The 560,217-nt window shown below is 42.5% G+C and overlaps 4 protein-coding genes, 3 long non-coding RNA genes and 4 other non-coding genes across 23 annotated transcripts; 6 read left to right on the top strand and 5 right to left on the bottom strand.

Moving 5' to 3' along the window:
• Positions 1 to 604: 604 nt before the first annotated feature.
• On the bottom strand, positions 605 to 86,005 carry CCDC158 (coiled-coil domain containing 158). Its single transcript, XM_055588840.1, has 24 exons — positions 85,903 to 86,005; positions 79,175 to 79,217; positions 70,460 to 70,603; positions 66,367 to 66,584; positions 61,941 to 62,050; positions 61,500 to 61,827; positions 61,068 to 61,144; positions 60,027 to 60,137; positions 58,839 to 58,953; positions 51,668 to 51,787; positions 50,567 to 50,764; positions 48,501 to 48,983; positions 46,338 to 46,527; positions 44,419 to 44,571; positions 42,155 to 42,267; positions 35,055 to 35,213; positions 34,016 to 34,108; positions 33,125 to 33,250; positions 19,899 to 20,056; positions 15,210 to 15,269; positions 12,030 to 12,097; positions 6,542 to 6,700; positions 3,400 to 3,507; positions 605 to 748 (listed from the first exon to the last, which is right to left on the bottom strand). The coding sequence occupies exons 3-24, from the start codon at positions 70,527 to 70,529 to the stop codon at positions 672 to 674; spliced, it is 3,294 nt and encodes a 1,097-aa protein (XP_055444815.1). The 5' UTR covers positions 70,530 to 70,603; positions 79,175 to 79,217; positions 85,903 to 86,005; the 3' UTR covers positions 605 to 671.
• LOC129658257 (U6 spliceosomal RNA) lies at positions 43,536 to 43,642 on the bottom strand. The gene has a single exon (XR_008717349.1). It is a non-coding gene; the product is annotated as a U6 spliceosomal RNA (small nuclear RNA).
• A 312-nt stretch (positions 86,006 to 86,317) lies between the features above and the next one.
• SHROOM3 (shroom family member 3) lies at positions 86,318 to 428,811 on the top strand. 13 transcript variants are annotated; one of them, XM_055588843.1, is made up of 12 exons: positions 86,318 to 86,903; positions 94,071 to 94,508; positions 215,805 to 215,959; positions 370,875 to 371,006; positions 387,867 to 387,998; positions 394,697 to 397,895; positions 405,231 to 405,304; positions 408,800 to 409,606; positions 410,863 to 411,369; positions 413,415 to 413,565; positions 423,609 to 423,881; positions 427,815 to 428,811. In XM_055588843.1, the coding sequence occupies exons 2-12, from the start codon at positions 94,341 to 94,343 to the stop codon at positions 428,181 to 428,183; spliced, it is 5,967 nt and encodes a 1,988-aa protein (XP_055444818.1). In that variant the 5' UTR covers positions 86,318 to 86,903; positions 94,071 to 94,340; the 3' UTR covers positions 428,184 to 428,811. The 13 variants fall into 13 exon arrangements, 12 of the variants coding, with proteins under 12 accessions (XP_055444818.1, XP_055444817.1, XP_055444819.1 ...); XM_055588842.1 differs by lacking the exon at positions 86,318 to 86,903 and adding an exon at positions 93,492 to 93,907; XM_055588844.1 differs by lacking the exon at positions 86,318 to 86,903 and adding an exon at positions 93,492 to 93,907 and having other exon boundaries at positions 94,074 to 94,508.
• LOC129658004 (uncharacterized) lies at positions 213,055 to 219,041 on the bottom strand. Its single transcript, XR_008717218.1, has 3 exons — positions 218,740 to 219,041; positions 216,321 to 216,504; positions 213,055 to 213,334 (listed from the first exon to the last, which is right to left on the bottom strand). It is a non-coding gene; the product is annotated as an uncharacterized LOC129658004 (long non-coding RNA).
• LOC129658002 (60S ribosomal protein L37-like) lies at positions 326,229 to 326,528 on the bottom strand. Its single transcript, XM_055588854.1, is given in 1 exon segment — positions 326,229 to 326,528. A coding segment is annotated over 1 exon segment (300 nt).
• Positions 330,990 to 339,114, top strand: LOC129658003 (uncharacterized). The gene is made up of 2 exons (XR_008717217.1): positions 330,990 to 331,580; positions 338,899 to 339,114. It is a non-coding gene; the product is annotated as an uncharacterized LOC129658003 (long non-coding RNA).
• TRNAG-CCC (transfer RNA glycine (anticodon CCC)) lies at positions 356,100 to 356,172 on the top strand. Its single transcript has one exon. It is a non-coding gene; the product is annotated as a tRNA-Gly (tRNA).
• On the top strand, positions 375,644 to 375,715 carry TRNAG-GCC (transfer RNA glycine (anticodon GCC)). Its single transcript has one exon. It is a non-coding gene; the product is annotated as a tRNA-Gly (tRNA).
• A 19,979-nt stretch (positions 428,812 to 448,790) lies between the features above and the next one.
• LOC129658005 (uncharacterized) lies at positions 448,791 to 450,454 on the top strand. Its single transcript, XR_008717219.1, has 2 exons — positions 448,791 to 449,013; positions 449,667 to 450,454. It is a non-coding gene; the product is annotated as an uncharacterized LOC129658005 (long non-coding RNA).
• A 42,173-nt stretch (positions 450,455 to 492,627) lies between these two features.
• TRNAA-UGC (transfer RNA alanine (anticodon UGC)) lies at positions 492,628 to 492,699 on the top strand. Its single transcript has one exon. It is a non-coding gene; the product is annotated as a tRNA-Ala (tRNA).
• Positions 492,700 to 515,883: 23,184 nt separating this feature from the next.
• SOWAHB (sosondowah ankyrin repeat domain family member B) lies at positions 515,884 to 519,783 on the bottom strand. The gene has a single exon (XM_055588855.1). The coding sequence runs from the start codon at positions 519,648 to 519,650 to the stop codon at positions 517,314 to 517,316; it is 2,337 nt and encodes a 778-aa protein (XP_055444830.1). The 5' UTR covers positions 519,651 to 519,783; the 3' UTR covers positions 515,884 to 517,313.
• Between the last annotated feature and the right edge of the window lie 40,434 nt (positions 519,784 to 560,217).

The following is a 560,217-nucleotide window of genomic DNA, read 5'->3' on the forward strand; positions in this document are numbered from 1 at the left end:
CGGTCAAGACCTTGGAGTTTGTCCTTCTGTCTGGGCATTGCTGCTGCTGCTGCTAAGTCACTTCAGTCGTGTCCGACTCTGTGCGACCCCATAGACAGCAGCCCACCAGGCCCTGCTGTCCCTGGGATTCTCCAGGCAAGAACACTGGAGTGGGTTGCCATTTCCTTCTCCAATGCAGGAAAGTGAAAAGTGAAAGTGAAGTCGCTCAGTCGTGTCCGACTCTTTGCGACCCCATGGACAGCAGCCTACCAGGCTCCTCCGTCCATGGGATTTTCCAGGCAAGAGTACTGGAGTGGGGTGCCATTGCGTTCTCCAGTCTGGACATTATACCCCATCTTTTACTTTCATATAAAGCTGAAAAAAAAAAAGACTATTGCCTCAGCACCTATAAAGATAATAATTAAAAAAAAAAAAACGCAATTATTCCCACACACTGGTATTAGCATGGACTGATACCTGTAAGGTACATTCACATCTAGCTAGTACCGCTTTAAGTTTTACTAAGAGAGCATTCAAGAACAGTTTATTTTAAAATAGAGCTTACAGGACAGGATAGGATATCTTTTATTAAATTTTCACATAAAAAGAAAAAAGTACACAGGGCATTAATTATAAGTAACACCACAATTAATCGGGCATCATCTCTCTGTAAAGAATAGGCAAGCAATGTATCATTTTAGTAACATTTTTTCCTGGTCTTTCACTTTCTGTATTCTCTTTTCTTGATTTCTGATCATTGAAGACATTGCTGAAAATGTTGATAAAACAAAGTTAGAAAAGCAACATATACTCAGGCTTTAAATACATACTTCTATTATGTATTTCTTAAAAGGTCAGCTTGCTACCATAGAAAAGATACATGCTGAGCTCAAAAAGTTCTTAAAAACTGCAAAGTAGCACATTTTTTAAAAAGACTTTAATTATGAAACAGAGCTGAGGGTAAATCTTTGCTCTTTTAGTTGTTTTCAATGAACATGATAGGGAATTCCCTGATGGCCCAATGGTTAGGATGCTGTGCATTCACTGTCAAGGGTATGGGTTCAATTCCTGGTCAGGGAAGCAGCACTGTGTGGCCAAATAAATAATAACATGATAATTATTGTTACAGAAGTAATACATAATAATTGTAAATAATTTGAACACCTCAGAAGGGTACATAGAGAGAGAAAAATCACTCTTTGTTTTTATTCCCTCAGTGTATTGAACCTCCTTCTCCCTGCTGCTGCTAAGTCACTTCAGTCGTGTCCGACTCTGTGTGACCCCATAGACAGCAGCCCACCAGGCTCCCCTGTCCCTGGGATTCTCCAGGCAAGAACACTGGAGTGGGTTGTCATTTCCTTTTCCAATGCATGAAAGTGAAAAGTGAAAGTGAAGTCACTCAGTCCTGTCTGACTCTTAGCGACCCTGTGGACTGGAGCCTACCAGGCTCCTCCGTCCATGGGATTTTCCAGGCAAGAGGTCATCACTATAAACATTTTAGTGAATATCTTCACAAGTACATATGCACACACACACAGACAGAAGTCTTCTTTACAAAAATGGAAATGTGGTCTAAATCGTTCTGCAGCTTGCTTTCATTCACTTAAAATGTCAATATCTTTCCAGTTCAGCTCAGGTTTTGTTATGACAGCACAGCATTACATTGTGTGGATGTACCAACATGTTAATAAATAAACGTTTTAAAGTTACTTCCTTATTTTTGCTTATAAACAATGCTATAAGAAATACTTCTGTAAATAGACTTTTGTGTGTGCAACTTTTCTTGCAGAATAAATTGCTGGAAGTGGAGTTTCTGGGTCAGAGAATACATGTACTTTAAATTTTGATAAATGTTCCCCACATTCTCTCCAAAATATCTGTTTCATAATTTCCAAGAGACATGTCATCCAGACAATGCAGCCAATAAAAAGATTAGAAAAAAATTTTTTAACAAATATGACATGCTTTCCATTTGGATTATTACATGGTAGGATTAGTCAGATAGTCAGAAATATAAGTCAAAGTGTGAATAAAAATGGGGCCAATAAGATAATGAATCTTCCTCTAAAAAGTTATGATAAACTTAAATGTTTTTCTTTATGTTTATATACACAGACATCTGGAGTTATCAAAAAGAATTTGTTGATTTTCTTTAGTAACAATTTAGCTTTTAGTACATTAAAAATGTGGATTTTGGAGTCAAAAATTGCAGAGATCAATTCGCAGCTCCACTACTCATTGTGTGACTTAGAACTTATTGACTGACTGTGATCTTCAGCTTCATTACCAAATGACAAGATATTAGCACGCACCTCCCAGTGTTGTGAAGCTCACAGACAAGACGCTGCATACAGGGCCTGGCACACAGCTGATAACTGCTCAATAAATGCTAATAACAACTTATTATAATAAGGTTAAATTTATTTTTAAATGATTTTTTGAAAGTTATTATTTTCCATCTGGCAAGACTGTATTATTTTCTAGAGATGAAACAAGAATAACATGTATACTCCAAAAATTATTTCTCTCTGACAAAGTCTCCTGGATTCATGGATTTATATCAGGAAATCATAAAACATGATAGCCTCCTGAATTCATGGGAACATCCACTTAGAATTCATGTCCCAAAAGTTGTCTATCATCTGCAGAGTACAACAATTTCTTGTTCAAATAGCTCTAGTTTGTGTAGACATATGGAAGTCCACATTTAGACATAGTTTATCTTTATTTATTTAGTGATTCATTGGGTGGCACAGTCTGCCCATGGTAATTAAATCTTCTATAAGGGTAAATACTGTTGTTTTGTTTTCTGGCTATTAACTGCCACCTTATGCTCGCTGCTGCTGCTAAGTTGCTTCAGTCGTGTCTGACTCTGTGCGACCCCATAGATGGCAGCCCACCAGGCTCCCCCGTCCCTGGGATTCTCCAGGCAAGAACACTGGAGTGGGTTGCCATTTCCTTCTCCAATGCGTGAAAGTGAAGTCGCTCAGTCATGTCCGACTCTTTGCGACCCCATGGACTGCAGCCCACCAGGCTCCTCCACCCATGGGATTTTCTAGGCAAGAGTAATGCTCGCTACTGTCATACAAATGTTCATCTACAGACCTGAAAGGATAAGAAAGACAGTGTATGGTAAAGTGTCACGTGAACTCAGCCACTCAGAACATGTGTCCTGCCGAGGGCTGGTCAGCAATATTATCATCCCTATTAGATGAAAGAGGAGGGCTAAGGCGACCTGCCCAAGGTCACCCTGTTAATCCAGGCATTAGTCACGGTGAAGACTCTTACATTCTGACTGAGGTTTCTGAATTGCCTGTTGTGTATCCTTTTCAGTGGATCTACAGATAAGAGGCTTAACCTGAAAGGAAGGCTGAGTATTCTTTTGAGCTAGGATGAGCTCTCCAAAAACGTGCACCGTACCTTGGTTCTTCATCTGTAAATCTTCTACCAGAGTTTGCAAGCTTTCCAGTCTGGTTTGGAGCTTCCTGCATGTCTTTCCGGTTGTTTCTATTGGCTGAGACTGTGAAGCTATTAGAAAATTGCTTAGATGTGATATTAAAAGTCTATTTGATATTTCATTTTAGAAATGTTCCAATTATGGGTTAAACAACCTTTCTTTTAATATAATGGAAGCTTTAAACCACTATTTTAAAATAAAGAAATACTGTATCCAAATATTGCAATACTAGCTTATATGATTTTGTTTCAAACCAATCTGATTTACTAGTTTGTAACCACACAGCATTAAGTGGGATGAGTGGGAAGAACACTTCAAGTTTAATGACATGTCCTACATTTTAAAAGACAGCTTTTCATTCCAAACCTGTGTAGTTCCAGTAACTTAGTGTTTGGAGGAGCGAGATTTAATACTGGCGCTGGAAACATTTTTGAATGTGTGAGGCCAAGTGCCCATATCAGTTGTTGTCACCTGAATGAGGACAGTATTATATTGCAGGAGCAGTATGGATGCTGACACGACCACAAGGAACCTAGAATAAATGTGGCAGCTGCAGCTGAGGAGGTGCTACGAGCCTGGGAACTATTCTCAAATAAGTGCGCTACGCTTTGTCAACCTCCAAAACATACTGGCTGTCAATCACAAGATTTTAATTTCAAGCTTAGTCTCTGACTTGCTGTATAATCTTGAAAATATTTTGATACCTCATTTTCCTGTCAAGAAAACACCCTTTTACTTTTTAAAGATGATTTTAAAGGCAATCATCTAGGAATTATTTTTGTTCAAGAGAATAAAAAATAATTTCTCATTGAGAGATTTTTAACGTAAATAATGTAAAACATGTTTGACAAATATCTGACAACAGGGAACAAAAAAGAAAATGCCATGCTATTGAAAGTAAAAGTGAAAGTTGCTCAGTCATGTCCAACTCTTTGCGACCCCATGGACTATAGAGTCCATGGAACTCTCTAGGCCAGAATACTGGAGTGGGTAGCTATTCCCTTCCTCAGGGGATCTTCCATTATGTAGCCACAAACTAATAATGAGGTGACCAGCAGCACTGTTCTGCTCCTGCAATAATCACTGTTGTCATCATGAGGTAATTGGGCTTCCCTGGTGGCTCAGATGGTGAAGAATCTGCCTATAATGGGTGAGACCTGGGTTCGATCACTGGGTTGGGAAGATCCCCTGGAGGAGGGCATGGCTACTCACTCCAGTATTCTTGCCTGGAGAATTCCATGGACAGATGAGCCTGGCTAGCTACAGTCTGTGCTGTGCTGTGCTTCATCGCTCAGTTGTGTCTGACTCTTTGGGACCCCATGATGGAATGTAGCCCGCCAGGCTCCTCTGTCCATGGGATTCTCCAGGCAAGAATACTGGAGTGTGTTGCCATGCCCTTCTCCAGGCTGCAGTCTATGGGGTTGCAGAGAGTTGGACAAGACTGAGCAATTAAGCACAACACAGCACAGCAAATTTTTTTTTTTAATTAAAGAATTTAGAAGTATAAGAGATGAAGGAGGACCCAGATGCAGAAAAAGATGACAAAAAAAGAAAATGTGCTAAAAGCTATGATTAAGTCCTGATTTTTTTTTTTTTTAAGAATCTAAAAATATGTTAGGCATAGAATTTCAAAAGACCAGGAACTGACTTAACAATGATGCAACAACTTGACTAATTTACCTCTTATCAAAGAGAATGATACCAGAGAGCACTGACATCATATATGATGAAAAACATTTCAAGCTCAATTCAGCATTTATATATACTTAATGTCCACTTTCATTTTTTCAGGCTTATTCTAAAGCAAGTCATTTTTTTCTCACCTGTCTTTATTAATAATAAATGAACTCAAAATTTTAAAAATGAGGACACTTTGGTAAGTTTGTATAACAGATACTTGCACTTACAGAGAAAGAAAACAGACATAATTTGAAGCACAAGCTGGAATCAAGATAGCTGGGAGGAATATCAATAACCTCAGATATGCAGATGACACCACCCTTATGGCAGAACGTGAAGAGGAACTAAAGAGCCTCTTGATGAAAGTGAAAGAGGAGAGTGAAAAAGCCTGCTTAAAGCTCAACACTCAGAAAACGAAGATCATGGCATCTTGTCCCATAACTTCATGGCAAATAGATCGGGAAACAGTGGAAACAGTGGCTGACTTTATTTTTCTGGGCTCCAAAATCACTGCAGATGGTGACTGCAGCCATGAAATTAAAAGACGCTTGCTCCTTGGAAGGAAAGTTATGACCAACCTAGATAGCATATTCAAAAGCAGAGACATTACTTTGCCAACAAAGGTCCGTCTAGTCAAGGCTATGGTTTTTCCAGTGGTCATGTGTGGATGTGAGAGTTGGACTGTGAAGAAGGCTGAGCGCCGAAGAATTGATGCTTTTGAACTGTGGTGTTGGAGAAGACTCTTGAGAGTCCCTTGGACTGCAAGGAGATCCAACCAGTCCATTCTGAAGGAGATCAGCCTTGGGATTTCTTTGGAAGGAATGACGCTAAAGCTGAAACTCCAATACTTTGGCCGCCTGATGTGAAGAGCTGACTCACTGGAAAAGACCCTGATGCTGGGAAAGATTGAGGGCAGGAGGAGAAGGGGACAACAGAGGATGAAATGGTTTGATGGCATTTCTGACTCAATGGACATGGGTTTGGGTGGACTCCGGGAGTTGGTGATGGACAGGGAGGCCTGGTGTGCTGCGGTTCATGGTGTCGCAAAGAGTCAGACATGACTGAGCGACTGAACTAAGAAAAGTCATTCATTCTCAGCATTTACAAGAAGACCCAAAATCTTATAAAATAGAGAAAAAGATCATTGTTCATGTCAGAGAAAGAGATAATATTTATCTGTAATATCTACTATGTTTATTTACTAAGGTGTATGTGTATTGTGCATTAATAATTATTCTATTTAACTAAGACAAATAAATAAATAAATAAGACCCACTTAAACACACACCCACCACACAGCATCAATTGGAGTGTACCTATAAGAACACCATGTGAAACTTTCTTAAATCCAATTATGGAAAAGAACTCTTAAATCACAGAGTAGGAAAACAATTAATCTCATCAGTGAAATCAGGTCATTCTTACCTTTAACAGAATCAGGTGAATGAACAGGTTTGGTAGATCTATATTGTGGTGAGGAACCTATGGAATCCTCAACTGAACTAGTCAGGAGTGAGTGAACCGGAGACTTCTTAGGAGAAGAATGGAATGAACGGGAAGCTGAATTTTTCACAGATGGACTTCCTAAAATTTTATAAGGACAAAAGTAAAAGGACAGAATTATTTAAAAATAGTATGCTACACCTCTCAAAAAATCAAACTCTCAAATGTTTCCAATCATGTGGGTGGGGTGTGTTCTGGTAAAACCCAGGACTTTGAATTGGAACTGAAATGGGGTACATCCTAGGAATAAGGAACTGAGCCTGCCCTTGTGGGTCCTGAGGTCTGTCTTCAAATTAGCTTAATTCCTGATTGGATTAAATTTATCTGGGATTGCTGGTATGGTTGAGTACCAGAGGCAAGCGTGAATTTTCTCTGGAAGAAGGCAATCTTATTCTAAGCCTGAAAGCATTTTCTAAGTCTGAAACAGTTTTTTGTATATGTTTGTCATACAATAAAAATAACCAAGCATATGAGGAGACCCCCTTCATGGATCACAGCCTTGTTGTAGCAAAGGGGCTTGCCTAACTCAGTGAAGCTGTGAACCAAGCCCTGCAGGCCACCCAAGACGGATGGGTCATAGTGAAGAGTTCTGACAAATGTGGTCCACTGGAGGAGGAAATGGCAAACCACTCCAGTATTCTTGCCATGAGAACCCCATGAACAGTATGAAAAGACAAAAAGATAAGACACTAGAAGATGAACTCCTCAGGTTTGAAGGTGTCTGATATGCTACTGGAGAAGAGAAGAGGGCAGTTACTAATAGCTCCAGAAAGAATGAAGTGGCTGGGCCAAAGTGGAAATGATGCTCAGTTGCAGATGTGTCTGGTGATGGAAGTAAAGTCTGAGGCTATAGAGAACAATATCTCAAAGGAACCTGGAGTGTTAGGTCCATGAATCAAGGTAAATTGGACACGGTGAAGCAGGAGATGGCAAGAGTGAACATGGACATTTTAGGAATCAGTGAACTAAAATGGACTGGAATGGGCAAATTTAATTCAGATGATCATGATATGTACTACTGTGGGCAACAATCCCTTAGGAGAAATGGAGTAGCCCTCATAGTCAACAAACAGTCCGAAATGCAGTACTTGGGTGTAATCTTAAAAATGACGGAATGATCTCGGTTCGTCTCCAAGGCAAACCATTCAACATCATAGTAATCCAAGTCTATACCCCAACCACTGATGCTGAAGAAGCTGAATTTTACCAGTTTTATGAAGACCTACAAGATCTTCCAGAACTAACACTAAAAAAAGATGTCCTTTTCATCATAGGAGATTAGAATGCAAAAGTGGGTCGTCAAGAGATACCCGGAATTAACAGGCAAATTTGGCCTTGGAGTACAAAATGAAGCAGGGCAAAGGCTAACAGAGGTTTGACAAGAGAACACACTGCTCATAGCAAACATCTTCTTCCAACAACACAAGAGAAGACTCTACACATGGACATCACCAGATGGTCAATACCAAAATCAGATTGATTATATTCTTTGCAGACAAAGATGGAGAAGCTCTATATAGTCAGCAAAAACAAGACCTGGAGCTGACTGTGGCTCAGACCATGAGCTCCTTATTACCAAATTCAGGTTTAAATTGGAGAAAATAGGGGCAACCACTAGTCTATTCAGGTATGACCTAAATCAAATCCCTTATGATTTTGTCCCTTACAGTGGACTTGATGAATAGACTCAAGGGATTAGATCTGGCAGACAGAGTGCCTGAAAAACTATGGACAGGGGTTTGTAACACTGTGTAGGAGGCAGTGACCAAAATCATCCCCCCCCAAAAAAGAAATGCAAGAAGGCAAAGTAGTTGTCTGAGGAGGCTTTACAGATAGCTGAGGAAAGAAGAGAAGCAAAAGCAAGAGAGAAAGGGAAAGATGTATCCAACTGAATGCAGCGTTCCAGAGAATAGCAAGGAGAGATAAGAAGGCCTTCCTCAGTGAACAATGCAAAGAAGTAGAAAAAAATAATAGAATGGGAAAGACTAGATATTGCTTCAAGAAAACTGGAGAGATCAGGGGAACATTTCATGCAAGGATGGGCACGATTAAGGACAGAAATGGTAAGAACTTAACAAAAGCAGAAGATATTAAGAAGAGGTGGAGAGAATACACAGAAGAACTATACAAAAAAGGTCTTAATGACCTGACTAATCACGATGGTGTGGTCACTCACCTAGAGCCAGACATCCTGGAGTGTGAAGTCAAGTGGGCCTTAGGAAGCATTACTGCAAACAATGATAGTGGAGGTGATGGAATTCCAACTGAGCTATTTCAAATCCTAAAAGATGATGCTGTAAAAGTGCTACACTTAATATGTCAGCAAGTTTGGAAAACTCAGCAGTGGCCACAGGACTGGAAAAGGTCAGTTTTTTCATTCCAATCCCAAAGAAGGGCAGTGTCAAAGAATATTCAAAGTATCATACAACTGCATTCATTTCACATGCTAGTAAGGTTATGCTCAAAATCCTTCAAGCTAGGCTTCAGCAGTACGTGAACCGAGAACTTCTTGATGTACAAGCTGGGTTTAGAAAAGGCAGAAGAATCAGAGATCAAATTGCCAACATTTGTTCAATCACAGAGAAAGCAAGAGAATTCCATAAAAACATTTACTTCTGCTTCATTGACTACTAAAGCCTTTGACTGTGTGGATCATAATAAACTGTAGAAAATTCTTATAGAGATGGGAATACCAGAACACCTTACCTGTCTCCTGAGAAACCTGTATGCAGGTAAAGAAGCAACAGTTAGAACTGGACATGGAACAACTGACTGGTTTAAAATTAGGAAAGGACTATGACAAGCTGTATGTTGTCAATGTGCTTATTTAACTTATATGTAGAGTACATTGTATGAAATGCCATGCTGGATGAAGTACAAACTGGAATCAAAATATCTGGGAGAAATATCAACAACCTCAGCTATGCAGATGATTCCACTCTAGTGGCAGAAAGAGAAGAGAAACTAAGGAGCCTCCTGATGAGGGTGAAAGAGGAGAGAGAAAAAGTTGGCTTGGCAAAACTAATACAGTGTTTGAGGTTTAAAAATAAAATTAAATTAAAAAAAAAAACTCAACATTAAGAAAACCAAGATTATGGCATTCAGTCCCAGCACTTCTTGGCAAATATAAGGGGGAAAAGTGGAAACAGTCACAGATTTTATTTTCTTGGGCTCCAAAATCACCATAGACAGTGACTGCAGCCATGAAATTAAAAGACATTTGCTCTTTGGAAGGAAAGCTATGATAAACCTAGACAGCATATTAAAAAGCAGAGACATCACTTTGCTGATAAATGTCTGTATGGTCAAAGCTATGGTTTTTTCCCCAGTAGTCATGTATAGATGTAAGAGTTGGACCATAAAGAAGGCTGAGCACTGAATAATTGATGCTTTCAAATTGTGGTGTGGGGAAGACTCTTTAGAGTCCCTCGAACAGCAAGGAGATCAAACCAGTCAATCCCAAAGGAAATCAACTCTGAATATTCACTGGAAGGACTGATGCTGAAGCTAAAGCTCCAATACTTTGGCCACCTGATTCGAAGAGCTGACTCACTGGAAAAGACCCTGATGCTGGGAATGTTGAGGACAGGAGGAGAAGTGGGCAGCAGGGGATGTGATGGTTGGATAGCATCATTGACTCTATTGACATGAATTTGAGCAAAGTCTGGTAGATGGTGAAGGACAGGCAAGCCTGGTGTGCTGCAGTCCATGAGATTGCAAAGAGTCGGACACAAATTAGTGACTGAACAACACCACCACGAGGAGTCAAAATGACATGGCAGGAAACCAAGAAAAAAAAATACAGATAACAGGCATAGACCCGCAAGGTCTGGATGATGGAGGCACAGACTACCCAGATTCAACAGCATTTACCGCAAACCACAAACAAGTTCTTCCTATATAAAGAAAACTATACCTAGGTGTATCAGTAAAAACTGCCAGAAAATAAACCCAAACCCAAAGACAAAAAACAATCTTAAAGCTTCCAGGAGGGAAAAATGACAGGTTACATTGAAATGAGGAATAATTAAATTTAGAGCTGACTTCTTAGTGGAGACACTGGAAGCCGGAAAACAATGGAAAACTCAAAAGGAAAGAAAAATGTTAACCTAGAATCCTATACTTAGCAAAAATACTTGCCAAAAGTGGGGATAAAATAAAGACTAGTTTAGACAAACAGAAACTGGGAGAATATGTTAAAGGAAACAGTAAAGGCATGAGTAAAATGACAGCAGATACAAGATAAAGTGTGAATGTGTGTGTGCGTCTAGATGAATTTTAATGGCACAACACAGTGGAAATGACCCCTTATGGTATTTTACCTTTAGAATTAAAATACGTGACAACGATTCTGTGTAAGCTGGAAGGAAAGTAAATGGAGTTAACATGTTCTAAGGTACTCACAATTTATGAAAAAAGGTAAAAGCATTCACTTATATTAATCTAATAAAGCATGGATATATGCTGGGTAAACGGTAAAACATAAGTATAAACATAAAACTGAAGTAAAATCTAAGGAAATTGTTCAACTTCAAATAAATGTTCTTTTGTTCAAAATATAATATTAGTTCATAAAGATTCCTCACAAGTTAAAAATTTAAAAATTAAGAAGTAGAATTTATTTAAGAATATTGCTTTGATGTTAGATATACATTTACATTCTTCTACAAAAGACAAGAAAACCTGGAAACTTTCCTTCTATTTCACCTCACACCTCGATTTTCCCTACTTACATTACTGTCCAGATTTATAGTAAACTTTTACTGAATAACCATCATTATCAGTTTTGTCCTTTTCCATTTATTTTGTCTTCTTCCATAGCAGGGCTGATTATGTGTCTGCTGGTTTGCCTTTGCCTTCCAAATGCAACATATACTCTACCATTATCTTTCACGTTTCTTAGTTTAAAAAATTCCTCTTCTGCAATTTTCTCTAGGGGTCTGTCATGTCCCTGATTATGATCTCAGCCCTTCCTATCCTAATTTTTATTTTTTTCCATTTCTAGTTCAAGTTGTGCCACTTTGTTTTTCAGCAGATTCTGCTATCTTTCAATTTCTTCCTTTATCTTGTTTTATAAAGCACACTTTGGAAAGTATATGGAGACCAATCTGTCTCATATCTTTTTCTTTTCACTCATTCAGAAATTATTTACTGAATATTTTTACTGAATAATCTACTGAATTATTTAAGGGCCTGCTATGTCCCGGGAAGGGTCTGGGTACTGGGGTATTTCCCAACCACTAAAGTCATTTGCCCTTGTGCAGATCTGTCTAGCAGGAGGTGACACCCAATCAACAACATAATTAGTAAGTTACATGGTGTAAAAAATGAGGGGACTAGCAGCGAGTGAAAGGGAATCCACTGTAAGCTTTAAGCAGGCCCAATTTTTGTGCTTTCATTAAAAACTCACCTGCAGATGGGAATACAAAGCAACCAGGTGGATCTTCCAACTCTGCTACGTGTAACGTGACTGGCTCTCTGGAAACATAAGAATGGTCATGCAGAAACATTCCATTTCCAAATTCAGTGCTAAGATTTATCAACAAGAACAAACTGGTGAAGGCAAAAGTGATGGCTTAATGTACAAACCCAAGATGGTAGCTGTGACCCTAAACTGCAGAAGCCCTAAACTACCCTACGAGGGAGAACCCGAGTTACGTCATCCTTATGTATTCAGTGCCTAAGAACATTTTGCAGAATGAAAATGTAATAACATATAATCTTGGTTGCAAAATTCTTTTTTGTAATAATATGTATAAAACCCAGTATTTCTCTCATGTATTCTAAGAGATGCACTCTTAATGACTCATTCAAAATTTAAAAACCAAGGAAAAAACTAGCCTCTCTTAGCAATAATAAGTGTCACTTTACAAAACTATCAGACCTATTTAAATCAGTAAGGTGAACTACACCACAAAGTTCTCTGTGGGTTGGTACCAGTTTGAAAATATTATGACAGCAGTTCTCAAAGTGGTGCCCTTGAAAAGGGGCTTTGTGAGGTCAACACTAACTTTATTAGAATACTAAGATATTATTTTCTTTTTAACTCTTAGTCTCTCATAAGTATACAGTGGAGTTCCCCAGAGCCTCCATGATATCTGATATCATACCAGAAAAATGCAGAGGCAGGTATGAGAATATAGCTACCTTTTATTAAGCCATGCATTAACTGTAAAATGAAGTCTTCTTAATGATGTTTTTGTTTGAAAAGTTATTTTTCATAATAAACTATTTTATTATGGAAACCTGTAATATACTTACTTTGCTTATCTTTAAGTATCAAATTGTTTTAATTTTTTAAAAATTAAAATTTAATTTTATTTTCCAATACTAAAAATAGAAATGATCTACGTAAACAAAAGCTCTTTGGAATCCTCAGTGATATTTGTGAGTGCAAAGGGGTCCTGAGACCAAAAAGTTTGAGAATATTAGGAGGAAAGCCTTAGAAAAAGTCATGGCTGTATTGTGTAGTCTTCATTATCAGGGCAAGGTGTCTGTTCTGAGACCAAAACGTTTGAGAATATTAGGAGAAAAGCCTTGGTAAAAAGGTCATGGCTGTGTTGTACAGTCTTCATTATCAGGATAAGGAGTCTGTTCTTGCTGCACTAGGCAATGGGGAGCCTTTGAAGGTCTTGGGGCTGGGACCGTAGTCTGAGGTGTGCTTCAGGCAGAGCAATTTGAAACTGATTCACAGAAGTGATTGGAACTTACAAGAGACTAGAGATTTAAGACATCCACACTGAACAATGTAGAGGCTACCACAAAGGTATGTGAGAGTGGTAAAGTGGCTTTAAAAGCAGTGTGGTGGGATGAATAATGATTGTCAAATATATCTGTCCAAATACCAACAGCCTATGAATGTTACCTTACATGGCACTAGAGACTGCAGATGTGATTACATCAAGGGTCTTAAGATGGGGAGACTGTCCTGGAGTATGTGGAGACACACCTACATTATCTATATGGCATCACAAATCTCTTTACAGGAGGAAGGTACGGGGAGATTTCACACAGAAGAGAGAGGGTGATGTGACAATCCCAGCAGAAGACTTGAGGATGCCACGTCAGAGGCTGTGAAGACGGAGGAAGGAGCCACAAGGCAAAGAGTGCAAAGAACGAAGCGCTAGAGGCCCAAAAGCTCTCAAAGAGAAAGGGAAGGGAATGCATTAATCCCAAGGGCTTCTAAAAGGAGTGTAACCTTGCCAACATCCTGATTGTCTAGGTACCCAGAAGCAGAACCAGGAGTGGTTATAAGCCTGAGCTCAGAAGCAGGTTAGAACTGAGTTCAATTCTGGTTCCTTTATTTACAAGCTGTATGACCTTGGTAAATTGCTGGGCAAGCTGCGTCTTCATTTCTAACCTATATATGGGGATAATAATGCCTATATCATAGATTTGATTAGACAGACTAAATGAGATAAGTCAAAAACACCCAGATAGTAGATGGCTGCAGATATTATTAACAGGATCAGTGAGTGTAATGTTACACACCTAGGTTAGAAGAAAATCAAAACTTGTTTATTTTAGGCTAAGAGAAAGCTGTATTTATAAAGATTCAAGTTCACTGAATATTGATCAAACGGTAGGGACAGTAAGAAAGTATCTGCTTTAATTCATTCACAAAAAAATATTTACTGAAAAGCAGGCAAAATGCTTGGTCCAAAATCACTGCAGATGGTGACTGCAGCCATGAAATTAAAAGACAATTACTCTTTGGAAGGAAAGTTATGACCAACCTAGATAGCATATTGAAAAGCAGAGACATTACTTTGCCGACAAAGGTCCGTCTAGTCAGGGCTATGGTTTTTCCAGTGGTCATGTATGGATGTGAGAGTTGGACTGTGAAGAAGGCTGAGCGCCGAAGAATTGATGCTTTTGAACTGTGGTGTTGGAGAAGACTCTTGAGAGTCCCTTGGACTGCAAGGAGATCCAACCAGTCCATTCTGAAGGAGATCAGCCCTGGGATTTCTTTGGAAGGAATGATGCTAAAGCTGAAACTCCAGTACTTTGGCCACCTCATGGGAAGAGTTGACTCATTGGAAAAGACTCTGATGCTGGGAGGGATTGGGGGCAGGAGGAGAAGGGGACGACAGAGGATGAGATGGCTGGATGGCATCACTGACTCGATGGACGTGAGTCTGAGTGAACTCTGGGAATTGGTGATGGACAGGGAGGCCTGGCATGCTGCGATTTATGGGGTCGCAAAGAGTCGGACACGACTGAGCGACTGAACTGAACTGAAAGATACAGTAATGAATAGGCCTTTCTTTGCCTAACTGGAATTTAAACACTAGAATTCATTTTCATATTCTATGATATAAAGAGGACTCTAATATCACTATTTTTTCATAAGCAGTAAGAATAGAAAGATAAAAGTTTTTCCTGGCAGTCAGTCAATAAATAGACCCTACAACTATAAGCAACTTGAGGACAGGGCCCATGTGTGTCTCACCTGCTGTTACATCCCATGGGCCTAGCACAGAACTCGGCACATCACAGGCAGTGAACGATATTCTAATGAATGAATGAATGAAAAATAGTAGTAAAGGGGACATTTTGAAAGTCAGGGGCTGGTCAGATGGTTTCTTACCTGCTAAAAGTTTCACTTGATTTGCTGCCTTCAGTAGATTCCCTTAATGAGTTGTTGCTTCTGTTGGCAGAGGGTGGGAGAAGTTAAAGACTATGTGATGTTATTTTAACTTAGTGATCAAACCAAATTGTTCCTCTGAATACTGCTTTTAGACAGATGCAGATTCAAAAGAGTGAGACTGGGGTGCTCGCTCTTCCCAGTGGAGAGAATGTATGGAGAGAAGCTTGAAGACAGAAGGACATGGACCCCTCTGGGAATCAGAAGCAGTCCATTTTGGCCAGAGCTCAGTACAGGAGGAAAGCAGGCTGGTGACCAGCCAGGGAGATACTTCAGTGTCAGTCTGAGAACCATGTGTTGAATGCAGCAGATGCTGGGAGCTACTGAAAACCTGCTGCTGCTGCTAAGTCGCTTCAGTCGTGTCCGACTCCGTGCAACCCCATAGACGGCAGCCCACCAGGCTCCACCGTCCCTGGGATTCTCCAGGCAAGAACACTGGAGTGGGTTGACATTTCCTTCTCCAATGCATGAAAGTGAAAAGTTAAAGTGAAGTTGCTCAGTCGTGTCCGACTCTTCGCGACCCCATGGACTGCAGCCCACCAGGCTCCTCCGCCCACGGGATTTTCCAGGCAAGAGTACTGGAGTGGGGTGCCATCGCCTTCTCCGACTGAAGACCTGCAGGCAATGCCTTCTGTGTCTGACTGAGTAACAAACTAAGAGTAGCTTTTCTCCTTTTTGGCTAAAGACAGTTCTCAGAAGTTGTTTTTGTTTAGGGGTTATGGATGTAATCTCTCTTTTTAATGCTCTTTTTAATGGTTTCATTTAAACATTCAGCTATTAGATTATTGATAAAAATAGGACTGTTTTCAGTAAGGTTCTTATAACCCTATATTGAGGCTGTTGCAACTTCCTTTGAGATCACCTTTTTCTCGAAAGCTATGTAAGCTATTGTAACTATAGGAAAAGTATTCCATTTTTGGAATGGCATACCACAGAAATATCTTCATCTGGGTAAACAGCAGCAAAAAAAAAAAAAAAAAAAAGCCTATTAAGTTGACTTCTAGAAAGTAAGTTACTTTAGTATATTTCACTAAAATCCCTTTTTGTTTCAGTTAAACTCTGTTAAGGCCTTCCATCAATTCCCATCTAAACTATCCAGACTTCCCCAATTATCTGGTCACATGTACAATTCTTAGGCAATGAATAAGATTCAGAATCTCAGATTCCTCTTACCTATGGCATATCACTAATCTCAGGCTTGATTCAGTAATGCAATCTCTTACTCTATCATCTTTCTATAGATAAATATAACCCTCAGTTAATTATACAAAGAATAATTTCCAGATTCCATGTATTTTTAGAATCAATTGCTCATATGTATTTAACTCTTCTTTAATGCACAAGGGTAGATTTTAGGTCTCCAAGTTTTTAAAAAGGGCTACCCATGGAGTTTGTCAACCTAGAAATGCTTTTGTTCCTGAACCTTTAAAAGCTTTAGGCTGAGTTTAGGCTTTGGTGACAAGGTCATTTGTAGAATTATAGCAAATTAACATAAATTCTCTAAAGGCAGGGGCCAAATATATTCATGTTCAACAGAGTCCAATATAGTCAAGCACATCTGTAGTGGGTGAAGTGATGGAATTTGATCAGGGAAGTCATGGTAATCTTGTGGAACGATTAGTTCTGGAAGCCAGGGGCTCTAATGTTTACTTTGTTTGCTTCTGACTTTGTCTCCTAGGAGGTGGCAATTCAATCTATGTCAATGTAATCATTGGTCAAATGAGCTTAATAAATACTGCCCCGGCGAAAGCATATTATAGAATTATGACAACAACCAAAGTGCTCTGCTATCCATAATAGCCAAGATATGGCAACAACTTAACTGTCCTTTGACAGACAAATGGATAAAGAAGATGCGGTACATACATATAGTGGAACACTAGTCAGCAAAAGAACAAAATAATGCCATCTGCAGCAACACAGATGCGACCAGAGATGATGATACTAAGTGAAACAAGTCAGAAAGAGAAAGACAAATACCACATGATATCACCTGTATCTGTAATCTAAACTATGACACAGATTGACCTAGCTATGAAACAGGGACAGAATGACAGACACAGAGAACAGGCTGCTGGTTGCCAAGGGAGAAGGAGGGTGGAAAAGGGAAGGAGTGGGAGTTTGGGGTCAGCAGACGTAAGCCTTTATATACAAAATACATAATCAACAAGGCCCTACTGTAGAGCATAGACACCTATATTCAATATCCCATGATAGACCATAATGGAAAAGAATATTTAAAACAGAGTGTACATGGATCTGTAAGTAAATCACTTTGCTATACAGCAGAAATTAAAACAACATTGTAAACCAACTATACTTCAACTTAAAAATCGAAACAAATAAGTAAAATGCATGACAACTTTTTTTAAAAAGTATTCTGCACACACAAGTGTTCTTGGATGGAGTGACAAGGGGATGTTTCTGATGTGATTCAGAGAATGCAATGTTATGTTAAGTAACCAGACAATCACTAATATTTTACTACTATCACTCATCTCACACGCTAGTAAAGTAATGCTCAAAATTCTCCAAGCCAGGCTTCAGCAATACGTGAACCGTGAACTTCCTGATGTTCAAGCTGGTTTTAGAAAAGGCAGAGGAACCAGAGATCAAATTTCCAACATCCGCTGGATCATGGAAAAAGCAAGAGAGTTCCAGAAAAAACATCTATTTCTGCTTTATTGACTATGCCAAAGCCTTTGACTGTGTGGATCACAATAAACTGTGGAAAATTCTTCATGAGATGGCAATACCAGACCACCTGACCTGCCTCTTGAGAAATCTGTATGCAGGTCAGGAAGCAACAGTTAGAACTGGACATGGAACAACAGACTGGTTCCAAATAGGAAAAGGAGTATGTCAAGGCTGTATATTGTCACCCTGTTTATTTAACTTCTATGCAGAGTACATCATGAGAAACGCTGGACTGGAAGAAGCACAAGCTGGAATCAAGATTGTCAGGAGAAATATCAATAACCTCAGATATGCAGATGACACCACCCTTATGGCAGAAAGTGAAGAGGAACTCAAAAGCCTCTTGATGAAAGTGAAAGTGGAGAGTGAAAAAATTGGCTTAAAGCTCAACATTCAGAAAACAAAGATCATGGCATCTGTTCCCATCACTTCATGGGAAATAGATGGGGAAACAGTGGAAACAGTGTCAGACTTTATTTTTGGGGGCTCCAAAATCACTGCAGATGGTGACTGCAGCCATGAAATTAAAAGATGCTTACTCCTTGGAAGGAAAGTTATGACCAACCTAGATAGCATATTCAAAAGCAGAGACATTATTTTGCCAACAAAGGTCCATCTAGTCAAGGCTATGGTTTTTCCAGTGGTCATGTATGGATGTGAGAGTTGGACTGTGAAGAAGGCTGAGCGCCGAAGAATTGATGCTTTTGAACTGTGGTGTTGGAGAAGACTCTTTAGAGTCCCTTGGACTGCAAGGAGATCCAACCAGTCCATTCTGAAGGAGATCAGCCCTGGGATTTCTTTGGAAGGAATGATGCTAAAGCTGAAACTCCAGTACTTTGGCCACCTCATGTGAAGAGTTGACTCATTGGAAAAGACTCTGATGCTGGGAGGGATTGGGGGCAGGAGGAGAAGGGGACGACAGAGGATGAGATGGCTGGATGGCATCACTGACTCGATGGACGTGAGTCTGAGTGAACTCTGGGAGTTGGTGATGGACAGGGAGGCCTGGCATGCTGCGATTCATGGGGTCACAAAGAGTTGGACACGACTGAGCGACTGAACTGAACTGAACTATTAACAAATATTATTAGTAAAACAGACAAATCCAATTAATATTTTGCTACCTCAGGTTAATAAACACTATCTGAATATCTTAAAGAAACTGGAGATTGTTTACATATAAGCATTGTGTCATAGAGTATGATTTTGAGATATTTGCTATATAACCAAGAAACAAATGTTACAAAAGTGGGTTGTTATAATACTAACAACATATAATTAATGTTGTAATGCTAATAATATAGTATATATACTGTGCTAAAATCCTCTAAGTTAATTTAATAATAGCATACATTAAAATTTTAAAACACTATTTGATTTCTGTAAGTACATGCAGTCAGTGGCTGGTAGACTGGTTGAATCACTTTTTGGATCTGACTTTATATTAATTTAAGTCACTGGCATGGATGCCTAGAGAGCCAAAGCTTTCCAATTACTTTATATTTGAGGAGTATGCAGTTCTCAGGGTTCAAGTTTTAGCTCCACCATACGTGGCTGTAGGTAAGTCAACCTTTTGGAACTTGTGGTTTTCTTATTTTTAAAATGGGATAAATAAATCCTGCTCTGTCTTGTCTCAAACAGTTGCTGTGATAATCAAGTAAGATTATGGATGTGAAATTTGCTGGGAACTATAAATTACTGTATGACTGTAACTTTGGGTCACACTTTGCCCTAATTTCTGAATAGAACAAATAATATTTTCTCTCGATATCAAGTAGTTTCACTTCTGCTAACTCCTCTACTTTCATATCATTTTTCCTGGTAATGTCCTCATACCCCTCAAAGTTAATGTAACCTCCACCTCCCATGTAGACAACGTGATGGCCAACCACTGTTGAGGGACACTTTCCCACTCTGAAGCACATTCAGTCTTACACAGCCACAAAGGAGACCCCCAGAGATGGTGCTCTCCCGTCTTCTTCGCTCTTGCCCAGAGGAACGGCTGGCTCCTCGTTGATCACACTTCTCAACTCCTGGAGAAGCTGTTTCAAGTCCCTCGTTGGATCTTCCTTTGCGTTAGGTTTCATAGAGTGCTGAATTAAAACAATTTACAAGACAAGGACACTTTGTTTTTTTCAGATTTGAATGCCATTTCCTATTATAAAATTAATTCAACTGGTAAATTATGGAGGAGAAAAAGAGGAAATAAAAAACCTGTAATCTTACTACACAGAGATAAATCAATAATATCCAATCAACACAGTGCTATATCTAATTCATAAATGCATATAGCTACTTATGGGCTTCCCAGGTGGTGCTAGTGGTAAAGAACCTGCCTGCCAATGCAAGAGACTTAAGAGCTGCAGGTTCAATTCCTGAGTCAGGAAGATCCCCTGGAGGGCAGCATGGCAACCCACTTCAGTATTCTTGCCTGGAGAATCCCATGGACAGAGGAGCCTGGCAGGCTACAGTTCATAGCATCAAAAAGAGTCAGACACAACTGAAGTGACTTAGCATGCATGTACATGCCTATTTATACATATATATATAAGCTACAGAGAAGGCAATGGCACCCCACTTCAGTACTCTTGCCTGGAAAATCCCACGGGCAGAGGAGCCTGGTAGGCTGCAGTCCATGGGGTCGCTAAGAGTCGGACACGACTGAGCGACTTCACTTTCACTTTTCACTTTCATGCATTGGAGAAGGAAATGGCAACCCACTCCAGTGTTCTTGCCTGGAGAATCCCAGGGACGGGGGAGCCTGGTGGGCTGCCGTCTATGGGGTCGCACAGAGTCGGACACGACTGAAGTGACTTAGCAGCATATATAAACTAAACTATACAGGATTAAACTATACACATCTATTTAGAATACAAATTCTATTCAAGTTCCCATAGACTATAAACTAGGAGGCACTGGAACATATCCAGGGACATAAAACAAGGTGGAAAAATTTCATGGTCTAAAGGTATTGAAACTATAGAGTCTGTTCTCTTATCACTGTGGAATTATGGTTAGAAATCAATATCAAAAGGTATTTGAAAATAACCCACAAATTTTCAAGTGCAATGTGACATTTACCAAGAGAGATCTTTGGTTTAGCCAAGAGAGATCTTTTGATTTAGCTCTTTAATAAAGCCACTGATTGAGCCTTTATTACTCTCAATAAAGTTAGAGGACTGAAAAAACACAGAAGGTGATTACAGAGAAGAAAGCATTTAAATGAGAAATTAATATCAAAGATATTTTTAAAACCCTGTGCATGTGGAAATTAAATATCCACTTTTAAATGATGGGTGTATCTAAGAAGCTGTAACAAGGAAAATTAGAAAATATTTGTAACAGAAAAAAGATGAAAAGAGAATTTACCAGAATTTGTTCATATAGTTGAAACTACTCAATGCAACTAAATACGATGTGGAATCTTGAATAAGATATGAAAACAAATAATGGACACTAGTATAAAATTTTGTGAAATTTGAACAAAATCTGTACTTTAGTTAGTAACACTGTATTATATATGTTAATCTCCTTTTTCTTTTTTACAACATAGTGAAATAATTAACAATTTTTTTTAACTTTAACAATATGGTATGGACATCTTACCATGCCATTAAATATTTATAACTATATCCAGGTAAAATAATTTCAATAATTTGTTAAGGGATGAACTAATTTTATAAAGCTATAGAATTTTAGAAGTAAGGGACCCTCTAGCAATGAGTGAATCTAGCCCCCCCCACCACTTTATTGATGAGGAAAGAGACATTTAACATTTTCAAACTATGTTGCTGCTGCTGCTGCTGCTAAGTCGCTTCAGTCGTGTCTTGACTCTGTGCGACCCCATAGATGGCAGCCCACCAGGCTCCCCCATTCCTGGGATTCTCAAGGCAAGAACACTGGAGTGGGTTGCCATTTCCTTCTCCAATGCATGAAAGTGAAAAGTAAAAGTGAAGTCGCTCAGTCGTGTCCGACTCTTCCTGACCCCATGGACTGCAGCCCACCAGGCTCCTCCATCCATGGGATTTTCCAATCAAGAGTACTGGAGTGGGTTGCCATAGCCTTCTCCGCAAACTATGTTAGTTGGGGAATAATATTAAAAGATTTTTCAGGTAGCTAGTGTTCCTCAATGAATATTTATAATATAAAAAGAAGCACAGATGTTCCCAATAGGCACACAAAGAGAGGAAACCTAATAATAATCAGAGGTTGCCCTGGTGAGCAGGTGGACTTAGCTGGAGGATACTCATGGCTAAAGCATCATAAAGCTATTTTAGCCAGAAGTGTCTGACCCAAGGTAGAGTTACACCTGCCAGACATACAGGTTGTTGAAGGATAAACACTGCAAAATTTTTGTTCTTTAGGCTTTACTTTTCTAGGGTCCATGCCAATCAAGTGTTGATGCTACTGATATAACCCTCACATTGTCCTTCCCTTCCTATTCCCACTGATAAACCACATAAAATATCCAGTTGAAGATGTCAAGAGTTCTAACTAACTGAATGTGTGGTAAGTATGATTTTACCAGTTTACTGATGGTCATCTTACTGAGAAATTACCATGATGAGTTCAGAGTTTCATAAATTAAGATTCCATTAAATTTTATTTCATTGATTTAAAATATAGAAAGATGTGAACCATTTTTAATAGCTTTTACTTTTTAGAGAATTTTTAGGTTCACAGCAAAAATGAGTAGAAGGTACAGAGACTTCCCATATACTGTACATGCTGAACCAGTTTCTTAATCATGAATAAAAGCATTTGTTGCTTATAAGCAGATCCAGTTTCACCAAACACAGGCTTTGTTCTTGTCCTAGCCCTGGTGGACCTCATATCTGATGTGGAATAAAACTTCAGAAGACTTATCTTATTGCAATATTCAGTCACTTCAGTTCTAACCTTGAAATCTCAATATAACACCTGGACCTTCATATCTTCTGCCCAGTAGGAAGTTTACTTAATAAGCTTTGTTATTAAAAAATTTTAAGCCCATGACACTTATTATAAATTATCAGTGTAATAACCTACAAACAAATTCATAAAGTTTATTTCATTATAACAAGGGAAATGCTTCTTTTAGTCTCCATTTCCTAATCTGTAAAAATGGGGGAAATAACACTTACTTTATAAGGATGGCATAAGGAATGAGAAGTACTTAATGTATGCATAGTAAGTACTCAAAAAAGGCTGGTTTCCACTTCCTTCTCCCCTTAGCATAAAAACACATGAAGTATCTTATATGCTTCATATTTACGGATTTAGAGTAACCAGAAAGGTTAACATGACAATGTATATAGTGTGTTAGTACCAGGACAGTCACAAAGAAGATGTCATCAGGGTTAGCTGTGCAGTCTAGCTACTATGCTCCCCTTGATATCTTGACAAACTGATTCTAAAGCGTATATGGGAAGGCCAAAACCTCAGAACAGGAAAGACAACAGTGAAGGTGGACAAAGCTGGAGAACTGCCATTTCCCAGGTTCAAGATTTACTGTAATAAGACAGTGCCGTACTGGTAAAAGAATAGACAAATAGACTGATGGGACAGAATAAAATAAAGATCCCAGAAACAGTCCTATACAAATATAGTCAACTGGTCTTCAACAAAGGAGCAAAGGTATTTCAGTAGAGAAAAGGCAGTATTTTCTTTTTTTTTTTAATTTTATTTTTAAACTTTACAAAATTGTATTAGTTTTGCCAAAATATCAAAATAAATCCGCCACAGGTATACATGTGTTCCCCATCCTGAACCCTCCTCCCTCCTCCCTCCCCATACCATCCCTCTGGGTCGTCCCAGTGTACTAGCCCCAAGCATCCAGTATCGTGCATCGAACCTGGACTGGCAACTCGTTTCATACATGATAACAAATGGTACTGGAACAACTGGCCATCCACACGCATTAAAAAAATGAATCTAGATACAGACCTTATATTTTTCACAAAATTTAACTCAGTGACTCATGGACCTAAATATAAAATGCCAGACTATAAAACTCTAGAGGATAATACAGGAGAAAATTTAGATGACTTTGGGATTCATGATGACTTTTTAGATACAAATCAAAAGCATGATCCATGAAAGAAATGCATCAGTAAGTTGGACTTTTTAATCTTAAAAACTTTTCCTTGCAAAAAGATAGTTAAAAATGGAAACAAAAATCACAGACTGGCAGAAAATCTTTTCAAAACACATAAGTGACAAAAGACTGGTAGCTAAAATATACCTCCAAAAAGAACTTTAAACTCAACAGTAAGAAAAAATTTTAAACACCCATTAAAAAACGGGCAAACGTTTGGAACAGACATCTCACTATAAAAAATATGTAGAAGGCAAATAAGCATATGAAAATATGCTCAACATCATATTTCATTAAGGAATTTCAAATTAAAACTATAAGATATCACACTACATTCCTATTATCTAAGCTAAAATCTGAACACTGACAACACCAAATGTTGACAAGGATGGGGAGCAATAGGAACTCTCGTTCACTGCTGGTGAGACTGCAGAATGGTGCAGCCACTTTGAAAGACAGTTTGGTAGTTCCTTATAAAACTAAACATGCTTGTACTATAAAATGCAGCAACCATGCTCTGTAGCATTTACCTAAATTTACAGAGTTGAAAACTTATGTCTATGCAAAACCTGGACATAGATGTTTATAGCAGGTTTATTCATAACTTGCCAAAACTTGGTAGCAATCAAGATATCCTTCAATAAGTGGCTGGATAAACTGTGGTACATCCATACTATGAAATATTATTCAGTAAAAAAAGAAATTAACTATTAAAGGATGGAAAGATACGAAAAAATCTTGCAAGCATATTGCTAAGTGAAAGAAGCCAATCTGAAAAGACCATCACTAGATGACTCTGGTTATATGACATTCTGGAAAAGACAAAAATATGAAGACAGTAAAAAGATCACTGGTTGCCAGGGGCTCAGGGGAAGGGAGCAACAGATGAAAAGGTGAAGCACAGGGCATTTTTTGAGCAGTTAAACTATTCTGTGTAATACAGTAATGGTGGATATATATCATCATACATATGTCAAAATGCACAAAATGTACAATATGAGGAGCATGTGATGTTCAGTAGTGTCTGACTCTTTGCTCTCCTTTGGACTGTAGCCTGCCAGATTTCTCTGTCCATAGGATTTTTCAGGCAAGAATACTGGAGTGGGTAGCCATTTCCTACTCCAGGGGATTTTCCCGACCCATCAATCAAACTCATGTCTCCTGTGTCACCTGCATTGCAGGTAGGTTCTTTACCCACTGAGCCCTCAGGGAAGCCCCACAATATAAGGAGTGAGCCCCAATGAAAATTATAGACTTTAGTTAATAACAATGTATCAATATTGGTTTAACAATTATAACAAAGGTACCACATGAATGCAATGGGCTGGTAATAGAGGAAGCTGGGGAGAGAGAGGACAGCAAAGAGAATCTATGGGAACTCTCTCTAGTTTCTGCTCAGTTTTCTGTAAGGCTAAAACCACTCTAAAAAAAGTCTATTAATTTTAGAACAGAAATTGTGAACTTTGGAAGTAAAAATGACAACATAAAGTCATATCAATTTATATGTTTATCAGTAAGGTGTGATAGAAAAGTGGCCATTATACCATACCCTTCCCATTACCATTGACCATTCTGTACACAAAATTGTTTGTTTTAGCTTTAATATGTAATAATTATTAACTGATTATAAATGAGCTTGAACATTTTTCATGTTTATGGACTATATGCATTTCTTTTGGACTATATACATGTCTTTTCTATACTTTTCTTTTAGAATATATGCTATCTTTTTCCAGGTATGTAAAAACTCTTTATATTTTATATTAACCCTTTGTTTACTAGAAATATTTTTCTAGTTTGTGATTTCAGTTTATGGTGGCTTCTGATTTAAGCTTCATTTACTCAAAATAGTCAATTATTCCTTTTCATGTCTGTAAATTTTATAATACTTTCACTTGTAATACTTTTCATTAAAAAGTTTATTTTTAATACTTTGATTCATATGGAACAAATTTTGATTTATAACATGAAGAAAATACACTTAAAAAATACACTTAGAAAATAGCTAGGAAATGAATGATTTAAAAACATTCTTTACATATGAGTGGCTGGTTATGTATGGCTGGTTATGACTATCTTGTCTGGCTGGTAAAGAAACAGCTACTTACAAGTTCTTCATGAGGTTACTGGAACCTATCAAAGAATCTTGCTCTCCCTCACTTCAATCCTTTGACCCTTAGGATATACATTAAGGCTATTTCTAGGGGACATACATTTTCAGGTTAAAACTTATACAAGCTTTTTGATTTCAAGGGACGAATATGAGCTTATACTGTTATTGTTAAACTTAAGCTTTATTTTGTGATTTGATTAGCTTCCTATTACATTTTGACTCTGAAACTGTCTTATGTCAGACTTGTTTCCAAAATAAATTGCAAATTATATCTCAAATGCATCTCCATCTTCTCCAAATACTGTTCTCTCTAATGGCCTTGAGTCCATTACAGGCAAACATGAGTTATAACTTAAGATAAGTAATGTCTAGGAGAGTGTGTGCTTCTCAACACATTCTATCTCCACTCTCCAAAGATAGAAGATAAATGAAAAAGCTAAAAATAAAAGCTTGATCTCATTCAGTTTGAATCAGACTATTCTATTTTAAGAATGCCTGACCAAATCCATCTCCTGTAATACTTATATTCCTGTCAGAAGATTGTAATAAAAATGGAATATGAATATACTATTTAGAATATAAATATATTATTTATATTGTATATTAAAAATGGGTGAATAGGAAACCAAAGCTATATAAAGTCTTCCTGAAAACCTTGCTCCCATCATGGGTCAAGCACAGCTAGCGCAAATCCCAGTGCATGTGTATGGAATCTGATATATAAATAAAATAAATTATATTATCCTGGAATTATTCTATTTTAAATGCTAAAATAATCTTTATCTAAAACTTTAATCTAGAATGCTTCTGTGTCAGGCTACCAATTATGTGTGTGTATCTGTGTATGTATGTATGTACATACACATACATACACACACGTTCTTGGTTTCTGAGCTTGGATCAATCAGATTAAAAAAAAAATGTTTTTTTCCCAATTCTACCATTTTCTCTTCTATTATTAATAACACTAGGGCAATCAACTGGATAATTTTAATGTTTTTGGACCTCTGAAATGGTATAATCCTCAGTCACAAGGACCTAATGAAATACACAATTAGTTCAGGTAGAGTATTTATTTACAGCATCATCTAATTATTTTTTTATAAGTAGCATTCAACTGTGTGGTGTACATAATCAGTACAGCAAACTAATTAAGAAGAAAATTCTAGATTCAGGCCATCTTGGTTAAGTTTTGGCACAACTGTATTTTTGGAGTGTGAACTCTGTATAACTCATTTAGCTTCTCCAAGCCTTAGTTTCTTTCTCTGAAAAATTGTTATAATAACAGCACTTACCTCATGTGGGTAGTTGTGAGGAATAAATTATATAATGTTTAGAAAGAATATCATACAGTGCCTGGTGTTCAGTAAATAATGACTATTGTTAGATTCATGGAACAAGAAGACTAAAATGAAATGAAATAAAGGGGCAATGCAGAACAATTCATTCAGTGATATTCTACTTTTGTTCCTTTAAACGTTAGACTTGGCATTTATGCCATTTATTTTAGTGTCACTAAAATGACACTAAAGAAATTAACAAGGATAAACAGGAAAAGAGAGATAATATTAGATGAGTAATGATGATAAAATCTGGGGAGATGAAAAGCAAATGGGTAATTCACAGCTAATTCAGTGGAACAAAGAAGCTAAAACATTAAGGACCTGCACAGAAATAGCCAAGAAACAGGGGACTGCTCTGCATCAGAGTATACCAGCAAGAAAGATTCAAGTAATGGAGGCCTCGTGCATTTCTGAAGGTCAGGGGAAGGCACAGGGCAGCAAAAATGGGAGGACTGGCTAAAAGCTTATGGCAGAAGCTGTGAGAATACTAGATGTTCTCCCCATGTGGTTGGGTAATAATTCATTCTTTTCCTCTAAATAAAATTAGAGGCTTAATCACTGGATGAGGTCGGACCAAAGGAATTTAAACTCTAAGAGGACACCTGGCATGGCAGAAGTAAGGCTGCAAACTGAAAATATAAACATAATAAATAAGACTATATAGATACACATGTACCCCAGGCTCCCTGTCCCACTCAGCTCTTCAGAACACTGGCAAACAGATTTATATCAACAAGTCAGTAGTAAGAGATTCTTTCTGTAGTGGGATTAACAGGACCAAGAAAAAAGTAAGATAGTTTTTGGGTCCCTTAGTTAAAAATTAATACCTAACCATCTGCTGCTGCTGCTGCTGCTAAGTCGCTTCAGTCGTGTCTGACTCTGTGAGACCACATAGACGGCAGCCCACCAGGCTCCCCCATCCCTGGGATTCTCTAGGCAAGAACACTGGAGTGGGGTGCCATTTCCTTCTCCAATGCAGGAAAGTGAAAGTGAAGTCGCTCAGTCATGTCCGACTCTTAGCAACCCCATGGACTGCAGCCCACCAGGCTCCTCCATCCATGGGATTCTCCAGGCAAGAGTACTGGAGTGGGGTGCCATTACTTAACCATCTACTAGTTGACAAATCCTGCGAACCTTACCAAATGCTTTTAATTAGTTTTTTAGGGCCTCAATTTTTTCATTTTTTAGGACGTCAATTTTAAGTATGAATGGACAGCTAGTGATTAGCAAACAGTGAAGAAAAAAGCTCCAACATGAAAGACAGACATCAAAACAAACAGAAAAAAATAAATTTGAAGAAACAGCAATAATTCAGGTAACAGAAGAGATTACTGAAAGACTGAAATTAATAGCTTTAAATGGAAATGAGAAAGTACCACTGCATTCACTAAAGAACATAAAACTATATAAAGAGCAGATTTAAAAAACAAAAAAGTCTCCTGGAAATTAAAAAAAAATGATATTCAGGAAAAAAAATTCAATAGGTATTTGGAAGACGGAGTTAAGGAGTCTTCCCAAAAGTTGGGAATAAAATACGAGGAGATAGAAATTGAAAGCCAAAATTAAAGAAGATTGGAGACTAAATCCAGGAGGCCTAATAGGTGACTTAACAGGAACTCCAGAAAGAACTGTAAAAGTGGAGGGAGAAAAGTTATCAAATAAATAATACAAGAAAATTTCTGAGAGGAAAGAACGTAAGAGCGCCTATACAGTGAAGGGAAAAAGACCCCCGGCAGAGATCACCCAGAAATGAATACTAGGGATGAAGAAAGGACTCCAAAAGCTTTGAGAAACAAACAGGTCACATACACAGGCCCTGGAATCAAAACAGCACAAAAGCAGCAGCATTTTGTGTATCAATCAGATATAAATGAAGAACAAAGGTATTTTCAGACATGCAAGGTTTTAAAACACGTAATGAATGAAATGCACCCTTTCACAGGAAACTGCTGCCTTATACAATCCCCGCCAAATGCGGGTGAGGCTGTGGAACTACAGGGACTCTCACTCGCTGCTGGTGGGAGTGTAAAATGGTACAACCACCCTGGAAGACAGTTTGGTAATTTCTTACAAAACTAAACAGATTCTTACCATATGACCCAGCAATCATGCTATCTGTATTTGCCCAGTGAAGTTTAAAACATATGTACACAAAAAACTGCACGTGGATGTTGACAGCAGTTCTATTAATAATTACCAAACCTTGGAAGCAACCCCAGTACCCTCCAGTAGATGAACAGACAAACTGTGGTACAATGAATTACTGTTCTGTGCTAAAAATAAATGACTACCAAGCCATGAAGAGACATGGAGGAAGCTTAAACGCACATTGCTTAGGTGAAAGAAGTCACTCTGAAAAGACAACATATGGTATGAGTCCAACTCAGTGGCATTCTGGAAAAGGTAAAACCAGGAGATAATAAAAGATCAGTGGTTGCCTGGTGTGGAAGGAGGATAAGGATCAGTAGGCAGAGCATAGAGAATTTTAGGATAGGAAAGTGAAAATACTGTGTTTGATATGATAATAATGGATATATATCAGTTCAGTTCAGTCACTCAGTCAACGTGTCTGACTCTTTGCGACCCCATGAATCGGTAATGACACATTTATAAACACTAGTACAAATCCATAGAATAGTACCACACCAAGAATAAACCCCAAGGTAAACCATGAACTTGGGGTGATTGTGATGTGTCTATGTAGGTTCATCCTTAATAACACATGTATCGTTACAGAGAATGATGCTGATAATGGGGAGGCTGTGCATGTGTGGGGGGCAAGAGGTATACGGGCAATCTCTGTATCCTCCTTTCAATTTTGGTGTGAATCTAAAACTTCTCTAAAAAATAAAGCCTTGAAAAAAAGAAAGCAAAAAGACCACACAAAATATGACTAGAAATCAAGAGAAACAATGGTTACAGTTCCACATGGGATTCAAACAATGGAGCTATAACACAGCAATTAAAAAAATAAAGTTATTTAATAGTACAAGTTTCAGAAGGAAACAAGAGAATGGGGCAGAAAAAAATAATCAAAAATATAAAAGATACAAATTTCCCCAAATCAGTGAAAGATATTGAGAGAGTCAGTTCCTAGGCAAGTTGATAGGGAGTCTAGGGGTCCCCAAGGAGAGAGGGGTCTGGAATTCTCAAGGAGGAAGAAAGGACAAACTTTTTTGTCTTTCTCTACATTCCTTAGGATTATATAACAATAATGTATCCTGCCTAAGGACAGTCTTTGGATTCAACCTTTTGTTATCTTAAAATGTTAATTATGGGAGTAGACCTGGTCTTTACAAGGATATATCTTGCCTGAGGACAGTGTTAGCTTAAGATGTAAATTATGGGAGTGGGTCTGATGAGGTCTTTGCAACCTCCAGACATTCTTTGGCTTATATAACTTCATTGTTAACACTAGCAAGCGGGTACTCTTTCTGCCCCCTTCTGATGCCTGTGTCAGAAGCTTTCTCTATCTCCTTTATACTTTAATAAAACTTTATTACACAAAAGCTCTGAGCGATCAAGCCTCGTCTCTGGCCCCGGATTGAATTCTTCTCCTCCGGGGGCCAAGAATCCCGGTGTATTCGCGTGATTCAACAACAACCTTTCAGTATCAATCCCAAATCCAGGGAGATCAGTGACCCACAAGAGATATAAAGAAGAATACACATAGGCACATCACATTCAAACTGCTTAAACCAAAATCTTCACAATGGTCAGAGAAAAAAAATTACCTTCAAAACAGCAACAGTAAGACTTAAACCTGACTTGTCAGTAGAAACAATGAAAACCTGTACCCAGTATTTTATCAGTACTATGAATTCATTCATCCATTAGACAAATATGTACTGAATATCTACCACACGCTAGATACTTTTCTACATACTCAGAACACATCAGTGAACAGAACAAAGAATGTATATTATATTTAATGTGTAAAATTATATAATAAACATATTTATAATAACATTTTTAAGGGAAGAAATTAATTGTATAAAACAGGCTTAACAATCTATTCAGAAAATACACTTCATTATTGCTGTTAGAATTATAACTCAAGTTTTTAATTTAACAGACTCATGACTAGTACTTTTTCAGTGATAGATGAGATTCTTTATAATCAAGTATAGTCTATGTATTAAAGAGCCTATCTTACTAGGCTGGCTTTTGGGTAATGAAAAGTCCATGAAAATTTAGAGCTGATCTTCTAGAAAACCCTAGAGATGATCCATAGTCCAGACTCCTCATTACAGATGAAAAGGCACAGTATTATTTAACTCAATTTCCAAGGTCCCACAAAGAAGTTAGAGACACATCTTAAGTCCCAGTGATTCCTGGTCAAATATGCTTTGTTGTTGTTCTTTGTTTGTTGTTAAGTTCATGGAGAGATGGGTTTAATTTAATTTTTATTAATGTAACATGCATATAGTTTTAAAAGTAAAATGATTTATGACACTTAAAAAGCAGCAATTTTCTTCCCTTTCTCTGCCTACCTACAATTTCCAGTCTCCAGAGAGAACCATGTTTAACTTCTAATATTAATAATACTGGGCTTCCCTTGTAGCTCAGTCAGTAAAGAATCTGCCTGCAAAGAAGGAGACCCCGGTTTGAATCCTGGGTTGGGAAGATCCCCTGGAGAAGGAAATGGCAACCCACTCCAGTATTCTTGCTCGGAGAGCTCCATGGACAGAGGAGCCTGGCGGGCTACAGTCCACGGGGTCTCAAGAGGTGGACACGACTTAGTGACTAAACCACCAACCACTACCACCATTAATAATGTTATTTTGTTTGACAAAAGAATGTTATTGTGTGACAGCTTATCAGTCATATACCTCGTGTATGTGAAAGGAGTCCATTTCAACTTGTTCATTCTGCATGCTTTATATTCAAGGCACAGGCAGAATAACTGGTAGGCTACCAGTGACCTTGTTGCTATACCTACAATAGGACTATTAACTAAAGAAATGGATTTTCATGAGTGATTTATGAAATATGTCTCATTTCTTTGGAGCTGGAGCTGAATACTGGTTGCAAGGGATTAGTGGTATGATAAATACATATAACTTCAGAGAAGAGAAAATCTGAGTTTTATACTGTGCATATTTTTTCCTAAGCTTTAATAGTACAAAAGGTTAAACTAAAAAAATTTCAAACTCTCTAATATTTTAACTAAAGAGAGTAACAATTTGAATATTAATAGAATCTTTATGATTATAAATAAGTCCACATATAGGTCATGAAGAGATAATATACAGCAAATCATTTTCATCTTAGTAGAGTACTACAATACAAATAATTTGCCTTTGGCATTTGAAGTGATGCTTATTTTAGCCATCTCAACATTGGCTTTGTACACTGAATGCTTATGATACAAAAATATCAATACAGGTTACTAAATAATTTACTTTAATAATTATTGTTTACATTAATATCACTATTTCATGTTTTGTTTTTTTCCCAGAGAAAATACCAAAGAAAGAAAAACCTTTCTGTTCACCTGGTCTGTATAAATTTAAATTCTAAAAACTGAAAATGTCATAACTACAGGTTTATTTTTTTAAATGAAATTATTCTCAATTATTTACATATTATGCCATTTGCATCACAAACTATAAGACAAGTGACTTACATGAGACAGGAAGCTGGCTGTAGACTGGGAAGATGGAACATTGGAATGAGAACGAGCAGCAGGTGATGGCTGTAGAAGGCGTGGTTTCACAGCAGAATTTGAGGTGTATCCAGGGCCCTGCAGTTCCTGGAAGACAGTATACATGTGAGCAAAATAACTGTCAACCTACAGCTGGAACTGTGAAATCAAAATGTATTTTTGCAAATAAATTTCAGTCTTACATGTTGAACCCCTAAAAATTTGAAGCCCAAGTATTAAGCAAGATGCATGTTATTCTTTGGGGACTAATGTTGGGCTTAGCAAGAGGCCTTCACACTTGTGAATGATGTAAGCATTCCAGGTGGGAAGCGGCATCTCCAATCAGAGGCTACTACATTGGTTTTAACTCGGCCAAACACTCCACACCAGTTCTGACATACTACTGAGAAGGTTCCTCTCCAACTATGGGAAGGTATCCAGTATTGCAACTTTGAAGTATGTCCGCACTTCTAAAATATATTCAAAAAACAAATATATTTCAGTGGAAAATGTACTATTTTTAAAGCACACCTGACTTGTCATGCAAATGACCTCATTTTTGCTATTCTCCAAACAAGTCAAACACGTTTGACCGCCTCCTGTATGCAAACCTCTGGTTCCCCAAGGTAAGTACTTCTGTGCTTCCTTCACGCAATATAAACCTAACATAAAGCATGATGCTTCAACGTGTTACTATATAGGAAAAGGATAGGTATAGTAGGTACAATGTAAAGATTTTATAATTGTTAATATCAGATAATGTTAAAAGTACACTTGAAATCATCTAAGATACATGAAGAAAACCTAAAAGTATATCAAACCAAGGCTTACATTTTGCTTAAATAACTATTTAATGAAAACAAAAGACCTTACTTTTACATCCAATGTGTGTTGAAGTTTTAGGCGCACAGATTCTTGTTCCTGACGCTGTATTATATCTTGACATTCTGCAAACTGCAAAGATGCCTACAATCAAGCAACCACATGTGGTTTATCCTCCATTCTTCATGCAGTTTTATTAACGTATATGTACAGAATCACCATCTCTTCAAGGAAACTTCCCTCCATTCCTAGCATAGTGTATTACATTTATCTATTTACTTATCTGTTTTATTCAGAAAACTGAGAGTTATTGGAGGTCATGTCTTTGTAGCCCCAGCATCTATATGGCGTTTAGTAGGTGAAGGATATGCAAAAGAATGAATGAACTAAGGATGAAATGAGCAAACAGCTTTAGCAATGGTAAAAATATTTGCATAAAGATAACCACAACTGAAATTTGTTGAGCCCATATATCATGTTCTAAGTCCTAAGTTTGCATAGGTGGGAACACAGACCATGTTCTGTCACCACGGAGGCTCTGATGTCTCAAGAAGCAAGGACTAGTTTTGGTATACAGTATTTTCAGGTTTCCAGAGTTTTCAGGTGACACAAAGAGAGATTCCTCCTCTACAATATAAGGAAGGACAAATGTAGTGTCATCACTGATCTTCTCAGTCATTAAGCTGCATTCTCTACCTGCACTTTCTGAACTCCACAAAGTGCCACACATTAGCATTACTTTGTCTTTTTATTGATATTATTAACAGACTGTATTCTACCAAGTACTGAAATCCTTCTTTGAAGGTAAATTAGACTGGTGGTGTTTTAAATTATTCAGGCCACAGAGGATACCAGAAGCATCTCACATCTTGTATTTTACTGCTCTTATGTTCATGTTAGCAAAAAAAAAGATAATTTTGTAAAAAGTATGCATCATGATTTGTTCTTAAAGCTCAGCCCTCTCTACAGGATATAGTTCTTCCTTGTGTGAGATGACTGGGACACAATCCAATTTGACAGATTTGGTGTCTGTCAACATGGAGCTTTCCTGTTATTTGTTAACTACTGTATATATTTAGTTAATAACCACCTTATCAAGAGCAACTTCCATATTAGCAACCTTTTCTTTCAATCGGCGCTCCTGAGATCGCAGGACTTCTAGTTCTCCAGCCATCTTGTTTTTCTCCGTTGCAACAGTACTCAATTCCTGGCTTAATTTTGTCTTCTCTTCTTTTAGAAAATGCTTCTCCTACAATTATACAGGAGCAAATATCAGAAATGATATGGTGATGTAGATGCTGAAGCACACACACATCATTTCTCTTATCCTAGATTTGTTCATTTTACTCTTCCATTATTTGCCAATTTGGAACTTAAGGCAGGAGGGGAGAAAAAAGTGGTAAATAACAAAGACACAGCAAATAAGTCCATGTAATGAGTGTGTGTGCGTTCAGTCACTTAGTCATGTCTGACTCTATGTGACCCCATGGACTGTAGCCCGCCAGGCTCCTCTGACCATGGGATTTTCCCAAGCAAGAATACTGGAGTGAGTTGCCATTTCCTTCTCCCAGGATCTTCCTGACCCAGGGATTGAACCCGCATATCTGGTGTCTCCTACACTGCAGGCAAATTCTTTACTGCTGAGCTACCAGGAAAGACCTGTGAGAGGTATAACAAATGTATGTGCATATTTGTCAATATTTAGCCTCATTCTAAAAAAGCATTGCAGCATTTTGGGAAGGGAAAAAGCAACTGCTTTAGTTGCCCTCATTTTCTATATATGTTGTTTACCTTTTCATTGGCATTATGGTCAGTTCTATTATAACTCTTCTTCTGAAAGTGCAAGTCTATTCCAAAGACTGACTATTCAAGACAGTATGGTATGGCACAAAGACAGAAATATAGATCAATGGAACAAAATAGAAAGCCCAGAGATAAACCCACGCACCTATGGACACCTTATCTTTGACAAAGGAGGCAAGAATATACAATGGATTAAAGACAATCTCTTTAACAAGTGGTGCTGGGAAAACTGGTCAACCACTTTTAAAAGAATGAAACTAGAATACTGTCTAACACCATTCACAAAAATAAACTCAAAATGGATTAAAGATCTAAACGTAAGACCAGAAACTATAAAACTCCTAGAGGAGAACGTAGGCAAAACACTCTCTGACATACATCACAGCAGGATCCTCTATGACCCACCTCCCAGAATACTGGAAATAAAAGCAAAAATAATCAAATGGGACCTAATTAACCTTAAAAGCTTCTGCACAACAAAGGAAACTATAAGCAAGGTGAAAAGACAGCCTTCAGAATGGGAGAAAATAATAGCAAATGAGGCAACTGACAAACAACTAATCTCAAAAATATACAAGCAACTCCTACAGCTCAATTCCAGAAAAATAAATGACCCAATCAAAAAATGGGCCAAAGAACTAAATAGACATTTCTCCAAAGAAGACATACAGATGGCTAACAGACACATGAAAAGATGCTCAACATCACTCATTATCAGAGAAATGCAAATCAAAACCACAATGAGGTACCATTTCACGCCAGTCAGAATGGCTGCGATCCAAAAGTCTACAAGCAATAAATGCTGGAGAGGGTGTGGAGAAAAGGGAACCCTCTTACACTGTTGGTGGGAATGCAAACTAGTACAGCCACTATGGAGAACAGTGTGGAGATTCCTTAAAAAACTGGAAACAGAACTGCCATATGACCCAGCAATCCCACTGCTGGGCATACACACCGAGGAAACCAGAATTGAAAGAGACACGTGTACCCCAATGTTCATCACAGCACTGTTTATAATAGCCAGGACATGGAAGCAACCTAGATGCCTATCAGCAGACGAATGGATAAGAAAGCTGTGGTACATATACACAATGGAGTATTACTCAGCCATTAAAAAGAATACATTTGAATCAGTTCTAATGAGGTAGATGAAACTGGAGCCTATTATACAGAGTGAAGTAAGCCAGAAAGAAAAAGACCAATACAGTATACTAATGCATATATATGGAATTTAGAAAGATGGTAATGATAACCCTGTATGCGAGACAGCAAAAGAGACATAGATGTATAGAACAGTCTTTTGGACTCTGTGGGAGAGGGTGAGGGTGGGATGATTTGGGAGAATGACATTGAAACATGTATAATATCATATAAGAAACTAATCGTCAGTCCAGGTTCGATACAGGATGCTTGGGGCTGGTGCACTGGGATGACCCAGAGGGATGGTACGGAGAGGGAGGTGGGATGGGGGTTCAGGATAGGCAAAACCAATACAATATTGTAAAGTAATTAGCCTCCAATTAAAATAAATAAATTTAAATTTAAAAAAAAAAACAAAGACTGACTATTCCCTGATTGATGTATCAGGGAATATTTGAGCACAACACAGATTTCACCTTTACTAATGCAAAAGTAGGAAGTCAAGAAACACCTGGAGAAGCAGGAAAATTTGGCCTTGGAATACGGAATGAAGCAGGGCAAAGACTAATAAAGTTTTGCCAAGAAAATGCACTGGTCATAACAAACACCCTCTTCCAACAACACAAGAGAAGACTCTATACATGGACATCACCAGATGGTCAACACCGAAATCAGATTGATTATATTCTTTGCAGCCAAAGATGGAGAAGCTCTATACAGTCAGCAAAAACAAGACCAGGAGCTGACTGTGGTTCAGACCATGAACTCCTTATTGCCAAATTCAGACTGAAATTGAAGAAAGTAGGGAAAACCACTAGACCATTCAGGTATGACCTAAATCAAAGCCCTTATGATTATACAGTGGAAGTGAGACATAGATAGATAGAGTGCCTGATGAACTATGGAATGAGGTTGGTGACATTGTACAGGAGACAGGGATCAAGACCATTCCCATAGAAAAGAAATGCAAAAAAGCAAAATGGCTATCTGAGGAGGACTTACAAATAGCTGTGAAAAGAAGAGAAGTGAAAAGCAAAGGAGAAAAGGAAAGATATAAGCATCTGAATGCAGAGTTCCAAAGAATATCAAGAAGAGATAAGAAAGCCTTCTTCAGCGATCAATGCAAAGAAATAGAGGAAAACAACAGAATGGGAAAGACTAGGGATCTCTTCAAGAAAATCAGAGATACCAAAGGAACATTTCATGCAAAGATGAGCTCGATAAAGGACAGAAATGGTATGGACCTAACAGAAGCAGAAGATATTAAGAAGAGATGGCAAGAATACACAGAAGAACTGTACAAAAAGATCTTCACAACCCAGATAATCACGATGGTGTGATCATTGACCTAGAGCCAGACATCCTGGAATGTGAAGTCAAGTGGGCCTTAGAAAGCATCACTACGAACAAAGCTAGTGGAGGTGATGGAATTCCAGTTGAGCTATTCCAAATCCTGAAAGATGATGCTGTGAAAGTGCTGCACTCAATATGCTAGCAAATTTGGAAAACTCAGCAGTGGCCACAGGACTGGAAAAGGTCAGTTTTCATTCCAACCCCCCAAAAAAGCAATGCCACATAATGCTCAAACTACCACACAATTGCACTCATCTCACACGTTAGTAAAGTAATGCTCAAAATTCTCCAAGCTAGGCTTCAACTGTACATGAACTGTGAACTTCTAGATGTTCAACTGATTTTAGAAAAGGCAGAGGAACCAGAGATCAAATTGCCAACATCTGCTGGGTCATGGAAAAAGCAAGAGAGTTCCAGAAAAACATCTATTTCTGCTTTATTGACTATGCCAAAGCCTTTGACTGTGTGGATCACAACAAACTGTGGGAAATTCTTCAAGAGATGGGAATACCAGACCACCTGACCTGCCTCCTGAGAAATCTGTATGCAGGTCAGGAAGCAACAGTTAGAACTGGACATGGAACAACAGACTGGTTCCAAATAGGAAAAGGAGTTCGTCAAGGCTGTATATTGTCACCCTGCTTATTTAACTTCTATGCAGAGTACATCATGAGAAACGCTGGACTGGAAGAAGCACAAGCTGGAATCCAGATTGCCAGGAGAAATATCAATAACCTCAGATATGCAGATGACACCACCCTTATGGCAGAAAGTGAAGAGGAACTCAAAAGCCTCTTGATGAAAGTGAAAGTGGAGAGTGAAAAAGTTGGCTTAAAGCTCAACACTCAGAAAACGAAGATCATGGCATCTGGTCCTATCACTTCATGGGAAATAGATGGGGAAACAGTGGAAACAGTGTCAGACTTTATTTTTGGGGGCTCCAAAATCACTGCAGATGGTGACTGCAGCCATGAAATTAAAAAATGGTTACTCCTTGGAAGGAAAGTTATGACCAACCTAGATAGCATATTCAAAAGCAGAGACGTTACTTTGCCAACAAAGGTTCGTCTAGTCAAGGCTATGGTTTTTCCTGTGGTCATGTATGGATGTGAGAGCTGGACTGTGAAAAAGGCTTAGCGCCGAAGAATTGAGGCTTTTGAACTGTGGTGTTGGAGAAGACTCTTGAGAGTCCCTTGGACTGCAAGGAGATCCAACCAGTCCATTCTGAAGGAGATCAGCCCTGGGATTTCTTTGGAAGGAATGATGCTAAAGCTGAAACTCCAGTACTTTGGCCACCTCATGGGAAGAGTTGACTCATTGGAAAAGACTCTGATGCTGGGAGGGACTGGGGGCAAGAGGAGAAGGGGACGACAGAGGATGAGATGGCTGGATGGCATCACTGACTCTATGGACATGAGTCTGAGTGAACTCCGGGAGTTGGTGATGGACAGGGAGGCCTGGCGTGCTGCGATTCATGGGGTCGCAAAGAGTCGGACATGACTGAGCGACTGATCTGATCTGATCTGAATGCATGGTTTCATCTATGAGAAATACCAGGTCAGTGCAGAAAACAGCACCCAGCTAAGGAGAGTTGCACAGAAATACAAAAAACAAACATACACACTCTTCAAACAATTAGCTCCCTCAGTTTACCTTGTGTTATGAGCCACATCCTATGTCACAGAAAAACCTACCTTCTACCCCTTCTTAAGAACTATCACACTGCAATTCTTCAATGCACATGTTCACAAGCAAACTTCAGGTCGTTTTTAGGATAAAGGGCCATTCTAATTGTAGTATTTATGTGTCTCTTAAACATTTAACGTGTAAAACTGTGCTACCATTTTCATTAGGTTCCTACTTTTCTTTTGTCACTGATGAAGTGCGTCAGTGTCGTGCTCCTAATCCCACCACTCCCCCAAGTCCCGTGGTGGTTTTTGTTGCATGATTTTGCATAGTGTGATTTTAGGAACACAGTTGTTACTTTAGAGTGGAACTGAATATGCTCTGCTTATAATCACTCTGTCTCTACCATGAATATCTTCTTACAGTTAAAATACTAGCTCTTGGACAGCTACATGTAAGAAAATGAAATCAGAAAACTTTAACAGCACACATAAAAATACATTCAGAATAGGTTAAGGACCTAAATGTAAGACCAGACACTATAAAACATCAGCAGAACACTCTGACATAAATTACAGCAATATCCTTTTCCATCTATCTCCCAGAGTAATGGAAATTAAAACAAATTAAAACTCCAATGGAATTAAATGAATGGGACCTAATTAAACCCAAAAGTTTTTGCACAGCAAAGGAAATCATAAACAAAATGAAAAAACAAGCCACAGAATGGAAGAAAATATTTGCAAATGATGCAATTGACAAAAGATTAGTCTCAAAAATTTGCAAACAGCTCATGTGGCTTAATATGAGAAAAGAAACAATCCAATCAAAAAATGGGCAGAAGACCTAAACAGACTTCTCTCCAGAGAGGACATACAGGTGGCAAGAGGCACATGAAAAGAGGTTCAACATCTAATTAACAGAGAAATGCAAATCAAAACTATGACGAGCTAACACCTCACACCAGCAGAATGGCCACCATCAAAAAATCCACAAACAATAAATGCCTTAGAAGGTGTGGAAAAAAGGGAACCAACCTACACTCTTGGTGGGAGTGTAAACTGGTAACTGCCACTATGGAGAACAATATGGAGGTTCCTTAAAAAACTAAAATTAGACCTATCACATGATTCAGCAATCCCACTCCTGGGCATATATCCAGAGAAAACCATGGTTTGAAAGGATACATGCACCTTAGTGTTCATTGCAGCACTGATTTACAATAGCCAAGATATGGAAGTAATCTAAATGTCCATCAACAAATGAATGGATAAAGAAGATGTGAGATATATATGCAATGGAATATTACTCAGCCATTAAAAAGAATGAAATAATGCCATTTGCAGCAACATGGATGGACCTGGAGATAATCATACTAAGCGAAGTTAAGTCACATAGAGAAAAACAAATGTTGTATGATATCACTTATATGTGGATTCTAAAAAAATGATACAAACGAAATTATTTACAAAACAGAAACAGACTCACAAACTTAGAGAACGAATTCATGGTTACTGGTGGGAAGGGGTGGGGGGAGGGATAGATTGGAAATTTGAGATTGAATATACATACTACTTTCTTTTTTCTTTGTTTCTTTCTAAATTAATTTTTATTGGAGTAGAGTTGCTTTACAGTGTTGTGTTAGTCTCTGCTGTACAGCAAAGCGAATCAGCCATATGTATACATATATCCCCTCTTTTTTATATTTCCTTCCCATTTAGGTCACCACAGAGCACTGAGTAGAGTTCCCTGGGCTCTACAGTATGTTCTCATTAGTTATCTATTTAATGCATAGTATCAAAAGTGTATACATGTCAATCCCAATCTTCTAATTCTTCCCACCCCCACTCCTCCCCCTTGGAATCCATACGTTTGTTCTCACTGATATATTTAAAATAGATAACCAACAAAGACCTACTATATAGTACAGCGAATGCTGCTCAATATTATGTAATAATCTAAATGGAAAAAGAATTTGAAAAAGAATAGATACATGTAAAAAAATAACAAAAGAAGACCAAGGAAGAAAATAATAAAAGAAAATAAAATTCATTCCAGAGTAGTTATTAAAAAAAAAAAAAAAAAAACACTAGCTCTTTCAAGGTCCTGCTCAGATGTTCCTTTGGGAACCGTCTCCTCATTCTCTCAGTTAGGAATAACCTCTGGCCTTGTTCCCACTGTACTTTGTATCTCTGTGTCTTACTCTGTGTTGTAGTTTACTAATGAGTAAACACATTGGCCTCCCCCACTCCAAGGACAGGGACTCACCTTGTTTGCATTTGTCATTGCCTCTTCCAAAAATTGTATCTTGCTCTGAAGGGCATCTATCTGACCTCTTTTAGCTGTAATTTGTTTTTGCATCCCCATTGCCACTTTCATAGCTGGGGGAAAAAAAAAAAGGAACTAAACTGTGTCTTAGTTTTTAAAGTTTCTAACTTTTGAGAGGTGACTATAATTTGATGTTCAAACACTATGAAAAGGTGTAAGATTCCTCTAAGGCACCTGGATCATTTCAAGAAAGTGTTCACAAAAGATGTCTTCAGATTTCACAATATTGGGATATAACAATTTTCAGCAATTACTCAGGGGTTTTGAGCTGAGAAACATATATAAATGCTGATGTTCTGTGATTCCTTGCTAGAATTAACTTGATTGGCCTTCGTAATTTGCCATATCTCCAATGGTGGTAAATAATACTGACCAAATTCATACTTACATATATAGGAAATATGTACACAAAATATATAGTCATACAATGAAAAATGTAAATAGAATTTTTACTAAAATAACTTTCTAGAAACTCATATATAAAATACCACACAAGACATCTACTATTATTGATCTTTTAAAAGATTCCAGTGATAATACAAACCATTCAATTTCCATTGTCATGGGTATTACCATGTACTCAGAACTCACTATTGTTTCAAAAGTCAAACTGGCATATAAGCATATATGTGATTATTTTACGGAAACTGGTGACAGGATGAGAATGTTCTCGACAGGAGGCAAGGCACTGAAGACTTAAGACATGGCAGGCCACTGAGAAGATAAGTAAAGCTCACCACTGTTTGGAAATTCAAAGTCTGAGATCCTATGTTGTTTCTTAGAACCAGCTGAGAAAAGAGGTTTGAAAATGCCACTGCTTTTGAGTTAGGTCCAGCTTAGAGGTTAAAAAGAAAAAGAAAATGTGGCACTCTTTAAAACCAAACTATTGGAGGATGAAAGGTCTGACTTCTTGCTAACAAGATATAGTTCCTGTAGCTAAACTGTCCAGACCAGGGTTAATACAGGCACAGTTCACTGGTTTGTTAATAGAGCAAAAGTCTGGTATCATTTGCTCACCACTCTGAAGAATTCTGGTCTGATTAAGTGCATCATGCTTGGCCTTCAAAGGTAATTTTCTTAATAAATTCTTTATTTTAAGGTGATCCTAATTGGAGAGCGAATACAGGGTTACCTAGTTAATTTAACAACTGTAATGGGACTGGGGGAGTTGTGGAGAGGCCTGGAGCACATGAGGAGGAGACTGTCTAGTGGATGGGGAGGAGGGAACAGACCCCTGATGGGCCTCTGGAGTGAGCTCTCCACGCCCCATCATTTTCTTTATGTTTACCAGCAAAGACAGAGCTGAATCTCTGAGGACCACACAAAACGTGGACACTTCAAGAATTTCTGTGCCATCTTTGGGCAAGGGCCATGGTAATCTTTTCAGTATCATTCCACTTTTGGTATATGTTCTGTTAAAGTGAGCACAAACATAAATCTTTTGACATGAAAAAATATTGAGAAATAGAAAATGTAGTCTTTAGTTAAATATTTATTCTTATAGTCAGCTAATACAGCCATATTAACAATGATAGGAATAATATGAAATAGCAACTAACCTTCCTCTGAATTAATATGGGCAGCAAGGTGAAAAGGGAACAGGTATAAAGCGGTGAGAAGGGACCCCTCATCCTAGCAGTTCAATTCCCAGGGCACCCTCCCATCTTCAACTCAGAGAAAGAGTTAGGAATGGACAAATAGCCATAGGCACACAGTTTACAAAGATAGTAAACATGTGAAAAATAGGCTGATGAATGAAAATTATTGGTGATCTGTATTTATATCAGTTCAGTCACTCAGTTGTGTCCGACTCTTTGTGACCCCATAAATCGCAGCACGTCAGGCCTCCTTGTCCATCACCAACTCCCGGAGTTCACCCAGACTCACGTCCATCGATATCAACACTTCCTCAAAAACAGTTAATTGGCATTTATGGACATTGAGGTTTGTTAGAAATTATTGAAATAGCTAAAGAAAAAGAAAGATTCTGATACTTAAGGAATAAATTAAGCAAATGTCAATTTCCCTCAAAAACACTGGGAATTATAACTGCTATATGACAACCATCAGTGATATCTACTGTTGTATGTCTCTCACAGCATACTTCACTGTGAAGAAGTGGAAGGCAATGAATCCAGTTTGTGTTTTATTAAATCTATACCAAGGGAATTAAAAACAAAAGGAAAAGATCTACTGAAGCATACCATGACCATCAGATCCTTCCATTGACTTTAATGTATTTCTTGTTTGCTCCAGCTCAGACTGTGCAGATTTTAATTGCATTTTCAGCTTATTTGTAGTAGTTTCCATTTCTTCACTTTTGTTTCGAAAATTCCTTTTTAAGACTTCATAGTCCTCTGTACAACATGATAAGCAATAATAGTTGGTTAATTTTTTTCTACTCCATTGTTATAAAGCTTATTTTATTTGTAATTAATGATCACAGAATTTTGGAGCTGAAAGAGACCCCACTTAGTTACATCATTTGTTACAGAAATGAGATGTACACACACATTTTCAGGGATCTAACTCTTTTCTAATCTGCTCGGGTGGGTTGTCCTCTTTTACTCTTATTAGTCATTGCTTTTCTTCCAGCCAGTGTAATTGGCTCACATCTATTTCCTCTTAAACCTTCTTGGATAATCATACCCACCACAACACATTGGCCACCATTTGTAGGCAGATGGATCTCCATGACTCGGTAAGTAACCTGACACTGCCACATGTTTTACCTGATTTTTTATCTCCAGTAACTATCAAAATACCTGGCATTCATCATTCATACACAAGAATACACACACACACACTCAAGTATCCATTTATTTACATTTGTCTATTTATATATGATAGATAGATTTACTTATAAAGGGAACAAGCAGAGTCAAGACCTCTCTGCTGAGATCTAACCCCATCTCTCCAGATATTTTCATGTGGATACCCTGGTGCCCCCAGACCAATGGTCTCACACTGACTGCCTCACCCTCCTGCCTGTAAGTTAACCCCTCTTGATTTCGTTTTCTCAGATGTTGGTATCATTGTTCTCCCAGTACTACAAATTTAAAATCAGAAGCACACATGCAACCCCTCTGGAGATTGATTCAATCTCCAAAAACTTGCTTAAGTCTTCCCTCTTCTCTCATTCTCATTATACTGCCTCAGTTCAGGTTCTCATCACCTTTCCCTGGAACCACCGCAAAACTCTCCTTAGCTGGCTGGCCTCTGTTCCTTTAGGCTTGCCTTTCTCTTCCTACCTGCTGGGTCTGTCCTTCTAAAATGTAAACTTGGTGACAACAATCTCTTACTCGGTATCTTTCGCCGGCTCCACACTGTCTGGCTCTGCCTATCCATTCTGCCTCATTTCTTAGTTCTTGTTCATTTGTACTTCTACTCCCATAAGTGTTTCTGAGGTCGCACTGTGTTACTTCATGCCCTCTCCGCCTGGACTGCCCTTCTACCTCCTTTTCACCTGCCAAATTCCATTCCTCCCAGATGTCACCGGTGACAGGGGGCTGATTCCCTCCCTCTCCCGCATCTGCACCCACCACCCAGCCACCATGCTTCACCCACCGCACGTGACACATTCTACACAGGACTGGCTTCCAACTAACGTGGAGCCTCACTGTTGTTCCCAGGGCCTGTCTCAGCATCTGGCATAGGAAATGCTCAGCAATCACTGACATGCATGTGCGTGTATGTATGTATGCGTGTGAAGTAGATAACACCTGTACCATACTAACAGTGAACTGAGGGTATTTTCATCTCCAAGAAATTTGCGTAAGTCTATTTACATGTGCGGCTTCATTATTCCACCTCTCATCAAGCTATCTGACTCAGAGGACTCGAGGTTTCCACTTCTCTCACTCTCCCCTTGGAAACGCAGTGCAGAATTTCACGGACACTGCGGGCTGACTAAAGTTAAGGGTTAACGAGTGCCTGCTCTGGGAGCACTTCATGGAGAAGCGTCAGGGTTTCGGGTGATGAGACGCGTGCGCAGGGACAGCATAATGATGCATGTTTGTATCACTGGATGAGGGCCCCTTCTGTCACAACAGTCCTAGTATCCTTGTGGAACGCCGCTGACAGCACTCCTACTTTCGGCAGAGTTTGAACTGGAGTAACATACCTGTAAGACTGTTTAACTCATTCCTACTAGCTTTCACCTCACTTAATAAATGGTCTCTCTCTTGCTTGATGTCTTTCACTGCACGGAGCCTCTCAGAGCCTGCGTTCACCAGCTTCACCTTTTCCAATTCCAGGTCACTCACTCTGGCTTCAAGCTCCCGTATCTTTGCATCTCTTTTATCTTTCAAAATCTAAATGTAGGGATAAATACAAAGGACAGAGCAAGAAATAAAAAAATAAAATATAAAGCAGCAATAAGAAGTGGGAAAACAAAAGGAGTATTTTACCTTTCTTTTAACCATAGATACCAATTCCCAGGATCACTGGCTACAGCCCTTCATTATTCCTATTCTATACATTCATTCATTAAAAAAAAAAAAAAAACATACTGGGCACCTAACTGTGCCAGACTCCATTTTACACGTTGAGGATGGTGTGCAGGTAAGGCCCTAGGTGAGCACCTACTCAGGTTTTACTCCCATGGCAGGTCCCCCACCAGGCTCCCGCTGCCCTGGCCGTGTATAGCAGTAAGCAATGTCCTTGTCCTCATGCGGCTTTTCCATTCTCATGAGAGGAGACAGACAACAACAAATATTGAATAACCGGATGACAATAATGATGGAAAAAGAACTAAAAAGGTGAGAGGGTGGAGGATGAACACGGGGAAGGGGCTGCTACTGGAGCTAAGGTGGTGTGTGGAAGAGAGCCTGACCACTGCCCTGATGAAAGCTTCTAGTCAGGGTGGTTCTTGGCAGTACTGAAAATTTGAATTTGGGGAGGGGGTCCCATCAGTCTAACCCGTTCTGCCTAAAAACTGTTCTTCAAGTGAAAGAATTTACCCTGGACCCTTGCTTTCCTTTCAGAAGACTCTATTCCCCTCCCTGGTAAGGACAGCCTATATGATCAGCTCCCAGTGTAAAAACTCTGCCCACTGAGCCTCTGATGAACCCCCCTGGTTGGCAACATCTGACACATGTTGTCACAACTTATTGCTGGCAGGGTTAAGCATCTTGTGCCCAACTGCAGGGGAGGAAGCTTATGCCTGGTTTCCTTTGGGAGAATTTTCCCCTTTGCTGATTTTTGGATCCTTTCTTTGTCATAAATCATCATAAGGGAAAAAATATTGTTTTTTTGTATCTATATGAGATGATAGATGTTATCTTACTGCTGTAATCATTGCACAATATGTGCAAATTAAGCCATTATGCTGTATCCCTTAAACTCATATAGTATTGTATGTCAATTATATTCCAACAAAACTGAAAGAAAAAATTAATTATATGTGATTTGTTTCCTACTAGTTACCATGGCAGATAAAAGTAATATAAAGCTTGGGAAACTGAATTTTTAAAAATTCATTCAATAGTTTTAAATTCTGATAAATATTTACTGAGCACCTTCTGGGTACATGGCACAAAGTCAGGGGCAAGGGTATACAAAGATGAAGATGGGTGCCCTGCTTGAAGAAGTCTTCAGTCTTACAGGGAAGAGGAGAAATTGCTATTTACACACACACACACACACGCACACACCACATACCCCACGCGCACATGCGTGCACATACACAGTGTAATACAGAATGTGACCCAGGCTGTAACAGGCACAAACGCAGTACGGTAAGGTTCAGGTGGAGAGTGGAATGGGGGAAGGGACTAATATTTTCTAAACGTCTTCCACAGGCCAGGAACCAAGCTAAATCCTTGATATATACTTTCTCATTTAAGCCTCAAATAATCCAACAAGACCCGGGGTTTTTTGTTTTGCATTTTGGTTTACAGACACAGAAGCCAACATTCAGCAAACAGTCTAGTGCTTTACAGTTACCGAGTGGTGAGATGGGGTTCAAATTTAGGTCTGTCTGAAGGGGGACAAAATGCTTTCTCAAACTATGGGATCAAGACAGACTTCATAAAGAAGCTGGATTTCCTGATTTTTCTCTTTTGTAGCAGCACTTCTGAACCATTTGGGGGCCACTTCTTGTGGAATTTAAGAAAAGTGTGGAAACTTTCTCACAAAAGCACACATGCACACCGACAAAAACACTTGCAGACACTTGCGGAGGGTCTATAAACTCTCTTTACACAACCCACTTCTGTCAGTTAGGTCAGACTTACGGGAGAAAAGAGAGATTTCAGAAGCTAAACCACCAAAACACTATACAGACCTTAACTTCCTGTAGCTCCAGCCTCCTATCATTGATCTCCTTCTCCAGCTGAGCTTTCTCTACTTGCATAGCGCCGGCTGTCCGCCCGTGCTGGCCCACCAACTGCGTCATGTTTTCAATCTGCTGTCGCAGGATCTCGATCACTTTGTCCTTCTCTGCCATTTGCAGCCTGAGGGCCTCGCACTCTGTCTGCACGTTTCGGAGGTGATCCCCTTCATTCTTCAGGTGCTGCAGCTCCTGCAACTTCAAGTCCACCCGGGAGCGCAGCTTCGTGATTTCTGCGTTGGTGGCCTCAATGGCTCGCTCCTTTTCCTGGAGGGAAGCTGTCAGGTCCGACACGGTCCTCTCCGAGCTCTCCAAGGTCATCTTCTTGGCTGTCAACTCTTCCACCACTTTGCGGAGCATCTCTTTGGTGGATTCAAGCTGAGCAGTCAAGGAGGACACTTTTTCTAGACTTTCATTCTTTCCCTGAATGGCTGCCATCTGATTGGTAAAGAAGAATTTCATGCATTTAGGCAGACAGGGAGAGGTCTCAAGAGATCTGACAAGTTAGCTCAAGAAGGTGAAATCATGAATATGAGAGTACCTCCAATTGTTTTGCTCTCAGAACTTCATACAGACAGCAGACTGATGTATTAATTAGATCAAGGTGGAGAGGCCTTAATTAAATAACAATGCTCATCCAGAATGGTGTTGTAGGGTGGGGACGAGCTCGGCTAGTGTCCTCTGAGGAAGTTTTCCACAGCAATTTATATTAGGATGACACTGGCAACAGTGGAAAGTGGGGTAAGAGTGAAGACACCTATCCTTTCTGTTTCCCTCTTCCTTAATTCCACCTTTGAGGGCAAAGTGAATGATGGCTTTTATCCAATGTACATTCACATTCTCTGGTCCTTGTTTGGAAAAGAGTAAGATTCTAATTGGGCTTCCCTGGTGGCTCAGACAGTAAAGAATCTGCCTGCAATGCAAGAGACCCTGGTTCGATTCCTGGGTTGGGAAGATCCCCTGGAAAAGGGATAGGCGACCCACTCTAGTACTCTTCAGCTTCCCTGGTGGCTTAGATGGTAAAGAATCTGCCCACAATTCGGGAGACCTGGGTTCAATCTCTGGGTTGGGAAGATTCCCTGGAGGAGGGCATGGCAACTCACTCTAATATTCTTGCCTGGAGAATCCCATGGACAGAGAAGCCTGGTGGGCTACAGTCCATGGGATCGCAGAGTCGGACATGACTGACTGACTCAGACAGCACAGCGCAAGATTCTGACCTCCAGGTGCTCCTTGAAGCTTTCTTCCTGCCCAGATTGGACCAGAGAATAGGAAGATGACTTTGCCTGGGTCTCGGCCAAGGGTGGTCCCTTTGGTTTGCTTTTTCATTTGAGGAAGCTCTTTTGTGGGACGCTTTTTGTGTCTCCATGGCAATTATGGCAGGCATTAGAACTATGTCCTTCCTGTCTTGAAGGTACACTGGTGCTCACACAGCACTCCACATGTCACTCCTGGTGTGCTGAACTGGAGTGCATATTTATCATTCCTAATCAGTTTGGGAGGAAAGGAGGGAAAAGCCTCTCTGGGGAAGGGGAAACAAAAAAATCTACTGGAAATCTTCAACCCTGCTTTTCCTCAGATCTCCCTACGTGCTTAGTTGCTCAGTCGTGTCTGACCCTTTGCAACTCCACGAACTGTAGCCCACCAGGCTCCACTGTCCATGGGGATTCTCCAGGCAAGAATACTGGAGTGGGTTGCCATGCCCTCCTCCAGGGGGTCTTCCCAACCCAGAGATGGAACCCAGGCCTCCCACATTGCAGGCAGATTCTTTTCTGTCTGAGCCACAGATCTTAGATGAAGCCCAGATCTCCCTATGGTCTGATGCTTTTCTATTATTAGGAATTATTAGGTTACCAATTTCCAGGTGAAATGAAAAGGCAACTGGATGGGAGTTTCATTACTCAACAATGAACAAAAGCGAGATGAAGTTTAACAAGAGGTCAGAACCATAGAAATAAACACCCGGTTTACATATCTTGCTCTCAGAGCCCCCAGCTCTCCCAGGGGGAGGCCGGCCTCACCTGCCGCTCCATCTGGCCCTGACACTCGCTCTTCATGGCCTTGAGCAAGGCCTCCAGGCGCTGCACCTCCATGTTCCTGTCGTCCAGTTCCCGCCGCAGGTGGTCGATGGTGATGCTGTTGCCCGTGTCCCGGTCCCACAGCCTCTTGTTCTGCTCCTTCTCCAGACTCAGCTCCTTCTCTCGCTTATGTAGGTCGGCCTACAAGAAGGGACGTCAGCCTTCCCCCTCGTGTTACACATTGGTTTTCAAACTCTTTTTTTCCTTACATCATCTTTGGAGTTTCTATGTGATTTGACAAGACTTTGATCTTGGAATTGGATTCTTTTTTAATTATTTTAGATAAAAAACAATGATTTCCTAGAAAACTAATATTTTGTTTACTTATAATTTCTAGCATTACAAGTAACTCTCAATGGACTAGACCCCAGATTAGATATGAGGATGCTGGGAAACATGCAACAGGAGGGATAGAAGCAAGGATTATCTCACGGTTTCGAGTCAGCTCTCCCTTGAGAGCTCCTTCATCAAGTCCCGGTTAGCCTGTGAACACTCTGGCAGCTGAGGGCCCTGTAGCCTGAGGTAAGGTTTGGTGGGGAGAGAATCCTGTTCTACAGGAACCCTAACAAATATCACAGGAAGGGGTACCAACATCGCCTTTCCTAAATTTCTCAGCCTGTAGTACCCCTAATGGAGGGCAGAAGCTGCTTCACTACCGTCGGAATCCTCTTCTCGTCCTACAAAAATTTTTTTACCTAAATTTGCATTTAACTTTTCTTTATACATGATTTTTATGTGTTTTGAATGTTGTTTGGCTTTGAAATGAACATTCAACCCTATTTCAGTTTAGCAGAACACAGTACCTAACGGAAAGACTATGGCTGTTAAGAGATCACCTTCACCCAACTTGTAAGCCCTAAGAGTTGTGCTTAAAGTATACAATATTATATTTCACACGTAAAACTTGAATAGTGTCCAGGATGCTGTGTTGTGTGTAAAGGTACAGACATGTTGTAAAATTTGGAATTTGAAACTAGTTTTGTGAAATACTATGGTAAAACTTGCCAGAATTAATCTCATTCATATGTTAGAGCACCTTCTTACCAAGAGCTTTTGAAGTTGGTCGTCCAGATTTCCAGATTCCTGACTGAACTGATCACGTTCCGTCCGTGCTTCAGTTAGCTCTGAGTTTGCAAGAACTAACTGCTTCTCCAGCTCTTCTATCTACAAGGAAAGCACAAATCAATCTGACTACGTCAATGAGTAATATAAAATAAATATAGTCTTTGGAAAACAGTATTATTTGAGGCAATGGTATCATTTGGGGGGCAAAAATAAGAGTTCATTTTGTGATGTATTTTGTAGACAAAATTGTGATGTATTTTGCAAAGTTTTCTAAACTTAAAGTCTATGTAGAATTCAGCCAGACATATTGACCAAAATGAAATACTTGGTACTGTGAGATTTAGCCATTGTCTGTAATATGTCACTCTCATTATCACACTATTCAAAATATGTCTTCTGTGAAAATGAGTTCTATAATTTGGTATTTAAGGAAGCTTTATGTGGCATAAAGAACATTCTACAAAGCCCATACAAATTAACTATATTATACTTAGAAGTGCTATTTTGTTTCAGAACATCAGTTTCAAAAATAAAGGCATTGACTATAAAACAATGAATGGTAACAAGTTTATAGTTATTGTCACTGTTAGTCACCCTTTTTTGAAAGGATACACAAATTAATACAATCCTCATTTTTTCTATCAAATGGGATCAGAATACTAATTTTAAAGAACTGTATAGATGCAGTTCTCTCTTACAGACAGGCAGCTGTCAGATCTGTGTGACCATGCATTTCTATGACATATGCCAGAAGGGCCATCACTGTAAACAGCATCTCTACAGCTCTTAACCTGGGGCTTCAGGCTACGAGGTTAAGATCTCAGACAATGGAGATTCAGAGTTTATATTTGAGCACAGCTACATAAACTCATTACTTAGACACAGATATTAAAATAATGAAAAACTACTGATACTGAGTGTTATATAGTGATACCTGATCTTTAATGTGATACCTACAATAATATTTCATCACCACTTTCCAATAATAACAAATCTTTCATGTCTGCATAAATGCTACATATTCCTTACTTCTAAGGCATCTACTGAATAGGCTTCCAAATCCACAGTCAAGAATAAAACTTACTGACTGGTTTGGATGGAACTGTGATTAAATCTTCTTAGAGAACATACGAGCAAGACTACCATTTCGTGATACTATTTTAAGTTGGTCTAAGTTCATTTAAGATCTTCATTTTTTAATTTGGTGCATATATGTTAATTATATTACATATAAATATGCATATGCAACTATCTCTGATAAATGGTAAGGATGAATACATAGATGGGTGTGTATACATATATGTCTTTATTTACATACATACATACATGACTTAAGAGCATACTAATACAGGACTATCAAATAGTTTCACATTTACCAACAGAGTAGTATCACAACCTACAGGAATGTGAATATAAATTTTAATATTTACATTGGATATATTTCAAAACTGACTTTGTAACTGATTCCATGTTTTATACAAAAAAGTATTTCACAGGAATTAGGTAAAACATTAGGTGACCGATAGAAATGAGCTCATAGATTCTAATAACCCCATAAAAAAGTGCCTTCACTCTTGTGCTCCTATAACAATTCATCCTCAGGGACACAAGCAGCTTTCTAAGACAAATGAGTACTACCAGCTGAAACAACCTCTTCAGCTCTACTAGTATTAGGAAAGACTAACTCAGCACACTTTGTTCAGACATTAAGAATACTGAGGGAAAAAACATCAACTCTTACTTTGGTTAAACAAATGTGATCAGAAAGGCAATATGATCTGGTTGAGAGTCAAACAGCCTGGTTCTGAACCTGGTTCTGAATTTGAGTCTAAATTATACATCTATAATTTGAAAAAAGTATTATAGATGATCTTTCAAATTCCTTTCAATTCTGCTTCTAATATTTTTTCACATAAGATCAGTATTAATAAAGCTGAAATTCTGTATTCTCAAATTCTGTATTTGAGCTCTAAATTTAACAAGAATGCTTTCAATTTTAAAAGTTACTCATATGACTAAAACGAACATTTTAGACTCCTAGTCTAGTGTAAAACCGTTTCTATCTTTGAGCAAAGTATTTGTGTGGTTTAAAAGCTTAAATTAAGACTTGCTATTGTATGTCTGTTTTCACTTTTTAAGAAATTCTGGATAATCATTTAATGTTAAATTCTATGAGACCAAATTTTGAAAAGAAAAAAGAAAAAGAATCAACTTGTATCTTTCCATCTAAGTATCAGACATTCCTCCAGACCCTGCAGGAACATTAGTTTTGTAGTTGTCAGTACTGACTCAACTGCTATAGCTCTGCTTTTACCTTTCACTTTTTAAAAGTAAAAATATTTATATTAATTAATCAATCAAAAAGATAAATGGAGAGTGAAAGGGAAAACCATTGAAGTAGCAGCTGAGCTGATACAAACAGCTGTAAAAACACACTGTGAAGAAAAGCCTTTTAAAATGTTCAGAATAAATACTGACATCTGAGATGTATTAGTTTTTTCTTTTTCGTTTCTTTTTAAATAGCAGCACTGGTTTTCCCTTTCACCATCTATGAATCTACTTTTTGTTTTGGATCACTGGACAAATCAGTACTGGGATCTCATTATAATCGTACAGTGATTTTAGATATCACCGATTGTGCCAAATTGTTATCTCGTTTTCTGTGCTCAAAAATACACAGTTCTGGGATAATAAGGAATGCTGCTGGTCAGCATAAAGGTGCATTGGCAGAACTATGCAGAGATTTGCACAGAATCTCCCCGCACAGGGTGCAGCTCCAGCCAGTGCTACTACGACTTCACTGTTTGAGTAAGAAGTTCAGCCCCAAATGCTTTCAAAGGAGGAAAAGTAAACTTAGAATCAAGATGGTGAGATATTTTTGTTATCAAAAAGCGAAAGTTAAGAGTAAAGCCAAATCTACAGAGCCAATAGTGACAGCTTCTACTGGTCCAAATTCGTAAAGGGGAATTCTGGAGGTTCTCCTAAAATGGAAAGAGAAGAATAGAAAAAATATTACAGTAAAACACTTTTGTATGTCTGCAAGCTATGTCTACAGTCTTCTTTGAAATATCACTTTTCATCAGTATGAAAATACTTTTGCTTATCTGAAGAGACATTTGTCTGGCTAAACAAGTTTTCTCTATACTTATGCATTCTAGTTGGGAAAGTTTTGTTCAGACCTGTATGTAATCAATTTTTTAAAATAATAAATATTTTTTTCTGAAGGAATCTGACCCTCAGGAGAAAATACTAACACTGCCTGCCTCTCATAAAATATGTTGATGTATATCAATATACTCTTAAATAATAAGTCTCTCTTCCCACAAATCTCGCTTTCAATCACAGCTGTATTTTTTCCTTATTGTTATTTGGATAGTATATATTGTATATATTAAATGTACAGCAGCAGTGGAAAAATAAAATTTTAAGATTTTATTTATTTAAGATTTTAAGGTTTTAATAGGCTTTAGCCTATTAAATGTCAAGGTAAATGAAAATAAAAGAAATTAAACAAAAGAATCTGTGTTTTTTTTTAATTCTACATTCAATTTATCACAACAAAAATATTTCATAACAATAGAAATTTTCATGAACACAAAATAAAATACTTTCGTTAATGTGTTTGATCTTCTTTGCTTAGTTACACCATGCATTTTTTTTTACACCATGTATTTTAAATGCTTTTCAGGTCAGAGTACATTAAAATCTGTATTTACATGGCAGGATAATCATCTCTCAGTGTTCCTTGACTAAAGCGAGTTACTATATGTGAACCGTGAACTTCCTGATGTTCAAGCTGGTTTTAGAAAAGGCAGAGGAACCAGAGATTAAATTGCCAACATCCGCTGGATCATGGAAAAAGCAAGAGAGTTCCAGAAAAACATCTATTTCTGCTTTATTGACTATGCCAAAGCCTTTGACTGTGTGGATCACAACAAACTGTGGGAAATTCTTCAAGAGATGGGAATACCAGACCACCTGATCTGCCTCTTGAGAAATTTGTATGCAGGTCAGGAAGCAACAGTTAGAACTGGACATGGAACAACAGACTGGTTCCAAATAGGAAAAGGAGTTCGTCAAGGCTGTATATTGTCACCCTGCTTATTTAACTTCTATGCAGAGTACATCATGAGAAACGCTGGACTGGAAGAAGCACAAGCTGGAATCCAGATTGCCGGGAGAAATATCAATAACCTCAGATATGCAGATGACACCACCCTTATGGCAGAAAGTGAAGAGGAACTCAAAAGCCTCTTGATGAAAGTGAAAGTGGAGAGTGAAAAAGTTGGCTTAAAGCTCAACATTCAGAAAACGAAGATCATGGCATCCGGTCCCATCACTTCATGGGAAATAGATGGGGAAACAGTGGAAACAGTGTCAGACTTTATTTTTCTGGGCTCCAAAATCACTACAGATGTTGACTGCAGCCATGAAATCAAAAGACGCTTACTCCTTGGAAGGAAAGTTATGACCAACCTAGATAGCATATTCAAAAGCAGAGACATTACTTTGCCAAAAAAGGTTCGTCTAGTCAAGGCTATGGTTTTTCCTGTGGTCATGTATGGATGTGAGAGTTGGACTGTGAAGAAAGCTGAGCGCTGAAGAATTGAGGCTTTTGAACTGTGGTGTTGGAGAAGACTCTTGAGAGTCCCTTGGACTGCAAGGAGATCCAACCAGTCCATTCTGAAGGAGATCAGCCCTGGGATTTCTTTGGAGGGAATGATGCTAAAGCTGAAACTCCAGTACTTTGGCCAGTTCATGTGAAGAGTTGACTCATTGGAAAAGACTGATGCTGGGAGGGATCGGGGGCAGGAGGAGAAGGGGACGACAGAGGATGAGATGGCTGGATGGCATCTCTGACTCGATGGACGTGAGTCTGAGAGAACTCTGGGAGTTGGTGATGGACAGGGAGGCCTGGCGTGCTGCGATTCATGGGGTCGCAAAGAGTCGGACACGACTGAGCGACGGATCTGATCTGATCTGATCTGATGTGATAGAGATCCTAGGTGCCAACTCGATTAGGCTTAATACGTTTTAGTAAAAGTCTCAGTGATCTGGATTAAAATTAATTAAACTAATATGCCCCCCTTTTTTCCAATAATGTTGACTGTTTAAGACTGTAAAAATTTTTCATGATCAATTGTTTACAATAGAGCAAGGTAAGACAATGATTTTAGTATTATGTTTGTATCTATATGACCTCAAAACCCTCATATAAAAGGTTTCAGTCATTTATCTGGGGCTAATGCTTCTACAATGCTAAAGACAGAGGTGTTTATAAAAACAAAAACTATTTTTGTACCATTAAGATGTCAGTATTTGTTAAAATTTCCTACCATTGCTAAATTTAGGTTGATCAGCACGGTGTTATACATCAGACAACATGCAGATTAGCAAACAACTGGGTGACAGCTTATGAAGAGGCTGTTTCCAAGCAACATTACAAATGGAAAGCTATATTAATTTCAAATTATGTAAGATAGATAGGTGAGTCAAGTCTTAGTATTTAGTATTTTGTGGCTTTTCAAAGGGTTTGTCAATAAACAATGAAAATTAAATCTTTTCAGAATGGGTTGAGTATGATGAATATCAGTCATTGTATAGGCTTGATCTGCCCAGAATGGGGTGGATATTCCTGTTCTCCATCTTCAGGGGAAAAGTCCATCCTGAACTTGAACACAAAAGGCAGGCCTCAGAGAAGCAGGAAAGAACAAATATTTCTGTCTGGGCTTTTGTTTCTTGGATTTAGCCTTTAAGAAGTCTAAGGCTCCTTAAGGCTACTTCTAGGTGGCAGTGGTTGAAATGACCCCCCACAAGAATCAAGGTCAAGAGCTAAGGAAGAGGTTTTCGAGAGCAGTGCTGTTCACCCGGCAACCCACCAGGAAAATGTGAAATCAATTTAGAGGGCGTCAAATCAGTATCTGAAGAGAAGAAAAAAAGCCAGTGTTGTAAGTATTGTTTTGTGAAGTGTACTTCGATTGTATCTGCGTGTACTAGATTATATGGAAAACTAGATTTCTTGGTGTGGGTAGAGATCAAAAATGTTTGAAAGCCCCTGTAGAGGATCCAAATCTCAAAACTGAGATTATACAGTTTCATGTTACTCTTTATTGTTTAGACCTTTATAGCAAGATCATGTCTAAATTTTCTATCCTTCTTTTAGCTCTGCAACAACTAATTAAAATTGAAGTCTTGAACTAGAGAACCGAGGAGAAAGAGCCCCCTCCTGTGACCAGCACAGGGCTGACAGTGATAATGAAAGGAGGGGTTGCCCAAAGGCAGGAAAATACCTGGAAGAATTAGTGCTGCAATTTTTCAACTGCCTCTTCCCATAAGGAGCTTTTCCCCTTGTACCATTACCCTGTAGAACTGGATTATGTTATAAAGAAAATCTGTCAGCTTTCTTATACTCTATTTTTTCCCAATCAACTAAGGAGTAAAAAAAATTGGCTATAAGTGGTTAGACCTGCAGGTTCTCTTATAGGTAGGATGATTATATAAAGGATTTATCTTCCAAACTAGGGCATGTTGGAGGTGAAAGGTGGTATTCACAAAACAGGATACTATTTTGTGTCCTTGAAATCAACAAAAACCTAAGCTCCAAAAGATTGGTTGATAATGAAAATAGTTTCTTTTTAGCTATGGAAACTGAGAGAACAGAATACTGTAGTAAATATTAATTAATGTCTAGTTTTAATAGGAACCGTGTGATAAGAGATAAAGATTTAGCTTGCTAATTATTTTTTATTCAGAGTAATCTTGAAGTGAATTCAGTTTGTAAGCCTCACAATGATTAATAAGGGGGAATTGAAGTAAGGAAAGAAATAGCCTAAAGTATTCAGTGGGAGGGGGAGATCAGCTGGTGCCAAGTACTTGCAAAAGCTAAACACTGTAGCAGTAATTTAAATGATGTTATCCTTTCATTTTTTAGAAACTTGCTTGAAGTATGCAGGCAACTTTTCTAAGAATGAACTGATTTGGGCAAACACTTTATAATTTAACATGTAGATATTTAGCACCCATCTTATAAACTGCTTTTAATTTTAAATGGTTGCTTTGATTCCTCATTTTCAAATAAACCATTAAAAACTATCTAATTGATTCTGTGTATAATAGTCTCTGGAAGCAGAACAGCAAAATTTAAACTCACCTTGTCTTCATACATCCTTTTGGCTTCCCTTAATTCAGAACGTAGTTGAGAAACAGTAGATTCCAGGTCACTGAGTTGGCGCATATACATTGAATTTTGGTTTCTTGCTTGCTCTCTAAGAAGGGGTTAAAGAGGGAATAAGAGCAAATAAGATCTAAGGCAGAAGGAAAAGAGCATGACAGAGGATGAGATGGTTGGATGGCATCACTGATTCAGTGGACATGAACTTGGGTAAACTCCGGGAGATGGTGGCCTGGTGTGCTACAGTCCACAGGGTCACAAAGAATTGGACATGACTTGGCAACTGAACAACAAGGGCAATTAGCAAACTAAGAGTAAGTGTGATACCTAAGGGCGCTCTAGCTTTTAGGTACTTTCACTAATTATTTAATATAGCCACTAGTCTTTTATCTTTCAAATTGGTTACTAAAGGCTTAAGTTCAAAATGTTAACTGTTAAACATAGATGATGCATACACAGGAGTTCATTTTACAATTTTCTCTCTGTATGACTGAAAATGTCCATATAAAAAGTTTCAACATGGGAATGCAAATTATAAAATTATTTGTATGTTGTTAGTCACTAAGTCATGTCTGACTCCTTGCAAACCCATTGATTTATATGTATAATTTATATATATTTACACACATGTGCATGTTCAGTCACTCAGTCATGTCTGACTCTTTGTGACCCCATAGACTATAGCCCTCTGGGACCCTCTGTCCATGGGATTTTCCAGGCAAGAATACTGGAATGGCTTGCCATTTCCTCCCCCAGTGGATCTTCCTGACCCAGGGATCAAACCCATGTTTCCTGTGTCTCCTGCATTGGCAGGTGGATTCTTTACTATTGAGCCACCTGGGAAGCCCATCTACACACACACACACACACACACACACACAGATATATAATGTGTGTTTATTTTATCCAATCAGTTGAAATGTAGACAAAAATTAAAACATCCAAACCCCAAGAGACCCAATACTTGCCATAATACTTCTGATATGGTTATAAAGTATTATCCATATGTTAAATAATCTTTTCCATTTACTTGAATGTTAGAAAAGTTTCAATTTCTTGTAGAATCAACTATTAAGAATTTTTAAAAAAGATCTTAGGACAAAAATCAATAACGAAATTAAATGAAGATAAATATCTATCAACTTCAAACCACCAGGACACACATACTGAATGATTTCCAATTGACTCTGGATACTGTTGGCTTGGCTCCGAGCACTGCTAGCTTTCTCGGTGAGTCCTGTTATTTCAGCTTCATGTTCACTTATTAACTGTTCAATCCTATAGAAAGGATGTGGTGATCGTTATTTGATACAGATTTTGCCTGATAAGGAATTATTCTAAAAATTAATGATTTTCAACACTCACATTTGGTATTTTGTTTTAGTTTTGTCTATATTATTCTTTTCATGACAAGTATCTAGCTCTGGGAGTTGGTGATGGACAGGGAGGCCTCATGTGCTGCAGTCCATGGTGTCGCAAGGAGTCAGACACGACTGAGCAACTGAACTGAACTGATGACAAGTATTTAAGCTGGATACAGAATCCTTTATCCAAATCCTTTGGGAGCCAGTCAGGCTTTGGAATTCAGAATTTTTAAAAAATGTTTGATGGTAATAAAGAATAGTACTAAGTATCATGTGACTTTCCCAGAGAGATCTATGGAAGTGTCTCAGAAGCCAGACATCACTAATGCAATGGTAGGTTTTTAAATATTCACAGTAAATCATGAAGACTATAAAAAGCTTAACATTAGCTCAGATTAGGTTTTGCCAACAAAACTGACATAGTATCTAACCTTGACCAAATTGTAGTCAGATGCCTCTTGGCACTTAGAAGCCTAGGCTTAGTAAGAATTTTGCTAAGTCCGTTTAGTGAGAACCTCACACCCCATGCCTCCTCCTAGTAATTTTCCACCCAATGACCGCCTCACCCTGCTTCTTGGCTATGAATCCCCATTTGCCCATGTTGGACTGGGAGTTGAGCCTCATCACTAATTCAAACACCTTTTGCAACAGTCTTGAATGACATCTTCCCTACTTTTCAAATAAGTGTCAGAATAAATTTTTCATTAACATGAGTTTCCTACAAATCTATGGGGGAAAAAAATCTGTGTTTTAGAGCTTTTTAGTTATTGGAATTGCTGATGAGAGACTGTAGACTTGTGCTATAGTTTCACTATGATCTTCTATACCTCAGCCAGAAACCTACCTATCTTGATGTTGTTGAAGAAGTAGTTCCATTTTGTTTTGTGATTCAGATTTCAGTGCTTCAAGCTGATCCTCTACCTGGTTATAAAAAAGAAATATTGATTGACGAACTGGTAGATCTAAAGCCTGGAAAATTTAGAGATTTTCTAACTAAAGGAATGCTTTAGAAAGACACAAATAGAAGGAATACTAAAATCAGATACATTCTATCACTGTATTTTATTAAATCTTTTACAGTGGTTATACTCATGAAACTATATAGACAAGTTAGCTCCCTTTATTAGGAAAGACCACTCTGGAAGTAACTTCCACTATTTTAGAGAACAAAAATGAGAACTTGGCTTACTTTGAAGAGTTTAAGAAAATTATATGCCTTATACTATTGTCTTAATGAATTTTAATATAAAATTGACATAGTGTTCTCACCACTTACTGGAAATATCCTCCCTTTCAGATAAGAAATCTCTGTGTCTAATTCTCTTAGGATTTTACTAATAGCTGAAGCCATGTTTCGGGAGTGGATGGTAGACATGTTGTCATGTTCAAATACTTTCTTGCCTGAGGCTTCTTCAAAGTCAACTAGGACTGATCGGATTTCTTGAAGCACTCCCTCATGACTAAGCATCATCTTTCTTAGCTGCTCTATCTGTGTGCTGCTATCTTTCAGCATATCGTCCTTAAGGCATTTGGCAGCTTCAAGTTCATGAACTGTATTTTGAAGCTGATTTCGTAAATCCTCCTGGGACTGACTCTCCCTTCGTCTATGAAATAAATGAAAGAAAAGAAATAATATTGATAAAACTCAGATTCACACAAGTGATTTTACTCTAGAAAAAGTAAAATTTTTAAATAATTTCACGTAACGAAGCCCAACCTGATGTCAGCCATGGCATCTCTCTCCATCTGCATCTCTTGAAGTTTTGTTTGCAAATCAATGACTGATTGTCTTAAGTAAAACTTTTGTTTCTCATGCAATTCATTGCTCTGGAAAAAAAGTGTCCTGCAAATTAGTCTTCATCAGAGGAACATATTTCCTTATAGCTAGTAATTTCCAAAAATCTATATACCAATCATTTACTTTTTCAAAAAAAATTCTGTGGTTTTTAAAGAAATTATTAATATTTATTTGGCTGCATTGAGTCTTAGTTGTGGCGCATGGGCTCTTCACTGTGGTGTGTGAACTTCTCTCCAGAGCAGAGGCCTCAGTAGTTGCAGCTTGCCAGCTTAGTTGCCCCATAGCATGTGGGATCTTAGTTCTCTGACCAAGGATCAAATCTATGTGCTCTGCACTGAAAGGCGGATTCCTAACCACTGGATCACCAGGAAGTCCCTCAATTGTTTGTTCTTATGTGTACTTCGTTCCCCCTTCACCACTGTCTGGGGCCTAATTAATAATTTCTAACATAGATTTTTGGAATACCCCTTTCAATCCACTTACTTTATAACCAAAACATCATTTCTAGAACAAATCTGACTTATAGCTCAAGAAAGAGATAGGAATAAACTCTATTCCTGAGGATAGAAGTGGTTGAAATTGTGTATACAGAAAAGTCAACCCCCACCTCAAACTGACTTAAAAAACTTGGCAGCAGATAAGTACCATTCAAAAATCAAGGTGTTCTACTACAAAGAAATTCACAAAGATCTCTAAAATCAGGCACTGAGAGGTCTCCCAGAGTAACAGTTGACACCCCATCTAATTATCCCAAAGTAAAGCCATCAAGTTCTGCCCATAGACAGATTGCCAGCAGTTTTTTTCCCCCTACTGTTCATTCTTGAGTATGAACAAAAAGCCAAAAACCACTGAACACTTGAAGGAAGATTACAAAATAAAAAAGAGACCAAGATGAAACAAATGAGAAAATACCCAGAAAAAAAGATCCAAAGAAACAAAAAGTGATAATGCAACAGTGGAAGAACATTTTCAAAAACTTGTATTAGAAATCTGAAAGACATTTTTGCTATAACGTAAGACTTGGAATATGATCAGAGAAGAAAGGGTTCCTGGAAATTAAAAATATGACTGAAAACTAAAAAGTTGCAATAGAAATGTTGGAAGTCAAGAAATGCCCCTTTAAGTAGAAAAAGTAGATAAAATTTTTGAAAGAAAAAGAGATTTAGAGGTTCAACCTAGACAACAGGAGCTTCCGAAAGAGAGAACAGAAAACAGAGAAAGAAACTGTCAAAGGAAAAAAAAAAAATTTAATTCCTCAAAGCCATGAAATTAAAAGACACCTGACCCTTGGAAGAAAAGCTATGACCAACCTAGACAGCATATTAAAAAGCAGAGACATTACTTGGCCAACAAAGGTCTGTCTAGTCAAAGCTATGGTTTTTCCTGTGGTCATGTATGGATGTGAGAGTTGGACTATAAAGAAAGCTAAGCGCCGAAGAATGGATGCTTTTGAACTGTGGTGTTGGAGAAGACTCTTGAGAGTCCCTTGGACTGCAAGGAGATCCAACCAGTCCATCCTAAAGGAAATCAGTCCTCAATATTCACTGGAAGGACTGATGGTAAAGCTGCAACTCCAATACCTTGGCCACCTGATACAAAGAACTGACTCTTGGGCAAGACCCTGATGCTGGGAAGAACTGAGGGCAGGAAGAGAAGGGGATGACAGAGGATGAGAAGGTTGGATGGCATCACCAACCTGATGGACATGATTTTGAGCAAGCTCCAGGAGTTGGTAATGGACAGGGAAGCCTGGTGTGCTGCAGTCCATAGGGCTGCAAAGAGTTGGACATGAGTGAGTGACTGAACTGAACTGAACTGAAAGGCACAAATCTACAGATCAAAAGGGTCCAATGAGTCCCTTTTGGGGCTAGCACAGTGAATGAAAAAAACAAAAAACTACACCCATGTACATTATAGTGGAATTTCAGAGATAAAGAACCTCAAGTTTCCAAAGATGAACCTCAACTAAGTAAAAAAATATCATCTACAAAGGAACAAGAATCAGATAGACATCTTCTCAGTCTCTGCAAAGGCACACAATATTTTCAAAGGATTGAAAGAAAATAACTTTCAACTTTATCCAGCTTAAGTCATTTTCAGGATGAAAAAAATTCATACAATATATGTCCCATATACTTTTTCTTAAAGTTTCTAAAGATGTGTTCTGACTAAATGAAGAAATAAATCAAGAAAGAAGAAAAAGGAAAATAATAAATCCTGGAAATCATGGCTCCAACCAGGAAAGTAGTGATAATAATCTCAAGAAAAAAAATTTTTTTAACTTTTTTTAGTTATACAACAGACCTAAGAAAAAATTCATCTAGACTAGACAAAAGAACTAAAGAGTCCTGGGTTAAAGGAAGGTATGATAGAAAACCTATATGATAATTTTTTTAATAAGGATATGATAAAGGTAAATAGTATAAAGGAAAAAGAAAGGCAATTGGGAACCACAGGAAAAACAAAAACTACACAGCAAAGGAAACAGAAAAGGTTACTACCTGATTCTGCAGTTCACAATGTTTATATAGCCACTATAAGGTGGGACCCTCTATCTTTTTCTCTAATAGTCCAGGTGAATGGCTATAGTCTGAACTTTGGAATGTAACAGTGGAAATGAAAACATATTTGAGAACTATATATGAGGTGCACTGGACAGACTTGGCAGTAAAGTGCATGTCAGGGAAAATGCAGAGGTATCAAGAATGAATCAGGTTTTTGCCCTCCACAACTGTATAAATGCAGCACCACACAAAGCTAGAAGAAAGGCTTGGGGAAAATCAGGTGTGTAATTGGAAATGTTGAGTTTATGGAGCCTGAGAAACCTTTCAAGTAGAAACGTCCAGGAGGAACACAGGTACACTCACTGGGTGTGGAGACCAGTTAAGAGGTCTGACCAGGTGTGTAAACTGAACAGGCACTGACATATACATGGCAACAGAAGCCACGGAAATCACTATTACAATGTATGGAGGGTTTTGTTGGAAGAAGAAAACTGAAAAAGAATGAGCTGGAGGAAAGTTAGGAGAGTGTGCTTCCAAGAGACCTAAGAGAAAAGAGTGCTTCAAGATGAAAACAACTGTCATGTGTGTCAAATGTTGTGGAAGAGGCAAGTAAGATAAAGCATTGATTAGATTTAGCATCAGTGCTTACCCCACTGAGGCATATCCTGTCACTATCACTTTCTATGTTAAATACCTCGGCCATGAGACTGTAAACATGCACATAAAAAGGAGACACCTTTTCCATCTTTATATATCCAATATCTAGTATAATATCTGTTACATGGGAGGTTTGTGATAAATATTATGGCTCCAAATAACCCTGTTATTTACTTACTGATATAACTATTAATAATTTATTGGGAGCCAGTCAAGTGTCACATACTCTGCCAGAGGACAGATGTGGAAAATTAATTAAGGCATTGTTTCTATTCCTCATTGGTATTTCTGTGCTTCACCCATCTATCTATCTATCATCAATCCCTCTCTATTAGTGTACTTATCATAAAGTATTGTCATTGTTTATATGCCACCTCCCTTCGAGACTATGAACTTATGAGTCCTATCTTATTCATCTTTGCATCCTCTGTACATAACGCAGGGATACATCTTTTTCAGCACCTAATAAACTTGTAGAATTCTTAAGTGTTTACACGGTCTGATGAGACAGAACAATGCACTGGTAATACAATAAAAAGCACTAAACAGTACAACAGACGTGTGCATAAGGAGCAATATCTGTACAGAGGAGATCACGCCTACCCGTGTCCAGAGGAAAGGTTTCAGAGAAAAACGCTCGAGCTGAGTCTTGACTTAGAGTAAGAACTGCCAGGTAGACAGGTAGAGAAGGGGCAATGATCTGGGCAAAAGAACGAGGGTCTAGAATTGTATGGTACACCTAGGGAAGAGCAGGTGGCTTGATACTGCTAGAATGGAGGATATATATAAGGAGCAGGTAGCAGAAGAGGCTAAAATGCACAGGGAAAAGTTAGATTACAAAGGTGTCTGTGTAAGTTTGACTCTAAGCTATAGACTGCTCAGATCCAACATGCAGTTGTAAAGCTGACTAAATCCAGCTTGATTCTACATAAGGTCCACTTGAAGTTTTTATGCATTAATTTCTAAACACTATTTAGCTATCACGTATACACACACATCTAAAATCCGATCCCCTACCACTGCTTTGAAAAGAAAAACCTGCTATCATGATAGCAGCACAGCAGGCTTGAACCAATTATTAATTATAATAATAGCTGAATGTGATTAAGCATAACACTTTGAGCTATCCAAGTTTCACGAAGATTACACCAAGAGCATAGCAAAAGAATCAATTTGCAACTCACTTCATTTAGCCTTCTCTGCAAATCTTTGACTTGATGTGAATATTCTTCCAAAACACGCTCAATGTGTTCCTTTCCAGGGTAAGGAATGACTTTTCTATGAGAATCAAGTTCCACTTCATATTTAGGGAAAAAAGGAATTTGTGTTATAGTCCCAGTTGAAGATGTGTTTTCAATTATTGTTCCACGAATAGATGACATAAAAAATGGACTTGAAGAACCTAAATATTAAAGAATTGATTAACCAATTAATTATCTGAATAATAAAATAATTTTGTGGTGAACAATTATCCCAGGTGATGCCCTTACTGAACCCTGCAGGAGCTCAAGGTCTCATGGGGAAAAGAGACAAGTGATAGTCGCTCTGAGAGAGAAGGGCACAAGGTAAAAAGGAGGAGCAGGATAGGAAGGAGGGGGAAGTTTTACTTGCTAGCGATCAAGTGATACTTGCGTTGAATGAGCCTTGAAGCATCTATGACTATGAAGTAACTAGCCTGTATTATAACTCTGTATGTATGAGTAACTAGTATGTATGAGTAACTAGTATGTATGAGTAACTAGTATGTATGGTAACTAGTTTGTTTGTGTAGTAACTCTATGGTACTGTATCTGAATTCGAGTTTTCAGTATGAACTTAGAAAAAAGAAATCTAATTCCCAATTTTAAGACACTGAACACTCCCAGACACAGTGTCACTTCAGTAGCAATAGGCACACGAGATCCTGGTGTGTGATTACTATTTCTTACTAAAAGGAACCAGGGCTCCTTAGCAAATGGCTGATTCCAGGTCTGGTGGAACAGGAAAAGTACAGTATAAGTCACAATTAAGAACCACTACCTTTATCAGGCAGAAAAAAAATAAGTATTGTAGGAATAAGAGAGTGAGAGTGCTAGAAGATAGCAGGCTGGATTCCAGAAGCCCATCTGTTCTTGGCAATAAGATCCAAGATAGGAAAGTGAGTAGCTGTTAGCAGTTCAGTTGCTCAGTCGTGACCAACTCTTTGAGACCACAAGAACTGCAGCACACCAGGCTTCCCTGTCCATCACCAACTCCCAGAGTTTGCTCAAAATCATGTCCATCAAGTCGATGATACCATCTAACCATTTCATTCTCTGTTGTCCCCTTCGCCTCTTGCCTTCAATCTTTCCCAGCATCAGGGTGTTTTCCAAGAGTCAGCTCTTCCATTCAGGTGGCCAAAGTATTAGACCTTCAGCATCAGTCCTTCCAATGAATATTCAGGATTGATTTCCTTTAGGATGGACTGGGTGCATCTCCTTGCAGTCCAACGGACTCGCAAGAGTCCTTTCCAATACCACAGTTCAAAATCATCAATTCTTTGGTGCTCAGTTTTATGGTCCAACTCTCACATCCATACAGGACCACTGGAAAAACCATCCTTGACCAGACAGACCTTTGTTGGCAAAGTAATGTCTCTGCTTTGTAATATGCTGTCTAGGTTGGTCATAGCTTTTCTTCCAAGGAGCAAGTGTCTTTTAATTTTCATGGCTGCAGTCACCATTGGCAGTGATTTTGGAGCCCCTCAAAATAAAATCTGTTTCCACTGTTCCCCCATCTATTGGCCATGAAGTGATGAGACCAGATGCCATGATCTTCGTTTTCTGAATGTTGAGTTTTAAGCCAGCCTTTTCACCCTCCTCTTTCACTTTCATCAAAAGGCTCTTTAGTTCCTCTTTGCTTTCTGCCATGAGGGTGGTGTCATCTGCATATCTGAGGTTACTGCTATTTCTCCCAGCAATCTTGATTCCAGCATATGCTTCATCCAGCCTGGCATTTTGCATGATGTACTCTGCACATAAGCTAAATAAGCAAGGTGACAATATACAGCCTTGACATACTCCTTCCCCAATTTGGAACCAGTCTGATGTTCCATGTCTGGTTCTAACTCCTGCTTCTTGACCTGCATACAGATTTCTCAGGAGGCAGGTAAGGTGGTCTGGTATTCCCATCTCTTTAAGAATTTTCCACAGTTTGCTGTGATCCATACAGTCAATGGCTTTGGTAAGTCAATAAAGCAGAAATAGATGTTTTTCTGAAACTCTCTTGCTTTTTCTATGATTGATTTGATCTCTGGTTCCTCTACTTTTTCTAAATCCAGTTTGACCATCTGGAAGTTCTTGGTTCCTGTACTGTTGAAGCCTGGCTTGGAGAATTTTGAGCATTACTTTGCTACCATGTGAGATGAGTGCAATTGTATGGTAGTCTGAACATTCTTTGGCATTGCCTTTCTTTGGGATTGGAATGAAAAGTGACCTTCTTCAGTTTGTGGCCACTGCTGAGTTTTTTAATTTGCTGACATAAGGAGCACAGCACTTTTACAGCATCATCTTTTAGGATCTGAAATAACTCAACTGAATTCCATCACCTCCACTAGCTTTGTTCGTAGTGATGCTTCCTAAGGTCCACTTGACTTCGCATTCCAGGATGCCTGACTCTAGGTGAGTGATCACACCATCGTGATTATCTGGGTCATTAAGATCTTTTTTTGTCTAGTTCTTCTGTGTATTCTTGCCAACTCTTCTTAATATCTTCTGCTTCTGTTAGGTCCACGCCACTTCTGTCCTTTATCATGCCCATCTTTGCATGAAATGTTCCCTTGGTATCTCTAATTTTCTTGAAGAGATCTCTAATCTTTTCCATTCTATTGTTTTCCTGTATTTCTTTGCACTGATCACTGCAGAAGGCTTTCTTATCTCTCTCTGGAATTCTTTGGAACTCAGCATTCAAATGGGTATACCTTTCCTTTTCTCCTTTGCCTTTTGCTGTACAGATCAAATGACTGAGTAACTAGAGTACAGAAGCCATGAGTCTGAGACCTTAGATGGTCATCCATGAGGACAATGACACTGCAGGATGATGGTGTGCCTGGGGCGGGAGTGACGGTCCATGAGCTAAGCGCCCATGCCCCCACTGGGATATCATGCGGGTGGGGAGGTGAGCGAGGGGAATGAGCAGAGTGGATGGATCTAGTAAGATGGAGGTACCAACGGCATGAGCATCCTAAGGAGCAGAAACTTTTACACAATAAGCATGTGAAGATAAGTCTGTAAGCAGACCGGTGGAAAAACAGACCTGTAATTCAGAATGAACTCTGGCTGCATTCTTTCAGACAAGAGAGACATGAAGGGAAAGCAGACAGGGTTGTACAGTCACCTGCCTGACTGCCACAGAGTCCCTTCCCTGCCATATGCTGTGGAGACCATCCTTCCAATGCCCCATTGCCAGCACGTTTCCTGGTAGGTTCACAATGGAAGGTGCTGGCAAAAGACCAGAAGGCCGTAGTGGGGAGAAGCTGAGGGACTCTCCTCTCTCCTGCCTCAGACGGGCTTCTGGCAGCGAGTGGTGGGTCCGTCTCCAGCAGGCAGCCCAGTCCGTGGTTCCAGCTCCTGTTTCCACCCACACCTTATGACAGTTCCTATTCTCAGGGTCCTTTTGGCCCAGAGACTGGTAGCAGCTTCCTGCTGTGGTTGATCTCTGCATTCTCTCATCTCCTGTGAACCTTTTTGGCTCTTCTAACATCTGTGTTATAAATTTCCTGTATTAAGTGCCACCTATTTATTCCACCTGTTTCTGTCTTCTGTCTGCTATCTGCTGACATAATTTTCATCAGAGTCGATGGGAAGCCTGAACAGTAGCCATGGGAATGGAGAGGTAAAATGCATCCAAGAGACATTTCTGAGACTAGAGAAAGCAGGACATCGTACTTGATTGGATGTGGAGGGGAGAGGTGTAAGGGAAAAGAAGTCAAAATGATGCAGAATTGGGGCCTGGGGCTGACCAAGGAAGAGAAGGCATTTAGAGAAATGGCATGTGTGGAAGTGCCTCAACATGGAAACAGTCTTCAAACCAGAAAATAATGTAAACACATGCTAAAAAATAGACATGCTATTTTTAAAAGATTAAACAACTTCTTCCTTATAAAGCAGAATTATAAATAATCTGGTTATTATTCATGAACAAGGTCTGTGACCTGCACAGTTAAACCAAAACATACTAAAACACAGTGGCTTGAATGAATATTATGAAGGCTGCTTAGTTTTAATTTTCTCCCATTTTCGTTTTATAAAAAACACATACCTGCATTGGATGGGATGCCACTGCTTGGCAAAAGATGTTCATTTTTGGGTTCACAAGGTTTTTGTTCCATATTAAATATTTGCTACCTCTTCTTAGAGATCTTGAAATATGAATGCTTCCCTATTTAGTTCTTTTAGTTCTTATCTATAAAAGACAGGGATTTAGTCTGTATTAATAAGGTAAAATGTGAAAAAAGTTCACAGAGGAGGAAATGACTATATTCACGTTTGAAATTTAATAACAGGTTTTCACCAGGAAAATATTTACACAGAAATATTTTATTATTACATAAAATTAATAAGTGAACAGAATCTTACTGTAAAACTTGTTGATTTTAATGGCCACGTGGTTTATTAAAGACAACCCGAAAATAAGAAACACTTTTAATTACTACAATTATTAGCACTCTGATCTGAGGTAGAGTTTTTTCTCTTCTTATATCTCTCTCATAAGTTACATTATCAAATAATGAAAGAAGGCACTTCCTCAGTAAAAAGTCACAAATTATGAAGAAAATTCAAATTTGAAATCATTAATAAAAGGTAATGGAGGAGGGCATGGCAACCCATTCAAGTATTCTTTCCTCAAAAATCACATAGACAGAGGAGCCTGCTGGGCTACAGTCCATGGGGTCACAAACAGCTGGACACAACTGAGTGAGCACAATAAATGGTAAAAACTTCTTGGATATCAAACAGTGCTCATAATTTTAGATTAGGCCAAGAGGGGGCTTTGGGGTTTGAAGAACACTGGTAGAGGCCTGATTCCAAATCTTCTCCTTATCCTCTGAATATCCATAAAATCAACAACAAAAAAAAACAAATAAAAGCACATGGGCTCCAAGCCTTTAGCATTCCCAGAAGACAGAGAATGCCACAGCCTTCAAATTATCTGTTAGCAGAGGGAAATTTTTTTCCAAAAGTGCTCCCATACTCTACCGACCAGCACTACAGGCCTCTGGGTGTGGACAGTGGGAGAGGAGAGGCTAAAGAGACTGAAAAGGAGCAGAGGGCCAAGAGGAAGCACAGAGTGGCCCCCAGAAAGTGAACGAAAAGAGCCAGGTTACTAAGCACAGGCTGGGACGAGATAGTCTCTGGCTGTGCAGTTAGGGCTTGAAAGTGGGCAGGCGCTAGGAGTGTCAGCCTCAGAGAAGAGTGTCTCCGGGGGAGACATGGTCTCCCCTGGAGATGTGGCAGTAAAGGGAAGAAGGAAATGAGAGGGGAAATTTTAGGAACCAGCAGAAGCAAAAGAAGCAAGATATGCCAGTGCTCCTTCTACCCCTCCCACCTAATATTCCCCCACCATCCATAAAAGAGAATGCCTGGAAGACAGCTCTCTCAGACCAATAGTCCTGTCCACTAAATAAACAGAAAATAGTTAAAAATAGATCACATCCATACAAAACTTCCACAAAATATCATAAAATGTGGATAAAATCTTTTCTGCTCATGAAAAGTCCCCCAAACCCTCCCCAACAACAAACATGAACTCAAAGAAAGCTGTAACACAACACTCCAAGCTGAACTAAATATTCTCAAACAAGCATTTGGGAATAATGAAAAGTCACTCTTGAATAAGAATTGTAAAATGTAAGAACAGAAGTGGACAAGAAACAAAGAAAACAAGCAGGTCATCAGGAAGAAACAAAATGAGAGTTGATTAAAGTAAGGAAAGAGAGAGAAGAAAAACACAAAATTATATCAGAAATGAAGACCAAATTACAAAGACCAGAGAATAAAAAAAAAAAAGACCAGAGAATAAACTGCGTTGTAAACTTAATAAAGGCATTGAAGGAAATCAGGAAAACAACCAAGAGGATGAAAACTGAGATAAAGAAGAAAAAAGGGTTGGAGAGGAAGTGAAAGAAATGGACGACAGGCAAAGGAGGTTGAATATAATTGGTGTCCCTGAAGAAAAAAAGTCCAAAAAATGAAAGAGAACTATTATTTAAAACTATAATCCAATAAAGGAAGATCCAAATCTATACATTTTTTGAGACTAAGGAAAATCAGCCAAGAATGATTAACTTTGAAATACATCCTATCGAAACAACATTAAGATGTTAAAGATTATGAAAAAAATCCTTAGGGCCTTCAGGCAAAAATAAATGAAGTAATTTATAAAGGCAAAAAGATTAGAATGGCATCAGATTATTCAAAAACAACATACAAAGCAAGGCAACAGAAGAGCAGCATTTTCAAGAAATATAAGGAAAAAGAAAGTACAAACCAAGCCTATTATATCCGGCCAAGATCAAAAGATAAAAAAGCACGGAAAAGCAGTTTTGAATGTGCCAGAACACTGTACATAAGTACCCCTTCTGATGAATCTACCAGAGGGAGTGAAGCTTCATCCAACCAACAGATGACCAGCAAATGTGGCAACATGGTAACAGCTGCTGTAAAACCAAAGTTTTTCCAGAGGTTTTAAATTTTTCAAAATAAAACTTGGGAAAAGGGAGGATTATGTTTTTAAAAAAAAAAGATGACTGGGAACACTGAAAAAAAAGACTTACGTGAACATTTTAAATATTCAATTGTAGAGTTGAGACTAAAATATGAGAAGGGTAATGGCATGGAAAAATAATATATAAATATTATATGTGTGACAATAGAGAACAGCTACAACTAAAGATGGGAAGAGAGAATAAAAGGGAAATAGAGGGCCACTGGTTGTAAAAGGTACCATTTAAAATTGACAAAAAGCAAAAGGCTAAATAAGAAAAAAAGTTGGAGGGGTTATGGGTGTAGTATAGAAAGCATTAATGCAAAGGTAACAACTAGAATAAAAATAAAAATCTTAAATGCCAAAAGAATTTTTTTAAAAAAGAAGAAACACCAAATAAACACATTAATATAATATAACACACACAGTAATTACACCACAAGATAATAATGTAATAACAATGAGACAGAATTTAGGCCGACACAACAGTCATGTCAGTAAATCTGAGAGGACTTGACTATTCAAAGAAATTTCAAATTAGCTCTTAAAAAAATTCAACTCTGTGCTGTACATAAGAGGAAACTAAAAGACACTGATTAAAAAAAAAAAAAATCAAATAAAGTGACACCATGATCTGCTAGGCAAATTAATTCAATACGAAAGCATGGGGTAGCCATGCTATCCAAAGCAATCTGCAGACTTAATGTGATCCCTATTAATATTACCCATGGCATTTTTCACAGAACTAGGACAAATAATTTCAAATGTATATAGAACCATAAAAGACCCAGAATTGCCAAAGCAATCCTGAGGAAAATAAAACAAAGCAGGAGGCATACCCCTCCCAGACTTCAGACAATATTACAAAGCTACAGTAGTCAAAATAGCATGGTATTGGCTGCCCCCCACCCCCCCACCCTCGCCACAGACATAGAGATTAATGGGACAGAACAGAGCCCAGAAATAAGCCCATTTACCTATGGTCAATTAATCTTTGACAAAGGAGGCAAGAATATAAAATCAGAAAAAGTCTCTTCAGAAAGTAGTGCTGAAGAAGTTGGACAACTGCATGTAAATCAATGAAGTTAGAACACATCCTCATACCATATACAAAAGTAAACTCAAAATGACTTAAAGACTTAAATATTTAAGACATGACAACTCCTAGAAGAGAACATATAGAAAATATTTTCTAATAAAGTCATACCAATGTTTTCTTAGGTTAATCTCCCAAAGCAATAGAAATAAAAGCAAAAATAAACAAATGGGCCCTAATCAAATTTATAAGCTTTTGCACAGCAAATGAAACTACAAACAGAATGAAAAGACAACCTACAGACTGGGAGAAAATATTTGCAAATGATGTGATTGACAAAGGATTAATTTTCAAAATATACAAAGAGCTCATACAACTCAATAACAAAAAGGCAAACAACCCAATCAAAAGTGGGCAGAAGACCTAAATAGACATTTCTCCAGAGAAGACATATAGATGGCCAACAGGCATATGAAAAGATGCTCATCACTAATTATTAGATATTTATAAATAAAAACTACATTGAGGTACTACCACATACCAATCAGAATAGCCATCAATAAAAAGTCTACAAACAATAAATTTTGGAGAGGATGCAAAGAAAAGGGAACCCTTTTACACTGTTGGTAGGAATGTAAATTGGTACAGCCATTATAAAAAACAGTATGAAGGTTCCTCAAAAAACTAGAGTAGCCATATGATCCAGCGATCCCACTCCTGGGCATATACCCAGACAAAACTGTAATTCAAAAAGAGATGTGCACCCCTGTGTTCACAGCAGCACTATTTACAATAGCCAAGACATGGAAACAGCCCAAATGTCCACTGACCCACTGACAGATGAATGGATAAAGAATATTTGTGTATATATACAATTTAATACCATTTGCGGCAACATGAATGGACCTAGAGATTATCATAGGCAGCAAAGTAAGTCAGAAAAAGACAAATACCATATGATATCACTTATACGTGGAACCTAAAATATTACACAAATGAGCGTATTGATGAAACAGAAACAGACTCACAGAAATAGAGAACAGACTCACGGTGGCCAAGGGGAAGAGCACTGGGAGGGAAGGATTGGGAGTTTGGAATTAGCAGATGCAAACTATTATATATTCAATGGATAAACAACAAGGTCCTATTGTATAGCACAAGGAACTATATTCAATATCCTATAACAAGCCATAATAGAAAAGAATATGAAAAAATATATATGTATAATTTTGCTGTACAGCAGAAATTAACACAACATTGTAAATCAAATATACATCAATAAATTTCTTTTTTTAAAAAGCATGGGTTAAAATCCTGATACCAGACCAAACAGTCTTCAAGCCAACAAGTATTAAATAAGACAAAGGGAACTTAAGTTAAATGCTTCATTCCACAATAACAATACCTCTGACTCTATATACCTTATAACACAGCAATCATTTAGATAAAACATAAATAACAGGAAATGCAATAATAACTAGAAACAATAATAATGAGAGGCTTTAACACATCACTCAGCATGAGATAGATCAAGCAGCCAAAAAATAAGTAAGAATATAAAAGATTTAGAAATAATTACTAAGGTAGACTTTGTGGATATACATTGAACACTATATTTTAATAATAGAGAATATACCTTCCTCTCAAGTACACATAGAATATTCACAAAACTCAATCATACTCTAGGACACGAATAATAGATTAGCAGCTTCCATAAACAGAAATGACAAACATCTCCCTCTGGTCACAATGTAATATGAGAAAGTAAAAGTAAAACCCCAAAAGCAAAAAAGCCTTTCCACTTAAAAATTAAAAGGCTTTGTATTAAATAACTCTTGTGTGATAAAAGAAATATAAACAGAAATTTTTAAATTTCTAAAAATATGACAATGAAAGTACTACATATCAGAATCTGAGATACATTAGAGCAATGCAAAAAAGAAAATTCCCAGCCTTAAACACCTACTTTAATTTTTTAAAAAAACATGAAAATAAGTGAATTAGATCTGTAACACAAAAAGATTTCTAATACAAAAAGGGAGGGGGTAATGTAACAAAAGCACATGGTAGGACTTAATAAAGATAGAAGCAGAAATTAAGAAAACAGAAAAACAATTAAAAAAAGAAAACAGAAAAACAATTAAAAAAAGAAAACAGAAAAACAATAGATCACATTAATGAATCAGAATCCTAGTTCTTTAAAAAATAAATGTAGGTAACAACTATCAAAATGATAGAAAGAGGAATATTACACAGAACATACTGCTCATCATTTTTACAATGTAAGCATTGTGTTAAAAGTTATTTTTAAACACTTCTGAGCTAAAAAGAATTTTTGCTGTTGAACAGAATTCGTTTTTATTACACTTACACTTTCGCCTTTTAGATTACTGAGGTGCCATCTGTCAAAACAATGATTAAATTCTAGCTTAATATGTTTATACTATCATTTTTAGGAAATAAGTGGCAGGGAAACATTAAGGGAAACATTGCATAAAGAATTCTAACAAATGGAATGTTACTCAAGATTGCCAGGCAATTTAAATGTTCTAAATAGAAGAAATTGCTATTTGGGGAATAAAAAAACCTCTCATTTAAACAAGTTTTATCATGAATGTTTGCTGTTTAACTTAGCTTACACACTAAAATGATATATTTGGGGATTCTTCAGGATGAAAGAAGTAAGAAAATGTAAATTATTGAGTAATGTTGTCATAAATTAGACATAGATCCAAAGCATGAAGGAGTGAGTAGGGCAGGTGGAATCAAAGCCCAGCATTAGGAGATCATACACTAATCCACTCTGCTTGAAAGCAGACTTTGGGCTATCAAGAAAGAAACAGAATCTACAAGCAAGATAAGCAGAACAGGTATGTCTACTTGCCAATGCTGCTAGTTATTTTATGTATATATCTTAGAGTAATGAAATGTCTTTTAAAAATTATTTGTAATCTAGATTTCCACTGTTTTAGACTGACCAAATCATTAAACTGGTCAAATCATTCAGTATTTATTTTCATTGCATTGTAAGAATTGTAACCTTATTCCTATATTTGGGCATAAAACTTATTAAATTACTAAGGATTTCTGGAAAAAGAATTTTTTTTGGTCTCAATTAAGTCATGAAACTGTGAAAATGCTGCACTTTGTTGATTTGCGGATCAAAACATGAACTTACATGTGTTTGATTTAAACCTCTGATAAAAGCACACAGGTGAGATCTTGGCCTCTTCTAGTATGCCAATATTTATTAAGAACAATTCTGCCTGGTTTAAAATTATGATCAGGTTCACATTGAAAGAAGCCTAAATTTCTGATAAGTAATAGCTAGGTAAAGATTCTACTTATTTAATTAGAATGTTGCAGAAAAGGCCTTAAAAGAGGCCACAGACCACAATTTGGAGGAAAAGCAGGTTATAGGCTTTAGTTTTTGTTACACAGTTGAGCTAAGGGACTTTAAACTACCTCCTGGGCTTTCACCTCTTCTCCTTGGCTTCCAAAAGCTGTGGTGACCATACACCCGTACTTTCCCTAATGTGACCAGTCCTCACCTTGATTTCTTTCTGTATGGCTATGCCAGGTAGCCCTCTACTGTGACTGTGATAGAATGTGACTGTCTCCATAGTAAGCTGATTCAGAATCCATGATCTATTTTGATTTGTAAAGATTACTTACAATGTGGACTTTCCTGATAACTCAGTTGGTAAAGAATCCACCTGCAATGCAGGAGACCCCGGTTTGATTCCCGGGTCAGGGAGATCCCCTGGAGAAGGGAAAGGCTACCCACTCCAATATTCTGGCCTGGAGAATTCCATGGATTGTATAGTCCATGGGATCGAAAAGAGCTGGACAAGACTGAGCAACTTTCACTTGCACTTACAATGTGTGTTACATTTAGATTACTGGATTCATCAATGAATGACTCAAGCCCTTAGAGTGCTACCTTACACAGAAGTCTGAGATTGGTGATTTTATAAAGCTAGTCCATACTCTTGTAGAACCAGTCTGCAGGTATGTTTTCCCCAGGAAATCCTAAGGTACTCTAGTGTGTTAGTCAGTCAGTCATGTCTGACTCTTTGAAACCCCATGGACTATAGCCTGCCAGGCTCCTTTGTCCATGGGATTCTCCAGGCAAGAATACTGGAGTGTGTTGCCATTTCTTTCTCCAGGGGATCTTCCCAACCCAGGGATTGAACCCAGGTCCTTGTATTGCAGGAAGACTTTTTACCATCTGAGCCACCGTGGAAGACTAAGACTAATCCATATATCACATGTCTGGGCCAGTACAGTCTGAGAAACGCAATGAAGACAGCAGTTTTTGCTGAATAAAACCTTTATTGCCTGAGTTATTGTTCTCACTACTAATTTCACATCACTCATGGGTTCAAATTCTAGCTCTGTGATCTACCACCTATGTGACCTTGAGAACAATATTTAACCTCTGTAAGACTATAAGATAGATACAGAGTATATACTACAAAAGAATAAGAATTACCTGAGATAACTCATCAGACTTACTATCCTGTTGCCTCAATCTATAGGAAACTAGCACTACATAATGGAATAGTAAACCAAGAATAACAACACTGTTTTTGAAATTTAAGCAGTGTATACCAGCTCACTTTCCCATAATATATGGCCATATCTTTCTGTTTATCTAGAAAGAAGGTACGTTTCATATACGTACTCTAAAGGAAAAGAAAGTGGGTTCAGAATGCACTGAATAAACAGAGGGACCATTATAACGTAATACAGAATTATGTTCGTAAGATTCTACATCACCAGTACATGAGATCGTTTTGGAAGGAGGCAGCCCAGAAGAAAAACAGAACTTAGAATCGTAATTCTGCCTTTGGTCACCTGTGAAAGCATTGGCAAATCTATTCACGTCTCTGAGCCTCAATTCCCACCATTACTAAATGAGGTTAGGGGTGTGTCTTCCAAACTTTTTTTAAGGAGTGGAAGCCTTTCATTGAATCTTCAGACACCTGACTACACACCCTCCTCTCTGCCCTCCAAATACCTTTATGGAATACAGAAGGATCCACTGAGCAGAATTTGAAAACCACAGAGATAAACCCCTTATAACTTTACTATATTAGATATTCTAGCCTAGGCATCGATCAAGCTTAAGACCTCAGGCTCTAAAATTAGTTGCAGATATAATAAATTAGTGCTATCAGTTTTATTTAGTCACAATTCTTAAGTATAACCCAAAGCAAAACAAGAAATACCTTAAAATCTGGATATTCTTATTTTCACTTATTCTATTAACACCTGAAAAACAGAAAATATTTTAAAATCTGCTTATTAATATATACACTACTTCATTATCTAAAATTTATTATTTTCAAAAAGTTCAACTTGCAAGTTCATTTTCATCATTTAAGATCTTGACAACACCTAAAACATGTACATACAATAGCAACAACAAAAGTTTGAATTCTTCTTCCTTTGGGTTTATCTTGTATATGAAAGTATTGACATTTTAAATTTATAGCACTTAAGATGGCACCTGTGGCACTTATCTACACTAAGTTTATATAACAGAACATGGTCATCTATATGCTCCCTACTTTGCTGTGCTTAGTCGCTCAGTCGTGTCTGACTCTTTGCGACCCCAGGGACTGTAGCCTGCCAGGCTCCTCTGTCCATGGGATTCTCCAGGCAAGAATACTGGACTGGGTTGCCATTTCCTCTTCCAGGGGATCTTCCCACCCCAAGGATTGCACCCAGGTCTCCTGCATTGCAGGTGGATTCTTTACCCTCTGAGCCACCAGGGAAGCCCATGCTCTCTATTGATCCAATGCTCATCTTGTTGTATAGGTCTCACTGACATGATCAAGATAAGGCAGCAAGTAAACCAACAGGCCCGTTATCTACATGTCCAACCTTTCTCTAGGTACTTCCAAACTAACTTAAATAGATCCCCTGAACTGCTTTTCACTGCTTGGAGATGCTCTGATGAGGTAACAGCTCTTGTGCTTGGTTAGAAAAGTTACTGAGTAGAGGAAATTCTACCTATAAATTAGCAACAGTTCTATAAATCTTAAGCAATGTAGCTGAGAAAAACAACTAGGAATTTTGGAATATCTCAGTGGACTCTAAGTGAGCAGCTGCCTTACTGGAAAAATGAATGACAACACAAATATCAAATCATAATGTAATAATCTGAAATTAACATAATGTTATATATCATTTAACGTCAACTGAAAAAAAGAATGAGGATATTCTATGTGCAGAATGAGGACTAATGAACAAAAGTAAAGGGAGACAGGTTCTAGCTCAGAGTGGAGAGGGACATTCTAAAAACTGGAGCACATTCAATATATACACAGTGGACCTCCTTGTGAGGTGTTCAAGCTGAAAGTGGATGAGCATTTGTTGAAATGACAGCTGCCACTGGCTTTCCTCTCTTGGCAGAGTGTTGAACTAGAAGAATTGTAAAATCCTCTCCAATCTGGATATTCTATGATTTCATATGGAGAAACTTCAGCAAAAAGATGACCCCAAATACAATGACTTCTCACAGGTGATTCCAGTCAGCAAAACCAGACAGGGGTAATTCCACTGCTTCCAGAAATTTTCATGCTTTGTTGTTAAAAAAATTGAGGGGGCTCTAGATTCATCTTTATCCCAAATCTGGTCTCTTTGCATTCCTACCTAACCTATTTCCTAGGATGCTCTCAGATAGTGATACCATAAAGCCAGCTTTCCAAGTCAGACATTTCAGTGTCTTCTTCTGTTATTCATTTATTCAAACTCCACCTTCTGTTGAGTAATACCTTTTAACTCAGTGAAGGATACTTAAATGTGGTTGTAAGTTATAAGGAAGGAATCCTGGCATATGCAGCTTAGTTATTTTTAGTCTTATTGTATTCTTTCATGCTTTAACCAGCTCTTACTAGACCTGCTACAAAATCCCTCACAATGATCCTCCTAAGTTTCAGTTTCTTACAATCTTCCTTTAACATAGGAGCTATTCTGCCACAACTTGCTCAAAAACAACAGCTTAAACTAAGACTAGCCCTCAAAGCCCTTTACGATCTTGACCTAACCAACCTCTCAGCCTCACCTCCTTCATCCTCACTCCCCTGACACACACTGTGTCCATTCAAAGCTGTGTCCTGAGCATGCCCTGCTCTTTCAGGACCCTCCTTTATTTACACTCTATTTCTTCCTCCTTTCTTCCCTGAAAACCCGTCTCCAGTTTAGTTTTCAGGGAAGTGGAGAAAGAGGTTCAAAACTATGTAGTTAGTAGCAACGTACACTGATCCAGCCTTAAAATCAACGTTCTAATAATAAGGGAAAGAACACTACCCAATGCCTCTGAAAGACATCATTTAATGTGGGGAACTGTATTTGGATGACATGCTTTCCTCACTCTTCCCACATCAAAAGTAGTAAAATTTAATTAAATCATCCATGCATATAAAACACTTAGCACAGGGCCTGGTACACAGGAAGCCTCTGGTAATTATTAATTGCTATTAATAGCATTTTGATGGTTTACAGTGTATTGCCGCTATGAATAGTGCCTCTGTAAACACTAGAGACAGAGCTTTTGTAAGATCACAACCAATCAAGTTTCTGCCCTTGTGGATCTTATATTCTAACAGAGAAAGACATTAACAAAATAAATCAAAAATATAATTTTGGAGAGTGGTCAAGTGCAATGATGAGAATAACACAGAGTAGTAACATACAGAGTTGAGTTGAGGCTACTTAGTAGGTCAGGGAAGGACTTCCTGAAGTGACATGTGAGCTGAATGACAAAAAGTCAGCTCTGCAGAGGACTGGGGAAGATCCTAAGAGGAAGTACCACAGGCAAAGGTCTGGAGATAAGAAAGACTATGTGTTCACTGACTGCCATGGAGGAGGCTAGTAGAGCCTACACATAGTCCAGGGAGAACGGGAGGTCTGCTTACAGACAGCCGGCTGTGTCCTGTGTCCAAAGAAACACCGTGCTTTTTAGGAGTTCCCCTCCTAAATTATCTTGAGAAGTTGCTGGTTTGGTTGGCTGGTTGTAGAGTTCATGGGACCTTGAAAAAGCTACACTAAGGACTTGGAGGTTTATTCTAATTGCAACGGAAAGCCACTGGAGCATTTTAACCAGAGGCATATAATCTTCCAGCGGCTGGATGGGAAATATGCTGAGGAGAAGCAGCGGTCAGTTTTGAAGCCGCTGGAGTAGTCCCTGCAGAGAAATTAAAACCTTAACTCTAAAGTAGGCCAGTGATCGGAGAAGGCAATGGCAACCCACTCCAGTACTCTCGCCTGGAAACTCCCATGGCCGGAGGAGCCTGGGGTAGGCTGCTGTCTATGTGGTCGTACAGAGTCAGACATGACTGAAGCGACTTAGCAGCAGCAGGCCAGTGATCAAAAGCAGATTGGTGCTGGGGTTGGGAATGGAGACTGGCTACGAATGGGTACAAGTGATCTTTTTTGGGTGATGGAAACGTTCTAAAACTGAATCATGGTGACTTAATAAAAATCATTGGATTTTATATTTAACATCAATGAATTTTATGGTAAGCAAATTAAACCTCAAAAAGGTAGTTCAAAAATAAAGCAGATTGGCTACTCTTTGTACATTTCTGTAATGCTTTGTGGAGTAAGAATAGGGATGCAAATTAGCTGCCTGGGACCCAGAAGTCAATCAACTAAATCTGAACACTTTTCTTTTTTTCCCCTGCATCCTAATCCTAAATATTGCAGTGTCTTAATGTCAAGATAACTAGAGATTGCTTTTAACTTCCTTATGGAACCATTTTAGCATTGTCTCTTTTCTCCTGGATTGAACCCATAACTCAATTTCCAGGTGTCTGCAACTCTTCTTTGATATACACATGATAGATATCCAACAACATCTTAGCTAAGGACCAAACCTAAGTCATTTTGTACCTATATTCTCTTAACCAGAGCAAATGCAGTGATATATTAATAGAAATACAAAGAAAATTGCTTTAGTGCTAGACCATCTCTTTCTAATGCAACTAATTTATTTTCCCTTCTCACCAAATTCTCTGCTTAAATCTTTTCCTGAGGATGTACAGGGTTCAGGAAATACTCAATGGTCTCCACTACAACACCTGCCACTGCCCCAGCTGGAAAGCTTTTAAAACATTCATCAATACAGGCCTGATTCTATGTGACTTATAAGCATAATTGTATGTATTAGTTTCCTATAATTGCCATAACAAGTTACCAAAAGCTTGGTGGTTTAAAACCATAGCCATTTATTCTTTCACAGTTCTGGTGCCAGAAGTTCAAAATCAGTCACAGGGCTGAAATCCCAGTATTGGCAGGGCTGTGCTCCCTTCAAAGGCTCCAAGAAAGAATCCATTTCTTGCCTCCACCAGCAAGTAGTTGAAGCATTCCTTGGCTTGTGGCCACATCACTCTGATCTGTGTTCACAATGCAGTCTCCTCTTCCCTGTCTAATCTCCTCTGCCTCCCTCAAGGATTCTACTGTTTGCATTTAGGATCCACTCAGATAACCCTTCTAGTTCAAGATCCTTGACTTAATCATATATGCAAAGACCTTCTTGGCTTATCATATTTATGGTTCCAGGGATTAGGACCTGATATTTTTGGGTGGCCCTTATTTAGCCTACTATACCAAATCATTTGAGGGCTTCTAGTGTGGGAACAGGTGGTTCACAGAGGCCCTATTTAATGAACTATGGATGTGAGTGGCCCTAACATACTAAATAGACAACACTGAGTCCTCTTTGTAAATCACAGTGGTAAGGAGTCTGCATATACAAAATAAATTGTCAATTTCTACCCTCAATTCAGGAGTATAAAAATGTCTCCAGGGCATAAAAACCATTTCACCCACAAGACAAATAAAGATAACTGTATAAATCTAAAAACAATAGAGCTGGGAGGACCAGGCGTCTCCCACACTCCCCCACTTCCACCCCATGACTTTACACAGAGAAAACAGTCCTGCCCCGCTGAGTTCTGGGACAGTGGAAGGTGCTGAGACTTCCTTTCCTGAATAGGCGGCTACAGAGGAAGCAAGAAGTGGATGCCAGTCAAAAGACCCTGAGAAATAACCAACTTCACTTTTCTTCTACTTTCCCTTGCTCTTAAAGTACACCAAGATGCATGAACACCACAGGGCTCTTCAGTTCAGTTCAGTTCAGTTGCTCAGTCATGTCCAACTCTTTGTTACCCCATAAATCGCAGCATGTCAGGCCTCCCTGTCCATCACCAACTCCCGGAGTTTACTCAAACTCATGTCCATTGAGTCGGTGATGCCATCCAGCCATCTCATCCTCTGTCGTCCCCTTCTCCTCCTGCCCCCAATCCCTCCCAGCATCAGGGTCTTTTCCAATGAGTCAACTCTTCTTTGCATGAGGTGGCCAAAGTATTGGAGTTTCAGCTTTAGCATCAGTCCTTCCAATGAACACCCAGGACTGATTTCCTTTAGAATGGACTGGTTGGATCTCCTTGCAGTCCAAGGGACTCTTAAGAGTCTTCTCCAACACCATAGTTCAAAAGCATCAATTCTTCAGTGCTCAGCCTTCTTCACAGTCCAACTCTCACATCCATACATGACCACTGGAAAAACCATAGCCTTGACTAGATGGACCTTTGTTTCAAAGTAATGTCTCTGCTTTTTAATATGCTATCTAGGTTGGTCATAATTGGAGAAGGAAATGGCAACCCACTCCAGTGTTCTTGCCTGGAGAATCCCAGGGACGGGGGAGCCTGGTGGGCTGCTGTCTTTGGGGTCGCACAGAGTTGGACACGATTGAAATAACTTAGCAGCAGCAGGTTGGTCTAACTTTCCTTCCAAGGAATAAACGTCTTTTAATTTCATGGCTGCAATCACCATCTGCAGTGATTTTGGAGCCCTAAAAAATAAAGGCTTAAGGTCTATTACGGAGAAGGCAATGGCACCCCACTTCAGTACTCTTGCCTGGAAAATCCCATGGATGGAGGAGCCTGGTAGGCTGCAGTCCATGGGGTTGCTAAGAGTCGGGCATGACTGAGCGACTTCACTTTCACTTTTCACTTTCATGCATTGGAGAAGGAAATGGCAACCCACTCCAGTGTTCTTGCCTGGAGAATCCCAGGGATGGCGGAGCCTGGTGGGCTGCTATCTATGGGGTCACACAGAGTCAGACACGACTGAAGCAACTTAGCAGCAGCGGCAGCAAGGTCTACGATATCCTTCTATTTTTCTGGCTATTCTATCTATTCATTCTATTAATTTTTGAGAGCTTGATTCTGAAATTGATGCTGAAACTCTGACTAAAAATCGTAATTTATCCACTTAAAAATAATTATACAGTGGAACTATGTATTAATTTTGTTCTGTATTGTCCACGTCTCCTGTAAATATGTTATTATACTTTCATAATTTAAAAAAGAAAAAAAATAAAGATGCATGAACTCAGCCCGGAACAACAGCCTCAGTGGGGGCTGGGAGCAGAGTTTTGTGGGAGACAGTGGACTCATCTGAGAACCCACTGTTTCTGACAGATACTAATAATGATGCAGAACCAGACTCCTCACTTAACAGACAGGGTTCCAGCTGAGAGGGCCCTTGCACAGCATTTAATACAATCTCATTTGGATTAGACTGTCCAAGGTTACACATTACTCATTATGTGTGTCTTCACTATTCCTCCACCCCACCCCCACCCCACCCCCCTCCGCCACGTCTGCCAAAGAAGCTGGGTAGGAACAGGAGTTAGTAATGTTGGAACAACAACAGGATCCTGTTATTTCTAGTCCTACAGTTCAGCCACAGTCCCCGGAAGTCTTGTGATTCCTGAAAACAACGGCAGTCCCTTCTGGTAAAGAAACAATTTATTGGGCATCCACCATGTGCAAAACAAACGAAAAGATCTGGAAGGTTCCAGAAATGAAGATGCGCAGCCTCAGGGCCTCTGGCGAACGACCCACCTCCTCACCCGGTCCCCCGGTCGCGCCCGCCCTTGTACCTGCTACCAACGCCTCATCCTAAGAGACCGGCCCCATCCCCGCGGGGGCGCCGGCGGGCGCGGCGGCCGCACCTGCGTCGACTGGGCGGCGGCGGTGGCGGCGGCGCAGGACCGAGCCCCGCCCACCCGTGCGCCAGCTTCCCGTGCGCTCGGGCTCGCGCCCTGCCGGCTCCAAGCGAGCCTCGGGGGCAACCGTTGGGCACCTCGCCCGAGACTGGGGAGGAGGCCAGGGGGAATGCTGAACTAACCATGCGGGGGCCGTCTCTGGCCCCAGACTCCGCCCCTAGACGCCGTCGCCCGGGCAACCGAGAGCCATTTCCCCCCCCCCCCCACCCCCCGCCCGCCCAGAGTCTCCATACTAGCAGCTGTGACCAAGGGGGCTGCTTGGCATCACATCCTGCCAGCCCTACTCCACAAGCGACCCCGATTCGGGCTTCCAACTTATACTCTCTGCCACTCACGTCCATGCTCTTTATCTGCGGCCTCCTAACCGGTATCCACGTCCTGCTCTTGCCCCCCATCACCCGAACGCCCCAGGCTATTCTCCAAGGCGTTCCACAGAGGATCTTCCCCAATTCTTTACCGACCCGCTTAAATCCTGTCTGTATTCACAATCTAAGAATCAAGTCAATATTGGAGTTGCCAGTCAGGCCTCCCGCCCTCCTTCCAACAGTGGCCCCTCCCGCCCCAACCTACCCCTCAATTCCCCTTTGTCTCTCTGCCTTTGCTTATCCTGATCCTCTGCTGGGAATGTTTTGCAAGGTTCAGAAGTGTACTCGGAATAGCTGACCCTCTCGCCTCCGGAGAGTTTTCTTCCGCTGTGATTCAGTTGCTGTCTGTCGTCATCTCTGTAATATATAGAACTTATCATATACTGTGATTACACACTTAAGGCTCTCCGTACTGCCTAAATTAGTGCTCGGATGGAAGAAATCCAGAAAGGGCCTGAGTGTGATGGATGCCACCTGTCAGCGTTACACCTCCAGCGAATAACTTTATGTGTGAGTTGATTGGAAATATTAATAAATCCTACATTACATAATGTAGTTTTAAATTTTCATAAAATTAGTATTAAATACCACTAAAAGATCGCTTTTTATTGTACCTATAATATAAATTTATTGACCTGGACAGTCTTGCCTATAGAATCAAGTATTTTAATAGGGAATGAGAGTATTTAATGGAAGGGCGAATGGTTTAAATTTTGTGGCTAGACAGAAAGCAATTTTTAATTCTTTTGTTTTAAACTTTTATTCTGTTAAAGCACAACTGTGTTCTTACGGCAAGAAAATGTTTTAGTTACCTAATATGTGATTTCCATTTATGTCTCATGTTTATATTTGGACCCTAAGAACCAAGAAAGTTCCTTTTTTTATTCTTTTTGAAGTTGTTAATTGAAATATGTTTATTAGAACACTATAAAACTATTTAAACCCACATATATGTGTGAACATTATAATTTTATTATAAAATTATTTTCATTTGAAGTGCCTTACAGTTTTACTTCATGGTATGTTTCTGATATTGAATTTAAAAGAGATTCTTAGCTTTTAAAATAAAAAATTTAGAGGTAAAGGAAGGGGTCCAGAGTTTCTATACCATTCATCCAGTCATTTGAACGTGTATTCATAGAGACCTGATATGCAACATGCAAAGGTGTTGAAAATACAGCCATGAACCAAAAAAACTCCTATCCTCATGGAGTTTACACTCTTGCAGAAGATGAGCAATGAGCAGAGAGACAAGTTCAAATATATCAGATGGGGATAAGTGTAGATGAGATAGGGTTATGGAGGTTAGAGAGAGGAGGTACCATTTCATGTGTGGTCTGAGACTCAGGCCTCATTGATAAAGTCGGAGAAGGCAATGGCAACCCACTCCAGTACTCTTGCCTGGAAAATCCCATGGACGGAGGAGCTTGGTAGGTTACAGTCCATGGGGTCTTGAAGAGTTGGACAGGACTGAGCGACTTCACTTTCACTTTTCACTTTCATGTGCTGGAGAAGGAAATGGCAACCCACTCCAGTGTTCTTGCCTGGAGAATCCCATGGACAGAGGAGCCTGGTGGGCTGCCGTCTATGGGGTTGCACAGAGTCAGACACGACTGACACGACTTAGCAGCAGCAGCAGCATTGATAAAGTAACACTGAGCAGAGATCTGGAGGACTGGAGGGAGGAGCCACGTTGTAGAAAAGAGCTTCCCAAGCATGTGCTTGGTGTACTGAAGAATAAGACACACCGGGGTATGTAAAACAAATATGTGCCAATAAAAAAATAATAATAATTTTAAAAAATTCAGCCAAAAGGCCAGATTGGCCTGAGCAGATTTCCTTTTCTCCTCTAGGCTGTTTCTGTCATTGAGGTCAACCACCATTGCCACTGATGTCTTTGAAGCAGGCTCTGGTTTTTCCAAAATAAACTAATGCACTTTATCAAAACTATCGTTTGAGATCTTAATACTGCGGGTTCTGCTGAACTATATTTTTATTAAAATCCTCTACTTCTCATAAGTTTATGGATATATTTCTACCAGATTTTAGAATTATAACTTACTAAAATAATTCCTATAAGTTATAATTTTTTGCCAGGTATCTAATATTTAGTATATGTGATCAGGTATTATTATTATTTGGTGCTTTATGCATTCGACACTTTCTATGACATCCACCCACAACCATGCTCAGCATGGTGAAGGGATGAACTGATTAATTACAGCATCATATTTTACAACGTTTCTTTACCTGTTACAAGTACTTGGGAAAAAAACACTTTTTACTGTGGTAAAATGCACTAACATAAAAGTTACCATTTTAACCATTTAAGTGTTTAGTTGAGTTAAACTCACATTGTTTATGTGACCATCCCCACCATCTATCTCTAGAACATTTCCCCAAACTGAACTCTGTATTCATTAAATTCTAATTCTCCATTCACCCTCCCTCCAGCCCCTGGCAACCACTATTCTACTTTTCTGACTCTACCAATTTGACTCTTCTAAGAACTCATATAAGTGGAATAATACAGCATTTGTCCTACTGTGACTGGCTTATTTCACTTGGCATAATGTCCTCAAGTTTCATCCATGTATGTATCAAAATTGTTATCTTTTTAAAGGCTGAATTAATGTTCCACTATTATGTGAGATATATATATATAAAATAATAATGATAGTATAAAACCTCACATTTTGTTTATCCATTCATTTATTGATGGGATTCTTGTGTTCTTTAAAACTTTATTTTATCTTATTTATTATTTTTTTTACTGTGCCATGCAGAATGTGGGGTCTTAGTTTTCTAATCAGGGATTAAACCCATGCCCCCTGCAGTGGAATCTTAACCACCAGTGGACCACCAGGGAAGTCCCTTGAGTTTTTTTTAAGCTGACCTTATTGAGGTGTAATTTCTGTTCATTAAACTGCACTTATTTAAAGTGTACCATTTGATGTGGTTTCATAGATACCCATTCAACCCTTGAGCAATAAGGGTTTGATCTACTTATACACAAGTCTACTTACGCTCGGATTTTTTTTTCAATAAATAAATTCTACAGTACTACACAATCTGCAGTTGATTGACTCCTCGATAAAAAATTGAGGGAACAGAGGGCTGACCATAAAATTAAGTATTTTGATTTTTGACTGCATGGGTCAGGGGGAGGGGATTCTATGTCCCTAAACTTCATGTTGTTCAAGGAGCAGCTGTACACCTGTGAGACTACAGCTTTGATCAAGACATGGCATTTTCATCATCCCCGAAAGATGTGAACTGATTGTGCTCTGAGAGTTTTGTAACAGCCCTCAGGATGGTGAGTGAAGCTGGTGCGGTAAACCACAAATCCAGCATCCATGGCCCCTCTCTCCTTTCTCAGGGAACCCCACCTGGAGTATCTGCATTCTATAGAGCTAGGACACTGCTTCAGGGGCAGTTCTAGCGGTGCATCTTGACTATTTTTAACTTATCTTTGGGCTTCCAGTCCTCTTCCAGTCCTCGTTTCAAGCGACTGTCTTCAGGTGAGCCTTCTTGGCATTTAAGGGTGAGGGAAGGTTGGCTTGGAAGTTTTCCTAACCCTTAAGAAAGAGACACATGAAAAGATCTTTTTTTTTTTTTGCCTCTGAAAGGTTGCCTAGAGAGACTGTGCAAAGTTTAAAATAAGGTTGATTTTTGTCTATTTGGGATGGTTCTGAGATATTCTTTCTAAGAAAATCTAAATAACCTTCCAAAGGTACAATTTAATAACTGTGTACAGTTCCTTTGATGACTATTTAGTAAGCCAGAAGAGCCACTAGATGTCACTCTGAGTTTTTTTATTTTCAGAGACAACCCAGTGAATTTTCAGTCTTTGAAATACTAAATTTAAAGGCATTCAAAACGCCCAATAATTTAAAAATTACACTTAAAATGCTAAAACAAAAGAGAAAGACACACAGGTTGCTATGAAAAAATCAAGGACTGAATATTTTGAAAAGAACATATTTTTCCTTAAGTAATGTTAACAAATAGAGTGATGCATGATTTCTAAGAAATCAGAACGATGATTAAGTAAGTGACATTTAAAAGCACATTTGGAATAGGCACTCCAGAAGAACAGGAGAGTCAATATGATTGAACTGTTTTTTGCTCTGGGGCCATATTACAGTAACAGCAAGATGAACAATTACAATATTGGGAATCTTTCATACAGAGATAGAAAGTTGTGAGGTATGTGGAATCTATTTATTATGAAGGAAGAACTTGATAAGAAAGTAAAAGTAATTCTACTTTAGAGGCACAAAGAAGGAGAGAAAAAGTGGAAAAACAGGAAACAACATTCAAAGCTACCTCTGTGAGACAGCACTGTGTGTGTGTGTGTGTGTGTGTGTGTGTGTTCAGTCGTGTCTGACTCTTTGTGACCCCATGGACTGTAGCTGGCCAAGCTCCCCCGTCCATGGAACTTTCCAGGTAAAAATACTGTAGCGGGATGTCATTTCCTACTCCAGAGGATCTTCCGCCCCAGGAATTGAACTCACATATCTTGAGTCTCCTGCATTGGCAGGATGATTTTTACCACCACGCCACCTGGGAAGCCTCCCATGAGACAGCACTAAGCTTCCCTAAACCTTTTCCTAAACTAGGAAAAACCTTGAAGGGTTTCATTGTGTTTACTTGAAACTCCTTCAGTTGCAAGCAACAGAAACCCAACTCCAGCTATTCAAGGAAAAAGTACACATGTGTTTATAAGCTCACCAAACTGGTTAAAATGGGATAGCTCCAGGTATGGCTGTACCTGGTTGAGGCCAGAAATTCTCAAAATGTAGTCTGGGTATCCTGGGAAGTCCTGAGACCCTTTTGGGTCTGCAAGGTCAAAGACATTCATATTCATGGTTCCTTTCACTGTCAGCACCTTGAGACAATAGGGTTGGTTTTCTCTGTCTAGAGAGGGGAGAGGGTCCAATTTCATTCTCTAATTAGAGTTTGGGTCCAAGTCACATGCCCTAACAGAAGTTATCCTTATGAATTAGCAATGCTGGCCACATAAACAATTTTCCTTTAGCCATAAATGCAAAAGACCTACCTTAAACTGAGAGTCCATTCCTAAGGGTCTAATGATTTTAATTTTATGCCCACTTAAGCTTTCAAACTGTAGTGCTGGAGAGGACTCTTGAGAGTCCCTTGGACAGCAAGGAGATCAAACCAGTCAATCCTAAAGGAAATTAGTCCTGACTGTTCATTGGAAGGACTGATGCTAAAGCTGAAACTCCAATACTTTGGCCACCTGATGTAAAGAGCAGACTCACTGGAAAAGACTCTGATGCTGGGAAAGATTGAGGGCAAGAGGAAAAGGGGGTGACAGAGGATGAGATGGTTGGATGGCATCATTGATCCAATGGACATGAGTTTGAGAAAACTCTAGGATATAATGAAGGACAGGGAAGCCTGTCCACAGGGTCACAAAGAGCCAGACATGACTTAGTGACTGAACAACAACAAGAAGGCTACTTGCAGGATGACTCTGGTCAGATTATTTAGGCTTCTCATGGCCTCTATGCACTCACCTTTAAATCAAGGATACATTCTTTGATTGTGAGCAATGGAAGAAGGGGGAAAAATTATTCTAATCCTGATCTATCAGTTGCTACACTGTGCCCAACAGGTTCTATATGGTTTATTTTTCAAATTATTTATCAAGTTTCATTAAATATTTATGTCAAATACTTTTGGTGATTATATAAAATAGAGGTTTCATCAGCCCACAAGCCCCGAGTTCTTTCTTCACTGCTTAACGTGTTCTTACTTCCTTTCCATTTTGTTTTTGGTTTTATTACTTTTAATATTAAATGTTGATTCTATGAAACCCCATATTTTACAAAATGAATCAGGAGCAAGACTGTAAATGCCACACACAAAAAAATACTTTTCAGAAAGAAACTTCATTTACCTTGGTTTTTATTTAAATATTCTCTCTCTGTATACATATATGTTTTAATAATGGAGTGAAAGAAAAGTCAAGATTTCACCTTCTATTCTTTATTTATAAATTAAGTTGTAAAGGGAAGCCCCAATAAAAATTGCATAAATTACTCTTAGGAATCAATGTTTACCATTTACTTTCATTTTGTACACCTTTTGTTTTCACTAAAATACTATCATTACATTAAAATGAGATTTTTCTTTATCTTGTCTTTGAGCCCTACAGATGAACTCACTACTGAGAAGCAAATAACACTTGTCACGTGTTGCTGTACATTAAACATCGTATAGACTTCTTTGCATATTATATCTGCTTCTTTATTATATTAACTTTTCATTAACTATAGGTACAAACACCAAAATTAAATTGATATCAAAACATCAGTATCCAACAGAATTCACATCACGTACTTTTAAACAAAAAAATTTTTAGCAAAATATCCCCTGGAAATAATTCTAAGTTGTTCCAACTTAAAAGCTGGGGCTTCTGGCTAAAAGATACAGTTATCTTACACTATTTAAATTTTTAATAGAAAGTTTTGATGTCAAATTTTATATAACATTATTACAAAATTCCATTGCTAACCTGAAATCCAAACAACATTCCACCTTGAGTGCTTATTACTTGCCAGACACCAAGTATTTCTTTTCATTTAAAGAATGGATAACAAAGAGCCTTGGAGTAGATAACAATTACAATATAGAAGAAAGCCTGCGACCTGTTTGTACTGAATCAAACAAGGAGAAATTTGATTGGAGAGTCCTATTTCAAGATGAGAAGCCATTTATAAATTTTACTTGGCATTTTCTTCTAATGAACAAAATAAAGCCCTGTGCTACCACCTTGACACTTAAATGTTTACCAAAAAGCTCTGCAAACTTGGCCTCAGGGCAGAATTGCCCAGAGGTTTTTTTTAAAAATGTCAATGCCTGTGTCTCACTCCCAGGGATTCTGCTTTAATTGGAACAAGGTGGGGTGAGTCCATCAACTATTTTACTACTTGCTAATTAGCCATGAGTACCGTACTTTTAACTGTCTACTGTTTATCAAGTGAAAGACTGTTGTGATTGGTCGGGTCTTTGTGGGGAACTGAATTCCACATAGCAGCGCTTACTGTGCAGAAAGGTTGCGGTCGCTCTGTTTGCCTTAATCCATTTTCCTCTCACTTCCTTACTCTTTCTCTCAGAAAAGGCAAGTACAGCCTTGGCTGCGGTAGTGGCTGCTCATCACTGAAAATACCAAAAAAAGGACTGAGCTGCCGCCTGGATATTTTTTCCAGGGAAGGTTAATTTACCGTGCTTTTTTCCATTTTTCTCTACATCCCGGAAAAACTTTTTTTTTTTTTTTTTTTTTCAAGAAACAGATTGAACTTGTTGCTGAAAAACATAGAATAAGTTTCAGCACAGCTTATCTGTTTGGAACAAGTTAGAAACTTCCGAAGCTAGCAGAAGCATAGTAGCTTCTTTTAAAGCTACTTCTGGGAAGATGGGAGGCTATTGTGATGGTAAATTTCACTCAGAGAGGAAGAAAGGGTTGCTAATCAATCAAAATTGAGGTATGCAGTTGAGTTTTTGCAATTTTCTTACTATATTGTAAGAGGACTTTAAGTTTCTCTGTATAATCTGCTGAAAAAAAATTGGCGTGGGTGTGTGTGAAATAGAGGCAGTCTGGCGAGTGACAGTGAAAGAAGTTTGTTTCTTTTTTTTTTTTTTTAAAAGGAGTAGAGAGATATACACCCCTCCGGGGCTTTAGTGAGAACCGGGAATTCCAGAAGGAGAGTTGCATTCAGAAACGTTGAAGTGAAAAATCCTCCTGGCTCAGCATCTTGGAGTTAAGCTCACAAGAACCTTTTACACCCAAAAGAATTAGTTTCTGAAAACGTCTTTTTTGGCCAGCGTGGATTGCAAAGGATGGCATAATGCTAAACACCATTCTCCTGAAACTGCTTCAGGCGTTTAAAATTTAACTCGAGCCATCATGTGTTTGCCATGATGAGGACTACGGAGAACTTCGATGAGACCAGTGGCACACTAACCCCTAACAGGACCTCCAGGGGACGGTACATTTATCTGGAAGCGTTCCTGCAGGGAGGAGCTCCCTGGGGTTTTACTTTGAAAGGTGGTTTGGAGCATGGGGAACCATTAATCATCTCTAAGGTATGTTGCTTTTTCCAATATTTTTTTCCTTAATCAAACTGTTTTCTCAACTTTTGTCAAATCTCTCAAAATCACAGATAATGCGGAAGATTGACGCTTAATTTGCTGTTTCATACCCTTCTGATTATATCTGGAAATATTTTGCATAGCTTTGTGTTTGAAAGAAAAATGTGTCTGGCGCCTTTATGCCGTGAAATTCCAGGGGAAAATGTGCTTGTCTAATGGATAATCTCTTTTTGTGAATGAAATAGTGTAAAACCAGCTGCCACATGATCCTTTCAGTTGTGAATCAGATTAAAGATTAACCCCGTAGTTAAGGTGGTGGCATGGTATATATTTGTATATGTGTATCTTTATTTAACATGTAACACAGCAAACTCCAGGAGATAGTGAAGGACAGGGAAGCCTAGCATGCTGCAGTCCATAGAGTCTTAGAGTCGGATACAACTGAGCAACTGGACAAAAACAACAAATTTAACATATGGCTAGAGATATATCTGCTCTTTCTCCTTTCAACTAAAAGTGTTATATCTAGCATTCCAAAAGATTTTAGAATTTGTTTGAAATTCTGGATAATTGATTGCATAAAAATTATTTATTCTTCCTGCACACTTAGAATTATAGAATAAATCAGTTTCCAGTATAATTCAAGGGCAAAACAGTATTTCTGCCTCTTGTATTTATCTATGATTTAAGCCCATTTTTAAATTTTAGTCATTCTGTAACATGCCTCAATTCTTCGTTTATGTTTGGTGTGGCAAGGTATACCCATTGAATGAATCCTCTTAATGCATTAAGTTTAGTGCATCTGCTTTTCTCTAAAACTACAGAGATTAAGAAAGTTTACAGAGGATGCTTTACAGAATTTTGTTGGTTTCAGCCAAACATTTCCTTCAATTAAAACATAAATTAAAAAAGAAAGATAACAGAAATTTATTTTACAATTTCAGAATATTAACAGTCTAAAACAACAGAATATATAAGTGCTTTACATATCAAAGCATTCTTGAAGAAATATTTCTAATTGAGGGGAAATTTCTTTTTAGTTTAAGTGTGGGAAAGAGATAAATATGCATTTTGCCTGAACTATGTTACCTTTTAAGGTCTGTTTTCCTATCTCACCAAAATAGGTGTTTTGAGAGAGACTGAAATGATTTTTGCTTCCCTAGTTCCTCAGCGGTAAAGAATCTGGAGCCATGGGTTCGATCCCTAGGTCAGGAAAAGGAGAAGGAAATGGCAACCCACTCCAGTATCCTTGCCTGGGAAATGCCATGGACAGAGGAGCCTGGCAGGCTGTAGTCCATGGGGTCACAAAAGAGTCAGACACGACTGATCAACTAAACAACAGCAACAAAACAATTCTTACTGTGGGTGAGCCAGTGGAATTGGCTTCCAGCAGGCAGCCAAGAGTGTGCAATATAGCACTGTAAGCTGTGTGACTTTTCCTTGTCTTTCCTAAGAAAACAAAAGATAGGTGTACATATATGTGTATCCTTATGTACACCACCCTTATGGTGGAAAGTGAAGAGGAACTAAAAAGCCTCTTGATGAAAGTGAAAGTGGAGAGTGAAAAAGTTGGCTTAAAGCTCAAAGTTCAGAAAACGAAGATCATGGCATCCGGTCCCATCACTTCATGGGAAATAGATGGGGAAACAGTGGAAACAGTGGCAGACTTTATTTTTCTGGGCTCCAAAATCACTGCAGATAGTGACTGCAGCCATGAAATTAAAAGACGCTTACTCCTTGAAAGGAAAGTTATGACCAACCTAGATAGCATATTCAAAAGCAGAGACATTACTTTGCCAACAAAGGTTCGTCTAGTCAAGGCTATGGTTTTTTCTGTGGTCATGTATGGATGTGAGAGTTGGACTGTGAAGAAAGCTGAGTGCTGAATAATTGATGCTTTTGAACTGTGGTGTTGGAGAAGACTCTTGAGAGTCCCTTGGACTGCAAGGAGATCCAACCAGTCCATTCTGAAGGAGATCAGCCCTGGGATTTCTTTGGAAGGAATGATGCTAAAGCTGAAACTCCAGTCCTTTGGCCACCTCATGGGAAGAGTTGACTCATTGGAAAAGACTCTGATGCTGGGAGGGATTGGGGGCAGGAGGAGAAGGGGACGACAGAGGATGAGATGGCTGGATGGCATCACTGACTCGATGGATGTGAGTCTGAGTGAGCTCCGGGAGTTGGTGATGGACAGGGAGGCCTGTCGTGCTGTGATTCATGGGGTCGCAACTGAGCGACTGATCTGATATGATCTGGTATGTCTATCAGGAAGGCTTACAGCTGTAAGTAACTGGAAACCTGATTGATAGTGACCTAAGAAAATTGGGATTCGTTCTTTTCATCTTAAAAGAAGTCTGGAGTTAGGTTGTCCAAACAAGGAGAAGCTCAATAATGCCATTAAGAACTTCACTTAGCTCTCCACTCTGCCTTCTTCAGTGTTGGCTTTTATCATTAAAGTTGCAAGATGGATGCCACACTTCCATCACTGCATCTTCATTCTGGGCAGACTTGTGGCTCTTTGTTTGGAAAGGGTCACCCTCCCTATCAAACTTGTGTTTACATCTCATTGATCAGAACTGTGCCACTTACCTGTCCTTAGACCAATTCCTGGCCAAGGGGAATGAAACTACTATTACTAGTTTAGACCACTCAGAATTTCTCTCCTGGGTTCTGCAGTGGAAACCGACTCTTCCTGATGTCAAAGAATCTCCACCCACTAGTTGAACAAATTGAGGTTCTGTTTTCAGGAAGAGGGAGGTAACGAGTGCTGGGTAGATGGCTGAGAATGTCTGCCACAGACATAAATGTCATCTCTGCATTTTAAAACTCTAATTTACACTCAATTTTCCTGATCTTTAATGATAAGATATTATGTATGGGACTGCTCTGGTGGTCCAGTGGCTCAGACTCAGCACTCGCAATGCAGGGGGCCCAAGTTCGATCCCTGGTCAGGATACTAGATCCCACGTGCCTCAGCGAAGTTTGAAGATCCTGTGTGCTATGACCTGGCTCAGCCAAACAAACAAATAAATAAATAAGTTTTAAAGAAAGAGGAAATAAAGGTCAAGCTGATAAAAGCTGACCTGAACCTTAAAAAAGAAAAGATATTATGGATCTGTTCCCTAGAATATGGTTTGCTGTTAGATCTAATCCTACCACTAGTGAGCCACTTTGGTGAGGCTTCATTTTATCTGCAGAATGGGAATAAACAATTATCTCCCTTATCATTATGTGCAGAGATTAAATGGGATGCAAGCACTTAGAACAGTTAGCACAGGGGCTTGTACACAGGAAAATCTCAAAAAAAAATCTTAGCAAGATTATGACTATTGCTTTTCATTATTGTAAGAGACATTGTGTTAGGATACAAATTTGTCTGCTGTATAAAGATCCAAAACAACAATAGCTTAAGCAATACAGAAATTGATGTCTCTTTCACACAACAATGTGCTGCTGCTGCTGCTGCTAAGTCACTTCAGTTGTGTCCGACTCTGTGCAACCCCGTAGACGGCAGCCCACCAGGCTCCCTAGTCCCCGGGATTCTCCAGGCAAGAACACTGGAGTGGGTTGCCATTTCCTTCTCCAATGCAGGAAAGTGAAAAGTGAAAGTGAAGTCGCTCAGTCGTGTCCGACCCTCAGCGACCCCATGGACTGCAGCCTTCCAGGCTCCTCCGTCCATGGGATTTTCCAGGCAAGAGTATTGGAGTGGGGTGCCATTGCCTTCTCCGACGACAATGTGAACTTAAGCTAATCTGAAAGATGGTCCTTTCTACTGTCTTACTTCCATCCCTGGGGTGATGTCCCATCTGCTGGTCTAAGGTGACTTGTCACAGCATCTGCTTTCCAGTTAGTAAGAAGTGGAAAAAGAGTAAAGAGAAGACAGTCTCCTTCCTTTTCAGGGGTATAGTCTGGTGCAATCCACTCTGTCCAGCATGGTAGCCAAGAGCCACATGTGGCTATTTCCAGTTTAATTAAAAGGAACTAAAATGAAATGGGGCTTCCCAGGTGGCCCAGTGGTAAAGGATCTGCCTGCCAATGCAGGAGACACAGGAGATGTGGGTTAGATTGCTGGGTCATGAAGAATCTTTGGAGAAAGAAATGGCAACCCACTACAGTATTCTTGACTGGGAAATCCCATAGACAGAAGAGTCTGGCAGGCTGCAGTCTGTGGGGTAGCAAAGAATCGGACATGACTGAACACACACACCTAAAATGAAATGCAATTCTAAATTCTGTTTCTCATATACACTAGCCAGATTTCAAATGCCACATTGCTTCAAAGCTCTTGAATCTCTCTCTTTATCCTGTTTGTCTGGCAAACTCATATTCATCCAGGATTTACTTTTTCCTCTCTCTCAAGTTTTCCTGACTTCATTAAGCTGGGTTAGATGGTCTCTCTTCTGTACTCCTGTACCATACATTTATTACAACAAATCATACTTTTAAAAAATTTACACTGACTGTCTTCTCAGAAGTTTAATAGCCTGTTGAAAGCCTGGGACTTTTTTTTTTTCCATCTCTACCACATCTAACTCAGAGCCTGGGTACACAAATATTTGTTGAGTAAATGAAAAAGCTATGTCTTATTCATCTTGCATTTCCAAGATGTGCCTGGCACAGAGTAGGTATTTGATAACTTTTACTGAATGACTAATCAAAGACAATACAGAGCAGGGAGCAGTGTGGGCAAGGAGGCAGAGTCCCATGAGGTGAGGATACTAGGCAGATCTCTGCAGAAGGAATGTGTGTCAGTTTCCCATCGTTGTTCAGTTGCTGATTCTTGGTGACCCTGTTCACTGTAGCTGGCCAGGCTCCTTTGTCCATGAAGTTCTCCAGGCAAGAATACTGGAGTGGGTTGCCATGCCCTCCTCCAGGGGATCTTCCCAACATAGGGATCGAACTTGAGTCTCCTGCATTGGTATGCAGATTCTTTACCACTGCACCACCAAGGAAATCAAGGGAAGGCATAGTACACGTTAAATCTTCAATATGAAAGACATGTACACTTATATAATTATAAGCTGCACAGCACGACAATATAATGAATGAAGTATCATTTTTCTTTAGGTACAAATGAGATGGAAGGATGACTGGGGGAAGAGGAGCTGCAAAAGGGTGGCAATAAAAGAAATCATTTCCAAATTGCTTTCTTTGGGATTTAATGTCCTTGAAAAGGAAAGGTGGAGTTGAGGAAAGAGCCTCTGTAATCTGTGAACTTCAAAAAGAAAGGGTAGCTTTAAAGTGAAAAAAAAAAAGGATTGTATGTAGACGCTCAAGTAATTCAATAGTTCAGGAAGTTGGCAACGTGATTTTATTATGACTCACGCAGTATTGTAGCTGAGAACCGTTCCACCTGCTTCGGGGAAACACCTGCCCCTAGGATTCATCATGTCAAGTAACGACTAGACAGCAACCAACAACAACAACCAGTAACAACCACCAGTAAATGCTTTCACGTACTGAGTGCCCGATAGGTGCCAAGGTCTATTCCAAGAGATCCACATGTGTTAACTCATTTAATTTTCACAACTCCATGAGGAAGGTGATATTGTGAAGCTAGTTTTATACATGAGGACTGAGACACAGAATTTGAGCAGCTTTCTGAAGCTCTCATGCCTGGTAGAAAGTGCTCGAGTTGGAATTTGAATCCAGACATCCTGATTCTCCAGGGTCCTCTGCTATTCAGTCACCATGGATACCAAATATTAATATTTGGCTCTGTCTAGATTCTAGAGCTATGATCTGGGTAAAATATGGGATTAATCTCTTTATTGTATATGTTTTTAAATTTATTAGAGGAAAACAAACTTAAAAAAATCTTAGTCCTGGAGCTTCCCTGGTGACTTAGTGTTAAAGAATCCACTTGTCATTGCAGGAGACACGGGTTCCATCCCTGAGCCAGGAAGGTCCCACATGCCGTGGAGCTACTAAGCCCATGTGCCACACTATTGAGCCTGTGCTCTAGAGCCAATATGTCACGACTACTGAAGCACATGTGCTTCACAACAAGAGAAGCCGCTGCAATGAGTAGCCTCCACTCACCACAGCTAGAGAAAAGCCCACATAGCAATGAAGACCCAGTATAGCCAAAAATAAATAAAATTTTATATGTAATATTAGTCATATAAAAGTCCCCTAAAAATAGGTATGGGCTTCCCTGGTAGCTCAGCTGGTAAAGAATCCGCCTGATTCGATTCCTGGGTCAGCAAGCTCCCTTGGAGAAGGGATAGGCTACTCAGTCCAAATTTCTTGGGCTTTCCTGGTGGCTCAAATGGTAAAGAATTCTCCCACAACGCAGGAGACCTGGGTTCAATCCCTGGGTTGGGAAGATCCCCTGAAGGAGGGCATGGCAACCCACTCCAGTGTTCTTACTTGGGGAATCCCCATGGACAGAGGAGCCTGGCAGGTTGCAGTCCATGGGATCACAAAGAGTTGGTCATGGCTGAACAACTAAGCACAAAATAGGTGTCGGAACTCCTGTAAGCAGTTTCAGAACCCTAAAAGGAGGGGTCACTTGACATTTATTAGAAAGTGTTGTTGGGTGTCTTCACCTAGCGAGAGATATTTTTTTGTGTGCACTGGTCCTACTGCTGACAAGTGTTCAGTGGTTTCTGACTCTTTGCAACCCCATGGACTGTACTACAAAGGATTAAAACCTCCACATGCGCTTCATGTGCTTACATGGCCTAAGATTGTCTAAGAAGATGAAAACATATATCCCAACCAAAAGGGAGTATGAGCAGGCCAGTTCAGCCTTAGGGAAGAAAAGGAGGGGAAAGGAAGCTTATTTTAGTTATGTGGGGAAATCCTAAAGGAAACACACACTGAGTTCAGTGGATCCTTGGGTCCTCTGGAGGACTGGTGACTGAAACTGATTGTGTGTGTGCCAAGTCACTTCAGTCATGTCTGACTCTGTGTGACCTTATAGACGGTAGTCTGCCAGGCTCCTCTGTCCATTGGATTCTCTAGGCAAGAATACTGGAGTGAGTTGCCATGGCCTACTTCAGGGGTTCTTCCCATCCCAGCGATCGAAACTGCTGTCTCACATCTCCTGCACTGGCAGGCAGGTTCTTTACCACTAGCACCACCTGGGGAGCCCCTGAAACAGATTAACCTGAAGGCCACTAGACTATCCTTCGACAAACACAGAAAAGCTGTCACCAGCAGAGAGCTCCTTGAAGCGGTAAAGCAGAGATCCTCTCAGAAGAACTTGTGGATTAATGAAGTGTTTCTGAATGGCCCTGTTGTTGGAAATGATTGTATTTGTTCAAAAACATTGGATACCTCAAAGGGCTGGGCTGGAGGACAGAGTATCTAAGAAGCTACCACAGGCAGGAGTCTTGGCGCTAACACCTGTTAACCGGATCCTTTGTTTTTAGCCTCTGATGTCACTTGTAGAAAACAAATAAAGGAAAGGCATTTTTTTTTCATGTGTGTTAAAAAAAACCTGGGCCTCAGGATTGAAGGTCAGCCATTGACTCTTATGTCACTGATATGAGGAGCACACGTTCCTGATTCCTACCCCTGAGAGGTATCTTTGCTGTGACTGGACTCTCTTATGTACCAGCCACAGCTAGACCTTCAAAAAATGGCCCTGTTGCTCTACCAGGCCAGCAGCTCTCATGAGTGACAGAACTTGTGGATCCCATCAACATATGCCCATTGCCAACCCCCTTTACTGTAAGTGTATCCCTTGATCAGAGGGGATGTTATGTAGGATCCTATTGAGGGGATCAAACACTTGTAAGCCCCCAAATATCAATGCTGACTGAAGGCTTATGGTTAGGAATATGTGTCAGTTCCAGTCCAGAGGAACAGCTGCCCCTTCCAGAGTAAAAAAGGTCCAATGTCATCAACTTGCCACCAAGTAGGTAATTGGTTTCTATGAGGGATGTTGAAACAGGTAAGTTCAGCATTTGTCTCTGTTTGCTGGCCAGTTGAACCTTTGGCAGCATTGATAGCTAAATCAGCCTTGGTGAGGATGGGGCCCATGCTACTGGGTCCATACACAACCTCCAAACCTGCCACCTGCCTCCTGTGTTCGCGAGCTTACTGTGCCAATGCCAGGGTGAACTATGACACAGACTTCCTGATATCAGCTGGCTGTTGGTTCCATCTTCCACACCATTACCCCTCCCTCTCTGAAACTGCTTCTACCACCTATACCACCATCATTCTCTTCCTCTCAAAGTCACAGCCTTCCCCTACCAAGGCTTAGCTCTATCCCAGCTCAGCCCCATCTTTTCATTCTTGATGTATAAGGGAGTGTATTTGCTAGGTGACATTGGAGGTTAACCTCAAACACATGTCCCCTGGCTTCCTGGTGTCTGACACTACTCAGATATTAAATGGATTCTTTCATTGGATTTTTCTAGCCTCAGTGATATGAGCTCATCCCTGAATCCTCTTCATAATTCTTCCTCTGAAGACAATCATCTGAAACACCCTAATCAACCTGCCATTTTCAGATAAAATGAACTGCTTCACTACCTTGTGAGAAGTAGAAATAGAAACAGTCCATAGGCTGGGAAATGATTCATTGGGAACATACTTAAATTGTCTGGATGAACATGTTGAGATTTCCTCATTGCTAGTTTTTCTATATCCATCTGTCCATGCTGAGCACTCTACCACCTTCTAGCTTCCTTAGTGATCCTCAGTTTCAACACACCAACATCAGCCAGACAATCTCTCTAGGTCCATTTCTTCTGCATAAAATAAGAATTATGAGTTTATGAGCCCTGGTTTCTGAATTCAATGTGAAATTGGCTTCTAGGCAGTTCCCCCAGGACCTTGGGCTGGTTGATTTAGTTCATCCCAAAGTCACCTTTTCCATCTTTTTCCAAGAACCAAGCTTGATTAGCTTGTTATTGACCTTTTAAAATAGCCAGTATTTTCTGAGTTTCTTTCCCTACTGTTCTTGCTCTTTCCTTTAACACCGTTTACCCTTCATACTAGGGTAGCCTCATCTCTCTGCTGTCCATAAAGCAGCTTGTCTGGTCTCTCATTGTTCCATCCCCTTCTGTCCTGAATTTGTATCAAGTCTTCCTCTTGTGTCCCCAGCACCTTTATTCATGCCATCTTCTAGTACAGTTAGTTGTTTGCATTTGGCCAATAAATTATAATCACTTTAAAGCCCAAAGAGTTTTACTCAGGCTGTACATATTGTTTCTTCTAGAAAAATACTTTCCATTTCACATGCAACAATTGCTCAGTAAATGTTGAATGGCCTATAGGATGTTAGAGCGGTAAAGAATCTCAGCAATCATCTTATTCAACTTCCTCATTACACAGAGAGAAAACTGAGACACAATAAAGTTAATTTATTTGCCAAGATGGTTTCTGCCATAGCAAATAAACTGTGTGTGTGTTTCTGGTTAGGCTGCTAACTTTTGGAAGCTAAGGACATTTCTTTCCTTTTCTTTCCTCCCTCCTTTTCTTCCTTCTTTTTTTTCTCTTATCCACAGTGTTTAAACTATGCATCAGTTCAGTTCAGTCGCTCAGTCGTGTCCGACTCTTTGCAACCCCATGAATCAAAGCACGCCAGGCCTCCCTGTCCATCACCAACTCCCAGAGTTCACTCAGACTCATGTCCATCGAGTCAGTGATGCCATCCAGCCATCTCACCCTCTGTCGTCCCCTTCTCCTCCTGCCCCCAATCCCTCCCAACATCAAAGTCTTTTCCAATGAGTCAACTCTTCGCATGAGGTGGCCAAAGGACTGGAGTTTCAGCTTTAGCATCATTCCTCCCAAAGAAATCCCAGGGCTGATCTTCAGAATGGACTGGTTGGATCTCCTTGCAGTCCAAGGGACTCTCAAGAGTCTTCTCCAACACCACACTTCAAAAGCATCAATTCTTCAGTGCTCAGCTTTCTTCACAGTCCAACTCTCACATCCATACATGACCACAGGAAAAACCACAGCCTTGACTAGACGGACCTATGTTGGCAAAGTAATGTCTCTGCTTTTGAATATGCTATCTAGGTTGGTCATAACTTTCTTTCCAAGGAGTAAGCTTAGTAATGATGAAAATGAAAATGTATTAATGAAGAAGACAAATGAATATTAAAAAGGATCTTCTTTAAAGTCTTTGTTAGATGTCAAAGGCAATGTGCAAACATGTTACTAGAAAATGCTGCTTTAGAGTATAAGATAAATTGGTTGAGTTTGACTTTCAATTTAATGATGTCTTGCACATATGTAATGTTTGGTTCAATGTCTGTTGAATTGAATTGACTGGGAGAAAAAGGGAAAATTTGTATTTTTTATTTAACCACTTATAAACTATCTAAATTGCTTAAAGTGTTACGTGTTGTTAGACAAAGACCAAATTTGTGATCCTGTCAATGTTGTTGGAAATAACTTCAAGTAGTATGCTGAGGTGGTGGTGCCAGATGGCTCTTTGCATCTGTGAGAACTCTGCTTTCCTTTAAAACTATAGCTTCCCAAGGCACTGCTTCCTATGCCAAGAACCCAATTTAAGAAATACTTGTCGGTTTCATCTTAGTGAATCCACAATGTGATTGGAAACACATAACAAGAGACTTTCTATCAATCTTTGAAAAAGCAAAACCCCAAAGGACATTCTGGATCTTAACTAACCCACAGACAGATTTTTCCACTTCTCTTCTTTTGAGGTACTTCGAACATCGAACATCTTGATCTAAAGAGCTGCAGAGTCACTGTTCTCCCACTCCATTCGTCCCACCCATCTCTCGTGCTCTGACATCCTGGGCCCTTATCAACAAAATGAAGTGAGGCAAAGACTCTGCTAAATCTGAGCACTGTTTCTCCCCCATTCTAATGACTATCTCTGCAAAAGAGAACTTGTGTATCTCCATCTATAGAATGGAAGTGACAGTTCCTTCCTGACTTCAGAGGAGGCTTTTCTAACTTCACAGACTAATGTGAAGAACTCTCTGTCCTGGGCATCTGAGCCTGAATTTCCTCTTAGGTCATGTACTTTTTTTTCATTCCTCAGCCATTCATACATCTATTCATTATATCCTTCTCGAACTTGAACTGCATTTTACCTTAGAGATTTATGAGATCTAACTAAAGTCTTTATTTTTAAATGCCCTTTGATATATCTGTATTGCTTTAGGGTTATAACTTCTATGTTATCTTTTTTCTTTTCATTTTAATCAAGGCTGTCCAGGATAGCAAAATACACATCCCAGAAATTGTAGGGCTTGGAGTGAAAATAACCAAATTTCATTTCTACCATAGTCTTAACCGGCTGTGTCACTGTGGCAAGTAACACAGCTTTCCTAAACCTGTGTCCTCATCTTTAAAAATGGAAATTCTCATCTAATGGAATTGTTATAACTATTCAAAGGATTAAACTATACAACGGTGCTTAGAAATGACAAAACACATCCAAAGTTTAGTTATGATGTGATATTATGGACTGGTGGGAGAGTAGTAGATACCAAAGTTAGCAACTCACGTAACAAAGATGATACTTGACTGACTTTCTGTATCATGGCCTAAATGGATAATTGTTGATAGTTTCTACCTGAACAGATAATTCCCTGCTCCTGTGGAGCTTATAGTGTAGTAGAAATAGACTAGTGGAAAGCATGTTTATATATGATAATTTCAGAATTGGTCAGTTTTATTATAATCTTCCCTGGTGGCTCAGAGGTTAAAGCGTCTACCTCCAATGCGGGAGACCCAGGTTCGATCCCTGGGTTGGGAAGATCCCCTGGAGAAGGAAATGGTAACCCACTCCAGTATTCTTGCTTGGAGAATCCCATGGATGGAGAAGCCTAGTAGGCTACAGTCCACAGGGTTGCAAAGAGTCGGACACGACTGAGTGACTCCACTTACTTACTTACTTATTACAAAAAAAGAAAGATGGATTCCAGAATGGTAGTATCCGTTGGGTAGAAGGTATGGGGAATAGGGTTTACTTTAAATAGGGTAATTAGAGAAGAGTTTTCTGATAAGATGACTTCTGAGTTAAAACCTGGTGGATACGATGTAAGAAATCAGATGTAAAAGAGGTTTATAAGTTAGGCTGAAGAAGGAAAGTCTTGGAATGTTTTAGAAACATGAAGAAAGGCATTGGGGAGTAGAGTAGGTGTCTTATACTGTTTGGACTGTTATAACAGAATGTCATAGACTGGGTGACTTACAAACAGAAATTTATTTCTCACCGTTCTGGAGGCTGGGAAGTCCAAGATCAAGGCACTGGCAGACTCAGTATCTGGGGAGGGCCCACTACGTGGTCCATAGATGGCATCTTCCCACTGTGTCCTCATATGGTAGAAAGGGCAAGGGAACTCTCTGAGGTTTCCTTTATAATGGCACAAATTCCATTTATGAGGGCTCTATCCTCATGACCTAATCACCACCCAAAGGACCCACCTCTAAATACCGTCACATTGGGGGAGTAGGTTTCAACATATGCATTTTGGAAGGGACATAGTTTTAGTATATAGTGGTATGCAAGAGCAGTACTCTCGGTGGAAAATCGCATGGACGGAGGAGCCTGGTAGGCTGCAGTCCATGGGGTTGTGAAGAGTCGGACATGGCTGAGAGACTTCACTTTCATTTTTAACTTTCATGCATTGGAGAAGGAAATGGCAACCCACTCCAGTGTTCTTGCCTGGAGAATCCCAGGGACGGGGGAGCCTGGTGGGCTGCCATCTATGGAGTTGCAGAGTCAGACACGACTGAAGCGAATTAGCAACAGCAGCAGCAGGCAAGAGAGTAGTGTGACATCCAAATGCAAATGAGTCAGGGGTCAGATCAAAGAGGACCTTGTAAGTTACAGAAAGGACCTTGGATGGAATTTAAATGCAGGGCATGAAAAGACGGTATATCACACCATGATTCTGTCTCTACTTATAGTGGGATGGGCCAATTACATTTAATTAAACTCCAGGTGATTTTTTGTGCCAACTCCTTTTTCCCCTTCCATTTATTTATTTTTGGCTGCACTGGGTCTTGGTTGCTTTGCACAGGCTTTCTCTAGTTGTGGCAAGCAGGGGCTACTCTTTGTTGTGTTGCTCCAGTTTCTCATTGTGGTAGCTTCTCCTATCGTGGAGCACAGGCTGTAGGTGAGAGGAGAGAGATGCAAGCAGATTGATGGAGGGCACAAGCCAAGGAATGCAGGTGACCTTGAGAAGTTGGAAAAGAGCAAGGAAGCAACTCTCCTCTGGAGCTTCTAAAAAGAACATGACACTGCTGAAATCTTATTTTAGTCCAGTAAAACCCATTTGAGCTAGGATCTCCTGTACTGTTAGATGATACATTTCTGTTGTTTGAAGCCACCCAATTCCAGGGTACTTTGTTACAAGCAGCAATAAGAAACTAATACAATATGTCATCTAGCCCACTGTTCTTTTCAGAAACATAGAGGATAAAAACGTAACACTGAAAAGGAGAGTGAGGGAAAAGAGGCTGCAAAGGGTGAAAACTGGTGGAGGAAAGATAATGGTTTGACCCCAGGCGGGTCGATGAAAACACCTACATTTGAATCACGATCAGTTTTGAGTTTCAAACTGGTAGAGTGCTGATTTTCTGGGAGGTTTTAAGTTCATGCCACTGAAACTTGGTAAAGAGACCTGGTTATAAGCTCAGCAGCACAACAGATGGTCTTTCATGGAGGAGTGTCCACCAAGTGGCCTTAACCCTCACCTGTTCTTGGCTCCTGGAAACCTGGTTTAGACGGATACTAAACTCTAAAGATCTCAACATTTTAAGAAGATCTCAAAACACAAGCTAGTTAAGTGAAATAAGCATTCTTCAGGTTAGTTGGACTAAGTGCCTAGCACTTTGGGTATTGAATTATATCCTGAGTTACACGTTTGCTGGAAGATAAGAAATATTGAACTCCTACAGCTAATGGACTTACTCTTTTCCTTTGAGAAGTTAAATTTTTTATGAAGAAAGTTGTATGGGTATAATTTAATCTTTTATCGTCTTATGTGCCATCCTCTGAGAAGTTAACGTTTTTCAGGGTTTGTTTCATGGAAATTGGGAAATGAGCTATTGGAATTCAGACCTGGAATCTTACTAGATACTTGAAAGAAATATACATGTTGAGTATTGAGATAAAACCTTAAAAGAGTAGGGAGAGTGAGTGAACTTTGGGGAATGAGAAAGCAGAAAATACCTGACACTTTCTTCTTACTCCTTGATTTTTTTTTTTTTTTTTCATATTTTCACTTTGGAGTAATTACTGATGAGCAGCAGGTCAGAAAAAGGCAACCATTGACCTTAGTATAAGCAGCAGTCACGTTAAAAGGGTTAGTCTCGATCTTCAAAACTCATTCATGGTTCCATAGTGGTGGTCTTGGCTCAAAACTAACAAGTGTTGGTTTTCTCTTGAAAGAATTGCTATCACAGCTTCCCCTATATATGAAAGTCAGTGAATCAGACATTTAGGAAGAAACCGTTCATATGGACCAAGATACATTGAAGATTTCAAAACTCAAGGACTATCAAGTGCTCCAGCCGCCTTTCATTTCTGTGAGAGAAAAGCAAAGCAAAGGAGGGAGGACCACGAAAAAAGGAAATGGATGTATAATAACAATATTTCTATTTACTTGGTTCCCTCTGCGGGTCAGGCTCTATGTTAGGTTCTGTCATTTATTATTGATAATAGAAGAAGGTTTGTTTTTACATGTGAGAAAAGAGGTTTTCCACAGATGATGGTGCTAGGATTAAAGCCAAGTTATTATCATGTATTCACTAATACAGTATTTATTGAGTGCCTAAAATGTGACACGATCAAGGAAACTACAGCAAACAAGGTCCCTGCACCCCAAGAGGGAATGTGTTCTCTGGTTACTTTCGTGTCACTTGCAGCTGACCCAGGTGCCACCACTCACCTTCCCTCAGCCTTTCACTGCCCCCGCACAAAGGCTGGACTTTCTCTGGAGAAGGGAATGGCTGCCACTACAGTATTCTTGCCTGGAGAATTCCATGGACAGAGGAGCCTGGAGGGCTACAGTCCATGGGATTGCGATGAGTCAGACACGACTGAGCGACCAACACTTTGCTACTTGTCAGCATCTTGATTTCTTTGCCTGTGGACTTTCTTTTGCCTCCTCCTTTGGTTAATGACTCTGGGAGCAACTCTCAACCCATGACTGAGTGAAGATCTCAGCTATTTCATCCCTTGAATGAGGTGAGAGGGAGGTGATGTTTTCCCTGGAGTTGCCCATGGTGATGGCTGGCTTGAAAATGGGACTGCTTTCCTTCTCTTATCTCTTTTGCCCACTTTTGCTCTGAGCTTTCTTTACTTCCCAGAGAAACCCTTTGCTTTTGAATTCTTTTGTTTTTAATTTTATTTTTTATTTATTTTTGTTTCTTGGCCATGCCACATGGCATGTGGGATCTTAGTTCCCTCACCAGGGATCGAACCTGTGCCCCCTGCATTGGAAGAGTTTTAACCACTGGACCACCAGGGAAGCCCCTCATTTGAATTCTTGTCTCAGAGTCTGCTACTGGGGAGTCCTAAACTAAAATAACCACTGTTTAGGGAATGCTTACTAATGTGAAAGCCAGAACTTAAAATCTAATCTAAATCTCTTTCCACTCTGCTCTGGAATTCAAACAGGAGGAATCTCATACTTCCTTAGACCTAATATTTTCTTGGGTGCTAAGGAAAGGAGAAATTCATTCCTAGATGTGATGTTTTGCAAGTCTCCCTTTCATCTTCTGCCTGCTCCCCATGGGCCTGCCTTTCTCATTTTCTCCATTGAATGGGTTGGTGAGCCTCACTGTTTTCATCCTGGCTTCTATTTTCTGTATCAATCAAGCCGCAAGACACTTTCCCCTCCCCTCTGAGAGGAAGATCCAGTCTGTCTTTTGTTCCATAGGTCCTTTTATTCTTCAGGTTCTGTAGGTGAATGGTTAGAGAAAATGTGGTTCTTGAGCAGAATAGACAGAGAAAATTAGATCTGATTTTTGTCTCTGAGCATAGTTTCTTTTCTAGAATGTTAGTTATGTTGCTTCTTTTCTTTCTCAATTAATTCTATACACACAGCACAAGAAGCAAGGTGGACAACATACTATTTTTCGGTCCAGAATATTTGACACATTTGACATATTTGACAGAATATTTGGACAGATTCCAGTATAATCTGTCAGTGGTATGAAGTTTGGCACCTAAGCAAGCAATAAAATATAATTTAAAACCCACCCCAACCCCTAAATAACAGAATAACTTTTCAACACTGAAATGTAGTTTCCTGGTGTAACTTGTACCACTGCCAAATTCAGTACCAGAAGCTGCTTTTCTTTTGGAGCTGTTTCTCCACCATATGAATATTCTTTGGCTCCCTAGGTTGTCCATTCCTAATTCCCTTGTTTTTTGCTTGAGTTCACTGAAGACTGACAAACAGTAGCTCCATGTGACAGCCATTAATCTGCCTTAAACCTCAACTTACTCTTGAATGGATAGAATAATGAATGCATTTTATGTCATATAATTCAGGTTGTCAGCTATATGAAATTGGCAGCTCAAGATCAACTAAATATGCTTCCAGTCTTCTCTCCTCTGTGTTCCTATTTGAATATAACAATGCAAAAGGCGTTGTTACTTCCTTCAGCTAAAGTACTTTTATAGTAGTCTGAACTCTGAGTAAGAGAGCAATAAATACATCGTCTATCAAAAAAAGAGAGAGAAGGTAAGGAAGATAAGTATTTCCTTCTTTGTAGTAGTGGAAATTAACAAGCATTAAAAAAAGTTGTGTTTGTGTGTGTGTGCGTGTGCGTGTGTGCACACAGGGAGGGGCTTTTCATCATAATGAAGGAGGTCTTGGAAAGTCAGTGTTCATTCTAGCCCCATGGCATTGATTGCTGAGCACATGCATGCCCACTGTAGCTCCAGGGAGCCTGTGGAATAGAAAATAGATTCAGAAAGTAGTACAGAAGAAAATCAACTCCCAACCTTCCATCTCTCATGCAGGGGAAAAGATGCATTCTTCTTAGAATTCCTTGGTTTGTCCCATTTATGATGTCATTTCATAAAGGTTAAAAACATACCTTTTCATTTATTGCTGGTAGAAATGTAAAATGGTTCCGTCACTTTGGAAAAACAGATGGCAGGTTCTTAAAATGTTAAACATGGAGTTACTGTATCACCCAACAATTAGACGGCTAAGTATTGGGTTGGCCAAAAAGTTCGTTTGAGTTTTCCCGTAAGCTGTTGTGGAAAAACCCAAACTTCTTGGCCAACCCAGTATATACCCAGGAGAAATGAAAACATATGTCAATACAAAGACATACTCAGGGACTTCCCATTCTGCAACTGAAAAGATTCCACATGTTGCAACTAAGACCTGGCACACAAATAATTAAAAATAAAATATATTTTTGAAAAAAGACATATTCCAGATGTTCATAGCTGCATTGTTTGCAATAGCTGTTAAGTGGAAAAAATCCAAATGCCCATGAACTGGATAAACAAAACGTGGTATAGCTATATGATAAAATACTGTTTAGCACCTAAAAAAAGAACTGAATGTTGATACATGTTACAACTGGATTAACCTCAAAAATATTAGGCTCAGTTAAAGAAGCCAGGCACAATAAAGCACATATTATATATGTCCAGAAGAGGGAGATCTGTAGAGACAGAAAGGAGATTAATGATTGCCTAAGACAATGCTCAAACTACCGCACAATTGCACTCATCTCACACGCTAGTAAAGTAATGCTCAAAATTCTCCAAGCAAGGCTTCAGCAATACGTGAACCGTGAACTTCCTGATGTTCAGGCTGCTTTTAGAAAAGGCAGAAGAACCAGAGATTAAATTGCCAACATCCGCTGGATCATGGAAAAAGCAAGAGAGTTCCAGAAAAACATCTATTTCTGCTTTATTGACTATGCCAAAGCCTTTGACTGTGTGAATAAACTGTGGGCAATTCTGAAAGAGATGGGAATACCAGACCACCTGATCTGCCTCTTGAGAAATTTGTATGCAGGTCAGGAAGCAACAGTTAGAACTGGACATGGAACAACAGACTGGTTCCAAATAGGAAAAGGAGTACGTCAAGGCTGTATATTGTCACCCTGCTTATTTAACTTCTATGCAGAGTACATCATGAGAAACGCTGCGTTGGACGAAGCACAAGCTGGAATCAAGATTGCCGGGAGAAATATCAATAACCTCAGATATGCAGATGACACCACCCTTATGGCAGAAAGTGAAGAGGAACTCAAAAGCCTCTTGATGAAAGTGAAAGTGGAGAGTGAAAAAGTTGGCTTAAAGCTCAACATTCAGAAAACGAAGATCATGGCATCTGTTCCCATCACTTCATGGGAAATAGATGGGGAAACAGTGGAAACAGTGTCAGACTTTATTTTTGGGGGGCTCCAAAATCACTGCAGATGGTGACTGCAGCCATGAAATTAAAAGACGCTTGCTCCTTGGAAGGAAAGTTATGACCAACCTAGATAGCATATTCAAAAGCAGAGACATTACTTTGCCAACAAAGGTTTGTCTAGTCAAGGCTATGGTTTTTCCTGTGGTCATGTATGGATGTGAGAGTTGGACTGTGAAGAAGGCTGAGCGCCGAAGAATTGATGCTTTTGAACTGTGGTGTTGGAAAAGACTCTTGAGAGTCCCTTGGACTGCAAGGAGATCCAACCAGTCCATTCTGAAGGAGATTAGCCCTGGAATTTCTTTGGAAGGAATGATGCTAAAGCTGAAACTCCAATACTTTGGCCACCTCATGCGAAGAGTTGACTCATTGGAAAAGACTCTGATGCTGGGAGGGACTGGGGGCAGGAGGAGAAGGGGACGACAGAGGATGAGATGGCTGGATGGCATCACTGACTCGATGGACATGAGTCTGAGTGAACTCCGGGAGTTGGTGATGGACAGGGAGGCCTGGCGTGCTGCGATTCATGGGGTCGCAAAGAGTCAGACACGGCTGAGCGACTGAACTGAACTGAACTAAAGCCTAGGGGTGGAAATGGAGAGTAATTATAAATGGTATAAAGTTTCCTTTTGAGGTGATTAAATGTTCTGAAAGTAGATGGCAGTGATGGGTGTACAACTTTGTGTTAAAAATCATTGAATTGTAAAGAAAAAAAAACTCACTTCTATTCTGGTTATAGAAAGGAAAAAAATAAAAAAGGAGAAAGAATAAAGAAGAATCACAAAATAGATATTACCATGTTGAACACTCAGTATTGATTTGACTGACAAATTTAAAGTAGTAGAGGAAGACAATCAAATGAAGCTTTAATGAAAACACTGCAGTGCCCGAATTATTTAGGGAGTCAGGACAATCTAAAAAGTTGTTCTTGAGACAGCTTAGGAAATGAGACCTAACATGGCATGTTCAGAGAACCTAGGCCATGGATTCTAGGATCTTCTCCAAAGGTAGAGTGCCCTTCCTTGTAGTCAGATATCAGGATCTTAAATCTCTAAGTCATTGGTTTACCACGGAAAATGAAAATATATGTTTATAAAAAGACTTGCACAGAAATGTTTGTAGCAGTTGTATTCATAATAGCTCCAAACTAGAAGCAATCTAAATATGTACCAATAGGAAATGGGTAAAGAAATATGGCACATCCACACAATGGAATTCACTTAACCATAAAAAGCAATAAACTACGGGTATGTACAACAACATAAATCAACCACAGAAACATTGTGCTGAACGAAAGAAGGTAGAACACAGGGGAGTGCATGAATTATCCCACGTCCAGGAATATTTAGAGCAGGCAAAACTCAATGGTTGGGGACTGACTGAAGCACAAAGCATCTCTCTGGGTGATTGAAACATTTATATCTTAATAGTAGTGTGGGTTATCTGTAGGTATTTGCCAAAACTCATTGAATTGGATCCTGAAGACCTGTGCATTTTGTATCATATAAAATTATACCTTAAAGTGAGATACTTTGAAGTATGAGGCAGGAACAAATTGACTGGGCAATGACACCATGGAACAAAACAGAAAATTTAGAAATGGGTTCACTACATAAAAAAAGAATTAGTATATGATGAAAGAGAAACTTTAAATGAGCAGGAACAAGAAGGGAGAAAAGGATAATTTAATAATAATATTGTGACCAGGAAAGATAAAAACTGGCTCTACTTCATTTGTAACACCAAAATAAAACCTAGTGAATTAAAAATTTACATGCAAAATAATGAAATAAGTTTCTCCACATCCTTGCCAAGACTTGTTACTTTTCTTCTTCTCCTTCTCTCCTCCTCATCCTTTTAAAAAACAGCTCACCTAACTGGTGTGAAATGGTATCTCATTGTGGATTTTATTGCCTTCCTTAATGACTTGTGATGTTGAATATTTTTTCATGAGCTTGTTGGCCATCTATATATATTCTTTGGAGAAATGTCTGTTCAACTTCTTTGCCCATTTTTAAATTAGGTTGTTTTGCTGTTGTTCTTCTATAGTTCTTTATGGACTATATCATTCATGGAATTCTCCAGGCCAGAATACTGGAGTGGGTTCAGTTCAGTTCAGTTCAGTTCAGTTGCTCAGTCGTGTCCGACTCTTTGCGACCCCATGAATCGCAGCATGCCAGGCCTCCCTGTCCATCACCAACTCCCAGAGTTCACTCAGACTCTCGTCCATCGAGTCAGTGATGCCATCCAGCCATCTCATCCTCTGTCGTCCCCTTCTCCTCCTGCCCCCAGTCCCTCCCAGCATCAGAGTCTTTTCCAATGAGTCAACTCTTCGCATGAGGTGGCCAAAGTATTGGAGTTTCAGCTTTAGCATCAGTCTTTCCAAAGAACACCCAGGATTGGTCTCCTTTAGGATGAACTGGTTGGATCTCCTTGCAGTCCAAGGGACTCTCAAGAGTCTTCTCCAACACCACAGTACAAAAGCATCAATTCTTTGGTGCTCAGCTTTCTTCATAGTCCAACTCTCACATGCATACATGACCACAGGAAAAACCATAGCCTTGACTAGACGGGCCTTAGCCTTTCCCTTCTCCAGGGGATCTTCCCAACCCAGGGATCGAACCCAGGTCTCCCACATTGCAGGAGGATTCTTTACCAGCTGAGCCACCAGGGAAGCCCAAGAATACTGGAGTGGGTAGCCTATCCCTTCTCCAGTGAATCTTCCCAACCCAGGAATTGAACCAGGGTCTCCTGCATTGCAGGTGGATTGTTTACCAGCTGAGCTACCAGGGAAGCCCTTATATATTCTGAATACTAATCCCTTATCAGCTGTATGATTTGCAAGTATTTTCTCCCATTCTGTCGATTGACTTTTTACCAGGTTGATAGTGTCCTTTGATGATCAAAAGTTTTTAATTTTGATGAAGCACACAATTTTTTCTTTTGTTTCCTACATTTAAGGTGTTCTATCTAAGAAATCACGATCAAAGTTAATGTCATGAGCCTTTTCCTTTGTATCTTCTTTTAAGAGTTTTATAGTTTTAGCTCTTATATTTATTTGATTCATTTTGAGTTAACTTTTGTGTGTAGTGTAAAGTAAAGGCCCAACTTCATTCTTTTGCATGTGAATATTCAGCTTTCCCAATACTATATCTTGAAAAGACTGTCTTTTGAATATTGAATGGTCTTAGACCCTTGCAGAAAATCATTTGGCTGTATTTGTAGTCTATTTCTAGGCTGTTTATTCTATTCCACTGGTCTATATGTTTGTCTGTATGCCAAGACAACACTATTTTGATTACTATAGTTTTTTAATTAAGAGTTTTGAAATCTAGAAGTATGAGACCTATAATTTTGTTCTTTTTTTTTAAAAAAGGAGTTTTTGGCTATTTGGGATCCCTTGAGATTACATATAAATTTTAGGTCGGACTTTTCTGCAAAAATTTCATTGGATTTTGATAGAGATTGCATTGAATATATCAATCTCTCCAGGTAGTATTGACATTTTAACAAGTCTAAGTCTTTCAAGAGACAAACATGGGCTGTTTTTCTACTTATTTATGTCATTGTTAATCTTTCAGTAATGTTTTACAGTTTTCAGTACATAGTCTTTAGCCTTCTTGGTTAAGTTTATTCCTAAAGAATTTTTCTTTTTGATGTTGTTGTAACTGGAATTGTTTTCTTAATTTCCTTTTTGGTTTGTTCATTGTTATGTTTAGAAATACAGCTAATTTTTGTATGTTAATTTTGTATCCTCTAGTTTTGATCAATTTGTTTATTAATTCTGTGTTTGTGTGTGTGTGTGACTTTTGGGGTTTTCTACATCTAAGGTCAGGTCAAATAGAGATAATTTTGTTTCTTTGTTTCCAGTTTGGATGTTTTTTATTCCTTTCCCTTGCCTACTTGCTCTGGCTAAAACTTCCAATATTATGCTGAACAGAAGTAGTGAAAACTGGTGTCTTTAAAAAAAAAATTTATTTATTTAGGCTGTGCTAGATCTTCATTGTGGTGTGTGGCCTCTTGTGGTGGCTTCTCTTGTTGCAGAGCATGGTCTCTAGGCACGCAGACTTCAGTAGTCATGGCACATGGGCTTAGTTGCCCTGTGGCACGTGTGATCTTCCTGACAGGGATGGAACCCATGTCCCCTGCGTTGGCAGGTGGATTCTTAACCACCAGTCCACCAGGGAAGTTCCGAAAATGGGTGTCTTTGTCTTATTCCTGATCTTAGAGAAAAAGCTTTCAGGCTTTCACCATTGAGTGTGACATTAGTTACGAGTTTTTCAGATATGGCCTTTATTATGTCATATTTTAAAATAAAATATAGATAAATATTTATATAATTTGGAGGAAGGAAAGTATGATAGAAAAGGCAAATACTATAAGGGAAAGAAAAGATAATGCATTTGAATAATAAAATGATAAATATTTTAAATTGATAAAATATTTGAAAATATTTATATGGCAAAAGCTCCATAAACTAAAATGATATGATAAATGATATGATACAGGTAGGATTCTTAATATAAAAGGACTATTACATATAAATAAGGAAAAAATCCATACAAAAGCTAAACTGGCAAGGGACATGAACATGCAATTCCTAAGAAAAGAATAACAGAGTTGTGGCATATTTAGGAAAAACGTTTATTATCCTTAGCATTTAAAGAAATAAAAATTTTAGTGAGATAGAATTTTTGACAATTGAAGTATAGTTGACTCACAATATTATATTAGTTTCAGGCATACAAAATAGTAATTCAGTAATTTTATAGATTATACAAAGTTATTATATTGACTATATTCTCTGTGCTACACATTACAAACTTGTAACTTATTTATTTTATACCTGGTAGTTTGCATAAATTGTCTTTACCATTTTGCTCCCTCCCCCCACCCTATTCCCTTCTGTTAACCACTAGTTTGTCCTCTACCTCTGTGAGTTTGTTTCTATTTTGTTGTATTTGTTCATTTGTTTTACTTTTTAGATTCCACATAAATGTGCAAATATACAGTATTTGTCTTTTTCTGTCTGATTTATTTCACTAAGAACTTTTTTTTTAACCTCTAATTTTGAAGAAAGATGAGAGAGAGTAGTAATTTCACACATATCCATGGAAGTTCAAATTGGTTCAGACCATCTGAGACATCGGGGAAGCCCTTTCGGGAGAGCACCAAGGGCTAACTCTGAAAAATGTGCATCCTTAGCAATTGTATAACTCTGGGTTTATCCTAAAGACAAAATCATCCAAGATGTACGTACAAGGATGTTTACTGATATGCTATGTAAGAGAGCAAAAAAAGAGGACTAACCTAAATGTCTAACAACTGTGGGGCCACTAGAAATGATGATTCAGATGCAGTGTGTACACCCACCCACCCACACACACACACGGTCATCCCTTGGTATTTAAGCCCTTCCCTGGCGGCTCAGATGGTAAAGCGTCTGCCTACAACGCAGGAGACCCAGGTTAGATCCCTGAGTTGGGACGATCCTCTGGGGAGGGCAATGGCACCCCACTCCAGTACTCTTGCCTGGAAAATCCCATGGACGGAGGAGCATGGTAGGCTACTGTCCATGGGGTCGCAAAGAGTCGGACACGACTGAGCGACTTCACTTCACTTCACTCCAGTATTTAAGGGAGAACTGGTTCCAGCACCTTTTCTTGGAATCTTTGGAAGCTCAAGTCCCTTATATTTACATATAACCTAAGCACATGCTCTTGTATACTTTAAATTATCTCTAGATTAATCATAATACCTAATACAATGTACATGAGGTGTGAATAGTAATGTGCACTGTGTGCTAAGTTGCTTCAGTCGTGCCTGACTCTGTGCAACCCTATGGACTGTAGCCTGCCAAGCTTCTCTGTCCATGGGATTCTCTAGGCTAGAATACTGGAGCGCATTGCCATGCCCTCCTCCAGGGGATCTTCCCGATCCGGGGATCGAACCTGTGTCTCTGATGTCTCTTGCCTTGGCAGGCGAGTTCCTTACCACCAGTGCCACCTGGGAAGCCCTGTAAATAGTTATACGTACAATGTAAATGCTATTCAAATAGTTGCCAGCATGCAGCAAATTCAAGTTTTGCTTTTTGGAACTTTCTGGAATCTTTTTTTCAAATATTTTTGATCCATGATTGGTTGAAGCTGCATATATGAAAGGCTAACTCTACCTGTAAATCTACTGATCTAAGCATGGAAAGATATATATATGTACTGCTGCTGCTGCTAAGTCACTTCAGTTGTGTCTGACTCTGTGCAACCCCATAGACAGCAGCCCACCAGGCTCCCCCATCCCTGGGATTCTCCAGGCAAGAACACTGGAGTGGGTTGCCATTTCCTTCTCCAATGCAGGAAAGTGAAAAATGAAAGTGAAGTCGCTCAGTCGTGTCTGACCCTTCGTGACCCCATGGACTGCAGCCCACCAGGCTCCTACTGAGTGAGAAGCAAATTGCTAAATAATACACCGAGTACTACCTGAGTTTTATTTATTTGTTTTTGGCAAAATTTGGGAGGCTATTTATAGAAAAGTATTAAAAATGGTTGTGTCTAGATAATAGTATTTTAAGTGATTTATCTTTTCCTCTTTTTTCATTTCTTTCTCTAGATTTCTGCAGTAAACATGTAGTCTTGATGTAGTAATGGTTTTTGTTACTTAGAATGATGACTTTTTACTATGGTAAAATATGCAATACATATATTTACCATTGTAACCATTTTTTCTAGTGTATAACTCAGGGGTGTTAAGTGCATTTATATGTCTTGCAACCATCACCACTGTCCATCCTCAGAACTTTTCATCTTCCCAAACTGAAATTATACCCATTAAGCAATAACTTCCCATTACCACTGCCTGTCAGTGCAGGAGCATTCTATATTCAATCATATTTATCTCTCTCTCCCCTTCCCAACTACACATATGCTTAAAAACAAAAACAGTTTTATTGAGATATAACTCACACATGAAATAAATCTCCCATCAAACACACTTCTGAAGTGCATTTTAGCCTTCCTTGCCTTTTTCTTTTTTTTAAATTGGGAACATTTTAAGCATGCATGCACGACAGTGTTGGCAGTGAATGCTCTTGAATTGCTTTGGAAGAAACTGTAGAGGAAAAAAATATAAGTGAATTTTACCTGCCAGAACCCTGTGCTCTGTGTTTGGAAAGAGCCTCTGGGTACTTTCAAAAACTATTCAAACTGATTTTAGGCCCAGCTCCCCTTGGAAAGCTGAGATAAACTCAAGAGCAGGAATCTATTAATAGGTCAACAGCAGGAGAAGAAGGGGGGTATGGAGGGGTCTGGGGCAGCTGCGTCTCATTTGGGACTTGAAAATTGGCTTTTCTTTTATTCTTTTATAGAATCTAGGAAGAGAAGGGATGTTTTCTCCTGCACATTTGATTATTATAACAGGCCAAGATCTCTTTGAACATAACCAGTAAAGAAAAGACGCCTCCGTGGCCATCGAACTGGGTAAAATAGTAACATAATCTCTGGTTTGTAGTTTGAATCCTATTAATGTTAATGGTGTGGAATTGTACAGTGAGAATGCTCTGGGAGTTTTTAAAGCTCGATTTTTCAAAGGCTGCATTCCTCATCAGACCTTCTCCATTAAAGCATGCTTGAATGATGCTACACAGCCGAATAGTTGGGATTTTTTTCCACTCTTGTCATAGTCTGAAGACAAAGGATTCTTCCGCTTGCCCAAGCTCCTGCGAGCCTAGGTTGAGCGGCTGTGACAGCGCGGCAGCAGGGAGCTTTTTATGCAGGCTTGGGTTTGCCGTCAGGCCTCATTCACTAGACAGGATCAGTCGGAGCAGTGGATGGAGGAAAAAAAATCAATGGGGGAAAATCTCATGCAGCCAGATATGGTGCCATGATCCACTTTTCCCTTTCACTGCTGCTGAGTCATGGTGGTGTCTAGGCCACGGCACAGAAAACTGTAAAATCTCCTCCTACCTGCATTGTGTCTTCTCTGTGCTTTGGCTAAAGTGATGTCCAGACAGTTTAACAAATGCTAGCGTTAGGGTCTCAGCTTTCTTGACTACTTCTGTGAGTGGCATTAAGAGCGGTGAAAAGGAGCTGGGGGCCCTGTAGCAGGTACCCACGTTCCTCCTCACGGTCTTACAGCCTAGCTTGTGCTCAATGTCTCCTGGCCTCAATTTCCTTATCTGTAAAGCATGGATAATATACTTACTCCTTGTAATTCACAAGGTTCCTGTGAGGATCAAAGAGGGTTAACTTGTATGTTTGTTATCATATGGAGGCATACTTCTAATTCATTATCATTGGGATTTTTATACTTGAGTTAGAAGTTGTGTGTATAATTCTTCTGGATTATGTGTGCATGGATTTCAGCCATTACCAAAAGTTTTTTTAATATTACCCAAGGATAAGCGTTGTGTGTATGTGTGTGTGCTCAGTCGTGTCTGACTCTTTGTGACCCCATGGACCATGGCCTGCCAGGCTCCTCTGTCCATGGAATTTTCCAGGCAAGAATACTGGGTTGCCATTTCCTTCTCCAGGAGATTTCCCGACCGAGGGATCGAACCCACATCTCTTGTGTCTCCAGCATGGCAGATGGATTTTTTACTATTAGCACCACCTAGGAATCCCCAGGAAAGTGTTAAGGGCTAGATAAATTTAAAAGTGACTTTAGGTATAAGATATGCAATGTAAATATCATTACTATTAACTAGTTCATTGCAATAGAATTTGGGGGAAGGAAGGAGAAAGAGAGGGTCAAATAAAAACCCCCTCCTCCACAACAAAACAAAACAAACCAGGAATCGTCAAAAGAGGGAAAGACAGTGGGGAGTAGGGAGTAAAAACACAGATGCACCAAGGCTCCAAAACGGACACACGGGAAAGACACTGTCACCCTTGTCTTGTGACCTTATGTCTCTTTCTATTGAAGGTTTTAAAAACCATATTACATGTTTACACCAGAAGCGACATATTAGTTTGCTAGGGCTGCCATAACAAAATACCACACACAGACTGGATGGCTTGAACAATTGAGTTTTTTCTTCCAGTTCTGGAGACAAGAAGTCTAACATCAAGGTGGTGGCAGATTTGGTTTCCTGTGAGGCCTCCCCCGTCCTTGGTTTGCAGATGGTGGTCTTCTCACTGTGTCCTCAGGTGGTCTTTGTGTGTGTGTGTGTGTGTGTGTGTGTGTGTGCACATCCCTGGTGTCTCTTTCTGTGTCAGAATTTCCTCTTCTTACAAAGCATTGCTCATATTGTATTGGGGGCGTCCTCAGTGGCTCAATGGTAAAGAATCTGCCTGCAATGCAGGAGACACAAGTTTGATCCTTGGATTGGGAAGATCCTCTGAGGAGGACATGGCAACCCACTCCAATATTCTTACCTAGAGAATCTCATGGACAGCGGAGCATGGTGGGCTATAGTCCATGGGGTCTTAAAGAGTCAGATATGACTGAAACAACTGAACACGCACACACACAAGCACACATATCGGATTAAGTGAAAGTGAAGTCGCTCAGTCGTGTCTGACTGTTTGCGACCCCTTGGAGAGTGTAGCCTACCAGGCTCCTCCATCCATGGGATTATCCAGGCAAGAATACTGGAGTGGGTTGCCATTTCCTTCTCCAATCCAATATTGGATTTGGACCCATTCTAACAACCTCATTTTAACTTAATCACCTCTTTAAAGATTCTATGTTCAAATACGGTCATACTCTGAACTGGGAGTTAGAGCTTCACTATGAATGGGAGTCAGTACAATTCAGCCCACAACATGCTTTTTGCACCATAGACAATAAGAAATTAGTCAAAGGACCAGAATTTACTCCAGAATCATAGAAGGGGGCCAAAAGGATTTGTGAAACCAGTGGTAAGATTTGTTCGAATATCTCCTGTGATACTTATATCAATCATATAAAAGATATCTGAGTTTATGGAGAAACTCAGACTTCCGTGGATAAATAATTGTTTGGTTTAAGCGTTTGGTCCATAATTTTTGATCTGTGAAGTGGGATTGAGATGTCAGATAGGTAAATAGAATCTACACTGATTACGTCAGCAGAGGAAATTTAATACAGGGGAAAACATGAAGAGATTTACTACTCTCTGCTCCTGAGGAGCAATTTAACATGGGATCATTCGTGAGGGAGTCACATGTGATGTTCATGGGGTGTTCTGTGGGATGTCAAGTGGTCAAGACTTCTGGGGACCATGGAGAGATGATGTGCACAGAGCAGAAGGGTTGACATAGCCTTGAGGCAAGACAGTGAATGTATACTGTTGTCCCTCTTAGTAGAAAGAATTAGTAGAAAGCAAGAGACTTGTGTTCCTTGATAATTGTTTGAAGGGAAAAAATTAGATCAAGAGCTGTGTACCAGATGCCAGATACTTGTGTTAATTTGCTCAAGTGAAGTTACTATGTCAGGAACAGCAATGACAATCAGCATTGCCTGATAGAGTTTAAAATAATCTATAAGCATTATCCAACATGAGTACGTCTTCTGCGTTATCCAACATGAGTACGTCTTCTGCATAGCCAAACGGGAAAGTTAAATGGAAATGTTAGGAATTGCCACACCTGCTTCTTTTAAGTCTCTGATGTTGGCATTAATCTTGGCAACCATTTGGCCTTACTACAGCATTTTCCCACATTCCAGTATGGAGACTAGATCAGTTTCCAAGTGTGTTTGCAGCAATTATACACTCAAGATCTAAGGACATAACCATTTCCTTATGGGTAGGAAGTCCTGTAAGGTAGATTTGAGTTCAAACCTCAAGTATCACCTGACTGCTATAGGTCTTCTCTTTGAATACTGATCTCCAGTGGTGTTTTGGGTCTTCAGGAATTAGCATCCATTCAGAACTAGTATCTAGAACATTTCAAAGATCTGTAGATTCTTTAATTTCCCTTGATAAAAGCCCAAGACTTTACTTAAATCTTATTAGCAGAGTTGATCCACATCACTTGCTTATCCAAACTAGTATGTGTATATATACTAGCTGATGCCTGTTGTCTGATGCCTGATATGACAGTTGATCTCTGCTCTGGGGGCTCCCCATCAGACCTTCTCAGAATTGCACTGCAGGCTGAAGCTCCTCCTACTCAGTCACCTTCCTTCCCTGTCTCCTCTCACAGGGGTCAGACCTGTACTGTGGCCAGAAGCCTCACCCCTCCTACTCCTGATCCTCCTCCCCTTTATCTTCCATAGATGTTTCCCCCAATATGTGTCTATCACACCTTGTTCCACTTTGGCATCTGTTTCTCAAAGGATCTGAGCTGACACAGAAATCAACTAATCATGCAAAATAGCCTGAAGTCCATTGAATATTAGATTGCTGACAGTATAAGACTGCTGGGCTTCGGTGAGCATAATTTTAGTTCTTCCTAATAACTGAAAGATTTTTTAAATAATTAAATATGTCATATATTAAAAAGCCTGAATAGAATTGGTTTCTTTCTTCTAGAAAAACATCTATTCCTTAGGTAAGAAAATGTTGCTTTTGGAAATAAATTTTTTAAGTGGATCCAGAGAAGAGATTGAATTCAGGGAAGAGATTGGGAGCAGAAACTGGGAAACTGGGTAGCATCTGTCTGTCTCTGTTGTGTGTTTTGCTTTCTATTTTATATCAAAAAGTGTTAACCTAAGATCTAACTTGTCAAAAATGAAAAATGTGGGATTCATGTGGTACTCTCAACAGGCTCCTTGAAAAACATTTTTTTCCTTCTGTCAAAGATCAGCTAAAGCTGAATTTGGCATTGTTTGCCCTCTGTCACCCCCGCATTCAGGTCAGACTCTTGTCTGACCTAAGTGAGGCGGTGATGGACAGGTCTGTAGAGGGTATTATCACAGCCTAATCAGATAAACTGAAAGCAAAATTGTTTTTCTCTCATGGTCTGGCCTAACTTGCTCTGTGAATTTTCAAGGCATGGTACAATTGATTGTTAGGAATGAGACAGAGATTTTGGTCACAGCAGCAGTTCTGGGAACCAGCTGTCCTCTGCCTTGTAGACTGACTTCCTCAGCAACAGAGCAGCCTAAGCACCATGAAACCTGAAATATTTTTTTACCTAATGCATAAAAGCAGGCCCTATTGTTTCCTGGATGCATTAGGCTTTCAGTCGATGATAATGACACATTTAATCTTGTGCTGTGCTAAGTTGCTTCAGATGTGTCTCACTCTGTGACCCTATGGACTGTAGCCTGCCAGGCTCCCTGTCCATGGGATTCTCCAGGCAAGAATGCTGGAGTGGGTTGCTATGCCCTCCTCTAGGGGATCTTCCCCACCCAGGATCAAACCTGCGTTTCTTAGGTCTCCTGCATTGGTAGGTGGGTTCTTTACCACTAGGGCCACCTGGGAAAGATCTAAAACATTCATTTTGTAATAGTAACAATAAGTCCAAGTCTAGAATCAGCAGAAGCCTTGCAAAAAATAATTAAACTAAATAAAATGAACAGCAGCAACCAAAACTAAGACCTAAAGGCACTAAAAGAATCTCTTTTAGTTTGCTTGCTTGTTTAATTATATATTTTAATAATAATAATAATAGACAAGTAAGAAATGCCTATGTTTGGGGCTGTACAGGCAATGACAAATAGGCTTAAAGGAAAGTAAAATACTGTTAAAATAGTATTTTGCTTCTCTGCCAGGGGAGTAATAGAAGGAAATAATTATTTGTTGCAATTGTGCTTTGTGCCAACTTTTGTGCTAAAGGTTGGCATACACCCACACACACACTTAGTTGCTCAGTCTTGTCCAACTCTTTGTGACCCCATGGGCTGTAGCCCACCAGGCTCCTCTGTCCACGGGATTCTCCAGGCAAGAATACTGGAGTGGAGTGCTGTTTCCTACTTCAGGGAATCTTCCTGACCCAGGGATTGAAACCTCATCTCTTGTATCTCCTGCATTGGCAGGTGAATTCTTAACCACTAACACCACCTGGGAAGCCTGTATATATATTTATTAATATTTTGGCCAGCTAAGATTATTTATTTATATTTTTGATTGAAGTATAGCTGCCATACAATGTTATATGTCCTAGGTGTACAATATAGTGATTCACAGTTTTAAAGATTGTATTCTGTGTGTAGTTATTATAAAATATTGGCTAAATTCCCCATGTTGTACAATATATCTTTGTAGCTTATTTCATACTTAACCAGTTTGGAGGAGCCTGGAGTGCCTCAGTCCATAGAGTCATAAGGAGTTGGACACGACTGAAGTGACTTAGAACACATGCACGCACAGTCTGTACCTCTTATTTCCCTCCCCCTCTATTGCCCCTCCCCTCCTCCCTCTCCCCACTAGTAACCATAGTTTGTTCTCTATATCTATGAGTCTGCTTCTTTTTTGTTGTATTCATTAGTTTGTTGTATTTTTTAGATTTCACATATAAATGATATAACACAGTATTTGTCTTTCTCTGTCTGATTTATTTCACTTAGCATAATGCCCTCTATCTGTGCTCCTGCAAATGGCAAAATTTTCATTTTTTTTATAGCTGAATAGTATTCCCTTGTGTATATAAACCACATCTTCTTTATCCATTCATCTGTTGATGGACGCTTAAGTTGCTTCCATATCTTGGCAATTGAAATAATACTGATATGAATATTGATAAACAATGTAACCTTCTACCTAAAGGAACTAGAGGAAGAAGAGCAACAGTTAGTAGAGGAAATAAATCATAAAAATCAGAGCAGAAATAAATTAAATAGAGACTAAAAAAAAGAATAAAAAAGATCAATGAAATAAAAGCTGGTTCTTTGAAAAGATAAATAAAATTTATTAAACTTTAGCTGAACTCATCAAGAAAAAAAGAGAAAGGGTCCAAATCAATAAAATAAAAATGAAAAAGGAGACATTATGACCAACATCACAGAAATACAAAGGATCATAAGAGATTACTACGAACAACTATATGCCAATAAAATGAACCTAGAGGAAGTGGACAAATTCTTAGAAAGAAGTATTCTCCCAAGACTGAACCGGGAAGAAATAGAAAATATGAACAGATCAATTACCAGTAATGAAATTGAATCAGTAATTTTAAAGGTCCTAAGCCAATGCAGGAGATGTGTGTTCAATCCCTGGGTTGGGAAGATCCTTTGGCGAAGGAAATAGTAACTCATTCCAGGATTCTTGCCTGGGAAACCCCATGGACAGAGGAGCCTGGAGGGCTACAGTCAAACAAACCTTAGGAACTACATAACAACTATAAACAAAAGACAAGGAGAGGATGTCTTCATAGGTGACTTCTAGCATACATTTAGAGAAGAGTTAACACCTATCCTTCTCAAATTTTTTTTTAAAAAGTCACAGAGGAAGGAACACTTCTCAGCTCTTTCCATGAGATCAACATCACCAGCTAAGTTTCATCTGGTAAAATTCTTAAAAGATCTTGTTTAAACTTCAGTCTTCATTGGCACACATAGATTTTAAAACATTTTTAAAAACAAAAATTTTAGCTTACTTGTAATTAGTATTTAATATGAACCTAAACTCAATGCTCAGTATTAACTCATCTTTACAACACATCTATGCAGTAACTCCTATCATTAACCCCGTTTTGCACTGAAGGAAAGAGATTTAGACTAAGTGATTTGACCCCAGACTCCAAGCTACCTATTGTACTGTCTCTCTGTCTACTTCATAGGGTTTCCATGAGAATCAAGTGAGTTTCTGTGTGTGAAAGCACTTTGAAAATCACAAAGCACCAGATACTTAACAGCCAGTTTTTAAGAGAAAATCTTATTCTCTCTATGGAACAATCCTTTTAATACAATACTTAGAAAGCAAGTTACTGTCCAAACTAAAATAAAATTAACCATGGATCAGAGGAACACTTTTGGATGGCAAAGTAAGTGTTAAGAAAAGCACAAGGATAAAAAGAAAAAAATTGACATATAATTAAGATAAGTTGTAATTTTAAAAATGGCCCTTTTGAAGGAGTGAGAATTTTTTGCAGAGCTAAACAATGTGATTGCATTGCCACATTGTATAGAACAGTCTCTGTAACAGGTCTGACTTGGCCACAAGAGGATAACTGCATGGTCTAAAGTAGATTGCACCCACCTTCAGCTGCTACTGAAGCTCTTAGAAAATGTATCCCCACTTAACAAACGTGGCTGAAAATGCCAAGAAGCCTTTTGCTAAAAGATATGTTCTCTGGACCCCGACTGAATTCATTATTTTGTTGAGCACTGCCACCAAGCCAACCAGGGGCAATTTAGCATGGCACATTTCAAGCTGAATTTAATTTATCCAATATGTTTGCTTTTGTGAGCCTTAAATGAGACAAATTTACCCTATGATCAGGTGACCACCTGTCAGGAATGCCATAAACAGAAAGTGTTAATTCTGCCATAAACAGAATGCCATAAACAGAAAGTCAAGTCTTGGTTGTCTACCTATGAAGTTCAGTTCAGTTCAGTTCAGTCGCTCAGTCGCGTCCAACTCTTTGCGACCCCATGAATTGCAGCACACCAGGCCTCAAATGGCAACCCACTCCAGTGTTCTTGGCCAGAGAATCCCGGATGGGGGAGCCTGGTGGGCTGCCATCTATGGGGTCGCACAGAGTCGGACACGACTAAAGTGACGTAGCAGCAGCAGCAGGCCTCCTTGTCCATCAGCAACTCCCAGAGTTCACTCAAACTCACATCCATCGAGTCAGTGATGCCATCCAGCCATCTCATCCTCTGTCGTCCCCTTCTCCTGCCACCAATCCCTCCCAGCGCCAGAGTTTTTCCAATGAGTCAATCCCTCGCATGAGGTGGCCAAATTATTGGAGTTTCAGATTCAGCATCATTCCTTCCAAAGAACACCCAGGACTGATCTCTTTTAGAATGGACTGGTTGGATCTCCTTGCAGTCCAAGGGACTCTCAAGCGTCTTCTCCAACACCACAGTTCAAAAGCATCAATTCTTCGGCGCTCAGTTTTCTTCACAGTCCAACTCTCACATCCATACATGACTACTGGAAAAACCATAGCCTTGACTAGACGGACCTTTGTTAGCAAAGTAACGTCTCTGCTTTTGAATATGCTATCTAGGTTGGTCATAACTTTCCTTCCAAGGAGTAAGCGTCTTTTAATTTCATGGCTGCAGTCACCATCTGCAGTGATTTTGGAGCCCAGAAAAATAAAGTCTGACCCTGTTTCCACTGTTTCCCCATCTATTTCCCATGAAGTGATGGGACCAGATGCTGTGATCTTAGTTTTCTGAATGTTGAGCTTTAAACCAACTTCTTCACTCTCCTCTTTCACCTTCATCAAGAGGCTTTTTAGTTCTTCACTTTCTGCCATAAGGGTGGTGTCATCTGCATATCTGAGGTTATTGATATTTCTCCCGGCAATCTTGATTCCAGCTTGTGCTTCTTCCAGCCCAGCATTTCTCATGATGTACTCTGCATAGAAGTTAAATAAGCAGGGTGACAATATACAGCCTTGACGTACTCCTTTTCCTATTTAGAACTAGTCTGTTGTTCCATGTCCGGTTCTAACTGTTGCGTCCTGACCTGCATACAAATTTCTCAAGAGGCAGATTAGGTGGTCTGGTATTCCCATCTCTTTCAGAATTTTCCACAGTTTATTGTGATCCACGCAGTCAAAGGCTTTGGCATAGTCAATAAAGCAGAAATAGATGTTTTTCTGGAACTCTCTTGCTTTTTCAATGATCCAGTGGATGTTATCTCTGGTTCCTCTGCCTTTTCGAAAATCAGCTGGAACAACTGGAAGTTCACAGTTCACGTGTTGCTGAAGCCTGGCTTGGAGAATTTTGAGCATTACTTTACTAGTGTGTGAGATGAGTGCAATTGTGCAGTAGTTTGAGCCTTCTTTGGCATTGTCTTTCTTTGGGATTTGAATAAAAACTTACCTTTTCCAGTCCTGTGGCCACTGCTGAGTTTTCCAAATTTGCTGGCATATTGAGTGTAGCACTTTCACAGCATCATCTTTCAGGATTTGAAATGGCTCAACTGGAATTCCATCACCTCCACTAGCTTTGTTCGTAGTGATGCTAAGGCCCACTTGACTTCACATTCCAGGATGTCTGGAACTCATCTTTACAACACATCTATGCAGTAACTCCTATCATTAACACCATTTTGCACTGAAGGAAAGAGATTTAGATTAAGTGATTTGACCCCAGACTCCAAGTTACCTATTGTACTGTGTCTCTCTGTCTACTTCATAGGGTTTCCATGAGAATCAAGTGAGTTTCTGTGTGTTAAAGCACTTTGAAAACAACAAAGCACCAGATACTTAAAAGCCAGTTTTTAAGAGATAGAAAATCTTATTCTCTCTATGGAACAATCCTTTTAATACAATACTTAGAAAACAAGTTATGGTCCAAACTAAAATAAAATTAACCATGGATCAGAGGAACACTTTTGGATGGCAAAGAAAGTGTTAAGAAAAGCACAAGGATAAAAAGAAAAAATTGACATATAGTCAAGATAAGTTGTAATTTTAAAAATGGCCTTTTTGAAGGAGTGAGAATTTTTTGCAGAGCTAAACAATGTGATTGCATTGCCACATTGTATAGAACAGTCTCTGTAACAGGTCTGACTTGGCCACAAGAGGATAACTGCATGGTCTAAAACAGATTGCTCCCACCTTCAGCTGCTATTGAAGCTCTTAGAAAATTTATCCCCACTTAACAAACATGGCTGAAAATGCCAAGAAGCCTTTTGCTAAAAGATATGTTCTCTCGGCCCCGACTGAATTCATTATTTTGTTGAGCACTGCCACCAAGCCAACCAGGGGCAATTTAGCATGCCACATTTCAAGCTGAATTTAATTCATCTAATATATTCACTTTTGTGAGCCGTAAATGAGATAAATTTACCCTATGATTGGGTGACCACCTGTCAGGAATGCCATAAACAGCAAGTGTTAATTCTGCCATAAACAGAAAGTCAAGTCTTGGTTGTCCACCTATGAAAAGCTGGTCCAAATTTTGCAAAGGCTGCCAAGGTCCTATGTTGACAGGAATCATGTCTAAAAAGGCTGTGTCTGTGTCTTTTTAGGGGCTTCCCAGGTGGCACAGTCGTAAAGAATCAGCCTGCCAATGCAGGAGATGCAAGAGATCTGGGTTCGATCCATGGGTCAGGAAGATCCTCTGAAGCAGGAAATGGCAACCCACTCCCAGTATTCTTGCCTGGGAAATCCCTTGGACAGAGGAGCCTGGTGGGCTACAATCCATGGGGGTGCAAGGAAGAAGTAAAAGAGTGTGTGTGTATGTGTGTGTGTATGTGCACATGTGTGTATGCTACTTTGTTATGGAACATCACTTGTCTTCAAAAAAAGAATGGGTAAATATCTTGATTAAAGAAAGCACATCTGAGTGACTGTTAATCTACTATGGGTATATTTTTTAAATCACACAGCTCTCAAGTTACCTTAAGATAGCTATCTCTTATAAGTACTAGCTCCTTCTCTCTTTATGGCCACATGCTTTCCCTTAAGTAGCAAATCTAAAAGTGGGGATCATTGGAATGTTATCCAAAGTTGGAGGCCTCCCTGGTGGCTCAGATGGTAAAGCATCTGCCTGCAATGCAGGAGACCTGGGTTTGATCCCTGGGTAGGGAAGATCCCCCAAAGAAGGGAATGGCAGCCCACCGCAGTATTCTTGCCTGGAGAATTCCATGGACAGAGGAGCCTGGTGGGCTGTAGTCCATGGGGTCGCAAAGAGTCGGACATGACTGAGCAACTAACATTTTCACTTTTCACCCATAGTGCCTGATATCCCAGTCACAAAGTGACATGTGAATGGGTCCAAGATCACAATAAGAAAGTGTGTTACAATACACACCATTTATCAAACACTTCCTGTTCCAAGGAGCTGTAAATCGGAGAGAAAATCTGAAAAAGACACCGGGAATTCAGTGAGCATCTTTTTTCTATCAGATTTAGGGCAATTCTCAGGTACTTTGGGAATCAGAATTACTTGGGAAGGATTGAGGGTTGTATGACGTAGGCTCTGAAGTCAGATTGCTTTGTTTTGCTTTCTTTCTCTGCTATTTGATAGCTATGTGACCTGGGGCAGGTTACTTAGTCATTGTAAGACCTGGTGCTCCTGTGGGTAAAAACAAAAGAATGGGGAGTGAAAGATAGGGAGGGTCACAGGGAGAGAGAAAAATACACATCTCATTTAAGGGTGTTGTAAAGACTGACGTGTTGCTTGGCATGGCTCCAGGCATATGGGAAGCCTACAATTATCTGTTGTTGTTGTTCAGTTGCTCAGTCATGTCCGACTCTGCAACCCATTGACTGCAGCACACCGGGCTTCCCTGTCCTTCACCATCTCCTGGAATTTGCTCAAACTCATTTCCATTGAGTTGGTGATACCATCCAACCCTCTCATCCTCTGTCATCCCCTTCTCCTCTAGCCTTCAATCCTTCCCAGCATCAGGGTCTTTTCCAACGAGTCAACTCTTCGCATCAGGTGGCCAAAATATTGGAGTTCCAGCTTCAGCATCAGTCCCTACAATGAATATCCAGGGTTGATTTCCTTTAAAATTGACTGGTTTGATCTCCTTGCAGTCCAAGGGACTCTCAAGAGTCTTTTCCGACACCACAGTTGGAAAGCATCAGTTCTTCAGCACTCAGCCTTCTTTATGGTCTAATTCTTACATCCATCCATGACTACTGGAAAAACCACAGCTGTAATGAGATGGACTTTTGTTGGCAAAGTAATGTCTCTGCCTTTTAATACTTTGTCTAGAGGCTTAGTCTTCCCTAGTGACTCAGACGGTAAAGAGTCTGCCTGCAATGCGGGGGACCTGGGTTCAATCCCCGGGTTGGGAATATCCCCTAGAGAAGGGAATGGCAACCAATTCCAGTATTCTTGCCTGGAAAATCCCATGCACAGAGGAGCCTGGAGGGCCCCAATCCATGGGATCGCAAAGAGTTGGACACGACTGAGAGACTAACACACTCATACTCACTAGGTTTGTCATAGCTTTTCTTCCAAGGAGCAAGCATCTTTTAATTTCATGACTGCAGTCACCATCTGCAGTAGTTTTGGAGCCTAAGAAAATAAAGTCTGTCACTGTTTCCATTGTTTCCCCATCTCTTTGCCATGAAGTGATGGGACCAGATGCCGTGATCTTAGTTTTTTGAATGTTGAGTTTGAAGCCAGCTTTTTCATTCTCCTCTTTCACTTTCATCAAGAGGCTCTTTAGTTTCTCTTCACTTTCTGCCATAATGGTAGTGTCATCTTCTTATCTGAGGTTATTGATATTTCTCCCAGCAGTCTTGATTCCAGCTTGTGCTTCATCCAACCTGGCATTTTGCATGATGTACTCTGCATAGAAGTTAAATAAGCAGGGTGACAATATACAGCCTTGAGGTCCTCTTTTCCTAATTTTGAGCCAGCTCATTGTTCCACCTCTGGTTCAAACTGTTGCTTCTTGACTTGCATACAGATTTCTCAGGAGGCAGGTAAGGTGGTCTGGTATTCCCATATCTTTAAGAATTTTCCACAGCCGCTTGTGAGCTACACAAAGGCTTTAGTTTAGTCACTGAAGCAGAAGTAAATATTTTTCTGGAATTCTCTTGCTTTTTCTATGATCTGGTGGATGTTGGCAATTTGATCTCTGGTTCCTCTGCCTTTTCTAAATCTAGCTTGAACATTAACTATTGTATTTTATTATTTTGGATGTGCTGGGTCTTTGTTGTGGCACGTGGGCCTAGTTGCGGCAAGCAGGGGCTACTCACTAGCTGTGGTGCGAGGCTTCTCTTTGTGGTGGCTTCTCTTGGTGCTGAGCATGGGCTCCAGGCTTTCAGTTGCCACACAAGGGCTCAGTAGTTGTGGCACTAGGGCTCCATTGCCCCGCAACACGTGGCATCTTCCTGGACCAGGGGTTGATCCTGTGCCCCCTGAATTAGCAGGCAGGTTCTCAACCACTGGCTCACCAGGGAAGTCTTAGCCATTTGATTTTTTATATTATTATTTTCCTTTCTCTACCTAGAGTCAGCCATTAATTGATCAAAATGTATCCTGTGCCTAAAATGAATTGGGGGCAAAACAAACAAAAGACAAAAACAGATCGAGAAACAAAGCTTTGTGCAATAGTTTAAATATCTTCACCAATCAAAACTTTATAGGAGATGCTATTAGTAAACTAACTGACTTTCCATTTTTTTGCTAATTTACTCAACAATACTTGCTGTCAAGCACTATAATGAATTCTGTTTGAATGCAAAGATGAATCTGATTTGGGACTTGCCTTCAAGAACCACAGTCTTGCCACGGTGTTAGGCCTGGGAAGCAGCGGTGGGGCACAAAGAGACCTTCTAGGTGCTGGCAGTATTCTGTTTCTTGGCCCAGGGATGGTTCTATAATAATTAAACTATATATTTGCGTTTAACTTTTTGGTATACCTGTTAAATTCACAATAAAAAAGAGTCCCTAAGAATGGTATGTAAATTGTATCTCAATAGAAAAAGATTATGAGATATTCCTGACCTTGGATTAGAGAGTGGTGTCTTAGATGGGCACACAAAGCACAAGTGAGCAAAAGGAAAAAATAGATAAATTCATTTAACCAAAATTAAAAACTTTTGCTTTCACAAGAAAGTATCAAGAAACTGAAAAGACAACCCAAAGAGTGGGAGAAGTATTTTCAAATCATGTATCTGATAAGGGTCTAATATCTAGAATATGTAGAAAAAACTATTACATCTGTCAAGTGTACCTCAATAAAGCTGAAATTAAAAGATGAAAGAAGAAAAAAAAGAACTATTAAATCTCAACAATGGGGGCTTCCCTGGTGGCCCAGTGGTTAAGAATCCATCTGTCAATGCAGGAGACACGGATTTGATCCCTGGTCTGGGAACTAAGATCCCACATGCTGCAGGACATCTATGCCTGCAAACCCAGTGTACCACAATGAAGACCCAGTGCACCCAGGGAAAAAAAAAAAAAAACAACCAAAACCCCAATAATGAAAAGGGACAAATAACCCCATTAAAACTGAGCAAAAAATTTGGGCTTCCCTGGTGGCTCAGTGGTAAAGAATCTGCCTGCCAGTGCAGAAGACACAGGTTTGATTCCTGGTCCAGGTAGATCCCACATGAGAAGCCCACACACCAAAACTAAAGAAAAGCCCATGCAGCAACAAAGATCCAGCACAGCCAAAAATGAAGAAATAAATATTTTTTTAATTGAGCAAAATGTTTAAAGACATTTCTCCAAGAAAAATATATAAATGGACAATAAGCATATGAAAAGATGCTTAACACCATTAATTATCAGATAAATGCAAATCAAACTCCCAAAGGTACCATTTCATACCCACCAGCACAGCCATAATGAAAAAGGCAGACAATAACAAGTGCTGGCAAGGATGTGAAGAAACTGAAACAGTTATACATTGTTGATGGGATTGTAAAATGATGTAGCTACTTTGGAAAATAATTGGGTATAGTGCCTCAAAAACAGAGTTACCACATGACCCAAAGCTAGCTTAAAACATAACATTCAAAAAACTAAGATCAGGTATCCAGTCCCATCACTTCATGGCAAATAGATGGGGAAACAATGGAAACAGTGACAGACTTTATTTTCTTGGGCTCCAAAATCTGTGGATGGTGACTGCAGCCATGAAATTAAAAGATGCTTGCTTCTTGGAAGAAAAACTATGACAAACCTAGACATCCTGTTAAAAAGAAGAGACATTACTTTGCCAACAAAGGTCTGTATGGTCAAAGCTATAGGTTTTCCAGTGGTCATGTATGGATGTGAGAGTTGGACCATAAGGAAGGTTGAGTGCTGAAGAGTTGATGCTTTTGAACTGTGGTATTGGAGATTCTTGAGAGTCCCTTAGACTGCAAGGAGATCAAACCAGTCACTCCTAAGGGAAATCAACTCTGAATAGTCATTGGAAGGACTGATGCTGAAGCTAAAGCTTCAATACTTAGGCCACCTCATGCAAAGAGCTGACTCATTGGAAAAGACTCCGGTACTGGGAAAGATTGAAGGCAGGAGGAGAAGGGGACAACAAAGGATGAGAAGTTTACATAGCATCACTGACTCAATGGACTTGAGTTTGAGCAAACTCTGGGAGGTGGTTAAGGACAGGGAAAACTGGTGTGCTGAAGTCCACGGGATCACAAAGAGTTGGACACAACAGAGCAACTGAACAACAACAATAGGTATTTACACAACAGAAATGTAAACCCAAATCTACACAAGAACTTGTACATGAAATTTTATAGCTGCACTGTTCAAAATAGTCAAAAAGTAGGGGAAAAAACTCAACTGTTCATCAACTGATGGATAAACAGAATATGATATGTTTATACAATTATTATTCAATCATATAAAAGAATGAAGTACTGATATCAGCTACAATATGGCTGAACGTTGAAAATATGATGCTAAGTGAATGAAACTGATCACAAAAGATCACGCTTTGTATGATTCCATTTGTATGGAAGGTCCAGATTAGAAACAGAAAGCAGGTTAGTGGTTGCTGGGGATGAGGGAAAAAAGGGACTAAGGAGTGATTGCTGATGAGTACAGGATTTCTTTGGGGGATGATTAAAAAATGTTATGGAATTAGATAATGGTAACAGAAATAATATAAAGCATTATGGATATATACATATATAAAATATAAAACATGACTTTCTTCCGTAAGAAGTGATAAATAGAAAACAAAAGCAAGATTTTTGTCATGTTCATTAACACACATCCATAATTTGGAGAACAGAAAAGGGAAAATAATCTATTAATCTAGGTCTCAGAATGACATGACATTTGTGTTATGATAATTTAGTTAGAGTTGTTGAGAATTGGGAAGGATCTGAGAATTTACCCTACTAACAAGCTATCCTAATAAGTGTGAGGCTTCCCTTGTAGCTCAGTTGGTAAAGAATCTGCCTACAATGCAGGAGACCTGGGTTCAATTCCTGGGTTGGGAAGATCCCCTGGAGAAGGAAATGGCAACCCACTCTAGTATTCTCGCCTGGAGAGTCCCATGAACTGTACCCTGCCAGGCTCCTCTGTCCATGGGTTCGCTAGAATTGGACTCAACTTAGCAACTAAGCAACTTCCCTGGTGGCTCAGACAGTAAAGCGTCTGCCTACAATGTGGGAGACCTGGGTTCGAGCCCTGGGTTGGGAAGATTCCCTGGAGATGGAAATGGCACCCCACTCCAGTACTATTGCCTGGAAAATCCCATGGACAGAGGAGCCTGGTAGGCTACAGTCCATGGGGTCGCAAAGAGTTGGACACGACTGAGCAACTTTACTTTCACTTTAGCAGCTAAACCACAAGGACATAAGACTCCTGGGTCAGAGACAAAGAACTTTTTTACTCTGCATTTTACCATAGTCAATTGTGAAAGAGTTAACAATTTATAGAATTTTTTAAAATATAATCAAATTAGTGTTTGGAAACTCTAAGAAATGTATTATAAAATAAAATATTAAATGCAGAAGGTGTGTAAAATCTGTTTACCATATAACTTTTTGAGTATATGCTTACTGGATGTTTTGGAAGCTTAGAAAGTAAATATTAGCTTTTCAGATTAAAAACTACAAGCTGAAATAGAATGTGAAGGAATCTTCAGCAAATCGCTTGAACTTATACATAGCACTTAACTTTCCCAATGAAGTTTTTCAGAAGGACAGATTCAGTAAAGTATGTTAACTGCAGATTCATTGTTCACCCCAGACTTCTTTAATCTAACAGTGCGTAGTGGGGAAAAATTTTACAATAAATGAGAAAACATTCAGTAGTGAATTCTCCTTGTGTTTTCTACAATATTCCCTGGGATCCATGTGGTTTAATCAACACAAAAAAAGTACTGGTCTTTAAAAACAAACAAAATCTTCATTCTAGAAATCACATGAAACAATCTTGCTTGTATTGCAATTATATTTTGTTTCACTTAAACCTGTTGAACTGCATGGGCATACAAAACAATCTTAGAGCCACTGTGCTAGCAGAGTGAGGCAGTATCCTGAGCACCAGCATATGGAGGAAAATGAGACTGAATCTGAAGGCAGCAGTTTCTTAGACTATTTTGGTTTTGAAGGAGTCAGTTACCTAATTAGGTTAGAGAGACAGTTACCTAATTAGATGTGTTTCATACACAAGGAAAGATGATCTCTTTAGTCTTTTCCTAGACTCCCAAAGCCATTTCCTTCAATTATAGGACCTCCAACATACACAGGTCTAGGATCTGCTTCCTATAGTTTTCTAAAGGCTGATCCATCCATTATTAAAGAGACTTGGCCTCTGAGCATCAGATTACTGCTTTTCTTGTAAAACAGCTTAGTGGCAACAAAATCCATTTCATCTCTAGACATTAGGTTATTTTTTTTTTTCTTTTTAACTGAGCCTTTCTATTTTGTTTTGTTTCTTGGTTAAAGATGAGCTGCAAATAAGTCCATGGAACTTTCAGTTATCAACTTTATTTACTTTCAAATGATCTAACTATATAATCCTTTGTCCTGTCTCAGATATTTGCTGTGTGTAATTTTTGTTTCATTTTACTGAGATGTCTTTCTTTCTCTTAAGCAGAAATAGCAGAAGATTAAGAGTTAGGATATGTAGCCTCGTCTTTCATCTCTTAATCCCCCGTGTATAACCTATTGCATCAAGATAATCTTCTGGGAACATGCTATGAGTTTCTTTGGTGTGACTGCTGACGAGCTGGGGTAGATTTGGCTACAGTTTCTGAGTCTGGAGTTCCTGTGTGTTTGGAAAAATAAGGATAAAAGAGAATGTTCATAAAATATATCTTAACTAGTTTATGTGGCTGAAGAGACTGGGAGCGTCATCTCCTAAACTAAATAAGATTTGGTTTAACGTGGTGTGTGGAAAGATGAAAGGGCAGCTCCCTTAGGAAACTCAGACTTGATGCAAGACTGTGCATCACTTGACCTTTTTCTGCCTTTGCCTTGAATTGTCTGGAGGCTCAAAACTATTCTTAATGCTCACTTATAGTGACTGTATTAAATTTTACAAATTTTAAAATCATTACCATGATCTTTTCTTTCAACTTTATCGTATCTTCCTACTTTAACATATATGTGTAAATAGTTGGTATAATTGATATAGGTGAGTACATGTGTGTGGTGCTGTGCTGTGCTTAGTCGCTCAGTCGTGTCTCTTTGCGACCCCAAGGACTATATACAGCCCGCCAGGCTCCTCTGTCCTTGGGATTCTCCAGGCAAGAATACTGAAGTGGGTTTCCATGCCCTCCTCCTGGGAATCTTCCCCACCCAGGGATTAAACCTGGGTCTCTCACATTGCAGGCAGATTCTTTACCATCTGAGCCACCAGGAAAGCCCGAGTGTGTGTGTGTGTGTGTGTGTGTGTGTGTGTATAAAACATATATATGCATACATACTTTTTTCTTTCTTATGAAGTCATCTATAGTTGTTTTTGGAAAGAAATGAGAAATGAGAGCATGGCAAAGAACACATGAGGCATGAGGAATGATTCTTTTTCTGTCCATAACCTTTAGTTAGCATGTTCTTTTATATCAAGGGAACACTGAACTCATTATGAACAGGGCACAAAGAAAGATGACACAAATGGAAGGCAAACAAACCAACAAAAAAATAAAAACAAAACAGCTCTTGGGAGAGTTGATTATAATTGCACAGGAGCAGCCCTTCAACTTTCCTTTCTATTACCAGGGGTTTTACTCAAATTGCAAAAATGTGGTTGAGCTGTAGTGACCTGGAGACTCAGCATCTGTTAGCAGAAAGTAAGAGGGCCATAATTACAACTGAAGTTTCTGAGCCTGGGCAATGGGCCTGACATTTGAGAAAACAGGCAGGGCTAGTCCTTTGGTCTCTCTTCCTTACCGCCCCGCGCCACCCCCCCGCCCCCCCAACTTCCCCCTCTAGGACCCAAGTTATGCTGCTCCAGCAGGCCTGTCCTATCCAGAAAGTACTCAAGCCCTTGATCCCCTCTTCTCTATCCTCTGGCTAAAATCTAACCATCCAGTGTCCTGTTCCCTCAGGTCTGTTAGGAGAAAGAATCTAATGTGATAAATAAATTCACAGTAAATACTGGATAATAGCAGAACTCTCAGATCACATAGGAAACCCACTGTGGTTGCCTTTCCATATTGTTTCAATGTCCTGTGTGTTCTCTGGATTTTGGAGTTATGTTGAACTAGCAGTCACCCATCTCTTGCTCCCCTGACCTTGTATCCTTCTCTTTTTCCTGCAAATATGTGTTTTTTTGTTTTGGTTTTTTCCATTGAAAAGGAAGATTTAAACTCTCTTTGAGAGACTTCCCTGGTGGTCCAGTGGCTAAGACTCTGCACTCTCAATGCAGGGGGCCCGAGTTTGATCCCTGGCCCCAACTAACCCCTGGCAGGACCAAATAAATAAATAAATATTTAAAAAAAAACTTCCTTTGACTTGAGTTGGTAAGATGGATTAGAAAGTAGATGAACTCCTAAATGAATATTTTGTTCCTAAAAATAAGTAGAAAAATTTATAGGCCATTTCTGAGAGAAGTGTTATACGTTGGGAACATTTCATTTCAGAAATGAATATTCAGAGATAGAACCACTCCTGGTGTTTTCATGGAGCTATCTGCCGTGAATGGGAAGGGATGTCCATTCATCTCTGTATAGAAGCTTTGGTGTTTTAGTTTAAAAGAGAACGTAGTGGTAAGCATTTGCAACATCCTGGGAGTGTGGATTCCAGGGAGTGGGGTTAACTTTGGACAGGTAATCCCTTTGTATCAGACTCTAAAGGGCAGTATCTTTATTGAATGTCAGCTTGGCTGTCACTCATGTTTTGCCCTGCAGTTTCTGAATTATGCATCACCTTTTTGTCCTTTCCCAACCATTTGAAAATCAAGAGTGGAGATAATAATGTGGTCAGGGGCTCCACATGCATTTATTGCTCATGTGGGGTAGTAGTAAGCAATGGGATGCTTCACGATTCTTTATGCCTTATATGTCTGAGATGGAACATAATAATTCAATGACTGTAAAATCTAAATAGAGCAGGGACTTCCCTGGGGGCCCAGTAGTTAAGACACTGTGCTTCCACTGCAGGGGGTGTGTGTTTGATCCCTGATCAGGAAACTAAGATCACACGTGCCTCATGGTCAGAGAACAAAATAAAACAAACTAAAGAAACTAAATAGAACAAATGGTTTGGGGAAATTAGTCCTACATAGTCAAATGATTCATTTGCACAGGTTCTAACAGAGCAGCAGTTGGGCCATTTCCATTTTTTCTGCTTTTCTACCCCTTACACAAACACAAATGGAATTTTCTGGATGTGACTAGTTACTTCCCACACTCAATGACTTGCAGAAGAAAATATGTATGCACTGCCATTTGCTTAAAGGTCAGCAGCTTCCATCTCTGTGGGTTATGGTGGAAGTGAGCACACAGGTGTTTGCTCAGTAAGCATAAGTATTTGCAATGCTAACTATATCTACTGCAAAAGCACAGCAGATTGCATATTTAATTGGAAATTCAAAAAAGCCAGAGCAGACAGCAACTAGTATATTTTGAAAAGGATGGTTAAAATATGAAGAAAAGGATTATTTGCCTATAAATAAGATTGGCAGTTCATAACCACATGTTGGAACCTCTTTCGTAAACATTTGAATGAGATGGGATCAAGACGGGGGTGGGGGGTGGCGGGGGCGGGGGACTGATCTTGGAACTCTAAGATCCTCATGAGTGCTGGCGATGCCTGTTAAGAATAAACCATTGTCGCCTGGCTGACCAACCACTATCTGTATCCCAATCTATTGACAGATATTCAATAATTCTTGTAAAGTGGAAAAAGAAAAAAGAATTGCTTCCTTGGTGGTGCTGGGGTGGCAGCGGGACATCCAGGGGAATAAGAGCACATGCTAGTGTCTTAATGGTGGCCAGGACCACCGTATCTGGCTAAGCAGAGTTTGCTCTGCATGACTCCTGGGGTCACAATCCATGTAGATTCCAAAATGAATGACACTCCCCTGCCCCCGCCCCCCCCCCCCCATCGTAGTACAATACCTCAGCCCTAGTGGTAATCATTTATTTGGCGATTTGGAAATATTTCTGGAATATCACTTGTGAAGGACCAAGGTCTACTGTGTATGTTATATACTGTCTATGTAGTTAATATATACTTCACTATTAACCCTGTCACTTGTATTGAATAATAAATATCTATTCAGTTAAAAAAAAAATGAAAGAAAAGCAGCTTTAAAAGAGCAGCCTTTTAAAAAAAAAAGGTACAAATGAATTTATTTATGAAACAGAAGTAGAGTCACAAGAGGGGAAAAGCAAGGAGGGATAAACTGGGAGATTGAGACTGACACATACACACTGCTATATATAAAATAGGTAAGGAACAAGGACCTAGGACTTCCCTGGTGGTCCAGTGGTTAGGAATCTGCCTCCTAGTTCAGCGGACAAGGGTTCCATTCCTGCTCCAGGAAGATCCCACGTGCTGCAGCACAACTGAGCCCGTGTGCCATAGCTACTGAGCCTGCGCTCTAGAGCCCAGGAGCCACAACTACTGAAGCCCACACACCCTAGAGCCTGTGCATCACAACAAAAGAAGCCTCCAGAATGAGAAACCTGCACACGACAACTAGAGAAAGCCCACAAGCAGCAAAAAAAAAAAAAAAAGACCCAGTGCAGCCATTAATTAGTAGATAAAAATCAACTGGGAAATTTATTTTAATTTTAAAAATAAGGACCTAATGTATAGCACAGGGAACTCTACTCAATACTCTATAATGACTTATATGGGAAAAAAAATCTAAAAAAGAGTGGATATATTTATATGTAACCCTTATGGCAGAAATTAAAGAGGAATTAAAGAGCCTTTTGATGAAAGTGAAAAAGGAGAGTGAAAAAGTTGGCTTAAAACTCAACATTCATAAAACGAAGATCATGGCATCCGGTCCCATCACTTTATGGCAAATAGATGGGGAAACAATGGAAACAGTGACAGACTTTATTTTCTTGGGCTCCAAAATCACTGCAGATGGTGACTGCAGCCATGAAATTAAAAGATGCTTGCCTCTTGGAAGAAAAGCTATGACCAACCTAGACAGCATATTAAAAAGCAGAGACATTACTTTGCCAACAAAGGTCCGTTTAGTCAAAGCTATAGTTTTTCCAGTGGTCATGTAGGGATGTGAGAGTTGGACCATAAAAAAGGCTGAGCACTGAAGAACTGATGCTTTTGAACTGTGGTGTCAGAGAAGACTCTTGAGAGTCCCTTGGACTTCAAGGAGATCAAACCAGTCAATCCCAAAGGAAATCAATCCTGAATATTCATTGGAAGGACTGATGCTGAAGCTGAGGCTTCACTACTTTGGCCACCTGATATGAAGAGCTGATTTATTAGAAAAGACCCTGGTGCTGGGAAAGATTGAAGGCTGGAGGAGAAGGGGATGACAGAGGATGAGATGGTTGGATGGCATCACTGACTCAATGGACATGAGTTTGAGCAAGCTTCCAGGAAATGGTGAAGGACAGGGAAGCCTGGCATGCTGCAGTCCATGGGGTCGCAAAGAGTCAGACGCAACTGAGCAACTGAACAACAATTTTTATACAAAACTGATTTACCTTGCTGTGCACCTGCAACTAACACAACATTGTAAATCAGTTATACTTCAATAAAAAATTTTTTTAAATGAACAGGATTTTTTTTATTTACTGGATTTTGAACTTGGATTTGAATCCAATGAATATTCAGCATTGATTTCCTTTGGGATTGACTGGTTTGATCTCCTTGAAGTCCAAGGGACTCTCAAGAGTCTTCTCCAACACCACAGTTCAAAATTTTTTTATTTACAGGATTTTTAAATATTTACTGAAATATAATTTTCATATCACAAAATTCACCCCTTTAATTTATTTATGCAGTAGTACAACCATCACCATAATCAATTTAAAAATGTTTCATTACTCTCTCCCCCAAATCCTATACCCATTATCACTTACTCCCTTTTCTGGAGTTCTGCTTATGACTTTCCCTGTTCCCTTCTTCTCTTAGCAACCACGAATCTACCTTCTATCCTTATAAATTTGCTTATTCTGCACATTTCACATAAAGAGAATCGTACATAGCTTGGCCTTCTGTGATTGGCTTCTTTCACTTAGCATGATGTTTTCAAGGTTCATCCATGTTTTAGCATGTGTGACTACTTCGTTTCTTTTTACTGTTAAATTATATTCCATTGTATGGATATGCCACATTTCATTTATCCATTCATCAGTTCATGGATATCTAAGTTATCTCCACTTTTTGGCTTTGTTTGTGTGGACATATATTTTCAGTTCTCTTGGATATGTACCCTAGGAGTAGAATTGCTGGGGAGAAAGGCAGGTTTTTGTTTAGAAATCTCTTCATTTTTAAGAGTTATAGTAAAGCCATCATATTAATCATATGTCTTTTTATTGAAGCATAGTTGGTTTACAATGTGTTTCTTCCTGCTGTCCAGCAGACTAACTCAGTTATACATATATATTTTTTCCACTGTGTTTTATTATACGATATTGAATATAGTTCCCTGTACTATACATTAGCACCTTGCAGTTTATTCATTCTATATATAATAGTTTGCATCTGTTAATCCCAAACTCCCAATCCATCCCTCCCGGTCCCCTGCCCCCTTGGCAATCACATGTCTATTCTCCATGGCTGTGAGGCTGTTTTTGTTTCCTGGGTAAGTTCATTTGGCTCATATTTTAGATTTCACATATAAGTGATATAGTATGGTATTTGTCTTTCTCTTTTTGTCTCACTTCACTTAGTAAGATAATCCCTAGATCCATTCATGCTGTATGTGAATATATATATATATATACATATATGTAAGTATATATACACACACATATATATGCATACATACATGGGCTTCCCAGGAGGTGCTAGTGGGGTGTGTGTGTGTATGCATACATACATGGGCTTCCCAGGTGGCGCTAGTGTGTGTGTGTGTGTGTGTGTGTGTACACACCACATCTTGATCCATTCATCTTCCGATGGACCTTTAGGTTGTTTCCATGTCTTGGCTGTTGTCGATAGTGCTGCTATGAACACAGGGGCGGGGTGCATGCATCTTTTGAATTATACTTTTGTTCAGATATATGCCCAGGAGTAGGATTGCTGGATCATGTGGTAACTCTGTTTAGTTTTTAGAGGAACCTCCATACTGCTTTCCATACTGGCCACACCAGTTTACATTCCCACCAACAGTGTAGGAGCATCAGTGGTAGAGCTTCTTGGTCCCACATCAACCTTCCAGCCCCTGCGCCCACACATGTTACGAACTACAGAAAAGTGAATGCACTAAATGTTTAGTCTTTTCGAATAGGTCATACCTACGTTGAATTCACTCTGATTTATTATTTTGTTACTGCACTTGGAACACAGACAGTATTCATTAAGAACTGGATCTATAGAGTGGAAACAGAGGTTCCCTGTTTCCATTGGTCAACTCTCAAAGGATAGCTGGAGCCAATTTCAGATTATTCTGGGGTCTGTGCTTTCTTAGTTCTTTGCCATCCTTCTTTCTTTGGGTCTTTTTGCTTTTCGTTAGTGCCACTTACTAAGCTAAGAGACCCGAAACACAGATAACTGAGCCAAAGTATTTTTATCGTCTTTAGGTGAAAAGAATTTTAATAGGTGTGTCATCATGTATTTTATGTGCCTTGTAAATCACATTGTTTATCCTGAAACTATGAAGACGTTACAGTCTGCTTCTTTCAACCTATTCTTAGTTTCTGGTATTGGACTGTCAGACTTATTATTAAAGATGGTAAAAAGAACTTATAGTAAAGGAAGAAAATTGTTTAAGTGTATAAATTATAGTATTTATTTTTTAAGTGGTCACTAAGTGAGAAAAAGTACCACTAGAATGACTTTTTAAAATAGATCGTATTTTCATCATAGTAGTATATTTATACATGAGTGTTCTAGTTATAACTTTAATTGAACATTACCTTAGGATTGAGATCTTTGGATTAATGAGCTTGTCAGAAGTCTGGTTTTTATTGAGCCAAAGCTATTTGAACTGTGCAGACTTGAACGGTTTTCTTAGTGGCATGTATATTTGAGTAGGAGGTTATAAAGAGTAGGCAGTGAGAGGAATGCTGCTTGGCTCTTAAGGAGAACATTGTTTCATTGGAGAGAAATAAAATATGGATTCCCTTCAAGCAAAACAGTTTGCATTTCTGTTGTCCAGCCTTCTGAAGAACCTGATAAAGCATCAGCCCCACCGTATCCAGCATTCCCCATTTTTCTTCTGGGACTCTTTTCTACAGAATGAAATTGGTTGATTCATAGGCTGGCCTGAGGTTTTGAATAGAGTGCTTTGGGGGAATGTTTAGGAAGTGTTCCAGCAAGCCATCAAGACTGTTGACAAGTGGCCAAGCCAAGGGAAAGAGTATTAGTAATAACAACAGTTCACACTTACGGAGCTCTTAATCATGTGTCAGGCAGTGCCCCGAGCACATTACATATATTAACTCATGTGATTCTCACAGCAGTCCTCTGAGCTCAGTCAGTTTTCGTTCTCAATGTAGATGAAGGACTCAGACACAAATAAGTTAAAGAATTCCCCAAGGTCACACAACCATGGTTTGAACCCAGATGGTCTAGTGCCAGGGTCAGTGTCCTTAATCACTAAGTGTTCTTGCACAGCCTGGAGAAACAGAGAAACTCGCCTGCCTCTGGAGGCAAGAGGAAAGGCAGGGGCTTGGGTCCCTGCCGGCACTTTGCCACTAATGAACTTAGTGAACTGAGGCATTCTCCCGGCCTTTCACTGCTTAGATTATTTCAGAGGGCAAAAGAAGCATTCACTGCAGGGAATTCTTTTGTGGCCAGAATGTATCAGCAGGGCATAGGTCCAACTTATCTTTAAAGACATACCTTTAAAAAAAAAAAAAAACAGAGAATGAGACTGCAATCTTGCTTTTGTATGCAATATTGTCTTTTGGCTATTATGACAAAAGAGGTCAAATTAAGAGGAGTTGAGGGGGATGGGATGAATTGGGAGACTGGGACTGACACGTATACACTCTTGACACTGTGTACAAAATACATAACTAATGAGAACCTACTGTATAGCTCAGGGAACTCTGGTGCTCTGTGGGGACTTAAATGGGAAGGAAATCCAAAAAAAGGGGGCTATATGTATATAATGTATAGCTGATTCACTTTGCTATACAGTAGAAACTAATACATCATTGTAAAACAACTATACTCCAATAAAAATTTAAAAAACCAAAAGGGGACTTCCCTGGTGGCTCTGTGGTAAAGAATCCACCTGTTAATGTAGGAGACATGGGTTCGATCCCTGGTCCGGGAAGATCCCACATGCCACGGAGCAACTACGCCCGTGTGCATAACTGTTGAGCCTGTGCTCTGGAGCCCTGGAATCACAACTCCTGAGGGCACGCACTGCATCTACTGAAGCCTGCGCGCCCTAGAGCCCGCGCTCTGCAGCAAGAGAAGCCACTAAGTGAGAAGCCTGCAAACGGCAATGAAGACTCAGCACGGCCAAAAATAAACAAACAAAATTTTTAAAAAAGTAAGTAAAAATCAGAAAAAAAAAAGGGGGGAGTTGAAATGTAAAGATGAAAATGCTGTCACAAGACCGTCACAAAGTGAGAAGAGTGTAAATTGTGTGTCCATTTAATCCCTGGTGTGACTTTTAATCTCTGCTGCTTAAAATTTATGGAAACTAACTGTGGCCTAATAAAATAAAGAGACGCCATGTCTTTTCATTTCAGTTTTTCAAAGCTGCATAGATGCTGGATAAAGATAAAGACATACTGTTAACAGCTTCGGAAGGAAGCATAAACTGCTTTGAAAGAATAAATCAAGACATGAGCCAGGGTTTATGGCCTCAGAGCAAATGAAGTTTTTCTTGAGGACAAATTGAAGTTCAGGGGTTTTATTTTATTTGGTAGTAGTTTAGTCGCTAAGTCGGGTCTGACTCTTGTGACCCCTTGGACGGTAGCCTGCCAGGCTCCTCTGTTCATGGGATTTTGCAGGGAAGAATACTGGAGTGGGTTGCCATTGGGGAGAATAAAATTACTTTTTAAATTAATTTATTTATTTGGCTGTATCAGGTCCTAGTTTTGGCAGGCAGACTCTGGAGCTCAAGGGCTCAGAAGTTGTGGCCCTCAGGCCTGGTTGCTCCATAGCATATGGGATTTTTGTTCCCTGACCAGGGATTGAACACATGTTCCCTGCTCTGCAACGTCAATTCTTAACCACTGGACCACCAGGGAAGTCCGGGTTTAGGGATTTTAACAGAAGCTCTCTTGAAGAATGAGCTCGGCCCAAAATGGTGCTAACCTTGGTACTCTCCTTAGTCAAGTAGAGAAAGACAAAGAATCAGTTTATAAAATGGTTGTTGAGTGGTAGATTAGAGGTACATTCAGCCAATGGAAGGGTTGGACTTTATTTCAGCAATTGAAATTGGCTCATTGAGGGCAGCCACCGTGTATTACCCGCACATTCATCCTAATTCAGAGTAGAGTGCCTGCTACTTAGTAACAACAACAAAAAGGAGCAAAAATAATAGCTACCATTGCTTGACACTTACCGTGTTTGCTGTGTATTATTATCACCTCTGTTTCATGAATGAAGAAACAGAACCTTAGAGAGCTATCAATAGCCAAATCTCACACAAGTCATTTAACTGCAGAGTCAGTTTTCTTAACCCTCGCAACTGATCGTGGCTGACCTTAATGATTAGGCTAAATGTTTTGGAATATCTTCTGTGATTAATAGGGACTCCTTGAAAGTTTTCTGAACAAGAAACTTAGTTTTTTAAATGTGGTATATAGGATGAGGGCAGAATAGTCTTGTGGCTTTTGCACTTTAGTCTTGCTATGAAGTGATAAGCATCTGAGTCAATATGCTATATTAGAAGGAAAAGGAGAAAAGAGATAGAAGACTCTCTGTGAAGGGATGGATGATCCTTAAGACATGGAGACTGATTGGTTGTGGGAATTAGGGAAAGGAAGGAACCCCAAAGAATTGGTGGTCTCCAGAGCTGTGACAGAAAGATTGCTGGTGTCATGAATAAACATAGAGAACGCAGGAGATGAAGCAGTTTGCAAAGACTTTTAGGACTTGGGTGATGTTTGGGGACGGCAGTGATGGCGGGACACTAGCATGCAATGTATACCCCTTGATGACGTCAGAGCCTTCATCTCCCTACATAAAAGCTAAAAATCCTGGATTCCTGTTTTCTTAGACTCCCTTGCATGTGACCCAGCTTTGGTCATGGGACACAAGTGGATACCTGCTGGGGGTTTTGAAGAAAGATTTTCTCTTTGATGATAAAAAAAATCTAGTAAGGAAAATCTCTTTCTGTTTTGGATTTCAAGCACAAGGTTATCTTACAGGGAGCTGCTGTAGCCATTTTGTAGTATTGAGGCACAGGTGGAGAAAACAGGTGGAAAGTTGACCCAGAGCCCCAACACTGGGGAGGTCCTGAAACAACACCAGGACCATCCATCTCTGGACTTATCATGTGGGAAAACAAAAACAAGAACATCATTCAAGCCGCTTTTAAGTGGGTGTTTTGTTATTGATAGGCAAGTATCCAAACTGATACCGACTTTATGCAGGTCCTGGATGACCTTGGGATCCAAGCTTGGCTGTACTTTCTCCTTTGGACATTAATTTTGGGAAAACACCATATGGGGAGTGAACATCAGAATTGTCCACTGAAGCCTTTAAAACTGTGGGAGTTCCTAAAAAGGAGAATGTACTTTAGATCTCATTCCTAAAAAATGAAGGCTCTAAAGAAAAGGTCTCTAAAGATCAAACAGCCTGGCCTAGATCTTGGACCCAGTTTGCTGCTAGGTGAGAGTCCCTGTTAGGTTTCAGCATTAAAATGTGCTTCTCAAATAACAACAGGGCTCCTTAGTAAATGGAAGCATCCCCCAGCCCCTAGATACACACTGGGCAAAGGAAACATTTTCTTCTTTCAGAGCTGCTGCTCTTTTCATTCGCTTCCTCCCACCTTCCTTGCGTTGGCTGGTGTCTGCTGGCAGGCAGGCATTTTTAGCCCAGTGATGGATGTGCTGAAGAGATTCAGCCTGTTTTGTGGAGCTTTTGAATTGGACCAAGTGTGCATTCGGAAGGTCTGGGTGACTGACTGATTGAAAAGTAATTGATTGCAGACTTTCAAAATAAGATTCAAAAGGTACATTATAAAGTTAGATTTCACAAAGGCCTAACCCTTTCTTTATTATACTCTTGACTCATTTTATTTGTTTCAACTTTACAAAATTATTTTAGAATTTAGTATCCACGTCACCATTTAGTCCCTGAAGCTTTTGTGTTATATATAAAGTTTATGAAAAGAAAATTCTTGTCAGAGAGGAAGGAGGGAGAAAAACAGGCCACATGGATTCTCGACTTGATTCTGCCTCCCAAGAGGGAATCTCGTTTAATGTTTCCAAGCTCCCACATTTGTCAATGAAAATTTTGGGTTGGCCAAAAAGTTCGTTTGAGTTTTATGGTATGAACATTTTGGCCAACCCAATATTTGATTAAATCTTGTGTAAGATCCTATCCACAGGAGCTTAGGGTTTCTACTATTTAGGTCACATTCTATGTAAGAATTTTGCTAGAAGTACTTCCCAGATGGCGCTAGTGGTAAAGAATTCGCCTGCCAGTGCAGGAGATGCAAGAGATGCAAGTTTGATTCCTGGGCTGGGAAGATCCCCTGGAGAAGGAAATGGCAATCCACTCCAGTATTATTGCCTGGAAAACCCCACAGATAGAGGAACCTGGTGGGCTACAGTCCATAGGGTTGCAAAGAGTCAGACACACCTGAAGCAACTTAGCATGCATAATACCAATAAAATTTGGTTCTGATGGTAGGATTCTGGGTGGAGATGCCAGATAAAATACAAGACACTTAAATTTGAATTTCAGGTAAACAAGAATTTTATTTCATTTTTTAGTATAAGTATGTCCCAACTATTACATGGGACATACTTCTGCTAAAAAATACATCTATTATCTTATTTTAAATTCAAATTTAACTGGGAATCGTATCTGGATTGTCTTAAATCTGGCAACTCGAATTTCACAAAAGTCACTGATGGTAATGACATCAGCCTAAATTACTCAGGAGAGGATGAAGAAAGAGCTCCAGGAGAGCTCCAGTGGGTTTGATAGATCTGCTGTCCTGGCCAGGGGCTGAGTGGGTTCAGCCAAGGGTGAGGGAGTGAAAAGACTGAGGTATATGTGTCCTCCTTCTCCTGGTTCTTCACTTGACCTTGACCATCTCTGCGACCTCCTTTCCCTTTTTCACTCTTAATTGGTTTTCATGAAAATGAAACTATTCACTGTTTTGTTGCAGGCTGTGGTCATGTCATCCTTTTTATGGTCCTTGTTCTGAATTTTTGAAATGTGTGGGTAGACCTTGGTTTATTTTTCTCATTCTCTGTGATCACCGCCCCCTCCCTAATTAAATTGATTTCTGCTGGTGTGTGGCCTGGATTGATTTTTTTCCTCCCTTGTGGACTAGCTCTTTCTCAATAGAAAAATGATTGCCAAATTTCTCAAGCCCACTTCTAAATTGTGGGGCCTTTTTGAATTTTGTTCATATTCATCCTTCAGTTGTCTGTACACCTTTAACCCACATGGCGTGTCTCTTCACAACAGATAAAGAGGATTGCAGCTGGGGTGGTTTTGTTTTGTTTGGTTTTGGTTTTGGTTTTGACAGATGGATGATCAGTCACTCTTTACTGAAACACAGCACACATGCCAGGGGAAGTCCAAGGACATTTCTGGAACAGGGGAAGACCCCACCCCCTCCCTACACATGTACACTCAGGCACATGTGAGCCAGGGTCCCACTGACTGTCTGGATCAGGCCTGCTGATCTACATGGGAACATCTCAGCACAGTAACACGACTCCAGTCGTGGTGGGGTCCAGGCCATAGGCAGCACTGCCCCTTTCCACACGTGGCTGTGCCTAGTCCCAGCTGAGGGTCTTCAGCCCCTCCTGGAGCGCAGCAGGGAGACCTGGATGGGAGACGTACACACTGCCCTTGGGTTTTGATCCTGTGTGTGGCTGGCTGCCTGTAGCACTGCAGAGGCCAAAGCAACGTTGTGCACTGCCGGTTTGTTCCAGTTTGTCAAGCAAGATCACTTAACACCTCTGGGTCGGGTAACCATGCTTTCCCATGAAGTGAGAGGACTGCTGGGCGGGAGAAATGGAGGCGCCTTCTCCTAGATGGTAAGCATTTCAGGGCCCTGATGTTAAAAGTAGCAAGAGGATGAATAGGGAAAAGAACACGCTGAGACTGCCATACACGTGGTGTAAGAAGTGGCTGGGGTGGGAGTCTCATGATGAGGGGATGTCCCCCATCATTGCACATGGGGAGCAGCCACAAACCCTGGCTTCTTGGTTTTTTATCCTGAGGCTGGGTGCTGCAGGGGCCCTTTGGAGGGTCCTCTGTGTGGTGCTCTCAGTGGTACTTGTGTTATGGCCTTTGAGGCCCAAAATGCCAGACAGGAAATTAGGCAAATGAAGGTCATGGCTCAAGGCCACTTCTTTCTTTTTAACTTTTTATCTTATTTTTGAATATAACTGATTAACAATGTTGTGATCATTTCAGGTGCATAGCAAGGGGACTCAGCCTTACGTATACATGTATCCATTCTACCCCAAACTCTCCTCCCATCCAGCTGCCACATAACATTGAACAGAATTTCCTGTGCTATACAGTAAGTCCTTGTTCATTATCCATTTTAAATATAGCAATGTGTACATGTCCATCCCAAACTCCCTAACTATCTGAAGCGGCTGCTGAAGTTTGTCATCTATGCAATCTGATTGATGAAAGGCTCTTCTTTTTAAAAACAAAAAACAAACAAAAAAATACAACACCCAACTCTTACCACCTACCTGATTGAAATGCCTGTTATTAGAACCACAAACGAGTCCAAAACCTTTGTTCAGGACAGCTTTCTTCTGTGTACTAGGCACCAGGGATCCTGAGAAGAATGGATGGCCCCCACTGTCTGGAAGCTTATCAAATGAGTATGCTGATGGTTCAACTAGAGTTTGACCATGTAATGAGAGCTGTGGTAACAATTCACCTGGGTTTACGTGTGTTGAGGGGTGGGTGACACAGGAATTCAGCAATGAGAAGACAAGTAGGTAAGGCTGTGGGCTTGGATGCTGGAGGAGCTGTGGTGGGTCCTGTGCCCAGGTCCCCTTGATTGGACTGGTGTTCCCCTACCCTGAGCTACTGGGAGCATTCACTGTCCAGCTCCCTGCTGTACTCTTCCAGGGTAAGTTGCCTTCTGCTGAAAGGAGCAGAAAATGCCCAGGAGTGGCATTTTCAGCCTGAAGAATCAGGCTGAGCACAGAGGTCAGAGTGAACCACATCTTAACATCTGTGCCATCCTGCCTCCCTCACTCCCTTACAGGTTTCTCCCCAAAACAAGTCTCAATAAGTCACTTGCACTTGAATTCATCGCTGGCTCTGTATCTCCCATCTGCTGGAGGAGAAGCAGGAAGTTGATGTGGTTCTGGCATTGTGGGTTCTTATTTTCTGAGATGTGGGAGACACAGTAGACAAGGTGGTTGAGAAAACTGGTGAATGTTGATGGTGGGCGTGTATGGCTCACATGAGGAATAGGAGCAGCATTGACTGTCAGCTTCGGTGAGAGACCATATTTCTGTGGCACCATCTATATTGTGGTATCACTGTCTTCAGCACTCAGCAGCCTAGATACAAAACCAGAAGCACACGGCACACAGCTGTAGTGCTGACAGATGGAGACAATGAGAAGATAGTGGACCAGGTGTGGTAAGAAAGGACTTGAGAGCAGGAAGGAAGTAGTAGTTTGGGAGAAAATGGAGGTGTCAATGGACCAAAGATACGGTTAAGATTAAAGAATATGTGTGATGAGTACAGCATAGAGAACATGTGGCAAGATTAGGAGGCAAGGAGGGTGTGTTCAGAGTTTGGAATGCAAGAATTTAAGGTTTAAAGGTTAGAGCATTTCAACATAACAGGACAACAGGTCTAAATCTGCCATGGGCACATCTGAATCACGTGGATTCCTGCTAAAGAGATCAAAGCACTGCAACGTTAGGGAGTTGGATGAGCCATCCTCAGGGATGTTGTCAGCAGTGAGGTGTGGTAGTGACCCCAGAAATCCACACTGGTCAGTTCTTACCTGCCCCACGCCCCAGAGATGTCATTACTTCTTGTACCTGAGCCTTTGTGTAGTAGGCGAACTTAATAAAGACGCTGGACAAACATTGGCCAGTGAAGGCTACGGAGGAGTGTTGGAGGCACAGGAATTCCTAGTGAGACCCTTTCTCTTTGTGGTTTATAACCCAAACCACTTGTTAACAGCTTGAATAATTCCCATCTTTCAGTGTTTGTGGTGTCCCACCTCTTCTTGGACTAATTGGCCTTCCTGTTAAATCTCTCAGCTGGGAAAACTCCACTCTTACTTTATTTCTCTTTTTTTTTCCTATGTAAATTCACTTGCTATTCTTATCTACTAATTATCTTCCTGACCCAGGCATTCAAGAATAGGGAACACCATGATACCTGAGAAGAACTTGTAGTAGAAACAATTCACACCTCTAGTTCTGCATGAAATGTTCCCATTCCCTTCATCATTCAGTGAATTTTCACTTGTCCTTTGGGTATCTCTAAACTGTCTCTTTCTGTTCTCCCCAGACTGTTTCAGAACCCCCTGCCATGATAGACTCTCAAAGTCACCTTATTCCCCTTCATGACTCTTATCACAGTTGTAACTAAACAAACCAAAAAAAAAAAAAATGAAGTAATTCATTGCTTAAGGTCTGTGTCGCCTGATGGAATGTAACCTAAGGACAAGGGCCATCTCTGTGTCCCTAGCTCCTGGCACAGTGCCATGCATGAAGAATGTATTCAATAAGTGTTCATACAGCAAATAAATAAACATATGATGAGGTGACAGTTAGAAAAGCTCCAGTTCTCTTCCTAGATCTGTTCCTATTTACTCTGTGATCTTCAACAAGTCCTTTCAGCTTTCTGAGCAAAATACGTTTTGACTCATTTTAGCACTCTTTGATTTCTGATTTCACAGCCTATCAGTCAAACACCTTAACAACTCTTAACCCCAGCACCATGTTTGGGCTAACTAAAACTTCTCCTGGAACTTCTCAAAGTAGCTTACTTGTAGAGAAACTGTTTTTCCTTTGTGTTTCAATAAGCTATTGTGAAAGTGAAAGTGAAGTCACTCAGTCATGTCCGACTCTTTGCAACCCCATGGACTGTAGCCCGCCAGGCTCCTCCATCCATGGGATTTTCCAGGCAAGAACACTGGAATGGGTTGCCATTTCCTTCTCCAGGGGATCTTCCCAATCCAGGGATCGAACCCCGGTCTCCCTCTTTGTAGGCAGACACTTTTACCAACTGAGCCACCAGGGAAGCTATTACAAGCTATTGCTAAGTAACAAATAAGTCCTACATTTAGTGGCTTAAATAGCAATTTATTATTTCAAAATAAGTAGGAAGAAAGGTAATAGTAAAGACCAGAGTTTAAAAAACACAAGCAAACAGTGAAATAGACATAGAAAGACCAGGAGATAAGGTAGTGCATGACACAGATGTTTGAGGAAAGAACATTCAAGGCAGAGGGTACTGTTAGTTCCAGGGTCCCCTAGTAGGACATGCCAGAAGATCAGGAAAGAGGCCCTGAGTGGGTGGAGCAGAGCAAGCAAGGAGGATGGAGGTGGGTAGCCAGACCACACTGGAACCTGTGGCCAACTCAAGGACTTGGACTTTGCCTCTGAGTGAGATAAGGAACCACTCAGGGATTTGGAACAGAGTGGTATCATTTGCACTTCCTTGGTGGCTCAGACGGTAAACCGTCTGTCTACAATGCAGGAGACCTGGGATCTATTCCTGGGTTGGGAAGATCCCCTGGAGAAGGAAATGGCAATCCACTCCAGGACTATTGCCTGGAAAATCCCATGGACAGAGGAGCCTCGTGGACTACAGTCCATGGGGTCACAAAAGAGTCAGACACGACTGAGTGACTTCACTTCACTTCACTTCAGTATGATTTGCAGTCTTCAGTTCTTTCCTCTGGTTTGAATTCTAGTTTGTTCTCTTGACTCTGGTCATGCAGATGTGTACCTTGGTCGTGAGACATAACAATCTAATTTTATATGATCAGAGATAGGCTGTTTCTTTGGGCAGGTTTTTGTTTCACATTTGTACAATGAGTTAGTGGGCTTCCCTGGTGGCTAAGTAGTAAAGAATACACCTGCCAATGCAGAAGATGCAGGTTTGATCCCTGGGTCCAGAAGATCCCCTGGAGAAGGAAATAGCAATCCACTCCAGTATTCTTGCCTGGAAAATCCCATGAACAGAGGAGCCTCGTGGACTACAGTCCATGGGGTCACAAAAGAGTCAGATACAACTTAGGGACTAAACAACAACAGATTGTGTTTGTACTTTCAGTTCCCAGGGAGTTCACACAGATAGGGGTGACTGCTTTGTACTAATGGCAATTTCCAGCTGTATGCCTACATTGTTTTTTGATGTGGTTGGAGGTTCAAATGGATAGATAGCTCAAGGAATATGGATAGATGTATGTGGAAATGGATGGATGGGTGAATGGAGGGATAGGTAGATGGATGGATAGGTGGATGGATGGACAGACAGATATATAGTAGAGAGGAAGAGTAAGAAGGAGAAATCTTCCTTGTTTAAATAGCACTCAGGAAGACTGGTGAAATTTTTCTTTCTTTGTGAATGACAAACACAGAGTTCAGAAATTGCATGGTTGAATTATTGTTCCCTTAATTTCACCTCCTTAATAATCAAATATATTCTAATTTAACCATATAGTAATTAGGTTTCTGCTTATCTTCTGGAAGCAGAGGGAACATTAGAGAGATTTGGCACTGGAATATTACCAGTGGATAAGAGGCACATTTGCTGAATTATGAGAGTAACTAACAAAACTGAACTTTGCCCTTTCGGTATGGGAATGCTCAATAATGCCTGGATCTTTTCTTTTGTGTTCTGGTTTTATGCAAACACAAATTACACTCTTGTTGACTTCACTGTAACCCATGAAACTGAAGAAGGGGAAATCTGAGTCCCATAGAAGGCAGTTTCAGCAAACCTACCTCATGCATTTGCGTGATGGAAACAGAGAACACTGGTACTTACTGACCAGTTTTATGCAGTAAGAAATGTCTCCGGCAGTAATCAGTGCTGGCGCATGATATGAACAGACAAAGCTACTTCTTTAAAATCATACATTTTAAGGACTTCTCTGACAGTCCAGTGGTTAAGACTCTGCATTCCTAATGCAGGGGGCACAGAGTCAATCCCTGGTCAAGGAACTAAGGTCCTGCAGGCTGTGAGGCATGGCCAAAATAAATAAATAAAATCATACATTTTAGAGCTGGAAGAAATCTAAGAAAGCATCCAAGCCTCCCTCATTGTGCAAATGAACAAAGTAAAGCCGAGGAATGCCTGTTCACAGCTGACATCAGTCTGTACTAATTGCAGGAAGCCACATGGCATCACAGAAACAGCACAGCCGTTGCAGAGGTCTGGGCAGAAATCAGAGCTCGACCACTTACTAGCTGCTGTGGCCTTGGGCAAATTATCTTTGAGACTTTCTTCCCTCATCTATCCCTACTTCGTGGGCTGGTTGTAAGAATTACATGACATAATATATAAAGCCCTGGCACAAAGTAGGTGCTCAGGAAATAGTAGTTGTGATCTGCATATTTTGTAGGAATCAGTGTAGAGATCTTATACATATTTCATTAGATTTATTCCTAGGTGCTTGATTTGCTATAAAAAATAGTATTCTTAAAAATTGTTATCTGTAGCTTATATATATGTATATATATATAATACACATATAATTGATTTTTGTGTAGCTAGTGATCTTGTAAATTCAATAAGATATGCTATTTATAAGGGCTTCCCAGGTGGTACCAGTGGTAAAGAACCCGCCAGACAATGCAGGAGACTAAACGATGCAGGTTCAAACCCTGGGTCAGGAAGATCCCTTGGAGGAGGGCATGGTAACCCACTCCAGTATTCTTGCCTGAAGAATCCCATGGACAGAGCAGCCTGGTGGGCTACAGTCCAAGTGGTCATAAAGAGTCGGTCACGACTGAGCAACAGAGCACACACATGATATTTATAGAAGAATTTTTGTACGTATCCTGTATTAGTTTAAGGAAGTACCTTTCTATTTCTAATTTCCTGAAATTTTCTTTAAAACCCAGAGGGTGCTGATCTTTACCAAATGCTTTTTCTGCATTTCTGAAGACATTCACTTCTGTTCTGACTCAGCTTAGAGCCCAATACTAAAGTCTGTTCCCTGGGTTTGGTTCTATCCTACATTCAAAATAGAAACTGGCAAACAAGAACTTGTGCCAGGAGAGTGGAAGTAGATGCGGAAAGGAGGAGATGAACAAGAGAAATCTTGATGCCCTGTAACATAAAATATTGTGTAGAGTAGCCAATTGGTTTAAATAAGATAGAGCCCGACCTCAAATTTTTTAAAGGCGGAGGACAAATTTTATATATATACATAGGATGTGAGAGTTGGACTGTGAAGAAGGCTGAGGGCTGAAGAATTGATGCTTTTGAACTGTGGTGTTGGAGAAGACTCTTGAGAGTCCCTTGGACTGCAAGGAGATCCAACCAGTCCATTCTGAGGGAGATCAGCCCTGGGATTTCTTTGGAAGGAATGATGCTAAAGCTGAAACTCCAGTACTTTGACCACCTCATGCGAAGTGTTGACTCATTGGAAAAGACCCTGATGCTGGGAGGGATTGGGGGCAGGAGGAGAAGGGGACGACAGAGGATGAGATGGCTGGATGGCATCGCTGACTCGATAGACATGAGTCTGAGTGAACTCCGGGAGTTGGTGATGGACAGGGAGGCCTGGCGTGCTGCGATTCATGGGGTCACAAAGAGTCGGACACGACTGAGCGACTGATCTGATCTGAATGTTATGTGTTTATTTACTTTTGGCTGTGCTGGGTCTTCGTTCCTCACGGGCTTTTCTCTGGTTGTGGCAAGCAGGGGCTCTCTCTAGTTGTGGTACTCAGGCTTCTCACCGTGGTGGCTTCTTTTTATTGCAGAGCACATGGGCTTCAGTAGTTGCAGCTCCCAAGCTCTAGAGCACAGGTTGGGTAATTGTGATGCATGGGCTTAGTTGCTCTGCAGCATGCGGGATCTTCCAGGATCAGGGATCAAACCCGTGTCTCCTCTTTTGGCAGGTGGATTCTTTACCAGGGAAGCCCTAGACCTTAAATTTCCAAATTCCTTTTGATAACATGAAAAGGAAACCTCACCCCTTTGTCTTATAGAAACAATAAGCAATTTTCCAAGTATAAAGTTTGATTGTATTTTTTTTTCAAAATTTTTACCCAATAATCCCCATACCCGAAGTCTGATCCATTCTCCCTTGAAGAGTACTCTTTCTCACCACTCTCTTCCTGTTGAAAATCATTAAAGTAGCATCCACAATACGTCACTGCATAGAGGTGGTGCCAGTCAGCTGATTATGCAGTCTATCCTCAGTATGTTCTGAGTGCCCTGGACAGTTGGGGTAGGGAGAACTGTATGAAGGCTCTATTAGCAATGAGATTTTATCATTGCTAATAGAGGTACAGAAAGGTACAGAACTGGTCAATTCTACCCCAGGGTACAAATGGACCCTGTAGAAGAGGGGTCCCCAACCTCTGGAATCTAATGCCTGATGATCTGAGGTGGAGCTGATGAATTGGTAGAATAAAGGGCACAATGAATGTAATGTGTTTGAATCATCTGGAAACCATCCTCCCGCCTGGGTCAATGGAAAAAATTGTCTTCCATAAAGACAATTTGTCCCTGGTGCCAAAGAGGTTGGGGACTGCTGCTGTAGAATATACACTTATGGACTTCCAGTTTTACTAATACTCAAACAGTTGGATACTATACAAATGCTTTGTTCTTTGAACACTGGAGTTGAATTGAAATCAGCCCTAGTGCCCTCTTCTGGACATGAGAATATAATAGTCTTGTTCCATTAATCTAAGGTGACCCTGATGCTATAAAGACCTCTCAAGTCGTGAAGCCAGGCAGTACGTCGCCACTTACAAGCTCTATGAACTTAAGACTCCTTAGATGATAAATGGCAATATTAATAGTGCCCACCTGATTGAGGTTATTGAGCACATTCAGTCAGTTCATTTCAGTCGCTGTCATGTCCAACTCTTTGCGACCCCATGGACTGCAGCACACCAGGCTTTCCTGTCCATCACCAACTCCCAGAGCTTGTTCAAACTCATGTCCATCGAGTCAGTGATGCCATCCAACCATCTCACCTTCTGTCATCCCCTTCTCCTCCTGCCTTCAATCTTGCCCAGCATCAGGGCCTTTTCTAAGGTGTCAGTTCTTCTCATGAGGTGTCCAAAATATTGGAGCTTCAGCATCAGTCCTTCCAATAAATATTCAGGACTGATTTCCTTTAGGATTGACTGGTTTGATCTCCTTGCAGTCCAAAGGACTCTCAAGAGTCTTCTCCAAAACCACAGTTCGAAAGCCTCAGTTCTTCAGCCCTCAGCCTTCTTTATGGTCAAACTCTTACAACCATATATGACTACTGGAAAAACCATGGCTTTGACTAAACAGACCTTTGTTGGCAAAGTAATGTCTCTGCTTTTTAATATGCTGTCTAGGTTGTTCATAGCTTTTCTTCCAAGGAGCAAGAGGGATCGAACCCACCTCTCATGTCTCCTGCGTTGGCAGGCAGGTTCCTTACCTCTGGAGCCACCTTATGGAATATGATTTAGTTTTCTCATGGCACTGCCATATTGTCCATCTTCTCTGTGTACGTATGCTACTCTTCCCCATTTATGATCCCATTTATGTAAAAATAATTAAATCACATATTTGTATATTTTGCCTTCTCCACAATAAACAAAAGGACAGATAAACCTGAAACCATAAGAATTACCCTGAGGGTGTGTTCCCCGGGCAGGCCCACTGGCAGGCCCAGCCTCTAGAGTTTCTGATTCAGTTGGGCAGGTGCTGCCTGAGAATTAGCATTTCTAACCTGTGTGTGAAGAATCTGCCTGCAATGCGGGAGACCTGGGTTCAGTCCCTGGGTTGGGAAGATTACCTGGAGAAGGAAATGGCAACCCACTCCAGTATTCTTGCTGGAGAATCCCATGGACAGAGGAGCCTGGCAGGCTACATACGGTCCATAGCATCACAAAGAGTTGGATACGACTGAAGCAGCTTAACACTCATCCACACAAGGTCTCTTCTTGCTAGAAAATGCTGGTTTCTCATTGCCAAGGTGACTCCATGAATTTAGACTTTCTTCTCTTAAACACCAGGTGGCAGTAGAAGACAAGAGTCTTGGCTGCTCTTAGCTACCACAGGTAGGATGTGCTGAAATCCCCCAATTTACACCGTGATACAAGATAGAGGAGGCAAAGGGCTTAAGATTACCCCTGCTTCTAGCGGTTTCTAAGAAGCCAAGGTTTAATATCCCTAGAATGATGCTTATGCCACTATGATCAGGATTTTCCTATTTTTCCAATATGTACGCAGAAGGTATAGACCCACCATTCAGCACGGGCCCCCCCACCCACTATCCACAAAGACACAGTCACACACACACACACACATAGACACGCACACACACAGACACACCACCCTTCCCCAAGGCTTTATCTATCATGGCTGCAGCTTCTCAGAAGAATACCTGCCAAGTTCTTGCCTATGATAAGCTGAGGGCTGCACGGCAGAAAGGCAGCTGTGTGCTTCACAGAAACTTCTTTCTTCTGGGGTCTGAGAGGATTTGAGGTCTGGGGAGCCTGGCTCACCCAGGAAAATACATTTCAAATAAAACACCTTTTATTACCATTCTGTACCAGTGTGCCCTATTTACAAATGGTGGAAGGAGAGACAGATCTGGCGGTTGGGATACTAATCCTTGGTTGGCTGCTGGCCCCTGGCCAGGCAGGCTGGGAAGGGGTGGGAAGGAGATGGGAGGTGGACCATGGAGTGAGATAGCAACTCAGTTGCAGAAGTAGAATAAGAGATCTGTCTTCAGAATCTAGATAAGGCTCCTCCCAGGACCCCTAGGGGCAAAGGCCAGGGACCTGCTTCATGTGCAGGTTAGATGAACTTTAACAGAGGAATTTCACCCGTAGGCTAGGGTGGTAGTGTGAGGCCTATATAGGAAGATCACCATTCTCCAAGGACCTAGAGGACGTGTCTCTCCAATGACAGAGGTGGTCTGAATGGGGCAGGTGGACATAGACTGAAAGGATAAAAAGGTAGAGTCAAGGGGCTTCCCTGGTGGTCCAGTGGCTAAGACTCCACACGCCCAATGCAGCGGGGCCTGGATTTGATCCCTGGTTAGGGAACTAGATCCCACATGCCACAACTAAAGATCCTGCATGCCACTACAAAGATCTAAGATCTTGTGTGCCGCTGTTGGGATCTGGCTCAGCCAAATAAATTAAAATTAAAAGATACGGTCAAGCTAAAGTGTTGGCACATAGTACTAGAAGGAAGTGGGCATGCAAATACCAGGGTGAAGTTGTCCAGTGGTTTAGGCATACGCCATATGCTTTGAGCAACTGGAAGCTGTGCTTACCCTCCCCTCTGGCACCAGTTCATTTCCTGAGATGCACTCTACACATTGGTGAGGAGTGACTGAAGTGGGGTTGGCCGTGAACTTGCACAGATGCTTGGGGTGCTCCAGTTCTTCCTGGGGAGGGCGTCTACAGATAAGAGAAGAGAAGGCAGGCCTTGAACTGGGTTTTGATTTTTCAGAGAAAATCCTTTTCCTTCTTTCCTATGCTTCCTGCTAAGTGGTAGGAACAGAATAAAGAAGGAAAGCAGCAGCTTTTGAAAACTGGGATTTGGAATGTGTGGGCTATTTTCTCAAAACTCCCTTGTTTTCCATCTTCACATGCTTGCTCTAATGGTCATACCCTTTGCAGGGTGCTTGGGGATCAAGGGACAAAGAGGGAAAATGCTTAACCTTTGAATTTGGTGGCCCTTGGGGGAGCCTCTACCCAGATTACCTTCAAAATAAGTGGAAATGGGGAGGGGAAAGAAACTCTACTGTGGCCTAATGGGCTGGGTCCAGGGAGGCTGCCTTGAATGCTGGGTCACACGTTTCTCTTACAAGTGGGTGAAGCATTTCAGGGAGGGAGAATAAGCAGAAAATTCAGTAAAGACCTATCACAGACCTGAATTGTTACTCACTGGGGAGAAATTTATGGAGGGGCTAAGGTGCTGTGATTCATGGGGTTGCAAAGAGTCAGACACGACTGAGCGATTGAACTGAACAGAACTGAAGGTGAGAAATACTTGATATTTGGCTAAAATGCAGGGAAGAAAGAAGGGGCATTGATCATAATTGACTTCTTTGGCACTTCCTTAAAAGTACCCAAACAGTAACATCAGTGTGAACAATTCCTATAAAATGTACTGATGCTTTGAAGGGTATCACCCTCCCCAGTCCAGCCTGGTGCTAAGCTACCTTAACGATGCTGAGCCCCCAGCTGCCATCTGGGGAGCTGGAGCAGGTGGGTTGATTTGGTGTCAGAAGCTCATCCTGGACTTCCGTTGACCTCAGAGGCTCTGTGGGGCTGTTGTACTGCCAGGTCTTTCATGGTTCCTTACTAGATGTTTTCATGTGTGCTATAGCTGGGAGGGATTGGGGGCAGGAGGAGAAGGGGACGACAGAGGATGAGATGGCTGGATGGCATCACTGACTTGATGGACGTGAGTCTGAGTGAACTCCGGGAGTTGGTGCTATTCATGGGGTTGCAAAGAGTCGAAAACGACTGAGCGACTGAACTGAACTGAACTGATAGCCGTGAAAGGAGAGAACCCCCGCTAAATACAAGAGAAAGCTGTGCTGGAGGACTGTGGGAGAAGGGAAAGCTGTTTGCAATTCCAGTTGAGGGAAAGACAATATTTCTATTTCATTGATCACATTTACAGGTGGTTACTTCAAGAGGAACTAAAGAGCCTCTTGATGAGGGTGAAAGAGGAGAGTGAAAAAGCTGGCTTAAAACTCAACGTTCAAAAAACTAAGATCATGGCATCCAGTCCCATCACTTCATGGGAAATAGATGGGGAAACAGTGTCAGATTTTATTTTTCTGGGCTCCAAAATCACTGCAGATGGTGACTACAGCCATGAAATTAAAAGACGCTTACTCCTTGGAAGGAAAGTTATGACCAACCTAGATAGCATATTCAGAAGCAGAGACATTACTTTGCCAACAAAAGTCTGTCTAGTTAAGGCTATGGTTTTTCCTGTGGTCATGTATGGACTGTGAAGAAGGCTGAGCACCGAAGAATTGATGCTTTTGAACTGTGGTGTTGGAGAAGACTCTTGCAAGTCCCTTGGCCTGCAAGGAGATCCAACCAGTCCATTCTGAAGGAGATCAGCCCTGGGATTTCTTTGGAAGGAATGATGCTAAAGCTGAAACTTCAGTACTTTGGCCACCTCATGCAAAGAGTTGACTCATTGGAAAAGACCCTGATGCTGGGAGGGATTGGGGGCAGGAGGAGAAGGGGACGACAGAGGGTGAGATGGCTGGATGGCATCACTGACTCGATGGACATGAGTCTGAGTGAACTCTGGGAGTTGGTGATGGACAGGGAGGCCTGGTGTGCTGCGATTCATGGGGTCGCAAAGAGTCGGAGATGACTGAGTGACTCAACTGAACCAAAAATCACTGCAGACGGTGACTGCATCCATGAAATTAAAAGATGCTTGCTCCTTGGAAGGAAAACTATGACAAACCTAGAGAGCATATTAAAAAGCAGAGACATCACTTTGCCAACAAAGGTTCATATAGTCAAAGCTATGATTTTTCCAGGAGTTGTGTACAGATATGAGAACTGGACCATAAAGAAGGCTGAGCACCAAAGAATTGATGCTTTCGAACTGTGGTGCTGGAGAAGATTCTTGAGAGTCCCCTGGACTGCAAGGAGATCCAACCAGTCAATCCTAAAGGAAATCAACCCTGAATATTCATTGGAAGGACAGATGCTGAAGCTGAAACTCCAATGCTTTGGCTATCTGATATGAAGAGTCAACTCTTTGGAAAAGTCCCCGGTGCTGGGAAAGATTGAAGGCAAAAGAAGAGGGTGGAAGAGGATGAGACGGTTAGATAGCATCACCAACTCAATGGACATGAATTTGAGCAACTCCAGGAGACAGTGAAGGACAAGGAAGCCTGGCATATCCATGGGATGGCAAAGAGTCAGACATGACTTAGCAACTGAACAACAATAACTTCAAGGGGGGAAAGAGAGCTGGGTAATTGCTGGAGTAAAGCCTTTAAAAGAAAATGACTTCATTGTCTTTAGCAAACATCCAGAGACAAATCTCTGACCTTACTTGGTAGGCCCTGAAAAAGTGCTGAGGATTAGAGGGACATTTTGGAAGACTTGGGGACTTTGCTTTTTCTTATCTGGGTCAGACACTGATCTTTGAAAAATGGCCCACTACTGTGTGGTCATTAACTAATCATTTACAAAGTTCTGCTGCTGCAGTTCCTGGAGCCAGGAAGAACACTAGAGTGGATTGAGGACCAATGACCCACATTAAAAATCAACCAAATAGTGATGGGAAGCAAGAAGCAACTTAATTGACTTTTAAAAAAATTTCTGAAAGCAATTCACTGGCTAAGTATTTAAGGGGGGAATATGAAGCATAATGGCCTTCCCAGGTGGCACTAGCAGTAAAGAACCCACCTGCTAATGCAGAAGACATGAGACTCAGGTTTGATTCCTGGGTTGGGAAAATCCTCTGGAGAAGGAAATGACAACCCATTCCAGTATTCTTGCCCAGAGAATTCCATGGACAGAGGAGCCAGGAGGTTCAGGGTTGCAGTCCATAGGGTCGCAAAGAGTTGGGCACGACTGAAGCAACTCAGCACACATGTGCATGAAGCATAACAGCATTTTGCAGCCACTTTGTAAAACTGTTTGGAAGTTCCTCAGAAAGTTAATAGAGTTACCCGGAGACTAGGTATTCCACTCTTGGAAATAATATCTAAGAGAAATGAAGACGTAGATCCACACAAATGTTTGTATGAATGTTTATAGCAGCATTACTCATAATTCCCCAAAAGTGGGGAGGGAAACTCATTTGCCTGTTAGCTGCCTGTTGATGGATAACCTAAGGTTGTATGGCCATACAATGGAATGTTAATCAGCCATAAAAAGGAATGAAGTACTGATACATGCCACAACACGGATGAACCTTAAATACATTACTCCAATTGAAAGAAGCCAAACACCAAAGGTCACATATTGTATGACTCCATTTATATAAAGTGTTCAGTAGAGGCAAATCCAAAGAGAGAGAAAGATTAGTGTTTGTCAAGGGGTGGGTATAGGGGAGCATGGAGAGTGACCAGTAGTGGATATTGGGTCTCTTTTTGGGGTGATAAAAATTTTCTGAAATTAGATAGTGATGACGGCATCCAATGCAAGTATACTGAATTGTGCAATTAAAAAGGATGAATTTTTGGTATTTAAAATGTTATGGTATGTAAGTTACATCACAATAAAATATGAAGCATGAAATTTTATTCAGGAAACCTTTAATAAATAACCCAATTACAATTAAAATAAAGCATAAGGAAAGACAGAAAAGAAAACACTAGGCCAAAGAAAGAAAATGAGAACCAATCTTTTCTCTCACTCATTCTCTCTTAATCTCTACCCTGATCAAATACAATAGCTTTGTAATAAATTTTCTAGTCTCTAATCGTGCTCCCCTAAAATCCATCCTTCCTTTAATGAAACTGTTATTTCTAAAGTCCACATCATGCTATGTCCTTGCCCAATTGCTTCCCTGTGTTGAGAGTAGATGAAGCTATAAGCTGAGATGTTCAAGGGTGAAGGACTTTGCAAGGCCATCAGATTATGCTTTACCTGAGCCCAAACCTGGTCATTGGAAGAGATCCCTGCACTGAATGGCCTGGGTCAACTGACACTTTTGGGTAACAGCGCTTTGATCACTCTAGATGAATAAAAAAGAGTATTATTTTTTTAAAAAATAAAACCCGAACCATCAGCTAATAGACAGGAATTTGAGCAAATTCTGGGAGATGGTGAAGAACAGGGAAGTCTGGCGTCCATAGGGTCGCAAAAAGTCGGACACAACTTAGCGACTGAACAACAACAATAGACATTATGAAGTAAGCACATCACAGAAATACAAAGCTGCGGTGTACATTCCCAATGCCAGTCCCTGGGGAAAGTCCAGTTGATAAATGCATTTGAGTTTGATCTTCAGTCCTGGTTCTCTGAGTTTCTGGCCTCGGTCCTTTTATGAATCACATCTGCTATCTCCAATGCCAGTCCCAGCCCCACAAATGAAAGGGAAGTCTATGAAACAAAGTTACCAGGGAGGCTTGGAACTTCCTCTGAACTAGCCACCACAGGGTTTTATTTCCAGCCAAACTGTCATCATATCCAGAATTCAATGATGGCTTATTGATGTTCTTACTGGAGGAAATTCTCTGTGCCCCACACCCTCATGAAACTTCTATTCATTTCATTATCATTATAACTGTCCTCAGGGGAGGGATGAATTAGGAGATTGAGATTGAGATAGATACACTGTTGATACTATGTATAAATTAGATAACTAATGAGAACCTATTGTGTAGCACAGAGAACTCTACTCAATGCGCTGTGGTGTGCTGTGTGTGTGTGTTAGTCACTCAGTCACGTCTGACTCTTTTGAGACCCTATGGATTATAGCCCACCAGGTTCCTTTGTCCATGGGATTCTTCAGGCAAGAAGAAGGGAGTGGGTTGCCATGCCTTCCTCCAGGGGATCTTCCCAACCCAGGGATCAAACTTGCACCTCCTGCAACTCCTGCATTGCAGGTGGATTCTTTACCCCTGAGCCATTGGCGAAGCCCAGATATATCTATATGATAACCGATTCACTTTGCTGTAGAGTAGAAACCAAAACAACATTGCAATGCAACTAATTCCAATAAGAATTAATTTTAAAAAATGCAACTGTCTTTAAACTGGTTTCCTGGTGATTCCTCACCCCTCATCTTACAAAGGGATTAGACACTTCGTACCCAAAGGACCATTGCAACTGTATCAGTGAGGTTTCTTCAAAGTGTCAACCACTGGTCCTTCCCTGTTATGAAAGGAGTCTGAGCTTCCTTGAGTGAAACATATCTGCCACTGGTGCAGGTGGAGAAGAGCTTGTGTGTTTGCCTATTTTGCACCACACCCTTATTGTCTAGGGACTGGCAAGTCACCACAGTTTACTCGCAGTGGGCATTGAACAGGTGTGTAGGCAAATTACCTGGACTGTTAAAGACAGGGTGTCCAGAGAGGCCTCCTCCCTTTTTCCCCCAGCCCCCTCAGGAAAACTGCATCCCAAGTACAGAACATCCCTAACCCCGCATTCCTGGCTGACTGTTCTTGACTTTACTAGTCTAAGCCCTGGCTGGGTGGCTTCTAGAATTCCCCTCTGGCTAAACTTACCATTGTTTCAGATGATGCGCTGGATAAGAAGATAAGACTTAGAACTCTGATTCATGCAAATGAAATTGAAAACATTTCTCTTGGTTGAGTTGCTGATTTACTAGAGAGTTTTAGGGTTTATTTTCAGACATTATGGCAGCAAGAGATCCCAGGATGTGGGAAAGTTCCTTAATTCAGGTTTTTGTTTTTGAAATCCAGAAGGACAACTTTGAAAATGATTTACTTAAGTTACAAGGAAATATCTTCTTGAATAATTCTCAGAAATTGCAAGATGGTTATTTTGCTATTGTGTGTACATGTGTTCCTGCTGAAGAGTGAGAGCTAGACTCTTAGAAATCATATCAAATATCAAATTATCTCCATTTCTGATAAATAGGAGAAAAAGAATCAATGAACCTGTTAGAAGTAAATTTGGGAGGGGCTCAAACTCGAGAATCCTTTGGGTGCTGAGTCCCTTGAGGGCAGGGGCTGCATGTATTTACGCAGATGGTCTCCTCCATCCCACGTGAGCATCTACACAGAACAGGCACCCGGGAAATGTTTGCTGTTGTTAAATGAGAGCCTTTTTCTGAAGACTTTGAAAGACAGAGGCAAAGGCCGAGTGCATTTTCATTAACGCTCAGGGTGTCTTTCATTTTTCTCTCCCTGCTTTCCTTTCTTCTGTGGATTAGATATAATTTGAATTATATTTGAATATATATTGAATATATTGAATATTCAAATTAGAAATAATTTGAAAGGATTTGAAGCAATGCTTCATGTTTGGCAGAGCTCTATGGATCCTGCCTGAAGGTGAACATATTTCTGAACCTGTGCTGTAACAAGCATGAGACCAGGCCTCCAAGCCTCTTTCTGTGGACTCTCTCATTTACCTAGAGAACACTGAGATCAGTGCAGATCAAGAAATCAAATTCCTGAGGGCTGTTTTGAAATTTCTTTAATTGAAAGTGATGTAAACCCAATTAAGCAAAATGAAGATTTCTACTGGGTCATCACAGGGAGGGCAGGGGCTTGGTTCAGTTCAGTTACTCACTCAAGTCCAACTCTTTGCGACCCCATGGACTGCAGTACGCCAGGCCTCCCTGTCCATTACTATTTCCTGGAGCTTGTTCAAACTCGTATCCATCGAGTCGGTGATGCCATCCAACCATCTAATCCTCTGTCATCCCCTTCTCCTCCTGCCTTCAATCCTTCCCAGCATCAGGGTCTTTTCCAATGAGTCAATTCTTTGCATCAGGTGACCAAAGTATTGGAGTTTCCCCTTCAGCATCAGTCCCTTCAAGGGATATTCAGGACTGATTTCCTTTCAGATTCACTGGTTTGATCTCCTAGCAGTCCAAGGGACTCTCAAGAGTCTTCTCCAACACCACAGTTCAAAAGCATCATTTCTTTGGTACTCGGCTTTCTTTATGGTCCAACTCGCACATCCCTACATGACTATTGGAAAAACCATAGCTTTGACAATATGGACCTTTGTCGGCAAAGTAATGTCTCTGCTTTTTATGCTGTCTAATTGGTCATAGTTTTTCTTCCAAGGAGCAAGCATCTTTTAATTTCATGGCTGAGGTCACAATCTGCAGGGATTTTGGAGCCCAAGAAAATAAAGTCTGTCACTGTTTCCATTGTTTCCCCATCTATTTGCCATGAAATGATGGGACCAGATGCCATGATCTTCGTTTTATGAATGTTGAGTTTTAAGCCAGCTTTTTTACTCTCCTCTTCCACTTTCATCAAGAGGCTCTTTACTTCCTCTTTGCTTTCTGCCATAAAGGTGATTTCATCTTCATATTTGAGATTATTGATATTTCTCCCAGCAATCTTGATTCCAGTTTATGCCTCATCCAACCTGGCATTTCACATGATGTACTCTGCATATAAGTTAAATAAGCAGGGTGACAATATACAGGACTGTAGCAATTATTGGAACCAGCACAGGATTGGAGCCAGGAATGCTCTCTTCATCTCTCAACACTGCTTCTCTCTGCTTGTTTGTCTTCCTAAAACCCAAAGGCTGAGAACTGGTCTCTGGCTGCAAGTGCAGAAATCCCAGGGGAGGCTTCTGTCTGGACTGACTGAAGTCACATGCTGCTCGGGTGGCCAGTGAGGCACTGTGACTGGTGGCACCCTAGAATCACCGACTGCAGTGGGGGAAGGGCGAAACCCTTCAAAGAAGGGATGCCTTGGAACTTCCCTGGTGGTTCAGTAGCTAAGACTTCACATTCCCAATGCAGAGGGGCCAGGGTTCAATCCCTGGTCAGGGAACTAGATCCCACATGCCTCAACTAAGACCCAGCACAGTCGGGTAAATAAATAATTTTTTTTTTTTTTAGAAAGGGATGCCTTTCCTGGAAGAAAGGAGGGTGCTGGATAACAGGTTCATTTCTAGGGGCCAGAGAGTGGACTGAAAGAGAATGATTGCTGACTAAGAAGCCCTGGCTTGCTCCTAAATGTTCAGAGGAATGCACTTACCTTCAGCAACTGCTGCTCTGTGCACTTGGATGAGTAGAAAAAAGGTAAAGAAATAGAAAAATAGCAATATGAAAGTTGCAAAAAATTCAGCTTGACATTCCACTCACTGAGTATACATCCTAACGTGAGGGGGTGTGGGTGACATGAATCTCAACCTCCCCAAGGAACAAATATCTCTTCCCCCTGACTAAGTGAACTGTTTAAATACGTATGTTTTTCCTAGAACTTGGCACTTAAATTCAAGTCTTTTATTCAGTGCTTAGTCAGAAAAGCAGAGCCCATTTCCAGCACAGCAGGGGGATACTGTGCTGGGCTTACAAAGAGGCAGTTGCTCAGGTGGCGTATCCCTAGATTTCTCAGCGCAGTTCTATCTGTATGTGATTTTTGCTGCATATACAGACAGATTTTAGAAATTAAACTCCTATAAGATAGGGTACTTCTTTTGTTTTTGTAGGTGCATCTGAATGTATTATTCAGTCGAAATTTCTTTACTGAAACTCTTTCCCATTTGTGTGAGTATCTGGTAAAAATGGGAAGAATGACTAGTAGATTTGGGAGATGTAAGGTGTGACATTGTTGCAACATAGGAGGCTTATTTTAAAATATTTACTTATTTATTTATTTGGCTGTGCTGGGTCTCAGTTGTGGCATGTGGGTTCTAGTTCCTGGACCAGGGATTGAACCCAGATTCCCTGCATTGAGAGTTCAGAGTCTTAGCCACTGGACCACCAGTGTTTAATTTGTGTAGAGCTTTGTATATTTTACTCATTCTTTAAAATTCTGCTTGACGCTTTAATGGTATATTTAAGGATAGACCCCCAAAGCCTAGGTTCTTTGGGATCATCTGATTCAGTCTTCCAGTTAATTCTTAAATCCCAAAGGACCATCTGGGGTCAGATTGAATACCCTGGTAACCTAGGATACCTCTCAGATAGAGCAAGCCTCTGATCTTCAGACAACTGTAACCACTAAAATGGTGTTCCCTGTGTAATGAGCCCGATTCTGAATTCCCGTAACTTATACCCTTTGATGTAGTGTATGTGCTCCCAGAGCCACATGGAAATCATCTCATCCCTCTTCCTCTTGGCAGCATTTCAAGCCTTTGAAGAGACCAGTCATGTCCCTACATGTCTCCTTTATATTGTCCCCTGATTTCTTCTCACCAGTTGTTCCTGAAGAGGATGGTGATAGAAATAATAGATAGAAATAATAAATAATCAACATTTTTTGAATCAACATTTTTTGGTTTATATATATATATATATATATAATATGCCAGATGGCGTTTTAAGCAGCTTATATATACTAACTCATATAAATCTTATAACAACCCTATGAAATGAGCAGTATCCCCAGTTTATAGGTGAGCCACAGAGAGGTTAAATAACATGCCCAGAGTTTGCAGCTAGTAAGTCACAAAGCCTGACTTTGAACCAGGCGGTTTGGCCCCTAAGACTGCCGGCCTACCACCATTGTGAGAGGAGACTCTTCTGATGTGATCCAGGCTGCCCGCAGTCTCTGTTGGAATGATGTCTAGTAGTGGATACAGTGCTCCAGAGGCTGTCTATGGGTTGCTTTCTACTCAGTAAATTTCTTTTTTTTTTTTTTTAAGAGACAGGGTCTCACTATATTGCCCAGGCTGGAGTACAGTGGCTATTCACAGGCACGATCCCACTACTGATCAGCACGGGAGTTTTGACCTGCTCCGTTTCCGACCTGGGCCGGTTCACCCCTCCTTAGGCAACCTGGTGGCCCCCGGCTCCCGGGAGGTCACCATATTGATGCCGAACTTAGTGCGGACACCCGATCGGCATAGCGCACTGCAGCCCAGAACTCCTGAGCTCAAGCGATCCTCCAGCCTTAGCCTCCCGAGTAGCTGGGATTACAGGCGCGCGCCACCGCGCCCGGCTACTCAGTAAATTTCTATTAACGCCACCCAAGTGTCCATGAGCTGTATGCGGTACCTTGTAAACAATGAAGCAAAGGGGAGTTCATCAGCTCTTTTTACCAGTGTGGTTACGCCTGTGCCTCATTCAGTGTGTGATGCTGACTCAGACTAAGCCAATTAGAAAAATTACTACAGGTTTCCCCCCGGTATCTGGGCACCTGGAACTAGGAACCACAAATGATAGGAGAGCGTTCTCATCATATGTGAAGCTTGACCACTTCTGTTAAAGCAGCCAGGGTCCATCACTTTGGAATCTGGGGTAGCTTCCTGTAGCTGCTGTTCAACTCAGAAGAGTTGGCGTCACATGGCTTCGTTAGTATTTAGTTCTATAACAAGAGCCTTTTATTTTTTAAATCGTTCCTGATCTAATCTCTGACATTCCCTTTAGGATTTGATTAAAGTTGAGAATCTTTGTAAAAATAGTGACCGATGATTAAATATAATGAACAGAAATTGACTTATAGCAGTAAACCCTGGAAGTTTAAGCAAGGCTGAGTATGTATTGAAAGATAAACATACAATTTTTAGAGTTAACATTGTATAATGTTGCTATTACAAATATATTAACTAACTCTGGCCCAAATTGCTGGGACCTACTTAAAATATCTTCCAACTAAATAATGTTGCTAAAGTCCATAAGACATCACCTGCTTTATTTTTAAGTGTCTCATACAGCGTCCTGAGAACTACGCTCCAAGGCTCCTAAGCTCACAGCTGAGTTCTAGATAAGCCAATACCACTCCACTTGCACAGCAGGTTGCATGTTTTTGTGTAGAACACAACATTGCAGAAGTGGGGATGACAAAGTCACTGTACCCCGGTGATGACCATAATTAATAAGAAGTGATACATATGGTTGATAAGGAATTGCATATTTTGTCAAACCTTCAAATTTTCTAGTTTCAGTACAGGCCACTGTAACTCACAAGTCTCATTCATTCCTTCAGTTAACAGCTAAAGGCTCACAGGCCTATTGATAACTTTTGGGAATCCAATAAGTCACAATCCTCCACCTTAACCAAGTGTCAAAGTGACAGTGGACATTGGTCATCAAATCAAATGTCACTATGTACCTCCTGACGTGATGCTGAGGAAGGACACAGTAGTACCCTGTTAGTTCCTGCCAAGCTTGTTTAACCTGAATCTAATCATGGGGAAATAGTCAGACAAATCCAGATTTGCGGGCGATATATGAAACTGACCTGGACACTCTAAAAAATGTCAATATCAAGAAAGGAAGGAAGAAAAAGCCAGGGAACTCTTGCAGGATAAAGAGATTACAGAAATGTGATAATTGAATGCAATGAATGAACCCTGATTGAGTCCTGAATAAAAAAAAAAAGCTTTAAATGTCATCGTTAGGAAGTTTGGGAAGTTTGAATATCTACTCTATATCATATTATTACATATTGTATTATATATACTCTATGGGCTTCCCAGGTGGCTCAATGGTAAAGAATCCTCCTACAGTGCAGGAGATGCAGGTTTGACCCCTGAGATGGGAAGATCCCCTGGAGAAGAAAATGGCTACCCACTCCTATATTCTTGCCTGGGAAATTCCATGGACAGAGTAGCCTGGCAGGCTACAGTCAGTGGGGTTGGACTTAGCAAGTATATAACAACATACTGTATATCATATGTACTCTATAATTTGTTGTATTAATGTTACATTTTTGGAGTATGATAATGGTAATTTATATAAGAATGTCTTTTTTCTTAGGAGACATATTATTAAAGTTTTATTGTTCAGTAGCTAAGGACTGCAGCATGCCAGGCTCCTCTGTTCACTATTTCCCAGAGTTTGCTCAAATTCATGTCCATTGAGTCAGTGATGCGATCTATTAAGAGATAAATGTCATGATGCCTAAAGCTTTCAAATGTTTCATTAAAAAGATTTTGTATGTCTATTAATAGGTATAATAATATCTATTTTATATTTTCTATTATACATTGATTTTATATTTTATATTAATAGCAATAGTATGTGTGTGTATATATACATATGGTGGTCTAGTGGTAAAGAACCTACCTGCCAATGTAGGAGATGTGGGTTCAGTCTCTGGGTCAGGAAGGTCCCCTGGAGGAGGAAATGGCAACCCATTCCAGTATTGCCTAGAAAATTCCATAGACAAAGGAGCCTGGTGGGCTACAGTCCATGGAGTCACAAAGAGTCAAACATGACTTAGCGACTAAACAACGAGAGAAGCAAAACCATACTGTCAGGAAACAGAGCAATGGTTGCCAGGAAGGAGGGGTTGATTACAAAGGGCCCAGAGTAATTCTTGGGAGAGAGGAAACTGCTCTAAAACTTGCTTGTAGTGGTAAGTATACAACTGCATGTGCTTGTCAAAACTTATGTAACTATACACCAAGAAGGGTAAATTTACTGTGTGTGTAAACTATTCTTTTAATTAAAACAGACAACAAGCATAGAAATCTTGGAAAACAGACATTACCTCCAAATTTAGTAATAACAACAGCAATAACAGTGAAGTTAGTCAAGATGATTACACATGATGCTAACTCAGCCAAGACACCTTGGAAAGGGTTTCCGTGGGAAGTGACACCCAAGAGAACAGAGCTTGAAGGCCAGTGTGGGAGAGTTAACTCAGCTGCAGAGTGAAGGGTGCACTTGGGGAACTGCGGACCAGAAGGGTTGGAGCAGAGGGCATGTGTGTGAGGATGGTGGGGGGCAGCCAGGAGAGACGCCGCAAGCACAACCTCGAGAGAGCTGTTTTTCACTCAGAAGGCCAGGAGGAGCCTAGGCGAGATTTTCAGCAAGTATAACCAGCCCAAGGCTAGGAGTGAGGAGAAGCCTGGGTACAAACCAGCTGGGAGACTGGTGCAACAAGCCAGATAACAAACATGGGGCGTCAGAGCAGGGGAGGGTGTTGGGGAAGCTGTGAGAGCTAGAACCTGAAGGGCTTGGCTGTGAGCGGGTGGAGGTTGCAGAGAAGGAAGGAACGGGGAGGAAGAGGGAGCCCAGGGTGACTGGCTGGTTACAGGAGACAGAGAAGGAAGGGCTGTAGACAGAGGGTGGTAGAGGGGATAAAGGCTCTGCTCGGTTTTGACGTGCTGAACTTGAAGGGCCAGAGGGAGGCTTTGTTGATGTGTCTGAAGCCCAGGAAACAGGCCTGGCCTGGTGACTTGTGGGCATCCTGGGGTTAAGTGAAATCCCAGATTTTGATATTTCCCAGTTAGAGTGTAGAGACACGTAGGAGGCAGGGCGTGGAACCTGAGAAGCAGGGTGAAAGGAGAAGGCCAGCCAAAGAAACCAAAGAGAAGACAGAGAGGTGGGGGGAAGGCCAGGAGCCAGTCCAAGAGGAAGGTGTGTGTGCAGAGGAGTGACAGCAACATGCGACAGCACACGGGGCCTGAGGGCAATGGCAGACACGAGTCCTTTCTGTTCTGCAACTGCGAAGTCCCCGAAGTTTCAGGAAGGCACGGGTCAGATTGCCAAGGACCAGGCGTTTAACTAAAGGAAGCATAGAGCCAAATAGGGATGAATATCCTTAGTAGACACTTGGCCAGAAGAGTAGAGACATAGTCGTATTACTAACTCAGGGATCAATGTTCTCCCTTAATTAATGAAACATGAGCTCTCTCTGCCTTGCCCCTCAGGTACCCAGGTTGGAGGTCTGGGTACCTGAGGTCTCAGCCTTATGGTTGCTTCAATAGATTTGTGGCCAGGATTTCCAGAGAACCATTTCCAGGAATTCCACTGATAGGACAGCAGCCCCTGAGGGTTCGTTTGTTTATGAAAGGGTGGAAGCGTTTCTCTCCCTGTACCCCGTTAACTGTGAAATATCCAGGTGATAGGGTAAGCTGCAAAGAGCTGCCTGCTCTCAAATTTATGAGACGTGTTGGCTCAGAAACGGAACCATCCAAAGGCAGGCATGACTGGATGCGGGTGTCAAACAATTTTCTCGGAAATGGATTTCTTTCTCCATTTCTCACTCACGCTTTCCAGGCTGCAGTGCCATTGACAGCCCCCTTGTGTGGTTTCCAGACTTCCAATCTTCCAGATCTGAGTCCAATGCAAAGAGCAACCATCTCCACCCCAGCACCAAGATAAGTCCAGACCAGCCTGGCTCAGGGGAGCATGCAGGCCAAGGTCACCTGTTTTCATGGGAACTTTCTGGGCTAGGAGTGGCCAAAAGGGAAATGTGGGCACAGTGAACAGGAGACCATTGGTGAATAGATGTTGGGGAACCCAAACCCCAGAATTCACAGCATCTGCCTCATCTGCCTACCAGAAATTGAGGTAGGGTTTCAAAAAATATATTAAAAAAAGAAGTAGATTCACAGTAAGTTACTAAAAATAGTACAAAGATCCATTGAACTTTTCCCCCAGTTGCCCCAAACTACATAATTACAGCACGTTATCAAATCTGGGAACTTAACATTGGTACAAATGCGTGAGTATAAATCCATCACATTTTACCACATATATAAAATCTGTACTCACCAGTGCAGTCAAGATACAGGGCTAGTCCATGACCACAAAGATCCCCCTCATTCTATCATGTCACTCCCCTCACCCCTAACTCCGGCAACCACTCACGTTTTCCATTGCTAATTCTGTCATCTTGAGAATTTTGTATACAAGTCATTCCCTTTTGTTGCTGAGTGGTATTTTATGGTATGGATTGTTGACCTAGCAGAAATAGACTGCAAGATATTTATTCAGCAAAGATGGATTTATTTGGTATCAGCAAAAAATTGCATTTCCAAGTCTACGACCATGGTGAGCCCCGTGCAAGTCCCCAGGTGAGGGAAGGAGAACACTCTCACTGAAGGAAGAGGAAGTCGGGAAGGCTACGGTAAACAGAGAGTCCCTGGCTTTTCATTGACAGAATTTTTGCCAGTAAAGAAAGGAGTTTTCCGTCTTTCTTTTGGGCCCAATTGTTGGCCCTGGCATGGGAGCTCCCCCTTTTGGACTCTAATTGAGATTTCTGTTTATGAAATTTTTTACAGGATGTACTTCCCAGGTGGAGCTAGTGGTAAAGAACCCACCCATCAATGCAAGAAACATGAGACGAGGGTTCAGTCTCTGGGTGGGGAAGATCCCCTGGAGAAGGGCATGGCAAACAACCTCAATATTCTTGCCTGGAGAATCCCATGGACAGATGAGCCTGGCAGGCTATGGTCCTTAGGGTCACAAAGAGTCAAGCATGACTGAAGTGACTTAGCGGGTAGCACCACAGTTTATTTAACCACTCAGCTACTGAGGGGTATTTTGGTTGTTTCCAGTTATGAGCTATTTTTAAAAAGTTTTTATTGCAGTATAATTGAGTTACAATAGTGTGTTTAATCTTTGCTGTATATAAAAGTGACTCAGTTATACGTATATATTCTTTTTCATACTGTTTTCCACTATGATTTATCACAGTATACTGAATATAGTTCCCTGTGCTATAAGTAGTCCAGTTATGGGCTATTACAAATAAAACTGCCATGAACAATTGTGTGTACAGGTTATTATGTGGACATAGTTATCATTACCTTAGGATAGATGCCCAGGAGTGTAATTGCTGGGTCATGTGGTAAGTGTATGTTTAGTTTTAAAAGAAACTACCAGACTGTTTTCCAGCATGGCTGAAGCATTTTAGATTCACCCCACTAGCAATATATGTATATTTCTCCATATCTTTGCCAGCATTTGGTATTAATACTATTTTTTATTTTAGTTAGTTATATAACAGAGTCTCACTGTGGTCTCAATTTGTATTTCCCTCATGGCTGCTGCTGCTGCTGCTGCTAAGTCACTTTAGTTGTGTCCGACTCTGTGCAACCCCATAGACGGCAGCCCACCAGGCTCCCTCGTCCCTGGGATTCTCCAGGCAAGAACACTGGAGTGGGTTGCCATTTCCTTCTCCAATGCATGAAAGTGAAAAGTGAAAGTGAAGTTGCTCAGTCGTGTCTGACTCTTAGCGACCCCATGGACTGCAGCCCACCAGGCTCCTCCGTCCGTGGGATTTTCCAGGCAAGAGTACTGGAGTGGGGTGCCATTGAGAATGGCTAGCAATGTTGAACACCTTATCATGTGCTTATTTACCATCACATATCATCTTTGTCTGAATGTCTCTTCATGTTTTTTGTTAATTTTCCAATTGGATCTTCTTTTTTTTAATGTAGAGTTTTGAGAGTTTTCTCAGTACAGTTTTCCAAGTATTTTTCCAAGCACAGAGCCTATTCTAATTTAGTTCTAACCAGCAGGGTGTTGACTCTAAACACCTTTGCTTCAAAACAGATACTATGATCCAACCTTTTATTATTCAACAGGGGCATTTCCCCCATAACACTTTTGGAAATACTCTCTAGCATCTTCTGCTCTTTCTGCCAGCCATGCCCTGAGCCTTAGTCTCGTGCTGCCTCCATAGAAAGGAGCCCTGGCTTTAGCCTCAGACATCCTCCTGACCTCATTGTCAGCTTCATGATCTGAAACTAAGTCTGGACACTGTACCTTTTTTTCAGGACCCACATGCCTCTTAGTTGTTGCTGTTCAGTTGCTCAGTTGTGTCTGACTCTTTGCAAAATCTCATAAACTGCAGCACAACAGGCTTCCCTGTCCTTCACCAACTCCTAGAGCTTGCTCAAACTCATGTCCATTGAATCGGTGATGGAATCTAACCATCTTATCCTCTGTCACCCCATTCTTTTCCTGCCTTCACTCTTTCCCAGCATCAGGGTCTTTTCTAATGAGTCAGCTCTTTGCAGCAAGTGGTCAAAGTATTGGAGCTTCAGCATCAGTCCCTCCAATAAATATTCAGGACTGATTTCCTTTAGGACTGATGGTTTGATCTCCTTGCAGTCCAAGGGACTTTCAAGAGTCTTCTCCAACACCACATTTCAAAAGCATCAATTCTTCAGTGCTCAGTCTTCTTTATGGTTCAACTCTCACATCTGTACTGGAAAAACCATACCTTTGACTATATGGACATTTGTTGGCAAAGTAATGTCTCTGCTTTTTAATATGCTGTCTAGGTTTGTCATAGCTTTTCTTCCAAGGAGCAAGCATCTTTTAATATCATGGCTGACTATGGAGAACAGTGTGCAGATTCCTTAAAAACTGGAAATAGAACTGCCATATGACCCAGCAATCCCACTGCTGGGCATATACACTGAGGAAACCAGAATTGAAAGAGACACATATACCCCAATGTTCATCACAGCACTGTTTACAATAGCCAGGACATGGAAGCAACCTAGATGTCCATCAGCAGATGAATGGATAAGAAAGCCATGGTACATATACACAATGGAATATTACTTGGCCATCAAAAGGATACATTTGAATCAGGTCTAATGAGGTGGATGAAACTGGAGCCTATTATACAGAGTGAAATAAGCCAGAAAGAAAACTACCAATACAGTATACTAACACATATATATGGAATTTAGAAAGATGGTAATGATAACCCTATATGCGAGACAGCAAAAGAGACACAGATGTATACAACAGTCTTTTGGACTCTGTGGGAGAAGGCGAGGGTGGGATGATTTAAGAGAATAGCATTGAAACGTGTATATTATCATGTGTGAAACAGACCGCCAGTCCAGGTTTGTTGCATGAGACAGGGTGCTCAGGGCTGGTGCACTAGGATGACCCAGAGGGATGGGATGGGGAGGGAGGTGGGAGAGCGGCTCAGGATGGGGAACACATATACACCCATGGCTGATTCATGTCAATGTATCTTTGTCAATGGCAAAACCACTACAATATTGTAAAGTAAGTCGCCTCCAATTAAAATAAATAAAATTTTAAAAAAGAAAAAAAGAAATTTGTCCATTTCGTCTAAATTGTCATATTGATGTTTATAAAGTTGGTCATAGTAAATAATAATAATAATAATATCATGGCTACAGTCACCATATGCAGTGATTTGGTGACCTCTAGATGCAAAAATAAAGAAATGCTAGTAAATCAATCAATAAAGAAATGCTAGTAGGTTCCTGTGCATTACTACTCTGCACTAGACAGTCTGGGATGTATCTGCTATCCCAAAAAGCAAAGAATAATAGGAAAGGGCAGAAACATAAAAATCTGACATCCCAGAGACAGTGCCCCCCTTTGAAGATTGTCAGTTTGCAGCCACAGAAAGGAAATAGAAGAATGTGTACTACCATGTGAAGCAAGCTGGAAAAAAAAAGACAAATATCGTAAGATGTCACTTATATGTGGAATCTAAACCATGACACAAATGAACTTATTTACAAAACTTTCTTAAGAAACTTATTACCAAACAGACTCACAGATGTAGAAAACAAATTTTTGGCTACCAAAGGGGGAATGAAGGTATGGAATTAATTAGGAGTTTGGGATTAGAAAACTATATATAAATAATTCTAAAAACAATATTACATACTGTATTATAAACAGTGATAAACAAACAACAGGGCCTACAGTATGGCACAGGGAACTATATTCAATATCATGTAATAAACCATAATGGAAAAGAATATGAAAAAGAATATATATATATATATATTATGTATAATTGAATCACTTTGCTGTACACTTTAACACAGCATAGTAAATCAAATATATTTCAATTAAAAAAAATTTGGGACTTTCCTGGCAGTCCAGGGGCACAGGTTCCATTCGTAGTTGGGAAACTAAGGTCTCATGTGCTGTGGGGTGCAGCCAAAATCTTTTTTTAAATAGAGAAGAAGAAGAATGTGGGAGAGGAGGCCTTGGGGAGGAAGTCTTGGGTATACCACACAGGACAATGGCCTTCCCTGACGCACTTGGGGCCTTTGGCAGGTTATTTTTAACTGCCACCTTGTAAAGTCAATGTTTGCACTTTGATAAGCATCCCGCCCAGTGGCTTGTTCTAAACTCTGGCCTGGGAGGTGCCTGGAAGAGCCTAGGCGTGGTACGTGAGAGGGAAAGGGGTGAGTGAGATATAATAATCCTGTAGCCGCCAGCCCTGATATTCCTGAGGATCAAAAGTGTGCATTGTGCCCTGCTTGCATCACCTGGTCATGAGTTGTCGCTGGAATTTGTGGAATGGATTATTCCCTTGGAGTTACCCAATACCCCTGAACAATGGGCTCACACATTCTTACTTTTACATAAGAGCTAATAAAGAACGTTCCATGCACATAATCAGTAGCCGAAAGCTGGTGCCTGACTGTCAGCTGGCCTGCCTTCCTCCTCTTTCTTTCTGTTTCTCCTTCTTCTCCCCCTCCCCATTCTGCCTTCTCCACCTCCCACCCTTCTTCCTCTCCTTCTGTCTTTAAGAAAGAAAAGAAGAGCAAGGAAGGGAAAGCAAGATAGATCCATTATGCAGAGGTCCCTGCGAGAATGATGCCGCAAGTTGGAGGGAAGATAAATACGGGAAATTAAGGGATACCCTGGGGTTTTCAAGGGCCTCCCTGGTGGCTCAGACATTAAAGAATTTGCCTGCAATGCAGGAGACCCAGGTTCAATCCCTGGGTCAGGAAGATCCCCTGGAGTAGAAAATAGCTACCCACTCCAGTATTCTTGCCTGGAGAATTCCATGGACAGAGGAGCCTGGTAGGCTACAGTGCATGGGGTCCCACAGGACTGAGTGGCTAATACAAATACACACACTCACCCTGGGGTTTTCACTTCATAGAATTTGCTTTTATTCCTTTGTTGTTTTTTTCTCATTGAATATGCTTCTAAACAAAAGACATGAAAGTCTGAGGTAATTATTGTGAGGCCCTGCTTTACTCACACGTTCAGATTAAGGAGCTGAGAAAGTCCCCTCTCCAACCGCAACATTTCAGGGTTCTTGGTTGCATGAGATACAAAGCCCAACTCTAACCATGTCAAACAAAAAAACAGACAGATTGACTCAGCACTGGAAGGTCGGAAGCAGTCGGCTCAGAGTTGATTTGATTTAGTAACTTGTCAGACATCTTTTCTTTTTTAAAAAAATAATTTTATTTATTTCTTTATTTTTGGCTGTGCTGGGTCTTCATTGCTGTGCAGGCTTTTTTCTCTAGTTGCCGCATGGCGAGCAGGTACTTCTGTCTAGTTGTGGTACACAGGCTCCTAATTTCAGTGGCTTTTCTTGTGGAGCATGGGCTCTCAGGCCTGTGGGCTTTAGTAGTTGTGGCATGTAGGCTCAGTAGTTGTGACTCCCATGCTCTAGATCATGGGCTCAGTAGTTGTGGCTCAGGGGCTTGGTTACTCTGAGGCATGTGGGATCTTCCTGGATCAGAGATTGAACCCTGTGTCCTGCATTGGCAGGTGGATCCTTTACCACTGAGCCACGAGGGAAGCCCCAGGCATCTTTTCTTTACCTTCTATGGTGTCAATTTCAAACTTAGGCCAACTCCCTGTTTCAATGTCCATCTGCAGAGAGAGGAGGCCAGTCCCCATCGTTGGCTGATAGCCTATAACCAACCCTCAAACTTGGGAAACGTCATGGGTTGGCAAGCTGGAGCTTGGCTCTCCTGACCCGGTCCCTGCATCGTGGAGGTGGGCTCATTCGGAAATGTAGTCACCATGGCTGCTTCACAGTGAATGAAGTGAAGGAAGGACGAAGTGGATGCTGGGGGGGCCACTGTGATGCCCACCACTACATCTCCCGATAAAGGTTCCTCTGATTCCTGTCCTGAGGATGAAAACTCCTTTAAGAGAACATCAAGCCTCTTAATCTGAAATTTGAGATAAAATCAAAATAGTAACAGTGAATTTACTTTAAAACGTATCGAGAAAGAAAATTTTTATTAACACAAATGTCAGTGAGCTAAGAAGTCATTTTATTTCTCTATACTTGAATTAACTCATAAGCCCTAATTTCTACTTGGTAATAGAAATCAAAATTTTTTATAATTGAAGATAATTCAATTATTTCTGGTTTAAATCCTGATCCTTTTTTTCTTATTGTTATTTTCTGGAAGGCACAGGTTAGAAGTTTTTAAATTTATTTATTTTTAATTGGAGGATAATTGCTTTACAATATTGTGTTCATTTCTGCTGTACGTTAACATGAATCAGCCGTAGGTACACATATGTCCCCTCCCTCTTGAACCTCCCTCCCACCTCCCAGCCCAGCCGCTTCAGCTTCAGCATCAGTCCCTCCAGACCCTATGGACTGCAGCACCCCAGGCTTCCTGGTCTTTCACCATCTCCTGGAGCTTGCTCAAACTCATGTCCATTGAGTCAGTAACGCCATCCAACCATCTCATCCTCTGAGATGCCCCCTTCTCATCCTGTCTTCAATCTTTCTCACCATCAGGGTCTTTTCCAATGAATCAGCTCTTCACATCAGGTGGCCAAAAGATTGGAGATTCAGCTTCAGCCTCCGTCCTTCCAATGAACATTCAGGGTTGATATATCAACCTGGGATTGACTAGGTTTGGGATTGACTAGTTCTATCTCCTTGCAATCCAAGGGATTCTCAAGAGTCTTCTCTAGCTGATGTCTGTGGGCTACCCCTGTCCTGAGGCTTCCCGGTCCATCCACCATGAGACTATAAGCCAGCCCACTGGCTTTTTCTCTGCCAAACTCTTGCCCTATCTCAGGGAAGGAAGAACAGAAACAATGAGGAGATGTCTGCCTCTCTTCTGTGCTGCTCTGATGCTGCAGGAAATGTGGAGGGGGACATAGACAGTCTGTCTCAGAGGGCTCTCTGGGTGGACCTGCCCTGTGGTCACTGCCACTCTGGTGTAGCCCTGCATGCTGGCACAGGACCGTCTGAGAATGTTTCCTGTCAGGATTCTCCAAGGGGAGTGGAGGGACAAGTCTTCCTGCTCCCAGATCTGCAGTTCTTCTGTAGAACCTTCTATCCCGAGGGTTGAACTTGGCATCAGCCATCCTGATCAATGACTTACTCTTTTGCTCTTTTTCTTGTTTTTCTTCCAGTCCAGCAAAAGCAAAGCTTTTTTTTTTTTTTTTCTAATCACCTCTCTGTCGAGTTTGGAGGAAGGGGGAAAGTTTACATAATTTTCATTCTTTTAAATATCTTGGTTATGGCATAAACCTTACTATTCAGTAGTTTTGATCTAGCTCTGGGCATTGACTACCATCATCTGATTTGGAACCATTTGCTCAACTTTAATATTGAAATAGAACTTTCTCACAAATGAAACAGGACGATATACTCCAATGAATTTCTTATTGGTTTTGTTCTTGGGAACACATTTGGCATGATTTCTCTCTTACTGGGGCTCCTGGCCCAATTCTTTTGAGTTGAGTGATGATATACTGAGATCGAATATTCCCTTTTTTCTTCAGAGATTCACATTTCTTTTCTTTTTTATTACTTATATTTATGTAAATATTTATTTATTTATTTTTCTTTTGTTTTTGGCTGTGCTGGGTATTTGTTGCTGTGTTTGGGCTTTTCTCTAGTTGCAGTGAGTGAGGGCTACTCTCTAGTTGCAGTGTTCAGGCTTCTCGTTTCAGTGGTTTCTCTTGTGTGGAGCCCAGGCTCTTGGGCGCATGAGCTTCAATAGTTGTGGCTCTTGGGCTCTAGAGCTTGAGTTTGGTAGTTGTAGTGCACAGATTTAGTTGCTCTATAGCATGTGGAATCCTCCTGGACCAGGGATTGAACCTCTGTCCCCTACATTGGCAGGCAGATTCTTAACCACTGGGTGACCAGGGAAGTCCTCTTATTTTTAATACTGAAAAAAAAAAAAGGTCTTGTCTGAAAAAGCTCCTGCTTGCAAAACAAATGGGAAGGCATTTAGTAGTAAATGAGAATTATTTCAGCTGCCAGTAATGGACTGATTTTCTAAGGCACAGATTAAAGAGGTATTGGGTTAACACTGGGTAAAATACTTTTAATAGGTAGTATTGCAACTTTGTGTCCATTCCCCTTTTTTCCCTGGGGAATCAGCTTCATAACAGTTCTAGGCCCCTGAAACAAACCCTGGATCAGCGGCTGGGATGGGCAGCTCACAGCCACAGCTTACTCTCCAGCCTCCATGGTCTTGTTAATAGATGTACATTTCTTGCTTCCTTCATTGCTTAACTGAGAGTAATACCACTGAAATGGGGGGAGTTGCCATGGGATTAAAACGTGTGTATTGTTCTGTTATCCTTTAGTTGCTTTTCCTTGTTTCTCAGTTGACATTGAACCTGACATTCTAGGTGAATAAGCAATAAGCACCCACAAGATGAATCCTAAAAGCTGAAGAAAATACAATCTACTGGGATAACCCAATAAAATGAGGGTGTGTCCAATGTTCCAACACCGGCATTGTAGAGGGACTGAGCTATATTCACTCTGAAGATAAAGACAAATATAATTCATCTTTGGAGATATTTGTGAGAATTTGTAACACAGTACATATAATGTGATGATACAGTGTAGTATAAGATAGCGATTAGGAGCCCCATTTTTTAATCACAGCCTTGGGTTTAAAACTCAGCTCAGCCACTTTCTTACCCCAGGCAAGATACATAACCCTGTTCAACTCAAGCTCTCCCTCCAGTGCACCGCGAATAGTGTACATGTGGGACTTCCCAGGTGGTCCAGTGGTTAAGAATCCACCTTGCAATGCAGAGGATGCGAGTTCAATCCCTGGTCAGGGAAATAAGATCCTACATGCCATGGAGCAACAAAGCCACGTGCCTCAACTGAGCCTGTGTGCTCGGAGCCCACTCGCCACAACTAGAGAGCCTGAGCGCTGCAAGGAAAGATCCTGCATGACACAATGAAGATCCCACATGCTGCAATAAGACCCAGTGCAACCAAATAAACAAATGTTAAAAAAAAATAGTGTACATGTGTGCCAAGAGATTGGTCTTCTCAGCCCTGGAGGAGATACTGTGATGCAAAAAAGCTCGGAAACATCACCATAATCTGAGCTTCCACATCTGTTCATCATAACCATATTATCCTTATGGGGTCAGTTTAAGGATTAAATGGAGGCAATCTCCCCCCACCCCCAAAGTGTTCAGTAGAGAACTCAGCGATCACCAAATGACAGCATGGCCTAACCACACGGTCCTCTCCAGCCATCCAATTTAGCCAGCATTTGAAAAATGTCTGAAAAGTAATTACTTCCCACTTCATTGCACAGAAAGAATCCTGAAAGCCATTTTCAAGACCGTCAAAGAAATCATTCCTTTCTAGGAAGGTCAGTGTTGATGGCCACTGGAACCAAACCCTGCTCTCTCTGCCAACTTGCTCTTGATGGCTTCCTTTTTTAACAGTAAGTAGCTAGAAAGTGTAAACACTTCAACCTCCAGTTCCATTGGGAATAAAATAATTTCCTCAAATATGAGAGCCTCCTGCAGTTGATTTTCCATACACAGGAAACATTAGGGCCCAACTTTATCTTTCTTCATATAGCAGGTCCTGATGGCTGTTTTGTTTTGTTGTGTGTGTGTGTGTGTGCGTGTGTATGTGTTAGTCACTCCGTTGTGTCTGACTCTTTGCGACCCCATGGACTTTAGCCCACCAGGCTCCTCTGTCCATGGAATTCTCCAGGCCAGAATATTGGAGTAGGTAGCTATTCCCTTCTCCAGGGAATCTTCCCAACCCAGGGATTGAACCCTAGTCTCCTGCATTGCAAGTGGATTCTCTACTATCTGAATCAGGATTTCAGACCTAGGTGGTGCTTTAGGGATTATTACATCGCCTTCATTTTCTTTACTTGTCTCTACTCTGACCCATTGCGCATTGATTTTTACAGATTAAACACGCATATTTCTTGCATTTCCAAGCTATCAGGGGTAGGGCACAATCCCTATTGGAGCTCTCAGGTTCAAATATATATGCTTACTCTGATCATAACACGTACATAGCAGATGAATTGTCAGTTTAGCTGTCTGTTTCCCCCTAACTGAGAATTCCATGCCATGTCTCACTTTTGGAGCCCTGTCTCCCTGGGACCCGGCACAATGACTGATGCAAAGCAGACGCTCGACAAGTCTTTATTGTTGTCATTGTCAATTGAAACACAGAGATGTAGCCCAAGCCAGTTGGATTTAGACTTGTCTGGAGACACAGTAAGTTGGCCAAAGAATAGTGTCCTCACGGAGCCTAGACCGTGACAGGACACCCAAGGGCAACTTGTCACTGTTACACAGCACTGCTGGGAGGTCAGCATTTTTAGCCTGCAGCTTCTCACCATGGTCACAAGAGAAATGCAATCTCTGATGGGTGCTCTGCCCTTTGTCCTCCCTCATCATGGCCCTAAGGCCAGTCCTGGTCCCTCCCCAAGGAGGCTGACCCCTGTGGGTTTCACTTCTCAGTCTCCTCAATCAGCTGGCTTCTAGGAGGGTGTGGACAATGGAAGATACCAGTACATGTAGAAGGAAATTAATATTTTCATTGGATGTTGCCAGCCATAGGAAGATGTGTTGCCTAATGGATTTGGCCTTAAACTGAGTCTAAATTCCCCATAATTAATATTGGACTGTGTGGCAAAGTCCAAATATTTCACATTTGTCCTTTGTAAAATGGGTGCAATACTAACTGACCTCTCAAGATTTTTATTTGCATTAAATTGATTATCTTTAGACTAATTAGCACCTGGGAAATGTTTCCAGCTGGAATTTATCATTATATGATGGCAGTTAATAAGACTTAGGGGACTACTCCATAGTATTCTGACTGCCATTTAATCCCTAAACTTCAACTATAGGAAGTAGAAACCGGAATGGATAAGACATTTTAAATTAGCCTTTCTGTTGAGTTGATTTACTGTTTATAGAAAACCAGCCTACAAGAGAAACCAGCCTCTTGCTGCCGGTTCATGGTCATTTAATGAGTAACTCATCACTGTTAACTAAGAAGGGAGAGGTTGACCAGGAGGCCTGGTGCAAACAACTCCGTGTAAGTCTCTTGGTTGTCACTGCTCCCCCACATTCATCTCCTTCCTCACAGTGCAGGTTTTGAGTGATTGAAGTTAGTTTGAGCAAGGATTCCAGACAGGGAAAAGCAAATACTTAAGTCAGAGGTCAGGAGGCAAGAATAAGCCAAGGGGAGGAAGAAATGCCAAGCTGATAATTGAAAGATAATGAATGTGGGGGTGGGTTATGGCAGCATAGTTACAGGGGAGCCAGACACCCCGAGCTTCCTCAGGCATCTGCAAGAGGCCCAGGGTTGCCACTCATCTTCAGAGGCCTATGGAGCATGGATTTCTAAATATTTGGGCCACCCAGCATGGGCTATTAGAAATGGTGTTGTGGAGTAAAGCCATTAACAAATTACTTTCCTTCCATTTCCTTCATTGACAGGACCTTCTATTTATGCCTCCTTAGCAGCAACTGGAAGGAGTAAATTTGTGGCCAGAGTCCTCATGCAGTGAACCACTTGATGGAATTTTTATCATGCAAAAGTGATCCTAGACGATTAGTTGAGAGATTGCCAGGAATCTCTGGAATCTCATTAACCCATAGTTGAGCACACAGAAGTTTCATTTTAGGGTAGAGTCAAGGTGAAGAATTTGTGAAAATAAGCCATATTGATTTCCTTACTATTGCAAATATTTGAATTCCGTAATGGGCATCCATTCCCAACTTGTTCTCAACTACATAGGAAGCTGAATATCTGTGATCTCATGGGCCAAGGAAAGGTTTTGAGGTTGGATTTTTGATTAGATACCAAGTTCCACCATTGACCAGAGATTTGTTAAGGGTTCTGACTTTATCTCTCTGTGTCTCTGTTAGCTCATCTGTAAAATGGATATATAACCATCTTCATCTTGCAGGTTGTGAATATTAAGTCAAATAATAAGTAACAAGAACTTGGCCTTTAGGAGAACCTCCTCAAAGTTTAAATATCCAGTTTCTGTTCTCTTCTTTTTCCTATTCCAACTTCTCCTTGCTGCCCCAGAAAGTTTCTGATTTGGAACAGCCTTTGCTAAGCTTCTGAAAAACGCAGGAGATCTGAAGGAGGGGAGGGAGTAAAACGTATGGCTGCCTGGGGGAAGGTGTTCCAAACAAAAGTCCATCAAGTGCGAAGACCATGTAGTAGATGTGTCCTTGGACAATTCAGGGTGTCTCAGCAAAGCCAGGGTGGCTGAGTAGAGTAAGCCCAAGGGAGAGTGATGGGAGAAAGGACAAGGAGATAGAGAGGGCAGATTGTGTGATTGTGCAGGGCCTTGAAGGCCTTTAAGAGGACTTGAGCTTTTACTCTAAGTGGGCTGAGAAGGCATTAGATGGTTCTAAGCCAAACAGTGATGTGTTTGACTTAGTTTTAAAGTGATATCTTTGGCTGCTATGCTGAAAATAACATTATGGGTCACTATATATTAAATCATTGCATTATGCATATTAAATTTACATATAAGTCAATAATACCTCCATAAAGCTGGGAAAAATTAAAAAGATAGGAAGAAAGAAAATACATTATATCATAGGGATGTGGAATGAGTAGATGGGGCACAAGGGCAGAAGCAGGAATGCCAGTTAGGATCCCACTAAATATCCAGATAAGAGATGGTGAAATGTCAGAGCTGGTCAGGAGCAGTGTCACTGGCAAGAAGTGATGAAATTGGGAACATATTTTTGAGGTAGTAATTTAGGCTTTGCGTGATAGAGTCAATGTGTAATGTGAGAGAGACTTCTTAAGGTTCTTGGTTTGAGAAATTGGAAGACAGTGCTGCTATTTGCCATAAAAGAGCTGGTTCAGGGGAACACTGAGAGTTTAATTTTAGGCTTGTAATATTTGAGCTATCCCACATTGAAGGTCAGGAAGGGCGGCGGTGAGGAGATACCCCTCGTCCAAGGTAAGGAGCAGCAGCTGCGCTTTGCTGGAGCAGCCGTGAAGAGATACCCCATGCCCAAGGTAAGAAAAACCCAAATAAGACGGTAGGTGTTGCAAGAGGGCATCAGAGGGCAAACACACTGAAACCATACTCACAGAAAACTAGTCAATCTAATCACACTAGGACCACAGCCTTGTCTAACTCAATGAAACTAAGCCATGCCCGTGGGGCAACCCAAGATGGGCGGGTCATGGTGGAGAGATTTGACAGAATGTGGTCCACTGGAGAAGGGAATGGCAAACCACTTCAGTATTCTTGCCTTGAGAACCCCATGAACAGTATGAAAAGGCAAAATGATAGGATACTGAAAGAGAAACTCCCCAGGTCAGTAGGTGCCCAATATGCTACTGGACATCAGTGGAGAAATAACTCCAGAAAGAATGAAGGGATGGAGCCAAAGCAAAAACAATACCCAGCTGTGGATGTGACTGGTGATAGAAGCAAGGTCCGATGCTGTAAAGAGCAATATTGCATAGGAACCTGGAATGTCAGGTCCATGAATCAAGGCAAATTGGAAGTGGTCAAACAAGAGATGGCAAGAGTGAATGTAGACATTCTAGGAATCAGCAAACTGAAATGGACTGGAATGGGTGAATTTAACTCAGATGACCATTATATCTACTACTGTGGGCAGGAATCCCTCAGAAGAAATGGAGGTCAACAAAAGAGTCCGAAATGCAGTACTTGGATGCAATCTCAAAAACGACAGAATGATCTCTGTTTGTTTCCAAGGCAAACCATTCAATATCACAGTAATCCAAGTCTATGCCCCAACCAGTAACGCTGAAGATGCTGAAGTTGAATGCTTCTATGAAGACCTACAAGACCTTTTAGAACTAACACCCAAAAAAGATGTCCTTTTCATTATAGGGGACTGGAATGCAAAAGTAGGAAGTCAAGAAACACCTGGAGTAACAGGAAAATTTGGCCTTGGAATACAGAATGAAGCAGGGCAAAGACTAATAGAGTTTTGCCAAGAAAATGCACTGGTCATAACAAACACCCTCTTCCAACAACACAAGAGAAGACTCTATACATGGACATCACCAGATGGTCAACACCGAAATCAGATTGATTATATTCTTTGCAGCCAAAGATGGAGAAGCTCTATACAGTCAGCAAAAACAAGACCAGGAGCTGACTGTGGCTCAGATCATGAACTCCTTATTGCCAAATTCAGACTGAAACTGAAGAAAGTAGGGAAAACCACTAGACCATTCAGGTATGACCTAAATCAAATCCCTTATGATTATACAGTGGAAGTGAGACATAGATTTAAGGGCCTAGATCTGATAGATAGAGTGCCTGATGAACTATGGAATGAGGTTCGTGACATTGTACAGGAGACAGGGATCAAGACCATCCCCATGGAAAAGAAATGCAAAAAAGCAAAATGGCTGTCTGGGGAGGCCTTACAAATAGCTGTGAAAAGAAGAGAAGCGAAAACCAAAGGAGAAAAGGAAAGATATAAGCATTTGAATGCAGAGTTCCAAAGAATAGCAAGAAGAGATAAGGAAGCCTTCCTCAGCGATCAATGCAAAGAAATAGAGGAAAACAACAGAATGGGAAAGACTAGGGATCTCTTCAAGAAAATCAGAGATACCAAAGGAACATTTCATGCAAAGATGAGCTCAATAAAGGACAGAAATGATATGGACGTAACAGATGCAGAAAATATTAAGAAGAGATGGCAAGAATACACAGAAGAACTGTACAAAAAAGATCTTCACGACCCAGATCATCACGATGGTGTGATCACTCGCCTAGAGCCAGACATCCTGGAATGTGAAGTCAAGTGGGCCTTAGAAAGCATCACTACGAACAAAGCTAGTGGAGGTGATGGAATTCCAGTCGAGCTATTCCAAATCCTGAAAGATGATGCTGTGAAAGTGCTGCACTCAATATGCCAGCAAATTTGGAAAACTCAGCAGTGGCCACAGGACTGGAAAAGGTCCGTTTTCATTCCAATCCCAAAGAAAGGCAATGCCAAAGAATGCTCAAACTACCGCACAATTGCACTCATCTCACACGCTAATAAAGTAATGCTTAAAATTCTCCAAGCCAGGCTTCAGCAATATGTGAACCGTGAACTTCCTGATGTTCAAGTTGGTTTTAGAAAAGGCAGAGGAACCAGAGATCAAATTGCCAACATTCGCTGGATCATAGAAAAAGCAAGAGAGTTCCAGAAAAACATCTATTTCTGCTTTCTTGACTATGCCAAAGCCTTTGACTGTGTGGATCACAATAAACTGTGGAAAATTCTGAAAGAGATGGGAATACCAGACCACCTGACCTGCCTCTTGAGAAATTTGTATGCAGGTCAGGAAGCAACAGTTAGAACTGGACATGGAACAACAGACTGGTTCCAAATAGGAAAAGGAGTTCGTCAAGGCTGTATATTGTCACCCTGTTTATTTAACTTCTATGCAGAGTACATCATGAGAAACGCTGGACTGGAAGAAACACAAGCTGGAATCAAGATTGCCGGGAGAAATATCAATAACCTCAGATATGCAGATGACCCCACCCTTATGGCAGAAAGTGAAGAGGAACTCAAAAGCCTCTTGATGAAAGTGAAAGTGGAGAGTGAAAAAGTTGGCTTTAAGCTCAACATTCAGAAAACGAAGATCATGGCATCCGGTCCCATCACTTCATGGCAAATAGATGGGGAAACAGTGGAAACAGTGTCAGACTTTATTTTTCTGGGCTCCAAAATCACTGCAGATGGTGACTGCAGCCATGAAATTAAAAGACGCTTACTCCTTGGAAGGAAAGTTATGACCAACCTAGATAGCATATTCAAAAGCAGAGACATTACTTTGCCAACAAAGGTTCGTCTAGTCAAGGCTATGGTTTTTCCTGTGGTCATGTATGGATCGAGAGTTGGACTGTGAAGAAGGCTGAGCGCCAAAGAATTGATGCTTTTGAACTGTGGTGTCGGAGAAGACTCTTGAGAGTCCCTTGGACTGCATGGAGATCCAACCAGTACATTCTGAAGGAGATCAGCCCTGGGATTTCTTTGGAAGGAATGATGCTAAAGCTGAAACTTCAGTACTTTGGCCACCTCATGCTAAGAGTTGACTCATTAGAAAAGACTCTGATGCTGGGAGGGATTGGGGGCAGGAGAAGAAGGGGACGACAGAGGATGAGATGGCTGGATGGCATCACTGACTCGATGGAGGTGAGTCTGGGTGAACTCCGGGAGTTGGTGATGGACAGGGAGGCCTGGCATGCTGCGATTCATGGGGTCGCAAAGAGTCAGACACGACTGAGCGACTAATCTGATCTGAATATTTGAGATGCTAAATTAATATCTGCTGCTGCTGCTGCTAAGTTGCTTCAGTCGTGTCCGACCCTGTGCAACCCCATAGACGGTAGCCTGCCAGGCTTCCCCGTCCCTGGGATTCTCCAGGCAGAACACTGGAGTGGGTTGCCATGTCCTTCTCCAATGCATGAAAGGAAAAGTGAAAGTCAAGTCGCTCAGTCGTGTCCAACCCTCAGCGACCCCATGGACTGCAGCCTACCAGGGTCCTCTGTCCATGGGACTCTCCAGGCAAGAGTACTGGAGTGGGGTGCCATTGCCTTCTCCTAACAGCAGGCAATTAAACATGTGATCCTGAAGTTCAAGCTATAGAGAAAAAAGTGAATATCCTATATCTTCCTCCAGAAAAGCTGGAGGAAGATGTAGGATTAGAAGGTTTGCTTTTTTTTAAGATGGGAGAAATAATAGAAACTTTTTCAATAATGAAAATAATCCAGTTGAGTGGGAAAATGTGATCATGCCTGAGAGTGAACAGTTGCTGGAATAGAGTACATGAGTAAAGTGATGAAGGATGAGATTTGGGGTACAAAAGGGCCTATCACTATCGCCAGTCCAACCCTAGTAACAGAAAGGATGATAAAGTAAATAGAGAAGTCCATGTGGTGGCAAAATTTGGGGGCATTGTCTTCTGATTGCATATCTTTTCTCAGTGAAATAGGAAGCAAAGTCAGTGTGAGGTTGGTGGTGCAGGATTGAAGTTGACAAAGCTATGAAATTAACCAGGGAAGAAGAGGAAAGAGTGACTTTGGGGACTGACAAGTGAATGGATTGAGCATTGCCAAGTAACATTAAGGGCTGACTTGAGGTTGAAGGTCATGGATTTAAACTGAGACCAGCTTCTTGCATCGGTGCAAATTAAAGTGTGACATTGATAGAGAGCTTGATTCAACCAAGCCTGGGGTTTTGCCAGATGAGTATGAGGACGAAAGAGAAGAGCAAAAAAGCTGAGAGTTTATACAAATAACTGATTATATAAATGGTCCATGGACATTAAAATGGATAAGAAAGGAAGTGAGCACTTCTTTGAAGTGGGAGAGAAGCAGTGAAAGCACCATCGGAAAAATGAATGGGATTAAAAAAAAATTGTTGGAGTTAGAGTATTAGAACAAACAAGCTAAAAAGAGAGAAGAGGGAATGCAAATCGAAACCACAATGAGGTATCGTTTCGTACCCAACAGGATGCCTGTAATAACTGGGATAGACACTAACAAGTGTCGAGGAGGATTGTAGAGAAATTGGAATTCTTATTCACAGTTGATGGGATGATAAGATGGTACTAGAAAATTGGCTGTCTGGTAGCTTCTTAAAATGTCAAAATGTAAAGTGACCATGCTGTGCTGTGCTTAGTCGCTTCAGTCGTGTCTGACTCTTCATGACCTATGGACTGTAGCCTGCCAGCCCCTCTGTCAATGGAATTTTCCAGGCAAGAATGCTGGAGTAGGTTGCCATGCCCTTCTCCATATCTCTGGCATCTCCTGCATTGCAGGCAAGTTCTTTACCCACTGAGCCACCTGCTGCTGCTGCTGCTAAGTCACTTCAGTCGTGTCCAACTCTGTGCAACCATAGACGGCAGCCCACCAGGCTACCCCATCCCTGGAGAAGCCCTAAAGTTACCACATGACCTGGCAATTCCACTCCTAGGCATAGACCCAAGAGAAATGAAAGCTTTCATCACATAAAAAGTTTATACACAATGTCCATCAACTAGTAAATGGGTAAAAACTAACATATCCATATAATAAAGCATTATTTGGCAATAAAAGAGAATAAAATTCTGGTACTTCATTCTGCCACAATTTAGATAAACCTTGAAAACATGATAATGGAAAGAAATGAGGCACAAAAGGCCATGTATTGTATGATATGAAATACTCAAAATAGTTAAATATATACACAGAGATGCCTAGACTGGGAGCAATGGGAGAATTGAGGGGGAATGAAGATTAATAGGTGTGGTGTATTTTGAGGGGGTAGTGATTAAAATATTCTAAAGCTGATGGTGGTAATGGTTGAACAACTCTGCTGCTGCTGCTGCTAAGTCGCTTCAGTCATGTCCGACTCTGTGCAACCCCATAGAGGGAGGCCCACCAGGCTCCCCCATCCCTGGGATTCTCCAGGCAAGAACACTGGAGTGGGTTGCCATTTCCTTCTCCAATGCATGAAAGTGAAGGGTGAAAGTGAAGTCGCTCAGTCATGTCCAACTCTTAGTGACCCCATGGACTGCAGCCTACTAGGCTCCTCCATCCATGGGATTTTCCAGGCAAGAGTACTGAACAACTCTATGAATACATTAAAACCATTGAACTGATCACTTGAAAAGGCTGAATCTTATAGTATATGAGTGATGTCTCAATAAAACTGTTACAAAAAAAAAGAAGGGAGGCAGTGGTCAGAGAGTGGGGTGCTTGGAATTGGGTTATGGAGGGTTTACAGATAGGTAATGACACAGTTAGGGACTAAGCGAGTATCCACGATGGCTTGGAGGAGGGAGTAAGGAGGACAGAGGATCATCTGAAGTTGCAGGCATCATGTGTGCTGGCAGGAGAGACATTTGGTGAGAGACTGACAGTGAGCCAGGGGCTAAAGATCTAGGGGATGAGGAGGAGGGACCTGAGGTTTGCAGATGACCGTGACAAGGCAGCATCCTAGCAGGTAGGAATCTGGCAGCAGGCAGTTCAAAGCTGGAGTTGGCTAGGGTAGGATTAGAAAGACTGTTCAGGAATTTGAGTATTTTCTGAAGAACAAACTATCCCATTTTCTTTTTTTTAACATGTACATGCATTAACTTAGTTCTCACAACCATCCTATGAAGGGTATTATTAACCTTATCTCACAGACAGAGAGACAGTCACAGAGTGGTCAAATAACTTGTTGAGCGTCACATAGCATCTTGGAGTGTGGCATGCAGGATCTTAGTTCCTGGACCAGGGACTGAACCCATGTCTCCTGCCCTAGAAGTGCAGAGTCCTAATTGCTGGACTGCCAGGGAATTCTCTGTACTTTTCCTTCATTCATTTTTTCACTCAAGCAACACATATTTGTATTTTTTCTGCACCATTATCTATTCATCTCACCATCTCTGCGGATGCAGCCAGGCACGGTAGACTGACTCCTGGGAGGGCTGCAGCGCTCAGCTGCTGTTTGGTGGTCCCCCTTCAAGGATTTTCCCTAGAGTCTGTTGCTCACTAGTTGAGTCGAGGGCTATAGTGATCAGCATGTCACTCTCCTTAATCACTGATGTCACATTGGCCTTCTCTGTTGTTTAGCCATAGGAACACAACAAGTGGCTTTATTTTTTTTTTGAAAGGGTGGGGGTGCTACCTGTTGAGTGGGCGAATGTTTAATGGGTTTTCGCATTGGACAGATCTGGGTTTGAACTTGGGCTCTGCTATTAAAAACTTTGTGACCTTGGGCAGCTTATTTTAACTTCTGGGACTTAGTTTTGTGGTTAGCAAAATATCTACCTCATAAGTATTGGTGAGCATTAAATATTATACAGGTCAAGTTCCTAACAGATAGTAGGCAGACCAAAGATGTTCTTTTCCTTCTTTCTGTTTTTTCTTCTTTTGCCTTTATGCTAATGCTGCTGCTTCTGTTTTATTTCTAGCTTTTAGCAGTTCTGGTGTCTGGCTTCTAATCAGAAGCTTTCTTTTAGGGATGGTTAAAATTATTGAGCCAACTTCCAGATCAGCGTAGAGTCACTCTAATAGTTTAGAGTACCGTGTCTCAAATGTTTTATAAACTTTTTCTAATCTTAACCTTTAAAATAACCTGTGAGGCATATAAAAGAGGTATTTATATTCCTAATATTTTGGAAGAGAATATAAGGTATGGAGAGAAATTAAGAATTACTGGGTATTTTCTAAATGGCGTTTTTCTAAACATTTACTTAATCCTGACAACCATCCTGTGACAGGTATTATCAACATTATCTCACAGACAGGGAGACAGGCACAGAGGTCAAATAACTTGTTGAAGGTCACATAGCTTCTAAGCATGGAGACAGAATTTGAACCTGGGCAGTCTGGTTTCAGAGCTTAAACTCTATATGGCTCTGGTAGATGATAAGTAAACAAGTCATTGTTCAGAACTCCTGGGTTAAGAAATTGTTTGGCTGGTTCAGGTATCTCTCTGCCCTCAGAATGTCATGCAGCTTGAAAACATTTGTAGTTCACAACAGTGACTAGTAGAATATTATTATTATCAGTATCTTGTACTAGAGGTGAGCCTGTATGATTTTTCTTACTCAGGGTCCTTCTAGATCAGCCACTCTTGAGAATTCTTTTACAGAGACAAAGAAGTCAGTTCCTCTAAGATAATAGCAGTAAGAATAGCCACTCTGGTCACACTACATTTCTGCTTGTTGCAAGCTAAAGCTTTCTTAATATCATAAATCTAAAACCTAGGAGAAACTTTGAAAAATTTTGGGAAACAAAGTTCATAAGTTTAAATTAAATGTTTTAAATAGGTTAAATACTGTTTTTTGATGCTGGGAAAGATTGAAGGCAAGAGGGGAAGCAGGCAACAGAGGATGAGATGGTTGGATGGCATCACCAACTCAATGGACATGAGTTTGAGCAAACTCTGGGAGATGGTGAAGGACAGGGAAGCCTGACGGGCTACAATCCATGGGGTTGCAAAGGGTCAGACATGACTTAGCGACTGAATAACAACTGTTTTTCTGATTCAGGTGGATTTTTCTTTATGTTTCTTTTTCTTACATGGACATACATATGAAATATACAAGCTTTATCTGGATATCTGGCCTAAGATTGAACCATTAGATCCCCATGACACTCTAAAACAGTAGAGCTAAGGCATTTTTACTAAGTGCTAGAGGTTTGATAGCTATGGCATTTTTTAAGGCATGGATTCTCAAACATTCAAATCATCTAGACATTAGTCATTTTTCTTCTTGCTGCCACAGATTCTACTTTTTAAAAAAAAAAATTAATTTATTTATTTGGCTGTGTCAGGTCTCAGTTGTGACACATGGGATATTTTGTTGCAGTGACCCAGTAGTTGTGGCTCTTGGGTTTAACTGCCCCACAGCATGTAGGATCTTAGTTCCCTGACCAAGGACTGAATGGGTATTCTCTGCATTGGAAGATAGATTCTTTTTTTTCAGGGGGTAGGGGGGAGGTGGATTCTTAACCACAGGACTACCAGGGAAGTCCCCTGATTCTAGTTTTTGATCACTAAAATTTCTCCCAGAGCCAGGAGTAGGGAAAAAAAGGTGAAACTAAATCATCTTAGTATGTCAGAAAGTTTGATATAAATTTGACAAAGAAATAGTTGGAAATTGTTATCTAAAATGAGACAGGGGACTTCTCTGGTGGTCTGGTGGTTAAGACTCCAAGCTTCCATTGCAGGGGGTGCCAGTTCAATCCCTGGTCAGGGAACTAAGAACCTACATGTCACATGGTGCCCGCCCCCCCCGCCACAAAAAATTAAATAGAAAAAGAAAAAAGAAAGCAAAAGTAAAATGAGATGAAGCTTGTATGTTTCATATGTATGTCCATGTATATATGTTTATTGGCCTTTGATTCTTATTCCTATCTTATTGATGATAGGAAGTGAACTTACTTTGTATACTTATGAAATATTAATACATGAAATACACATGTGATTTGTAGATTTTATTTATTTTCCAAAGATCCAAGCTTCTCATTGATGTGGTTAATGTGAGAAGTTCTCCTCTCATTTGTAAGGTGGTTTATATAAACATTTTCTGTATATGTGCATTTTAATATATATTCTATACGTTTGTGTATATTATATGCAATATAGTGTATTTCCATGAATAAATACAGCAGAATCAGTCTAATGAATGAAAACACTGTAGGTTGAATGTAAACAAATGGGGCAATGAAAAGAATCTTTCTTAGGAACATGGAATAACCATGCTAAGATTCCTGATACTATTTGAGAAATCAGGTAAAATATAAATAGATGCCTTGAAGTTTAAGAAAGTACTTGCCCAAGTCTTTGATCTGAATGGAGCAGAAACAGGGGACTGAGGTCCAATTAGCCTTGGCCTCTTGTTCTCTGGACAGGCCCAGCGCCTCCCCTCTTTGAAGCTCCTTGGAGTTCACTGGGGTGTGACACAGAATAACTGAAGGGGCTCAGGGACTTCCCTGAGAGGGAAAACAAACCGAGTGCACTTTCTGAGAAGGCTCGGATTCACGTGTAGGCACACAGACACCTGTCCCTTCAGGAACTGGAGAGTTTTGCTCTTGTTACAGCCCAGGGCTTCTCCACGCATTCAAGGGACTCTGAGAAACTAGTTTGGGGCTAGAACTACCTCACAAGTCTCTTTCTAAGATGTGAGAGCTAGCTTAGTTCAAACACCAGAAGCTCAAAGGACTCCACTTGGAGGGTAGTAGTCCCTTGTCCGTCAAGTCGTGGTGCTTGCTCTTGCTTCACTGTCCTGAACCTGGGGAGGGTGAAGGAAGCATGGGGGAGAGGCAGGAGGCCAGGCCTCTGATGTGGCTCATTCTACCACACGCAATAAGGAGGGAGGACTGAGTATGTATAACCTCTTGACCTACTTCCCCCGTAAACGACGACGATGATGATTAAGGCTAACATTTATGGATCCCTTTTCATTCATTATCATAATTTACTTTTAGTCTCTCAGTAGTTCCTAGGGGTAGGTGCTATCATCATTACCTTCCCTATTTTCCCAGAAAGTAAACTGATATTTAGAGGAAAGGAATAATTTTGCCTATCATCACAGAGCTAATTAGTGGTTGTGATAGGCAGAATAATGCCCCTTTCCCAAAGTTGCCTACATCTTAAACCAGGGGATATATTGCATGGCAAAGGGGGATTAAGATCACAGGTGGTGGGACTTTCCTGGTGATCCAGCAATTAAGAATGCAGGGGACACAGGTTTGATCCCTGGTACAGGAGGATCCCACAGGCCACAGAGCAGCTAAGCCTGTGAGCCACAACTACTGAGCCTGTGCTCGAGGGCCCAGGAACCGCAGCTCCTAAAGCCTGTGCGCCTAGAGCCGCCGCAGTGAGAAGCCTGTGAGACTAGAAGACTAGCCCCCCGCTCATTGTAACTAGAGAAAGTCCGAGTGCAGCAACGAAGACCCAGCAAAGACAAATAAAAAAAGATTGCAAATGGAATTAAGATTACTATTCAGCTGAACTTGAGATTGGGGAGATTCTTCTAGGTTATTTGGGTGCATGCATGCTTGCTAAGTCGCTTCAGTCATGTCCGATTCTTTGCAACTGTATGCACTGCAGCCAACCAGGCTTCTCTGTCCATGGGATTCTCCAGGCAAGAATACTGGAGTGGGTTGCCATTTCCTCTCAGGTCTCCTGCATTGCAGGCGGATTCTTTATCGCTGAGCCACCTGGGAAGCCCCAGGTTATCTGGGTGGGCCCAGTGTAATCACAAGGGTCCTCATCAATGAAAGAGGGAGGCAGGAGAGTCAGCGTCAGAGCGAGATAGCATGGGAAAGACTCGACTGGCGAACGCTGGCTTTGGAAAATGGAGGAGAGGCCAAGAGCCACTAGGCAGCCTTTAGAAGCTAGAAAAGGCAAGAAAATGGATTCTCCCCTAGAGCCCTCCACCCCTGGAAAGAACATAGCTATGACAACACCTTGGTCTTAGCGCAGTGAGACCCATTTTAGACTTCTGACCTCCACAACTGCAAGTTAATGACCCTTGAGTGATTCAGGTGGCTTCAGTGAAGCTTGACTTATACCCTAACTTAGAAATCAGTTCTTTCCGCCCTATGAGCTGTAAATCAAGAGTTGTGGGCACATCTAGGTTTTCAGGGGCTGCATCTCATTTGGATGGTTCATAAGGTGTCACTGGGTAACTTCCTGCCCTGAGACCCTTCTCTGAAATAAAAGCTTCCCTCCAAAGGAAAGACTGTCTCCTATTTCACTTATAAATCAAGTTGACTCCTGTTCTTAAGTAAATAACTTCTCTCCTCCTCCCAGCAAATGTCTTCCCCTTGGTCTCTGCAGTTGTAATTATATTCTTGTGGTGGAAACAATCAGAAAAGTATTAAACTTATTAAATAAAACCTCAGAACCCTGTAATTCGGGAAACACGTCTATGGAGCTGTTGCTACGTGTAAGGACACCTCATTGCGTTAGTTCATGTGATCCTTACACTAACTCTGTGTGATTTGTCTTCTTGTTTCCATTTTGAGGCTAAAGAGATGATGCATATTTTGCCTAAGAATGCCCATTATCAGGAGGTAAGATTCTTACCCATGTGGTCTACCTCTCGAGCCCCCAGTTCTTACACGCCCTGCTTCTATCTTCCTTCCATCCAATTGATGAACCTTGGAAAATAAAGGATATACCTTGTATTTAGAAAATAACAAAACATGAGGACTTCCCTGGTAGTCCAGAGGCCAAGATTCTGCATTCCCAATGCAAGGGGCCTGGGTTTGATCCCTAGTCAGGGAACTATATCCCATATGCTGCAACTAAAAGTCAAAGATCCCACATGCTGCCACTTAAGACCCGGAGCAGCTGAATAAATTAAAAAAAAAGAAAAAGAAAATAACAGAAGAAAGTGATTATGTAATTTTAAGTAGTAGCTGTTGTATCTGTGTGTGCTCAGTCGTGCCCGACTCTTTGGGACCTCACAGACTGTAGCCTGCTAGTCTTTTCCCTCCATGGGATTTCCCAGGCAAGAATACTGGAGCGGGTTGCCCTTTCCTTCTCCATGGAATCTTCCCGACCCAGGGGTCAAACCTGCAGCTCCTGCATTGGCAGGCAGGCTCTTTACCACAAATCTACCTGGGAAGCTGTTGTATATGTATTCCAATTCAAAATAAAACTGGAATTTTCCTTATTAGTCATCTTAAGTGGAAATAGATGACCAAGAGGTCATGTTATGGATAAGAGGCTCATCCAGGAACCCACAGATAAAAAAAGGCCAGAGTCTGGATTAGGGCACAGGATTCCTGACTCTTGGGCTTCCCAGGTGGTGTAGTGGTAAAGAAACCACCTGCCAATGCAGGAGACCCAAGAGATTCAGGTTCAATCCCTAGGTCAGGAAGATTCTCTGGAGTAGGAAATGGGTACCCAACTCCAGTATTCTTGCCTGGGAAATCCCATGGACAGAGGAGCCTGGCGGGCTACAGTCCATAGGGTTACAAAAGAGTCTGACACAACTGAGTGAGCACATTCCTGACTCTTAACCCAGTGTTCTTTCTTCTACTATCATACACATCATTTTATAACTGGAAAAGGGAGTTTTCAACAGTATAAACCTAATGATTTGGGGTTAGATGAGAAGCAGGTGATGAGAAAGGGAAGCATCACACCTGTACTCTCATGTCACCCAGGGCAACCCAAGGGGATGTTTCTCTGTTTTAAGTCCCGAGGTTAGTTCTGGGGTCTGAGAAGTGCTTGCTCATTTCATAGGACCTCAGAGCCCCTTACAGTTCCTGGGAGGAACTTTTAAAATTTCACTTCATCTGGTTGTTCCTACTTTATGTACAGTCTAAAACCAAGAATGCCCACCAAGTTATAATGACAATTCTAAGTGAATAAAAAGCAGCACTCCAACAGCTTTGTCTGAAAGATCCTTACAATATTTCTTTACTTATTTGTTGATCTTTCTGTAGTTTGTTATTCCTTCAATATAATTTTTCCACTTATGGAGAGTTTATTTCTTCTCACAAAACAGCAAACAAATTGTATATTTCACTGGATTGACTGTGAGTTATTGACGTCCCCTGTTTTCCCCATACTCCTTTCTTGGCACCATCCAGGAATGAAAGTAATCAGGAGAGGAAAAGAAATCACTCAAGAATTCAGACATTAGAGTGCAGGTGAAATTCAATTGTGGTAGATGTCTACCAGAAGAGTTTGATTTTAATTAAAACCCCAGATAGAATTGTAAATGGAAACCATTACATGTTCAGCTGCACTTGGCCAGGCCATCTCCCTGCGCCGGGGCACTGCAATGCCAACTCTTTGTCCTGTGGAAGCTGTGAACCTGTGAGCTCATATCGTAGCTCCAGAGTTCTTAGGATCCCTGAAAGAGAACGGTCAGGACACAGGAGTGTGGAGTGACTGTTTTCTTGGGTGCATGAAGGATCAGGCAGACAAACGAAGAAGTGTTAGCTTGGGGATAGAGACCTGGGGAATTCTCCTGGCAGCAGGCTGGCGAGTGTGGGCTCTGAATTTCAGCTCCAGCTCTGCGGTGTAACTGACTCTGCAACCCTGAGCAGGTCATCTGACCCCTCTGAGTCTTTACTGTTTGCATTTATAGCAAAAGGAGATCATAGTATCTTACAGAATCTTTGTGACTTTTCGGATGATGCAATACAGTTACCAAAACACAGAAGGCATGCAACAGCTGCTAGCGGTGCTGATGTTCCCTTTTACAATAAATACTGAGCAGCCCTATGTGCCCCATGCAGTCCTGAGCACTGGGAACACGGCAGTGAACAAAACAGACCCAAGTCCCTGTCCCCATGCAGCCGACATGGGGGAGACAGACGATCAACAAGATACAGAGTTAAAAGTATAGTGAGCTGGATCATGACCGAAGTGCTGAAGAAAAAACGAAAGATGGGAAGGAAGAGAAGAGGCTGAAATTCCTCCAGAAGCTGAATTAGTGTAAAGACCTGGAGAAGGTGAGAGGACGGGCGAGGGATGACTCGAGGGAAAAGCATTCCAGGCTGAGGGAACAACAGGTACAAGAGCCTGCCTGAGCCAGGAGCTTGCCTGACAAACTCCACCTGCCTCAGGGGGCTTCGGGCTGGAGTTGAGCAAGCAGGAAGGAGAACAGCAGGAGGTGGAGAGGTAAGGAGGCCAAACCCAGCAGTGGCCGTGGTGCACAGGGAGAGCTCTGGTTTCTGCTCCCACCGTGGAGACGAGGGTCTTGCAGAGGAGGGTGACCTGATCTAATTGAAGTTGCAAGAGGATCACCAGGTTGCTGCCCATGGTGTGCTTCTGATCCTAGTGATGCTGCAGCTGATGCTGTTGTGATGACCTAAAATGGAGAACAGGGCTGGGGGGCAGGGCACAAGGTCGCGGTATTTGCGTTTGGAGGGCACAAAGCTGGGAGAAGAAAACAGGACCCATCCCCAGAGGGCAGCTTCATGCTTGTGCATCTAGACTGGGCTACAGGGGGTAGAGTCTTGGAGAGGGGAAAGGAAGGGCCTAACTTTTCTAACTAATTAATTTTTGGCTGTGCTGGGTCTCCATTGCTACATGGGCTTCTCTCTAGTTGTGGCGAGCAGGGGCTACTCTCCCGTTTCAGTGCACAGGCTTCTTTCCCATTGCAGTGGCTTCTCTTGTTGCGGAGCATGGGTTCTAGGGCACATGGGCTCAGTAGTTGTGGCACATGGGCTTAGTTGCTCCAGGGTGTGTGGGATTCGAGCTCCCTGACCAAGGATCAAACCTGTGTCTCCTACATTAGCAGGCTAATTCTTTTTCATTATTGTTTATTTTCTCTATATATTTTTTTCGGCTGTGCTGAGCCTTCGTTGCTGAGCAGGCTTTTTTCTAGTTGCAACAAGCAGAGGCTACTCTTTAGTTGCGGTGCGCTGACTTCTCATTGCGGTGGCTTCTCTTGTTGAAGAGCACAGGCTCTAGGGTGTGAGGGCTTCAGTAGTTGCGGTTCCCTGGCTCTAGAGCGTAGGCTCAAAAGTTGTGGCACATGGGCCTAGATGCATGTGAAGAAGATCCCTTCTCAAATCAGGGATCAAACCATATCTCCTGCACAGGCAGGTGGATTCTTTACCACTAAGTCACCAGGGAAGCCCTGGAAGGCTAATTCTTTGCCACTGGACCACCAGGGAAGTCCCCAGGTCTTACTTCTTGCTCCTCTGCAACACACATCCAGTAGCTGACACGGACACACAACTCTCCCCTTTACCTATATTTTGCCTGTATCATGTTTTGAATGTATGAATGTATCACCTGGTATTGTATTTATTTAAAATCAGCTTCTCCAGATGTGCTCAACAAAGGCTTATTAATCACTTACTATGATTGGTGCTACGTGCCTGCAAGTCGCTTCAGTCGTGTCCAACTCTTTGCAACCCGATGGACTGTAGCCCACCAGGCTCCTCTGTCCATGGGATTCTCTAGGCAAGAATACTGGAATGGGTTGCCATGCTCTCCTCCAGGAGATCTTCTTGACCCAGGGATCGAACACAAGTCTCTTTTGTCTCTTGCATTGGCAGGCAGGTTCTTTACCTCTAGTGCCACCTGGGAAGCCCTGATTGGCACTATGTCAGGAGCTAAATGTATTGAAATGTAAAAGACTATAAATGTTTAAAAAACCAACTCCTTACATGGTCATAGGAGGAAAGTTAGTTTAGTCCTAAAGGTGTGGATGCATTTAGAATTTGAGAAGGGAAGAAGCCTTCTAATTTTCCAGATATATAATCGCCTTCTCCCCTTGTTAGCTTAGGGATTTCCCACCCAATTGTACAAGGTACATTATCTGAAGTCATTTAACTTGTTGACCATCACATTCTTGGAATAAGTAAAGTCTCTGCAGGTGAAATTGAACAAACAACGCCAGTGACCTCTTTAGCTGCTCCAGTATTGGTCCAAGGGTTTAAAATAATAAGCTTCATCTTTCACTGAGTCTTGCTGACAGACAGTATCAGCAGGGCATGAGGTTAGAAGTATAATCCTCTTTGATGAATAGTTCAAGAGAATTATTGTTAAACCTTTTGTAAATATACGTTTTTTTTAAAAAAGTCATAATAATGATTTTAGATAAACAGTATGACAACAAGGTCCTACTGTGTAGCACAGGGAACTATATTCAATATCCTACAACAAACCATAATCAATAAGACTATAAAGAAAGAATGTATATGTGTGTGTAACTGAGTCATTTTGCTGTACAGCAGAGCTTGGACAACATACTTTAATAATATGTTATCAACCACTATACTTTAATAATAATTAAAAAAATAGGCCAGGCTGTCCACCAACATCAGGTGACCACGATCCTCCCTTGAACCAGCTGCCACATCCTGAAAAAAATACAGGGAGGAGAGAAGCTTTGAATAGGATGGGTTTTAACCAAAATGCACAAAAAAATAATAGAAATGACTGACTTTCCCCCAGAAGTTAGTATCTGACATAGAAATTGAACTCTATAAAAATAAGGTTTTGTTTTTTACATACCTGAAAAAATACTGTGAATAATTGATATAAATGTAAGATTTATGCATTTAGTCAGGCTCAGTAGATTAGAAATCAATTATGTTGTTAATGCATCAGAAAATGCATCTCAGTATCTCAATTTCTCATTTGTGATAATAAATGGAGTCAATCATATTGATTAAGGCAATTCAGTCTTGTCTTAGCCAATAGTTTCCACTTCCTTGGCAATCAGGCTTACTACCTGAGTGACCAACAGGTGGAATATCCACTGACTCTGATGCTACCAAATAGGAAGGTGGCAGAAGAACCCCAGCAGACGAGGAAGAGGGGAACACGGGGGTCCCAGGTAATCCACAGACTGAGATGGCAGTCCTTAATGTGGTTAGTCAAAAGGCATTAGATGAGGGGTCTGCATTTCGTGCCCAGCTGGCTCAATTCCAGCCTCACTTGGACCGACTGGGACTTGATTTTTTTTGTAATAGAACCCCTGGGTGAATCCTTGCATCAAGCAGAACTTCCTGGACTCCATTGACTCACTGCAAACTGCCTGACCTTCCAGGGAGAGTTAAGTACATAGATGAATTGAAGCACCCAAAGAACAGAAAGAATTCAGCCTTGTTTGGGTCACTATATGTTCTCTGAAGGGACTTTTCTGGTGGCTCAGCAGGAACAAATCTGCCTGCAATGCAGGAGGCCTGGGTTTGATGCCTAGGTTGGGAAGATCCTCTGGAGACGGGAATGGCAACCCACTCCAGTATTCTTGCCTGGGAAATCCCATGGACGGAGGAGCCTGGTGGGCTACAGTCCATGGGATCGCAAGACGCGACTTAGTGACTAAACCACCATTATTACCATGTCCTCTGAACTGCCTCCGTGCAGGCATCAGGCTTTTAATGCAAAGATATGAACTATATTAAAAACTGGATGGACCTAGAGCCTGTTGTATAGAGTGAAGCAAGTCAGAGAAAAACAAATATTGTATATGAATGCATATAACATGGAATATAGAAAAGTGGTACAAATGAACCTATTTGCAGGGCAGAAATAGAGACACAGACCTGGCGAACAGACAAGTGGACATGGGGTGGTGGGGAGGAGGAGGGTGGGAAGAATTGGGAGATTAGGATTGATATATATACACCGCCATGTGCAAAATAGATAACTAGTGGGAGCCTGCTGTATAGCACAGGGAACTCAGCTCGGTGCTCTGTGATGACCTAGAGGGGTGGGATGGGGGAGTGGTGGGAGGGAGGGGGTGGATATATGTAGACATATAGCTGATTCACTGCCTTGTACAGCAGAAACTAACACAATATTGCAAAGCAATTATACTTCAATTAACAAAAGGAAAGAATATGCTAAAATGTAAACTCTAGGAAAGGAGAACATAAAGCACGCTTCTTTCCTTAACTTTTCCCCAGGCCTAGAACAGTGCCTGACTCTTGGTACATGCTCAAAAAATATCTGTGAACAGAAGTTTCTGACTTCCAGGAGTTTAAAACCCAGAAGAGGGGACAGAGCATGGCCAGAAATACCTATGACAAGGGCAGCACCGCGGCTTGTCTCCAGGCAGGCAGAAATGGTGTGGAGGAGAAAGAGAGAGAGTCTATCTGGGTTGATAAGGCAGTTTCATGATGGAGGAGGGGTATTTGGAGGAAAAATGAGGAAGAGGAAAAAAGAAACTGAAAATATAGGGTGAAGGCTTATGCAAAAGATTAGTGTTAGAGGAAAGGTCTAAAAGTCATCTCCAGTGAGAAAATCTGAAGAGAGCATGAATCAATCAGAGAATCTAGAGAGATTTGAGAATCAAAACAAGTACCCAACTAATGGTTGGTAAAAAAAAAGTGAAAGTGAAAGCGTCAGCCCCTCAGTCATGTCCAACTCTTTGCAACCACACGGACTGTAGCCTGCCAGGCTCTTCTGTGCATGAGATTTCCCAGGCAAGAAAACTGGAGTGGGTTGTCATTTCCTTCTCTAGGGGATCTTCTCAAGCCAGGCATTGAACTCGCATCTCTTATGTCTCCTGTATTGCAGGTGGATTCTGTTACCATCTGGGGTATAGAAATAGTTTATCAGAACAGTGAACAACAATGAAACTCTTTAGGCCATTCTTTCTGGTAACGTTTACTTTCACATTAAATCAGTCATGAGAAAAACATATAAACTGTACAAATGAGCTTTTCTTGACTTCCTTTTTAATATAAGAAATTGGTTATTTCCTAGGCCTCATTTCATTCTCATCTTACTGAAAATATTGGCAAATAGTAGAGCAGCAGAGAGGGGATTTAATTCTACAGACTGGGACTTAAATAGGACTGTTGTGTCTATGGTGTTCATCATTGTCCCCTCAGCTTTTAGCTCCATACCTGGCACACAGTAGATACTCAGTGAATCTTGGCTGAATGAATGAACCAGCATGAGGAGGTCCTGTGTGTAAACCTCTGGGGAGGCATTCTGGGCTAAGTAAAGATGGAGTCAGTTCCTCTCTTCAGAGTTCACAGCCCAAGCTGGGGATAAGCTGGGACTGTGGGCAGGGAACAGGCACAGACTTAAATAGCTGTGCCGAAAGACAGAGTGTGATAACCGCAAGCATTGTGTTCAAATAGTATAACAATAATAAACTATCTATTTGGTAAATTATCTATTTAGTTTATTATTGCTGTAATGTCATTTCACAGTTTATGTAGTATTTTATTCATTTGGTTCCCCCACAATGTGGCGGGGGGCAGGGCGGGGGGGACACTTCTTAAAGGACAGATTGCAGGTACAAGAGAGTCAGGGGATATTTATGAGAGATCAGAAAAGGCTTAGAGGAGATGGGATTTGAACTTGGCCTCAAAGGATAGATAGTCAATAGACTTCAACTTTATTGAATACATCCTATTGAACCCCTGGGTTGGGGAGATCTCCTGGAAGAGGGCATGGCACCCCACTCCAGTATTCTTGCCTGGAGAATTCCATGGACAGAAGAGTCTGATGGGCTACAGTCCATGGAGATGCAGAGAGTCAGACACGACTGAGAGGCTAACACACACACAGTATGTGCCAAGCCCTTTTCATGATGTACTCACTTGATCCTCATGACAGACTCTGTGGTAAACCCTATCACCTTACAGAAGAGGAAACTGAGGCACCGTAAGGTTAAATAAGCTGCTCAAAGTCACACAGCTGGGAAGCCTTAGAACCAGACTATCTGGCTCCAGAGCCCCAGCTCTTAACCATGAGGGAATACTGCAGTTTTTATGGGTGACCCTGGTGCTGTGAGTAGTAGGGAGTGATCCAGGTAGAGGGTAACTGAGCCACTGGGGTAGGGCTTGAGGTTAGAGTATGCCTAGTATGTTTGGGGGGAAAGTGAATCTTCAAGAGGTTGGTGGGGAAGTTTAGTGGGATGAAAAGGGTAGAAAGGCAGGGGGAAATGACCAACAAGAAACGGTGGCTAAATGAATTGTACCAAGATGTTATAGTAGGATCTGCTATAAAAGGAAGTATCTTCATGATATATACGACTTTTGAAAACAATGGCTACTACTTATAAAATCTTACCATAATCTGGGAGCTGGAACCGTCTTCACCAATTCAGGTGGCTTATCTCATTCATCCTCCCTGCAGTACTGCTATTGCTGTCTCCTGTTTAACATGGGAGTCTGAAGACTCCAGAGAATAAGTGACTTCCTCTTACCTAAGTTACCTGTTTTGACACCTCAAACTCTTAACCACCTCAGTTTAACAGCTCTCTGCTAAAAGCCAAAAGGTGGTCGAGGGGGTGGGTGTAGCGTAATGTCATTTTAGTGAAAAGAAAAAACACACACACATACACACACACACATATATATACAGGTCTTCATCGACTTACAATAAGGTTATATCCCAATACCCTCATTGTAAGTTGACAATATCATTAAGTCGAAAATACATTTGATACATCTAACCTACTGAACTTAGCTTCAGTTCAGTTCAGTTCAGTTGAGTTGCTCAGTTGTGTCCGACTCTTTGTGACCCCATGAATCACAGCACGCCAGGCCTCCCTGTCCATCACCAACTCCTGGAGTTTACCCAAACTCCTGTTCATTGACTCGGTAATGCCATCCAGCCATCTCATCCTCTGTCGTCCCCTTATCCTCCTGCCCTCAATCCCTCCCAGCATCAGGGTCTTTTCCAATGAGTCAGCTCTTCGCATGAGGTGGCCAAAGTATTGGAGTTTCAGCTTCAGCATCAGTCTTTCCAATGAACACTGGTCTCCTTTAGGATGGACTGGTTGGATCTCCTTGCAGTCCAAGGGACTCTCAAGAGTCTTCTCCAACGCCACAGTTCAAAAGCATCAATTCTTCGGCGCTCAGCCTTCTTCACAGTCCAACTCTCACATCCATACATGACCACTGGAAAAACCATAGCCTTGACTAGACAGACCTTTGCTGGCAAAGTAATGTCTCTGCTTTTCAATATGCTATCTAGGTTGGTTATAATTTTCTTCCAAGGAGTAAGTGTCCTTTAATTTCATGGCTGCAGTCACCATCTGCAGTGATTTTGGAGCCCACAAAAATAAAGTCTGCCACTGTTTCCACTGTTTCCCCATCTATTTCCCATGAAGTGATGGGACCAGATGCCATGATCTTCGTTTTCTGAATGTTGAGCTTTAAGCCAACTCTTTTTCACTCTCCTCTTTCACTTTCATCAAGAGGCTTTTTAGTTCCTCTTCACTTTCTGCCATAAGGGTGGGGTCATCTGCATATCTGAGGTTATTGATATTTCTCCCGGCAATCTTGATTCCAACTTGTGCTTCTTCCGGCCCAGTGTTTCTCATGATGTACTCTGCATATAGGTTAAATAAGCAGGGTGACAATATACAGCCTTGACGTACTCCTTTTCCTATTTGGAACCAGTCTGTTGTTCCATGTCCAGTTCTAACTGTTGTTTCCTGACCTGCATATAGGTTTCTCAAGAGGCAGGTCAGGTGGTCTGGTATTCCCATCTCTTTCAGAATTTTCCACAGTTTATTGTGAACTTAGCTTAGCCCACCTTAAACATGCACAGAACACTTAACATTAGCCAGCTGCTGCTGCTGCTAAGTCGCTTCAGTTGTGTCCGACTCTGTGGGACCCCATAGACAGCAGCCCACCAGGCTCCCCTGTCCCTAGGATTCTCCAGGCAAGAACACTGGAGTGGGTTGCCATTTCCTTCTCCAATGAATGAAAGTGAAAAGTGAAAGTGAAGTCGCTCAGTCATGTCCGACTTTTAGAGACCCCATGGACTGCAGCCTACCAGGCTCCTCCCATCCATGGTATTTTCCAGGCAAGAGTACTGGAGTGAGGTGCCATAACATTAGCCTACAGTTGGGCAAATCATCTAAAATGAAGATTGTTTAATAATAGTGTTGAATATTTCATGTAATTTACTGACTACTTGGACTGCAAGGAGATCCAGCCAGTCCATCCTAAAGGAGATCAGTCCTGGGTGTTCATTGGAAGGACTGATGCTGAAGCTGAAATTCCAATACTTTGGCCACCTCATGCGAAGAGTTAACTGATGCCGGGAGGGATTGGGGGCAGGAGGAGAAGGGGATGACAGAGGATGAGATGGCTGGATGGCATCACCGAGTCGATAGAAATGAGTTTGGGCAAACTCCAGGAGTTGGTGATGGACAGGGAGGCCTGGCGTGCTACGATTCATGGGGTCACAAAGAGTCGGACACAACTGAGCAACTGAACTGAACTGAACTGATACTGAAAGTGAAAGCAGGATGGTAGTAAGGACACAGGATGGTTTTAAGTGTATCAGTCTTTATCCTAGTGATTGCTTAGCTGACTGCACACTGTGGCTGCTGCTACTGCCCAGCATCATGAGAGAGTATGCTGCTAGCCCAGGAAAAGCTCAAAATGGGAAGTACAGTTTCTACTGAATGCGTATCGCTTTCACACCGCTGTAAAGTAGAAAAATGGTAAGTTGAACCACGTTAAGTCAGGGACCATCTGTATATGACATTCATAAGCTAAACTGTAAATAGTAGTTGCCTTTATTCTTTAAAAAATAATAAATATTTATTTGTACTTTTGGCTGTGCTAGGTCTTTGTTGCTTAGAGAGGGCTTTCTCTAGTTGTGATGAGCAGGAGCTACTCTTCTTGCCGTCCTCAGGCTTCTCACTGCAGTGGCTTCTCTTGTTGCAAAGCACAGGATCTAGGGTGCTCAGCTTTCTTTCGGTAGCTGCAGCATGTGGCTGAGTAGCTGTGTCTCACAGGCTCCAGAGCACAGTCTCATTAGTTTTGGCACAGGGCTTAGCTGCCCCTTGGCATGTGGAATAATCCTGGACTAGGGATCGAACTGGTATCCCTCAAATTGCAAGGTAGATTTTTAACCACTGGACCACCAGGGAAGCCGCAACAGTGGTTACCTTTAGAGAGTAAAATGGGATAAGCCAGGGTATAACTTACTTTTCCCTTTACATACTTTCTGTATTATTTTCATCCTTCATAATAAATTAATGAATATAGTGATTTAATAATAAATTAATGAACACTATCTTAAAAATAAAGTATAAATTTTAGCATACATTACGCTAAAACAAAAGTTAGCAAGGACACAATTTACAAAATTTTTATAGGAATTTGGTTTATTTTATATATATTAAGGCCTACTGAAGGTTTTTGAACATGTGGGCAATTCTGGAGAATAATTATTGAAAAAAGAAAGCTATAGGGGTCAGGCTTGTTTACTTGTTTTTGTTTTATTTTTGTCCCTTTTAATTCTGTTTCATCATTATTGACATGCCATAGGATCAAGCATTATTTTGCTCTGTTGGTTTCCAAAGCACTTTGTCAGTTTTTTAAAAAACCTGCCTATCATTTATTTTTTAATTTTGGCTGTGCAGGGTCTTTATTGCTGCGTGGGCTTTTCTCCAGTTGCAGGAATCAGGCACTACTCTCTAGTTGAGGTGTGTGCGCCTCTCACTGGGGTGTCTTCTTTTGTTGTGGAGCACCAGCTCTAGGGTGCGTGGGCTTCAGCAGTGGCGGCTCACAAGCTTAGTTGCTGTAAGGTATGTGGAATCTTCCTGGACCTGGGATCAAACCTGTGTCTTCTTCATTGGCAGGCAGATTCTTAACCCCTGGACCACCAGGGAAGACAGCTTCATCAACTTCTAACATCATTTACTTGTTTACTCTGTTTAGTGTTTGCTTTCTGCCTCTGCCTTAAGCACCAGAAGAGAAAGAGTTTCTGTCTGTTTTGCCCACTGTGAAAGCCTTAGCTCCTGGAACAACTTCTGGCATAAAGCAAATGTTGAATCACTTTGTTGAATGAATTAGGATTTTTAGTAGACTTCATTTATTTTATTAAAAATGCTTCCCTGGTGGCTCAGATGGTAAGGAGTCTGTCTGCAATGCAGGAGACCTGGGTTTGATCCCTGGGTTGGGAAGATCCCCTGGAGAAGGGAATGGCCACCCACTGCAGTATTCTTGCCTGGAGAATTCCATGGACAGAGTAACCTGGCGGGCTACAGTTCATGGGGTCTCGAAGAGAGTCAAACACAACTGACTGAGTAACACTACACATGTTAACTCAGTGGCTGCAGTGAGGTAATTTTCTGTTTGGGCTTCCCTGGTGACTCAGCTGGTAAAGAATCCACCTGCAATGTGGGAGACCTGGGTTCCATCCCTGGGTTGGGAAGATCTTCTGGAGAAGGGAATGGCTACCCACTCCAGTGTTCCGGCCTGGAGAATTCCATCAGTTTTAAAATTCACAGCAAAGTTGAGCAGAAAGTAGAGAGAGCTTCCAGGTATCCCTGCTCCTTGACTGCTTGCATAACCTCTCCCATTGCCAATCTCCTTGTCACTGTGGTACATGTGTTACGAGTGATGAACCTACAATGACACATCCTTATCACCCAAAGTCCATAGTTGATGTTAGGGCTCACTCTTGGTGTTGTACAGTCTTGGGTATAATGTCATGTATCCAACCTTATAGTATCACACAGAATAGTTTCACAGTTCTAAATATCCTATGTGCTCTGTCTATTCTGCCTGTCTATTTAACTACTGTTCTTCCTATTGTTTCCATAATTTTGTCTTTTCCAGAATGTCATAGAGTTAGAATCATCCCATATGTAACCTTTTGATATTGGCTTCTTTCACTTATTAACATGCATTGAAAGTTCTTCCATGCCTTTTCATGGCTTGTGAGTTCATTTCTTTTTAGTGCTAAATAATATTCCATTGTCTGGATCCACCACTGCTTATTTATCCAGTGAGTTATAATTTTTTGTGTGTGCTAAGTCACTACAGTCGTGTCTGACTCTTTGCGACCCCATGGACCGTAGCCCTCCAGGTTCCTCTGTTCATGGGATTCTCCAGGCAAGAATACTGGAGTGGGTTGCTATTCTTCCTCCAGGGGATCTTCCCACCCAGGGATGGAACCTGTGTCTTTTACATCTCTTGCATTGGCAGGCAGGTTCTTTACCACTAGCCCCACCTGGGAAGCCCCCAAATAGCAGAAGAGGGGCTATTTAATCATTTTATTTATTTATTTTATTATTTATTAATTTTAGACAACCCTCCCCCCAAAAAAAAATGAGGTAAGAACAAGGCAACTTCTAAAGGAATAAAACAGTTGCTTTGAGGGACTTGGAGGGGGTGCTGAAGATGGAGGTTGTGAGTGGCTTTTGGGTGGAAATCGAATTCTTTCAGCCCTTCACTCTGTTTCTGAATGCCCTCTGTGGCTGGCTGGGTGCTGGGTGCTGGAAGGTGTGGAGACAGGAAGTCATCCTTGCCTTCTGGATGCAAATGGTGGGAGTGGGCGTGGCCACAGGCAGTGGGCGGGCTCTGCGGGAAACAGGCTGCTCACCTGTGGATCCTCTTCTTTCTAAGCAGATCAAAGAAGGGGGCAAAGCGGACCTGGTGAGCTCCAGACTTCGGGCTGGGGACGAGGTGGTGAACATCAACGAGGTGGCACTGAGCAGCTCCCGGAGGGAGGCCGTTTCCTTGGTGAAAGGATCCTACAAGACTCTGCGGCTGGTGGTGCGCAGGTAGGCAGGACGGGTGGGCACCAGGTTCCTCCTGCGTTTCCTCCTCCCGTAAAGAGCCTGTTCTTTAAACCTTGCCATGTGGATTTTATGGTACCTCACCCCCTACCCCCATCACCACGTAACTTTCTGTTTTTCTTGCCCATCTTGTGGCCTGTGAAGACATTTTAGATATGTCTGTCTTGTGAAACCCTAGTTTTCCCAGCAGGTGTTGGCTTGGCAGGGTTCACTGTACTTTCCACATTTCTTGGCTTGATGGAAAGTGACCCTGATCCCCGATGTGGTCAGAGGTCTATGAGGTGTTGCCTGCCTGTGGGACCAGAGACAGCCCCAGGCTTGGAGACCTGGAGAACATTCCACTTACCTGACCTACCCCCAGGGGTAGGGGATGTCTTCAAAACAAGTGAATTCCTGCTTTGGTTTGTTTCTCTGGTTGTGATAGTGATGTTTCCTTTGTTGGAAAAGGTTTGCCTTGTGATTGGTTTATGATGCCTTAAAGTTAGAAGCTTCCTAGCTCCAGGAGAACACCTCTTAGTGGAGGGAATTACCTGTGGAAGGAAGTTATACCATTTTTTGCAATCATTATGTCAAACCAAGCACTGATGGAGATGTTTTACATTAATATATATAACTATGTTCATTTAGTCTGTGCAGAATCTGGTGAGATAGCTATCATTATCCTCATTGTATAGGCAAGATGGTTAAGCGGGTCACTGAAGGCTGGTAAGTGGACGAGCCACAGAGGAGTCTAGACGCTGCTGGTCCCACTTCACCAGGCCACTTGAGCCTTATTACCCTGACCTACTAAGTCCTGGGCTTACACATTTAGGTATTTCTTCATTAATCAGGTTTTGGCTACCTCACATGGCAACTAAATGTTATAATATTTAAGGATGTTTAAGTTGGCTGGAACTTCAGGAGTCATTAATCAAGCCATGCCATTTTTAAGATGTCAACAGTAAGCTGGTCTTCTCATCAGGCCTTAACATAGTCTCTTAAGTCAGAGGCCTACAATCCCTGGGCTTCTGAACAGTCAGTGGAGGCATAAAATTAGAAAGAAAGTGAAAGTCGCTCAGTGGTGTCCAACCCTTTGTGATCCCTTGGACTATACAGTCCATTGAAGTCTCTAGGCCAGAATACTGGAGTGGATAGCCTTTCCTTTCTCCAGGGGATCTTCCCAACCCAGGGTTTGAACCCAGATTTCTTGCATTGCAGGTGGATTCTTTACCAGCTAAGCCACAAGAGAAGCCCAAGAATACTGGAGAGGGTAGCCTATCTCTTCTCCAGCAGATCTTCCCTACCCAGGAATCGAACCGGAGTCTCCTGCATTGCAGGCGGATTCTTTACCAACTAAGCTATGAGGGAAGCCCAGATTAGAAATAAAGTGCACAGTAAATGTAGTGCAGTTGAATCATCCCCAAACCATTTCTCCATCCCTGGTCCATGGAAAAATTGTCTTCCATGAAATTGGTCCCTGGTGCCAGGAAGGTTGGGGACCGCTGTCCTAGAGTTCCATTCACTCCTGCATTCATTTATTCCTCTAAATTCACTGTCTGAGGCTGTGCTGAGGAGAAAAGCAGCTCCTCCCAACCACAAAAAAATAACAGCTGTGGGTGTGGTCCCACCGTGTCCCCAGGCTCCAGTGACTCTCTGCAGTGTGCTGGGCTGGGTCTGGTTTCTTTTCAGGGCCTTCTAACTAGACCTTGCTTCTCTGGTGGACAGTGATGCAACGTGGCTCAAAGCATAGGCGCCAGAGTCAGATCAGACCTGGGTTCAAATTCTAGGGCTGTCATCTTCTACCCATGTGATCATGGGAAATTACTTGCCTGGTTGAAGATTCAGTTTCCTTATTTTTAAATCGGGATTAAAATACCTACTTTATAAGGTGATTAGAGCAACGTAATGGACTACTGTACATGGTTACTCACAGTAACAACAGATGCTGCTGCTATTATTTTTATTATTTTTGGCCAACTCTAGACATTATTTGTAGGTCAGTATTTGAGTAAAGCAAGCATTCATTCCAAACACGGTGGCCGATTTCTCAAATAGATGGGTAGGAAGGTTCAGAACCATTGGCCTATTCCATACGTCCAGGAGTGTTGAAAGCTTTGAACTCACTTTGACATTGGAACCCAAAGCCAGTTTAAGAGCCCTAGCATGTATCTGTTGAGGATTGATGGTGGAATCCACACTCAGAATGTTTTGACAGGACTCTGGTTATCGATTAACCTCTGCCAAGGGTTGTCTTGTTTCCTGCTGTGAACAGTAGTCATGCTGGCTTCCGGTTATGCCTTCTAGTTGATGGTGACACGAGGTTTGAATTATTTTGTCTAGCGGAACAGGCAACAGATAGTCCTGGGATTGAAATCAGGCTTTGTTGTTCGCAAATTTTGTGACCTCAGGCTCTCTTTTATAAAGTAGTAATAGGAAATAATAATTCCTGCCTCACAAGGGAATTGTGAAGATTTAATGTACAAAATCTAAGTACATAGAAAATGTGCATTGTTTGCTCATTATTATTCTGAATTAGGTTAGAGGCCAGCGGCGATATGGATTATTGTCCTATTACCGAACATGCTGGGTGCCTGGTTATCAAGAAGCCCACCCTCACCCTCTCGTGGAATTTAGGAATGTTAATTCACATCATTGAAAGACATACACCAGAATGTCAACACATTAGCTCATTTTGAAGAACGCAACTCTAAGTGGAATAAATATCCCAAGGTGACCAAGAATCAGTATACTTTATCGCCACAGGAAAATGAAATAGGAAGTCTGACCATAACTAGGTCAGGAGGTTGCATGCTGATCTCAGGCTGAAGAGTGAGTCTGAGGCGCCAGAATGTGCTGGCCTCCCCGCTGTTGGCCAGGTGGCCCATCTTTCCACGAGGAACGCATCTGCCAGGCGGGCCAGATGCCCGAGCTGCTGAATCAGGGCCCTTTCCCCTCTGGACCGCAGGGAAGCATTCTGCCAAAGCGCTCTTCTCCCATCTCCTGACTTCTCTGCCCTCCGCTCTGAATCCCCTTTCTGACTGACACATTCTTTCTTTAGATATGTTAATGGGATCGATAAGGTTACTAAAGAATCCTTGCACTCTGTGCTTTTGCTGTGGGAAACATTTTGTCTCTAAGATGCCTTTTGAATATGTCTTATCTCATCTATTATGTGTTGGTTTTTAAAGTTGAACTCTCGGAAAGAAGGTAGTCTTTACTCCTCATACATCTTTACCAACTGAGCTCTCAGGGAAGCACATATATAGAGATGGGGATTTATGAACGTGCTCTAGTAGACGTGGATGGATATTCTGCCCCTACATTGCAGAGAACTGGGTAGACGCCCTTATACTCTGGATTAATCTGGCTTTGTATTTAGTAGAGTTGTTGATTTCCTGAGGTCTTACCTGTATATCTTGGCACATGTCATGTCCAGAAATGTCATCTCCTTTTGCTTGATTCTGACACAGAAACTTGTGATATTTCATTTACTTGTGTCTGACTCTGCAATCCCATGGATTGTAGCCCACCAGGCTCCTCTGTCCATGGAATTCTCCAGGCAAGAATACTAGAGTGGGTTGCTATTTCCTTCTCCAGGAGATCCTTCCAACACAGGGATCGAATCCAGGCCTCCGGCATTGCAGACAGTTTCTTTACCATTTGAGCTACCCAGGAAGCCCATTTTATCGACTAGCTTTCCTTTTTTTCCTAAGTGATCTTTGTATTTTTGAAAAAAGATCTATGTGGCTTCCAGGAAATGTGATCAGGGAATCTGTTTCCTGGAGAAATCATTTGTGTAAGTGAAAACGTAAATTTATCGGCATTTCCATCTCTACCTACCTCCTTTTCTCTTAAAGTTAGTTTTGGGTGGACAAGGGCAACACCTCAGGTTGGCAGGCTTCCTCATCTATCATAAATATGTCAAGAATGCAGATCAGGGTAGTGATGTTTATATAAGTTTTGAGAGTGTCTTACCCAGTGACCAGAAACAATCAAAAGTAAAAACACCTTCTTAAAAGGCTACAGTGACAAGAGAAATGCAGAGTTTCAAGTGAGTTGTGGGTCAGTGGCCTTAGGAGATCTGCTGACCCATAAAGAAGGCAGGGTTTAGTCCTCTGGGAGGAGGGAGTGACGGGGTGACATGGATGTTCTAGGACAGAGAATGTGTCTGCTGCTGAGTACACAGAGGTCTGCAGCTAATGGTGGATAAATGGAGAAGAAACGATGCAATGTGAAGTGAGCCAAAGAAAAGACCTTCGAAAAGGAAAACAAACAGTTGAAGGGAAACTGAAGAAGGAAGGACAGTACAAAGGATGTAAATTAGGAAAGCAGACAGGTACGCAAATAAGAGTCAGTACTCAAGACCCTCTCTAAAATCAGTGGAGACTTTATTTGGCAGATAGGTGTGATGCACGTCCTAGAGCCACTAACGTTTAGAATGAATGGAAAGCAAAGACAGAGGAAAGAGTCTTCCAGTTTCATTTAAACCCCTGGAGTGATGCAAGGTGCTTTCAGCACAGGGAGTACTCACTGCTGTTTGCAGATCACCTACATTTTAAATTAAAAAAATCGGAGGCTACATTTCCCTTTCAGAACAAACTGTTAAGGTTAACTGCTGGGGATGCATCTAACCTCATGTTTTCACCCTGAGTTGGAACTCTGATTCCTGTCCTGAATCAGATCCTTAGAAAGGCCTTGTAACCAGTGGATTTGTAACCTCAGTAGAATGTCCCCCAACCCCTATTTTTCTTGGCATATCCAACCTCCCAAACTTCTGCATTAAGGTGCTAACTTTGCCAAATATTATCCTACTCCTAAGTTTGGTATCCATGGTTGGTTTGGCAAAGAAAAGTTTTAGGGGTATTTTTCATGGTAAATGTTTTATAATTTTTTTGCAAGGCTCATGTAAGCCATTGGGAAGTAGAATGCATCCTTTCTAGGAGAAAGGACATGTGAGATGGTGACGCAGGCTTGATGCTGCCTGGAAAACAAGTCATTTAATTTATTTGATTCTCACCTCAAAGGATTGTAGTGAGAATTAAGTGAGAAATATGTACATTCAATATATAGTATTGGTGATTGAAGAATGAACACTTGAAAAGAAATTGTGTATTTGTGAAATAAATTGCCTCTTTTTTATATATATATATATTTTGCTGCCTCCCAATGTCTTTTTTAAAATTATTATTAAACTTTTTATTTTGTATTGGAGTATAGCTGATTAGCAATGTTATGACAGTACAGGTGGACAGCAGAGAGACTCAGTCATAAATATACATGTATCCATTCTCCTCCAAACTCCTCATCCATCCAGGCTGCCACATAACATTGAGCCGAGTTCCCTGTGCTATCCCTTGTTGGTTATCCATGGATAATCCCTTGTTGGTTATCCATTTTAAATACAACAGCGTGTACTGGTCCATCCCAAAGTCCCTAACTTTCCTTCTCCCCATTCTTCCCTCCTGGCAACCATAAATTCATCCTCTAAGTCTGTGAGTCTGTTTCTGTATTGCAATAAATTGCCTGTTACAAGAAGCCCATTTTACTGTCTAGAACATAGCACACAATTAGTGGTTCCATTCAGGAGAAGGCAATGGCACCCCACTCCAGTACTCTTGCCTGGAAAATCCCATGGACGGAGGAGCCGGTAGGCTGCAGTCCATGGGGTTGCTGGGAGTCGGACACGACTGAGCGACTTCCCTTTCACTTTTCACTTTCATGCATTGGAGAAGGAAATGGCAACCCACTCCAGTGTTCTTGCCTGGAGAATCCCAGGGACAGGTGGGCTGCCGTCCATGGGGTTGCACAGAGTTGGACACGACTAAAGCGACTTAGCAGCAACAGTGGTTCCATTGAATGGGAAGGATGTATAGGGAAGTGGCCTTTCTGGGCATAGGAGGCAGCATGTATGATTCGGAACGGTAGACAGAGGGTGGGGGAATAGTGAGCCCCTTTTAAAATGAAATCTCACTCCTGAATCTTCCCGCTATCCCTACAAATTTGGAATAACTTCTCCCCTTCCCATTCGTTTAGTCTATGAGCTTACATTACTCTACCAACAAAGGTCCGTCTAGTCAAAGCTATGGTTTTTCCAGTAGTCACATATGGATATGAGAGTTGGAATATAAAGAAAGCTGAGCACCAAAGAATTGATGCTTTTGAACTGTGGTGTTGGAGAAGACTCTTGAGAGTCCCTTGGACTGCAAGGAGATCCAACCAGTCCATCCTAAAGGAAATCAGTCCTGAATATTCGTTGGAAGGACTGATGCTGAAGCTGAAATTCCAATACTTTGGCCACCTGATGCGAAGAACTGACACCTTAGAAAAGACCCTGATGCTGGGAAGGAGCCAACAGAGGATGAGATGGTTGGATGGTATCACCAACTCAATGGACATGAGTTTGAGTAAGCTCTGGGAGTTGGTGATAGACAGGGAAGCCTGGCGTGCTGCAGTCCATGGGGTCACCAAGAGTCAGACACAATTGAGTGACTGAACTGAACTGAACTGATTAGTTTACATGTTAGAAGGGAACTTTTTATTTGGCTGCACCATGTGACCTGTGGGATCTCAGTTCCCTGACCAGGGATTGAACCTGGGCCAGGGAACTCCTGGGACTGTTGATTTTTTATTTGACTGAATATATATGTTTGAGAAGAAGAAGGAGTAGTAGAAGAAGATCACATTTTACGGAAAAGTGAGATTGAGGAGAAAGGAGGGTGACTTTGTAAAACACAAGCAAACAATAGTCATTTGTCTAAAATACAAGTACTCCCAGGCTTTGTGACTTGCCCTGTGTTTGGACTCAAATTCATGTCCTGAATCGAATCATCAGAATTAGCAGGGGCCAGGGTGAAAATCTGGGTCTTGTCCCTTTCAGCCCACAGCGCTGCCTGGAGGTAGACATAATGGAACTGCTTCCAAAGATGTGTAGGGACTTGCCCAAGGCCACATGCAAGTAGCCTAAAGGAGCATGGAGGTCTCTGAGGAGTAGGTTTTGGAGCTTTTGGCATCTCAAGCAGTGAGCTAGTGCTCTTCACCCAGCTGCCTTTTCCCTTAGAAATATTTGTGATGCTTAAAAAACAGGCAGTGGGACTTCCCTGGTGGTCCAATGGTTAAGGCTCCTCACTGCCAATGCAAGGCCACAGGTTTGATCCCTGGTCAGGGCATTAAGATGCCATTTGGCACCACCAAAAGATAAAAAGTAAAATAAAAGCCTTTGAGGGTTAAAAACAAAAAAACAAAAAAAACAGGTGAAAACAAACCCAGAAAAACCAAATAAACTGATTTTTAACTCATCTAGGAAAAACTAGATTCCCCACTGACCTTGAACTTCCTGGGTAGTTCAGAGGAAATGCATCTCACTGCTCTGTGCACCCTGCTGGCTAGAGGCTCTCCATTAGCCTCTGGAAATAAAACTATTTGTTGCCTTACAGCTGCTCCCTCCATCTGAACAAAAAATGGTGATGAAATTAAGTTCACCACCACCCTCGGCCCACGCTTCCCAGAGCAGACCATCCCACATTTCTGAGGGTTAGCAGCATAATTCTTTTTATAAGCAGGCGGATGACTTAATTGGAATGGAATGGGATGGGTGGCTCCCACACCTGCTACCTCCGTGTCAGGTTTCCATGACCTTTTTATGTCTGGATTGAGTTGTGAGACTGTAACTCGCCAAGGATTTGCAAGTCAGTGATCTTGTAAGAAGAATCTGGTAATGAGCGCCATGCTTTAAAGGTCCTCTTAAAGAATACAAAATTAGTTCCAATAACTATTCATTAAAAAAGGAATTTTTGCAAATCAGTTCCTTTTCCAACTCATGGTTACATTTTATTTAAAAAGAAAGAAAGAAACACTTTCTTCCATATTATCACTATCCCCTCCTCATGTTCTGCACACATTTTTGCCACCTACCTGCCCCCACACCTGCCTTACTCTTTTCCCTTAAAAAAGTGGCTATATTCTTAAAGCATCTTAGTCTTACTTTGCTTAACCACCTAACATCTTTTTGAAACTAAAACCATTTAAAGAAATAGTTCATTAAGAGCTTTGAAAAGCAAATTGAAAAGTAAATCCCTATTTTTAAAGCAACACAGTCTGAAGGGAGGGTGGAAACTTTCCCAGAGCATGAAAAACATCTGTTGTGTTTTTTTTCTTATATATTAGCTGTTTTTAAACCAGCCTGTGCCGCCTCAAGCTGCCAGTTCTCAGATATGAGATGACAAACAGCTCGGGAAGAGAAGTCCATGTCATGGGGATTCCAATCACGGCTCTGCTGTGTACTGGTCATGGTACTGAGAGCTCAGATCAATCCCTCTGAGATTAAGTTTCTGGGTTTTTTTTTTTGTAAATTTATTTTTTTATTTATTTTTGGCTGCCCTGGCTTCTCCTTGCGGTGGTTTCTCTTGTTGCAGAGCAGTCTCTAGGCACGTGGGCTTCACTAATTGTGGCTCCCAGGCTCTGAAGCACAGGGTCAATAGTTGTGGTGAATGGGCTTAGTTGCTCTGGGTAACGTGGGGTCTTCCAGGGACAACCCACATCGGCAGGTGGATCCTCAACCATAGACCACCTGAGAAATCCCCAACTGCATTTCCCTGTGTGTGTCAGTCACTGAATCGTGTCCAACTCTTTTCAACCCCGTGGACTGCAGCTCGCCAGGCTCCTCTGTCCATGGAATTGTCCAGGCAAGAATACTGGAGTGGGTTGCCATTCTGTTCTCCAGGGGCTCTTCCCAACCCAGGAATCAAACCTGGGTCTCCTGCATTGCAGGCAGATTCTTTACTGTCTGAGCCACCAGGGAAGCATTTTCTTATGATTGTCCTATTTAATGCACTAATTTGACTTGTTTGTGTAAATGAGGGCATAGGGATTTTAAGTTTCTGATTATACCCTTTTAGCTCAGAGGAAATGTAGTTTGAAAGACAGTACCAACTAGGCCCAAGTTCGGAATGAGAATTCAAAGAAAAAGACCATATTCTCTGGAGAACTTGAGTAGGAATCGTTCTGATTCTGAAACACATCAGAGCTCCTTGGTGGGAGGCTGAATCCAGAAGAGGACCCTCAGACTGCTGAAGGGAGCTCTGAGACAAGTGTCTTTCATCTCCTGGTGTATGAACTTTAAAAATGGCTGGTTATATGGGCACATGTAGGTAGCACAGGCTGAGTAATTTGAAAAGGTAGTGTTTTTGAGCACAAGATGTGGCCTTTAGGGAAAATCATGATGTCAAAAGATAACTCTTGGGTGGACAGGCAGGAGTTGAGGACAAGTAGAAACAGAACAATAATCTTTTTTTAAAAATTAATTAATTGACTTATTTATTTACTTATTTTTTGGCCATACTGGGTCTTCATTGCTGTGAGCAGGCTTTCTTTAGTTGTGGCGAGCATGGCTACTCTCTAGTTGCGGTATGTGGGTTCCTTATTGTGGTGGCTTCTCTTGTTTTGGCACATGAGCTTAGCTGCTCCAAGGTGGGATCTTCCCGGACCCAGGGATCAAGCCTGTGTTCCCTGCCTTGGCAGGCAGATTCTTTACCCCTGGACCACCAGGGATGTCCAGGAACAGTACTCTTTTGATAGACAGTTGCAAAATTGTTCTTAAAGCTCCAGGCACTCGGTGACAACAAATATGGCCTCTTCTATCTCACCTGGACCCAGAAGCCACATGAGAAAGATTTTTGTCCCTTGTACTTGTGTTAGTTGCTCAGTCGTGTCCAGCTCTTTGACCCCATGAACGCCTCTGTCCATGGGATTTCCCAGGCGAGAATACTGGAGTGGTTTGCCATTCCCTGCTCCCTTGTAAGTTCCAATAATTGTCTCTCAGGATATAAAAGGGGGCCTCATGCTGTGCTCTGTAGCTGAGTCTTCTGTGGAGGTGGGGGATTGCAAGAACCGGTGCCTCCTGAGGACATCCCTGGGCAGTAGGGAGAGCTCTGAGCTTCTTATACGCAGCTCCAGCCTTCCTGCCTCTCCAACCCTTGCGATGACCCTCTCGCCCTGCTGCCCGATCCCGTACTTTACTTGTCCTTTCGCTCTTCTACTCTCTGCGCTTTTTCACTTGGGCAAGGGCTGCAGATACCTGGGACATGAACACAAACCCCAAACAGCAGTACGGTTTGCATCCCCTCAGAGGACCCAGGACTAGGCTTCCCCAGAGGTGGAGTCAGGAGAACTGAGAACTGTGGTAACTTACCCTCTAAGCATTTTTTCCACTTGAGCAAGTGGTTGAGAAGATGGGAAGGAGGCAGCTGCAGTGGCCTTTGACCCCCAGAAACTTTTCCAGGAGGCCTGGCATCATGGGAATTTGCTCAGTATGCTTTGAGGAGGTATTTCAATCCTGCTGGGACCAGACTCAGAGCAGTTTTTGGCTTGCCTGGAGTCTTAGGTTTGAATGTCACTGTCTAGAAATCTAGTATTTGATTTCCTAACCAGTTGTTCCTTTCCGTGGAAAATTCATGTAACACATTATTAGGTTTCCTGAGAGGTATGCAATAAGACTCCCTTACTGTAATGAGAAAAGGGACATTTTTCTTGTGGCACATAATGATAACTGCTATTGTTATTCATTGGGTTACATATGCTCACAGGCTATGTGCTGAACACTAGCCATGTACAAAGGAATGCTGTATGGTTCCCTCTGAAGGAGGTTTGATGATAAAAGACCATGTTTCATTCCTGGGATAACATGGTCTTATTCTGACAAATGTATTCCAAGCAGGAATCACCCCTCCATGCCCAACCAGTAACGACTGGCACTCAAGTATCTGTCTGAGCTTTGTAAAGGGTATGAAGTCTCAGGCTGAGATCACACAAAAGTTATAGTGGAAATCCTTTCTCCCAGTTCTAAATGTGGGCACATTAGTTAGCACAAATAAGTTTGGATGATGCTGATTTAGAATATGAGCCAATTTGTAGTTCTGCATCCTTGCATCAAAATGGCTTAAAGTTGGGACTTCTCTGGTGGTCCAGTAGTTAAGAGTCTGTGCTTCTAATGGAGGGGGCATGAGTTCAATCCCTGGTCAGGGAACTAAGATCCCACAGGATGGGCAGCATGACCAAAAAGCAAAACAAAAAAAATAGCTTAAATAGTCCATCTCAAACTTGACTACACATTAAAATTACCTAAGAAGTTAATAGCAAAAGAACTGATGCTTGGCTCCCCCAAAGATTCTAATTTAATTGATAAGAGAGGGTAGCTTGGTGTTGGACATTTTCATAGCTGCCCTCGTGATTCTAACGGGCAGTGAAGTTTGAGAACCACTGGTTTAAGCTGTAAGTCAAAGCGATAAAGAGAAACAATGAATGGCTAGAAACTGAGAGGGAGAAGAAAGATACGCAGATATGAAGGGGTCATGAGAATAGCAGCAGGAGGAGAATCAACAAGGCAAATTAACGGACTCTCTGGGGGTCCAGTGGTTAAAAATCTGCCTTCCGGTGCAGGGGATTCAGGTTCAATCCCTGGTCAGGGAGCTAAGATTCCACATGCTGCACAGAGCAACTAAGCCCATGTGCCACAACTAAAGAGAAGCCCGCATGCCACACCTAAGACCCAGCACAGCCAAATAATAATAATAATAACAACGCCAGACGTAAAACGTAACAAGTGTGATTCAAAAAAAAGAAAAAAAAAAAGTAAATCGAGAAGGGCAGCAAGTAGAGCAGATCCTCAAGAATGGGGGCAGCAAAGGGGGCGACAGAGGATGAGATGGTTGGATGGCATCACCGACTCGATGGATGGAAGTTGGAGCAAACTCCAGGGGATAGTGAAGGACAGGAAAGCCTGGTGTGCTGCAGTCCCTGAGATCACAAAGAGTCGGACATGACTTAGCGACTGAACAACAACACGGTGCAAAAACAGAGCCTTGCTGAGGTCTCTGGACCTCCCAGGACCCAGAGAGGCCTGCAGGGCATGGCTGCTCCAGCAGTGTCTCTTGCTGTTGCATTTCTATGGGATCTGTTTCTCACGATCGCTTCTTAAAAAGCTCATCAAGTGACACGTGGGCGTGGGCAGGGGCACACTTGTCTGGCCCTCCTGGGAGCACCTGTGGCCCAAGCTGTTATCACGTGCCATCGCCCCGGGAGCTCATCTTTACTGGCAGGTGTTGGGGCCACTGTTTTGAGTGGGCGGCACCATAGCCATCACACTGCAGTTGCTGTGTCCACTCTGCATGCCATTTCTGGATGGTGCCCCCGTGAAACCAACCAAGAAAGAAAGATGGCTTGACGCCATCGAACTTACTCTATCTAATGAGGTGTACAATGCAAAGACAACATGTAGAGGTCCCTAGAGATGGTGCCCCGTGATGACCTAGAGAGGTGGGATGGGGGGAGGGGTAGGAGGGAAGCTAAAGAGGGAGAGAATATATGTATACATACAGCTGATTCGTTTAGTTGTACAGCAGAAACTAACGCAACATTGTAAAGCAATTATACTCCAATAATAAAATTCTTAAAAAAGAAAAGAAGCCCTCAGTGAAACAAGCACTTGAGCTTGTTTTATTGATTTCATCCATCCCTGGTTTTTAAAAATCACATTTGCTATAGTCTTAGCACTAGTCCCCCATTTCTTGGGACCCAGGGATAGAGAAATGGTTTCTGGAAAGAGTTGTTGAAAGCCAGTCACCACACATGTCATTAATGGTACATCCAAGCTTTGAGGGTCCTGGCAGTTTTGTCCTGTTCGGGATAATTCCACTGTTAGAAACCTGTTATGTCTTGTGCATATGTGCTCAGTCGATTCGGTCATGTCCAACTCTATGGACTGAAGCCCACCAGGCTCCGCTGTCCATGGGATTTTCCAGGCAAGAATATTGGAGTGGGTTGCCATGCCCTCCTCCAGTGGGTCTTCCCAACTCAGGGATCAAACCCATGTCTCTAATGTCTCCTGCATTGGCAGACAGGTTCTTTACCACTAGCGTCATCTGGGAAGCCCAAATGCTAAGGAATTAAATAATGTTATGTCTTATTTAATTATAACTGCTTCAAGATCACACGTGGTCTAATAAGGTCCTGGCAAGAGGTTTAAAGCATAGGTTTAGAAACACTAAAAACCCCACGCAGGTGATTAGCTTTCAAAGGCTGGGAACCCCTGGGTCTGTCTGGCTAGACATGACCCCTAAGATTCTTTCTTCTATAAGGCTTCCCTGGTGGCTCAGATGTTAAAGAACCTGCCTGCAATGCAAGAGACCCAAGTTCGATCCCTGGGTCGGGAAGATCTCCTGGAGAAGGGAATGGCTACCCACTCCAATATTCTTGCCTGGAGAATCCCCATGGACAGAGGCTACAGTCCATGGGGTTGCAAAGAGTCAGACACGACTGAGCCACCTGTCTTCTCATGGTCCTGTTAAACCTCTGGCATCCTACCTAGCATGTGGCAGTTTTGAGGAGCCTAGTGTGTCCTTAGTAAAGGGCCGTAATACCAGCCTTACTCTGCTTCTGCTTCTGTCACTAACACTTTTTGTTCTGCGGCCCACTGATCTAGAGCCCCCCGTCACTCTTTCCACTTGCTGCCAGATTGTCTGTTCATCGGTGCATTTGAAAGATGCCATTTCTCCACTCCCCCCTTATTATGCTGTCAAACTCCTGTCTGATGCTGTGTTGGCTTAGCAAGCAGGATGTGTGAAATTATCCCTGGGATGGTTGCTTGATCGGTGTGTTTATGGTTTATGTATGGGAGGGTTGCTACATTGTTTTCGTGAAGACTGTGACTCTGGCCTTTTAAAAAAATAACTTATTTTTGATTGTAGGATAATTACCTTACAACATTGTGATGGTTTCTGCCATATATCAGCATGAACCTGCCACAGGTATCCATACGTCCCCTCCCTCTTCTACCCGCCTCCCACCTCCCTCGCCTCCCACCCCTCTAGGTTGTCACAGAGCGCCAGCTTTGGGTTCCCTGTGTCATACAGCAAACTCCCATTGGCTATCTATTTTGAAAGGATTTTTGGAATCTTTCCTTAAAGGTGTCTCTTGGGAATCAGCCATTGGTATTTATTGATTATAAATGAGTGAGGTTGACAAATCCTTTGACACGGAAAATCCCCTTTCGTGGAGCTGTCCCTGGAGTGAGATGTTTTTGTAACCTTCCATTCTTCACCCTCATGACTTTAAAGGAGCAAAAGATGAAAGAGAACCATTGTTTTTCACTAGCAGCTGAGTATTATTTACATTAAAAAAAATTAGTTAAAAAAAAGTTTTTTTAATCAGTTTTACCCTTTGACTTGTTCCCTTGCTTCCTTTAGGTATTTGCTCAAATGTCAGCCTCCCCTGTACAGCCAGTTAAAAATTGCAGCTGCAGCCCCCAAATTACATTAAATTATTAAAAAAGGGGACTTACCTAGTATTCCAGTGGTTAAGACTTGCACTTCTACTGCAGCAGGTATGGGTTCAATCCTTGGTCAGGGAACTAAGATCCTGCATGCTGCATGGCACAGAAAAACTGCAGCTTTCTTCCTACATGTCTCCAACCCTTTTTATTTTCACTTATGAGACATACACTCATAAAGTTACTCATTCTGTTTCCTCTCATTGGATGATAAACTTCTCAATGGCAGAGCTTTTGTTCCTTGTGGTATCCCCAGTGCTTGGAATGGTCCTTGGCACATGATATGTGCTCAGTGAATGTTTGTGGAGGAAAACATACCCAATGAAAACAAAAATGTGCCCAGTAGCAGCTGTGCGGCCCAGTGGATGGATGCGAGCACAGCCTCTGAGCCAGGTTGCCGGACTTTGGATCCCAGTTTTAGCAGCTGCTGGTCGAGTGCCTTAACCTCTGACATAGTTTTATTATCAGTAAAATGGATGTAACAGCAATCTCTCCCTCACTGGTGTCGTAAGCTGCTATATAAACATTGACTGTTATGGATCTTGTCACTGGAGAGGGTGTGCACTCTCTCTCAACTGAGGGTTTCTTTTTTCTTTTTTTTGCCATACCTCACAGCAAGCCGGATCTTAGTTCCCAGACCAGGGATCAAACCTGTGCCCACTGCAATGGAAGGGCAGAGTCTTAATCCCTGGACTGCCAGGGGAGTCCCCAGCTGAGGTTTTTAAAGCTGGTCAGCTGCAAGCTTGCCAGCTGTGAACCACCTTTACCGTCACATGGTGATTCACGATCTGGGAGTCAAGGCGACTCAGAGGGACCCCGAAACGAGGGTGCAGATGGATCCCTCATGACTTTATTTGAGCCTTGGATCCAGTCAGCTCCTGCTGCTGCTGCTGTTTAGTCGCTTCAGTCGTGTCTGACTCTGCAACCTCATGGACTGTAGCCCGCCAAGCTCCTCCGTCCATAGTATTTTCCAGGCAAGAATACCAGAGTGGGTTGCCATTTCCCTGTCCAGGGGCTCTTCCCCACTCAGGGGTTGAACTGGCATCTCCTGCTTGGCAGGTGGAATCTTTACCACTGAGTCACCTGGGAAGCCCTGATCTAGTCAGGTCCTAGCCTTTTGGTTGTGTGACCCAATAAACCTCTATGCTTAAAGAAAGGGCTTCCCAGGTGGTGCTAGTGGTAAAGAACCCACCTGCCAATGCAGGTTTGATCCGTGGGTCAAGAAGATCCTCTGGAGAAGGGCATGGAAACCCACTCTGGTATTCTTGCTTTGAGAATCTCATGGGCGGAGGAGCCTGGTAGGCTATGGTCCATAGCGTCACAAAGAATTGGACACAACTGAATCGACTTAGCACCTACACATGCATGCTTAAATCGAGAAGAAAAAAAAAGAAAAGAGTTCGCTGCAGTGGGCAGGCTGAGCCCCTTCCTTCTTGCTGCCACCCCTGTTCCCTTATGGTCAAGAGTCTCATCACCAAACTGACCACACCTTTCACCAAAGAAGGATCCTGTTTGAAGGCTTTCTCCCCTCTGGAAAATGAGATTGACTGGCTCCCTCCTCCCTTTGCATGCACCCCCACTCTGTGCTTCTCTGGGTGAGGTAGCTCTCCAGCCCCGCCTTGGGGTTAGGTCCTGGGAGCCCGACTTTGGTGACGCTTCCTAGGTCCCCAGTGAAGCCTCACCAGAGTCAGGGCCTCTGCTATCACCTGTCACTTGGAGGCTGGGACTCCTTTTTCAGTCCCCTGTTCCACGGCAGTGCTGTGCAGTGGTTATGGGCACTGGCCTCCAATCGAGCAGGACTTGGTCAGCAACCTGCCCCTTACTGGGAGGGCTGGGCCCATTGCCTTCACCCCCTGCTTTCCTTTTGTTTCCTCTGGGAAGTGAAGACAATCATCGTTGCTTTGTATGAAGGCTGGGATAATAAAGACCACACGTGTGAAGGAAAAACCTGGGCCCGGGGCTTGCCGCGCCTCCCTTCAGTCAGCCAGTGAAGCCAGTGCCTGTGAGAGGAGGCATTTGCATCCTTCGCTAAGAAGTGCTCTCTTCCTTACATCTCGCCCAATTTCCCTGCCCCAGAGTCCAGAAAATGTGGCGAGAGAGCGTGATTCAGGGAGCAGGGATGGGCTTATGTTTCCTGCCAGTGAAAGTCAAACCCAAACCGGACTGAAATCAGATTTGTCAGAAGAAGAAAGCAAGGGGAAAAGGTGACCTGCTGCTGACTGTAGATGGAAGAGAATTTTACGATGGTGGGGGTCAGAGGTCACTGACAAAGCCCCTCTCCTGACCCCCCGAGGGATCTTTCTGGAGAAACTGCTGCCTGCTTTATGGAAGTCGAGGCACCCAGAAATGGAAGTGAGTGTGAAAGTCACTTGTATCTGACTCTTTACAACCCCATGGTCTGTCCCTGGAATTCTCCAGGCAAGAATACTGGAGTGGGTTGCCGTTCCCTTCTCCAGGGGATCTTCCCAACCCAGGGACTGAACCAGGGTCTCCTGTATTGCAGGTGGATTTTTTACCACCTAAATCCCAGGACCAGAGACACAGAATTAGGAAGAGAAGCCAAGCTTGCTTATACAAGTCAGCTACGTCCGGGCCCCTGTGACAACTCCAAGGCCAGGCTCTTTCCTTTCATCTTATGGCTTTTCCTTCCTCGGTGCCAGGAACTGATAATTTGGTGTGTTTCTGTTTTATGTGATGATTCTCCCCTCTCGTTCTTCATCATCTTTCATGTATCATGTCATCTTCCCATAACAATTCCTCAATGTGTGAAACACATTTAAACAACTTGCATCAAAATCAGCCGTGGTGCCTGTTTAACATGCAAATCCCTGCATCCCCCAGATCAGACTGTCTGGGGCAGGGGGGGAGCCTGTTTTTGTAGCAAACTGGCCAAGTGATTCTAACGTCCACTGAAGCACACAGCCTGCGCTGCTGGGAGACGCACCCGCAGCCTTCCTCTGGCTGTGAAGTCATTCCTGTGGATCTTTTTTTGTCTCTTTGGCCCACACTGAACCTCAAATGATGGGATCAGTGTCAATTTGAGCGATTCCATGGTTATTCCTCGAGATGAAAGACTAGCTCCATGCCTCTTTTTGGCCGTGGTGTGTAAGTGAAATTCAAAATTCAGATTTTCAACTTTAAATAGAGACTGGAGATGATTTTTGTCTTCTCGGAGCTCTTTCACAAACATTTTTGAACACAACCCCAGTGCACAGTAATGTTCAAAAATAGCAATAGTGTTCGGTCTGCCTTCTGTCCAAGGGCATGATGGCTTGCAGCAGTTTCTAAAAATAGGTCTTCCTGGTCCAGGTCACTAAGCAGGAATGGCCTCTGCGTCACTCTGTTTACACAATTTCCCATCTGACTCCTTCATAACAACAGTGCGGACTGGATGAGGCCTGGGGGCCCTCGGGGGCCTGTGGGAACTCTGGGTGTCTGCTGCATCCCCATGAGTGTGTTTGGATTCGGGGCCCTTTCAACCTTTGCTTCGTGACTCCTCATCCCCTTTCCATCACTGTCTCAAAATCAGGGGCAGAGGTCAGAAACTCCAAGTCATTCCACAAGATCCTAACAAACAGAAAAATAAGCTCACGTTCAGAAATGTAAGACCCACAGTGTTTTCCTTTGTTTAATCTGTCTTTCATTTTTCCTCTGTGCACACTTGTGAGTTTACGAGACATCATAGAGTTGCAAATGTAACTTCCAGACCTTTCAGCAGAACGTTCAGAAAAGGTTTGTCTTTGATTTTGTTTTGAAACAGTCCTGCAATAGTGAGAGGTCTCCTCTTTTGTGTAGTAGTTCATGGCACCCCTATCCTTTTCCCTAAATGCAGATGACATGAGTGGTATTAGAATGAAAATTTCTTGGAATTAACATTTTAAAATTAAGGACATGGGATAAAAGTATGGGGACACTTGACACTGAATATACATGAGGTGACTGAACTGGCCACCGAGTCTTCACATTTGTAAGATTTTTAGTAAGTTCTGAAGAAGTGGGTTAATTTGTGTCAAATGCAAAATGTTATCTCTAGGAATCAATTTTGATTTACTAGTTAGCCTGCCACCTCTAAATAAATAATTCTTACAAGCTCTCACCTGTTAGCTTTGGATGTTCTAAGCCAGGGGTCCCCAACCTCCAGGATCTAATGCCTGATGATCCAAGGTGGAACTGATGTAATAAGAATAGAAATAAAGCGCACGATAAATGTAATGTGTTTGAAATAGGTATTATTATTACTCTATTATATGGAAGAGGAAACAAACTTTTTAATAGGGTAGCCTGGCCAAGGGAACACATTTTGAATTTGAGCTCCAGCCTGTCTTACATGAACATCCAGGCTTTTGAGTCAGTACGTGTTCAGAGGAGCAGGCAAGCTGGTTTTCTGTGGTTGCTCAAACCCCCATACCAGCATGAATTCTTCAGCCCCTGGGCAACCACGGTTGGGTTCCATCACCACTTTTATTTGTTTTATTTTAAAGACAGTACTCACTGGTGCCTTTTGTTTTCTCATCATTGTGTATCCACATTCCCTTAAATAAATTAACCCTCCCATCTTGTCTAGCTCATTTGATGGGAGCAAGTCCACATGCCAATAAAAATAGAAACAACACAGCAAGAAGGGAGAAGTGACAGAGGTTTTATGGTTATTGTGATATGAATGCAGGCATATCATTTTTTACTCTTTCCAAACAAAGCAAAAGACCCCCGTAACTTGATTCCAATCACAGTTTGTTCTATTATATATATATATATATAGGCTGCACAGGGTCTTTGTTGCTGCGCATGGGCTTTCTCTAGTTGCAGCGAGTGGGGGCTACTCATCATGCATGGGTTTCTCATTGCAATGGCTTATCTTGTGGATCCTGGACTCTAGGGCATTTGGGCTTCAGCAGTTGTGGTGCATGGGCTTAGTTACCTCCCAGCATGTGGAATCTTCCTGGACCAGGGATCAAACCTGTGTCCCCTGCATTGGCAGGTGGATTTTGAACCACTTGACCACCAGGAAAGTCTTGTTTTATAATTTTTCAATGGTTGAACTACATGATTTTTATTGAGATGTTGGAACATCTACCGTTTTATAAGAGAATGTTTGAGATTTTATCACTTCTCTCCCAAATAGCAGATGCTTGATAAATGAGGTTGAATGCAAGTGCTAAACTTGTGAGTACTTAGCCATAGCCCTAGAAAACTCTGTCCATTGCAGGGTGGACTAACCCAACTTCCAAAGAAGACGCAGTTTGTGTTTGTTCTCTGTTCTAGCCAGCACCCTAATGAAGCCCCCTGCTTCTGCCCATCTCAGTACCCACTGTTCTCTGCACACCCCACTCCATCTCTCTCAAATCTCTCCTCTTCTAGGAATTGTTCCTTTACACCTCTTTCCTGGTTTGTCATTCAAATTTGCCTTTCCATTTCTTGCTCCCTCAGACCCTTGCAGGTGGATGACTTGCAAAGCTCCAAAGACATAGAACAGTTGAAGTCCTTTGAGAGAACAATACCATCTTACACTGATACAAAACAGCAGGGCTTCCCAAGTGGCTCAGTGGTAAAGAATCTGCCTCTGATGCAGGAGATGCTGGTTGTATCTCTGGATTGGTTGGATCCCCTGGAGGAGGAAATAGAAACCCACTCCAGTATACTTACCTGGAGAATCCTGTAGACGAGGAACTTGGCAGGCTACAGTGCATGGAATCGCAAAGAATCAGACACAACTTAGCAACTGGGCACAAGTACACAAATAAAGCTATTATTCATATTTTTAAAAGTGATCGTGCAGATTATCAGTATCTTACCATAAAGGAATGTGTTCCCAATGCTGTTATCTCTGTGACAATTGATCAGCACTTTCCTGGGCTTCCCTGACAGCTCAGTTGGTTAAGAATCTGCCTGAAATGCAGGAGACCTGGGTTCAGTCCCTGGGTTGGAAAGATCCCCTGGAGAAGGAAAAGGCTACCCACTCCAGTATTCTGGCCTGGAGAATTCCATGGACTCTATAGTCCATGGGGTCAAAAAGAGTTGGACACGACTGAGGACTTTCACTTTCATTTTCACATGGATAGGTGGGTCTTGTCATTAGATGCCTTCTAATCATGGCAACCTACTCCAGTGTTCTTACCTGGAGAATCCCAGGGATGGGAAAGCCTGGTGGGCTGCCGTCTGTGGGGTCGCACAGAGTTGGACACGACTGAAGCAACTTAGCAGCAGCAGCAGCAATCATGGACAGAAGGTGATGTCATCCTTGTAAGGTTGATGCTGGCCCTTCAGCCTATGTGGCTGACTTAGCCCCCTGAAGACTCCTGGTAGTCAGCAGGGAGCCTTGGTGGCCAGTGATGGTGGGCCCTGGGGATGAGGGTTAGAAGATACATCAGCTATCTTGACAATATAATTAAAATGCTCATTTCATGAACTTGTGACAGCCTGGATGGGAGGGGAGTTTGGGGGAGAATGGATACATGTATATGTATGGCTGAATCCCTTTGCTGTTCACCTGAAACTACCTCAACATTGTTAATTGGCTATACCCCAAAACAAAATAAAAAGTTTAATAAAAACGCTCATTTCACAACTTTGGAAATCATCCAAAAGTTGTATTGTGATAATTCAGATGTGAATATCCTCATTTGAATGTAGTGTAAAGAAAGTGATGGGTATGTTTCAGGATGGATTTGCCTTTTTGTAGAATTGTCTGCAGGGTGGGTTTTATCCTAAACTTTTTTTCTCTGCTACTTGACTGTTCCTGAAATAGTAACATGAGCTTGAAACCTAGTATATGCAAGTCTGGGTTTAGCTCTGTCAGTTGCCCTCAGTCGGCACAGTAATAAGACTGTTAACGATTAGATTCCTGGGTTGAAGTAGGCAGTGTGATGCAGGGACACTCTAATAACTTTATACCCATATGTATACATGCAGTGTTTGTGTGTGTGTGAGTCGCTCAGTTGTGACCGACTCTTTGCAACCCCATTGTCTGTCCATGGAATTCTTTAGGCAAAAATACTGGAGTGGTTTGCCATTCCCTTCTCCAGGGGATCTTCCCAACCCAGGGATTGAACCCAGGTCTCCTGCATTGCAGGCAGAGTCTTTACCATCTGCGCTACTAGGGAAGTCATATACATGCAATAGTATATCCCATGTAGGGTTGGCCAATTGAGCACATCAGAAAACAGGATGCCCACTTTATTTGAATTTCAGTGAGCAAATAATTTTTTAATAAAAGTATGTCCCTGATTTTATCTAACAACACTAGTCACATTACAACTTAGATATACAGGGAAAAAAGCAGGTAGATTCTTTATCTAAATTTTTTTTTTTAATTGAAATCTAGTTAACATAGCATTGTGCTAGTTTCAGGTGTACAGCATAGTAATTCCATATTTTTGCAAATTATATCGCATTACAGGTTAGTACAAGATGATGCATGTAATTCCCTGTGCTATCCAGTGTACACTTGTTGCTTATCTATTTTATGTATAGTAGTCTGTACTGTTCTTGGAGAAGGAAATGGCAACCCACTCCAGTGTTCTTGCCTGGAGAATCCCAGGGACAGGGAGCCTTGTGGGCTGCCGTCTACAGGGTCACACAGAGTCGGACACGACTGAAGCGACTTAGCAGCAGCAACAGCAGTCTGTACTGTTGACCCCATACTCCTACTTTGTCTCTCCTCTCCTCTTGTTTGGTAGCCACAAATTTGTTTTCTATGAGTCTGTTTCTGTTTTGTGTATACATTCATTCATTGGGTTTTTTTTTTTTAGATTCCACTTATGTTCATGCATGCTCAGTGATGTCCAACTCTGTGATCCTATGGACTGTAGTCTGCCAGATTCCTCTGTTCATGGGATCTTTCCAGGCAAAAATACTGGAGTGGGTTGCCATTGCCTAAAGTGTTTGTCTTTCTCTGCTGACTGACTTCACTAAGCATAATATTCTCTAGGTCAATTCACATTGCTGCAAATGGCAGAATTTCATTCTTTTTTGTAGCTGAGTAATTGTGTGTATAAATATCACATTATTTTAATCCAGTCATGTATTCATGTGTTGACGGGCACTTGGTTTGCTTCCATGTCTTGGTTATTGTAAATAGTGCTGCTATTAACATTGGGATTGTGTGTTTCTTTTCATATTAGTGTTTGCATTTTTTTTATGGACATATACCCAGGAGTGGAATTGCTAGATCATCTGATAGTTCTATTTTTAATTTTCTAATGAAACTCCATACTGTTTTCCATAGTCAGTTCAGTTCAGTTCAGTCACTCAGTTGTGTCCAACTCTTTGAGACCCCATGGATTGTAGCACTCCAGGCTTCCCTGTCCATCACCAACTCCTGGAGCTTGCTCAAACTCATGTCCATCTAGTTGGTATGCCATCCAACCATCTTATCCTCTGTTGTCCCTTTCTCTTACCTTCAACCTTTCCCAGCATCAGGGTCTTTTCCAGTGAGTCAGTTCTTCACATCAGATGGCCAAAGTATTGGAGTTTCAGCTTCAACATCAGTCCTTCCAATGAATTCAGGACTGATTTCCTTTAGGATGGACTGGTTGGATCTCCTTGCAGTCCAAGGGACTCTCAAGAGTCTTCTCCAACACCACAGTTCAAAAGCATCAATTCTTCTGCACTCAGCTTTCTTTATAATCCAACTCTCACATCCATACATGACTACTGGAAAAACCATAGCTTTGACTAGACAGACCTTTGTTGGCAAAGTAATGTCTCTGCTTTTTAATATGTTGTCTAGGTTGGTCATAGCTTTTCTTCCAAGGAGCAAGCACCTTTTAATTTCATGGCTGCAGTCACCATCTGCAGTGATTTTGGAGTCCAAAAAGATAAAGTCTGTCACTGTTTCCGTTGTTTCCCCATCCATTTGTCATGAAGTAATGGGACCGGATGCCATGATCTTAGTTTTCTGAATGTTGAGTTTTAAGCCAACTTTTTCACTCTCCTCTTTCACCTTCATCAAGAGGTTCTTTAGTTCTTCGCTTTCTGCCATAAGGGTGGTGTCATCTGCATCTGAGGTTATTGATATTTCTCCTGGCAAGCTTGATTCCAGCTTGTGCTTCATCCTGCCTGGCATTTCGCATGATGTACTCTGGATAGACGTTAAATAAGCAGGATGACAATATACAGCCTTGACGTACTCCTTTCGCAATTTGGAACCAGTCCGTTTTCCATAGTAGCTGCACCACTTTACATTCCTACCAACAGTGTACAGGGTTGCCTTTTATTCTAACAAAACTTAATCTGATGTTCCTCACAATCTCACACCTGCTGGAAACAAAACAATAAATTTTAGTCCTAGTCAAGTTAAAAGTTATCCTGATCTAATCATTTGAATAGTCAGTCCATTGAGGTACTGCTCAGGCTTTAACATAAAATGCTGCCTCTCTTCGATGTCATCCTCTGTCTTCACTGCCCAACTGTTTCACCAAAATACTGTCTAGGGGTTTGGCACTGGCAAGTACGGGTCTTTGGACACACTGTCGCCTGCTCGCTAGGCTCTGTCTGCAGTCTTGCCTGTCACTGCTGAGCTCCATGGCAGAATTCTGCAGCTGGTGAATCCATGGTTAGTGTTGGCCTCGGCAATGCCCCTGGAGATCCCTGGCAACCTCCCACTGGCATAGTCAGTCTTGCTTCCATTAGCTTCAAACACCTTAGCATCTGCTAAGTTCTCCATCACAATATCCCCTAGCCCAGGGGTCCACTCCAGCATCATCTCACCCATTTCATCCACCGTAGCTAGTATCCAAGTCTACTGGAATGGCATCCAATATCCAACTAAATTGAGCTGAGCCAGGCTCCCTTTGCAGCAACCTTCTCCTGGAGTCTCTAGTGGAGCAACAGAGCCAAGATTTGTTCACACCCTGGACATTCCCCTCTCTTTCTTCGCATGAATGCCCTGTTCTCCCTGAGACCAGAGACATGAAACCTGAACTTGGTTCTGACAGTATGACTTACCACCAGTCTCTCCCACATTCCTACAATGCCCTAGAATGGCAAGGGTTGGACTTTCTTGTTATTTCTTACTCTGCTCTATGCTTCCTTCCTTCTATAACTCCAAATCTCCTGTCTAAGGCAGGAAAATGCTTATCAAAAAGATATATGTACCCAATTTTGTAGCAACACTGTTTATAGCAGCCATGACATGGAAGCAACCCAGTGCCCATCAACAGATGAATGGATTAAGGTAAAGTGACACTATGCTACTTTGTACTATGGGAAGTCTTTGGTAATTGGAATCCTTCAGGCTCAACCCTGGGTGGATTACAGTGGTTCTCAAAAGTGTGGTCACTAGCCAGGACCTGCTATGCAATGCAAGATCTGGGGCCCTCCTCCAAAATGCTGGGGTGTTAACCTTGTAACTAATGGTTTATCAAGCTTTCCAGGTGGTTCTGATGTACCCTAAAGAACCACAGCTTTAAGATTTCAGCAAATTGTCTTATTCCCTCTCTTACAGTTTCCAAGCCTAAAGGCTTATTCAACGAACCAAATGTACACACGTGTGTGTGCTAAGTCGCTTCATTTGTGTCCGACTCTTTGCGACCCTATGGACTGTGAAATGAAATTTGGACATACTACAACATTGAGGAATCTTGAGCATGTTGCACTAAGTGAAACAATCCAGTCACAAAAAGACAGATACTTATGATCCCATTTGTATGAGGTACCTAGAGTAGTCCAGTTCAGAGACACGAAAAGTAGAATAGTGGTTGCGGGGCCTGGGGAAGGGAGACGGAGTTATTGTTTTATGGGTACAGAGTTTCAGTTTTGTAAGGCAAAAGGAGTTCTGGACAAGGGTGCTGGTGATGGTTGCATAGCTACATGATTGCACTTAAAACCACTGAACTGTACAGAGTTAAAAATGGCTTAAGTTCTTAAGTAACAGGTATTGATTTGAGGAAAGGTCACATGCCTGACTGAAATGGTTATCCGTGGAATGTAATCCTGGATGTTAGAGTTCAGATCTCAATCTGGAAACAGATGTTCCTTATAAATTTGGGTATTTCACCAGATGTTAGTTGAGTTTCTGAACTACCTGAAGTAGATGAAGAAACTGATCCAGTCAATCTGACTCTGGAGTTTAAATAGGCTAGTCAGTCTCACTGTGGCTATTGAGGTAAAAGATTATATATATATATAGTGTTGGGAATTTTTGCATATAATATCATTCTACATGAGAAGTAATGATAAACCATCGGCTTTTCCCCATTTGCTGAAAAGATGAGTCACTGGGAGAGCTTTGTCTGATGGTTTGAATAGGTAGCCTTCTAGCTCCCTTTATTGTTGCTACTCTTCCAGTCATTTGGCATCAGGTGAATGAGCCCATCCTCTCTAGAGGCGGCAACTCGAGGGTGGTATTGGCAGACAGTGGAGCTTTAATTCCCCTTTCCACCTCCCAGTAATTTGCATTAGTAGCCCACCCAATAAAATAATATTCCTTGCTACAAACCATTGATGTTTTCTCAATCTTGTTAAGGATGACTGAAAGGATCTTTAGAAAATGGCTCTGGTGTAAGTGAAAACAGTGAACTTACTATGCAGACCGCAGCTTCAAGATAAGTTCCCTGCAACCTCTACACAATCCACTTGCCACCAGGGAGCCCCCCCTGTAGCAAATTCTGTAGCTCCCACTGTTCTAATCCCATTTCCACGCTGCACAAATTTCCAGGGAGAGAGAAAAAGTCCAAATCCAAATTTCAACATCTAAATATGCCTCTTGTCTATATTCATACACTATATTCGTACACAACAGTGTTCTCATAAGCCCAGGAAATTAGGTAAATAAAGATAGATAAAGTGAAAGTGTCAGTCACTCAGTCATGTCCAACTCTTTGCTACCCAATGGACTGTAGGCTTCCAGGTTCCTCTGTCCATGGGATTCTCCAGGCAAAAATACTGGAGCAGGTTGTCATACCCTCCTCCAGGGGATCCTCCTGATCCAGGAATCGAACCCATAACTCCTGTCGCTCCTGTCTTGCAGGCAGATTCTTTTAACATTAAATTGTTTTAAAAATCAAAGAACCTAGATATTTAATGTCAGCCTTCAAACCACCACCACCAATCCTTATAATGTGAAGCATGAACTCCTAGTCAGATACTGAATACAGTAAGTTTCATTTTGCTCCTGATTAAGAACTGAAATTTATCATATTCTTGTGGAAGAATTAAGAAGTCTTCCCTGGTGACTCAGTGGTAAAGAATCCGCTTGCCAATGCAGGAGACTTGGGTTTGATCTTGGGGTTGGGAAGATCCCCTGGAGAAGGAAATGGCATCCCATTCCAGTATTCTTGCCTGGAGAATTGCATGGACAGAGGAGCCGGTGGGCTACAGTCCATGGGATTGAAAGGGTTGGACACGACTTAGCGATTAAACAACAAGAAAGCACATCGTTTGCTAATTTTTATGAGGAGGCCATGTGGTCCTGTGGAAAGGTACCTACGTAGACTGCACACTGTGCTGACTGCCTGCCTGTATGTGTCTCCTGTCACTTTTTTTTTCATTTTTCCAGGAGGGTGGGTCTGCCAGCCCCAGTGCGATTCAAACTGCCTTTTGAGACTGTAGACAAGATGGAGGGTTAGGAAAGAGAAAGGAAGAATGTTCTCCACACTGTCTGTTTAAATTATGATTTAAAGCAGGTTTTATTATACCAAATTATCATCAGGCTAATTGCTTGACAGCCTCTCTCCTTACTGCTGGCTGGCGCCATTCAACTGATATACTCGGCAGATACGTGGCTGGGGGCGGTATGGCATAGTCTCCCTAGGGAGAAATCTGGCAGCTGGAAAAATACCCCAAACTCCTCGACATTGTGTGTGCCATCCACATCCCACTTCTAAGTCACAACAGATCTAGCGTAGACAGTAGTGTTTAAGAGTATGTTCCTTGAAATCAGGCTGCCCAGGTTCAAACCTTATTATTACCACTTGTTTGTTTTGTGATCCTGGCAAGTTTTTAATCTCTTGGTGCCTCAGATTCTTCACCTATGAAGTGGGTATAAAAATAGTACCTCCCTAGTAGGGTTGTTGGAAGAGGTAAAATATGTCAAGTACTTCGTATTCTCCCTGATATAAAGTAAGCACCCTGCTAAGAAACTGTTGATAAATACATATATGTCTGTATTGTTGGCTGTTACTCATTGTTTTTATTTTAGCTGTGTAATTTTCCTGGAGATTTAAATGAGTCATTATGCATGCGGGCTCAGTCATGTCTGATTCTTGGTGACCCCATAGACTGCCAGGCTCCTCTGTCCATGGGATTTCCTAGGCTAGAATACTGGAGTGGGTTGCCATTTCTTTCTCCAGGCGATCTTTCCAACCCAGGGATCAAACCTGTGTCTCCTGCACTGGCAGACAGATTCTTTACCACTGAGCCACCTGGGAAGCTCATGATGAGTCTTTAAGGATGCCATAATTTGGACTTAGAGAATGAACTTAAGTTACCAGGTGGAAAGGATGCAAGAAAGGGATAGTCAGGGAGTTTGGGATAGGCATGTACACACTGATATATTTAAAACGGATAACCAACAAAGACCTACTACATAGTACAGGGAACTCTGCTCAATGTTATATGGCAATCTGGATGGGAGGGGAATTTGGGGGAGCATGGATACAGGTATACACATGGCTGAGTCCCTTTACTGTTCACCTGAAGCTATCACAACATTGTTAACTACATTGTTATACTACAATATAAAATAAAAAGTAAAAAAAAAAAATTAAAATAAAGAATAGTGTAATTTGTGTTCAGCATGCTCTTTTCCAGAGTTTTCTTTTTATCCTCGAGGATAAAATGTGAACCCAAATGTAATTCCTCTGCCTGCTATTCTTAGCACTAAATGGTAGCTTGGTATTCTCCATTGGGGATATTGGGACTTTGAAGGGATGACCAAGCCCAATACCTTTATTTACTACCTTGTGACCACTAATATTCTTGTGCTGAAATACCTTGGTTTCCCCCAAAGAATTAGAGAACGTGAAGACAGGAGAAAGACTAAGAGTGATAGGATAACCCAGGCCTCTTGGTCCCTGTGGTCAGAGGCAGCACAAAAGGAAGGAGAGAGATTTAAAAGCAAGAAAGGTGACTCTCATCAGTCATGTTAGCAATGAGAAAATATCATGCTTTCTGACTTCTGTATCATAAATGATTTGTGTCCTGCAATTATTGCACAGGGAAGGTATTGCGTTATAACACTTTGGACTTAACTGACATCTTTTGTGATGCTCAGAGGCCTATGGGCATTACTCATCAACCTTGATGTCAACATTCGGTCAGATTGGGATTGAAAAATGTTCATTTGAACACAAAGTGAGCAGGCTCAGCTGCTCTGTGTTCACTTCCCTTGGCGTGTCCTTCAGGATCTGACTCCTTTAGACACACTTGGGAGTTTTCTCCACCAAATACAATTTCCCATGAAATTGAAGGAAAATGGACTAGAAAAAAGAAACTGAGCTTATTAAGTTTCTCCCTAGGCTCACTGCCCAGTTTTCTTTCAGTCTGGAATCTCTATGTGGGAATTTGCAGAATTGGACTAGACTGCTTCTGAACCCACATTTGCTCACTTTTCTCGCCTTAGCTGTGATATTTTGTATCATGCCTGTTCTTGCTGATGACACAGTGTGATTTCTAAAAGTGAGATGTATAGGGCACAGTTTAACCTGAATCACTTACATGATTTTACAAAGTTTATTTATTGAGCATCTAATATGTGACCAGTCATTGCTCTAGGTGCTTTGGACTCAGCCATGGTCTGACATACCTCTGTCCTCATGGAGTTGACATCCTATGAGCAGAGAAAAGGAATAATGAACATTATACATATGTAAAGTATGCAGTATATTAGGTGATGAGTGCTCTGTGGAAAGAAAGCAGACCAGAGGACAAATGTCTGCTTCCATTTCTTCCATTCATAAAATTCTTTCAATTCCTCCTGAGAGTATTGAGGATAAATTTTGCGGCAGTGGGGGGTAGATTATGGGAAATGCCTTTATTATTTATTTCATCTAATCTTTTATTGAAGTATAGTTCATTTGCAATGTTGTGTTACTTTCTGCTGTATAGCATAATTCCATTATACATTTGTATACATTCTTTTTCATTATGGTTTATCACAGGCTATTGAGGACAAACATCTAATTCTAAAAATCATACTCCATGAAAGAACTTTGAGCTTCTGGGCTGTGCCATAAAAGTATAGGCAAGTAAGTGCCCCCTATAGGCATCAAATCTACCTGATATAGTAGATGAGTCTACCTTGCAACTGCTGGAGAACAGTGTAACTGTTACGCACAGATGCAGACCCAAAGAAGTTGAAAATAAGAAAACTACATTTTTTTCATTATTTAGTGAGGCTTTCTCTCCATAGACCCCCATCTCTAACCACGAACGAGTACCCTCAAGGACATGTGTGAATCGTTAAGGACAAATACCATGGCAGTCTGCTGTTCTGAAATCAAGGCCATCTATTAAATATCTCGGTTTGCAGTTTATCAACAGAGTGACAGAAAATCCTCCTGCCTGTGGGTGTTTAAAAGGTAATCAGAGGGAAACAGGGTGCCTGAGGAGATGAGCTATTAGCTCTTAGAGAAAAGGAGAAAGAAAAACTCACGTTTCCTCAAAAACTCATCTAGTATATTCTTTTTTTCCTCCTCACCACAGTTATTAGTACTGGGAAGAAACTTGATGTTCTAGGTTAGTGAAGACTAGAACCCAAAGATAATAAATGACTCGTTCAGGGTCACTTAGCAAGTTAGTGGCAGAGCCAAAAGTCAAGCCCCCCACCTCCCGGTCCAGTACTGTGGGTTCTATAGCTCCGCTTTCAGGTTGGATCATCAGTACTTTTCAGCACGGATTGCCTAGCCCTCTACAGCTGATTGCTAAAGAAGCTGAGAGAGGATAAATGAGAAGTCTAAGGTGTCGGTGAAAAGTGTTTCAGATTTTCAGTAGAAATATGAAGTAGAGGGAGCAGGAAATACAAGACGGGGCTGAGAGTCAGATCTGGGGGACCAGCATGGCGTGGAGAGTCTCTCTTCCAGATTGGGGGTGGTGGGGGGTCTGCTGCACAGTCCAGCGTGAAGGACTTCCTCTTTGCCCGAGTAACCGTCACTGACTCCGAAGAGCGGCGCTTCCAGACGCGAGCACGCAGGCTGCACTGTCCTTCTGCCCGTGAGTGGCCACTGCGCCACCGAAGGGTGATGAGAACACCCGTGCGCTGTCAGTTCAGGTCCTGGTGAAGGTGGCAGAGTGACTGTCCTGTCCCTTCCACCACAAGGAGGTAACGTTTGAGCTCTTCCTCTAGGCTACGTGCTTTGCTTACGTCAGCACGTTCTGTCCTCATATCCGGTAAGTTTGCTGTCAATCCTATTTCAGAGGAGAGAAAACTGAGTCTTGGAGAAGTTTCGTAATAATCTGCCCAGAGTCACAAAGCTAGTGAATGCCACAGTCAGAATTCAAATTTTCCTTCGTAATGGGGAGATGGGGGTGGTTCAAAGTATAGGCTCTGTGAGCAGATTGTCAGGGTTTGAATCCCCACTCCAATGCTTGCTAGCTGTGAGGTGTTCAATGCATTACTTAGCCTCCCCAAGCTTCCCTTGCCTCATCTGTAAAACTGTAACGGTAATCACAGTGTTACATTATAGAATTGCGACGGTTAGAGAATACAACATAGCACCCATTGTCACATAATTAAGTCCTAGTTATATAGTATTTGACTATAGTTCCGCTACAGGTTGAATCACATGAAATTGCCGTCGTAGTCTACCAAAAATTGTCAAATACTGATAGTTTTGTATGGTTCAGTGTAATACTACATAGGTATTCATTCTTTGTAAATATAACAATGGTTCCCTTATCCATCTCATACTTTGTGAACGGACAGGTGATTTGATTGCTTCAGTACAATCTTTTCTCTTTACTTGCCTGCTCTTTTTAGTTTCTCTAAAGAACTACGTAATGATATCATCTCTCCTAATGTAACGTGTCACCCAGGAGGACATATGCAATGACATAATTCCTGGAGCCACTAATCTGTTGAGCATATTGTCACAGGCAGCTTGAATGGGAGTAGATTCGAAGTGAGCTTAGGTTGTGCAGAACTAGACTAAAAAAATTACTGGTGAAATGAAGAGGGGGTGAACTCCTGGCTCCTTTAAGCCAGTGGGAATGTTCCGCTGGTGGAGGGCATGGCATTCCCGTACTAGATGGCTGGTTGTGAACAATGCATGTCAGGTAGAACCATTTGTCATGTGCACTGGAAAGACCAGCGCCTGGCCAGCAGTAGCAGGTTGTTAAATTTGACACATTCAAATTGAATTTTGTGGCCTGGCTGCCCTTGAACTCTGGTTTGGTGAGAGTAGCTGTGATAGAGAGTAGCTGTGGTGTCTGGGGAGGCTGTGGGGTTGAGGAAGAAAACATGAAACTGGGATAAGAATTTTGCCTTCCTGGGGAAGAGGGAGAGTGTGGAAGGAAGGGACAGTTAGGGAGTTTGGGATGGACATGTACACCCTGCTACATTTAAAACGGATAACCAACAAGGACCTACTATATAGCACAGGGAACTCTGCTCAGTGTTACATGGCAGCCTGTTATGTGAGAGGTGAGTTTGAAGGAGAATGGATACATGTTTATGTATGGCTGAGTCCCTTTGCTGTCCACCTGAAGCTATCACAACGTTGTTAATCGGCTATAGTCCAAAATAAAATTAAAGGTTTTTAAAGAAGATAAAAAGAATTTTGCCTTCTGCAAAGAAAAAAAGGTTACTTTCAAAGGAATGCATCCAGGGTGCAAGATCTAGAGGAGCTTTCTCTCCTGAAAGAGGGTTCTCTGTCCCACTCCCACCTCTGTTCCCATCTCACACCTGCCTCAATCCTGTTTCCTTAAATTTCATATTATAGGAATAGAAATAGCTCTGGAACTCAAGTGGAGCATTCTGGAGGGACAGTCCTGCTAGTTAATACAGGAACAATCTCTAAATACAGTTAGTCTCACCTTCGAAATGTACTGACATCCTCAAGGATGCTTCAGACTTTCTTGGTGTCTGGAGTAGAGATGACTACTGTATTTAGAATATAATGTCCTCTGTGATGTCAGAATGGGGTGTGTGTGTGTGTGTGTGTGTGCGTGCGTGTGCATGCGTGCATGTGTGCTCCCTTTCCTTCATTCTTTCCACATCTAAAAAAAGAATCCAGACGTCTTTTAAAGTTTCTGTAGCAAGGAGGTTTACAGATTACATGTGGATCCATGGTTTGTTTTTTCCCACCATGGCGGGCGTAAACTAATGAAAATGCGTTTGCATAAGCATGAATGCAGACACACTTGGAGTTGTTCTCTTTCTGTGTGCCCTATTCCTTTTCTCTCTCTTTGTGTCTATGGTTACTGTTAAGCTGACCCCTACAGTCTGGGGCAAATACCGAAACTTGAATCAAGCACTGCTTCTCCATACAGCTGCAGAGGCCTGCTGCTTCAGAGGCTCAGATGATCTGTTTAAGTGAAATTCTTTTTGCCAAGATTGCACACACAAAGGTGAGCCGCGTGGCACTCCAGTGTACTGCACTGACTGTTGTTGCTTTGTTTTTTTTATGAGAACGGCCTTTTATAAATTTTTGTCTGCCAGGGTTGAACAGTATTGAACGTTATGCTTCGGAAACAATGACGATAGAAAGATAGTCCTTTCTGTTGAGTTTCCTTCCACTCCTCCTAGTTTCTGTGAGAAACTGTTGCTTGCAAAAACTATAGCTAATTAAAAATTGAACTTATTCAGCTGCCCAGAAACCCGAGTGGGGACTGGCAAGGGGCGGGAGGAAGAGCGGACAGGGGCGCCCTGTGAGTGACGCCCCCAGCGCCATTCATTCTATCGTCCTTCCCTTCCATTTAACCGTCTTCGCATCGTGGTTCTGTGGGGACCGGCAGGAGAGGGCTTACCCGTTGCCACGAGCTCTGTTTGCAACAGTGAGCCAGATTCTGCAGCGCGCGGGCCCCGATTGCCCGGGGCCGGCGTGCCCGCGGCCACTCCAGAAACCGGTTCTGGGCTCTGGCCGCGTGTCCTTCCCCTGACATCAGGGTGCCCGCCGCTGTCAGGCAGGCCGGCCGGCGATTGGCTGGGAGGAGGGCAGTAATCCGAACTGCCTTTTGTACTTGGCTAATCAGGGCAGCCGCCTGATTGCAGGTTCCCAGCGGAGGTGCTTGGGTGGTGTCTGACACCTGTGTCTTAGCTCTCGCCTACGCCTTCCCGGAGCTGCTTCCCCGGGATTCTTTCCGGGCCGGATTCGTGTCTCTATGTCACCTCCCCGCGGCCCCTGAGCCCCCTCGGGCCGCCGGCTTGGCCCTGTGTCGTGCTGGACGAAGATGTCCAACAGATAATCAAGGACAGTGGAAATGCCGGTTTAGACTTCCTTAAGGTAAGTCCTTTTTAAACCAGGTATTTCTCGACCGGATTTCTCCAATTAATTCGACATAAATGCTTGTATCGGGCAGGTAAACTAAAGAAGGTCTGGGGAGTTGTTTCAGTTTAGGCTTTTATGGTGAAATTTGTAAGTGATTTGAGTGTCAGATGTGCTGGCAAAATGATACCAAGGCAGAAATAAAGATGTTCATGGTGAGGGGGTGGGTACTTGACAAACCACTGTCACCCTTGCCGGCAGCTGGCACCTCACTGTGCACTCCTTCCTATTTGATGAGGAGCTCCAGTGATGGTAGAATAAAGTAACTTTTCATCAAGGCCAACAAATGTATATGCTTGTGCCATAGGCTCCTCCCAACCGTGCAATCCTAGGAGCTATCATTTAATTCTCATTCCCACTTCTTTTTAAAGCTGTCTTTAACTTTTTCCTCTTGTGATAGGAAAGCAGTTTTTCTTTTTAAGGCTTGCTCAGCACAGAGGAGTTAGTGACTTTCACTCCAGCATGGGGTTTGATTGTACCGCTTGGCTCACTTCCCCTCACCTTTATTTTCCAGAGAAAGTCAGATTCTAGACAGAAGGACTTAACTTTGAGTCACAGTGAGATGCTTTGGAATATTAAGCCATGATTCTGATTAAGCTTAAGTTCTGCTATGACTTCATTTTCTGTACTTTTATGTTGATCGACAGATACTTCGGGGCCATCCTGTCTTCCTCTTGGATTGGTGTCAGCATACTCTTATTGTAGGGTTTAGTAACCCAAGGTTCGTAAAACGACTAGTGGTGTGGACAAACGCTCACCCCCTTGCCTGCTTGCTGTGATAAGGAAGAAAATTTTTATTTTTTTTTTAATGAAAACTTTCTATATATGGGTGAAGATCCATTTATAAATCCAAAGAGGTTCTGAGGCTACTTTCCTCACCATATTAATTTCAAAGATAGGAGGAAGCTGTTCCCCACTTCTAAATGATTCCTAAGTAAACAGGAATAGAACAGACAGAGGTGGTGAAAAGCAAGGCGATAAACATTCAGAAACCATGTACTCAAGATCTATGTTAATCATCCTGAAATATGTTTTTTTTCTTTCATTATTTATAGGCAGTCGGAAGTCTCCATCTTTCTCAGCTGTTAGCTAACTATTCTTTATAAAGACATTTTCCTGTAATAAGATCAGTGTATTTGTAATACTAAATATAAATACTAAAAATGCTGCTCTGATGAATAGAAGCATCAGAAATGACATTGCCCATGGGTTGAAATGTGATCATCATGCAAGTCTACAGAATCATTTAAAATATAATGTATGTGCCCCATACTACAGATGGTTGCTGATGATTGAAAAATCAGATCAGTTGGTAGGTAGATATTAAATGAATTATAAATATTGAAGGGATTAAAGGACAAGTAAATATGGAAAGTTAAGTAAATACTGAATATTTAGCATTGAGTTCAAGTTCAAAATGCTACCTTCACCTATGAATTACAAACTAGAGAATGTATAAATCAAAGTTGGTTTCCTGGTTTAAGGATAAGTCATTGCTGTATAGGGAGGGATAAATACCAGCTCAACCCTAATCACTATCTTAAAATTTTTCACTGTCCATAATAACCTCAGAGTCATAAAAAGAAACAGAAAGGAAGAAAGAGCTAATTTCAAAACCTCTCAGTCAGTCAGTTCACTCGTTCAGTCGTGTCTGACTCTTTGCGACCCCATGAGCTGCAGCACATCAGGCCTCCCTGTCCATCACCAACTCTTGAAGTCCACCCAAATCCATGTCCATTGAGTCGGTGATGCCATCCAACCATCTCATCCTCTGTCATCCCCTTCTCCTCCTGCCCTCAATCTTTCCCAGCATCAGGGTCTTTTCAAATGAGTCAACTCTTCGCATCAGGTGGCAAAAGTATTGGAGTTTCAGCTTCAACATCAGCCTTTCCAATGAACACCCAGGACTGATCTCCCTTAGGATGGGCTGGTTGGATTTCCCGGCAGTCCAAGGGACTCTCAAGAGTCTTTTCCAACACTGCAGTTCAAAAGCATCAATTCTTTGGTGCTTTCTTCACAGTCCAACTCTCACATCCATACATGACCACTGGAAAAACCATAGCCTTGACTAGAAGGACCTTTGTTGGCAAAGTAATGTCTCTGCTTTTGAATATGCTATCTAGGTTGGTCATAACTTTCCTTCCAAGGAGTAAGCATCTTTTAATTTCATGGCTACAGTCACCATCTGCAGTGATTTTGGAGCCCAGAAAAATAAAATCAGCCACTCTTTCCACTGTTGCCTCATCTATTTGCCATTAAGTGATGGGACCGGATGCCATGATCTTAGTTTTCTGAATGTTGAGCTTTAAAGCCAACTTTTTCACTCTCCTCTTTTACTTTCATCAAGAGGCTCTTTAATTCTTCTTCACTTTCTGCCATTAAGGTGGTGTCATCTGCATATCTGAGGTTATTGATATTTCTCTCGGCACTCTTGATTCCAGCTTGTGCTTCCTCTAGCCCAGCGTTTCTCATGATGTACTCTGCATATAAGTTAAATAAGCAGGGTGACAATATACAGCCTTGACATACTCCTTTTCCTATTTGGAACCAGTCTGTTGTTCCATATCCAGTTCTAACTGTTGCTTCCTGACCTGCTCTAATTAAAAAGGAAGTAAAGTCACAAAACCCGCATGTTTCATATTAGTGTAGAAAACCCTGTACCTATCTACAGAGTATAAGGGGCCCCTGAATGTCTAATTTAACACAATGGTTAATAACTAACACACACACACACACACACATATTTCATCCCAAGAACAGCATTGCTAGAGTTAGATTGGGACAGGGGATTAAGTATCTTATATTTATTTTTTTCCCCAGTGTCTCCTTTCAGGAGCTGTGGAATGACTGCCAGGCTCCCTCGTCCACAGGGGCCATGGGGATGGACCCCTCTAGTGTTCTGGAGGACACACAATGAGGCACAGTAGTGTTGCCTGCCAGACACACTGCGTGTGCCCCAGCGGCTCTGCTCAAGAAAGGGTCAGCTATGCAAATGAAGCCGTCCAAGTCAGACTCTGCCCTCCCCTCACCTCTGTCTCTCCTCTCCTTCTTCAAAAGAGTCCCAGATTCCAGCCTTTACCCCAGGCTTTTCTGACTGGGGCGGGTGAGGATGAAGGGCGCTATGAGCTCAGAATCTGAACAACTGGGCCAGACTTCCCTTTGCCGCATGGGCTTCCATCAGTTCAGTTCAGTTCAGTCGCTCAGTCGTGTCCGACTCTTTGCAACCCCATGAATCGCAGCACGCTAGGCCTCCCTGTCCATCACCAACTCCCGGAGTTCACCATAGCCCTAGACAAATGGAAAAAGTCCTCATCTCCACCCCGCTATAGATGGCTTCATGAAAACGTCCCTGGTTAATAGGAAAGAGGTGCACTTCCTGTTAGGCTGAGCTTCTAAAAGGCATGTTTTGTTTTGTGTTTTTAAATTGTTTCCAGCAATCCTAATGTTCACAACTTGGAGATGAGAAGAAAGCTTTAGGTCAGAACAGATGGGTGATTTTGGAAGGTGGGAACCTAAGCAGTCTCAAGTCGTTTTGTTCCTAGTTGCACAGATTGGATTTAAAAATGAACGTCAGATGATGGTGGCCGTGCGGTGTTTGTGGCCTGTCATCTGATATCATAGGGAGATCGCTCTTAACGAACGTCTGTGAAATGAAACTGGTGGGATGGCTCTGATGTCCCGTCAAGTGATCCAGTGACGCTGGCATCAGACACTTCGGTAGGACTTTGCCTGTACACTCCAGACCTGGTTTTGTGGCGACAACTCGGGAGATGGAATTTAAATGAGCCCCACCCTGAAAAGCTGTGACTGTTGAGAATCACTTGTTTTTTTACAAGTCCCAAAGCGCCTTAGTGACCCATGCGGGTACTGGGAGACCTTTTCCACCAAAACCTGTGGTCGGTAATCCATACCAGTCCTCCAGGGGCGGCGGCCCCTACGATTAGACCCCCGAAGTGCCGTCTCTAAGTTCCTTCCTTATCTTCTTCCCTGGCAGCACCAGAGGCTGGTCGTGTGATATTTATTCACTGATATTAATGCAGTGATTTCACAGTTGTTTATTAATCAGGTTCATCAGTTCCTCTCTCTGATGCATGTAGGTCAATATCATCATCCCAGTTTGGAAGAGCGAGAAAAGTGATGATGGAGAATGGTTTGTCCAGCAGCACCAAGAAGTTAGTGTGAATGTAGAATCTGCCCTGCTTTGCTTTTCTCCCTTCCTTTCTGTCGGAGGAGAAATCAGGAATGCTTAAGCCTCTTCCTCAGCAACTCTGGAGACTAAAAAGGCTTCAGTCTAAAACTCTGCTGCTCTCAACTGGACCACTATGATGCGGAGGGGTCAGAGGCGTCCCAACAATGAACTGAATTGGGTGTGGAGTGAGCTGCCTGTGCATATGTGTGTGTGTGCGTGCACATATGTTTGAATGTCTGCATACTCATGTGCACCCACCTGCTCACCTGAAGGACTCAAAACCTCCAGGGGTGTGTGAGTAAAGTTTGTCCAAAGCCTCCTCTGACGGCAGCATCTGTGCTGTGGCCTTTTCCTAGAGAGGCCTGATCATTCATTTATAACAAATCTCAGCCCAGGCCCAGTGGCCAGGGAGGCCGGCCCAGGAGCTGCGGGTGAGCCAGTCTGAAGGCGGCTGGCCCGCATTTGCCTCCGAAAGTATTTCAGGAATGTTAATGGTATGCCTGAGTGGAGGGCTTCAGAGCCCGGAGCTGGGGCTGAGAACTGCTCTGTGGCCATCTGTTGAGGCCCAGGAAGTCTCATAGCAACAGCTTCTCAAGAATGGTGCCCCCCCCCTTTTTTTAATTAAAATTAACTAACACAAAACCCAAAAACTGGCTCCAATGCTCAGAAAGACAGAGTTTGAATTCTTTCTACAGAGTGATGATCTTTTAAGGAAGAAAAGCCCCCACATTCTTAATTCCTGTTCTTTAAATGAGCAATTTGTACTTCGTTTGAGGTCTTAATTTTTTTCTCTCCCCTGGGGTGGAATTCTCTTTTGGAAAAGGGTAGAGGTGAAAACAAGCTTTCAAAGCTGTGGCGAAATCATTGGCAAAACTCCGGTTAAGAAAAAAAAAGTGGTCAGACTTTTGAGATTTTCCTGGTATTTGTTGCTCTTAGCGATCCTGTCAGCAGCTGCATTTTTTCCCCTCTGTAATAATGTGAGCTTTATAAAACTGGATGTTTAGTGAGTGAAATGAACTTCAGACAAAGACCCTACTTTTACTGTGACGATGTAGGGGCTCCACCAGAAGTCTCTAAAATCTGTGTAAGAGTAGACTTTGGGAAAAGAGATAGGAAAGTAGTATATATCGCTTTTAGTTTTTCAGTCGGTGGGCTCTCATTAGCCATTTATAGTAACTGAGTTCCTTCCTCAGGATAGAAGTGCCTGTAAAATGTTAAATACCTGAAGCCTAACCAGCAGCTGTGAGTGCAGGAGTGGGCGTTCTAGATGGAGACAAAAGAATTATATCCCATTCTAAATTCTACCCTGTACTGGGCTATTTTAGGAAGGTGCACAACCTGTTAGAGCATAGTTCCTCATCTGCAAATTGGATTTCTGCATTATTAGGAAGGTTAAATATAATCACATAAAAGGAACTCGGGAAATGATCCCCAAATGAATGGCATCTATAATAAGCTGTCATTCTTGCGGTTGTACAACTCTGGGAAAATGTTTTCATGAGAATGAATATATATATATACATTTTCAAATCTTTATATATTTAAGCATTTATATTTTCTTTTCTTAATTTTTATTGGAATATACTCGCTTTACAATGTTGTGTTAGTTTCTACTGTACAGCAAAGTGAATCAGCTATATGTGTACATGTGTCCCCTCTTTTTAAATTTATTTCCCATTTAAGTCACTACAGAGCACCGAGGAGAATTCCCTGTGCTCTACAGTAGGTTCTCATGCAGTTCAGTTCAGTTCAGTCGCTCAGTCGTGTCCGACTCTTTGCGACCCCATGAATCGCAGCACGCCAGGACGCCCTGTCCATCACCAATTCCCAGAGTTCACTCAAACGCATGTCCATCGAGTCAGTGATGCCACCCAGCCATCTCATCCTCTGTCGTCCCCTTTTCCTCCTGCCCCCAATCCCTCCCAGCATCAGAGTCTTTTCCAATGAGTCAACTCTTCACATGAGGTTCTCATTAGTTATCTATTTTATCCATAAAATCAGTAGTGTATCTATGTCAATCCCAATCTCCCAATTCATTCCACCCTATCACTTTTCCCTTTGGTAGCCATATTTTCTTTACATCTGTGTCTCTATTTTTGCTTTGTAAATAAGATCATCTATATCATTTTTCTATATTCCACATATATGTCTTAAGTATTTATATTTTCATTTAAAAACCTGAAGAGGATATAAATATATATATCCTCAAATATTGTCAAATAAAATATTTCCTGTAGAGTCAAAAAATATTCTGACAAGTGATTTTTCCTACACATATAGAACTCTTGAATATAGTACACATGTGGAATACTTCTTTACATTTTTGATTGCTAGTATTGTTTGGAAGTATTATTCAGATCTAACATATTGCCCCGATGGTCAAAAATAATGTGACCAACTCTTGGGAAAAGGATGTATACTCTGAGTTTAACTTAGTCTTTCTATGAAAAGCATGACCCTTACCCTTTCTGTACTGATTGCCTCATGTATAAAATTTAACCAGTAAGTATTTATGCAGTGTCTACCGCGTGCCAGCTGTGTTCCACATGCTGGGGGTTTAGGGTTGTGAACAAAAGTAGACAAAAATCCTTGCATACATTCTGGTCAAGACAGACAAACCCCTAAATAACTAGGTTATAAAATAACTGCTATGGAAAAACCTAAAGCAGGGAATATAAGCAGAAGCAATATTGTCATTTTCTGAAGGGTGGTGAGAGAAGGCCTATAAGGAAGGTGATGAAGAAAGACGAAATAAGACATGAAGGAGGTGAGAACCTAAGCCTGGGGATGAGCTGAGAAGATAGAAACCGAGAGAACAGCAAGTGCAAAGGCCCTGGGGGCAGTATAGATGGCATGTGAAAGGAATAACCAGATGAGTACAGTGGTAGCAAAGGGCAGGGCCCTCTGTACCACCGCAAGGCATGGTTCACTTTTTCTCTGAGTGAACCCTGTGAGGACTTACTTCACAGAGCTGTCGCAGGGTTTAAATGAAATAACTTGTTTGAAGCCTTAAGTGCCTACCATATAAAAATTCTTCTATAATTGTTAGCCATTGTTCTTTTGTTTATTATTACCACCACCTAGGATTTAAAGATAGGATAATGTGAGCATATAGAAGAGAGTGTTGTTCTGATTAAAGCTGATCGTCATTATGAGAATTGAACTCCTACACTCAGCCCCTTAGCTGTCCGATTTTATTATCTAAAAGGGTCCCAATTCTATATCTTCAAACATGTGAGGGCTTACTTTTTAAAAACTAGCCTGTTTAAACTATAGCATTATCTCTCTTAGGAAAACACTAAGTTCATACTCTCTAGGGATAGGTGTTTTTGGATACATTTGGTTTAAGTTTCAGCTACAAAAATCCTGTTGAATTCTACTGAATTCACATGCTCTCGCAATGTACTCATGTTTGAGTTTTGATATGGATCCCTCCTTCAGGCCACAGGATCCCACGTGGGGAGGAACTTAGTGCAAATGTAATTAAAACAAGGAATCCATGTCTTTTCCTTCTCCTCTGAGCCTAGAAGCAAGACTGGTTTTCCTGGCTGCTTTGAGAACTCTCTTTCAAAATTATCTTCTTGGACACACCTCTGTGTCTCCTCCTTTGAACTTTTGAAGGATTTTGGTAGGAACTCAGGTCAAGTAGTGACTAGCTCAGAAACTAGAAGAGAGGGAATCTTCTTCTCCAAGCATTTGAAGGCCATCATTTAGAATCAGGGTTATCTTATCCTTGCTCCAGAATCAGGAAAAGTGGTTTTGGGGACAATAAAAGGAAATTCTTGATGGTAACTAGAGATGATGGGTAAAGGAAGAGGCTAAAAATGTGTACCCTCGGCAGTGGGAACATTCCAGTGGAGGCTGGGTAATCAGTGGGCAGAGGGGTTCTCAAGCATTTGGATGGCAGCTTGGTTTCTTAAGTTCTCTTCCAAATTTGTGATTCTGCTTTCTTTCAAGATATGCTTCTTGAAAACTAAATTCTGCAGGGAAAGTCACTGTAAATTTTCTTTAACCGACAAATTAAGGATTCTGAGAGCAAGAAATAGATGATTGTGGAAACTCTGTTCGACTTAGGGGTCAGATGGGTCATCCTCCTGCAGTGGTGACCCTGGTCCTGCAGTGGTGATGCTGGTCCGGGTGCCTGAAGCCCCTATTCTCCCGATATCGGCAGTCCTGTGCTCCCGTTTACAGATTCAAATATCAGGGTGTTGCCATATCACTGCTACTTGATGCAGAGTTGCTTAGTCATGATCAGCGGGTAGGAATAGACTATAGCTTGCTTTTCCTTTTGAACAAATCCTTGTATGAATGTATATTTTAAATAACTGATAAACATGCACTCCTAAAAAGCCTATGGACAAAGCTATAATTTTAATCCCCATTTATCAAGTTATTAAACAATTGTGATATCAGTTCAGGAACTATTCAAGGTCATATGGTGAGAGAGCAGTTGAGAGAGACAGTTTGAACCCAGGCAGTCGGCCAGCAGGATCTGCACCCTTAAATCCTATTTGAATGTGCCCCACAACTGCTTTATCTAGTCCTATGAAACTTTTTCATTTGTGGTAGCACTCCTGTTGATTTAGAGGGGAAAAAAAAAAGATCTGGCATATCATTACACTTTATTGCCCTCTATGAGGGCAGAGAACAAAAACTGTTGATACCTGTGCCTAGAATAGTGCCTGGGGCATGGCGGATACACAAATATTTGTTAAATAAGTGAGGGAGTGAGGGTGTGGCTTGAATAAATAGTAGTAGGGCCATAGAAATGCCTTCTTAATCTCACAGAGGCACAGAGATGTATGTGAATGCAGGATGCCACTTAATGCAAAAACTTTGAAAAGTTACAAACCAGATAAAATTAGAGGTGAGGATATAATACGGCAGTGTCAACAGCTTCATCTTTTGTTAAGTCTCATTAATATTTTAATTAATAAGTCCTATCACACTAGAAACTAAGTACCCCTAAAAGATCTTAAACTAATATTGGCCACATGACAATCAGGGAAGGAGCAAACCAAGGAACCATGAATCCCACTAAGTCAGGATTTTTAAAGTGGGGATTTGGATACTGAACATTTTAAAACATTTAACACCTGGGGGACTTCCCTGGTGGCTCAGTCTATAAAGAATCTTCTTGCCAATGCAGATGTGGATTCAATTCATGAGTTGGGAAGATACCCTGGAGAAGGAAATGGTAACCCACTCCAGTATTCTTGCCTGGGAAATCCCATGGACAGAGAAGCCTGGCAAGCTAAAGTCCATGGTGTCTCAAGGCTCAGACACAACTTAGGAACTAAACCACGACCACCATTTAACATATAACGGTACATTTAACAAATGGACCCTGAGACTCACAGAGTTCTTAATGGGCAGAGAAATGAAGCCCTAGTTTGGCCAATGCTGGTGCCTGGGGGAACATTTGGGTGCAGTAAGGGTAAACCCACTCAGACCAACTCAAATAAAAAGATGTTTTTTTGAAGGGTAGCAGTGAAGCTGGAGGAATCCAATTGCAGCAAACCAGGAACACTTCCAAGTTTAATGTGATGATTAAGTGTGGAGGAGTCAAAAGTGTCAGTGATTTTCCTACCTTGGCATTACTGGATTTGTGATGTTGGTCAAATTCCTCAGTGGTTCTGGGCCTTGTTTTACCTATCTGAAAAGTAGAGAATAATTAAAGTATCTATTGATATTTTGTTGGGTTGTTGCATAGATTAAATAAAGTAATACATATAAAGCACTTAGAACACTGCCTGACACATAGTAAGATGTGTAACCACCAGCCTTTATTATGATTCAGCAAGTAGGCAGCTCTTCACTTTCTCCTTGGACTATATATAGTCCCTCATTTCAGTTGACTTTGAACATTAGTTCCATTAGTTCTAGAACTAATAATTAGTTCTGGAACTAACATTAGTTCCATTGTTCTCCTTTCAGATGGGCTTCCTAATGGACATGGTTCCAGGGTTAACTGAATGGCATAGGATGTCATCAAGGTTCCAGCTCTACCTGTTTCCATTCTACTGTCCTTTGCATGATGATTTTAATCTTCAGGTTTATCCCTCATGATTACAAGATGGCTGCTGTGACTCCAGGCATCATGTCTTTGCACAACTTTGTCCAAAGGCAGGAAGGAGTCCCAGTTTGGTGTATTTTAGCAAAACTGAGGAACAGCTTCCCCAAAACTTTCCTACAAACTTTCCTTTGGGTCAGAGCTGATTTGCTAGAGTAGTCCTGACATGGGAGTAAGAGTACCATGATGAATGTAAATGAAGAATGATTTTTTAAAAATAAACTTTTTAAAGTCTTTATTGAATTTGTTGCAATATTGCTTCTGTTTTATGTTTTGGTTCTTTGGCCCCGAAACATGTGGAATCCTAGCTCCCTGATGAGGGATCGAAGTTACACCCCCTGCATTAGAATGCAAAGTCTTAACCACTGGACCTCCAGGGAAGTCCTGATGAAGAAAGATTTACTTCTTGGGGATGTGGAAGCATCCACCTTTCTGAGCATAGGATCAGGATTATGTTTGTGAGGAAGAAGGGGATCATGACCATTGAATAAACACTCATAAAGACCTGTCTTAGATAAGAGTGTATCCAAGCCCAGCAGATCAGAATCTTCCCTGAGATTTTATACAGAATCTAAGAGAAGGCAGCACTTTCTCTTTTTTGAAGTGACTAATTTGAAAAACATCTACTTCTGCTTCATTGACTACGCCAAAGCCTTTGACTGTGTGGATCACAACAAACTGGAAAATTCTTAAAGAGATGGGAATACCAGACCACTTGACCTGTCTCTGGAGAAATCTGTATATAGGTCAAGAAGCAACGTGGAACAATGGACTGGTTCCAAATTGGGAAAGGAGTAGGTCAAGGCTGTATATTGTCATCCTGCTTATTTAACTTATATGCAGAGTACACCATGCGAAATGCTAGGCTGGATGAAGCACAAGCTGGATTCAAGACTGCAGGGAGAAATATCAGTAACCTCAGATATGCAGATGACACCACCCTCATGGCAGAAAGCAAAGAAGAACTAAAGAACCTCTGGAGGAAAGTGAAAGTGGAGAGTGAAAAAGTTGGCTTAAAACTCAGCATTCAGAAAACTAAGATCATGGCATCTGGTCTCATTACTTCATGGCAAATGGATGGAGAAACAATAGAAACAGTGACAGACTCTATCTTTTAGGACTCCAAAATCACTGCAGATGGTGACTGCAGCCATGAAATTAAAAGACACTTCTCCTTGGAAGAAAAGCTATGACCAACCTAGACAGCATATTAAAAATAAGAGACATTACTTTGCCAACAAAAGTCCATCTAGTCAGGGCTATGGCTTTTCCAGTAGTCATGTATGGATGTGAAAGTCGGACTGTGAAGAAAGCTGAGCACTGAAGAATTGATGCTTTTGAACTGTGGTGTTGGAGAAGACTCTTGAGAGTCCCTTGGACTGCAAGGAGATCTAACCAGTCCATCCTAAAGGGAATCAGTCCTGAATATTCATTGGAAGGACTGATGCTGAAGCTGAAACTTTGTCCACCTGATGTGAAGAACTGACTCATTGGAAAAGACCATGATGCTGGGAAAGATTGAAGACAGGAGGAAAAGGGGATGACAGAGGATGAGATGGTTTGATGGCATCACCAACTGTATGGACATGAGTTTGAGTTGGTGATGGACAGGGAAGCCTGGAGTGCTTCAGTCCATGGGGTCACAGAGTTGGATACACTGAGTGACTGAACTGATATGGGATGAAGTAAAACTGAAGTTCTCTGCTGCATGCTTACTTTCTGCATCCATATCCACCCTCCTAGCACACACACAGAAACACACTGAAGAAGAGTCCTATTTAGTGTAGAGAAAAGTATATATATGAAAAAGAGAAAGAGAAAAACATTGAAATTGAGACAGACAGACACACAGATATACACACATCCAAAAAGATGAGCATAAGGGAGAACCTGAAAATAGTTACAATTCCTGGGATTGTCTCTCTCCTTGACCTTCCTGAGAAATTCCCATTTTTGCTTAAATTTCTCTGTAGGTTCAATGTCACTTGCAATGACAACCACCAAGTCCACCAAGCATTTCCCCCAACTTCCGGGTGTCTGTCCTCCTATGTCTGCTCGTGTGTGGTACTCGCTCACCACGCAGCCATGGGCCACGTATCCTCCAGCTCTCCAGCTTTCATCACCTTTCTAACTCAGGCCCTGGGCCCTGGGTCCATCTTCCATGGGCAACAATGTGAATGGCTCTGCTTATGGCCAAGGAAGAGCTGGTCCGGCCTCACACCTGCAGCAGGGGCTTGGGCAGGGCCATGCTCCCTTAGAGGAGTTGTGAGCAGGAAGATAATAACACCTCGGAGCAGAACTGTGTGGTATCTGCCTGGTCCTTCTTAAAATGGCTCGCACCCTATTGAAATACATTTTTCACAAATAGAATAGCTAGATTTCAGATATACAAGTACTTTCGACAGACATTTTAAGTCTTCAGGTTCTGCTTCCTGTGGTCTGGCTTGAACAGAGAAGAGAATTCTGGACTTGTGTCAGGAAGGGATATATGAGCGGTTTGAGGAGGGTGTGAGCAGGAGAACTGAGCAGTCATGCATGAAGTCAGCCTGGCCTGAGGGACAGGCCAAATGGGAGAGCCATACAGGACCCATGGAGAAGATCCCAAGAAAGGCGGAAATACATGAATCTGAGCCTGTGGTTCAGTGAGCATGGCTAACTGTTTTTTATTTTTTGACCATATCATGTGGCATGTGGGATTCTTTTCTTTTTTTTTGCCCTCCGACCCACCCTCACATGGGATTCTAATTCCCTGACCAGGGATAGAACCTACGCCACCTGCAGTGGAAACTTGGAGTCCCAACTGCTGGACTACCAGGGAAGCCCCTCTTTATTTAATTTTTAGTATTTATTTTCACTCACTTTTATTACAAAAACATCCAAACACTAGAGAAAGTAGAAAGTACCACTAATTCCAATTCCCCTACCCTCCAGCACACCCACCCACCATCCAGCTGGATGGATCTTGTTAAGTCTGGGAGTGAAGTGAAGTGAAAAGTTGCTTAGTCGTGTCTGACTTTTTGTGACCCCATGGACTGTAGCCTTCCAGGCTCCTCTGTCCTTGTGATTTTCCAGGCAAGAATACTGAAGTGGGTTGCCGTTCCCTTCTCCAGGGAATCTTCCCAACCCAGGAATCGAACTCAGGTCTCCCGCATTGCAGGCAGATTCTTTACCATCTGAGCCACCAGAGGAGCCCAAAGTCTGGGAAGTGGATATGATAATGATGGTGGAGAATCCAGTAAAAGACATAATAGTGAAAGACAGATGTATTAGTTTACTCCACAGAGGGGACAGGAAGCTGAAATCTAAGATTCTTCTTAATCATAGGTTAATGAAATGATTGCTAAATGAGGTCTGGCTTCTGATTATTTGAGTAGGGATTATGTAATCTGAGGAAGCAGACTCCCCCTGTAGCATAAGCTCCAAATTGCTGAGGGTCTTACTTGGTGACAAGACTAAGAAAACAAGAGGCATTCTTCATGTGACATTTGGCTCTTGGTCTGCAGTCTCCCAGGTACTGTGCTAGGCTTTCTAGGCACAGAGATCTGAAAGATAGGGTTCTGGCTTCATAGAATGCAGCGTCTACTGGAGGAAATGGATAAGAAAGTCTATCACAGGCACACTAGGACAAAGTTATCCTGGTAGCATGGAATAGGTGAACGCTTCTTGGAAAAGGATAATTGTCTTGATTATCAGAATGGCAAACAGGAGGTAGGTAGAGAGATTGAGTAGGTAAAGGTGTTCTAAACAAAGTAAACTAAGAGGTGCTTGAAGAGACCCTTATGTCAGGGCTGCACGGCTGATTGTGCACTTGTGACCCGCAAAAGGGATGGGCAGAGATGGGGTGGGAGCAGGGCTGAAATCCCACCTGGGCTTTGCTCCCTGGAGAAGCTGCACCCCCTGGGGTTGGCAGGGACTTTGTCTAATTCGCACAAGGTGCCTCGTGGGCTGTCTGAATGTATTTGCTGTTTTTTGACTGAGGGACATACGTGAGGACCCTCATAAGTTTTAACAGGACCCTGAAAGGTGACGGGAAGCTAATAAGGAATTTAAAAGGTAGATCAGGGGAGATGAAATAATGTCATTTGCAGCAACATGGATGGATCCAGAGATAATCATAGTGAAGTTAGCAGAAAGATAAATATCATGTGATATCACTTATGTGTGGAATCTAAGACAATGATGCAAATGAACTTATATACAAAATGGAAACAGACTGGCAGACCTAAAAAACAAATTGATGCTTACCAAAGGGAAAAGGCAGGGGGAGGGATAAATTGGGAATTTGGGATTAGCAGATACAAACTGCTATATATAAAATAGATAAACAACAAGGACTGACTATATAGTACAGGGAACTATATTCAATATCTTGTAATAATCTATATTGGAAAGGAATATGAAAAACAATATATATATACATATGTATGTACACATCATATATATATACATCATATATATATGACTTCCCTGGTGGCTCAAACAGTAAAGCGTCTGTCTACAATGTGGGAGACCCGGGTTCGAGCCCTGGGTTGGGAAGATCCCCTGGAGAAGGAAATGGCAATCCACTCCAGTACTATTGCCTGGAAAATCCCATGGACAGAGGAGCCTGGTAGGCTACAGTCTATGGGGTCGCAAAGAGTCAGACACAACTAAGCGGTTTCACTTTCACTTTCACATATATATACAACTGAATATAACTGTATCACTTTTCTATATACCTGAAATATTATAAGTCAACTATGTTTTAATTAAAAAAAAATGATAGATGGGGGCAAAATCAGATTTGTGTTTGGGAGGGGCCATTCTGGCTACATTTTGGAGGTTAGTTTTGAAGATGGCAAGTCTAGAGGAATAGAAATTAGTGGGCAAGGACTGGTCCAGGTGAGAAATAGTGAAGGCCTGCACTAAGGCTATGGCAAGGAGAGGGGTGCAAGTGGCGGGATGGGCATCTAGAAGGTAGAACAGGTAGAGCAGGTAGCAGGCTGGCTCTCTGGATGAGGGAGGAAGAGATGATCAGAATCACTCCTAGCTTTTTAACTTCAGCAGCTCAGCGGAAGGTTCTGGCTTCCCAGCAAAGACTGATAAACTCGAGAACTTTGACACGGTGTGTAGTAAGGTCTTAACTGTTGAGTAACCATAAAAAGTTCCTTATACGAGCCTGTAGTTAAAGATTAAAAAGAAGGCTCTAAGAGTTGCTTTTCCGATTGAGGGAGAACACACTGGTCTTGAGCTGGGTCCCTTCAGAGAATGATCAGCTGGTATCAGAGGACATGGTTCCTCTCATTTCAAGTACAGCACAGCCTCCTGCAGTGGATGGTCAGTCTTTACAAGAAAACAATGCCCAGCTGCAGACAGCTAGTTCATCACTTTTACTCTTTCAAGGGGCTTCCCTGGCAGCTCAGATAGAGAAGAATCTGCCTGCAGTGCAGGAGACCTGGGCTCAATCCCTGGATTGGGAAGACCTCCTGGAGAAGGGAATGGCTATCCACTCCAGTATTCTTGCCTGGGGAATCCCACGGACAGAGGAGCCTGGCGGGCTACAGTCCATGGCATCGCAAAGAGTCGAACATGACTAAGCACACACACATTCTTTCTAAAGAAAAGTGATATGAACCTAGGGTATCTCAAACCCTTTCCCCATTCTTTTTATTTTTTTGTTTGTTTTTAATATTTGTTTATTTATTTGGCTGCCCAGGTCTTAGTTATAGCATGTGGGATCTTTAGTTGTGCCATGCAAATGCTTAGTGGTGGCATATAGGACCTAGTGTCTTGACCAGGGATTGAACCCAGGCCCTATGCATTGGGAGCCAAGAGTCTTAGCCACTAGACCACCAGGCAAGTCCCTCTCCATTCTTTTGGAGAAAGTATTTTTTGTTCTGTTCCTAAGAGTAGACAGGCAAGCAGGGTTCTTTCTGTCTCCCTATGCTTGTCACCATGGGATAATAGCTCAGGCTTTGGAGTTGAATGGCCTGGGTTTGAATACCAAGTCAGTATTTTCTATCACATTGGGCAGGATACTTACCTTTATGAACCTCATCTGTAAAGTGGGGGAAATATGACTCAGCTCACAGAGCTGTTGTGAGGGTTAAATGGTAATGAACGTAAAGCCTGGCAGGCAGCATGCTGGTCACACATGGTAGAAGTGGCCGTTGTTGCTGCTGCCACCCTTGTTGTTAATGCCAGTGTTCAGACATTGAGAAAAGACACGGTTTGCTTTTACAGACTTTGATTATTCCTGGGGCTGGCATCTGTTAGGTGGTGAATATATGCAACATTGCCTTCCTAATATTGGCCCAAGGAGAGGAAGGTGCGTGCTACGTGAATCAGAATGGAGGTCCCAGACACTCCTGCTGCTTCCTGGGGTGTCTTGGGAGACGAGGGTGACTACGCTGGGGATAGAGAAGCATACCATTAGTCTATAGGAGCCACTGAAAGAAGGCCGAGCACTGTGTATTCTTAGTTTTCACATGACTGAGATATTTTTCTAGGATATACAGTCAACTGTGAAGCTACATTTGATATTTTATATTTATTAAATCAATGAAGAATATTTCCTACTAAGCATGTGGTTTTCTCATCCAGTTGCACCCAAAGAAGGTATGCTTCATTTTCCTTATCAAGAAACGGTCTCGATAAGATAGTGATTGTAACTCTGGTCATTGCTCTGGAATGTTCCTGATGGTCCTGCCAGTTTTCATCGCCCATAGGTGTGATATTTTTATAAATGCTATGCTTTCACAAATTAAAAATGTTTTATGCTGCCCTGTAACTGAAAACAAACAACTACTGTGCTTCTATCTCTCACCTGTAAAAAGGGGAGTGGTGAGAATTCAGGAGTTAACATTGTTAGTGTCCCTGGGATAAGAAAGACACATTTAGGTGTAAGCTCTTATTGGGCTTCCCTTGTGGCTCAACTGGTAAAGAATCTGCCTGCAATGTGGGATATCTGGGTTCGATCCCTGGGTTGGGAAGATTCCCTGAAGAAGGGAAAGACTACCCACTCCAGTATTCTGGTCTGGAGAATTCCATGGACTGTATAGTCCATGGGGTCGCAAAGAGTTGGACATGACTGAGCGACTTTCACTTCACTTCACTTATTGTTCCTGGGCCTTTCCAGGTGGCGCTAGTGGTAAAGAACCCAGCTGCCAATGCAGGAGACCAAAAGATGCCGCTTCAGTCCCTGGGTCAGGAAGATCCCCTGGAGAAGGGCATGGCAACGCACTCCAGTATTCTTGCCTGGAGAATCCCATGGACAGAGCAGCCTGGCGGGCTACAGTCCATGGGGTTGCAAAGAGTTGGACACGACTGAGGCAACTTAGCACACCCACTCGTTATTGTCCTTGATTGTCACCCAATCCCTGTGAAGCAACCATGAGAATCAGAGACTAGGAAAAGTAGAAAGTCTGTCTTTTATACTACTCTGAAGTCTATTATGCCTTTGAGAAAGAAAGGAAGAAGCTTTTTTAAAAGCTACTTTTGTGTATTACTTTATTTATTAAATTTATTCATTCTCTTTTTGGCCACACGGCATGTGGGACTCCAGTTCCCTGACCAGGGATTAAACCCACTCCCCCTGAAATGGAAGTGCAGAGTCTTAACCACTGGACCTCCAGGGAAGTCCAAGAGAAGTTTTTAAAATGTTTAAAATGAACCATCCATAATTTGTTTGCTGTGACAGAGAAAGAAGAGAATTCGGTGATAGTCACAAATTTAGTGGTTCTCACCTGGAGGCGGTTTCGTGCCCACACCCCCACCCCCAAACCACCCAATCTGGACCTTTAACAAGGTCTGGAGGTAGTTTTGGTTGTCACGGTGGGGAAGTTGTGCTGCTGGTTCTAGTGGAGAGAGGTCAGGTCCTACAGTGCCCAGAACAGCCCCCACAACACAGAATTGTCTGGCCTACGTGGCACAAGTTGAGAAATCCTGAGTTAAATAATGCTGTTGGGAATATCAGGTGATTATTATCCAATACTGGACTGTCTCTTTCAGGGAGAAATTAGCCTTCCAATTGCTTTCTGAGAACTGAAATTATTTTCTTCTGCCTATATAGGGAAACAACTGCTAATCCTTCTAATAGGTTTAGTCTGGGCTGTCTTTTTTCTATACAACTCTCAAATTATCAGGCACCTTGGTCCAAAAAATCATCAGGCTGGTGGCTTGGAAGATTGTGGGTGGAAAAAAAACAACAACTGGCTTAACTGAGCGTTCATTTTTCAACTAGTGAGGTTTAGCCGTCTGTGGTTCTGTGGTGATAAGGGAAGGAGCCGAAGAGGGATGTTGGGTGAGGAAGTGCCGTCAGGTTTCAACACTGTTTTTCAAGGAGAGGGAGGGTTGGCCTTTCCAACTCTTGCCAAGTGTGCAGCCATCCAAGAGTAATCACACAACTTTCCTTTCATTCCTTCTCCTCTGTTTTCTTTGATTATCTTAATTTCACAAACTATTTTATCTATTTTTTAATAGTTTTATTTGTTTATTTTCAGCTGAGCTCGGTCTTCGCTGCTGTGGGCTTTTTTTCTAGTAGCAGCAAGTGGGGGCTACTCTCCAGTTGCTATATCCCAGCTTCTCATTGCGGTGGCTTCAGAGGGCTCTAGGGCACCCTGAACCCCAGGGCTCTAGGGCAAGAGGGCTTCTGTAGTTGCAGCTCCCAGGCTCTAGAACACTGGCTCAGTAGCTGTGGCTCATGGGCTTCGGTGCTTCTCGACACATGGGATCTTCCCAGATCAGGGATCAAACCTGTGTTTCCTGAATTGGCAGGTAGATTCTTTACCACTGAACCACCAGGGAAGCCCATTATTTCACAAACTATTGATTGAGTACTTTCCAACTCAACTCCTGAGATAAGTGCTGCTCATGATACAAAAAGTCCTCAGTGAGTCTAAGATTAACTCAAAGAAAATGAAAAAGTGCGATAGAAATCATATCATCTCAAAAAGAAAAGGTTGGACAAAGGGCTTTTCCTGCCATATTTTATTTTACTCATTTCTAAATTGCAAGATAGAAAGTTAATCCACATTTTGCTATGCATTTAACTGTGTTTATTGAAGGCTATAAAATTATATAAGTTCATGATAAATGACTGCCACAGCCTTGTGTCAGCTTTCCTGCTTTTGTTCTCTGTCAAAAACTTTTGCTTTGTCTTTGAAAGATTACCTTCTAGTATGTAGGCTTCCTAGTGGCAGTAAACTGGTAAATAGTAAGCAGAAGTAAATTTAATTATAATAAATAATCTCAACCAATGATACAAAATGATTTTTAGGTGGAATCCCTCTTGGTCAGGCTGCAGGAAAGCAAATTACTTTTCATGGTGATGAATGTTAGCACATCTTCAGTTATGTCAGTGGAACTCATTGTGCAAATGTGATATGAGTTTGGAGAGAAGACACTTAGAAAAGATTTATTTATTTACTTATTTGACGGGGTATTAGTTGTGGCATGTGGGATCTAATTCCCCAAGCAGGGCTCCAACCCAGGCTCCCTGCATTGGGAACTCGGAGTCTTAGCCACTGGACTACCAGGGATGTCCCTGGAGAGAAGAATCTTGAGCCAGACTGGCTGGATTCAGATCCTGGCTCTGTCACTGGCTCTGTGTGATTCTCGAACTTTGGACAGATCACTTCTCTTCCAGCACCTCAGTTTCCTTATCGTCACAATGAGGATGATGGTTTTTTCCTCAGAGGGTGATTGTGAGGATTAAATGTGCCAATGCATGTCACTAGCACAAAGTAAGTGCTTGATAAATGGTAGGGTTTGTTTGTTTTTTTTTGAACTTTTTGTATTGGCATGTAGCCTATTGAGGCTGATGGATTGGAGCCACTGCAGCTTGCCTAAATCGAATGTGGTGGGAAAGTGCCTAATCTTTCCTCATGTTCCTTGAGACAGTCATCTTTTAAAGACACATATTTTGTAATTAGCAGGACAGAGCTTTATTGATGTATCACCGAATCCTTTGGCTTTCTATGCAGTATGACCATGTGAAATGCTAGAGTAAGATCAACAGCTTGGATTCCCAGACCTCGGATGCATCCTGATCTTCAGGCAACATGGGACACATATTAGAATTTGAGTTTCCAGTTGCCTTGAAAGAGGATGCTTTCAACAATTTTAGCTGGTGTAATACTTGCAGATGACCATGCTCTAAGGGATGTTGGTATCAAATATATTCTGGCTCTATTTGTGCCAAGTTCCTGACATGTTATATTTATTGTCCCTAAAGAAGGATAGGATCAAAATGCTGTGTATAAACAGGTGGAGATGAGTTCACAGCTTTGGTGGATTTTTTTTTTTTTTTTTGCTTCATAAATTTTATTACCAGTGTATGACAGATTCCTTCCCTCCCCAGAATGAGTCACATGCTTCCCTGGAGAGATCTGGGAGAGTCTCCCACCATCCCCGGGGAAGAAGTGAGAAAGACAGGTGCTGGGGACAAGGAAGGCTCCGTAGTTCCTCAGCCTACTTTTCCTTCCCTTCTCAACAGAGGACTTTGGTTTTTCCATTTATTTCCTAGAAACATATCTCATTTGCCCTCCTGCATAAAGACACATGATTGCTTTAGAGCCTGACTATGTCATTTTGGTGCATACTTTCTTATTAGTGAAATATCTACGTTGCCTGTGTGTTATTCCAGTAAACAGAGGCACTTGATCAAAATGGTCTCTCAAAAGCCTAAATTTTCTTCTTAAAATGTTAAAATAAGAATGATTCATCTAAGGAATGCCTTGAACATATTAGAAGTCATTATTTTTCAAGGATTAATGTTAGTAATTGTTGGACAGTCTCTGAAACTTGAAATCATAACCATCTAAAAGCAGTAGTGGGTAGGGAGATGAATAGAATGTAGAAACACTAAAATTGTAAGTTTTATAAGGCAGAAGTGATATTATATTCAAAATAAAAGATCTGAGAATTCTGTTCTATTTGCTCTAGATTGAATTTCAAAGTAATGACTAAATACTTGAAAGTGTAATGATATGGATTTACTCATCTATAAATTAAAAATATGAACTAGTTGATGTCTCAGGTACATTTTGTCTCTAAAATGTCAAAATCAATGTAATGTGGCTTTGGAGTTGAATTCTCCAAGGGCAAAGTAGATACACATTTGATTCAATGTTCAACAAAGCTTTGCCAATAAACATTAAACTGATTTTGATTTAAGTACCCTCTTCTACAACTGAAACATGGGCTGTAAAAGTCATGTCCCCATGGTGATAAGAGCATCAGTATGAGGGAATGTGTGAAAGGATTGCTGTAGGAAGCTGGCATGGCTCTGTTTCATGCTGATTTCAGCAGTGTGGGTGCTGCCATGGAGGTGATGGTCTGCGTGGCATTATCAGAGTAAACCTTAATTAAAAGCATGAATGGAGCGATGGAGAGCCGAGATTTACCCAGGAAACAACAATGTGTCAGTGACATTCAGCTCAGAGAAGGGGTTTTTGAAGCCCCATTTTATTGCCTGATGGTGGGAGAGAATAATTCTCCTTATCTAGTATTCTTGGGCTTCCTTTGTGAGTCAGCTGGTAAAGAATCCGCCTGCAATGCAGGAAACCTGGGTTCGTTCCCTGGGTTGGGAAGATCCCCTGGAGAAGGGAAAGGCTGCCCACTTCAATATTCTGGCCTGGAGAATACTGTCCATGGGGTCGCAAAGAGCTGGACACGACTGAGTGACTTTCACTTTATAGAAATTCTAAGAAGACTTTGAAAAATAATGAACACCATAAATTAGATTTGAATTTGATCAGAATCATAGCCTCAAATTCTGTATCTCATTAACTATGAGGCTACCCTGGTGACTCAGTGGTATGCTGGTGGGGCCACCCTGGTGGCTACGCTGTAAAGAATCCACCTGCCAATGCAGGAGACCCGGGTTCGATTCCCTGGGTTGGGAAGATCCCCTGGAGGAGAAAAGGTCAACCCACTCTAGTATTCTTGCTGGGAAAATCCCCTGGATGGAGGAGCTTGCTGGGCTGCAGGCCATGGAATCTCAAAAAGTCGGACATGACTGAGCAACTGAGCAGAGCATCCCATTAAACTATTAGTGTGTTGACAGAGAGCAAGTGAGTGTAACCCATCTCTCTAACTTGGTTAAGCAGAAATGATAACAATCTGATTGAAGATATAAGTAGCAAAAGGAAGAAATCATAAGGAAATGGTCAGACAGAACTGCCCACGTGGCTGAGGCATTGTGCAACTCAGCCAAGTGACACCAGTGAGAAAGCCTAATGGAATTGCTGAAGAAAGGAACAATATATTTTTAGTGGCATAAATCCCAGAGGATAGAAAAAATAAGGAAAGCATGTAGGCTTTTAAATAAATGGGAAATCCTTGTTTTCTGAAGTGTATCTTTAAAGACTGTGCTGTGCTTAGTCACACAGTTGTGTCCAACTCTTTGCGACCCCATGGACTGTAGCCCGCTAGGCTCCTCTGCCCTTGGAATTCTCCTGGCAAGAATACTGGAGTGGGTTGCCATTTCCTCCTCCAGGGGATCTTCCTGACCCAATGATCGAACCTAGGTCTCCCATGTTACAGGCAGATTCTTTGCCATCTGAGCCACCAGGGAAGCCCATCTTTAAAGACATTCAGTGGAAATTCTAATGAGATCAGATCAGATCAGTCGCTCAGTTGTGTCCGACTCTTTGCGACCCCATGAATTGCAGCACGCCAGGCCTCCCTGTCCATCACCAACTCCCGGAGTTCACCCAGACTCACTTCCATCGAATCAGTGATGCCATCCAGCCATCTCATCCTCTGTTGCCCCTTCTCCTCTTGCCCCCAATCCCTCCCAGCATCAGAGTCTTTTCCAATGAGTCAGCTCTTCGCATGAGGTGGCCAAAGTACTGGAGTTTCAGCTTTAGCATCATTCCTTCCAAAGAAATCCCAGGGCTGATCTCCTTCAGAATGGACTGGTTGGATCTCCTTGCAAGGGAGATCTCCTTGCAAGTCCAAGGGACTCTCAAGAGTCTTCTCCAACACCACAGTTCAAAAGCATCAATTCTTCAGCGCTCAGCTTTCTAGCTCCAGTTAAATTTCTTTCTAAAAAATAACAGTTTAGATGCAGACTCATTCTTTATCATTTCAGATTTCCAAGAATTTGTCAAGAGGACTATATTAAATGTATTCATTTTGGCCTGTGCTGGGTCTTCATTGCTACACCCAGGCTTTCTCTAGTAGCAGTGATCAGGGGCTACTCTCTAGTTGCAGTGAGAGGATTTCTCCTTGTGGTGGCTTCTCTTGTTTCAGAGCACAGGCACTTGGGCTCTAGGGCTTCGATAGTTGTGGTGCATGGGCTTAATTGCTCTACAGCATGTGGAATCTTCCTGGACCAAGGATCAAGCCCATGTCACCTTCAGGCAGAATGGCAGGCGGAGTCTTAACCACTGGACCACCAAGGGAGTCCCAAATATTTTTAAGCATCTTGCTTTCTACTGACTGCTGCTTACCAGTGTGGTGCAAGATAACTGCTCCTAATCCTCTTATCTGTAAAATGGGGGTAAAAACTTTGCCTGCAGAGTTACCCACATTATTAATTAAATATGTATGCATTAAATTAAATACATAGTATTGGGCTGGGTAGCTGGCAAGAGTCTGATAAACACAGGAAGTGGTTTTGGAATGTTAATCTCTACCCAGAGTCTGACAGACTCTGACACAGTGTGAGTGTATTTTACCAAATCAGTTTATTGAGTCTCAATATCAGAAGCTGCAAAAATCAGGGAAACACTCTGTGTGTGTGTGTGTGTGTTGAAATCTGCTCATAAATATAAAATGTCTTGGGGGAAACAAAAGATGCCACTCAGATATAAATAATTTCTCTTCATTTCCTCCAAGTTTTCTTGATTAAAAAACATCAGTTGCAACATCCCATCATAATCTTATCCATTTCTGTCTTAAGGAATTAAAACTTGATATAAGACATGTTTTGTAGTTTCTCTGAGTCTAGGAGATGAACAGGCTAAACTGGAAATAAACAAAGCCGGGAATCTTGAGCAAGAGAGCAGAGACCTATTCACTCCCACTGCCTGCAGAATTTATGACCTGTAAGTTGTCCTCTAATGAGCGCAGAATGAGAGCATTGCATCTTCTCTTAATTGGTTTGACAGATATTCATTTAAATTTGAAAAGATTCTCAGGCTTGGGATAGCAAAGGAAGGTTCTGAATTCCTTTTGCATCTTAATTCTGTTTTTGTTGTGGTGGCTCTGGGGAATGTCAACATCTGAAGACGAATAAAGCCCCCATCTTCATCCGGGGACCCCCACATTTTCTCTTTAGAAATGCCTGCGAACCACCACACTTTTGCTTTGCAGCTGTGAAGTCTAACACAAAGCTCCAGGTTTTGCAAGAATATGTTGGGCTTGGTGTCTATGAGGGGTGGATTTTTCTTTTTCTCTCATGCTTAATAAGGGATAGAATTTCAAGGCTGGCCTTAAATAACAAGCTTTACATCAGAATAGGTCACTGGTTTGGGTGTAAGTAATGACATGAAGTACACACCAAAGTTGATGAATTCACTTAACTATGAATTGTTTTTACTCTCAATACTTAGAGCTGTCATGGATATAAGGTTACCACCAGCCCTTGGTTATCCATGGAAGTGATTAATCAGGAGTCCATATATTCCCTCTCTCTATGTATTTATTAATATAGATATTCCCTTTTATATATACCAATAAATATACATAATATACATATATATACTCCCTTTTGGGCTTCCCTAATGGCTCAGATGGTAAAGAATCTTCCTGCAATGCAGGAGACCAGGCTTCAATCCCTAAGTCAGGAAGATCTCCTGGAGAAGGGAATGGCAACCCACTCCAGTATTCTTGCCTGGAGAATCCCATGGACAAAGGAGACTGGTGGGCTACATACAATCCATGGGGTTGCTAAGAGTTGGACATGACTGAGTGACTAACCCTTAAACTTATATGGCCTTTAAAGCAATAGTAATGTTAACCTTTATCAGGGGTATCTCTCTCTACCTTATCACACTTAATCTCTAGCTGCTCACTGAGTAGTGTCCAGTCAAAGAGGTCTCAGGGACAGAAACTCACCACCCCAGCAGACCTGGCCAGGCACTCGGGTGCTTTTTCTTCCTACAGACAAAGAAAGGCCCCTCTGGGCTAGTGGTGATCCTGGCTGAAGGCTGCAATCAGGGAAATGTCTAAACACAGACAGCTTTGGGAGGAAGGCACAACACTTGCCTAATCTACCAAAGCCAAACATCTGGCTCTTGAGCGAGTTGATTCATCAGGTCCATCTGGTCTAGCCATACTAGACCCCCATGTCCCACCCCCATCTCCCACTGCTACCATTTTCCTCCTTGCTGTAAAACAGATTCCTTTTGATTTATCAATTCATCTTAATGAAGCCAGAACATAACATCGAGGAAAGATGTCCAGAAATTTAGTTCTGACTTAAGCAAAGAGAGATAGAGCTTGCAAAGCATTCATTACCTGTCCCCTCAAGTCCATTGTCCTGGTCATTAGCGTGTATTCTCTGGTGAACCTGATTTGACTTACTGTGGCAGAGATGGGTGCAGCATGATGCTAGGTCGGGAGGACTGGGTGATGGTCTCTGCTTTCCCACTTGTTAGAATAACCCTGAGCAAGTTTTACTTCTTTGAGTATCCATTTCATCTTCTGTAAAACAAAAATGATAATGTGATGTTTAGGTGAGATTGTGAAGTGTTTAACAATATTGCCTTGGAGCAGTAGCTGTCAAAGTGTAGGCCCCTGGATTGTCAGTGTTACCAGGGAACTTGTTAGAGATGCAGATTCTCAGATCTCAAATAAAAAACTCAGGGATATGGGAGAAAATATTTATAAATTATGTATCTGATAAGGGGTTAACATCCAGAATATATCATATATGGATATACCTCATATATATATGATAATATGGATGTATATCATATGGACATATCTGGATATTAACCAGAATATATATATATATATATATATATTTATATATATATATATAAAACTCCCAGAACTCAACAGCAAAACAATCTGATTTTTAAAAAGAGCAAAAGATTTGAAAAGACTCTTCTCCGAAGATAAAAATCCAAATGGTCAGTAAACACATGAAAATATGTTCAACATCACTAATTGTTAGGGAAATGCAAATCAAAGCCACAATGAAATACCACCTCACACCCATTAGGATGGTTGCTATCAAAAAAGCAAAACAAGAGGACCCTTGTGCACCGTTGGTGAAATTGTAAAATGGTACAGCTGCTATGGAAAACAGTATGGTGGTTCCTTTAAAAAGTAAATATAGGATTATCATGCTGTTGTTCAGTCGCTAAGTTGTGTCCTACTCTTTGTGACCTGGTGGACTGAAGCATGCACACCAGGCTTTGCACATATTAAAAAAAAAAAAAAGGTAGGACTGTGATCCTGAGGATACTACTAGACAGAACCAAATTCTAGAAACGGTGTATATGGGCTGTGAGATCCTGAGAGCCTGGGAAAATGATTCCTTGGCTCACTAAGGCTGAGCACGTCCTCCAGAAATGAGATGACTGTCCTCCATTCAGCTCTCAGAAAACTAACAACACGTCAAGCTTTTATTTTTTTATATGTGCAAAGCCAGATAGTGTTGTAAACTCTTCCTTTCCTTTCAAGTATCCTCATCAGGATTGGAATAAATGGCAGGAACAGTGTTAACAGGCAAGTGAGTCTTTATGTCCATCTATGTCTTTCTAATGCTTAACTAAATAGGCTGTCTAGAATGTTCATATACCTATACCATTCAAGAGTCTGAAGTTAACAAAAGAGACAGCATTAATTTTTTTGTCCCCCCAGTGGTTTGTACTGAGCTGTGAACATCTTACTAGCCTTGAGTTTAGGTTCTCAAACTTGTTTCAGGCAGCTTTTGCCACCTGGTACCCATTTGGCTTTATTTTTATTTATCTTTTGGAGGGCAGAGGCCAAAGGGCTTTGAAGAATCCCCCAGAGAAGGAAGGAGAAGCATTTTCTGCGAGGAAAATTGATGGCGCGTTGTTTTCTTTCACATAGGGCATTGAGGGTATAATCTCAATGCTACACTTGACCATCATCTGTCAAACCAAAGCAAATAAGCTCGTGTAGTCTTTCGTTATTATAAAATGGGGACAGAAAATAACTGCCATATGGTGGTTGTCTAGCCAAAGAAAACCACTCTCATTTCAGAAAATGTTTATTTTTCTGCTCTCATTGAGTAATAGACCATCGTGGTATGAGTTAGGTTACAGCATTTTGTGGAAAGGTTGTTTTTGTGTAGCAGTTCCTCAAGTATTTACTTTTGGTGACTTTGGCTTTCTAAAGAGGTGACCGTAGGTTCTGAGGGTTTTTCTGCTTTGAAGATGAGGAAATTGAAGTATAAAAAAACAGAGACTGGTTAGTATTGTATGTATTAATGTGAAATTTGGAGATTAAACATCCTTATTTGCAGAAATAACTGCACCCCTTTGTTTTATGTCACCTACTTCCATATATTTCTCAAATAGCCATATATCTTGATACACTCTAACAGTGACTCTTGTTTTGTACCTGTTCTCCAGAGGGATCCACCCCCGCTCCAACCCATCTTTGATGTTACCATGTTATGCTCTGTAACCTGGGGTTTTATTTTAAAATGCTCTTGGTAGGGACTTCCCTGGTGGTCCAGTGGCTAAGACTTAGCACAGCCAAATAAATTAATTAACTCTAAGGGCTCCCCTGGAGGCTCAGATGGTTAAGAGTCTGCCTGCAATGCTGGAGACCTGCATTTAATCCCTGGGCCAGGAAGATCCCCCGGAGAAGGAAATGGCAACCCATCGGTATTCTTGCCTGAAAAATTCCATATTAAAGAGGCTGTGAGCCACTTCTCAAGAGTGGATGAGCCCTCTCCAAACCTAGCTGAGGTGGGGCTAATATTCTGTTGATTGGTGATGTGAGGTGTTGCTCCCAACCAGGTTCAGTAGCTCTTGTTCAAATAAAAAACCGTTAAGAGGTTTCACCACCTCAACCACTTTGTCCTCCGCCATAGATGGGGATGGGAGAAGGACTTACCTGAGGGTGAATTTTTCCCCGTTAAAAAAAATCATGGTTGGGACTTCCCAGATGGTCCAGTGGTTAAGAATCTGTGCTCCCAATTCAGAGGGCTCCGGTTCCATCTTTAGTCAGAGGTTAAGATTGCACATGCTGGGCAGCCAAAAAAAAGCGTTAACCCAAAGAAAACCAAACATAGTAATAAAGATAAAAATAAAACAAAAATGTTAAGAAGAAATCATGGTAAAGTATCCTGACATAGACTGAATATGTGCCCCTCCAAAATTAATATTTTGAAATCTAATCCTCAATGTGATGGTATTAGGGGATGGGGCCTTTGGAGGTGAGAAGGTCATGAGAGTGAAGCCCTCAGGAATGGGATTAGTGCCCTTATAAAAGAAACCCCAGAGAGCTCTCTCAGGCCTTCTGCTGCGTGAGATTATAGCCATCTGTGATACAGGAAGTGAGTTCCCATCAGACACAGAATCCGCTGGTGCCTTCATCTTGGACTTTCTGACCTCCAGGCTGTGAGAAATAAATTTCTCTCGTTTATAAACCATCAAATCTATGGTATTTTGTTATAGCAGTCCAAACAGGCTGAGATATATAGAGAACATAAAATCAGCCATCTGAACCATTTTTAAGTATATAATTTATTGTTGTTAAGCATGTTTACACTGTTGTGCAACCACACTGCTATCTGGAAATATCCAGAAATTCAAGGTGATTTTTGAAGTCCTTCCTGGCTTCAACTCCCTCATTCCAATTAACTTTGCTGCTCGCTCTCTCTCTTGAGTCTGTGTTTCTGTCCTGATTATTTTACTTGGAGAGAGGGAAGGATTTATTTTTTAACACTACATGATGAATTGGTTTCAGAGGAATTCAAACGATCTTGTTGTTTGGATTATTTCTTATCGGGAATGCTAGATTTTTTCCTAAGAATGATGGCAAAGGTGAAAGGGCAAAAGGGAAGGACCTCTTCTGTGAGTCAATTTAGCAAAAGAGAGGAGAAGTGAGGTAAATATTAAATCATCCCTGGAAATATATTGTGAGCGCTAAAAGGGCATGTTGGCCTTCTCAAAGGACCGAGACCCCCAGGTTTTGCCTAGGAGACCTCCTGGCTCTGTGTAGGGCAACCTGCTTCATGTTTTTCTGTTTGCTTTCCATTGATAAGCACTGCTTAAGGTCATAATGCCCTTGGGTTCCCATTAAGTTGGGTGGAGAGCAGTTCTTTAATGTTTACTTAGCAGGCACGGCATACCGGAAACTCTACAGCAGGTATACAAACGTGCCCGGCCTCTTGCTCCACCTGAAGAAGGAAGATTTCCTTACAGTGTCTCTTTGCTGCTCCCACCTTCTGGAGTTTCAAGCGGATACCTGAAGGAATGATTACTTTCTTTACCCATTGTCTAGATACTTGGCCATGAAAATGTATTTGTACAATACAGGCTGAACCAGTCACATGTTGAATAAGATACATCCTCTTCCTGGAATATTTTTGGAACAATTTAACTGCATTTTGCCGAAGAGCAACTTGTGTGTGTGTGTATATTCAGTTGCTCAGTCATGTCAAACTCTTTGCAAACCCATGGACTGTAACCCACCAGGCTCTGCTTCCTATGGGATTTCCCAGGCAAGAATACTGGAGTGGGTTGACATTTCCTTCTCCAGGGGATCTTCCCAACCCAGGGATCAAACCTGCCTCTAGGATCTCTTGCATTGGCATGAGGATTCTCTGCCGTGCACCACCTGGGAATAGCCTCTAAAGGGTTTGGAGCCAGGCTTTAAAATGTCTTCTTTTTGCTTTAGTGGGCTTCACATTTTATATCAGTTGCTGTATTATTACATTTTCTATACTGAAAAATAATTCAGTGTGGTAAGGCCATTTATTTCAGGCAAGATTTAGTCCCTTGTCACAAAGACTCTGAAAAGTACAAAATTATAAATTTAGGTTCTTCTTAAAACAAACACTGTTGGATAACTGACCAAGTTTGAGCCTATTCCATGTAATATCAGTCATCCTAGCATCTAGTGAGGTGTGTAAACTAAGTCAGTGGGCTTCTAAGTTATAGAAAAGAAAAAGGAAAAAACACACACCCAGAGGGAAAACTCCCAGCATGTGGGGTTGGAGGGGACTCCCACACACAACCCCAGCCCCACCCCACCACAGCATCTAATGCAAGAAATTCCTACAGGACAGAGGCTTATCCAGCCTCTCCTTGCATAGTTTCAGGGTCAGGGAAGTCAGTACTTGACAAGTCAGCTCATTCCTTCTTGTGTGGCTCTCATTGTGAGAAAGTTGAATCTCCAAGTCTTCAACTCTCTACCTTGAGTAACCATTGACCATCCTCTTTGCCAAAGAAAGGAGTTATTTAATGCTTTCTTATGCTTTATGAACACTTGTGCATAACTCACATAAAGCATTTACCACGAGCTGTTATTATTTCAGCACATTGTGACCTTGCAAGTTCTCATGCAGCAATAATACATGAGAAATGTTTTCTCTGTTTCACTAATGTCTCCTTCCTTGGTTCTGCTAAAAAGCCTTTAGAAGGTCCAGGGAACATAGTGCTGATGGGCAAGCTGGCATGGAAGTTAGAATAATCAGCTGGGACTTGGATGGAACTCACCATTCAAACCGGAACTTCATCTTCAACTTCCATTTGGCTCCTCTTGTTATGATGGCAAGAAAGAGAGGGCCACACCGAGGTTCAGGGAAAGGCCATATCTGAGAGGAGGGCTGGAGGAGATGGTCATTCAGTCACAGCTGTCGTTGGTCATGCTGTGTCCTCCTCCATACATTGAGGACGTGGGATCAAGAACAACATGATAGTACTTTTGCTCAGCAAGTCACTGAATTATATAATCTTGGAGGTGGAAGGCCAACCTCAGTATTTTACAGATAGGAAAGCAAGTCTGATAGTCTTTGACAGAATATCTACCAGGCTTGCAAACTTAAATGGCTTTAGAACCAACCAAGGAAGAAACACAAATGAATGAAGTGGGCCAGTACAAAAAGTAAAGATCCCTTTTCCTGAGAACACAGTGGGGAATGGTGAGGACTGGGGCAAGTACGCATTCTCTAAAGGGAGTAGTGTATGTTCAACTCTGACGGCTTATTATTATGAAGGAATGCAGACCCAGTGTTGCCAGAAATCTGGATTTTTATGTGAAAGATCCCAAATGATGATTAAGTGTTCAAACTGAAAGCACCGTGTATACTAACACAGAGCAGGCCAACTGAAACATGCCACAAGCCAAGTTCTGTTTGCAGATGCTGCTCCCAGGTTTAGGAAGCTCATGGGTGGGTTGTGTCCTGAGCTGGGGGCCTTCAGGAATGGGGCTGTGAGTGGATCCAGATGGTTTTTCTGCAGTTGACCTCTGCCAATCCCTCCCTTTCTCCAGAAAAGATTGAGTTCATCTCTGTGTCATCCCTAGAGAGATGCCTGTTGGCGCTGAGACGAACTGACCTCATCAGGATGCCCAGGAGAAAACTGGCTAAGAAGGGGAGCAGTGTGGGGAATGAACGCTCCATTAAGGGAGAAAAGATTGAGACCACAGGAAGGTCAAGCACATTTGAAAACATGTCTAAACTCATCTGTTTCCTAAAAAAGTTCCTTTACTTAGTGCATATTGCAAGAACAACTTTGAACCAAAAGTGTAGTTAATGGATTTGAAATCTATGCTGTCCAGTCTTCTAGGACACAGGTACAGGTCAGTTACCCGTAATTTCGACTGATATGTGCTCTTTGGGGCTTCAGATGAGAAAGGTGCTCAACAGGAACGCTGGGGAAGTTCAGCCCTGCTTTGAAACGAATGATTTATGCCAAGTGATGCTGAAACACAGTGTGTTTCCATTTAAGAGGACCTGCTAGAGGAATGCGGTTTGGGGGCCTCTCCTCGTTTATCATGGTGTTTACAAATCCTGCTTGAAGTTGAAAATAAATCATCATCCTGCTGCTTCGAGGCTGTTTTACAGCTAAGAATTGTAGAGGGGATTGAGCACGAACCCATTGGCGGCGCCATGTGAAGGAGCGAAGGGAAGGGACCACGGGGAGGCACCCTGGCATGGAGGATCCTTGACCAAGGAAAGGTGTTCGTGACCAACCCTTCTTCTTCCAATAATTATGCAGTCAACTGAAAGATATTGCATAGATATAGCATGAACTGAGTTGAATCTGTAAAATGCAGGACTAGCTGGGATTTGAAGTTTTAATCAGGCAGTAGATTCAAAGAACTGTCTGGTCCCTCAATTTCAAATACCTGTAAGATGTGAGTAGTGAGAATTCCCTGGCTATCCAGGGGTTAGGATTCAGGGCTTTCACTGCTGGGGCCTGGCTTCCATTCCCTGGTTGGGGAACTGAGATCCCACAAGCCACGTGATGTGGCTTGGAATAAAAATGAATAGAAGATAATAAGATGTGAACGGTGCATTAAGTGAGGAAAATAAAGCCTTCACTTTGTGAATCTCATGCCAATCTAATGTTCCAACTTCATCACAGCTGGGCATATTTATCTTAAAGTAGAGAAAACTCAAAGGATTGTGCCTCCCTTTCCATACATCAAGGATTACTGTGCAAAAGCAGGATTAGACTCCAGAGGGCAGAATAAGGACCCATGGGCAGGCGCTACAGGGAGGCAGATATCAGGTTTGACCTTACGAAGACTTTTCCAACTATTAGAGTTGTTTGAAAATAGAAGAGGCCTTGAGTCAGAGTCAAACAGCGGCTTGGTGGCTTGTTCTAAAAGGGACTTGGGCATCCCATGGGGCTGTGAGAGTTTATGAGTCTAATATTCAGGCTTGGAATTCTGAAAGGATCAACCCTCCTGCATTTCCTGCTTCCTGGATCATAAATCCTGTTTTAAAAACAATAATCAGGTTTCTTTCCCTACCAATTCAGTTCAGTTCGGTTCAGTAACTTAGTCGTGTCCAGCTCTTTGTAACCTCATAGACTGCAGCACTCCAGGTTTCCCTGTCCATCACCAACTCCCAGAGCTTGCTCAAACCCATGTCTATCTAGTTAGTATGCCATCCAACCATTTCATTCTCTGTCGTCCCCTTCTCCTCCCACCTTCAATCTTTCCCAGCATCAGGGTCTTTTCCAATGAGTCAGTTCTTCACATCAGATGGCCAAAGTATGGAGCTTCAGCTTGAGCATAAGTGCTTCCAATGAATATTCAGGACTGATTTCCTTTAGGATGGACTGGTTGGATTTCCTTGCGGTCCAAGGGACTCTCAAAAGTCTTCTCCAACACCACAGTTTGAAAGCATCAATTCTTCAGCCCTCAGCTTTCTTTATAATCCAACTCTCACATCCATACATGACTATTGGAAAAACCACAGCTTTGACTAGACAGACCTTTGTTGGCAAAGTAATGTTTTTACTTTTTAATGTGCTGTCTAGGTTCATCATAGCTTTTCTTCCAAGGAGTAAGCATCTTTTAATTTCATGGCTGCAGTCACCATCTGTAGTCACCAATTGCCTACCAATTGGGTTTCCCTAGTGCAGAAATTGGGGCTTCCCAGGTGGTGCTAAAGAACCCACCTGCCAATGCAAGAGACATAAGAGACAAAAGAGGCTCAATCCCTGGGTCAGGAAGATCCCCTGGAGGATGGCAAGGCAACCCAGTATTCTTGCCTGGAGAATCCCATGGACATAGGAGCCTGGTGGGCTAGAGCCCATAGGATCGCAAAGAGTCAGACATGACTGAGGTGACTTTGCATGCACACAATGAAGAAATTAACCTACAACTGATAGTAAAGTTAAATAGGTAATAGAAACAATATGAACTGGTAGGAAATCTCAGGAAGTAAAAGCTAAGTGAATGTGTATTTAGAAATCACCTTCACAGTTGAATCAGAGCAGTTTTTGTTTTATCTAAATAAGAGCACAGACTCTGCAGCCAGTTGACAGTGTTTGAAACCTAGTTCTACTTTGGACTAGACCTTGACCAAGATGCCTCAGTGTCATCATCTGTGAAGTGAAGGTAAGGCTAGTGCCCACCTCATCGAATTTATGGGATGAGTAAGAGGGTTGAAGGCATATGAAACATTGAGAACTGAGCAGAGCACATAGTGTGAGGTTCATAATGGCAGGTGCTCCTGCAGCTGTTATTATTATACAGCAGAATGTAGCTGTGTTTACAGAGCTGATCTGGTAGAGCGAATTATACTAGTTTTCCCTAAATAATTTATTTGCTTCAAATAATAGCCCATGTTGGTGTTTTTATGATATTTAAATATTTTAACTGAATGTTTTTCTGTCCAAGCTGGTGACATTGTGAGGATGCTTTGTCAGAATAATAATACACTGATAAAAGGATTAAAGAAAGTTCTTGTTATCTAAGACCACAGTCAGATTTTTCAGACTTCAACCTTATAGACCTGTGCTATGTTTGACTACCTCACTGCGTTACAGAAATGGAATTTAACTACCTGGGGTCTTTTGTTTGATTTATCAAAGAATTTAGTTCTCTAAGGTATAGTGGCTGGAGAAGGGAAAGGCTACCCACTCCAGTATTCTGGCCTGGAGAATTCCGTGGACTGTATAGTCCATGGGGTCACAAAGAGTCAGACACAACTGACTTTCAATCCACTTCACCTCACTTCAAGGTATAGTAGTCTCGGCCTGATGGTATGCTTTGAGTTGTAGGAATTGGCTCACATTTATTCTGTCTGTTTTACCACCAATTAGCACATAGAAGTTTTTTTTGTTTTTTACAAAACCAAAGTTTTGTAAAGAATTTATTTATTTATTTTAATTGGAGGCTAATTACTTTACAATATTGTGGTCATTTTTGCCATACATTGACATGAATCAGCTACGGGTGTACATGTGTCCCCCATCCCGAATCCCCCTCCCACCTTCCTCCACATCCCATCCCTCTGGGCTGTCCCAGTGCACCGGCTTTGAGTGCCCTGTTTCATGCATCGAACTTGGACTGGTCATCTATTTCACATATGGTAATATACATAGCACATAGAATCTTATAGTTGGGACTTCCCTGGTGGTCCAGTGGCTAAGACTCCGTGCCCCCAATGAAGGGGGCCCGGGTTCCATCCCTGGTCAGGGAATTAGACCCCACATGCCACAACTAAAACACAGCACAGCCAAATAAATAAATAATTAAAAAGGAAAAACGATAGCCAAGTTTACAATACCTGGGTAGTCCTGTGGAACGCTGATTTTTTAGCACTAAAATATGAGGTGTTAGAATGACAATTTAATACTAATAAACGCATATATGTTTGTGGATATATTATTTTGCTTATAGTAAATATATATATTTGTATATATAAATGTTGTTTTATGAAGTCCTCAAATTAATCTTCACATTAGTATTATTTGAGCTGAATTTAGGAATAGGATGTTCAAAAGCATGGAAAGTTGAATGTCATGAATATAAATGTTACCTAAGTGAAAGTGTTAGTCACTCAGTTGTGTCCGACTCTTAGTGACCCCATGACTGTAGCCCTCCAGGCTCCTGAATCCATGGAATTCTCCAGGCAAGAATACTGGAGTAGGTTGTCATTTCCCTCTCCAGGCGATCCTCCCCACCAAGGGATTGAACCCAGGTCTCCTGCAAGAAGATTCTTTACAGTTAAAGCCACCAGGGAAGCCTAAGCAGGTACTAAATTTAAGAAGGTTTTTGCATTGGACATTCATTCCTCAAATATTTTTTGATTCTCTGCAGTGTGCAGGGCTTCCATGCTTATCAATAATACAGATATGAGGCTTTAGTTCTTTAAAATCTTTTAACTGTTTATTTGAAAATAATTTTGAAATTATAGAAAATTTGCAGGAGTAAGAATAGCTCACAGAACACTCATGTATCCTTTATCCAGATTCATGGATTACTAACCTTTTACCCCACTTGCTTTATCATATGTGCCATCTAAGACCTGAATTAGGATGGTGATACTAGGAATAAAAAGCACCAGATGGTCAGGATGGATGCTGGATTTGATCCCTAATTGGAAGGGATGTTGGAAATGATTGACTTGTTGAATCATGAGGTCGTTCATAGAAATAGGCTATTCAGGACAGGGATCTGGGCTTTTTCATTTGGATATAGATGATGACTTTGCTCTTGAACTGGTGTAAGGCTCTACTTGTATAAGTGTCCAGTAAGCAATTGGGACAAAGCTGGAGAAAGAGTCTGAAGCAGTGTATATTATCTACAGAAAGGTGATCATTACAGATGAGAATGATGAGATCCTGCAGAAGGGAGCAGAAGCAGTGGAGAGGGGAGGGCCGTGTACCTTGGGATTTAGAGGAAGGATCTATACAGCAAAGATGCCACAAGGAGGAGTAATGAGAACAGGCTGTTCTGGAAGGCAAGGGAGAAAGTTGAAGGGATGGAAGGGGTTAGCAGTGCCCACATTGAAGGAGGTGGGGGACACTGAGGAGAGGCAGCTGGGTTTGTCACTTGACAGAGAGCAGTTTGAACAACTGTGAACTCCAAAGCCTGCCTGCAGGGGGTTAATAGATGCAAGTAGGAGAAGGAGGCAGGGCTGAAAGGACCAAAGACTCTGGAGATGGCCAGCATCAGAAGCAGTGAGAAGGTGGGAGTGTGGGGTCACCAGGCTAAGGAACCCCATAACTCTCTGTCCTTCATCATAACCTGGAAGCACTTCCCCATCTTTAATGAATCTTTGAAATCATTCAGCAGTCACTTCCATCCCACAAGCAGATGATTAAATGAAGGATCACTCTTCCCTGGGTCAGTCCTCAGCCCTCTTAGCTAAGATTCTGCCAGCAAATAGCACCTTATCTGCACCATTATGTGATGTGAAGGGACTAGGGTGACCCCAAGGAGAATCCTTAAGCATTCAGCCCTTGAAAGGGAGTGCAAAGCACCAGATAGTCTCTTTTGATGGAGAAAGTCCAGAAAAGTAAAGCTGATGTCAATGGGATTTTTGTGGTTTTCTCCTTTGGTTTTTGGGCTTCCCTGGTGGCTCAGCGGTAGAGAATCCACCTGCTAATGCAGGAGATGCATGTTCGATCCCTGGGTCGGGAACATCCCCTGGAGCAGGAAATGGCAACCCACTCCAGTATGGACAGAGAAGCCTGGCAGGCTACAGTCTATGGGGTCGCAAAAAGAGTCAGCGACTAAACAACAATTCAATTTTGCATCTCCAAGAGCCTCCTATTGCCATGTTTGTTTGTTTTAAGCCTCCTGTCAATCAAGGGCGGGGTCTTAGCACCCAGGGAGAGCCTCACACTTGGCCTACACCTGTCACCAGTAAGTTAGGAACTGCAAATGCCAGTTCACATGAGCTGTTGCAGGCAAGATACCTGAGGATGTCCGATTGATGCTCCCGAAATCTCAGTTCAGAGTTCAACTGACTTACACTGAATGAGACAAAACACCAACAATACAGAGAAGGATCTCTAATAAGAAGCATTTTGCACACTTCCCTAATCCCCAAACCACCACCTTTGCACCAAAGCTGACTTGGGATGTTGAGTCTTGGGGGTTATTTATACAGTAGTTTGAGTGAAGCTTCCCCCTGTGATTTCTTTTTCCTTCCACCCTAGGTGGGATACAGATTTCAGGTGCCTAAAGAATATAGTTTCAGTATTTTGTTTAGATCTGATATAATTAAGATCTTCTTACATTCTTTGTATCCTATTTGGTTAGGGACATTTAGATGAGTAGACTGATGAGTTTTCATGGGGGCACTCTGGTACTTAATGTCAAAATTATCCATGGTTTTTCCTAGACATTTCTTCTTTAGGAATTTGTCATTTAAAGGGTAGTTACATCACGATGAACTCAGCTAGTACAATAATGCTTTGCAGGACTGTTGTTCCTGTGCTCACTCCCACCCTCCCTTCCTGAAGTCAATTCTTACTCGAATGTCAACAAAATGGCAGGCTCTCAGCAAGGGAACATTCTTGATTCCTGAGACAGGGAACGAAGCCAGGCACTTGTACATTTGTTTTCAGATGAACTGGTTCTTATGTTGTAAATATTTAATCATTCACCGTAGTCCTCCTACCAAAGTTTCCATTAGGTGTTCAGCTAATTCCCTTTCCCACAGGCAGATAAAGCTTCTCTAGCTCTCCAGAACTCTCTTTAAGCAAATAGACGTTATATTCCAGGGTGTTTGAGAAGAAACCAAAAGATGGGACCAGGAAGGCATATTTTTCCTTTGGTGGAGGGAAGGAAGCCGTGGAGAACTGATTTTGCCAGCAAAGAATGCATGTAATGGTGAATCTTATTGATGGCTCTGAATATTTTTATAATTCCCTGTGCTGTCTTTGGTCTTCCCAGGTGGCGCAGCAGTAAAGATTCCGCCTGCCAATGCAGGAGACGCAAGAGACTGGGGTTCAATCTCTGGCTCAGGAAGATCCCCTGGAGGAGGAAATGGCAACCCACTCCAGTATCCTTGCCTGGAAAATCCCATGGACAGAGGAGCCTGGTGGGCCACAGCCCATGGGGTCCCAGAGTTAGATATGACTTAGCAACTGAGCAGATGCTACCTTTGCTTAAATTGTGGGTAATGATGGCTAAAAGCAGAGGAGTTTTCCCTTCTCAGTTTATGGTTTTGAGAATCAGAATCAGATGGAGGGCCCTCAGCTATTAAAGCTACTGAAGAGGGCCAGGTGATCTTATCTCTCTAGTGAAATTGACTCACCTCTGTGGTGTCTGGGTTCCTGAATACCCATTTCTCACTGGCATTTGCTCTCTGAAATGAACCTGGGGAATGCATTAGGCAGAGGGTTTTGATTTACAGTTTGCCTTTGTTTACTCTCTTAGTGCTCTATTTGTTTATTTTAGTGGAAAGAGCACCGTATAAGATGTATTTTCTGCCTTTAACTTCTTAAATGACTCAAGTTTGTGATACTTGGTCTTCAAGAAATATATTTTGGTTATTTCTCTTCTTTCCCTTTCCTCTTCCTTCCTTCCTTTTCTACAGCACATATCTCCTGCTTTCCCACGTCTGCAGACAGCAAGGCAAGAAGTCAACCCAAGTCTGAATGTCTCTAAGCTTATCACTGAGTACACCATCCTTCAGAATGTCTGATGGTACTTGGACCACAAATGACTGTTAAGGTCAAAGACCATAAGCATGAGTCAAATTGGAAACACTACCTTGCAGAGCCAGTCTGTCTGTCTGGTCACTTAGCAGTTTATAAAGCTTAACTCCTAGCTACAGAGCTTATTGGGGAGGGAGGGGGAGGGAAAGCACTGGGGTCCCGCTTAGAATTCCTCATATACGATGTAGTCCAAATGGTGACCTGGACCTTTTCAAGGACTTAGCAAGAACATTCTACATTTTCTCACCCAACGGTCGCAAATGTTTAAGAACAGTGATATTTTAAAAATTATCCAGTTGAACATTTTTTTAATAAAGACATTTTTTTCCTGATAACTGACAAACATGATACAGAACTATGGTCTTTAAAATTATGCTTTAAAATCTTTCTTTATTTTTTTTTTGGATTGTTTCCTATTTAGCTTCAGATTTGCATGAAACAAAAAGTGTTTTTCGACTGTGTGAGCTGAGAGTGTGAAACTGAAAGAACACTCCTGGAATTTGAAATAAGAGAACTTTGGGGAGGGGGTGGGTGGAAAGGGAGCAATTAATTTCCCTGGATGCTCAGAGGTACCTTCTCTGAGGAGTCTGCATTTTCTTTCTAGGGTGGAGAAAGCTTAGGTCCAGTTCTGAGGGGAACTCTCTTGTTTAGTTTTGTTTTTGATTCCCTTACTGTTAATACTTGTAATTCATGTACATGGAGTTCAAAGGTAGCTAATTTCTGTTTTCCCTAATCAAATATTTTAAAAATATACATTTGTAGGAGACACATGGATATTCTAAAAGAGTTACTTGGTAGTTTTAATACATAAGTAAAAGTGTTATAAACCTTCACTTATCCCTTTCATGTCTCAGGAGACAGCCAGAAGGATAAGCCCTGCAGACTGTGCTCTGCATTCGGGGTCTCAGCGGGCCTCTGCCCTCTCGTCCAGGCCCGCCCATTTGTGATGGGCTTCCGAGAGTCCCGAGAGAGGCTTTCTTCTGGATGCTGTGCCCGCCCTTGGTCTTGTGGCTTTGACACTGAAGCGCTGTTGTCTGCAAAAGAAAGGATATTGCAGCCCCAGGGTTCACTCGGCTGCCTGCTTTGTCGCGGTAACTTCATTCTTGGGAAGTTTCTGGGTTTCCCAGGAGATTAAGCGTGAGCCACGTTCGCTCCAGCCTGAGTAACTTCGGAAAAGCCTTGAGTCTGTTTTGTTGTTCAGGTTTCCAAGAGTGGATGAGGGGCATGAGAATTCCCAGCAGGGGCCATTACCACTCCCTGTTAAAATGTGGTGTCCTGGGTCACATTTTCTAGAAGGTGTTTCTTAAGTTGGCCTGGGCTTGAAGAAGCTAGACAGAAATGTGAACCAAGTGTTTGACGTGAATCAGTGTGCTAAAAGTACATCTGAACTAATATGGAGTAAACTGTATTTGTTGCATGTCTCAGAACCGCCTCACATCCTTTCTGGATTTAATAATGAGTGTTGGAAAGATTGTTTGAATTAAAGCCAGGTGAGAGTTGGTATATTTGCAAAAAACAAAAAAGAGTTGAACTAGTCTGTAAGGGATTTGTTTTCTAAGTTAAAAGGAATAATAGTATATGATTTATGATATTGTCTCCACATTAACCTCAGTACAGTGATATTAATATACATCATTGTTGGAAGTGAAAAGGTCCTCTTGACCAAAGCTGACATGGAAACCTCGCTCAATAATTCAGGCATCCTTGCATGGTGTAGGGAGAGTAGAGAGAAATAGTTTCATGTCACCTTCCTGGTTCATTCTGTGCCTCTGGGATGCAGTTCAGTATTAAATGAGATGATCAGTCAAATCCTTGCCTTCCTAGGAAGCCACGATAATTTGCAAACTATAGCGGTGGTAAGGTTACAGGTTCAGTAAGTTCACCCCCCAGTAAATTCTCATTTGTTCTTGTTGTTCAGTCTCCCAGTCATGTCCAACTCTTTGCGACCCCCGTAGACTGCAGCACACCTGGCCTCCTGGAGTTTGCCCTAGTTCATGTTCGTTGCATTGGTGATGCCGTCCAGCCATCTCATCCTCTTTTCCTTCTGCCTCCCATCTTTCCCAGCATCAAGGACTTTTCCAATGAGTCGTCTGTTCACATCAGATGACCAAAATACTGGAGCTTCAACTAGAGCATCAGTCCTTCCAGTCAATATTCAGGGTTGATCTCCCTTAAGATTGACTGGTTTGATCTCCTTGCTGTCCAACGGACTTTCAGGAGTCTTCTCCAGCACCATAGTTTGAAGGCATCAGTTTTTTGGCATTCTGCCTTTTGATGGTCCAGCTCTCACAAGTGCTATCAAACATACGGTTTAAAATTTCCATGAAAAACTGTAGGCCTTAAATTATTTGTTTTCAAAAAAAAACAAAGCCCAAATAACCTTAGATAGCTTGCCACTTGGTTATGCAGCCATGCCAAAATGAAATACATGAGCGCATTCTTCTTTGGGGGACCTGAGACAAATCTTCCCGTTATCAACAATGATAACCTCTCTCCCTTTCCTCCCTCTCTTGCTCCCCTCCTCCCTTTCCTTCTGGGTATCCCTCTCTTGAATAACTTACTCCGCATTGCCTTCAGGATAAAAGTCAAGATTTACACACAGTATGCCAGATTTTCTTCTCCAGCCTGGTACCTGACCGGCTGCTTCTTTCCAGCTTCACACTCCAATCCACTTCCAGTGCCTGAGCACACATGCTTCCTCTCTCCTCCCACATTGGCACAGGTTACTTCTCTAGAGTGCTCGTCCTCCTCTTTCTAAATTTGGTGAGTATTCTCATCTTTGTTTAACCTACAACCAACCACATGGTATTGTAAACTTAGGCCTGCTGCAGTCCATGGTGTCATGAAGAGTCAGACATGACTAAGCAGCTGAACAACAACAAAAAGACTTTAAGCAACTTGGGAGCAAGGACTGTGTTCATTTTGTTCACCTTTTCCCCCCAGAGCCTAGCACAGTGCCTGGCCAGAGTAGGCGGTCACTAAATCTTTGTTGAAGGCTCAAATGAGTCTGGGTGTCACTCAGATTGCTTTACCTGCAGAAAAATCCCTCGCTCTTTCATTGTATTAAATTTATTTATTTGGCTACATTGGGTCATAGTTGCAATGGGTAGGCTCTCTAGTAGTGGCACACGGGCTCAGTTGCTCCGAGGCATGTGGAATCTTCCCAGACCAGGGATCGAACCCATGTCCCCTGCACTGCAAGGTGGGTTCTTAACCACTGGACCACCAGGGAAGTCCAACCTTCTTTTTTGTTAATGAAGGAGGTGGAGCAGAGGGGTAGAGTGTACTTAGAGGTGTTTCATAACTGGGCAGGAGTCAACTTCTTATAGTTTGAGGGCAGGGAAGGCATCATGTAGATTTCAGACTAAAACATAGGAGAGTTGTGATGAGGTGGTAGTAGGGCCGGAGAGGCAACGGCACCCCACTCCAGTACTCTTGCCTGGAAAATCCCATGGGCGGAGGAGCCTGGTAGGCTGTAGTCCATGGGGTCGCTAAGAGTCGGACACGACTGAGTGACTTCCCTTTCACTTTTCACTTTCATGCATTGGAGAAGGAAATGGCAACCCACTCCACTGTTCTTGCCTGGAGAATCCCAGGGACAGGGGAGCCTGGTGGGCTTCCGTCTATGGGGTTGCACAGGGTCAGACATGACTGAAGCAACTTAGGGCCAACAGTAGCCCCCAACAGGGCTAATCCTCAATCATGCAATCCACAACATTAGGAAATCCAAAGAAAAAAAAATCACTCCAAGTGAACAGTGCTTCCAGTGGTACAAATAATCATGGGATTTTCCATCTCTAGGTCGAGATTATTTTAAAATTTGCCTCTTTAGTGACAGTGGATCATCTGTTCCCTTAAAAGTAATCCAACTTGTCTGAACACTAATTGTTGGTATTGAAGTTTGAGTTCCACACATGTTCCTTGTTTCTTCATTTCCACTAAAAAGGTGACTTTAAACTGTTCTTCCTTAAACTGCTGCTGCTGCTGCTGCTAAGTCACTTCAGTCGTGTCCGACTCTGTGCGATCCCAGAGATGGCAGCCCACCAGGCTCCCTCGTCCCTGGGATTCTCCAGGCAAGAACACTGGAGTGGGTTGCCATTTCCTTCTCCAATGCATGAAAGTGAAAAGTGAAAGTGAAGTCGCTCAGTCATGTCCGACTCTTAGCGACCCCATGGACTGCAGCCCGTCCACGGGATTTTCCAGGCAAGAGTACTGGTGTGGGGTGCCATTGCCTTCTCTGCTTCCTTAAACTAGTCCTTTTTTTTTTTTAAAACCATTTATCATTTATTTATTATTGTTATTATTTTTTTTTTACTTTACAATATTGTATTGGTTTTGCCATACATCAGCATGAATCCACCACGGGTGTACACATGTTCCCCATCCTTCTTAAATATACATACCCACTGCCTGTTTTAAATTCTGCTTGCTATTCACCTCCAAGTTGCACTGAAAATAAAATCTCTGATAACAGTGTTTGCAGTTAAGAAATGGCAATTAAGAAATTGTTGGAAAAAAAGAAAAAGAAATTGGTGGAATTTAGAAATATAATTTCAGTTTAAGTTAGGTAGAATTATAACGTAGTTATAATTTCCATTTATGTGGAGTTGATATCAGACATTTTTGCTGCTTCATCTCTGATCATCTCAGCAACTGTGATAGGTAGATGGTACTGGTCCCTCTTTACAGTTGAAGGAGGTGAAACAGATTCCAAGATCACATGGTTCATGACAGATCTGAGGTTTGAAATTTGGTTGGTCTGCGCCAAAGCCCCTGTTCTCACTATATACTTTTCCATTATAATAAGAGCTTCATTATTTTCCCAGGCATTGTAAGTTCACCCTTATCATTGTAGAATGCTATCTTTTGCTGTGGCCACCATCAGCCTAGTCTCATCATTTCTTGAATTTGTAATCACAGACCGTCTGCACAGAACTTTGGGATTTTAATTGAGACTGTTGGGAATCTGTCTAAAAAGCTCAAATGATGAGTTATTTCCACAAATGATGAGTCTATGATTGTGTTTCTCAGAACTCTATAGACCTGTCACAGTACATAGTCCATATTTGCCCGTGTTATACTGTTTGTTATTGTTAAGCTCACATCACTTTGGCGGATGTTGGCATGGCTTTTTCTCTAACATTTTTCTTAGACTTCCTTCTGGCTTCCTGACTAGTTCCAGTAGGTAAATCAAGAGCTCCTGAAGAGAAGCCTATGGAGGAAGGGAGATCCTAGGGTTCATGTAAAGCTTAAAAACTGTCTAAAACCTGGGGCCTGAGTCAGACCCTCCAGAATAAGAATCAACACAATAGCCATGTCTTTGGGGACATGTGGATGAATTAGTTCTAATGTGTTAAGACTCCAGTCCTCTTGCCTGGAAAATCCCATGGACAGAGGAGCCTGGTAGGCTGCAGTCCATGGAGTTGCTAAGAGTTGGACACTACTGAGCGACTTCACTTTCACTTTTCACTTTCATGCATTGAAGGAAATGGCAACCCACTCCAGTGTTCTTGCCTGGAGAATCCCAGGGACGGGGGAGCCTGGGTGGGCTGCCGTCTATGGGGTTGCACAGGGTCGGACACGACTGAAGCGACTTAGCAGCAGCAGCAGCAGCAGCAATGTGTTAAGAAACCTAAGTTTTAGGTCTTAAAATCATGGCAATGAGATGTCCCCTGGGCAGAGGTTCCTTCCAGTATAGGGTTCTCTATTGTTTGTATTCTGTAGATGATGGTGGCAGTAACAAGGATTTAGGATGAATTCCTAAATTATTTGGATTGGTTGTTGAATTCCAGTGGGTCATTATATAGAATTTGCAAACTGCTTTTACACTTAGAGATCATTCATTCATTCATTCAACAGATATTTATAGAGTACCCACCATCAGCCAGGCGTTTCCCTCTGTATGGGAAATGCAGTGGTAAATAAGGCAGGTAAGGTATTTGTTTTCATAGACCTTACATTCTCATGGGATCATGTAGATAATAGACAAGTAAACAAATAAGTGGAGAAGATAACTCCAGATAGTAATTTGTGCTGTGAAAAAAATAGAACAGGGTCATATGATAGAGATTGGTGGGCTACCTGAGGTATGAGGGTCAGAGAAGGTCAGGTGAATTTTGAACTAACACCTAAATAAGAAGGAACCTGCCATATGGAGGTGTGGGGCATTCCAGGCAGGGGGAGAATTCAAGAGCTAGGGCCTTGAGGTGGGAGCAATCTTAGGTTGTTGAAGGAAATGAAAGGCCAGTATGGCTGAAGCCTTGTGAACAACATAGGCTGGGGCCACATGGTGAAGGGCCTCATAGGCCCCAGTAAGGAACTGAATTGTGGTGCAAGTGTAGCAGGAGGCCATTGGGGGATTTTATGCAAGGCAACAATATTATCAAATTGATTTCTTTGAGGGACTTCCCTGGTGAGAATCCACCTGCCAATGCAGGGGACATGGGTTCTATCCCTGGTCCGGGAAGATCCCACAGGCCTTGGAGCCACTGAGCCCATGTGCCACAACTAAAGCGTTGCCCCTGCTGTTTTTACACTTAAAAATCATTCATTCATTCTACAGATATTTATAGAGTACCCACCACCAGCCAGGCATTTCCCTCTATATGGGAAATGCAGTGGTACATAAGATAGGTAAGATATTTCTAGAGAAAACCCGCATGTAGCAACGAAGACTCAGCACAGCCAAAAATAAGCACATAAATAAATATAGCAGTGTTTTAGGGCTTCCCTGGTGGCTTGGATGGTACAGAATCTACCTGCAATGAGGGAGATCGAGATTCAGTCCCTGGGTCAGGGAGATCCCCTGGAGAAGGGCATGGCAACCCACTCCATTATTCTCACTTGGAGAGTCCCTTGGACAGAGGAGCCTGGTGGGCTACAGTCCGTGGGGTCACAAAGAGTCAGACACGACTAAAGCGACTTAGCGTGCACACATGCATGCAGCTGTTTATCATTGTTTAGTCACCCAGTCATGTCTGACTCTTTGCAATCCCATGAGCTGTAGCCCACCAGGCTCCTCTGTCTATGGGATTTCCCAGGCAATACTACTGGAGTGGGTTGCCATTTCCTTCTCCAGGGGATCTTCCCGACCCAGAGATCATCTTCTGCATTGGCAGGAAGATTCTTTACTGCTGAGTCCCCAAAGAAGCCCATAGCAGTGTGTACATGTCAGAAAACAAAAATTTTAATTGATTTCTTTCAAATAACACTGAGATTCCTTTCTGAGGATTAGACTATATAAGGGCATGTGTAGGCACAGGGAGACCAGTGAGGATGCTGTTACACTAATCTGAGGATGTGGTAGTAGCTTGTTTCTAGGAGGGTAGCAGTGGAGATGGCTGAAGTGTTGAGATTGGAGACAGATTTCTGAGATAGCATCACCTAACCTTCCCTGGTGGCTCAGCGGTAAAAGAATCTGCCTGCAATGCAGGAGCCGCAGGAGATGTGAGTTCAATCTCGGGGTCGGGAAGATCCCCTGGAGGAGGGCATGGCAACCCACTCCAGTATGCTTGCCTGGAGAATCCCATGGACAGAGGACCTTGGTGGGCTACAAGAGTTGGACACGACTGAAGCAGCTTAGCATGCACACACGCATGCAACCTACTGAGGGACTGAATAAAAGGTTAAAGGAAGAAATTAAGATGGAGAAAGCTGGAAAGCAGCAGGTTTGGAGGATAGGGGTGGGGGTGCCAGGGAATAGCAGAAGCAAGAGTTCTATTTAAAAGATATTTTTAAACATATTTATTTATTTGACTGTCCTGGGTCTTAGTTGTGGTACTCAGGGTCTTTTAGCTGTGACATGTGAACTCTTAGTTGTGACATAGGGGATCTAGTTCCCTGACCAGGGATCGAACCTGGGCCCCCTGAATTGGGAGTGTGGAGTCTTAGCCACTGCATCACCAGGGAAGTCCTTTCAAACGTAGAATTTTTGATAAGCCAATCAGATATCTGTGTAGGTAGTTGTATATAAGAATTTGGAGTCCAGGGGAGAGGTCAGAGCTGAGAAGAGAAAGTTGAGAGTCATCCACATATAAAAAGTGTTTATTTAAAGTTGCAGGACTTGATTCACTCATCAGAGAGAGTGTAACTAGAGAAAAGATGTGAAGACCAAACCCCGAGGCACAGCAAGCTTGAGAGGAGGAAGACTCAGCAAAGGCAGATGAAAAGCAACTGTCAGTGAATTGGAGGGATGCAAAACTCAGTAGGGTGTGGTGTTGTTGAAGTCGAGAAAGGACAGTGTTTCTCAAGGAGCGAACAGCCATGTGTGTTGAATGCTGCTGCCAAGGGATCTCATGAGATGATCACAGAGCACTGACCTTGGCAAACAGAGAACGATGTGACTGTGAGAGGAGCAGTGGCAAGGGAGTGCTGAGGGTGAAAGCTGGACTGCAGTGGGTTGAAGAGAGAGCAGGAGATGATAAAGTGATAAGTGTATCCACATGGATGGTTTCTTTCTTTATTTTTTTTGGAACTTCTATCCCTGAGTTGGGAAGATCACCTGGAGGAAGGCATTGCAACCCACTCCAGTATTCTTGCCTGGAGAACCCAGTGGACAGAGGAATCTGGAGGGTTATGGTCCATAGGGTCGCCAAGAGTTGAACATGACTGAAGTGACTTAGCACACATGCACACAACATTTATTGAAAATTTGCCACATTTTTTAAAAAAAGCTTTTATTTTGTATTGGGGTATAGTCAAAAGCAGAGACATTACTTTGCCAGCAAAGGTCCACCTAGTCAAGGCTATGGTTTTTCCAGTAGTCATGTATGGATGTGAGAGTTGGACTGTGAAGAAGGCTGAGCGCCGAAGAATTGATGCTTTTGAAGTGTGGTGTTGGAGAAGACTCTTGAGAGTCCCTTGGACTGCAAGGAGATCCAACCAGTCCATTCTAAAGGAATTCAGTCCTGGGTGTTCTTTGGAAGGACTGATGCTAAAGCTGAAACTCCAATACTTTGGCCACCTCATGTGAAGAGTTGACTCATTGGAAAAGACTGATGCTGGGAGGGATTGGGGGCAGGAGAAGGGGATGACAGAGGACGAGATGGCTGGATGGCATCACCGACTCAATGTATGTGAGTTTGAGTGAACTCTGGGAGTTGGTGATGGACAGGGAGGCCTGGCGTGCTGCGATTCATGGGGTCTCAAAGAGCTGGACCTGACTGAGTGACTGAACTGAACTGATAGTCAATTAATGTTGTGATAGTTTCAGGTAAACAGTGAAGGAACTCAGCCATGTATATACATGTATCCATTCTCCCCCAAACTCTCTTCCCATCCCGGCTGCCGCATAACATTGAGCAGAGTTCCCTGTGTTTTATATATATATAGTAGGTCCTTGTTGGTTATCCGCTTTAAATATAGCAGTGTGTACACGTCCATCCAAACCTTTCTAACTATCCCTTCCCTCTATCCTTCCCTCCAGCAACCATAAATTTGATCTCTGTATCTTTCTGTTTTGAAAGCAAGCTCATTTTATGTCATTTGGTTTTAGATTCTACATATAATGGATGTCATATGATTTCTCCTTCTCTGTCTGACTTCACTCAGTATAACATGGATGGTTTCTATGACCATTTTAGCTGGGGATTTTGTCATGAGGCAGGACCATTACTAAGATTGCTAGAAAGTCTCCGAGTCTCAGGTTTTAGAATGGTGAATCAAAACTAATATACATTCCTAGGAAATTTGACCTACAGTGTCTACTTGGGGGATTAAGCTTTCACAGAGTCACCCTGATATTATCCATGCTACTCCTAATTATCCTTGGGCTTCCCTAGTGCCTCAGCTGGTAAAGAATCCACCTGCATTGAGGGAGACCTGGGTTTGATCCCTGGGTTGGGAATATCCCCTGGAGAAGGGAAAGGCTACAAACTCCAGATTCTGGCCTGGAGAATTCCATTGACTATTCAGCCCATGGGGTGGCAAAGAATAGGACACGACTGAGCAACTTTCACTCCCACTAGTTTCTTGGGTCTGTCTCCTATAGCAGAACCAAGTAGAACATGAGGCAATAATAATGAAAACCAGCATTTACAGAGTGTGCTGCTTGAGTTTCTCAGGTGGGACAATGGTAAAGAATTCGCCTGCAATACAGGAGATGCAAGAGATCCAGGTTGGATCCCTGGGTCAGGAAGATCCCGTGGAAGAGGAAATGACAACCCACTCCAGTGTTCTTGCCTGGAAAATTCCATGGACAGAGAAGTTTGGCAGGCTATAGTCCATGGGGTCTCTAAGAGTTGGACATAAATGGGTGACTGAACACACACACACACATACAGACATACACACGGAGTGTGTTTTTAGAGCTGTAATATAATAACTCACTGAATCCTTACCTCACGAAGTAGGGACTGTCATACCCCTTTCAATAAGGTCACACTGCACTCTTTGAAGTCCAGGTAACTAACGTACTATTGAAATCTTGCAACACAGTTTGTACTGGAAATGCTTGTATTTCAGCAAAATTTCAAATTTTATAGCTCTCCTCACCCAAATAACAAAAATCATGCTTACATGGCAGTTTGGGTTTGGAACTCAGGCAGTCTGAAAGCTCCAGAAACCAGCTCTTCAACATCCTTTATCACAAGGCATGTGAAAAGGAGATTCCAGAAAAGAAAGGCAGATGACATTTGATAAAACCAGTGCTGATACAAAAGTGCACAAAAGTTATAATGCATAAAACGTGGGCAAGAAATAAAAGAGTATACTACTGCTCAAATTAATGAATAGTCAACGGTTTGAAATTGTCACAGAAAGAATCTTAAAGGAAGCATGAGCTATCCACTCTACTTTGGTTTTAGCGTATGCATGTATGTGTGTGTTAACATAGTTTAATAGATCTCTGTCAAATTTACATCAACATCATTATTTCCTGCTTATATAATAACACACAGTTGTTGGTTTTTTTTTACTCAGAAAATAATAAAGTCAGCCTTTGATGAACAAGTGAACACTTATACATATGAAATATGGTTGGAAGTTTTCTTTAATCATTTTGGAATTTGAGGTTGCTTTCTCTTTTTGAAACACTGCAGAGGAGGAGCTTAGAATTTAATAAATTATAAACCTAATGAAGCTTCTAACTCCTCTAGCCAGTCATTAACTGCCAGGAAATGATCATTGTTACTTAATTATAAGATGAAACTAAACATTGAGAAATGTTGAAAGTGATCTGATTGGCTTATACTCCAAGAACTAATTCCATAGGTATGCCTTCTACATACCAATTAAAGCTGCATCACCCATGATAAAGTGCTGCATGCCTGTTGGCTGTGTTCTATGTTGTCATTTTCAGATTAAAACAATTCCAGTCTTGGGCACTTCCAGTGACTGCTAGGCTGTTCTAATTTAAAGGATAAGGACTACTCCTATGAGCTTATTACTCGTCATATTTTCACTTTGACCACACCTAAAATAAGAGTCTGTCTGGAAGGTAATAAAAGCAACCAATCCATCAACCATCGCATTTACTAGCCGTCAGGTCAAAAAATACCAAAAGCTTTCCAAAAGGAAAGTGTAGATGTACAAGGTTTAATTTTGATTTTTAAGGGCAAGTTCATTTGTTGTTTAACAAATACTCTGACCATTAGGAACCCAAGGAGAAACAAGTTAGTAAGTATTTAATGGACATCCTGTGCAGTTATTTTCACAGAAAGTATAGGTAGAGACTCAAAAGCAGGCTTTTACTTCATCCCTGAAATTACTACTAATTTAAAGTCACTTTTCCTAATCTGCCTAGCAATCCCATTTGCCTATAATTTCCCTAGAATTATAGTATTTGTATTCACTCCTGAATGGGGAAAAAGATAGTTCTGTATAATATACAGTTTTATTTAAGTAACCAATAGTTTTCACAAGAAAGAAGATATGACAGTGCTTTTCTGAATGGGCATCTTTTCTGAATGGGCTTCCCTTGTGGCTCAGCTGGTAAAGCATTTGCCTGCAATGCGGGAAACCTGGGTTCGATCCCTGGGTTGGGAAGATCCCCTGGAGAAGGGAAAGGCTACCCACTCCAGTATTCTGGCCTAGAGAATTCCATGGACTGAAGAGTCCATGGGGTCGCAAAGAGTCGGACATGACTGAGCAACTTTCACTTCATCCTATGTCATGGAAAAATGTCCCTGGAAGGGTTGAACCCCAGCACTTGCACATGCATGGGATAGAGAAGGCCTCTCGGTGTTGCATGTTTTTCTAGGTCTAATGAAAACAAAGTATGAGGTCTTGGCCTCACCCTGGTAATGTAATCAGGAATGGGACCTTGGTAGCAAAAATGAGGACAATAGAAGTATCATTATGTTTAGGGGAAGGAAACATCTCAAGAAAGAGACCACTCTGAATAACTCAGGCTCCTTCTCTCCCTCTTTTTAAAAGTACTTTTTAAAATTTTTATTTTTGATTGTTGGGCCTTTTGTTCTCTAGTTGTGAGGAGTATGAGCCACTCTCTAGTTGCAGTGCATGGGCTTCTCATTGCTGCGGCTTCTCTTGTTGTGGAGCACAGGCTCTAGGTGCACGGACTTCAGTAGTTGTAACATGTGGGTTCAGTAGTTGTGGTGCATGGGCTTAGTTACCCCGAGGCATATAGACTCTATCTGGACCAGGGATCGAACTTGTGTACCCTGTGTTGGCAGGCAGATTCTTATCCACTGGGCCACCAGGAAAGTCCTCCTTCTCTCCTTTTCTTGTGTGAAATTCAGTGTTTCCTTTCTCCATGTGGCCTCTACAGAGGTTGATGTTAGTTTAAGAAGAAGGATAGGGCTTTAGAAGCTGATGCAACCTCACAGTCACTTACTCCACTGGCCAGTAAGAGATTTGATAAAGGAGAAACAACTATGAAGGTAGAAATTCTGCCCCAAATGATGAACCTGTCTTTTCTAGGATGATTCCAAACTTTAGAGGTTGTGGGAAGTCCTTGATTGGAAGTGAGACAAAACCCTTTCAATTGTGCTGGGGAGACACCCTCATTACGAAGCCTTCGGATGACGAATCAAACCCAGGGACTGGAGGAACCTTGCTAAGTCAGTGTGTGTTGTTGAGTCTTGAAAGGAGTATGCAAGGTTCTGGGTTCAGTGCCTCTTCTAATGCCTTTCCCCTCCCAGGTCTCCAGGTCAAGTCTGGCAGGATTTAATGACTCTGAGTCTCTGCAATGAGTGGCATCTAGATAGCCCAGGGGAACTAGGCAACACCCCTTAGCCTGAATTGGGATTGGAGGTTGGGTGGAGTGACTGGGACCTGGACACCTAAGAAGTTGTCTTCTTGGGAACGTCAGAGAAAGCTTTTGCCAAGCCTGTTAGGTGAGTCAACGAGAGACTTCAAGCTCTATTTTTGTCGATCCTAGTTTTTTTTTATAGCACCGAATGTATAGAAACTTCAGAAATGAATTGTCTGATATTGCATGCTCCATTTACTCCTAAAAAGAGAGAGTGGTTGGATTGCTGGGCCACTAGTTATATTTAGAGCTTGGATTGCTTTCATACTGTGGGCGAAAGTGTTAAAGAAATTAAAAATTCTTTTAGTCAAAATATTCTTTCAAGGGATCAAGTTAAAGGTTAATTGTCTATCATGCAATGGGACCAGGCCAGGTAGGTTCAACACTTTAAATACCATGAGTCATCCGTGAAGACCATCCTGTCTCGTTTTCTTGAGTCTTGATTTGCAAAACTTGAAAATTACCTTGAGGAAATAAGGTGACATGACTGAAATTTTTTTTTTAAGGAAATTTAAAAAGGTAGAAATGAAATGATCCCTTCAGATCTTCTTCCCCTGCCGTCTGATTGTAGGAATGAATCCCCATGGATCAGATCAAGAGAGATGGTGTATTTACTACTTCTGAAAATTTTATAGCTTTTGCCAGTCCTCAAACTGACCTCTTGAGGAGAGAGGGGTTTTAGGTCATGAGTAACACAGACAACCCAGAACTCTATGAACTTAGGAACCTTGTCGCTGTAGAAACTGGAATGGGCTTTAGGGGAAGACAGTGAATAAGAATAAGGCAGTACCCTTGGAGCAGGTCTTCCCAGGTGGCTCAGTGGTAAAGTATCTGCCTACCAATGCAGGAAATGCGGGTTCAATCCTTGATCTGAGAAGATCCCCGGGAGAAGGAAATGGCAACCCACTCCAGTATTCTTGCCCGAACATGCACAGAGGAGCCTGGTGGGTTACAGTCCTTGGGATCTCAAAGAGGTAGGACACAACAGCTAAACAACAACCCCTGAAGCAGCCAGAAGCCAGATTTTTGAGGGAGGGGGTCTCAGAAACCTCCATAACTTGGGTCTCAAAGAACTGCTCCCACCTTTGGCAGGAGGTTCTGGTTATAGCTAAGCAGAAGCCCATAGCCCTGTACTGAGTACCTGATCAATCCGTGTGTAACTCCCCGGTCCCTGCTCTGGAGGGGTTTACATTTTGTTGAAAAGCCCCTGGAATCACCACGCCCCCAAGGAAATGAATGTTTCTCTGAGATGTGCTTGCGGGCTCTGGTTTGTTTCCCACCTGTTGGCCATTTCCCCTCATCCAGCTCTCTTCCTTTCTTGCCCGCAGCACAGCCTGTTACTGCAAATGGGAGCTGAGGCAGGGCGGCGGGGAGGTGCCCCTGCGTGGGGGAGTGCTGTTGTTTTTAGAACCAGTGCCAGCTCTGAGTGGATGATGAGTAAGAGCCTCTTCCTCTTCCCTCTGGGCTGTCCTCCTCTTCCATCCCAGTCTTGTTGCTGGCCTGTTTCGGATATGGTGCTAAGCAAGGGCGGCTGCCTGGCTCTGATGTTCCCCAGGCTTGGGACCCAAAACTCGAGAAGGCGGCAAAATCTGTAAGTGAGGGCAGCCCTTGGCCTCTGTTTCCTATTAGCGAACTTTCCTCCATGAGGGCTTCTGGGGAGAGGTGGCGAATGTGAAGGCAGTAATAAGCAGAAAGTACTCTTACTTATTCCATTAGGTAAATTGAAAGTATTGCGTGGCACACAAGACCAACATGGGTGTTGGATGCATCTTCCAGCAACCTGAGGGATGATTTTAGGTTAAATGGCCTTTCTTCAAGAAGAATTCTGTTTCTGGAAAATTTCTTTTTCTTTTTTTTTTAATAGAAATAGCTGCTTGTTCCTTCTTAAGCTTAAACATTGCAATAGAGGAACAACTACGGTTGTCCATACTCTACTGGACATTGACTTTTTGCCAATTGTTATTCCACTTATGAGAGCAGTATTTGTTTTGGATTTTAGCTGCTCTTTTGTGTACATCACTAACATATTTGTCGGCTGCCAGATATTACAATCAGATAGAAAAGGGAGTTTTCTTTTAGAGGGACCTCCACATTTCATGATCAAAGAATTTTTTTTGTATACTCTGCAAGGGAAACAAAATTATTCACTGGTGTCTTTGTGTGTGTGTGTGGTTTTTGTCTTTCTTTTTGTGGTAGCTATAATCTGCTGAGATTCTGCATCTTTAAGCATCAAGAGGGATTTCTCATTTTGTAACATGAGTTCTTTTCAAACTTGTAAGTTTAATTGAATCCAGCTCTGAGTGACACTTTAGAAAATGTTCTCCCACCTCAGAAGTGCTTCTCCAAACCAGGTGCTGTTCTTGTTCACCTGCTGGCGGTGTTTGATTAGCAGCCAGCTACACCCGGGTGTTCCGATTTGTGCCAAGTCCATTCTATATATGGGAGTCTGTGCTTGAGAAGACGAGTTGCGCTCGTTATCCGGACGTCTTCCTTAGAAGTCACGTGCCAAAAATCACAGAAGCAGAAAAGCCAGAAACAGTATGAGACTTGGTATTGATGAACCATAAAATCAGAATTTCACCTCATGATATTGCTTTGTTCTTGGATACATCATCCCTTCCAGTTATGAGCTCACCAACCCTTGCTCGATCCCTGGGCCAGTTGGCCTCATCACCATTCTACAGATGGAGAATGGGAGATGTAGCCAGACAAGCCAGATTGCCCTCCAGCCAGGTGATCTAGCTAGAACATGGAGCCAACTCCCTTGACTTCTCTCCAGCCCCCTGCTGTCTGAGACAATTGGGCTTAGAAGGGAGAGCTAGAGGCGAAGTTGGAACGGCCAGTGTAGCCTGAAAGCAATCAGTATTTGAATTATCATTCAGAAGCCTGGAGAAGCCAAACAGTAGGTCAGTCAGTAGAATCGTAAATGGAGATTGGGAGAAGACAGTAGGGAAGAACATTAAAAATAAAGCAATTTGGGATCTAAATTCAAGAATGTAGGGGATATGCTGGAAGATCCTTTTTATGCAGGCTGTGATGCCTCTGTTAACTATGGGCTGATAACATGTGGCATACAGAAAGTACAGAATGTTCTCCAGTAGGAAATGGTAATCAAAGTAAAACTAATGCATATTCTTAAATCATTAATTCCATAAATATTTCTTGAGTATCTCCCTTGAACCAGGAGGACTTATGATATTCATCTTTATAGCTTCACCACCAATCCCTTGGTAGATAGATAAGAAGAATGAATGGATTGACGGTTAGGTGGACTTACATTGTCAAGGAAATTCTATTCTGAGGATTTTCTGTCTTCTTCATGCTCTTCCTCCCTTGGGACTGCCCAGATAATCCTGCCTTGCCCCTCCCAGAACCACCCACTCACAGGAAAGAGAATTCCCTTAATGAAGACAAGTAAACACTGGTCTGTGTGCTCATAGGGAGTAAGGCCTTGATGTACTTTTACCCAGATTGAATCTGGGAAAATCATGTCAGGAAGAAGGTCACACCCTAACCGACTCAGTAGAATAATATTTGCATGTGTAGGTTTCACTTCAGCAAGCCCCACAGGTGTATAATCTCTGTGTCAGACAATCAAAACACATTTGCCTTCGTGGCCTCCAGACTCCTACCACCCTTCATCCACCATCTCTCTCAAGCTGGCCACCTGGGATCCCAGTACCGTCTCAGACCTACATAGCCAGGATCTAGGAAATGCACACCGAGCACCATTATTTATTGAATGCCCTCAATGCATTGGCCTCAGACCAAATGCAGAATTAGATTACTGTACTTGACCAGTTGGTTCACATTTTAAACAAACAAATAGGCAGACAGGGGTGAACTGAGTAGCAGGGAAGGTGGAAATATACTCCAGGGAGAGGCTGGTACCAGAGAGGAGAAACCAGTCAGAGCCTGTCATGTGGGGACCTTAAGTAGGACAGGATCTTAACACATTTCAGATCCAGCTCTGTGCTTTTGATCAGAGGAAGGACAAATCTGGTTGGGAGAGAGAAAGAGAAGCCACACACTTCAAGCCCTTAATGTTGATTCATTCTTCTGTGGTTGTCTCTTGTCTTTGGGAATGGCAACCCTTTCCAGTGTTCTTGCCTGGAAAATTCCATGGACAGAGAAGCTTGGCGGGCTGCAATCCATGGGGTCGCAAAGAGTCGGACATGACTGGGCAACTAACACTACTACTGCGGTCTTCGGGCCACCGTTGTACCTTGCATATGCCTCTGACAAAGCACGTGGCCACTCCTGGCCACACGACCATTTGCTTACATTCTATCTTCTCTAACAGAACACCGGCTCAGTGAGGATAGGGACTTTGTGTTCTTCATCTCTCAATTCCCAAAGTCTGATCCATAAACGCTTGTTGAATTTACATCTGATACCTCCCTCAGTGACTATAATTGAGTTTCCAGTGAGAGTGGACCAGGATGTCAGATGCTCTAAGATTTCAAGATAGAGGTAACCGTGGATGTGAGAGGCCAGCTTTCTTGAATCTAGTATTACTGGCTGGAATCTTGAGCTGAGGTGGTTAACAGGTGAGGGGGTGGACAATGACCTGTGGCAAAAGCTCAGAATCAGGGGTGCTCTTATGGTTCTCAGGGAACAGTGTGGCTGAAGCAGAGGGTTTGCGTTAGAAATACTGTGTCACAGATAAGAAAGGTACGATGTGAGGTGGAGAGATAAATTAGGAATTTGGAATTAACACTTGGAATTTGGATACACACTAACATCTACAAAATAGGTAAACAGCAAGGACCAACTGTATAACACAGGAAATTATACCCAATATCTTGTAATGATCTATAATGGAAAAGAATCTAAAAAAAGAAAAAAAATATATATGTAAGGTAGGATGAAGCCAGTGTATGAAGGGACAGATGAAGATGTTAGACATTTAAGCTTTCAACAATGGGAAGCTACTGAAGCCATTTAAGCCAAACCGTAAGAGATAGCAGGAAAGCTCAAAAGAGCTGAATCCATCAGTTCTAGGAAAGATATGTTGGGGTAAGAAGCCTACATAGGAAGATAACAGCAACATTCTACGAATTAAGTGATAAAATCCCAGTCTTACAGAGGCACCACTGGGGATGAATATCAGGATTCTGGGAAGTTTGCTGTTTTGTTTGAGATAAAGGTATCATTGGAATCCACAATTTTCTCTAAATGAGGAATAAAATAATGACAACCAAACTCTTTATTTAGTGCTTCCTAGAGTATCTCAGTTCATACCTACAATACCCCATTGAAGTACTACAGTTGGCCCATTTGACAGGTCAAGTTACTGAGGCACAGTGATTAAGGAACTTGTCCAAGGTCATACAGTTACGAAGACAGAGAGCCAGGATTCAAACCAGGATGGAAGGCAGCACAGCCCACAGTGTTAACCACAAATACCTACTTAACAGGCTCATGGGTGGACTCATGGTATGATGAAAGAGGTTCTAAAATGCATGTGTGTTGTCATTTTGAAAGAATAGAGAAGCATTTCCTGTACTTGTTTTTCTCATTATAATTACCTGTCCCAGTGGAAGGTGATCAGTATACTGTACAATGTAAAATCTGTAATAGGATAGTGTGCTTTTTCTTTTTAACCATTGATTTTCCTAATTTAAAAATAAATGATGTTCTTTATAAACAGATATAGCAGATAACAGATATAGAGTGAACGTCCCATGTAATCCTAAATTGCTCCTCAAATCATTATCCATTGTTGGGTGGAAATTCCTCCAGCTCTTCTCTTTTATAGATGCTGATATGTTACCATTATGTATGTTAATATTAATCCTTTTTTCCAATAGATGATCACATTGTTCTCTAACATGCATTTTCATTTAATAATTTTGGACACCTGTCCATGTCAGAAAATACAGTTTCATTTTATTTTCCTTTAAAAGTTGTATAGGATTCACTTTCCCTTTCAGCATGCCGCAGTCTGGGTTCATGTTATTTTCCAATCAGCAGAGCCACAGGTCTGATGTGACCTAGATTCTTAGCTCAATGCCGCTATTGTTCCTTTTGTGTCTTGGACAGGACTCAAGGAGAGGCAAGTTCAGGAGGGACTCAATTTTTTGTTTTTGTGAACGTAACAGGAGCTATCGTTTATCTAGTACTCAGGGAGAGCGAGCCACTATTCCTAGTCCCATTTTATAGACAAGGAAACTGAGACCTGGAGAGGTTAAGCAATTTACTTGCTCAAGATTAGAAAGTAGAAAGTCAGAACTTGAACCCTGGCTCTTTAAGTGTATTTTAGCAACACACCATCTCTTTATCTCTTTTACAAGTCTTTTACCTAAATGGATTAATATGAACTGGTCTCTGTAGCATCATGTGGAGGTCTATTGTGGAGTAACAGTCAGTAAAGATGAGCTCTGATTCTTCTCTTTATGATGCACTTCACAAATACCTGTGAAGCGGTGGCTCGGATGGTAAAGCATCTGCCTGCAATACCAGAAGGCCTGGGTTTGATCCCTGGGTTGGGAATATCCCCTGGAGATGGGAAATGGCTACCCACTCCAGTATTCTCACCCGGAGAATCCCATGGACAGAGGACCCTGGCAGGCTACAGCCCATGGGGTTGCAAAAGTCGGACACTACTGAGTGACGAACACTTCACAAATACCAGCACGAAGAGGGAGTTGTTGAAGAAACACTTCCCTTTCTGCTGTTTCTCTCTTCATCCCCTCCCTGTAGGTCACTAGGTGGTCTGGGTTTGACCCACTGCCTCTCAACAGTCAGATGATGCTTCTCAGGGCTCAAACCTCATTTAGTTCCTCCCCTACTGATGGAGGCCCTCAGGGAAGAGCTGCTGAAGGCTCTTCCGGGGAGTGGAGGAGCCTTCTCCACATCCCAGCTGAGTGACATGACGGCTGCAAAAGCCCGCATCCCTCCTCCCAACAGAACCCACACAGACATTTCAGAAGAGCCAATTTAAGTAGATGAGTGTAGATAAACAGTCTCGGTGGAGCATCCTTAAGAGGATTTGTTGTTTTGCTTTGTCTTATCTAAGTCAAGTAAGGGCTTCCCAGGTGGCACTAGTGGTAAAGAACCCACCTACCAACGCCGGAGACATAAGAGATGGGAGTTCAGTCCCTGGGTAGAGAAGATCCCCTGGAGTAGGACATGGCAACCCACTCCAGTATTCTTGCCTGGAGAATCCAAGGGACAGAGGAGCCTGGTGGGCTATGATCCATAGAGTTGCACAGAGTCAGACTTGACTGAAGCAACTTAGCACACACGCACAAGTAGACTGGTTTAACATTCAATCTATTTTAATGGAATAAAATAACTCCAGCTTTGTGGTAGGAAAGCCTACACAAATCCTACATCCTGGATCCCTGAAACCATTAGTATTTGAATTATTTGGCTGTACCTAATTTTGTTGCATCAAATAATCTTCCCCAACGCAGGCATTTTCATAGAACTTGAGGGTTAGAAGCAAACTGAAAATGCAGGCGGTTCAGTTTCTTGTCTCGTGCATTTTACAGCAGCTCACTAGAGTGGTGTGCCAGCCTGTACTTGAACACTGTCTGGGAAAGTGAACCCCTAAGTACCAAAGCACACGATTTCATTTTCAGACCACTTCAAATTACAGTGGTATTCTTCTTTATACTAATTCCATCATAGCTTCAGTCCTTTCATCCTTCTTGAACCAAATAGAAGATATTGAATGGTTTTTCCATTTCACCATCTTCTGACCTTTTGAGGACATTTAACATTTTTCTGCCAAATCTTTTCTAGGTTAGTTAGTCTTTAGTTATGATCAACCTAGACAGCATATTAAAAAGCAGAGACATTACTTTGTCAACAAAGGTCCGTCTAGTCAATACTATGGTTTTTCCACTGGTCATGTATGGATGTGAGAGTTGGACTATAAAGAAAGCTGAGCGCTGAAGAATTGATGCTTTTGAACTCTGGTGCTAGAGAAGACTCTTGAGAGTCCCTTGGACTGCAAGGAGATCCAACCAGTCCATCCTAAAGGAAATCAGTCCTGGGTGTTCATTGGAAGGACTGATGTTGAAGCTGAAACTCCAATACTTTGGCCACCTGATACAAAGAGCTGACTCATTTGAAAAGGCCCTGATGCTGGGGAAGATTGAGGGCAGGAGGAGAAGGGGACGACAGAGGATAAGATAGTTGGATGGCATCACTGACTGAATGGACGTGGGTTTGGGTGGACTCCAGGATGGACAGGGAGGCCTGGCGTGCTGCGGTTCATGTGGTTGCAAAGAGTTGGACACGACTAAGCGACTGAACTGAACTGAACTGAATTCCTTCACCTGTTATTTCCATGTCATGATCCAGAGATCTGGGCTGTTAAGGTCTCTCTTCCTTGACGGTGTTCCCAAATGTCCATGTCACTCTCTTTTGTGGGTGAATGTAGCAGAGCACAGTGCTTCAGTGCAAACTAGATGAGGACAGTTTTTTGTCTTGTTCTTGATGGTCTACTTCTATTAGGTTCACTGAACTTAGAATTCCACCCAATTCTTCAAAAGAAGGGGACACAAAGGAACTTTATTCTGGAAAGTTTGTTTTAAAAAAATCACTTTATCAATTTATTTTTTTAATAATATAGAAAAAAGAAACCTGTGGACCTAGATTTTTAGATGTATTGTAGGTGTATTGTGTATTCTATCATCCTTCTAATATACTACTTTTCTGTAATATGTATCCATGATCCATCTGTAAGATAGTGGAAATAATAATGGTTAATTTTCATAAGTGTCTGAGTAATGACTCCTGAAGTACCAAATATTGAGGGTTCTTAAGAGTGTCTTGATAATTAAAGAGATGAAATATTGTAGAGTATTTCTTTACATCCGTGAGTCTTTGAAGTGGAAGGCTAGCCCCTTGAAGACTAGGATTTTTTCAGCAGCTCTCCCCCTCGCTTCCTTACTGCTGCCCTGATGGAGTCAAGTTTCTGAATTCTTTCAGATCCTTGAAAGGTTTACTACCTCCTCCTCCACTGTAGGATTTAGGTACCCACTCTAGATCCAGATTAGCTTTTGTAACACTAGAAGAAAGTAAAGTAATCAGGGAGGCTTCCCTCAAAAACTTTCTTTGATGGTAAACTGTGTCCATGTATATGTAAGATTTGATTACACTTTAGACTTTGGAGAAATTACTGCTAGAATATACAAGACAACATGTGGTAGGGAGTTCGTGAAGGCAGAGAATACATCAGATCTATACATTAGATGCCCTTTTATTAGGAGAATACATGAGGTGTCCTTGTATCATTTTCTAAAAAGCGTATGATTGGGGTTGTCTGTATAGGAGAGTGTCACTGAAAGTTATTACATATAAGGAAAAACCACTGTCCAAATTAACACTGCCCCTTAGCCACTGGCTAAACTAAAAAAGGAGAACAAAATCTTAAAGACAAATGAATATTAAATAAAGGCCAATTAATTGTAGCAAGGAATGTGTTGAAATAAGAGTGGGTATATGTAATTATATGGAACATTACATTGAAAATGTTTAGGAGGTAATCACATGCCACCTAAACATTTGCTGGAGGGTGAATCCCCCCTCTGCAACCATCCCTGTCTGATCTCAGAGACCCTCATTGACTCTGTAAAATGTACGATATGGCTTCCTTTCCTTGAAACGGTGACCTTTTCCAGGCCAATTAAAAGGTGCTGCTTTGAGGGCATTGGAATCCAAGCTCAAAGGGATAAAAGGAAATTGAAACTTCTATTAAGATGAGCTAATGATGCCTGGAGCAGTTGGGATTAAAATAGAACAAAGTCAATTTTAAAAAGATCCCCAAATCAAAGAGCTGCTTCTCTCATCAAATACCAAGAGAAAGCAAAATGATTTTTAATGAAAACTAGGGCAATGGAAATCAGCCTTTTGCCCAGATCCTGGGGCTTCAATCAAAACCAGTAAGAAGTTTTGAGAAAAATCCTTTGAACTTCTTGGGGAAAATGTATTACATAAATATAAGATAATGTCATGAAAGATAAATTATCTTTTCTTGCAAATTAGATTAAATGATCCATAAATATATTAAAATGATAATGATAAAAAGTAGTGTACATATAAGATTAATTGACAGTTGATTCCTCATCTGACATAAAATAAATCCTGAGTTCATAGTGAGCATTTTAAAAAACTTAAATACAATAGATGTATAACATTGTATTAGTTTTAGATGTACAACATAATAATTTGATATATGTATATTTTATGAAATGATCACGATAAGTTTAGCTGACATTCATCACCACACATTGATACAATTCTTTTCTTGTGATGAGAACTTTTAAATTTTATTTTTCTCTTAGCAACTTTCCAATACACAATACAGTATTGTTAACTAAGTCACTAAGGAGTATATCACATCTCCAGCACTTAATTATTTTATATTTATAATTTTGTACCTTTTGACTACTTTCACCCATTTTGCTCATCCCAGACCCCCTATTCCCTGTGTATAGCAATCACCAATCTGTTCTCTGTATCTATGAGGTGTTTTGTTTTGTTTTTTAAGATTTCACATATAAATGAGATTATATAATTATATAGTATTTGTTTTTCTCTGCCTTACTTATTTCATTTGGCATAATTCCCTCAAGGTCCATCCATGTTGTCATAAAAGGCAGGTTTTCCTTCTTTTTTTCTGGCTGAATGATATTCCATTGTGTGTATGTATGCAACTTCTTAATCCATTCACCCGTTAGTGGATGCTTAGATTGCTTTCCTCCTTTGGCTCTTGTAAATAATGCTACGATGAACATGGAAGTGCAGGTATCTTTTCAAGTTAGTGCCTTCATCTCTTTCAGATAAACACCTAGACGTGGAATTGCTGGATCCTATGGCAGCTCTATTTAAAATTTTTAAGGGACCTCCACACTGCTACTCTAACAGGTGTGAAGAGATCTCACTGTGGTTCTGATTTGTACTTTCCTGATAATTAGTGATACTGAGCACTGTTTCATGTACTATTGGCTATCTGTATGTCTTTAGAAAAATGTCTGTTCAGTTTCTCTGTTTATTTATATATTTGGCTGGGCTGGGTCTTAGTTGCTGCATGCAGGATCCTCCATCTTCACTGTGGCATGCGGGATCTTTAGTTGTGGCATGTGGGAACTTCTACCCTGACCAGAGATCAAACCTGGGCCCCCTGCATTGGAAGCATGGAGACTTAGCCACTGGACTACCAGGGAAGACCCTCTGCCCATTTTTTAACTGGATTGTTAGGGAGTTTTACTATTGAGTTGTATGATTTCTTCATATATTTTGGATATGAACCACTTCTCTGATATATGATTTGCAAATATTTTCTCCCATTCCATAGGTTGTCATTTAATTTTGTTGATGGCTTCCTTTGCTGTGTAGATTTTTAGTTTGATGTAGTTCTGCTTGTTTTTTTCTGCTTTGGGTGTCAAATCTAAAAATCTTTGCCATACTGATGTGAAGGAGCTTACCCGCTATGTTTTCTTCTCAGAGTTTTATGATTTCAGGTCTTATGTTCAAGTCTTTGGTCCATTTTGAGTTGATTTTTGTGAATGGTGTAAGATACTGGTCCAGTTTTATTCTTTTGCATGTACCTGTCCAGTTTTCTCAACATCATTTATGGAAGAGATTTTCCTTTTGCATTGTATATTCATGGCTCTTTGTCACAAATTAATTGGCCATATATGCATGGGTTTATTTCTGAGCTTTCTATTTTGTTCCTTTGTGTGTCTGCTGTTATGCCAACACCATGCTGTTTTGATTATAGTATATTATATGCTATGATAATAGCTTTGTAATATAGTTTAAAATCATCAAGTGTGATGCCTCCAGCTTGTCCTTCTCAAGATTGCTTTGTCTATTTGGGGTCTTTTGTGGTTCCATACAATTTTAGGATTATTTGTTCTATTTCTATGAAAAATACCAATTGAATTTTGATAGGGATTGGATTGAATCTATCAGTGGCTTTAGGTAATATGGAAATTTTACAATATTAATTTTATTATTTTTTCCAGTACATGAGTACAGAATATCTTACAATTTATTTATGTCTTCTACAATTTCTTTCATCAGTGACTGTACAATTTTCAGTGTATGTGTCTTTCACCTCCTTGGTTAAATTTATTGCTAGATACTTTATTCTTGATGCAACTGTAAGTGGGATTATTTTCTTAATTCCTAAAATCTAGTATTTTGATGACCTGTGATGTACACAATAACAGTTATTAGGTGATTGCTGTGGATGGTAATTATTGCAACCTTGGTAGGTTGTTCACTTCTTAAAACAGTTCATAATAACCATCTGTATTAGTCTGCTCAGTCTGCCATAACAGAATACCATAGCCTGCATGGCTTGAACAATAGAATCTTATTTTCTCACAGTTCTGAAAGCTGAAAAGTCCAAGATCAAGATCAAGGTTTCAGCAAGTCTTGACTTCTTATGAGAGCTTTCTTCCTGGTTTGTAGATGGCCACCTTCTGTATCTCCCTGTGGCCTTTCCTGGGTACATGCAAAAGTGTAGCAGAAAGAGAAAGGAGAAATGAGCTCTTTGGTTCTCTTGTTATTTTTGTTGTTGTTATTCAGTGGCTAAGTCATATCCAACTCTTTGTGACCCCATGGACTGCAGTGCGACAGACTTCCCTGTGTCTTCCCTTGGTGTTTCTTGCTGCTGCTGCTGCTAAGTCGCTTCAGTCGTGTCTGACTCTGTGCGACCCCAGAGACGGCAGCCCACCAGGCTCCCCCGTCCCTGGGATTCTCCAGGCAAGAGTACTGGAGTGGGGTGCCATTGCCTTCTCCGGGTGTCTCTTAGAAGGACACTAATCCTTTTAAATTAAGGCCTCCGTCTTATGACCTTGTTTAACCCTACTTTCTCAGAAGCCATTATCTCCAAGTACAACCATATTGGGGTTAGGGTTTCAACATATGAATTTGGCAAGGGACACAAACATTCAGTCTTTGACACCACATAATAAGTAAGGAAATGGCAACCCACTGCAGTATTCTTGCCTGGAGAATCCCATGGACAGAGGAGCCTGGCAGGCTACAGTCTGTGGGGTCGCAAGAGTCAGACATGACTTAGTGACGAAACTACTACTAATAATAAGTAAGAAGTTAGGGAACTGTTGAGCTGGAAAAGGCTTCCCACCACGCTTGCACATCAGTGGGTAATGCCTTTGCCACTTTGAGGATAGTTGGATGGGTAGCTCACAAGCCATCCAGCAACCTATCAGCAGGCTAGTGCTGCATTTTCTGTTTGTTTAAATTCTAAACGAGCTAATTGCCCAAGCTAAGGAATACCACATCCTTGGCTTAACCAACAGAAGCCTCTGCATCGCACATTTACTTGAACTCCCTTAAGGTAATGTTTAATGGCACTGTAGCCAAGGGGAACTTTTCCATCATAACACATCAGTTTAGGATGTTGGTTATCTATCCAGCAAATCAGGTCCTTGGCAAGGGAAACTTTACAGAGTCCAGCTTCACCTCCCCTGAACTTCTACCTGGATATGGTTTTAATGGTGGACAAAGCCATTATTTCAGAATTTAAAGGGTTTTCAGGAATAAAGCAAGTCATTCCTGCTTATATTAGGACTCAAAGCTACTTTATTGAAAGTTAGGCTTTCACCATATGATTTGTGTTGGCAGAAGGAGATGCCTCATCTCAGCTTGGAAATTCTAGGCTGAGTTGAGTGTTAAATTTAATTACCAAAAAGATGGATCCCACCACTTCTATGCCAGTGTGTATTAAGCCAGGACAAACATATCCAGAGTTGGCAATCAGTTTTAGCAGTTTAATAATTTGAATAGATAAAGAAAAAAGGGAGTTGGTAAGACAAGAAAAATGGCTTGTCTCAAAAGCAAAAAGACATCTGGACTGATAAGAGGACAGCTGAAAGAGGAGCTGAAGATAACCATGAGAAACTGATCATAAATTTGCCTCAGGGTTCAGACAGGGGGTCATGCAGCTGAATTATAAGCAGGGGTCACTCTGGTGAATTTAGAACTTACGTCCTGGTTTTGCTACCTCTAGGCAGCCTCCTTCACCATGCACCTCATCTCCAAACTCTCAATAGTGAAATACACGTAGATGAAAAGAATTGCCCAAGGTGAATAAGTAACTCTAGTATATGTGTCATTGATTGGACGACATTCCCTGAGAAGTGGGTCAGCTTGTGTCCCATGTCACAGGCTACTGCCTCACCTGTGCTGTGTCAGATGGCTAATAAAAAAAACTCACTTGACAGCTTGAAAGTTTTCACTGTTACACTTCCCTTGCGATCCCAGGGAGGCCAGGCCTTATTGGAGAGGGTGTTCAAGTTATGAGTTCACACAAGATGTGAAATACTTCTAAGTGTGTGTGTGTGTGTGTGTATTTCAACAACACCATAGCTGGTGAACTAACAGATTTACCCACATGGTCCAGGCATCCTAGCTGGTTGTTCAGGGTTGGAGGCCTGAAGCAGGTAGGTTGTGTATGTGTGTGTTAGGAGAGAGAGGGCATGTGTCATACTCCACTGGACTTTGCCTTATGTAAAGTGTGTTTGTAAAAGTAGAATGGAACTCCCTCAGGTCTGATGCTGTGAAGTGAGTGAATATGATGCAGAACTGCTCAATAAACTGAAAACAGTATGCTGTCCAATTATATGATGTATATATATCATGATTATCATTCCTGCCACTGGTGCCAGCATCAGGAATCCTATATTGAGATCTTCCATATTCCAGATCCTGTTCTAGAGCAGGATTTTTCAATTTGGGCTCTTATCAATATTAACAGTTGGGGCTGGATAATTCTCCGTTGTGGGTTGTGTGGTAGGGCTGTCCTAGGCACTGTTAGGCAGCATCCGTGGCCTCTATCCACTGGATGCTAGAAGCACATTCCCTCTCCCCGCCGCCACCACCCCCTCGCCCCCCTCGTCGTGATAGCCTGAAGGTTTCCAGGCGCTGAAAAAAGTGCCCCTGGGAGCAAAATTACCCCTAGTTGAGAACCAGTGTTTCAGACATAGGGCATATTTGTGATGGGGCATGGTGTGCACAAAAAGCATGGCCTGGGCCGCACACTGTTGTTTTCACTCCCGCGTTCACTTTATTCCTGAGCCCTGGCTGTGTGCCAGGCAAGTGCCAAGTGATGGGGACAGAAGGATGAAGAAGACATGCTTTATGTCCTTATGGAGAAGAGTCTAGTAAGGGAGAAATACTAATAAATAAATTGCCAAACAGATGCAGTGAAATTGACATATACAGGAGCTTCAAGCTCGTGATAATGGCCAGGGGAGAGAGTGCCTGACCTAGCTTGGGAAGTAACCCAAGAAAGCAGAAGCATCAGAGAAGACTTTCCTGAGTTGCCTAAACTGAGCTGAGTCTTAAAAGATGAACAGAGGTGTAATTCAGTGTTGCAACACTGAAGCATAAACAAGATGCAGAGATGAAAAGCAGCCTAGAGAGTGTGTGTGTATTGGGCAGGGGATGCTAAATCCGGGATAGATAGACAGGATGACCTTGTTTGCCAATCTAAGAGCTTATGCTTTTTGCTGGGCCTCCCTCGTGGCTCAGATGGTAAGGAGTCTGCTTGCAATGCACGAAACCCAGGTTTGATCCCTGGGTCAGGAAGATCCCTTGGGGAAAAGGAATGGCAACCTCCACCAGTATTCTTGCCTGGAGAATTTCATGGTCAGGAAGGTGGAGAGCCACTGACGGGCTGTTAGTGAGGCAGTAGCATGCTTTTGTTTAAACCGATTGCTGTGGTCAATATGCAGAAAATGGATTTAAGGGGCACAAAAGTGAAAGCAGGGAGACCAAGTTAGGAGGCCAAGGGATAATGAGGGCTGGAACTAGGGCCGTGGAAGGAGGGGATAGATTTGAGAAATCTTTCAGAGATAAGATTGCATGACTTGGTGACTCTTTGGGTGTGAGAGTAGAGGAAGAGGGAGCAAGTCAGGATGACTGCCAGTCACATTTGTTTTAAGGTGCCACTCTCAGGGTCTAGCATGTAGAAAACAACCGAGTGAAGGTAACCATTGTAATATGCTGTCATATCAACAACTTCTTATCTCCATTTTGCAAATGAGAAAATTGAAACCCAGAGGAGGAAAGTGGTTAACCCAAAGTCACACAGCTAGTGACCTGAGCTCTGTTTGGCTGTCTTAACTTCTGCTTTATCCTGCTGTATGGCTTTGGCTAAGTGTGGATTAAACTGGTGAAAATGATTTCAGTCAGGAAGAAGTGAACTTTGTTACCATTGGCCTTTATGCTTAGTGGGTGCTTGCTGCTACTACTGCTAAGTCGCTTCAGTCGTGTCTGACTCTGTGCGACCCCATACATGGCAGCCCACCAGGCTCCCCCGTCCCTGGGATTCTCCAGGCAAGAACACTGGAGTGGGTTGCCATTTCCTTCTCCAATGCATGAAAGTGAAAAGTGAAAGGGAAGTCACTCAGTCGTGTCTGACTCTTAGTGACCCCGTGGACTGCAGCCCACCAGGCTCCTCCGTCCATGGGATTTTCCAGGCAAGAGTACTGGAGTGGGGTGCCATTGACTGACGTCATTGAAAATTAAACCAATGTCTGTGTATCATTTTCGTGCATTCCAAATTGTTGAAGGGGAAAAGAAACAGCCTACCAAGTATTACATGCAAGTGGCACCCACCTAATTGGCAGCTTTAATCTCAGATTCCTGGTACCTACAAGTGAAGTCTTGGGGCCCATAGTCCATTGTCAGTCTCTTCAGACTCATGGCCAGGGACGTGAGTATAACTCATACTCGTTAAATGATTTGGTAATTTATATATATACTAAATTTATAATTATAAATGTGTAATCATTATATAAATTAAATCACTAAATATATAATAATATAGTATGTGAATATATATATATATATATATAAATTCTGGGTCAATAAGATGATCTCCCATCATTTCTATCTGAAAATATTAAATGTGCCCAAGACCAAGAATGACTATTTGCCAGGAAATGGGGGTAATGGTTACTGGGCTAAATATTGAGTGGTATAGATGTCTTTAAGATAAACACAAAGAAATTCCTGTGTCACTTCTCTCCAGGATTGCTCCCTTAACCTTTCCTTCTTCAAATCTAGACTTCAAGGCTCCTAAAAGAACCAAGACACAGAAGTATAGGATTAGTTGCCCAATTTACTTATATTTTAAGAAAGTGTCCCCAAAGGCCAGTTAAGCCTGTCTGACAGCAGTGACAGGTCTCATCATCAGAAAACCCAAGAATGATTATAGCCTATGACCTGTGACAGCTCTAAAGACATTAAGAACTGCCAGGAAATGCCACTGGGATTTCTCTCTCGGGTCATTGGAAAACAAGGAGGCTTTCATTATTCAGGTTGAGGATTAGAAGTTCCTTCCAAAGTATTTATGCCAGGCCATTGATATGATGAGAGGTCTCACTCTAAGTATCAGCATATGTATTTTAAAAATAATTTTGCACATTGTTTAATTGTGAAAGGCAGTCATGTGGAGTGGAAGAAACCCAATATTTGAAGTCCAAGGACTTGGTTTGTTTCGTTTTTTCAGCTTTTCCCCTGATAGGTAGGTGACAGACACATTCATCTATAGGTCCCGACTCTGTTCAAAGCTATTTGCCTTAATTTGCATGTTTTGCCTTAACCCAAATGTACCTGCTCATTACTAGCTCTAAAAACTAAAAGCGGAATGTTAATTACCATCTCTCTTGGCATTCTGACCCCAATTCCAGTACATGCGTGTGTGTGTGGTGGGGATTTCTCCACACCAGCGGAACTCTGAGAATTCAACTCAATTCTGACACTACACAGAGATGGCATCAGATCCCGTAGGTTAAGGGTTCATTCCTCCACACACACACACACACACTTAAGAACTAGATCCAGCCCAGGCGGTTACCTGTGCTTCTGACCTATACACTACAAATGGGAGGTTGTAGTGATCCCTTTCCACTCAGAATGACAATCACAGTCCAGGTTGTTACCTGTGTGTTAGTCTCATACATGTTTGACTCTTTGCGACCCCGAGGACTGTAGCCTGCCAGGCTCCTCTGTCCATGGGATTTTCCAGCAAGAATACTGGAAAGGGTTGTCATTCCCTTCCCCAGGGGATCTTCCCAACCCAGGGGTTCAACCAGGGTCTCCTGCATTACCCCCAGACCCCTCTTTGGGTTCAGTGAATTTGCTAGAGTGGTTACAGAACTCAGAGAAACATTTCACTTGTTAGACCACTGGTTTATTGTGAAAGATTGTAACTCAGGACAACTGGATGGAAGAGACACGCAGGGCAAGTTACAGGGAGAGGGTATGTGCTTCCATCCCCTCTCCAGGTGCTCCACCCTCCCCAGGGTCCATGTGCTCCCCAGCCTGAAGCTCTCTGAAACCTCCCCGCCACGCCCCCCAGCTCCGACACACGCATACACACACATCCTTTTTTTATGGAGGCTTTATTGCATAGGCCCAATTGACTAAACTACTGGCCATTGGTGATTGAAGTCAACCTCCAGGCCCTCTGGGTCTAGGCATGGGACTGAAAGTTCCAACCCTCTCATCACAAGGTTGTCTGCATTGGCAACCAGACCTCGTTAACCTAATAAGAGACACCTGTAAGCTCCTATCACTTAGGAAATTCCAAGAGTTTGGGAGCTGTGAGCCAGGAACTGCAAGTGAAGATCTGAGTGATCGAATATATGTATAAATCACAACATCTGACCATCCACTTGAAGTACTTTCCCTTTGGTTCAAGGTGCTCTCTGCTCTGTTAAAGTAGCCAAGCAGTGAGTGCATCGCTGTTCCAAGTCCCATCAGGGTTGAGATTCTGTTTCCATGGTGCAACAGTGACATCCATTGGCCTGTTGCACTAATTATAGAGGAAGCCTGTTTCTCAGCTCTGTAACTATTAGGTTTCCTGATACACACAAGACACAGAGAACAGACTGTCGCCAAGCCTGACAAGTCAAGACTGAGTTGTACCTGGTCTCCTGCAGACTGTACTGGTTTCAGGACCCTTTCCAAGGACTCGCGTTCTCAGACTGTGGCCACCTGGGTCTTTTCTTGTGGTCACATGGGGCAGTCCTGGAATCGGCCCTATTTTTGTAGAGTTCAGTACATTCGTGGGGTTGTTGGGAAACCATTGGTTTGCAATTCAGATATCTCCTTTCACCTCTGAACCTTTTCTACATGAAGTGAAGCTGATTACCTGTTTTGCAGTGACCAAGGGCTTTTCTGCACACTTGATAATATATCCCCACAGTCACATAACACTTGTGAAAATTAGGAAAGTGCTTGGCACCCACCAGACTGTGAAGGAGGGGAGCTGGCCACCCAAATGCCAGGTGTTCAAACCCCAAGCGTTGGTGATTTGTGTTCCCTGCCCTAACTGGCGGGGAAGGCAATGGCACCCCACAACAGTACTCTTGCCTGGAAAATCCCATGGATGGAGGAGCCTGGTGGGCTGCAGTCCATGGGGTCGCTAAGAGTCAGACACGACTGAGCAGCTTTACTTTCACTTTTCACTTTCATGCATTGGAGAAGGAAATGGCAACCCACTCCAGTGTTCTTGCCTGGAGAATCCCAGGGACGGGGGAACCTGGTGGGCTGCCGTCTATGGGGTCACACAGAGTCGGACACGACTGAAGTGACTTAGCAGCAGAAGCAGCAGCAGCCCTAATTGGAATTCACCAGGTTGTTCAGAAACTCTTGCTTCACTTCTGAAAGAAACTTGCTGGGGGCGGGGCAGGGTCTAAAGATAGAAAAGCCAAGGAAAGGTTATGTGGCTGGATTTGAGATTGAGCCGTGAATGTGTGTCTTCATGTAGAAAAAGAAAAACCTGGGCTGTTTTTTCATCTCCATAGAGAACATAACAGGAAATAGCAAGACTAAAAATACTTCCATCAACTATGTGTCAGATACTCTGTTAGGTATTAAGAATAAAGGATAAAGAAGGCAAACCATTGCATTCACCCAAAGACCTCATTTTCAAGTGAGGGACACAAGCTAGGAACAATGAATTCTAACTGTGTGGTAAGAGTAAGCATTCCTGCAGGAACCCCTTCTAACTCTGTGTGTGTGTGTGTGTGTGTGCGCACGCGTGCACACACACGTGCACATGCATACGCATGCACACATAACTGGTAGGATCCAAGTAATGGCCAATGTTGGCACCTTTGGATGGAGAAATGAGTGAATAGTCTCAGCTCCACTCAAAGCCAAAATATCAAATACTGCTAAGTATCAAAATCAATCAGGTTGCAAAACTGACAAGTCAGATACTTAACACTTACATAAAAGAACAAAACCTGTGGATTCAGTGTCACTTTGCATCATTTCCTGGTAAAACTTTTTTTTAGAAATGATTAGGGCATTGTAACTAGTTTATAGTGTGTGCATGCTGTCACTTTAGTTATTTTTGACTCTTTGTGACCCTATGGGCTGTAGCCCACCAGGCTCCTCTGTCCATGGGATTCTCCAGGCAAGAATAGTGGAGTGGGTTGCCATGCCCTCCTCCAGGGGATTTTCCTGACCCCAGAACTGAACCCATATCTCTTGGGTCTCCTGCATTGGCAGGCAGATTCTTTACCAGTAGCGCCACCTGGGAAGTCCTGATTTATCATATATGTAGCCAAACCCATCACTGACTCACTAGTAAAGTTTTTCCAAATCATTGTTATGATTAAACAAACGAAAGACTCACCTAAGAAAGAATATCATCGAGATTCCATTCTTCCTTCTCCGGTTGACTACCTGAAAGTTTGATTCTAGTGCCCGCTCTTACTAACTGGTCTCATTTTAACTCTCATTGTAAATTCTCAAGGCCCATCCTTTAGCTCACCTCTCCTCTCCCTAGCACAGCTTCCCTATGCGACCTTACTGACTTCCGCTCTGGAGAGGGCTTCCCACATACACATGGAACTTTTTAAGGACAGAGTCCAACAGATCGAAGACACCTTGCCAGTCAAGTGGCTCTACTACTTTACACTCCCCCCTCCACACACACACACCACTGTATAACCATTAGAGCCCCTTAGAAAAAGTACAGCCCACATTTTAAAACACAGTTTCTCATGTTGGTCATTTTGGTTTAAACCCATGTCAGTCAAACTGAGAAAATTTCAGCCTACAATTGTTGGCTCTGTTTAAAGTCCCTTCCCAAGTACCAAAGTGTAAGTCTGCAGAATCCAGTGACATTTCTATGAGCTTTGAGAAGCCTCTCCACCAACTAAGAAAAGATGAGTTTACACGGACACAGAGAACAAACTAGCAGTTACCGGTGAGGAGAGGGAAGGGAGGAAGGGCAGTATAGAAGTAGGGGATTAAGAAGTAGAAACAATTAAGTATAAAATAAGCTGCATGGATATATTGTACAATATGGGGAATACAGCCAATATTTTATAATAACTGTAGGAGTATAATCTTTTAAAATTTTGAATCACTACATTGTTTACTTGTTACTTATACAATATTGTATTGATCCATCAACTATACTTCAGTAAAAGGAAGACCTGTAGCAGCCCATCACAATGTGTTGTGTATTCCCCAGTGTGTTGATACTAAAGAGACCAGGAATGCAGGTGTGCAGCAATATTCCCAGAGGCCTCCGAGGCCAGAGTGCTGGCTGTCACATGGAGGCCACCCCTGTGGGTTGCTGACCCTTGGCCATCAGATCTGAGAGCTTGAAGCTCCATCTCCCTCATATGGGAGTCTCAGGGCACTTCCTGCTTGTCCCTGTGCTCTCAGCTCCCTTCAGAGACCTTCCTGCTTGGGTCACTGCAGCCCCATTGGCATCTATGCTGTTCGTGTGTGTTTAGTCGCTCAGTTGCGTCCAACTCTTTGCGACCCCCACAGACTGCAGCTTGCCAGGCTCCTCTGGTCCATGGGGATTCTCCAGGTAAGAATACTGGAGTATATTGCCATGCCCTCTTCCAGGGGATCTTCCCAACCCAGGGATTGAACCCAGGTCTCCTGCATTGCAGGCAGATTCTTTACCGTCTGAGCCACCAGGGAAGCCCATTTTAGCATTTTGGTCCTGGGTATAAAATAAACTTATAGTAGGTTTTTACAGGACAGTTTGAGTCTCTGGAGTGGTTTGAGGGCCTCAGGAGGCCTGGTGTGCTGCAGTCTGTGGGGTCGCAAAGAGTCAGACACAGCTGAGCAACTGAACTGAACTGAACTGAACTGAAGCTAATTCTCGCTGCCCAACAGTTTTTCATCTAGCTGCTCAGAGGGCCATATGCCCTCACCTCTGGATTAATTCTTCCCCCCTGTGCTTTTAAATGGATACTCCTAGTGTTAGTCACTCAGTCACGTCCGACTCTTTGCTACCCCATGGACTGTAGCCCTCCAGGTTCCTCTGTTCATGGGATTCTCCAGGCAAGAATGCTGGAGTGGGTGTCCATTCCCTTCTCCAGTGGATCTTCCCAACCCAGGGATGGAACCTGGGTCTCATGCATTGTAGGCAGATTCTTTACCATCTGATCCACCAATTAACACCTTAATAACAACCAGTCTATAACATTACAGGCTTGAATTTTTTCAAATTTATTTTTCAATATATTTTTATTGAGATATCATTTACAAGCTGAAAGGTATGCTTCAGTATTACAGTTCCATTTTCAGAGTCCTGATAAACGTATATACCTGTGTAATCTATACCTCTGTTAAGATAGACCATTTTCATCACCCCCATAAACTCCACGCCCCATCCCAGTCCATCCCCCACCCCCCAAGCATCCAGTATTCTGATTTATTTCACCATAGATTAGATTTGCTTCTTCTAAAGCTTACACATGAAATAACACAGTACGTACTCTTTTGTATGGTAGTTTTTTACTCAACATAATGTTTTTAAACTTCATCCGTGGTGTTGTCTATGTTCATTGTTTATCCATCCTCCTGTTGATGGACATTTGGGCTGTATCCAGTGTGGGGTTATTATGAATAAAGCTACTGTGGATATTAGTGTTCAAGCCCTTTTGTAGACATATGTTCTCATTCTCTTAGATGAGATGCTGGATCATAGGGTAGATGTATGTTTGCCTAATAAGAAACTTTCATACTATTTTCCAAAGTCATGGCACCATCCTACAATACAGTTCCAGTGGCTTCACAACCTTCTTGACATTTGTTGCTGGCAACAAATGTGTTAGTTTTCTATTGCTGTGTAATCAATTACTGCAAACACGGCATCTTAGAGCAGCACAAATATATTAGCTCATAGTTCTACAGGTCAGGAGTCCTGTATGACTCAGTTGAGTTCTATGCTTATGGTCTTAAGGTTGAAATGAAGTATCACCTGGGCTGGCTTCTTATCTGGAGACTCTTGGAAAAATCCACTTTTAAACTCATTCAGGTTGTTGGTTCAGTTCAGTTCCTGTGGTTTCCACACTGGCTATCATTTACAGCAGTTCTCTGCTCCTAGTGTGTGCATGCTCAGTTGCTCAGTTGTGTCTGACTCTTTACAACTCCATGGACTACAGCCTTCCAGTCTCCTCTGTCCAAGGAATTTTCCAGGCAAGGATACTGGAGTAGGTTGCCATTTCCTACTCCAGGAGATCTTCCTGACCCAGGGATCCAACCCATATCTCCTACATTGGCAGACAGATTCTTCACCACTGAGCCAGCTGGGTAGCCCATCTGCACCTAGGGGCAGCCTATATCTTTTTCTCACATGGCCCCTTCTATCTTCAAGTTTGCAAAATACATTGATTTCTCACCCGCTTCCCTAGACTTCCATGCCCCTTGGTTTAAATCTCTCTGTCTTCCTTACTGCTTTTAAAAAGACTCATCTGATTGGGTCAGACTCACCTGAATAATCTCTGTATCTTAAGGTCATTCAACTTAGAAACATAACTGTGTCTGCACACTCTCTTCCCAGTAGTACCTAAATTAATGCTTGATCGAGTGACCAGGGAGCAGAAGTTTTGGGACCATCTTTAGAGTTCTGCCTATCACAGCAGTCCATGATGAAATTTTAAAACCAGCATCACTTTTAATTATCCAGTTGCTTAAAAAAAAACAAAACAGAACATTTATTGCCTAACTAATTGTGGAAATCCTTAAGATGAACTGAACGCTGCAACAGCCTCTCTCTTGGGTTTAGGTGTTGTTCCTTCACGGAATCCATGCCTGAATCTGCGGTATACAATTTTTAGGTGCCTCATTCAACCAGTCTCTGTGGTATTTCATCCTTTAGCTTTAGCTTTAGCACTCCACTTATACTTTCTCTTTTGCTTGGCAGGGTAGCCACACTTGCCACAGGTCAACTTCAGAAGGTGGTAGGCTTTAGAGCCACAGTGACGGCACAGCGTGTGCGTCTTATTCTCACGCTTTCCAAGCAATGACGTTCCATTTGTCATCTTGCTTCTGCTGCTGAGACCAAAGAGCTATCCAGTTGCTTTTAAAGCCAGAGATTTCAAAAATATTTTCCTGCTAAAGAATTGTGGCTTCAAGAATTATCCCTTGCCACTTGTGTTCTATGCATTTATAAAACTCCCTGCATTTGAAAACATCTAAGTGCTTCTACACTGAGTTTTGACACCCATCCAACATGATCAAGTTCTCTAGCTGGCAACGATAAGACTGGAATACTTAGACACAGGTTAAAGTGATTTAACCAAGTTGATTTTTGTCATTTCCTAGGGCCTCATACAGAGAAGGCAACGGCAACCCACTCCAGTACCCTTGCCTGGAGAATCCCATGGTCGGAGGAGCCTGGTAGGCTGCAGTCCATGGGGTTGCTAAGAGTCGGACACAACTGAGTGACTTCCCTTTCACTTTTAACTTTCATGCATTGGAGAAGGAAATGGCAACCCACTCCAGTGTTTTTGCCTGGGGAATCCCAGGGACGGCGGAGCCTGGTGGGCTGCCATCTATGGGGTCGCACAGAGTCGGACACGACTGAGGCAACTTAGCAGCAGGGCCTCATAGCTGGTTGCAGAACTGAGAATTAATAGTTTAATTTTGGTAACTAGAATAATGGATCTTAGGGATGAAAAGTCCCAAGAACTTTATAGTCAAACCGAAGATCAGAGAAATTGATTCAGAGAGTTGGTTTTTCAGAGATGAGCCCAGAGCTATGTCCCTAGGTTCCTGGGCAGAGCTCTGTTAACTGTCTCGCAGTGGATAGTTAGCCCTTGATTCTCGAGGGGTATCTTCTCCTGAAAGGGGACTTTGAGGTTTGTTGATTTTAAGTCACTGTATAAATCTCTGACGGGCTTCCCAGGTGGCACTAGTGGTAAAGAACCCACCTGCCAATGCAAGAGACATAAAAGATTCAGGTTTGATCCCTGGGTGGGGAAGATCCCTGGAGGAGGGCATGGCAACTCACTTCAGTATTCTCCAGTATAGGGTTGCAGAGAATCAGACATGACTGAAGCGACTTAACACGCATCAATCTCTGGAACTCTAGAAAGTATTTATTGAAATAATGCATTATTTCAATAAATTTGCATTGCATGCATGTGTGCTCAGTTGTGTCTGACTCTTTGCAACTTCATGGACTGTGGCCCTCCAGGCTTCTCTGTCCATGGGATTCTCCAGGCAAGAATACTGGAGTGGGTTGCTATTCCCTTCTCCAGGGGATCTTCCCGACCCAGGGACTGAACCCAGGTCTCCTGCATTGCAGGCAGATTCTTTATTGTCTGAGCCACTGGGGAAGCCCTAAATTTGCATTAGTATATTAGTATATAGTATTAGTTCCAAATCAAAACTTTTCAACTAACTAAATCCATTCCAGGAAAGGTTATCTTCAATCGGCTTGAAACTAATTGAAGGAGGGAAGGAGCCAGTGAAATTGACCTGCTTCTATTCAGATGCTAGGGTCTTAGGAGTTCTTGAGTCTGTGCTTGAAATCTTTTTGGACTTGGGGACTCTGCATTTCTTCCAACAGAGAATGAAAGAATTGTGTACCTGACTTTCATGCAACTCTCATAAGGCATCTCATATTTTTCAAGATGAATTGCAGATGAACTGATGGCAGAGTCACACAGCTTCCAAGTCAAGACTAGAACCTGGTCACCCTATGGCTTTACACCAAAAGCAAAGCAGCCCAGACTCTCCTGAAGCTATGTTTTATTTGGCCCACAGAATGGTGGTGCTTTTTTACTTGAATTCATTTTCAACATTGAAAACTGGAAATTTTCATGTGAAAAATCCAGATGGCCTTTTTTTTTTTTTTTAGAAGTTGGAGCTCAAGGAACAGTGAGCCCACTTTCTGCAAGGCCCAGGCACTTACTCCAATCCCCCAGGTTCAGTTTAGTCCATTTGCCTTCTCGGTTCTATAGGAACCAAAGTCATGACACCTATTTCACCCAAGCTGCCATTTTGAGACACCTTGTCAGACTGTTCAAACAATTTCTTATCTGGGTTACACATATCAAATATGTCTGGCACTTGTTTCCTAGCAGTTGAAAATAATGAGCCAGATTTTCAAATAGGTGAGCTACTTCCTGGCATTAATTCTGGCCATTTAAAAGAGTGTTTTCTCTGTAAGCCCTTAGTTACCATGTGGGATGCTCAGCATACACATAATTTCAAAAATTACTCTTTTCTTAATGGGTTTGCTTAGTCATCAGGAAATTTTGACTTCTAAAGTAAATGAAACATTTGGTATTTGTGAAGTCAAAGAATTTATTTAGGATAGCCACCTTGTCATCTGAAGAACTTAGGTTATGGACTGAATTGTGGCTCCACCCTCCTACCCCCCAAATTCATATATTGAAGTCCTAACCTCCAATATCTCAGAATGTGACTATATTTGGCAATAGGGCCTTTAAATATATACTTAAGTTAAAATGAGACCGTTAAAGTGAGCCCCAATCCAACCTGACTCCTGTCCTTATAAGAAGAATTTAGACATGCAAAGAAGCACTAAGGGATAACACAGAGCAAAGACCAGACGAGGACACAATGGAAAGGTGGCCTCCTGCAAGCTAAGGAGAGAGTCCTCAGGAGAAAACAAACGTGCTGACATCTTATTCTTAAACCTCTAGCACCCAGAACTGAGATTTTCTGTTCATTCATTTCTGTTGCTTAAGACAAGTATTTCGTTACAGCAACCCTAGCTAACTAATAGAGCTTCCTAAGTCATATTTCTTGAGAGGAACCTCTGTTTCACCTTATGAAATGTATGCTATACATTGTTGATTGATAATTCCTCTTGAGTTTATGCAGCTAGAAGCCCAAGTTGACTGATGGCTGTGATGCCTTAGCTGCACATAAGAATCATCTCTGGATCCTTCAAAACTAACTATGGGATCATCGCCCCAAATTCTGACTTGTTGGTTTGGGGTTGGTCCTGGCCCTCTGGTTTTATAAGCCTCCCAAGCGGTTTGCAGGTACAGACTAAAGTGAGAATTAACTGATTTAGAGGGAATGATCCCCCCTCCTAAAGAAGGGCCTGGGTTTCTGCAGTTCTCCCCTGGGAGTCCACAGCTGACCATGCCATCCAAAGGTAGGCAGGATAGATTTACTGCCTGTATAACAAGACCTCTTAGGGCTTTGAGTGAAAATGAGCCTCTGCCCACAGGCCTTATATTAGTGTTGTTGTTGTTCAGTCGCTCAGTCATGCCCGACTCTTTGAGACCCCATCGAGTGCAGCACGCCGTGCTGCTCTGACCTTCATCGTCTCCTGGAGCTTGCTTAAATTCATGTCCATTGAGTTGGTGATGCCATCCATCCATCTCATCCTCTGCTTCCCCCTTTTGCCTTCAGTCTTTTCCATGATCAGGGTCTTTTTCACATCAGAACCCCCAAATCTGCAAGTGGCCACAGCTCTGCCTATGAGGCACTTAATTCATGTGTGTGGCCTGGCTAGGGTACAGGTTTTGGTGGTGGTGTTTTTTTTTTTAATCTCTTATCTCCCTGCCACTGATACCCTGTGTTTAATTTCTTGTCCCACCTTCCATTCCAGTGGAGGGTGGGGCATTCTGGAAGGTGTTCCAGGAAGTTGTGGCTTTCCCTCTGCACCCTGGGCGTAGAGCTTGGAATCGAACAGAAGGAACAGCCATTGCAGGAAGCATGTTCCCAAGGCCCAGGCCCATGTGGTTTTCCCTCCAGCAATGTTGAGATTGACTCCTTTCCTGGCATGCTGGACTGTTCTGTGGATTTCGCTGCTTTTTGCCACATCTCTTACAATTAGAATGCTGTTTTCTGACGTTCATGGCTATCTAAGCTTGCTGATTTTATTAACTTACTTCCTAGCAATTCTCAGCAGTCTCTCACGAGCTGGGTAGAATGAAAACATTGCCCCGTTCTGTTATTTTCCAAGAGCTGCATGCTCTGTTTGTATGCGGAGAACAGTGGTGTTTTTGAGAGTAAAATACAAGTTAGTGCAACTAGGACTGTGTTTGCCCCTTCCTTTGAAACCTCTCCTGCAATTTGCCGGTGTGTGTCTAATCTCTCTCTCTGCCATCAGGTGTGACATCCTGACCCCATGTCATAACTTCATTCCCTGATAAGTGCTGTCTCGGTAAATTCAACTGTCTCATTGCAGACTGGTCTGACCTGATGAACCACAGAAAACTTTAAGCACATTACGAAGTGCCCAGTGAACACTTTTATCACAAAAGCAGAGAACTGGGTCACTTTCAGGACCCCACATTTCCCAAGTGACTCAGTGGTAAAGAATCCACCTGCCAATGCAGGAGATGCAGGAGGACATCCCTGGGTTGGGAGGATCCCCTGGAGAAGGAAATGGCAACCTGCTCCAGTATTCTTGCCTGAGAAATCCCATGGACAGAGGAGCCTGGTGGGCTACAGTCCATGGGGTCTCTAAGAGTTGGACACAACTGAGTGACTGAACACACACACACACACACACACACACACACACACACATATACACGGAATGTGGTTTTAGAGCTGTAAACTCACTGAATCCTTACCTCACAAAGTAGGGACTGTCATGAAGAGTCAGACACAACTGAGCACAGGACCCCATAGATTACTGGAAAAATTTTATAAGGAACTTGAGCCTCAAGTTTTGATTGATTCAAGGTGGTATCATCAAAATCCCCAAAAAGGAAATAAAGAACAGTTTGCTGAATTGTAGGTCTAGAGTTTAAGAAAAGTCCAGTGAAACTCAGTATCTGTTAAAGCTGGAGAAAGTTTTGGCCTCATTCAGTGCAGGTGGTATTTGTAATTACAATCTTAACCTGATCACCTTAACCTGATTCAAGTGATGATACATTATTACGGCTTTCCTGAGTTAAAGTATTGAAAAGGTATAACCCAGAATGGGACTTGAACCCACTGTCTTTTAACTGAGATCGCAGACCTGGTCTCAGGGCTTAATAAAGCTCAGGTTCTTGATGTCTCATCGAAGAAAGAATTCAGTGAGAGACAAAGAGATCAATAAAAAGTGGATTAATTTAGAAACACTCCAGACAAAGTGTGGGTCATCTTAGAAGGTAAGAGTGGCACCAGGGTATGGGGTTGTCAGTTTTTATAGGAGTGGGTAATTTCACAGGCTAATGAGTGGGAGGAGTATTCCAGCTCTTTGGGAGAAGGGGTGGAGATTTCCAGGAATTGGGCCACTTCTCACTTTTTCACCTTTACTGTTGGCCTTGGAACTGTCATGGAGCCTGGGGTGTGTCATTTAGCTTTGCTGGTGTGTTACAGTGAGCTCGTACTGAGGCTCAAGGTCTAGTGGAAGTCAACTCGTCTGCCATCTTGGCCCTAGCTGATTCTAGCCAGTTGATGTTGTTTTCCTCAGGCCATGTCATTCTTTTTTGTTCGTTCGGCTGTGATGAGCCTTCACTGACGCACACAGGCTTTCTCTGGTTGTGGTGAGCAGGGTCTACTCTCTAGTTGCGGGGTGAAGGCTGCAGGCTTCTCATTGCAGTGACTTCTCTTATGTCAGAGCGTGGGCTCTAGAGCACTCGGGCTTCAGTAGTTGCAGGTCTTGGGCCCTAGAGCACAGGCTCAGTAATTGTAGGCTTAGTTGCTCCTCGGCCTGTGGGATCTTTCCAGAGCGGGGATCAAACCCATGTCTCCTGAAATGGCAGACAGATTCCTTACCACTAAGCCACCATGGAAGCCAGGGCTATGTTATTCTTTTGAAGTCTGTGCCCTGCCCGTTTCCCACCTGATTCAGTATGGCAAAGATCTTCCAAGTCTTATATCTTGAAATTTTTTGAAAGTAAATGCCAAACAAGCAGGGACTGGAAGAGATATGTGTACACCCACGTTCGTAGGGGTATTATTTACAGTAGCCAAAGGTAGAAGCCACTCAAGCAAGTGTCTATCAACAGATGAATGGATAAGTAAAACGTAGTATGTACGCATAACTTAACATTATGCTCGGTGAAGTAAGCCAGACACGAATAGAGTAAATACTGTATGATTCCACTTCCATGGGATTACAAAGAGCTGGACACAGCTGAACGACTAACACTTTCACTTTTCACTTTCCACTTATATGAGGTACGAGGCACCTTCCCCATTTCAGTGAATTATGTCATCATCCAACCAGTTGCTTAAGCTTGAAATCTGGGCATTTTCCTTGAGCTCTTGATTTTTCTTACCACCTCCTACATTTAATCCAAAGTAACAGAGCCTCTGTCTGTCCACTCAAAGACTTGTATACAGATGCTTGTAGCAGAACTTCAGACACATTATGATAAGAGAAAGAAACCAGGCATAAAGAATTACATACTGTATGATTCCATTTATTTGAAATATTTAGAAAAGGCAAATCTGTAGAGACAAACAACAGATCAGGAGTTGCCTGATGTTGGGGGTGAGAGCAGGGATTAGGCATAAGGGAACTTTCTGAGGTGATAAAGATATCCTAAAGCTGGATTATGGCAATGGTTGCAAGAATCTATGGAGTCTCTAAAAATCCCTGATTTATACACTTTCAAAAAGTTAGCCAGGAAAGCCTGGCTGGCTACAGTCCATGGGATCACAAAGAGCTGGACACTTCTTAGCGACTGAACAACAACAACAACAAAGTTAGCATCTTATTTGGAAAGTAACTTAGATATTTTGTATTGAGTCAAATAGATTTTTTATGGGCAGGATGCAAAGAAACATGGCTGCTTGTATCAGGAAAGAGATTTTAAAGAAGGGTCCACACAAAATTAACAAGGCCCATCCACTCCACTTCCTAACTGTTCTCCCCACTGGCCCTTCTCTTTAATTCTCTCTGGCATTACAATTTAAATGTTTTGATCAGACTCTTCTTACTGTAAATCATTCTGTTACTTCAAGTTAGGAACAAAAAAAGGAAAAGAAAATGTCTTGTTTATCCCCTTCCCCAGCCTGTATTGATAGGAACAGCAAGCTCAAACTGTGTGGGAAATTTCCTGCCTTAAGATTTATTTACTCTCTAAAGAAAAGCTACTTTTATTTCATTATTTTTTTAAGCATACATGGGTTTTAATTTGGTGAGAAAATATCCTTGCCATTAAGAAGATTCTGCCTCATTACCTCTTATAAAAAAGCCCTCCTCCCCAAATTTGCAGAACTAAAGGAAGCATAAATTAAAACAACATTGTTGTTTGTCGCTTTGATCAACAAACACCCATCTCCAAAAGAAAAAAAAAAAAACTGCAAACCAAGCCAGATTCAAAAACAGTCCATTCCCAAAGTCAAAGCAGTCAATATAAACAGCTTAGTCTCCCAACTGGATAAGAAAGAGGAAAAAAAATGGGGGAGGGGCGATGGAGTTGGGGGATAGGAATAAGAATCGAGAAGGGAAGAAATTTCTATTCCTTACTTTTCCTGTTGGCTTCTCTGTCCTTAATTGTTAGCTCTATGAGTTTCCATCAGACTTTTGTCTGGGAACTGAGTAGTAAGGACTTGATTCTAAAACAAAGTCTGATGGAGACTGGGCTTCCCAGGTGGTGCTAGTGATAAAGAACCCCCCTGCCAATGCGGGAGACATAAGAGATGTAGGTTCGATTCCTGGGTCAGGAAGATCCCCTGGAGTGGGAACTGGCAACCAACTCCAGTATTCTTGCTTGGAAAACCCCATGGACAGAGGAGCTTGGTGGGCTACAGTCCATGGAGTAGCAAAGAGACACAACAGAAGCAACTTAGCATGTTGAGTAAAGACTTAATGTCATCTGTTCTTTGAACCTCAAAAGCTTCTTTGCCATCCCCTATCACACATAATGTAATTTTTAAACTATCCTATTGGCCAGTGGTTCAAAAAGAGATGTTCTCCAAAGACAGAGGAAGATCTCTGTTTCTGCAAATGCCTATGTATTTCTCTTCCTCTTCCTGCTTTTGTCCACATAAAGAGAAAGAAATTTGTGTATAACTATGAGGCTTCCCTGATAGCTCAGTTGGTAAAGAATCCACCTGCAATGCGAGAGACCTGGGTTCGATCCCTGGGTTGGAAAGATCCCCTGGAGAAGGGAAAGACTACCCACTCCAGTATTCCGGCCTGGAGAATTCCATGGGGTCCATGGGGTCACAAAGACTCAGACATGACTGAGCAACTTGCACTCACTAGGCAACTTGCTAAGAGAAGAAAAGGGGGATAAGACAGCCAAAGGAGCTGTAATGTATTTTCTTCTTTGCAATATATTTGGTTGTGTTCTTTTTCTTTTTTTTTTTTTTTTAAGTTTTCAAAGATTTTTAGTTGTGGTTAAAAAAAACATGACATCAAATTTACCATCTTGGAACTTCCCTGGTGGTCCAGTGGCTGACTCTTCACTCCTAGTGCAGAGTTCACACTTCACTCTAGTTCCTGACCCAAGGATCGAACCTATGTCTCTTGCATCTCTTGCCCTGGCAGCAGATTCTTTATCAACTGGGCCACCAGGGAAGCCCTGGTGAGGAAGAAAGCAAATCCGGTTCTTAAACCCTTAGCAGGCTGGCCTTTCTGACTCTCCCCCTAACATGGGGATTGTCCTCTAATCACAAAGAAACTTCCTCCTTACCAGGAGCACCAGTAAATTTCCAGAAGCCATGTCCTTCTGTCCTTCCCATCCTCCCCTTTCCTTCCACTCTCTAGCAACTGTGACTCGCTGGTTTCTGGTCTCACGGTTCATGCCAGCTGCCAGGGTCCCCATTTGGGTTGGCTCCAGTTTTCTGAAGCCTGGCAGTTAGTTAATAAGAAAACCAGGATGTAAATCACGGCTCGGACAGTTTCCTTTGGGGGAGCTTTTAAGTTCCCATCAGATCTTTTCATTCATTCCAGCTCATGAAGAGGAGACTGATGCTCTCTTCAGACACAAATGTGAATATAGACCAGAGATAAACAAGGCAGGGTGCCGGCAGGGAGCTGGAGGGAAGCTTAAAGACAAGATGCTTAGCATTGGCTTTCATTCTTTTGCCTAAAACTCATCCATTTAATGAACTAATAGAGGAAGTGTTCTCACTTGATAATTAGTAATATGAAATTTCCACTGGTATTTTTTAAAAAACAAGTTTTAAAGCACTGTTTGTTTTGTTAACTCACCATAGTTCCAAAACTCTGATGGAACATTTATTGAGGATTTATTCTCTACCATGAGACTTCCCTGGTTGCTCAGTGTATAGAATCTATCTGTAATGCAGGAAATACAAGAAACTCCAGTTTGAGCCCTGGGTTGGGAAGATCCCTGGAGGGGAACAATGGCAACCCACTCCAGTATTCTTGCCTGAAGAATCCCATGGACAGAGGAGCCTGGCAGGCTACAGTCATAGAGTTGCAAAGAGTCACACAAGACTGGACTGAAGTGATTGAGCATACACACATGCATTCTCTACCATGCCCTGCAACAGACATGGATAAGAAAGATGTGGTCCCTGCCTTTTAGAACCTAACTGTTCATCTAGTTGTCAGAACCCTGGAGTATATTACACTAGAGAAGGCTGTTACAGGCTAAGAAACAGAGTCAGGCAATCCTTGAGTTCTGTAGGGGATGAGATAAGGTAAGTGAAGCACTCAGCAGAGAGATATAGTGTTTGTTAAGTGAAAAAGGTTATTAATATCAATAATAGCATCATCCAGATAGATACTAGCTCCAGGAGTAGATGTAATACAGAGCATACACTCTGTATTAAATAATGCTTCCAAGCTATGTATAAGTACCAAAACTTTAGTCTATAAATTCCAAGAGTTGGGGGGAAGGCTAGACAGGTTGGGGAAAGGTTTTAAGAGACTAGGACTTAACATAAACAAAGAGAACAAAAACAACATGGACTCATAAAAGCAAGGTGATGGGCATGGGTGTAATGACCTGGAAGCATTAATTCACCCAATACCAGCATGTGCCATGCACCTTGGGTGTTGGAGATGAAGGAGTTGTAATCCCTTTCCTAACACACCTAATCTGGGAGGGGAGATTTTTGTTTAATGACACCAGTGGCTCTGTTCAAGGTAAAATGTGATAAGAGCTATAGAAGATGATTCAATGCAGTATTTTTGAACATTCAGAGGTGGGAGAAATTGCTTTTGGTTAAGAATAACAGATCAAATTGCCAACATCTACTGGATCATGGAAAAAAGAAGAGAGTACCAGAAGAACATCTATTTCTGCTTTATTGACTATGCCAAAGCCTTTGACTGTGTGGATCACAATAAACTGTGGAAAATTCTTCAAGAGATGGGAATACCAGACACCTGACCTGCCTCTTGAGAAACCTACATGCAGGTCAGGAAGCAACAGTTAGAACTGGACATGGAACAGCAGACTGGTTCCAAATAAGAAAGGGAGAACATCAAGGCTATATATTGTCACCCTGTTTATTTAACTTGTATGCAGAGTACATCATGAGAAATGCTGGGCTGGAAGAAGCGCAAGCTGGAATCAAGATTGCCAGGAGAAATATCAATAACCTCAGATATGCAGATGACACCACCCTTATGGCAGAAAGTGAAGAGGAACTAAAAAGCCTCTTGATGAAAGTGAAAGAGGAGAGTGAAAAAGTTAGCTTAAAGCTCAAATTCAGAAAGCGAAGATCATGGCATCTGGTCCCATCACTTCATGGCAAATAGATGGGCAAACAGTGGAAACAGTGTCAGACTTTATTTTTGGGGGCTCCAAAATCACTGCAGATGGTGACTGCAGCCATGAAATTAAAAGATGCTTGCTCCTTGGAAGGAAAGTTATGACCAACCTAGATAGCATATTGAAAAGCAGAGATATTACTTCGCCAACAAAGGTCTGTCTAGTCAAGGCTATGGTTTTTCCAGTAGTCATGTATGGATGTGAGAGTTTGACTGTGAAGAAAGCTGAGTGCCAAAGAATTGATGCTTTTGAACTGTGGTGTTGGAGAAGACTCTTGAGAGTCCCATGGACTGCAAGGAGATCCAACCAGTCCATTCTGAAGGAGATCAGCCCTGGGATTTCTTTGGAAGGAATGATGCTAAAGCTGAAACTCCAGTACTTTGGCCACCTCATGCAAAGAGTTGACTCATTGGAAAAGACCCTGATGCTGGGAGGGATTGGGGGCAGGAGGAGAAGGGGACGACAGAGGATGAGATGGCTGGATGGCATCACCGACTAGATGGACATGAGTTTGGGAGAACTCCGGGAGTTGGTGATGGACAGGGAGGCCCGGCATGCTGCGATTCATGGGGTCGCAAAGAGTCGGACACAACTGAGCGACTGAACTGAACTGAACTGAAGAATAAGAGAAGTTTCATTGGGTAAAGAATATATTTTGCAGGTCCTGAGAGGTTGGCAAGAATTTCCTTAGTAGAAATTGGAGTTGAAGAAGGAACCTCCATCCAGACAATGGAAAATGTGAGTCAAGTGCTAAGGAGGGAAACCAAGGCATGCTTGCAAAATGGTAATTACTGGACTCATTGACAAAAAAGTCAGTGAGTCAGTGTGGATGGAATCAAGCAAAGTGAAATGTCCTTCATTTGGGAAAAAGCACAATTTTTAAGAGGAAAATATAATAACTTTCCATTTACTCAAGGGAAAGAAGAACATTTTGGAGTGATCTGAGGCTTTCCTCATATTCCACTAGACATATAGGCAAAAAGTATTTTTAAGTAGCTTTCTTTATCTTGGAGCTCTGAATGGCACTAAAGTCTCTACCTACAGAGGATAAATGTGCCCATTTTCCTTCATCCTCTACGATAGTAGCCCCCAGTGTTTTTGGCACCAGGGACTGGTTTTGTAGAAGACAGTCTTTCCATAGATGGGATGGGAGTGGAGGGAATGGTTTCGGGATGATTCAATGCATTACATTTATTATGTACTTTATTTCGGTCATTATGACATCAGCTCCACCTCAGATCATCAGGCATTAGATCCCAGAGGTTGGTGACCCTTGCTCTAGGAAACAGCAAGACCTCGTCCTCTGGTGAAAGTGGCTTGGTCTGCATTCTCTTGGTCATGCAGGATGGTGTGAGCACAAGGCCTAGGCTTCAGAGTCAGGCAACTGTTTCAACTCTTCATTTCTGCCCCTTCTACACTTTGACCTTAGCAAGTTACATAAAATCTGAGCTTCCGTTTCTCTTCTGTAAAACAGGACTAGAAATGGCTACCCTGAGGTATTGTAAAAATTAGAAATAAGGTATATAAATCCAGAGGCAGGAGTAAAACTAATACTGGGCACAAAATAGATGGTGGCTGGTACTATTACTCATAGGCTATGCTCTGGTCTTTCTGGTCTACCACTGAGAAATGGCAGCCAGCAGCCTGCAGGGACCTGCCCAGGACTCTGCTATGGTATTGCCTTTGGTCAATCAACCACCCTCTGGACACCTCCCACAGGTGCTGATTATAAGAACTTTCAAAATAAATTTTCTCCCCCATCTTATCTTCTGGTTCCTAGGCAGGAGCAACTAAAGTATGCTGAATAATGCTGACATCCGGCTTGGAGTAGAACAGTTTCCTGAACACCTGCTGGGAGAAAGTTGTACTTAAAAGCAAACAAGCTGGAAAGCAGAGAAAATTTTTCCTCTTGGTGGAATCTACATGTGAAAGTATAAAATAAAACTGTGTGACTTGAGGCAAATGAAAAAGAGCCTAGTAAATGAACTATTAATCATGGTGCTTGGTGACTAGACTCTTTTTTTTTAAGCACATTGTTTGTGGCTTTTTTAAAAAATAAGGGGAGACAAATTGGCTTAAGTCAGTAGTTAAAATGAGACTGCCAAAAAAGTAAACAGAAGCTGCATTTCTTTGTTTTTATTTGGAGAGCTAGAGACCCCAATACTTCAAGAACAATGAAGCTGCCCACTAGCTAGTGGAAAACTTTTATTTTCAAAAATAAGTTTACAAATGAAGATAAAGTAATTAAAAAAAAAAAAAACCTAAGGGATTTAACTCCCTTTAAAAAAACATGTAGACATTAAATACCATGCTGCCTAAATTTCATTAACAGTAAATTATCAAAGCAAGTCATTTACATTTTAAAAATTCCGGTTGGTTTTACCCTAACAGCCTTTCTTGTTTTTATCTCTTGAAGTTATACTTTTGTAGCACCGTGGGTTGTTCTTAAAGCAGCATTTGGCAATGTTGATGTCATTTAAATATTTAAATATTTAAAATACTTATGTATATTTAGGGTTTCCCTTGTGGCTCAGCTGATAAAGAATCTACGTGCAATGCAGGAGACCTGGGTTCGACCCCTGGGCAGGAAGATCCCCTGGAGAAGGGAAAGGCTACCCACTCCAGTATTCTGGCCTGGAGAATTCCATGGACTGTGTAGAGTTGGACACAACTGAGCAACCTCCTTCACTTTTCACTTTCAAGACTTCCCATAATACAAACTTAGGAAGAAAACCTAGTCAGTAGAATAGATGTCTTGATGCTATGAATAAGATGTCCTTTTTGAAAGGCCTAAAATTCTGGATATGATAGAAAGACCAAATCAATTAAAAGAATAATAATTTGGTTTTGTTGATGTTTTGTATCATTATGAAGAAATAATTGTTGGTGTCTGATGAATTCTCTTTGTCAGGGGAGGAGCTCTTTACAATAAATAAGTCAGAGTTTGTAAGCAGTGGAATATCATGGTGCCTTTAGACATTAAGACACATTTCTTTTTTGGAAAAAAGATTTATTTGTTTATTTTCTTTGATGGGGGAGGCTGTGCTGGGTCTTCATTGCTGCAAGCAGGCTTTCTCTAGTTGTGGTGAGCAGGGGCTCCGGTTGTTGCATGCTCCGGCTTCTCATTGCAGTGAATTCTCTTGTTGCGGAGCACAAGGCTCTAGGTGCACAGGCTTCAGCAATTGCAGTGCGTGGGCTCAGTAGCTGTGACTTGAGGTCTCTAGAGCACTGGCCCAGAAGTTGTGGCTCACGGGCTTAGTTGCTCTGAGTCATGTGGGATCTTCCTGGGCTAGGGATTGAACCAGATGGCCTTTGCCATTGCAAGGCGGATTCTTGACGACTGGATCACCAGGGAAGCGCCAAGTCACATTTCTAGAAACCATTTGTTCAATATGTATGCCAGTTTATCACAGTATCACCTGTCTTTGTTTCCAGTTGTGCTTTGTATTTATATATTACATATGATTAGATTCAGATACTCAACTAGACCATAAAACGCCCCTCCTATGGCCCCGTAGGCATGCAGCTGTTTTCTTCTCAAATCTACTCTGCCCAGTCTTTCTTCCTTTTCTTCTCTTATCTCCTGCATTGTCTCAGTGGCGATTTCTCCCCACCTGGCCACCATGCAGGCACTCAGACAAGGAAGCAGTTCTTGTTAAAATACAAGCTGCAAACCAATGGCAGAAATTGCACTGCATTGCATCCCTAAATTGATTATGCCTCCCTTTCCTCACACCTTTCCCCAGTCCTTATTTATCTTCGTCTATATCTTCATTAACTTATTAATATTTTTCTAGAAAGAAAAAAAATAAGGTTTACACCTTTCATCAAAACATTTTGGGTTATGTCCCAGAAAAGATTTCAATCCTCAGTTCTTAGGCTTCCTGGGCACCATCAATGCAGACACTCAGCTCCCTTGATAGAAAACAATGTTCACGCTTGTGTGCAGGCCCAGGTTAGGCTGAGAATGCTGGCTGGCTTAGCCCTGATTGCCCTTGGCCACTCCACCTCCCCAGTCTCCTGGTGACAAGGACGTACTGGAATTTGAAAGCACTCCAGCTGAACCCATGCTCTTAAGGACCCGTCACTTCTGGAGTTTTAACTTTCAGGGTTCTGGGCTGACAGTTCTCATTGTCACCTAGATCACATGTCTTTTTTTTTTTCCCCTTCACATACCAAGCACACTTCACCTTCTTCCGGAAGGTTGCTGCCGCTGATGGGAGGTGGCAGCTGTTCACAGTTCACGTCAATCCTGTTTGGAGCTTTAGGACTTAAAAGGGAAAACCCTTTGGCCAGCACGACCATAGTCACTTTTAAGCTAGTGAGATTTCATTGTTTGAATTGTGCTTGACCTGAGCACTTTTTACAAGTGAATTTACAAAGTGGCTTTTCTCCCATGAAATTTGGACCAAAATTGAAATGAATATCCAGAACTGAAGATTTTACCATCATTCTCTGGCATGGTCATCATTCTCCTCTATGCAAAGTTAACTGTGATTATAAGTACAGCCTAACATTGAATATTCATTGGAAAGGCTGATGCTGAAGCTGAAGCTTTAACACTTTGGCCACCTGATGTGAAGAGCCAACTCAGTGGAAAAGACCCTGATACTGGGAAAGATTGAAGGCAGGAGAAGGGGACGACAGAAGATAAGATGGTTGGATAGCATCACCCACTCAATGGACCTGAGTTTGAGCAAATTCCAGGAGATGGTGAAGCCAAATTCCAGGCAAGCCTGGTGTGCTGCAGTCCATGGGGTCACAAAGAGTTGGACATGACTTAGCGACTGAACTGAACTGACTGAACATTGAATAGGCAGGCATTATGCCAGGCATTCTTCTAAGTGTATCATATAAAGTTTTACATCTAAAAGTCCAGCAAGCGTATGACTCAGGTTCAGTTTTAGCTCTCAATTTATAGAAGAGAACATTGCTTCAGTGGAGCTGGTAATGACCAGCCTGAGGTCACATAGTAGGTGCTATGGCCAGGATTCAAATCTGAATATTCTCCTCCCAGAGACTGCACTATTAACCACGATGCAACACTGAACCCACAGGAGTGGGAGCCCACCCTAGTGGTAAAAATCAATGAGCCCATCACCTCCCAAGTTCATCCTTCACATGCCACCAGCATGACTTCTTAAAGGTACAGATCCAATCATGACACTAGCGGAAAGTGTTTCTCACTGCCTACAAAGTAAAGTCTAAATCCTGAAAGTGATCTAAAAACCTCCCCTGCTACCATCTGCCTCTGTAGCTATGCTGTTCGCCACCTGCCCACTCCTGCCATGTTTCTTCCGGTTCCCCAATCGGTCTGAGCTATTTGATACTTCGGGACGTTTAAACATGTTCCATCCTGACCTTTTCCTCCTCTCTTCCTACCCAAGTGAGCTCGTGTACATCCTACAGAACCTGTCTCAAACAGCTTCTCTACATCCTTCCCGGACATGAATCTCCTCTCCTCTATTTGCTACCAGCACATACATCTATTTAGTGAGATAGAAAGAGATACTATGTTTGAGCTCTTGTGTGCTAGGCACGGGGATAGGGCTGAGCATTTTGCATGGTTACCCCACTCCAGTACTCTTGCCTGGAAAATCCCATGGACAGAGGAGCCAGGTGGGCTGCAGTCTGGGGTCGCTAAGAGTCGGACACAACTGAGTGACTTCACTTTCACTTTTCACTTTCATGCATTGGAGAAGGAAATGGCAATCCAATCCAGTGTTCTTGCCTGGAGAATCCCAGGGATGGAGGAGCCTGGTGGGCTGCCGTCTATGGGGTCGCACAGAGTCAGACACGATTGAAGTGACTTAGCAGCAGCAGTAGCAGCAGCAGCAGCGGTTACAAATCTTGAGCCAAAAACACAATTATGGGAGAAATGTATCTGTTTCCTTAAAAAAAAAATAGACTATAATTTCTGTTTTGAGACCTCATTCAGCAAGGAGACACAAGCAATGTCAGCCAATCCATCTCTTCCAGCTCTTAAGGTTGCAGCTGAGTTGTGAGGTGCTTAGACAAAGTCCAGGGGTATGTGTGTGTGTGTGTGTGTGTGTGTGTGTGTGTGTATGTATGTTGTAGGGAAGTTGGATAAAGTTGTCCCTTTGGTCTCCATGTCACCATCTCCCCATGCTGGTATCTGATATGTCTGATCACATCCAAGTTGGGGTAGTGGTGTCTGCAGCTTCCTCAGATCCATCAGGCACCTGTGCCCTCCTTGGGTTTACCAGACACCTTCTGCTTCTCCTGGACCACTCTGGGTTAGGAGGATTGGTGAAAGCCTGAGCCTCTCTCCTGCCCAGCTGTACTGCATAGACATTTCTTTGATTCCTCCTCTGTGCTGAGTTCCCAGCAGCTCTTGGATTGAGCCAATTCTCCAGGCTTTTGCTTGGGATCGGAACCCCTGTAGTTTCTGCTCTCAAATCATTTCACCTACCTGGAGCTTCCATCTTGCATTGGGTAGCATTTAGAGGGGCTCCAGCTTCTAGCTCCCCTTCACTTCCCTTCTGACTCTCCTTGCCCTTCTTTATTCATTCTAGAAAGCTGTAATGTCTTTTGGAGAAAAACTGGCTCTAACTGAGTATTCTTTCAGATCTTAAGTCTGGATTCTTTTATGATATAAAAATTCTGCTGAGTCATCCTTTCCTTGGTCAGTGAGTGACACTAACTGGGAGGAAAGACAGGACTATGAGGAAATCCATTGGCGGGAATAAGAACCATTAATATCCCATAGTTACTCCTGCCTCCCAGAGACACACACTGAATGATTGGTTCATATAATCTTTGCAAAAACCAATGGGAGGTGTAATTATTTTTATTTTATAGAGGAAAAACTAAGGCTTAGTGAGATCAATTAACCTCGCATACTGCTAGCAAGCTCTTGAATCCAATTCATGCTCTTGACCATAAGACCTAACTATCCTTATCACCTTCTACTGAAATAATTTCTTTAGATATCTGAGTTTCCCAGTAAATTGAGCCCCTTGAAGTCAAGACTACGACCTCATCCATCCTGTATGCTTCATACCCTGCAGTTAGCAGGTGCACTTAGTAAGTGGTATTTGAACTGAAATGGATGAAGGAGAGAGAAGGAAAAGGCAGAGGAGGAGAGGAAAAGGTAAATGGGAAAATTCCTTATCTAAGCTCTTCTGTGAGCTTAGAAAGTTCTGAGAATCCTACACAACTTTTAAAAGAAATAAAATGAAGCTGTATTTTCTGACATGGAGTTGTTGTTTTTCAGTTGCTCAGTCGTGTCCAACCCATGGACTGCAGCACACCAGTCCTTCCTGTCCTTCACCATCTCCCAGAGTTTCCTCAAACTCATGTCCATTGAGTCAGTGATGCCATCCAACCATCTCATCCTCTGTCATCCCCTTCTCCTCCTGCCCTCAGTCTTTCCTAGCATCAGGTCTTTTGTAACAAGTCAGCTCTTTGCATCAGGTGGCCAAAGTATTGGAGTTTCAGCTTCAGCATCAGTCCTTCCAGTGAATATTCAGGGTTGATTTCCTTTAGGATTGACTGGTTTGATCTCCTTGCAGTCCAAGGGGCTCTCAAGAGTCTTCTCCAACACCACAGTTCAAAAGCTTCCATTCTTCGGTGCTCAGCTTTCTTTAGAGTCCAATTCTCACATGCATACATGACCACTGGAAAAACCATGGCTTTGACTAGATGGACCTTTGTTGGCAAAGTAATGTCTCTGCTTTTTAATATGCTGTCTAGGTTGGTCATAGCTTTTCTTCCAAGGAGTAAGCATCTTTTAATTTCATGGCTGCAGTCACCATCTGCAGTGATTTTGGAGCCCAAGAAAATAAAACCTGTCACTATTCCCATTGTTTCCCCATCTATTTACCATGAAGTGATGGGACTGGATGCCATGATCTTAGTTTTTTGAATGTTGAGTTTTAAGTCAACTTTTTCACTCTCCTCTTTCACCTTCATCATGAGAGGTGTCTGAAATTATTAAATGAAAATGCATGTTAGAAAACAGTGTGATCATCTATTGGAAAAAATATGTTAATATTAACATACAAAATGATAACATGTCAGCATCCATAAAAGAGAAGAGCTGGAGGAATTTCCACCCAACAATGGATAATGATTTGGGGAGCAATTTAGGATTACATGGGACATTCACTCTGTATCTGTTATTTCTGTAATACTTGAATGTTTATAAAGAATATTATCCATTTTTAAATTAGGAATATCAATGTTTAAAAAGAAAAAGCATGTTATCCTATTATAGATTTTACATTGTACTGTATACTGATCACCTTACACTGGAGCAGGTAATTATAATGAGATAAACAAGTACAGGAAATGCTTCTCTGTTCTTTCAAAATGACAATACACATCTTGCATCATACCATGAATCCCCCCATGAGCCTGTTAAGTAGGTATTTGTGGTTAACACCTTCAGCTGTGCTCTCTTCCATCCTGGTGTGAATCCTGGCTCTCTGTCTTAGTACCCATATGACCCCGGGCAAGTTCCTTAATCACTGTGCCTTTTCTGTGTCACTAGGTATAGGTCTGCCTCTTGCCTTTTAAATGCTGCACGATATGCTTCACAATTAATTTAACCATTTTTCTATATGTACATTTAGGTTGTTTCCAGTCTCCAGGATGTGTTTCTAGTCTTTCAAACTAGACTTTCCAGAAAGAATATTGTCAATCCTTGTCTCCAGTATCACTTGAAGCTGCTGACCTGTTGCTTAATCAGTGAACCACCCTTCCCTGCTAACAATGAAAATGGCCTTTATCTCTTATATTTCCATCTTGCTGTCTTCCTTCACCGACAAAAACTGTCCTTTTGCTAGTTCTGTTCTTCATTTCGCTTCTGTTTAGACCTATACAGATTTGAAGGAGAAGGCAATGGCACCCCACTCCAATACTCTTGCCTGGAAAATCCCATGGGCAGAGGAGCCTGGTAGGCTGCAGTCCATGGGGTCGCTAAGAGTCGGACACGGCTGAGCGACTTCACTTTCACTTTTCACTTTCATGCATTGGAAAAGGAAATGGCAACCCACTCCAGTGTTCTTGCCTGGAGAATCCCAGGGACGGGGGAGCCTGGTGGGCTGCCGTCTATGGGGTTGCACAGAGTCGGACACGACTGAAGTGACTTAGAAGCATACAGATTTGATACTGGATCCCACAGCTGACCCACAAAACCATGCTTGCTGCTGCTGAGTGCTGTGTGTGTGCTTAGTTGCTCAGTCGAGTCCAACTCTTTGCAACCCCATGGACTGCAGCCTGCCGGGCTCCTCTGTCCATGGGATTTCCCAGGCAAGAGTACTGGAGTGGGTTGCCATTTCCTTCTCCAGGGCATCTTCCTGACCCAGAGATTGAACTGCGTCTTCTGCATTGCAGGTGGATTCTTTACCATCTGAGCCACCAGGGATGCTGTACGGACATGCATTTGTAGTGTTGCAGATAGTAACTGAACTTTGGCCTACCTAGTCCTTCCCTATTTTCCTTGGGTTCTGACCTTTGCAAGATTCTAAATAGCTTTCTTGGTAATAACTAGGTTGCATAAAGGTCTTTACTTGGGGCCCTGGTCCTGAGGCTACAAAGAACAGCAGGAAACACAGAGGTGCTCTTGTCAGTATGAATCAGCTGCTAGCAGCAGAAGATGCCTTCAACAAAGATAGAGAGTGAGGAAAGTGTCAGCTCTGAGGACTTGCAGGCTTACTGGGCTATTTATGAGAAAGGTCTCTGTGATAGAGGGTAACTAACTGAGAAGCTGAAAGCATATAGGGTTTCTCCCTTTCCTGTTACAATCATCACTTCATGAAATAAAGTCTTTCCCAGGTTTAAAGCAGTCTTAAATGTATTTCCTTACTTTCAATATCCATTTTAACATTTTATTCAGTTAGGATGGTTGTTCACTTGTTTTTCACATTTTTCTGTGAGTGGTTCAAAAAAATAAAAATATTTGCCAAAGTGAATATTACATTAGAAGTTATGAAAAGTTCACATTAAACCCAAATAAATAGCCATTTGAAAAGGGAGGACCCCATATGTTCTTCCTAATAATATTTTCTCTCTGAATCAATCAAGAGTATTCTTTCTTGATTGTGTTTATACTGACCATTAAACGATCCTTAGAACTGATTTTCAATATTCAACAGATTTTGACACTGTTTTTCTAAGGTGTCAACATCCAAAAGAAGAGCACAGATGAAACAGGGAAGGTATTGTATAGCTATGGCAAGAGCTTATAGTTGCTGTTACTGTTACTATTTAGCAGAGAGTCATGTTTCAAATACTTACATTCTTCATATGAAAACTTTATTTACTTGGAACAATAGAAAAAGGCCAAACTGAACTGGTAAGAAGTAATGGTTGACTGGACTTCCCTGGTGGCTCAGGTGGTAAAGAATCTGCCGACATTGTGAGCCACCTGGATTTGATTCCTGGGTTGGGAAAATCCCCTAAAGAAGGCCATGGCAACCCACTCCAGTATCTTTGCCTGGGAAATCCCATGGATAGAGGAGCCTAGCGGGCTATAGTCCATGGAATCACAAAGAGTTGGACACGACTGAGTGACTAACCCCACCTCCACCTGAATAACTGACTATTCCTAAGTGACATTTAAGAAAGTACAATATATATTAAAAACTTATTACCGTAATATAGAAAAGAAGCTAAATTTGTGAAATAAATTCAAATCCAAATCACATATATGATTTCTATATGTAGTTTCTTTAAAGATATAACTAAATGTATTAGACTAATTAAAATTTAAAAATTCAAAGAATAACTGCTGAGACTGGAATTTAGAGACATATGGCAGTAATCCTAAATGTCTTAAGCTTTTTGTTTGAAAAAAACACTCATTCTCACAGGTTTCTCCTTAGTAATAAGACCTGATAATCGTAGTGGAAAAACAAACTTTTAAATGTGTATACAGAATGAATCAGACCATTCGAATTGTGTCAGGTCCTTAATCAGTATAGATTAATATAATGTGATTTTAAATATTTTTAGGTTATCATATTTAACTTAAATTGAAATTTGGGTTTGCAGGTTAAACTAATTAAGAAAAGTGGGAAAGGACTTCCCTGGTGATCCATTGGTTAAAATTTCACTTTCTAATGCAGGAGGTGAGGGTTCAATCCCTGGTTGGGGAGCTAAGATCCCACATACTTCTGGCCAAAAAACCAAAACATAAAACAGAAGAAATATTGGAACAAATTCAATAAATACTTTAAAAATGGTCCACAACAAATATATATATATATATATATATTTTTTTTTTTTAAGAGAGAGAGGTGGGAAGAAAAGGAATTGGAGAAGGTTGGGGAGGAAAGGGCAAAAATGTGCCTCTGACCAAGTGTAAACCATATGGTACGTAAATTATGTCATAATGCGTGTGTGTTTAGTTGCTCAGTCGTGTCCGACTCTTTGCAGCCCCATGGACTGTGGCCTGCCAGGCTCCTCTGCCCATGGAATTTTCCAGGCAAGAACACTCGAGTCGAATTTCCTACTCCAGGGGATCTTCCTGACCCAGGGATTGAACCTTCATCCTTTGCGTCTCGTCTCCTGCATTGGCAGGCAGATTCTTTACCACTAGCACCACCCTGGGAAGCCTTATATCATAATAAAGATGTTTAAAAGAATCATAACTTTAAACAAAAGAAAAAACATGCAAACAGCAGGTTGCTGATTGGCCAAGCAAACCCTTTCTCTAAGATTAGGTTGTGTATTTTTCATATTTGTTACCCCTTGTAAAATATTTTAGCATTTTTAAAGCTTTATTTCTTGATCAGTATATCTGTTTTCACTAGAAAAAATAAAACGCTCTGGATTCTAGTGTAATGCACTATTTCTGGGAGTGATCTTGATGTCGGAACTAAAAGGCAGCATGACTTGACAGAAACCGTCTTGGCATTTATCCATATATACACCTGATACGTGTAACTGTTTTACAGTCATTTATCATTTATGCTTTGGGAGGACGGGATGGGCCATTTTGAAGGGGAACTGAAGGACCCGGTGAGGGAACTTACTCCTAGCTCAAACAGAGCGCAGTTTGCCGAATTTTCTATTGCTGTGTAGATTTTTTCATTTCCAATCTCACCTTTGATCCCAGGAGACAATTTGTTTTCCTTTTATCTACAAGTATCTGGCAATACATCTAAATTATAGGTAGAAGTAAAAAGTGTTTTTCCAGAACCTGTGGTACAGCGGAAGCCCAGGAATTCCTGTCATAGTGATGGATTTAACCGGTGTCATGAAGTCTATGTGGGAGGTAAAAATTGGATCTAAAGTGTTTCTAAAACATTTTTTTTTTAATTGCAGTATAGTTGATTTACAATGTTATGTTAGTTTCCAGTGTGCAACAAAGTGATTCAAATATATATATATATTCTTTTCCATTATAGGTTATCACAAGATATTGAATATAGTTCCCTATGCTTTTCAGCAGGACCTTGTTTATTTTATATATAGTAGTTTGTATCTGCTAATCCCGAACTCCTAATGTATCCCTTCCCCCCTTTCCCCTTTGGTAACCATGCGTTTATTTTCAGTGGCCACAGTGTGTTTTGAATCACCAATTTAAAGTGATGTTTCGCACAAGAGTAGAGGAATCTGGTCCAGCCTTACAAGGTTTCACCTGACCCTGGGCACTCAGGAAACAAGGTAGCCTGGCAGGAGGGGAGGAGGTCTTATCTCCTCTGCCTACAGAGCTCCTGGCTGCATCCTCTGCTACTACGCCTTACTTCCTCGACATGGCGGCAGCTGCAATGTGCTTTCTAAGCAGTAAGGACTGACCACCTTGTTTAAAGCTTAAGTTTTGAGCATCATCTGCTTCCACCTAAAACTAGATCCCCACAGGACATTAGGACACAGAACAGGCAATATTAGCCTCCCTGCTTCTAACACCTAGCAACAATGTGGGTGGGTACCCCTCTGGCTGTGTGGCAGGTGTATATATATTTGTACATGCCTGTCATACCATGACGGAGAAGGCAATGGCACCCCACTCCAGTGTTCTTCCCTGGAGAATCCCAGGGACGGCGGAGCCTGGTGGGCTGCCGTCTATGGGATCGCATAGAGTCAGACTCGACTGAAGCGACTTAGCAGCAGCAGTGATACCATGATGCAAAGAAAATACAACTTCGGGGCGGGTAATACCTTGGGGGAGGGAAGCCTGTTCTTGAAAATATCTATAAAGAGGTTTATTTTGTAGTTTTTGTAGCCCCCAATGCTTTTGCATTGTGCCAGGATATTATAAAAAGCACAGCCAAGTAAAGCCAAATAATATTAACTCTATGGGAACCGAGGTTTCTAGTTCCTACCTAATTAGACATTCTCTTTTCTGTGTCTATATGTATGTTTATCACCCTAAATATAGAACCTGATATATATAAAATAATATGTAAAAACTACTATATATAAAATAAAATTTTAACAGGCATTCTGCTTGAGGGAAAATAAAGCCAATTTCAAACCTTACTGTTGATCTCTGGAGATGCATGTGAAAGTCATTAAGAAACGTACTTTTTACAGAAAAAAAAATTTTTTTCCCCACCTCTATTGAAAGAGGCTGGAAGAGCCTTTAAAGAAAGATGAAACTGAAAATAGCACCATACCCTCCTTAAGAATATTAAAGGAGTACCTCTATCTCAATGCAAAATAAATTCAGGTGTGTCTACTGCCTAAGACCCCAAAGTTTGCAAAGCTGAATCCAGAATTTCCTGTAAGATCACAGTCATAACCTGTTAATAATCACCTGTTCCTCATCTAGAGATGATGCTCAGGAAACAAAAGAACTGGGAAGGGAGGTTTCAACAGCATTAGCGATCAGAAACAACCTGAAGCTCTCCAGTTGATTTATACTGGAAAAAGAACACACGGAGAAAAAGGATGGCTATTTTCCATGTAATGCGAGCTTTGTTTTTTGTTTTTTTTAAAGATGTGAACTTTTTACCTTGTTAATTCATGCTTCATTTGATCAATTACTAACTATATAGCCCCTGAAAAGCGAGCGCGGGCTTTTTGAAGTGGGCATTTTGTTCTGGGATCCCCCCCTTCATTTCAAAATGGGCGGGGAGGTGGAGTTAAGACACCTTTCTGCCTGTGAACCGATCAAGCAGCGCCCGAGTGTGTGAGTCGGCCCCCTGATACCACGAGGACCCGAGGACGTGGACTGCGGAGCGGCGGCGAGCGGAGCCCGGTTCCTGCAGCCGGGAATCCTTTTTCAAACCTTAGGGAGCCAGCGCTGCCATTGAAATGCAAATCCCGTCCTGAGCGGCCGGGCCAATCGGCGAGGCTTCCTGTGCGATTACCTGGAGGCGAGCGCGGAGCGAGCGCGGCCCCTCCGGCTCGGCCCCGGCGGCCCGGTAGGCGTGGTGATCGGGCGCCCCCGCACCCTCCGGGCCCGGCGCCCCGCTTCACCCCCAGCAGCCCCGCGCCCCGGGCTCGCCGCTGTAGCCGGGGCGCAGGGCGCGGCCGAGCCTCCCATTGTTAAGCGCGGCCCGGCCCCGCCGGCTATGCCCCGCGCCGCCTCCTCCGAGCGGCGGCGAGGTTTGAACTTGGCGTCGGCCCGGAGCCCCGCGCGGCCCCGGGGGGCGACCGCGGCCCGGCGAGCGGCGATGGTGAGTGTGGGGCTCGGGTCCGCTTTCCCCGGGCGGGGCGGAGGGAAGGCGGGTACCCAGCCGTCTGCTTTCTAAAGGGTGTCTATTTCGGTCCCCGCGGCGACTCTGGAGAATCCTCTCTGCAAGGATACGTCCTCCGGCGGGCTTTCTCTGCCGGCGGCCGGCCTGATGGGGGGTAGGTGGCGCCCTCCGAGGGTCCTTCTGACACTCCTGGACCTTGGCCTTTTTTTTTTTTTTTAATAATTTTATTAGGGAGGCAGAAACTGCTACTCCAAGAGGAAAAGACTTGCAGATTATTGACAGCATGAAAACTTTTCAGGAGAAATGATCTGTGAAATATTTTAATTTTGATAAATTGCTTCTTACGAGGGCTCCTACTGAGTTTAGAACGACTGGCCTTTCTTGGTTTTACTGGATTTGTTTTCTGTAGGAAAGATCCCAAGAGTGCTTTTGAGGCGCATGCCTGCCCCTCCCCCCTTCCACTTGTTCCACCAAGGCAGTTTCTTTTTAAAGGTGTGTTCCACTGTCATGTTGCAGGAATTAAATCACGAAAATGAAATGATACCTGACACACGCTTTACTGTGAGCTGCCAGAGAGGAAAGTGCTTTGCTGAGGGGTGGAGGAGAGGTAATGAAATTTCAATACATCCAGCATCCGGTGGGGGAGGTGTGACCGGCTTTTTCTTTTCTCTGATGTATTTTGGCATTACTTTTTTTTTTTAATCGTGTTATTCTTGTGGTGCACTTTTGTGCATGGAGGCTTTTGAGAGGAAGGGAATAGAAGCCCACATGTATATAATCTCCATGGAGAGATTGCTCTGAGATGTCAGGGTGAGGCAGGAAATCTTAGCACAGGGGCTTCTGATGATAGTTCTGTGCGTCTCCTATTTCTAACTAGTTAATATTTTAAGGCTAGGTAAATTATCATTTCCAGCAAAAAGCACATTGGTCAGACATATGCTTAATCTTGCCTCAAATAATCTCACCGGAAGTTGGCTTACATTTTAATTAATTTCGATGGTTAATTTTTGTCTTTAAAAAATTTTTGTTTTAATTACAAAAGTGTTTCATGATCATGGCAGAAAAGTGGCATATACAGAAGTAAACTGTCCTTAACAATAACATTTACGTTCGATTGGTCAAGGCCTAGTTTTTCATGGAAGCCTAGTTATTTGAAAACTTTGCAGCTGTATTGGAGTTTTTAAAATTGCTAACAAACCTGGTTTAGGAATTGACAAGGAAATAAATTTATACTTTAAAAAATGTTATAACCAACAATAACTTATTCACATGGTTCATGGGACAGAATTTATTGTGGCAGTTTCTCTTGAATCAACTTCCCACATCTGCTCCAGACAAATGGTTTCTGTTTGTATAGCCTGTTTTGTAAATACATCTCTACCATGAAGGCAAAGTGCCCAAACACATACGCCTTTTCAGTGCTGGTAACTAGGTTCATAGAGTTAATATTTTTATTGGTTTCTGCATCAGAACTTCCTTGCTGTACACTTGATAAAACCCTGGAGAAGGTTACCAAGGGATGTTGTAGAGAATTTACTTCCCTGGAGATTTTAAGAATAGGATAAACATCCATCTGCCTAGGATGGCTTCGGTGCAATACTGTTTGGATAAAGGCAGGCAACGTCACTTCTCAGAACCCCCAAATTGAGGAATTCTAAACAAATTTCAGTCCTCAGCAACCTGGAATCAAGGGAAATAAAAATTGCCTCAGAAGCACCTGAGCTCAGGATGTGGCAAAGCCCTGTTTTGATTTATGTAAAAAATAAAAAGATTTTCCTTTGGCTAAAAAGATTTTAAATTTACCCCCAGGACTTGCCAATCCTTTTCTGTTGATGGATAGAAAATCAACAATGATTTACTTATTTTCTAAGAAGTTCTAGGTTGACTATAGTACAAGTTCTGTAATTTCAAGTAAATGAACAGATTTATGGAAATTAAAAGTTCTGCTTCCCAAGATTTAGAAGGTAGATAATCTGTCTGCAGTGCAGAAGACCTGGATTCGATCCCTGGGTTGGGAAGATCCCCTGGAAAAGGGAATGGCTACCCACTCCAGTACTCTTGCCTGGAGAATGCCATGGACAGAGGAGCCTGGTGAGCTATATATAGTACATGGGGTCACAAAGAGTTGGATACAACTGAGCAACTAACCCTAAGTCTGGTTACATTTTTACATCAACATTTTACTTTCTCCTCCAAATGTATTCTTGACTTTTCGTTTCCAATGTAGAAAAGGTGAGGTACTTTCAACAAAACCAAGTATTCCTGTAACTTGTGTTGGAGGCCGTCCTCCTGAGCTCCTGCTCTGCCACTAGAATTTCATGGGTTGCTGCTTCCTCCGCCCTCCTGTTTGACAGAAGTATCCTGTAATCCTAACCACCATGTGACCTCAATTGCAGCGACACCTTCCTCCCTTTCTGTGGTCACTTGATCAGGAATAGCCACCCCTCGCCCTCCCTGCAGGATCATTGGGAGGGATTTACTTTCTAGGAAAGGTCATGTCAAAAAAAAAAAAAAAAAAAACGGGCAAGTCAGGAGTCTCCTAGCTGGCTGGTTCTTTTACCCCCACCTCACAACCCTTCAGCTTGTCCTATTTCTCCATGCATGCCAAGCATGTTTTCTTATGCTTTGGTAACACCCAGAGAAGGAATAGGAGTATGAACAATGATCGTTCATTTGTTCGACAAACATTTGCTATGTGGGAGGCCCAGCAACTGCAGATTGGTCCTCTGTCCTCAAGGAATTCGTCATATAAGAGAAGAAATCAAACATGTCAATAAGCTAGTGCCATTCTGAGGGAATAGAGTACAGGGGTTAAGAACTTGTTTGTTATAAAGTTAAACATACATCAACCTTATGACTCAACATATCCACACCCAGCTATTTACCCAAACTGATGAAAACAGATGCCCACAAAGAGGCTTGTACAGAGTGGCCATGGCAATGTTATTCATAATTGCCAACAACTGAGAACAACCCTGTGTCCACCAATAAGAAAACAGATTAACTGTGGTACAGCCACACCAAGGGAATACCACTCATCAGTCAAAAGGGGTGAGCTTGTGATAAACACAAGAGCCAGGATGAATCTCAACCATTATGTTAAACTGAAAGGAGGCCGACACAAAAGAATATATAAGCAGTTCTATTTATGAAGTTCTAGAACAGGCAAAACTAATCTATGACCATGGATGTTAGTGGTTGCTTGGGGGTGGAGATCGAGAGAGTTTGACTGGCAAGAGGTAACTTTCAGAGCCATGGAAGTGTTGTATGTCAAACTCCATTGAACTGAGCATTTGAGACATGTATTTTATTGTATTCAAAGCATTAGCTCAATTCAAAGCAGAGCATAGTTCCTAGAGATAGACAAGAGTATATATCTCATCTCTGCCTCTAGGTATATGTTACTTTGGGCAAGTTATTAAATGCATCTGAACCCAGAGCCATTGGACAGTAATAAAATACCTCCTTCATAGCGTTTTAAGAATTGTTAGGTAATCAAAGTATTTAGCTTAGTTAAGAACTCGGTAAGTGTCCCCTCATAATTCCATGTATTGTGATAAATATGTGGTTTTGTTGTTAATGGGAAAGTGATTTCCATTTTTTGTAAAAGCCACCTCATTTATTTAAGATTATCAAGGATCTTATAGTAACAAATATCCTTAACATTATATGTATCTTCATTTTAATGGGGTCTTTTCCCAGGTTGTAGGGAATTTAAATTTAGTTCTTGCTTACCTGATCAAAGTACCACTAGGGCTTTGCTTTGCTATCAAATGTAAACCTCAAAGAGAGAAAATACCCGCTAGGCAAAGCCCTCTGTTTTTGAGGATTTCATGAGAGTAGTTGAAACTGAACTACCAGACCAGGCTCACAGCATTCACAGAATCCAGGTGAAAGGTTTACATATTATAAACTCTTTCCAAAGAAGTAGGGGAAAGAAAAATGATCTCTGTATAATTAATATTGTGCCTTTTTTTTTTTTAAGGGACACATTATATAACTGGATTTTTCAGTAAAATACCTTATACAGAGTGGTAAATATAATAGTTTACTTAATCTATTAATCTTCAATTATTTAGGTTCAGCAAAGTGTTTGGGAAAGACAATGTAAACTTTGCCAAGTCCAAGAGAAGCATTTTTTTTGTTAGAATGATTTAACTAATTCACTAAGCATTTATCAAACGTTTACTGAGAACATATTAACCCCTGGGAATTCGGTGATGAATAATAAAACATTTTACACCCAAAGGTTCACAGCTGCCCTGATTGTGTGAATGTGTGCCCATTTCTCATGGGCTTTTTTTTTTTCAGGGCAGAGGCATTCTCTTAGGCTGGTTTTGTTAGTTTAAAAAAAACTTTAGGGACTTCCCTGGTGGTCCAGTGGCTAAGACTTTGCACTCCCAATGCAGGGGGCCCAGGTTTAATCCCTGGTCAGGGAACTAGATCCCACATGCTGCAATTAAGACCCAGTGTAGCCAAATAAATGATTTTTTTTGTTGTTAATTTTAAAAACTAGTTTAAAAAAGCCTCTTGCTTAAGGTGGAGATTTAAAATCCTGTTTTGTTTTGATGCTGTTTTCTTAGACACCAGAATTTCTTCTTATCCTTACTTTTAGTTACAACAACATGGTCTCCTAGAAAGGCAGGATAGAATTGTGGAAGGGTCTTAGGCTGTGAAAACAGAGCAGCCTGGGTTTGAATCTGAGCTCTGGGTGCATGCGTGCTCACTTGCTTCCGTTGTGTCCGTGTCTTTGTGACACTGGACTGCAGCCCTCCAGGCTCCTCTGTCCATGGGATTCTCCAGGCGAGATTACTGGAGTGGAGTGGGTGGCCGTGCCCTCCTTGAGGGGATCTTCCCAACCCAGGGATCAAACCCGAATCTCTTATGTCTACGTGCATTGGCAGGCGAATTCTTAACCGCTAGTGTCACCTGGAAACCCAAATCTGAGCTTTGCTGCTGCTGCTGCTAAGTCGCTTCAGTCATGTCCGACTCTGTGCGACCCCATAGACGGCAGCCCACCAGGCTTCCCCATCCCTGGGATTCTCCATGCAAGAACACTGGAGTGGGTTGCCATTTCCTTCTCCAATGCATGAAAGTGAAAAGTGAAAGTGAAGTCGCTCAGTCATGTCTGACTCTTCGCGACCCCATGGACTGCAGCCTACCAGGCTCCTCTGCCCATGGGATTTTCCAGGCAAGAAGACTGGAGTGGGGTGCCATTGCCTTCTCCTAAATCTGAGCTTTATTGCCTAGTAATTTAGGGTAGGTCCTTAAATTCTTTAAGCCTGAGCTTCCATATCTGTAAAATGGTGATAAAAGAAGTGTTAATATATATGATCAGATTAGGCTGTTTCAAGGATTAAAATATAAAAATAACTATCCTGGCACCTAGTGGGTATTAATATCTAATATGTATCGAGTCCCTACTAAGACTCAGGTGCTGTCTGAGACTCTTTTTGTATCTTCCTCATGCTTGTATGAGGTAGGCACTCTTATTGAGCCCTTTAAAGGTGAGAAAACTCCAAAACCACAAAAGAGATGAACTAGCTTGCTGAGGGCATGGAGGTGCCAGGGTTGGAACCCCACAGATCTTGCCTCTCAACTGAGGAGGTTGTTAATAGATATCAGTTACTTTTCCCTTCTTGTTGTTGCCCTTGTGCAATTGCTAAGCCATGCCCATCTCTTTGCGACCACATGGGCTGTAGCACGCCAGGCTTCCCTGTCCTTCACTATTTCCTGGAATTTGTTTTTCCCTTTTAGGTGAAATTATTCTTAAGATTTAATTACTGCAGGTAGAAAGTAACACCAGTAAGTGGCACTCAGGCTACAATGTTGGGCGGTGTGCGGGTGAGCACCGGTGATGGAGAGTATGTATATCTTAAATAGTTGACGGGTCTACTTTCTACCTTGAGGGGGACTCACAGGAGACACGCTTGTGAATATGGTCAGGGTCTTTCCCCAGGCCCTCAAAAGTCTTCCTGTCAGCGGCCCTCTGTGACTTGTGAACAAAGAACGTGGATTTGCTTGAGATTTTGTAAAGCCCTAGTAGGGGCTGACATAGGTGCAGTATTATCTTGGTCTCTACTAGCAAGGCAAGATGAGAAGTGTACCACAAGCCCTGAAAGTGAGAGAAATGTAGATCCTTGTTGTTATCTATTTTATATATATACTAGTGTGTATCTGTTAGAATATTGTTGTTGGACCCCATGGACTGCAGCACGCCGGGCTTCCCTGTCCTTCACTATCTCCCAGAGTTTGCTCAAACTCATGTCCATTTGAGTCAGTGATGCCATCCAACCATCTCATCTTCTGTTGCCCGCGTCTCCTCCTACCCTCAATCTTTCCCAGCATCAGGGTCTTTTCCAGTGAGTTGGCTCTTTGCATCAGGTGGCTAAAGCATTGGAGCTTTAGCTCCATTATATATGTTAGAATATATATATGACTGAATCTCTTTAATGTACACCTAAATCCAACACAGCACTATAAATCAGCTATATTTTTTAAAAATTAAGAGGAACATTAAACTGTTGCCCCAGGATATTTTATATTCCCCATTTTCATGGTGTTTCCTCAACTGCCAGATTCTGGAGAACCCTGATTTAGAACTTTATAAAAGAAAAAATCCCAAGTGGTAGATTGAGAACCCTTCTGAGTTAATGAAGACACATGAAGTCACATTGGCCAATTAAAATAATATGTGGGTGCCTTGAGGGGAAGATAGTTAAGTATACAGACATGATTCCCTACGTAGATATGAGCCTTTTCACAGAATTCCCAGCCCACCCCACCAGAGTACAGGTTTTTATGCAAGATGCTCTCTTAACGTTCTCAGCATCCATGGCTGTCTTCTGTAGTGTAGCTTGTCGGCCAACCTCCGGACCAGTTCCTCAACCACCCAGGTCTGTGTAAAACCCACCAGGGAAGCCCCTCAGCAAGCAGAGTGGGTGCTGCTGGGACAACAGGCTGAAGCCAGGGGGCACGAGAGGAACCTCTTTGCAAAGTGCTGCTTGTTTAAAGGAACGTCACCGTGTACCAGTTTTGTCCACCCAAGTGAGCCGTGTTATCTCAGGGCCAAAGTCCTGGCGGATGAAGCTTTGGGGGCATCACTCTGAAGGAGAGAAAAGAAATCTGGAGGGAAACCCTACAGCTCTCTGGTTGTCTCTGACCCCTAGAGGCTGCTTGGCTCTGTTCAGTTTCCACTAGTCTCTTAGTCTGATCCATAGTAACTGTGCTGGGCTAAAGCTAGGAGAATCATAGGACTGTCACTTGAAGGTCCCTCTGCTTCTTCCCCATCGCCTCCAGCCTCTTTCACTCAACTTAAGCCCTTTGTGTTGGTTCCCATGGTTACCTCTTCACCACCAGCAGCTGGAATTCAGTAGTGAGAGGAGGCCGCCTCCCCACTGAGCCAGGTCTGGCTGGGGCGGAGGCCGCTGATCCGCCCCTGGTTTGTGTCATGGGGTCACAGTCCAGTACCTTCTCTTTGTCGTGGATTCTGTACTTTTCCCAGGCTTGGCGTGCTGGCATTCTAGTGGGAGGGGAGACGAGGGGTGATGTGCGGCTCACAGGGTATTTCCTGCTCTCAGCTGGCCCAGGGTGGACCTGCCAAGCCCCTACCCGCTGGCACCTCCTGTGTGCTGGTGCCCAGGCGAGGGGGTAGGACCTGCTGTGCCCATTTGGAAGAAGATGACCACTCACTTTCCCACCTGCTTTTGTTTTAGCTTTTGTGCCCAGTACCATCTGTTTATGCCTAGGACGTTAACAAGACCAGGTTCTGGTCTGGAAGGAATTGGTGTCCATGGCAGGTTTTCCTTCAGCTTGGAGGACCAGGTAGGCTCAGGAAACCTAGGGATCGTAGGCAGCCCAAAGGTTCAAGAAGAGAGCACAGCCAGCTCAGAGTTTGTCTTGAAGCTTCAAATCAGATGCTGTTTGAGGCCCAGATTCCTACTCATTGCGAGTTCCATTGTCCCCAGAAACAGGAACTGTAACTGCAGATGGAAATTAAACAGCCCTGTTGGTGAAGGTGAGAAGTTACTATAGAAGCCACCACAGATCGTGGCTCCTGAGGATGCCAGGACTGGAAGAATTGTCATGCTTTTCCTGGAATCAGGCAGCTCTATTTATTCTACAGTCCACTCCACCTACAAGTATCTGAGCCCCTAGATGATGTGCAGATCAAGGTTAAGGGCATGCTTCCGAGCCTTATAGTGTGTGGGGTCTTGGCTTTACCACTGTCTTTGTGATCTTGAGCAATTTACTTAAATTACCCATTCCCCGGTTTCCTTTTTCTATGAAAGAGGGAAAACACTTCATAGGGTTATTATGAGGATTGAATTTGTTATGTAAAAATACTTTGTAAAGCCCTACTCAGGTGCTGGGCTTCCCAGGTGGCACTAGTGGTGAAGAACCTGCCTGCTGGTATAGGAGACATAAGAGACACGGGTTCAATCCCTGGGTCAGGAAGATCCCCTGAAGAGGGGCATGGCAACTCACTCCAGTATTCTTGCCTGGAGAATTCCACGGATAGAGGAGCCTAGCGGGCTACAGTCCATAGGATTACAAAGAGTCGGACATGGCTGAAGCGACTTAGCACAGCACAGCACATAGTAACGGAAGGAAAGGAAAAATGATGGGGATAAGTAGAAACTTAGCCAGTGGAACCATAGTTACAAACACCTTGAAAAGATATATTAAAATCCACAGACGATTACTTTTCCACAAGTTGACTGCAGTGTGGGTACCTTGCCTTCCATTTAAAATATACTTCCAAAGAATATAAAGCCACAGCTGGGGCAAAGCTTGGGAGACAGAGTCCCACTTTGGGTGATAGCAGAGGTTGGAAACATTTAGGTTTGAGATTTGGAGGGATGTAAATAGCATGGAATGTCTATTATCTACCCCAAAAAGCAGAACGAATCTTGGATATTGTGGACACAAATGCAGTTGGCACAAGCTTAAAAAAAGTGCATGTGAGCTTCTTTCTAAGACCCAATAATCCTCTTGGGCAAAGTAAGGATTAGGCCTCCCCCACAAACAAGGGGGTGAGTTCCATTTTGCTAAGATCCCTCAGCTGTTGCCAAATTTAGCCAGGGACCTATTTTCTTGCGATGAATGACCACCTCCATTTACATTTTGCACGTCCATCCCTCTTCTCCAGGCAGGTCTAGGACAGGAGCAACTTATTTGCATGTAGATGGAAGACAGAAGGGCTTCCTTGATGGCTCAGTGGTAAAGAATCTGCCTGCCAATGCAGGAGACCTGGGTTCGATCACTGGGTCGGGAAGATCCCCTGGAGGAAGAAATGGCAACCCACTCCAGAATTCTTGCCTGGAGAATCCCATGGATAGAGGAGCCTGGTGGGCTACAGTCCATGGGGTCACAAAATTGGACATGACTGAGCACGCATGGGAGAAAGAAACCCTACCTCCCACAGACTGCAGTCTCCTCCCTTCCAGAGCCAGGGTCTGTCATCCACTCCCACTTGCAGGAGGATAGGGGGTCTCACTCCCTAAAGCCTAAGGTGAGAGGACTCCAGGGTCTAAAAAGACCTGGGCCCAACCTCATCATGTTTTGAAAACAACCATGCAGACACATTCGCCAAGTCCCATCCCTGCTCAGCGCCTGAAGTTACCTCTGCTGAAATGAGGCTTGTAGAAGAATCCTTAGGCTGATACTGTCAGCCTTGATACTCCAGAAACCATTTCTTTCACGCTGGTTGCTGGGCCTTCTGCCCTGGTCTGTTCCTAAGGGGCCCAGGTAACGCCTTTTATTTCCTGTTCTTAGATGCGAGAACTGTGACATTTATATCTCTCACCAAATGCTTTGGACATTTGCAGTTGCCCTCTTTAAGGAATGAAAGAGCCAATGGTTATACCCGCATCCTGTCACACCCCTTGGGTGCCTTCCCGTACTCATCTCTCTTATGTAGGCCACTTGGATCAAATGATAATAGCTCCCTTCTTGTGGTGGTTATCACATGCCAGGCTTACCAGATCCCACAGCCATGTCACCAGGCAGATAAGACTCTGCCCCTTTTTACAGCTGAGGTGCTAGGGCTCAGATGGAATAGTGGCATGAAGTCTCTCCATTGCCCAAACTTACCCCCAGGGTAGTACATCCACTCCATTTCCTGACAAAGCTTTTCCTTTAAAAATATGGAGAAATCAGGCTGAGATTCATTCTAGTGAGGGAAAAAAAATTAAGGCTGATTTTACTTTTTCTGATAACTACAGTCATAAATGTTAATTGTAAACAATTTGCAACATACAGAAAAGGGGGGAAAAATATCACCCTTAATCCTATCACCCAGTAGTAACATTTTGGTACTTTTTCTGGTCTTTTGTCTTCATTCATTGCTTTCTGTCATGTATGAATGGCAAAAGGGTCATGTGGCAGAAATGGTCATGTGGATTGGCATGTGGCTGATGCCTAAGAAAAAAGCACGCACAGTCTTGGGACCCTCAGGCATTGCCTGAGGCGTGGTGTGGTCTCCAACAGGACTACTTTCTACTTGTCTTATTTCTTTTTGCTTTCTTTATCTATATGAGGATCATTGCTGTCTCAAATGATAAGATTAATAACCTATTAAAGCACAGTATCTGGTACACACCATGTGTCCAAGAAATGTAAATTTCCTTGCCAATGGTAAGAAGGAAACACTGCCAGGCACCGTTCTAAGTGTGTTACACATATTCATTCAAGCCTCACAACTACACTTTGATATGCATATTTTAATATTTATGGGGGAGGAAACCGAGGCGTGAGAGGCTGAATGACCTGCCCAAAGTCAGACACCTGCTAGGTGACAGAGCCAGAATAGGAACCCAAGCAGCTGGCTGTGGAATCCACATTGTTCATACAAGTTATGCAGCCTGCCACTTACTGTGTTGATTTAAGGTCATACTCTTGAGGAGTGTTTGTGTCTAGGACAATACGCTCCAGTGGTAAAGATGTCGCCAATTTAATATAAGCCCTTGCATGAGGGCCCTTGGTTTTCCTATGCACTTGCCCTGGACTAGTCTTAGGGCCCTGGAGGTGGTAGCATTGCAGTCAAAAGTAAATATGACGCAGATTAAGTATTTAATAGGTAGGTTAAAAGATTTGGCTAGTTATTTGGCTTTTTCCCCTACCCACCCTTTTCCAGATGCAAGGTTGGCATCTAGGTCACTGGCTTAAGATCTGGAGATAGTTAGGCTTATGGTTTCGGAAAGAGTCAGAAATATGCTGAATGTTAGTGTTGTAAGTTGTACACTTGTTCCATTTGGGAGGTTTCAGGGGAAATCAAGTGAGAAAAAGCGTCAACAAGAGGCACAGGAGGTACAGGTCGACACAGGGCCGAGACCTACAAAGCACCTCTATGCACGGCTGAAGGGTTATACATGGCCTCCTGTAATAACCATACTGCCAAACCAAGGTGGGTGAACAGAAGGAAGAGGTTTTTTTGAGGACAAGTAAAGGGATGCCTGGGTAGCTCAGCTGGTAAAGAATCCACCTGCAGTGCAGGAGAGCCCAGTTCAATTCCTGGGTCAGGAAGATACCCTGGAGAAGTAATAGGCTACCCACTCCAGTATTCTGGCCTGGAGAATTCTATGGACTGTATAGTTCATGGGGTCGCAAAGAGTCGGACACAACTGAGAGACTTGCACTTCACTTGCTTTTTAAATTATTACTTGCCATCTAAGAAGTCTACTCTGTGTTGCCTCAGGCCTGTATCCTGTTCAGTGCGTTCCACTGTAAGCATGCCCTTTGCTGTGCTGTGCTTAGTCGCTCAGTCATGTCTGACTCTTTGGGACCCCATGGACTGCAGCCCACCAGGCTCCTCTGTCCATGGGATTCTCCAGGCAAGAATACTGGAATGGGTTGCCATGCTCTCCTCCAGGGGATCTTCCTCATCCAGGGACTGAACCTGGGTCTCCTGTGTTGTAGGCAGATTCTCTGCCATCTGAGCCACCAAGGAAGTCCAAGAATACTGGAGTGGGCAGCCTATCCCTTCTCCAGGAGATCTTCCCAACCCAGGGATCAAACCCAGGTCTCCGGCATTGCAGGCAGATTCTTTACCAGCTGAGCCACAAGGGAAGCCCCAAGAGAGCGGAAGAATGAAGGGACAGTGACCCAAAAGGTTCTGTCTAAATACATAGGAACCAAAAGATCAGTAATAGAAACAAGGGGCTTTTCAAGAGAGGGCAGTTCATTGAGGACATCTGTGACACCTTTGATAGATGCCCAGTCATCAGCAAAGAAAGAACAGCTGCCTTAGGCTAAGAGCAGAAATCTGAGCCAGAGGGCATGGGTTCTTAGTATCTTCTGCCACACACTGAAGGGGCGGAGAATCCAGACCCTCTCTGCCTCCCAGAGACTGAAGGGAAGAAAGGGGCTCGGGAACCTGAGGTTCTGATACGAGGAGAGGCCTGGAAACAGGATGCAGAGATGATGACATGCAGCTTCCTGCGTGATGGACCTGGAGCAGCAGAAAGAGAACATAGAGACCCAGGCACCCACAAACGCAACTTCACAGAGCAAATTATGAAAATGAATACATGCAGGCACCCCGCCTAAATCCAAAGGAATTTCTCTAGGGGACTCTGAGGACAATTTGGCCCTGTATAAATGCACTTCTGTCTGTTTAATCTCAAAAAGCATTCTGGTGGTTTCGAAACATAAGGCAGCAAGATGGTGCTGAGCTGTGCCAACTGTTGGGCGAGGGGGTAGTCCCCCAGCACTGCTCCTGTCTACTCCACAAAAGCCAGCTGTTGTGAGAGGGACCAACAGTTAGAGCCGAATTCTACTTTACAAAGGAATCAACTCACAACCTTACATGTTGTTGTTGTTTAGCAGCTCAGTCGAGTCCGACTCTTTGTGACCCTATGGGCTGTAGCCTGCCATGCTCCTCTGTCCATGGGAATCTCCAGGCAAGAATACTGGAGTGGGTTACATGCCCTCCTCAGGGGGAATCGTCCCGACCCAGAGATCGAACCCACATCTCCTGCATTGGCAGGTGAATTTTTTTTACTGCTGAGCCACCAGGGAAGCCCTCATAACTTTATATAGAAAGTGACTAAAAGAGGTCCCCAGCTTTCCCAAAATGCGTAAACAATTTAATGCCTTTAAAAGTTGAAGGGCATAGAGCTCCATTTTGGATGCATCACACAATTTTTCCCTTTACAGTCAACTGTGATTGCTTCTATAAATCTGTATTGTGTGCCTATCGTGAGCCACTCACTGAGGCCCTGGGTATGTAGTGGTTTAAAAGCGCAAAACTGAAGAAAAGCCAGCCGTGGACCCTGAGTTGGCTGCACTTTCTGTCCAGTGCAATCCGTGTGGAAATAAACATTTACCTGTGGCCCCAGGTGCAATGACAGGAAAGACCAGGTGCTGGGCAGAGACTGTATGAGGCAGATGAAATGGTCTCTGAGGAGGTGGTGTGCTCCCTGGACCAAAAGGCTGAGGACGAGCCGGTCAAGCAGAGAATCGGGAGGAAGACTTCCAGGCGGAGGGAATTGCATGTGTGAAGTGGAGAGCGTAGCAGGCTTGTTCTTTATATTGTTCTTTATAAGAACTTGGATTTTCTCCAGAGTGCATGTGGAAGCTACACAAGTTTTATTATTAGAAATGACATAATCCATTTAGTTTTCTTTTTAAAGATGGCGCTGGCCCCTGGGTTGGAGGGGGACTGGAGTGGATGTGGCTGGCGAGGAAGCTTCCCCAGGCAAAACACAACCAAAAGAGGAAAACTGCTGATTGTCAGAACTGAGCTCTTCCTAAGGCTGTAACAGCCCACGCTAAGGAGATTGGAGCCCCCTCTGCCCATCCTCATGGAAATATAGTAGAAATCAGGAGCTAAAGGGATCTGGAGAGACCCTCCCCAGACACCTCCCCTTGGAGTTCAAGAGAGCTACAGGAACAGGGCGATCTGGAACTGCTTCTTCAGTATTGGCTGAAGCTCAGTTCAGAAAGCAGTTAAGGACTCCATTAAAATACCAAATAGTGAAGCAGTTAGTATATATTCATAAATTATCAACTGTGCTGTTATTCGGTGGCTAAGTCGTATTTGACTCTTTGTGATCCCGTGGACTGCCTCACAGCAGGCTTCCTTGACCTTAATCATCTCCCAGAGTTCACTCAAACTCTTTGAGTCCATTGAGTCAGTGATGCCATCTAACCATCTCATCCTCTGTTGTCCCCTTCTCATGCCCTCAGTCTTTCCCAGCATGAGGGTCCTTTCTCATGAGTAAGGCTCTTCTCATCAGGTGGCCAAAGTATTGGAGTTTCAGCTTCATTCCTTATTCAGGGTTGATTTCCTTTAGGATTGACTAGTTTGATCTCCTTGCTGTCCAAGGAACTCTCAAGAGTCTTCTCCAGCACCACAGTTCGAAACCATCAATTCTTTGGCGCTCAGCCTTCTTTATGGTCCAACTCTCACATTCATGTATGAACAGTGGGGGCTGGGAATATGAATGTACTTAGCATAGGAAGTAGAAATATGTAGGTGGTTGGCCTGGATTTCTTGTTTATCTGGCGAAGAAAGATGACACTGGGCTAGTGCATCACAATCATTTTGTTTTGGCCCCTGGTAAATCTTTCAAGTCAGCTCTGATTTCTGTTTCCTTGTTCATAGTTTGTGGTACTGAGATGGACAGTAGTAAAAACGATATTAAAAACAACCCTCAAAAACATCTCACCAGTTTGGCCAGCAAGATTCACTATGGAATTTCTTTTCACTAGAGCATGTGAGTTTAAAAGTGTTTATTTGTTGTCCCGATTATTCCAGAAAGAGTTTAAGGCAGAGAAGGTGTGTTCTGGGTGCTGGTCATCCTTCCTGCCTTCCTTTCAGCCTTGCTTCCTCCTTGGTGTCGAGCATCCAGGCAGCCCACACTGGAGCCTCGTAGCCAGCCCAGGGTCGGGGGAGGTGAAGATTGGCAGGGAGGCTGTGCTGTGACTTGGCACCGTCAGCAACACGCAACCCAGGTTTTCTGAGCCCTCACACCCGGTTGTTAACCTCAGCCTGGTCCCCCAGAGGTCATTGCTGGGGTGCTGGTCTCTGCTAGGGGTGAGAAGAATCCTGCATAAAAAATCCTTAAAAAGATGAAACAGCCTCCTGTTCTTCTTGCTTCCATCTCTTTCCTATTTGCCTGCTCTTCCTTCTAGCCCTTCACTCCAGACAGCCTGCACCTTGGACCTTCCATCCCTTGGTGCTTCCCAGAGAGGGGTAGGGGCTAAGGAGAGAGAAAAGGACTCGGCCATATTCAGAGAGGGCAGGGCCAACAACTGTGTTTTAGGCCCCAAAATGAGGAAGTTACTAAATGCCACAAAGGTTTTGTGAAAGCTTAGGCCTGGTCTTTCTTGTTTTCTCCCATGGACAGCAGCAGGGTCTAGAGGAAAGCCAGAAAGTCAAGCTTGCTGTCGAAATGGATTCTACCAATGGCTGGCTGTGGATGTGCTGTGTCATCTTTACATTCATGGATTTGATAAGATGCCCCTGAGTCTACTTTCCACCTCAGCTTAAATCAGATGGCCACTGGGGCCAAAAGAGCCTTGTCCAGAGTTAGCACATCAGAGCTTTTTCTTGTGGCTTAGGGCTGTAGGAGAAACCCTAATTAGAGACCACATGATGAATTCTGCAAAAGTCTCTGATGTGCTAACTCCAGACAAGGCTCTTTTTGCTGTTATTTCCAGCACAAATTAGGTCTTTTAGTTGTGTCTGTTTTACATAACGATCTTGGCTGAAAGGAGTTCTAAAATGAAGGTTGAAGACAATAATGAAAATGATTCATTAATTAAGCAGATACCCCATGTGTAGGCAGTATGCAGGACAGTTAACAGACATTATCTAGAAGCTCGATACCAACTCCACAGGATACATATAATTATAGGAGCTGATTTGCTGAGTGCTGAATAGGTAAATTTGGAAAACTCAGCAGGGGCCACAGGACTGGAAAAGGTCAGTTTTCATTCCAATCCCAAAGAAAGGCAATGCCAAAGAATGCTCAAACTAATGCACAATTGCACTCATCTCACACACTAGTAAAGTAATGCTCAAAATTCTCCAAGCCAGGCTTCAGTAATACGTGAACCATGAACTTCCTGATGTTCAAGCTGGTTTTAGAAAAGGCAGAGGAACCAGAGATCAAATTGTCAACATCCGCTGAATCATGGAAAAAGCAAGAGAGTTCCAGAAAAACATCTATTTCTGCTTTATTGACTATGTCAAAGCCTTTGACTGTGTGGATCACAATAAACTGTGGAAAATTCTGAAAGAGATGGGAATACCAGACCACCTGATCTGCCTCTTGAGAAATCTGTGTGCAGGTCAGGAAGCAACAGTAGAACTGGACATGGAACAATAGACTGGTTCCAAATAGGAAAAGGAGTATGTCAAGGCTGTATATTGTCACCCTGTTTATTTAACTTATATGCAGAGTACATCATGAGAAACGCTGGACTGGAAGAAGCACAAGCTGGAATCAAGATTGCCGGGAGAAATATCAATAACCTCAGATATGCAGATGACACAACCCTTATGGCAGAAAGTGAAGAGGAACTCAAAAGCCTCTTGATGAAAGTGAAAGTGGAGAGTGAAAAAGTTGACTTAAAGCTCAACATTCAGAACATGGCATCTGGTCTCATCACTTCATGGGAAATAGATGGGGAAACAGTGTCAGACTTTATTTTTTTGGGCTCCAAAATCACTGCAGATGGTGACTGCAGCCATGAAATTACAAGACGCTTACTCCTTGGAAGGAAAGTTATGACCAAACTATATAGCGTATTCAAAAGCAGAGACATTACTTTGCCAACAAAGGTCCGTCTAGTCAAGGCTATGGTTTTTCCTGTGGTCATGTATGGATGTGAGAGTTGGACTGTGAAGAAGGCTGAGCACTGAAGAATTGATGCTTTTGAACTGTGGTGTTGGAGAAGACTCTTGAGAGTCCCTTGGACTGCAAGGAGATCCAACCAGTCCATTCTGAAGGAGATCAGCCCTGGGATTTCTTTGGAAGGAATGATGCTGAAGCTGAAACTCCAGTACTTTGGCCACCTCATGTGAAGAGTTGACTCATTGGAGAAGACTGATGCTGGGAGGGATTGGGGGCAGGAGGAGGAGGGGACGACAGAGGATGAGATGGCTGGATGGCATCACTGACTCGATGGATGTGAGTCTGAGTGAACTCTGGGAGTTGGTGATGGACAGGGAGGCCTGCTGCTGCTGCTGCTAAGTCGCTTCAGTCGTGTCCGACTCTGTGCGACCCCAGAGACGGCAGCCCACCAGGCCCCGCCGTCTCTGGGATTCTCCAGGCAAGAACACTGGAGTGGGTTGCCTTTTCCTTCTCCAGTACATGAAAGTGAAAAGTGGAAGTGAGGTCGCTCAGTCGTGTCTGACTCTTAGCGACCCCATGGACTGCAGCCTACCAGGCTCCTCCATCCATGGGATTTTCCAGGCAAGAGTACTGGAGTGGGTTGCCATTGCCTTCTCCGAGGGAGGCCTGGCGTGCTGCAATTCATGGGGTCGCAAAGAGTCGGGCACGACTGAGCGACTGAATTGAACTGAACTGAATAGGTACAGACATCATTATTATTCTACGTGCTTTACCTGAATTGGGCCTCTTTGGTGGCTCAGATGGTAAAGAATCTACCTGCAGTGTGGGAGACCCAGGTTTGATCCTGGGTTGGGAAGATTCCATGGAGGAGGGCATGGCAACCCACTCCAGTATTCTTACCTGGAGAATTTCGTGGATGGAGGCTACAGTCCATAGGCTTGCAAAGAGTCCTACATGACTGAGCAACTAACACAACACTTCTCAACAATGCTATGAAAGCCATTGTTCCTTTGCACCTATTTCAGAGATCCAAGAATAGAGGCACAGAGAGGACAAGGTCATAGAGTTTGCTCAGTGGCTGGGGCCAGGACTTGACTCAGACTCCAAGGCCAGGTTCCTACACTGTGGGTTCTGCCATATTCTTAGGTTCCCTATGAGGAGCCTGGGGCTCACCATTTACTTGCCCAATGTCATTCGGCTCACAAGCGACAGAACCCCAACCAGGCTTTCAGACTTCCGGTATAGGGGAATACTGAATATATTCCAAGTCAAGCATCCTCAAATCGTTGAGAAAAGTAAGGTAACAAAGAAGGCGATTACACTTAGATAAAACTAGACAAAAGTTTAGAAGTGGAGACTCCCTGCTGACTGCCTGACCATCCCCCTCCCTGTCCTGAAATACAAAGAAATCAATACCATGCCTAATCCCACCACTTCTCACCCAAGGCCTGTGCAGAAGAGAAACCGCAGGCATTTGCGCCTTCTTCAGATTCCTGCTTATAGGATGTAGTGCGGGGGCTACTGGTTAGCTCTCAAAGAGACATGAAAGCATATCACTGGTACCCAGTGTGGCGAACCTGCCTCAAGAGTCTGATGCAGGGACAGACTCACTGATCAAGAGCAGACCTTGAAGGTGCAGACACGGTGTTTGGAAATTAAGAACCCAAGACTCTCCACAGGAGAAGTGCATCTGTTCCCATGGGGAACACACTGGCCACTTGGGGCTTAACATTTTTCTCCGGCTCCCTGGGTGTGTGGAGGAAAAGTGTTAGGGAAATGGTGTTAGGGACTGGGGGGGGAGGGTGGATTTAAATGGACACACAAAAGGCTTGCCTCCAGCGCAGTGGAATCTAAACAATCTGAAATAGCTTGGACTCAAGCGTTGGCTTGTGCAAACGGAGCCAGGGCTGGTGCTCTGGGAGTTGCTCTCCTTCCAGCTACCCTAGGTCAGGAGGCAGCAGAAACTTGTCTCAGGAAACCACCTCCTTCAGTGAGTTCAAGTTTTTCACTTATTCACTAACAGATCCTGAATTACAGGTGGGTTCTTCTTCATAATGGTCAATGAGTCTTTCTCCCTGCTTGGTTGGAAAAATCTAGAATTCTGAGATTGGGAAGTACACCTTATTGCTTATTGTAGAAACACAGATAGGAGAGGGTGACAACCCCCACCAGTGCAGAGTGCCTGGGTGGGTGCAGGCTTAGACCTCTGCACTCAGCTGCGCTGCTCTGCGCCAGCTCCACAGTGAATTCTCATACCTTGTCCATGTTGGATTCGTTTATCCACCCTGCCCATGAACACCACCACACTCAACTTCTTGTTTTCCTCTTTTCTCCAGAGATGCGCGTGCAGACCCGGGCCCTGCAGACACTGGCACCTCTAACTCATTCGGCCCAGAGCACCTCACCTCTGACCCCCAGCACAGAAAAGTAGCGTGGTCAGGAGGGGTTAAACCTCGGCTGAAGCACAGGTAAGAGGCACGGAGGACCTTGTTGAGTGGTCTTGAAGAGGGACTTGGCTACGGGAAGAGGGAATGAGGCTGAGGCTGGTCACAAATACAGATGAGAGAGAGAGGTGAGGAGGTCAGGCAGAAGCTCGGAATTCAGAAGGATAACCATCCTGATGACAGTTTCCAAACTAGGTTCTGAAGAAGCATCAGGTTCCTGGCAGGTAATCTGAGGGGTCCCTCAAATCATTTGATACAAATATCTTTAAAAAAAAAAAAAAAAAAATTCACAGCTGTTTTTAAAACTGTAATTAAAAACACTCAAGGAGATGTACCAAGGTCCTACACTTTGGAAATGACTCATGTGTTACATTGTACAACAAGATGAATTCGTCTTTGAGCTGATACTCATTGAAAATTTCTCTAATTGAGAAATGTCCTGAGATTACAAAGTTGGCCTAATGAAAATGTGTAAGTACTTATCTGTGCTTCCTGTGTGCTTGGGCTTTGCGTACCTCATCAGATTCTCACCCCAGTGCTGTGAGGTTTGCACTAGTGTACAGGCATCTAGTTAGGAGGTGGTGTGTTCAAATTCAGACAGTTTGAGCTCACAGCCACTCCACTCAGCAGTTAGCATAACAGCCTACTTCATAGGACAGTTGTGGGGATTCAAGGAGATGAGATATTCAAAGCACTTAGCACAGAGCCTGCTCATTGTCGGGTGAAGTAAATATTAGGTGCTGGTTTATTGAGGATGTTCTCATTCTTATCCTTTTCATCACTGTCATGTAAGTGTGTGTGCCAGCATGAAAGGCAGTATAGTATAGTAAGATGGGGTCCATGGAATCAGTCTACCTGGAATTCACGTCTTAATTCTGCCATTTAATATATAATGCAGGAGCAAAGAGGATGGGGTGGGATGGATTGGGAGATTGGGCTTCCCAGGTGGTTCCCAGGGGTAAAGAACCTGCCTGTCAGCGAAGGAGACATAAGAGACATGGGTTCAATCCCTGGGTCGGGAAGATCCCCTGGAGGAGGGCATGGCAACCCACTCCAGTATTCTTGCCTGGAGAATCCCCATTGACAGAGGAGCGTGGTAGGCTACAGTCCATACGGTCACAGAGAATCAGACACAACTGAAGTGACTTTGCACGTGTGCACGCACGTATAAAATAGATAACTATTGAGAACCTACATGAGGAACTATACTCAGTCCTCTCTGGTGACCTAAATGGGAAGGAAATCCAAAAAAGGGGGGATATACGTATGTGTATAGCTGATTCACTTTGCTGTACAGCAGAAACTAACACAACATTGTAAAGCAACCATAAGCAATAAAAAAATATATCTATATATATAACTGCAGGCAGGTTATTTAAGTTCTGTTTCCAATATGTAAAATGTGTTTAATTACTAATCTTCTCCATTCAGTTGCTGAGAGGATTGAAAGTGCTGACGCACATAAAACCCAGCCCCTCATAAGCACTCAGTAGATCAGTTATCATTGCTGTCAGTTATCCTGATTTCAGTTTGGGGGTGGTTCTTTCATGTAGATGTGTGAGCTTGGATTATAAATAAACATAAATTTAGGCTTATTCAGTGACCCATTTTATGAATATGCAACTATACATAAAATATATTTTATATAATCAAACAATATTTGTATCTGATGTCTATATGAGGATTCTTTGTAAGGTTTCGTTTGAAAAAAAGATTCAAAAGCAGTTTGAACATACCAAATGAGGACAGGCCGAGATGTGCAGAGGCCTCCGTCTATGAGAGAAGCCGCTGGTGTAAGGTTAGCCCAGGGACAGCCCAAAGAAACAGAAGCCCCAGGGTTATCTCTATTCCCTTCAGCCTCCTAGGATCTTCAGAATGTAGAGGATCAGAGCCTTTTATTTCACGAGACTTCATGAGATGTGTAGGTTAATGTAGCATCAGTGCTGAAGGATTTCAGGCCAGAAAGTCGTAGTTAGGAAGTTACTGGCCTGAGCAGACAATGATCAAGACTTGAACTTAGCAAGAGGTGATGAGACAGATTTGAGATGAATTTAGGAGACATATCAAGAACAGGTGAGGGTGGGAGAAGAGATTAAAGAGTGTGACTCCTCTAAGTTTCTGCCACCGGACACTCACAGGTAATTGTGGGGCCTTTCAACAGGTAGATGAAGGCAGGTAGAACTGAGACTAAATAGGGGCTGAGAACGTGAACAGTGAGATCACACAGACCTGGGTTTGAGTTTGAAACAATTGAAGTGTTTCATAAAACAACCCTTAACAGCTGGATAAAACAGACAAACCTAAATGTATATCTAGGTGGTGTCCTAACCATGCAGAGACTGTGCTTATAACCATGAAGAGATTATCTTTGAAATAAGCTGGGGCTGCCCTCATCTTCATGGTCAAAACTGGCTCATGATGGTGGGTCTGTATGAAGGGAGACTGGAAGGGAGCAGATAGACTTTTTCCTTTTGAAAAGGTCATGCCTGCTCATGTCCTTTTGGCCAGAATTTTTACTCTACTTGTCCTCTAAGGATTTCACATGTGTATGTATCTTATCTCCACAGGTATATCATAAGCCCCTACAGTAGTCCACCCATATTCTTTCCTATGCTCTTAGATCTCTGCAACCCACGTTTTACTGATGTAGGACTGAACTTGGAAATTGGTCTGGCTCTCATCCAGTTTATTCAGATCTCAAATCCTGCCTTTTTTGCTTTTTACTTTTTATTTTGAAATAATTTTAGACTCACAGAAAAGCTGTGAAAATAGTACAGAGGTTTTCTATCCACCCATCACCCAGCTTTCTGTAATGTTAATATCTTTTAAAACCACAGTGTAAATACCAAAACTAAGGACTTAGTGTTGGTGTAGTACTTGTAACTACAGACTGTAACCCTTGATGGACTTTAGTCAGATATCACCTCCCCTACCCGTCCTCCCAGTGTCCTTTTTCCATCTAGGATCCCACATTGTCTTTAATTGTCATGTTCCTTTAGTCTTCTCAAATCCACAATACTTCCTCAGTCTTTCCTCATCTTTTATGACCTTGACACTTTGTGAAGAGTATGGACCCGTTGTTTTGTCAAATGTTTTCTATTTCGGTTTGTCTGGTGTTGTCTCATGGTTGGATAGAGGTTAAGCATTTTCGGCAAGAATACCACAGAAATGATGTGTCCTTTTTAGTGGGTCATTTCCAGTGTTACGTGGTATCAATATGTGTTATTACTGGTGATGTTAACCTTGGTTTCCTGGTTAAAGGTGAGGTCTCCTCACTGTAAAGTCATTGTTGATCTCCTTGCAGTTGACACATATCTTCAGTAGCAGGGAGGTAGTTTTGAGGCTCTGCAAAGATGGTTTCTCCTCAAACTATCTCCCACTGATTTTTAGCATCTGTCAATGGATATTGCCTGTGACAGTTATTATTGTAATGTTCTAAAGATGAGTCTGTTTCCTTCATTCCTTCTACCTTTATTAATTAGATGTCTTCTGTAAGGAAGAGCTCTCTTTTCCTCCATTTATTTATTTATTCGACTATCTGTATGAGTAAGAACTCCTTCATATTATTTTACTCTGTGGGTTATTTATTTTATTGCTCAACTTGTTCCAGCTTTGGCCATTAAGAGTTCTTTCAAGTTGGCTATGGTCTGTTGTTGTTCAGTCGCTCCGTCATGTCTGACTCTTTGTGACCCCAGGGACTGCAGCACGCTGGGCTTCCCTGTCCTTCACTCTCTCCCAGAGTTTGCTCAAGTTCATGTCCATTGAGTCAGTGATGCTACCTAACCATCTCACCCTCTGCCACCCACTTCTCTTTCTGCCCTCAATCTTTGCCAACATCAGGGTCTTTTCCAGTGAGTTGGCTCTTCACATCAAGTGGCTCGAGTATTGGAGCTTCAGCTTCAGCATTAGTTAGTCCTTGCAATGAATATTCAGGGTTGATTCCTTTTAGGATTGATTGGTTTGATCTCTTTGCTAAGTCCTGTTTTGAAACAGGGGAAGGGGTGAAACACTGATGTCTTTAGAGAGAGCAGAAATGATGTGCTGATCATCTTAGGAGTCTACAGGTTTTGAGGTGGAAGGTTAGTAGTGGGCAGTGAGCAAGTCTAATTCTTGACAGGCTGTGGAAGCCTACACCAATTTGGAAATTGAAGAGGGCTGGGATCATGTCATGAGCCAATTCCAGGTCGAGGGGGTCATGGATATATATAGCTCCTTTTTCATGGAGAAATAGAAAGGATTTTCTTGCTTATTTATAAGAGAAATAACAAAAACTCCCTCCTTCCAGGTATATATAGGGACCCGCTAAATCATCAAGTTAGAGAGAAAGTGAAGCTCTTAGTGGTCCAGGGGTTAATATTCTCACAGATTCTGTCCTATTCTTTTCCTGGTTGGATCCCGAATTCTCTTGTCCAACCTGTCAGTAGGAATCCTATGATCTAACTTATCTTGGCAGAACTTCTACCTAAATTCTGTCAAGCCTCAGGCTAGAGTAGTCCAGTGAGTTAGTTCAAGAGACAAAATGTTCCAGCTTAAAACCCAAGATTTTCCAAGCCAGTGCTTTCTCCATAAATGTCTCGTCCCCTCCTCACCTTCCACCACCAGTCACCATCATCATTGTAATGACCGTCTCATCTAATTAGTAAGTGCTTACCAGTGAAAGTTCCCTGGTGGCTCAGAGGATAAAGCACCTGCCTGCCATGCGGGAGACCCAGGTTCGATTCCTGGGTTGGGAAGATCCCCTGGAGAAGGAAATGGCAACCCACTCCAGTATTCTTGCCTGGAGAATCCCATGGACAGAGGAGCCTGGCGGGCTACAGTCCACGGGGTCGCAAAGAGTCGGACACGACTGAGCGAGTTCACTTCACTTACCATACATGGTGATATGTGCTCTGTTGAGATGAATGGCCATAGAAACTCAGGCTTTGACTCTGTATTCCTTCTCATTTGGGCAGCAAGTTTAGCTCAGCAGGTACTTTACACTTCCATTGGCAGTGAGTTCTGTCCCCATCAGCGTGTCTAAGGAAACCTCAGTGGATGTTTGGTATAGGACCTCCTTCACTAGTCTCCCAAACTGTGGGAAGCTTAATGCCATTAACACGCATTTTTGCAGACAGTGGCATTTTTGGATGTGGAGGAGGGCTCGGGTTCAGAGAAGATCAATTAAAAAGGAAACTTCCTGAGTACAGTGTGATGCATTTTATCAGCAGATGGTTTTCCTTCCTTCTCTCCTCCTCCTGCCCACAGAATAGAATTCTGGCATTCCTGAGCTGCGTGCTGCTGTCTAAGATGCTGGTTCTTCTCAGAAGTTACTAAGGGTCAGTTTCTCTTCTTCCCTCTTAGAGAGCAGGAATTGAGTTTTAATTGGCAGTTTACAGAGGTGGCTGGAAATGAGTCCCTCCCACTTACATGAAGCTTAGTGAGTTCTGGGTGGTTCAAGCTGTCTGATGGAAGATGCTGGCATCATTGAGGAGCCGTGGCAGCCCCAGAAGAAGCAGAAAGAGCAGTAGCAGAGCGCAATGGCTTTTTATCCCACTCCTGAGTATGACGTGCAGGCGGCCAGAGGATTGTTATCTAGGATGTTTTTCTTTGCCACAAGGTAAGCCCACAGTTATGTTAGAGTGAGATTTAGAATCTTGCATTGCAGGATTCTCAGCTGACAAGCCTTTCACAGGTGTCTATTGATGTTGTGCTATATTGTATTAAGTTTAAGCCCATTTCTCTAAATTGTCATGTAAGTTCTCATTATTTGAGCACCTCTGATTATTCCATGTACTATCAATAGTCCTGTGTGGGAATTTTCAGTCATTCTCTCTCCAACATGTACAGTCACTGTATTTCTTATGATATATGTGTTTAGAGTGATTTTTATCTTTTTCAAGTTAGCAATTGCTTTGTGTTGTGTAACTTCGTGGTTTTGCTTCCCCATTTCCCCAGGGAATTTCAGAGTAATAATTTCTGTTTCTCACAAGGAATGGCTACTTATCTATGTACTTGTAACCAAGTTCTCTATTCTCTTTGCCAACTTTGTATAAAGAAAAGGAACCTGCAACTGTAGTCTCAGTTTTAAAGGAAAGGCGTAGTCTTCTCCTTTAACTTTGAGTTTGCATGAAAGGAGTGTTTATTGAGGTTGCTGAGTGGCCCTTATTGACATCCATCACAATGGAAGGCGTAAATATTTGACTATCTTTTCCTTTATTCACAATAATTCAAATTCAGCTTGTATCCTTATACAATCTTTGATGTGAAAATTTTATTCAGAGCTGTGCCAGTGCTTTGCCTCAGGGATGCTTCTACTTGAAAGAAAATATGATATGGCAAAGAACAGGTGGCTGCACCGGCTGTGGTCTTGTCCTGGATCTCAATGTGACTTGAATATTTATTTATTTTTATTATTGTACCATGTAAAAGGTAAAAAGGAAAATGAACTGCTTAGATTATAAAGCACGTATAGAGAGAGAAGGATCCAGGGCTGGTTTTTCAAGTTTTATTTGGCATTCTTTCACTTAAAGGTGAATAAGAGAGAGCATTCTTCCAAGTTTTATTATTTTCTCCCCAGAGTGTCAGGTTATGTTGTGAATGGTGGTAGCAATTAAATTCCTCCTTGTTGTAAAATTTATCGTGGAAATGTTAGCAAGTAGGAACTGAAGGGCTGGAGCAAGTGTTCATAAAGTTTTCAGCCTCTTCGCCTTAAAACTTTCATTATTCTCTTCATTCTAGTTTCAATAATATCTGAAAAATTTAATGAACATTCTTTCCTGGAATGATTTTAAAATATAGATCTTTCTTTTGACCATTGATTAAGGTTCTTATCTAAAATTAATGCTTTCTATTCTTTCGTTTCTTTTATTGTTGCCTTTAATTCCTCATTTGTGTCTTCTTCCTCTAAATAAAGAGAAACTGGTATAGAGAAGGAAAAAACCTAATACAATGCATAACACTTGCTCCAGAAGAGAATCATGTCTTCAGTGCTGGAGATTTGCGGAGCATTTCTTTCTTTTATTTTTTTAATTGAATGGTGTTTAGAAAAAAATCACTACCAAAAGATAAGGCTTCTACCTGACACACACCAAAAACACTCTTTCTTGTTTTGCCAAATGAAATTTAATTCATACTTTAGCACTGTATAAAAATGAATTAACTTGCTTTTGAAATAGCTTGCTTGGTATTTGATGTAAAGGGTACCCTTTAAACATATTCTATGGCACAAAGAAGTAGTAGGGAAGAAAAAATTTAACGTGTAGTGTCTGCTATCTGAAGAAATCAGTAAAAACCAGTTCCTTCTTCCTTCCTCCAACAAAAAAAAGTCTAGTTCCAAGTTGAGAGTTGAGAAGAAGAAATTGTTGTTAATTAGAGCTTATGCTTATCTATTTATTCTATGCTATTATACTGTAGTTGTATTTGAAAGGCAAAGAAAAACAAAGATGAATGCTGTTACAGAACAAAGATCCTGTTAGTGCCAACCTCTGCCATCGCTTATAGGCAGACTGTGAAGTGTGGGAAGGAGAGTTGACTTCTGATTTCTCTGTAGATGTCAGAGTCGAGGGGAGGACGAAAGAAAGAGGACATAGTGAGAAAAGACATGTCAGCATTATCACCCACTGGTGACTAAGTGAAAAACACCGACCCACCCCCGTGGCCAGTCCCTCTTTTTTATGGTAATAGTTTTGTGTGGTCATCAATAACATTTAAGCTTAAAAATGTTTCAAAATGAAGGGTGAGAGGATGTTGGAACAGGTGTGGAAGAATGGGGTAAAGCTTCTTACAAGAAAAGATTCTGCTTTTACTTTTTATGCAAATTTTAGATGTTAGACTTCACTCTTACTTGTGATTCAGTTGCCAAAGCCAAAAGTCCCCAGGGCATATTATCAGGATGTGACATTTAAAAAGAACTTCTCTTTCCAGAAAGGACTGTGTGTTGCTATGGGGTTATATTACCTAACGCATACCTTTCTACCCACTGAGCCACTTTTTAAAGACACAGAGGTTAGGCAATTATGAAAGCCTTGGAAATGTTTGCTTGTTAGATTTTTCTTTGAATCCAAAAAATCTGAAGTATAGCTTTGAAGAGCCCAGTAGTCACAGAAACTAGAGGTGAGGGATGCTGAAAAGGGCTAAAGGATATCTCAAAAGCAGTGCCTTTGCCAAAGAACAATTACCACCCTTTTTTTTTTTTTTTTTTTTTAACATTTTGGAAGATGATGGGTTTCGTGTTTGAGGTACATCATTTTCCCATAAACTGGAAATGCCTGAAAAGGCATTTTTGTTCAAATACAAATAATCTATTCTTCTATACTAAAGAAGATATGATCTCCTCTAAGAATCACTTGCACAGTGACATTTAATTATTCATGTTATTTGTCTCCCCTTTAAAGCATAAAAGGAGCAATTTAGCAATAACTACCAAATTTCAGTGGCTCAGTGGTAAAGAATCCGCCTGCCAATGCAGGCGCTGCAGGAGACACAGGTTCGATCCCTGGGGCGGAAAGGTCCACTGGGGCAGAAAGGTCCACTGGCATAGGAAATGGCAGCCCACCCCAGTATTCTTGCCTGGCAGAGGCGTCTGGTGGGCTACAGTCTATAAGGTCGCAAAGAGTCGGCATGACTGAGCAACTAAAACGCAGCAGCAGAGCACCACATAACTTTCCTATTGTGAAGGGAGCGAAAGAGATCTGTTTCTATTTGTTTGTATTTGCATAACAAATCACTAGAAAAGATAGATAAGGAATTAACCACAGAGATTAGATGGAGGGAGAAGAGAAATGGGTGGAGAGGGCTGGGAGGAAGAGTAAGACTTCATAAGTGTCCTACATCATAGAGTATAAAGGTTACGTGAGAAAATATGTCAAGGCCCAGAATGATACTTGGCACTCAGTTGGCACTGAAGTATTTTTTGAGTGAATGAGTAATACTCTGATGCTGTTTAATATTTTTTCTCCCATTCAAGGCTACCCAGTAGGATTATAAACTCCTTGAGGCCATATGTGACCTCCCTGAGGTCCAGTTGTACTACATTAAGGTGGTGGTGCTGTTCAGTCGCTCAGTCGTGTCCAACTCTTTGCGACCCCAAAGAGGGGTCTGCAGCACTCCAGGCTTCCCTGGTCCTTCACTGTCTCCCAGAGTTTGCTCAAATTCATGTCCATTGAGTTGGCGATGCCATCCAACCATCTTACCTTCTGTCGCCCTCTTTGCCTGTCCTCAATCTCTCCCAGCATCAGGGTTTTTTCCCAGTGAGTCGGCTCTTCACATCAGGTGGCCAAAGTATTGGAGCTTCAGCATCAGTCCTTGCAATGAATATTCAGGATTCATTTCCTTTAGGATTTACTGGTTTAGTCTCCTTGCAGTCCAAGGGACCCTCAAGAGTCTTCTCCAGCACCACAGTTTGAAAGCATCATTCTTTGGCGCTCAGCCTTCTTTATGATCTAGCTCTTGCATCCATACATGACTATTGGAAAAACCATAGCTTTGACAAGACAGACCTTTGTCAGCAAAGTGATGTCTCTGCTTTTGAATACACTGTCTAGGTTTGTCATAACTTTTCTCCCAAGGAACAATCGTCTTTTGATTTCATGGCTGCAATCACCATCTGTAGTGATTTTGGAGCCCAAGAAAATAAAATCTGCCACTGTATCCATTGTTTCCCCATCTATTTGCCATGAAGTGATGGGACTGGATTCCATGATCTTAGTTTTTTGAATATTAAGTTTCAAGCAAGTTTTTTCACTCTCCTCTTTTACCTTCATCAAGAGACTATTTAGTTCCTCTTTACTTTCTGCCATCTGTGTATCTGAGGTTATTGATATTTCTCCCAGCAATCTTGATTCCAGCTTGTGCTTCATCCAGGCTGGCATTTTGTGTGATGTACTCTGCATATAAGTTAAATAAGCAGAAGCAGGGTGACAATATACAGCCTTGATGTACTCCTTTCCCAATTTGGAACCAGTCCATTGTTTTATGTCTGGTTCTGACAATTGCTTCTTGACCAGCATACAGGTTTCTCTGGAGGCAGGTTAGGTGGCCTGGTATCCCCATCTCTTGAAGAATTTTCCACAGTTTGTTGTGATCCCCACAGTCAAAGACTTTAGCATAGTCAATTAAGCAGAAGTGGATGTTTTTCTGGAATTCTCTTTTTCTATGGTCCAGTGGATATTGGCAATTTGATCTCTGGTTCCTCTGCTTTTTCTAAATCCAGCTTGTACTTCTGGAAGTTCTCGGCTCACATACTGTTGAAGCCTGGCTTGAAGGATTTTGAGCGTTACCTTGCTAGCATACGAAAAGAGGGAAACTGTGTGTTAGTTTGAGCATTCTTTGGCATTGCCCTTCTTCAGGATTTTAATGAAAACTGACCTTTTCCAGTCCTGTGGCCACTGCTGAGTTTTTCAAATTTGCTGGCATATAGAGTGCAGCACTTTAACAACATCATCTTTTAGGATTTGAATAGCTCAGCTGGAATTCCATAATCTCAACTAGCTTTGTTCCTAGTAATGCTTCCTAAGGCCCACTTGACTTCACACTCCGGAATGACCACATCATCGTTGTTATCTGGATCATTAAGCCCTTTTTTGAGTTGTTCTATGTATCCTTGCCACCTCTTCTTAATCTCTTCTGCTTCTGTTAGGTCCTTGCTGTTTCTGTCCTTTATTGTACCCATCTTTGCATGGAATGTTCCCTTGGTATCTCTTATTTTCTTGAAGCGATCCCTAGTCTTTCCCATTCTGTTGTTTTCTTCTATTTCTTTGCATTGTTCACTTAAGAAGGCTTTCTTATCTCTCCTTGCTGTTCTTTGGAATTCTTCATTCAGTTGGGTAATTCTTTCCCTTTCTCCTTTGCCTTTCACTTCTCTTCTTTTCTCAGCTATTTGTAAGGCCTCCTCAGACAACCTCTTTTCCTTCTTGCATTTCTTTTTCTTTGGGATAGTTTTGGTCACTGCCTCCTGTACAGTGTTACAAATCTCTGTCCATAGTTCTTCAGGCACTCTATCAGATCTAATCCTTTGAATCTATTTGTCACTTCCACTGTATAATCATAAGGGATTTGATTTAGGTCATACCTGAATGGCCTCGTGGTTTCCCCTACTTTCTTCAATTTAAGTCTGAATTAAATTGAACGAAAACCACAGTCCCAGCAAGGTAGAAGGCACATGAAAGGAGATGAGTGAACACTGCTTGAGAGACATGAACTAGTTTATTGTAAATTTCTCCGAAACACGCTTTGCATTCAAATCTCTCTGTGTGTTAGGACAAAATCATCTAAGAAGGACATTATGTCACTTGTCTAGTTCCAGTTTCATCAGCCTACCCATCCCACGCAATGAAGCTTCCTTGTTTGTGGTTAGGAATGCAACACAAGGGCTTTGTTTAAATTACACCCACACACAAAACTTAGTTTGCTCAATTTTAAAATTAAATGGTCCTCTGACTCTTATTGATATGCTCATGATGTAATGTGCTTTAGGAAAATATTTGCTTATCTTCTTTAAGATCAAAGTGATCCTAAAAGGTAAAGCATGCTGTGCTCTTTAGGAATGCTTATTAAATTACTTGCATCTTGAAAAGGTCAATAAACAGCTGTTTGACTTTTTTGGTTATCTCCAGGTACAGTGAATTTTATTTTAAAAATGAGTTCTTAATACTTGGCTTTTTAATAGGTAACACATGTACATGGTATACAATTCAAAAGTTACAAAAGGAAATACCTGAAAAATAAATGTTTCTCCCCAGAGGCAGTCATTGATTGGTTCTAGTTTCTCAAGAATTCTTCCAGAAATATTCTTTACATTAATAAACAGAAGTATGTTTTCCCCCATGTTCAGCAGCATACTGTATGCACAGTTTTGTGTCTTAATTTTGTCCTTTTACCATATATTTTGGAGCTATTTCCAAGTCAACATGTATAGAACTGCTCAGTTCTTTTAATGGCTTCATGCATCTTCCATTGTATGGAGGTACCACACTGACTTAACTGGTCTGCTGTTGATGAGCATTTAGGTTGTGTTTCAGTCTTTTGATGAATATGTTACTTAAAAATTGTCTTGCTGAATGTTACCAAATTGCTCTTTATTCAGACTCTGAATGTTGGTGGGCTGTATTTTGGTCATCTTTTTCAGTGTTCTTTTTCCTCATGTCATCTCTAAATTGCATATTTTGGAAGACTATTGTAAAACAGATTTGTCTCTGAAACCTCCCAACATATGTTCTGCATCCAAATGAAAGGGCTGTGTTTTTCAGGACCTATTGATTTGTTTGTTTCACAAGCATCCTGTTCTTAATGTGTTACAACTGTGATGAAATCTACGCATCCTCCCCACACACACTTCCACCCCTGAAAGTGAAAGTTGCTCAGTCCTGTCCAACTCTTTGTGATCCCATGGACTATACTGTCCATGGAATTCTCCAGGCCAGAATACTGGAGTGGGTAGCCTTCCCCTTCTCCAGGGGATCTTCCCAACCCAGGGATCAAATCCAGGTCTCCCACACTGCAGGTGGATTCTTTACCAGCTGAGCCACAAGGGAAACTCCCACCCCTAATCCAAGGCAAACAGTCAACCTCTGGAGTCTACTCTGGAGAAGCATCTTCCCAAGTTGAGTATCCTGTCTTGGCATTGCAAGTCTTGGGCACTTTATCTTTACTGTAAGAATTATTTCTTTACAGTTTATTATTTATTAGAGAAATACTTCATTTGGTTCCCCCACCAGAGTGTAAGCTTAAGAGCAGAGAACATATCTTAGTTATTAAATCTTTTCAATATCATTAGTTCAGTTTCAGCACTTCAGTCCTTACCTGTCATGCCCCTTGATCCCCACCCACCGCATCGAGCCTCTCACTCGTCCCTCTAGAGGACAGTGGGTGTGAAGTTCAGTCCTTTCAGCTGTCCTCCTGCCCTCTTTCATATGAGCACCGCCTGACCTCCTCCTTTCTCATCCCAGTGGATCTGGCTTCTCTTCCACATGAAGTCATGCCTTTCATGTCCTTCACGCCCTTCGTGTGCTCTGGAATGCTGTCCTTTCCTATTTCCTCATGAGTCTTAAGGAGCGGCAGCCTCTCTTCAGCTGCACATACATCCATTCCCTGTCTCATATAGACTTGCTCGTACTTCTCATCAGTTACAATAAAACAGCAAGAACACTCCCTGGCCCCCTCTAGCCTTCTAGCTGTTCTGTTCAGTCGCATCTGACCCTTTGTAACTCATGGACTGTAGCCTGCCAGGCTCCACTGTCCGTGGGATTCTCCAGGCAAGAATCCTGGAGTGAGTAGCCATTCCCTTCTCCAGGGGATCTTCCCAACCAGGGATCGAACCCATGTCTCTTGCATTGACCCTGAGCCACTAAGGAAGCCCCAGCCTTCTAGCTACTACCCTCTTTATCTATTTTAGAGCCAAGTTCTTTAAAGAATTACCTCCCCTTGCTATCTCCGTTTTCTCTCTCCCTCACCTGTTCAGTTCAGTTCAGTTCAGTCGCTCAGTCGTGTCCAACTCTTTGCAACCCCATGAATCGCAGCACGCCAGGCCTCCCTGTCCATCACCAACTCTCGGAGTTCACTCAGACTCACGTCCATCGAGTCAGTGATGCCATCCAGCCATCTCATCCTCTGTCGTCCCCTTCTCCTCCTGCCCCCAATCCCTCCCAGCATCAGAGTCTTTTCCAATGAATCAACTCTTCGCATGAGGTGGCCAAAGTATCGGAGTTTCAGCCTTAGCATCAGTCCTTCAATAAACACCCAGGACTGATCTCCTTTAGGATTGATTGGATCTCCTTATGGTCCAAGGGACTCTCAAGAGTCTTCTCCAACACCATAGTTCAAAAGCATCAATTCTTCGGCGCTCAGCCTTCTTCACAGTCCAACTCTCACATCCATAAATGACCACTGGAAAACCATAGCCTTGACTAGACAGACCTTTGTTGGCAAAGTAATGTCTCTGCTTTTTAATATGCTATCTAGGTTGGTCATAACTTTCCTTCCAAGGAGTAAGTGTCTTTTAATTTCATGGCTGCAGTTACCATCTGCAGTGATTTTGGAGCCCAAAAAAATAAAGTCTGACACTGTTTCCACTGTTTCTCCATCTATTTCTCATGAAGTGATGCCATGATCTTCATTTTCTGAATGTTGAGCTTTAAGCCAACTTTTTCACTGTCCTCTTTCACTTTCATCAAGAGGTTTTTTAGTTCCTCTTCACTTTCTGCCATAAGGGTGGTGTCATCTGCATATGTGAGGTTATTTATATTTCTCCTGGCACTCTTGATTCCAGCTAGTGCTTCTTCCAGCCCAGCGTTTCTCATGATGTACTCTCCATAGAAGTTAAATAAGCAGGGTGACAATATGCAGCCTTGACGGACTCCTTCACTCACCTCTTACCTGATCCTACTCAGGCCTCTTCCCTGTCATTCCATCGCAGAGACTTATCAGCCATCAAGTCGAGTGCACTTGCAGGCACCAGCATCAGACAGGCCTCTCTCTAGCAGTTGGAATGCTTGGCAGTTCCTTGCTCTCTGCACTGTCTCCCCAGGGGATTCTGTGAAACTCCCACGCCCTCCTGGTTTTCCTCCTGCTCCTCTGGAAGCCTCTTGATAGCCCCCTCCAGCCCCCTTCCACCCCCAAATTGGGACAGTTCTCAGAGACCTATCTTTAAAGGACTTCCTTTCAGTCTCCTAGGCGCTCTGCCCAAGCAGCTCATCTTTTCTCAAAGGCCATGTGTTTCGTGCCTCCTCCATTTCTACCTTTAGCCCAGACGCCAGTCCTGTAGCTGCCACTGCCTCCTGTCCCCACTGCAACCCCGCAGGCACCTCACATTGCACACCCCACTGTCTCCCTCCTTCCGCGCTCTGTTCCCGCCCCTCATCTCACAGTTCTTTATATAGGTGAGGAATATTACCATTCTAGCTCAGGCTACAGACGCAAAGGCCATCCTTCCTACTGGACTGTACTCTTCTGTGCCAGCCACATCCAGGTGCTCACTAGGCTGGGCATTAGATCTGTTGTCTGTTTAAGTTCACTGCTCCTGCCTTAGTGCTGGGTCTTTATTTAATCTCTTACCTTGGCCAGTCCAACAGCCTCCAGTCTTCTCTCTCAAATTTATTGTCATTATTGACAGTATCTTCCTGAAACTCAAATTTGAACATGGCCCTGCTTGGCTCAGGTTCTTCAGTGGCCTCCAGTTCCATAGGGTACTGTCTGTTGCCTTCAGTGAGGCCAGCTGAGATCTGGATCCTCTTCATCTTCATCTGCTGCCTCCCCCTCACTCATCATCTAGTCTCCACTTATGTAAGCTGTTTGTACCACGTTCTTCTGTATTTTCATGCATCTGCCATGCTGTCTCTTCTACCTGGATGTGCTTCCCTTCCATTTCCCATCCCCTTCCATCTGGAGAAATCGTTCATGGCTTAGTTAACTGTGAAACCCCCAGTGACTCCCTCTCCTGAGTTCACCGAGCACCTTGTACACATCTCTATTAGGGACTCCATCTCAGTGTATTACAGTGCTCTGCTTGGCTGTCTCTTCTACTACTCTGTGAGCTATTTGGGTCTAATGATACTTTGTAACCTGAGTGCCAGCATAATGGCTGCCATTAGAAAGTGTCTGTGGATGCCCTTCGAATGAAAGGGAAGGAAACTGAAGAGCGGTCTGGACAGCTTAGATTGAAAACAGCAGTTCCCAAGCTTTTTGGCACCAGGGACCAGTTTTGTGGAAGACAGTTTTTCCCCAAATAATTGGGGGTCGGGGATGGTTTCAGGATGATTCCAGCACATTGCATTTATTGCATACTTTATTTCTATGACTATTCCATTGTGATACATAGTGAAATAATTGCACAGCTCACCGTAATGCAGAATCAGACTGTAATGCAAGCAGTGGGGAGCAGCTGTAAACACAGGTGAAGCTTCGCTTCTTCACATGCCGCTCACCACCTGCCATATGGCCTGGCTCCTAACAGGTCACGGACCAGTAACCAGTCCATGGCCTGGGGGCCTGGGACCCCTGATTTAAAAGAGAGCCTACTGTTGTCTTTAAAAGCACATAGAGAATTTTTTTTTCACTTAATCTAGATGAGACAGTTCACTGATCTTCACTGTTCTCTGCACAGCCGCCTTTCCTGCTTCCGAGTCTGATTCAGAACTTTCAGCAAGATGTCTGCTCCTTCCTGAAGGAGGTATACCAGCTGATATTAAGCCTGGGTAGCTGCATGCTACTTCAGGGCACCTCCTCTCTTCTCGCCATTGAGATTTCAGTCTAGAAATCCCTGAAGTCAGTGGTAAACATCTTACTTTTTTTTTTGTCAAAAAATAAAGTTCAGCCACTCTCTGACTCTGAACTTGTACAATAGTGTAATCCTCCCTACCAAATTCAACCTCCAGCCTTGCAGTCTGAAGAACACCCACTTCTCCCCTTCAGCTTTGTCAGTTCGGTGTGTACTTAGGGCATATCTTGGCCATTGTGAGCAATGCTGCAGTGAACACGGGAGTACAGATACCCCTTTAAGATCCTGATTTCAGTTTCTTTGGATAAACACCCAGTCGTGGGATTGCTGGATCCTATCGTAACTCTATTTTAAATTTTTTTAAGGAAACGCCGTACTGTTTTCCATAGTGGCTGCACCAGTTTGCACTCTCAACAGGGCACAAGGGTTTATGCAGGAATTCTTTAAGTTTGCAATATTTGTATGTAACTGAAATCATGTCAAAATGAAAAGGAAAATAAAAATAATAATAAAGCAGAAAAAAAAAACAATGGTTAGTAAGAGAAATGAACAGTAAGATGTTTTCCAGTATTTACTTGACTGTGTTCCATCTCTGAGACACAGCAGTCTCTGCTTCCGAGTCCATAAATCTCACTGGTGAAGAGATCAGTGGAGACTGCTCCTAACGCAAGGGTTCATGTGCTGTGTCTCCCCAGACGCACTGAACCTGCAGGCCGGCCTCACTCTTGGCACTCGACCAAACTTGGGGAGAACCAACCCGATGCCAGCATGATGCAGATATCTCAGGGCACGATTGGCACGCCTTGGCCCCAGAGCTACCATTCCAGGTAAGTGACCACAGCTGAGACCTGGGGTTGGGGGTGGGGTTTGCTTTCAAATGCTCTGTTCCCAGAAAGGATTGTTTTCTTTTACTCACCCCAAGTATTAAGTCTCTCTACCCACTATCCGCATCGTCTTAAAAGCCCTGACACTCATATGAGTCATCACCTTCTGGGCTAGACTAGCGTGGAGAGAGGCCAGGGTTATTTTGAACAATGACTAGCCATTTGAGATATTTATGGGGTTTATTGATCCTCAATCAGACATTTCTCAATTACACACCATAGCACTATAGCAGAAAAACTCACGGCTCCCTCCCTTGATACTTCACATCCTTTTAGTCAAATAGGTATCTATTTTTTACCTGAATGGTTTTATTCAGTATTTGAACTTCCCACTTGGTTTTTCTCTCTCTGTTAAAGCCAGTTATCCAACTTAGCTCCAATCAAAGCAGTTAACACACTGAGGACTGTTCAGTATGTACATCATCTCATGCGGTCCTTCGTATGCACCTTTGAAACAGATATAGTCTTCTTGACTCCATTTCATAGGACAGGACGTTGAAGCTGGAGAGATGGGTTTGTCCAGGCTCAAACATCTGCTCAGTACCTGAGTCATGAATCAAATCCAAGCCAGGTTTCAAAGCCACTGCCCATAACCTCATACACTTCCTCTATACTAGCTGTATGAGTCATCTTTCTTCTGCTTGTCTTATTGCTCCAGCAGTCAAGGTCCAGTCTGGAAAAAGAGCCATCACGAGTGATGCAGGAGAAGGGATTTATTACAGTAATCAGGCCTGACACAATTGAAGGGGACTGAGGAGAAGGGAGCCAAGCTTGACCCGCCCCCTGCCCCAGACCTATTAAAGAATGAAGTCAGGACACCCCTGCATTTACTACAGACTTGGAGCCATGCAAATTGGAGTCCATCTTCTGAAGCCAGGGAGGCAGGCCCTGTTGCTTACCACTTTTTGGAAGTACTTGGATATAGGTTATAGTAGGGAGGCAGGAGGGCTTCCCAGGTGGTGCCAGTGGTAAACAATCCACCTGCCAATGCAGGAGACACAGGATACTCGGATTCAGTTCCTGGGTTGGGAAGATCCCCTGCAGAAGGAAGTGGCAACCCACTCCAGTATTCTTGCCTGGATAATTCCATGGACAGGGAATTTGGTAGGCTATAGTCCATGGGATCATAAAGAGTCGGACACAACTGAGTGGCCAGGCACAAAATGCTGGTCAGTATTAGGGAGGGGAGGATGTTGCTGGAAGGATTACTTAACAAACAGATGGTGGCTACACATTTGGTGAGGCCAAGACTCAGAATCCCCATGACCCACGTCTGCTCAGATCAAGGGCCAAATAAATCCTAGAGCTCTGACTGGTGGGCATGGCCTGTTAGGATACTTTTTGATCGCCCTCCTTGTTACAGACATTCCTTTCCCTTGCCCACAGTGCTCCCCGTAACCCTGAAAAAATTTCACCATCTGAGCCCTGTGTGCTCCAGGAACACAGCCCCAGCAGGGCTCACGTGGAGGCACAGTGCTTTTGCTCTGTGGGCATGGCCGTGTTACAGGCTTTTAGAAGGTTAGATGCGGGGGCCCAACTGTGGAAGGGACACCAGATGGTGAGGTACTTGGGCTTATAAATCAGACCTCAGTTTCAATCTCAGTTTCATTACCTATTGCATAAGGTTGAGCAAAGCGCTTAACCGCTTTGATCTTGGTTTCTTTGTCTGTAAAATGAAATTAATAATATATATCTCATTGGATCATAGTGAGGATTAAACAAAGTAAGATGTAAGACAGTGTAGTTCCTGGAACATAGTGAGCACTCAGTAATTATGAAAAGTAATTATAATAATTAAGGCTGAAAACTTGTCAGAGACACAGTGAAACATAATAATGAACGAGGTTAATGGCATGAACCAGTACACATTTATAAAATGCAGGAGTATTAACAGGGTACCCCTCCTAACCACTAACCTTTGTTGATGTTCAGTTGCTAAGTTGTGTCCCACTGTTTGCGACTGCATGTCAGACCCCATATTGGAGCCTGCCAAGCTCCTCTGTCCATGGAATTCTCCAGGCAAGAATTCTGGAGTGGGTAGCCATTCCCTTCTCCAAGGGATCTTCCCAAACCAGGGATCAAACCCAGGTCTCCTGCATTGCAGGCGGATTATTTACCACTGAGCCAGCAGGGAAGCCCATTAACCTTAGGAGGCCCTTAAATCTGAAGTCATACTGTGACCTAAATATACACTGGGCTAAAGGCAGAAATAAGACAATTGCAATTGGTGCCTAGAATCACTGCCCACAGTAACTATGGTGAGCTCCCAGAGGCCCCAGGAGAGTGGCAGTGTTGACATCAGAAGTGCAATACTCTACAGGCTCTGCTTTTCCACTTGCTGTTTCTTCCTCATCCCACCCTCCAGAGGGTGCCTGCACTGGACCTACCACTCTGCCCTCTAATGCAAGCTTCGGAGCAGCCTTCCCTGACACAATGACTGTCAACACAAAAGCTCTGGGTGGGGGTACAGGAGGAGAAAGGAAAGCTTGGGTTACCCCAAAATGACACATACATGTGGATTTTCTTCTACCCCAGCTCAAAGCATCCTGTGGTCTGTTCATTCCATGCCTTGGGTTCGCAGCTCTGAGTTCTGCTCATAAGGGCTGCCCTTTGGCAGCTGTAGCTGGAGAAGCTCTCCTGGTACATTTCTGAGGGGCACAGTGGCATCTAGTGGTCTGGTGGGCAGCATCCCCGTGACAGCGTTTTCACAGCCTCAGTCCTAAATATGTGGATCTGTTTCTCATTAATAAGCAGGAAAAGGAGAGGGAGTTCAAGGGATGGGGAGGGGCAGGAGAGAGGGAGAGAGACGTTCAAAGAGACAGAAGATATGTAATTTTCACTGCCTGCAAACTGGCTCAGATCTGGAATTTCACTGCAACTGTGTTCCAGCTGCTTTCTCTCAGACCCTTGTCACTGTCCTTCTGCTGTCCTACAGAAATCTCACAAAGCATATAGTACTTTAGGAAAAACCTCCAAAAAATCCTGTAGTCTAGTCCCCTCCCGAGAGGCTGAAATAACACCATCAGAATACTAAAGAACCAGTACATGCTCATTGATTCATTCCTTTAACAAATATGTATGGAATACCTACTATGTCTGAGATAATTTTTAGTTATTGAGAGTGCAAGACTGAGCAAGACATCAAAAAGTAGTATTTATTGTTTCCCCAGGTATGTTTCATGGAATGATAATCCATTAGATGCTCCTTGGGGAGAACTGTCTAGGGTCATGTAAGTTTAGAAATCACTGCTTGGGACTTCCCTGGTGATCCAGTGGTTAAGACTTCGCCTGCTAGCGCAGGAGTGCGGGTTTAACCCCTGGTCAGAGAACATGTGGGATATTACCCACATGCCTTGTGGCCAAAAAATCAAAATACAAAGCAGAAACAATATTGTAACAAATTCAATAAAGACTTTAAAAGTGGTCTACATTAAAAAAAACTTAAAGCACTGCTTAGTATATTTGCCTTGCAGAATATCACATGAACAAATTTATTAAGGACTCGGAAGTCTTAAATTACAATTATTTACCTTATCTGGAGAAGGCAATGGCACCCCACTCCAGTACTCTTGCCTGGCAAATCCCATGGACGGAGGAGCCTGGTGGGCTGCAGTCCATGGGGTCGCTAAGAGTCGGACACGACTTAGCGACTTCACTTTCACTTTTCACTTGCATGCGTTGGAGAAGGAAATGGCAACCCACTCCAGTGTTCTTGCCTGGAGAATCCCAGGGACGAGGGAGCCTGGTGGGCTGCCGTCTGTGGGGTCGCACAGAGTCGGACACGACTGAAGTGACTTAGCAGCAGCCCAGTATTTTCCAGACATATTTTATCATCTGAGGAATTAATTAATGTTCTGGTAGTACACTCTAGGAAATGTTTTCATATAATTGTTTTGTGCTCTTTGTTGTGTTTTAAGTATTTAGGAAATACTTTTAAACAGAGGTGATGTAATATCAAGTAGTAGTAAGTGCTGTGAAGATAATAAAGCAGAGCAGCAAGAAATAAGGAGAGAGGAGGTACTTTTAAGATAGCGAATGGCAGGAAGTATTCTCTGATGCAGTCATGAATAAAGGAAGGGAGTGAGCCAGGTGAAGAGCATTCCTTATGGTGGGAACAGTGAGTACAAACGCCCTGAGTCCCTGATGTGGGAACATATTTCATGGGTTTGAGAGGCCATCAGTGGCCAGTATGCCAGAGTGCAGTGAGCAAGGAGGAGAGCAATGGGTAACGAGGGTAGAGAAGTCGTCAGACCACAGTGAGAACTCTGACATGCTTGACACTCATCTTGAGAGTAAGGATGTCTCTATGTGGGCTGGAACTGCTGCAGGATTGAAGACCTGCATGTCAGGTTCTTGGCAGCCATCTGTAAGAGTGCCATCTTGGAAGCAGGAATGGCAGGGGTAATCAGAATGACTGCTTCCAGAATGTGGTAGAAGAACTTGTTCCTAGAGGGTGATGTCAGGGCACTCCGTGGCATGGCATAGGTCACTGGGTCTTAGTCCCCAGGCAGCTTGGAAATGAGAATTTGGGGAGACAGAGCCCTCCTTGAGTAGCAGTGAAGAGTAAGAATGGTCCTCATGGGATGCATTCCATCTGAGGATCGGTGGGTTAAATGTCCTTTGGCTGCAAGACAGAACCCACTCTACCCTTGCTTGGCTCGAGATATGTTTACCAGTGAGTTCATGTTTCTAGATCCATCTGTATTTTGCGATGGCATTTCCTCCCATTCAGTAGTGTTTCAGTTAACCCATCAGTTTATTCACTTTGATTTTTTTTTTTTTTTCACATGTTCCTAAATTAGATCTGGCTTATCCTTTTAGTGAAAGACTGCTAAAATTCTTAGCAGTGGGGAGGAGGATTAAGTAGTGTCTACCACCTGCATGGAATTGGTGAGCAAAAACAGCCCTTGTGGAATCTACTGCTTCCATGTCCCCTTGAAGTATTAACTCTGAGTCTTCTGTTAGAGGAGATAAACAGGAGCACAAGTGGGTCATAGGGGATTATCCTCAGTCACGTCATGTGCATCTTCAGCACATCCTCTTCATTTGGGGGTGGGGGGGTAAATGCTGGTAGTGACATATGCCGTGACATGGAGTGCCAGGACTGGCTTCCCTAATCTGGTTGGGATTAACCGTTCCTTCCTCTTTGAATTTATACCTGTCCCTGCCAAAGCAAGATGTTCCATTCAGTATGTTTACTTGCCCTGAAAAAGAAATATTATTCTGGGGGGCAATTGCTGAAAATGTAGTCTTCTTTTCCTTGAATTCTGCTCCAGTTTTGACTCAGAATATGATCCTTCTAGTCTCCTCCCGTATACTCTGGAGACAGTCCAGCAAAGCATTATCACCTACTCAGCCATTAAGACACCATATTTACTTATACGAGATCTAGAAATATAATAATAGCTCCATGGATTTTAATAGTGTTTAAATGCCTATTCATTTAAAAATGAAAAGCCTCAGGCAAGAACTCTTCGTTTTCTTTATTCTTTTTGTGACCCTATGGACTGTAGCCCACCATGCTTCTCTGTCCATGGGATTTTCCAGGCAAGAATCCTGGAGTGGGTTGCCATTTCCTCCTCCAGAGAATCTTCCTGACCCAAGGATCGAACCTGTGTCTCCTGCATTGCAGGCAAATTCTTTACCGCTGAGCCATCAGGGAAGCCCTCTTTAGAGAACAGTGAATCACAAATGTTTGAACTATTGAGACTGCTGTTTGATTTTTGAGCTACTTATTCCTTCCTATATCTCTATTCTCTCTCGCCCACCATGCTGGGTGAAGCATATTTGGGGTTTATAATTAAAGTTAGCTATAAGTAATTCTGTCTTATGGCAACTTTTTGGAGGAGCTAGTGAAGGAAAAAGTCTTACTGTCCAGCGTATGAGGCTTTGCCCAGACTCTGGGAAGTTGTCCATGGGTGATGGTCTCCCAGCACCTGAGAGCCTCCCGTGATTAAGACTTCTTATCCAGCCTGCTTTTCCTCTCTCATCCACTTTTTCTAGCTCTCAATTTTTCTGAGTATTCTCTCATTCAGTTTTGTGTTTGGCTTTCTTACCACAAACAAATTGTCTCTCGTACAGTGGAAATTCCAGGAAGATTGCCAGGGAGTAGCCCTTCAACTCCATAAAAAGGAAAGATATTAACTAAAACCGGGGACATGTGCACAGTCTCCCTCACCCATCCGCGTGCCTGGTCTCTTACTAAGCTTTCCCCTTCTTCCCACAGACACCCCAAGAGACACAAAATGTCAGTCTCTGTCCCTCTAACTCATCTCGCCCTCCGCTTTCCTCGCCCACCTCTCTCATTTTTTGGGCACGTGCAGAATGTCACTTCCGGCACGAAGCACAGTACATCATCGTGTTGCCTGAGCCCAAAGGCCCACGTGGTGTCCTCCTGCTCCCCACTTCTCCCCTGGCGAGCCTGGGTGATTAATTAGAGACACATAGGTTACGGTGTTGGGCAGTTACTCCTAGTGATGACACGTAGGGAGGCCGAGCAAGGCCCAAATATGGTCCTTTTACCCACACTTCCAGAAACCAAACATCTTGCACAACAGTCCATTTATAAGCTAGTCCTGTGCCTGGAAGCCTACTGAACAATCAGGGTTCACCACTGACTGCCCTGCCTCCCTTTCTTCCAGCTCCTCCACCAGTGACCTCTCCGGCTATGACCACGCATATCTGAGGCAGAGCCCTGACCGGTGCAGCTCCCAAGGGAGCATGGAGAGCCTGGAGCCCGGCGGGGGATACCCACCATGCCACCTTCTCTCCCCGGCCAAGTCCACCAGCAGCATTGACCAGCTCAGCCACCTCCACAGCAAGAGAGATTCGGCTTACAGCTCCTTCTCCACCAGTTCCAGCATCCTCGAGTATCCACCCCCTGGCGTCTCTGGCCGAGAGCGTTCAGGCTCCATGGACACCACTTCTGCTCGAGGTGGCCTCCTAGAAGGGATGAAGCAGGCAGATATTCGCTATGTTAAGACGGTCTATGACCCCCGGAGGGGGGTCTCAGCAGAGTATGAGGTGAACTCTTCAGGCCTGCTTCTCCAAGGTAGGGAGACCCGAGCCTCAACTGATGGTCAGGGCTACAATAAATTCCATAATGTTCCTCGGGGCAAAGGCGCACCACCCTCTTCCTGGAGCCCGCAGTGCCCCGGTTCCTTAGAGACCACGGTGGACAACTTGCCTCCTAAAGTGGGTGCGCCCCTGCCCCCAGCTCGGAGTGACAGTTATGCAGCCTTCCGGCAGCGAGAGAGGCCCGGCTCCTGGTCTAGCCTAGATCAGAAACGGTTCTGCCGGCCTCCAGCAAACTCTGCAGGCACCCTGAAATCTCCCTTCATAGAGGAACAGCTGCATACTGTGCTAGAGAAGAGCCCAGAAAACAGCCCTCCAGTGAAGCCCAAGCACAATTATACCCAGAAGGCCCAGCCCGGCCAACCTCTGCTGCCGACTGGCATCTACCCAGTACCTTCCCTGGAGCCACACTTCGCCCAGGTGCCCCGGCCTTCTGTGAGTGGAAATGGTACCCTCTACCCTGCCCTGGCCAAGGAAGGTGGGTACACACCTCCTCAGGGAGCGTGCGACAGAATGGCTGCCCTTGATGAGAATGGGAACCAAAACGGATCTAGCAGGCCTGGCTTCGCCTTCTGCCAGGCCTTAGAACGGGACTCAGTGTCCCTAGTAGAGAGGAAACCTGAAACTTCAGCCAAATGTGTCCCCTATAAAGTCCATTTTCCCTCAGTGCCTGAGAACGAGGAGGAGACCTCCCTGAAGAGACTTCTCACACCTCTAGAAGGCCACAGCCCACATCCCAGTGAGAGAAAGAGCACCCAGGCCAACAAATATTCTAATTACCACAGCCTCCAATCCCCTCAGGCTCAGGTGTGGCAAGTGGGTGAAGACAAGAGATCCTTCCTGCCCTCAGATCCTTGGGAGGGGGATTCCCATGAAGACCACAATGCCAACCTCCGGGGGAGGCTCCACGGAGGCAGCCTGGGCCAGAGTGTGCCAGGCAGCTTTGGCAAGACTGCAGCTGCCTTCTCCTCCCTCCAGAACATTCCTGAGAGTCTAAGAAGGCAAAGCAGCTTGGATCTCGGAGGAGCAGCCCAGGAAGTCTACCTGGAAGGCTCATCCACCTGTGCAGTCAATACCAAGGGAGAAGAGTCTGGAAGGACTACTGTTGCTGATCACAAGAGCCAGCTGGACAGGTCGGTGTCCTATCCAAGGCCCGAGGGGAGAACCTTGGCCTCTTTGCAGAGTTCAGACCCAACGTATGAAGAGCCGCCCTCCCCATCGCCACAGGAGACCTCCAGTCTGGGCCGGAGGAGGCTGAGTTCCAGCAGCACCTCGGCTCTGCAGGGCTTTCAGTACGGGAAGCCCCACTGCTCCGTGCTGGAGAAGGTTTCCAAGATCGAGCAGCGAGAGCAGGCTGGCCAGAGACCCCCAAGTGCCGGCGGCTCTACTTACGGCTATAACTACAGGCCCCACAGGACACTCCCAGCCTCCAATACTTTGGGGAATGACTCGGAGGAGACTAAAGGCCGTATACATTTTTCCGAACCCACTGAACCCCTAGGCAATGGAGAACAGCACTTCAAAAACGGGGAGCCAAAGTCAGAAGAGGTTTCCTGGCAGCCGTGTGGTCAACAGCCGAGGCGGGCTGTGGAGGGTGGCCGGGGTGCCCCACTCCGGGGTGGAGAGCCCCCGAGGCGAGACGCCCGTCTGCTCCGCAGCCAGAGCACCTTCCAGCTCTTCAGCGAGGCCAAGAAGGAGGCCATGTGGTCGGACGACAGGCCCCGCACGCCAGAGTCGCCCGTGCAGGACGCCCCCTTCAGCCGCGCCTACCGGAATAGCATCAAGGACGCGCAGTCCCGCGTCCTGGGAGCCACGTCCTTCCGACGCCGGGACCTCGAGCCTGGGACGTCTGTGGCCTCCAGGCCCTGGCGCCTGCGACCCGCCTCGGCCCACGTGGGGCTGCGCAGCCCGGAGGCACCGATTTCTGCCTCCCCGCACACCCCACGCGAGCGGCACAGCGTGACCCCGGCCGAGGGGGACCCTGCCCGCCTCGCGCCCCCCACTGCCCGGAGGGGCCCGCGCCGGCATCTGACCCCCGAGCAGAAGAAGCGCTCGTACTCGGAGCCCGAGAAAATGCATGAGGTGGGGGTCTCGGAGGAACCTGAGCCCGAGCCCCCTGGGCCGCCGAGGAAGGGGCCGCATTTCATGGAGGGCTCGGTGACCGACCGGCGCCGCATCTTCGAGCGAGACGGCAGGGCCTGCTCTACCCTCAGCCTGTCGGGGCCTGAGCTAAAGCAGTTCCAGCAGAGCGCACTGGCCGACTACATTCAGCGCAAGACCGGCAAGCGGCCTGCGGGCGCCGGCTGTGGCCTGCAGGAGCCGGGGCGGCTGCTGGAGCGCACCCAGAGCACCTACCTCCAGCCCGAGGGCCCGGGCCTCGCCGCGGCTTCCAGTCTCTGCTCGCTTCGGGAGCCCAGCCTGCCGCCCCGCAGGGAGACCGCCCTTCTGCCAGCCACTGTGGTGGGGAGTACTGGGGAGACCCAGTGGGCCCCCCGAGATCGCAGCAGCTCGTTTGCCAGCGGCCGCCACCTTGGGGAAAGGCACCGCGGGGACTCAGCGCCGAGAGAACTGCTCGGTGGAGCTAACAATGGATCAAAGGGCCCCCAGAGACTGAACAGTACCCCAGGGGAACCCTCCCCGTGGGGGGCCACGGCTGGGAGGGCCGCGAAGTCCATGTCGGCTGAGGACCTGCTGGAGCGCTCAGATGTCCAGGCTGTCCCTGTCCACATGAGGTCCCGGTCATCTCCCACCGCCGACAAGCGCCAGGTACGTGCAGCCATCGGATCCTAGCACTACCGCTTCAGTCCGCGAAGCCTTAGTGCGACTCCTCTAACCCCTCCTTGCCCCTTTGTTTTTCTTTAGCGTGCAAGACAGCAGCATTTGTTTTCATAGGGGATGTCTTTCTCAGTGCCCCTATCTGATGAGATCCTTACAGAAATAGAGATATTCATAGGTATCTATAAAGTTGTGTCTTATGTAGAAACATATGTCAATATAGATATCTATATATGTGTATCTATAGATACATATACACACACATAGTAGGCCTCATTTCTGGTTTTGCACTGGAATGGAAAATATTCGGGAAAATTCCAGAGAGTTCCAAAAAACAAAACTTGAATTTGCCAGCACACCAGCAATAACTTATATAGTATTTGCATTATAAGTAGGTTATATGCAAATATTATGCCATTTTACATAGCATCAGGCAGATTTTGTTATCCATCCCAGGGGATCCTGTAGCTGCAGAGAGTCAAAGGTGACTGAGCACAGCACTCGAAGACAACTGTATATAATATATATACACACGTATGTATATATAGTATGTGCATATTATATTTATTGTTCAGTTGCTCAATTGTATCCGACTCTTTGTGACCCTGTGGACTGCAGTATGTATGTTAAAAATTATATTTTAGTATCCACTTCTCAGTGTAAGAATTACATTAGGAAAAGTTAGGGATTATCTTTTTATCTTTCATGTTTTTTGTTTTGCCTCCTTTTTTTTTTTTTTTTTCCAAGTTCGTGCAATAGAAGCTGTGTCTTAGTATTTTAAAGATTTTTATCTTGGTACCCTCTTTTGTTTCTGTTGGACTTTTGCATTAACACAATAGGTATTGTTATTGACTTTGATCATTGTTTGTTATTGAGTTCCAGGCCCTCAACTCAGAATGCTTTTACGTTTAGGTGTGGATACATGCATAGTCATGTCCGACTCTTTGCAACCCCATGGACTGTAGCCCACCAGGGTTCTCTGTCCATGGGATTTTCCAGGCAAAAATACTGGAGTGAGTTGCCATTTCTTTCTCCAGGGTATCTTCCCAACCCAGGGATCGAACCCACATCTCTGGCACCTCCTGCACTGGCAGGCAGATTGTTTACCACTAGCACCACTTGGGAAGCCCCACTTTTACATTTATTATCTCATTAATCCTCAAAATAATCCTGTGTAGTAGAGTATATTACCATGTGCTGTGCTGTGCTTAGTCCCTCAATTGTGTCCGACTCTGTGCAACCCTATGGACTGTAGCCCACCAGGCTACTCTGTTCATGGGAATTCTCCAGCCAAGAACACTGCAGTGGGTTGCCATGCCCTCCTCCAGGGGATCTCCCCAACCCAGGGATGGAACGCATTGTAGGAGGATTCTTTACAGTCTGAGTCACCAGGGATGCCCATATTATCCATATCAAATTCATATCTCTCTGTCTCTTTCTTTATACTATCTTCATGAGATAGGAGAATGCCAGACTTTCAAATTCTCACATTAAAGGATTTTTCTCATAAAGTCTCCAAACTGGATACATCATGAGGAACTTTCCCCTAGAAATGTTAGGAGAGCTGGGAATAAAGTCCAAGCACTCTGACTCCCAGGACTCGATTAGTTTCCCTACTTCATAGCCTGTCTCCAAGCTTTACTTGCACTGCAGCTCGGTGGCATACCTCATGATCCCCTTCCCAGATCAGAAGATACAAGGAAGTCACATATATTTTACCACAAGGGGAGAACACCCCTCCATTGACCCTTCAGAGAGTCTCTTTTCTCCAGTAGAGAATACAGTGATTTAACAAGCATTTGTAGAGCCTATGTTTTATGAACAGGACTGCATTATAGGTTTGAAGGAAACATAAAGGGAAATAAAGGTCATGCCTTTCTGGGGGTTACAATTGAGCAAAGAATATGTACTTATATACAGATAACACAAATGGTGAGTGCTTTGGGAGTGATCATAAATAACATGCTATGGGAGGGACACTGATTAGTTCTAATTGAGGGGATCTGAAAGAGCATCTCTTGAAAGAGAAGGGATTTGAACCAGGCGGTAAAGGATGGGCAAAATGTTGGCAAAGGGTTGCAGGTTGTGTGCGGAGGCATTATAAGTTGGAGGAAACAGCTTCACAATTAGCCATCACTGCCTGAGAGATCTGTTTGCTGCACTGCTTCTGAAAAACACATACACACAGCCTTCTGAGGGAAAATACCACTCCTGTCCAGACACTTTCTCTTAAGAAATATTTTCTCCCCAATATAAACCACCCCCACCCCCACACACATCCACATGAAATCTATAGAAGCAATCCTCCATAAGCCTCCAATAGCTGTTTTTCTCCCCTTGGAATGATGAACAGAGCTAATTTCCAGTGCTTATCCTACCTCCAAAAACACTTTAACAATCCATATATGTAGGTCCTCTCTGGTGGTCCAGTGAGCGGTTAAGACTCCATGTTTCCACTGCAGGGGGCACAGTTTTGATCCCTGGTCCAGGAACTAAGAAAAAACATGGTCCATATATGTAGCATGCCATTCCAGCTAGTGTGATAGGCTTCAGAGGCTCACTACATAGCAGGGCAAGCATTTTCATTTCTCTCCCTATGTTCTAAAGAAAATAGAAATGTTTAGGTGAAAACCAAATCATCTTCTGTCGTTAATTCCTCACTACATGTCATTATTCTCTTCTGGGGAAGTGGTTGGATGGTTCTGAATGTTATTTTGCCTTCCCTTCCAAATATTTCTTAAACCTGATAAACTGGGAAATAGAGTTCAAACATAGGCAGTATAGAAGAATGATCCCAATTAAATCCCAATTCTTGGGTATTATTTGAAAAACTTTCTAGAGATAGCTAAATACACGACATTATTTATGTTCTCTTTAATATAGCGAGTGCCATATTTAGAAAGTGGGGGATGTGATGGGGGAATGGAATATTTCAATGTGAAATACTGCTGCTTTGCTCCTGCAGATTCTGAACATAGTTTATCACCCCCAGATGGCAGTTTCGCCAAGACCTTGTTCTCAGCTTTCCTCCTGCATTCCCTTGCTCAGCAGTCTGACCATGCCTGCCCTGAGACCTGTTCCCCGGCAAGGTCTGCCCCTTATATCTTCTTCATATATCCATTGTCTTCCTTGGTTGTAGAACTAGTTAAAAACAAAACTAGTCTCCACGTAATTATTATGGTTATTATTTCAAGATACTATTATTTATTTGCATAAAGTCCAGGAACTTTTACCATTATCATTAAGCTTTGGTGAAGGTGTTAAATAAGGATTTTTCTCATCTCAGCTTGAGAGAACTCTGAGAAATTAAGTGACCCTGTAGAGACTAAACCGTCTGCCTGAGTTAAACCGAAAATATGGAGTCTATTTCTGGTGCCAGCTCAGTCAATAGCCTCCCAAACAACTGCGGCTTGCTCCTGCCAGCCAGATGCTAATAGCACAGGATTTTGCAAGCTTTGGACCAGGATTCAGCTCCGTTTCAAAGGTCCATTAGTGAGGATAGTTTCTGCTTCCAAAACAAGGTCAGCGCAAAAATTGATTTCTCTGTTTATAAAATTTGGTCATTCTTGGGTCTGAAATGATGGCTGCAGAAGGCCGCTGCCACTTGTAGCCTAAGACCTGCTCAGACACTCAGCAGACCCAGGCCAGCCCCTTAGCCAGCTGGGGTCATCTCTGAACAAACCACCTCTTGTTCCCTCTCCTTTAATTCCAAAAGTGTGATTGCAGAACAAATGAATATTAGTGATGGAGCTGAAGTGCCCATCCAATTCTTGGCTGCTTTCTGTTTTCTAAAACACTTTAGAAAACTTAACTGTTTTAAATTAGGTAGGCCCTGCAAAGCAGCTGGAAAAAATTCAAACATTTTTGCCTTGGAGATAGAAATTTATACCCATTCAATGCATAGATCTAAAATATAGCAGAAGCTATAAAAAGAAATCTTTTGGAGAAATGAGATTTCTGGTGGGGTATTTTTTTCCCCCCCCAGATATTGAGGTAGAGTCTTCTCTGGTTCTCACTGTGTTTTCAAAGATCTTCATTTCTTGTATGTGGCACGTTCACCATGTGAAGATGTGACAGACATTTCATTGCTGAGGAAATTTGCATGGAACCCCACAATGTTGGATGATAGTCTTGTTCTATAGGATACAGCTTGCCAATCATTTTTAGCACTTCTCAACAAGCACCCATTCAAGCTTGGAGATGAGTAACAATCACTTTCCACAAAATGTGAAGTTGTAAATAGCTACGATTAACTAAATGTTCACTATGTGCTAGTCACTGTGTTTTATAAGCATAAAACTAATCCTACATCTATGCAAAGGAGGAGATACTATTGTTATTCCCATATTACAGATGAGGAAACTAAGGCATAGAAAAACTGAGGAATTTGCCCTACCTGGTGGAAGTGAGGTTTGACTCCCTACTATCTTAACCCCAGAGGTTTTTAAGTCACTAGACCATGCTGCCTCCTGGTATAAAAAAAGACTGAGAGATGAGAGTTAAACATCTTATATCTGAAAACTCTAGCCAGTGAATTGATTTCATTTTAACATTTATCAATTACTACTACTTAAATAATATTTTTTAAAATTTCTCATTCATTTTAGCAGATACTTGAAGTTGATACTCCAAAGTAGATGAATATTGTCTTCATGTTTTATTGGTTGTAGAGATATTAGGATATCTTAATTCAGAACTCAAAGTAAGAGTGAGAATCAGAATTTGCTAGGATTTAAGTTTATAGTTTTAAGTGTAGTGTGCCTAATAAAGAATAAGAACTGGTGTACTTCTAAGTCAGTCAAACAAAGTTAGAGACCAAAAAAAAGACAGTTAATGAGTGGTATTATTCTGTATTTCCCCCATAGCCACTGCTTTTTCCTAAATTGTCATAGAAGTTTATACTGCTTACCAGTTTATAGAAAATCAAGTCATCTTTGGCAGTGCATACTTATCCAATCAAAGCAAATATGTGCAGCAGGAATGAATCCTCCTTGGGTTTTCTACTAGGTTGGGAAGGAATTTCCCTTCAGTCCAAAAGATGTTTCCATGGACAGAAGATGTAGAAATTTCTCAGTTGTCTATTACTGGCTCTCAGTTCCTTTAGTTTATGCATATCCTCATAAATATCAAGCTCATACTGTAATTTAAAGGAAGTAATAGAATGGAAGTATGTATTACTTCCATTACTAGCTTTGAGGGTACCTAGTGGCACCCCACTCCAGTACTCTTGCCTGGCAAATCCCATGGATGGAAGAGCCTGGTAGGCTGCAGTCTATGGGGTCGCTGGGAGTCGGGCACGACTGAGCGACTTCACTTTCACTTTTCACTTTCATGCATTGGAGAAGGAAATGGCAACCCACTCCAGTGTTCTTGCCTGGAGAATCCCAGGGACGGCGGAGCCTGGTGGGCTGCTGTCTATGGGGTCGCACAGAGTCGGACGCGACTGAAGTGACTTAGCAGCAGTAGCAGCAGCAGAGGCTTTTCCAGTTAACAACTGGTGAAGCTGAATATTCTTGTCAGTGAGGGAGTGGAGTGGAGAAAGACTTTAAAGAGACCATAAGAGTTTGGTTTTGTTTTGTTTTTCTCTCATTGAACAATGTGTACATTTTTTTTTCCTATATTGGAGTATAGTTGATTAACAATGTTGTGTTGATTTCATGTGTTGTAGCAAGGCAATTTGTCTTGGACCTATTCTTTTTCAAGTTCTCTTCCCATTTATTTCCCTGGATTTCCCTGGTAGCTCAGCTGGTAAAGAATCCGCCTGAAATGCAGGAGACCAGGGTTCGATCCCTGGGTTGGGAAGATCCCCTAGAGGAGAGAACAGCTACCCACTCCAGTATTCTTGCCTGCAGAATTCTCTGGACAGAGAAGCCTGTCAGGCGAGGTCGCAAAGAGTCAGACACGACTGAGCAACTTTCTCTTCACTTCCTTTTTAGGTTATTACAGAATATTGAGCAGAATTTCCTGTGCTGTGCAGTAGGTCCTTGCTTGTTATAAATGGGCTGTAAGGTTTTGTGAAGAATAGGAATTCCTATTCCCTCTAGTGATAATTGAGCAAATCAGAGACGCATGGAATTCTTTTTTCTCAAAGCATTGATGTTTTATTGCATCCAACTCAGCCACCTCTCAACTTAAGGTTCTAAAGATCACCCTTAGGCTTTGAGGAAATCATGGTTTGAATCCCAGCTCTTTGCTTAATTGTGGGCACTATACTCACTCGCTCTGAGGTGCAGTTTCCGCCCTGCTCCCCATTGTTATAGATTAAATTACAGGAGAAATGTCAGGTGCCTGACATGACTCCAGGCACTTCACTTGAGGATCATAAGGAACTTGGCAGAGTATCCAGCACATAGTAAATGCCCAGTAAGGGGAAGCTGTGGTTATTAATAATATTCAGGTTTGTTTCTTCTTTGGGCCTGCTCCCACCCACCTCTGGCTCTTCTTGCTTTTTAGTACCTCTACCACTGATTGGGGGGAAGGACCAGGAAAGAAAAAGAGAGAAAGAGGATGAAAAGCAATTAGCCCTTTGGACAGAATAAAGGGGGAAATGCTAAAATTAAGTTTATGGATTACCTGTGGATTTAATTTTCTTGTTTTCTACCTGACTCCTGTTATCATAAATAATTGAGAGTTTTATCAAGAGCAACATCATTGTCTTCATCAGGAACCTGTACGTATGACCTGATTTTACACTATCAAAAACTGACCTATAACCCACCAGAAACCATTATATACCCATATTAAAAACAGAAACAAATGACTACCCTTGAAGTGTCCCCAGAGTTACTGATATGACATGTGGATGAGATGTTTTTCCCAGAAAGAATGTATATCAACCTGATTACAAGCCAGATTCCTATCTGATTCTTGGGATTTTGCTAAATGTAGTAAACTCTCCTTTTCTTGTCATCTCCCGTATTTCCCTGTTGCTATTTTGAAAGTTTTGCCCTTTGAATTAATTTTCATCTTTATACTTCAAATATAGCAGTTGTTTCTGAACTCTGAAGGCAATTGTTATCAAACTTCTCTTGTTTAGAAAATGTCTTGGTTAAGAGAGGCACCCAGTGAGATAGACTGAGGTTCTACCACTTGTGACCTTGGAAAAGTTAACCTCTTGGGTCTGTGTCCTCATCAATGCAGTGGGGTTAACAGTACTTCCTGAGGCTTTGAGGATAAAATGGGTTAGTATGTAACATGCCGCCATGAGCCTGACAATAAAGAGTGGACCACCAATAAATGTTCATCTCCTTTACACCTCCACCCCCTTGGTAAATTTAAACACCATTTGTTGGTAATAACGCTGCTGTGCCTCTCTTCTGTTTTAAGGATGTGCTTTTGGGGGAAAACAATGGCTTTGGTCTCATGAAGGATCCATGTTATTTGACTGGCCCAGGTTCCAGGTATGTGTCTATAGTTATGATGCTCTTTGCCTCATGAATGCTGCTGGAGTTAAATGCTTTTGTTCATCTCTACTAGAAATTGAATTAAGATGTTATGATGTTTCATGGTGTCTCATGCCACCTTTTTCAGTTTGTCTAGGCTATAGGAAACCTTTTTATCCACAGATGACTTTGTCTAAGAATGATACTATTCAGAATAGGTTTTGAACATGTGCTGTTGAGGCGGTGGTTGACTTCTCGCGTGTTTACATCAGAATGGTTGATGATTGTGCTCTTCTCCAGCATATCCTCTGACTTTCTCAAGTGGGTCCTCTCTGGTATGGCTGATCTCTTCTGGCTGTGACCCACAGGATCAGGTCGGGAAGCACAAGCATTCATGAACAGCTTCACATAACAAGACAAATCACTGTAGGCACTTAGAAGACAGCAAGAAAGTCTTTTTTTTTTTTTTTTTTAATTGCCTTCAAAATCATTTCTCCTTAGAAAAATATTATGGATAATTTTTAGAAGTAGGATCTTTGGACTATTCACTTGGAGCTTAATGAGTAGAAATTTCCAAAGAGGATTTCCTCTGAACCACGTGTCTGTATGTAGTTTTAATGCAGCATTGTAGGACTATCTACTATAATCTGGTTATTACTAATGGTAATATAGTTAATCTCTCTCGTTTTTTTTAGGCCGGTTCTTTAATATTTTTTATGTTTCACTCAGTCATTGTTTCTCTCTTTTTCTGTATTCGTCTTCTCAATAATCCAGCCTAGTAACTGCCAGCATGGTCAGGAAGTAAGTATTAAGTTACCTCCTTTGCTCCCAAGGGCAGCCTTGTATAGTTGCTTTTGCTCCTGTAGCTCTTCCCAAAGTGAAGCAAGGAGTCAAGGTGAGGCTAAGGACGTTAGTTTGGGTGCATTGATTCACAGCTAGAAAGAAGAGAAGGTTGACTAGAACTAGAGCTCTGCCAAAAGAGCACTATTCTAAAGTCTAAGGTGAAACTAAAGTCAACCACAAAAACTCAAATTGCTCGATTACACGAAGGACTTGAATAGACATTCCTCCAAATAGCCAACGGGCACATGAAAAGATACTGCACATCACTAATCCACAGAGAAATGCAAGTCAAAAGCACACTCATGAGGATGGCTACAATCAAAAAAACATAAAAGCACAAGTGTTGGTGAAGATGTGGAGAAATTGGAACCCCTGTGCACCGTTGATAGGATTGCAAAGCAGTGTAACTGCCATAGGAAACATTATGGAGGTTCCTCGAAAAATTAAAAATCTGTCATGACCAAGCAACCCACCTCTGAGTATAAACCCAAAGAATTGAAAGCAGTGTTTTGAAGGGAGATTTTTATACCCATCTTCGCTGCAACACTACTCATAATAGCAGAGAGGGGGAAGCAACTGAGTTGTCCACAGGTGGTTGAGTGGATAAACAGAATGAGGTGTGTGCACACACTGGGATATTGTTCAGCCTTTAAAAGGAAGGAAATGCTGTCACAGCCTGCAACACGGATGAACCTTGAGGACGTTATGCTAAGTGAAATAAGCCAGTCGGAAATGCTTTATGGTTCCATTTGTATGAGGTATCTAAAGTAGTCATATTTGTAGAAAAGCAGAGCGGCAGTTACAAGGGCTGGAGGAGTGGGGAAAAGAGTCGTTGCTTGCTAGTTACCTAGCTTCAGATTTGCAAGATGAAAATGTTCTGGAGGTCTGTTTTGCAACAATGTGGATATACTTAACTGAACATTTTAAAATGAATTTAAAGTAGTAAATTTTATGTTATAGGATTTTTTTAACCATATTTTAAAAAATGCTATGAGGAAGAAAATGAGATTAATCAAACTTCGTTCTCTCACCCTCGATTATAAAAGAGACTGAAACAAAATCTTTATGACACTAGTTTTTATTCTTGGAAAACGATTACCAGGAAGAAGTATTCTCAATCAAACTAAGCATTTAACTAAACTACTATCTTCAAAAATATACAGTTTAAGTGTAGTTTCTATAAAAGAATATTAAGCATAAACTAAAAACATTATATCAAGGTTTATTTTGGCTGGATCTTTAAAAGATACACATTATTTTATTGTGTGTTTTAGTGATGTCTCCCCTTTTTTAAAAAGCAATATGAAATTACAACATGAATTAGTCCTTAAAACATCAGATTCCAGTTATTCCAGGTCCTATTAGAGGATGCTTAGTTCAGAAATATTTCATGTCCTATGATCTAAATAGCAGCGGGCAAAAGAGACATTGTTCAAAAGACATTTATTGAGAAGGTACTTTGTGTCAGGATCTGGGGGTCCCAAAGTGAATAAGACATGGGAGTAGAGAGCACCCTCAGCGAATCTCCCACCCCTGCATTTCTCGTGGACCCATTTGGGAACCCACCAAGAAGGACAGAATAGCCACTCTTGGATACTGAGAGGTTCCTGATAAGGAAGCTGCCTATAAATGAAAAGATCTGTGGTGGGAGGGAGGGTTTGCATCTAAGCGGAAGATGGGTACCTTACTACATTTTATATTAAAGAGAAAATAACAGCAGAAGAGCTAGTTGGGTTCTTTGTGGTCTTTTCCTTCTTCATGCTGCTTTACTCTCATCTGGCCTTAGGTGATTCTGTGGCCAGGACTGTGCTGACTGACTGGGGACCGAGCCACAGCCCCCCTTAGGACGCGGGTCTGTGAAATGAAGAGTGCCATCTGCTCTCCAGATTCACTTGCACACTAGTCAGGGAGCTACAGATGTGGGATTTATGAACTATGGATGTTTCCTGGAGACTTTTTAATCCTCACATTAACTCTTGCATGGCGGGCAGGCAGGGCTGCAGACGTGTTTTCTTTGTTTTGTTCTCCGTTTTTTCCTTTCAAACACAATAACAAAAGTACTGGAAATTGTTGGAGCCTAGAGGACAGCTGTTTAAACCACTATGCTGTCTGTTTGCTCATTATTGTCAGTCTCTTTCTCTAGAGGTAACTGCTTACTAGCTCCTTAGGTGAGACACTCCTTTCCTTCTTTCCATTTGGAGAAATTAAAACACTGGGAATCCAAGAGAAAGTTGTAAATCAAACCTGCGGATTCAGCAGCCCATGCAAATACTTTCCAAACAGACCACCCCCGTGGGGGTTCACTGGCAAGAGAATGAGGGAGCATTCTTTCCCCCAGAAGTCAGGAGCTGGTTCCCAAACTTGGTCTAAAAGGAGCAGAAGAAATGTCCTGAAGCCTGTCCTCAAATGCTGCCCTGCATGGAGGAAGGGGGATGAGAGAGAATTAATAAAAAGAAATGCCCTGTGACATTTTCCTGCAGGAGTTTATGCCTGTCCTGCCGTTGCATTTCAACTTTCAGGTTCTTTGTCTTAGCAGCCAAGGGGAAGCAGTGTGCAGTTTCTCTGGGGTCCTTCTCCCCATCAGAGGCTTTTCCTGCCTGTGGAATGCACCTTGGGCTCAGCGTTTGCCCCCTTTCATCAGCGCTAACCCACGTCTGTATCCTGTTCCAGGCCATTCAGCTGTTCCAGCCGTGAAGAGATGCCAGCGCTCAGGCACCACCCCAGCCCTCACTGGGGGGATTCGGGCTGCAAAGCAGGTAGTGGTGGTGCCTCTGTGCCCAGCGGGGGTCCAGGGCCGCTGGACCCTCCGAGACAGGCCAGCAGAACGCCTTGCCCTCTGCCACTGTCCTCGGGAACTCACGGGCATCTTCCAGACGCCAGGGCTGCACCCCTGAGCTCGGTCCTGCCTGCCCCTGGCCCTTCGAGCTATTGCTCACAGGCTGCAGCCCAGCCCTCCACACCAGCCGGGACCCCCAGAAGCGGCAGTGGCCACAGCCCGGCCCAGCCTCCCAGCCCTGAGCGCAAGATGGAAGAGCGCGCAGGGATGCGGGCCTCCCCGCCCTGGATGAAGCGGACCTACACAGTCAGAGAGGAGAGCCTCCCCGAGGACCCCCCGAAGCACTACCCCAAGCCACAGGATGCCCCCAGCTCTAGCAGCACTTCTGACCCAGATACACCTCTCGGGGCCCCAGGCATTCCAGGCAGGATTTCTCTCCGGATCTCCGAGTCGGCCTTGCTGGCTTCCCCGCCACCTCGCGAGGACTGCGAGGACGACGAGGTGTTTGTGAGGGACCCACGCCCCACCGCCACTTCCAGCCCCCGCTGCGATGAGCTGCTGCCGCCCCCTCCGCTGCCGCCCCCACCACCAACAACCAGCCAGGCATCCCTGGCCCAGAGCCTGGACCACTTCCCTCCGCCTCCCCCTGAAGCTGTGTGCCCGGCCCAGTGGGAGGAGGGCTACCTGGAGCCCCGTGCCAGGTGAGATCGCAGCCCTCTGCCAGTGGAGAAGGGTCTGCCACCCTGGTAAGATTTCCACACTCCAGGCTGCCCTGAGCTGCCTCTGCTGGCCCCTGGAGAGCCATGTCAGTTTCATGAGATGACAGAACTGTTTCCTCTCTTGACCCGGGTAGTCCTTATGCAGGGCTTCCGCAATGGCTCTGCAGTGAAGAATCCACCTGCAGTGCAGGAGATGCAGGAGATGCGGGTTCCATCCCTGTGTGGGGAAGATTCCCTGGAGGAGGAAACGGCAACCCACTCCAGTATTCTTGCCTGAAAAATTCCATGGACAGAGGAGCCTGGCAGGCTACAGTCCACAGGGTCGCAAAGTCAGACACAAGTAAGCACAGCAAGAAGTCACTGTGCTAGCAGCAGCCCTTGGGCGCTGAGGAGTGAGACGAGTGGAAATGGAAACCAGAACCCAGGAGGCCAGGTTTAGTTCTGTGGGCATGGCAGCTTCAGAGAGTCCAAATCCTGAATCAGTGAAGAAATAAGGCAAAAGGAAAGGGCATACAGAAGACAAAAATAATCACTCTTATTACTGAGAGAGCTGATCCTGGAGAATATGGCTTCTGTCTGAGTATAAGTGAGTCTCCTGACACTAGTCACAGGCTGTGCTAGACACACACACACACACACACACACACACACACACAGCAAGCACGTGTGAGCATGCCAGAGCGAGTCTAGAGGCAGCCTTACTCTAAAAAAAGAGGCTGGACTAGGAATGGGCTGTGGGCCGCTTCTCTTTGCAGAGTCACTCTGTATCCATAGGAAGGAATGAAGAGGAAGGCTGAAGGTCAGTAGTGTTTAGGGAAAACCTCTTCTTGGAAGCCAGAAGAATGGGGAAGGAGCATTTCCCAACACATACCTCCCTAAGACAACACTGAAGATACATCAGCACCTTTGTGGTAACTTCCTCTAAACACCACTATTATGTGATAAAGTGAACATTATCGGTTCACTTTCATAAAGCTCTGGAATCTGAGAGCAACATTCACCAAAACTGAACTCTTATTCAATCTATCCCCCTTAAAAAAGTCACATCCCCCTTGAAAGTCACACACCCCCCCTTAAAAGCCTCTCTGGGACCCTTTTGAACCTGCTGTTTGTGGGGATAACAACCTCAGAATCTCCTTACGTGTTGAAAGGTGTACCCCTGTGCCAGTGTCTCTGTCTTCTTTCACCCTCTGCTGACTCTTCTCTCACCCCTCTCTTTTTTTTAATATCCCTGACAGCTCCAGCAAACTTGCCAAGGTGACAGTTGCCAAGGAAAGGTCCATGGCTGGTGCAGCCCATCCGGTTGATAATCAGCTGCTGGGTTCCAGATCGCAAACTTCAGGCAAGAGTTTCGAGACCAAGGAGACCAACCCGCCCTCCACCACGGGTGCTCTGCCCCAGCCTGCTGGGTCTCTAAGCAAGCAGCCAAGCCCAGGACAGCCATCTCCCATGCAGACCCACAGCCTTATCCACGAGCCAGCCATTGGGACTGCAGGTTTAGAAAAGAATGTCAGTTCTGGCCCTCAGAAGACCTCAGAAGACATCAGAACAGAGACACTAGCCAAGGAAATTATCCACCAAGACAAATCTCTGGCAGACATTTTGGACCCAGACTCCAGAATGAAGACAACTATGGACCTGATGGAAGGTTTGTTTCCTCGAGATGTTAATTTGCTGAAGGAAAACAGCATAAAGAAGAAGGCCGTGCAGAAAACCATCAGCTTCCCAGGATGTGAGACCAAGAGGTAAGTCCCTGGCAATGTCCCCAAACAGACTTCAAATTAAAGTGCTTCCGAGGGGGTGATGATCCGGTGAGAGGATCATGAGCAGTTTGTATTTTTCCTTCTTTTGATTTCTCCTGGGTTACTGGAGTATTTCCTTGCATGTTTGATTTCCTTGAAGCTACTATGGGAGAGATTAGAGTGTTTTTTTATTTTCTTACAAGTTTTCAATGAAAACTATATGAATCAACAAGCTGGAACTCCACAGTTGGTGGCTTCAAGACCACCAACAAATAAAATCAGAGAGCATTTCATCTAAATTTGAGCTTGCATTTTAGAAATTTCCAACTGATCCTAACTGAATTACGGGAACACTGTGTTTTGAGTTGTGGGGGAGGGGAGAAAGGGAAGAACTACGTGGTGTTTCCAGGCTGTCCGCAATGTTATCAGAGGCTCTGATCACTTTATCCAAGCCCTCAACGGTAACCTTGTCCAGCCTCTCCTCTTTCAGTCTCTTACAGAGACTAACAGGAAGTGACTTATCCAGGGCCATGTGTTTAGCAAACACTTCTTAAGCACCCACAATGTGCAGGGCAGTCCACTGGGTCCCCTGTGGACCCACAGATGAGTTTTTATGGATGTGCCAGTCGGTTCACCATGGGTGGTTGTCTTCCAGCCATTCGCAATAGGAAGACCAGAGTAGTTGACATATACATTCTTAGAAAAGCATTTCCTGGCATTATCCCTGAGAACAAAAGTTTAGAAGTGAAATCCTCACGTAGCTTTGGCAGCATGGAAAGCTTCCTGAGGGATTTAAGAAGGATGACGTGCGCCATCTTCTGGTTAAAGTGAGCATCGTCCTGTCGTATGTGAGACTGCAGATAGCCACTGTGGGCTTCAGGTAATCAGATAAGATGCCCAAGAAGCCCATTTGTAAAGCAATGAATATGTGGGGAGGCAGGGCATATCAGAAGAACTTTTTACCATGTTTGGTTTTTTTTCCCCACCCCCACTAACTGGATTAATGTAACTATGTTTTTTAGAGGAATAACCTCACCAGTTGGGAAATTAGTGAAAACAGTCTTCTGGTGGTTCTGGATTCCATAGTAAAATGATGGTTTGATGTTAAATAATGTCACAAGATTATATCTGAGAAAACTAATTATGCCTACAGAGTCCTTTATTCAGTGAGTAGGGTCTTACCTACTGATTCACTGGAAAAGACCCTGATGCTGGGAAAGATTGAAGGCAGGAGCAGAAGGGGACAACAGATGATGAGATGGTTGGATGGCATATGAGTTTGAGCAAGCTCTGGGAGTTGGTGATGGACAGGGAAGCCTGGCATGCTGCAGTCCATGAGGTTGCAAAGAGTCAGACACGACTGAGCAACTGAACTGAACTGAGAGTCTTACCTATAGAGTGTGAGAGACAGCTTGATTATAGTAAAAAGAAGACCATAGTTATCAGGTCCACAACTTCTAGATTGTCCTCCATCCTCAAAAACCCCCCCTGCTGTGTAAGTAGTGAGTAGGTTTTACATTTTGTATGTGTTCATTGTTGACCAGCAAGCTCCAGGTTTCTCAGGCTTACCTGGAGCCCCAAGTGTTCATGAAAAAGGAAAACTGGTAAATGTCTGGGCAACAATTATAGTAGGCATCAGACACATTATGGAAACCAAGGAGGACTAGGAAATAATTAACCTAAAACCTGAGGTTGGTGCAGCACCTTGAAAACACTGTCATGTTGACTAAGTCTTGGCTCCCTGTTGTCTCTCTGTAAAACAGGAAGTTAGTGTCATTCTGGTATTTATCACAAGAGGAAACCATGCAGAAAGGTTAAACGTCCACAGTCCACTCCCCATCGTAATGTTGCCCTTAGTGGTTTTCCATCCCAAGTACTCTGGCTTCAAGAGCCCCACACATCGTGATCAGTCAATCGTAAATATTTATTAGGTCATCCTAACCCCTGGGAAGATATTACCCAGAACTTTTTTTTACATGTTTCCAAATGGACAGACGTGTGGTGAAAGGAAGCTGCATGTGGCTGTACTCTTATTCTCTCTGACCCAGGAGTGACGACAAGGAAGCAGTGGGCGTGTTGGTCAACTGTCCTGCCTACTACAGCGTCTCTGCTCCCAAGGCTGAGCTTCTCAACAAAATCAAAGCTATGCCAGAAGAGGTGAACGAGGAAGAGGAGCAGGCAGACATCAACGAAAAGAAGGTAAAGAAAGAATGGGGGGCTTTGTTCTGCTCCCCCAGAAAGGTAGTTCTTGCAGGCTTACTGGTGCCTTACAGCAGCGGCGGGTGGGGGCCGGGGGGAGGGCTGTGACATCACCAGCCTCGTGGAGCCATCGGAGATTCTCCACGTGCAGGGCACTTGGAACAGTTGCCTCACAGCTGCCCTGTCATTGTCCTTTTTACAAATGGCAAAAGTGAAGGGTAGAGGGATTAAGGTGGATTTCCTACAAGTCACACAGCTAGGACTAGAACCCAGGTCCCTTGCTTCCTGGTTCAACATGGGGATCCCGACACTGTTCTCAGCAGTTGACCAACCAATGCCAATGGTCTATGTCATTTTCATTTCGTGTTTCATGGTCAAAAGAAAAACTAGGAAGTCTAGAAACTTTAAGGAAAAAGAGACTGATTGTCAAAAGATACTTCGAGAAAAGGAAGTATTATTCTTTAGATCCCCTCCCCTGTACCACAGGGAAAAGCTTGAAAGCACAGTGTTGGGATTGAGTTGTTAGCATTTGCTGCTTCTACAGAAATTTTAAATGTAAAGCACTTTCAGAATGACCGTGATGCTGGTGTCTTCTCACACGCCCTGGAGATCTCAGCCCAGCTGTGCGCAGCTGCTTTCCCCACAGCCCCAGAGGGGCTGCCTGCCTCTGTGCTTATAGCTCTTCATACGTCTCAGGCCGGTCTGCTGAAAAGGGCTCTTTGTTGAAAAACTCGCCTCGTGCTGAGCCAGGAATGTAAGTGCTTCTCAGTGGTGCCAGTTCCAGGAAAGCTTCTCATGTGATTCTGTTTCATTTATTCCATAGTATGTGTCCTAAGCTCTCTTGTTTATGTGTTGGAATGAGACCAGAGGATATAGACCGTGGGAGCAAGGAGCAATGGGGCAGGAGGATTTAGGGGTTTTAGAAACACCTCCGTCAGTGACATTCTCTCTTCTACTGACTCACAGCGCATGGCTAACAGGCTGACACGATGCAGCTGCTGTGGTAACACAGGTTCTCCTCGCCCAAGGCCTCCCTACGTCCACGCCATAGCCTGTCTCCTGGCCCCCATTCAATGGGATTGGAGGGGGAAACCACCTTGCTATAGTCTGTCTATATTTATACCAAAGAGGGGGGGCTATAGAAACACCCTTAGAAATATCAAGTTGCCATAACATCTTTAACCGAATATTTTACAGTTGTTTTGTTTTTTGCGTGTAGACATACCCTGCCCTATAGTAGCAGTGTGGCAAATTATCTGTTGCTTTTTCCTCCCCATCTTTATTTTATTTTTTTCACTGCTTTTTCATCACTTTATCATCACCCTCTCACTCGAAGGATTATGTGACAAGAAGTATTTTTAGACTGAGAACTGAAGGACCAGAGGATTAATGCTCACAGGAAATGACATTAGGTACTATTTGTCGAGCAAGTCTTAGTCCCAGATGTGGGCTGTGTTTTTTTTTACTTAGTGCTTTATTACCTTCTTTATTTACACAAAACTGCTTTGATGCCTGTGTTGTCACATTTTAGGCTGAATTAATTAGAGTGAGTCAGGAGAGAAAGAGAAGGGGGGCATTCAAGACAAAGGGTATAGCCCAGGAGAAGAGGCAGAGGTGTGAAAAAGTATTGGGAGCTAGTATGTATTGAAGGGAGATACTTCCAGGAGGCTTGATATTATGATTAAATCAGAATTTACCAAATTTAGAGGCTAACCAAGAAAGGCCATGAATGGCAGGAAGGAGATGAAATGGGGAGGATTCATGGAGGCAGGAGGTCATGGAGGTCACATGGGGCTTTGTCTGAAATGCTAAAATTTGGATTTTATCATGTGACAGTGGAGAACCTTATGAGATTGTTTTAATAAACTGTAGGTTTATTAATGTGTAATAGAATGTGTGTGTGTGACTTGCATTTATATATCTGGTCAGGAAACAGGAACTATGTAGGCTTTAATTGATGTTGTTGAAGGCATTTATTAATAGATTCAGCATGAAGTTGAAATGCAGTTCTCTCCCTGGTGGCTCAGATGATAAAGCGTCTACCTGCAATGCGGGAGACCCGGGTTCAATCCCTGGGTCAGGAACATCCTCTGGAGAAGGAAATGGCAACCCACTCCAGTACTCTTGCCTGGAAAATCCCATGGGTGGAGGAGCATGGTAGGCCACAGTCCATGGGGTCTCAAAGAGTCGGACACGACTGAGTGACTTCACTTTCACTTGTCACTTTCCTGATATATAACAAGCTTTTCTAAGGATGGTTTTAAAACATGATGCTTGGTCAAGATTGTTTTAAGGCCGAGTATAGCCTTCCACCAAATTCTGCAAAGCAATAATATGCTCCCTAATGTTTAAAGTTAGTTATAACCTAACGTGTATTTCTTGGCATGGAACTCACTAAGTGTCAATGGAAACTACGGTCCTGATTTATTAATATTTTAAAACTTAAAATTAGCATTTCGAATCCATTCTCCTTTAACATACTTTTTATTTATATATCCTGGATGATGAATTATAATATTGCTCAGACAGTAAAGAATCTGCCTGCAGTGCAGGAGACCTGGGTTCAATTCCTGGGTCGAGAAGATCCCCTGGAGAAGGAAATGGCAACCCACTCCAGTATTCTTGCTTGGGAAATCCCATGGACGGAGGAGCCTGGAAGGCTACCGTCCATGGGGGTCACATAGAGTCAGACACAGCTAGGCGACTAACATACTTTATATAAGTATTACTTAAAATATAAAACACTCACTGTGTGAACTTCTGACAGACATAAAATCTAAAGACAGTTTAATACTTCTAACTGGCTAAACCCTGCCATGTCTGTTAGACAAAGATCTGCTTAACCAGATCCCATGATTCTCTGTTCTGAAGGCCAGAAGACTTTGGCTCAGAGACTTGGTGGAATATTTCAAAAAGAATCTGTTGTTCCTTAGAACTGGCTTTCCCCAGGAGACCAGTAGTGACCCAGATGACTCTCAACTGCCTGTCTCTGTTGCTCTTGCTTCATTCTTGAAGTTCCAAGCTTCCCTCTGGTCTGTCTGCTTTCAGCCTGAAAAACTTCCTTTAATGTTTCTGTTTTTAAGCATTTTTCTGCTGGTGACAAATTCTTTTAGTTTTCCTTCATCTAAGAATGTCCATATTCTACTGTCATTTCTAAAGAATTTTTATTTTACTGGATATGGAATTCTGGGTTGACTATTCTTTTCTTTCAGCACTGTAAAAATGTTGTCTCATTTCTTCTTGCTTCCATCGTTTCTGATGAGAAATGCACAGCCGTTGAATACTTGTTCCTTTTATATGGAATGTGTTGTTTTTATCTGACTGCTTTCAAATTTTTCTTTGATTTTTTCAGCAGTTTGGTTATGATGTGCATGGGCCTTATTTTTTTCATTTGTCCTGTTGGGGTTTGCTAAGCTTCTTAATTCTATAAACTTATGTCTATCACTAAACTCAGGATGCTATTAGCCAGTATGTCTTCAAATTTTTTTTTTTTTAATGTGCTAATCTTTTCCTTTTCTCCTTTTGGGACTCCGGTGACACAAATATTAGACCTTTTGATATGGCCCTGCAAGTCTGAAACTATTTGTTCATGTTTTTGATGTTTTCTGTCCATTCGTTCAAATTGGATTATTTCTATTGATCTGTCTTCAATTTCACTGACTTTCCTGCATTCTGCCAGTGATTTCCCCCCCCCCCCCCCCCCCAAATATTCCAGTTTTCAGTTGTAAAATTTCCATTCAGTTACTGTTTTGTAGTGTCTGGCTGTTCATTTCAGGAGTGTTTACTTCTACCATGGAGCATAGTTACAAAAGTTTTTTAAAGGCTTCGATAGTCCCAGCATTTGTTTATCTCAGGGTTAGCACCTGTTGGTGGTCTTCCCCTGAGAGCTGCTCACATTTTACTGGTTCTTTTCATATGGGGTAATATGGTATTTGAACAGTTTGAGAATTATGTTGTGAGACTCTGGGTTCTGTGAAAATCCTCCGGAGAATGTGGATTCATTGTTTTGTTTTCACAAGCAGTCAGCCTAGTGAGGTTCAGGCTGCAAGTTCCGTCCCACCCCTGGGTGTTGGTCCCGGTGTCAGTTCGGTTTTCAGAACCTCTGCTGTCTCCTGTGTGTCTGTCCCCCACGGGCACCTTTCAGGGCTGAGCTGGAGGCTCAGCTGAGTTGTTCTGTCACAGTTCAGTCCTGAAAGCCTCAGCTGTGCTGCTTTGGGTCTGTCCCACACGTACAGCTTCTGGGTGAGCCAGGACTTAGGCAGTTCCGACCCAGAGTTAGGGGGTCTCCCTTTCCTGCTCTCTCCTGTCCAGTATTCCCACGCCTCCTCCCATCCCCCTCCAGCCTCTGGCTCCCAGAGGCCCCTTTTCCTGCACCTCTGGCTAGAAATAGAAAGACACGTTCTCACAATGTCACAGCAGCCTGCATGGCCGTACTGTCTACATGGGACTCCCCTCGATAAGAGAAAGAAATAGTGGGGAGACCCCCTTACAGTTTCAGTCCATGGGGTCATTTTCCCAGTTCCTCTAGACAGAAAGAAGGGTTTTCTCTTGGAGTTTTAAGTGCTCACGCCATGTGGCTGTGCAAGGAGAGTCGCCTCAGGGAATGGGGCCGGAAAGGGAGGAAAAAATGAGAAGGAAGGGGAAGAACAGGATTTTTGCCACAAGCTTTATCCCACAGAAGGCGGGGCTTCTTTCAGCATTTTTGCTCCCATACCATCCCTGCAGTTCAGTGTTGAGGCTATTCCCAGAGCAGAGCCAGAACATAAAAAGGGGGAGAAACAGGAAGCTCACCCCAGTCTGGGTCATCCTTCAGGCTTGCTCCCTCCCCAGCGAGCTGCCAGTTAACCTTGCAGAGCCCTCTGCAGGGTCAGGGTGTGAGCTGTAAGAATGGGGGAGGGGGCCTGACATGGGCTTCTGACATCTGCCCGCCATCAGCCCCGTCCCGGGGTTTATCATCAGGGAGAGAGATGTGGCAGATTTACATCCAGGAAAGTCTCTAGTAGCTACGTGTGGACTCAGACAGTAGGAAGAGAGGATAGTTGGAAGGGTTACAGCTGCCCAGGAACGTGATGATACGGGTCAGAGAGGGAGGTGTAGGAGGAGCAGTGAGAAGCCGATGGATTTTAGTTTTCAAAAGAGGAAGTAAAAGTGGACAACCTGTTAGCAGATTAATATTACACATGGAGCACGGAAGAGAGGAAAGAGGGCTGACTCCGGGGTTCCTGGCTGAGGGGACTGTTGTGACAGAAATAGGAAAGCAGAGGGAGGGAGGAAGATGAGCTGCATTGAATTTTGAGGAATTTAATCATGCTGCTTCTTGTATGTCAGAGATTCCTGTTACCAGGAACCAAGAGATCTCAGAACCAAGAGATCAAATTAGGTAAATGTGACAGTGTTCTGGTCATAAGCCTTCCTGAGAGAAAACGAGAACCACTGTTGACAGCGTGCTGGAGAGTGTCTGCCTTGGCAGTGGGTCCCCCCCACCCCTGACCTTTCTGCTTTGTCAGGCCACACAACATGGGATGGAGACTTGCTCAGGACAAAAACTGCCCCCGACTTCTCTCGAGTGAAACGCAGCTAAAGAGAACAGCCCATGCTGCTGCTTGGATCCTCAAGTTGAATGTCTTTAACTCGTCCCAGTTTTTACCAGCAGGAGCCTAAATTTCTCTGCCCTCAAACCCTAGCCATGCGGCCGTGTCAGTTGCTCAGTCACGTCCGACTCTTTGCTGTCCCACGAACTGTAGCACGCCAGGCTCCTCTATCCATGGAATTCTTCAGGCAGGAATACTGGAGTGGGTAGCCATGCCCTCCTCCAGGGGATCTTCTCAGCTGAGGGATCGAACCCAGGTCTCCCACGTGGGCAGATGGATTCTTTCTTTACCACTGAACCACCTGGGAAGCCCTAAGGGTCCTGAATTACTCTGTTTAGATGAAGACAGGCCACTGGTTGAGGCTGACTGTGTGTGTAGTGACATTATTGGCAACCCTGTCAGCACAAGTCCCCTGAGCAGAAGGCAAAACAGTATTGGGGGTGGGGAGTGGTTGGCTATCTTCCCCTAGGGTCATCTGCCCAAGTGACTGACTGGTATATGTTCTTCAAGGGGCTACCTAATTTTAACCATAGCACAAAAGAGGAACAACTTAAATGTGTAACACTTTTTATATTTTCCAAAGTGCTTGCTTCATCTTACCTGAGCCTCACAACATTCCTCTGAGCTGTTTGAACATAACAACAAAAAGCCTGAATCCTGCAGCTGGTGACCTGGGTCTAAGCCCAGTGCTGCCCCTTTCTGTCTGCCTGAGCTTGGGCAAGTGACATAACTGCTGTCCGCCTCACTTTCCTCATCTGTAAAAGGGGGATAACAGCACCCATCTCACTGGGTTGTTGTCAGTAGTAATTGAAAATAGGAAAGTGCCTAAATGGTGCCTGGCACAGAGAAAGAGCTCTGTAACTAAACAGAATGATTATTTTCAGGCAGACATTAGGATGCCCATGCTGTGGATGAGAAAAGCAGATACAAAAAGTTGAGTGACTGGCCTGAGAATGAATTTCTGTCATAGCCAGATCTCCTGACTCCTGGTCCAGTGTCTGCATTGGTGCTGGAACCGTGAGGAGGTGGACCGGGCCCAGAAGGATTTCAGCCTGCAGATGGCAAGGTGGGAGGGAGGGGCTGTTAAACTATATTTCTAGCGAGAACCCTTATTAAGAGCAGCTCAGGTGGGTGAGTTAACAGTTTATGCCAGATGAGAAGTGGTTATATGTCGATGATTTTGCAAATTAATTAGCTCCTGAGAGACTAGTAAGTTATTTTTAAAAAATCAAAACACCTCTCCCCTCTCTCCCATTGAATTCCATGGGTATAAGTTGGTAGGTTTTTTTGAAAAGATCTGCCTGGCAGAGAAATGGCTATTGAATACAGCCAACTTTCCCTTGCTACCTTCAGTTATTCAAATCCGTCTTTAACTACATTTTAAAATCTAAATCTCCACATGTTAAGGGCTTGGTAAAATGAAAAAGTCAAATACCATCCAAATGTGCAACCTTTGGGTCAGGAGTGCTTGGTGTGACTGCTCAGTGATGCTGGTATTAGCCGATCTGGCTGGGCTCTGATGGATCACATTACAGCCCCGCCAATAGCTTTCAGAAATCAAAATGCAGAATGTAGATGGCTCTTCCTGCAGAAGCCTCCCTGCGTCACTTCTAGGCATTTTCTTCTCGTTCTGTCCATCCTTGTCTCATGAAGCCCAGAGTTCACGTCAGCTCCTGTACAGGCAGACCTGTGATTCTTCTGCTAACGTTGGTGTCTTTGAAAAACAAAACAGAGCAGGCGCCAAGCATTGCCTCTGCTGTCCCAAGAGTGTGCAGACAGCAGCTGCCTGCCTGAGACCTGCGAGCAGGCCCCAAGCACTGCCCCCACCACCCCAGGAGTATGCACGGGCCTCTGCATCTGCACAGCGCGTATCAAGGGGACAGCAGCCAGCACATGCTGGGGAAGGAGACAGCCAGCACCCAAACTAAAAGCAGCCCCTCGGTTCTGGGAAAGATGGCAGAGTAGAAGGACCTGAGCTCTCCCCCTCTCATGAAAACACCAAAATCACAGCTAACTGCTGAGCAACCAGTGACCAAAAGACTGGAATCTACCAGAAGAGATATTTTTACATTGAAAGATGAAGAAGAAGCCTCAGTAAGACAGAAGGTGGGGGGACACTTTCACAACATCATCAAACCCCATACCTGCCAGGTGGGTGACCCACAAACTGGAAAATAATTATGTCACAGACATTCTCCCGCAAGAGCGAGAGTCCTGAGCCCTACATCAGGCTCTCCAGCCTGAGGGTCTGGTATCAGGAGGAGGAACCCCCAGTGGGGCTTGAGTTCAGGAGTTCCACAGGACTGGGGGAAACAGAGACACCACTCTTGGAGGACGCACACAAGGTTTCACACACACTGGGACAGGAACACCGCAGTAGCCTGAACTGGACCTACCTGAGTCCTGGAAGATCTCCTGGAGAAGCAGGGGTCAGCTGTGGTTCACTGGGGAGCAAGGATACTGGTGGCAGAGGCCCCAGAGACTATTGATCAGTGTGAGCTCTCCTGGAGGTCTGCCATTTTGGTATTACAACCTGGTCCCACCCAACAGCCTACAGACCAGTGCTGGAACACTCAGGCCAAACAACCCACAGGAACACAGCCCCACCCATCAGCAGACAGGCTGAGCTCACAGCCACCTCTAAACACACCCCTTGATACAGCCCTGCCCACCAGAGGGGCAGGACCCAGCTCCATCTACCAGCGGGCAGACACCAGTCCCTCCCACCAAGAAGCCTGCACAAGCCCCAGGACCAGCCTCACCCACCAGGGAGCAGACACTGGCAGCAAGAGGAGCTGTGATCCTGCAGCCTGAGAAGTGGAGACCACAAACACAGAAAGAGAAAATGAGACGATAGAGAAATATGTTCCAGATGAAGGAACAAGATAAAAACCCACAACTAAGTGAAGTAGAGAGAGGCAACCTATCTGGAAATGAATTTAGAGTACCGACAGCAAAGATAATCCAAGATCTCCAGAAAAAGAATGGAGGCGCAAGTCAAGAGCATACCAGAGATGTTTAACAAACAGTAGAAGATTTAAGGAACAAATAAACAGAGATGAACAATACAGATGAACAATACAGAGATGAACAGAACTACAATACAAATAAACAGGAATGAAAAATATGCTTGAAGGAGTCAATTATTCTGTTGTTAAAACAAAAGAATGGATAAGTGAGCTGGAAGATGGAATGGTAGAAACTGCTGCCACGAAACAGAATAAACAGAAATGAGGACAGAAACTGACAGATATCGAAAATAAACTTATGGTTACCAAAGGGGAAACGTGGGGGGAAAAGGATAAATTAGGAACTTGGGATTAACATATATACACTACTATAAAGTAGGTAACTAACAAGGATTTACTGTATAGCATGGCGAACACTACTGAGTATTCTGTGAAAACCTATATGAGAAAAGAATCTAAAAAATGAATATGTTTATGTGTAACTGAAACACTTTGCCGTACCCCTGAAACATAACATTGTAAATCAGCTAGACTCCAATAAAATTAAAGCTAAGAAACAAAAAACAAAAGGCAGGGTCTGCAGAGGGAAGACTTGAGTGGGCTAGATGCTGACCCCGGTGGCTGTTCAGCCTTCTTTGACCCATCCTTACCCACTGAACCCCGCTCGTTTGGTGGCTGCCCTTCTAGTACCGCTGAACTGTCACCTTTAATTCAAGCCAGAACTTGGACATTTCAAGGACATCTGTGAACCCTATTTAAACTGAAGGAGCCTGAGAAAATTAGGGAGCCAAGTTCAGTAGAAGCTCAGAAGAAGAGTTCTCCCTTCTCTTCACCACTCACCCCCACATCTGAGGACAGACTTACTGGTTAATGCTCACTTGCCGATTAAAACTCAGCACGGCCCACTGTCCCGATTTCCTCACCTCGTGCACTGCATAGATGAGTGAGTATCTCCTACAAGACCGCTGGGAAGGCTCAGGGAGATAGTCTGTAGACTTCCTCACCATGTCTGGCTCATAGTAATTGCTCCACAAGTGGTATCCGTGATTAATACTCAGCTGTGTAATCGCAGGCAAATCCCTAGTTCCTTTGACTCTCAGCTGCTCTATTTGTTAAACAAGAATATATACTCTGCCTGCCTGTGGTATTGTTGTGAGGATCAAATGAGAACATGTCTTGAAAAGACTTTTAAAAGTGAGCAGTGAACAAACCAGCTGGGAAGGCAGTGTTGTGCACAGCACGACGTGACTGGACAATATTCCAAGGCAACGTGTGATTGTGCATAGCCTGTGAGGACTGAATAGATTCTGAGAAAGGAAAGGAGACTGTGGTCTAAGGTTGGGGCCAGTCCATACAGAGCAGAGGAGGGCCTTCAGCTGAGCGTCAAAAAAAAAGACAGGAAGGATGCGACTAGAAGTGGATCTTGTCACCTCTGACCACTCGGGTGGCTAACTTTTGCTGTGTGTCTCCTCTCTCGTGACAGGCGGAGCTGATCGGAAGCCTCACCCACAAGCTTGAGACCCTCCAGGAAGCCAAGGGGAGCCTGCTGATGGACATCAAGCTCAATAATGCCCTGGGGGAGGAGGTGGAGGCCTGGATCAGTGAGCTCTGCAAGCCCAACGAGATCGACAAGTACAAGATGTTCATCGGGGACTTGGACAAGGTGGTAAACCTGCTCCTGTCCCTCTCGGGGCGCCTGGCCCGTGTGGAGAACGTGCTCAGTGGCCTTGGTGAAGACGCCAGCAACGAGGAGAGGGTAGGCGGCCTAGCATCTCCCTTCGAGTCTCCTCCCTGCCTCCCCTGAGTCCCATGTACACAGAGAAGTATGGTGAGACAGGAGTCCTAGAGAAGACCACCATCTCCCTGGGGCAGGGAGAGGGGTCTGGCATACAGGGGAGCAGGGCAGAGAGGGGAAGGCAGCTCCCACGCCAGGATGTCATGTCATGACACCTCAGCCTCAAGGATACTTACTAGGAAAGTAGAAATGTGGGCGCCAGAGTTCCTTTCCTTCCTTTCTGTCCCAGAAAAAGGCAAAAGGCATAATGAAGATGGACATTAAAAACAAGAGAGGAATGACGAAGCTATTGGGGATGAGGAGAGGGCCCAGGAACATGAGCTCAGGCTCCAGGGAAGCTGCAGGTGAGGGGCCAGGGACGCCAAGGGAGGACGTGCCCGCCATTGTCACCGCACCCCTCGCTGGAAGAACGGAACATCATCAGTGGTGACAAGACACAGAATCCCAGGGCGCCCTCTGGGTCAGGCACTGTGGCCGTAGATGCTGTAGGCGCAGCCTCAGGGAGTTCTCACCAGAGGCACGTAAGTGACGCAGCCAGGACAGGAGTCCTGCTATGGTCCCCAGGCGTAATCCACCTCCTTGAACTTCATCGCAGAGCTACAGAGCATTCTTCACCTGCTCATCTGTGCAGCAGATATTTCCTCTGTGTCTGGTGTGGGCCACCATCTGGTGTAGGCACTTGGGATACTCTGAATAAAGCAGTCCAATCCCCGCCCGCATGGGACTTACTTACCAAAGAGGTCAGACAATAAACAGAGCTGTAACTTCACGTACATGCCGACTGACCAGCACTCCAGCCAGTAAGAGGCAGCTCTTTTGCTTCCTGGCTCCTGGAAATTAGGGATTTCCCAATCATTTCTCCGAATGTACTGCCTTAAAAGGAAAGGTATGTCTTGGCAAATAGATTTTTGAAAGATTAGAAGAGATCTAGATGGTAAGCATTTAGGAATGGGACTCTGAGCGCCCAGGACCCCAAACCCCCACCCTGGACCAGTGCCCACCTGTGTATATGTGCCAGGCCTTTGTTCCCTCTAGACAGTTTCCCTAGAAACTAACTGTCCTTGACTCCAAAGTGTTGTCCCTCCCGCCTTCCTTCCATCCAGCGAGCAGAGAACAAGAACCTGTCAAATTCCAGCTGTTCCGCGTGCTAGGGCTGACACTGGCTAAAAACAGCCCCCCCACCGAAGGCACTCACCAGACAGTGCGGAGGACCAGTGTGGAAGCAGCGATTGTGTCTAGTGTGCTTCTGCGCAGTGATAAACTCAGGGCCACGGGAGCACTCTTCATGTGGTACTGGGGTCAGGAAGGACTTCACACGAGTGCCACTCGAGTGGCGTCCAGAGGGCTTTCTTAATGCCAGTCGGACTGATGGGAAAAGCTTCACCATTAAGAAGGAATGTTATGGACAAAGCCCAGGCAGGAACTGAATTACATGTGGTTGGTATGTCTAGACCATAGAGTGATTCCTTGACTTACTTATTTTTAAGGGAGACCAAGAAGGGCTTCCCAGGTGGCGCTAGTGGTAAAGAATCTGCCTGCCAACTCGGGAGACATAAGATCCATAGTTTCAATCCCTGGGTCAGGAAGATCCCCTAGAGGAGGGCAGCAACCCACTCTACTATTCTTGCCTGGAGAATTCCATGGACAGAGGAGCCTGGTGGGCTCACAGTCCATAGGGTCGCAAGAGTTGGACACGACGTAGTACACAGGCAAGAAGGGATAATGAAGCTGCCCAGTCCCCATGGGGCTAGCATCAGTGGGGAAGCCATTATCACCTCTGGACCCGGAGAAGCAGAAGGAAGGGGCCCTTAGCAGAACTGTAGCCATAGCTCTGGAGGAAAGGTTTCAGCCACTGCCACCTGGCAAGGAGAGAGCCAGGAATACAGGCCTCAGTGTCGTCTTTCTCCCACCTCCCAGTCCCCTGCCGTGGCTGCCACTGGCCGAACCCAGCACCCAGCAGGGTTCAGCTTCACCAGACATTGAGACAGGCTGAGGAGAGTGGGTCTGGAGGGATAGTAGAATCCAGTGCAGAAAATCCTCACCAAGACCTGTGGGTCAGTACTTTAGAATTTAGCCTGGAGAGCCTTGAACTCATTTCGTTACATGATCGGCCTAGGGAGTGGGGAGAAGGATGTTACCATGGGGAGACTTCTAGAAAGATGGGTTTAGGCTGTTAATTTAGACCATTGTCTTGGGGATAAAGAACAGGGAGTGACTTAGAGCATGAGTTTGAATCAGCAGGGCATGTTAGATGAGGGGAAGGACAGAACAGAAGGTAATTCCAAGTTTCTTGTTCGGTCACCTGGCTGGATGCCGCAGGTCTATGAGATAGGGAATACTGGAGCAGTACTTAGAGGAAGATGAGCTGTTCCAGAATTGAGCTCAACTTAACACTTAAATGCCATCTATACTCTTAAGTACACATAAGTGCTTGCTCACTTGCAGAATACATCAGGATTAGTTTTTATTGTTGTTCAGTCACTAAGTCAGGTCTGACTTTATGCAACCTCATGGAGTGCAGCATGCTAGGCTCCTCTGTCCACTGTCTCCCAGAGTTTGCTCAAATTCACATCTGTTGATTTGATGATGCTGTCTAACCATCTCATCCTCTGTTGCCGGCTTCTCCTTTTGTCTTCAATCCTTCCCAGCATCAGGGTCTTTTCCAGTGAGTCAGCTCTTTGAATCAGGTGGCCAAAGTATTAGAGCTTCAGCATCAGTCCTTCCAGTGAATATTCAGGACTGATTTCCTTTGGGATTGACTGGTTTGATCTCCTTGCAGTCCAAGGGACTCTCAAGAGACTTCTCCAACACCACAGTTCAAAAACATCAGTTCTTCAGCACTCAGACTTTTTTATGGTCCAGTGCTCATATCCATACATGACTACTGGAAAAACTGTAACTTTGATTTCCTTGATAATTGGCCTTTTTTTCCCTTCAATTTTTTAATTATGGTAAACTACATAAAGGACTTCCCAGGTATCTCAGTGCTAAAAAAAAAAATCCACCTGCCAGTGCAAGAGACACAAGAGACACGAGTTCAATCCCTGGGGTGGGATGATCCCAACCTGGACTCCTGGAGAAGGAAATGGCAATCTACTCCAGTATTCTTGCCTGGAAAATTCCATGGACAGGGGACCCTGGTGGGCTTCAGTCCATGGGGTCACAGAGAGTCTGAGACAATTGAGCACACAGCACCTAGGCTTCCCTGGTGGCTCAGTGGTAAAGAATCCGCCTGCCAATGCAGGGGGTGAGGGTTCAGTCCGTGGGTCAGGAAGATCCCCTGGAGGAGGAAATGGCAACCCACTCCAGTATTCCTGCCTGGAGAATCCATGGACAGAGGAGCCTGGGTTGCTACCTCCCATGGGCTCGCAAGAGTTGGACACGACTTAGCAACTAAACCATCACCACCACATATAAAATTTGCTGTCTTAACCATTTGTAGCTGTACAGTTCAGTAGTGTTAAGTATATTTACATCGCTGTGCAACAGATCTCCAGAATTTTTTTCATCTCGCAAAACTCTATATCCATTGAAACAAGTCCTCCACTCTCCCCTCCCCCCAGGCCCTGGCAATCACCGTCCTACTTCATGCCGTTAGGACTTTGACTACTCTTAAGGACCCCCTACAAGTGGAATCCTGATTGTCCTTTTAAGACTAGAAGCCTCAAGTAAAGCCGTAATGCCTCTCTAATTAAAGCTGGACCATACATAAGCACCATAAGGGTAATAAGCTGATTTTCAAAACACTTGAGCCATCTCCCTACTTTAGAGTGACAGTTGAAATAGCATCTTAGATATTGTCCCATCCTATAAAAAAATCTCTCTGCAGGCAGTGTGGCTCTCTTTCCCCCAAAAAACTGGCCCTCTGCTGACCCACTCATCTCGCCCTGGCAGAGCTCACTCAACGAGAAGAGGAAGGTCCTGTCTGCTCAGCACGAGGACGCCCGGGAGCTCAAGGAGAACGTGGATCGGAGGGAGCGCGTGGTGCTGGACATCCTGGCCAATTACCTCTCTGAAGAGCAGCTCCAAGATTACCGGCATTTCGTGAAAATGAAGTCGACACTCCTCATCGAGCAGCGAGAGCTGGACGACAAGATCAAGCTGGGCCAGGAGCAGGTCAAGTGCCTGCTAGAGAGCCTTCCCTCGGACTTCGTGCCCAAGGCCGGGGCCCTGGCTCTGCCCCCAGGCCTCGCTGGCGATGTGACTCCCGTGGGGGGCTGGACTGGCAGTGGTGTTTTCCCAGCGGTGACCTCCCCACTTTAACCTCTTCTCCAGTACCCACCCAAAAGACTACCCCTTCTCTCAACACTATTTAATCTGAAAAATGTTTCAGTACAAGCCACCCAGTAAGCTCTGTGGGTTATTGGGGGTTTTTTTTCTGGATAAAAGGAAAAAATTCCATCCAGGAAAAAGCCTGTCCTTCTCCTTCTTGCCCTTCATGATTGATCTCCCAAGAGCTTGCATGCCACTGGGAGGTGACCCCCTTTCTATTGTTACTTCATAGTAGAAAGAAAATTAATGAAACTGTGAGAACTGATCAGAGGGTGTCTGATTGATCGCTTAGTTATCACAGGCCGAGGCAACATGGATCTGTGGGTGTCACCCTCAGGACCGCACCCACAGTGGCCTTCCCTGCCTGTGGGCAGTGCTTCCTGACGACAAGTACGGCGTACTTATCAGTGAAGGGCCTGCGACATAACGCCTTACAGAGAAACACACACACGGGAGAAAATTGTCCAACCTTGAACACTGTTATTTATATTTTTAAAAATGAAAAAGATCATTGTGTGCTAACCACTTACTTGATTCTGTTCTGTGGTGGATGTAGACAGTTATGTTTGAGCTTTGTATTTTGTGAGAACCTTAATGAAACGAATTCCAAAGACAGTCACCTTGAGTGTGGAGACTTTTTTTCTTAAACTCCTGACATGTGAGTTGAGCTTCAGCGCTTGTTTTAAACAGAGTATGGGAAGTCCCAGCTGCCACCGCTGGCAGCTCACCACTTTACCCCTGCAACAAGCGGAACACCACACTCCTGCCCAGGAAGGCTTTGTGCGCCACGGTCATCACAGCCTTCCCCAGTGCTTCTGGTCATTATCCCTGGGGCAGAGACAAAGCTAAAGTCCACTGATGAGGCCAACTCTCCAACCTGTGGACAAGGAGACTGGAACCCAAGTCAATTCAAAACTGAGTTCCTGCTGTCCCGCTATGAGATTTGAGCTAAATCCAGCTTATTTAGTGAGATACAGTAGCAGGCTGTCTTAATCATGCTTTTCACAAAAGTTTCTTCTCCTGAAATGTCAAACTCATCAACCACACTTACGAAAAATCCCCTCCCTAAACTCTGGAGATGGATTTTGCACTATTCTGCTTCAATAGCCACATCTGAGAGGACCCTCGAGAGCCCAAGCTGTAAGCCTGTTAAGATAGACTGGAGGATGGACGGGGGTGATGGGCCAGGGACCCGGCTGTGTTGTCAGCTGCTGGAGATGGCAACAGCCTGATGCACGCAGCAGGTGGTACATCCCCAGCTGTGCTTTCAAGTTGAATCCTCAGCTGGGGGCCACCTGTGCTGATCTGGGCTACAAGTACGATAGCAGCCAGTCCTCGAGAACTGGGAGAGTAAAATTCACAGAATATCTTGGTACAGTTTAATTAATGAAAAATTTCTGTTTAAGCACTTCAAAAATGTAGTTTTGGTCCCTGACACAGATGTATTTTGATGAACTTACAATCAATAGGCCACCCACAGACTTCTTGTGAACCATTGCAAAACCACTGCCACATTCTTTGGGGGTTTTACACTGTCAGACTGCATTACAAGACTGTACCTTGCTTTCCCAGGAATGTTTTCAAAAGCTTCTCCCGCATCTCAAGGCTCCAGACTCCCAGGAAATTAGTAGAGCCCGGGACAGCATGCAACAGCCACACTGTAGTCATTTTGAAGTAAAAAAACAGCGCTTCTTACTGACCTTTCATCAGAATTAGGCCAACACAGGAGCCTGAGAGCAACTCCAGCTGGTAGTTAACCAATCGGTGTGTCTCGCTGACACTTGGTGATGCCTTGAGGTCAAAGCAGGTTAAAGGTAACCAGCAAGTATCTCCAGCAGCTATTAGTGAAATTCCCCAGGGGATTTGGGAAGTGGAGGGGGGGCGGGGGGAGCGTTCCCAATTCCCATCACTTTTAAATTCCCAATTTCATTATTATTTTTGGTTGTGCTAGGTCTTCACTGCTGGTACAGGCTTTTCTCTAGTCGCAGCAATCCAGGGCCACTCCCCAGCTGCAGCATGCAGGCTTCTCACAGTGGTGAGAGGCCTTCTCTTGTGGAGCACAGGTTCTAGGGCATGAGGGCTTCCGTAGTAGTAGCTCTAGGACTCTAGAGCACAGGCTCAGTAGTTGAGATGCACAGGCCCAGCTGCACTGTGGCATGCGAGATCCTCCTGGACCGATGATCAAACTTATGTCTCCCCCACTGGCAGGGGCCTATCATTGAACCACCAGGGAAGTCCCCTGCACTCTTCTAAATTCTCCTTAAGCATTTGGGAACATTGTACACATTCTGTTTTTTTCATCACTTCTCTAACTAATACATGTCAAAGTAAGTGACCCCCAGAGAAGAGCAGCAGGTGATGCTTCAGGGCACCCCAAGCACCCGAAAGTGATGACACTCTGAGGATGGTATCCCTTCTTTTGCCCCACTGAAATGTTGTTCTGTGATGTGAGAGGAGTGAGGAACCAAGTGTGACTATGAAATTAATTTGCAAGTGGATGTGCTATTTATAACAGGACTTGACCTCTGTGCTCTGATGAGAAGGAATCTCTAACACACGTTTCATTATTAACTTTAACTAGAAAATCAGCCTATTCTTCATCCCTTTCCTATTTCACATTCCTTCCCCACTATTAAAATACAATCATCTACAGTAGAAGCCACCTTTTCCCTCCAAAGAGTATCCTCAGCCAAAATCATGAGCACAGCAACCATGAGCAAGTTGTTGGTCAAGATCTCAGGACACAAATGACATCATCAGGAATGTCAATAATTCAGGTTCGGTCAATAATTGTCCCTGTGGATGCGATCCTTTCAGAGAGAGCAAATCTCATGAGAATGAAGAATCAGCAAGGATGGCCTTGCTGCTGGTAACTCAAGAAGCCTTCAAAGTTCCAAGAAAGGACAACACTGGGAGGCCTCCAACTTGCTGGGCCCTTGGAGAAGTGCCTGGGCTTGCTGCTACATGTCATCTGACTCAGCCTTTTCTCATGCTGTTTTGCTTCTTGTGGCTGCTTAACCCCAAAGAACGCAGGGAGGGTCCATAGTGAAAGTGTCTGGAGTTCCTCCCAGAGGCACTGTTGAAACCAAATATTTTTTTTTCCTTTGCTCCAGGGGATCATTTTAGGTTTTGTTTTGCGCAACTAGTTTTCAGACTTGAACATTAGCCAGTTTGGGTCAGCTCCCAAGAGTCTATTCAGGTGAGGAATGAGGGCTTAACCGAGGTTCCTTGGGGCATATAAAGCAGAAACCAGCCTGGGACATCCCAGTTTTCCTATTACTCTATTATTACTATCTGATCCAGAGTCACTTCTGAGTTTAAAAGGTAGATCACAGTCATTCCTAATATGAGTTCTACCTTGTTTGAGATCTTCCCTGGTGGCTCAGTGGTAAGGAATCTGCAATGCAGGAGCTACAGGAGACGTGGGTTCGATCCTTGGGTCGGAAAGATTCCCTGGAGGAGGGCATGACAACCTATTCGAGTATGCTTGCCTGGAGAATCCCATGGACAGAGGAACCTGGCAGGCTACAGTCTATGGGGTCTCAAAGAGTCAGACATGACTGAAGCGACTTAGCACACATACAGCTTATTCCGGCATGTTTTATTAAGATACTGGGCTTTTTTTCTGGAGACCTTGAAAAATGCTGGCTTTTTATTCTTCACTCAAGTGTTAGTCACTCAGTTCAGTTTAGTCACTCAGTTCAGTTCAGTCACTCAGTCATGTCCAACTCTTTGTTACCCCATGAACCGCAGCACACCAGGCCTCCCTGTCCATCACCAACTCCCGGAGTTTACCCAAACTCCTGTTCATTGAGTTGGTGATGCCATCCAACCATCTCATCCTCCGCTGTCCCCTTCTCCTTCTGCCCTCAATCTTTCTCACCATCAGGGTCTTTTCAAATGAGTCAGCTCTTTGCATCAGGTGGCCAAAGTATTGGAGTTGCAGCTTCAACATCAGTCCTTCCAATGAACACTCAGGATTGATCTCCTTTAGGATGGACTGGTTGGCTCTCCTTGCAGTCCAAGGGACTCTCAAAAGTCTTCTCCAACACCACACTCAGTCATGTCCAACTCTTTGTGACCCCATGGACTATAGCCTGCCAGGCTCCTCTGTCCATGGAATTCTCCAGGCAAGAATACTGGAGTGGGTTGCCATGCCCTTCTCCAGGGGATCTTCCTGACCCAGGGATCAAACATGGGTTATCTGAGTTACAGGCAGATTCTTTACCATCTGAGCCACCAGGGAAGCTTTTTATTCTTAACATGATTCCAAACTTTCCCCTTTAATTTTCCATGATATTATTGGCTTTATTCTGTTGGACTGGAATTATTTTCCTTTCTTGGAACAAAATGAGTTTTATTCACCTTACTGCTGGGAGGAAAAAGGAAGAACTTCAGCCATAAATAACTTTTCCATCTCCAGCAAGATATGGCCAGGCGAATCAAACATGAAGGGGCCTTTCTACACAGAAACAGGTTATTGGGGACCGGGTATTCATTACTGCCTGAACTCTGAGACTAAGCTTAGAACAAAATGATAAAGGCCATTTTAGTATCAGGGACACATGAACAGTGTTCCAGTTTATTCTTATTTGTAAATTAAACTCCACTTTTCTTAAGGGAGCTCATTCAGGCACTAACTCAGTCATGGTTTCTCAAAGTACAGTCAGCATCCTCATCAGAATAAGGGGTACTTGATAAAAAGGCCAGTTACTGGGACACAACCAAGTAGCTGGGAACCTGCATGTGAACAAGTTCCCCAGTTTATTCTAAGGTATTCTCACATCCAAGAGCCTCTTACACCCGTCGTTTAGGATCACAATTAGATTAGCATAAATACATGTCATAAAAATCCCAGAAGTTCAAAGCCCTGTCACATTTACTCTCATGAATTACATTATTATGAGTTAATATTGTCCCTGTGATTATATCATCCCCAGGATTGTGATGTAGGGTTTTTTTCCCCCTATGCACTCTCCCCTCAATTTGTTTCCTAAGAGCTTCCCAAGAGGCTCAGTGGTAAAGAATCCGCCTGCCAATGCAGGAGATGCTGGTTTGATCCCAGGGTCAGGAAGGTCCCCTAGAGTAGTGAAAGGTTGTTGTTGAATCACACGAATACACCAGGATTCTTGGCCCCCAGAGGAGAAGAAATCAATCTGGGGCCAGAGGCTTGATCGCTCAGAGCTTTTGTGTAATAAAGTTTTATTAAAGTATAAAGGAGATAGAGAAAGCTTCTGACATAGGCATCAGAAGGGGGCAGAAAGAGTACCTACTTGCTAGTGTTAACAATGAAGTTATATACTCTCCAGTGAATACAAAGAATATCTGGAGGTTGTAAAGACCTCATCAGACCTACTCCCATAATTTACATTTTAAGATAACAGAATTAGCCAGAAGGTTTAATCCAAAGACTGTCCTCAGGCAGGATACATTATTGTTATATAATCCTAAGGAATGTAGAGAAAGAAAAAAAGTTTGTCCTTTCTTCCTCCTTGAGAATTCCAGACCCATCTATCCTTGGGGACCCCTAGACTCCCTATCAACCTGCCTAGGAACTGACTCTCTCAGTAGGAAATGGCAACCCACTCCAGTATTCTTGCCAGGGAAATCCAATGCACAGAGGAGCCGGGTGGGCTACAGTCCATAGGGTCACAAAGAGTCGGACACGCCTAAGCGCACACACACATGCAAGTTCTTATTCAGGCTCAAGTGCACTAATTATTTTTCCCCTGAAGGAATCAGCTCATCACACAATGTCACTAATCTGAAGTGCCGTCATGATGCCTGTGCGTGCATGCTCAGTCACTTCGGTCATGTCTCTTGGCAGCAATGGACTATAGCCTGCCAGGCTCCTCTGTCTATGGGATTTTCCAGGCAAGGATACTGGAATGGGTTGCCATGCCCTCCTCCAGGGGATCATCCCGACCCAAGGATTGAACCCAGGCCTCCTGCATTGCAAGCAGATTGTACCATCTGAGCCATTGTCCCAAGCACCTATATGATACCTGTGCTAACCTGAAATTACGACTACCATTTCGCTGGGGACCACACTCAGATCTCTATTGCTTTACCACTAGTTTCATACTATCTATGAGTTAGAATTTCTCTTGACTTGAATCTGACAGTCAAGCTAATGAAACAAAACTATGTTCATTTCCTTTGAGAAGTAAAAGATGCCATCACCCGATTTCAAAAGCCTAAAGTCAAAAGTAGGTAAGAAAAAGTTGTGAATGGAGAAACCAGTTCCCTTATCCCTATGTCATTCTAAAAATTATTCTCAAATCTTCTGTGCATAGAAAAGTAGCTGCATTTTTCTAAAACCTCAGTATTGCTATTACTTTGACCCATGAAAGTTTAAGAAATTACTGAATTCTGATAAACAAGTGTCTATTGAATATAACAAAATTCTGTAAAATACCTTTGAGCTAAGGAGGAGTAACCAAGGAAAGATAAACTTGGAAAGCCCCGCCACCTCCCTCACAAAGGCTGGGATTCAGAGCTCCTTGGAGAACTCAGTCCACTGATACCAGAGAAGTTTGCTGGTTTTCCCAGAACAGAGGTCAGTCTGCAGTCCCTGGGCAGGCAGGAGGCAACCCACAGCATAGCTTTGCACAGGGAGTGGGGGTCTACAGAGTGGGGGGTGGCCGCTCAGTGGCCTGTGAGTCAGGTTATGTGCACAGGGTCTGGGGCTGGGTGCTGGCAGAATGCCTGTGGGACGTGGATGCAAGCAGAAATCCTTCAGGGTGTGTAGTTTCTAGTCCACAGAGCTGAGACTGAGGCGACCCCTGGATGGAGCCGAACTCCTCGCCACGCCTGCACCAGGCTGCAGCCCAGACAGCAGGGTAGTCCTCGCCTGCCCTCTAGCGCCCTCTACTGAGAAAGCTCAGCATCACACCACTGTGAAGGTGATTAAAGTGACCGCCCACTGACGCAGAGCGAAGGGTGACTGTGAAGCTAAGAGGCGATAAACTGGTAACTGGTACAGATTTATTCTTCTAGATCATTGCCCTAACATTATCTTCTGGTATCATATAGAATTTTGTAGTTGTTGTTTCTGTAAGAACGATTCTTCTGATGATAAAAAAACATCAATGGACAATTCCTATCTTTTGAAGAAGGTATCAAAAGGAAAGCAGTTTCTCACTTTACTTTAAATGTGTGACACACATTCATATTCCTCAAAACATCTAAAGTGATAGAATGAGGCCTGTTTAAGAGCATGTGGAAGTTCTGTCATGAAGACCGCACTGTGGATCAAGTTTAGAAGATCTCTAAAATCCTCACATTGCACGGAGACTGCGCTGTGCACGTATTGGTTCCTGGAGAACTAGTTTACGTTTTGGGCACCTCCCCAGCGGCTCAGCTGGTAAAGAACCCACGTGCCAATGCAGAAGACACGAGACGTGGGTTCGCTCCCGGGGTCGGAAGATCCCCTGGAGGAGGAAATGGCAACCCACTCCAGTATTCTTGCCTGGAGAATCCCATGGACAGAGGAGCCTGGCGGGCTACAGTCCACGGGGTCATAAAGAGTCAGACATGGCTGAACATGCATGCGCAGAAGTTCTGTGCCTGTCTGCCTCTGTCTCTGCCTCCGCACACCTCTGTGAGTCTCTCCATCTCCGGATGTGTCTCCACATGGATACCTTTCTTTCTCTGTGTGTATTTGTCTACCTCACTCTACAGTCGTCAGCTCTCTGCGCTTTCATTTCCCAAATGAGTCCAATTTTCTTTTGGGGGGGGGCGGGGCGGAGGGTAACTTAGGATAGTGTGAATGAGTAAAGAGCTAGAAGGGAAGATGACCTGAGTGTAAAGTTAAGGATGAGTTTCTTTTTTCCAGTTTAGGAAAAAATTTTCACTGCATTCAAGCGCACACAAAAAGAGAGAGACAGGTACAGGATGACTTTCCAAATCTGTAATATGCATAAGAGTGGGTGAGAGCTGTGTCCCTTCTCTAATGAGAACAGAATATAGGAATTTGCTTTATTTTTCAGGCACTGAGGGGATAGGAAGGAACAACCCAACAAAGAGGACTCATAGGCACTGAACTGAGAACTTAAGAACATTCATCTTCTTCCCTGACAATTAAAACAATAAAATATAGGTCTACCTGGTATGATATGATTTGGAAGCAGTTTATTAAAAGGCAAGAAGATGGTCTGACATCCCTTCCAGGGTTAGGATTCTGTGCAGGTAGGTGGGCAGAAGGTAAATTTCAGCTTAGGATGTAAATAGACATTTCCCAAATTTACTCAAAAAGCTTAATGATGACTTCAATAATCAGCTCAGTTTATTAGGTTGGTGCAAAAGTAACTGTGGTTTCACATTGTTGAAATTTGCCATTTGATATTGGAATACATTCTTAAGTGTGATTATGTTATACATCATTTTAATGTATATTTCTCACTACATTTTTTTTATTAATGACTTACTACTTGCTGTTTATTTTATATATATTTTAGACTATGGAAATGTATGGATGTGAGAGTACTCATGTACAGATGTGAGAGCTGGACCATAAAGAAGGTTGAGATCTGAAGAACTGATGCTTTCAAACTGTGGTGTTGGAGAAGACTCTTGAGAGACCCTCAGACTACAAGGAGATCAAATCAGTCAATCCTAAAGGAAAAACCTTGAATAATCATTGGAAGCACTGATGCTGAAGCTCCATCACTCTGGCCACCTGATGCAAAGAGCCGAGTCACTGGAAAAGACCTCGATGCTGGGAAAGATTGAGGGCAGGAGAAGTGAGTGACAGAGGATGAGATGGTTGGATAGCATCACCAACTCAATGCACATGAGTTTGAGCAAACTCCAGGAGGTGGTGAAAGACAGGGAAGCCTGGTGTGCTGCAGTGCATGGGGTCATAAAGAATCAGACACAACTGAGCGACTGAAAAACAAAAATGGAAATATTAGACAAAAAGCAAATTCAAGCCATTTTCTTATTCGAGTTAAAATGGGTCTTAAAGCAGTGGAAACCACTTGCAACATCACCAAAGCATTTGGCCCGGAACTGCTAACAAATGTACAGTGCAGTAAGAAGTTTTGCAGAGGAGACGAGAGCCTTGAAAATGAGAAGCACAGCGGCTGGCCATCTGAAGTTGACAATGACCAACTGAGAGCCGTCATCAAAGCTGATCCTCTTACAACTATAAGAGAAGTTGCCGAAGAACTCAATGTCAACCGTTCTATGGTTGTTCGGCATTTGAAGCAAACGGGAAAGGTGAAAAAGCTTGATAAGTGGGTGCCTCTTGAGCTGACTGCAAATCAAAAAAATCATTATTTTTCAGTGTCATCTTCTCTTATTCTATGCAACAACAAGGAACCATTTCTCAATCAGATTGTGACGAGTGACAAAAAGTGGATTTTATACTGCAGCCGGTGATGACCAGCTCAGAGATTGCACTGAGAAGGAGCCCCAAAGCCCTTCCCAAAGCCAAACTTGCACCAAAAAATGGTCATGGTCACTGTTTGGTGGTCTGCTGCCAATCTGATCCACTATGTCTTTCTGAATCCCAATGAAACCATTACATCTGAGAAGTATGCTCAGCAAAGTGATGAGATGCACCAAAAACTACATCTGCAGCCAGCTTCGGTCAATTGAAAGGGTCCAATTATCCTCCATGACAATGCCTGACCTCACATCACACAACCAACGCTTCAAAAGTTGAACGAATTGGGCTACGAAGTTTTGCCTCATCAGCCATATTCACCTGACTTCTTGCCAACCAACCATCACTTCTTCAAGCATCTTGACAACTTTTTGCAGGGAAAACACTTCCACAACCAGCAGGAAGCAGAAAATGCTTTCCAAGAGCTCATCAAATCCCGAAGCACAGATTTTTATGCTACAAGAATAAACCAACTTATTTCTCATTGGCAAAAATGTGTTGATTGTAATGGTTCCTATTTTGCTTAATAAAGATGTATTTGAGCCTAAGTATAATGATTTAAAATTCGGTCTGAAACCACAATTACATTTACACCAACATAATAATACTATATCACTAGACATGTTTTGATATTATTGTTTAATACTCTGAGGAAACTCTCCTCAAATTAAGGAATAATGACTTTAATTCATGTTTGAAACCCTGAATAGAAACGTATTCTTTACCGTAAGGATGCAGATCCTTCACATCTTCAATTTTTTTCCTGACCTTTTCTACAAATCTTACCAAAGACTTCTTGATTTTTGAACAGTAAAACATGAAGGTGATATATTAACAGGGTTGAACAACAAATTGTAAGGCCTTCTTGAAAATGTCAGTTAAAAGCTAACTAAAAAATAATGTGCTTAGGAATAAGTAACTAAGGAAATAATTTCAAGATGTGGTTAAATAATGTGCCTCCACAGGTAGCCAAGAGAAAAGCATCTTTGAGAAGTACAGCAGGAAGCGTGCATGTGTGCCATTATTCTGGATACGTGCTTTGACGTGGCTGAGAAGGTCTATAATGTGCCTGCCAACAAAGGCAGAACCACAGCTCTTCGGATCAAATTGATCAGAAATCAGTGGGAGGGGAACTTCCCTGGTGGCCCAGTGGCTGACTCCCCGCTCCCATTGCAGGGGGCCCAGGTTCGATCCCTGGTCAGGGAACTAGATCCCACATGCCGCAACTAAAGATCCTGCATGTTGCAGCGAAGATCCCAGATCCCCCACAACTAAGACCTGGCATGGCAAAATCAATACATATTTTTTAAAAATCATTGGGAGGTAGCTAACAAAAGGACTTCTGTCCATCATGCACAAATACAAACATGCATATCAGATGAATACAAATCAGCAATAAAAAGATGACCCAGTTTAAAGAGCTTAGCAAAAGGGAGTTTGGGGGAGAATGGATACATTATACATACGGCTGAGTCCCTTTGCTGTCTACCTGAAACTATCACAACATTGTTAATTGGCTATACCCCAATATAAAATTAAAAGTTTGGCAGTGTTTCCCTGGTGGCTTGGTGGTAAAGAATCCGCCTGCCAACGCAGGAGACACAGATTAGAGCCCTGGTCCAGGAGTATCCCATATGCCACAGAGCAACTAAGCCCGTGCACCACAACTGTTGAGCCAGGACTCTCGAGAGCCCAGGAGCCACAACTACTGAAGCCCACATGCCCTAGAGCCTGTGCTCCACAACAGAGAGGCCACCTCAGTGAGAAGCCCACACACTGCAACTAGAGAAAGCCTGAGTGCAGCAAAGAAGATCCAAAATAGCAAAAGTAACTAAATAAAATAAATCTCAAAAAAAAGTGGCAAAAGAAGTAATGAGACATTTCACAAAAGAAGATATATGAATGATCAATAAGCACACAGAAAGGTGATGGACATCTACAAATTCTCAGTGAAACAGACATTTAAAACACAATGAGATTCCATTGCCCACTCACCAAAATGACTAAGATCAGGTTAGTGTGTGGGGCAAATGGAGTTCTTACACATTCTTTTCCTACTTTAGAGAACTGTTTAGTAGTTCTTTACAAAAAAAATATATATATGCATTTACCCCATGATCTAGCAGTCCTACTTTTAGGTAGTTACTCTAGAGAAATTAAAGTATATCTTCACAAAAAAGATGTTTGTAGCAGCTTGAATCACAATATCAAAAAACTGAAAACAATTCAAACCTCCATCAACAGGTACAGATAACCAAACTGCAGTATATTAATACGATAGAATATTACCAATCCATCAAAGAATATTGATACATGTTACCATATGGATGAAAACATTATGTTAAGCAAAAGAAATTACACGTATGATTCCATTCATATCAAATTCAGGCAAAACTATTAAGAATGGGCACAACTAATCTGTAATGGTAGAAATGATAAAATGATTGCCTGGGGATGAACAGAAGTTGATGTATTCAAGCTGAACAAAAGAGAACCTTCAAGATGACAGATATATTCCGTATACTGCTTTGAGTTGTGGTTATACAGGTATATGGAATTGTCAAAATTCTTCCAACTAAACATCTAAGATCTATGCATAATACTGATTGTTAATTATACCTCAGTTTAAAAAACAGTGATGAGGAAAAGTGAGAAATTATGGCAAATTAGTTATTTTATACTAATCAAATAGGTAACTGAGCTTCCTTGGTGGCTCAGTGGTAAAGAATCCTCCTGCCAATGCAGCAGATGTGGGTTCGATCCCTGGTCTGGGAAGATACCCTGGAGGAGGAAATGGCAAACCACTCCAGTATTCTTGCCTGGGAAATCCCTTGGACAGAGGAGCCTGGCGGGCTATAGTCAGTCCGTGGGGTCACAAAGAGTCTGACACAATAGCGAATGACAACAAAATAGGTAACTGGTTTTTATCCTTCATACAATTATTGGAAATCATAATGATGGAAACTCCCAGGGGTTATTTTTTATTATGGCTAGGGTGTAGCTCAAGCTGCTATAACAAATAGATTTAAAAAAAATAGAGTCCAGTTCAAAACAGCCATGTAGGAGTCTCCCTGATTTACCTCCTCCCTCTGAATCTATAGCTATGCATAGAACAATTCCCAAACTAGCTGAGCAACTCTTATACACACACACACATTGAAACAGGTTAGAGAGGTTGAAACACCATCTCACCAAACTCCACCCTGGGTGTAGTTGACAACAACTAGGGGTGGGGGACTCCTAACTCCTAGCTTCTCCATGAAGAGTAAAGGGTTTGTATTACACACCTTGTGCCCCAACTTTTAAGACTTCCACTTAAGAAATGGCCCCTCAAAGTACCTACCTCTGAAAGCCAGGGCTTCCTGTCCCTAAGACTTATAAGGCTATAGTGAAGGAAGAAGAGTGTTTAAAGCGCTTGCACAGACTCACTAGCTATCTGACCCAGGACACAGCACAGAGACAGCAGACAGAAAAGCCCCATCTTTCTGTGAAAGAGGCCTATTTGCAGATCTTAAAAGCTGTAGCTTGAGGGTCAGGCTTCTAATCCAACATATGTGGGGGCCTACCGCAATCATCTCCAGAGACCAGTGGGAACCATTCCAGGCTCTTCCTCTACCCTGCCCCAGGCTGCCAGTATCTCCATAAAAAGGATGTTGTACACACACCTGGCATCCTGGCTTTCATGGCAGCTGCCCAGAGGACACATCCCACGCTGGCTCTGGTGGCCAGCAGGGTGTCTGTTCATGGGCTCAACAGGACGGTAGTAAACAAGAAACAGTTTTTAACAGCTATCACCCTCGGGCTCAGTGCAAAGGGAAGAGACAGAAATGCCCATCTCCTAGTCTTCCCTGAAAGAGGGACTTTACATACCTTAAAACAAGATGAAAAGACAGCCCTCAGAATGGGAGAAAATAATTGTAAACGAAAAAACTGACAAAGGATTAACCTCCAAAATATATAAGCAGCTCATACAGTGCAATATCAGAAAAACAAACAGCCCAATCAAAAAAATAGGCAGAAGACCTAAACAGACGTTTCTCCAAAGACACACGGATGGCCAATAAACACATGAAAAGATGCTCAACATTACTAGTTACTAGAGAAATGCAAATCAGAACCACAGTGAGGTATCACCTCACATCAGTCAGAATGGCCATCATCAAAAAATCCACAAGCAATAAATGTTGGAGACGGTATGGAGAAAAGGGAACCCTCCTACACTATTGATGTGAATGTAAACTGATACAGACATTATGGAGAACAGTATGGAGAGCCCTTAAAAAACGAGGAATAAATCTACCATATGACCCAACCATCCCGCCACTGGGCATACACTCTGAGAAAGCCACAATTCTAAAAGACACACATACCCTGATGTTCACTGCAGCACTATTTACAATAGCCAGGACATGGAAGCAACCTAGATGTCCATTTACAGATGAATGGATAAAAATGATGCGGTATACACACACACACACACACACACACATAATGGAATAATCCTCAGTCATTTGAATCAGTTCTAGTGAGGTGGATGTGGAGAAGGCAGTGGCACCCCACTCCAGTACTCTTGCCTGGAAAATCCCATGGACGGAGGAGCCTGGTGGGCTGCAGGCTCCACCGCTAAGAGTTGGACATGACTGAGCAACTTCACTTTCACTTTTCACTTTCATGCACTGGAGAAGGCAATGGCAACCCACTCCAGTGTTCTTGCCTGGAGAATCCCAGGGATGGGGGAGCCTGGTGGGCTGCCGTCTGTGGGGTCGCACAGAGTCGAACACGACTGAAGCGACTTAGCAGCAGCAGCAGCAGAGGTGGATGAACCTAGAGCCTGTTATACAGAGTGAAGTCAGTCAGAAAGAGGAAAACAAATATTATATATTAAGGCATTTATACAGACTTGAGAAAAATGGTATTGATGAACCTATTTGCAGGGAAGGAATGGAGACGCAGATGTAGAGAATGGACTTACGGACACAGAGAGGGAGGGAGAGGATGGGACGAATGGAGAAAGTAGCATCGTCGTATATACACAATCACGTGTAAAATGGATAACCGGTGAGAAGTTACCGGGTAACACAGAGAGCCCAGCCTGACACTCTGTGATGTCCTAGAGGGGTGGGAGGGAGGCCCAAGAGGGAGGAAATATACATATTATGACTGATTTGCGTTGTGGTATGGCAGAAACTAACGCAAATTGGTAAAGCAATCCTCTAATTACAAACAGGATATAGGGATCTTAAACATTCTCGTTTACTTTTTTTTTATCATAGTGATACTGCTTATCAGAAGAAACCATATGTCATTTCTAAAAATGTGGAGTCTAGGAAACACAGTCTTCTGTGTGACCAGAATGAAATAAGAACTGTAGAATGTGAAACAAAAATTTTTAATGAGGTAGATTAATGGATTTAGAGAAACAGATGAATGGACAGAGTATGAAAAGCAAGTATATGTTAATATTAATGGTAAAATCTAGTTGATGAGTAAGGGATCATTATAAAAGTCTTTCAACTTTGCTGTGTGTTTGGAAAACCTCTATAATAAATGTTTGGGGCAAACTCAGTGAATATACTCTTAAGACTGGTGCATTTTATTGTATTCAAATTTTACATCAAAAGAAAAAATAAATACTGAATTCTGGTTGATAATAGGTATGTTGAAGGATATAGGGGATGTCTGCAATTTTCTTTGAAACTGTCAAAAACTAAAATAGACAAATGGATGGGTGGAGAGAGATAGCATGGATAGATTAGTGATTAAACAAAAAGAGTAAAATGTTAGTGGTAGAATCTGGGTCTATATCTGTTCATTGTAAAATTCTTCTTGTTTTATGTTTAAAGTGTTTTGAAATAAATTGTCATGGGGGCAGGGGTGGGGGAACTCAGTGAGGGCAAAAGTCCTGTATTACTAAAACTTAATTTAAAAATGGATACTGGAGACAATTAACAGCATTCCTCAGTGGTTAATGTTTACTTGCTAACTGAGGTGGCCTAGTCCCTTCCATCCCACCTTTCCTGGGAATTATATTCCACTCTTAGAGAGTCACTCCTTTGACTTAAATTTGACCCTTATTGAAATTCAAATAGTTTGATTGTTCCTTTTTGTCTCCTTTGGCTTTGTTTCCTTCACTCCCCCTACCCCTAAGTCCCATCCAACTCTTTGCAACCCCATGGACTGTACCCACCAGACTCCCCTGTCCATGGAATTCTCTAGGCTAGAATATGGAGTGGGTAGCCATTCCCTTTTCCAGGAGATCTTCCTGAGCCAGGGATTGAACTCAGGTCCCCAACACTGCAGGCAGATTCTTTACCATCTGAGCCGCCAGGGAAGCCCCCCTATCCCTAAAGCTCAGTGTTATTCTGTTTTTTCCTAAATGACTGAATTTATTTCATGACACTCACTACCGACATGTAGTTGGCTCCCAAACCCAGCACTGACCTCAGTCTTAAAGCTCCATCTGCACTTGCCCAGCTGATTCACATCTAGATACTGAGCTTATACCACTGGCCCCTCAAAGCAAGGCTTTTCAAACCAAAACTACCTTCCTTTCTAAACCCATTTCACTTCCTGTCTCTGTTTCTATTATTAACACTGCCTTTCTTCCCAGGGCACAGATTTACCTCATTCTCTCATTCATTCATTTATTCAGCAAATAGTTTTTTTAAAGTTGACTTTGAAATGCTTTTGCTAGGTGTTGAACAAGACAGACATGATCCCTGCTCTTATGAGACTTGTAGTTTATTACCGTCTAGTTAGTTATCCCTTCTCTCGTCTTCCAAGTTTAATGAATAGATGAGTAATATTCATTTTTATCTTGATGACTTCTAGGCCCACTCCCTTCCCCCAGCATCACCCTGAGCTATGCCAAGGTTCCAGGGAACTTAAGCAAAGGCCCCAGAGGGAGGGGAGAACACCATCAATTAACTGTTACCCAAGATACCACTGGGACTCCATGCATCAGTCCTGTTTGCAGGGCCCCTTCCGGCCCAGTGCTTGATGCACCCACGCCCTGCTTAGGATATTCAGTTCTTTCCTGAAGCAGCCCCTGTTCCCAGTTTATACATCCCAGTTTACCTGGGCCAGGCCAGTTTTGATTCATGCTTATTGTGAAAGTGAAAGTTTGCTCAATCGTGTCTGACTCTTTGCGAGCCCATGGACGGTAGCCCACCAGGCTCCTCTGTCCATGGGATTCTGCAGGCAAGAATACTGGAGTGGGTGGCTTCTCCCTTCTCAAGGGGATCTTCCCAACCCAAGGATCAAACCTGGGTCTTCTGCATTGCAGGCAGACTCTTTACAGCCTGAGCCACCAAGGAAGCCTTATGCTTACCGCCCTGGTATAATTATTGATAGTACCCCTATCACTGTCAAATGTGTACTAATTGGATCAATAAATTAGAAGCAGGTGGTTACTTTCTCCTAAACCAATCATTTCTAATCTGAGCACTTAACTACTTCTTAGCATGAACCAGCAGGCCAGCAGAGCCACTCTGTTTCTTGAATCTCTTTCTATTAATAATCCGAGGGATTAGGAAGTAATACTCCTTCTCTGCTCTTTTAGGGGTGAATTTCTGTTCTAGAGCATTTCCTTCTCCTAAGTCTGGACTTTTTGACATAAAAGCCAAAACAAGGAACTTCCTGGTGGTCCAGTGGTTACAAATCTGCCTGCCAATGCTGAGGGGCACAGGTTCGATCCCTGGTCTGGGAACTAAGATCCCACATGCCGTGGGGGAACTAAGCCCAAGCCACAACTGTGGAAGCCTGTGAGCCTTGAGCCCATGCTCCACAGTCCACAACAAGAGAAGCTCCTGCAATGAGAAACCTGAACACCGCAACTAGAGAGTAGCCCCCCTCTTGCCACAATTAGAGAAGGCAGCAATGAAGACCCAGCACAACCAAAAAAAAAAAAAATTAAAAGCCAAAAAGAGCTACAGCCTCCTCCTACTTTTCGCATTCAGCCATATCCACTGCTTGGGACGAGGGCAGGCAGGAAGGGAGAGCATGCTGCTGCTGCCACTAAGTCACTTCAGTCATGTCCGACTCTGTGCAACCCCACAGATGGAAGCCCACCAGGCTCCCCTGTCCCTGGGATTCTCCAGGCAAGAACACCGGAATGGGTTGCCATTTCCTTCTCCAATGCATGAAAGTGAAAAGTGAAAGTGAAGTCGCTCAGTCGTGTCCGACTGTTCGCCCCCATGGACTGCAGCCTACCAGGCTCCTCCGTCCATGGGATTTTCCAGGCAAGAGTACTGGAGTGGGGTGCCATTGCCTTCTCTGAGAGAGAGCATAGAGAAAGGTAAAAAACCTGACTTCTGATCTCAAAATATCTTAGCGTTAGAACTCAGTTTTTTGTGTATATGTGCTTTATCTCCTCTGGGCTTCCCTGGTGGCTCAGATGGTAAAGAATCTGCCTGTAATACAGAAGACTGGGATTCGATCCCTGGGTTGGGAATATCCCCTGGAGAAGGGAATGGCTACCGACTCCAGTATTTTTGCTTGAGAAATCCCATGGACACAGGAGTCTGGCAGGCTACAGTCCATGGAGTCACAAAGAGTCTGACACAACTGAGCGATTAACACTTTATCTTCTCTAATGACTAAAAGCTCGTTGGAGACAAAGATCTGTCTTATTTCTTTCCTTACCAGTATTTCTTCCTCCCCTTTCCCATATAGTTATCAAGGCCTTGAAATTTTTCGAACAATCAACAAAAAATAAAGAATTTTGCAGTGAAAACAATATGCTCCCTTCCTGGATTCTACTACTAACATTTTACTATTCTTGTTTTATCACTAATCTACCCATTCCTTCTATCCACCTATCTATCCTGCAGGGTAGACTCATTAAATGCTTGTTGAAAATTAAATGCTATTAGCTATTTGCACCTTAGTATGAATGAATTGAGGAGGGCATGGCAACCCACTCCAGTATTCTTGCCTGGAGAATCCCATGAACAGAAGAGCCTAGCAGGCTACAATTCATAAGAGTAGCAAAGAGTCAGACATGACTGGAGAGACTTAGCACACATGCATGCATGAATGAGTTACAGTTCTGCTTTCACATATGAAAACAGAGTCACACAACATGACTCAGTCGTGTCCGACTCTTTCCGACCCCACGGACTGCAGCATGCCAGGCTTCCCTATCCATCAGCAACTCCCAGAGCTTGCTCAAACTCATGTCCATAGAGTCGGTGATGCCACCCAACCATCTCATCCTCTGTCATCCCCTTCTACAGATCTAGACAAAGGGGAAGAAAACAGTTCAGTATCTAGGAGATTAGAAAAGTCTACTGGGGAAATGTAAATAACTCAGAGTGGGCAAAAACAAACTCCTTTCAGTTCTTATTTGTCCAGCTGAATTTGGCCTCACCTCTTTGTTTCACCCAGAATATCATTCTGTACAAAGATACTAGAACTTAGTTTTCCCCTTTTTATTCACTATACTATAAACTAGAGTCCCTGAGACAGGACATTCTTGGTGATCCAGTGGTTAAGGATCCTATTTCCAACGCAGGGGATGCCTATGCAATCCCTGGTGGGGGAACGAAGATCTCATATGCCTTGGAGCAACTAAGCCCACGCACTACAACTAGAGAGAAGCCCAGGAAACTAAACCCCGATGCAGCCAAAAATAAAATAAATAAATATATATTTTTAAAAGGTACCTGAGCCACCTGCTCCAAAATTCAGTAAGACAGGCAATTGGCCCAACTCTCCTGGAACCAGGAATCCAAAACATAAGGGAGACTTTTAGCGGTCCTACTCTCAACTGCTGGAAGAGCAGAAATGTGAGTATAAAAGCAAAGATCCTTCATCCTAAGAAAAACTCAAGCACTCCCCAATCTCTGAAGGCTTGCCACTCTCCCTGGTAAATCAATTTCTCATTTCAAAATTTATTTCTCATCTAGACTTAAAGCACAGGTTTTGTAGCCAGACAGCCTATATACAAACCCAGGTTCACTATGTGCCCTTGTGCAAGCTACTCCATCACTCCAAGCCTTAGTTTGATCATCTGTAAAATGGGGCTAATATGCAATTATGCTGAGGGTCAGATGACTTCATATATATGTGAATATATATATATATGAACATATATATATAAGGTATGCTGCTAAGTCACTTCAGTTGTGTCTGACTCTGTGTGACACCATAGACAGAAGCCCACCAGGCTTCCCCATCCCTGGGATTCTCCAGGCAAGAACACTGGAGTGGGTTGCCATTTCCTTCTCCAATGCATGAAAGTGAAAAGTGAAAGTGAAGTCGCTCAGTCGTGTCTGACTGTTCGCCCCCATGGACTACAGCCTACCAGGCTCCTCCATCCATGGGATTTTCCAGGCAGGAGTACTGGAGTGGGGTGCCATTGCCTTCTCCGATATAAGGTATATACACACACTAGTATATACACACTATGCATATATACTGTACATATGTAAATTATATATTTCATAGGCATTTAAGTCAGTGGACGCTCCCATTCTAGTTCCCAGCAGTTATTCCAGATGGCAGTAAGACAGCAGTGAGAAAAACACAGTTGTCCCCCTGCCCTCCTCCAGGTGCTTGGCCTTCCTCGATAATCATCTTTAAATAAATAACCCTGGCAACACTGACTTATAGTCCTGTGCACCGACCCCCCTCGGTGAATAGATCTAGAAAGTCTACACTAGCACCCCACTCCTGGCATAATTCTCTTCCCACCGCCCATCTCCTTCCAGGCCTGCGGGCCCCGGGATGCCTGCGAGATCCCACGTTCCTTACCTTTGGATCCTCGCGCCCTAGCGCGGCGCTGGCAGCGGCAGCCCCCGGGCCCTTGGGATAGTCTCCGTGACCGCGACCGCAGGAGCGAGACTGGGGTGGCGGCACTGACCAGGGAGGGAGGCGACCCTGCCCTTCCCTCCGCAGGTCGCAGTCTCCTCCAGTAACCAGTGGTCCTCTCCAGTAGCCCGTGGTCTGCTCCCACCGGGAACCCCTTCCCCTATCTCCTCGGCTACTCTCCGGCATCCGAAGATGAAAAGCCGCTATCAAGGTCCCCAACCTCGTTTTCTTCTTTTAACTAGCCCGCATTTCCTCTGGGCTGCTTGGACGCGGTCGCCAGCGCCGGCTCCATCTAAATCCCTCTAAATCCCTCTGTGATAACCCACCGCAGGTTGGGCACCTCTCCGGGTGTGGGCATTATCTCAAAGGGGAAACAGCTGTGGTTCGTCACGTTTCCTTTTAACAAGGGCCGTCTGTGGTTGGTGGTGCGGCTGTCCTTCGAGGAGGAAGGAACAGAGTAAGGAAACCCCGCGCCGGCCTGCGTGAGGGGTCGCTGGGCGCAGGGAGGATGGAGCCTGGCGGGGACCAGCCACCTCGGCACCGAACCCACAGACTCCACTGGCGGCTCCGGAGAAGGCTGTGAAAACAAAGGGCAGAAAATCTTCCTGGAGACCAAGGGTGCGCCTACGACGGAGACTCCGTCATCTTTCCTTTGGCTTCTAAGTGGGGACGAATATATATATTCACAGGCGAAGAATTTCTACACCCCACCCTAGTTCAACGAGGATAGTGCTGTGTACAGCAACGATTACTCTCTGCTTCTGTGCTTTGGATGACAGTGTACCTCGGTGCACTTTCACAGAGGGTGAAAGAGGCCCAAATTACTTCAGTGAGCGCTCTGAGCCTATTTTTGAAATGAAGACATGCCAAAACAGTTACAAGAATTCGAATGGTGGTGTGTTTTAAAGATCCTTTAATAAACCAATGCTCTTGACATGCATGCACAAATTCAGGGACCCCATGTGGGTACTCATCTGGAGATGATGCCCAAAGGCCGTATGTGAGGCCCTTGATGTCCATGAGGCCAGAAACAAATGGTGTTTCTGCTCCTTGCCCACCCCAAGAGGGGCTCTGTGCCTGCAAAAGCCCAGGAATGGGAGAGGAAGTAGCCTGAGGGAGTGGGTGGGGGATTAAACCTGCGCCAGGGGTGTAGTACGCATGCTCAGTCGCTGTCCGCTCTGTGACCCCATGGACTGTAGCCCACCAGGCTCCTCTGTCCATGGAATTCTCCAGGCAAGAATAGTGAAGTGAGCTTCCATTTCCTTCTCCAGGAGATTTTCCCGACCCAGGGATGGAACTCATGTTTCCTATGTCTCCTGCGTTGGCAGGTGGATTCTTTACCCAAGAGCTAAAGAAACTCTCCTTGAAACCAGGGTCATATGGGGACCCAGACTGAGTATTTCACCTTCTTCGTGCCTCATCACCCATCTGTAAGCTGAAAAATGTTGAAAGAGGGTATAAAGAGAACAAAGATAAAAACAGAGTTCTAAAGAAGAAAGTCACCAGTGAGTGGGAGTGGAAAGCAGGAATGCATTACAGCATGCCCTCTGAAGAGGCTTCCTTCCTGCCCCTTTCTTTCCCTCCCTTCCTTCTCATCTTCCTGAGTTGAAACCAAGAGGCAAAGAACAGCATTCTTCCCAAACAAGTAGTTTAGTTTTTCGTGTTTGGTATTTATTGACATCTTGGAATGCCATGCCTCCTCCACATTTCCATGTGACCTCTCAATGCATAAACAGAAAAAAGCATGCCAAAGATCGCATATACTTTTCAGACAGCAAATCCCAGCGTTGTTTTTCTGCCTATATTGGGGGGATGGGGGAACACCCCCAAGACCATATGTTCATTCACTAACGAGAGCCTTGCCAACTTATAATCAATGAAATTAGTTAGATGGTGCAAGTCAAAAATCGTTTTGAAATATTAAGAGTTAAATCTGTGACACTTTATTTTTAGATTTCTGAGAAATACATTTCTGACTTGCCACTGCTCAGGCTCTCCACACCCGCTACTAGAAAAGAAAGAAAAAGAGGCATTCTCTCCCTTCTAGTCTATTCTCCCGCCCTCCCCACTGTGAATCACGTGTAGAAGAAACCTTCACGGTTACGGTCACACATGTTTGGCTCTCTAACCTTCAGCTGTGTCGGCGGGCGACCCAGTTGCCGGTCATTTAACCTGCCTGGATGGATGAGCTCGTTAGCGAGCCGCCCCAGGGGCTTTTTCTATTGGCGGGTCTCCCAGACGCCAGTCCTCTTCCTCCGTCCAACAGCCTTCACCGGCTGAGATTAACAGGCCCTAGGTGTCCCGCGGAGAGAGTCCTCCCGTATCCAGGAGGAGAACTCGAATGCGCGGTGGGAGCAGTCATTCCGAGCATCCCGCTGACGTTAGTTACACTTTTCACAAAGGCCACCCTTTCTCCCGAACACCACCAGCTCTCCAGATCCCTCCCCGATTCTGGGGAGGGAGGGTGAACCTACCAGCAATTCTTGTTCCTTGCTCTGCCAAGGGGCTGCTTCCCCTCGCGGGTCAGCGCACCTACCAGGAAACCCTGAATTCTTCTCCTTGTTCCCCTGACCGTGAAGCTGAGTATCGCTTCCAGGGATCTGAGAGCTACCAGAGCTGCCTGCCTGGCGTGAGGGGAGAAGGAAGCGACAGGGTTTTTCTCCTAAAACAAGGGAACTCAGGCTCTCCCTGAGCATCCAGCTAGGGCAGGCACCCTGGGAGGTGCTTTCAAAATTTAAAAAAAAAAATGTAATTAATAAGACCCTGGCTTTTTATCTTCCCTGGTTTCTCCTTTCTAAGAAAGGCGCACACACACACACAAATTTAAATTAAAGTCTAGATTTCCTGTTGTGGACCCAGAGACCATGGAACGCCTCCTGTTTCTCCTAGGTCTGGTCTTAGTATGTCCACCCCATCTCTTTATTTTTTTCCATATTGTTTCTCCAACCAAATGTCTTCTGCCTCCTTACCCAAAGGCTTCTTGATCTTTTTTTCCTTTTTTTTGCCACTCCTGGACCTAACTCTAACTTTGGCACTATCTCCACCAGCTTCAGAGAGGAGCCGCTTGTGAAGAAACCCCCTGGGTCAACACTGAATAGAATAGAGCAATATTTTCTGAATTCTTCTAACCACTGGAGTCTTGCAGAGATGAAGAGCACCCCAGGACTCTTCTATTTGTTGAAACTCCCAGAATATTTTTTAAAAATTTATAAATGCCAAATAGCTACAAATTGTAGAATATTTTTAATGTTTACATTAAATTACACATTCACAAAACAAAATAATTGGGTTGCTTTCAGAAGACATCCTCAGCAGCCTAAATGTAAGACTCATTGTGAATTTGTCAAAATCCAGTCAAAACCTTTGATATCCATTTCCCTTCAGAGAAACTTCTAGCCCAATCATCATCACTCTTCTTATCTAGCTTTCAACCAGCCACTAATGAGTTGGAGTAGAAGAGCAAAGGGTATTTGATTCCTTCCAGCTACCAGCACAGCACCCAGGCCAGGGCAGTCTGAGACATCTCTCCCGACACCCCCTCTCCATTCCTACCACACACACACACACACACACACACACACACTTCACTCCTCCCCAAAAGATGCTTAGAGTGGGAAACTGTTGATTCTTGCCTTTAGGTGTTCACCACTGATGACTAGAAAATAGCTGCTAAGGTCATTCTTTTCAAACCAAGGCTGGTTTTCCAATATCACACACTAGGGTATTCTCTCAGAGAAGGCAATGGCACCCCACTCCAGTACTCTTGCCTAGAAAATCCCGTGGATGGAGGAGCCTGGTGGGCTGCAGTCCATGGGGTCGCTAAGAGTCGGACACGACTGAAGTGACTTAGAAGAAGAAGAAGGGTGTTCTCTAATCAACCTAATTGCTTGTAGCCCTTTGTCTATGAATTAATAAAAGTGTTTTAAAACAGGAATCATTTGAAAAAACAGCAGAATGCTGGTAATTATTAGATGATAGACAGTGTGCCAGTTTCTAGTTTTGTGTATATGTGATTTTCTATAACAGAAATAAAATAAAAACAAGTAACTCTTCTTGAATCTTTATTTACTCTCAATATTAGCATTTAGAATAAATTATTTTGAATTTTTTTTTTAAGTTGAGAAACAACTTCTTACTCCATTCTAAAGTGGCTGTGTGTTTTTGTTTGTTTGTTTGTTTGTTTTGGTATAATCTGAAATATAAGGTCTAGTTTATTATTAATTTGTGATTTTTACATTAGAGCTATTATTGTTTTAAAGCATTTGACCTATTGAAAAACTTTTATTAAGACTTATTAAGGTACAAACTTTTGATTATAAAACAAGTGATGGGAAGCGATGTATAGCATGGGGACTACAGTTAATAATATCGTATTGCATATTTGAAATTTGCTAAGAGAGTATATCTTAAAAGTCCTCATCACAAGAAAAAAATTATTTTGTAACTGTGTGGAAACAGACGTTACCTAGACTTATTGTGATTATTTCACCATTAATACAAGTATCAGATTATTATGTGTACGTGCATGTGTCTGACTGCGACCCCATGCCCGCCAGGCTCCTCTGCTCCTAGGGTTTCCCTGGCAAGAATACTGGAGTGGGTTGCCATTTCCTCCGTGGTGGGATCTTCCAGACCCAGGGATCAAGTTTGCCTCTCCTACATCTGCATTGCAGGCAGATTCTTTTACCGTTGAGTCAAAACAAAAACAAAACAAAAACCTATGGAATGGGAGAAAATGTTTTCAAACGATGCCACCAAAAAAAGATTAAGTTCCAAAATATACAAACAGTTCACACAGCTCTATATCAAAAAAACAAACAACCCGATAAAAAAATTGGGCAGAAACTTTAAATACACATTTCTCCAAAGAAGACATACAGATGGCCAACAGTCATACGAAAAGATGCTCCACATCGTTAATTAGTAGAGAAATGCAAATCAAAACTACAAAGAGGTATCACCTTATACTCATCAGAATGGCCATCATCAAGAAGTCTACAAACAAATGCTGGATAGAGTGGAGAAAAGGAACCCTCCTACTCTGTTGGTGGCAATGTAAATTGGTACAGCTACTATGGAGAACAGTATGGAAGTTCCTTAAAAAACTGAAAATAGAATTATCATATGATTCAGCAACCTCACTCCTGGATATATATCTGGAGAAAACTGTAATTTGAAAAGACATATGCAGCCCAATATTCATAGCATCTCTATTTATAATACCCAAGACATGGAAGCAACCTAAATGTCCATCTACAGTTAAATGGATAAAGAAGACATACGTGTGTGTATATATATATATGAATATGCAGTTCAGTTCAGTTCAGTCGCTCAGTCATGTCCGACTCTTTGTGACCCCATGAATCACAGCACACCAGGCCTCCCTGTCCATCACCAACTCATGGAGTTCACTCAGACTCATTACTCAGCTATAAAAAATGAATAATACATTTGCAGCAACATGGATGAACCTGGAGATTATCATACTAGGTGAAGTAAATCAGACGAGAAAGATAAATACCGTATGATATGACTCATATGAATCTAAAAAATGGTACAAATAAATTTATTTACAAAACAGAAATAGACTCAGACATAGAAAACAAACTTATGATTACTAAAGGGGAAGTGGGGAGGGATAAATTAGAACTTGGGATTAATATGTACACACTACTATATATAAAATGGGGCTTCCCTAGTGTCTGGAGCAGAATATAATCAACAAGGACCTCCTGTACAGCACAGGAAGTGAAGTGAAGTGAAGTCACTCAGTCGTGTCCGACTCTTTGCGACCCCATGGACTGTAGCCTACCAGGCTCCTCTGTCCATGGGATTTTCCAGGCAATAGTACTGGAGTGGATTGCCATTTCCTTCTCCAGGGGATCTTCCCGACCCAGGGACGGAACCCGGGTCTCCTGCATTGTAGGCAGACGCTTTACCGTCTGAGCCACCAGGGAAGTCCTATAGCACAGGAAACTATAGTCAATATCTTGTAATAACCTATAAGGGAAAAGAATCTAAAAAAGAATATACATATATATAACTGAATCACTCTGCTGTATGTACACCTGACATTAACATATCATTGTAAATCAACTATCTTGCAATGAAAATTTTTTTAGTTACAAAAAAAAGTTCAAGCTTTAGTAGGTCTAGGATGGGTCCTAGGACTCTGCATTTTTAACAAGAACCTTAGATAATTTTGATGGAGGTGGTCCAGAGAGAAATACTATTCAGAGGATGCCTGATGTAGTTTGGAGGCAAACACGCCTGAGTTTCAGTTTTACTTTGCCTTGTACTAGCTGGCAAATTTGTGACAGGCTACATAATATGTCTGGAGAAGGAAATGGCAACCCATTCCGATATTCTTGCCTGAGAAATCCCATGGACAGAGGAGCCTGGCAGTTGCAGAGAGTCAGACATGATTTAGAGACTAAAGGGCAACAAGAAACAGTAACACAGGGTCTACATATATACTCCCTAACATCCCCAATGAGGTCCTTGGTCTTCATGCACATATTAATAATATACCCAATTACAGGAATCTGTCTGCAATGCAGGAGACCTGGGTTCGATTCCTGGGTCAGGAAGAGCCCCTGGAGAAGGACATGGCAACCCACTCCAGTATTCTTGCCTGGAGAATCCCATGGACAGAGGAGCCTGGTGGGCTACAGTCCATGGAGTCACAAGAGTTGGACACGACTTAGCAACTAAACCATCACCACCACATAATATGTCTAAATGTCAACTTTCTCACCTATAAAATGGGAATAATAAAGATGCTTGCTTCCTAAAGTAGCTGTGAGTATTAAATGAGATACTTAACACAGTGTCTGGAATATTAGAAAATATATTAGCTCAAAATATACTGGTTGCTATTGTTATTTTACTTAAAAAGTTAACCTTGGCAGCTCTGTAGTAGGCAAAAGGAATTTAGAGAAAGTGACAGAAGACAAATATTCCTAAAATGTCAGGCACGCTATTAAATGTGAAGCACCAATGACACATAAAACTTGAACCTAACCCTCACATAAACAATCAAAGTGTGCTGATAAGATTTATTAGGGCCACTAGGCAGAGTCATACAAGTTGTGCCCTGCATCAAGATGCCACATCTAAAAGGGTACTCTGTCCATTTTAGATATCACACATTTACATATTTACTACAATGATTTTTTTTAAGCAGATAACTGTGAAGTGTCTTGTTCCAATAAAATGAATATGCTATAACAATTTTTCAACAGATGGAAATCAAGTGTCTTGAGAAACTGAATGGTAGCTTGTTACAGTAACAGCTGCAATGAATCATGTTTCCCTGTATCCTTAGTCTTGTGTAGCTCTCTGAGCTTGGCTTTAGGCACTGGGATATCAACGAATGTGACATGAACAAAGCTTGCAGAACTCCCAATTATCAGAGCCAGCAGCTCTGATTTTCTAGGACTTTCTCTATTAAAAAAAAATCTATGTATTTATTTGATTGCGGCATGTGGGATCTTCACTCTTCATTGTAGCACACAAAATCTTTAGTTGCCATATTCAAACTCTTGGTTGTGACACATGGGATTTAGTTCCCTGACTAGGGCTGGAACCTGGTCCCCATGCACTGGGAGCATGGAGTCTTTGCCACCCGATCACGAGGGAAGTCCCTAGGACTTTTCCTCATCATCAAAATATGGCTGCAGATCCATAACAGCTATAGGAAACACATCTTCATTCAAAGCAGGAAGGAGCGGTATAGACAATGCCAACTAGAGCTTCTTTTATTAGAAAAGAAAAAAAAAAAAAAACTTTTCCAACAACGTTTGAGCAGGCTTTCATTTGTAGCTCATTGAAAAAGCAAGAGAGTTCCAGAAAAACATCTATTTCTGCTTTATTGACTATGCCAAAGCCTTTGACTTTGTGGATTACAATAAACTGTGGAAAATTCTGAAAGAGATGGGAATACCAGACCACCTGATCTGCCTCTTGAGAAATTTGTATGCAGGTCAGGAAGCAACAGTTAGAACTGGACTTGGAACAACAGACTGGTTCCAAATAGGAAAAGGAGTACATCAAGGCTGTATATTGTCACCCTGCTTATTTAACTTATATGCAGAGTACATCATGAGAAACGCTGGGCTGGAAGAAGCACAAGCTGGAATCAAGATTGCCGGGAGAAATATCAATAACCTCAGATATGCAGATGACACCACCCTTATGGCAGAAAGTGAAGAGGAACTAAAGAGCCTCTTGATGACAGTGAAAGTGGAGAGTGAAAAAGTTGGCTTAAAGCTCAACATTCAGAAAACGAAGATCATGGCATCCGGTCCCACCACTTCATGGGAAATAGATGGGGAAACAGTGGAGACAGTGTCACACTTTATTTTTCTGGGCTCCAAAATCACTACAGATGGTGACTGCAGCCATGAAATTAAAAGCCGCTTACTCCTTGGAAGGAAAGTTATGACCAACTTAGATAGCATATTCAAAAGCAGAGACATTACTTTGCCAACAAAGGTTTGTCTAGTCAAGGCTATGGTTTTTCCTGTGGTCATGTATGGATGTGAGAGTTGGACTGTGAAGAAGGCTGAGCGCCGAAGAGTTGATGCTTTTGAACTGTGGTATTGGAGAAGACTCTTGAGAGTCCCTTGGACTGCAAGGAGATCCAACCAGTCCATTCTGAAGGAGATCAGCCCTGGGATTTCTTTGGAAGGAATGATGCTAAAGCTGAAACTCCAGTACTTTGGCCACCTCATGCGGAGAGTTGACTCATTGGAAAAGACTCTGATGCTGGGAGGGACTGGGGGCAGGAGGAGAAGGGGACGACAGAGGATGAGATGGCTGGATGGCATCACTGACTCGATGGACGTGAGTCTGAGTGAACTCCGGGAGTTGGTGATGGACAGGGAGGCCTGGCGTGCTGCAATTCATGGGGTCGCAAAGAGTTGGACACGACTGAGCGACTGATCTGATCTGATCTGATTCATTTTTGAGGCCAGGATCAATTCATTTCTATCAAACATTCATAGTAGTGGCTCTCCAAAGAGATGAGAAAGCTTCTTGTAAATCAAAGTTACCCCTGTTAGAAAAATAAAAGCCTGAGTTATGTACAACCAACTCCTGAACTAGTGACTGTCAAAGTTTAAGGACTCAGACTCATTAGTAAGAATTTTACTTTATATCATAATCCAGAATATATGTATCCACATAGATTTCATAAGACAAGTCCTTATTATATATTCTCTATTATATTTCTTGTTGTTCAGTCGCTCAGTTGTGTCTGATTCTTTGTGACCCCATGGACTGCAGCACACCAGGCCTCCCTGTCCCTCACCATCTCCCAGAATTTGCTCAAACTCATGTCCATTGAGTCAGTGATGCCATCCAACCATCTCATCCTTTGTCATCCCCTTCTCCTCTTGCCTTCACTCTGTCCCAGCATCAGGGTCTTTTCTAAGGCGTCAGCTCTTCGAATCAGGTGGTCAAAATATTGGAGTTTCAGCTTCAGCATCAATTCTTCCAATGAATATTCAGGATTGATTTCCTTTAGGATGGACTAGTTTGATCCCTTGTGCAGTCCAAGGGACTCTCAAGAGTCTTCTCCAACACCACAGTTCAAAAGAATCCATTCGTCAGGATTCAGCTCTTTATGGTCCAACTTTCACATCCATACATGACTACTGGAAAAACCATAGCTTTGACTAGATGGATCTTTGTTGGCAAAGTAATGTCTCTGCTTTTTTAATATGCTGTCTAGGTTGGTCATGGGGCTTCTCTGATAGTTCAGTTGGTAAAGAATCTGCCTACAGTGCAGGAGACCTTGATTTGATTCCTGGGTTGGGACGATCCCCTGGAGAAGAGAAAGGCTTCCCACTCCACTATTCTGGCCTAGAGAATTCCGTGGACTGTATAGTCCATGGGGTTGCAAAGAGTGACTTTCACTTTCACTTTCAGGTTGGTCATAGCTTTCCTTCCAAGGAGCAAGCATCTTTTAATTTCATGGCAGCAGTCACCATCTGCAGTGATTTTGGAGCCCAGAAAAATAAAGTCTGACACTGTTTCCACTGTTTCCCCATCTATTTCCCATGAAGTGGTGGCACTGGATGCCATGATCTTCATTTTCTGAATGTTGAGTTTCAAGCCAACTTTTTCACTCTCCTCTTTCACTTTCATCAAGAGGCTTTTTAGTTCCTCTTCACTTTCTGCTATTAGGGTGGTGTCATCTGCATATCTGAGGTCATTGATATTTCTCCCAGCAGTCTTGATTCCAGCTTGTGCTTCTTCCAGCCTGGCATTTCTCATGATGTGCTCTGCATATAAGTTAAATAAGCAGGGTGACAATATACAGCTTTGATGTACTCCTTTCCCAATTTGGAACCAGTCTGTTGTTCCATGTCCAGTTCTAACTGTTGCTTCTTGATCTGCATACAGGTTTCTCAGGAGGTGGGTAAGGTGGTCTGGTATTCCCATCTCTTTAAGAATTCTCCATTTTCTACAATATTTTTTAAGTTGGTTATGACCTACTAAATTAATTTCACTGACCACTGATGGGTCATGAGCTGTAGTTTAAAAAGTACTATCATAAGCAAAGGCCAGGGACACTTCTAGGTAAAGGGAATAGTGATGCAAAGGCCCTAAGTTTGAAGTTCTCAGAACCTAGGAAGGCCAGCAGGGCTGGAGCTGGTTGGATGGGAAATGAGGTGTTAAAGATCAGCAGGAACCTGTCATGAAGTCTGCAGGCCACGGCAGGAACTTTGGGATTTACTTTTATTCTGATGGAAACTCCAGTGGCTTCAAGCAGGGAAGTGACATGACATAATCTATTTTCAAAAATAGTTTCTCCTGACCTCATGCACAGACCAAGGATGATTCCAGGATGATCTAATTTTATCTAAATTTAAAACAAGTTTGGAATGACTTTAAGATCCTCCAGAGGATTTTTCTCACCCCAAATTCATTCCGTCAAATTCCTTCCATGGTTCTTTCCCTTATGCACCAGCTTCTACCCTCTGCTGGGCTCCTGTGGAGACCAGAGTTTTGCAGAAAAGACTGAAGGTTTAGACTTCACCTTCTATCGAGATCAGTACCTTTATTGTCCTCCCATCCCTAAATACCCACATGTTTGCTCACCACACTGCCTTGCTGACTGCAGTCCTGCCCACCCAGGGATTTGTTTAATTTTCTGATTTGCAGTGTTGACACTTGGAAGAACGTCTCTCCGTTTTGGCAAGGAGCTCCTTGCAGCCTGGAAGCACGTCTCCTCTCCCAGGGGGGGGTCTCCATATCTGCCGGACAACGGGAGCACCTTCTATTGGGAGCCGCAACTAGTGGGCTAAGTCCTGTGTCACACAGGCTGCAGAGGAGGCTGGGAGGGGGTTGTGTAACAGGAGACAGGAGACAAGCAGATTTCCCAGGGCCTGGGCCTCCTTCTTGGCCAGTCCCCAGGAGATGAGTTCCAGCTGCTTTTCTTTCCTTAATCTTCTTCCTCTCCCCATCCCCCTTTCCGGCTGGGCTCCCAAACCCTCCCACCTCTGGCCAGCCCCCAAGTCATACAAGATTTGGGGTAGAAAGCCTGAAAGTCAAAAAGGAGGAGTCCAGGGAGTGGGCAGCTGAAAGGCAGAGGAGGATCCACTTCTCTTCTCGAGACCTGGTCCACTGCTCTGGCATCTCTTGTCCGGATAAAGACCACAGGGTGAGGCAAGCATGGCAAACGTGCTTTCCCTTTGTCCATTAACCCCCTCACCTCCATCTGGCCCCAAGTCAGTGAAGAACACCAACTGGGTTTCTTTTATGTACTTGTGGTTTCCAAAATAGGCGTTTTCAAGGCCTGGAAGTAAAGTTACTTTTAGGAAAGAGATAGAGGGAGGCAGAGGAAGAAGAAGGAAAGAAGAGTTTGCTTTGAAAAGTGGAGAGCTTGGAGAAGGAAATGGCAACCCACTCCAGTATTCTTGCCTGGAGAATCCCATGGACGGAGGAGCCTGGTGGGCTACAGTCCACAGGGTTGCAAAGAGTCAGACACGACTGAGCAACTTCACTTTCACTTTCAAGAGAGTATATAAAAAAGAAAAACTAAACTGAAAAGTGGAGAGCTGAGTGAGTCAGTAAATGGTAACGATTAAGAGCAGAAGTCCAGATTCACAGCCAACCTGGTTTACAATCCTGTCTTTTCCATGTGTTCACTGTGTGAAACGGGGTTGGCTACTTTCACCTCGCTGAGCCTCTGTTTCCTTATCTGCAAAATGGACATATTTGTACCTACTTTCAAGACTGCGAACTAAATGGGGATTCTATTATTTAGTATTTATTTACTTGGCTGTGCCGGGTCTTAGTTTCAGTATGTGTAATCTTTAGTTGTGGCCTTCGGGATTTGCAGCATGTGGGATCTAGTTCCCTGATCAGGGATTGAACCTGGGACCCCTGCATTGGGAACGAGGAGTCTTAGTCACTGGACCACCAGGAAAGTCCCTAACAGGGATTCTTAATGCAATAATAATCTACCCTGGTAAGAACTTGATGAATGGCAGGTTTACTATAGCTAATATTAAAAAGAGCATGGAATAGGAGCTGCCAGTTACTTTTGATGGAAAGAAGACCAGGAGAATAACTGTTGAGGAGTTTCAAAAACATGAGCTGTAAATTTAATACTGTATATATTTTAAAATCATGTTTGGTGTCTTCCTGTGAACTCTGTATCTCATCAGTCATGATCTTCACAAGTGTTCTGATAAGCACATATGTTTATCCCCATTTCACAGATGAAGAAATTGAGGCCCAGGAGGTGATGATGTAATAACGAATGTAAAAGTACCTTGGGCTTCCCAGGTGGCACTAGTGGTAAAGAATCTGCCTGCCAATGCAGGAGATGCAAGAGGCGTGGTTTGGATCCCAGGGTCAGGAGGATCCCTGGGTCAGGAGTAGGAAATGGCAACCCACTCCAGTATTCTTGCCTGGAAAATTCCATGGACAGAAGAGCCTGGTGGGTTACAATCCATGGAATTGCAAAAACTGGACAGGACTGAGCCATTGAACACACACAAAAGTACCTGGTATATTGCAACATAGTACACAAAAGCAAGACTGTTTCTTGTCACACAGACTGATTAGCAGTGAGACAGTATCCAGAACCCAAATGTTCTGTCTTCAGTGTTCTCTGCACAGGGTCTCAAAAGACGGACGCCTAGCGTGTGAAGAGGAACTGAGCCAAGTTCAGGCAGATGGAGGAAGGTCTCAGGTATAAGCTTGATGATTTATGTGGTTGAATCTTCAAGCCTGCAAGGGCCTTGAGAAAGCAGGGCCAGGCAGGAAAGGCCAAGGCCAATCACTGATCCCAGAAGTAATGTCTGAAGTTTGCAGCCACAGTGATAATAAATGTAAAATGGGAGGTACGCATAATCTAAAAACAAAGCAAATTAAATAATAGAAATGCCTCCCCAATGAAAATCCTTTTGAAGGCAAGTCAAGCTTAGAACAAAGAAACCATTCACAATGAGATAAAATTAGGGGGTTGCATTTTATAATGTGGAACAACTAAAGGGTCTTATTCTTTCCTTTTAAGCCCTGAAAATCATGGCTTGGCTTTCAATCAGCAAGACCACAGAACTAGTTCTGGATCCCAATCAGTGATTTTGTTAATGAGAACCAAGAGAAGCAAACTGAGTGTGGGTTACTTGCTGAAAATAAACATAAATCAGAAATCAGACTTGTACTTGAAGATGCCAAAAGTATTCAAGCTGCACATCTGGTCCTATATTCTCTTTGAAAGATTTCTGAACATTACTTTTCTCCTTTTTTTTTTTTTTTTTAGTCTCAGTCTGCTCTTCTAATGGATCCTTCGGAGTCTTCTTTGTATAAAATTAAAACTGCTATTTCCTTTAGAATAAGTGGCTACTTGGATATCTTGCAAGCCCCTTAAACTCAGCATGTCCAGAAACAGAAAGCAGACGTCTTTGTTTCCCCTAAAACTTTCAACCCACTGTAACCACCTCTCAGCAGCAGCCTTCTTATCCACCGTGTCACCCAAACCAGAAACCTGGTGTCTGCCTCGAGTGCTCTTTCTCCTTATGCTGCTCTTCCTGTCGGGGACCACTAAGCTCTCGCAAATGCTCCATCTCTTCAACCCCACAGCTGACGCAGGCTCCCATCGTCTCACACCTGCATTGCTAAGTGAGAGCTGTAAAGGCGTCAGGCCTCAGCCTCTATGCCGAGACTCCTTGCACATTGTCCCAGTCCAGACCTCAGCAACCCACACACTGGCTGCAGGATTCCTACAGCACTAACCTACAGCACTAACCAGGCTAACCTCCCTAACAGTCCCCATAGGCCAACACTGAGGGCCAAGAGAAAGGAAAGCCTTCAGACCAGCCAAGGAAAAGGGGCTGAAGAGACAAAGTTATCAGTGGACTCAGTAGATGAGCAGATGGAGTTGCTCGAGTCATGTGGCCTCTTTGCAATGTTGTCACTGTTTAGTTGCTCAGTCGTGTCCAACTCTTTGGGATCCTATGGACTATACCCTGCCGTGGAATTCTCCAGGCAAGAATACTAGAGCGGGTAGCCATCTCCTTCTCCAGGGGATCTTCCCAACCCAGGGGTCGAACCACGTCTCCTGCATTGTCAAGCAGATTCTTTACCACTGAGCCACCAGGGAAGCCCTTCTTAGCAATTGCAGCTATTTTTTAAGGGTACTATTTCTAGTAGGTGGCTCAGATGGTAAAGTGTCTGCTTACAATACAGGAGACCCAGGTTCAGTGCCTGGGTCAGGAAGACCTCCTAGAGAAGGAAATGGCAACCCACTCCAGTACTCTTGCCTGGAAAATTCCATGGATGGAGGAGCCTGGCAGGCTACAGTCCATGGGGTCACAAAGAGTCGGACACGACTGAGTAACTTGACTTTAAGGGTACAGTTGAATGGCCTTATTACAGTCACATACCTGTGCCACCAGCACCACCATCCATCCCCGGAACTTTTCAATCTTCCCAAACTGAAACCACGTGCCTGTTAAGCACTAGTTCCCCGTTCTTCCTCCCCCAGTCCCTAGCAACCAATTCTACTCTGTCGCTATGAATCTGACTACTCTATGTGCCTCAAATAAGTGGAATCGTGTGTGTCCTCTTCTTTTGACCTCATTTCACCAAGAATAACGCCTTCCAGATTCATCCATGTATCAGAATGTCCTCCCTTTTTAAGGTTGAATAGTATTTCATTGTATTTATATACCACATTTTATTTGTTTTTATTTAGTTGGCTGCTTTGGGTCTTAATTGTGGCATGTGGCATCTTTCCTTGCAGCACACGGGCTCTAGTTGCAGAGCTCGGGCTTAGTCATTCCTCAGCTTGTGGGATTTAGCTCCCCAACCAGGGACGGAACCTGTGTGCCCTGCATTGCAAGGTGGATTCTTAACTACCTGACGAGCAGGAAAGTCCCTGTATGTACCACATTTTGTGTATCCATTCATCCATCAGTGGACATTTGGATTGTTTATACACTTTGGCTATTGTGAGTAATGCTGCTATGAATGTGGGTATACAAATACCTGTTCAAGTCTGTGCTTTCAATTCTTTTTGGGTTACACTCAGAAATACAATTGCTGAATCACACGGTTTAATTGTCTTTAACTTATCTCCCCACAAAGACTGTCAATTCTTAAGAGACAAAGACTGGTTCTAGATACAAATATTTGTTGAGTAACTGATCATTAACCCAAGTGAAAAGGATTTTGTAAGAGACAGAAAGTTACAAAGGATGGGAAGGGCAGGAGGGGTTGGGACCTTCAAAAGGTTCAGATCCTGGTGAAATTTACAAACCTTTGATCAAGATCTTAAACAGATTAGAGGATGGGTGGGAGCTCCCAGGGAGACCTTATTGCTTGTGCCTAAGTTCCATAAGCAGGTCTTGGAGCCAGACCACCTTGCTCTACACCCAGGGGGAGAAAAGAGCATAGGCTCGGTTTCCAAAAGTGTTTCTTGGCCTGGTGTATCTTTCAACATCTTCTTTTAGACATAGTTTGGAAGCCACGGGACTAACAATGCTATTAGTCTGTATACTAGCAGAAAAAATAAAAATAAAAAAACATTGTTTCCCAGGCACCTATCAGGAAAGAAGCCAACTATATAAACTGAATCATTCTAGCTCTGTTGATTAAACTGATATAAGTGAAATATTATTCCTAAAACTGAAAAGAAATGTTAATAAATGAATGAATTCTTTTAGCTTTCATCTACACCTGATTTTTCCCTGGGAAAATAAATGTAATTTTTTTGGTGAGCCTATTGTTAAAGGCCACCCAGTAATTCATTATTTATTCAGAATATATAGTTACTCATTCTTTCATTCAACAACTCTTGTCAGTATTTCAATAGTCATTCATTCTTTCTTTCAACAACTCTTGTTAATATTTCAATGGTCATTCTTTCATTCAACAACTCTTGTTAGTATTAAGAAAAAGTTAAAAAAAGAAAACCAAAAACACTTACATAAGACTCCTTTGCACATCATACTTGAGGAATAAAAATGCAGCAAGCTCAGCCCCTGACAGTCCAGAGAAAAGTTTGCTGAGAAGGGAAAAATAATACACAACAAGAAGGAACCAGAGCTTGTCATTCACATTCGGCTGAGACTCCTGCCAAGAACTGCTCAAATACAGGGCAGAGTTTACATATGTAAATGTAAAGTCTCCATTAAAATACACTAAGTGGCTGCAAATGGAGAGAAGAAAAGGAGAGCCAGTGGGCTGGGCTAGAGGAACAGGCCTCCTCAAACTCACCTTCAAAGTGCCCATCTCACTTGTGAAAATTCTCCACATTTTAACGTCTCTCAGTCTTCCAGCGTCTCCCCTCCAGGAAGCCTGCTCCTACCTCCTCCACAATACTAAACCACGTACTATTTTGATCCTATAGCATAAAGTTAGGTGTACAGGGGAAGGGTTGATTAAATAACTTCTAAAATCCCCAAAGGTTTAATGATCTAAAATTCACAAGGGGGAATTCCATGGCAGTCCAGTGGTTGGGACTCTGTGCTTTCGCAGCTGGGGCCCAGGTTCAACCCTGATCAAGAAACTAAGACCTGGCAGCATAGCCAAAAGTAAATAAATAAATAAAATTCACAAGAATAATTATCATTTATTTGAGCACTTACTAATATGCCAGGTATTTTAAACTCATTGTCTCAATTGACTCTTACAATGGCTATAAGAGATACACACTTTTTAAATGCCCATTGTATAAGGAAATGGAGCCATGGGGACTTTCCTGGTGGTCCAGTGGCTAAGTCTCTGAGCTCCCAGTGCAATGGGCCTGAGTTCAATCCCTGGTCAGGGGACTAGATCCTACATTCCACAGGTAAGACCTGGCACAGCCAAATAAATCAATACATTAAAAAAAAAAAAATGGAGCCATGGAAAGTTCAATATCACGGTCGAGTTTACAGAGAAATGGCAAAACCCAGGACTGTCAGACTATAAAGCCCATATTCTAGGTGCTTAAGAGTTAAGTAAGATCTCGGGTGGTCTTGGCCTCCAATGGCTTGGAGTAGGGCTTGTGTTCCCAGCCAGAGATTGAGGCCAAGTCACAGCGGTGAGAGCACCAGATCCTAGCCACTACACCAGTGGTCAGTGACAAGGGCCCTGGCCCTTTGGTTTTGCAGAAAAGAATTCCCACAAAGATGGAAAGTAGTGAAGCAAGTAAAGTATTTATTAGAAGGGAAAAGAGTACAGTCCATGTGGACAGACACATGGGCAGACTCAGGGAGAGAGAGAGCCACTGAGTCACGCCCTCATGGCTGTTTGAATCACTTTTATGGGATATTTCTTCCGGGTTTCCTGTGGCCAATCACTTTGATTTGCCTGGATCACAGTCCATAGTTGGTAGATCTCAGGATCCTCCTGTGTGTGCACACGCATCTCTTAGCCAAGATGGATTTTACTGAAAAGACATCTGGGTAGAACATCCCTTGACATAACTCCCCTTTGGCCTGCAAGGAGCCTTTTCTGGTTATGTGTGGTCAGAGAAGTCTCCTGACTTCATGGAGAATATGTGGTCTGGGTAGGGCCCAGTCTCCTCCCTTAATTGTCCTATATTGTCTTGGCATTTCATGACTCTGTAATTGCTTTACCCTGTGGGGGGTGGCATCTACCTCCTGCCTCAAGTACTGATGCCACTCTCTCTCTCTCTCTTCCACCTCTGTCTCATAGCATTGGCTGCCCCTATACCACATTTATCTGTCCTCCCTGTTGTATAACCATTTATATAAATATCTTTTCAAAATATGAGTTCCTTAGGAGTGGGAAAGTGACCATCTTTGTAACACTCTCTTCTCAGAACACAGGAACTGGCACACAGGTGCTCAGATGATATCAGTCACCAGAAACTTTACAACAGTAAGAACACTTCATTCTTACCAAGTATGCGTGAAAATCTGTACCTTTCTCCTGCTCTGTTGTGTTGTTATTGGAGACTATGTCTCTGAATATAACATTAGCTCTTTTTCATATTTACTGAGCATTTCTTGAAAGCCAAGTACTCTGCTACATCCTTTAAAAGATACTGTCCTTCTGGAGCCTATAGGTTACAAGACAAGATAGACGCATAAGCAAGTATTAGTCTCTCAGTTGTGTCTGACTCTATGCGACCCCATGAATATAGTCCACCAGCCTCCTCTGTCCATGGAATTCTCCAGCTAAGAATACTGGAGTGGGTTGCCATTCCCTTCTTCGGGGGATGTTCCTGAACCAGGGATTGAAACTGGGTCTCCTTCCTGCATTACAGGCAGATTCTTTACCATCTGAGCTACCAGGGAAGCTCATAAACCAGTGAGTTCACTATAAAGCAGATTGTGATAGGCAGTAAGGCAGAGACATAAAACATTTCATTGAATTTGATGCCCTCGATTGGAAGGTGCATCCTTATTTTGGATATTACCAAGAGAGAAAGACTACTGCTAATTACCCTATACACAGCCTTGACGTGAAGACACACCCTTATTTCAGAGATGTTAGAATGTTTTTAAAATATGCTCCTTGGGTGAAGTAGTGCTGAAAACACTATTCTAATTAAAAGAAGTCAGTTCCAAAACACCACATTCAATATGATTCTATTTATATTAAATGTCCTGATAGGCAAATCTATAGAGACAGAAAGTAGACCATGGTTACTTAGGGCCGGAGAATATTTGGGAAAGGTTTAGGGTTGTAGACTGGTGAGTGACAGTTAAAGTGTGGAATGGAGGTAGGTGATGAAAATATTCAAGAATTGATGGTGGAGATGGTGGCACAAATCTGTGACTATGCTAAATACCATTGAATTGTATGCTTTAAATGGATGGTATGTGAATTATATCTCAATAGCTGTATCAAGAAAGCTATAGCTCGAAATAACACAATAGAAGGGCAGGGGTTTTGGGGAGAGATTAAGTCAGATGGGAAGGGACCAAGGAAAACTTTTAGGCATGGGCATTAATACTTAGAATATAGTCGAGGAACTTTCCTGATGGTCCAGTGGCTAAGAGTCCAAGCTGCAAATGCAGGGGACCAGGGTTCGATCCCTGGGCAGGGAACTAAATCCCCCATGCTCCAACCAAAACCTGGTGCAGCTATGTAAATAGATATTTTTTAAAAAGAAAAGAAAATAGGAGAAATTGTGCCATGCAGAAATAGAAGATGGAGTGGGGGAAGGTGATCCAGGCAGAGGTAAGAGCTTAAGCAAAGTCCAGGAAGCCAGGGTACTGGATAAAGTTCAAGTGTTAGCTGAAGGAAAGGAGGGTGGACTGGAGGAAAGGCTTGCAGGCAGACTGGCCCTCATGCGGGAAAGAATCGAACGTTGGGCTACAGGCTGTGATTTTTTGTTCAGCTTGTGAGGAGAAGTCTTGAAATTTTCCCAAGTGCCAGCCTTTAAGATTTTGGCAACCCTGTATCCAAGGAAAATGTACTATTTAGGCTTTTCTTCCAGCCACAGGGCATGGTTTCTGACCTGACAGGCAGTAAAATCCCCTTTGGAATTTGGAGCCAGATGACAAAAAGGTTAGAAAGGCAAAGGGCATTGCCACCGGAAGCATGGTGTTTAAACAGATGCTGGGAAGAAGGGAGGTCTGTGGCAGGGAGCCATGAAATTCCAAAGGTCACTGCAGCAGGCAGGAAGCTGAAAGCAAGAAGCCATCCGTGTACCAGGCATCGCACAGGAGCAGTTAGAATCGCACTTCTCTTCCAAAGAGAGTGAAAACCGAGAACAGAATGAAATGGGGAGAAGGAAGTGTGCGGAGTTACGGGAAAGAAAACAGTGAGCATCTCAAGCCCGGGAGAGTCAGTGCAGTGAAGCAGGCGCTCCTGGGCTCAAATATTGTTGTCTGGGAGCCAAAGCCTGAATTTGCCTGCCCTGAGCTAAGTGGCAAGAACCTGGGGCCAGGGAGGACACTGGGGTATAGAGGAAGCACAGGTCAGAGTTTGAAAGGCACTCTGGCTGAGCAATTCCCCTGTGGGTAGGAAGCAGTCCTGGGTGCCCTCTTCCTGCCCCTATTCCTGGGAAGGGGACTCCAGGCAGCTCTCCAAATTTAGCCCAACTCTGAAGAGGGAGGAAAAGGAGTGTGGAGAGGAGTGTGCAGAGGTGGGAGGACTGCAGAAGGCAGAGCAGCAGGGAAACCAGGTGGGAAAGCATTGCACTAATAGGCAGAGAAGAAAATGGAGAGGCTCACTGGGGTCTGTCTGCCCTTCAGCTCCATCTCTTCCGCTTCCGGGAGAGCTTTTGTAAGGGAGCGAGTCATTCAGTTTAAATAATATAAACAGCACAGTCCACTATTTTTTTTTTTTTTTGGCCACACTGAGCAGCTTGTGGGATCTTAGTTTGATGACCAGTGATCCAACCCAGCCAGTGAACACACCAAATGCTAACCACTGGATTGCCAGGGAATTCCCCACCTTCCACTCTCTTATTCTAACCCCAAATGCTGACACAGTTCCCAAGATGGACAGAAGGGGAGCGGGAACTCAGAAAAGCTGCTGTAGAGAGCCACGGGTGTGCCCAGGCCTCCTCCTGCAGGGGAAACAGCCTTTGATTTAAAACAATCATGCTCAAGCAGAGTGGGGTGTTGGGCAAGAATGATAACTAATGGCAAAGTGTGCTAAATAGAAGTGTGTTTTTTTTTACCTGGAATGTAAACCTACCCTCTACTATGAGGGTTGGAGGCCATGGAATTGCAGCTTGGGCCTGTCAGGACTCCCTGCCCGCAGAGATTAAGTGCTGACAGAGGTCACGCAGTCTGGGTTTTTTCAAGCGAACTCTGAAATCCTTTCCTCTGGGTCTGTACCCATACCCTCAGGAAGAACCACTTGGCCAATCCTGTAGATCTGATAAGGCTCTTGCTTTCTTCCTTAAGGTCAAGAGAGGCCTGTACCCTGCCCGCTTCCTGGATCCAACTCAGCTGCCCTCTTCAGCCCAGAGGCTGTGACACCCGGGCTCTGGTTCCAGCCAAAGCCATAAATGTAGGGCAGGGCAGGGCAGAGGAATCAGTCTGGAAGGGCTATAGACTTTTTGTTTGTGTGTTTTGGCTTCACCCGGCTTTGTTGAACCACACAGGCTTTCTCTAGCTGCAGTGCTTGGGCTTAGTTGCACTAAGGCACGTGGGATCTTAGTTCCCCAACCAGGGATAGAACCCAAGTCCCCTGCGTCAGAGGTGGATTCTTAATGACTGGATCATCAGGGAAGTCCCAGGGTTATGGGTTTTAAAGTGTAACTGGAAGTGGGTATTTCTGTCAAAACCGTGTTAATCACTTAGTCGTGTCCTACTCTTTGAGACCCTATGGACTGTGGCCCACCAGGCTCCTCTGTCCATGGAATTCTCTAGGAAAGAAAACTGGAGTGGGTTGCCATTTCCTTCTCCAGGGGATCTTCCTGGCTCAGGGATCAAAATGGTAGATACGGCTAAATGTGGGCGTGGAGGATGTCCTGAAAACCAGACATAAAGCATTCCAACCTGCTCCCTCACAGATTCAAGTACTTCCGGCAGATCTGTACCTGTTGTGGATGAGCCAACAACAGCCTCTCGTTCAAACTGCAATATTCAACAAATAACTTGGTGATGATAACTTCCCCCTGAAATAGTGCCCAAGGAGAAAATGCATTTATCCCATCAAAATTAAAGCTGCACAATGATTTGAGATCTCACTGTAAGCAAATACATTGCCTTTCTGGTTTTATACATCAGGCTCCCTAAGCATGGTTAATTTGAGCTTTCCTCTTGTGCTTCGAGGACAAAAATTTCTGGCCCAGGAAACTGATGGTCAGTTCTCAAAGGATGTTGAGATCATCCTGTGAGTCCTCTTTCCACCAGGTGTTCTAGTGTCCGTAATTTATTCTAAAGCATTTGTTTGCAGGGCTTCCCAAGTGGCTCTAGTGGTTTAAAAACAAAACAAAAAAAACCCACCTGCCAATGCAAGACATGTGGGTTTGATCCCTGGGTCAGGAAGATCCCCTGGAGGAGGGGATGGCAAACCACTCCAGTATTCTTGCCTGGGAAACCCCAAGGACAGAGGGGCCTCTTGAGCTACAGTCCATAAGTTTGCAGAGTCGGACACAATGGAAGTGACTTAGCACACCTGTAAGTGTTTACAATGTGATATTACATGTGTGTTTCTTAAGCCAAAATCCTTGGACTAACCAAGAAAGCTCAGTGAAGCATCAGGCAGCTAGCATTTCATCAAAGTGTCCTTCTCTAGAGCCAGTATCTGGATTATCATACTTCAATCAACAACCAATTATTTTCCAAAAGTTGTACTTAGTGTCAGAAATGGGTTTTTATTAGGAAGGTAAAAGGTAGTGGCATGTGGGAATCTTAATTCCCCAATCAGGGATGGAACATGTGTCCCCTGCAGTGGAAGCACAGAGTATTAACCACTGGGCCACCAGGAAAGTCCCAGTAATGATATTTTAATGCACATAACTGATGTTAGAAATGGGCTTTCAGTGGTGAAATTAAAGGAATTCTAAGTAGATAGAGTGGCTAGAAAATAATAAAAGTAATCCCTATCCTTCCACGAATGAAGTATAAAAATCCGGCGAGGCCTGCGCCCAGATCTTTACTGAGGGTATCTGAGGCTAACCGGTTCCATGATGAGCTACTGATCTGTGAGAATTTCTGACTGTCTGGTGCCCATTAGACACCATAGATGCTTTCCTGGAACAAACCTTTCCTGTGCAACTAGTGGAAACACCTCAAAGGGCTAAGACCTTGGACTTAAGCTCCGAGAACGGTTAGATGAACTGTTTTGTGTGTTGACTAGCAAATATTTATCTACTTATGTCAGTATATGTGGCAGGACTTGGTCTGAAACTTGCTTTCATTATAACCTTGAAGTGAAATATAGGAAAATAGCCAATCTTTTTTTAAAAATATGCATTTATTTATTTAGTTGCACCTGGTCTTAGTTGCAGCATGTGGGATCTTTAGTTATGGCATGAGAACTCTCAGTTGCAGCATATGGGATCTAGCTCCCTAATCAAGGATGGAACCTGGGCCCCATGAATTAGGAGTGTGGCATCCTAACCACTGGATCGCCAAGGAAGTCCCGGAAGTAGCCAGCTTTTACCCTCCTCAAAACTTCTTTAGGGGCTACCACTCTCTACCAACAAAAACAAGTTTGCTAACCAAAGTGTCTCATTTCAAATCTCACTACCGGACGCTAATTCCCACTCCATACCATGACAGCAACACTCCAGGCCTTTCATATTGCGAGTTAATGGCTAATGCAGAGAAAGGCCCTTAGCAAACACTGGTTAACACATTTGATGAATAAATAAATAACTAAATGACTTACGTGAACGAATAGATGGAATTTGAAAGCAGTAGAATGATCATTTCGGCTACTGAGGCCCTACTCTCCAGTTTCCTTCCTAAAACTTTCCCCTCCTAATTGACTTCCCACTGTTATAAACTAGTGAATATCACCGTTTGTGTTAGACCATCTTAAATCTCTTAGGACATAAATTCTTTGAAGGCAGAATTACATATTTCCATGTTCTGAAGAAAACCCAACATGCATTTTTATATTCTATTAGAGAATATTTCTGACTATTTCTGTAATATTATATACAGTTGTCCCTGATTTGGAGAATTGCTTCCAGGGCCCCCTTAGAAACCAAAATCTACAGATACTTAAGTTTCTGATATAAAATAGTGTAGTATTTGCATATAACACATCCTCCTGTGTACTTTAGATCATCCCTAGATTATTTATAATACCTAACACAATGTAACAGAGAAGGCAATGGCACCCCACTCCAGTACTCTTGCCTGGAAAATCCCATGGACGGAGGAGCCTAGAGGGCTGCAGTCCATGGGATCGCTGAGGGTCGGACAGGACTGAGCGACTTCCCTTTCACTTTTCACTTTCATGCATTGGAGAAGGCAATGGCACCCCAATCCAGTACTCTTGCCTGGAAAATCCCATGGACAGAGGAGCCTGGTGGGCTGCCGTCTATGGGATCACACAGAGTCAGACACGACTGAAGCGACTTAGCAGCAGCAGCAACACAATGTAAATGCTACGTAAATAGTTGTAAATACAATGTAAATGTTATGTGAATAGTTGCCAACTCACAGAAATTTAAGTTTCGGTTTTGGGAACTTTCTGGAACTTTTTTTCAAGTTGTTCTCCCACCCCAACTCCCCAAACCATGTGGCATGCAGGATCTTAGCTCCCTGACCAGGAATCGAACTTGTGCCTCCTGCAGTAGAAGCACAGAGTCTTAACCGCTGGACCTCCAGGGAGGTCCCTTTCGCAGGTAGTTTTGATCTGCCATGAGTTTCGCAGAAGACTGACTATATCAGAATATTTCTATAGTATTCTGTAAAAATGAAGGTGCCAAACAGGATTCATGAGGATTAACTGTTGATGATGTAAACCTAATAATGACAATAATAAAAATAGCTGTTAATACTAAGCATCTACTCAACATCAGGCTATCTACGTACTTTGTTAAGTACTGGGTCATTATTTCACACAATGTCCTCATAAATTAGCATTATTATTTCCGTTTGACCATTAAAAATTCCTTGAAGTTATATTACTTGCCCAAGGTCACATGGCTCATAAATTCCAGGGCCTGTGTAACCCCACGCCAGTGCCCTGGTCATCATGACTGTGGAATCTCTGGCCATGGGATGTTCACCAGGTCAGCAGGTCCAGACTCTAGACTGACTGCTATCCTCTGCCTTAAGGAGTTAGTCCCAGTTCTCTGAAGATTTCAAGTGCCTGCCTATTTCTCTCCCTTCCCTAGAGAAGTTCAGCAGGGTTCTCATAAAGAGCGACATTCACAGACCCTGCCAGGACAACTGTCTGCATGATCCCTTTTTTTTTTTTAAAGTCGCTCAGTCATGTCCGACTCTTTGCGACCCCATAGACTGTATAGTCCATGGAATTCTCCAGGCCAGAATACTGGAGTGGGAAGCCTTTCCCTTCTCCAGGGGATCTTCCCAACCCAGGGGTCGAACCCAGGTCTCCCACGTTGCAGGCGGATTCTTTACCAGCTGAGCCACAAGGTTCAAAGAGAAGTTCTGTTGTCCTCTCGGAGAAGACCCAGCCTTACTGCAAAGACTAATATCTTTTATTTTTTCCCTGGATTGCCGGGAACTGATTTGGAAAGCCAACAATGCCATGCTTTCTGAAGGGCGTTACATAGGAAACAGATGTTCAAATTCAGCTTGGGTTCATGTTCCTTTGTGGTGGATAATTCCTTGGCTCACCTCTCTGCCTGAGGCACTGCCACCCAACTGATGGTTGGTGGGGACTGAGTCCCCACAAAGCAAAGGAGGAGGACAACAGCCTGCTGAGCAGGGCATGTGAGGAGACCACCTCTGGTTTCCTCAGGCAGCAGGCAGAGGCTCTCGGGAGGCGCTGGCCTCAGCCATTGGCGTGTCATTGGCGGCCAGTCCTGCTGGCGGAGAGCCCTGGGCGCCTCGCCAGGGCTTTCAGCATGATGGATGGGGGCAGGCTGGCAGGCCCACTGCACAGCCGTGACCTGAGACTGTGCACGGCCTGGCTCAGACGCTGGGGCTCATCGGAAGCAGGAAATTGGATGGGCAAAACGTTTCCAGTATTTCAGAACTGGGATGAGAAGCTCTCTTCCTAATTGATTGGAAACTGTAGAAGATAAGCTGTATTTCCTTCCATCTGCCAGCTGACCCAGGAAGCCCTCCAGTTTCCAACAGCCACTTTTAGCTGTACTTTGACTGCTGAACACACATCTCTGTCCCAACGCACCATGAGGTCAACCTTTTCACTGTCAAGAATTATGTGGGGAAGGGAGTGATGTCAGGGGGTTAGGGGGGTCATGCCAAAGGGGACTATGTTACATCAGGATTTGTTTCTTTGCTTTTTTTTTTTTTTTTCACTTTTTGAAGTTGATTGATTTCCTATGTTGAACTTACACTGCCAATAGACTTTGAACTCCATATATGAATTTTCTAGCTGTATCCATTAAATAGTCCATCTTATTGACCAAAAAAAGCTCTAGCACTAACCCCAAATCTTGAACTCTCATTTGAGCCATCAGAACCAATTATAAGTCTCAATCCAGAAAAACCATTTAAGATTTAAGAAATGATCAAAGCTAACACTTACGTAGTGCTATGCGCAGAACTTTACAAAATAACTCATTTAACCTTTACAAAAGCCGTATTATCCTGATTTTACAGAGGAAGAAACCGAGGCACAGAAAAATTAAGGGATTTGCCCAAATTCACACAGCTGATAAGTGGAAGAGCAGAGTTGCGAATCCTAGGAACCAGACTCTAAAATATCCCATTTCTTGTTATGTTTCAGTTATTTGCATTTTATTTTATTTTTAGTCCCACTGGGGTATAGTTGTTTTACAACGTTGTGTTAGTTTCTGATTTACAACAAAAGGAATCAGTTATACGTATACATATATCCCCTCTTTATTGGGTTTCCTTTCCATTTAGGTCACCACAGAGCATTGAGAAAAGTTCCCTGTGCTACACAGTAGGTTCTCTTTATCTGTTTTATACATAGAAGTATGTATATGTCGATCCCAATCTTCCAATTCATCCCACCCCACATCTCCCCGTTGGTGTCCATGTTTGTTCTGTATGCTTGTGTCTCTATTTCTGCTTTGCGAATTGTTTCATCTGTACCATATTTCTAGATTCCATATATAGCCATTAATATATAATACTTGTTTTTCTCTTTCTGACTTACTTCACTCTGTATAGCAGTCTCTGTATTTTAAAGACTCAATTTCATCTTAATTGTCAAATGTGCTGGCATAAATGCTCTAAGTCGGAAGTGAAATCCCCTCTTTCATTTCGGATACTGGTAACCTGTGTTCTCTCCTCAGTCCAGCTAGAGATTTATCAACTGTATTGATCCTTAAAATAAACCAACATGTGTCTCACTTGATTTTTCTATTTTTGCCCAATTTTCATTTCATTGATCTCTGCTCTTTTTATTTCCTACCTTCTAACTTAACTTTGAGTTTAATTTGATCTTCTTTGTTACCTTCTTAAGTGGAATTCTTAGATAGTGATTTTAGAATTTTTCTTTGGGTCTAATATAAACATTTAACAGTATGAATTTTCCTCTAAGCACTGCTGTAAATGAATCCCACAAAATCTAATCTTTTGTACTTTCATCATCATTCAACTCGAGATATTTCCTAACTTCTTTTATAATTTCTTCTTTGACCCATGGGTTACTTAGAAAAGTATTCTTTAATTTCCAAATATTTGGAGATTTTACAAGTATACTTTTCTCATTTAATTACATTATTATTAAAAATATACTTATTTTAAAATTACTGAGGCATTTTACAACCTAGCATATGGTCTCTCAGTGAGTATTCTATGTGTACTTAAAAAGAATATGTATTCTGCCATTATTGGGTATAGCATTTCATCTATGCCAATTAAGTCATCTTGATAGTGTTTTCAAATTAATCATATATCCTTCAGTTCAGTTCAGTTCAGTCGCTCAGTCTTGTCCGACTCTTTGTGATCCCATGAACTGCAGTACTCCAGGCCTCCCTGTCTATCACCAACTCCCGGAGTTCACTCAGACTCACGTCCATCGAGTCAGTGATGCCATCCAGCCATCTCATCCTCTGTCGTCCCCTTCTCCTCCTGCCCCCAATCCCTCCCAGCATCAGAGTCTTTTCCGATGAGTCAACTCTTCACATGAGGTGGTCAAAGTACTGGAGTTTCAGCTTTAGCATCATTCCTTCCAAAGAAATCCCAGGGCTGATCTCCTTCAGAATGGACTCGTTAGATCTCCTTGCAGTCCAGGGGACTCTCAAGAGTCTTCTCCAACACCACAGTTCAAAAACATCAATTCTTTGGTGCTCAGCCTTCTTCATAGTCCAACTCTCACATCCATACATGACCACAGGAAAAACCATAGCCCTGACTAGATGAAACTTTGTTGGCAAGGTAATGTCTCTGCTTTTCAATATGCTGTCTAGGTTGGTCATAACTTTTCTTCCAAGGAGTAAGCGTCTTTTAATTTCATGGCTGCAATCACCATCTGCAGTGATTTTGGAGCCCAAAAAAATAAAGTCTGACACTGTTTCCACTGTTTCCCCATATATTTCCCATGAAATGATGGGACCGGATGCCATGATCTTCATTTTCTGAATGCTGAGTTTTAAGCCAACTTTTTCACTCTCCTCTTTCACTTTCATCAAGAGGATTTTGAGTTCCTCTTCACTTTCTGCCATAAGGGTGGTGTCATCTGCATATCTGAGGTTATTGCTATTTCTCCCGGCAATCTTGATTCCAGCTTGTGCTTCTTCCAGCCCAGCATTTCTCATGATGTACTCTGCATAGAAGTTAAATAAGCAGGGTGACAATATACAGCCTTGATGTACTCCTTTTTCTATTTGGAACCAGTCTGTTGTTCCATGTCCACTTCTAACTGTTGCTTCCTGACCTGCATACAAATTTCTCAAGAGGCAGGTCAGGTGATCTGGTATTCCCATCTCTTTCAGAATTTTCCACTGTTTATTGTGATCCACACAGTCAAAAGCCTTGGTATAGTCAATAAAGCAGAAATAGATGTCCATTGTTTATCTGCTTATTTTATCAATTATATAGAGAGGAGTATTAAAATCTCTAAATATTGTGGATTTGTCTATTTCTTCTTTTAATCCTATCAGTTTTTACCTCATGCATTTTTTTTTTTTTCTTTTTGTCCTATGCAGTGTGACTTGCAGGATCTTAGTTCCCCTACCAGGAATGGAACCCAGGCCCCTGATTTGGGAGCGTGAAGTCTTAACCACTGGACTACCAGTGCTATATGCAAAGTCGATTACAGTCGTGTCCAAATCTTTGTGACTCTACAGTCTATAGACCGCCAGGATCTTCTGTCCATGGGATTGTCCAGGCAAGAAAACTGGAAAGGGTTCCTGTGCCCTCCTCCAGGTGATCCTCCCAACCCAATGTTGGGTTAGATATTGATTTTAGATATTGCAGACATTGAACCCAAGTCTCTTACTTCTCCGGCATTGGCAGGTGGTTCTTTACCACTAGCACCACCTGGGAAAGAAAGAAAGTGAAGTCACTCAGTCGTGTCCGACTCTTTGTGACCCCATGGACTGTAGCCTACCAGGCTCCTCAGTCCATGGGATTTTCCAGACAAGAATACTGGAATGGGTTGCCATTTCCTTCTCCAGGGGATCTTCCCGACCCAGGGATCAAACCCAGGTCTCCAGCATTGTAGGCAGATGCTTTACCATCTGAGCTACCAGGGAAGCCCGACCTGGGAAGCCCAGGACTATCAGGGAAGTCCCTAATTCACAGATTTTGAAGCTCTTGTTGCTAAGTGAATAAACATTTAGAACTGTTATGTCTTTGTAATGAATTCACCATTTTATCATTATAAAATGTCCCTCTGTCATTGATAAGGGTCTCTGTCTTGAAGTTCAAATATAGCCCTTAATATAGCCTTATTTTGATTAATATTTTGTATGGTATATTTTATTTCATTCTTTTATTTTTAAACTCTGTTCTTATATTTAGAGTGTGTTTATTTTAGACAACCTATGTGAATCTTGTCCTCTTCCAGTATAACAATTTCTGCTTTTAGTTGATATGTTTAGTCCATTTATATATTTTTTGTTTGTTTAAAAAAATATTTTTATTTATTTATTTTTGGCTGTACTGGGTCTCTGTTGCTACGAGGGCTCTTCTCTACTTGTGGTGAGTGGGGGCTACTGTACAGCTGTGGTGTGAGGACTTCTCATTGTGGTGGTTCTCCAGGGCACCTGGGCTTCAGTAGTTGTGACTCCCAGGCTCTAGAACACAGGCTCAATAGTTGCGGTGCATGGGTTCAGTTGCTCTGCAGCATGTAGGATCTTCCTGGATCAGGGATCGAACCCATGTCTCCTACATTAGCTGGCAGATTCTTCACCACTGAGCAACCAGGGAAGCCCCTTAGTCCATCTGTATTTAATGCAAATGTTGATGTTGTATTTTTAACATGAATCATCTTGCTATTTGTTTTCTAATAGCCCCATCTCTTCTTTGTTCTTTTTTATTCATGTTTCCTACCTTCTTTTAAACTGAGTATTTTTAATATGTCATTTAATCTTCTCTTTTAGTTTGTACACCTTTTAAAATGTTATAATAGTTGCTGTCGTGTTTACAATATGCATCTTTACCTAATCACAGTTTACCATCAAATTGAACTGCTGCATAAAGTTATTGATCCCAAATATATTGATATTAATTTTGCTTTAAATACTCAATTATTTTTAAAGAAAAATTTAATGAAAAAATTTTACCCACATATTTACAATTTTCAGTGACCGTTGTTCCTTTGTGTAGAGCTGGTATTTTTTCCTTATACATAAAGAACTTCCTTTTCTATCTCTTGTATTATAGGTAATAATTATTTTCTAATAATTAGCTGTTTATTTTAATCATTAGCTATTATAATGCAAGCAAGAATTACTTTCGATTAATTAGCTTTTATTTGTCTAGAAACATCTTTGTTTCACCTGCATTTTTAAAGGTTATGTTCATTGCATATTAGAGTTCTCAGATAAGTTTTTCTCTCTTTCTATGCTACTCTGTGTCTTCTGGCTTACATTATTTTTGATATAAAGTCAGTGGAAAACCTTATCTTTGTTCCTCTGAATGTAATGTGTCTTTCTTTCTCTGGCTGCTTTTAATACAGGTACTTTACCATTGGTTTTCAGAATATTGATTAAGATATATCTAGATGTGGTTCTTTGTACCTATTTATTCTGTTTGGAGTTTGCTGACCTTATTGCATCTCTTGGTAAGTATATATTTTTAAAATCAAATCTGGAATTTCAGTTATTATTTCTTTAACTATCTCTCCCATACTCAATTTACATGTGTTAGATTGCTTGATACTGATCCACAGGTCACTGGGGTTCTGTTTCTGTATGTATGTAAGTATGTACATGCGTATTTTCTTTCTCCTTTTCTTTCTGAGCTTTAGTTAGAACTTTTTGGGGGGCTATATCTTCAAGCCCTTTTTCTTCTTCTGTTGTGTGCAGTCATCTGCTAAGCCCATCCCGTGATTTACGCATCTCTGATTTTTAGGTCTAGAGGTCACATTTGTTTCCTTCATTATAATTTTCCATGTTTCTCATCGTGTTCAAGCTTCACAGGTGGCTCAGTGGTAAAGAATCCACCCGCCAATGCAGGAGATTAAAGTTTGATCCCTGGGTGGGGAAGATTCCCTGGAGAAGAGAATGGAAACCACTCCAGTATTCTTGCATGGAAAATTCCATGGGATTGCAAAGAGTCAGACATGACTAAACACTCACACACACTTGCTCATTGTGTTCATTGAGTTTTTCTTTAGATCCTTAAACATATTTACAATAGCTCTCTCTAAGTCCTTGTCTGCTAATTTCATCATTTCTGTCATTTATGTATCTGTTTCAACTGACTTGTTTTTCCTGGCTAAGGATCATATTTTCATGTTTTCCCACATATCTGGTAATCTTTTTACCAGATTCTGGATTTTGTGTCATGTTGTTGAGTGTCTGATTTTTCTGCTTTCCCTTAAAAAGTGCTGAGATTTATTCTTGGAGGCAGTTAATTTAGTTGAGGATCAGCTTGGTCTTTTTGAGGTTTATTTTCAAGCTCTTCTTAGGAGGATCTAAAGTCCCCCTTATTTTTGGACTACTCTAGCCTTGCTCCTAAGGTATGGCATCTCTAGGGTCTACTGAGTTCTGACTAATTGGAACTAGAATGTCTCTCAACCCTCTCCAAGCTTCAGTTACTGCTTATTTTGCAAGTTCTCGGTAATTTTTATTTCTCTGATAATTATTCTGTGTGCCCAGCTTATGGAGTCTCACTTTACACATGTACAGCCTAATATTTGGGCAAAGACTTAAGGGGATCCTATGAATACTTATCAGAGAAGGCAATGGCACCCCACTCTAGTACTCTTGCCTGGAAAATCCCATGGACGGAGGAGCCCGGTAGGCTGCAGTCATTGGGGTCGCGAAGAGTTGGACACGAGTGAACGACTTCACTTTCACTTTTTACTTTCATGCATTGGAGAAGGAAATGGCAACCCACTCCAGTGTTCTTGCCTGGAGAAACCCAGGGACGGCGGAGCCTGGTGGGCTGCCATCTATGGGGTCGCACAGAGTCCGACACGACTGAAGCAACTTGGCAGCATGAATACTTATGGGCTTCCCTGGTGGCTCAGCAGTAAAGAATCTACCTGCCAATGCAGGAGTTCCATCCCTGAGTCAGGAAGATCCCTTGGAGGAGGACATAGCAACCCACTCCAGTATTCTTGCCTGGAGAATCCTGTGGACAGAAGAGCCTGGTAGGCTATAGTCCATGGGGTCACAAAGAGTTGGACATGACTTGGAAACTAAACAACAAAAAAAAAGAATATACTTAAAAAGCCCTTTTTCTGTAAACCTTCTTTTGGTCTGGGAGGTTGGCCTACAAATTCCAGTTGCCTCAACCTGCACAAACTCTGATCTGTTTATATATCTGTCTCCTCACTTCAGTGAGACTGCTATGTTCAACTTGCAGCTTCTCTCCCTGTACTATTGCCCAGAAAGCCTGGGAAATCAGAGGGCTCACCAAATTTGTTTTATTTTTCTCAGGAATCAGAGTTCTGAGTGCTTGCTGTTCAATGCCTGCGGACAGTTGTTTTACATACTTTGTCCAGTGTTCTAGTTATTTACTGCAGGGAGGCTAACCAATACCAGTTATGCTATCGTGACCACAGCAGAAGTCAAACAGGTTTTATTAAAATAACATTTACCAAGCCTCACTCTATTAGATATCACATTAAAAGCTTTATCTGCATTGTTTTATATAATCTTCATATAAACCCCACAAAGTAGGGAACTTTTTCCCTTATTACAGACATAAAACTGAGGCTTAGGAAGTCAAAGAAATGCCCCAGGTTATGTAGCCAGTAAGTTATGAAACAGTATTCAGAAGCCTGTTGGACTCTCTGCTCTTGTTTTAAAATGCTCTCCTCCCTTTTAATTTTTTTTTGTATAAAAAATTATTACATGCTTTTAAAATAGATGTTTCAAAATATAAAGAAATGTGAGAGAAAAAATCTGCAGGTCCTGTATTTGCACCATCCATTGACAGCCACTGCTAACATTATATATGTATATATATAATATATAAAATGAACAGAAAGGTTAGTTTGTTTTACAAAACTAAAATCCTATGGAATCCTACCATATCTCAATACGTACTGCTTAATAATTTGTTTTTTCCACTCAATAATGCCTTATAAGCATTTTCCATTAGATGTAAGGGCTTCCTAGGTGGCACTAGCGGTAAAGAATCTGTCTGCCAATGTAGGAGATAAAAGAGGGTGCAGGTTTGATCCCTGCATTGGGAAGATCAGATCCCCTGGAGGAGGAAATTAGATGTAAGCATTCTTTGAGAATATTTTAGTTTCTATTATCACAAATTTCCATCATACCCCCAAGGAATACAGAATACCATAGTTAATCCTCCTGTACACGTAACTCTCACTTAATTTTAAAATGGACATTTTTCAACCTTTGAATATAATTTTTAATAGCTCATATTCTAACACATAGATGTAGCATTTTTAACTCAACCAATTCTGTTGTTGAACCTTTGTGCTGTTTCTCATTATTGTAAATAACACTGCAAACATCTTTCTGAATAAGTCTTGGCCCAAATATAAGATTATTTCCTCAGGATAAATTCCTGAAAATAAAATTACTTGATTAAAGAGGATAAATGCTTTAAGGCTTTTGAAATATGTTCGCAAAATGCATATTAGAAAGTCTGTGTTAATTTACCTTACTTCCTCCCAAATAACAATTTCTGAGTGTATTTCACCACATTCTCAAATAACTAAGCATTAATCTTTATACAAGGAGCTTCCCAGGTGGTGCAGTGGTAAAGAATCCACCTGCCAAGGCAGGAGACACAGGTTTGATCCCTGGGTCAGGGAAGACCCCCTGGAAAAGGAAACGGCAACCCACTCCAGTATTCTTGGCTGGAGAATCCCATGGATTCTGTGCGTCCCACGGACACAACTGGGTGACTGAGCATGCACACATGACTCTTTAAACATGCATTTGCCTACTGGAAGGTTGACTGACACTCTGCCATTCTCTCTGTACAGTCACCAGCCCCCACCCTTCAGTTAGCTACAGCGCGACTGGCTCTCATCAGATTTACTTGGAGCTGAACATCAAAATAAGACTAGAGAACAACACCATTCTTTGTTTTACATATTTCTCCTAAAGGAAATACACCCTACTTATCCCACACCTGTGGTCCTGCTGCCTAGAATTTGTACCCACTTAGAAAGGCAAGAATCCCTTATTTTGGCAGCAATGGAGGATAGCTGATGAGCCACAGATCCTGGCAAAAGTGGCACCAGCCGCCTGCCTGGTACTAGACCAAAGCTAACACTGCCCAGATTTGCATGTGCCTTCCTGTTTTCTCGGCTTGCATCCAGACTACAAAAAAGGTCTCCACAAGCTGGCTCCAACACAGCTTACAAGCATGTTTCAGTGGGCAAAGAGAAGCTCAGGAGACAAGGATGGCTTATGAGAGAGAAACTTTCTGCATGAACTGAGAGCTCTTCAAATCACTTCACCCCCTCCTCTCTGTCCTTGGCAGTCAAGGAGAAGATCTGAAAGGATGCCAGGATAGTCCCAGTACTAGAAACTGGCTCTGGACAAGAAAGAGACATGAAAAACTACAGAAACTAGTCTAAAACCTGCAACTAGGGCATGTGAATTTCAGCACAGAACCTTACATTCTCATTAGAAAGTAAGCTTCATAAGGACTGAATGTTGTCTTTTTGGTTCAGAGATTTATCCCAGAGGTAAGAAAAAATGTTTGACACAATGTAAGCACTCAATAATTATTTGTTGAATGGATTCATTAAATGAGAAGAAAGTATTGGGGAAACTATATTCAACAATCACATATTAAGGACTTAATATATGTTCTTAATATATATTGAGACAGGAAGGAGGCAGGGCACAACCTTTAAAAGAATGATAACCATTGAGGGCATGACATAAACTGGTTAGAACTAACTAGGTCCAAGATGGCAGACAAGTCAACTTCCACTAGATGGCGAGCCTCAGTATGAGCTCATCGTAACACATTAGCTAAATCATACCCTTGGGTGCCTTCACAGTTCAGAGGTTGATGATTAAAGGTCAAAAAAGGGACAGTGACCCAATTCCAGGAAATCTCTGCCCCTTCCCCAAAATCAGGGCTTCCCTGGTGGCTCACAGGGTAAAGTGTCTGCCTGCAATGTGGGAGGCCTGGGTTTGATCCCTGAATCAGGAAGATCCCCTGAGAAGGAAATGGCAACCCATTCTAGTACTCTTGCCTGGAAAATCCCATGGACAGAGGAGCCTGGTAGGCTGTAGTCCATGGGGTTGCAAAGAGTCAGACACAACTGAGCGACTTCACTTTTATGCCCCAAAACAGTTGGAATAAACCTCCTACTCATTAGCTTGTGAGATTGTCCAGCCCATGAAAACAAACCACCCCATATTTCGGGCTTCCCAGGTATGCTAGTGGTAAAGAACCCACCTGTCACTGCAGGTTAAAAGTAAGACACGCCAGTTCTTTCCCTGGGGTCGGGAAGATCCCCTGGAGAAGGGAATGGCAATCCACTCCAGTATTCTTGCCTGGAGAATCCCATGGACAGAGGAGCCTGGAGGGCTACAGTTCACAGGATCGCACAGTGTTGGACATACTGAAGTGACTTAGCACGGCAAGGCCGTATTTCAGGTCCACTCTCACTTTCTGAGACAGTACAAACTTCTGTCTGTGGAGTGTGTATCTTCTCGAATAAACACACGCTTTCACTCTACTTCGGCTCGCTCTGAAATTCCTTCCTGCATGAAGCCAAGGACCCTCACTTGGCAGCCATCCCAGGAACTCGCCTGAGACCTGGGACATGACCATTCTCTTGCTCTCCACTTTTCCTGCAACAACATCACTGAGTTAGGAGATAACCAGAGGCTCAAGGAAGGGTTAAAAACCAAACTTTCTCTCCAGAGAAGCTAACACATACACAATAAAACCCTGAGTCCTCAGGAATGGTGCAGACAGCAAGGATTCTTGGGGTTCAGAGGAGGGAGAAATAGTTATATCTTAAATGACGAGGGAAGGCCATAGAAAGGAGGTCAATTTGGGGCCAGATCTCGAAGGCTAGTATATTAGTTCTTTAGGGCTGCTGTAACAAAGTACCACAAGCTGGGAGATGTGAAAAAACAGAAATTTCTCTTACTGTTCTGGAGTCCAGAAGTCTGAAGGGCAATCCTTCCTTGCCCCTGCCTAGTGCTGGCAGCTCCTTGGCAGTAGCAGCCAACTCGCACCTCTGTCCCCATCGTTGCATGGCCTTCTCTCCTGTGTTGTGTGCTAAGTAGATTTAGTCGTGTCCAACTCTTTGTGACCCCATGGACCATAGCCCACCTGGCTCTTGTGTCCATGGGCTTCTCCAGGCAAGAAGACTGGAGTGGGAGGCCCTGCCCTCCTCCAGGGGATCTTCCCAACCTAGGGATTGAACTGGCATCTCTTATGTCTCCTGCATTGGCAGGCAGGTTCTTTACCACTAGAGCCACCGGGAAAGCCCTCTTCCCTATGTTTAGTTCAGGTCAATTGCTCAATCATGTCCTACTCTTTGTGTCCCCATGGACTGCAGCACACCAGGCTTCCCTGTCTATCACCAACTCCCTGAGCTTGCTCAAACTCATGTCCATTGAGTCGGTGATGCCATCCAACCATCTCATCCTCTGTCATCCCCTTCTCCTTCTGCCTTCAATCTTTCCCAGCATCATTTTCTAATGAGTCAGATCTTCACATCAGGTGGTAAAATTATTGGAGCTTCAGCATCAGTCTTTCCAATGAATATTCAGGACTGATTTCTTTTAGGATTGACTGGTTTGATCTCCTTGCTGTCCAAGGAACTCTCAAGAGCCTTTTCCAATATGACAGTTCAAAAGCATCAATTCTTCAGTGCTCAGCTTTCTTTTTGATCTAACTCTCACATCCACACATGACTACTGGAAAAACCATAGCTTTGACAAGATGGACCTTCCCAACATTACTGTGTCCTTTTCTGTCTTTTCTAAGGACATTCATTGGATTTAGGGCCCACCCTAATCCAGTATGATACAATTTTAAGCCATATCTTAATTACATCTGCCAAAGATCCTATTTCCAAATAAGGTCACATCCCAACCTGAATTTTTGAGCGATGCTATCCAACCCACTACAAATGAGTAGAACACCATTAACAACAAGGACTTCCCTGGCAGTCCAGTGGTTAAGGCTCTATGCTTCCAATGTAGGTACTATGGGTTCAATCCCTGGTCAGGGAACTAGGTTCCTGCAAGCTTCATGGTGAAACCATTTACCTCAGATTGAGACTCGAACCCAGCCAAAACCCTGCTTGGGACTTGAACCCATGTGTCTGGGATGAAAACCCAGTCAACCCACACAGTACCTGGTTTTAGGACCTAATGAAGCTCAGGTTCTTGATGTCTCATCACAGAAAGAATTCAGTGAGAGACAAAGTGATAGGTAAGAAGTAGATTTATTCAGATTCAGAAAGAAACACACTCCATAGACAGAGTGTGAGCCATTGCAGAGGGTGAGTGTGCCATGAAATGTGGTGCAGTTAGTTGTTATAGGCTGGGTAATTTCATATCCTCAGTGATCAATGCAAAGAAATAGAGGAAAACAATAGAATGGGAAAGACTAGAGATCTCTTCAAGAAAATCAGACATACCAAGGAACATTTCATGTAAAGATGGGCACAATAAAGGACAGAAATTGTATGGACCTAACAGAAGCAGAAGATATTAAGAAGAGGTGGCAAGAATACACAGAAGAATGATAAAAAAAAAAATCTTCATGACCCAGAGAACCATGATGGTGTTATCACTCACCTAGAGCCAGACGTCCTGGAGTGCAAAGTGAAGTGGGCCTTAGGAAGCATCACTACAAACAAAGCTAGTGGAGGTGATGGAATTCCAGTTGAGCTATTTCAAATCCTAAAAGATGATGCTGTGAAAGTGTTGCACTCAATATGCCAGCAAATTTGGAAAACTCAGCAGTGGCCACAGGACTGGAAAAGGTCAGTTTTCATTCCAATCCCAAAGAAAGGCAATGCCAAGGAATGTTCAAACTACTCCACAACTGCACTTATCTCACACGCTAGTAAATAATGCTCAAAATTCTCCAAGCCAGGCTTCAACAATACGTGAACTGTGAACTTCCAGATGTTCAAGCTGGATTTAGAAAAGGCAGAGGAACCAGAGGTCAAATTGCCAACATCCGTTGGATCATCAAAAAAGCAAGAGAGTTCCTGAAAAACATCTACTTCTACTTTATTGACTGTATCAAACCTTTGACTGTGTGGATCACAACCAACTGTGGGAAGTTCTTCAAGAGATGGGAATACCAGACCACCTTTCCTGCCTCCTGAGAAATCTGTATGCAGATCAAGAAGCAACAGTTAGAACCGGACATTTGGAACCATAGACTGGTTCCAAATCAGGAAAAGAGTATGTCAAGGCTGTATATTGTCATCCTACTTATTCAACTTATATGCAGGGTACATTATGAGAAATGCTGGGCTGGATGAAGCACAAGCTGGAATCAAGATTGCCGGGAGAAATATCAATAACCTCAGATATGTAGATGATACCACCTTTATGGCAGAAATGGAGAAGGAACTAAAGAGCCTCTTGATGAAAGTGAAAAAGGAGAGTGGAAAAGCTGGCTTGAAACTTAACATTCAAAAAACTAAAATCATGGCATCTGGTCCCATCGCTTCATGTCAAATAGATGGAGAAACAGTGGAAACAGTGAGAGACTTTATTTTCAGTTCAGTTCAGTTCAGTGGTTCAGTCGTGTCCAACTCTTTGCGACCCCATGAACTGCAGTACTCCAGGCCTCCCTGTCCATCACCAATTCCTGGAGTTCACTCAAACTCAGATCCATTGAGTCGGTGATGCCATCCAGCCATCTCATCCTCTGTCGTCCCCTTCTCCTCCTGCCCCCAATCCCTCCCAGCATCAGAGTCTTTTCCAATGAGTCAACTCTTCATATAAGGTGGCCAAAGTATTGGAGTTTCAGCTTTAGCATCAGTCCTTCCAATGAACACCCAGGACTGATCTCCTTTAGAATGGACTGGTTGAATCTCCTTGCAGTCCAAGGGACTCTCAAGAGTCTTCTCCAACACCACAGTTCAAAAGCATCAATTCTTCAGCGCTCAGCTTTCTTCACAGTCCAACTCTCACATCCATACATGACCACTGGAAAAACCATAGCCTTGACTAGATGGACCTTTGTTGGCAAAGTAATGTCTCTGCCTTTCAATATGCTGTCTAGGTTGGTCATAACTTTCCTCCCAAGGAATAAGCATCTTTTAATTTCATGGCTGCAATCACCATCTGCAGTGATTTTGGAGCCCAAAAAAATAAAATCTGACACTGTTTCCACTGTTTCCCCATCTATTTCCCATGAAGTGATGGAACTAGAGGTCATGATCTTTGTTTTCTGAATGTTGAGCTTTAAGCCAACTTTTTCACCCTCCTCTTTCACTTTCATCAAGAGGCTTTTTAGTTCCTCTTCACTTTCTGCCATAACTTTAATTTAGGGGACTCCAAAATCACTGCAGATGGTGACTGCAGCCATGAAATTAAAAAATGCTTGCTCCTTGGAAGAAAAGCTATGACCAACCTAGACAGCATATTAAAAAGCAGAGATATTACTTTGCCAACAAAGGTTCATCTAGTCAAAGCTGTGGTTTTTCTAGTAGACATGTATGGATGTGACAGTTGGACTATAAAGAAAGCGGAGCACCGAAGAATTGATGCTTTTGAACTGTGGTGTTGAAGAAGATTCTTGAGAGTCAGTTGGACTGCAAGGAGATCCAACCAGTCCATCCTAAAGGAAATCAATCCTGAATATTCATTGGAAGTACTGATGCTGAACCCGAAATCCCAATACTCTGGCCACCCAATGCGAAGAACTGACTCATTTGAAAAAGACCCTGATGCTGGGAAAGATTGAAGGTGGGAGAAGAAGGGGACGACAGAGGATGAGATGGTTGGATGGCATCACAGACTCAATGGACATGAGTTTGAGTAAGCTCTGGGAGTTGGTAATGGACAGGGAGGCCTCGCGTGCTGCAGTCTATGGGGTTGCAAAGAGTCAGACACGACTGAGCAACTGAATTGAACTGAGCTGAATTTCATATGCTAATGAGTGGGAGGATTCGGTTCAGTTCAGTTTCTCAATTATGTCTGACTCTTTGCAACCCCATAGACCGCAGCACAACAAGCTTCCCTGTCCATCACCAACTCCCAGAGTTTACTCAAACTCATGTCCATTGAATCGGTGATGCCATCCAACCATCTCATCCTTCATTGTCCCCTTTTCCTCCTGCCTTCAATCATTCCCAGCATCAGGGTCTTTTCAGATGAGCCAGTTCTTCGCATCAGGTGGCCAGAGGATTGTAGTTTCAACTTCAGCATCAGTGGGAGGATTATTCCAACTATTTGGGGGAAGGGGTAGATATTTCCAGGTTTTGGGCCACCACCCACTCCTTGATCTTTTGACAGTCCCTTGGAACTGTCATGGCACCTCTGGTTGTGTCATTTCACCTGCTGATTGAGGATCAAGGTCTAGTCTTGTCTGCCATCTTTGTCCCACTTGATTCTGACTGGTTTATGTTGTGTCCTTGGGCTATGTCATTCTTTCAAAAGCTGTGCCCTGCCCCTTTCCCTCCTGTTACAATAGTGTGACCAGAAGAAAAACAGTATTGATGAAAATACTCCTCCCAAATGCAAAGTATGTTTAAGAACAGGTTTCCCCAAAACCAATATTTAGCCCAAGACTGAAAACTTTCTGAAGTTAGATTACAGAGCAACCCTGATGAATACACAGAAAAACAGAAAACTTCAAATTGAAGGATTCCCAATAGACATGTAATCTCCTGAGCTGAACTTCTAAAAACTTAAAAACAATTTAAAATGCACATGGAATGCATAAAATTGTAATTGAGCAGGATTATATGGGGTTTTCCTGGAACAGACTCCCCCAGTCTCCTTATCCTCTGCCTGCCCCTAGTCTGTAGAAAAACCGTAGCCTTGTAGGCCTTCCCTGAGTTCCACAAAGTGAGTTTAATCAGAGGAAAGAGAAAATGCAGAAAGGAAAACAGTCAAGCAAGACAAAATAATAACAGTTCAGCCATTAAACAAAGTGAAGGACTTTTAGTTCCTCCTCGAGGGCTATACATGATACTCTGAGTCACATCCTTTGAGCTGTTTTGCAAATACTGAAACCCCTACCAAATGGAAGAAGTTAACTGTCTGCCGCCCACAAGGATGAAGACCCCAGACCAGTTGGAACCAGAAGGTTGATGATGTTGACTCCCACAATTACCTCACCACCAGTCAGAAGTATGTACTTGAGCTGACACCACCCCCCTCCCTTATCTTGTTTTTAAAAACCTTTCCCTGCAAGCCTTGGGGAGTTCAGAGTCTTTTAAGCACCAACTGTCCTTGACTCCTTGCTTGAAAATGAAAGTGTTAGTCATTCCACTGTGTCCAACTCTTCAAGACCCCATGAGGTAGTCTCCTCTGTCCGTGCAATTTTCCAGGCAAGAATACCAGAGCAGGTTGCCATTTCCTGTTCTATGGGATCTTTCCAACCCAGGGATCAAACCCAAGTCTCCTGCATTGCAGGCAGATTCTTTACCATCTGAGCCACCAGGGAAGCCAGGACTCCTTGCTTGGTGTCCTGCAATAAATGCTTCACTTTCCTTCACTACAGGGGCTTCCCTGTGTTAGAATCCTAATTTCTTAACTTAGTTGATCTGTAATTCGGAACCTGTTGCTGCCTTTCTCCAGACCTGTTTTCCCCATCAGTAAATTAGGGATAATAATTATCCCCAGGATAAAACTGTCTTCAGGGATTGTGGGGAAAAAAAGAAAACACTCTCAGTTTTCCTCCTTTGTGTCTCCCTTAGTCTCACACTATTGCCACACTCAGAATATTTTTTTTTAAAATATGTTTTTCCTTTAATTCACAATAATCTATTTTACTTTTATTTAATTTTTGGTTGCACTGGGTCTTGCTGTTGAGCAGGCTTTCTCTAGTTTCAGTGAGCTATTCTTCATTGAGTGCTTGGGCTTCTCATTGCAGTGGTTTCTGTTTTTGTGGAGCACAGGCTCTAGACTCAGGGGCTTCAGGAGTTGTGCACAGATTTTAGCTGCTGCCCTCACCTCCACCCCCACTGGCCCTGAGATGTGGAATCTTCCTGAACCAGGGATTGAACGTGTGTCCCCTGCATTGGAAGGCAGATTCTTATCCACTGTACCAATGGGGAAGTCCCTCAAAACTTCTGCTACCAGATGAGTGGCTGTTTTTCCCACACCAAATAATTCTCTGTGACACCAGTTCTGTGTCTTACAACCCTACTCAGTTCTGATACTCTGCCTGGAGATACTGTTGCAGGCAGGGGGACGCCTTCCAGGGCCCAAAACTGGGCTCTTGTCTAACACTCAGAAATGAATTGTCCGAGGAGACACATGTGCTGACAAAGCAAGAGATTTTATTGGGAAAGGGCACCCGGGTGGAGAGCAGTAGGGTAAGGCAACTCAGGAGAACTGCTCTGCTGCATGGCTCACAGTCTCCAGTATTATGGCGATGGGATTAGTTTCCAGGTGGTCTTTGGCCAATCATTCTAATTCAGAGTCTTTCCTGGTGGCGCATGCATCGCTCAGCCAAGATGGATGCCAGAGAGAGGGATTCTGGGAAGTGGACAGACACGCGGTGTCTCCTTTCAACCTTTCCCGAACTCTTGCGGTTGGTGGTGGCTTATTAGTTCCGTATTCCTTACCAGGATCTCCTGTCATAAAACAACTCATGCAAATGGTTACTATGGTGCCTGGCCAGGGTGGGCGGTTTCAATCAGTGTGCTTCCCCTAACAATACTGTCAACTCCTACAGGTGAGGGGCTCAGTCCTACAAGACTGTCCCAACCCCACTTCAGATGATAATCACAAGTCCAGGTTGTTCCCTGTGCTTCTGACTGATGAACTATACACGACTCCCTCCCCCTTCAGGATCAATTAATTTGCTACAGCAGCTCAGAGAATTCAAGAAAACAGTTCACTTACTGTTGACCAGTGGATTGTAAAAAGATATGATAAAGGCTACAGGTGAACATCCAGAAGGAAGGAATGTGTAGGGCCAGATATGTGGGGGCTTCCCTGCCCTCTCTGGGTGTGCCCTCCCCCAGCACCACCATGCATTCACCAACGTAGAAGTTTCTCAGAACCCGGTCCTTTGGGGATTTTTGTGGAGGTTTCATCAGGTAGGCATGATTGATCATCAACCCATTTCCAGCCCTCTTCCTTCCCTGGAGAATGGAGGATGTGGCTGAAAATTCCAAGCTTCTGATTGTGGCTTGATCTTTCTGGTGACCAGGCCCCGTTCAGGAGCCCACCCAGGGTCACCTGACTAGAACAAAAGACACTGCTGTTACCCAGGAAATTCCAAGGGATTTAGGAACATCTTTAAATAAAAGATGCTCCTCCCAGTGCTCTTATCACTTAGCAAATGTCAATGGTTTTAGAAGCTCTGTGCCAGGAACCACAGACAGAAACCAAATATATATTTTTTTCTAACATCTCACAGGTTGAAGATGAAAAGAGATAATGCATGTAGAGTGCTTTGTCTATGACCTAGCATATAGAGGGTAGGGGATGTAGCTCAGTGGTAGAGCACATGCTTTGCATGTATGAGGCCCCGGGTTCAATCCCCGGCATCTCCACATTTTTGGGCTTCCCTCGTGACTCGGCTGGTAAAGAATCTGCCTGCAATGAGGGATACCTGGGTTCAATTCCTGGGTTGGAAAGATCCCCTGGAGAAGGGAAAGGCTACCCACTCCAGTTTTCTGGCCTGGAATATTCCACAGTCCATGTGGTCACAAAGAGTTGGACACGACTAAGCAACTTTTGCTTTGAAGCTTCCCTTGTAGCTTAGTCAGTAAAGCATCTGCCGGCAATGCAGGAGACTTGAGTTCAGTTCCTGGGTCAGGAAGTTCCCCTGGAGAAGAAAATGGCAACCCACTCCAGTATTCCTGCCTGGAGAATTCTGTGGACAGAGGAGCCTGGCAGGCTACAGTTCATGGATTCACAAGAGCCGGACATGACTTACTTAGCACTATCTTTCTTTCTTATTGGCATGTAAAAACTGCTGCATAGATGTTAACTCATTATTTTAAGATGCTGTTAGCAGTGGAGAATGAATTCGGTGAGGGGATGGAAAGAGTTATGAAGCTAAAGACTAAGAGGTTAAGAATCAACCAAGAAACTTTACTTTTAAGAAGGAACAATAATTTATGTTTTTCAATCATTTATTAATCCAGTTCCTATTCACTGCAATAGCTACAGCACCATTTCACAGAATGTAGTCTGGGGACATCCGAGAATCCCCCAAAACTTTTGAGGAAGTCACGGAGGCCTTTTTTCACTCTCATTTTTTCACATTCCCTGGCATTTCCCAGAGGCTTACGAACATATGATGTCATACCTGATGAACACAGAAGCAGATATGAGAAATCCAGCTGTCTTTTATTAAGCCAGACATTAACAATACTTGCAAAAAATGTAAAACAATGACAGTCTTATTGATTAATTTTTTTTGAAAAATATTTATGTCGACACCATTGTTAAGTCGTTAAGTCGTGTCCGACTCTTTGAGACCCCATGGACTGTAGCACACCAGGCTTCCCTGTCCTTCACTATGTCCAGGAGTTTGCTCAAGCTCATGTCCATTGATTGGATGATGAGATCTAACTATCTTACCCTCTGCCGCCCCTTTCTCCTGTTACCTTCAATCTTTGCCATTGTCAGGGTCTTTTCCAATGAGTCAGCTTTTCACTAAAGTATTGGAGCTTCAGCTTCAGCATCAGTCCTTGCAATGAATATTCAGGGTTCATTTCCTTTAGGGTTGACTGGTTTGTTCTCCTTGCAGTCCAAGGGACTCTCAAGAGTCTTCTCCAGCCCCACAATTTGAAAGCATCAGTTCTTTGGCACTCAACATACACATTAATTACTGTTAACTTAAAATGAATAAATAGATTAAAATGTTAAAGATTTCTGCTTTAATTTCAGGTACAGTAAATATCAATAAATATAACCCACAGAAAAGCTCTTAAATTCTCATTTTTTAATAGTGTGAGGGTCCTAAACCCAAAAAATTGGCCTAGAAGAGCACATGACATATCTTGGGGCCAAATAGTTTGGCATTGTAGCAGGTAATCACTGGATTGAAGTGGGCTCTACTTTTATATTCAGAGCTTATTTCATCATTGGCAAGACTTTTAGGAATTTTATGGGGATCCTGGAATCAAAGTTTCCATAATGTATCCGTTTCCTTGGCTTCTGAGCAACTGTTCTGATTAGGGCAGAGCTCCATTAGTTGTAAAAGTCATTGAACCACTCAGGACAGTGCAAGCAAAGGGGAACATGAAGTCCACTGCTGAGAACGCAGACTGTGACCTCTACCTGTACTTGGTTTCCAGCACAAACTCCCCTTATTTCACATCCTTTCTCACTTCATTCATCTTGGAATTGCCAATTTCATTTGCAATAAACTGAAAACCACTCAAACCTTTACTTAGAAGTTAGATTACATCTTTGCTTTTTTCTTTTCTTTTTTTTAATATTTCTATATTTACTTGACTGTGGCAGGTCTTAGTTGCAACAGGTGAGATCTTTAGTTGAGGCATGTGGGATCTAATTCCCTGACCAGGGATTGAACCCTGCCCCCCTGCATTGGTGTCTTAGCCACTGGACCCCAGGGAAGTCCTACCTTTGCTTTTTGTCATCCTTGTTATGTTCCAGAACTCCTGGCATTTCTTTCCATGATATAAATGGTCATATTTTATACCATGTGACCCCATCCTAACTGGCCACAGCAGACTGAACTGGAATTGGATACTTAATCCAAAGGTAGCCATTCATGGTTTATCTGTGATGTGTGTTTTCTGCTAGACTGATGATGGCTTCCCTGTCCTTTTTTTTTTTTTTAAATCATCTAGGAGCATGATCATACTTTTCTGATGATTGGGGGAAAAAAAATACAAGGGGCTGATTTAAAAGACTGATTCCCAGGCCTCTCTGTCTTGGAGATTCTGATTCAGAGATTTGGATGGGGCTTGGGTTTTAGTTTGTCTAATGAGTTTCTAGGTGTGTCTTCTCAGTGAAAAGTGAAAGTGTTAATCACTCAGTCACGTCTGACTCTGCAACCCTATTGATGGTAGCCCACTGGGATCCTCTGTCCATGCAATTCTCCAGGCAAGAATACAGAGTGGGTTGCCATTCCCTTCTCTAGGGGACCTTCCCCACCCAGGGACTGAACCCGACTCTCCAGTACTGCAGGCATATTCTTTACCACCTGAGCCACCAGAGTGGTGTAGAAAGTGATGCCTGTTTTACAAAGCCATTGGAATATCCAAGGTATGGAAAAGGACAGAGCTTTTCCATCTTCATGATCACACCAGCTCCTTGGGTCCACTGCAGAGATTCTAAGTAGATCTGTTCTGGGGCCCAGGAATCATCATTTTATGCCCCCAGGTGTCTGATGTGAACACTCAACTTTGAGAACAGCTAAGAATGAGATAGTTTCAGCAGATTATTTTGCTTCTGCAATTCCCTACCATGAAAGACCAAATTTTTAAAGTTTATTTTAATTATTTATTTTTGGCTGTGCTAGGTCTTCATTGCTTCGAGGGCTTTCTCTTCGTGCAGCAAGCAGGGGCTACTCTCTATTTGTGGTGCTCGGGCTTCTCACTGTGGTGGCTTCTCTTGCTGTGGCTCCCTGGCTCTAGAGCACAGGTTTAGAAGGTGTGGCACACAGGCTTAGTTGCTCCACCACATGTAGGACCTTCCCTGACCAGGAATCAAACCCTGTCTCTTCCTTTGGTAGGCGGGTTTTTTACCGCTGAGCCACCTGGGAAGGCCTGCTTTTTTTTTTTTTTTAATGAAAGGTCATATTGGAGTGGATACAGTTTTGGAACAGACCACTATCCCTGCTATGGGGGAAGGTCGAGCAGGATGAGGGGTACAGGGAAACCTAAGAATGGCTCTGCAGTATTTAGGGCCTGAGGCTGGAGTAGGGGCGAGGCAGGAGGGGCCTCGACAGAGAAGTTCCATTCCTTCCAGTCCTCCTGACAATTGCTCTGTCCAAACTCCACCAAACACCAGCCCCGACCCTGACACTGATCATGTGCCTGACAATTAGAACCGGTTGGAAGAGTTATGCAGTGTTGTAAATGCCTTTGTAAACTGCAGCACATACTACCTTGGTGAAGACAGCAAATCACACCCTGGATCTTCCCATCCCTGGAATCTCAATAGTTAGCAGCACACAGGCCACCCAGAGGGAAATCAGGATGTCAGCTCTCAGAGAGGTGCTTATCTTTACTATCAGACGATCCTATCACTTATTTTCCAAAAAGGTCCAATTACACTTCTCCTCTATGGAAAGAACTTAATCACTTGTACCAGCTTGATTTGGTGTCATAGGTATTCTGTTTCTCCTACTAGAAAAGTGTTTTCTGGTCACCTCTCAAGATTCACAATGAACCTCTCTCTACCTCAGGCTCCAAAAGGCAAGCTTTATTTTTCTCGGTAGGAGTCTATCCCCATCTATCAAACTATTGCGGTTGTTTAGTCACTAAGTCATGTCTGACTCTCTGCATAACCCCAGGCTCCTCTCTCCATGAGATTTCCCAGGCAAGAATACTGGAGTGGGTTGCCATTTCCTTATATAATGGCTTATTTATGTTGTTTTCTGCTTTCCTTCACGAGAATTTAGGTTCTATATGAGGGCATCGTTTTGGTCTGTTTTGTTCTGGCCTAAAACAGTGCCTGGTTCTCAGTAGACGTTTAGTAAGTATTTGTTGAAGGGATGAACACAAGGGTTTTGTTTCTCTCCAGGTTGGGGATGGGAGGATAGGACGGCTGAAGCTTTGCTGAACCAAGGGACAGGAGGGAGTGGTGGCTTCTAGGGTCCAGGGTTAGGCAAGGAATTTATTTAAAAGCTATTTGGCAAAGACACAATCAGAATGGGAGTTTAATGTAGAGGAGATTCAAGGTCCTCAGCCTGGGCAAACACAAAGCACTAAGACCAAAGGGGCTGGCAGAAAGGCACTAAGGATGGGACCACAGAGCCCAGAGGTTAGACGTAAGGTCCACGGGTGAGCAGAGGGAAATGGAGGGAGGTGCATCAGCAGGGGTACACCTGAACAAGTTCTGCTTCCTGCTAACTTCCCCTTGTAAGTGAAAGTTGATCAGTCATGATCCGACTCTTTGTGACCCCATGGACTGTAGCCCACCAGGCTCCTCTGTCCATGGGATTCTCCAGGCAAGAATACTGGAGTGGGTTGCCATTTCCTCCTCCAGGGGATCTTCCCAACCCAGGGATCAAACCCAGGTCTCCCAAATTGCAGGCGGATTCTTTACCGTCTGAGACACCAAGGAAGCCCCTTGTAAGATTAGGGCTTTAAAAATGGAATTTGGGTTCTTTTTTTAATTTTTATTTTTGGCTGTGGTGGGTCTTTGACGCTGCACATGGGCTTTCTCTAGTTGTGGTGAGTGAGGACTACACTCTAGTTGCAGGGTGTGGGCTTCTCACTTCAGTGCTTTGTCTTGTTGCAGAACACAGGCTCTAGGTTCGAAGTCTCAGTAATTGTGGCACACAGGGCTTAGTTGCCCCAAGGCCTGTGGGATTTTCCCAGACTAGGGATCGTACTGGTGTTCCTTGCATTGCAAAGCAGATTCTAAACCACTGCACTACCAGGGAAGTCCCAGGATTTTTGTTTTTAATTTATGTTGAGGAGTAGCAATTTACTATAGGCTTTAGATCAATCAGTAGCGAAACTTTTAAGTAAGGGTAGTGGGCCTTAGAAAACATCACTACGAACAAAGCTAGTGGAAGTGATGGAATTCCAGTGGAGCTATTTCAAATCCTGAAAGATGATGCTGTGAAAATGCTGCACTCAATATGCCAGCAAATTTGGAAAACTCAGCAGTGGACACAGGACTGGAAAAGGTCAGTTTTCATTCCAATCCCAAAGAAAAGCAATGCCAAAGAATGCTCAAACTGTCACACAATTGCACTCAACTCGGACACTAGTAAAGTAATGCTCAAAATTCTCCAAGCCAGGCTTCAGCAATACGTGAACCGTGAACTTCCAGAGGTTCAAGCTGGTTTTAGACAAGGCAGAGGAACCAGAGACCAAATTGCCAACATCCTCTGGATCATTGAAAAGGCAAGAGAGTTCCAGAAAAACATCTATTTCTGCTTTATTGACTATCCCAAAGCCTTTGACTGTGTGGATCACAATAAACTGTGGAAAATTCTGAAAGAGATGGGACTACCAGATCACCTGACCTGCCTCTTGAGAAATTTGTATGCAGGTCAGGAAGCAACAGTTAGAACTGGACAGGGAACAACAGACTGGTTCCAAATAGGAAAAGGAGTATGTCAAGGCTGTATATTGTCACCCTGCTTATTTAACTTCTATGCAGAGTACATCATGAGAAACGCTGGGCTGGAAGAAGCACAAGCTGGAATCAAGATTGCCGGGAGAAATAGCAATAACCTCAGATATGCAGATGACACCACCCTTATGGCAGAAAGTGAAGAGGAACTCAAAAGCCTCTTGATGCAGGTGAAAGAGGAGAGTGAAAAAGGGGTTGGCTTAAAACTCAACATTCAGAAAACGAAGATCATGGCATCTGGTCTCATCACTTCATGGGAAATAGATGGGGAAACAGTGGAAACAGTGGCAGACTTTATTTTTTTGGGCTCCAAAATTACTGCAGATGGTGATTGCAGCCATGAAATTAAAAGACGCTTACTCCTTGGAAGAAAAGTTATGACCAACCTAGATAGCATATTGAAAAGCAGGGACATTACTTTGCCAACAAAGGTCTGTCTAGTCAAGGCTATGGTTTTTCCAGTGGTCATGTATGGATGTGAGAGTTGGACTGTGAAGAAGGCTGAGCACCGAAGAATTGATGCTTTTGAACTGTGGTGTTGGAGAAAACTCTTGAGAGTCCCTTGGACTGCAAGGAGATCCAACCAGTCCATTCTGAAGGAGATCAACCCTGGGATTTCTTTGGAAGGAATGATGCTAAAGCTGAAACTCCAGTACTTTGGCCACCTCATGCGGAGAGTTGACTCACTGGTAAAGACTCTGATGCTGGGAGGGATTGGGGGCAGGAGAAGAAGGGGACGACAGAGGATGAGATGGCTGGATGGCATCACTGACTCAATGGACGTGAGTCTGAGTGAGCTCCGGGAGTTGGTGATGGACAGGGAGGCCAGGCGTGCTGCGATTCATGGGGTCACAAAGAGTCGGACACGACTGAGCGACTGAACTGAACTGAAACTGCTAACAATTTATCATATGTTTCCACTAACTATCCCTAACAAATTCACAAGTATTGTGAGACTGAGTTTGAATCTGAGTATTTTTTAAATATATTTCACTTTTTATTTTGAAACAATTCCAAACTTACAGAGAAGTTGCAAATAAAAGAGAATTTCTGTATATCAGATTCCCCAAATGTTAACATTTACCATGTTTGCTTACCGTTCTTTCCTACACTTGTTCCTTAACCATTTGCGATTGAGTTGTAGATATAATGTCCCTTTGGCTCTAAAGATTTCTGTATGTACTTCCTAAAAAGAAGGATATGTGGGGGACTTCCCTGGTTGTCCAGGAGTTAAGAATCCATATTCCTGTGCAAGGGACGTGGGTTCAGACCCTGTCTAGAGAACTAAAGTCCCACAAGCTGTGCGGTGCAGCCAAAAAATTAAAAATAAAAACAAGGACTTTTTTTTCCCCATAACCACAGTACAATTATCAAAATCAAGTAATTAACTTTGATTCACTGTTGTTGTTGTTATTGTTCAATCTCATGTCCAACTCCTTGTGACACCATGAACTACAGCACATCAGGCTCCCCTGTCCTTCACTATCTCCCAGAGTTTGCTCAGATTCATGTCCACTGAGTGGGTAATGCTATCTAACCGTCTCATCCTCTGCCACTCCCTTCTCATTTTGCCTTCAGTCTTTTCCAGCATCACAGTCTTTTCCAATGAGTCGGTTCTTCGAATCCGGTGGCCAAAGGACATTACTATATTCTAATCTACAGACCTTATTCAATTGTCGCCCATCCCCTAATGTCCTTTTGACAAACATCTTGCAGAAATGGGCCTGCTCAACACAAACACCGGAGAAGGCAATGGCACCCCACTCCAGTACTCTTGCCTGGAAAATCCCATGGACAGAGGAGCCTGGTGGGCTGCAGTCCATGGGGTCGCCAAGAGTTGGACACAACTGAGCAATTTCACTTTCACTTTTCACTTTCATGCACTGGAGAAGAAAATGGCAACCCACTCCAGTGTTCTTGCCTGGAGAATCCCAGGGATGGGGGAGCCTGGTCGGCTGCCGTCTATGGGGTCGCACAGAGTTGGACACGACTGAAGTGACTTAGCAGCAGCAGCAACACAAACACCATCCAGGAATCCAGAAAGACAGGCTGCCAGTGAATTCTCCTTCCGCACCAAGGGGTCTGGATGGTGGACATCTGTGGCTGCCAAAAGTAGTCTTCCTGTGACTAGACAAGAAAGCAAGAGTGTCCCAGAGGTCCAACCTGAACAAGGCTGGACTGTGGAACACTTTGTCAGTAACCCTACCTCCAGACCTCGTGCCGGGCCAGCAACATGAACCCCTACACATTTAAGCCATCATAAGCCCCATCAAGATTTTTGTTATTTATGGCCACAACATTCCTAACTGACGTAGTCCTCTAAAAGTGGAAATACCAGATTCTTATACCTACGCATGCAAGCACACACAGACACATTCAAACTGCTCTTAAAAGAAATTTAATGAATGAATTATGTCATATGTGAGTGCACCTGTTTCCCCTCAGCATTTCTAATATATTTTATCACTTCAGTTTATTTGGATGACTGTAATAGGCATAACATCTTTCTTTACAACAAATCTCACAGGATCACAGGATTTTAGTTAGAGGAAACCTGATTATCTCATCTAAACCCCTTCACAGTATGTACAATTTTAAGAAATGTGTTTATAAGTAACAGAAGTTGTCACAAAAGGGGAAAGGGTGATTAAACAGCAGGGAGAAGAAGCAGGTCAACTCAAGTAAAAAGGATTTCAGTTATGTTGGGACTTCCCTGACATTCCAGTGGATAATTCTCCATTTTTCCAATGCAAGGGTGCAGGTTTGATCCCTCGTCTGGAAACTAAGATCCCACATGCTGTGCATGAGGCCAAAGATTCTTCTTAAAAAATTGTTTAAAAATATATTTACATTGATAAAGTTTTTATTATGTTATTATATTAATATAGTAGGGTGGAGAGAATCAGATTCTTCAATAGCAGACTCAACCAATTTTATTGCCAGCTCTGCTGCTTGCTAAGGGTATAACTCAGAGCTAACAATTTGTCCTTTCTTTGCCTTAATGTCTTCATCCATAAAATGGGAATGATATAAGAGTGACTGATAGCCTCCTAAAGTTGTCATGAGAATTAAATGAATTAAGATGTGTAAATATTTAGAACACGCTGCTGCTGCTGCTAAGTCACTTCAGTTGTGTCCGACTCTGTGCGACCCCATAGATGGCAGCCCACCAGGCTCCTCCGTCCATGGGATTTTCTAGGCAAGAGTACTAGAGTGGGTTGCCATTGCCTTCTCCGTAGAACATGCTAGCTGCTGCTGCTGCTGCTGCTGCTGCTGAGTCGCTTCAGTCGTGTCCGACTCTGTGCAACCCCAGAGACGGCAGCCCACCAGGCTCCCCCATCCCTGGGATTCTCCAGGCAGCTATTATTTATTATTATTATTAGTGTGGTATGCTAAGCCATATGCATTGCTTATGTCATAGAAATGAACATGGATTGTTATCCTGGCATTTATTGGCCTTGCTTGGAGGATCCACTACAAGAGTTAATGAACTTTGGGCTCTGTCTTCCACTGGGTCTGACGGGGCCTCAGCCTCCCTACCTTTCCATTGTTGGGAAGAGACTAGACCTCAGATCTTTGTATTTGAGAACCTTTGAACCTGAAACTACAACAAAGGGAGGGCAGTTTATTTGGGGATGTTTTACTCCTGTTGCCATGGAAATCGAACACTGTTCCAACTTCTGTCCACATCCTTCAGTCTGAGTCACTACTGCTTAATAGACTTTTAAAGACATCAATAAATACCATCAGAAGCATTTAAAAGTCTTAAACCAGGGCCCGAGGCTTTCTGCACTGGCCCTCTTGTAATCTACACAGATTTTTCCTCTAGCACTTCTGAAATGTTGCAGCTCTATACTAATAAACAGAATGTCTATACCTTTATCCACACCTTGAAAGGGAAGGGCCTGTGATCCAAGCCTCAGTGTCCAGCTGAGGTGTTCATACCAGAAGCCAACAGAAATGCATTCCCAGTTATTTCTGGGCCAAGAAGATCTACCACCTTTATATCATTTCTGTAAAAACTACTCTAAGGCACACTCAGCAAACTGAGGAATAAAGTAAACTTAATAAAGAAAAAATTGTGGCATAAAAAGCACAAGTGATGAACATTGGGACCAGTGAATTAAGACCAAACAGTGTCACACTAGGTCAAAAAGTAACTGTGCAATAATTATCTGTACTATTTGGGCAATGATGCACACTTTATGGATTAAAAGGAAGAAAGTAATAATGATCCATAGCAACTTAGTAGCTATAGACTTCCAGCAGAACTTCTTAGTCCCCTTTGTAAACCTCATCTGCAACTGACAATAAACTAAGTAGTTAAGAATTGTTTGTTTTAGCTGTGCCATGTGGTATGTGGGATCTTAGTTTCTGATCAGGGATGGAACCCACATCACCTTCATTGGAAGTATGGAGTCTTAACAATTGGACCACCAGGGAAGTCCCAGTAATCAAGAATTTAAAGAAGTCAAATCAGTTTCTTACTTATATTTACTAAGCTGAAACTAAAAGTCCATCAGTTGTAAATAAAATGTTACTTCTATCTTAATGGCTTTGGGTCAGATTACCCATCTTTCCCCACTGTCTCTAAAAATAACACATATGATGGAGAATAAATTGTATCAAAAGAACTCTGTCGCTCCCACTCCCTAACCTTTGGGGATACCAAAAGACATAATGGAAATAGCAAGTCATTCAGGCCAGGTAATCAGTACTGAGTCTACAAACTGTTAGCTGTGTGCACACTAAGTCCTTTCAGTCTTGTCCAGCTCTTTTCAACCCTATGGACTGTAACCTGTCAGGCTCCTCTGTCCATGGAATTCTCCAGGCAGGAATACTGGAGTGGGTGGGTTCCTTAGACAAATCACTTTACTTCTGTTTGCTTCAGCAATTTTTGACTTGTTCTTTGTTCTTCCCAGGTGGCACTAGTGGTAAAGAATCTGCTTGCTGATGCAGGAGACACAAGAGATGCAGGTTCAATCCTTGGGTCAGGAAGATCCTTGGAGAAGGAAATGGCAACCCAATCCAATATTCTTGCCTGGGAAATCCTATGGCCAGAGGAGCCAGGCAGGCTACTTACTGCACATGCACACACACACTGCTCATTCTGCTGCAAAGGGAGATAAAGGAGCTTTCCTGACTCCTCATAGTCTAGACTCTGGGGTGAGAGAGACAATTCTCAATAACCAATACTATGTAAAGTGGTACATTGATTGAACAATCAAAAATAGTGAGACGAACTCACACAGGATAGAATGTAGAGAACTTGAATCCTCGCCAACAAGGGACACAGCAATTACACTCATGTGTTTGTGGTTTTCTGTAGCTTCCACAATGGACTGATGTGTGTGTGTGTAATTTGATCTTTATGATATTCTGGGGAATTATTATCTTCATCTTTTCCCAAATGGAGAAATAGAGGTTCAGAGAAATTAAGTGATCTCCTCAAAAATAAATGGCAAGTTAGAACTGGAGAGGCAGTGACAATAGCGGGGATGGTAGGGGGGAAGGACCTATGAAAAGTCGCTCTTCCATAAAAAGAGCGTGAACACTGGCAACAACTGTCAAAGACAACCGTTACAGAACTCTGGAAACTGACCAAAGGGGAGGTTTTATTCATAAAAAATGGCTGAATGTCAGTAAACACAGTGAACTTTGTGGAATTTTAACTTGCCTCATTGCTTCCCCTTTCCCCCAGCTCCACAATAGCCTTGAAAACAAATGGCACCACATTCACAGTGAAAACCCGCATCTTGGCAGCCACTGGAAGGGGAAGACGGGGGCTGCAACCCCCTAGAAAACCTTTCTCAGGGAATTGTCATTATTTGACATGTCGGGCAGTTCCCTGGAAAACTCTGTTCTAAGGACTTGTCTTTATTTGCTCTGACTCAGAACAGCTTTTTCCACAGGAACACTTGTCAAAAACAATCGACAGCAGTTATTTAACATCACAGCTGCCTAAGGTAGTGATAACAGCTGAGACAAACAAGAAAGTGACCAAAAAATTAGAAGGAAAAGCTAGGGAATAAGATATCCACGGGAAGCTTTGAAAAGGTCCAACATATTTCTAGAAACCTAGAAGGATTCAAATGATAGGGTTGGGCTCATGCTTCAGGAAAGACCTGAATAAATTGAAAGACATCTTATGTTCATAGATTGGAAGCTTTAATAGTGTTAAGATGGCAATACTCTCCAAATCGATCAATAGATAATGCCTATTGAAACCCCACATTCCTTTTTTTTAAAGGTTTTATTTATTTGCTTTTATTTTCGCTTTGAAGAGTCTTTATTGCTGCGTGTGGGCTTTCTCTAGTCACAGCAAGTGGGAGCTACTCTCCAGTTTCGGTGCTTGGGCTTCTCATTAGAGTGGCTTCTCTTTGTTGTGGAGCACTAGGCTGTAAGGAGCACGGGCTTCAGTAGTTGCAGCTCATGGACTCTGGAGCACTGGCTCAGTAGTTGTGGTGCAGAGGCTTAGTTGCCTTGTTGATTGTAGGATCTTCCCAGAGCATGGATTGAACCCTTGTCTCCTGCACTGGCAGGTGGATTCTGAACCACTGGACCACCAGGGAAGTCCTCCCTATCCCACGCACCTTTTTTTTTTCTTTGAAGAAATTTACAAACTTCTTAAAATTCATATGGAAATTCCCAGGGACCCAGAATAGTCAAAGCATTCTTGCAAAAGAACGAAGTTAGAATCACACTTTCTAATTTTGAAAGTTATTGTAAAGCTCTAGTAATCTATTCAGTGAGGTATTAGTGTGAATATAGATGTATAGATCAATGGAACTGAATCTCGAATCTAGAAATCAATTATTACATTTCTGGTAGCTGATTTCCACAAGGGTGCCAAGACAATTCATTGGAGAAAAGAATAGTCTTTTACACAAATGGTACTGGGACAACTGAATATTCATGTGCAAAAGAATGAAGTTGGAACCCTATTTACATTAGTTAGGATTCTCCAGAGAAAAAGAACCAATAGGATATATGCAGATGTGGAGAAACAGATTCATTATGAAGGATTGGCTCACAAGATTATGGCGGCCAAGCTGGAGGATAGCTGGAGGCCTAGGGAAGCCAGGGCTGCAGTTCTAGTCCAAACCTAAAGGACTAAGAACCAGGAAAGCTAATGTTGTAAGAATCCAAAGGTCTGAGAGCTGATAGTATAAATCCAATCTGACTTCAAAGGTCCAAGAACTAGGAGTGCCAATGTCCAAGGGCATGAAAATATGGACGAGCCTGCTTGAACAGAAGAGTAAATTTGCCCTTCCCTTTTTTTGCTGTTCTATTCAGGGCCTCAGTGGATTGAAAGATGCTCCTCTGCTTTGGTGAGGGAGATCTTCTTTCCTCAGTATATCGATTGAAATGCTAATCTCTTCTGGATAAACCCTGACATATCCACCCAGATAGGTTGTACCAGCCATCTAGGCATCCCTTAGCCCAGTCGAGTTGACACATAAAGTTCATCATCATGTCATATACAAAAGTTAACTCAATATCAGTCAAAGACCTAAATGTAAGATCTAAACTATAAAACTCTTAGAAGAAAACATAGGAGTAAATCCTCATGATCAATGGCTTCTTTTTATCCCTGGCCATGCCATGTGGCTTGTGGGACCTTAATTCCCTGACAAGGGATTGAACCCGGGTCCCCAGAAATTGAAGTGTGGAGTCCTAATCACTAGACTGCCAGAAACTCCCTAGCAATGGTTTCTTAAATACAATATTAAAGTTTAGCAACCAAAGAAAAAATTAATTGCACTTTGTCTAAACTTAGAACATTTTTGTTTCAAATGATATTAATAAGAAGTGAAAGATAACGACAGAATGGGGAAAAATATTTGGAACTTATATATCTGATAAGAAACTAGTATCTAGAATATACCCTATAGACTGTAGCCCGCCAGGCTCCTCTGCCCATGGGATTCTCCAGGCAAGAATACTGGTGTGGGTTGCCATGATATCCTGCAAGATATCCTGCAAGATATCTTCCCAGCCTGGGGATTGAACCCGAGTCTCTTGTGTTTCCTGCATTAGCAGGCAGGTTCTCCACACTTCTAATTATTATACAGTGGGGAATGTAAAGCAAAGTTCTTCTTCAAACTTCAGTGAGCATAGTTATCACCAGAGCCTTTGGATTGAGAGAGATTTCCCAGACCAGGCCCCAAAGATTTGCCTTTGTTAAATCTGGGGTGGAGTTCAGGCATCCATCATTTTTATCTAACAAGCAAAGTAAGGATGCAGATGAGCCATAGACCACATGTGAGAAAACCTGCTTTCCATCATCTTCCAAGGTCTTGATCTACTTCTAATTCTGAAGTGGCCAGCTGTAATGAGCTCTGCTATGAAAGATGAATTCTGCAAAATTCACCAAACTGTAATTTGGAGACATCAACGACCCCAAACAGGAAGGTTATTTTATAATTAATGAATTTTTTTATTTTTGACTGAATTGGGTCTTCGTTCAGCACTGGGCATTCTGGATCTTTGTTATGTCATGCAGGACACTTCATTGTGGCCAAGGGGCCTTCTCTCAACTGTGGCACAAGGGGTTCCGGAGGGAGTGCATGGTCTCAGTAGTTGCAGCGGGCAGACTTAGTTGCCCCGCAGCATGTGGAATCTTAGTTGATCAAGGTTAATCAACGATATAACCCTCATCCCCTGCATTGGAAGCACGAAGTTTTAATCACTGGACCACCAGGGACATGCCCAAATGGGAAGTTTTACAGAGCATTTCACCTTAGTTTGCTGTCTCTTGGACTGCAAGGAGATCCAACCAGTCCATCCTAAAGGAAATCAGTCCTGAATATTCAATGGAAGGACTGATGCTGAAGCTGAAACTCCAAAACTTTGGCCACCTGATGTGAAGAACCGACTCACTGGAAAAGGTCCTGATGCTGGGAAAGATTGAAGGCAGGAGGAGAAGGGGACAACAGAGGATGAGATGGTTGCACGGCATCACTGACTCAATGAACATGAGTTTGAGTGGCCTCCGGGAGTTGGTGATGGACAGGGAGGGCTGGCGTGCTGCAGTCCAGGGGGTTGCAAAGAGTCGGACATGACTGAGCTACTGAACTGAACTGAACTGAGGAAAAAATAGAGAAAATGCCTATGTTTTCAATTCAGACAAATGCCTTGTGTCTTGTCATGTTGTGACAAGAATACAATAGGTGAGCAGTCACTTATCTTTTCTAAACTGACTCCTTTGATAAATTTAACATTAAAAAAAAAGAAAAAAAACAAGCTAAAGAACGACTTTAAACCCTCTTTCCTAATTCTGAGGAATTTTGCTATTCAGTCATTTGTTTAGACTTAGACTTTGGATAAACAATGATAACATCTCATCCGCACTTCAGTGTAATTTTATCATCTTAAAACTTGGACAGTGCAGTGAGACTCTGGCTGTCTGGCAGGGACTCCTCTCTCCCAGAGATGCCCTAGAGGTGAGAAAGAGGGACATCCAAATATTCCATGTGATCACAATCCCAACCCTTGCCAAGTACATGTCTGACTGCTTGGAGTCGGTGATGAAAGGAAAAGGAAATCTGTGCTGGAAGCACTCACCTAATTCTAAAGGGAACTTCACTGCATTTGTAGCCAGCCCTGTTCTACTTCTCCAGCAGACATGTAATTCAAGTGCAATGATTGGTCAAATGTTAGACCCACAAAGAAGAGCTTGTAAGGGAAAAAAAAAAAAAAAAAAAAAAGGCTTCAACAAAATCTGTTTGCTGAAGTTAACTATTAAATCTGTTAACTGCTCTTTGTTGCTTTTTTTTTTGGCTGCACTGGGTCTTAATTGTGGGATCTTTTTAAAACTTTTATTTGAGGTATGTGGGATCTTTAGTTGCAGCATGTGGGATCTAATTCCTTGACAAGGATGGAACCCAAGCCCGCTGCATTGAGAGCATGGAGTCTTAGCCACTGGACCACCAGGGAAAGTCTCATCTTTTTGCTGTTCTTGATACTTTTTTTTTTAACCACAAGCTAAAGTATTGGTCCATGCATGCAGGTCCACCTCTTCCCAGCCCCAGACAGTACCTCTATGAAGTTGGTGGGTGGGGGAGTCGTTAGAGAGGAGGTGGTGGGACACAGACTACAGGGAATTCAGGGTCCTTTGAAAACTGATACCAGAGGGGATAGAGGCTCAAGATACATTTTTAAAACTCAAATGGCTTCTGGGATATACCTGTTGGATGGCACTTGCACCTTTATTTACCTGGCCAGGAGACATTCAGCCTCCGGCTATCCTTGGTCAGACCTGTCCCCTTCCCAGTTGTGGAGAACCCAGATTCTGCCTAGTAACAGGCCATTTGAGATTCCCATTGGTGGGAACCAATTTTATTTAATAATAACAACTCCCCTTATTACATTGCAAGATTAACTGTTGGTGAGCATCTAGGATAGTCGTGGTTCCAGAAAAGGATAATCAGTTATATTTTTAAATTTCTGGCTTGAAATAAATTAAATTTAGAGAAAAGCTGCAAGAACTGTATAAAGAACTATTTACCCTTTACTCCTATGTTAAGGTTTTACCATCTTTGCTCTATATTTTTTCTTTTTTTTTTTTGACTAAGAAGCTTTTTAAGAACAGCTTTAGATTTACAGGAAAATTCAGCAGATAGCACATAGAATTAAAATATCCCCTAACATAGTTTTCCATATTACATAGGTATAGTACATTTATTACAATTAATGAACCAACATTGATTCATTATTTGCAGTCTATAGTTTACTCAGATTTCCTTAGTTTTTACTTCCTTGCTCATGTCACTTTAATTTGACTCAATCCCTTTGAAGTTCAAAGTGGTAAATGTAAATGTAAGCTATTAAATTGCACCTGGGAAAATAGCCAAGAAATGAAAGGACCTCACAATTATTTTCAAAAAGATATATCAGTACTATTATAGTGAGAAATGATCCGCATGTCAAAAAGTAGAGAAATAGCTAAGCAAACTATTATATATTAACATAGTGATATACCTCCTGGCCATTAAAAATGTAAAAATTGCTAGTAAAAAGCTAGTAAAATTGCTAATATATGGAGTATGCTGTTAATGAGAATAGTGGAAGATAAAATAAAATATGCATGCTAGTTAGCATTAGTCAGTTAAAAGTAAATTAAAAGTAATTGATGGGATTGAAAATGATTAGACCTTATTACTCCCTAGAGTATATCTTTTGTAACTATGTTTGAATTGTTTTTTTATTATTATTAATATAAAATAAAAAACTAGGAGCAAATTTCATCTTCAGGAAATTCTTTAAGTAAAAGATGCATACAATCAGAAAAAAAAAAAAAGCCTTTGGTATAACTATATTCCCTTCCCCATTCTTATGTTGAATGATAAAGTCATTCTAAAATATTCTCCCTAGCTATCAAAAAAAAAACCAGACCAGTGATACTGGTAGATCTAGCCCACTTTAAGTAACAATCAAGCATAGTGTTGATAAATGTTCTTTAGTCATATCTGGCTCACACCTGACTCATGTCTCCACTACCCCACAAGCAAACAGAACAATCCCAGGTTTGAGATGGGCAGTAACAGGAGTACCCTCTTGTTTTCCTGCCATGAACAGGAACAGGCAACCAGTCTCCTGGAGGAGGGACCTCCTGCCTAAAAAGTCATGCACCCAGAACACTGGGCAAAAAGAAAAAAAAAAAAATCTGCTGAAAAACAAAAGAAAATCATCGCTTCGAGTCAAATGAATGCAAAGAATGATTTTTAAAATAATTTAAAACTTAATACCTTTAGGATCTAGTCCTATATGGGAAAGGAAATGACATTGAAGCAAAATCTGGTCTACAGATGAATTCTGAACTACCCCACTTTCAGCCATTTAAAGATCTAAACTTTGACTTTGCACTCAGTATATAATACCCAATTCAAATGGAAAAATAATAATATATTAAGCAATAAAATAGGCTGGTAATTTCTATGCACAGTATAGCTTCATTTTTGTTATAAATTCTGGAAAGATACACACCAAAATATCATCAAGTGATTACCCTAAGGTAGTAAAATTAGGTAAGTTTTGGTCTTCTTTTTCTCTTTTCTTGATCTGTGTTATCTGATTTTTTTTTTTTTACAGTAAACATGTATCATTTATATGATTTTAAAATTCTTTAAAAATGTGAAAATGGATGTAAAATTTATCAAACCCAACCTTTCATCAACTGACTTTAGTTCTGTGTATTTAAATGCAAAGATAATTGATATTTATAGTAGTAATCACAAAGCATTATGGATCTTGTATGGCTTTTTGAAACCATAAATTACTTTGTGTTCAGTTTTAGTGCTGAGTGTATTTAATTATAGTTCAATTTTCTTAAACTATTAATTATGTGAAGTACATGTGAGAAATTCTTATGAAATAGAATAATTTATTATTCAAAGCAATCCATTTCCCATAGCTACCAGATAATGGGAGTATTGTGGTACCTTGCCACATCACAAAATATAACAACGTCTATGTAAACTTCCTATTGTAGTTTTGTGATGTTTTGTTTTTTAAGGAACACCAACAGTTCATTACTGCAAATCCAATTTCCATCATAAGCCACTATCTGGATGCTGTGGCTTTAAATTTATAAAGGATAAGGATTTTCTCTTCTTAACTCATAGAAAATAAAGACATAAGGAATTTAAACCTGAGGAAATATCTCCAAAGTGGAATTTGAGTCAGATGCTTACCACAATAAAGAGAAAATGTTAACTCTGGTAGAATAAAAACAGTCCTGTGCCCACGATACGAGATTGCCAGGTAATACTAGTCCACCTGTTCTTTCACTCTGCTTTTCCAGGTGGTCTTAAAGAAGCTTTTAGCAGGAAAACACCTGGACCTAAGAGACCACAGAACGTGTAAGGTGACACACACATAAGGGACATAGAGTTATGGTGAGGTGGCACCTAATACAACTTCTGTCTGTGTCCTGTGTTTAGAGAACTAGTCCTTTTCTCAAAGAGTCACAGACCGCTCCCAGGATTAGGAGTTTTCATGGTCACTTGGTCAGCTGCTTCAGGCAGATGCCTTCCTTTATTAAGAATCTTGTATACATCTCAAATAAAAGCAATAAATCTTACGGTGTAAGAATATAAACTGAACTGGTTTTATTTAAATAAATAAAGTTCTGTAAGAGTAACAATTATGGTTTCAGAAAGTGTGATGGCATTAAAATACCTATTAACAGCTGCTAGATTTGGGAACGGAGAAGGCGATGGCACCCCACTCCAGTACTCTTGCCTGGAAAATCCCATGGACGGAGGAGCCTGGTAGGCTGCAGTCCATGGGGTCGTGAAGAGTTGGACACAACTGAACGACTTCACTTTCAGTTTTCACTTTCATGCATTGGAGAAGGAAATGGCAACCCAATCCAGTGTTCTTGCCTGGAGAATCCCAGGGGCTGGGAAGCCTGGTGGGCTGCCGTCTATGGGGTCACACAGAGTTGGACATGACTGAAGCGACTTAGCAGCAGCAGCAGCAGCAGCAGATTTGGGAATATTCACTCTTCCCTGGTAGCTCAGTTGGTAAAGAATCCACCTGCAATGCAGGAGATCCTGGTTCGATTCCTGCGTTGGGAAGATCTGCTGGAGAAGGGATAGGCTACCCACTGCAGTATTTTGGTCTGGAGAATTTCATGGACTCTGTAGAGTGTTGCAAAGAGTCAGACCAGACTGAGCAATTTTCATTGTCACTTCATTCTTCTCAAAAGGAAAAATAGAACACATGGAAGAATTAGACACTCTAAAAACAGAATTCTGGCTTTGACGCCAACATGTAACTTCAAAAATATCTTTCTCCTTATTTGTCCTATCATTTTCTTGTTTGAGGCATAACTTACATACAGTAATGCCTTAAAAAAAAAAGTCTTAAAAGTAGAAAAGAGGAGGCCAACTTGGGAGCTAGGAATCAAGAAGTGCTAGAGTAAAGAGGAAGAATATTTCAACATGTCAGTAATTTTTAATTCAAATCAGTGAGACTTCATCTTGAGCAGGTTAGTGGAATTTTGGTAAAGTTTACTGCATGGTTGAATTTAGATATTTCAAATTTCCTGAGTGATGGTAGCTTTACATAGACACACACTTGACTCCCCATAAGCCTTACCCCTTCAGACCTCTGCCTGGGTTTCTATTCCAGACTAAACCAGAGCTGCTAATTTGACGGGTGCTAATAAGTTTACATGACTTCAATTAAAACCTAATTTTGTTTAATGACATACCATAATAGCTCATGATTGTTACACACAAGAGATAGTTGAAAGATCTTTTTCATTTGAAATGAGACATAAAAGCTCTTTTTATGTCCAAAACAAGGAAAAGTGTTTGGTTTTATCAGTAAATCTTATTCTTGTAGCACCTTTTTAATCAACTAGAGAATTCTTTGTCTTTAGCATAGGTGGAAAATTTAAGTGAACTGTATATTTTGAATGGTGTTTAAAATAATAATAGCTAACATTTATTGAGGATTTACTATGTACCAGATATTTTCTAAAGACTTTGTGTTCATTCACTTGATCTTAAAATAATAATTAAAAAAATATCTTAAAAATGAGAAAACCAAGAAGTTAAAGGTTGACCAAGCCAGAACAGGAACCCAGGCACCCTAGCTCATTGCCACGACCCTAAATACTACACAATCTACCTTTTCGTCACACATTTTAAATTATTTGTTTGATGTCAGCGAACACAAGCACACACACTAATACTGCTGTGCTATAACAGCCTATACAGAGATTGAATTTATACTCTTAGGTCAGTGCCAACTTGAACCTCGACCATCATCACAGTAATGAAGAGGTCTAATCACTGAACTAGGGCATTGAGATGAGAGGAAATGGAGAGATCCTTCTGGAGCTTACCTAATTTTTTCTGATTTTAATCAAGTAAGGCAGCCCCTCCAACCAAAATTTTCTTTCCTCATCTTAGATAATCAAACTCATTCACCTCATCCAGCTGATGGAGTCAACAATCCTATTTCCAATATGAAGCTAAGACACGACAATAGCCTAACTGATCTCTGCTTCTAGTTTGTCTCCCTGGCTGCAGCAAGAGGAATCTTTTTTTTTTTTTTTACCCCAGTCTATATGTGTCTGCATTAAACTGTCAGTGGCTCCTCATTCCCTGGGTCAGTAGTTCTCAAACATATACAGGAATTTATCGTGGTAATGTTTGCACAACTCTGTGAACATACTCGAAACCACTGAACTGTATACTTTAAATAGGCGAATTGTATGGTATGTGAACTATTAAATATAGATCAAAGTTGTTACTTTAAAAAATGCCTTACTTGATTTAAAAAATGCATTAAGGAAATCAAATCCTCTGGAAGTCATGGCATGCTGTGTGGAACATCCTGAAATGTTGAACCAAAAGCAGTTTTGCTAGCAGAAAATAACAGTATAGTAGATATTACATATAAGATTAAAACTCACCACTTTACAATTTTATCTACAAAAAAGCAAGTGGTTGAGCTAAGATTATCACCAGTTTCTAATGTTTGCCTCTAATAATAAATTTTTATTTCTTAAATTATTTTATAGCCTCCCCCTATTTGCCAGCAAAGCAGCACTAACATCAAAGGCAAGGAAAATCTGAAAGGGAAACTTCAAAATTGAGTACATCCTATACAGTACTTCAATTTGTCTCTACTTATTTGCTTTCAAATTAAGACATTAGGAAAGTTTCCATACTTGGCTTACACTAAGGTTTTCTGGAGGAGATTGGACAATCCTTGGATTTCTGGAAAAGGCCTATTTTTCTTTTTATCTTTAATAGGCTTTTTTTTTTTTTTTTAAGAATTATTTACTTCTTTGGCTGCTCCAGGTCTTAGTTGTGTCATATGGAGTCTAGTTCCCAACCAGGGATCTAACCTGGGCCTCCTGCATTGGGAACACAGAGTCTCAGCCACTGAACTATCAGAAAAGTCTCTTTTATGACTATTTGTCTTGACATGTAAAATTGGGGAAGCCTGATGGCTCAGTGAATAAAGAATCTGCCTGCAGTGCAGGAGACCTGGGTTCAATCCCTGGGTTGGGAAGATCTCTTGGAGGAGGAAATGGAAACCCACTCCAGTATTCATGCCTGAAAAATTCCATTGACAGAGAGGAGTCTGGTGGGCTGCAGTCCAAAGGGTCACAGACTGGGACACGACTGAGCGACTAAGCACACACACACACATCATAAAAAGATCTTTTTCAACTTGACCTTAAATTCCCTTTCCATCCTCACCTTATTCCACACCACCTCAGGCTGCCACACCGCAGATGCCACATACCCCGCACAGTCATGAGCAGCTAAGTGTCCTCCAAATACATCCCTAAGCTTTGTTTTCACGGAGGCATCAACCTCTGAGCTGTCCTCTGAAACACACATTATCTCCAGGAAAGAAGCAAAAGGGATTCTAAGCTGAAAGAATTCTGCACCAGGACAGAAACTTTGAGGGTAAGAGCATTTGCACTCCGGTAGTTTGGTGAGGCGTCAGTGTGGGGTGCGTGGAAGGGAGAGGCCGGGAGGAGATTGGCCCGGGCTGTCCTCCTAGTCTGTGCTTTATGACATGAGCAAAAGAGTGACTCCATCAGGTCTGTGCTTTCCTCTGCTCTCAAAACCCTCTTCTGCCCCACCCTCTCCCCAAATACATGTTAACCACGTCAGAAAGTTGATCAGAGTGAGAGGTGTGATATGTGGACAGAGGGACCTGATGGATCCTCCTAAGAATGAACCTGGGACTGTGTTCTAACCATTGAGCAATCAGTCAATGCTGTGCTATGAAATCACACGTGGCAGCCAGTCAAGAATGTGGTAGAACCAACACAGCTGGTTTCTGTGGAAAGCCAAGATCATTCACCTAAAGATGCCTGGCCTTCCAGCAGCCCGCCCTGATTTTCCTAGCCCAAAGGAGTCTCTCCTCAGAAACCCTTTGGAGCACTTAACTTTGTACTTATGACACTGAAAAAAACTTTCTTCTTGCAATGCAGTGGTTTTGCCCTCATTCCTGGTAGCATCTTTTTGTTTTTTCCTTTGTCTCATTTCAAAAGCTTATATCTAATATAATGCAACTTCAAAAGATACTTTGGGAGAAAGGTATGGTATAAATCAATCAGCAAAAACTCTTGTTAGATTTTTTAAGTTCAAGAGGGGAGAAGTCGTTTCCCGCTCACCTTTATAAATTCCACAGCACTAAGGAAAACATACTTGTTGAATAAATTGACACTGTGATAACAACATGGTAAAGTAAAAACATTTCCTTGATTTTTAAAAGAAGTTGACATTTTTGTGATTTTTTCCGCCCTTGGAGATCACCGGGTTTACCGGGTTTACTAGAGTATTCACATAAGTGTTTATCTTTTATCTTTAAAAATTTCATTTCTCCTAACCATGCACCTACCATCTGTGCCTGTAGCTTTCTTGATTTGATTTGCTAAAGTTTCATCCTGAGTATAGGCCTTTTTGGAGAAAAGTAATACTTAGATTCATTTATTCTGCCTGTTTTTTGTTTTCTAATAGAACAGAACGATATTTATTTCAGCAAAATTATAAAGTAAAACTACAAAGAAACAAAAATATTTGACATTCACTGAGACACAATTTTGTAAAGAAGAAAGTTAACAGTAATCAGCATTATTGAAGAACAATAAACTACAAATATCTGTTGATATTTTAATGGGGGGGAAGCCAGAAGAAACACAAAAATACATTAAAAATACAACATCATTGCCACAGCACATAAAAATATCTCCATAAAAAATTAACTATTTCTATTTGGACACTTAACCTTGCAACTCTCTTTGAACTGACATTCTGAAATCTTGATGTCCTGTTGCAGTTTATTAACTAGTCATTCTTTTATTCCATGGATCCACAGAGATCAGTCTAATCACAAACAAATAAAAGAGCACTTCCTGTTAGACACAGCACTAACTCAAGGCTAATATTTAATTTTAATTGGCAACGAGTTTAGTGCAAATAAAATTATATTTAGCAGCTTAGAGAATTCCTGGTGGGGATGCATTCACCTCACAACCCAACCAGAACAAAATCATTTCTCTTTTCATGAGTATGAATATTGGCCATTCAGACCCACTAAAAACTACTAATGCTAATTCTGCCATTTGTCACAGAAGGAGTTTCCATAAAAGATGGTTTCAGTCACTATGTAAATGAGCCATACAGTTTTTACATTTGGAAAGTTCCCCTTAGTTTTGATTTTTTTTTTTAAAGCAGGGCCTGAATGTCAGTCACAACTGGATCTTATCCAACTGCTTCTCTGAAAAGAGGCATTAATCTTTTCTTGCACTGGCCACCAAAGATCGTATTCAAAGGAAAACCTGAGGATAGGGCAGATGAATCTCTTAGTGCAACTTCTACTCTCCAGTAATAATTTTATTGCACCGATTCGAATGCAAAAAAAAAAAAGAGAGAGAGAGGAAAGAAGAGGAACCATCTGATTTCAAACCTGGTACTTTTCCTCTCAGCCAAGATTTATTCTCCAAATGAATGGAAGCCAGAGAACTCCTAGCCAGCGAGAGGATTTTGTTTGAGGCTTGTCAGTTCCTTGAATTGCCTCTCTTCTTGTTAGACATCTGTTCCCTCTCTAGCCAAGGCCTGGGGTGGCTGCTTGGGAGAATGGCGTGGCCACCTGTGCCCAGGTGGCAAAGGAAGGAGAAGAACACCTAGGTTTAGGCACCTGACTCTTGTCTACATTCACCATTAGAAAGCTTGGATGACCTTGAAGGCCCAGGATGCGCTGACACAGAATAAAGGGAGGTAAACAGGCAGGCCATCTCACTTGACCTCTCAACCAACTCCCCTGGATTCTCTCACTGAATAGCTCAAGGATGGGGGTGTGGAGGCCATGTTGGAGAGAAGGGCTCCCCTCAGTCACTGTCCTCTTCTCTTTCCCTCAGACTGGGGCATTTCTCATACTGGTTGGCCAGCTTCCATTTGGTGTGCTGACTTTTGAGGAGTGCAGCTAAGGAAGTCTTTCGGGTGACATGTCGAGATACTTCCCGGCTCTTGGCCTTCCTGGTGGGGGAAGAGCTACAAACCAACGAATAGGCAGGGAAAATGGGCTTGCCCCGTGGGGCTTCCAGTAGCTGCCATATTTCCCCAGAGGTATTACTGGTCAGATACTGCCAAGGCTTCTTCCCACTGCTGTCCCGGATGTTTACACGAGATGCCAGCCTTTGCACAAGCAATTTGATGATCCCCTGGTGGCCGTGAATGGCCGCAAGGTGTAGCGGGGTGTACCCACAGCTGGACTTCACATTGACATCAAGAGCAACCCCTGCTTTCTGTGCACTTGAGACCAAGTCCTGAAGGGCCCTGAGGGCACCATGTTTGGCTATCCAGTGCAAGGCAGTGTACCCGGTCAAGAAGTCTTTGTGCAAAGCCAGCTGGGGGTCCTCCCAGAACAAACTCAACACCCGAATCCAAGAGCCACTGGCCAGCTTCACGATCCATTCATGCTCCCTGGCATCGAGGGGGACAAGGGATGACTTGTGCTCCGAAGATCTGTGGGGGACCAAGGCCACGGGCCTGTCCTCTCCAGGGACCCGCCAGCTGTGTGGATGATCCCGCTCAGCGGCAGCAGCAGCTTTAATGTCTGCATGTGCTAGTGTCAATGCAGCATCCACCCTTGGGCTGGACATGGCTCCCACTCTGGAGGGTTTCCTGGACCGGGGTGGGCGCCGGCTCCTTTTCAGCAAATCCTCCTGAAGGCACTCTTCATCAGAGGAGGACAATTTGGCTCTCCCCGCCCTGGAGCTTCTCCTTAGGGATCTCCTTAGTTTGGGAGCTGGCCAGGATAAAGGTTGGGGGTCGCCTGCAGGACCATCAGCTCCTGTGGAGACCGGCTGAGAGGTGTGAGCATCCCCTACATTCCTGAGGCCCTGGGGGCTCCTAGTGGGCCTGGCCTCCTTTGGAGAAGGGGCCCCAGCTGGATTCCTGAGCCTTCTCCCACCTGGGGCTCCCAGGGCCAGACGCAGCCCGTCTTCGGAACCTCCAGGGGACTCTTTGGGGCCGCTGCTGCTCTCCTCACTGCCATGGCTCTCCTGTTCCACGAAGTCCTCCAAATCCTGGAGGGACAGCTGACAACGAATGCTGCGAAAGACTGCCAGCTGAGAAACCCCGGGCCAGACTTCCGAAACAGTGGGAACGACGAGAGACTGAGGAGGAGGAGGGGGTTCCGCGGGCGCTGACTCAGATTCCTGGACCCAGGAGCCCTGCTCCGAGGGCAGCCGAGGGAAGTCGTCTGGCAGCACCGACCAGGCTCGGACTGGGCCGTGGTCCCGGGTCTCGGGTACCTGGGGGTGTCTGGCTACCCACTCGCGAGTGCGCTGCTGCTGCTGCTGCAGAGTGGAGTAGTGCACGGAGCCCGGGGTCACCGGCGCGGGAGGATCTCCTGCGGGACTGGGACTGGACAAGACAGCGGGCGGTGCAGCAGCCTCGACGGTGGCAGGAGGCGAGCGGGGCGTGGCAGGCCCTGGCGGGGGCTCCGCGGGAACACCTTCCCACTGCGGCCTGGGAGCCCCGCGGTCGAACTGGGCCGGCTTCTCCGCGGCGCTGGCGCTGTTAGTGGCGGGGTCCGGGAGCCCCTCCAGGCCGTTCTGGAGGCATTCCCAGCAGCAGCGGCCCTGCGTCTCTGCCGCCGCGCACCTGGCTCGGTCCTGAGCAGCCGCCGCCACGGCGGCCGCGGGCACCGGCGCCCGATGTCCGGAGCGGCCCCTCGGCCTGCCGCCTTCCCGCGCCGCCTCCCGGGCGCCGCCCGCGGGGAGTCCATTGCAACCTGCGTCTGCGACCGGGGCTGCGGCACCTGCTGGCGCCTCCTCACGGCGGATCCGCCTCCCTGGCTGCGGTTGCGGCGGGTGTTCCCCCCGGCGCGCGGGGAGCGGGGAGCCGGGCGCAGCTCCCCCTGCAGGGGCGGCGCCCGCGGGCGGGTCGCGGGGTCGCCGCAGCCCCTCCTCCTCCCCTACAAGGTCCCGGTACCTCCTCTTGAGCACCACGTACTTGGTGCCGTCGGGGTCCTGGCGCACTGCGGCGACCGAGTTGACGTAACCCTTGAAAAGCTCGCGGCGGCGCTGCTGCTGGCTGGGGGGCGCGTCGGGGTCGCGGAGGAAGCTCTTGAAGTGGCTCAGCAAGGCGGCGTTGGTCACCCGGCCCCCGGCCTGGCAGAGAAAGTCCAGGAGGGCCTCCTGGCTCAGCTCCCGGGCCATCGCGGCCCCGTCGTCCCCCGACCCCGAGGTGTCTGCGTCTCGCCCTCCCGGCGCTCTCCCGCGCCAGCGGAAACCCCGGCCTGGAGTGTGTCACCTGCGCCCAGAGTGGCGCCACCCGCCTCCATCAGCCGCGGCCTGCGGGCAGACCCAGAACGTGCCGAGAGGTTGGCGGGCTCCCCCCGGCCACAGGCCCCGCGCGCCGCCCAGGTGGGAGAGGGCGGCTCCCTGGGCCGGCCCTGCGCGCCGCGCGCCGCAACTCCCCGCGGCGAAAGTTCCCGGGATCGGCCGGAGCCGGCTTCACCTGCGCCCTGGCAACGCCTCCTCCCCGGCTTTGGGGGAAGGGCCTGGCCCGCCTCCTCCTGTCCCTCCGCCCTGTGAGGTCTCCCCCACCGCTGCCACCCATCCCAAATGAGTCAGGCGGGTCCGAACCGGGAAGAAAGAGCCATAGGTGAGGTGGCCGGCGACCCGGCGGCGGCCACGAACCGCGCGGCCGGTCGCGCAGCCGCTCCCGGCCCGGGGCGGGAAGGCAGGTAGGCGACCCGCCGCTCCTCTGGGTTTCGGCCACGTAGGAAATGAAAACAATAGAAGAGCTGTTCTCGCCCGCTCCTTTCTTAGAGCAAGTCCGGGCTGAAGTCGCTGGGTGGGGGAAAAGGTGCAAATTAACCAGCGTCTTGCGATCTCTCCAAACACACCTTACTTTAACGCTGTAGGCTAATAATTTCAGATACCCGGAGGCAGCATCGAGGTGCGGGGGGGTGGGGTGGGAGACAAATTTCGCATCCAAAGCAAGCCCATCTGGATCTCGGGATAACCCCTGGGGCGACTCCTCCGGACGCTTGCTCCTAGGGGTCCGAATACGCCCAAAATCTGCACTTAAAAGAGAAATCACTCTGAAGGTTACAGGTTGGTTACAGGAAGGCCTTTTTCCTTCCTAGCAGTCTCACGCTAAGCTGCTGAAAAAATCAAATTTGATGTGTGAATTCCCTAGTAGCTGAAATGGACAGTTAAGTTATTTGGTGCCCCTGCTCTTATTTACTCCAAAATTTATGAACAGAAGAGATTTGTATAGTCTCTTCTGTGTTGACTCAAGTGGTGAAGTTGGTTCCCTCCAAATGTCACATTTCCTCCAGGCATTCAGAATGTGAAGGCAGTACAGGCTGGCTGGATTCGACCAGGTTGTTCCCAGCATTCAGCTTGACTCTCATTCTCCACTGAGGGGCTGTAAACTTCCTAATTCCAGGTACTTGTAGACTGCCTGTGTGCCTTTGTGGTTGTTAAATCGTGTCCAACTCTTTGCGACCCATGGACTTTGTGGTTGTTAAATCGTGTCCAACTCTTTGTGACCCATGGACACAAGGCTCCTCTGTCCATGGGGATTCTCCAGGCAAGAATACTGGAGTGGGTTGCCATTTCCTCCTTCAAGGGATCTTCCTGACCCAGGGATAGAACCTGCATTTCCTGCATTGGCAGATTCTTTACCAGTGAGCCACCAGGGAAGTCCCATTTGTAGACTAGAGCTTGACAAACTCTAGTATGAAAATCTTGGCCTCTTCAAGACAGTAGAATTACAGCACGTTTCCTAACCGTTGCTTCTTCTACATTTTACCTGTCCACATGTTCATCCTGAAATAATCCTTCTGGTCCTGTTCTGTTTCTTTATCAGTCTTTCAGTTGAGTTCAGTTCAGTCGCTCAGTCGTGTCTGACTGCGACCCCATGAATTGCAGCACGCCAGGCCTCCCTGTCCATCACCAACTTCCGGAGTTCACCCAAACCCATGTGCATTGAGTCGGTGATGCCATCCAGCCATCTCATCCTCTGTCGTCCCCTTCTCCCCCTGCCCCCAATCCCTCCCAGCATCAGAGTCTTTTCCAATGAGTCAGCTCTTCGCATGAGGTGGCCAAAGTATTGGAGTTTCAGCTTTAGCATCAGTCCTTCCAAAGAACACCCAGGACTGATCTCTTTTAGAATGGACTGGTTGGATCTCCTTGCAGTCCAAGGGACTCTCAAGAGTCTCCTCCAACACCACAGTTCAAAAGCATCAATTCTTTGGCGCTCAGCTATACAACAGGCCCAAATACTTTTCTTGTTTTATCTACTTACCTATCTGATTCCCTGCCCTCTCCCATTCTTTTCTTTAGCTGCCTTCTTATTGCCTTCTGTTGTGGCTGTTTATCCTCACCCCAACTGTAACAGCAAATATGCTTATTTTTTATATCCTCTGCTGGCCGTATTTCCTATTTTCTCCTCCACATCAGTGCCAGTCTTCCTTCTTGTACTCCCTTCATCTTTCCACTTTTTCTTCTTTTGCTCTACTATTTTTAATTGTTTCATGAGCCCCTGTCCTTTCTGCTAAGGGAAGGTATTGAAAGTATCTTGGCCTCATAATTGTCAACTTGTGTTATCATGGGCCAGTTTTACTGACTGACACATAGGTCATATTAGCTGAGCTTGGTTTAAGTCTCCAACATACCCTGGTACTTTTCCATGAGTGAATTGGAACCGTTGGCTTTAAATTATTTAGGTCAGAAAGAAGAACTGGGAAACATTTTTGTCTATTTTTGTCATTTTCTTGAATCTGAACCCAAAACAGGGTTAAGAGGGGGTAAGTGTTTTCCACTGAGGTCTCCACATTAACATCAAGCTTTTGAAAGTGAAAGTTACTTTTTGCAACCCCGTGGACTGCAGCCTGTCAGGCTCCTCTGTCCATGGGGATTATCCTGGCCAGAATACTGGAGGGGGTAGCCTATCCCTCTCCAGCGGATCTTGCCGATCCAGGAATCGAACTGGGGTCTCCTGCATGGCAGGCGAATTCTTTACCAATTGAGCTATCAGGGAAGCCTAGATATTCAAGCCTTTAGAATAGTTATTAAAACAAAGGTTTTGTATTGCACTTGAGTTTCTTTTCTTTTTTTTTTTTTCCTAATGGAATCTTGATGGACCTGCCAGGTGTATCCACACCTGGGATAGGAGGGAAGACAAACGGAAAACTCAGATGGGCACTGAAGGGTGGCAAGTGGAAAGAATCCCCCTTTAGTACTTTTCAAAACTGGATAGGGTACTTGTGGCAAGAGAGGGTGATGACATAGAGGTTTGAACTTGAAGCACTTAGACTAGAAAGAAAGGAAGGGGTCATCAAAGTCATGGTTGTTGAAATCAGGTTATCTTTGGTTGAGGGTGGAACTAGGTCTGGAGGAGTAGAAAATGGGGAAAAGGAAGAAAAACCCCATTATTTAGCTTTCTGGGTGCCCAGGTGGTTTAGTGTCCAGACTTTCTGTCCTCGCTCTTTTCTTTTTTTTTTAAAATATTTACTTATTTATTTGGTTGTGCCAGGTCCTAGTCATGGCAAGCAAACCCTTAGTTGAGGCATGTGGGATCTAGTCCCCTTACCAGGGATGGAACTCAGGCCCTCTGCATTGGGAGCATGGAGTCCTAGCCACTGGACCACCAGGGAAGTCCCCCTTCTCTCCTCCTGTTTCTCTCTTGTCCCAGGTTAAGGTAATGGCCTATAAAAATGCTCTTCACCATATCTCAAGGAACATTTTTATGCTTCCCTCATATACAGTTCATTATTTCCAGAAATATTTGTGGGGCACTATGTTGAGCTTTCCTAGTAGCTCAGAGGGCTTCTCTGGTGGCTCAAACTGTAAAGAATCTGCCTGCAAAGCAGAAGACTCAAATTCAATCTCTGGGTCAGGAAGATCCCCTGGAGAAGGGCATGGCAACCCACTCCAGTATTCTTGCCTGGAGAATCCCTTAGACAGAGGAGCCTCGCATGGTCAGTCCATGGGGTCGCACAGACTGGACACAACTGAGCAACTAACCCTTTATGTTGCCCTGGCACTGCTGGAAATGAGTATAAAGAACACATACTTGAGAGCTAATGATTTATTGGAAGCAACAAGTAAAAGAGGCTTAAACCTTTGTGTTAAGTAACTTAACAAAGACATGCATCTGATGCTGGAGAAACTGAGAGACAGTGCATAAAGGAAGAACTCAGGCTTAGCTTGCAGAGGATCGGGGACAGTTTTCCAATAAGAGGCAACTTGGAATAGAAGAGGTGAGGAAGAGGCAGAGGAAACAAAGGTGCAAAAGCACCAAGATCTGGCTCAGCAGAGTCTATTTGGGGAACTAACTGCAAATGCATATACTTGACTTTGAGGAAGAGGATGTGTGAAGATGTGCTGGAAACAAAACTTGCAAAAGTAGGAGAGAGTCAGATGATGAGGGCCCTAGGAAGTGGAGATGGGGTAAGGAGGGGAAGCTTTGAAGAATTTGGGGGAGGGTAGTGACCCAACCAGATTTGATGTTTAGAAAGATCATCCTGGAGATAAGTGCTGATTTGGAATCCTGACCCATCAGTTCAGTTCAGTTCAGTCGATCAGTCATGTCAACTCTTTGCGACCCCATGAATCACAGCACGCCAGGCCTCCCTGTCCATCACCAACTCCTGGAGTTCACTCAGACTCACGTCCATCAAGTCAGTGATGCCATCCAGCCATCTCATCCTCTGTCGTCCCCTTCTCCTCCTGCCCCCAATCCCTCCCAGCATCAGAGTCTTTTCCGATGAGTCAACTCTTCACATGAGGTGGCCAAAGTACTGGAGTTTCAGCTTTAGCATCATTCCTTCCAAAGAAATCCCAGGGCTGATCTCCTTCAGAATGGACTGGTTGGATCTCCTTGCAGTCCAAGGGACTCTCAAGAATCTTCTCCAACACCACAGTTCAAAAGCATCAATTCTTCGGCACTCAGCTTTCTCCACAGTCCAACTCTCACATCCATTCATGACCACTGGAAAAACCATAGCCTTAACTAGACGGACCTTTGTTGGCAAAGTAGTGTCTCTGCTTTTCAATATGCTATCTAGGTTGGTCATAACTTTTCTTCCAAGGAGTAAGCCTGACCCATATTAATAAGTAAAAATAGCACATTGCAGAGCAATAATGTATTTAATAAAATCTTAGACAACACTGACTGTATGATACAGTTTGATTTCAGAGATATTAAAATATGAGGGGAAAAAATAAAATAAAATATGAGGGGAAAAAAAATGCCCCTTAAAGTAGAAGAGGGACTTCCTTGGTGGTCCAGTGGTTAAGAATCCACTGCAGGGGACGTGGATTCGATCCCTGCTTGGAGAACTAAGATTCCACATGCTGCACAGTGTGCCAAAAAAAAGAAAGAAAGACCTATAAAAGCTTTAGAAAAAAAAAATAAAAAGGTTGAAGTAGAAGAAATGCAAGTGTATTTGGGAGTAAGATTTGAGGACTGGATCAGGGTAACTTTAACTTTTTCTTTATAGCCTTATAAGCGATTAGCTATTTTACAATAAGAGTATACTCCTTTTTAGTTCGAAAAAGACACTGAAGGAAAAAAGACATAACTGAATAACAATGACAAAGGGAAAAAAAGGCAATATCAAATTTTTAGGCTGGAGGAGGGAGATGGAGGCCAGCAGGAAGAACAGTTTGGAAATGACTGACATAATCCAGAAAAGGGGGCCAAAAGGTCTACGTTCAACAGTGTCAGAGAAAGAGACAAATGGATAGATTGGAGAGATGGGGCCATGTCAATAGGATCTGGAGCCAGAGGAGTCGGAGGTGAGGAACAAGCTGGCTTCTTTCACGTATCTGGCCAACTCGCTAGATGGATATGTTAACCATATACACAAACAGTAAATGTAGAACGAATAGTCAGTTTCGGAAACAAGAAAGATGATCAGTTCAGCTTGGGTCACACTAAGTTTGAAATGGCTACAGGCCTTAAAAACAAGAATGTCTAAAAGACAGTTGGCCATATAGATTGGAGGCTCCAAGAATGTATGCCGTTAGTGTATACAAGCAGTCATTTAAGCCACAGGTGATGATAAAAATTGCTTAGAAAGAGATACGCCAGCAGTGGGAAGGGAAGGGGGTGGAGGGTGAAAAAGGGAAATAAACCTGTTAGGAAACTTAGAAGGAGCAGTTAGAGGGGGCAAGGAAGCACAGAACCAGAAGGGGGAGCAGACTTCTAGAGTTGATGCCAAGTTAGATAAGAGGTGAAATGTGACCCTAGCCTGTTAGGTCACTGGGGCCAGGTCTGGAGCAGTCTCAGGAGAATGGTGAGGACAGACCTCAGGTTATGGAGGGGTGTGGAGTGATTAGGGGGAGAAAGATTTGACTCTGAAAAAAGGAGGAGAAAGAGAATTCTAGATATGGGGACTATCAGATCATGTAACCTAAGATCTGTTTTTGGTAGTTGTTAGAAGAGATATGATCGTGTCTATGTGCTGAGGGAAAAAAGCCAAGAAAGGATAAGTTGAAAGACCTAGAGGAGAGGGTAAATAATTGATGACACAGGGTGTGGGGGTAGGACTGGAGTCCAGAGTTCAGATGGAGAGATTCCCTGGGAGAGGATAGAGAGCCACTCCTCCACTGAGAACAGAAAGAAGAAAAATGGCTATTGCATTAATTAGGGGGCTAAGAGATGGGGAGGAGGTATTTGAGGACGTCTTGATGGGGTTGAAAAGTAGGTACAAGGCAGTAAGTGTATATAGAGCTAGAAGTTTAGGTTACTGTAAGTAGGACATCAGATATTCTTAGGTTTTGAGGCTTAAGGCTTTCAAAATAAAATGATTTTAGACTTGATGACGAGATTAAGAGCCTGACCACATGTAGTGGAAGTGAGAGGCTTTGGAGGAGATCCATCACAGAACTGTGACTTGGGGTGTTGAATGAGGATAGTGAAGTCATCTAGGAGTGAGAGGATACCATGGAATCACTGACGTAAATCTTTAGTACTACGGTATGAGTAACACAAATGGCATTTTGCCAGGAGCAATCGCTCAGCTAACAGTGTAGTATAGTGACTCATGAATGCGTGTCACATTCCAGCTTATTCTCCTTTATTTGATCCTCAGAACAAGTATGGGAAGTGTGTAGGACAGAGATCATTGTCTTGCAGGAAGTAGCTCTCCTTGCTATTAATATATATGTATGTTTTGTAGGATGTATACTGATGGGCTTGTTCTTTGCCTTCTGTCCAAACTTCTACTGTGGCTGTAGAGTGGAAATCTCCACCCAAGAGGGTGGAGCTGCCCAGTGTCAACCCTCCAGGTTAAAGCTGGAGCTAAGGTGCACCACAAAAGGCAGGAGAGACCCCCAGGGTGCTAGCCCACCCTCCCTCTTTCTCTCTCTCCTCCTTCTCCCCCTCCCCTTCTGTTTCTCTTCTCTCTTCTCCTCCTCACCGCCCCCACCCTTTCTCCTCCTTCTCCTCTGTCTCTCTCAGATTTGGACTTCCAGAAGCCTGGATACTCCCCAGGGTGCTCTGAAATAGCCAGGGGAAAGCATTTTTATGCTGGACTACAAGCTGAGGTCAAGGGCACTAATTTACAAGTCAGATGATCTAATAATATGGGGCTCACTGCATTTATTTCTCTTCTCCTGTCCTGAGCCTTTAGTCATTAAGTTTTTCATCAATATTTATCAAGGGCCTACCATGTATGCACTTTGCTGGAGCTGGAATGCAACGATAAACCAAACAGACAGATTCTCTTTTAGGAAACCTAGATCCAGTAGGGAAAAGACAGAAAATAAACATAAAAATAAATAAGAAAATGTCAGTGATCAGGTACAAGAGCCAAGTGATAAGATATTGACTGGAGAGCTATTCTGGCCAGGATGGACGAGGAAGGTCTCTCTTTGAAGATATTAATCAGTGGAGACCTCAGTGATGAGGAGACAGTCAGGTGAAGGTGGAGGAGAGGGGAGCAGGATGGGAAAACATTTCAGAAGGACTAACTAATGTTATGTCAGAAATGAGTGTGATGTGGGACTTCCCAAATGGCCCAGTGGTTAAGAGATTGCTTCCAAAGCAAGGGGTGTGGGTTCGATCTCTAATCAGAGGCCTAAGATCCCACATGCTGCTGAGTATGACCAAAAGATTTTAAGAATCAAACAAGAACTGAATGTGATATTATAGAAAGCTAGCAAAATGCCATGAATTCCATATAAATTAGCATGATGTGTTTATAAATTAATTGCCCAATAAACTTCTATGACAACTTTTTCTATTTAGTATATACTCTTGATCATTTAATCAAAATTTTCACAATGAAAAGATAATTCATTTTCTTTTCTTATTAACGCTTTATGATTGATAGTTCAGATGCTTAAAGCATATCACTTCACATGCAAAAATGCTGGTTGTTTGTAGAACTGCTATAAATTTTTGTCATATGAGCACAAGAATTCTGATACATTTATCTCACCAAGCTCTTCTTTCAAATTTATTTTATTGAAGGATAGTTGATTTAAAATGTGTTAATTTCTGCTGTACAGGCAAATGACTCAGTTATATACATATATATGTTCTTTCTCATGTTCTTTTCCATTATGGCTTATCGCAGCATATTGAATACACAATTTTCTGTGCTGTACAACAGGACGTTGTTGTTAATCCATTCTATATAAAATATCCCTTTGCATCTGCTAACCTCAAATTCCCCATCCATTCCCTCCCCACTGTCCCCCCAGCAACCACAAGTCTGTTCTCTGTCTTATTTCACAAAATGCTTATCAAAAAAGAAAAAAAAAAGTGTTTATAATTGTTTATGCTTTATTATCAAGTATATTCCTAACAAGGAAAGAAACTGTTGTTGGTTTTTTAATTGGGGAGAGTTGCCCAAGCATACACTATTTAAAAAAATATTTATCTATTTGGCTGTGTTGGGATCTTCATTGCATTATGTGGGATCTTTTGTTGCAGCGTATGGATTCCCTAGTTGTGGTGTACAGGTTCCAGAGTGCTCAGGCTCAGTTGTTCTGTGGCATGTGGGATCTTAGTTCCCTGACCAGGGATCAAACCTGCATCCCCTGCACTGAAGGCAGATTCTTAACCACTGGACCAACAGAAAATTCCCATCAAGCATTCATTATATTCCCCCAGCTTTATTGAGGTATAACTGACAAATTAAAAATTACATATATGTTTTAAATTAAAACACTTGCTCCTTGGAAGAAAAGCTATGACAAACCTAGACAGCATATTAAAAAGCAGAGACATTACTTTGCCAACAAAGGTCTGTATAGTCAAAGCTATGGTTTTTCTAGTAGTCATGTATGAATGTGAGAGTTGGACCATAAAGAAGGCTGAGCACTAAAGAACTGATGCTTTTGAACTGTGGTGTTGGAGAAGACTCTTGAGAGTCCCTTGGACTGCAAGGAGATCCAACCAGTCCATTCTAAAGGAGATCAGTCCTGGGTGTTCATTGGAAGGACTGATGCTAAAGCTGAAACTCCAATACTTTGGCCACCTCATGCAAAGAGTTGACTCATTGGAAAAGACCCTGATGCTGGGAGGGATTGGGGGCAGGAGGAGAAGGGGATGACAGAGGATGAGAGGGTTGGATGGCATCACCGACTTGATGGATGTGGGTTTGAGCAAGCTCCAGGAGAAGGTAAAGGACAGGAAAGCCTGGTGTGCTTCAGTCCATGGGGTCTCAAAGAGCTGGACACGACTGAGCGACTGAACAACAACAAATGGTGTATTTGAGGAACAGAGAAAACCAGAGGCTAAGCTAGAGCATAATGAGAGAGGAAAGTGTGAGATGAGAAGTCTTAGCCATGAGCAGGATCTGGGTCTTGCAAGGTCTAGTGGGTTTTGGGTTTTAGTTTAAGTGTGATGGGAGACTATTGGGGGTTTATAATCAAGACAGCTGCATGTGATTTATGTATAACAAAATATCTGGCTGCTGTGTTAAGGATAGATTATCGGGGATGCAAAGTAGAAACAAAATTAGGAGACAGTTGCAGAGGGCCAGGCAAGAGATGGTGGTAGCTTGGAATGGCAAGGTATTGGATGTAGAGAAGGACTGAGATCTGGAGAATGTGCTGGTGGGTTGAATATAAATTCACCAAGATTGGAACTATCAGGGTAAGATCTGATTTGGGGACAGGAAGTCAAGCATTCCCTTTTGGAAAGGTTAAGTTTGGGATGAACATTAGCCACCTAAGGAATGATCTAGAATAGGCAGTTATTCAAGGATGGGGTCAGAGCTGGAGTCCTGAGCATTGAAATGGCGTTTGAAAGTTATGGGATTATTTGAATTTTTCTATGGAGGAACCCGGGGCTTCCTCCGGTGGCTCAGATGGTAATGAACCTATCTGCAAAGCAGGCGACCTAGGTTCAGTCCCTGGATCGGGAAGATCCCAGAAGGGAATGGCAACCCACTCCAGTATTTTTGCCTGGAGAATCCCATGGACAGAGGAGCCTGGTGGGCTACAGTCCATGGGGTTCACAAAGAGTTGGACACGATGGAACGACTAACACACACACACACACACACACACACACACACACAGAGGGAGGGAGCCTAGAAAGAGAAGAAAAAAGATCTATAACTAGCCCCAGCATTAGAGATCTAATCTTTAGTATCTTGCTTAAATATTTGACCCATCTCAGCCATACTATGGCAATGAGAGGAACTATAAAATCCTGGTTTGTCCTGGTAAGGCCAGTCTGCTGTTGTGGCTGTAATTTACCTTAGGGTGAGACACCCCAAGAATGAGGTTAATTTCAGGGTCTGGAGGAAGGTCCACTGAACCCTCCCTGATTGGAAAGTCTCCCTCCATTGCCAACTTTACAAGATACAGGCTAAAAGTTTGTTAAAGGAGTCAACAGATTTTCCATGTATATTCTGATGTTCTGTGTATAGGAAAATCAAGTTTCAGAGCTCAGTGTCTTGTGGAATTGGTGCTCACATCAAGTTGACATCAAATCTAGCATTTTGTACCAGAGGCATAATCTTTCCTCAACTCTCTGGAGTACTTGACCCAGTTGACTATTTTCTCCCTTTGGAATCTCTGTCTTGGCTTCTACAATCTTTACTCTTTCCTGGTTCTTCTCTCACCTCTCAGACCCAACTCTGACTCTCCCTTGTTAACTCTTCTTTCCATGTTCTTTGCTTGTTCTCTGGGTTCTACCTGAAGGATGTTGTCTGTTTTCCCAGACTCACTTACCACCTACATTCTTAAGATTCCCAAATTTGTCTGTGATGCTCAGCTAGAAAAGGCACAGACTTTCAAGTAACTACTGTAGTCTTGACTCTGCCTTAATTTTTAAATTTTATTTATTTATTTATGTATGGCCACACGCAGCAAATGGGATCTTAGTTCCCCAACCAGAGATCAAACCCATAGCCTCTACATTGGAAGCAGAGTCTTAACCACCAGACCACCAGGGAAGTCCCATGTAACTATCTCTAAATTGGCCAATGTACAAACTTTTGGGACCTCCATTTCTTCATGGGGAAATTGGAACAGATAATTCTGAAGTTGTTTCCAGTGCTCACATTCTGACTCTGAATTGGTGTTTCTTCTCATGATCTTAGTAGTAATAATGACATTGATTGCATGCTCTGTGCCAGACATGGAGCCAAATACTTCACACTTATGAATATATTTATTTCTCCCAACAGATTTCTATGAGGTAGGAGCTAGTAGTACCCTTATTTTATAGTGGAGGGCTTCAAGATCCAAATAATGTAATTTCCTGCTATTTCGTCACCAGTAAGAGGCAGAGCCAGGCTTCAGACCCTGGAAGTTTGAGTAGAGCCGGCCATCGTTTAGCCCCTGCCCTCTTCTTACTATTTCCCTTCAAAGACCCTGACCCCTGATCTGCTCTCTCACCTGAGCCCCACATCCCCCCTGCCTCCACGGGACCTTTACTCCTTCTGTTGCCCCTCTCCTTGTGTCTTCATCCTCTTCCTCTCTTCATCCCCAAGGGCTGCTTTCCTTCCTAAAACAAAACAAGACACCAGCACCTTGCTCTGAACCGCTCGCCTTTGGTCACCGTCTTAGCTCACCCTCATCATTCCTACAGATGTCACCCCCTCCCAGAGGGCTTTCCTGACCATGTGGATAAATCAGCTTCCACTTCCAGGCACTTCTGTTTGGGGAAAGTGAGGTTTGAGATGCCCATTAGACATTTAAGTAGAGATGGCAAGTGGGCAATTGGATATACAGTTCTTGCACTTAACTTGCATAGCACCTAACATTCTGCTATTAACAATAACTTCTGTATTTGTTCATTTTCATGTGGTCCCCTCAACAAGATCATGTGTTCTGTGAGAGGTAGGACTGTGTTCCCCACTGACAAAGAATTAGTTGTGGAGAGGACTCAGAATAGCATGATCTATTCATTTCCTGGGGCTGCTAGAATGCATTATCACAAACTGGGGTGTGGGTGTCATGAAATAACAGATTTATTCTGTCACAGCTCAGGGGCTGAGACATTGGAAATCGAGTTGTGGGCAGGGCCACCCTCCCTCTGGAGACTCTAGGAGAGAATCCTCCTTTCCCTCTTCCATCTCCTGGATGTTGTTGTTGTTCAGTCACTCAGCTGTGTCTGACTCTGAGACCCCACATACTCCAGCATACCAGGCTTCCCTGTCCTTCACCATCTTCAAAAGTTTGCTTAAACTCATGTCCATTGAATTGATGATGCCACCCAATCATCTCATCTTCTGTCACTCCTTTCTCCCCCTGCCCTCAATCTTTCCCAGCATCAGGGTCTTTTCTAATGAGTCCGCTCTTCATGTTAGGTGGCCAGAGTATTGGAGCTTCATCTTCAGCATCAGTCCTTCCAATGAATATTCAGGGTTGATTTCCTTTAGGATTGACCAACCAAGGGACTCTTAAGAGTCTTCTCCAGCACCGCAGTTGGTAACTGCCTGCATTCCTTGGCCTGTGGCCACCTCACTCCCATCTCTGTTTCCATCTTCACCTGGTCTTTCTTCTCTGTGCCTCTCCTCTTCCATCTCTTATAAGATTTGGATTTAGGATTTAGGGTTCACTCAGATAATCCAGGATGATCTGATCATAAGAACCTGAATTTACTTGCATTTGCAAATCCTTACCTTTTTACAAATAAAGTGACATTCACAGGGTCCAGAGATTTGGACATAAATTTTGGGCAGCCACTATTCAACCCACTACACAAGGAAACAGGAAGACGTTCAGGCAGGTCTTTGCTTATCCTGGCTAGCTTAAATTCCCCTCAAGATTCGGCTCAGTGGTTGCCCAGTCAAGGGAGCCACACCACCAGCCCTAGTATATGCCTCTCCTATAATAATTATAGTTATTGCATATTCAGCACCATTTTAAGGGCTTTATGTGTATAAACTCACTTAACTCTTGCCACAACCCTATGAGATCATCCCTATTCCTATCCTGATTTTACTGAAAGCTAATGGTCTGTTTTGGGCTTCCCTGGTCTGGCTCAGACAGTAAAGAATCTGCCTGCAGAGTGGGGGTCCTGAGTTCAGTCCCTGGATTGGGAAGATCACCTAGAGGAGGGCATGGCAACCCACTCCAGTATTCTTGCCCGGAGAATTCCATGCACAGCAGAGCCTGGCAGGCAACAGTCCATGGGGTTATAAAGAGTTGGACACAGCTGAGCAACTACATGCCTAATGGTCTGTTTTAGTGTCTCTTCCGCAGTTGACCCCTGCCTCCTGCCAAGGCAACAACCAAGACTTATTATCTCTCTGTCCCTAGCATATACCATGGTATAGCCAGGCTCTTTATGAAGGCTGGTGGGTTGAATAAATGACTGAGCAAGAGATATGCTGGTACTAAACTGGGCAGGGTTTTGACTATCAGATTGAGACATTTGGATTTGGGAAATTCCCTGGCCTTTCAGTGGTTAGGACTCGACACCTTCACTGATGTAGCCTGGGTTCAGTCCCTGGTCAGGCAATTAAAGACCCCACAGCCATGCAGCAGGGCCAAAAAAAAAAAAAAAAAGGACATTTGGATTTCATCTTTTAGATCACAGGTGGCCAATAATTTTAAAGCTAAGAAGTGATAGGATGGATCCCTCTTTCAAATATATCCTCCTCTTGGGAGAAATCTTATCAAATATTATTTTAATTATCACCTCCAAATCACCAACTCCCCCGGGCTTTCCTCCTGAACTCTAGTCTCACACTGCCTGCTTCTTGCTGGGTCTCTCCAGGCTCAAATTCAGCATGTCCAGACCAGCCTTCATCATGCTTCCCCCAAACTCACTCCTCCTGTGTTATTGAGCTCACAAGCATCCAAACAAGACAATTTGAATTAATCCCAAACACTTTCCTCACCCCCTGACTCTACTCCAATTAGTCATCAAGTGCTGTCAACCCCATCTCCTGAACTTTATCTCATATCCATTCACTTGGCCTCTGCCATAGTTCAGGTTCTTGTATCTTTCACCTGGACCATTGCATTAGCCTCCTTACCAGTCTCCTGGCCTCTACTCTTCCCTCTCCAACTCCAGCCCATTCCCCACTCTGCTGCTCACTTTATAAGCCTAAAAGCCAGATCTGATAACTCAATTTCTTGCTAAAACAATAAATAAACAAAGCTCCAAAACAACTCTGCAGTGGTTAATTGCTTATAAGATCAAGGTCTTCGAGACCTGACTACAAAGATCTACTTTTTTTATGTGTGTTGAATGTCTGCTGTGTTTCTGGTACTGTGCTCATTGCATTCATGTACTGGTGAGGGAGATGCCCCACAAGCTACAGATGGACACAGCTGTTTTCACTTGGGTGACCTCATGTCTTGGGCAGTAGGGGAAGTATCCTAAGGAATATTCTACAACTGGAAGAGGCTGAGAGTGGCATCCTTGCTGTTTGCTCTCAGGTTATATTGTCACTTTATTGCTATTTACATGCCTGTGGAGTAGCTTTACAGATGATATTTATCTAGTTTCAAATTAATCTTAACCGAGAAGGAAAATAATTTTAAATAATTCTCACTGGGCCTTCTCTGGTGGTCCAGTGGCTAAGACCCAATCCCAATGCAGGGGGCCTGGATTTGATCTCTGGTCGGGAAACTAGATCCTGCTTACCACAACTAAAGATCCTGCAAGCCGCAACTAAGATCCAGTACACCCAAATACAAAAAAATAATAGTAATTCTCACAAAGAAATTATGAATTAAAGACAATACTAAACTTTAAGCCAAGAAAATAATACAGTCAGCCCAAGGGACTGGGGCTACATCTAATGTGAGCCTTCAGCAATTTTAGACTTAAGACAATAAACTCCTAATCACAAATGACAAAAACTGGCCCTCAAAATTTAAATTATGGCAAAGAACCTTTGAAATAGAAATTTACAGTCTCCATCTTTAATGACAGGCTCCTGCTTAAGCATATATTGGGGTTTGAAGTTTTAGTTGATAATGCCATTATGATTAGCCATATCTTTGTGTGTGTGTGTGTGTGTGTGTGTGTGCGCAAAGTATAAATAGAATCTGATGTGACTCTAATTTTTGTGTTTATGGAAGGGATGGCTCATAAAGATTCCCAAGTAGAGTATCAAGCTTTTATTAGTTCTCACAACCTTTGCTAGTATAACTCTCTCCTGGAAAAATAAAGCACCCAGACAAGTACAAATAAATCGCTTAGTTTCTTATTGTTAAACGTTGCAAAATTAGAAAACAAGTTAATGAGCTTTTAGTTCTCACTTTTTAAACTACTTAATTTTACCATGTTCATGATTGCGTGGGTGCTCAGTCATGTCTGACTGTTTGCAACCCCGTGGACTGCAGCCAGCCAGGCTCCTCTGTCCATGGAATTTTCCTGGCAAGAATATTGGAGTGAGTTGCCAATGCCTACTCCAGGGGATCTTCCTGACCCAGGGATCAAATGCTTGTCTCTTGCATCTCCTGCATTGGCAGGCAGATTCTTTACCACTGAGCCACCTGAGAAGCCCATGTTCATAATTAGCAGTATCTTTATAATTGCTTATTTTTTCCTTAGAAGTTCTATTTATATTTGTTTTCACATGTTCCCTGCTGGCTCAGATGGTAGAGTCTGCCTGCAATGTGGGAGACTTGGGTTCAATCCCTGGGTTGGGAAGATCCCCTAGAGAAGGAAATGGCAACCCACTCTAGTATTCTTGCCTGGAAAATGCCATGGATGGAGGAGCCTGGCAGACTATAGTCCATGGGGTCTCACAGAGTTGTACACGACTGAGTGATTTCACTTTCTTTTCTTTACAATGTCATTAGTATGGTAGTACATGCATATAACTTTAAATAAATAAATTGCCCTGAGTTACTTGTCACTCCCTAATACTGTTCCATTTTTCCTACAGCTTTGTGCTTTTTTTGTGTTTAAACTTTTTTTTCTCAGTGTGTTTTCTCCCTTCTCCATTTGGCAGAATTCTAAGGATTATCCAAGCCTTCCCCAATATTGAAAGGCACAAAGAATCACTTTTCCCTCTCTCCTTCTAGAACATACCTTCAAGGTCCATCTCACTTGGTTCCACTTGTCTTGTCAGTGTCTCCCCGAGTGGACTGTGAGTTTCTAGATGATAAGAACCATTCTCACTCATCATTTTATCCCCAGTGTCCCACAGCTACAGGTAGGGTGTGTTGCAAGTGTTAACTGAATTTAATCCTCTCACAAAATTCTGTGTCCTAAATTTCAAACTAATATAGAAATATATGAAACAATTATGAGATATAAAGAGATAGAGGGCTACAAATTTCAAGCAAGAGGCTTAATTTCGCATATAGCATTTTATAAGAATGATCCACAAGGTATGGTATGCAGGTCCTCTTGACAGACTGTAAATTTAACAAATGCACAGTCTTCACTCATTATATGTGAGGGATGTGTAATTCCACAGATTTTCATTTTTGCATACAACCAAGGGCTGCTTAGTAATCTACTAAATGACGTATTAAAATTTGATATTTATAAGCTGCAATTGCCACATATTGAAAGAGTGCTGAAGATTCTAATTTAGCATTCTACTCAAAAGTCTGGCAGTCACAAAAATGCTTGGCAAATGCACACTTGCCGATAGTTGGATTTCTCTCCTAAATTCAAAAGGCGTATTTTTTATGCATGGTCACTGTTCGGAGAAGGCAATGGCACCCCACTCCAGTACTCTTGCCTGGAAAATCCCATGGATGGAGGAGCCTGGTAGGCTGCAGTCCATGGGGTCGCTAGGAGTTGGACACGACTGAGCGACTTCACTTTCACTTTTCACTTTCATGCATTGGAGAAGGAAATGGCAACCCACTCCAGTGTTCTTACCTGGAGAATCCCAGGGACGGGGGAGCCTGGTGGGCTGCCATCTATGGGGTTACACAGAATCGGACACGACTGAAGTGATTTAGCAGCAGCGGCAGCAGCATGGTCACTGTTATATTGAGATAGCTGAGGCTCTGATTATAGTTTCTCCTGCTTATTAATTATATATTGCTGTTATTTGCGTTTTCTCATCATCAGTGTATTCTGGGAGTCGTTCATTTGTTGGTTTATTAGTGTGATAGTTTCAGACATGGGCTCTGGAGGTTGTGTCTTGCATGTAAAATCTGTGATGAACTTGGGCAAGTTTTTAATTTTTCTGAGCCTCAGTTTTTCCATCTCAAAATGTGGCTTGTAGGTTGAAGTACTTATCTCATTGATTTGACATGAGAAGACTTTGAGTTAATGCATTTAAAGTGTTTTCACAGAATGGTACTTGGTACACAGAGAAAGTGCCTGGCATGTAGGACACAGTTATATTAGATTAGCTTTGGTTCAGCTAAGAATGACAGAAAACAGTGACTTATTAAGATAGAAGTATATTTCTTCCCATATAACCACACTCAGCCCAGAGTGTGTATGACAATCTCTGATCATCCTTTTCATCTTGTTCCACTGTTTCTTAAAATGGGATTTCCATTCCATAGTCTGATGGCTGTTCCAGTACCAGCCATCATATCTGCATCCCAGCTTGCAGGAAGGAAGAATGGCAAAGAGAGGACACACTTTTTTGTAAGGACTCTTCTCGGCTGCCACACACATCACTTCCATTTCCATGTCATTGACCAGAACTTGATCACATAGCTACATCTAGTTACAAAGGCAGGCTGGCAAATAAAATTTTGAGTAGGCATGTTCCTAACTAAGAAATGATGAGTTTGTTATTACAGAACTGAGTTGATCAACTGGAACATTATTGGCCTTTGGGCAGGACAACTCTTTATTGAGTGAGGCTGCTTTGTTTCAGGGGATTTATGCTTCCAGGCCCCAGATGCCACCTAAACCTCAGAGGCATCCTCCCAGTCATTGTATAAACCCAGTGGTCCCACACAGTGACAGTTCCCCTTAGAGGGTAGCACTATTTTTATATCTTAGGTTTCTGTGCAGGCATCTAAAAAAAAAGATATGTATTTATTTGTCTGTGTTGGGTCTCAACTGCAGCATGTGGGATCTAGTTTCCTGACCAGGGATTGAATGTGGGCCCCCTGCATTGGGAGCAGAGAGTCTTAGTCACTGGACCACCAGGGAAGTCCCTGTGCAGGCCTTCCGTATAGCAGTACATCCCTTTCCAGGGAAACACTCTTTCCCATGGCCATAAGCTGGATAACCATATTTTTCCATTACCCTTTTCTAACAACAGAGATGAGAAAACAGGTCAGCATCTGACCCAGGCCAGGCCAAATAAAATCTCTTCCCAGGTTTTAAAAAACTGGTCCTAGGGCAAGAGTTTTAATTTCTTCATGGGTTGGGGGAGATATAAGGTCTAGTGTTCTGCATACACCACCGGTGGGAATGTAAAATGGTGCTCCTGTTACAATCTTGTAACTCTTCAAAATATTGAATATAGAAATACCATATGACACAGCAACTTTATTCCTGGGTATATATCCAAGAGAAATGAAAACACATTTCACATAAAAGCTTGTATGTGAAAGTTCATAGTAGCATTATTCACAGTAGCCAAAAAGTAGAAACAGCCCATGTCCATTAACTGATCAATGGATAAATAAAATGTGGTATATCTATACAATGGAATATTATTTGGCAATAAAAAGGGATGGATTACTGATAATGTGCTACAACATGGATGAAACTTGGGAGTATTGTGCCAGGTGAAAGAAGCTGATCACAGCCACGTATTATATGGTTCCATTTATATGTCATGGGCAGTATGGGCAAATCCATAGAGATAGAAAGTATATTACTGGTGACTGGGGGGAGCGGAGAATGAGGAGTGGTAATGGTATGGGGAGATTGAGTCCAACTACATGACCAATGATTTAATCAATAATGCCTCTGTAATAAAACCTTGATAGAAACTCTAAGGAGGTTCAGAGAGTTTCCTGATTGGTGAGTATATCAATGTACCAGGAGGCTGGTACAAGCTCCCCAGGCTTCCTTCATTCCCAGCCTTGCCTTATGTGTCTCTCCCATTTGGCTATTACTGGGTTGTATCCTTTATAATAAAATAATAATTCTAAGTATAGTGCTTTCCTAAGTGCTATGAGTCATTTGATCCAATTGTCAAACTTGCAGAGGGGTCGTAGAAACCCCCACATTAGTAGTCAGGCTGGCCCATAAGAAGTGCAGATGACCCCCTGAATTTGTAGCTGGTCTGAAGTGGGGGCGGTCTTTGGGGACTGAGCCCTTAATCTGTGGTGTCTGTGTAGTGTCAGATTTGAATGGAATTGTTGGATATGCATTTGGTGTTGAAGATTTGCTGGAGAGCTCTGGGGAAGGTAACATTTGTTGAATGGGACATTATCTAAGAAGTCTGAGAACACTGCAGAAAGGTACTTAGTACAGAATCTTGACTACAGATAGAAAGTAGCAACTGTGTTACTTTGAGGCACTTCTCAAAGTGAGAGATAAAATGTAACATTTTTAGAGTTGAATTGTACTTTACAATACAAATGTTTACTAAGGGTACTTTTCAAAAGACACTTTCTCTTCTTACCAACCTTTTCACAAATAATGAAGTCTATCTACCCAAAATGACTTAGGGATAGGTCTGTCTGAAGGTGAAAAGATGAAATTAGAGGCTCTCTTTTAGCTGTATGATTATGTATTACATATTTCCATCAGGGGCAAACTCATCCCTGGATCTTGAAACAAAGAAGCTGCTGTTATCCAAATGTGTATGAATGTAACATATTCTATTTATTTAAATAAATATTTTTACTACATTGATTCTTTTGAAAAGCTCTGCATCATCCTCTCCTCCTTGGTCTCTTTTTTTGTTCCCTCTTCTCCTAGATAGGAAGAAGAACATTCCTGGAAATTCACATATAAGATGGCAGAAATACTCAAGACTATACAGGGACATCCCAGGTGGTGCTAGTGGTAAAGAACCCACCTGCCATTGCAGGAGACATAAAAGACATGGGCTCAATCCCTAGGTCGGGAAGATCCCTGGAGGAGGAAATGGCAACCCACTCCAGTGTTCTTGCCTGGAGAATCCCATGGACAGAAGAGCCTGGCAGGTTACATTCCATAGGGTCACAAAGAGTCGGACACGACTGAAGTGACTGAGCACACATGCATACAGGGACAAGAAAAAGTCCACTATGAAAAAATTACATCACTCCAATAAGAAGAATGAAGAATGTTGCATCCTGCTCTTTGTGGCACTGGGTCAGGGAACAGAAGGAGGAAGCTTCAAAGCAATTCATGTTGCATAGTATAAATTAAATACTTATAAAATGAGTAAAAATAATATGAGAATTTTTACAAACTTCAAAAATAATAAAGAAAATAACTAGTCATTGTCTCTGGATTCCTTATGGGGAATCGTATTGTTAGTGTGACTTTGCATTAAATCAGAATACCCACATATGGCATTAGTTTTCAAACTAAAATTTTAATAAAATATTTGTTCTCCCCTAGATACAAGCAATGTGTCTAATTTTAGTGTAATTTTAGATAAGAATTACTGTGCTTCCTTTTTAAAAAAAATGATTAACTTTTGGCTGCACTGGGTCTTCAGTGCTGCCTGCAGGCTTTCTCTAGTTGTGGTGAGCAGGGGCTACTCTCTGGTTGCAGTATGCATGTTTCTCATTATGGCGGCTTCTTTGGTTGTGCAGCATGAGCTCTAGGGCACACGGGCTTCGTTGCTCTGTGGCATGCAATCTTCCCACACTAGGGATTGAACTCATCTCCCCTGCGTTGGCAGGTGGATTCTTAACCACTGGACCACCAGGGAAATCCTACTGTGCTTCTTTCAATTAGTTCATCAAATGATAAAAATGGTGTAATGACATTTCCCCCTGCATTTTAAATGGTTGCCATTACAGTCTTATGATGGGTCTTTATAGTGTGCTTTGCACTAGAGAAAACAGATTACTTGCCTCATATTTTAAACCTACAGAAGTCCCTGTTCATAGCACCTGAGGAAAGGGTGAATGTAAATAAAATTATGCGGGTGATTTTTAGTTTGCTAAATGAATAACACTTTAGTTCATACAAAGTGGCTCCTAGAGACTATAGCAAGTAGTTCATTTATTTTTAATTGCTAATTTAATTTCAACTGTAACACTTTTATTTGGGAAATGACTTCCTTGGAGAAAGTGTGCGGCAGCAAGAAGAGGAATAATCAAATGTGGAATAATCTTTAAGATTCCAGTAGACACAGGGCTCTTGATACTACTTAGAAGAAATGAGGCCATTCTGTAATTTTAACTTTCAAATGTATATTAGATTTGAAATAAAAGTAGATAATATGTATCTTTTAATTTTCTTAATGAGTTAATATATTTACAGAGCAGGGCTGTGCATTGTTGTGGAAGGAGCAGTGTATGGCAGTCTGCAGAGTTGATCCTACTCTGAAACCATCCAGCTCTACAATCTCAGACTTAGAGGCTAATAAGCCTTCCTGACTCCTGAGTTCTCATACTAAGGAACAGACTCAAAAATGTATAATGTATTTCTTAGCTCCAAATTTCTGGGATTAACTCCAAAATGTCCAGAGTGTACCTACAACATTAACGTGATTTAGAAAGAGCAACAAGTATGCGATTGTAGTCACACTAAATGGATCCCCAGTTCTGCCACTCACTTACAATGTAATTTTGGGCAGGTAACCTTCCTGAATTCAAGTTTATTTAACTTTAAAACCAGGTTAGGGACTTCCCTGTCAGTCCAGTGGTTAAGACTCCACCTTTCAAAAAAAAAAAAAAAGACTCCACCTTTCAATGCAGGGGATAAGAGTTCGATTCCTGGTCTGGGAACTAAGGTCTCACATGCCAAGGGAAGTAGCCAAAAACTTAAAAACAAAAACATAACATAAAACCAGGTTAGCAATACTACAGCAGACACTGTTGATGCCATGTTCCAGAGCCCCTCAGCTCAGTGCAGCTAGAGGGGCAATGCTCACACCCAGTCAGCTGCCCACTTCTGCCTGCCTCTACTTCCTTCCCTGCCCCTGTGCTTCCTCTGGAGCATAGGGACTTGCAAAGCCCAGAAGCACCAGAGATATTTCTACAAGACTCCTGAAATGTAGAGGGAGTTATTACGAAGCACTGGAGGCAGAGAGAGGTGGCGAAAGATGAGGGGGTTTTCTCAAGTCCCTACAATATTCATCAACATCACTACTTGGAATATATTCTAAGGAAATAACTCAATGAGTAGTGAAAGATCTATGTGCTAGATTATTGACCACAGGCTTATTTATAAAAATGAAATATAGGTATAATCTAGGTATCAATGGGTAGTTGTGCTCATCAAAAATGTAATGAAGGCGTGTATGCATTAATATGGAAAGATGCTCTGATATACTTTTAAGTGAAAAGGTGACTATAAAACAAAATACCCCTTTTGTTTTTACAAATATGTATTTAACTATGTAAAAAGGCAACCCTCTCCAGTATTCTTGCCTGGAGAATTCCATGGACAGAGGAGCCTGGCAGGCTACAGTTCATGGGATCACAAGAGTCGGACATGGCTTAGCACTATATTTATCTATATATGTAAATATGCGTAGAGAAAAATCTAGGACTGAATATAAGGAAATACTGACAATGGCTATCTGAATGGTAGGATTGTGAGTGATCCTTGTTTTTGTATTTTTCAGAAATTTCCAAATTTTTTGCAGAGGTCATAGTACCTCTGCAATCAGAAATAATCAAGGGGCTATTTAAAAAGCAATGTTCTTGAATCTTCAACAATCTAAAAATGTTAAGGAGAAAAAAAAGGATAAAGTACTATTTTTAGCATCACCTTATTTATAGAAAGATATTCACTGTTTTAATGCAAGTAGAGATTATCATACTAAGTGAAGTAAGTCAGAAAGAGAAAGACAAATACATGATATCACTTATATGTGGAATCTAAAATATAGCACAGTGAACCTATTTGCAAAACAGAAACAGAACTCTTAGACATAGAGAATAGACTTGCTGTTGCCAAGGGGATGGGGAGGAAGAGGGATGTCCTGGAGTTTGGTGTTGGTAGACACAAACTATTTCATATAGAAGGATAAACAACAATGTCCTAGTGTATAGCATACGGAACTATATTCCATATCCTGTGATAAACCATAATGGAAAAGAGTACAAAAGAAGTTTGTCCATATGTGTATAACTGAGTCACTTTCAGTCAGTCAGTTCAGTCGCTCAGTCGTGTCTGACTCTTTGCAACCCCATGGACTGCAGCACTCCAGGCTTCCCTGTCCATCACCAAGTCCCAGAGCTTACTCGAACTCATGTACATTGAATGGGTGATGCCATCCAACCCTCTCATCCTCTGTCGTCCCCTTCTCCTCCTGCCTTCAATCTTTCCCAGCATAAGGGTCTTTCCCAATGAGTCAGTTCTTTGCATCAGTTCTTTGCATAAGATGGCCAAATTATTGGAGTTTCAGCTTCAGTATCAGTCCTTCCAATGAATATTCAGGACTGATTTCCTTTAGGATGGACTGGTGGGATCAGACTCTCAAGAGTTCTCCAACAACACAGTTCAAAAGCATCAATTTTTCGGCACTCAGCTTTCTTTATAGTCTAGCTCTCACATCCATACGTGACTACTGGAAAAACCATAGCTTTGACTAGACAGGCCTTTGTTGGCAAAATGATGAGTTGCTCTGCTGTACAGCAAAGACTGCCATAAAGCTGTAAATCAACTGCACTTCAATTTTTAAAAAAATTCACTGTTTTAGGAGAAAACATAACAGCGTATTAATGTGCTTTTCTCTGAGAGGTTGGATTATTAAAGATTCTTATAAATAAATTGTATGTATACGTGTATGTAATTTATCTAAACAAAAATTAAAAGTAAAAAAAATGTTTTCAATCAAAACACAAATATAAACTTTGTCATTGCATAGAACCAGAGAAGAATTGATTACACATTTAAATTCACTCACATTCTGGTTAATCTGTTTATCTGATAGGGAAGGCTGATGATAATAAGGATCAGAGAAAAACAGGTGATCAGACTTAGTTTTGGATTAACCCTAAAAAGAATCGATGGACTTAGCTTCTTTTTCTTCTCAATCCTCTCCATGAGGGTCAGTCTAATTCTTGTCCAGTCACTCTTCCAGTTCCCTTAATAATGATAACAATTATTAATATAATTTGCTACTGAAACTAGAATATCAATTGGGCATGCATAATAGCCATGCCGAAACTTTGTAATAAGGGTGTTAATCCTTTTACTTTTAAAAGCTACTTTATTGGATGTATATGTAAGTAACTATTCACTTAAGGTCTATCATATGTATAGCCTTATAAGAAAACTGAAAAATTATAAAATAATTAAACACTAATTTAATGGTGACAAAGCAATGTGAAGTCATTCTGGGGTAGTATGTCAGGGGCAGGATGACAGAAACCAGCGCTTGGGCTTGAAAGTCAGCCTGCATTGGCTTCCCATCCGCATCTACCAAATTCTCATGAAGTGTGTGACTTTGACATATCTATAGACCCTACAAGCATCAGTTTTCTCATCTGTGAAATGGTAGCAATTACAGCTGCATCAGCCACCAAGATAGTCCCTACAATTCTTGCCTCTTGGTAACCCCTGTGTGGTCACCTCCTATATTGAATAGAGATAACTTGATAACAAATGGGATGTTGCAGAGTGTGTGTGTGTGACTTTCCTAACTGTCTACCTCGTAACTTCCACTTGGCTTACTTCTCTGTTGTGGATTACTTATTTGGGGAAAGTCAGCTACCATATTACAGGATATTCAGTCAGCCCTATGGTGACATCTACATGGGAAAGAACCGCATCATTTCACCAATAACCAATGCCAACTTGCTAGGCATCTGAGTGAGCCGCCTTGGGAGCATCCCTTTCTGCCCTTGCCAAGGCTTCAGATGACTTCAGCCCCAGCCAACAGCACCATGACTGTAATGTCATAAGAGACCCTGAGGCAGAACCACCCAGATATGCTGCTTCTGACTTCCTGACCTGCAGAGACTGTGAGATAATCAGTGTTTATTGTTTTAAGTCACTACACTTTGGGTAATTTTTTATGCAGCAATACATGGGGGAGCCTGGTTGGCTTCCATCTATGGGATCGCAGAGTCGGACTGAAGCAACTTAGCAGCAGCAGCAGCAGCAGCAGCAGCAGCTAACCAATACTCTATGTCATGATATATTAGTGTCTTTTTGTTTCTTTTACTTTCTGCTTCACCATCAGACAAGTGACAGGGCAGGGTCTGGGGATCAGCATCTTTGGGAAGGAAAAGGGATGCTGTGAGTTATAGATACATGTGCCAATTTGTATATTAGCAGGGATAGGGCACTCCTGGGCTTCCCTTGTAGCTCAGCTTTTTAAAGAATCTGCCTGCAATGTGGGAGACCTGGGTTCAGGTTGGGAAGATCCTCTGGAGAAGAGTTACCCACTCCAGCATTCTGGCCTGGAGAATTCCATGGACTGAATGGTCCGTAGGGTCGAAGAGTCAGACACAACTGAGCGACTTTCACTTTCACTTTTTCAGGGCACTCCTGCTGGGAAGATTTGGTTTTCTCTGTCAGTAGAAAGCATGGAATAGCAGCCAGGGGGAATGATAGGCACTAGAAAGTATATATTAAAAAAAAAAAAATAGGAGTAGACAACATGAATGTGTATTGATCTGGTCTTTTGCCATCAATTCTCTGAGATCTAGGGGTAGAAATGATGAAAATAGCCAGCAACTGGGGAAAGCCTAAGAGAAAGTTGATTAATGGCCAAGCTTATTCAGGGCATTGGCATGGGAGTCTGATGAGCCTAGTAATGTGTGTAACTTATGTATAATTTCTTCTACATGAATACTGTGTTTAGTGATTTATACTGTAAAATTTATACTGTAAAACTGCCAATATTTGACCATCTTGACCTACAGAAATGTCAGTTTCATGTAGTCCAACTTGTATTCACTCTGTGAAGTGTAAATCCATATCTTCCTTGTAGAGGAGTTGGGATGCTTGATCTCATTGAGGAGAAAGAAGCAAATCTCTTAAAGAGATTTTAAGATTAAAGGGCACTTGAATACTCTATTTCTCAATGCCTGGAACACAGTAAATTCTTACAATCTTTTAAAGTAGATGTACATGCACATGATTTAAAAAGGAAAAGATAGAAAGTATATAGAAGGGAAACAGTCTCCATCTCCATTAATTGTTTTCAGCTACAAGTAGCAGAAACTTGACACTTGACCAAAACTGGCTTAAATGATAGGGAAATGTATCAGTTCATTTATCAAAGAAATGCAAGATAGGGTTCAAGAGTTAGTTGAGTTAGCAGCTTAACAGTATCATCAAGGACCAGATTTTTCCTGTCTTTCTACTTTGCTCTCTAGTTCATGGGCTTCAGCCTGAGGCTGATTTCTTGCATAGTTGTAAAATGGAAACAGTTGGCTTCATTCTCCCTTGTTTGTGTCCAGCAGAAGAGAAAAGCTGATGAAAAGCGAAAGCGATTGTCGCTCAGTCATGTCCAATTCTTTGCAACCCATGGACTGTAGCCCGCCAGGCTCCTCTGTGAGATTCTCCAGCTAAGAATACTGGATTAGGTTGCCATTCCCTTCTCCAGGGGATCTTCCTGACCCAGGAATCGAACCCGGGTCTCCTACATTAGCAGGCAGATCCTTTGCTGTCTGAACCACCAGGCAAGCGTCATGTTAATCTCTCCTAAGAGTGAAAAAGCATAATTCCAGAAGCTTGCAGCAATACTATCCTCTCTTTTCACCAGACAAAATTGGGTCACATGTAACAGGTCAAGAAAATGGAACCATATTTATATCAATCAGAGACATCCCTGGAGAAAAAGTCAGTTTTCCAAATGCATTTGGGTAAAATGGACATGGTTGAGGCACCCACAATGTTTATTAACTTGGCCCACACCTGCCCATATGCCCTTTCACAGAAGCAAACACTATTAGCAATTTCCTGCTCATCCTTCCTTCTGAAGACATTCTATGCACATTTGCTTTAGGAGCCTTTTTCTATCCTCCTTTTAACAGAAATGATATACTATACACATGTCTTATAATGAATAATTTCTTCTTCCCATAATACATGACTGATAAACATTTAATTAACAGATGGTAAGAATATTTTGTAAGTCAGATGGTTTTAATCATAATTATCCACTTTGCTTATTTGCCTTTTGTACTCCACTAGCAATGGCAGCCCACTCCAGTCCTCTTGCCTGGAAAATCCCACGGGCAGAGGAGCCTGGTAGGCTGCAGTCCGTGGGGTCGCTAAGAGTTGGACACGACTGAGCGACTTCACTTTCACTTTTCACTTTCATGCATTGGAGAAGGAAATGGCAACCCACTCCAGTGTTCTTGCCTGGAGAATCCCAGGGACGGGGGAGCCTGATGGGCTGCCATCTATGGGGTCGCACAGAGTCGGACACGACTGAAGCGACTTAGCAGCAGCAGCAGCATTAAAGTCTTTTTTGTTTGTTTGTTTTAAGTTTTGTTCAGTTCTGTTAGGCTAAAGGGGAACAATATGGCTCAGTGGGTAAAGAATCCGCCTGCAATGCAGGAAACACAAGAGATGCAGGTTTGATCCCTGGGTCAGGAAGATTCCCTGGAGAAGGAAATAGAAACCCACTCTAGTGTTCTTGCCTGAAAAATCCCAAGGACAGAGGAGCCTGGCAGGCTACAGTCCAAAGGGTTGCAGAGTTGGACATGGCTGAGTGACTAAGCACACTCTGAAAAAAACAAACAAAAAAGCACGCAAAGGGGTCCTAATGAGTGGTTTTGTCTGGATTGGGATCAGAGTATTAAAAGGGATCAGCAGACCCTGGGTGCGATATGATAGTGGCAGCAGGAAGGAAGGGAGTCTCAAGGGTCAGGTGAAATAACGCAGCACAACAATAGTGAGGCATGTTGAGTGCATATATGGAGGTGTTCCAAGCTGTGATAAACATACCCTCAGTAACAACAGAGTTAGGTTTGCCTAACTGTCTCTTCACATCTGAGGATTCTCCTTCAAATGCTAAACCTTATGTTCCTTAGTGTTTCAGTAATGCTGGTGATTCTCTTACACTTGGTAAGTAAAATTTCAAAGAGCTGCATGAAGAATGACATGCGTGTTAAGGTGGGGATGGAGTCTCTGCCACTTCCTAATGTCACAATGATAATTGGACATTAGGCAATTTTCTTAAAGTCTCTGTGCTTCATTATCTTCAGCTGTAAAATAGAGCAGCTATCAGAGGGCTGTTGTGATAACTTGGGCTTCTCCAATGGCTCAGCGGGAAAAGAATGTGTCTGCAATGCAGGGGACACAGGGGGCACAGGTTCAATCCCTGGGTCGGGAAGACCCCCTGGAGAAGGAAAATGACAAACATCTCAAGTGTTCTTGCCCAAAAAACTCCATGGACAGAGAAACCTGGCGGGCTACAGGGCAAAGTGTCACAAAGAGCGGGACACGACTGAGTGACTAAGCACGTTGTGATGACTAAATGAAATATGCATGCAAAATACCTTGCCTGATGTCTAACAGAGTAGATATTCAATAAATCTGAATAGACAAAAGAGACCTACTCTTATAGTTTTTGATATAACAATGGCTACCTTGGTACAATAATTTTAAAAGTAAATTTTATTATGTATAACTGATAGACAATAATACATATCCATTTTAAGTATAGAGATCAGTGAACTGTGACAAATTAATTCACTCATGTAATCACCACCACAATCATAATAAAGAACACTTTGGGGACATCCCTGGTGGTTTAGTGGTTAAGAATCCACCTGCCATTGCAGGGGACATGGGTTTGATCCTTGGCTAGGGAAGATCCCACATGCCACGGAGCAACTAAGCCCGTGGGCTACAGCTATTGAGACCGTGCTCTAGAACAAGAGAAGCCGCGATAAGAAGTCCACGCACTGCAGCGAAGAGTAGCCGCCTCTAGCTGCAACTCGTGCAATGAAGACCCAGCACAGTCAAAAGTAAATTAATTAATTAAAAAAAAAGATCCATCAGTTTGGCTCTAAGAAAAGAATTTAAAACATATTTTATTACTTCAAAATTTCCTTTTGTGCCCTTTCAAGTTAATCCACCCTACCTGAGACCCCAGGCCATCACTATTTTGCTTTCTATAAGTACGTTTTGGGGGTTTAGAATTTTATATAAATGGAATCATATTGTATGCACTTTTCTGTGTCTGGCTTGTTTCATTCAGCATAATGCTTTTGAGACCTATCCACATTTTGCATTATCTGTGGATTATTTTATTTTATTTTGACTGTGCTAAGTCGCTTCAGTCATGTCCGACTCTTTGGGACCCTATGGACACAGCCTGCCAGGCTCCTCTGTCCGTGGGATTCTCCAGGCAAAAATACTGGAGCACATTGTCGTGCCCTCTTCTGGGGGATCTTCTGACCCAGGGATCGAACCCATGTCTCCTGCAGCTCCTACATTATAGGTGGGTTCTTTACCGCTGAGCCACTGGAGAAGCCCCTATTTTATTGTTGAGTAGTATCCAATCGTACAGATAGCCCACAATTTATTTACCGATTAAACTGTTGAGGGACTCTTGGATTGTTTCCATTTCAGGACTACTATGAATAAAGCTGCTATGAATATTCTTTTTGTGGGTACAAGTTCTTGTCTCTCTTGTACCTCTGAATGGAATTATTGAATCATATGACTTATTATTTAATGTTTGTAAGAAATTGCCAAGTTGTTTCCCAAAGTAGTTGTATATTTTACATTCTCATTAACAATACATCAGAGTTCATTACTCCACATCCTCCCTAACAATTGGTATCGCCAATTTTTTCTAACTTTCACCATTCTGCTGCTGCTAAGTCGCTTCAATCGTGTCCGACTCTGTGCGACCCCATAGAGGGCAGCCCACCAGGCTCCCCCATCCCTGGGATTCTCCAGGCAAGAACACTGGAGTGGGTTGCCATTTCCTTCTCCAATTCATGAAAGTGAAAAATGAAAGTGAAATCGCTCAGTCGTGTCCGACTCCTAGCGACCCCATGGACTGCTGCCTACCAGGCTCCTCCGTCCCTGGGATTTTCCAGGCTAGAGTACTGGAGTGGGGTGCCATTGCCTTCTCCTTCACCATTCTAGGAGGTGGTAAATAATTGTGGTTTAATTTGGATTTCCCTAAAGACTAGTGATGTTGAGTAGCATTTCATGTGCATTTGGCCAAACATATTTTATGATGTCATGTGGCTGAACTACACTGACTCCATTCTGTAAACTTCAGATTCTGTCAACAATCAACTGCATCTTAGGAGTACAGTCCTACCCTCTCCCCTTCCCACATGACTGAACTTTCAGTTCAGTTCAGTTGCTCAGTCGTGTCTGACTCTTTGCGATCCCTTGAACCACAGCACGCCAGAGGCCTCCCTGTCCATCACCAACTCCCAGAGTCCACCCAAACCCATGTCCATTGAGTCAGTGATGCCATCCAACCATCTCATCCTCTGTCGTCCCCTTCTCCTCCTGCCCTCACTCTTTCCCAGCATCAGGGTTTTTTCCAATGAGTCAGCTCTTCACATCAGGTGGCCAAAGTTTTGGAGTTTTAGCTTTAACATCAGTCCTTCCAATGAACACCCAGGACTGATCTCCTTTAGGATGGACTGGTTGAGCAATGCCCTCAAGCCAGATAAATTAACAAAAGGAAATGAAAGTAATCTAATAGATATTGATAGATGAGGAATCAAGATATTGATAGATGATTGAAATAGGGAGAGAAAATTTTACCTCATTCAAAAGGAAGGAGTTGACAATAAGAGAGATGGCAGTGCAGAGGAATCTCATGGGCCAGAGAGTTATTCAGCTGGTAGAAATTGATGATAGTAGAATGATGGATTGCAAACAGGTTGAGACAAAAGGTGAAAATGGAGAAGTGATATTGCTGCTCAAATATACAGGTATGTATGTATGAATCTGGAGAAGGCAGTGGCACCCCACTCCAGTTCTCTTGCCTGGAAAATCCCATGGACAGATGAGCCTGGTAGGCTGCAGTCCATGGGGTTGCTAAGAGTTGGACATGACTGAGCGATTTCACTTTCTCTTTTCACTTTCATGCATTGGAGAAGGAAATGGCAACCCACCCCAGTGTTCTTGCCAGGAGAATCCAGGGACGGGGGAGCCTGGTGGGCTGCTGTCTATGGGGTCACACAGAGTTGGACACGACTGAAGCGACTTAGCAGCAGCAGCAGCAGCATGTATGAATCTGTTCTAATCCAGTGTCAATATCTAATGGTTGAAGGGACTTCAACTATGTAAATTTTTAGGCTCACAAAAAAGGAGTAATAACTAATATTACAATAATTGGCTACAGGGAGAAAGGAATTATCTGATTTTAGAGATGCCAGAACTATGGGAACTGACCCAACTCTGGGGCTGGCTGCCAAAGAGTGACCAGCAGGCCAAGTCATCATACTCCAGGGAGCAGATCATTTCACAGAATGCTCCTTAATAAGATCAGATTTTAAAAAGGAGCATGTATTAAGGAGTAGCACAAGCCTACAAGGATTAATACTTACAGACTTAATTTTGCTTTTAAAAAGAAAATCAAGAATTTTTCAAAAATTGTTTCTTGCTTTTTAAGTAATACTTGTCATAAGAGGGTGAAAAAGGAGAATAAAGTCACCTATTGATGCTGATGATATAATGCTATCAGATGACAGAGAAAAGTAAAAGCTACGCAACTTTAATTTCATTTCCTCTCTCAGAGAGAATAATTTTTAAATGAAAAATGTAGTATTAACGTGATTAAAAGGTTACTGAAATCCAATGTGGTAAGTGAGCAACCAATTGCTTTCTTTAAGTGAGTTAAATGTTCCAGGCCTCAATGAATTATCCATGAAAGACTTTGCATAAGTGATTGTAGATTAGTGTCAGTCAGCTTTGGAAAACCAGAGAAAAATAAGAAATGCCAAGGACTGAAGAAGGGCAAATATTGTCCTGATTTTCAAATAGTAAAAAAGCAACAGGAACAGGGCAGAGTTTGAGTTACTGGTAAATTTAACATTGTCTAGAATGAATTTTTAACCAATTGTTTCAATAACAGGGAAAGAAATTGAGCTTATGAATGACAATATCAACTTTTTTCTTGTTTCCTTATATAGCGACCAAAGTCTCCATGGCTGGGGGGTGGGGGGCTGGGGGGGGGGACATTACAGCAGATGTTTCAAATTTAAAAAATTAATAAACAAAAAAACCTCTTAAATAAAGGGTAGAACTGTAAACACTTCCTAGTCAAGTATAATCACCAAATCAGTAGCGTCAGCATCACCTGGGAGACTGATGGACCCAAGGAGCACTAGCTCCTACACCAGACCTACTGATTTTAGAATCTGCATTTTAACAGGATCTCCAAGTGACACATATGTACTAAAATTTGAGAAGCACTGAAGTCAAACAAATAAGGATGGCAAGGCACCCAAAGACTAATAAAATTAGGAATCATAATCATCCTTGGGACTGAAGGAAAACAAAGGGAGGAAATTGTGAAACAGGAACTGGTGAATCTACTAAAAACAAAGTTGAATTGTATACTTTAAATGAGTAAATTGTATGATATGTGCATGTATGGATGTGAGAGTTGGACCATAAAAAAACCTGAGTGTTGTGGTGCCGGAGAAGACTCATGAGAGTCCCTTGGACTGCAAGGAGATCAAATCAGTCAATCCTAAAGGAAATCAACCCTGAATATTCAATGGAAGGACTGATGCTAAAGCTGAAACTCCAATACTTTGGCCACCTGGTATGAAAAGCCAACTCAGTGGAAAAGACCCTGATGCTGGGAAAGATTGAAGGCAAGAGGAGAAGGGGACAACAGAGGGTGAGATGGTTGGATGGCATCACCGACTCGATGGACATGAATTTGAGCAAACTCTGGGAGATAGTGGAAGACAGAGGAGCCTGGTGTCCTGCAATCCATGTGGTCAGAAAGAGTCAGACACGACTGAGTGACTGAACAACAACCAGATGGCTTGTGAATTGTATTTTGATAAAACTGTTGGCAAAAAAACAAAAAATACATGTAAAATCTGTATTCTGAAATTAAAATATTAAAAAAAAGCAAGCAGAGGGAATAAATACTATGTTCATGGATTGGAAGATTCAATAGTGTTAAGATGTTAATTCTCCCAAGTGATTCTATAGATTTAATACAATCCAAAATAAATCCCATCACGATTTTTTGGTATGATTTTACAAGCTTATACGGAGGCAAGCAATTTAGATTAGTGAAACTAATTTTGAAAGAGAATAAAGTTGGAGAGTTCATATTTCCTCATTTCAAGACTTATTAGAAAGCTACAGAAACCAAGGCTGTGTGGTGTTGGCAAAATGATAGACACATTGACCAATACACAGAATAGAAATTAGTCTAGACAAGCATATATATGCTTGATCAATTTTTGACAAAGGTAGAAAGGCAATTCAGTGGAGAAAGGATAATCTTTCCAATATGTGAAGCTGGAAAAATTGCATATGTGAGAAAATAAACTTTCATCCATATCTCACACCATATACAAAAATTAACTCAAAGCTGTGCACAGACTTAAATGTAAAGACAAAAACTACAGACTTCTAGAAAAAAACAAAGATTTGACAGATTTCTTAGACACCAAGAGCTCGATCCATAAAAGAAAAAAAGTCAGTTATACTCCATCAAATAAAATTTTCTGCTCTATTAAGAAAATGAACTATGGACGGAGGTTCATGACATTGTACAGGAGACAGGGATCAAGACCATCCCCATGGAAAAGAAATGCAAAAAAAGCAAAATGGCTGTCTGAGGAGGCCTTACAAATAGCTGTGAAAAGAAGAGAAGTGAAAAGCAAAGGAGAAAAGGAAAGATATTCCCATTTGAATGCAGAGCTCCAAAGGATAGCAAGGAGAGATAAGAAAGCCTTCCTCAGCGATCATTGCAAAGAAATCAAGGAAAACAACAGAATGGGAAAGACTAGAGATCTTTTCAAGAAAATTAGAGATACCAAGGGAACATTTCATGTAAAGATAGGCTTGATAAAGGACAGAAATGGTATGGACCTAACAGAAGCAGAAGATATTAAGAAGAGGTGGCAAGAATACACAGAAGAACTGTACAAAAAAGATATTCACGACCAAGATAATCACGATGGTGTGATCACTCACCTAGAGCCAGACATCCTGGAGTGTGAAGTCAAGTGGGCCTTAGAAAGCATCACTACAAACAAAGCTAGTGGAGGTGATGGAATCCCAGTTGAGCTATTTCAAATTCTGAAAGATGATGCTGTGAAAGTGCTGCACTCAATATGCCAGCAAATTTGGAAAACTCAGCAGTGGACACAGGACTGGAAAAGGTCAGTTTTCATTCCAATCCCAAAGAAAGGCAATGCCAAAGAATGTTCAAACTACCGCACAATTGCACTCATCTCACACGCTAGTAAAGTAATGCTCAAAATTCTCCAAGCCAGGCTTCAGCAATATGTGAACCGTGAACTTCCAGACTTTCAAGCTGGTTTTAGAAAAGGCAGAGGAACCAGAGATCAAACTGCCAACATCCGCTGGATCATGGAAAAAGCAAGAGAGTTCCAGAAAAACATCTATTTCTGTTTTATTCACTATGCCAAAGCCTTTGACTGTGTGGATCACAATAAACTGTGGAACATTCTGAAAGAGATGGGAATACCAGACCACCTGACCTGCCTCTTGAGAAATCTGTATGCAGGTCAGGAAGCAACAGTTTGAACTGGACATGGAACAACAGACTGGTTCCAAATAGGAAAAGGAGTACATCCAGGCTGTATATTGTCACCCTGCTTATTTAACTTCTATGCAGAGTACATCATGAGAACGCTGGACTAGAAGAAGCACAAGCTGGAATCAAGACTGCCGGGAGAAATATCAATAACCTCAGATATGCAGATGACACCACCCTTATGGCAGAAAGTGAAGAGGAACTCAAAAGCCTCTTGATGAAAGTGAAAGCGGAGAGTGAAAAAGCTGGCTTAAAGCTCAACATTCAGAAAACGAAGATCATGGCATCTGGTCCCATCACTTCATGGGAAATAGATGGCGAAACAGTGGAAACAGTGACAGACTTTATTTTTTTGGGCTCCAAAATCACTGCAGATGGTGATTGCAGCCATGAAATTAAAAGACACTTACTCCTTGGAAGGAAAGTTATAACCAACCTAGATGACATATTAAAAAGCAGAGATATTACTTTGCCAACAAAGGTCCGTCTAGTCAAGGCTATGGTTTTTCCAGTGGTCATGTATGGATGTGAGAGTTGGACTGTGAAGAAAGGTGAGCGCCGAAGAATTGATGCTTTTGAACTGTGGTGTTGGAGGAGACTCTTGAGAGTCCCTTGGACTGCAAGGAGATCTAACCAGTCCATTCTAAAGGATACCAGTTCTGGGTGTTCATTGGAAGGACTGATGCTAAAGCTGAAACCCCAATACTTTGGCCACCTCCAGCGAAGAGTTCACTCATTGGAAAAGACTCTGATGCTGGGAGGGATTGGGGGCAGGAGGAGAAGGGGACGACAGAGGATGAGATGGCTGGATGGCATCACTGACTCCATGGACGTGAGCCCTGGCGTGCTGCGATTCACGGGGTTGCAAAGAGTCGGACACGACTGAGTGACTGAACTGAACTGAACTGAACTGAAGAAAATGAAATGAGAAACCATAGAAATATGTGTAAAACATACATCAAGCATAAGAATAAACAATAAAATAACTCAGTTTAATAAAAAACAGCAAAAAACCCCATATAACCAAAGAAGGTATGAAAGTGAAAGTGTTAGTCACTCAGTCTGACTCTTTGCGACCCCATGAACTGGAGCCCACCAGGCTCCTCTATCCATGGAATTCTCCAGGCAAGAATACTGGAGTGGGTTGCCCTGCCCTTCTCCAGGGGATCTTCCCAACTTAGGGATTAAACCACAGTCTTCCACATTGTCAGCAGTTTCTTTACTGTCTGAGCCACTGGGGAAGCCCAAAGAAGGTACATGCATGGAAAATAAGCAAATGGAAAGAGTGTCAACACCATTAGTCACTGGAGAAATGCAAATTAAAAGATCATTGAGGTACCACTGAAAAATGACTAGAATGACTAAAAACTTAAAAACTGAATATACTTACTGCTGATACAGAACAGAACAACTGGAACCTTACATGTCACCATGATACATTTTAGAACATTTTTATCATTTCAAAAAGAAATCCCATACCCCTTAGATATTACTTAGTTATTACTTCTCTACCACATCAGTCCAGAGTAACTGTTAATTTACATTCTGTCTGTATTTGTGTTGTCCAATCCCTCAGTCGTGTCCGACTCATTGTGACCCCATGGACTGCAGCACATCAGGCTTCCCTGTCCTTCACTATCTCCTGGAGTTTGTTCAAACTCATATCCACTGAGTTGATGATGCCATCCAACCATCTCATCTTCTGTCGCCCCTTCTCCTCCTGCCCTCAATCTTTCCCAGAATCAGGAAATCTTTTCTAAATCCTTAGCATGGCAATAACGTTTTTTTTTAACCCCTAGCCTCACCTCTGCTGCTGCTGCTGCGTCGCTTCAGTCGTGTCCGACTCTGTGCCACCCCATAGGCGGCAGCCCAACAGGCTTCCCAGTCCCTGGGATTCTCCAGGCAAGAACACTGGAGTGGGTTACCCTTTCCTTCTCCAATGCATGAAAGTGAAAAGTGAAAGTGAAGTCACTCAGTCGTGTCTGACTCTTAGCAACCCCATGGACTGCAGCCTACCAGGCTCCTCCATCCATGGGATTTTCCAGGCAAGAGTACTGGAGTGGGGTGCCATTGCCTTCTCCGAGCCTCATGTCTATTCCAGTGTAACTCAACATTTATTGAATGTATCAGACTTTGTGTGTGCAGACTTCCCAGGTAGCACTAGCAGTAAAGAATCCACCTGCCAATGCAGGAGATGTAAGAGATGCGGTTTAATCCCTGGGTCAGGAAGATCCCCTGGAGAAGGAATAGTCTCATCTCTATTCTAATACAGCTCAATGTTTACTGAATATATCAGACTTCATGTAACACAAATAAGCAGTCTTGCCTTGAGACACTCATAGTCCAGTAAAAGATGTGTATTAGTATGATCATCTTTCAATTAATAACATCTTATAATAATAGCTAGGGTGACCATAAGTCCTGGTTTTTGCCTATTGTTTTAGTGTAGTTACTAATGGTACCAATGCTGTTTTTCAGTCTCAAAAGTTTCCAGAAAGTTTGAACAATAGCAAGAATACTGGAGTGGATTGCCATTCTTCCTCCAGGTTACCCTGGGTTACCCTAGAAAAACCTAGTCACTGTGAGCTACAGAATTAGCCAGCTTGCAGTCACATCATAGCAAAGGAGCCTAGGGGAATAAGTAACCAGACTCCTCTGCTGTATTGCTGTTGCTCCCCATTGCCCGAACTCAGCTAACTGAACCTAAGGGAAAGAAAGCCCTTTACGTTCAGGCTCTCTTGGGGGCAGGAACATGGATATCCTGCATCAGGACTCACTGTTACTACCCTATTTTGCAATAGGAAAAAAATGAGATGAACAAAGGCTAACATGCTCAATGTGACAAAGCTGGTAAGTGATAATACGGAGTGCTGTGTGCTTCCCACTCTACCAGGCTCCCTCTACAGCTCCTATGTACTAGCAAATGCCAATACCTATCCTTGCCACAGCATCATTACCCCTGAAGCCACTGACTCTTTGCTCATTCTCATCCCTTGTTTGGAATGTCTTTCTTGCCCTCTCCCCTCCACCTCTATGGTGAAGCCTTTCCTTTTCTGACAGGCAGAGTGAATGGCTCCTTCTACTATGCTTTGAAATCCCATAATTCGTATATCTTTTCTAGGATTTGGCCTATTTATTAGAATTCTTCAACATCTGTCTCTCAGCAGACTGTATACCGGTTAAGAGTCAGAGAGGCATCCCATTAAAAAATAGTTTTTTAGTTGCTAGCACAGTGCTGGGCAGAATTAAAAAGGTAATCTAAGCCCTTAGGAACCCTATTAGGGAGGACGGATCACTAAACAGGTTTTAAAGATGAGAAAATTGAAGCATTGAAATGTTAAGTAATTTGCCCAAGGTCACACAGCTGTCAAACAGTAAAGCCAGGATTTTGAATCCAGGTAGTCAGGTTGTAGTTGTTATGCTTAGCTGCCTGGTCATGTCTGACTCTTTGCAACCACATGGACTATAGCCCACCAGGCTCCTCTCTGAAATTCTCTAGGCAAGAATACTGGAGTGGGTTGCTGTTTCCGTCTCCAGGGGATCTTCCCAACCCAGGGATTGAACCCAGGTCTCCCAAATTGTAGGCAGACGCCTTACCATCTGAGCTACCTTTGGCCTCTTTCAATATAAGTATTTGCAAACAAAATAAGTCAATAAAATTAAAAACAATTAATAAGACCCTGCAGTCTGGTTTGATCAATATAACACAAAATGGAGGGCTGGTTTGCGGCTGCCCTTATGGGGTTGACAGCTTGTGGAGGGACCTGCCCTCTGGTCCAGGGCAGTGTTGCTCTTAAATCCTCCCTCCAGGAGAAGGAACCCAATGTCCATATACCACAGACAGCTGCGGATTAAGTATTTCTTCCCCCTCCCTTTGCACAGCACCCATGCACCTGGTAATCCTAACTCAGTACCTAGGGTGCCTCATGTCTGCTTGACATAAATTGGTGGTCTTGTCTTACAAAGATCTGAAGTCTAGGGGAAGACACTGGTCAGAACTGAAGAGGTTAGTGCTCTGAGGGTCTGGGCTACAGACAGGAGCTGCTCATCTTTCTTTCATCCAGTGCGTGTGTGTTCAGTCGTGTCCAACTCTCTGCAACCTCACCTTCGCTCACCAGCCAGGGTCCTGTGTCCGTGGGATTTTTCCGGCAAGAATACTGGAGTGGATTGCCATTTCTCCCTCCAGAGGATCTTCTCCACCCTGGGATGGAACAGTGGCTCCTGAATTGGCAGGCGGGGTCTTCATTACTTGAACCACCTGGGAAGCCCTTTCACTGAGAGCTCTTTCATCGTATTCTCATTCCCGGCGATCCCATGAGCACCCTGAGGATGGACTTCAGCCTGGGTTGCCTCTAGCCCCTCAACCCCTCCCGGTACAACCTAGTGTCTGTCTCGCAGCAGCGGGAAGCGCACCCAGAGCTCACTCAACACTTCGGCAAAGGTGGCGCAGCGAGTTTGAATCCTGCACCCTTGGGGGCAGAGACAGCTGGAGCGGCAAACCCAAGGCCCCGAGAAACCCGGGTAGTTGAAGACTCAGCTCAGACTCTGAGGCGCCCCAGTCTGAAGAGGCGGTTTGTCTTATCACCTAATTCAATAGGCCCAGGATTTCCTCAAGGGCGCAATCCCGTGGGCTGATCACAGACAGCCCTTCACCGCCTTACCACACCTTCCCTGCGCTAGGATCCAGCGGCTTCCCTTTCCCCGACCGGTCGCTATCCTCGATCACCGTGTCGTCAGGGCCCCACACCCCCGCCACCGCGACTCCACGAGGGGCCGCGGTAATCTACAGCACCCCAAACACACCTCGCCACCCCAGCCCTACCTCGCCACCCCAGCCGTGGCCGAGGCGCCGCGCCACCCCGCGTGCAGCGGGACTCTGCCGTTCTTCCCGCAGCACAGACACGCAGCAATGCCCCAACACCTCCCGGAAAAACCCTTCCCCACCGCAAAGCAGTCTCCAGTCCCACGCGCTCGGAGTCGCGCCCGCTCCAGGGTCACCCGCCTGGCGCCGCCGCCGCCCCGCGCGCCCGCCTCCGGGTCGTGGGGTCGGGTCTCCAGCGATCTCACTTGTGCCCAGCTCTCCGGTTACACCCAGGGGAGGCCTCGGCCCCCACGCTCTAGGGCAGTCAGCAGCTGCTTTCATTCTCCGGCTGGGGCGTCCTTTTCTTCCTCTCTGGCAGGCGGTGGTTAGCGGTGCACGGCCGCAACTACTCCGGCCTCTTCCTCTTCGGTGGGGTCGCCTACCCGGCCGCACGCTACAGTGACAGCTTCCAGCTGCATGCATTTGAGTCTCTCCCTTAGGAGAGAAGAATTGTGGGGGGACAACTCTCCCCTCGCAGGGGTCTGCCCAACACCACCTCGGTCGCCCGCCGCTCTCCCTAATGACCCACTCCCCTTTCAAGCCTGTTCCTCCGAGGAGGGCGTGCTTGCCATGGGGCTAACTCTCGGCGAGAAGCTGTCCGCGTGGACCTGTCTCGCCCCAGGGCCCCGTCTCCCTCTCCGCAGGCGCTCCAACTACCAGCTTGGGGAAGCGCGTGGCGGGACCCAGGGCTGGGACCTCTGCGCCCAGGCTTTTACTCGGACTCCAGCACGTGGTGGAACGGGGGTGGCGGGCAGCGTACAGGCTTGGAGGGCGC

This window comes from Bubalus kerabau, chromosome 7, assembly GCF_029407905.1.
Source record: "Bubalus kerabau isolate K-KA32 ecotype Philippines breed swamp buffalo chromosome 7, PCC_UOA_SB_1v2, whole genome shotgun sequence".
NCBI classification, from domain to species: domain Eukaryota; kingdom Metazoa; phylum Chordata; class Mammalia; order Artiodactyla; family Bovidae; genus Bubalus; species Bubalus kerabau.

Coding starts and splice junctions, on each gene's coding strand:
- SHROOM3 (XM_055588841.1), top strand. CDS start 303,450: ATGAATGTTTCTCTGAGATGTGCTTGCGGGCTCTGGTTTGTTTCCCAC. Junction 303,809..370,874: donor TCGAGAAGGCGGCAAAATCT/GTAAGTGAGGGC, acceptor TCTTTTCTCCAG/AGATGCGCGTGCAGACCCGG. Junction 409,607..410,862: donor TACCTGGAGCCCCGTGCCAG/GTGAGATCGCAG, acceptor TATCCCTGACAG/CTCCAGCAAACTTGCCAAGG.
- SOWAHB (XM_055588855.1), bottom strand. CDS start 519,650: ATGGCCCGGGAGCTGAGCCAGGAGGCCCTCCTGGACTTTCTCTGCCAG.
- CCDC158 (XM_055588840.1), bottom strand. CDS start 70,529: ATGGAACAAAAACCTTGTGAACCCAAAAATGAACATCTTTTGCCAAGC. Junction 58,954..60,026: donor AGTCAATTGGAAATCATTCA/GTATGTGTGTCC, acceptor ACCCCTTCTTAG/AGAGCAAGCAAGAAACCAAA. Junction 6,701..12,029: donor CTTTGTATTCCCATCTGCAG/GTGAGTTTTTAA, acceptor ATAAAATTTTAG/GAAGTCCATCTGTGAAAAAT.